The sequence below is a fragment of the Myotis myotis genome, unplaced genomic scaffold, assembly GCF_014108235.1.
Source record: "Myotis myotis isolate mMyoMyo1 unplaced genomic scaffold, mMyoMyo1.p scaffold_m19_p_2, whole genome shotgun sequence".
Taxonomy (NCBI): domain Eukaryota; kingdom Metazoa; phylum Chordata; class Mammalia; order Chiroptera; family Vespertilionidae; genus Myotis; species Myotis myotis.
Genome location: NW_023416324.1, coordinates 143,802,061 through 144,378,776, shown reverse-complemented (window position 1 = coordinate 144,378,776; position 576,716 = coordinate 143,802,061). Strand labels below are relative to the sequence as shown.

Here is a 576,716-nt window from a genome sequence, read left to right as displayed (position 1 = left end):
ATTTCTTAAGTGTCTCTAAAATCCTTATGTCTTCTTTTTCACTGCCAAACATCCTTACTATCTCTCACCTGGCCTATGATTAAAATAGAATAGTTCTCTCTCTCCAAATTCTTTCTTTCAGTCAATTATCAAAAATTTTACACTTTTATGAAATAAAAATGTTTTTCATGTACCATCTTTCTCTGTTCTCAACCTTTCCTGAATCCCTGTCTATAAAGAATAAACAGCCTAACTCAAAAAGCTATTCATAATATGGCCCAAAACTTCTTCCTAATTTGTTTCCTCAGCACTTCCAAATTATTTATAACCTCATTAGTTTTCACTATTCTCTATATTTGTCATACAAGGGAACATTACTAAGCCTTTATACTTGCTATTCTCTTTGATAGAGATATTTCCTTTTGTTTCTACTTATTGAACTTCCATTTATCTATTACGTTCCAGCCAAAGACCCTTCTCCTGTGAAGCTTCCCATGACTCCTCTTTCATTCTATGCTCCCATGACATGATATGAAGAACAGTTTTCACATTTTGTGTTAGTAATAGGGCATTTGTCTCTTTCTTCCTCAAAGCTGTGAACAGCACTACAGTAATACCACAATGTCTTATATACCTTATTCACCTTCTACCACAATGTCTTATATTCCTTATTCACCTTCATATCTACACTTTTCCCATTTAATACTTAGTACATAATAGGAACTACATGAATATTTTTGTTAGATGAAAAATAAGTCCATTTGAATCCACTTAAACTACTAAGTACAGGATACAATTAAATAGTTAATTGTATTCTGTACTCTGATACATTTCACAGAGATAAATCTCTGGAAAAAAAGTGCTTATAAATGAAATTGAAAATTGAACCATAACTCCATACTTTCCAAGTTGCTGGATCTCCCCTTTTGAAAAATTGTCAACCATTCTTATCACGTTTTTATATGATCCATGACAACATAGAAAATAACCTTTAAGCAAATACTTAATCACTTTAGGGTTTGTTATATTTAAAATAAAACTGCTATGATTCCTTTCATAAACTTGGAAATACAAATGTAACATAATTATTTCAAATGGTAGCTTCAGAACTTCTTAGACTGTGGGATATATTACAATTGCAAAATAAAATATATTCACTCTTTTCTTGTCAGAACTAACGTGAAACATTTTCCTGCAGTGATTGATGTATTGAGGGCACTGACGCTGTTCAGTAGTTTATAAATTTCTAACTTTATATCATAGAGTTTTCACTTATTGAAAATAGTATTTTGTTGTTCACTGTTTTTCTTCTTGAGGGCAACTTATATCAAATTGGATGACGACGTTCAGGTTGAGAAGTTTTGTATTTATTATCAAAATATCTTCTCTTGTGTATCTAACTCTTTTTTTCTTTTTTCTCTTTTAAATACTCTTCCAAATTGAATACTAAATATGCTGTCATTGAAAAACTTTCTAGTCCTGGCTCAATTGGTTAGAGCATAGTCCCATGCACGGAAAGGTGTGGGTTCAATTCCTGAGCAGGGCACACGCCTGGGTTGTGGACTTGATCCCTGGTAGGGGGCATGCAGGAGGCAGCCTCTCGCTGTATCACTCTCATATGGATGTTTATCTCTCTCTCCTTTTCTATCTCTATAAAAAACAATAAAAATCTTTAAAAACAATGCTTTTTTCCTAAATAATTTTTAGAGAATTGAAAGACAATTTTGTTGAAATATTAGCTTCTAATGAAAAAATGTGAACTATTCATATTTCTTACCGAGTCATTTGAATAAAATAAATATTTATCTCATAAGAGATTATTTAATAAATTTTACATCAATACACTAAATGTTAATTAATAAAAAATATTTAAAATGTCTACAAATATGAACACTAACATTAGCTCTTGGAAATATAATAAACGATGATTCATAAAAATTAATTCCCAGCTGTTTTGTGTCAGCTGTCCTTCTCCACGTATGAAAAACGAAAAACATTTCTTCCTAGCTAAAATGTAATAAAATGGTCACAGAAATGTCTTTTTGTGAAAGGGTAATCTCTGAGGCTATTTGGATTTTAAAAAAATTCAGGGAAATGAACTCATTGTTGCTGCTGTTTGTCAGAATTTCTTTGAAATGAATGTAGGTCTCTTATCAAAATAAACATGAGATGAATTGCAGAATTCACTGTTCATTTCTTCGCCGTTGGAGGTGTTGTTGGTTTTTCTTGTAGCTGTAAATGATGCTGAAATAATGCAGACCAGAATCTAATGAATTTATGCCAAGCAATCACAGAAGCAGCATACTTTCCACTGTCATCTTACTTATGGAGTTTGTTTTGTTTTTTTTTTAAAGCTACTGATACAGAAAAGTACATAGAATTCATAATGTTTGATTAAGTCTGGCATGCAAGTCTATCTTTTTGAATACTACAGCTCTAGTTTCTGTATCTGTGTTTCTTTGGAAAATATTAGAATTTAAAAAGAAAGGATGCCTTTTAGGTAAGCTAATACTAGTACTAGATTATATTTAGAGATATTTGCTTACACACAAATCACTCAGTAAAAAGACACAGTAACAGCTTTTACTCTGAATGTACTGCCACACTGTATGAAACAAAGAAAACAAAATTCAATTTATCTTTTTAAGGGAGGATAAACGGTTTGGATACCTAATGTCAATGATTCATAAATTTGCAACAAGAGATAATCTATTTCCAACATTTTCCCTCTGATTACTTGTAGGGAATAGTCCATATGGCACTAAGGGCAACACCAGCAGCTTATGTATACATATACTACTGAGGTTTATTTCTAGGGAGTAGGTGTCAAGTTATCAGCATTAATGATTGTAGTTGGTGAGGTTTGAATAACCCAGGAAAGTTTTAACAAACTAAAAGAATTCAGTTGCATTTACCCATCTAACCTGATGTGCACATGCAAAATTCTAGGACTTGTATAAAAGAAGATCCAAATCCTGTAGTAATAACATTTGATAATGTAGAATAATCCTTTGAATACAATGGAAGAAGAAGATAGAATCACTTTTCTCCTATTATATCCTTGCTTAAAATGTTGGCTTATTTAGAACACTGATTTTGTGGATTGAGGGGTATTTTATTTAGGAGTTAGAATTTTTAGGATGAAGACATTGGTCTGAGCCCTAACTGGTTTGGCTCAGTGGATAGAGCGTCGGCCTGCAGACTGAAAGGTCCCGGGTTCAATTCCGGTCAAGGGCATGTACCTTGGTTGTGGGCACATCCCCAGTAAGGGGTGTTCAGGACGCAGCTGATCGATGTTTCTCTCTCATCGATGTTTCTAACTCTCTATCCCTCTCCCGTTCTCTTTGTAAAAAAAAATCAATAAAATATATTTAAAAAATTGGTCTGAAAAGAAAAAACATATTTCATGCTTAGATTAAAAAAAAGAAAAAGAAAAATGGTTCTAGTTTCTGTTAGTCTTTTGTCTAGAATTATTATGCACATGTCACTCAAATAAATTTATTTTTCTCTAGAAAATAATTGTTGAATATTCATAGATTACCTTTATTAGTTGAGTTTATTTACTCTGTAAGATTATTTATTATTGAAAATGTTTTTAAATCAGCTCATTGCTGTCTATGAGCCATCTGCTGTGCAATGTAAAAAGCAAACATATTGGTCAAATAAAGGTTTAGTGTATACATTTATATAACCCAATAGAAAGTAATGTGGGATTTAGGTTTTTAATGGTTTTCATCATAATGCCTTAAAATCATCTTTGAATTATAGGACATAGAATATTTTCCTAGAAAAACCCTGAAGTTTTGCTTTTACATTTAAGTTATGAATTGATTTGTGTGCCATCACCATGAATGGAAGAAAACCTCCTTTCTCCAGTGATCTGAAATGCCACCTCTCATTTGTTGTTTCTCTTTATAAAAATATCTCTTTCTGGGATCTCCAGTCTATTCCATTGAGAAGTTTGGTTTTTCCTTAACTTATAATATATTGTGTCTTCCCTCCTTATTCTTTTGCTTTGTAAGTGTTTTAGATATACTTGGCTCTTTGCTCGTCTTTAAGCATTTTTAAATCAACTTATTAAAATTTACCACAAATCCCATGGTGGTTTTCTTTGAGATTGTGTTGAACCTTTAGGTCAATTGGGAAAAATTTGACTTTTTTTTAAAAAATGCCTCTTCATTCACACATACATGTTTAATTAATTTATCATCTGGAATATCTTTTAATATTTATATAATTTTCTTTGTGTGGATCTTTAAACAAATTTGTTAGATATATTATAGGAACCTTATAGTATTTCTTGCTGCTGTAAATACTATTGTTAAAAAGCTTTTCTATAATTTTTGTTGATAAAATATATAAACACAAATGCTTTTTGTGTATTAGTCTTATAACCAACCACCTGGCTGTATTTCATCAATTCCTACAAATTTTAGGTAGATAATTTTGAGTTTTCTCAATCATATCATCTGTGACTAATGAGTTTTATCTCTTTTAATTTTTAGTCTCCCATTCTATTTCCAGTCTGATGCCACTAGTTAGACATTACAACTCAGTGTTGAATTAAAGCAGTTGAATCCTTGTCATATTTAAGACTTCAAAAGAGATCCTTCTAATATTTCACCATTAGCAATAGCATTTGCAATAGGCTTTTGTAAGATTTATCAGGTTAAATAATTTCATTTCTCCTGTTATTTTTCTAAGCGTTTTTATCCTGTTTATTTTTTCTCTAATGGTATTTTTTTTTTGCATCAATTAAGATATATATACATTTACTTCTTTTTTCTATAATTTTATTGATAATGCTAAATCATTCTTGGATTTTTGAGATAAACCTAAGTTGTTCTTTTTTTAATTTAAATGATTTATTGTTTAAAGTATGATATAAGTCTCCTTTTTCTCCCATTGACCTCTCCCAGGCCGCCCCCACCCCCAAGCACGTGCCCTCCCCCCTGTCTGTGTACATTGGTTTTTTTCATATGCACAAATAAAGGCCTTTGGTTGATCTCTTACCCCCTCACCCTCTGCCTTCCTTTATAGGTTAGACAGTCTGTTCGTTGCTTCTATGACTCTGGTTCTATTCAGTTTCCCCAGTTTATGTTGTTCATTATATTCCACAAATGAATGAGATCATGTGATATTTGTCTTTCTCTGAGTGGCTTATTTCGCTTAGCTTAATGCTCTCCAGTTCCATCTATGCTGTTGCAAATGGTAAGAATTCTTTCTTTTTTATAGCAGCATAGTATTCCATTGTGTAGATGTGCCACAGTTTTCTAATCCACTCATCTGCTGATGGGCACTCAGGCTGTTTCCAAATCTTAGCTATTGTAAATTGTGCTGCTATGAACATAGGGGTGCATATATCCTTTTGGACTGGTGTTTCTGTTTTCTTGGGATATATTCCTAGAAGTGCGATTACTGGGTCAAATAGAAGTTCCATTTTTAATTTTTTGAGGAAATGCCATAATGTTTTCCATAGTGGCTGCACCAGTCTGCATTCCCACCAGCAGTGCAAGAGGGTTCCTTTTTCTCTACATCCTTGCCAGCACTTGTTGTTTGTTGATTTGTTGATGACAGCCATTCTGACAGGTGTGAGATGGTACCTCATTATTGTTTTGATTTGCATCTCTCAGATGATTAGTGACTTTGAGCATGTCTTCATATGTCTCTCAGCCTTCTATATGTCTTCTTTCAAAAAGTGTCCATTTAGGTCCTTTGCCCATTTTTTGATTAGATTGTTTATCTTCCTTTTGTTAAGTTGCATGAGTTCCCTATAAATGTTGGAGATTAAACCCTTATCAAAGATAACATTAGGAAATATATTCTCCCATGCAGAGGGCTTTCTTATTGTTTTGTTGATGGTTTCTTTCACTTTGCAGAAGCTTATTATTTTGATGTGTCCCATTTGTTTATTTTCTCCTTAGTTTCCATTGCCCTAGGAGCTGTATTGGTAAAGATATTGCTATGACAAATGTCTGCTATTTTGCTTCTTCTAGGATTTTTATGGTTTCCCATCTTATGTTTAAGTCCTTTATCCATTTTGAGTTTATTTTTGTGTATGGTGTAAGTTGCTGGTCTAGTTTCATTTTTTTTGCATGTGTCTGACCACATTTCCCAGCACCAACTATTGAAGAGACTGTCTTGACTCCATTGTACGCTCTTGACTCCTTTGTCAAATATTAATTGACCATAATGGCTTGGATTAAACTCTGGATTCTCTGTTCTGTTCCATTGGTCTATATGTCTGTTCTTGTGCCAGTACTAGGCAGTCTTGAGAACAGTGGCTTTGTAGCATAGCTTGATATCTGGTATTGTGATCCCTCCAACTTTGGTCTTCTTTTTCAAGATTGCTGTAGCTATTCGTGGTCTGTATTTTTTACAGATGAATTTTTGGAGCGTTTGTTCTAGGTCTATGAGATATGCCATTGGTATTTTCATGGGGAGTGCATTGAATCTATAGATTGCTTTGCGTAGTATGGACATTTTAATGATGTTGATCCTACCAATCCAAGAACACGGTATATTCTTTCATTTGTTTATGTTTCACTCTATCTCTTTTTAGCGTCCTGTAACTGTCTGAGTACAGGTCCTTTACCTCCTTGGTTAAATTTATTCCTAGTATCTTAATTTTTTGTTATTGTTGCAATGGTAAAAGTTACCAAAGAGATCAAAGAAGAAATTAAAAACATCCTGGAAATGAATGACAATGAAAACACAACAATCCAAAACCTATGGGACACAGTGAAAGCAGTCCTGAGAGGGAAGTTCATAGCATTATAGGCCTACCTCAAAAAATGAGAAAAAACTGGCAATACATTATCTAACTCTACAACTTAAAGAATTAGAAAGAGAACAACATGAAAAGCCTAGAGTGAGTAGAAGGAAGGAGATAACAAAGATCAGAGCAGAAATAAATGAAATAGAGACCAAAAAACAATACAAACAATCAATGAAACCAAGAGCTAGTTCTTTGAAAGGATAAAAAAGATAGATGAACCTCTAGCCAGGCTCATCAAGAAGAAAAGAGAGAGGATCCAAATAAACAAAGTCAGAAATGAAAGAGGCGAAATAACAACAGACCCCACAGAAATACAAAGGATTGTAAAAAAATATGAACAACCCTCCTCCAACAAACTAAACAATCTAGAGGAAATGGACATATTCCTAGAAAAATATGACCTTCCAAAACTCAATCAAGAAGAATAAAAAAATCTCAACAGGCTGATAACTACGTAGGAAATTGGAGCAGTCATCAAAAAGCTTCCAGCAAACAAAAGATGGCTTCACAGGAGAATTTCACCAAACATTCAAAGAAGAACTAAAATCTATCCTTCTCAGACTATTCCAAAAAAATAAATTATTCTGAATGAATTGCATATTTTATATATTGTTTGACTTGAATTGGTAACATTTTGTTCAGAATTCTTATCTTTGTTTATGAAGAAGATTGTACTATTTTTTTAAATGTCTTTATCAAACCTACACATAAAGGTTAAAACAACACATGTACTGGTTTCATTGAATGAGTTGAACAATATGTCTCCTCTTCTTTTTCTATTATCTGGAAGATTTTATATATGATTTGAAAGATATAAGAAGCTGTATGGTAAATCACTCAAGTTGGTATTATTTCTCTTATTAGGTATTGATCAATTTTCATAATAATTTTAGTGTTGTTCAGACATTCTATTTCTTCTTGATTATGAGTTTGCAATTCTATTTGTTATGAATTTGTCACTTTTCACTAAATTTATAAATTTATTTACAAGCATCTCTTCTATTTGCTCTCTCTTTACATTTTTTTTGTATCCTCCGACTGCCTGCTCTTTGTTGTGGATAAATTGTTAGATATACCTTTACTAATGTCCCTTTAGCGATGTTTATTATCCTATTTAACCTCTTTAATCAGGGTTATTTTTTTCATTTTAACAATTAAATTTTTCATATCTTGAATTCAATTTGGTTGCTTTAATAGAATTTCATGATCATTTCTGAAAGTCTCTTGTGGCTTGTTCCATTTGTGAATTTATCTTTCATTACTTTATTCCACATTTTCACCTGACAATTCCACTATTGTAAGATTTTGGTGTGTTAAATCTTTATTTTTTATTGTTTCTCTGCCTCACTCATGGTGTTTTGCCTCCTCATTTGCTTGAACATTTTTAGAAGTTTACATTTAATTGATCTTAATCTGGGAATATTGTGGGTTTAAAGTAGGAATGTTTTCCTACAGCTTTTATTTCTGTTAAGAGTTCTGAGTGCCTACATCAACTACATGAAAGTCTTAGGGTATCCTAGCTTAAAATAAAATTCTCAGCTCAGTTTCTTCACTTAGTTACTGGACCAAAGATTAATGTATACTAGTAATTGCAATAGTATTATGGGTCCATGCCCTTAGAGAAATCTCATTTCTCTACTTGCTTACCTCTCATTGCTCTCACATTTAATTCATAGTTATGAGGAGGGATGACAGATTTCCCCTGCTTCCTGGGAGTACGGAATACATTGAGAACTATATTATCCATTATTTAGTTGACTTTTTATAGGAGAATCTCTCAGAGAAATCAACCTGATAAAGAGCTCTCCCACTCACTCTTAGATGATGGTTGAACCAGAATAGCGTTCCTTTAGCTCTTTGAAGATATTATCTCAGTATTTTCTAGCATTTATCTTTTTACTAACAAGAATGCTGCTGCCAATGCAATTATCATTCTTTGGTAAGTATTGTTTCTTTTTGGTGATTTTAAAAATCATTATGATATTTCTGATGTAGACTTTAAAATTTTAATTTGGTAATTGGATGTACTTTTGATTTGAGGTTTCTTCTTTCTTCATTTTGGCAAAAACAACAACAGTCAACCATCATATCTTTTAATATTGCTTCTTTTCCATATTTTTCAGGGGGTGATACATCCCTATTCTACCTGTCTTGGAGACTCTCAATTATTTTCCATGTGTTTTAACTATTTCCTTCCTTCTCTTCCTTCCTTCCTTCTTTCCTTTCTTCCTTAATCCTTCCTTCCTTTTTAACAAATAGTTTAACCTTCTGCCCCATGTTCATAGTGAATACTTTATCACTCTCTTCAAATTTAACAATTCATTAACTTAAGACTATTATTATATCAGACTCATTGACTTTTACTTCTATGGTTATATAATCAGTTTCCAAAATGTTGATTGATTTATTTTCATCTCTTTCTGCTCATGTTTTGAAACATCTGTTTTTGTTTGGTTGGGTGTTTTGTTTGTTTGTTTTGTTTGTTCATTTATTTTGGTTTGTTTGGCTATTTGTAGCACTTTTATCTTCATGTGTTTTGGACTTTTACTTTATATCCTTCTTCAATGAGATATTGATTTTTCCTCATCTTTGCTCTTGCCCTAATTGGCCAGGTGTTTTGTGGCTGCCACCATATAGCTCCTGGATCTTCTTCCAGGAGCCCTCATATATTAGCAATGCAGAGTTTTTGCTATGAGAGCTTTTAAAGTTTCACAGTCCATGTAGCTAGTCCAGTGAGTGGCTTGGCTTAAGGTCAGATTTTGAAGCTACATCTTGCCTTCTCAATCAGGCAACTTTATGTAAGCTCTGCCCACACTCAGTTTTCTGTAGCAGTTTTTCAGGTACCAAGACCAGTCCGGGCTCAGTTCTAAGCAATAAACTTAGCTATGGTTTCTCTTCTGACCTTGGCCACTTTTCCCTGGTAGCTTCTGCACTCAGAGCAAGAGGCCTGCAGCTCTACATCTATTCTTCCACGTTCTGTTCTCAGAAATATTTTCTTAAATTTTGTGAAAGCATTTGGATTCATTTATGATGGAGTTAAGTATGTATATCCTGGACCACATATAACATTTTATAACAATCTTGTAGTGCTTATTTTTATGAGATATAACAAAATTATTTCACAAATGATGAGAATTGATTACTGTACTTGCTGTGTTTGGTAGTAAGTTTAAATTGCATATTACTTTTTAAGTTTGCAAGTGCTTTTTTTCAGTGTAATTACCCCTAGAGGTATTTCATTACACATCTTTCATGGATTATCTAAATATCACAATATATTATGATGAAAGCAGCATAGATTTTAGTGTCAAGCAGATGCAGGTTCCCCTCTCAGTGCCAATAGCTAAGGGATTGAGAAAATTTCTAAATTGTGTTTTCTTTCTGAAGAACAAAACACTTTTTCAGATATGAAGGAGGAATTAGATCAACACACAATTTAATTCTTCTTCAACCTTATTCCACAAAAAGACACAAAGTAGTTGACATGCAGGTCCCCATTTATTCATCTTGTGATGATGACAGGTGTCACTAGTAAACATTGCAGTTTTCATCTGAGCCAAGATCCAGCTGCAGGATTCTCAAAAAATAATTCCTACCAATGGATGAGAGCTGGCACTACGGAAAATTGATATGTGGTTTTAGCTCTAAATCTATCCCTTTCACCTTTTCCTAACACGCTGTTTTAATTTATTGCTGATATCCATCTAGCAAATGAATGCATCCATAGGTAAGAGAAGAGTTGCTTTCGCAATTGATTTAATTATAGATATGTCTCTTCTTAAACACACTAGGATGTAGACTAAGTCATTAAACAGAATCAATTCTATTTAGGTAGCAATAACTATCAACTGGTAGAAAGGGACATGATTAAGAAGTGGCTTGACAGAAAAATAGTTTAGCATAAAAGCGCTTAAGGGAGCATTTGCAAAATGTATTCTATAGGCAATGAACAGGTGTGGCCAGAAATATAAGAACTCTTTCATGAGAAAATAGTTTCATGATAAAATAAAAATCTGGATTAATTGCAGTTACGGATTTTTTTTTTTCTGACAAGAATTTCCAAGAGGAGGAAATAGCATGCATTATTTCCTAAAAGTATTTGTCCATGGAACACTTTTTCTAAGGAATTTATCAGTTTTTCTGCAGACCTAAGGCTAACATATTCCATTTGTTGGTGCCAGCCTGGCCTTTCTGTCTGCGCAGTAATCACTGCACCTTAGCAGTTGTTAAGTATTTTTGAAAATGACCTTCTATAGGATACATTTTTTAAAAAGATCATTTGAGAGGTTGTGTTGCTGATGAATTGAATATTATATAGTATTGGGGATATTTATTATATATTATTATGTTTGTTTCAAATCTTCTATTTTATGCAAAATCAATTTCACTTTGTATATTGTTTGTTATGTGACATGTAAAGTGCCAGTCTAGGCATTATATTTGTAAAAACACATTTATCTAAGACACACTAATTCTTATCCAGTGAAAAACAAAGATAAGCAAGAATTTAAAAATTTAAATTAAAAAAATAAATTTGGGATGTTTCTCCATATTCCTTCTGGTAAGTACAACTAAAAGCCTTGGACATTATATATAAAGGACACATAAAAATATTCTCAACGGTGAAAAGCGGAAAGCAGACCAGCTAGGGATCTTGAGACTCAACAAACAATACAGTGGTGAATGTTTTGGGTTTCCTTTTGCCTCATATAACCCAGACCTGGAGCTGAAGAAGCAATCAATCTGAAACAATAAGGGTAAAGACGTAATAAAAGATCCAAAAAAGTCATTTACTCTTTTAAATCACTCAAAACACTATGATCTCATAACTTTTCATCTAAAAGAAAAGTACTCTTTCAAAATTACTATTGAATTCTATATTGCTAAATTTAACTCTTATATAATACTAGAGACCCGGTGCACAAAAATTTGTGCACTCGGGGGGGGAGGGGGGTCCCTCAGCCCGGCCTTTGTCCTCTCGTAGTCTGGGACCCCCTTGGGAGATAACGACCTGCTGGCTTAGGCCTGCTCCCGGGTGGCAGAGGACAGGCCCAATCCCTAGATGCAGCCCCTGGTTGGGCTCAGAGCAGGGCCGATTGGGGAGTTGGGGCGGCGCCCCCTGTCATGCACAGAGCAGGGCGATCTGGAGGTTGTGATGCCACCCTCAGTCACGCTCAGGGTAGGGCAGATTGGGGGGTTGGGGCACCGTCCCCTGTCACACTCAAGTCAGGGTCGATGGGGAGGTTGCGGCGCCACCCCCTGTCATGCACAGAGCAGGGCCAATCAGGGGGTTGGGGCACTTCCCCCTGTCACGCACAGAGCAGGGCCCATCGGGGGGTTGGGGCTCCATACCCTGTCACACACAGAGCAGGGCAGGCAGATCAGGGGATTGCGGCGCTGCCCTCTATCACCCACAGAGCAGGGCCTATCGGGGGTTGCGGTGCTGCCACTGTCACACTCAGGGCAGGGCCGATGCGGAGGTTATGGCTCTGCCCCTTCACACAGAGCAGGGCCCGCGGAGGGGGGGTTGGGGCGCCGCCCTCTATCACCCACAGAGCAGGGCCAATAAGGGGGTTGGGGCACCGCCACTCTCACACTCAGGGCAGGGCCAATGGGGAGGTGATGGCTCTACCCCATCACACACAGAGCAGGGCCCATGGGGGGGCGGGGGTTGGGGGCTGCACCCTGTCATACACAGAGCAGGGTCAATCAGGAGGTTGGGGCGCCTTCCCCTGTCACGAACAGAGCCAGGCAGATAGCGAGGTTGTGGCCCCGCCCTCTGTCACACACAGAGCCGCAGGGTGATCAGGGGGTTTGGGCGCTGCCCCCTGTCACGCTGATCCCGGTGCCGGGAGGCCTCTCGGCTCCGCTGATCCCGGTGCTGGGAGGCATATTACCCTTTTACTATATAGGATAGAGGCCTGGTGCATGGGTGGGGGCCTGCTGGTTTGCCCTGAAGGGTGTCCTGGATCAGGGTCGGGGTCCCCACTGGGGTGCCTGGCCAGCCTGGATGAGGGGATGATGGCTGTTTGCAGGTGGTCACACACCCTTCAGGGTGGGGGTCCCCACTGGGGTGTCTGGCCAGTCTGAGTGAGGGGCTGAGGGCTGTTTTCAGGTTGGCGGGTGACTGAAGCTCCCAACTGCTCCTTTTTTTCTTTTTCTTTTTTATTATGGGCCAGCTTTAGCTCTGGCTCCAGCTCTGCAGCCTCTGCTGCTGAAAGCAGGTATCTGGTTTGTTTGGGTTCTATAATCGAAACACTGTATCAACTCCAGCTCTGAGATCCCGGCTTGCTGAAAGCAGGTTTCTGGGGTTTTGTTTAGCTTCTATATTTGTAACAATGTTCCAAACTGCAAGCTCAGAGGCTGACAAGGCAGGCGGGGAATGTTGGAGTCCTCCGTCACTGAAGCAAGCAAGCCTCATGTTCGCTTCAAGCTGCCTGGCTGCCGGCCGCCATCTTGGCTGGCAGTTAATTTGCATATTTCCCTGATTAGCCAATGGGAAGGGTAGTGGACGTACGCTAATTACCATGTTTCTCTTTTATTAGATAGGATAGTGCATTTCCCATTGCTGCTTCAACAAACTACCACAAAATTAGTGACTTAAAACAACATAAATTTATTATCATAGAGTCCTTGAAGTCAGAAGTCTGAAATGAGCTGGCAGCACCTCATTCCTTTTCTGTAGGGGAAAATCCAATTCCTGGTGTTTTCCAGCTTCTAGAGGTCACGGTATTCCTTGGCTGATCTCTCTATCACCTGTTTCCAGCATCAGTTCCCCTCTGACTCTGACCTTCTACCTCCCTCTCATAAGGACCCTTGTGATTGCATTGGTTTATTCAGATAATAATCTAGTAAAATCTCCTATCTTAGGGCCATTAACTTAATCAGACATGCAAGGTTGCTTTTGCCTTTTAGGGTATCATGTTGATAGTTTTGAGGATTAGTACTTGGACATTTTTTGGAGGGAGGAGGGCATTATTTTGCCTACCAAGTACACATCAGCTTTCTTTTGAGTCCATGACGCTACACTGCTTTGTTGAATATTTCTTAAGTCTCTGCCCATTTTTTCTCAATTTCTGGATTTCAGGAAAATTCTCTATACTTCTCTTAATTATTGGGGCTTCTCAGGGTTTCTTCTTTAGCCCATTTCTCCTCCTAGGTCTGTGGTCGGCAAACTGTGTCTCAAGAGCCACATGCGGCTCTTTGGCCCCTTGAGTGTGGCTCTTCTTAAGCCTTATGAGTACCCTAATTAAATTAATAACAATGTACCTACCTATATAGTTTAAGTCTAAAGAATTTGGCTCTCAAAAGAAATTTCAATCGTTGTACTATTGATATTTGGCTCTGTTGACTAATGAGTTTGCCGACCACTGTCTAGATGACTGAAATAATTCTTTATGTTAATCCTAAAAATATCCAATATATTTCTGACTCCAATATTGAGTATTCACACAAATGATGCAAAAAAATCTCATATATAGCATATACCAAACTAAAAGAATTTTTGCACCATCAGAGATTCACCATTTTGCACCCTCAGTTAATTCCATCTTTATATAATTTTCACCAGTTATTCTTGAGTCCTCCATCCCCCTCATTTCCCAAAATCAATGAATCCACAAATTACATTTAAAAATTCATCTATAAATATCTCTATGTAAGTACAGCCACTCCCCCAAATTAGGTCTTTGTCTTTGGTTTTGACAACAGACTTTCAAATGGTCTTATAACCAATATTGGTGTTTTTTTTATAATTTATTCTCCAAATTGTTAGAAATAAGGCAAATCTTTTGTGTCCTGGTAGAACACAAAGGATACTCGGGAGCCAGACAACAAAGCAAATTTCTTTACTTCTGCAGGAGAGTGCGCATGCACAAGGTCTGACAGCACATACCCTCTGAGAGGATGGTTCCCTGGGGGCTTTATTCCTGTCACACACCGTCTGCCACTCACTCTTGATTGGTCAGAGCTTAGGCTCACACTCTTACAAGATTGGCTAATTTAAAGAAAAAAGGGAGGGTTGACCTTTGCTGTTTCAAATTGGTGGCCCCCACAGAAGCTGCAAGTCACGGGGGCCAAAATGGTGGCTGCTTAAACTCCCTTCTTTGACAGAAAATATTACTTGTTTATTCTCACAATATGCAGCCAGGCTAATAGTCACACAAACAGCTACAGTCCTCATTTATAGACCACAAATGTAATCGTGTCACCTTCCTATTTAAAATCCTCCAATGACTTTTCATTGATGGTAGGGATAAAAGCAAAACCTTGCTCAAGTTGGTGTGAAAGCTCCTGTGCATTGAGGTCCCTGACACCCTTTCTAGCCTCATCTATTGTTTTATTGTTTTACGTCCTCAGATGCTCTAATCATTCTTCCTCTGTGTTGCTTTCTCTGTCTCTGTCTCTGTCTCTCTCTTTATCTAACTTTCCTCCTGACCCTCCTACATGATGTTTATGCCATTTCTTCTATCTAGAAGATATTTTTCAGACCTGTCACCTGGATAACTGCTTTTTTTTTTTTCCAGACTTTCAGTTTCTCCACAGGAAGCATTTTATGGCCCTGTGTTCAGGTTAAAGATATCTTTTTAAAGGTTCTGATACCACTCTATGTACTTTGGTTTAAATGACCTCATGCGCTTTATAATTGCCCATCTGCATTAGATTATAAATACAGTGTGGGCAAATATAGAGGGTTCATTAATTATCAGATGAAAGAAGAAATAAGAAATTATAATATTTTATAAATACTAGTTGGCTGTGAGGAATTGTAAATTTAGTTTCCTTTGAAAAACAGAAACGTCTTTCAGGTGAAAAATCTCTTGTTTTCTTAACAAGAGAGAAAGTAAGAAAAAGAAACAAGATAATCTTTAATATCCATCAGTGATATGCTTGAACTAACACTTTATCTCTTAAAATATCAAACATATTGTTGATGGACTGATTATTTTTATGTTTTTAAATGTTTATAAAGGCTTGCTGTCATTATCAAGGACTTTTACTATAATAAAATTAGTTAAATAGACCTGGCCAGTGTGGTCCAGTTGGTTGAACATCATCCCATGCACCCAGAGGGTTCAATTCGCGGTCAGGGCACATATAGGAGGCAGCCAATCGGATGTTTTTCTCTTTCTCCCTCTCTTTCTCTCACTCTGAAATATAAATAAAACATATTTTAAAAAGTAGTTAAGTAAACAGAAAAAATCCCACATTGTTTTCAGGTTTGACAAGTATCATTTTGAATTGCTTGACTATGTCATTGTGACTACTTATAAACTGTACATGAAAGATTCACTGAATTTATTCTTGATCAAGTCCCATAGGATTATAGCCATTAAAAAATACCATTGATTCCTTAGTGATGATAATTACAAAGGTTTAGGTTCAAATTTTCCATCCACATCTCAATAGTATCCTTCTCTCTATAAGCCTAAAGCGTCTTAAATTGGACTTTTAAATTTTATGAGCTAAATACAAGACATATAAATTGTCTGAAAATAGTTGGTATGTTAAAACTGCTAAACTCCAAAACTCTAAATTGTTCAGCGCCCCATTCCATTTGGTTTGGGGTTTAGAATAAGAAATACTAAGTTCCTAACTCAAAACGAGAAACTACAAGGAATATGCTCAATTTAGAGTATCATATTCATAGTTTCTGAGGATTAGTACCTGGACATTATAAAAACTGTTCAAAACCAGAAATCATTCCTGGAACGCTGTACTGTTTAGCAGATGATTTATTCACTTTCTTTCTCTAATCGAAGGCTTTTTGTCATAGAGGAAGATTGCTTCCTTGAGGCAAGAAAGAAATGCCAAGGTGCTGACAAACAAGGGGTGGCCTCAGGGAATGGGCTCCAGTAAACACTCAGAACTGCTTCCCTTAGGAAGAAAACCTTTAAAACCAACGTAAAAATGTGACATGAGTTACTTACTGGCTTTTGACCACATAATTTAATATTAAATCTTTTATTGTCTGGTCATTTAAAAATGCTTCATATATGTTAAATAAGTGTTTTTAATACTACTACTCCCTTAGAGAGGAAGATTATCCAATCTTAACATTTTATATCAAGCAGAGTTGTTCAGGTTTGAGAAAGTCAAGAGTAACATGAAGTAGCTGTAAGTAAAATTAGAAAGGAGTTATAGAAAGGAAGCCAGGAGTCTCTAAACTTAAAGTAATAGTAAGGACCAGCTTAGTGGTATAAAGAAAAAGACATTTTTGTTTTAATCAAAATCCGTACTACCAATCTTTGGCAAGTAATTTCTGTTTCTAAAAATCAATTTACTCAGGTTTCTGCCTGGGAATCAGTGAAGATGACAATTGCCCATTTCGGCGGCTATTGCATTTTTCTCACATATTCTGAGTCAAGATATCAAGGGGAGAAGAAATGGGAGTGGGGCTTTTCTGTGAGGAGCAGTAAACATTTGCTAGTTTCCAGTGGTGATAGTCCTGTTTGTCTCTAACAGTTGGGAAAAAGCAGTGAAATTAGTGTTAGTCCATATTAGCAAATGTGCATAAGCCTTAGTCTACAGCCCAACTTTAAAATCTGGAATACCTGGTCCTATGATTATTATGCATATAAGTATATGCTGGAGGAGAAAAAAGTTAGGAATTACTGATCTGGAGTGGTAGATGTCCAATTTCTAAATAGAAAATAAATGCTCGGAGAGGTCTTAGATGTTAAGAAAATGATAAAAACATTAAAGCTGGCACCATTTGATGATATTTTAGTTAAATATCAAAGTTTTTTCAAATGGTTTGAAATACTCAGGACAAATCTCTTTAAAATGTCACTGATGACAGCTTTGTAAAACCATATAACCCATCATCCTCGGGAAATGTTAAAAATGGATGGTTTTAAAGAAAGTGAATGCAATTCTGGAATTTAATAGAAAATTTTGGTGGTGCTTTTTTAACTGAATGTATCAGCCCATTATAGTCAAAAGGAAATAGAATTATGCTGATTTATCTCTTAAAAGAGAATTAACTGGGAAATTAAGAAAAATTTAATAAATGGGCAGATGAAGAGTTACTTATGTTCAGAAATATCGGGAAGAATAATTGAAATTTCAACCAAGAATGGATAGGTGTGGACATTGACATATTCTCAGACTGCATATAGCTGTTATAAAATATAAGTGATTGATTATGTGATCACATTTTGATAGCTATGAAACTAATGCATTCTGTAACCTAGGGCCATAACAAAAGAATAAGAAAACATTTTCAGATTTTTATCAGCATAATTAGATGAGTCTAGCTCAATATTTCTCTGGGACTTTCTTCCTTTACTAATTTTGTTGACTGCCTTTGATTTTGGACTGTGAAACACACTGAAAATTTTAACATCCAATTTATCTTGTCCTTCTCTCCAAAAATAGTCTCAGAGATGTTTTCAAACCATAGGAATAAAAAATCCTGAACAAAATCCATTTCATACCTTCACTTTGATCCTATTTTATATGTCCTCTAATGCGTCTGTCCGTTTCAGAAAGTAAATGGAGTTTCAACTTTGCATTGCTTTTCCAATATGACTTTCAGACACTAACCCTTTTCATTTTGTAATCGGGGATGTTGCAGTATCCTCTTCCCCACTGGATGCTGGGGGTGGAATCCTTACAATATCTTGAGAGAAAGAATTTTCTGAGACTCGTGCAGGTGGATGAGTGATTTTTAATTGTGTGGAATTAAATCCCTGGGTTTCCAATGTCCCATTCCAGTCATAGAAGAAGCGTAAATGCAAAGCCAGCATCCAGAGTGTCTGTTCCATGTTGGAGCCCGGTCCAGTCCAGCATCAGGCTAGTTGCAGTCCATTAGTCCATTATGGCCACATAGACCATGGGACATGGAAGCAGGAGCAAGAGGAAGTCCTGCAAACCAGTAGTTAAGTGCAACATGCCAAGAGCACAAGGGGGAGAACTGAACGCCTTTGTTTAGGGGATTAAAAATCCCATATCTTTCAATGTTTGCAGTGGCCACACCCAATCTGTGCAATGACCTCAGTTCCCAGGTGGCACTGACATCAGGCACCTTTGCTAGTCCCCCAACTTCACTGGGCATGCATCATCCTGGTCTGAGTCTATCTTCCCTTTGCCGGACCCCTGGGGAGTGTAAAGTTGTAGCTTTCTGGTGAAGCTGCCCAAATGACATGCCTATAATACTTGGCCTTCCATTGCTCCTTTCCTGTTATTAATAACTAGGTTAATTATAATGGTATTAATTTCATTAAAATAATTGTTTTCATGTTCTCTCCCTGTCTGTTATTAAATGAGTACCCCAGAATCATTAAGTTTTGTAGTATATTGATCTTATTTTGAATCATAGTGTTACTTTGGAAAGTCCTAAACTTTTTGGGGAATAAGGAATAAGTTCATTCCAGCTTTGAAGGACATTAAGGTTTTCAGCATCATAAAAATTCCTAACTTTTTAATATACATTTAATTAAATCATCAACTAGACATATCCTGTTCATTGCTCTTTTGGATTAAAATAAATTATAGCACAAAGCAAACACAACTTAATTGGCCTTAGATAAATTGTTATACTGTTACTATAACAGTTCTCTTGGAATTTAGTAATCATAATTATGCAAATTTTAATTAGGTAATTATTGTTGCACCGTTTTTCTTGACTTAAGGGGATAAATTCATTGGCACAATCAGCCATATCACGCTGTGTCAGAAACTTTAAATCAGAAAAATTTCAGAATAGGTTTTAGAGTGCTTCATTATTTACTGGAGTACAAGTCCCTAGCTAACTAACAGAGAAAAAGTCTGAAAATACTCCTTGCTTCAATATTTGCTCTTCCCTCTGGTTGCCAAAGTGTTGCGCTAATTTGTAGGAATATGACTGATGGATGGAGGATACGTCATCATGCATGGATGAATTTTTATCAAATTAGACACTAGATAAAAGAGGCTCTGGATTCTTGGATGTTTCAAGAATTTTGAATAAAATTTGAATACATTTTTTACTTAGCCTATGAGAGGTTGAGTTCAGCCATTTCATTTCTACTTTTGATGTACAAAAATTTATGAAAAGAGGAAAAATTACGTGTTTCTACTATAACACATATGTCCATACCTGAAAATTTACATGTAATGAATATATATATATATTCACACATACAAAATGAAAAAATGTACACTATGAGAAAAATTGAGTTAATAAAAACGTGTTACCAAATACTAATAAAAACAATTGTAGGTATTCTAGATGATAATGTGAGTAAACCAGAAAAGCAACTCAACACAGATGGAGGCATAGTCAGGATTTAGAGTAGAATAACTTGTGGCATGAAGACAGTAGATGGAAATGGATGTTGAGCCAGTGCAGCTTTTATTAAGATGGTCACAGAAGGACAACCTGCTCCGAGGTTGAACCTTGAAAAACTGGAATGCTCCCTGCTTGGAGAGCTGAGTTTAGTATTACTTTAAATTTTTTACATACAGAATTAATGAACCAATTTTACTGTCGTCCTTCATCAATGAGTTGAATAAATCTTTTCACAAGTTTATTCTGTGAACCCTGAGAAAGAAGACACCTACTAAGGAAGGCTCCTGATTGCTAACTAGACTCAAATTTTTTTAAAAAGCAGAGTCCAGCAGCCATTTCTGCACAGAGGCCTCTCACACAAACTACACTTACGGGAGAAGCCAACACTGAAATACTTGCCTCTACACTGAACTACCTGCCTGCACTGTGCTTTTTCCATCTAAGCCAGCCCTTATAAAGGAGTTCCTAGAATCCCATTTCAACCAATAGGACTGAGGCTTTCCCCCATCCAATCAGAGCTGGCAGCGCTGAGCAACCTGAGTGGCCCTATTATAGCCTATCAGGACAGTTCCTTTGGACCAAGCAAACTGTGAGAATTTGGAGTCCTCATTCGCATGAGGACAGACCAATTAGGGACCAAAGGTGGAGACTTCTGTCTGTATAAGCCAGCTGCCATTTGGTTCTGGTAGGAAACGTCCTTTTCCACCCAAAACTGATGACTACAGTTTCCTGGCTCTAGCTACAGCTGAACCGCAGAAGACCTCTTCTTGGAGCAGAGCAGAGCAGACCAGAGCTGAGCTGAGGTGCCTAGCTGAAGAGGGGCCTGGTCCCAGGGCTGCTTGGCCCTAGGGCTGCCTTACAGCCATGGATCACAATTGAGCTGTTCCCCTGCTGTGCTATTTCACCATTGAGCTGTTTTACACTGAATAACCTTTGCTTCTTCACAGCACCCCAAAGTGCAGATTCCTGGTGGCATTGAATTGATGCCAATGACCACTAGTTGCCATTCCTATTTCATATTTAAACATTTTGAACATTGTGCTTTGATAGCTTTGGCGGTTCCACAAAGATGTCTAAATAAATGCGCATTCCAGAGTCAATTAAACTGTGTAGCCTGATGATAAGCATATTTTCATGGCTCCTAAAGCAAAGCCTAAGTTGCAATAGAAATTTCACTGATTCTTTGTTTCTCTTTCCCCCCAAATTCTGTGCTTTTGTTTTTGTTTCTGGTTCGGGTTTCTTTGTAACTCAGAAGTTATTTTCCAGGTATGTTTGTGAATTTGGTTTTATGGCCTATCTTGTTGGATGAGAGCTGACAGAAAATTTTGTTTGTTGGTATGCTTGTATATTCAAGATATATCAGCTTCCACTGGAAAGGTGAAGAATTAACTCCAAGTTCTAAATTTGTGAGTTTTATTCTGTGTTTATTTCAGTTCATAACTAAGGGCATAGAACTGAAGCAGCAAGCTGTGGCTATCCTATCTAATAAAGGAGAAACATGGTAATTAGCGCATGACCACTACCCTTCCCATTGGCTAATCAGGGCGATATGCAAATTAACTGCCAGCCAAGATGGCGGCCGGCAGCCAGGCAGCTTAAACTGAACATGAGGCTTGCTTGCTTCAGTGACGGAGGACTCCAACATTCCCCACCTGCTGCTGCAGGCCTCTGAGCTTGCAGTTTGAAACATTGTAACAAATATAGAAGCTAAACAAAACCCCAGAACCCAGCTTTCAGCCACAGGGATCTCAGAGCTGGAGTTGATACAGTGTTTCGAGATTATAGAACCCAAACAAACCAGATACCTACTTTCAGCAGCAGAGGCCTCAGAGCTGGAGCCAGAGTTAAAGCTGGCCCAGAAAAAAAAGAATAAAGAAAAAAAGGAGCGGTTGGGAGCTTCAGTCACCACCAGCCTGAAAACAGCCCTCAGCCCCTCACCCAGACTGGCCAGGCACCCCAGTGGGAACCCCCACCCTGAAGGGTGTGTGGCCAGCTGCAAACAGCCATCATCCCCTCATCCAGGCTGGCCAGGCACTCCAATGGGGACCCCCCCGATCCAGGACACCCTTCAGGGCAAACCAGCCGGCCCCCACCCATGCACCAGGCCTCTATCCTATATAGTAAAAGGGTAATATGCCTCCCAGCACCGGGATCAGCGGATCCGAGAGGCCTCCTGTCACCAGGATCAGTGTGACAGGGGGCAGTGCCCAAACCCCCTGATTGCCCTGTGGCTCTGTGTGTGACAGGGGGCAGGGCCACAACCTCCCTATCTGCCCTGCTCTGTTCATGACAGGGGAAGGTGCCCCAACCCCCTGATCAGCCCTGCTCTGTGCCTGATAGTGGGGAGCTCCACAGGCCCCTGATTGCCCTGCGGCTCTGTGTGTGACAGGGTTCGGCGCCCCAACCCCCTTATCGGCCCTGCTCTGTGGGTGATAGAGGGTGGCACCCCAACCCCCCCACCCCACAGGCCCTGCTCTGTGTGTGATGGGGTAGAGCCATAACCTCCCCATTGGCCCTGCCCTGAGTGTGACAGTGGCGGCGCCCCAACCCCCTGATCCGCCCTGCTCTGTGTGTGCAGGGGGTGGTGCCCCAACTCCCCTATCGGCCTACTCTGTGCGTGACAGGGGGGAGCTCCCCAACCCCCTGATCAACCCTGCTCTGTGCGTGACAGGGTACGGAGCCCCAACCCCCTGATGGGCCCTGCTCTGTGTGTGATAGGGGGTGGCGCCGCAACCTCCCCATCGACCCTGCCTTGAGTGTGACAGGGGGCAGTGCCCCAACCCCCCAATCAGCCCTACCCTGAGCGTGACTGAGGGTTGCATTGCAACCTCCCAATCTGCCCTGCTCTGTGCATGACAGGGGGCGGTGCCCCAACTCCCCAATCGGCCCTGCTCTGAGCCAGACCAGGGGCTGCACCTAGGGATTAGGCCTGCCCTCTGCCACCCTGGAGCAGGCCTAAGCCAGCAGGTCGTTATCTCCCGAGGGATCCCAGACTGCAAGAGGGCACAGGCCGGGTTGAGGGACCCCCCTCCCCGCAGAGTGTACAAATTTTTGTGCACTGGGCCTCTAGTGTGTCTATAATTGAGAAAAGTCTTTACTCATTTTGTTTTTGAAATATTCTCCTACATCTGGAGAAATAAATAAACAAATTATAAAGAGCTGCTTTTTGATTTGTAGAAGCTAATAAGTTTTACATAAGTCTAATATGAGGGAACATAAGAATCCCTAAAGAATAAAGAAACTAAACATCTAGTATACTAAATATGGTACCTTTTAAAATGAAACAGAAAATGCCAGCTTAAAAGCACTTAAAAGAACTCAGGAATTCCCACTCCCAGGATTGAAGTGAATTCTTCGATAATTCTGACTGGTTTGAAAATTTTTGTTTAAAGATATCTATGTGTCTTTTCCCTGATTTTGTCTGTGTGCATTTTATTTAAACATCCTAAACTTCTACTGATATATTGCTCAGAAAAATAACATCATTCCCATACAATGCTTAAAGATTTCTAAAGATGTGTTCTACTAAATTAAATAATAAGTCTGATAATTCATATATATACATATAAATTTTTAATTAATTTAACAATGTTAGACTTATATTAAATCATCTTATTTAATTACTAATCTGGGATACTTGGATAATTTATAAGCAAGATAAAATACTGAAATATTGGTCACCATGCATGAAGAATATATGTAAACTAGAGGTCTAGTGCACGAAATCCATGCATGGGTAGGGTCCCCAGTGGCTGCTGGCTGCCGGCCGGGGTCTCCCTTCCCCTGGGCTGCCTTCAGCCACTGGCCAGGGCAAGCCAGGAGGAGGGGCCGTGGGCAGTTGGCTGACCAGCCCCGCTTCCTGGTCGAATTCCCGGTCAAACTCCTGGTTGAGGGGACAATTTGCATATTAGGCTTTTATTATATAGGATACATATTTAATATATATGTATGTAGTTTTAATATATAATATGTACATACTTTATATATGTTATATTTACCCTTTTTAAAAAATTTTTGCATGTTACAGAGTTTCTATACTTTTGGTGAATACTGTAATATGCCACACAGATCTTTCTTAAGGATTAATATATTTATTCATCCAGGAGCTGAAAATGCTTCTAAAAGAAGGTCCTTAGTCCATTTAGAAGAGTACCTCAATTAAAGAAACCTGACCTGCTGATGGTAACATTTTCCATGCGCAGCTTACATCCAATGACTAATCACATGTGGGCATATGAAGATCCCTTGTGTCAACCTGAGACAACGTTCAGTGGCTATCTCAGTCCTGAGATGTGTGGTCCCCTGGGGCTTTCATTGGACCTTCACCTCAGTTCTACTTCCTTCCCTACTCAATACTGCTTCCTGACTCTCCCTTCCACAGGTCTTGATCCTAAAATCACTCCCTGATAATTTTCCATCATGCTCATTTTCACATCTGGATCTGATTCCTGGATAATCCAGGCTGGGATACTTTGTATTGTATCTATCTATCTATCTATCTATCTATCTATCTATCTATCCATCTATCCATCTATCATCTATCTATCTTTCTCTAACTATCATCTATCATTTATCTATCTATCCATACATACACTTTAAGAAATTGTAATTAAATCTTTTGGTGTGCATTTAAACATTTTTAATATGCCAAATGACAGTTCTCAATTACCTACCTTCTGTTTCTCTGAAATAAAAATTAGTTACTTCATTAAAAATTATAACATGCATGAGTGATTGAGGCTCTACTATGGGTAATAGTGCCAAAGAAATTTAACTGTGTATGTAAGGTTATGAGATGTGTTTTGGTTTATCAAAAGAAAATATTAACTAATTGGTCTCATAGGAACATGTGTGATATAGAACAGTCTGTACCCTGGTGGGTCTTGAGAATGTAATAGAGAATTTTACTGAAAAAACTACAATCAGTAATGTGAGGATAGCACTTGGCAGAAACTTCTGAAAACAGAGTGGATACAATTCTTTGGCAACTAAGCAATTCGGGAAGAATGACTCATGTTAATTACAACGGAACAAATCTTTCTTATTGCCCAGTCTCTGTCAATGGGGGGGGCAATTGAGCAATAATTATTTTTCAAAAGACAGAAAATAGATGCAGTTGGCTGAGGCCCCAACTGATTTATCCATCACATTTGTGCATGTATCATCAAATCCCAAACTAATGACTATCATCATTATTTATTGGAATCATTAACAACAGTTTTATCATTTTTTGTAGTCCAAGTTTGCTCATGGCCTGACCTCTGCTTATCACTTCTGCCTCATTCCTTGTCCTCCTCCTCCTGCCTATGTGCTGCCACCCAACCCACAAGCCACACATTCTGCTCCTGATCGGGGAGTAAACCCCGTGCTCTTGCTCCAAGACACAGGCAAATGATCAAGAGGGCAGAGTCTGCATCCAGTCCAGTCCTACATTTACTCTGCCACTTTCAAAGTGTATGACCTACAGTGAGTTACTTTATCACTTTATGCTTTAATTTTCTCACCTGTAAATTGAGAATAATGTTAGTACCTACCTCATTCTGTTGAGAAGGGATTAAGTAGAGAGTGCTTGGTTCATAGTAGCTCAAATATTCTCTAGTGCTCTGCTGTTTGTTAGCCATGACATATTCCTGTTTAGGGAATCTTCTGCTCTGTTTTCCACTCTAAATCTATTATACTGTTTGGGGGTATATTAAATGTGTGTGTTTAAACATTTCCAATTCTATTTCATGAATGTGTATAATAAAGGCATTCATTTTTGATAGAGTACTTGTGCATGTGGATTATTGAGTGATTGTTGAGAAGTTAATGAAAATTTTATTAAAAATGTTCCTGTTGCCTAGAGACAACATAGATGCCTCAAAATATCTCTATAAATTTTGTATTGAACAACTGAAGGGTAGATGTAGATTTGTTTCTTCTTATAAAAATAATTAAGTTTTTTTCCTTTAAATTATTTGGGGGAGGCAGCGGGGAGGATGAGGAAAGGATAGCTGAAGCAAATGTGGAGAAATATTGATAACTGTCGACTGGAAGATACTGGGGATATGGGGTTTATTAGTCCAGGTGCTCCAAGAAACAGACACCAAGATAAGATTAAAGTTTTTATTTTATTAGAGGAAATGGCTATGAGAAAGGAAATAGAGAAGGAGCCAGAAAGGCTGGGAGAGCATCATTCTAAATGCAAGTCTGACCCTCAGTGAAGGAAGGAAGAAGGGAGGGTATAGTCAGTGCATCTGAGATTGCAGTGCTGTTGAAACTGGAGAGTCAACGGGTCTGGGCTGCCTGTCAGTACTTGTGCCAATTCAGCAGAGACAAGGTTGAATCATATATGAGCAGTTATTCTAATACTGCCAGCAGTACGGGAGAGCAGCAGGTCAGTCACAAAACCTGCCCCCTCACCCCCCACCATAAGCCAGCTGCTTATATTGTATAGAAAGAGGAAGGTTACATGGGAAAGTAGGCAAACGGGATAAGATTGAGTATGCAAAATGGGCAGTTTACAGGCAGTGTGGGCTGGGCTTTGCAAAGGCATGGGGTTATGCAAAGGGATGGCACCTCTGTTTCTGCAACCTGGTTATTAATCTTTCCATGATAATAGGCAGGTCCTGGATATAGAGGATGGGCTGAATTTCCAGGTGAGCTCCCAGGTCCCCCAAGCAACTCCCAACCAGGTTAGAATGTGCTTTCTTTAATCAAACCAAAACAATCATTGTTGACAGAGCATGTAATATTTCTTACTAGAGGCCCAGTGCACAAAATTTATGCATTGGGGGGAGGGCTCCCCTCAGCCCAGCCTGCACCCTCTCTAATACGGGACCCTTGGGGGGATGTCCAACTGCTGGTTTAAGCCTGATCTTGTGAGGGTAATTTGCATATTACCTCTTTATTATATAGGATAATTACAGCTGGTCCCCAATATTCCACTTCTGACCTTAACCCTGGCTTGGAGTCTAAGGACAGTGTGCCCAAGAACAGTGGGCCTTCAGTGAAAGTCACCAGTCAGGCTTGTCTTAGCATCCCTGCCTCATTTGAGAGGCCCAGCCCTGGGGAGGTGCCACCTCAGCACCATCAGAGCCCAGCAGCTGGGCCCCATGTTCTTTAAGAAGTAGAAGGGCTGAAAAGCATGCTCTCTTGGTTGACACATTAATAGTTTATTAAACTATTCTCTTTAAAATAGTAATAATAAAAATAATTAAATGTGTACCAGGGGTGGGCAAACTTTTTGACTCTAGGGCCACAATGGGTTCTTAAACTGGACCGGAGGGCCGGAACAAAAGCATGGATGGAGTGTTTGTGTGAACTAATATAAATTCAAAGTAAACATCATTACATAAAAGGGTGCGGTCTTTTTTTTCAATAGTTTTATTCATTTCAAACGGGCAGGATCTGGCCCACGGGCCGTAGTTTGCCCACAGCTGGAGACACTCCAGAGGAAAAAAAGTCTCTCTTCTTTTACCTTGGCTGGCACTCTATAGGGAGAATATCCTGGAATTCTCAGGTAATCGGTCTCAGGTGTGGCTCAGAGGAGAGGCTGGCATGTGTGAGGAGACTGAAATGCTGGTTCACATTCCGTTCCTGACTCTGGCTGTTACTCTCACCAACAGGATTGCCGTGTGCTCAGCCAAGCTGCTGTGCTCATATCTGTCACAAACTGCTGAATGGTTGCAGGAAGGCTTTAAAAAGTACATATTTATTTTCCCAGGGACTAATGGCACCCTGCTTTTGGTCTAATAATGGGCTTTGCATTGTGTATTTTAAACTTATGGAGCATTAGTTAATTCCTATGATGCATGCCAGCAATGTGATTAAATCTAATTCTCATTAGATCAATCTGATTAATTGGTTACCCGTGAGCCTCCCCCAGGTACAATTTTTCTCTTCAAAGCACTAAAAATAACATCTTTGCAGAATCCTCCAAAATGTATGCTATAAGCCAGTTGCCACAGTCAAAATGGAATTATTTATTCAAACATCTTATCTGCATCTGAGTATTTGACAATTATGGCGAATAGCAACATAACAAATATGGAGAAATGTTCTGGGTGCAATTTTTTCACTTTTGACACTTAATTTCCTGTCACACATTGATTTCTGATGACACAATTTCCTGTCACACATTGATTTCAAAACCCTCAGAATCCCAAAACATTTCTTCTATTAGTTTTTTTTCCTTGATCCCTCATTAGATTTCCTTGACACCCTTGGATACCATACTCTAGTCACTCTTCTTCACATCTAAATATTTTTTATTATCCTAATTTAATTTGGGGTGGGGCATATCAAATCAACAAAACATGTATCAATCAACTAAAAGACCATGCAAATTTAAATATACATATGGAAAACTCAGAACTATTATTTGTTTTTTGTTTATTTTTGCTCACTCAAGAAATCAGTCAATATATCTTTCATATTTATAATTTTCTTGTCATTCTTTTTCTACTGTGATGGTCTTGGCCTCTTCATTTTTTGTCCTTATTACTGCAATAGTTTTTTAAAGAAATTGTAATATCCTAAAGTGCTTACTTTTAGTAATTGCTAAAAATAAAATAGAAACTATAATGGAGGAATGTACAAGACAAATGTTTCTTCACAAAAGGGGAAAATCAATAAACATACACTTTCTCAGTGTTCCAAGTATCAGTAAGCAATAGTACATACTTTTTGGTGTTCTAGGAAATTCCAGTACAATTGACAAATGGAAAGGATTTTATTGTCAATAAGCCAATGAAACTTAGTTGTGGTATTTAGCCTGCAGGTGGTTTCTTTACCTGGAGAAGGGGTAGGATAAGGTCAACAATATCATATATGACTAGAGGCCCTATGCACAAATTCATGCACGGGTGGGGTCCCTTGGCCTGGCCAGCGGTAGGTGTTGATTGGGCTGTCTCACCCAGTCCCAATCATGATCAATCGGGGCTGGCCGGCCACAGGGAGGGACTGTGGGAGGTTGACTGTGGGAGTGCACTGATCACTAGGGGGCAGCTCCTGCATTGAGCATCTGCCCCCTATTGGTCAGTGCACATCATAGCGACTGGTCAACCAGCTGAGTGGTTGACCAGTCATAATAGTCACTTAGGTTTTATATACTAGTATATACTAATAGACTCAAGGTCCGATGCACAAAATTCATGCAAGAGAAGGCCTTCCTTCCCCCAGCTGCTGGCACTGGCTTTTCTCTGGCACCCGGAACCTGGGCTTCCCTCCCAGCCCTGACTTCATCCGGAAGGTCATCCGGAAGGACATCTGGTCTAATTAGCATATTATGTTTTCATTATTATAGATAGTACATGGAAGTCCAAGAATGTCTTGGAATATTTATAGATTTTACATATAAAAGGCAATTATTTATATTTTGGGATATATTTATAATTTTAATACAGGGGTAAATGATCAACATTGTTTAAAATTAACTTTTTGAATACACTCTTATGATTGATATTTATGTGTTAACTACTATGAAACTGAGACTATTATTGGAAAGAACCTTTCCTTCTTTTTTTACAGTGAATTCAGGCTCTTTCAGAGTTTTCACATTTCTGTTTTGAGATCAGGAGGTGCTGTTGTATTAAAGTTGCAGGTTTCTTTAAAAAAATCCCAAAAGCAGGTCTCCATTTTCATTGTCATCAATGAAACAGTCAGAAGTTCATAACACTCATACTTAATCCACAACTTGCCCAGCATCTGAGTGAGACTGGTCGATGTGACTTGCTGGCAGAGGTCATTCCAGGGTAAGCGGGATCTGCACTTTTTCCATAGCTTGTCCCAGACACTGGTTCCTGACACAAGAATAATGAGAATCTTAGCCTTGGCATCTAAGAGACTATGGAAGAATTTCAGGAAAACTGGGATGTCTTTTACATAATACAGAATCTGAATCATATGAATAAAGTACCTTTTCTGAAGTTCTTTTTTTCCATCATTCTATTTTGACATTTAGATGACGTCACCTTATATTATACCAAGCAAACTTTATGTCCTTGTGGTCTTATGACTTGGCTTCAAACTCTTTGTACTTGGCAATTTGTTTAGCATGTGGTTCAACAACTTCAGTGTTGATATGAACTCCTGGGTATTGAGCCTGCACATTGGAGAGAATTTGAAGGTCAATTTCATCTCACCTCTGTCAATGCTTAGAATCTTAATTTCTGATTTGTTGTCTCTGATCCTTGCTATTCTGCCTGGCAGCTTCTTGTCGGCGAATTCCTGCATGCACTGGTATTCTGTGGAATTGTTGAGAAACCTCAGAAAAGATTCCACATATCTGCTGTGATCAGGAAACAGGTTCCTCATGGAAGAGGCCATATTTAGTTTTCTCTGCAGTAGCTTCTTAACAGGTCTCCCTGTCTCTAGTTTATCCCCTCCCTTGCTAATTTCTTTTATTCAACATGGCTAGTATAATTCCCCACTTTCATCTTGGAAATTTCCTCACTTAAAAACTGACAGTGCTTGTTATTTAATCAAAATGAAACTCTTCAGCTTTTCTACCTTAAAGTCAAATACTGACCTCTGACCAGTGGAGTGTGGTCAGAGATTGATGTTCTTATATTCATGCCTGGACCACAAAACCTCCTACACCACTGGCCACAGGCTTTCTGCCTTCCACCATTTGCTGGCTGAATGTAGGGGACCCAGCAGAGAACTTCGTGGTAGGCAGTGATGGCGAACCTATGACACACATGTCAGAGGTGACATGCGAACTCATTTTTTGGGTTGATTTTTCTTTATTAAATGACACTTAAATATATAAAATAAATATCAAAAATATGTCTTTGTTTTACTATGGTTGCAAATGTCAAAAAATTTCTATATGTGACACTGCACCAGATTTAAGTTAGGGTTTTTTCAAAATGCTGACACGCCGAGCTCAAAAGGTTCACCATCACTGGTGGTAGGAGATCTAAAAGATTAGGGTCCCTGAATAACTTCATAGTGCAGAACTCTTTGTCCCTAAATCCCACTCCCTCAATGATGTTAGAAAAAAAAATTCCATTGTGTGAAGACAATGGACTTTTGGGGATACTTGTTGAACAGTTATCTAGTAAGCCTAATATGTATCAGTTTTGAAAGAGCAGTGTTGTCGCGCAAATCAAGATTAATAAATTTGGGAGTTTAATATGGAGATCTGGGAGTTTTTACTAGTATATATAGTTTTTTCATTAGTTCCTTGCATGTGGCTTTTGCATATACTTACGATGTGGTTATAAACCCACCATAAACCCATCATGAATTAATAATAAGTATTATAAGTAAAAAATGCAATTAATACACCAAACATACTGAATGTCATAGCTTGGAGTATCCTACATTAAATTGTTCAGAATAGTTACATTAGCTTGCATTTAGGCAATGATTTGAGTTTCATTTCAAGAATAATTGCTTTTTTTTCTTCTTCTCACCCGAGTGGGAGATAGAGATGGGCATTTCGTAGACATGGTGGGATATGCAAACACAAAGCACCATATCCATAAAGCACTAAGAACTCAGTACACTGTAGAATACTGTTTACCCCAGTGATCGTGTGCCTGACTAGGAGCTGCAGCTCACCGCCACTGCCCAGCATCATGAGAGAGTATTTTATTGCATGTTGCTAGCCTGGGAAAAGATCAAAATTCAAAATTTGACTATGGTTTCTAACTGAATGTGTATTTTTTTGCCCCATCATAAAGTAAAACCATCATTAAGTCAAGGACAGTCTGTTATAGTCTTTTTACAATTTTTTAAGCAAATCATTTTTAATCTTATTTTGAAGCATTTGGTAATAGTATCTATTTATTTGTTTACTCATTCATGCATGCAACAAACCTTTATTTAGCATTATTTTGTCCCAGGCACTGTGTTTATAAAAGCAGGAAAAAAATGATTATATCTTCAATTTATAAAACTTAATGGACTATATTACAATCTAACCTTAACCCTATTGACCCTAACTTTTATGCTCAATATCAAACCTCAACACTATCACCCCTCTCAGAATCACAGGTGATTAGAGCCTTATTTTCAGGCCTTGTCTGAGACACCCAGAATTGTTCTTCTACCTGATTGTTCCTAAGATCTGATGCTAATGGAAGAGGGTTTTGTTTGTTTTTCTCATTATTGATTCTGGAAGAAGAATTCAATTTTACTGAATTCCCATCCTTGTACAAAATCAATGTAGATTTTCTTTTGAAAGCACCCATTACTTTAGGCAGTCCTTTTCATGGTTTGAGTACTTTGATGTCAATACCATGGTAAAGAAAACAGCTCCTATAACTTCTGGCAGTTGAAATTTTGGTGTTAGTTAACTAGATCTAGGGTCATGGGAAAGAAATCACATCTTCTGACATGGTCTAGCACTAATGGAGTATGTCACTCATTGGCCATTTCTCTTTTCAACCATCCTTCTCTCTGCCATCTGCTGAAGTCTGTCTGTTACCTGAGGGCATAACACTGACATTTGCTAGCTCACTACTTTGGATTTCACATTTTGGACAAAATACAGGGATGTGATACTCAGGTCTTGACACTTTATTTTAAAATCCTCTTTTGCTTCCTACTAACACCAGTAGTTCATTCTTCAAATTTCCTGCAATTAGAAAATAAATTATATATATATAAAGAGCTTTTGATTTCACTCCTAGGAAACTTAAAATAAAGAGCTGACTCATCAACTCACAGATGAGCTTGGTCAATGCCAGTCTCTGGCATGTGTAAGATTGTTAAGCAATCTCTCAAAAGATCCTTTCACAACCTTTCTGAGTGTGTGGTGGTTGAAGTATGTCAAGAAAGATCAAGAGAGAGAAAAGGGGAATAAAAAGAAGCCTTATGTTTGATTTCTGAGCCTGGCTCTGGAACCAGACCTGAAAGCTCTAGGAACCAGCCACCACAGACACCACGTTGCTAACCTTTGCTTTTCCTATACTTCAATGGGCTCAGTAAGATGATAGCACTTACCACATTGCGTTGTCATTAGCTGTTCATATTTATTTTCCATGCTTGAAAGAAAGGGCCCCATGATACTCATCTTTGAGTCCTGAAACAAATATCACTAAACTTTGGGTGACTATGGGAGTGAATAAGTGAAGTGATCTCTACATTTGACCACTGATGTATTATAAAGGACGATATATTGAGCTATAGAATTAATTTCTGATTAACCCTGATTTTCCATCTAGGCTTTTAGTAAAATAGACTAGTAAAGAAAGAGAATTAGTAATCAGAAAGAGGAATGAAGGATAGAGGGGTATAAAAGAGGAAGGATGGGTCAGAGTTATTCATTAAACTAAAGAGGACAGAAGAGATAGAAAGTTGAAAAAAGATAAGATTTATAGATGGGAATAGAGAGAGAGAGCTATGAAAGAGATGACAATGGTGGAAGCAGCCAGTCAGCATCCAGGAATACTGTCAAGTAGTTCCCTGACCCCCCAAACAGGATGCTGTGAAGATATAGGGCCATAAACCTTGGAGTTTCTCAGAGGGAAGCTTCTCTATGGATAAGAAAGTCCTATTATTCCGTATTATTATTTTCCTTTCATGTTGGGCGATGTGCCCCTGACAGTTGGAGTCTCCTTTCAGCCAAATAGCTCCCATATGCTACATAATGCTGCTGCTGATTAAAATCCTATGGAAGATTCGGGCTGTATCTGGAACAATAGCAGTCTGAATTCGATTTATCAGTCTTCTGGGGAAGCAAAGATAATCAAATTTCCCCCTTCAGCAACTTTGGGAACAAGCCATTTGCTGAGATGACAATGGATGTGAGTCTCGAATTTGCAGTTTGTACACCTGCTGCCTGTTAATCACAAGTTTCTGACATTTTGTGAGGTTTCTTTTTTCCTACTCATATGTTATGGGCTTTGTCGTTTAAAGGCAAGAGCACTTTTGTGAAAACTAGTTACAGAAACATGCATGAAAAATTAGGGAGATCTGTAGGGAGACTAAGTTATGGGTGATATGAGAAAAAACACGGTATTTTCTCAGAGAAATCTGGGTTCCAATATGCTTTTCAGTGTATTAGTATGTGACCTGGACAAGTGATTTAAGCCCTCTGAGCTTTGGTTCCCTTAACTATAAAATGGGAATAATGATTCCTACATCAGAGGGTTGCCTTGTGTATTAAATTACATAATTTATGTTTGCCTGTGCATTCTGGAAAAATCTGTATAGCAAAAACTACAAAGAACTCCTGGCACAAATACCCCATTCAAATCCCTGCACTAAATAGCTTGGCCAAACTTTAACATGGTTTCTGATAGCCTAAGGTCTGTGGTTCCTGAGACAACCAAGTCCCTTTTGAAATCCCTGTCTGGAAAAGCTTAGGGCTATCAGAAAAATAGACTGTTGGTTCTAGTCAACATCTGATCTCACTTTCTTAGAATATTTACTAAAAAGGGTTTACAATCCCAAATCCTTTCTCTAATCCTTTGAGATGTAGATGCATCTCCTACAAGGCAGGGGCTACTTTCTCAGGGACCTGAAAAGCCATGCCTTTGAGATGAAGTCTTCAGGAAGGCTCGCTGGAAGGATAACTTCAGTAATCTCCCAACAAGAGGACAGCTGTCTGTTCCAATCACCTTTACACTCACTCATCCTTTGTAATTTTGAATTTCTGCTTACTCCCATTCTCTACACCCTATTCTCCTTTTAAAATGCCCAGTCACCTCTGTGAAAATCAGAATGGAGCTCAGCTCTTTCCCCTATTATTAGTTCTAACTGAGGCCCAGTTTTGTTTATTTTTGAAATGTAGATACTGGCTTGTGGTAACACCTACCAAACTCCTACCCCAGATCTCCGTCTAAGAGGTGGGGAAGGGGAGGGTTGAGGCCGAGTCTTGTCAGGAAAGGTCATGGGAAGAAATTGGGAAAACGTGAGAAGGTTGTTGTCTGTTTTCTGACTCTGCTTCTGGGAAATTGGCCTGAGGGCTAGCTTCTGCTCATAAATTTTTCAAAGGTTAGAAATGTAACTTAAACAATATTTCATTATTTTAGCTTAAGCCAAAATGGAATTTAAGATGGATCCAGCTTTAGGTAAGCACTCTTTCTTTCTGTAGACCAGGGGTGGGGAATGTCTGGTCCTTGGGCCTTATAAAGCCTACAAAATCATTTGGTCTTGCCCTGCCAGGGCATTAGGGGTAAGTTAATTAAGTAGATGAACAAATATATCAGGCTAATTTTTAAGTTGATAATTTTTATGGCCGGTGAATGATGTTATAAATATCAAAATGGCCCTTGGCAGAAAAAAGGTTCCCTACTCCTGCTCTAGATCATGCTGTCTGACCAAATGCTTTGTGATGAAAGAACTGTTCTGTTTGAACTGTCCAATACAACAGCCTGTATGACTATTGAGCATTGAAGCGAAGCTATTAGCAACTCAGTAAGTGAAATGATTCGATTTAATTTTAATGAAGTCCAGTGTAAAAAGCCACAGGTGACTGGTGGCAACTCTCTGAGAGGACACAACTCTAAATCATGTCATGCTCACCTCTTCTTGGCTTTATTCTCAGACTGTCTCCATGTCATGTCAAGGTGGCTCCTGGAAGCTCCTGACTCGGCTGGTCCTTAAAGATTGTGATCTTGCCCGGCCAGTGTTTCTCAGTGGTTGAGTATCGACCTATGAACCAGGAGATCATGGTTCAATTCCCAGTCAGGGCACATGCCTGGGTTGTGGGCTCAACCCCAGTGTGGGGTGTGTGGGAGGCAGCTGATCAATGATTCTCTCTCATGAGTGATGTTTCCATCTCTCCCCCTCTCTTTTGCCTCTCTGAAATCAATAAAAATATATTTTAAAAAAGAAAAAGATTGTGATCTCACAGAAAACATATTTTCTTCAGCAGCCTTATCAACCCTTGAAGATGATTCTAATTGGCCTTCCTTAGGTAAGTGGAGATGGACACTCCTGATCACATCCTGTTATGAGCCATTAAATTCAGTGCATTTCCAGAATTGATTTGAGTTCAGGAGGAATAGTTATCAAATGGTGGTTAAAGCAGACATTGAAGGACTTTTAAATCTTCTTGTGATTACAGTGACAAACAGTAATGGGATGTTTAAGATATGTTGCCCTGGTCAGGAAAACAATAAAGTCTTTGCTTTATTTCAGATGAATAGAGTAAAAAGAAAAGGGGGCTAAAATTTGATTTTATAATGATGTAGTCCACAGTGAGAATTTGAGAAAATGTTGCAAGCATGTCAGTAGATCAAGTCTTATCTAAAGAAAACTGCTATTGCTAGCAGTAAGTTAGATTATAAATGTATGGATGAATAGGTGATACAAACAAAAGAGACAAAAGTATGATCAATAGGCCCCATCATTCCATTCTAATAGCTTCAAGTCCATTCCTTGCAGGCGAACATGTAGATTACAGGTAGAGAAATTTGTGATTGGCTAAGGACACTCACAGTCTCTGTCAAGAACTCATATGTCCATGTTTTCGGCCTTCCTTCAGGAAGTGAATGGTCACCTGCTTTTTTTAAAAAATTTTTTAAAATATATTTTATTGATTTTTTTTTACAAAGAAGAAGGGAGAGGGAGTTAGAAACATCGATGAGAGAGATCGATCAGCTGCCTCCTGCACACCCCCACTGGGGATGTGCCCGCAACCAAGGTACATGCCCTTGACTGGAATCAAACCTGGGACCCTTCAGTCCGCAGGCTGATGCTCTATCCATTGAGCCAAACCAAGTCGGCAAATGGTCACCTGCTTTGCCACAAAACCAGTTTACATCCATGTGTTATCTTAATGATATACAGGCCAATGTCTTGTCAAAATATCCTCACATGACCAACCTATTAACCAGGAGGTCATGGTTCAATTCCAGATCAGGGCACTTGCCTGGGTTTTGGGATCAATTCCCAGTGTGTAGCATGCAGGAAGCAGCCAATCAATGATTCTCTCTCATCACTGATGTTTCTATCTCTCTCTCCCTCTACCTTCTTCTCTGAAATATATATATATATCTATCTATCTATATCTATCTATCTATCTATCTATCTATCTATCTATCTATCTATATGTAAAAAATATTCTCACACAGTTATAGTTATTGGCACATGCACATGTAGGTTTGTTTAGTTCATGAAAAAACTGTTTATGGAGGTTTTTGTGGAGACTGAGTAATTAAAGGGTCTGGAAAAAGGTTGTGGCTTTAATTCAACACAGACTGTCTCAATATATCTGAGGACAAACTGTAGCTGTTAACAAGTCTGAAACCTTGAGAGAAACAGAGCTTTTCAGCTTTAGGCTACTGGGGTAAGAATACATTGTTGTGCAGTGTGTTGATGGCTTAAATTTTTGAGGGCTTCTGCGGTATAAGTCTCAACTCTTTAGCCAGGTGATAAACACATCATGCTTGAGAGGAAGCCATGGATTCGAATAGATTTCTTACTTCTTTTCTTTAGACCACCTGACCTCTTTCCTCAGCTATGGGTTGAAACCTTGGGAAGTGACTGTTGTCTCCTCTAGCTCATTACCCTAAAGCTGTGAAGAAAATTTTAAGTTTGTAAATTCTAAATGCGACCATCTCAGGGGTCAAGTTTCTCAAACTCACAGACACTGCACAGAACAATAACACATGAGGCAGCAACTTAGATCTGTGTTCCTTACTTAGATCTGTTTACTAAGGAAAATTATGGCAACTTCTGTGACTTCTGAAAGTCCAACCTCAGCATTTCAGAACATTTAGCATTTAGCCAAGTGGCAGAGCAGCAGACTCATTTTGAGTAAGATATTTAAAGAAGGAAGTAGTGCCATATGTCATCAGCTGGCATAATTTAACTTGCAAATCACATGTTGGCAAGAACTAGTTGGCAGCAGATGGCTGAACTCTTCTGTTTCAGACCCCAAGCCTATCCTTTCCTATTTTGTGTTGGAAAGCTAATTAAAAGCCTTTTTATCACCATCAGATTAATTACAAACAAGCCTTTGTAGCTGGTAGGAAACTGACCTGGGTTCAACAACCTTCCCCCAAACTTTCTATTTTCCAAGATTTTCAACAATTTTTTTTTCCTAAGGTGATTTATTCAAACTGAATACACCTAATCTTTCTGTCTCAAATGCCATGAGCTACTACTGAGGCCAAATATGAGTTACTTACTTACTAATTAGGACATAATCTGCTATAAATTTAAGAGTGCTTGCTAATTTAATTTCAATACTTCTAGTTAATTTTATAAAATTCATTGAAACACAGTTTTATCTTCTTTTTTCAGTTTTTTTTTAATTTTAAGAAAAACGATTTTAATTAAAATAATGTTACATGCAATAAAACTTAATATTTCAAGAAAAACTATCTACATATAATAATGTTACATGGAATATACATTAATATCTCAAGAAAAATGATTTTAAATATATTACATGCAATAAACACCAATTATTCAAGAAAAATGATCTTACATATAATAATATTGCATGCAATAAACAATAATATTTCAAGAATAAAAGGATTTTAAGTTTAATAATATAGTATGATCTCACAAAACTTGTACGAAATATTAAAAATATGCAAATAACAGGATTACTTATATTATATTCTAGAATATTTTTCCCTATGGTTCTATTTTTATTCATCAGTTTATGTTGTTCATTATATTCCACAAATGAGTGAGATCATATGATATTTATCTTTTTCCGACTGGCTTATTTCGCTTAGCATGATGCTTTTAAAGTCTATTTTGTTGAATATGAGTATTGTTATTTCAGCTTTTCTTTTTTCTTTTCTATTTGCATGGAAAATTTTTTCCCATCCCTTCACTTTCATCCTGTGTGTCTTTTGTTTTGAGGTGGGTCTCTATAGACAGTATATAGTTGGGTCATGTTTTTGTATCCATTCAGCTACCCTATACCTTTTGATTGGAGCATTTAATCCATTTACATTTAGGGTTATTATTGAAAGGTACTTATTTATAGCCATTTTAATTCTGTATGGCTAGGTTTCTCTCTCTGTTTCTTCTTCTCAGCAATCCCTTGAGCATTTCTTGTAATGCTGGCTTGGTGGTGATGAACTCCTTTAGCCTTTTTTTTTTTTTTTTTTTTTTTTTGTCTGGGAAGCTCTTTATTTGACCATCAATTTTGAATGATAGCCTTGCTGGATATAGTAATCATGGTCTCAGATTCTTGCTTTCTATTATCTTGAGTATTCATGCCATTCCCTTCTGGCCTGTAGAGTTTCTGATGAGAAATCAGGTGTCTTATGGGAACTCCTTTGTAGATAACAGTTTTTTTTGTTTTTTTTCTCTACCTGACTTTAAGATTCTCTCTTTGTCTTTAGTTTTTGGCATTTTAATTAGGATGTGTCTGGGCATGGGCCTATTTGGGTTCTTCTTGTTTGGGGTTCCCTGTGCCTCCTGAACTTATGTGACTTTTTCCTTTACCAGGTTAGGGCAGTTTTCTGCCATCATTTCTTCAAACACCTTCTCTAGTCCTTCCTCCCTTTCTGCTTCTTCTGGCACACCTACTATTCTAATATTGTTATGTTTTACATTGTCCCACAGCTCCCTTAAGCTCTCCTCCTGTTTTTTAATTGGTTTTTTTTCTTCTTTTTGGTTCTCTAATTGAGTGATATTTGCAACTCTGTCTTCTAATTCACTGATTCAATCCTCAGCTTTACCTAATCTGCTCTGTATTCCTTCCAATGTGTTCTTTTTTAAAAAAATACGTTTTATTGATATTTAGAGAGGAAGGGAGAGGGAGAGAGAGATAGAAACATCAATGATGAGAGAGAATCACTGATTGGCTTCCTCCCGCACACTCCCTACTGGAGAATGAGCCTGCAACCCAGGCATGTGCCCCTGGCTGGAATCAAACCTGGGACCCTTCAGTCCACAGGCTGACTCTCTATCCATTGATCAAATCCAGCTGGGGCCTTCCAATGTGTTCTTTATTTGTGTTATGTCATTCTTTATCTCAGACTGTTCTTTTTCATAGTTACTATATCTTTTTTCATATTGTTTAGCATTTTTAACATCATTACTCTGAACTCTGTTTCAGATAAATTTCTTATCTCTGCTTCATTTATCTCTTCTGGAGAATTTGCTAGTTCTTTCATTTGGGGGTTGTTTCTTTGTTTCCTCATTTTGGTTGTCTGTTTGGGTTTGTGACTCTGTATTAGGTAGATCCTCTACACTTCGCAATGTCTAGTGCAGTGATGGTGAACCTATGACACGCGTGTCAGAGGTGACATGCGAACTCATTTTTTTGGTTGATTTTTCTTTGTTAGATGGCATTTAAATATATAAAATAAATATCAAAAATATAAATCTTTGTTTTACTATGGTTGCAAATATCAAAAAATTTCTATATGTGAAATGGCACCAGAGTTAAGTTAGGGTTTTTCAAAATGCTGACATGCCTAGCTCAAAAGGTTTGCCATCACTGGTCTAGTGCAGCGGTTCTCAACCTGTGGGTCGCGACCCCTTTGGGGGTTGAAAGACCTTTTCACAGGGTTTCCTAAGACCATCGTAAAACACATATATAATTAAATATTGTTTACAGTAGCAAAATTACAGTTATGAAGTAGCAACGAAAATAATTTTATGGTTGGGGGTCACCACAACATGAACTGTATTAAAGGGTCGTGGCATTAGGAAGGTTGAGAACCATTGGTCTAGTGCAAGACAGTGTTTAAAGCCTGTTTCTGACTAATTAGATCAGGCAAAGACTCAAAAGCCTCCAAAGACCGCTTCTGTCTACAGACTGATAGGATTCCGACTTGAATTTTGCACCCCTTTCCCCCCAGGCAATCATCCTCAGGTGTGGAGAGAGTTTTTTCAATGGATGGGGCAGTTGCTTCTGCCTGGATGCTGTTACTTTTAATCTCTTAAGTGGCCTCAGGACAAGGTGTTTTCCAATAGGGTATGTCAAATCTCTTCCCCCCAGGCAAGGCAAATGTCTATGTGGGAAAGATGTCCTCTGCTGCATGAGGAATGATTCAACTCAGGAAACTGGGGGTGTCTGCCTTCTGAGCTCTATCACCTGAGTATCCAGTCCTGGGTTCTGCTCTCACAGCTCCAGTCTACTTCACCCTCCCTCTGCCAGAGCACAAGGTGGGTAGCTCCACGGGAAATTTTTGTGCATTGGCCCTTTAAGAGGGTGCCCAAACTTTCAGTTTCCACTTCCTGGCAGAGAGCGCCCCTCTGCTTTTCAGAGCTAGATGTTATGTGGGTACCCTCCTCAGTTTGGTGCTCTCTTCTGGAGATCCCAGCTTCAGGATTAAATCCAGAGTTCTCAGTGGCACCCCCCCCACACACACACACACACAGCTGAGATATCTCTCTGGGATTTCAGTTTCTGTCTATAGGTGCCCGGCCAGCCCTTTTGCGCCTCTGCCACTCCTACCAGTTCCTATGCGGTCTCCATCTTTGGTCCTTGGGTATCAGGGTTCTCTCCTGTGAGTTTTCCATCGATCATTCAAGAAGCCCTTCCATATTTAAATCATAATTCCAGCTTGTTCCAGCTTTATCTTCTTATCTAGGAGAAGCATAGACTACTCTACTATAAATAATTCAATACCCATGAATTCAACAATTTATATGAAATGAACAAATTCCTTAAATGATACACACTATAAAAGATTACTCAAGAAAAATAACCTGCATAGAGCTATAGATTTCTATAGATATATATTTTTATATAAACAACCTGTCCATTGCTCCAGAGAAAGATACACACACACACACACACACCACCACCACCACCACCACCACCACCACCACCACCATCACCATCATGGCTATTCATTATAAAAACATTCTTGAAAACTAGTATGGAACAAAGATACCCATGAAGAATTGTCTCCTAACAGGATTAAGATGACTCATAGATGGTTGAATGTATTGGCAGCCCCAATTTTTTTTGTGTGTTTTTGTCCCATGAGATTATGTAAAGCTCTGTTGGCTTTTCTGTCCCTTAACAGAAGTCACGAGACTCCCAGATCAGAGACAAAGTACAGGTTCTTATGGTAATAGCAGTAGGTAGTGTAATTTCCTAAATCCAGTCCCTCAGACCCTGCCACAAAGAGGTCAATACACAGAGTGCCAGTTTACACCTGCACATGCAGAGGTGTGTAATCCCCTGACTTAATTCTCAGAATTTTGCTTCCAAGAATTGCTCTGAGAGAAAAAAAATGGCCAACAGAATGTCTGCTCCCCGGCTCTGTGGTTCTGTGTCTCTGTGATCCTGACTCCTCAATTTCTAATAGCTTCAGCCAGTCCCCAATGCCTTAAATCAAAAGTTTATTTTTTATATGGCTTTTCTACTTTATTCTTGAGAAAACTATTGGTTTTTGATAGTAAGTATACCTTAGCTGTTTGCAAGATACTTCAAGTCACCCACACTTGGAATTATATCACATGTTTATTTTCCATCTTCTTCTCTAAGAATATAAACTCCGTGATATCAGGTTACCTTGACATTCTCCAGTGAATCCCCAGTGACTTGTAAAGAATATAGCAACTGGTGGGCAGTCAACAACATCAAATAAATACTCAGCCAATTTCATTTAGGCGAAAAATAAAAATAACACAATTTAATAAATTCATATCTGGATGTTTATTTACTTATATCTAGTAGTTTCTACTTCTACCTAGATCTCTGTTGGTATACATTTTCTCAGTAAAAATAGTTTATATTTGTTGCACATGAGTTTATTAATACACATATATATCTTTAGCTCTAAGTAGGAGGAGATGCATAAATATTCTATGAATTTGGAAATACTTTTTTCTCTATGACCTAAAAGAAGGTATAAGTAAATAGATTATTGTATGTGCAGATCCTGTTTCTTCCCCTCATTGTAGAGTTCTCAAGTTTTATGCTTGATGCCTTTTCCCTTTGATCAAAATCTGTATTCATTTTTGGATCCAATTAAAAAGTCACCTTTGGAGAAAGTCTTCTCAGATTTTCCTGGTGACTCAATTGCTCTCATCTCTGGGCCCCCACAGTTCTGTGTAGTGTCTTCTGGGACAGCCCCTATTATATTGTCTTTTAGATCATTGCTTGCATATCTGGTTTCCTACCTGATTACTGAGCTCCTTTTATGAATTTGTATGTATCCTTAGTACCTCTCCCATGGTCAGGCACATAGAAGTATCTTGGAAAATGTTGGTTAGATGTTTTATTAAACTTAGGATGTTGTATGTACATTTATAAAAGACAACAACAAAATGAAACTTATTTTGGAACTTTGGTTAGCAATCAGCTGTCTATAGAGGTCACTTTGGTGAGTACAGGGGAACTCCCATAGTGATTACACTCTAGTACTCTGTTTATTCTTGAACTTCCACACTTTAAATTATTTTTCATAACTAATATCCTTGGCATAAGTCTTGACTTTCAGGAAAGAGGAAAACAGGTGTCATTTAGATGGCATAAATTTAAGAGAACTGGAAAGATTTTCCTCTCCCGAACTCTCCTTTATTTGGTTTGAGATTATCCTTAGTGATGTAGTGCCTTGTCTAGCTCTGTAGTCATGATGTAGACTAATCTTCAAAGAAAAACAATTATATGTAGGAACATACATTAATTTATTAATGAGGTAATTTTTTCTCTTCATGATGGTCAGTATGTATGCTAGGACAACAGTATGAGCAGCAGAAAGGGTAAAACAGAGAGAAAACAGCAAGAATGGTAAATGGGGACACCAGAGAAGAAAGGTGCATTACTGGGGCCTTTTTCCAAACTCTAATCTTTTCTTGAGGTGCTTTTTTTATATTGTATTTTCTTAATCTGCCAAAAATAGTTAATGCAAATAGTGCTCTAAACATCCTTTAAAGTGTTTATTTAGTGGAATATTACATTACTAGGGGCTCGGTGCACGAAATTCATGCACTGGGGGCGGGGGAGTGTCCCTCAGCCCAGCCTGCCCCCTCTCACATACTGGGAGCCCTCAGGGGATGTCCTATTGACAGCTTAGGCCCCGCTCCCTGCTCCCCTTGGGGAGCGGGCCTAAGCCACAGTCTGGCCAACCTTTGTGGGAGGTGACCGGGCTGATCAGGGGAAGGAACCAGCCCCATAACCCCGCTGCTGCAGCCACTGCCAGTCACCGCAGCCAGCAAGGTTTTTTCATCAACACAGACTCCAGTCCTGTCACCATGAAAAAATGACAACTTTTTTTAGGCATTTTCAAGATGTGTCTTTCATATAATAATAATTCCTTTATTATTTTTTTATCCTCACCTGAGGATATGTTTCCATTGATTTTTAGAGAATGTGAAATAGAAAGGGAAAGACAGAGAGAAACATCAAAATGAGAGGAACACTTTGATTGGTTGACACCTGCATGAGCCCTGACCTGGGCCCCGGCCGGGGAGGAGCCTGCAACCTAGGTACATGCCCTTGGTCAGAATTGAACTCAGACCCTGCCATCGGCAGGCCAAGGCATTATCCACTGAGCCAAAGTGCCTAGGGCAGGACATGACATTTCTTAGCCCTCCAGCAGTGGACCTTCATTTTTTTCACCAGGAGTGTGGTGAAAAACTCTAGATCACCGTTTTTGGATTCTTATTACCCAAGTTACTAAGAATATTACCAGTGGCATACAGGGAGCTTAACCAATGAGTGGTCAGAAAAGGTGCTTCCTCTGTAGTTCACACCAATCTGCGGCTTAGCACCCCACCCACCCCCACCCCAGGCTTGACGCCTCTGGCCCAGGCTTCAGGCCTGGGCAGGGGAACCCTATCTCCCCCAATCACGGGCTGCACCCTTGCTCAGGCCTGATGCCTTGGCCAGAGGCATCAACCCCCATCACCCTCCGATTGCCAGATTGGCCCCTTGCCCAGGCCTGATGCCTCCACCAGAGGTGTAAGGCCTGGGCAGGGTACCCCCATCTCCCTCCCATAGCTGGCTCCACCCCCCGCCCAGGCCTGATGCCTCTGGCCCAGGCATCAGGCCTGGGCAGGGGACCCCCATCTCCCTCTGATCACTTGCTCCACCCCCCCCCCCCCCCAAGCCTGACACCTCTGACCCAGGCTTCAGGCTTGGGCAGGGGATCCTCATATTCCCCAAATCACTGGCTCCGCCCCGAACCCAGGCCTGATGCTCCGGCCCAGGCATCAGGCCTGGGCAGGGGGCCCCCAGCCCCCTCTGATTGCTGGCTCCTCCCCTGCCCAGGCCTTATGCCTTGGCTAGAGGAGTTGACCCTCATCACCCTCCAATCGCCGGATCGGCCCCTGCCTAGACCTAATGCCTCTGACCAAGGCCTTAGGCCTGGGCAAGGGACCCCCAGCTCCCCGCAGTTGCAGGCTCTGCCCCTGCCCAGGCCTAACGTCTTTGGCCAAGGCTTTAGGCCTGGGCAAGGGACCTCTAGCTCCCCGGACTGCCGGCTCTGCCCCTGCCCAGCTCCCATTGCTGGCTCCACCCCTGCTTCCCGCTATCACTGGCCAGGTGGCAAAGGCACTGGGTTCTCTGATCACGGCTGGGGGGCAGGGCAAAGGCAGCCCCCCGGACCGCCTTTGCCCTCTCCCTGGCTCTTAGCTCCCCACTGGATTTCCGATCACTGTCAGTGGCAGGGGGCCTCTTCCGTCCTTTCCCTTTTGCCTCCCAGCATTGTGCCTACATATGCAAATTAACCACCATCTTTGTTGGCGGTTAACCGCCATCTTAGTTGGCAGTTAATTTGCATATCACCCTGATTAGCCAATGGGAAGGGTAGGGGATTTACGGCTAATTTCCATGTTTCTTTTTTATTAGATAGGATTGTCCAGATGTTGAAAAGTTGGAGTTTTAAAAAGCAAATGAAGGCCAGTTGGTATGAGAACAAATTCACGGAGATATGAAAATATCCCAATATTTTTGTTTCTGATTTAACTGTTCAAATAGGTATTTTATTCTATTTTTGCTCTTTTACCACTAAATGGAAAGAATTATAATAACTTTAATGTAAAAAATCTAATTAGCTATATATGTTGGTTTGCTTTTCATAGGCTGATGGCAGTGTAAATATCTTGTAACCTGAGTATGTCCATTTGGCATTATGTTGCCTTACACTTGCAAAAGGATATACTTTTGCAAAAAGACACCCGCCTCTCACCAGCATTGATTAGAAGCTGTAGATACAGGTAAAAGCATAAGGATTTGGGCTCATGATGTTGATCACAACTAATATTATACTAATTATATTAATATTAAAGTGTGTAAGTTCAAGCCTTTTTTTTTTTACATGTGCTTACTATATGGAACTATGTGTTCTATACACATGATATAATTAAATAATCCTTAGCATCAGTGAATTGATATTTTTGCATTGAAGAGTTTATATAGTGAAATGACACCACACCTGTTAGAATGACTATTATAATAAAAAAAGATAAGTGTTGGTGAGGTTGTGGAGGAATTGGAACAATTACACAGGTGAAGTAGTGCAGCCACTGTGGAAAACAGTATGGAGGTTCCTCCATATTTAAAAATAGAATCACTGTATGATATAGCAATCTCTTTTCTGGGTATATATTAAAAAGAATTGAAATTTGAATCTTAAAGAGATAGCTGCAGTCCTATGTTTATTGTAGCATTATTCACTATAGCCAAGATATCCAAGTGGATAAAAAAATGTGGTAAGCAAAATGGCGGCATAGGTAAACACCGGAAATTGCTGCCTCCCACAACAAATTCAAAAAAACAACTAAAAGACAAAACGGACATCATCCAGAACTACAGGAAGGCTGGCTGAGTGGAAATTCTACAACTAGAAGGAAAGAGAAAAGCACACTGAGACTCAGAGTTGCTGCAGGTGGAGTGCAGAGGTACGGCAGCGCATGTGGCAAGGGCTGGTGACTGAGGACACGGCTGTCTTTTTGAATCGGGAGGGAGTCACAAGCCCCCGACTTCTCTGAACTCCAGTTCTGGGAAGTCTCTGGGGACCCGGACTCATGCGGGGAGAGACTGGACAGTCTGGCAGCGGGCAGAACTCGGAACTCGAGGGTGCCTTTCTTTAGGAGGTGCTTGAAGCAATTACTGGGGCACTGAGACGGGGGGTCCCTTAGGGCAGGGCTGAGGATCAGCCATAGCTTCTTGCTCCGCCCTGTTGATCCCCTGAGACCCCGCCCCACCCAAGCTGTAGCAGAGGCTTTTGCATATGATAGCCCTGGCCCTTTGCAATCTGAAAATTACCTAACAAACTGTAGCTGGGCCAGACAGACCCAGAACTTCCAAGAGGAGGCCCAAGGCCCCACAGCAGCTTGCATTGCTTCACAGCTGGGCTTCATTTGGGCACCTCCAAACCCCAAACAAGGAAGGGGAATCTGCAGATCTCTCCATAGCTTCTGCTGGGTAGCCTCAGGCAGAGGCTAAATTAGCACCTTCTTAGATCCAAGAGCCAGTGTACCCAGAGGTCAGAGTGGGACCATCCAGAATACAACTCCTGAGATCCATAAGGGACACACTTAGGGGACAGACTCAGTGAGCACCAAAGCCCCACTGAAGCAAGTCTTGCCCCATAAGAGTGTCTTCAACACAGAAGTTCTCCCACTGTAGACACAGCTGATTCTCACAGCCAATTGGCCTGGAAGTCAATTCCTCCCAGTGATACCTACAACAATCAAGGCTTAACTACAACAAGACTGTGCACAAAGCTCACAAAGGGGTGCACCAAGAGTGTCCACCTCAGGTAATTTGGGAGGTTGAGCCACTGGGCTCTATAGGACACCTAGCACACAAAGCCACTCTACTAACACAGGGAAACATAAAAAATGCGGAGACAAAGAAACAGGACACAAATGACAGAAATGGAGGAAAGCAAACTACTGGATATAGAGTTCAAAACCACACTTTTCAGGTTTTCAAGAACTTTCTAGAAACCGCCAATAAATTTAGTAAGACCCTCAAAAAGTCTGGTGAGATAAATGTAGTGAGATTTTCAAGAAATCTAGTGAGACCCTCGAGGTTATGAAAAAGGACCAACTAGAAATTAAGCACACACTGATTGAAATAAAGGATATTATGCAGCGTTCCAACAGCAGACTAGAGGATCGCAAGAATCAAGTCAAATATTTGAAATATGAAGATGCAAAGAATACTCAACTGGAAAAGCAAAATGATAAAAGGATCCAAAAATACGAAGATAGCATAAGGAGCTTTTGGGACAGCTTCAAGCGCACCAACATCCGAATTATAGGGGTGCCAGAAGAAGAGAGAGAGCAAGATATTGAAAACCTATTTGAAGAAATAATGACAGAAACTTCCCCTACCTGGTGAAAGAAATAGACTTACAAGTCCAGGAAGCACAGAGAACCCAAAATAAAAGGAATCCAAAGAGGACCACACCAAGACACATCATAATTAAAATGCCAAGAACAAAAGACAAAGAGAGAATCTTAAAAGCAGCAAGAGAAAGACAGTCAGTTACCTACAAGGGAGTACCCATAGGACTGTCAGCTGATTTCTCAACAGAAACTTTGCAGGCCAGAAGGGAGTGGCAAGAAATATTCAAAGTGATGAATGCCAAGAACCTACAACCAAGATTACTTTATCCAGCAAAGCTATCATTCAGAATTGAAGGTCAGATAAAGAGCTTCACAGATAAGGAAAAGCTAAAGGAGTTCATCACCACCAAACAAGTATTACTGAAATGCTGAAAGGCATCCTTTAAGAAGAGGAAGAAGAAGAAAAAGGTAAAGATACAAATTATGAACAACAAATAAACATCTATCAACAAGTGAATCTAAAAATCAAGTGAATAAATAATCTGATGAACAGAATAAACTGGTGATTATAATAGAATCAAGGGGATAGAAAGGGAGTGGACTGACTATTCTTGGGGGGGAAGGAGTGTGGGGGATGTGGGAAGAGACTGGATAATAATCTTGCACTTATGGATGAGGACAGTGCGGAAGGAGTGAGGGAGGAGGGTGGGGTGGGAACCTGGTGGAGGAGAGCTAGCTATGGGGGGAAAAAAGAGGAACAACTGTAATAATCTGAACAATAAAGATTTAATTTAAAAAATGTGGTAAGTACACTTAAACTTTTAAAAAATAAACTAGATTTCCTATTATATCTTCTTAACACATACACACACACACACACACACACACACACACACACACACATACACCCCTAGTAAATAACACAAGCAAACATTTTGAGATGATGAGTATGGTTTTTACCTTGATTGTGGTGATGCTATCACAAACTCATCAAATTGTATACGTTAAATAAATGCAGGGTTTTTTTGTATAACAACTAGTGGCCCAGTGCATGGATTCATGCACATTGAAAGGAAATTAATTAGAAGAAATATTTTAATATCACTATTCTCCCTTTCTCTATAATAGAAGTGCCAGGTCAGTCACTTAGTCTTTTACATGCACCAGTGAAAGCTTTACATGTATCGCGCATACGCGAGTCAATGCTTATTTTTAAATTGCCAGTGCACATCATATGTACCGGTCAGATGGATGTACAGTTGGTCACTTAGCCTTTTATATATATGGATTATATCTCAATAAAGCTATAAAAAAGTAAGAAGAGGATTTAAAGGAAAGAATTTATCTAACAGTGGAACTGTAGAGCTAACCATGTGGAGAAGGTAGGTTACAACTAGACCAAGGGCCTTTTTTCAGTTGCCCTGCTCCCTGATAATACACAGGGGTTGGAAAAAGTAAATTTACAATCATGAGTACATGGAACACAGAGTTTATTCTTGCATTTATACAAACAACGGTAAACCTACTTTTGCCCACCCCTATATAGAACTAGAGCTCACTTAAATCCTTACAGAGTTTCTTAGCTCTCTTGGTGGAGTACTTAGGAACTCAAAGTCTTCACTAAACCACTGTGAAGGTAAAGGTTTGAAGCACAGATTCCAGACTTTGGCTCTTAATAGCTATGTAACCTTAGGCAAGATACCTGATTTCCAGATTTTGTGTACTTATCTGTAAAATTGGGGTTTAAAAGCAATACCTACTAATCAGGTTTGAGTGAAAATTTAGATAATGTATACAAAATACAATGCTGGCAGATAGCAAACATTTAATAAATGACAGTTGCCATTGTTATTATGGTTAATGTAATAATTTTTCTCTGTCATAATATTTTCATCAAGGGGAGGGAATTACCACTTGACTCTCCTACAGGAAAACTTACGGCGAGTTAGGGAGGGGACCCTCTCTCCTTTCTCTGTTCCACTTACCCAAGGATGAAAGACTAGGTAATTTTATATTAGAAATAGTCAATTTCTAATGTGTCCAGGTAAGCTTCTTCTTACTATGCAGAGGGAGTTTGCCCACAGGCATAAAATTCTGGTGTCCTCTCCAACAAGCCTGCCTCTTGCTTGCTTTTGTCCAGCTGTGCCAATGTCTCATTTAGGATAAATTCTGAACCAGCTCTTTTAACTGCAGGTCTTGAGCCACATTCTGCAGTCAGCTTTATCCATAGTAGGTATGATAATTGTATCTCCATCTGTCTAACTTTCTGTCTCTGTATTGAAGTTGAATGTAGAAGGTTGAAAGGGTTACTTATTTGTTCTCTAACTCCCCCAAGTTTTTGTTTTCCAAATTATCCCTGTGTCCTTTAGTGCTATTAACTGCAGTTATCACTGTGGATTTTTTTTTTTTTTACATTTTGAGCCTTAGGCGGTGTTTCTCCATCTGCTGGCTGCCCCCTTGGCAGGCGATAGCCATTGTCCCTGTTGGACTCTTTCTACAAATGCCTTTGGCCGTGGTCCCATCACAGCTGTAGGCTGATATGGGACATGGTGCTGCCTTAGACACTTTCTTAGTGTTTGCTACTGCCACTTCCAATGTTGCCATCAGAGAGATATGGATGCCTGGTGTGACCAGCATCAGGACAGCATTGCCATGCTGCATAAGAAGCAGTATTTTCCAGTTCTCGGAACCAGCGATCGGCCCCTGGAGCTCTCTTCTGCAAAAGAGGTAAGATAATTTCCAAATATATGGTTATAGGCTCTATCTAATTGACCTACACTGTGAGAATGGTTACTTTTCCATTCCCACATGTATTTCTCACTGGCCAGATATTCAGATTTCCTTCTTAGAAGTGCTCCCATTTATTATAAACACTTAGTCCTTCCCTTTTAGGAATCTCTACTCTATGGTGAGAAAAACCTTCCTTCTCTCATGGTTTAGCTGGCAGCTGCTGAAATAAATACCCTGGTCAGAGAGTATGAGGCCAGAAGCAAGAGCATATTGTCAGTCATGCAGGAATTTCTTGGCCCATGTTTTGTGCAAACAGCTGCGGCATTTTTAGTTTTGAACTTGGCAGACCTTAGTTTAAATATGCATTGCCAAAAATTATGGCTCATTTACTGTATTTTCTCTTTTCCCAATTGGAAAAGAAGAAGGGGTGAAATAAAGAGCTAAAGTGGAGTCAATGTGAAGTTGAACCTCTAGCAATTGACACTATTTACTTATTAGCATCAGATGTTTTGGGGGTATTCATGTGGCTAGTTCCACTCATGTGTATATATATATATTATGTATGCATGTGTGTATATATATATTATGTATGCATGTATATAGCAAATAAGTCAAAGGTTTTAACAGAGTAGACAACCATGAAATTAATGGTTTGTGATGGTTTACTAATGCCTGGGGAGATTACTGGTCTTCTAGTAAAATGTAAGCTTCCTTGCAATCTTGCAATGAGTATTTATTTCCTTTCTTAAATTTCTTCTATCAGATATTCTTAAAATGATTTTCCACAGTTGATTTGTATGCCTCGTTAAAAATATAAGGGAGAGAATTTATGATGCTTAGGACTCAAAAGTCCCCTTTTTTATTGCTATTCATTTTTGGGACCTGTAGTTATTGTGAACATAGTTCTGGTGGTATGCATTACTTAACCTCCTTTCTATGCTACAGTTTCTCTCTTCCAGTGCACTTTTCACATTATCATTGGTGATATAGATCAAAATATAAATCTGACCATGTTATACTCCCTTGTGTTCAAACTCTTGCTGGTTCCTAATTTCCTACAAAATAAATCTCCTATTCTTTATCTCATCATAAATGGAAAGCCTTTCAATATCTAAAATGAAACTCCAGCCTTCTGTCTTGGAGCTCTGCTTTCTAGCTTCCTCTCTACTTCTTCCTCATCTATTCCTCCCCCGGTATCCATAATTCTAATTAAATGTTCTTTTTGGAACATATTATGCACCTTCATGCCTTTGAGAATTTCCTCATGATACTTGCATTGCATATTATCTCTAGATTTCTTTCCCTAGTTGGTTTGGATAGTTCTTAACCATCACCAAGACCCAACACAAACAGTGTCTCATTATGAAGTCCTCAAGTTAATTGTGTAATATTTCTTTGTTTGAATGCTTGTCATACCAAATAGTCATGAGCTCTTCAGGCTGGAGATAGTACTTTATTTGTCAAGTTCTTTTCAGTACTTGTGCCCATTGTATTGAAGGGGGAGGAGGGAGAGGAAACAAATGTCTATCTTCTTAAATTAAAAAAATTTATTTATAGATTTGAGAGAGAAAGGAAGAGGTAGAGAGACAAACGTCAATTTGTTGTTCTGCCCAGCTGGCGTGACTCAGTGGTTGAGAGTTGATCTATGAACCAGAAGGTCACAGTTTGATTCCCAGTCATGCTTGGGTTGCTGGCTCGATCCTCAGTATGAGAGTGTGCAGGAGGCAACTGATCAATGATTCTCTCTCATCATTGATGTTTCTCTCTCTCTCTCTCTCTCTCTCTCTCTCTCTCTCTCGCTCTCTCTCTCTCTCTCCCTTTCTCTCTGAAATCCATAAAAATATATTTTAAAAAATGTGTTGTTCCACTTATTTATGCATTCATTGCTTGCCCCTGTATGTGCCCTGACCAGGAATCAAACCTGCAACCTTGGTATATTGTGATGATCCTCTAACCAAGTGAGCTATGCAGCCAGGGCAGTTGTCTATCATTTTATACCACTGCCTGCAGAGATTACTTTTGTTCTGTTTGTCATCACAAGGGGTTTAAATTGTTGGCAAAGGGTCCCGCTTGTGAGACTGGTGGTAGTCTCAACAGGCCCCTCTGCTGAGGCGTCCGACCCAAGCGGCTCCCTAACCTAGGAGATTATCAGATTCAAAGAATCTTGAAAGATTCTGCCTCATCTTTGGGCTGCCACCAGAAGATGAGGCTGGTGGTCACATGCTCACGCTCTTTTCCTCTGGGGCTAAGCTCTGCCCTGCGTTGTTGGCTCATGATTAGCTTGGAAGCTCCAGTCTCAGGTCCCCTTTATGGCTCAAAAGTGTGGACTGAGGCATCAGCCACTTTCCCCTGAAGGGTAGTACTCCATGCAGCTTCTGGGCCCCCTCTCTCCTTGGCTGATCTCCAGGGTTTTTCTCCCCAGAACAAATCGATAGATTCATTTTGCCTCATAACAACCTTATGTGGTCTATACTATTATTATTCTAATTTACGGACGGGGAAACTGTAAAAACAGCCAGGATTCACCCGAAGCAGTCTGGTATCAGAGTCCATGCTTTTAATCCATGTTCTTTAGTGTCTCTTATATTAGACTTCATGATTAAATTGGGAGATAAGTTAATATTTGCTAATTATCTATAACATGACAATTAACATATATCTGATATTCATTGAATCATTGAATCCTCCCACCCAAAGAGAGAAAGTGGTGAAACCATGATTCAAATCCTGGTTTTATCACACTAAGGTAAATGGTCTTTTCACTTAATACAACCGCTTTTGTAGTTTGGATACCAAAAGTAGTTTTTGAAGATTTCTTTTTAAAGGAGGGGTAACTATCTCCCACTTTATAAAAATATCCATAAAAAGGTGACTATTGTAGGGGTAAATAATTTTAGGCTTTGAAATGTGGGTTTTTTTGTTTTTTTTTTTTTGTGCACAGAAACTATCCTTGTTTCGAACTACAGTAGCGAATGGTCTGACTTAAAAGTAAAAAATTGTAGATTGAGGGGAAAGTTCAGAATTTTTATTCCAGTGACTCAATCTCCCTTGTGTGGAGTATACCAGAATAAGTTAAACTTTGTATATTCAGCTCATCAATTATTAAACATGTGGGAAACTGTTTATTGCCTTCACTATCTGATAAGCATAGACAGAGAACTCCCCGAAACCCCCCGAAGGCTGGGTGCCTTTGAAGCCCTAGCAAAGGTCGGAGCTAGGTGCCACCTCTGTTGTCCAGACAGTGGTAGCTGAAACTACTCCCCCATTTATGATTATGTAAATCCTTGCTGATGGGCTAGTCTGCTTGTTACTAGGGGGTCACCTGCCTAAGGGCTATGCTATGGGTGCATCCGAGATAAAAAAAAAAAAAAAAGCTTGGTGAGGCCTGAGCACGGAGGAACTCCTTCGGGACTTGGCCGCCTGGTCCCCCAATATTGCAAAATTATCTTGTGTCTTTTTCTCTCATTTGTTGTGCGGCTCCTCTTTCAGATACCGAACCCTACTCCACGCGGGACGTGGAAGGAAACACTCAACATCTAGAAAAAATAAGGGGGATAAACGTATCTGCAGAAACCTGCTATGTCCAATTTAGTGTGAGGTTGTTATTGATGTTGCAGGTATGAACATTTATCTACTTGTGCTCTGTCATCATTACCGTTTTTTGCCTTTTTAACACACAATCAAAATTAAGGCATCAAAGTGACACCCCTGATTCTCATAGAACATTTGACTTACTTACGTAAGCAGTGTATATTTTAATCATGTTTCTCAATAAAATGAAAGTTATTGAAAACAAAAAGTGTAGCATCAAATCACTATAATTGTTTCAGATCTATTACAATTGTTAGTAAGTAAGTGGAGGTATGTTTTATATATTTCTGTTTTTCTATTTGCTTTGTGAGGTCTTTCCTTTAACATTTTTTTTCTATTTTAAGATTACAAAATCAGGTGACACTAGAATATTCTTGTTTATTTTCTATAAAAACCACTGTTTTTCCAGACTGATTGGCTTTCCTGGGAACTTTGACAGGAAGACTTTCCTTTTTCCCTTTGCAGAGGAGACTTTAGTACACGCATAGGGAGAGGAGCAAAGGACCTGGCTTTCGGCATAATGAGCTTTCGTCCTGGAAATGAATGTTTTGCTAGCATTGGAAAGCTGGTGGGCAAGGTACTGGAATGATACATGGGCTATTAGAAAATTAATTCAATAAAGGAAACAAAAATCTCTGGAAAAAACAACACATGACAGATCATCTTAGTTTCTGCTATGTCTTGTAAACCCGCATATGTCTCTTTGAGTTCTCTAGCAGATTCTCAATATCTTTTCTTGAATGAATACAGTGGTAATGGATTCATTGGCTGTACAAAGACAAACTGCTCATTCCTTATCTCCATGCTGGAAGGTGATCTGGTTTGTGTATCAGCTGTGACCTCAGGGATGCCAGCCAGTTATCTTGCGGTGCATTCAGCCGGGTCATTGTGCCCTGGCAGTGAGGCAATCAGAGAGTTCCATCTGGACAGAGGGAGAAGAAGTTATTTTCTCCTTGAGTTTTATATTTTACTTTTAACTTTCAATAGTAAAGACAGTAGTATTGGCTTTTAAGAGACACATTTGGCAGTTTTGGGGCTGGAGGACAGCTATTTCTGTGGGTTTTTTTTTTATATATATATAATTGTGGAAGATTAAGTATGTTAGAATTACAATGCCTTTGACAGAAGTGATTTTTCTAAAGTTTTAGGGAGAATCTTTTGTTTAGGTGCAGCAGAGAATTTTTAGTCCAATATGACAGGTGACACACTGAATACAGTCCTACACCACATAATGACGTTTTAGTCACTGAAGGACCGCAAATGTGACAGTGGTCCCATAAGATTATAATGGAGCTGGATTTCCTATAAGAAATGGAAGCGTATGTGGTTCTGGAGGAATTTTTTTCTCTCTGATGGGAGCAATAGCTATGGGGCTTGGCAATAATTTCCTGTCACTCACAGCACCTCAATTTTGAGTGTAAAGATTACATTTAATCAGACATCCACGGACCAATTTCAGCACAGAAAAACCTGTCCCCTCAGAGCAACATACCCAGAGGGCACTACACCTTCCCAGACCCAGCTTGAAGGTCTTTAGAGCACACTGGTGTGAATTCTTTGTGGAGGACCTAATCCCTGTACAAGGACACAGGCCCACAGGAGCTACCTGAACAAGCTTTGTCACTGCCACTTCAGTAAAAGCTGTCTGTGGTGGTGCAGAGACAGCTTGTCTCTCTGCTATGGAAAGACATGTTTTCAGGTTGTGAGGAATAGATATATTTTATTTCTTTCACGAGTTTAGTGCCAAAGAGAGCCTCGTGTGCCAGATAGGGTCAATGGCACCAAAAACAAACTGCCAAAGTCAGAATATTGAGTCCTCAGTTCCTACCCTCTCCACTTAAACACCCTATATTTTTTAATGAATACCACAAAGTTCCTTCACCTGGCCACTGCTCCAACATGCAGTAGACAAAAGAACAGAGCCATGCCAATCCCCATTGTTCCTTTCTCTCCTTCTTGATTTGTCATTCCTACTGATGCTCAAGTCACCTTTCACTCCCTTCCAATAGTCACTATTATCATAACCTACACCTTGCCCAGCAAAAATTTCTCCTTGGTATTTCCAATCAGACCCGCCCACGTCCCTGCTCATGGAGCAGCATTGACAGCTTTGATGTTTTCTTTCTGACCCTCTTGGGAGGAAGCAAGGGGAGGGCTGTGGAAGAGTGTTTAGAATCTACGGTAGTGTACTTCAGTGGCCTAGGAAGGCCTTCACATTCACTCACCATTCACTCACTGATTCACCCAGAGCAACTTCCAGTCCTGTAAGCTCCATTCATGGTGTACTATCATTAAATTTTTTATGTTATATTTTTACTGTACCTTGTTATGTTTAGATATGCTTAGGCACCTCAATACCATGATGTTACGGCTGCCTTCAGTATTCAATACAGTAACATGCTATACAGGCTTGTAGCCTAGGAGAAATAGACAATATCATAAACCTTGGGTGTGTAGTGAGCTATGTTACCTAGGTTTGTGTCAGTGCACTCTATGATGTTCACACAACAACAAAATCTAACAACGTGCTTCTCAGAGCCTATCCCTGTCACTAAGCGATGCATGGCTGTATAAGAGAAGTTCAATGTTTGATTCAATGTTTCACAGCTAATTCTTGGTAGATTTGGAATAGAACTAATATCCTTGGCCTTTGTCAAGTACTCTTTCCTTTGTATCTTAAGGATGTTTCCTTAAACTCTTCAAGAGGTTTAATACATTTTAAAATATTTGGATTTGTTTATACACAGTTACTGGTTCTCTAATATCTATTACCCTTTTCTTATCTAATAATAGAACCCATAATTTTAACCTTGCACATGGCCATCCAGAATAAAGACTACATATCCTCATCTCTCTCCTAGTTATAGTTTTCTCTGTGACTAAACGATCTCCATGAATGGGGGAAGAAATGATGTGTACAACTGCCTGCTCATACCTTATGGGGTATGACCCTTACATTTTGCTTTCTCACTCACCAAAGTAGTGATGTTGTCATGATCCATTCTGGACAATGTGACAAAGGCAAAATCCTAAAAAAAAGAGAAAAGTTAGAAGGAACTTGGGGCCCTGATGCTATGGAACTGTCTTGCCAGAGCTAGTTTCCTTATGCTTAGATTTTTAGGAAAAAAAGTAATGAACATTCATGTTGTTTTAACCACAGATATTTAGATCTCATTTACAGCAGTTGAACATATAGTGAAACTTAATAATTTGCACAATTAATCCCACCAGTTAATGTTTTATAACCATTGAATTTAAATGTAACATATGGACATTATGCTGTGTAAACGTCAGTCTTAGAATTGAATTGCTACCATCACATGCTACATGAGATGGCTTTTCATTTCATTTAGAGTAAGTAAGCTGTATACCGTAACTTACACAGTGATCCCTGATGTTTCGTTAACCTTGGGCTCCTCTACCCTCTCTCCTCTCAGTAAGCTCCAGCCATACTTACCTCTTTGTTATTCCTTCCCATAGCAGACATGCTCCGTGCTCTTTCCTTAGGGTATATGTTGATTTTTTGTTGCTGTTAAATGTGTTTTTTTTTTAATCTGTCTTGTGCAAAGCTCTTTGCCTATGATATGTCCACAATTTTGAATTTTGCTCACTTCATGTTTTCATTAAGCCCCTGACCACTACAATAAACTTCAGTCTCCATTGTCTGGTATTTGCATCCCTTTTGCATTCTTATTTATCATTATATCATTTATTTTTAATTTTTCTTCCTCACTGAAATAGTAGCTCTATAAAAGCAGGGACTTTGCTTGTTTAGTCCATTGCTATGTTCCCGAACACTGTCTTGCACATAGAAATCACTGCAGAAATACCTATTAAATGGACTAATGAATCAACCACTTAGTGTTTGGATGTTACGATCTATTTAAGAATGCTAATATTATTCTGATAACTCATGTTGTTTCCTGAACTATCTATAAAATGAATATGTTGGCTCCTCTAGAGGTAAAATCAGTTTCAGTGAAGCTATATCTAATAGAAATTTCATAGACTGGCAGGAAAAGCTCATTCATTCACATACATTATTGAATTTCCTTAACATATTACTAATTTATGATCCTAAAATAATTGGAAAAATCCTAAAATTGCAAGATTTTTAGAGAATAGTTTATCACTGTCCTCTGCAATATAACTATAGGTTTTAATGTTATATTCCCTATCTTTATTTCCCCAAAGTAAGAAATTGGTGCTAAATCAGCCTTGAAATTAAAAATAAATTCAGAACAAATAATCCTTTCTTGTAATGCCACTAACCAAAGGCATAACACTACAGTGTGAATGGATTAATATACTATATCTGAGTTCCAGAAATGTCACATTACTCTACTTTTATAAGTCAAATTAAATCCAGCTCTGAATCCTGAGTATTAAGGTTTAGCCTAGAAATTCAGAATCAGGCATTCTTTTAAATTTAAATTTTATTTTTCAATTATAGTTTACATTCAATATTATTTTATACTAGAGACCCACTGCACAAAGTTTGTGCATTGGGGAGTCGGGGTCCTCAGCCCGGCCTGGGCCCTTTCACAGTCTAGGAGCCCTCAGACATCCTTAGCACTGCCGCCAAGTTAGAATAGGCTCCCGCCACTGCTGCTGCCCTTCTGGCTGAGCAGTGCTCCCCCTGTGGTCAGTGCATGTCATAGTGACTGGTCGTTCTGCCATTTGGTCAATTTGCATATTACCCTTTTATTATATAGGACTAGAGGCCCAGTGCACAAAAATTTGTGCACTCGGTGGGGAGGGGTCTCCCTCAGCCTGGCCTGTGCCCTCTCCCAGTCTGGGAACCCTCGGGAAATAATGACCTGGTGGCTTAGGCCTGCTCCCGGGTGGCAGAGGGCAGGCCCAATCCCTAGGTGCAGCCCCTGGTCGGGCTCAGAGCAGGGCCAATTGGGGAGTTGGGGCGCCGCCCCCTGTCATGCACACAGCAGGGCGATCGGGAGGTTGTGATGCCACCTCAGTCACGCTCAGGGTAGGGCCGATTGGGGGGTTGGGGCACCGTCCCCTGTCACACTCAAGGCAGGGTTGATGGGGAGGTTGCGGAGCCACCCCCTGTCACGAACAGAGCAGGGCCGATCAGGGGGTTTGGGCGCTGCCCCCTGTCACGCTGATCCCGGTGCCAGGAGGCCTAGCTTCTCAGCTGATCCCGGTGCTGGGAGGCATGTTACCCTTTTACTATATAGGGTAGAGGCCTGGTGCACGGGTGGGTGCCAGCTGGTTTGACCTGAAGGGTGTCCTGGATCAGGGTGGGGGTCCCCACTGGGGTGCCTGGCCAGCCTGGGTGAGGGGATGATGGCTGTTTGCAGCTGATCACACACCCTTCAGGGTGGGGGTCCCCACTGGGGTGCCTGGCCAGTCTGGGTGAGGGGCTGAGGGCTGTTTTCAGGCTGGGGGTGACTGAAGCTCCCAACTGCTCCTTTTTTTTCTTTTTCTTTTTTATTCTGGGCCAGCTTTAGCTTTGAGGCTTGGCTCCAGCTCTTAGGCCTCTGCTGCTGAAAGTAGGTTTCTGGCCTTTGCTTACAATGTTGCGATCCTGCTGGCTGAAGCCCGGTGGACTAAAGCAGGTTTCTGGGGTTTTGTTTAGCTTCTATATTTGTTACATAGTTGCTTAGAGTTGCAGCTCAGAGGCCTGCAGGGGCAGGCGGGGAACGTTGGAGTCCTCCGTCACTGAAGCAAGCAAGCCTCATGTTAGTTTCAAGCTGCCTGGCTGTCAGCCGCCATCTTGGCTGGCAGTTAATTTGCATATTGCCCTGATTAGCCAATGGGAAGGGTAGCGGTCGTATGTTAATTATCATGTTTTTCTTTTATTAGATAGGATTAGTTTCAGATGTAGTAATTAGACATCTGAACTTAACATAAACTTTACAAAGAGTCCCTCCTGATATTTCCAGTAGCCATCTGACACCATACATAGTTATTACAATATTATTGTCTATATTCCCTGTACTATACTTTCCATCCCCATGTAAAGTATTTTATAACTACAAATCTACTTCTTAATCCTTTCACCTTTTCACCCAGTCCCCCAACTGCCTCCCTTTGGAAATCATCAGTCTGTTTGTTCTCTGTATCTATGAATCTATATCTATTTTGTTCATTTATTTATTTTGCTCTTTAGATTCCACATATAAGTGAAATTATATGGTATTTGTCTTTCTCAGATTGACCTATTTCACTTAGCATGCTGTATCAGTAAGATTTCATTCTTTTTTATGATTAATATTTCATTGTTGCTTCCTGCATGCCCCACACTGAGTATCAAGCCTGCAACCCAGGTATGTGCCCTGACTGAGAATCAAACCATGACCTCCTGGTTCATAGGTCAACACTCAACCACTGAGCCATGCTGGCTGGGCTCATCATGGTTTTAATGTGCATTTCTTTGATAATTAATGAGGTTCAGCATATTTTTATATGTCTATTGCCTATCTGTATGTTCTCTTTGAAGAAGGGTCTATTCAAGTTGTCTGCCTATTTGAAATAGGAGGGAGATAGAAACATCAATGATGAGAGAGAATCATTGATTGGCTGCCTCCTACATGCACCACACTGGGGATCGAGCCTGGAACCCCTAGCATATGCCCTTGACTAGAATTGAACCCTGGAACTTTCAGTCTGCAGGCCGATGTTCTATCCACTGAGACAAACAAGCTAGGACTGTCTGCCTATTTTTTTTTATTGTTTTGTTTGTTTTGGGGGAATTCAGTTATATGAGTTTTTAATAAATTTTGGATTTTAACTTCTTATCAGATATGTCATAGATGAGTATCTTCCTTCATTCAGTAGGCTTTTTGTTTTATTGATGGTTTCTTTTACTGTGTAAAAACTTTTTAGTTTGATGTAGTCCCATTTGTTTATTTTTTATTTTGTTTCCCTTGCCAAGGAGGTATATCAGAAAAGATATTGCTACAAGAAATTTATGAGATTTTATTGTCCATGTTTTCTTTTAGGAGTTTTGTGGTTTCTAGTCTTATATTTAACTCTTTAATCCATTTTGAATGTATTCCTATATGGTGTAAGAAGGTGGTTTATTTATTTATTTATTTTGCACATATCTGTCCAATTTTCTGAACATACCCCATTGCATGTTCTTGTCTCCTTTCTCATAAATTAATTGACCATATAAGCAGTAGTTTACTTCTAGGCTCTCTATACTGTTCCATGGCTCTCTATACTTGCTGATACTATGCTGTTTTGATTACTTTAGGATTGCAGTAGAGTTTGATATTAGGAAGCGTGATATTTGAGGTCTTCATGGTTCCATATTATATTTAGGATTATTTGTTCTAGTTCTCTGAAAAATGCCATTGGTCTTTTCATAGGAATTGCATTAATTCTATAGATTGCTTTGGGCAGTATGGGCATTTTAATAATGTAATTGTTCTTATCCATGAGCATGATGTATGCTTCCATTTATTTGTACTTCTTAAGTTTCTTTCTTTAGTGTCTTATTGTCTTATAATTTTTGAGTATAAGTCTTTGAACTCTTTGGTTAAATTTGTTCCTAAGTATTTTATATTTTTGAGGCATATGTAAATATGGGGATTGTTTTCTTAGCTTCCCTTTCTAATAGTTCATTATTGATGTATAAAAATACAACAAGTTTCTGAATATTTATTTGTATCCTGCTACATTGCTGAATTTCTTTATAGATTTTTGGTGGAAAATTTAAGGTAAACTATTTACAGTATCATGTCACTTGTAAATAATGACAGTTTTATTTCTTTCTTTCTAATTTGAATGCATTTTATTTCTTCTTGTTGTCTTGTTGCTATGGCTACTACTTATAATTCTATATTGAATAAGAGGGGTGAAAGTGGGCATCTTTATCTTGTTTATGATTTTAAGGGAAACACTTTATTTCCACTTGCATGAAGTATCTTTTTACCATCCCTTTACTTTCATTCTTGGTGTGTCTGTTGATATGAAGTAGATGTCTTGTAGACAGCATATGTATGCATTATATTTATTATCCATTGAGCTACCCTATGTCTTTGTTTGGAGCATTTAACCCATTTGCATTTAAAGTGATTATTAATAGGTATATATTTACTGCTATTTTATTATACATATTTACTAGAGGCCTGGTGCATGAAATTCATGCGGGGGTGGAGGGAAGTGTCCCTCAGCCAGGCCTGCACCCTCTCCAATCTGGGACCCCTTGGGGGATGTCAGACATCTCTCTCACAATCCAGGATAGCTGGCTCCTAACCGCTTGCCTGCCTGATCACCCCTAACTGCTCTCCTGCCAGCCTGATTGCCCCTAACTGCCCTCCATTGCTGGCCTGATTGCACCTCTAACTGCTTGCTCCCCTGCTGGCCTGATTGCCCCTAACCACCTCTGCCTCCGCCCCCGCCATTGTGGCTTTGTCCAGAAGGAAGTCAGACGTCTGGAAGATGTTCAGTTGACCCAGTCTAATTAGCATATTACCCTTTTATTAGTATAGATGTTCCTCTTTTTTTATTTATTTCTTCTTTAAAAAGTCCCTTTAACATATCTTTTAATACTGGTTTGGTGGTGATAAACTCCTTTACCTTTTTCTTGTCTGGCAAATTCTTTCTTTTTTTCAATTTTAAATGATAGTCTTGCTGACTAGATTAGTCCTGGTATTAGGTCCTTGCTATTCATTACTTTGAATATTTCATGCCAATCTTTTCTGTCCTGAAATGTTAGTAATCAGCTGATAGTCTTATGTGAGCTCCCTTGCAGGTAACTAGAGGTCTTTCTCTTTCTGCTTTTAAGATTTGCTCTTTGTCTTTAACCTTTGACATCTTAAATTGATGTGTCTTGATGTGGGCCTCTTTGAGTTTATTTTGTTTGGAACTCTGCACTTCCTGGACTTGTGAGTCATTTTCCTTCTCAAGGCTAGGGGATGTTTCATTCATTATTTCTTCAAATAGGTTTATAATTTACTCTCTTTTTCTTCTGGTACCCATATGATGTGAATGTTGTTATGTTTGATTTCATGCTTGATGTTATCCTCATTTTTTACATTCTTTTTTATTTTTTTCTGCTCTGATTGGATGTTTTCTGCTTCCTTGTCTTCTAAATATCCAACTCAATCCTCTGCTTGATTTAATCTGCTGTTGATTCCTTCTAGTGTATTCTTCATTTTGGACTGTTTCTTTTTTATGGTTTCTATATCCTATTTTATGCTTACTATCCCTTTATTTAACTTTTCACTGAGTTCATTCATTCTTCCTTTAAGTTTTTTGAACATCCTTATAACCATTGCTTTGAACTCTGTACCTGGTAGATTGCTTGCCTCCATTGCATTTAATCAAGTTTCTGGGGATTTGTCCCTTTTTTAATTTGGGGCATGTTTCTTTGTTATCCATTTTGGCTGCCTCTCTATTTTTGTTCTGTGTATTAGGTAGATCTGCTAAATCTTCTGGTTGATATGGTGGGGCTCAGTGGTACAGTCTTTCCAATCACCTTAGCTAGGTGCTTTAGGAATGTTTCTAGTGTGGTTTATGTGAACCCTCCTGTTGTAGTTGAATATTGATTACTGTTTACCCATCTATGGATGTGGTTTACCCCAGGCTGACTAACTGTATGGATTGATTCCAACCACAGTGTGTGAACTGCTGTGCAGGGACTGACCCCATGATTCAAAATTTGTCCCAGCAGGGTTTTGTGTCTGCTGAGATCTCTCTTAGGGTACTCTCTACTCTCTCTTGTAGATCTAACTGGGTAGTACAGTTTGATGTCATCTGAAGCCAGCCACCAGGTGTGTTGATTCTGGGGCCTCTTGGAAGGAACTCCAGTGCAGATCCATGTTAGACACTGTGAGTGGCTCTGGGCTACCAGTTAATAGCTACAAAGTGATCCATAACTGGTAGCTGCCTCTGCTGGCCTGGGTACATGTAGGAGGGGCCAAGATGCCTACCAAGGCTGGCTTCCACCAGTTCCAAGCCTGGAGCAGGTCAGCAAAAGGCCCAAGGAATCTGAGATCTATCTTTGCCTGCTGGTTGTCTGTTAGTCTCTGTCACTGAAAGAGCCTTTGGCTGTACATGAGTTGTCTGAGGTAGGTTCTCAGTGAGTCATCATATAAAGGCTACCAGGTTGTAACAGATTCAAACTTGGTACCAGTGCTGGGACTGAGGAACTCTACAAAAGTCTGAGGGTACACCAATGTCAGCTACCACTCACCTGAATGGTTGAGCTGGAAACTCAGGGAGTCATGAGGGTGAGGCTAGTAGAGTTCATCAGGCTAAAACAGATTAAGATATGACCATGTGGAGGGAAGGTTCTAAACAGGAATGGTGGCACCAGTCAGGGCACATGGGGAAAAATGGTCCTCACCCGAGAGCCACACAACTCAGTTTCTCCTTGTGCATTTCTAACACTCCCCAAGTCTGCCTGGACTTCCTTGTTAGCTTTCCAAGAAAGGCTGCACTGTGCAGTCAGTACAGGGTTGGGCTACTATATCTCCTCAGGCTGATGCCTTATTGAGGGGAATGCTCAGTCCAGGAAAGACAGCATCTGTGGGTGGTGTGTGAGAGGGATTCAGCACAGAGACATTGGCAGGGGTCCTTCCACTCTCCTCAAAGCCATACAGCGCAATCTCTCCCTGTGTGGCTCCAGTCTGCTCTGAGCTGCTATCTCTCCACTGGAGCCCAGGGTGAATGAGTGCCTGTGAATGAGATTTTGTGTGCTGGGCCTTTAAAAGGACACCGGTTTTCTAGCAGTCTCCTGTCTCACATTGGTGGATGGAACCCCCATTGATTTTCACAGCCAAATGTTATTGGGCTTCTTCTCCCAGCACTGCTGCTCTGGGCTGCGGAGCCCAGCATGGGTTTGTGAACCCTCACCTTTCATGGGGAATCTTTGCTGATGAGATACCCTCCAGATTCTCAACAATTGCACATGGGTCAGCTTGCTTTACATCTCCGCCGTCCCTACAAGACTTGAGGCGGCTTCTCATGTACATTTTTGGTTATAAAACTTCTGTTCAGCTAGTCTTCAGTTGGTTTTTCAGGTTGATTGTTTGATAATTTAATTGTAATTCTGATTTGGTTCTGGGAGGAGGTGAGTGTAACTTCCACCTACTTCACCATCTTGGATCCCGTTTTTAAGATCATTTCCTCTATTCAAGAACTCTGAGCTTATGTTCATCTGGGAAACTAGGAGTTGAGCTCAGTCCTAGCCTGGGGGAGTTGCAATTCATACCACCACATCTTTGGATGCAGCATACAACTCTCATTGCTGGTTTGCTATTCCATATTGGGCTCTGCTGCTCTGCATGTGTTAATGCTGTCCCTCACGCTCTCTGCTGACACAGACCCAACTGCACATCTTTGCTCTTTGCCCTCAAAAATGGTATTTCCTACTTCAGAAGTCCATTATCTTTTCCTCTAAGAACGCTAGTTAAAAATCCCAATGTCATGTTCTCTTTCTTACATATAGGAAGCTCCTTTAAAAAAAAAAAAAATTCAACATTATCTTTATACTCTTTATCAGCCATGACTGTCATTTTTACCACCACCTAGAGTCTTGAAAAAATAAAGCTGTTAATTTCAGCTCTAATTAGGACACAAGTTCAATGAGCTTAAGGTTTTTAAGGAGATATTATAGTGACAGGAAAAATTGTAGAAGACTTTGAAATAGGTAAACAAGATTACTCATTATTCTATTTAGTGCATCCTTCCCAGCTATCTTTATTTTTTGTTTTCTTTGAGCTATTTTCAGAAAATGGAAAATAATACAAGTAATTTTTGTTCAGAGAAAAGCAAACATGTCAGCTTGAAGGCAATTGATTATTGTCATGTAGAAGTTGATCAGTTTTGCATCTATTTATAAATTCATTTTAGAATTCCTGATTGCCTATATATGGGAGTATTTTAATTTTTTTGAGGGAGTTATAATATTTTACTGTTTTTTCTTACTAATATATTAAATATAGTATTTGATATACATTAATTTTGAATTTGTATGGGAGCCATAATTTTTATCTTTTTGAAAAATTATCCTTTTATATTAGATGCACAATGGTGATATCTATAAGGGGCTATGGAAAGAAAATTCCTGTCTATTATTCTTTCTTGGAATATCCTAAAGCAAAACAGAACAAAATAAACATTAACAACAAAGCATTGTTGTTAGTTGGATTATTCTTTTTAACCCATGTTTATCCAATGTTTATAAATAAAAATTCTGAACTTTAATAATGTTGATAAAAAAAGTTGAATTAGATATCATAAAAATACATAACATTCAAAACAAAAGAACAGCTTTGTTTCACTGATCTTTTGCCACATACTAAGAAAAGTTTAGAACTGATACATGTGTGTATATATATATACATATGAATGAAAAAGACTAGCAATGTTGATTAAAATCCTTAAAACTCTACAATTAACTTGAGCGATATCAAAATGGAATGTGTGGAATTTCATTCATGTTCTGTGCTAAATTTTGTTCTAGTATGTGAAAGTTATTTACAACATTTTTAAAAAGAAAATTCTTGTATATATTAATGTAAAAATGATTTTAGGGTATATAATCACACTATTAAGAATAGAATGGTGGTTGTTGTCCTAAAAATCTCTTTATTAATAAGTTTGTATGTAAAATCCATGTTAATGCTATCATACATCATTCTTATCTATTAATGAAATATATTTCTAAAGCCAAAATAGTTGGTTTAATTATAATGAAATTAGTAGTTTTTGACAAATATATCCAAAATGTATTTTTAATCTATTTTTTTTTCGAATTATTCTATGATAGAGATTTAAGATATTCTAATTTTTTCATTATGGTTATTTGAGGTTGAAAAGTAAAAATAATAACTGATTTTTAATGTTTCTTCTTTTATCATTGGTTTGTAAAGGCTGTTAATTATTAAAACAGGCTAATATTGAAGAGTTTTCTTTTTAAGTTACCAAAATACTAAGAAATGAAAATACAAATAATTCAGAGTTTATAAATCTATGTTGTGAATGTTCAAAATTTGGCCAAATATAGAACAAGAAACTATGTGTAATTATTTTGTTGATAGGGAAATAAAAAGAACTTTGTTGAAATAAAAATAAGTTTGGTGGTAAGCAACATGATTAAGAGGAAACTTTTTGAATTGAGAGAATTATAATCATATTAAGGCTTTCAGCATTTATTCAGTATAACTATTTGACAAAGTTTTCAATGGTTTAAAAATTCCAAAGCTAATTAAAACCTGCTGAGATATAAACATTGCTACTCACATTTAGAACTAGATAAACAAAGAATAACACATTGCAAAAGCAGTAGGAATGATTAAAATGCTTTGATTTGGGGGAGATTAAAAGTTATAAATATAACTGAGTAATATTAAAGAAAAACATCTTTCCCTTAGCTATATGAATTTATATGATGGGATGAATTTTTTTAAAATATATTTTATTGATTTTTTACAGAGAGGAAGGGAGAGGGATAGAGAGTTAAAAACATTGATGAGAGAGAAGCATCAATCAGCTGCCTCCTGCACACCCTCTACTGGGAATGTGCCTGCAACCAAGGTACATGCCCTTGACCGGAATCAAACCCGGAACTCTTCAGTCCCCAGGCTGACGCTCTATCCAGTGAGCCAAACCGGCGAGGGCAATGGGATGAATTTTTTAAGGCCACCACATAAGATCTACCAATCTGCTCCAAATATATCCTGTTAAACCATATACCAACTAATTGGAATGAACTATTAAGGTATGATTTATATGATTTTTTCCTTTATTCTGAATAAAATTAGGTTTGTTAAAGCTTTTTTATGTTTATTAGTATCTGTGTTTTGTTTTTTGAAAAAATTGGCTGTGAATACGAAAAAATTCATTTTGACCCCTTATTGAGGGTTTATTCCATATCAGACACCAGCCAAGTAATTTTTCATGTTGCACTTCATTTAATCCTCACTGGCACTGAATTCCTCAGTCTCCTTCAGTTATGCTAATGCTAGCATTCTGCCTTGACTGCAGCAGTTTTATCTGCTCTGTTATCCTTTTATCCTTCATCCATGTCTATCCCTCCTGGTGGATTTCATGGATGTATTACACAATTGAATAGAAGGCAATTCAGTCTAAGCATGAAACCATGATTTTTCTTTTTAAAAAAAAATCTGTTGCACCTTAATCATAACATTTTTTGTAACTTTCCATCACATCCTATATGCTAGACACTCTCCTAAACTTTATATACAATGTTTTATTTAAGTTTTATGATAACTCTATGTGTAGATATTATGCTCACCCCCAGTTTTCTGACTGGAGAGCATAAGGTCAGATAGGTTATGTAAATCATCCAGTGTTACAGAATAACAGGTGGTGGATCTAGGTTTACAATTCCCTTTGTCTGGCTTCAAAGCTTGTTCTCTAAATTTTTATACTGTACTAGAGGCCCGGTGCACAAAATTCGTGCACTGGGGATTGGGGGGTCCCTCAGCCCAGCCTGCCCCCTCTCACAGTCCAGAAGCCCTCAGGGGATGTTCCACTGATGGCTTAGGCCTGCTCCACCTGGGGAGCAGGCCTAAGCCGCAGTCTGGCTGCAGAGGCTCAGAGCAGGTGCCGTCTGTGTGTGTGTGTGTGTGTGTGTGTGTGTGTGTGTGTGTGTATGTGTCTGCTGGAGGCCTGCCACCATCCACGCCTCGGAGGCTGAGAGCAGACACACCTCTGTGTTGTTCTTTCAGGCTCGGGGCTGTGCCTAGCCCCTCCTCCTGAGCTGGTGGTGACCGTTACAGAGTCCTGACCTCATTTGCATATTGCTTCTTTATATACATAGATTACCTCCATAAAGATTGGTATTATATGTTACTCCAATTTTTTACACACACACACACACACACACACACACACACACACACACACTTGAAATAAAATTTATGTATGTTGAATTGCACAGCTCTTAAGTGTATAGTTCATTATTTTCCTCCAAGTATTTATTTTTCATTAAAATATTTTAAATTAATTTTCACTTACAATTAACATATATTTTTAGTTTCAGATGTAAAACCTTACAAAATGATCACCCCAATAAGTATAGTACCCATCTGATATCATGTATAGTATTACAATATTATTGACTATATTCCTTACCTATGACTATTTTTATAACTGGCAATTTATTCTACTTTCCTTTCACATTTTCACTCATTCTCCCAACACCCATCTCTTCTGGTGACCATCAATTTGTTCTCTGTATCTATGAATTTGTTTATGTTTTGCTTGTCCATCTATTTTGTTTTTATATCCTACATATAAGTACAAACATATGGTATTTGTCTTTTTCTGTCTGACTTCACTTAGCGTAATCCCATCTAGGCCCATCTGCATTGTAGCAAATGGCAAAATTTCATTTTTTATGACTGCATAATAATCCATTACACACACACACACACACACACACACACACACATCTTCTTTATCCAATTGTCTATCAAGGGGCATTTATGTTGCTTCTGTATGTTGACTATTGTAAATAATGCTGCAATGAATATACTGATGCATATATCTTTTTTGAATTAGTGTTTGGGACTTCATTAAATAAATATCCAGAAGTAAAATTAGTAGTTCTATTATTTTTTTTTTTTAGGAACTCCATACTGTTTACCATAGTGGCTGCACCAATATATACCAACAGTACTACATGAATATTTTCTTTTCTCCACATCTTTGCCAATAGTTGTTGTTTGTTGATTTATTGTTAATAGCCATTCTAACAGGTGTGAGGTGATATCTTCTCATGTGTTTTTTTTTAATATATCTTTATTAATTTCAGAGAGCAAGGGAGAGGGAGCGAGAGATAAAAACATCAAATGATGAGAGAGAATCATTGATTGGCTGCCTCCTGCATGCCCCACACTGGGGATCCAGCTCACAACTCGGGCATATGCCCTGATTGGGAATTGAACAATGACATCCTAGGTTGATGTTCAACCACTGAGCCATGCTGGTCAGGCTCTCTCCTTGTGGCTTTAATTGCATTTTCCTGATGGTTAGTGATGTTGAGCACCTTTTCATATGTGTGTTGGCCATCTATATGTCCTCTTTGTAGAAATATCTGTTCAGGTCCTCTGCCCATTTTTTAATTGTTGCTTTTTCATCTAGTGTTAAATTGTATAAGTCCTTATATGTAGGTTGTCCCAAGAAGGTATACACACATTAACAACTGATAGATCAAGTTTGAAAATGAAATGTATTTTAATAAACACTGCCTTTATAATTATTAAAAGTGTGTGTATACATTTTTGGGGGCATCCTATATTTTGGAAATTAATCCTATAACAGATATATCATTGGCAAAGTTCTTTCACTCAGTAGGTTGTCTCTTTGTTTTGTTGATGGTTTCCTTCACTTTCAAAAAAACTTTCAGTTTGATGTAGTTCCATTTGTTCTTCTTTTGTTTCCCTTGCCTGAAGAGTCATATCTAAAATATTATTGATAAGAGTGATGTCAAAGGGTTTGTTGTCTGTGTTTTCTTCTAGGAGTTTTAAGGTTTCGAGTCTTATATATTTTTTTTAAAATATATTTTATTGATTTTTCACAGAGAGGAAGGGAGAGAGATAGAGAGTTAGAAACATCAATGAGAGAGAAACATCGATCAGCTGCCTCCTGCACATCCCCTACTGGGAATGTGTCCGCAACCCAGGTACATGCCCTTGACCGGAATTGAACCTGGGACCTTTCAGTCCGCAGGCCAACGCTCTATCCACTGAGCCAAACCGGTTCCGGCTATAGTCATCATTTTAATGGCTTCACTATCTGTTACCTTATCACAGTTGACTAGATTTATTAAACATAAAAACATTTTTCTAATTTTTACTGTTATATATTATGTCATCTAAATAACATTAGGAGTTTTTTTTTTAATCTTTTAAAGGGAATGATAACTACCTTATACATTGTGTCGAGGCATAAATGAAATATTTTATATTAAATATTCAGTATACTACTTGAAATGTAGTTGACTAAAAGAAATTGTTATTATTTCTTCTTATCCTTTGAGACAATTCATTAGGACAAGGATGCCATACCATTGATGAGTGGATATATGTGGTTGAGAAAGTGAGAAAGCAGCTAATGGTGGATATTTGTAGCATGTGGAACAGGTAATGCATTAAGGAATAACTTGGGATGTATATGTTATGAATGTTAAAAACTGTAATGAATATAAGAAACATATTTTTGGCATTAGATATTTGTTAATATATGGGTTTGAAAAAGATAGCTTAATTTCTTCATACCTCATCTTCTTATCTCCACTAATAAAAGAGAAACATGCAAATTGGTGTCACTCTGCTATGCTCACCAGCTAATCAGGATGAGTATGCAAATTAAGCCAGCAAAGATGGCAGTTAATTTGCATATGCTGGAGCAGAGCGAAGACTGAAGACGACTGAAGACTGAAGATGACTGAAGACTGAAGAGGCTTGGCTTCTCTGCTGCGGTTGGAGTGGAGAAACCTCGAGGCTTGGCTTCTCCATTATGGCCAGACCAAAGGCCTGGGTCCCGGGTATTGGAGGAAAACCGGTACCGGCAGCCAGAGGAAGGAAGATCTATTGCATGAATCTATTCGTGCAATAGGCCTCTAGTCTCTATATAAAGAGCATTATTTTTCTGCTACAATCCCATGATACAAATTGGACTTGCAAATTGACTGCAAATCTTTGCTCCCATATTAAATGTCTGTTTTTAAAAACTCGAATTACAATTTAAAGTAAATGTATAAATTAATAAGCACCCACTCCATAGGAGATTTCAGAAGCAAAGTGACATATTAAAGAACTGTGAATTAGAAATTGGGAGCCCAGTACCTAGGTCCATTGCTGTGACTAACATGCTCAGAGTGTAAGGATAATTACTTCAGCTTAGTTTCCTCATTTAAAGTGTGATGGTTAATTTTGTGTGCCAGCTTGACTGGCCACAGGGTACCCGGATTAAACATTGTGTCTGTGAGAGTGTTTCCAGATGAGATTGGCTTTTGAATTAGTAGACTCAGTAAAGTAGATTGCCTTCCCTAATTTGGGTGGGCACCATGTAGTCCTTGAGGGTCTGAATAGAACAAAAGGCAGAAAAAGGAGGAGATTGCTCCCCTTTTTCTGCCCCTGTGGAGCTGGGACATCTCATCTCATCTCATCTTCTGCACTGGCAATGGCATTTAAAGCTTTGGTCCCCGGTCCTCAGGCCTTCAGACTTAACCCTAATTACCCCACTGGCTTTCTAAGACTCCAGTTTGCAAATGGCTAACTGTGAGACTTCTCAGCCCCTGTAATTGTGTGAGCCAAGTCCTCACAATAAATCTTTGTTTTGAGAGATTAGATGTGCTTCTCTGAGAGCTCTGACTGATGCAAGATGTATTTTATTATTTTATCTTTGAGATTTTTGTGACCAGAAATATGTACAGAAAAGCAAACATTTTAAACATTTCACTTTAATTTAATTATCAGCTAACAGAGCAAATATCAATCTTTTAAAAATAAATGGGATAGTGAACATCTACTAGCTATAACACCTTTGTCACAGAAAGAGTGATAAATTGAAATTTGAAAGTTCAACTAATTTTCTTAAATGACTGAAAGGGGAAAATGAAATAATTTCATTGTATTTCCTAGTGAACTAGGTCTATGCCTCCATGCTGTTGTAGTGCTATAGCCTCCAGAGAACATACTTGTATTTTGGCATTAATTTTTTTTTAGTCTAAATCCATTAGAAAACTAAGAATATTAACACACTGGGTATCATCTTTTAAAGTCACCTCAATGGGAGTACTTCTAACTAAATTATTCTATCTGGACTAAGAATACTATAGTTTTTTTCAAATTAATTAGTAATAACACACACATATTTTTAAAGTATATACTATTAAATCAAATGACAATAATAATGAGTTTGTTCTTTTTTATTAAATTTATTGGGGTGACACTGTTTAACAAAATTGTACAGGTTTCAGGTGCATAATCCTACCACACTCCATTTGTACACTGCATTATGTTATTCAACACCCCAGGTCAAATCTCCTTCCACCGCCATTTATCTCCCCTATACCGTTTTCCACCTCCCTCATCCCCTGCCCTCTGGCAGTCACCACCCTGTTGTCCATGTCCATGAGTTTTTACTCCTCCTTTCTTTTTTGCTCAGTCTTTCCACATCCGGACTGAACCCCACCCCGTATAGCTGTCAGCCTGCTCTCTATCTATGAGTCTGTCACTATTTTGCTTGTTAGTTCAGTTTGTTCAGTAGATTCCACATATGAGTGAAATCATCATATAAGAGTTTTAATCTAACTTTTCAGGGGAAATTTATAATTATAATCCTGGAACACAGTTTTAATATTCTCAGCATCAAAGTGAGAGTAAAGTTGCTTCCATTATATGAAATACAAGTAAATTTCACTGAAGCATTCTCTAACACTAATGGAAGAACTAAAAGCTGGGGAAGATTGAGCCAAATTCACTTACCTGAGAGGACCTTAAGATGTAGGTACACTTTCTTTTTTCATAGCTTGCTACATGAGTGGAAAACTAAATGTACTGTTCTACAGCAAATGTCTGTGCTTCATAAAAGGAAACCCATAGAAATTGAAAACCCAATTGCTGAAGTCAAGGGATATAAGTAAAGATTGGAATGTCAATTGTATTAAAGTGTGTGATGGGAAAGAACAAGCAAATAAGAATGTTAGGAATGTCTTGCAATGCTGGACTGTTCTCTGTGAATTCCAGAAGAAATGGAAGTTGACATAGTCCATTACCCAGAAATAAAACACGTTTTTAGATCAAAGAGCCATTTTTCACAAGGTCACAAAAGCTCAGCCAGCAAGAAAGCCAAACAGGAATGGGAAAAAATGGGTTTACTCAGAACATTTTAGGCTGATTAGTCATTCATATCATTTTTAGTACATAGACTAGTTAGTGGGTGAAGGCTGGACTAAATGATAAGACCTTAATAATATGTATTTGCTTCAGTGAAAGAAATGATGCAGCAGAAAGAACATGTGCACCAGTTCCATTATGCTGGCCTACATTGTAAGATTAGAATGAAATGTGAATAGTGCTAATTGTGGTACTATTACTTATTTAGAAAACTCTTCTAAATAGCTTGATAGCAATGTTAAACATACATTATGAGAATATTATGTAAGTATCTACAAACCAGAGATGTGATTAAAATCATGTCCTGAATATTCCAATTCAACATTCAAAGCCACCATATGTTTTCACTTATTATATGAGGATTTTTACTCTTGTTTTCACATGCACAACTCTTTTTCAATTAATTATCTTTACCATGTATCTGAGAAATAGAAAGAAGATGCAGCAAGTAGAAACTGGAAAACAAACAAACAAACAAACAAAAAACCCCAAAGGGAATTGCTATTTTTTGTCCTAGAAAAGGTTTGTTTCCCAAGAAGTGTCAGGTACATTGAAAGTAAGAGTAATACATTACAGTTGTGTAATTGTTATAAGGAGTGGGTTTCATCACTGTCCCATCCCCCATATAAGTATTTGAAACTTTAGCAATTCAAGTGGGGACCTCTCTGCAGAATGACCCAAGGCTTTTGCAAGCAGCTGTGGCCTTCACTTCACATATGTTGAATAGATGCCTTAGAATGTCACCTTAATGGTAACTCATGATGTGTAGGCAGGCATTGGCTCAGTTTTATTAAAGAACAAAAATTTAACCAAGTGAATTTAAAGACCTAATTGGGGTTATTGAATGATTCATGAATCAGGCAACACTCCAACTATTAAATAGAGAGGTGCTTTGAGAAGTTGTACAAAATGGAAGTTTTTAATTGGCAACAGGAAGGTGGGACAAGGAGTTAAAGGAGTGGAGTATTCCAGGCAAGGCTACCTTCTCTTAAGGGAAAGCAGAGTCTTAGGCATACTGCCTCACTAGTGCTGACCAGGAAATTCCAGATTTATTGGTTTAAGATTCCCTCCTGGAAGAGACTGAAACTGCAGGTAGGTTAATATTAAGTTTTGGTGGGCTTAGCATAAGCGACTCCATTTTGTGTCTGTTGTTCCTTTTCAATTGCTTCCACATGGATCCCTGCCCTGGTGATAAATGTACTTGGACTCTGCTTTCTCTTTGTGGTCCTGCTCACTGTACTTTATTAATTATAGCAGCATCTGTATACATTTGGAAAATACTTGTTACTATAAGAAAGCAGGCTAGCATTAAGAATGCAAGCTGTGGAATTGTTCTGACTGGGTGTAAATATGGATGTGACTCTGACACTTATGAGTTGTATGACCTTGGGCAAATTACCCAAGATTTCCATGCTTCAGTTTCCTTATCTGCCAAATTAATACAATATTAGTTCCTACCTGTATGTTTGCTATAAGCATTAAATGAATTAATACATGTAAAGTGCTTAAAACAGAATAAGTGCTCAATAAATGTTAGATAATATTATTAAATGTGAGGCATATTGTTTATTAAGCCTACCAAGCTTGTTCATTGCACAGCCTCTGTACGTTACTTAAGGAAAACAGCTTTTTTTAGATTGTATTAAATATCATGATTGGTTTAATAGCACATGTTGTCTATTTCTACTAAGATATCTTTGGTCTTATAAATTAGGGTAGAAGAATTAATAAATTGGCCCTTGTCTGTAGTAAGAGACAGAGTACTTTAAATCTAGTTGATTAGAAGGCAACATATAATTTAAAGGATCATGAAAGATAATCTAAATGAAAGAAATTCCCATTGCCTTTAGCCTAGTTCAGTGGTTGGCAAACCGCGGCTCACGAGCTACATGTGGCTCTTTGGCCCCTTGAGTGTGCCTCTTCCACAAAATACCGACTTCTGCACATGGGCCACAAAGTTTAAATCGCAGTGTATGTGGGTGCCCGCACATGGTATTTTGTGAAAGACCCACACTCAAGGGGCCAAAGAGCCGCATATGGCTCGCGAGCCACGGTTTGCCAACCACAGGCCTTGTTCATCATGTCTCCCTGGGCTCCACTTCTAACCGTTAACAAATTGCCTCATTGTCTCTTCTGGGTTTGACAGCCAATTTTAGTGATAAACAAAGTTGAAGATTTTCAAAATAAAATTTGAATTAGTTTGCATATATTTACACACATAAACAAAGCAACATTTGGCAATTTAGGATTTGTCAGAATAAAAGACATTTAATAAATTTATCACTACCTATTTGTCCCAGAGGCAAGAACTAATTTTGATGCAATTAATCTAAGCATTCAAAGAGTGAATTAATTAATTTCTAAATAACTTACTATGGCTTGCTGCTACCTTTGCAGATCTTATATCCACTCATGTTGAAATATATTTTTCTCTAATTTCTTCTACCTCTTCTAAATTTTGGGGACCAAAACAAATTAAACAAATAGCTTAAAAGCAATAAAAAAGGTAGGAGAGTATGGGGGATAAACGGTCATAGGGTGAGACTCGGGGTGGTAAACACACCATACATTGTACAATGATGTGTTATAGAATTGTGCACCTGAAACTTGTATAACTTTGTTAAACAGTCACTCCAATAAATTCAATTAAAAAATCTTTAAAAAAAGTGATAAAAAAAGAGTTTCTCACTCTTCTAAATGCAAATATACATGAAAGAGAACAACAAATGTTTCAATGGTGGCATATCCTATCTAATGAAAGACAAAAAGGGTAATTAACCATACCTCCGCTACGCTTCCAATTGGCTAATCAGGGTGATATGCAAATTAACCATTAACAAAGATGGCGGTTAATTTGCATATGCAGGCTCCAAGCGGTGGAGTGAAGCCAAACAGCCCCGAAGCCTCTGAGCAGCAAGGCCTCATGCCCCGGGATCAGCGGAGCAGCGAGGCCTCTCAGCACCGGGATCAGCGGAGCAGCATGACAGGGGGTGGCGCTGCAACCCCCAGATCAGCCCTGCTCTGTGGGTGACAGGGGGAGACACCCCAACCCCCTGATCGGCCGGCTCTGTGCATGACAGGGGGCAGTGCCCCACCCCCCAGATTGGCTGGCTCTGTGCCTGACAGGGGGTGGCGCTACAACCTCCCCATTGGTCCTGCCTTGAGTATGACAGAGGGCGGTGCCCCAACCTCCCAAATCGGCCCTACCTTGAGCATGACTGGGGGTAGCATCGCAACCTCCCGATCCACCCTGCTCTGTGCATGACAGGGGGTGGCGCCCCAACTCCCCAATCGGACCTGTTCTGAGCCCGACCAGGTGCTGCACCTAGGGATTGGGCCTGCCCTCTGCCACTCGGAAGCGGGCCTAAGCCAGCAGGTCATTATCCCCCGAGGGGTCCCAGACTGTGAGAGGGCACAAGTGGGGCTGAGGGACACCCCCTATCCTGCCAGTGAACAAATTTTTGTGCACCAGGCCTCTAGTCCTATATAATAAAGAGCTAAATGCTAATTAGACTGGATGGTGGAATGACCTTCCAGAAAAACCAGTGGGTGAGGTGGTAGGGCTGCAAGGCAGCCAGGGCTGCGATGGGCCAAGGGAGCTGGGGCTGTGAGGGCTGAGCCCCTTGCACGAATTTGTGCATTGGGCCTCTAGTTCTTTTATAATCTACCTGATGCCTAATACACAATAATAAATCACTTTCATAAATCAGAGATTGAGAAAAAGATTGCTTCTACTTTATAGAACATTATATACTTCAGAGTGTTCAAGAAAAAGGATGGGTAAGAACATTCTGGAATAAGATTTACGTGTATAGGGAGGGCTCAGTAGTATAGCACAGCTTTCTTAACAGATTGATTTGCCAGTGTCCCTCTGTATAGACTGCCAGTAAGTGAAAAACTGTTACCAGCTACAAATAGAAATTGTTAGAAAAGGCTACATTATATAAACAGAGGACGGTTTAGTGGTCTATTTGGGAAGAACAAGCACCAGACTGTCATTGTAGTAATGATAACCTTAGGCAATTTTAGATGTTTATTTAGAAACATATTTAGATGTTTATTTAGAAAATTATTAGAAATTTATTTCGGGCGCTCACCCTCTGTTGTTTATAGTTCCTTAATTGGTTTGCAAATGCAATATTAAACAGTAGGTTATTATGTATTTTCGAATCCAGGTATGTAGAGGCCCTATTTAAGTTATACAAAGGCTACACAGAGGTCAGTGCCCCTAATCCCCATGTTGTTTCAGGGCCTGAATTGACTATTTGGTGGCTTTCAAGGACCAGAGAGGGCAGTGTGCCAAGAGAAGAGGTCCTCCCCTGCAGTAATGATGGTGTCTTACACAGGAGGCTAGGTCAAGCACCAAGCAAACAGACATCTCCCTGGGAGAACACCCAAGCTGCTTGGAGGCTTTTAATTCCTAACATATTTGTAGGGGAGGAAACAATTATTTTCCCATTACATTCCTTGTGAAAGGAATTTTAGAGACAAAATAGTTTAGGGATTCCTAAATTAAGAAGGAGCCATGGGAGAGGAATGCATAGGTGGAGGCTTAGAGACCCAAAATGCTTATCTTACTTGTAAAGAGGATTGAGAAATACCACAGCATAAGAGTGGAGGAAGACATATATTCACAGGAAATAAAGAAAAGTCACAGGATATTGGGAAGAAGGAAGGTATTTTCACAGCGGATAAAGGAATGTTGCAAGATAAGGGGAGAAAGAGAGGGGGTAACCACTTGGGCTTTGGCCTTTTAAACTAATACTATGTAGCAAAATGACCAATGAGGAAAGCATGGGAGTCCTAAATTAATTTAAGGTCCAATTAGAAAGGGTCAGGTTCAAACAAAGAACTTCAGGATATATAAACCGAGACAAAGGGACAGAAATTTGTTTTTATTTTTCCATTAGAAAGAGAGAGAACAGGCTTTTCCCATTTGGGGGGCCCCTTCCCAGTGGCCCCTTCCCCCTTTGGGGACACCCTGCCCAGATGAAGTTTGTATATGTTTCCAATAAACGTCTACATTTTTATTAAGGAAATCTGTTGGTCCATGAATTTGTTCTTCATCTTCATTGGACAAGGACCCACAAGAAGAAGTCTATAAGCCAAAGCCCACATTTAACTAGGTCCTCCAGCTGGGTCCCTATATATCAGACTGATAAAGTACAGATTAATGAGGGAAAAACTAAACTTTGTTAGCATCCTGCCTTCCCATGGGAGTATTCAGAAATTATTAATGCAAAGGGATTCTTAGAATTTGGGTGTATATGGCATCCCAGCAAGGAACAATACATTTTTAGAGAAGTGACAAAACAAAGGAAACAGACTGGGTGTCTTGGGGCAACAAGTTGTAGGAAAACCAATAGAGAAACTAATAGAAGATAAGGGCTAATTAGTAAAGTTGTTATGTAGATTTCTCTGGTGACAACAGTGTGCTGATAAGGGTTGAAAGTTGTTTCAGGTGATTAGCTTTTGTCCTTCCTGGAGGTTGGGAGGGAACAACTTCTTTTAAATTTATGTGCAGCTTTTAGGCAAATAGAGGGAGGGCAGAGAGTTTTTCTTATATTTGTTTCTTCTCAATTGCTTTTAGCCCAAAAACATCTTTATGCCAAAGTGGCATAATTTGGGGTGACTTTCTGCTACCCCACATAGTAAAACTCTCATTCCCATCTCTAAAATGGAAACACTCTAAACTGCTTAGAATAAAACTTGAGCAGGAAGAAATAGCAAGCCACTTCAACTCAAATGCCTAATAAAAAATTTGGGGAACATTATTTTTATGAGTCCATAGAGTAGAACTTAGACAGTGATCAATAATATTATATTTTAATTTAGTACAAGGTTTTAGATTTATGCACATCTTGTTATATTTCTCTAAAACTCCCCTATTTACTTCTTAGTTTATACAAATCTTAGAATGGGGAAGATATTTTGATAATGAGTTTGAATGATTAAGTGAAGATAAATTATTTGCTATTACCTTCACGTAGCCTTCTATGTCCAAGTAGAGATGCCTTTTTTTTTTTTTTTTTGCCTTAGAATAAATTAAAAGACACTAACTACTCTTTACTTGGCAGCAACTCAGCAACTAACAGATTCATTCAAACTCTTCTCTTATTTGAGTGGCTTTCTACATCAGTATAAGTGATAGGAATGTCTTAATATTTTGTTTTAAAATTATGCTCCATATCATGACACCACCACGACCACCACGACCAGCATAATTAACAATGAGCAAGTATTATATATCTACTATTTATGAGGTACTAAGCTACCATTTTATTATAAATTCTGCCTACTCTGTGTCTGGGTGTTTACTATAACACAGGCACTTCTGTAAGTGCCAGGAAAATGTCAGTAAACAAAGGAGACAAAATCTCTGCCCTAATGGAGCTTCCACTTTAGAGATGAAAAACCGGAGCTTAGACAAAGTAAGTAAATTTCTCTGGATCACAGCAGGCATAAATAGCCTCTGACTGAACTGGGATTCCAAGTCAAGTCTATGATTACACAGATAATCAGGTAATCTATTCACATCAAGCATGTAGTCTATTTTTACAAATCCAAAATGTTTTCTCCTGAAAATATTCCTAAATATTTTATATTACAATATTTTACTGCTTTGAGTCTTTTGTCCATCGAGCTGTTCTCATCCCAATGCAAGGACTTGTTATTCTAATTTTTGCCCACATGTATAGAGATTAAATATTACTTTGATTTTTAGAAAATATTACTATTTTCTCCCCTACAGTCATTTATAATGACTATAAATTTTCCAAAAGTAAAAATTACTATGCAAACATTCATGTTTAAACTATATGATCTTTTTCTTAGAATGAACCTTGTTAAAACAATAATACTATATATTTGAGCAAAAACTAACTCTTAAATAGCAGCAGTGAAGAACATTCACATGACTTCCTTCTAGGCAGTTGTCAAACATCTTAGAGAATCTTTGAACTCAAGGAGTTGACAACTTCTAAGTCAAATAATCTCTCTAAGCTCTCCCATATTTCATGTATTCTATGAATCCATGATTCTGTTCAGGTATGGAGTCTTGGAATAGACTTTGAAAGAAATAACTTGAGATTTGAGGAAGGTCGATTGTGCATTGTGAATATATATATATATATATATATATATATATATATATATATTCAAAAGGCCAGTAATCTGATAAAGCTGATATTAAATAAATCTATAGGAATAAACAACAGCCACAGTAGACTTCTCCGATTGCTTTTAGAAACATAAAGCAGAAAATGGATTCTAATTCTAGAATCTTATAAGAAGAGATGGACTTAGACAGCATTTAATCCAAATCACATTATATTTAGATTTTTTTTAATTACATGAAATCAGTGTCATGTTTCTGTGACTGTTGGTTTTATTTTTTAGCCTCATGGCAACTTGATGCACACATGAATGTAGCCCTGCAGTGAATTTCATTCGATTTTTAAAAGCATTTATCTTTGAATTATTTTCAACTTACAGAAAAGTGACAAAGATAATACAGATATCCTTCATAGTTTTTTTTCTCCCAATAATGTTGACATCATACACAACTATGTAAAATGATCAAAACTTGGAAATTAACATTAGTACAATACTAATTACTAATCTACACACCTTGCTTGGCTTTCACCATTTATCCACTAGTGCTTTTATTTTGTTGCAGGGTCAATACAAGATCCAGCATAGCATTTAGTTGTCATGTCTCCTTACATTCCACCCATCTGTGATAGTTCTGCTTTGTCTTGCCTTTTATTATCTTGATACTTTTAAGAGTACTGGTCAGTATTTTATAGAATGATCCTTGATTTGGATTTCTCTAATGCTTCCTTATGGTTATATTAAATTTAGGGATTTTTAGTAAAAATATCACTCCTCTGCACATATCAGGGATACAAGACATAGATATGTCTTATTACTGGTGATGTTACTATTGATCACTTGTTTAAATAATGTGTGCCAATTTTATTTATTACTCTTTTAAAATATAGCCAATCAGGGGTTTGATTCCACAAAAGTAAAGCTTCTACAATATTTCATCCTCCCATGCAAGTCTCAGAAAATTATTATTTTTCTTAGGATATCACAAGAATTCTACTCCCACAAGAGAGGAAGGGAGAGAGAGAGAAAGAGGGAGAGCAAGAGAGAGAGAAACATCACTGATGAGAGAGAAACATTGATCAGCTGCCTCCTGCACTGAGAGCTTGAAACCCAGGTGTGTGCCCTGACCATCAGTCGAACAGTGTCCTGGTTCATAGATTGATGCTCAACCATTGAGCCACTTTGACCAGCTATTTATTACTCTTTTTTAACAGGTCAGTTGTTTTTGGAAAATGCGTAGTTATGTTTCTATCTTCACAACAATGTACAGAATTGTTCCATCAGTCAAAAATTTTTTCATATATCTCCTTTATCCCATCCCCTCTTCCCAATCTCTAGCAAAAACTAACCTGATTTCCACCCTTATAGTCTTGCCTTTTATAGAATCCTATCTAATAATAGACAAACATGGTAATTAACCATACCTCTGACACGCTTCCCATTGGCTAATCAGGGGGATATGCAAATTAATTGCAGAACAAGATGGCGGCTGGCAGCCAGGCAGCTGAAGCGAACAGGAGGCTTGCTTGCTACAGTGATGGAGGAAGCCAAGGTTCCCCGCCTGCCGCTGCCGGCCTCTGAGCCTCACTCTAAGAAACAATGTTGGAATTATAGAAGCTAAACAATCCCCAGGAACCTGCTTTCAGCCAGCCGGGCTTCAGAGCTAGAGCTGCAACAGTGTTTCAATTATAGAAGCCAAACAAACCCAGATACCTGCTTTCAGCAACCGAGGTCTCAGAGCTGGAGCCGAGCCTCAGAGCTAAAGTCGGCTCTCAGCTCCAGTGACAGCCATAGAAGGTAAATAAATCCCAGAATAAAAAAAAAGAAAAAAAGGAGAGGTTGGGAGCTTCAGTCACCCGCCAGCCTGAAAACGGCCCTCAGCCCCTCTCCCAGATTGGCCAGGCACCCCAATGGGGACCCCCACCCTGAAGGGGGTGTGACCAGCTGCAAACAGCAATCATCCCCTCATTCAGGCTGGCCAGGTACCCAAGCGGGACCCCCACCCTGATCTGGGACACCCTTCAGGGCAAACCAGCCGGCCCCCACCCGTGCACCAGGCCTCTATCCTATATAGTAAAAGGGTAATATGCAAACTGACCCTAACAGCAGAAGGACTGGGAATGACTTGCCTCTATGACACACAATGACCACCAGGGGGCAGACACTCAATGCAGTAGCTGCCCTCTGGTGGTCAGTGCACTCTCACATGGGAGGAGCTCTGCTCAGCCACAAGCCAGGCTGATGGCTGCCAGTACAGCGGTGGTGGTGGGAGCCTCTCCTGCCTCCTCAGCAGTGCTAAGGATGTCTGACTGCAGTTTAGGCCTGCTCCCCGCTGGAAAGTGGACATCCCCCGAGGGCTGCCAGGCTGCCAGAGGGATGTCTGATTGCCATCTTAGGCCCAATCCCTAGGGAAGCGGGCCTAAGCCAGCAGGTGGTCATCCCCTGAGGGGTCCCAGACTGCGAGAGGGCAAAGGCTGGGCTGAGGGACCCCCCTCCACCGAGTGCACAAATTTTTGTGCACCGGGCCTCTATTGTCATATAAAGAGAATCATACAATATGTATTCTTTTGTGTCTGAGTTCTTTGATTTAAAATTGCATTTTAGATCCATCCATGCTATTGTATGAATCAGTTCTTTGTTCCTTTCTTATTACTGAGTAGTAGTTCATTATAAGGTGTACCTCATTTGTTTATTAGATTTTGTTTTATAAACATGAGTTGATGAAATGGAAGTGAAAACAATGGGAAGAGCAATTTTGATATATTGTCTCATACACATCTTCCTTTATAACTATTATCTGCTGTCATTTTATACAATATAAAGTTTTTTTGAATAATTGTCAATTAAGGACAGTCTGAACTTGTTCTGTGGAGAATTAAAATACTCTACATGAATGATCAAATAGAATGTTGAAATTTCTTGTAAAGAGGAGGGTGCTCAGGAATGTCTCTCAATAATTATATGTCAACAGAAACTCTTGAATAATGTAATGTAGTATATCTTGTTATTGCCTGAGAGAGGAAAGTAGGCATCAAGCTTAATTTACCAACTATAGTTGATACTGTTGTAATTAACTAGTTATTAATAAAACAGAAAAGGAACAAAGGGAAAGTCAGACATTATAGTCATGTCATATGGGCAGCTTCACTAGGAAACTGCAATTCACACTCCCTAGGGAACTACCAGCCCATCCCCTGCAGATTACTGGGGGACAGGACTGGACAAAGGGGAGGATCAACACATGCACAGTGAAGTTGGAGTGACCTAAAGATGGTACTTGTCAATCAAACCTCAGAACAGAAATCAGTGACGAGAAGAGGTAAAACCACTGCAAGCCCATGAAAATTTGGGGATACATAATTTCCCAAACAAAGGAATTCTCTCTTTCTTGGTTCACAGGCTTTCTTGTTCCTTCTTCCTCGCATTTACCCCTGATTCCTACATAGCCATGTGGCCCTGCAGACCCCACATGTAATGGACTGATAGATTGCAACTGGGAACACAAGCTAAGCTAGCCTGATGCTGGATTGACTTGCTCCAACATGCAACAGAAGCGCTGGACACTGGCTCGGATTTCAGCCCTGCCAAAGGCAAAATGGGACTTCTTCCTTGTGGGAACTGAGGGAAATGAGGCCTTGGAAACTCAGGGGTTTGATTCCACAAAAGTAAGGCTTTCTACAATATTTCATCCTCCCATGCAAGTCTCAGAAAATTATTATTTTTCTTGGGATGTCATAAGAATTCCACTCCCACAAGCACAGGTTGGGCTGAGGGCCTCTCCCCATCAGTACATAGTCATCTTGGAGTTGTCTAATTTACCAGATCCCCCATTTCCTAGTTATTCAGCCTCAAATCAATAACTTTTTCTCCTATTAAAAAAAGTCTATGAAAATTACCCACATAAGTGGCCAGGAAAATGAAAAAGCTGAATAGACCTTATAACAAGATAGAGGTTAGGAAAAACTTAGTATTAAAATAAAAGCTCATCTAACATAGAGTGGAATTAGAGAGAGCTTGTGTTTTATAAATATTTTTCCTAAAATGTCTTAGCAACTAGTTCTGTTTTTGTTGTTGTTGTTAATTTTACTACTGATAATGTTAAGGGTTTATCATCAATTGCTTATAAAGCATGGATTATGGAGTGTCTTATCAATAACCCTTGTATTAACATTCTATGAGGATAAATATTAACTTGATTGATGAGGGGCCATTATAGTATATCCATACATTGAAGTGATCCATACATTGAAGACTCCCTAAGTACATGTTGACACAATATTGCAGCAGTGATCCATGAATTAAATGTGCTTCAGATCTGAGTCATTACAAGTTCAATGGAAGAAATGCACCAATTCCATTGAAAAATGCCACTTTTGACTCTGTGATCAATTCTTCCATAACCGTATTTCCAACGTTTCTCAATAATGAGTATTCTTCCTGAACCATCCCTGCTTATTGTTTTTTGACTTCATCAACATTCAAAGTCCCATTTTATATAGAGGATATTCAAAACTCCTTGAGTGTCACAGAAGATATCTATGGAATAATTACATAATAGTATATATACTATTGTTTTGTGAATAATGGAAAGCACTATTCTATCCATTTTAAAGGCAAGAAATAATAACTACTCAATAGACTTAAAATGAAATAAAATTAAAATTTTATTTGGGTCATTATTCAGTCCATTCTTCATCATAAAGCATTCATGAAGTTATTGTCCTGGCAGAGTGAGCACAAGATGTGTCACAATGTTCCTTGGTAATTAGCATTTATTCCTTTTATTTCATCATTTTTTATTTCAGACATTAAATTTTTCATAGTACATATTATGCAAGAAAATAGTAAAAGTTTCTCAGATATTTATAATGTGCTATGTGTATTAGATTACAAACATTCTTTACTCTACTGAACACACACTTGACACACACAGGATGTTAATTATGGGGACAGAATATTAAATAAAAATTAAAAGAATAAAGAATGAAGAAGGTTTGAAGAAATTGTCCCCAAATAATATTGATCTGAAATGGGAAGTGAGTTGAAGAGAATAGGCAGAAGAATAGAAGACAGTGAGATAAAAGTATTCTCCGTGGCTTCACTTTTATCAATAAAACACAAATTGAATTATTTTGCCCTTAGGGTGTGTGTAAAGCAGGACATGAAGAAAATGAAAAATTTAGTCTTCATTGTGAAGAACTTTCCAGAAATTTTCCCACCAGAATGTCCACTCTCCCGTTCTTTGCCAAGGCAACTTGTGCCCAGTACTGTCTTTCTCTGCTCTTCTTTTAGGTCTGCAACATTCCAATCCTCAAGTTCTTGAAAACAAAACAAAGCAAAACAAAACTAAAGAACAAAAGTTCTTGGCTGCTTTTAATTTTTAAACTAATTCTTATTCTATTTCCCAGTTTTCATTTGTACCTTTTCTGACCTTGTCTTGTCATAGTTTCTATCTTTTTTTCCTGCCTTTTCTTTGACTTTCCTTCTCTTCACTTTGTCAAAAGCATAATAGCAGATGGATCTTTCTAATTTTTGTGCCTGTTTGTTCAGGTCTGGGATGTGCCAGGGATCAGCTCCACACTACTAACTTTCAGGTGCCAGGGATGATTCTGCTCTTATAGCCAATGGGGCTGGTCTGCCTTGCCTCCCTCATTGCTAAGTAATGTAGAGAGTGGCAGGAGAAAACCAGATTGTATGTACACACTAGGGGCTCCATGCACGAATTCGTGCACCTTGAAAGGAACTGTGGGCCACGAGGCTGTGTTGGGCACAGGGACAGTTCTCAGTCCATCCTCCACGCTCTCACTTGGCCACTCCCACTGTGACCCCTGATGCCCTGTCTGCCAGCAGCCCCTCTCCTGCCATTGCCACTCCCATGCGCTAACGGTGCTGGCCCCACTAGCATCTTCTGATGGCGCGGAGCAATTAGGGCCTGTGCCAGCAGAGGGTGTGAGTGGAGCCAGCACTGTCAGTGGGTGTGAGCAGTGGCTGCTGTCTGATCTCCCCTCAGGAGCAGGGGGAAGTGGACTGGCAGCTGCTGCTCGCACCCACTGACAGTGCCGAGCAATTGGGACTGGTGCTGGGAGCTAGCAGCAGGTGCAAGCAGCAGCTCCAGCGCCAGCTGAAAGCACGAGCGGGGTCAGCATTGGCAGTAGGTGTGAGTGCCCAGCAGGACCATGGCACATGGGAGCAAAGAATTTTCAGTAACCACCAGAGGCTCGCCCCACTGACAGCGACCAGCACCCTGCCCTGGTATGGCATCCACCTGCTCCACCATCCTGCCTTGGCTGATGCCCACCATGTTCCGTGTGCGTTCCCTGGTGGTCAGCACATGTCATAGTGACCGGTTGTTTGGTTGTTCCGTCATTCAGTCTATTTGCATATTAGGGTTTTATGTATAGAGACTAGAAGCCCAGTGCACGAATTCATGCACAGGTGGAGTCTGGCTGGCCCAGTCCCAATCAGGGCTGATCAGGGCTGGGCCTGTTAGGGGGAGGAGATGGCGGGAGGTTGGCTGCTGGCCTGCCCAATCAGGGCTGAGTCGGCTGGGGGAAGGGGCTGAGGGTGATTGGCCGGTGGGCCAAGCCCCCGATTGGGGTTGGTGGGGGTCATTGGGGGTGTGACCAGCTGGGGGAGGGGCTTCAGGAGGTTGGCTGGCCAGTCCCACCTCCTACTGGGGTGGGAGTACAATCAGGAGTGGGGTGGCCAGGAGGAGGGGGCATTTGGCCACAGACCCTGCTCTTTTTTTTGTTTTTGGCAACTTCATGACTTTCATTTGTGGTGCCTGTGCTATGTCTCAAAAATACCTTCTCCCCCTGCCCCAGATAGAATTGGGGAGGGGGGCAGCAAAAAATAGAAGGCATCCCTCCCTATTGCACATGGACCCTATATACAGGCCCACCCAGCCCAGGCCAGTAGGATGCTTGGCACATTCTCAGATTCCTGCTCAGGGGCAGGAGGGGTGACTGGTGGCAGTACACATGAGAGGGGACCTCCGGGTGGCCACTCTGGTCCTGGTTATTGGTCCTGGTACTTCCTGGTCCCTGGTTCCTTCCTGGTCCTGCCTGCAGCCCTGGTCCCCCTACCTGGTTCAGCCTCCTATCTCCATCCTGGCCTCAGATGGCCCCCTTGGCTCCTGGGGGCTCTATCCTCCCCTCCCAACCTGGATGTCCTGAGGGGAGATTATGGCTTCTCAGAGACTCCCCAGAAGCCCTGTCACTCGTGTTCACACAGGGAAGGGGTGTGTGTGGCAGAAGCAGCTGTATAAATGTGGGCACAGGGGCAAGTCCTCCTTGGTCACTTGGACAGTTTATTGATGACGTGGATCAGGGCCACGTTCTCATCCTTGAGGTGCTGCTTGTCAGCCCAGAGGTTGGGCAGGCCCTTCAGCTCCTCTTCCAGCTCAGCAACCTTGCGCTCCAGGGCCCTGTGCTCAAATCTCTCCACCTTGAGTTGCGCCAGATGCAGTGTGGTCTCGGTCAGGGCCTCACGAAGTCTCTTGTTCTCAATGAGCAGCTCTGCGTAGAGCTTCCTGAAGCCTCTCTTGGGCTCTTCCGATTCGGGCTGCGGTTCTTGGTTGAGGGACCACTGCCTCTGGTGGGAAAGGGCTGGATTCTGGGCTGATGTCTGCTGACTTCACCTCCTCCCCCTCCACAGGCTCTGTCCTCTACTTGCCAACTCTGTGCTGCTCCCTGGAGGCCTGTGGTCCCTGTCCCTGCCAACCAGGTGCCTCTACTCTCTGGGCAGGGGCATCAGAATTCTCAACCCCAGGGACTTGGGGCTGCCAGGAAGGGTCCAGGCTCTGTGAAGCCCCACTCTTGATCACGATGGGAGAGTCCGATCAGGGGAAGGCCGGCAGCGGGGAGGGGCCACGAGGTGCTCAATGCATCACATAATGACCAGTAGTCTGGTCGTTCTGGTCATCATGGACACTGGCTATGTATATATATATATATATATATATATATATATATATATATATGAAGAAGGGACAAAGAGCAGAGGTAGAGCGGGAACACATTAAAACCCAGAGATGGGCATGCTGTTGTCAATAGGTGTGGTACACTCCCACAAGGAAGGGTGAGAGACAAGAAGCTGAATCCCCGAACAGGAAAAAAAAAGCAGACAGAGTGGCAGGGCTAGGAAGAAGAGGTAAAATAAATGCATAAGAGATTAAATTACCAATGAAGCATCTCTAACCTACTCACTGTTTTCCAGGGGCTGTATAGTGTGCTTTCACATACATGATCTCATTCATTTCTCACAACAACCTCATAGAGTATACGCTGAGCATCTCAGGTAAAAATTGTCAATTTAAGTAGCTTTAGCAACTGAAGCTCCAAAACTCAGTGGCAACCTGAGACAAAATGTGGGCAGTGAAGCCTGAGGATGGTCCCCTGAAATCTCAGCAGTGACAGGAGGAGGAGACAACCACTAGGGGAGAGGACAGGACAAGACAAAGAAAGGTAGGGAAATACCACATGTGTAACATACTGCACTATCACTAAATTAATGCTTTAAGTATATGACAATATATCTTTAAAAAGACTAAGCTACCTCCTTCTGGGGATCTAAATGTATAGCAAAACTAAACAGCGTTGTTGTCTACTTACTGATTGGCCTATGGTCTAATGTTTTCCACAGCTTGACTAAATTTTAGACATTTTTTCCTAAGATAGGCCCCTAACCTCCCTTTTCTTAGAGCATTTAAGTTAGAAAACTCTGTTACTTTGAGATACAGACCTCCTCTTGCCAGTTTTACAACCCAGGAATGTCTTTTGAAAGGACCTGGGAGCCATCCTTTTGAAATGTCATCACTAAGAAAGAGAGCACCTATCTATCCTAGTCTCTGTGGGAAGGTAAGAGCCTAACTTTGATAGATGCCAATTAGCAAACACAGATGGTCTAATTATATTGATAAATTCTCCCCCTACCCAGTGTCCTCCAGTACTTTTCTACGAGCTCACTCCAGCCTTACACACCCTCCCTGCCCTTTAGAGTTCAATTCAGTCTCTTTCTCTTATTGTGTAGGCTTGACTGTTATTGAAATAGTCTTTTTTGCCTGTTTAATCCCACCAGGTGCAAATTTTCTTTGACATTATTAAACCTATATGAGTGTTTGTAAAACTAAGCACACGGTATTTTTAATCTATCAAGACATAAATTCCAATTAAATATATGACCATAAATTTGTAATAATTCAGGTATAATCTACTCTAGAGATAAAAAGATGGTTTAAATAATCTTCAGGGTTAGTAAATCTTTTGAAATTTAACCTCAGATGTGGTAAAAATGAAGTGAGTACTCATTCCCTGAGAAAATAAGCACTATTTTAGGGAGATGTGATATATAGTTTAAAAGGGAAAAATGTGATCAAGGGAAACAGGTGAAGTGTAATACTACACACATACACACACAAATACACAGACACATATCTTGAATTTTTTTCCAAAAAGAGCCTTTATAGAAATTATGGCCTTTATAGAAATTAACGTACAATAACTAAATACAAATAAACAAAGAAATTGGGACTAAAAACCATAATAATGAAAAAATACTATGATTATGGTGGCATATAGAAACCATGCCATAAAGCCTACAACATTATTAAAGGGCACCCCAGTTTGGTTTTGAGTAATTAACTCCAAAAGGGAAAAAATGATCAGTTACAAGATACCCAGTATCTGGGGAAAAAAAAAAAGCAAACAAATATGATAATTTGCTTTGGATAAACACAGGGTATTTAAAGCTGGAAGAAGTTTAAATGCACACAATCATAATGCACAATCCTGTGAACTGAAACCTGAACTAAATGCAGGAATATATTCTGTAAAACTATTCTCTTATGTCTCAGTACAACGTTGATGAAAATTTCTAGTTTGTTTTTGGTTCTCTGAGAGTCTTGCCCAGTATATAGTTTCACCTACCTAGAGAAATAACTGAAGTAAAAATTCTGGAAAATATGAGATTACACAAGTCAAAGTTTCCATGATAATTGGGCTATAAAGAGATTAAAGTTGTACTCTTGGGCAAATTTTTGTGACTGCCAAAAATTATGTGCCGGTCAAGATGAAAACAAACTGTGATACTGAATTTAAATTATTGCTATAACAAAGAAAAAAATATGTATTCACTGATTTAATAATGATGTATGCTAATTTTTAAAGCTTGGAAAATAAAGAACAAGATAAAAAATATACACAATTCCATTTCTCATGGAAGAGATGCAAATGAAAATATCGTTGCCATTTGGATTATGTCATTATCATATAAACTCTCATACTGTTTTGAGAGACAAGGTTGCATAGTAGTTAGAAGTTAGATTGTCAGAGTCCAAATGCTGAATCTGTTCTTTACATCTTATGGTAAATCATCTCAAATCTGCCTTTGCTTGTTTTCAGTTTAGCTTAGTTTTTTGCTATTGTTGCTGTTTGTTTACCATCTGACCATAAAATTGTAATAATTCAGGTATAATCTCCCATTCTTGCCTTATGATTTCAATCCTTTCTTTTTATACCTCTGATTAGTTTGACATACTTACTTCAATGTCCTTTTAATTTTATTCTATTATTGCATTTCTTCACGTTCGAGTTCTCCAGACTCCCACAGTGATTTCTTTGCTTGTAAAGTTTGTGAGTTTCCCTGTGAATATAAGGTCAGCATGCCTTCATCCATTACTGTTCCACCTGCTCTGGGTTGTAGAGACATTCCTGTGGAGAAGTTTTACTTTCCTCTGCTGGGAAATATGCATTTTACTCATTTTATGTCTGGGGTTTCCATCTGAGTAATGTAATTTCAGATCCAATATCAACAGATGGTGTAAGGTTGGGATTTGAATTCTTATATAACACTCTTTCTTCCAACCATGGCTCCTGGTCAACAGCTTTGCTTTTTTTGCGATTTTGTAGAGATGGAGCTGCTTTATCCTTATTTCATGGATTGACAGTTCATCATGGTTCCTGGGTTTATGTAAAGAACTGACATCCAATTCCCCACTGTGTACGGGTCTGAGGGTTCATCTCCTTATTTAGTGAAGGCATCAATGTCCAGGCCTACAAGGGTGCCACAGCTTCAATGATTCTATGTTCCTTTCAGCTGCAGGGCCATTCACCTCCTTAAGTTTGAATTATCTTGTTGTTTCTTACTTATGGAAATTTCTTTCTTTTTTTATTGGTTATACTTTATCCAGAATTTTTATTTGCTTGGTAAAGCTGGCTGGAGTGAAGTTAATGTGGGGGGTGGAGTCAACTTGACAACTGAATCAACTATTTTGACTGAAAACTGATTTAAACTATGACTCTGTTTCTTCATCAGAAAGGATTTTTTTTTTTATAATTTAATATGATAATGTATGCAAAGTTGTTAGTACAGTGCCTGTTACATGAAAAGTGCCCAATAAATATTAGCTAGTCTTATCATTAGCTAATCTGAATTAAAATTTTAGGTATAAAGTTTTACATATCATTTTATCCCAATATATTATTAATAGTACTAGTGTCACAGTATATGGATTCATGCACATTGAAAGAAAGTTAATTACAAAAAATATTTTAATATTATTATTTGCCCTTTCTCTATAATAGAAGTGTCAACCAAATTCACAATCAACAATGACAGATTGAAACACATGCGTGTGATTGGCACCAGCGAGAGCTTTATATGTAATCGTGCATGCAGGAGTCAACTTAGCCTTTTATATGTATAGATAAACTTGCTTCATTAAACCTGCTTTCTGATTTAGCTAAACTTTTTCCAGCCCAGTGAAGCACCTCAACTTCTCTTTCAGGTAATTGTCAGCAACACAGCAGTAAATATCAACATGAATCAGATCATTATAGTAGATCATGCAGGGAGAAAAAAAAAAGGTAAAATATTTAACTGCAGCAGTGTTTGACTATATTCTGCACAGTGAGAAAACCTGAAATCATTTTCAAGGTCCACCATTTCTTACTTCTTTTCCATCAGGTCAAGTTTCTAAACTTTCTAAATCTCCATTTCTGTCTAATGAAAAGAAAATAGGATTCTCCCAAGTCTCCTATCTACCTACTCCAGGACTTCTATGAGGATCACATGAAATCACAAACATTTGGTTGAATTGTAAAATTTTCATGCCTGGCTATAAAGCAAGTCATGTTCCTGGGTTGAAGAAACTCTAAGGATGCTAGTAGCTAGGGAAAGAAAGCCAGGCATTGCTACCTGATGTCATTACTCGGCACCCACAGCCACCATTTCCAGGCTGACCTGGGCTGTGGGCTGCATTTTGCACCATGGGGTCTTGGCAACGTTGGCTGCAATTTTGTGGGGTGTTGAGCCGGGGTGGTGGCGGGGCCTGTGTCCCACTTGGGGGAAGCCAAGTGTTGGTTTATCAGCTCCAGGTCCATGCTGTCATTTATTTTTAAATGGCCAGTGCATGTCATGGCAGCTCCTGAGTTGAGCGTCTGCCTCCTGGTGGTCATTACGAGTCATAGCTACTGGTTGGAGGGAAGGATGGGCACTTAGCCTTTTATATATATATAGATAATAATTATTATAAATAGGTATATAAGTATAAAGTATATACATATATATTTAAACACTATTGGGATTTACTGTGTGCCAGAAACTATTCTAAGCACTTTATAAATGTTAGCTCATTTATTTATTTCTTACAACAACCCTATGAGGTACATTTAGTACACCCTATTTAATAGCTTATTTATTACTCCCCTTATTTACAGGTGAGGAACCAGAGGCACAGGGACCTTAAGCAAATTACCTAAAGTTACACAGCTAGTCAATGGAGAAACTGTATTTCAATATATGTATGTGGTCAGGTTCCAAAGTCAGTTCTACTCATGCTATCTTGTTCTTTAAACCTTTATCTCTACTATTTTATAGCCATAATATTAAGAACCTTCTCCAACAATATTTTCACAGTAAGCAACGCTTTATGTTAGATATTAGATATCAGGGTCTAGTGAAGCAATTCTTTGTAAAAGTCAAAACCGTGTAACAGAATGCAGAAAAAGGCTGAAGCTATTCCTGTATCCAGATAAGGCTGGAGACAAGATCAAGATGCTGAGTACATTTCTTTAAAAAGAAAAACAAGAAAGGTTAGACTAGGCCAGCCGTGGGCAAACTATGGCCCGCGGGTCGGACCCGGCCCTTTTGAAATGAATAAAACTATTGAAAAAAAAGACCGTATCCTTTTACGTAATGATATTTACTTTGAATTTATATTAGTTCACACAAACACTCCATCCATGCTTTTGTTCCGGCCCTCCGGTCCAGTTTAAGAACCCATTGTGGCCCTCGAGTCAAAAAGTTTGCCCACCCCAGGGCTAGGCACTTCCCAAAGAATGATATGCAAAATCACACAAAAATTATATGATATCATTGGTCATTGTGTCAGTCATCAAATTATGCCCACTCAGCTCCAAATTCTGCCTTCAATACGTGCTCTGTGATAATAGAATTCCTTTTAAGTATTTCTCCTTTGGATGGAGCACAATGTTAAGCTTTCTTATTAGAGGGCGCTGGAGGAGCATCCGGAAGGAAGTTTCACCCACAGTTTTCCTGGTGCTGCAAGGTGTGTGGGTGGTGTGGCTGGGAAGACATCAGTGGAGCTCTGCCACAGCCACAAGCTCAGAGCGCATGGATCCACAGAGACCTTACACGCAGCCGTGGGCAAACTACGGCCCGTGGGCCGGATCCAGCCCATTTGAAATGAATAAAACTAAAAAAAAAAAGACCGTACCCTTTTATGTAATGATGTTTACTTTGAATTTATATTAGTTCACACAAACACTCCATCCATGCTTTTGTTCTGGCCCTCCAGTCCAGTTTAAGAACCCATTGTGGCCTTCGAGTCAAAAAGTTTGCCCACCCCTGCCTTACAGTCTCATCCAGGACTGATACAACCTCCCCATGTCCCACAGCTGGGAAACCAGCAGCCAGCACCTCCTGCTGGCAGAAGGAATTCCTCTGAAGGCAACAATGTGATCCCCTGAGACTCAGAAGGTTCCACCTTGCTGCTGTTCTCTCTGCAGAACAAGAATGGCATGGGGCCTAGAGGATGCCCACCCATCTGGGCTGACCTCCTGGTGCCTGCTTGCAGTCCAGGGGACTGATATATGCCACCATTAGCCTGGAAGGAAGCAGGCAATTTTTCACTGCTCAGTGGGCTGAAACCGCATACCTTCTTCAAGGTTTTAACCCCAGCTTTGAGGAGTGAGTCCCTTTCCAGGTTTGTCCTTTCTTGGGCACTCTCTCTCAGTCCTAGGGTAATACAGGGTTTTCTTATCTGTTACAGTTACTCTTTTATCATAGTTTGATCATTCCTTATATTAAACTTCGGTTATTTCATCCACCATGTGGTTTCTAAGTCTTGTTTCAATCCAGACTAATGCTACCAAGTGCAAATTAAAACCACCAAGAGATACAATTACATGCATACTTGAATGACTAAACATTTTTTAAAAACGGATAATACCAAATATTGGTGTAGGGCACCTGGAACTCTCATTTGTTGCTGACAGTATAAAATATTACTAGCCCCTTGGAAAAAAAAAAGGCTCACAGTTTCTTATAAAACTAAACATACATCTATCCTATGATTTATGAATTCTACACCAAGGGAACTCAAAATATAAATTCACAAAAAAAGTTCATCTAGGAATGTTCTGATATATCCTATCTAATACAGATGGAATATGAAAATTGACCATCACTTTGTGACAAAGATGGCGGCACCCACAGCCAATAATGAGAGAATATGCATATTGACACAACAAAGATGGCTGCAGTCGGGCCGGGACACTTGCATCATTGACATGGTGACGACACAGGCGTTCCGCCCCGCCCTGGCCACTCCAGGCCTCTGGGCAACATGCAAAGGCAGAAAGGTGGCTCTAAGCTGGAGCGAAGGTGGTGCTGGCAGCCAGGGGAAGGAAGGCCTATTCTTGCATGAATCTTCGTCATCGGGCTTCTAGTTTTATTAATAACTAGAGGCCCGGTGCACAAAAATTTGTGCACTCGGGGGGGAGCACTCAGCCCCGCCTGTGTACTCTCGAAGTCTGGGACCCCTTGGGAGATAACGACCTGCTGGCTTAGGCCTGCTCCCGGGTGGCAGAGGGCAGGCCCAATCCCTAGGTGCAGCCCCTGGTCGGGCTCAGAGCAGGGCCGACTGGGGAGTTGGGGCTCCGCCCTCTGTCATGCACAGAGGAGGGCAGATTGGGAGGTTACGATGCCACCCTCAGTCACGCTCAGGGTAGGGCCAATTGGGGGATTGGGGCACTGCCCCCTGTCACACTCAAGGCAGGGTCGATGGGGAGGTTGCGGCGCCACCCTTTGTCACGCACAGAGCAGGGCCCATCAGGGGGTTGGGGTGCCGCCCTCTATCACCCACAGAGCAGGGCCGATCAGGGGGTAGGGGCGCTGCCACTCTCACACTCAGGGCAGGGCCAATGGGTAGGTTATGGCTCTAACCCATCACACACAGAGCAGGGCCCGTGGGGGGGGGGGGGGGCGCCGCACCCTGTCACCCACAGAGCAGGCCCAATTAGGGGTTGGGGCGCCCCAACCTGTCACACACAGAGCCACAGGGTGATCAGGGGGTTGGGGAGCTCCCCCCTATCATACACAGAGCAGGGCTGATCAGGGGGTTGGGGTGCCTTCCCCTGTCATGAACAGAGCAGGATGGATAGGGAGGTTGTGGCCCCGCTCCGTGTCACACACAGAGCCACAGGGCAATCAGGGGGTTTGGGCGCTGCCCCCTGTCACGCTGATCCTGGTGCCGGGAGGCCTCTTGGCTCCGCTGATCCCGGTGCTGGGAGGCATATTGCCCTTTTACTATATAGGGTAGAGGCCTGGTGCACGGGTGGGTGCCGGCTGGTTTGCCCTGAAGGGTATCCTGGATCAGGATGGGGGTCCCCACTGGGGTGCCTGGCCAGCCTGGATGAGGGGATGATGGCTGTTTGCAGCTGGTCACACACCCTTCAGGGTGGGGGTCCCCACTGGGGTGTCTGGCCAGTCTGGGTGAGGGGCTGAGGGCTGTTTTCAGACTGGGGGTGACTGAAGCTCCCAACTGCTCCTGTTTTTCTTTTTTGTTTTTATTCTGGGCCAGCTTTAGCTTTGAGGCTTGGCTCCAGCTCTTAGGCCTCCGCTGCTGAAAGTAGGTTTCTGGCCTTTGCTTACAGTGTTGCGATCCTGCTGGCTGAAGCCTGGCGGACTAAAGCAGGTTTCTGGGGTTTTGTTTAGCTTCTATATTTGTTACATAGTTGCTTAGAGTTGCAACTCAGAGGCCTGCAGCGGCAGGCGGGGAATGTTTGAGTCCTCCGTCACTGAAGCAAGAAAGCCTCATGTTAGTTTCAAGCTGCCTGGCTGCTGGCCGCCATCTTGGCTGGCAGTTAATTTGCATATTGCCCTGATTAGCCGATGGGAAGGGTAGCGGTCATACGCTAATTACCATGTTTCTCTTTTATTAGATATGATAGTCCAAAGCTGAAAACAAACAGATGCCCATCAATAGGTACATAGATAAATAGACTGTTACATTCGTTTGATTGAATGCTACTCAGTAATAAAAGAAAATAAGAACTATTGATATATAGCAACATGGGTGAACCTCAAAAATATGCTGAGTGAAAGAAGCCTTAATAAAATGTTCATACTACATAATCCTATCTTTATGGTGTTCTAGAGCTTCTAGAGCAAGTGAACTAACCTTTGATGGCGGGGGGGGGGGGTGCGGGGGGGGGGGGCTCCAATGATTGTGTCTGGGAGGAGTACAGATTAATTGGGAGGGAACTTGAGTGAACTTTCTTAGGTGATGGTAATATTCTACCTCTTGAGATTCTATAGCAAAATATTGAGAGGGTCTTTAAAAAAAATGGGAGTTTAAATTATACAGGTTATGCTTTTGTTAAATTTATCAGATTTTGTGAATTTCATATCACAATATTTAACCTAAAATTGTTTAACAAATATTATATATATATATACTAGATGCCCAGTGCACAAAAGTTGGTGCACTTGGGCGGTCCCTCAGATATATATATACTAGATGCCCAGTGCACAAAAGTTGGTGCACTTGGGCGGTCCCTCAGATATATATATACTAGATGCCCAGTGCACAAAAGTTGGTGCACTTGGGCAGTCCCTCAGCCCGGCCTGTGCCTTCTCGCAGTCTGGAACCCCTCGGGGGATGTCCACTTGCCAGCTGGGAGCAGGCCTAAGCTGCAGTCTGACATCCTTAGTGCTGCTGAGGAGGTGGGAGAGGCTCCCACCACCACTGCTGTACTAGCAGCCATCAGCCTGGCTTGTGACTGAGCAAAGCTCCTGTGGGAGCACACTGATCACCAGGGGGCAGGCAGCTCCTGCATTGAGCATCTTCCCCCTGGTGTTCAGTGTGTGTCATAGTGACCAGTCATTCCCAGTGGTTCTGCTGTTAGGGTCAATTTGCATATTACCCTTTTATTATATAGGAGTGCCTGGCCAGCCTGGGTGAGGGGCTGATGGCTGTTTGCAGGCTGGCCACAGCGTCTTCAGGGTGGGGGTCCCCCCTGGAGTGCCTGGCCAGCCTGGGTGAGGGGCTGAGGGCTGTTTTCAGGCTGGCCACACACCCTTCAGGATGGGGGAGGGGAGATCCTGCTGGGGTGCCTGGCCAGTCTGCGTGAGTGGCTGATGGCAGTTTGCAGGCTCCCAGGGACCCTCTCCCCATGAGGGTGTGGCCAGCCTGGGTGAATGGCTGATGGCTGTTTGCAGGCTGGCCACAGCCCCTTCAGGGTGGGGGGTCCTGTTGGAGTCCCTGGCCAGTCTGGGTGAGGGGCTGAGGGCCATTTTCAGGCTGGATAAGCCCTCCAACGGGTACCTTAACCCCATGAGGGTGTGGCCAGCCTCGGTGAGGGGCTGATGGCTGTTTGCAGGCTGGCCACGGCCCCAGCCACCCAAGCTCCCAGTGGAGGCTGGCTGGAAGCAGGTATCTGGGATTTATTTAGCTTCTATAATTGAAACTTTGTTGCCATGAGCAGAGTCCACAGCCAGCTCAGAGCAGGCGGGAAGCTTGGCTTCCTCCATCGCCCGGGCAACCAAGCCTCCTGCTTGCTCCAGCTCCATGGCTGCTGGCAGCCATCTTGGTTGGGTTAATTTGCATATAGTCACTCTGATTTGCTGGTGGGCGTGGCTTAGGGAATAGTGAAGGTAGGGTCAATTAGCATCTTTTTCTTTTATTAGTGTGTGTATATATATATTAGAGGCCTGGTGCAAGGATGGGGTCCAGCTAGCCCGCCCCAATGGGGGCCGATTGGGCCAGGCCTGCAGGGCAAGATGATGTGGAGGTTGGTTGGCTGGCTTCACCCCAATTGGGATGGGTGGTGCTGATCAGGCCTAGCCTGCTGGGGGGGCCTCGAGAGGTTGGTTGGCCCTGTCTCTCATGGGGGGGCAGGGCGAGAGGGGAAGGGGCTGGTCGAGGCAGAGCATGGGAGGTTGGCCGGCTGGCCCTGAGTGGAGTGAGGGGGGCAATTGGGGTTGGGGCTGGCCAGGGGGAAGGGCTGTGGGCAGTTGCAGGGACAACTGGGGCCCTGATCGGGCTGGTTGGCCACCGCAGTGCACATCATAGCAACTGGTTGTTCCGGTAGTTCTGGTCATTCTGTCGTTCAGGTCTGGGCTTTTATATTATAGGCTTATATATATAGAGAGAGATATACCAAAGTGTTTAGTTAGGAAATATACTGATGCCTGCAACTTATTTTGAAATCCATTCAAAATATAGATGATCAGATGGATATCTTGGGAATGGATAGATGAATAAATATAAGATAATGAAAATATAGAAAAGTGTTAATTGTGGAATCTTTAACAGGGTGATTGAGATACCCTGTTAATTATTTTTTTCAATTTTATAAAAAAGTAATTAGAAAAAAAGCTGGAGGTGATTAAAACCATCTTAGATTTTTGTCTCTTAAACCTGTTCAAACCTGATTTGCTGTGAGATCAGAGTGCCAGTTTTATGTGAGTGTTGTGAACTGAGAATCTATTTTGAGCTCATTCAGGCTCACCCATAATATAAGTACTTTTTCCAGTGCTAAAGACTAAGGCAAACTGACTGGCTTGAATTTACTGTTATAGCACCTCTCCTCTCTTACAATCCATCACGGTCTGTGTGATAGCCTGGAGTGTCTTTGTTTTATGTGATGAAGGCACGTGTGCTTTCATGAGGGTATATTTGTACTCTCTAATTGTTATAGACAGCCTGACTTAAAACCATACCACCTAGGACTAGTGTATAAAATTGTTTTTATCTATTGGCCTTTTATTTCCTACATGTACATTTTGATTAAGTCTCCCAAAATCAGATCCATCTTCTATTAATTTTGCATTCTCTATCCAGAGAATATTGTATAGTGCCATAGACACAGGGGATACTTATATGATGATGGTGTCAATTATTAATATGTTTAAAAGCTTTTTAAAATATTCAGGGAATGCCAGGACCCTCACCAAATAATACTTAATTCACTCAGTCAGTAGTATAACTAACATTATGTAGTTTACTCAAATAAATAATCTTTGATTTAAAAAAAAATCTGCATGTTAGAAAGTTCCAAATAGCTTTTATATTTTTATATAGGAGAAAAAGAATCAACAGCTAAGTCTCCTTTGGATACAAAGTCCCTGAACTTCTAGCCATCGTAAGGGTGCCAGTGAAAGGTAACACCCCAGGTAAACCATGGACAAGTAAAGATCACATGATATTACAAGTCTTAAGTAGTCATGGAATAAGGAAAAGTATATAGACTCATAGCTCTGAAGTAATGATATTCCCTTAATCATTTGTTTATCTTTCAAATTGCTAAGGGAAATGCTACAAATAAACAAAAAATAGAAAGCATTATTGTATGTAAGTATGATAGGTTCTGAGTCAACCTTCCAAGTAACAGAAATATTTTCTACCTTCTATATAAACTATTTAGGACCAAATCTCAAATAAAAAGAAATTTCTTTATCCCTAGGTAAAAATGAAAATTAATTTTAAAGTCAATAGGCTATAGATTTATCAGCTCAGTTCTAACTTGTAGACCTCAAAACATGCCTAAAGTAGAAATCAGAAAAACACTGGGACATTTACCAAAGGCTATCATGCTTTTTTACTGCAAGTAGCAAGACCCAGAGGGTGAGGTTAGCTATCTGCATGACGATTTCCCAGAAGTAGTCAATTCTGTACCAATATTTGTAGATATTACTGTTAAGATTAAGGAGGCTGGCTGTTAGGCAACAGGAAATGATCAACGTAGAAGGCAATTATTGAAAATTCTAGAATGTGTGATGTGATAAAATGACAGAAATATACAAAATCTTTAAAATGGTGGTGTAGGCAGCTGGGGGGAAAATTGTCAATATTTAACATTTTCCCAAATTGTTATCTAAAAGAGATAAGCAATCTAGTTTCAAGAAACTTAAAGGGACTGATCCATTTTTAACTTAGCTTAAATAAATAAAATATTCATTAAGACAATAAACATCTTTTGCTCTCATGACATGTTGACCATAAGACATTGTAATTATTTAATTTTTCAGATACCATGATACTGAGGAGATAAACTTGCTAGCCCACTTTTAAGGTTTACCTTTAGTTTCAAATTTATCACATTCTTACTCCTAAACAGTCTAACTTTGCACATTCCTTGTGCATACTTTGAAATTTGATAACCCTTGGATCAACAAATATTAAACTTTCAGATTGTGTAGAGTATTGTAACTGCATAATAGTTGGCATTTACACAATTGTCTTGTGTTTATTTCTGAGTTACACCAGTACCTGCTAATTAGGTTTTATTTAATCATATTTATGGCAATTTCAAGTCATCCCCTAAATCACATATCTTCACCTGAAACTTTTTACACACCAATGTAAACCAATATAACTTTAATTTCCTTCCAAATGAACATATGCTTACCAATTATTTCAAATCATTTCCACCATTGCATAAGCCCTGTAATAATTTTTTTGCCATGAGTATAACCATACTTTTTAATTAAAATACTAACTAGCTTTCCCTTAAAGCCTTCTCCTCTAAAATTTAAGGTACAACGTTAGTCTTCCTCTCTTGTAATTTTCAGTACTCTTATGGGGAAAGGAGAAGAATATTATGTATGTTATCATTAATAGTTACATATCTGATCATTTACTTTAAGATATCAATCATAAGCCAGGAGCCAGAATTAAGCAGATTTTATTTTTAGGCACTGGCCTGATCTATGACATGTCTGCTAGTTGAAAAGTGTTAATGAAAGCTATTTAGCCCACATGGCTTCAGGGAACAGGTTTAGCACACCATAAATCCTATGTTTTGCCTTATTTACACCACTTACATGTGCAACCTTTATTCTGTTCATCTACTTGGAGCATAATTTAATTTACTGAAGAGTGCACATTACTCACTGAACCTTAACATGGACTTGATTCAACTATAACTATTGTAAGCTAATTGTGCTGTGTTGGAATTGAAACTGATAATGATGTGCAGTGGCAAGTTTAACAAATTTTCGATTACCGCATTCAATTACTTTTGGTGCATCCCACTTATCAGTGAGCCAAACATTTAATTCATTTAAGGTTTGACAAAGAGTATGAGATGAGATGATTCATTCAGGACAGGCCTTGCACTCTCAATGTTACTAAACAACTCCCTCTGTTGTTCTACCGGTTGATTTTAGACTCTAGTTGTGTTGTAGAAAATATAGTGCTTATTTGTCAGGCGTTCCAGTCTGGAAACAGGTTGCCTAACATGCTGAGATTTGCTTTAATGTATATTTCAGCAAATTAATATTTGTGGCTTATGAATTCATAAATAAAAATGAAGTTATTTTTGAAGATCAGTGATGAGTCAATTACTATTTATTTTATAACTAATTTTAAGTTTACATTTATTAATGCTAACCTATTTAAAAACAAAATTGTTTTTAAAATGTAGGTCACCTAATTTAATTATATTTTTGTAATTCTCTGTAGATGATGTTAGCTAACACTTAGGAAATTTTACTTAGAAAACCAAACAATATTTAGTAAAAGACCCTCTTATGTTTTTTCCATAAAGACAAGTTAATCATTTGCCTATAAATCTAAATGTTGATGAGAATTTGGAAGAACATTTTTAAGGCAGAAAAACAAAAATAGTGAATGGTGACAGTTTCTTTGAAACAAGTTAAGTTATATGTCAAATAGAGGTTCATTATCTCTTTCAAAACAAGATATAAATATATCTGCTGTGGTAGGCAGCTCTTCTTTCTTTTAACCTTTCTTTTCAGGAGGGAGATATTTGAGTAATACTGACATTCATCACTGTTATCATTTGGGTTTTATATTACTGAACTAGAGACCCAGTGCATGAAATTTATGCACGGGGGTGGGGGGGTCCTCCCCAGCCCAGCCTGCACACTCTCCAATCCAGGACCCCTCCAGGGATGTCCTGGGTCTCAGGCCTAAACCAGCAGTCAGACATCCCTCTTACAATCCGGAACCTCTGGCTCCTAACTGCTCACCTGCCTGCCTGATCATCCCTAACTATCCCCCCACCATCCTGGTCACCCCCAACTGCCCCCCTTATCTTCCCATTCCCTCTCCACCTCCTGCTCCCCCCGCCCCCGCTCATGCCCTCATGCTCCCTAGTATCTGTGTCCATTGGTTATGTTTATATGCATGTATACAAGTCCTTTGGTTGACCTCTCCCCTTTACCCCCACCCTCCCTTACCTTTCCTCTGAGGTTTGAGCATCTGATCGATACTTCTCTGTCTCTGGATCTGTTTTTGTTCATTAGTTTATGTTGTTCATTATAGTCCATGAATGAGTGAGATCATGTGACATTTATCTTTCTCTTACTGTCTTATTTCACTTAACATAATGCTCTCCAGGACCATCCATGCTGTTGTAAATGGTACGAGTTCCTTCCTTTTTACAGCAGCGTAGTATTCCATTGTGTAGATGTACCACACTTTATAATCCACTCATCTGCTGATGGGCACTTAGGCTGTTTCCAAATCTTAGCTATTGTAAATTGTGCTGCTATGAATATAGGGGTGCATATATCCTTTCTGATTGGTGTTTCTAGTTTCTTGGGATCTATTCCTAGAAGTGGGATCACTGGGTCAAATGGGAATGAAAACATGCTCCAAGTCACTAATTATCTGAGAGATGCAAATCAAAACAATAATGAGGTACCATCTCACAAATCAACAAATGACAAGTGCTGGCAAGGATGCAGAGAAAAAGGAACCTTTGTTCACTGCTGGTGGGAATGCAAACTGGTGCAGCCACTGTGGAGTTTCCTCAAAAAACTAAAAATGGAACTTCCATTTGACCCAGTGATCCCACTTCTAGGAATATATCCCAAAAAACCAGAAACACCAATCAGAAAGTGTATATGAACAGAGTGTTTTAGACATTATTTCCCAGTCTTATAGGAACCCAGATTCTATGAATATGATTAAAATCTTTCCTTAATAAGAGCATGCAAATGTGTCCAAAGTATTATGTGCATCTTTACTTTTAGAATGATGATTTGAGGAACTCTCTTATGTAATAAGCCATCTTTTGACCAGTGGAGGCTGCAGGAATATTCCTGAAAAACAAAAAAATCAAAGGCTAGAAGGCTTGAAATTTAGTCCTCACCCTGTGGTTTCTTGATGTGAACTTTAGGCCAAGCATATAACTTCTCTATGGTTTATATAACTCCCCAGGAAAAGAGGCAATGGTAATGAACAGCTAAAACTTACTTAGGATGCACTATATATTGGCTGTTATTTAAACATTCCATTTTAATTATTTTGACAACCCTTTTGATATTATCATCTTTAGCACAGAGATAAAGAAACAGAGGATCAGACTCCTTAAATACTTTTCTCAGTATCACAAATCTTAGATGTGATAAAGTAGGAATTTAAACCCAGACTTATTGGATTCCTCAGCTCAGGCATTCCCCACTGTACTTACTTCTGTATATATTTAAAGTGTCCTGAGAGTGCAATTAACCTAATGGAGGTATTGAAATAGGTATTGGTTGGGATGGGAGAGCAGATGGGAGCAATACCTGGCTTGCTTTCATGATTCCTTATTTTTTACACTATCTTTAGCTCCTCTACTGAAAGAACAATTTTTCACTCTAGTCGAGTAGTGTTTGAAAGATTTTAATTAGTAATTATAGTAGTTTTATATTGCTCTGGTAACAAGTTATCACAAAACTAGTGCCAGAAACAACACACATTTCTTATCCCACAATATTGTAGGATAGAAGTCATATACAGGTCTTATTAGACTAACATCAAAATCTTAGAAGTGTTGCATTTTTCTGTGGAGGGTGTAGGAGAGAATGTTTCCTTGTCATGTCCAGCTTCTAGAGGCCACACTCATTCTTTGGCTAGTGACTCCCTTCCTTAAGATTCAAAGCCAACAATGTTACATCTGTCTGACTCTTCTTTATCACATCTTTCTCTGACTGTAGCCCTAAAGATTTCTGTGTTCAAGAACTCTTGTGATTAACCACCCAGATAATGCAAAATAATCCCTCCATCAGAAGGTCTTTAACCTTAATAGCATCTGCAAAGTCCTATTTGCTATGTAACATAGCCACCAGTTCCAGTTTTGTTTTGTTTTTTGTTTTTTTCAAAAAAATGAGGATATCTAATTTTTAGAAGGATCTTTTATTTTCTTATCTGATTTTTCCTTAGTGTTTTCTATTCTACTCCCTGGTAGATATTAGGAACAGCAATGAGTACAGTCCCAAGTCTGGTTACAATGCCAACCAATAGAATGGTTTCTTCTTGGGCAAAATTCCTTAAGGAAGCAAAGCCTAAGGGAAGAACCAATGAAATGATGTGTGATTAGACTATTTGATTCAATAGTATTGACCATGACTAAATCAATGGCAGCCAGTGTATGTACATCCAGCATCCAAAATCTCAAAAGTATATAAGCTTAATCAAACTGTTATGTAGAAATAATGTTTTGATCTCATACTTATCTGATCTTATTCTTTACCTTTTACACAAAACCCCTGGTGACTTGTACATCCCTTTGAGGTGAGCCTGGTTTGATCAGGTTCCATCACTCAGGTTCAGTTCGTTTACATAAGACTTTCTCTCATAAATCATTGCCATGAAGTAAAGACCCTGCTATCAAGTTCATTGTGAGAGGTATGTGCAGTTCACTCTTACTGAGACTTGAGTTCTACTTGGCCAGATTCCACTTAATATTGTAGAAACAAAATGTAAATTATTTTGCAGCTCTACTATCTCCTTGTTTTCTCTGTTTTTCTCTAAGATCCTTTGACTTGAATATACCTTCCTAAATTACTGACCTTAACTGAATTAAATCCTACACTTTGAATAGATTATCTTCTAATTAATTCTTCCGTTTACCTTCTCCTGAAGGAAAGAGTATCTGAAATAGTGTTGTTGTTTTTCTTGGCCTACATTTATTTTTATTTTTTTCATAAATAAAATAAATTAACCATTATTTTGTCTATCAAATGACCTCATTTTGATAAAGGTAATCCTGTTAATAGTGAAAAGGTTTTTTTGTTTCTTTCACAATGAAAATAATCCATGATGTGCTTTCTTTTTTATTCTTTCCTTTTAATTTGCAAATAGTGTTAATTTTTTAAAAAATTTATTGTTAGAGAGAGAGAAATGAAGAAACATGGATAGATTGCCTACTGTGTACAGGAGAAAACTCCAACCAATTGAGCCACCCAGCCAGGGCAGTGTTAACTTTTTGTAGAACAGTTTTTTTGTTTGTTTATTTGTATGTGATGTAATCTTATTATTTGGTAGGCAATCATTTTCTCTGACAATCTAGGAGTGTTAATTATCATCTAGTAGGATACATAATTATTGTTTTCTTGAAATATCTTCATAACTTTTCAGTTGCATTTTTTGGTGATGCTTCTATAGCTTAACTAATTATTATATCAGAATCATTGCCTTCAAGGCCCATGAAATGGTATTCCATAATTTTGTGGTGTTGTGCTGTTGTTGTTTTCTTTTCACTGATGCTATTATTTTTTGTCACCATAATGTAAGTATCTGGAAAAGGAAACTTGGACAAATCACTCAGATGAGGAGCTGAATCCTCAAGACATTCAAATATTGTCTCAATAATATTTTTTAATGGAGGTGTTTGAAGAAATGTCAAGGGACATCTGAATCATATTCTCAGACTAATTTTAAATGAAAAATACTCTACTTACTATTTAGTATAACAACAATAAAATAGCTATAGTAAGCAGAATTCTAAGATTGGCCCCATAATCGTACCCCTTGATGGGAATCACCTCCTCTAGAACACAGGTGAGAACTGTAAACACAATGGGATGTCACTCCCATGATTAAGTTCCTGTACATGGCAAAGGGGAAAGTATTTAGCATGTGTAATTAAGGCCCATAATTGGCTGTCTTTAAGTTAATCAAAAGGAGATTATCATGGGAGGCCCTGACCTAATGAGATGAGCTCTGTTAAGGAGAATTTTTAAAGTTGAACATGGAAGAAGTCAGGGAGAGCAAAGCACCAGCAGATGCACTGTGGGCTTTGAAAAAACAAACCACCATATCATGGAAGGGCAGCCAGCAATTGCTGAGGGCCTCAGTCTCTCAACCGGAAGGAACTGAATTCTGCCAACAACAGGTGAGTTTGGAAGAAGACCCTGAGCCTCAGATGAGATAGAAGCCCCAGGGAATACCTTGACTTCCTGTGAGCAGAAGGCCCAGTTCAACTGTGTCCAGACTAAGGCTACCAGTAAACTGTGATGAAGCAGAATTTTTGGACTGGAGCTGTGAGATGATAAATTTGTGTTGTTTTGTTATATAGCAATAAAAATCCCCTAACTAATAGCTAACATTTATCTATCAATTTCCAGACTCTGTGCACATAGATATTTCTGATAGCCCATAGATAGTTCTATTTAATACTCACAACAGCCCTGTGGAATTGGATCTATTGTTTTTAAATTTTTACAGATGAGAAAATTAAGCATTTGAAAGGTCAAAACACTTGGTGCAGGTCACAGAGCTGGTTAATGAAGGAATTAGGATTTGAACTTGAGCTTCAATCACTTGGCTAGACTATGTTCTTTAATGGGATACATTCCATAGAATAATTCAAGTCAATTTTGTTCTGATTACCACCTATTCAGATACTGTCTTTATCTTGTGCATATCCAACAAAATGTGACAAATACTAAAGAATAAATAGGTTTTGATGAAATCCAACTTTTCTGGATGGTTTCATAAAAAGACCTTTATGCAAATACTTCACCAATTATAGAAGAAAGTCTTTTGAAAATAAATGCTTTTTTCAAAAGTTACTTAATTGCTATTTTACTTAGAAGAAGAACAATCTCTTTCCATCTAGCAGGTAGTAATGAGAAGTCATTATCTTGCACTCTTCTTTAATTAACATCAATCCTGATTAGTCAGAATAAATTAGGCTCTTTGTCTTTTTCCATAGTTGTGGTTTTTCTGGTATAGAAGCCATTCAATTATGTGTTATCACTTACAAAAGGTGTCAGTATAATTATACTACTGTATGTCAAATTTCACTTTTAAACATATTTTAATATTAAAATGTAAGTTTTTGTTTCCTTTTTGCTTAAAATATGGGAACTTAATGTTCCATACATTTTTTATGTTAATGACAAAATACACATAAAATTGATTATAATTTTATATTAAAGACAATTTTTATATTAAAACAAAGGTTTAATAAGGCTCTGGGATTTTTATAGCTAGTATTTATCATAATATGCAGTGAACACAACAGTAAAAATATCAAAAGTACTACCTGATTGTTACTACAAATTGGGGAAAGGGCTGCAGTGCAGGATATAATGATTCTGACTAGAATATGGAATAGAATTTAAAAATCTAAATTTTTAATTTGGTATATCTATATGGAAACTAAGGCCTTAATTTAAAATATTATTTTCCATTCTCCTTTTAGGTTTCATGTATGCATTGATATAACTGATATTTTGCCTACTTTATGATCAAAATGATCTACCCCCTCTATATGATCACTGGAAACTAAGTGACATAATATAACTTTAATTTTTTTAACAGAATGGAAGTAGGTATTCAGGTCCTGCTTAGCCTAAGTAATTGGCACTAAAATGGAAATAATTATTGGCTGCCACACAGATTAGTTAGGATGAGAACAAATAAACATTCTGTCCTTCCAACGCCATTATAGAAGTACTATTTTCTGAGTAGTGCTGGGCTATCTAATCTATTCATTAGAACAAAAGTAAGAAATTGTACTATATTTAACATTGCTTTGAAAAGAAAACTTTATTCTCTAGCCATATCTAGAAAACTTTTTAAAGATCAGAACTCCTAGAGCAGGGGTAATCCGCAGATATTTGGATAAAAACAAAGTGTTATTTGCTGCCCTGGCAGCATTTATAAATTACACTTCTTAGTGTGGCTGTAGCTGCTTTCTCCACTTCCTTTGCTTTCACGTTTTCATCAGGGCAGGCTCTCTCTGTAGTGACTTACCAACCCAAACCGCCAACATTTATTTGTGTAAACTACAAAAATATACCTGAAGTTTTTTTTCTCTGAGACTTTTGGGTTGTGCTCTTTTCTGTGGCATTTATTTGGTATTTGTAAGGTTAACTGATCATGTGTGAAACATAAATGAAAGCAGAACAGTCTTCATATTTCTCGAGCTAGTGAGGTTACAGATCATAGACTTTGCCCAGGAGAAGCCAGGTTTTTTATTTGCAACGAAAATGATTTCTTTTTAGAATCATTTGCTCTGTTTATTTGACATGGTCCTCTGACAAAAACTGTTGGGCATAGCAGTTACAGATAAACCAATCCTAAATATTGCCTCTTCTGCTTTAATTTAATCAACATGATTTAGAAATAAAGTCAGGGAGAGGAAGGAAAGAATGTCTGTGGATTTTGTATTCTTCTACTAATAAATTCTTAATTCTTTTATTAACACAGAAGAGAAGGAAATATCAGAGCTACAGTAGAAATGTGAATATTAGGAGGGAAACAGACCATGTACTTAAAAACAAGACTTATAGTACAGTATAGAGCTTGAATCACTAATTTGTTATTTTTGACAAGCAATTCAGTATAATAACCACTAGGAAATTAAAAATTTAGTGTTTTGTTTTTTTTTTAATATAACCAAGATTGGTTGAGCACATGTTTTGAACTTTGTCAACTAAGCGATTAAAGTTGAAATGTGCAAAATAAGTTATATATGACACACATTTTTAAAATTTTTAGGGTAGTTTTGGAAGAACTCATAGGATACCCAAGAGAAAATGTCACTAGTTTACATAATAGTTTCTAAACAAATAAGACACTTTCCCACAAGCCTGTGAAATGCCCTGTGCTTAGTATCTCACACAGCATTCAGCGCATTTTGTTTAGCAGAAATGGCTTATTTAAAAGAATAGGGATCTTTTTTCCCTCTCAATCTTTTTACCCCTAGCATCTAATATAATACCTGAGGCATTGATTAATAATGAATACTGACTGAATATCTGTTTCCACATCAATAGATTTGGCTATGTCTTCTGAATTCCATTTGAATTTTGAGCACATGTTATTTTTCAGCCTTACGCTCAGTCTTTCTGAAATTACAAGGTGTGTTAGAAAAAAAGTCCAGGTGGCAGGAATGATAAAACATGTGCTAATCTTAGAAGGAGAGACTGCTAATGAAGAAATCTTTATGTTCTCATAAATCAGGGCTTTGTAAAACTGTCTGCGCACCATCTGCATTGGGGTCCCTGGTATGGCTGGCCCACTCTGGAGCTGTGAATCAGAATATTGTAGGGAACAAAATTTTCCACCCCCAAATTAATGTGTCTCTTTGGCATGAGGGGTACGTTAGGCTAATATATTTTCATTATTATTGTTGAAAGTATTACAAATGTCCCCTATTTCCCCCATTGAGTTCTCCAAGCCCACTCCCACCCCCCACCCCAGGCCTTTACCACCCTATTATCTGTGTTCCTAGGTTATGCTTATATGCATACAAGTTCATAGGTTGATCTCTTTCCACCTGCCTTCCCTCCGAGGTTTGACGGTTTGTTTGGTGCTTCTAGGTCTTTGGATCTATTTTTGTTCACCAGTTTTATGTTGTTCATTAGATTCCACATATGAGTGAAATCAATACTTATCTTTCTCTGATTGTCTTATTTCGCTTAGTATAATGCTTTCCAGGTCCATCCATCTGTTGCTAAGGAAGTTTGTTGTTTGTTTTGTTTTGTTTTTTGTTGTTGTTGTTGTACCTCTCTATTAACTGTCTAAAAAAGAATTTAAATAGAGAGCCTGAATTAGGAAGAGACCTATCACCAGAGGTAACTGGAAAGAGTATGGGCTAGGTATGGTAACCTGGGGGAGAAACTTAGCAAGACCTCTTAGTTCACATTCCCCTCAGTGTCCCTCTTTCTCTGAATAGGATGGCAAATATTTGTTTACCAAACATTATCTCTTTTCATCTCAGATTTATTTCCAACGTCTCCTTGCAGAGCTAACTGATCATTACATTTAGCCAAGTCTTTTCTGTGTCTCTCAAATCACCATCCCAACCCCTCATTTTAATAGCCATAATTCTAATATCCTAGTAACCATGAATATATGGGAAGCAGAGCCCAGAGTGATAAGTGGCCACAGGCTTGGAGAAGCAGGGGCGTCAAAGCTCTGCTATTTTGAGGCCTTTTCTTATTTTCAGCCTCAAGGCCATTCCAGATAACTGTACCAGAAATCTGAGATTTGGATAATTGGCTTGACTATTATTTTGCACTATCTCTATCAATCAGTCTTTCTGATATATATATATATATATATATATATATATATATATATTTTCTCTCTCTCCCTAGAATAACTATGCCTATCTAAAGATTAGGTATAGTCGGTCTTTATTATTCTCAGTAGTTATCCTCTATAATAAAAGGCTAATATACAAATAGACAAATGGCGGAACAACCAAACAACCAGTCGCTATGACGTGCGCTGACCACCAGAGGTTGCACGCAGAACATGGCAAGAGTGGACAGCAGGCGGCAGAATGTGGAACATGGCAGCGACGGCCCCCGTGGGAAGGTGGAGCAGGTGAGTGGGGGTGCCAGACCAAGGCAGAGCTCCAGTCGCTGTCATCAGTGCAAGCCTTGATGGTTACTGAAAATTCTTTGCTCCTGCGAGCCACAGTCCCGCCTGGCACTTGTACCTGCTGTCCACACGGGCCCTGCTTGCACCCACTGCTGGCACCTGGCGCTGGCCCTGATCACTCGGCACTGTCAGCAGGTGTGAGCAACAGCTGCAGGCCCTGATCACGCCTCAGGGCTTCTCCACCTACTGCTGCTCTTGAGGGGAGGTTGGGGCAGCAGCCACTGCTTGCACCCTCTGCTGGCGCTGACCCCAATCGCTCCATGACATCAGTGGGTGTGAGCTATCAGTGCATGGGAGCGTGGCTGCCAACAGACAGGGGACCAGGGTCCATAGCGGGATGAGCTGGGCAGGGGTGCAGAGGATGGGCCAAGACCCGCCCCTGTGCCCACTGCATCTTCACGGCACACAGTTCCTTTCAAGGTGCACAAATTCATGCACTGGGACCCTAGTGTTCTATAAAGTCACCACAAACACCGAATTAGGGGATTCTGAACAATTGCTCTAAGGGTAATGTAGGTTTAGGTTCCTGGGAACCTTTGTTTTCAACATTTTCATCAACTGATCAACATATAACCTTGTTTTATGAGTCCTCCTGTTTAAAGATACCTTATTTAATATATATTGTTGATTCATTAAGTTTGATTTCAAGGCCAAAAGACTGTAACTCATGCCTGAATAAAGCTTATCTAACACAGGTGCTTTTTCCATAAAGTACATCACAGACTTCTTATGCTTATGGATACTAGACAGCACTTCAGCACCACACATGGGGGCCATTATAAACAGCAAAACAGCCAACAAAAGAGCCAACAAAAAAGTGAAAAATGGCACTAAATAAATCTCCAAAAGGACACTTTGTCCCTGTGAGACCTGAAATAAGAAGGTAGAGGTTTCCTTCAGCTGGGAATGTGCATGTCAGGTGGCTCAAAATTTTCACTCCTTTGTGTATGTTCAAGAATGAACTCTAAAGTGGTAGATTGATTTGGTGTTACAAAAATTTTTTAGCAAGTAAGACAACTGAAAACTACACAATTTGTTAATAATGCAAGTCAACTATACCATGTTTTGGATGGTTAGGGACTTTTCTTAATGTTTAATACAATCCTACACATAGTACATATTGAATTAGTAAAGTGAGTTCATCTTTTTCATGGATGGACAAGTCTTCAAAATAAACCTGTAATTGATAAGTAAGGATTAGGTGATGCCAGTTTGTATATATAAATATAAAACAATGTAAAAACACAAAATATATCAGGCCATGTTCCAAGTAAATGTAACCCTAAATTTGTGCTAGGTATTCTGCTGAGAACTTAATATATATAGTCTCCTTTATGGAGGTTCAGCATGGTGAAGTCATATATTCAAGTTCATACCTTTAATAAGTGTCATTTACTTTCTTAGCTAGAATGAATTTAATTGTATTGCATCTTTGTTTAAAGTAACAGCTAACATTATTTACTACTAGAGACCAGGGGCATGAAATTCATGCACTTGCCTGGGGGTCCCTCAGCCCTGCCTGTGCCCTCTCGCAGTTCTGGAGCCCTTGGGGGATGTCCAACTGATGGCTTAGGCCCACTGCTGGACATCCTTAATGCTGCCGGGGAGGCAGGAGAGGCTCCCGCCACCACCGCTGCACTCACCTGCTGTGAGCCTGGCTCAGGGCTTCTGGCTAAGCAGTGTTCCCCCTGTGGGAGCACACTGACCACCAGGGTGTAGTTCCTGCATCAAGCATTTGCCCCCTGGTGGTCAGTGCATGTCATAGCAACCAGTTGTTAAACCATTCGTTTGATTTGAATATTAGTTTTTATTATATAGGATGATACGAGCAGATATCAATGATGATGAGAGCACTGGTTAAATATATATGACATATATTCTCTTTATATGTTATATATTAATTATATGCATATATAAGTATATAGCCTATCTAATGATAGACAAACATGGTAATTAACTCCGACATGCTTCCCATTGGCTAATCAGGATGATATGCAAATTAACTGCCAACCAAGAGGGCGGCCGACAGCCAGGCAGCTGAAGCGAACAGGAGGCTTGCTTGCTACAGTGATGGAGGAAGCCAAGGTTCCCCTCCTGCCGCAGCCGGCCTCTGAGCTTGCAGTCTAAGAAACAATGTTGCAATTATAGAAGCTAAACCATCCCCAGAAACCTGCTTTCAGACAGCCAGGCTTCAGCCAGCAGGACCGCAACATTGTTTCAATTATAGTACAAACGCAGATACCTGCTTTCAGCAGCCAAGGTCTCAGAGCTGGAGCCGAGCCTCAGAACTAAAACCGGCTCTCAGATCCAGTGACAGCCATAGAAGGTAAATAAATCCCTGAATAAAAAAGAAAAAGAAAAAAGGAGACGGGAGCTTCAGTTGCCCGCCAGCCTGAAAATGGCCCTCAGCCCCTTTCTCAGACTGTCCAGGCACCCCAGTGGGGACCGCCACCCTGAAGGGGGTGTGACCAGCTGCAAACAGCCATCATCCCCTCATCCAGGCTGTCCAGGCACCCCAGTGGGGACCCCCACCCTGAAGGGGGTGCGACCAGCTGCAAACAGCCATCATCCCCTCACCCAGACTGTCCAGGCACCCCAGTGGGGACCCCCACCCTGAAGGGGGTGCGACCAGCTGCAAACAGCCATCATCCCCTCATCCAGACTGGCCAGGCACCCCACTAGGGAACCCCACTCTGAAGGGGGTGTGGCTGGCTGCAAATTGCCATCATCCCCTCATCCAGACTGGCCAGGCACCCTAGTGGGGACACCCACCCTGAAGCAACAAGATGGAGGCTAATTTGCATACTGAAGGCGGGTGGCAGCGGCCAAGGCTGTCCGCAGTCTGGGACCAGATCTGTGACCCTGCCGGGCGAGGGATGTGCTTGAGGCTGTCCGCGGTCTGGGACCCGGATCTGTGACCCTTCCCGGCAGGGCGGCAGCTCACACAGGGGCTGATCGGCTGGGGTTGGGCAGGGCAGGACGCCTGGCTTCCTCCCAGCCCCAGTCACTCTGGGCAGGTGAGCAGCGTAGAGAGCCTCTGGACAGGGGAGACAGGCCAGCGGAGGGCAGCCTGTACTCCCCACATGGCGATGGTGACAGCTGTGAGTGCACCAAGCAGAGCCTGCAGGCTGAGCTGAAGTAGCATCTGCAGGCCATCAGTGCCCAGGAGTGGCTATGCAAGGTCCACCTCCTGGCCCTGAAGGTGCAGGATCACAGGGACAGCCACCGTGGTGGGCCAGGCTAACGTCCTCCTGGCCGCACCACGGGGGTTTGCGGATCTGCAAAGCCAGAGGCCTCCGGTGTGCACATCCCCTCCCTGGTGTGCAAACATCCCCCAGCACACTGTCACCCTCCCGCGCCTGTAACAGTTGCAAACCAAGGCCTGCACAAGTTCCCCCTGCCTCTCCACCGCACTTCCAACAACCCAGCATGCCTAACACCCCCACAGGATGTGCACACATCTCCTCTGATGAGGTCAAGTCCTTTGAAGAGTGTCTGGGTGTTCTGAGTGCTGAGAGTGGGCACCTGTGAGATGACAGTGAGAGGGCAGAGTGGTGATGCCCTGTTTCCACGGAGGCCAGTGCAGCTATGAGATCACCTCTAGAGGGTTAATGCAGGTGCTGAGGCGGGAGCAGATACAGACAGACACACCTGGTGGGCGCGGGCGGCCCTCGCTGAGGTGCCTTCAGTCAGCGTTCAAGATCAAGAACCCAGAGGCGGAGAGGAATTCTGTCCTCTCAGTGAAACAGTGGGATAGTTGGGGCTACTGTAGAGGAGGAATGTGCACTTTGGGTGCCAGCACCCATGAGCAAAAGCTGCCCTGACTGAGCCTCGCTTGCTTGGGTCCTAGCGCACTCCTGCTGGGCAGCGGGTGACAGAATGTGCTTTTCTGAATTAATGAGAGAAAACGTTGAATCTCCTGCTGCCCATGAAAGTGGAAAGTGAAGTGGGGAGACATGTGGGGAGTGAGTGAGGTTCCCTGTCTGGGGGTTCCAAATCTGCTGTTGGTTTCATTCACCGCTGACTAGAGATATACAGGGTATCCCCCAAAATGTATACACACTTTGAATACCTACTAATTCCAATGGTTTTAAGCATAAGAAAGAAACAACAATGGAGCTGTTATCTGTTAAAAGTGTGGGCACAAACAGGTAGTTGGACATTCCCTGAGGGGTCTCAGATTGGAGAGGGTGAAGGCCAGATTGAGGGGCCCCTTTCCCCCCCCTACCCCAGTGCACGAATTTCATGCACCAGGCTACTAGTTCTATATAATAACAGGGTAATATGCAGATTGACCCTAACAGCAGAAAGACTGGGAATGACTGGTCACTGTGACACACACTGACCACCAGGGGGCAGACCCTCAATGCAGGAGTTGCCCCCTGGTGGTCAGTGAGCTCCCACAGGGGAGCTCTGCTCAGCCACAAGCCAGGCTGATGGCTGCCAGTACAGCGGTGGTGGTGGGAGCCTCTCCCGCCTCCTCAGCAGCACTAAGGATGTCCGACTGCAGCTTAGGCCTGCTCCCCGCTGGCAAGTAGACATCCCCCGGGGCTCCTGGGCTGCCAGAGGAATGTCTGACTGCCAGCTTAGGGCCACTCCCCCAGGGAGTGGGCCTAAGCCAGCAGGGGTCCCAGAGGGGTCCCAGAGGGGTCCCACACAGCGAGAGGGCACAGGCCGGGCTGAGGGACCCTCCTGAGTGCACAAATTTTTGTGCACTCGGCCTCTAGTATATATATATGTGTGTGTGTGTATATATATATATATATGTATATATATATACATATATATATACACACATATATATATATATGTGTATATATATATATGAGAGAGTGAGAGAAGGTTCAGTTTGTTTACAAAGTCATGTTATTATGTTAATTAATCACATGTTTCTATATCTATTTTTCATTATATTTTCATGTATAATCCATATTTGCTCTATTTTTTCTAAAATATAAATTGTTGATATATATTTTACATATATACAGATTCTGAATTTAATAACTTTTGTATGTTTTTCTAGCACATAAAATTAAGTACTTTTTGTGTCTTTGAACAAGGTCTTAAACTGCTACAGACTACAGTGAGGTTTATAATTGCCATTATTGTCTCTTCCCTCTAATTTAACTTTTCATAAATGAGCCTTCAGTCCTAATCTCTTTGTTTGAAGCATATTCCTCATTTCTATCTTTCCCATTTCAGGAACTTAGAGGAGATCCTCCTTCCCCTAAATTCCTGTCCCTGTACCTACCTTCTCTCTCTCTCTTTCTCTCTCCACACAAACACACTCATTTGGGTGTGACTTTTCAATTTTCAGGGTTTGATTTAGGAATCATATTTACAGCAGATCACTAAGATGCTGTGTTCTTCTTATTTCAGCCCTTTATGATCATTTTATCTGCCTCACTGGACTATAATAGAATATGACAGTGTTCAGCACTACTCCCTGTCTTGGTTTTGGTGAAACTTCATATAAGTTCCAGGTCATGATACATGTGTTAGAGTAGCTATGAAGAGAGAATGAGATTAGTAAATAATTTGAAAATCAGTTATTTATCTTATTTAATGTTATATGTGGGAGTCCTCTTACTTCTATGCCATAAAGTTTTAGTGTTCTCTGGGATCTGCCATCATGTTTTACCACATCTTGCTAATTCATCCTGCTATGAAAGTTATAAAATGCAGGAAGCTTAAATAAGTCTGGGGATTGCTAATCATCCCCTTGTTCATGAAGCAGAATATATTTGCTTTCTTTACAGTATTTAATTTATGATAATCAAATGTATGTGAAATATTATTGCATCAAAAGGATGTAATGTGCATTTTTTGTGTGACAGTAAACTTACCTTAAGAAACAGACGAAATGACAATAGCTTCTGATCTCAACTTGCTAAATAATCACTTGCATTTTTGTGAGTTAAAATGTTATGCTTTTGTTTCTTAATTATTTATACTATGAGTTCCAGAATTGCATGTAGAATCCATATTCTATTAATTTTGAAAAAATTTTCATTTTATTAATCAGTACACAATAGTGCAAATGGGCATCACTTGACTAAACTGGCTAGTGGAAATCTGGTCCAACCTCTCCCTTGGGCCAGTAATGGACTCTATGCTCAGAAGCCTGAGTTCAAAACCTGCTCTGGTCCAAAATTAGTAAGGCCAAGGTACAGTGGACACTGCTAATCATAGAGAGATCTATAAAGAAGTGTGAGACCTAACTCTTGCCTTCTTGAAGCTTTTAAGAAAGACCTTTCACCACTGGATATTGAGAATGTGAAAATGTAAACCTTTTTTTACTCTTTACAGAACATTGCTTTTGCAAGTTGGAACCAATTATGCTATAGGCCACAATCTCTTTTTTTAATTGAAGAGAAACATTTAATTAGCTAAGAGTATAGGGTAATTAAATTCAGTTGAGAATTTATGATTATTACATAGTGAAACACCTCAGAATGGGAGCAGAAAAAAAAATGCTCAAGAAAGAAATAAAGATGCCGTGGTGTAACCAAGCACAATTTCTTTGGCCTCAAATGTTGATAGGGCCAGAAAGCATATACTTTTAAAGGTGGAAGGCAGTTTGGAGTCACCAAAGTCAACTCCTTTTTTGTGTAAAGTTGAGGAAGTCAAGGTCTTAAGAGGCTACTTGGTACATTGGGTACTCAATGTACATTGCCTAAATGAAAGAATGAAGGCTAGAAAACTGAGTATCTTGCCTAATGTTCACAAATTCAAAATCAACATTTACCTTGGTGTACTCAGTTACTGTTCATACCTCGCCTATGTTGCCTCTTAGTAGTCTATCTTGGAATGTAAATGATACCCAAAGGACCTGTTTTAGGTGCAGATCAAGGTAATGACTAAAATTCATGATATCCAAATTAGGATTTTAAAATTATTGTATTAATTTCCAGGGATGTTGAGAATTTAACTTTGTGGTTTTGAAATTTCCTCATTTATTTATTTATTTAATTTACCTTTACTGTTGAGAGTATGACAAATGTACCCCATTTTTTCACCATTGCCCACCTCCACCAGGTTCCCACCACACCCCAAGCCTTTTCCTCACTATCATCTGTGTCCACGGGTTATGCATATATGGTTAATATCTTTGGTTAATATCTTCCCACCTCCCCAATCCCCTTGCCCTCTGAGATCTGTCAGTCTATTGCCATTTGTTTTATTCTCTGCTTTCTTCTCTCTTATTCCTTTGGGTAAAATTTATGTGAAACCTATGAAGATGTTATTTTGGAATAAGGACAAGTAGCAGTTTGGAGAAGTGCATTCTGGTTCATCCACAGGTAAGCCAGAAGAGCCCATGATGTAAGAGGTTGTCTTTAGGAGAGCACCAAAAAGAACATAATCAGTCTGTCTCCAAGGATTCGGAAATGGGTAAAAGGGGCCACTCTATTTTGGTTCAGGATTACAAAAATCAGCATTGAAAGGGTGAGGCCTTATGAGACCCCATCCATTATGTAATGAAGATAATTAGCTTTCTGGCTTGCTGAATAAAATGGTATTCATAATAAAATTGAAAACTTTTCTCAAGGTCAGTCATGCTGTATTTATTGCTTCCTTTTGTCTATAAGCCAGAACATCCTGTCACTGTTGTAATGCAAGCCAACAAGAGCCAAATAAATCTTTGATTCCTTTGGCTCACTCTGCCATTAAACACAAGCCATAGTAAAGTTGTGAAAATTGCCTGAGGAGGATGTGTAGAAATTGGTTGGTTCAGAGAAGACTGACCACAGTTGTAAAAGGAATAAAAGCATGACTTGTCTGAAAACTCTAAAGAAGTTAGGGCTGTTTAATTGAAAGAAAATAAGGCTATATTTCAAATATCAAGATTATTCACTGTTTTATCCATCTCCACAGAAGTTGAACTAATAAGGTATTACTTTGAAATTTTCCTGTGACCAGTACATTTTACTCATTTTATGTTAATTATGCTGTTTTGTTTAATTTTTCATTAAAAAATCTGAACTTGGTGTGGGAATGAAAATATAAAATAAAGAATCTGAACTTGTGTTTGTCATTCTTCCATTTTAAATAATAAGCAGTGAGGAGAGATAATAAACTAAATAATATTATTCTCTTCTGTTGCTTCTAACTTCTGAAGGATAGTATTTTTTTCTTGGTATAAACAAGTTTTGACAAATTCTTGTTTATCAAACTCAAATACGTATGGATTAAACTCCCATGTTACTTGGCTCCAGCCGTGCTGTGAGTTATTACTGCCAATACTTAATAATAATGACAAAAGGAAGAGATAAACATGTTAGAAATTGCATGCCTTGTCATGAAATAACACGATTTGGAATCATTACCTTTGCATTTCTAAATAAAGTTTAATTTATAGGGCCTAAAAGTTGTTTTGAATCAATCAGTAATCTTTTACTAAGTTCCAAATATTAGAGAGATTCAGAGCTCTAGATGTTTATGATCTGGTGGTAAATTAATTAAATGAATTAAAGGTGGTGAGTAATGCCCAACCACATACATGTGCCCAAAGGAAGCACAAATCCTGTGTGCACCAGAGAAGGTACAAGGGTCTAAAAAGAAGCATTGCATGGCTGTTAACTTCAGTGTTTCACATTCACATAGCCCAGTTCCTTTCTGTGCCGCTATGCCAAGTACATTTCCACCAGACTCTCTCTCTCTCTCTCTCTCTCTCTCTCTCTCTCTCTCTCTCTCTCTCTCTCTCGTTTGTTTGCTGTTCTTTACATCTGATCTTCTCATTACTCATACTTTCTTCACAATTTTTTGCCTATCAAAGCCTCAATTCCCTGCTTCTGCATTCTTTAATTTTCTGCTTCTAAGAACCACCTTCTTAAAATGCTTCTCCATTCTTATCTGGAGAAGGAACTACTGAAAATCGCTGCTCATTTGCACACCAGATCATGTCATGGGTAACAAACCAAAGCCTGGGTCAGGAGTCCTATGCATCAGAGTCACACTTTCTCCCTAGTGCTCTCTAAGCAGGAGCTTGGGCCTGGCATTTCCCCCTGGAATGAGAGCATAACCAATGTTATAAATAAGGGTAAATAAGTATGTCTGGTCAGGTAGTGTGAGGACTGGAAGCAAAAGCTCTCTAAAACAGAACAAGATTTTAGACTGATTATTTGTGACTCAAGAATTTAACAAACAATAGTTAAAGAAATATAGTTATCCTATGTACAAATTTAAAAACTGAATAGTTCTGAAATCAATAAAGAAAAAGAGAACCTTTTAAAAATTACGTTTTATTTTGATTAGCAAGGGAATCTCTCAGGGAACATTCTGGAAATGTTTCACCCACAGGAAGAGATTGTGGTACTTTCACTTAGAGAAATATAAAATGGTAGAGGATCTAGAATATGATAAGCTGGGAACTGAGAGAGTATCACTGCAAGTATAGACAGGAAATTTCACATTTCAGCCTAATCATAATGCTCAACTAAAACTAAACCAAATCCTAACCATAAGAGAGTTCTCTTTTGAAATGGTCCTTTTTCCTGGATAAGATGGAAAGCAAACCTTTTTAAGTTTTAGTTTTTAAAGAGACAGTGCTATTTAGCATTAAATTGAAAATTGTATACACACAGAGGCATATTAAAGCTGTCTTGTTTTTTCCCTTTACATAGGTATAAGGTCACATGGGTGTGTTTTCCCCCACTACATTCAAAAACGTCACCAGTGATTATTTATCATATGGTGATCCTGGGTTAAAGTTTTAGTCTATGTTCATGTTAAAACAGAAAAAGGACAAATGACAATGTAACCAAGAAAATTAAATATAAACTTGCTACTTGTTCTAATTACAAAATTTAGAGCTTGTGGGTTCTAATTTTTCTTTTCCTTGGCAGTTGCTTTGTATTCATTAGCAAATCAATTCATGGTATTGAAAATCTCCTGTTCCCAGTATTATGCCATTTATCAAATGATACAGGAAAAGTAAAATATGACTGTTGCCCACAATAAGCTCATAATTTATTTGAGGACACAAAAGTCATACACAGAAAACAATTCATTGATGAGACATATTCATGTATTATATGTATGCAGGCCCTGCTTTCACTCTCTTTGCAGATATTTGTTTTAAAATATATTATTGTAGGGTAAATTCTCTACTGGAATGGTGCTGTATGCTGGACACTTATCTTTGTTGTTTAGGGGCATATTTGGCTTATATACTACTTAAAAAAATTACTTTAAAGTTTTCTTAAATGTGAGTTCACCTAACACACATTATCTACTGTACTTAATGCATTATTTTCATATATCTTCCTTAATCTGCACAACATTTCAGCACGGTTTATGTGCTTTATTTACAGATTAAGAAGTGGCTCAGAGAAGATTAAGTAATGAAGCTGAAGTTCCATACGTACTAAATGTCAATGCTGAGGTTTGAAAATTCATTTTTCCCATTCCAATTTTAGTTGTCTTTTGACTCTCTATCCCATAGGCTTCATCCAATGATTGTGTGGATAAATGATTGAGAATTGATTATGGTTCTTTACCAGGCATTGCTAATGCTTAATGCTCTAAAATGCAAACCAGAGAGGATACTACTTTTCCAGATATAACACATTCTATTGTCCAGATGATTAGAGATGAAAACCATTATATTTAAGATGCTAGTTGAAGTATCTGACACTAAGTAAGCAAAAAGAGAAAGTATGGCCAATGTGGACTAGCATCACTAGAGAAACTTCATGGGAAATTTGATGAATTTCTTGAAAGTGTAATAACAACCCTATGAATAAATAGCTTCATTTTACTTCTTTTCTCCTGCTTCCTTTCCTTCCTTTCTTTCTCCCTATCTGTTCCATAACTAGAATGTGCTATACATTAGTTATGATTTTCTGTTGTAAATCACTTGGTATATAATTTCTCATGTTATCCTGATAAGAATCTTTAGGTTAAGCACAGCAGATGTTACCTCCCCTTTCTGATCTAGAAATCTATACCTTTGTTTCCCTACTTCTTTCTTGCCTTGCATACTAATATACGTCCCCAAGTTCACACAAGTCCCATTAAGAATTGCTAGAGTCCTCAGGGAGTGTCTGTGTGTGTTCACACAGCTGGTGATTTTCTAGGCTTTGGTAGGGTTTCTCCCAGATGGTACTTCAGCTACATTCACTGGGTGCTGCCACCCAAAAATGCCATTGCTGACACCTTCACTGGTCTCATCACCAGTGCATCGCATCTACACCCTCAGGAAGGCAAAACTGAAACAGTTGCGCTTTTTTTCTCCTTCTCTATATCATGCTCTTAAAGATTCTAAATGTGTCACAAGTCTTAGAGTCAGTTTTTAGTCACAGCCCATTTGCAAGATCCAAATTCACAGGAAGCTCAGGGCAGGACAAACACTAGCACTTAGTCCTGACTTTTCTTAACACTGTTTTTTCAAAAGTAAACTCAAATTGTTTCAGATGATCTCAAATTCCAAATCAATGCCTGAGATTAAAATTTTTGTATTTGTTCATATAAAAGAGTCATGATCACTTTTGCTTTGACACTAATATTTGTATTATTATTCAGTCAAACTTCTGCTAGAAATTTCTGTATTCCTAGGGATGGTTTCTTCATTCCCTCTTGCAAACAGGTTGCTGGCAGGCTTCTTTCCTCAGGTGGCCAGACATGTGTTGATCTATCATTGGTAGATCAAGGTGGAACCTGTGAGTAACAGGCAGGTCTAAAAATAAACTGTCTAGCTATAGAAAAAAATATGTTTAATGCTTCATAAAGCATTTTACAATTTAGTTTTTAATAATTTTTATATTAAAAATGAATACATTTTAAAGTAATCATTCCAGGGTAGGATATAAAGGTTTAAACAGTGGGAACTCAGACAGGAACGATTTTGACAAAGGTACAGAGATGTATATGAGTTTATTTTACTGGGAAAAGCCAGAGTTTCCATTTGCCATAAGAGGTTGCTGCTGATAAGAAAATGTGTACACCTTTGAAAGCTACACAAAGAAATTTTCAAATCTCCTCTTAATATCCTATTAAATTATTTTTATGCCATGGTTTATTTGTAGCCTCCTATGCTGTACAACTTATAGCTTCCTCTTGTTTCCAGTTATTCAATATCATTTTATGGTTATTAGAATTTGTCTTAAATAAAAATTTTTAATTTGATGAATTCCATTGATTAATATTCTTTAAGAATCTAGAAAAACACACAGTAAATTCAGTGTTTATAATGAAACAAATTGGTTTACTCATAACATAGTCATATCTTCTAGTACCATCAGCTCTGCTACATTAGAGGCCCTAACATTGGCTTTTTCTTAAAAGAAAAAAAGTTACATAAAGAAAATATTTTAGAGCTACTTTCAGATTCAAGTTCAAAATCTTGTTTTGGACTAAGGACTCAGTGGGACTTCATTAGAATTGCTACTGAGGCTTTGATTGAAAACTCAAAAGAGTGTCTGCATTCCTTTTGCAGAGGCAGCTCTGCAGAATTTGGAATAACACCCCTGAGAAGCATTAAGCAACAAGTCATGATTTCACACTTTCCTGTCTCATTTGTTTGAGAGGGTAGTTTTCTTTCCTGAGAAAGGGTAAAAAATGAGGCCATTAGTTTCATTTTCAATCACTTCTAGCATTGTGCCAAGTTTAGGTCAAGTTAAGTTTTTAGCCGTATTTTTATCTATCTGAATGGACACGTGCCCTTTAGAAATAAGATTGGTACTGAATTTTCAAATTAACAGTTAGCATTGTAAATGGATAGATTTTCAAATTGACTTCTGATCCACAAATCAAGTTCTATTACCCTTCCTTCTATCACACCAGTGATGAGGACACTTTGCACCAAAGGCAGACTAGCAAGAGCAGCATTGAACTTGCCTTTCCATTTGTTGGGTTAATTACATCATGTAAAGCTCCGTTAAGGTGCTGGTTTTTCTAAATATGAGTTATATGTTTCTTAAAAAACCTAAAATGTATTATTTATTTGAATACTGATGTAGCACTAGTTTTTAAAATGTTGGTAGAATGAGCTATATTACTGATGGTTTAATATGTATTAGTCTCTAAGAGTTAATGGAGATAGAGGATTTCTTCCACAAAATGTTTAATAACTCACTTAGATTCACACACTTAAAAAGTGTTATAGTTCAGATTACAAGTTAGGAACCCAATCAGTCCTATTATTATTCCTACTAAACTGCATTGTTTTTCAGAACTTTTCTTAACACTGTTATTTCAAAAGTAAACTCAAATTGTTTCAGATTACCTCAAATTCCAAATCAATGCCTGAGATTAAAATTTTTGTATTTGTCCATATAAAAGAGTCATGATCACTTTTGCTTTGACACTAATATTTGTTTTGTTGGAAATTTTTATGGAAGGCATACTCACAAATGATAACTTTTTTTTGCACTGCTATAAAAGAATATAGGTTGTAATTTGTATTTAATTTTTTTTTTCCTTTATATGCACCTTACTTGTAGACTTCTTCAGAACACAGACTAGTTTCTTGAGCCTAGTATATTAGGTAGAAAAAAACTCGATGTGTGCACATTTTAAACTGAGGCAGAGCTAGCTGGTTTCTGGTTTAGTTTCTATGCCAATGCCTTCATACTCACAACTACATCAGGTAACCATAAAGCTGGTCTGATCCAATGATGCTCTTGGATCAGTCCACTCCCTCCTTTTAGCAAAATCTAGTATCTAAACTTCAGGTATTCAGGGCTGGAATTAAAAAGAAAAAAGAAAGTTTTTTGATCTTAGTACAAATTTTTTCTTATTTTCTATCATCTAATTTCACCAGCTGTTAGTCAATGCTTTTTGTTTTAAAACCTCGGACAACTCATATTGTTGTAACGTACCCTGCGAATCACAGAAGGACACCTCAAGAAGTCGAATTAAAGAGTCACATTTATTGCAATCCGGACTATGAGGGGTCATTCCCAAATCTCATAGTGATAAGATGGTGGAAAAGCCAGACTTATATAAGCAAAGATCACAAAGGTATTGATTACATCTCAAGGTTTGGAAAAAAGCAGTTTACAGAAGCAGAATTAAGCATGTTAATTATAGTTTTGGGTCTCCGGATCACTGAGTTGACAAAAACACATCATCTGGGACCACTGGGTTGACAGGAACACATTATCTAGAGCCCTGAGGTCTTGAGACCACTGCGTTGGCAGGATTTCATTATTTAGAGTCCTCGGGTCTCGAACCACTGAGTTGACTGAAACGCATTATCTGTGGCCACTAAAACAATTTAGGATAATTTTGCTGTCCTGTTTCCCAGGTACAGAAGAATGTGCTTTCTAAAACCAGTATGACCACTACAAATGGGATTTCACATTGCAATCATTAAGGCATTTAATCGAATGGGATGATTTATATAATTCAGAAATTCAAAATAACTTTTCTATTGTTAAACAAAGCAAATAGGTACCATACTTCAATATATTGCTACACTTAATTTTAATTATCAATGTTATTTAATTAATATTCCATTCTTTAATAAGCACACTTAATTTATAACATCAGCAATTTGAGGAATCTTAATAACTTTTCTTTGTTGCTTTGTGGTATATTTTGTATCTTTGCAAGCCAGCTTTAGTTAGAAAAATTTTGTCTTAGATTTATTAACTCTATTTTTGTATCACAAATCTTCTGTGTTTTAGGATGTTTCATATATTATATTAACCATTCTCCACTTTGCAGGTTTTAACTTTACTCTGTGGGTACTTAGTGTTTTAAATGTTCCAAAAAATCATCATTCTTCATTTTGATTTGTTGGCAGTGAAATCCTTACTGAACAAAAAGTCATTCTCAGATCACAGTGATTTTCTTTGTTTTGTTCTGCTTGCCCAATTTTGTTATAATACACAGTAACAAGAGGCTAAAATTTCCTGTAAGTCAAATAATAAAACTAAGAAAAAATATCCATAAGAAAAATAATTAGACGTTTAATAATTCTCCATCAATATATAAAAGTTAAAGGACAAAAAAAAAAGGATTGTTTTGGTCATAGTCAGAAACTCTCATGACCCAATGCTTGATGGACCAAAATGTAAGCTTTCAAATTAATCTGAAAACAGATTCCTTTACCTAGTATATTTTTGTGATTTAAAAGATAGTTAATGTGCCCTTTTCCTTCCTTAGAAAATATTAAAAGTGAAAAGGACAAGATTTTGAAGAAATTATGTTAAATATATCTTTGTGTTATTCTGTATGGCAGTATTTTCAGTAAAGGTCAAACATTATCAAGTTAAATTATATCTAAGTAAATATATTTTTAAAGAGATTATTGTGTTTCTATGTACAGACATATAAATTCTTAGCCTATGAACTCTTTGTTTATGTGTATTATAGAAGATGACAGCATACCCTCTCTATTTACTCAATATCCAGTCTGTAGCTTCAGCCACTAACAAACCCCATTTAGCATAAGACTGACTTAAACTAAATTATACTAAGAATAATTTAATACAAATGGTATTATAAATTTGGTGAAGGATAAATTGCATTAGTAAGGAAATGTTATAGAAGAATGAATTAATGTGAAAATAATATGTCAACTTGAAACTTTTATTAAAAATTGTTGATTTTCACCCTGGCTAGTGTAGCTCAGTTTGTTGGCTGGTTGGATCATCATCCCACATACAGAAAGACTGCAGGTTCAATTTCTAGTGTGGGCACATACCCAGGTTGCCACTTTGATTCCTGGTCAGGAGCTTTCAGGAGGCAACTAACTGATCAATGTCTCTCTCTCTCTCTTTCTCTCTCTCTCTCTCTCTTTCTCTCTCTCTCCTCTCTCTCTTCCTCTCACTAAAATAAATTAAAAATTTTCAAAATTGTTTATTTTTATTAAGAAAAATGATAGAATGAATATAATAAATACTATTTTATTCACCTCTTTAATGATATAAGAAGAGTAATTTCTAAAAAAAGAAATATTTGGGGGTTTTAGAGTTACCTCACTGAAAGGCCATTTATTTACCTATATCATACCTGGTTGTGTAGGTGGCACAAGTTTAGCTATAGTTTAAACTGCCTAGCTTCTTTTTCATGTAGAAAATTATGTTTCTACAGCTAACCCAGATTTCCCATAATTTGACAATTTTGGGTCTTATTGATCTTAATATGTTTCTCATTAAAATATAAATTTGCCATAATTCACTTAGTTCCTGGAGTTCTTAGAGTTCTTTCTGTTCACTAAATGTTCCATGCTTTCTGTCCCCTTCTGTGGGGATTTATACTGCCTGCTATTTCTAATGTGGCTGTTTTATACCCTCTTTTGAAATTGTTCCAAAAACAGTTTTGGTATCACTTTCCCATCATTGTTTATGTCCACAGCCCCACATCTCAAAGCCCTATTATTTGCCTGTTTTACCTCTAGGCTGAACTAGATAGGTGGCACCAAAATAATAAGAATTGTAACATAATAACAAATCCAAAAATATTTGTAGAATGAATGAGAGTTAGAAATAAACGCTTCAGAATGTTTCTGAACCTCTTGATTTTTCTCACAAAGCCCAGTGGAATCTTTCAGCCCTGAAAATGCATATGGAGACAGAAAGAAAAGAAACTAACCATCATTATTGCTATCATGCTGCTACAGGATAGACAAGAAGCCAGGTGCTTTGCATTCAGTGTCAGAGAGAAAAGTATCAATAATTCTAAACCCTTCCTGTGAGAAGTGAGTACATTAATGGGTCATAATCTCATTGTAATTTGTTATTAATTACACCCTGGCCCTAATTGTATTCTTACACACTAATCTCTAAAAACCACATTCAAGCTTGAAAAATTGAAGGCAATAATATTATCATGATGTCAAAAACATACAAGTAAAATGTTCTTGAGATTATAGATATATTGAAAGTGATTTCTTTTTACTATGTTAAAATATGACACTATGTGCTCCATACACTCTAAATTATGAGTATAATAGGAAATACACATATTTGTGATGGATAAAGTCCTGAGATGTAGTCACCAATGAATGCAGAGGAAAGTCAGAGCAGTCCAGAGAATATGGCTTTCTCTGGCCCTACTCACATAGCCTCTGTGCAAGAGAGCCAATGTTGTCTGTGAATTTTGCATTTCTCTTATTTTTGGTTTTATATACTTTTGTGATTAACTAGCCTCCCCACACTTCCCATCCTATGTCAGATTTTAAATTCTTAGAGAAAGGCAGGTCATATTTTTCCTTTCTTTTATCCATTTCACTAATTTTGGCTGCATGCAAAAATGAAGCTGCTGACCCACAATCGGTAGTTATAATTGACCTTTCTATTTCTAGTGATGGATTTTTATTGATCCAACCACACACTCCCAGCTGTTTTGATCAATAGCACTTTGACACAAACATATACACATAGTGACTTCCCATGTAGGTTATGCTAGAACAAAGCAATGTGTGTAACTAATGGGCGGTAGAGGTTATAGTGTGGATGGAGTTCATCAGAGTGTAATAACCAGAGAAAAGAAATAGCTCATACTCTTGTTTTAGCTATTTCTCAAGAAAAACAGATGAATTGCTTACTGATTCGTGCATGTTTATGTTAATATTTTAGCACTACAAATAGTATAGCACAATCTTATGGAGTTGTGTTGTGCAAGTAATAAATATTTATAATTAGACAATAAGAAATGGAAAAAAAAACATTCTCCTTTTTCTTCAATCTTGCTTAAAGGAAAAGTAACCTCCATGTTGGTCAATATATAATTTTTACCTCAAATTTTATTATGTCTCAGTTAAGAGCAATTAACACAACATATTAACCTGACCAAAGCTGGAGATACTAGTACACTCCTACAGTTTAGGACATTTCCAACTCAGTGCAAGTATGAATATCCTTTGAAAGGTGTACAGAGAAACCCAGCTCTTTATATAAGGCCTCTCTCATAAAGAAACATATCTTCTAACCTCCAATAGTTTATTTAAATATACTCTTTAATTCTTGTGCAGAGCATAAAGTTATGGGAGTCTGAATGATGATTGCAACAAACATATCCTAGTAATTTCAGACTGATGGCGGGCTTTTGCCCCTCCTACAAATATGTTAGGCAGCTGTTGATGAAAAATGGAAAATCAGAGGGATGTACATAGAGATTTACCATTTATAACAAATGTCACACATGGTTTTCAAATGGGTTTTTCATAGAACATGAAATTATATGAAAACTGCTTCCAACTTGTTTGAAATTATTGTTTGAGATCAGATGCCAACTCAACAGATTATACTCTGAAAAATAATTAATTGTATCTTAATTTCTTCCTTTTTTGGAACTGAGCATTGTGATTCAGGATTGCAACAAATGGGACTTACTTTAGCTGAAAATAGAATTTATAAATTGTAAACTATTAAAGAATATCTACAAAAATAAACAAACCAAGTTTGAAAAATAATTATCTTTCTAATATACTGGTACTCAATTTAAGAGCCCAAATCTCTTTATATCAGTTCCAATGATTTTTGTGACTAATCCCAATGCTAATGTTTGTCATTTATAAGAAAGGAGCAAATAAAAATATGATTTTATTTATGAAATCACCAAAATGGTGGTCATTTACTGATTTGAAATTTCTCTCCTTAGAATCAAAAGCAAGCTAGAGAAAGTAGACTTCTCAAGCAGTGAAAATTATTCATTCTAAAACAATATTATGAATACCTTTTCATGAGAAAGAGGTGGTAAATTGTATTAGTGATTAAAATATTTTTCTTATTTATTTTCCAGTGAGGTTTGTGGGAATTGTTTACCATCACATTATCTGCTCTATTTGTGTTTGCAGGTGTGGGGTGGAACTCTGGAGGGAGAGAGGTGAATTTAATGCCCGGGGCCAATTCTTCAAGCTTGACTATATAGTCTTCAAACTGTTGCTAAGTGCCTGCCATAGATTTCTCTTTTGGAAGGTAGAGTAGAAAGGTCAAAAATGGAGATGCTGTGAGCAGCAAATCACAAAATCAACCTTTTCAATTAAAAAATTGAGGCAGATTAGTAAAGGAAGTTGATGTGCGTATTCAAATATAATGTGCATCACTCTTATAGGACTGGATTTTTCATTTTGGCCTTAAGTTTAATATTCAAAATAACATTTAAACAAGTATCACAAATGGTGGTACATACAATTATATATATTTACCAGGAATCTCTAGATATATTACTTTACTATTTTATGGATGAATGGTAGTTAATAAGTTTTAGAATGTGTTCAAGTTATTTAGAAAATGTTTTTATTTTTTTCCTTACTTTTTCTGCATTATATCTACCCTGTATTAACTTCTGACTCTTTCTTCCAATTTATAACTTACCCTTATTCATATTCTTACTTAATCACTCTACCCAAAGAATATTCTAGAAGGAGGGTCATATAAGCATCTTTAACAAATTTCTGTTCTCTCCCAGTATAGAACATCTGGGGAGGAGGAATGGCTAATGAAGGAAGTCTGTTTGGGGGCAGGATTAGTTGAATCCAAATGTCTTTCTTTTACCTGTAGAGCATTTACAGTATTATCTTGCAGTGTACTTATTTTTTTACTTAGGAACCCATGGTTTTAGTTTTTAAAAATGGCATTACATTTTAAGCACTGCTGCATAACATTTTTTTAATTTGGTTAGCATTTCAGGAAGGCTGAGAAAGCATTATTTGTGCTGGCCCATCTCTTAACTCGCTGCATTAAGAGCTGCACCTTCAGGAAGAAAAGGGAGAATTATACCTGATCTTTCCCCTTCTGTTTTATCCAGAGACCCAAGGCTCGAAGCAGGTTAAACAGCACAAACACCAAGCGCCAGACAGTCCCGGCCCGCCTCCTCTTCTTTAGCAGGAATCAGTGTTAATAACCTGCACACTAAGTGCTATTGGCTCTCCTAGGCCAGTGGCTGGCAAACTGCGGCTCATGAGCCACATGCGGCTCATTGGCCCCTTGAGTGTGGCTCTTCCACAAAATACCACGCATGGGCGCGCAAGTACAGTGTGATTGAAACGTCGTGGCCCATGCACAGAAGTCGTTTTTCCACCTGGGCGAGTCTAGTTTGAAGAAGTGGCGTTAGAAGAAGTGGGGGATGTTGCTCAGCCGGGCGACAGGACACCCGGCACAGGCGGGCCGCGGGATACGCAGCGCGGGGGAGGTACATTGTTTTGAGGTACCTTCCAACTCTCCCATCCACACGCTTCTATCTGAAACGAGTATACAAGACGAGTGTGGATGGGGGAATTGGAAGGGGTCGACCTCAGCAAACGTACCTCAATCAGATTGAGGACGTTTTTAGCAAAGGCCAGCTTAGGAGTGCCCGAATTAAGTTAATAACAATGTACCTACCTACATAGTTTAACTTTAAAAAATTTGGCTCTCAAAAGAAATTTCAATCGTTGTACTGTTGATATTTGGCTCCGTTGACTAATGAGTTTGCCGACCACTGTCCTAGGCCAGTGGTCGGCAAACTGCAGCTCTCGAGCCACATGCAGCTTTTTGGCCCCTTGATTGTGGCTCTTCCACAAAGCACCGACTTCTGCGCATGGGCCACGAAGTTTCAATCGCACTGTACGTGCGCGCCCGCATGTGGTATTTTGTGGAATTGCGAGCCGCAGTTTGCCAACCACTGTCCTAAGCCAACATCTTACAGAATCCCTTGGGGAGTCTCCGTAATACTAATGAAAGGTGACACAAGGGAGGCAGGACTTTCAGGAAATGGGGTAATAGCCAAATTCCTTCTATGCTCTTTTCACTCTGGTTTCATAATTTTCTCATGTTAACAAGAGAGCAGAGTTATCATTTGGAATTAGAGTTAAAGGAATGAAGAGAGCTCAGAGTTCCCAAGCAAAGGTCCCTTCTCACCCAGTGGATTTGAATGGGTCTCAAATCACTGCAGAGTTTGACAGGTTTCATAATGCTGATCAAACAAAGTTTTAATTTTGTCTAATAAGTGAAAGCTCTATCTTGGGCCAGTCCAGATTTAGCAATTAAATGGACACAGCTGAAATAAATGATTTTCAAAAAATGTGCCGCCTTTATCTTGAACCCTCTGGGGGCTTATTTTAGTCGTTGGTAGATAGTAAGATCAGCTTTACTGATAAACTCAGCTTTATTTTTCTCTTTAATGTATTCTCTATAAAAAATATTTTCCAGGTGGATAGGTTGCTTTATAATGGCTTTGCTAGGAGGTTGTATTAAGATACATTTTATTTGCCTTATAGATGCTACTTTTTGTATATTCCTTTATATATGCCTGACTCACCATCATATTGACATTGATTTGAATTATTTTTTCTGGTTATGGGAATTGATTGTGCTGATCCATTCACATATTTTTGTCAGTATATGATTCATCCACACATTTTCCAGAATGGAGTTGTTTGTAGATAGTATGATTTTTAAGGAAACCCTATATAGGGTTGTATATCCCAAATAATTTTATGCAACCTGGTGCTAGAGATACATTCTGGGGTTCTTAGGTGTTATCCAGATTTAATATCCCTGTTTAAAATAATGTAGCTCTTTGATGCATAACATCTTAAGCTATTGTAAGTAACATTTTAAAAGTGATTGGATAGTAATCTTCTATATAGTCCCTAGAAGGTAGACCACAAGAGAGAACTCAGCTGACTGTATGGGAGAAAGGAATGATGAGTAGAAATGTGAAACCACCAAAGGCATAGTGCTTATTATAATTCTAACCTGCACATAGTAAAATGAGAGCACTATTGTGATTCTGGGTGAATCAGTGTGTGTGTGTGTGTGTGTGTGTGTGTGTGTGTGTGTGTGTGTGTAAAATTGATATAAACATTAATATATGGTTTTTGTGTGAATGTAAGCCTTTACTCCTCTGAGATATATAACAGTGCAATCACCAGTCATATGATAATTGCATGTTAAGTTTTTAAGAAACTGGAAAACTGTTTTTCAGAGTTACTTTTGCATTCCCACAAGAAAGATATGAAAGATCCAGTTTTTCTACATTTTTGCCAGCATTTAATGTTTTCACGGTTTTTTAGCCATTATGAATGTTGTACACTGATAGCTCATTATAATTTTAACTAGAGACCCAGTGCAAGAAATTCGTGCATGGGGGGATCTCTTCAGCCCAGGCTGCACCATCTCCAATCCGGGATCACTTGGAGGCTGTCCAACTGCCGGTTTAGATCGGGCCTAAACCGGCAGTCAGACATCCCTCTCACAATCCGGGACCACTGGCTCCTAACTGTTCACCTGCCTTCTGCAACCTCCCCCCCCCCGCTGGCCTGGTTGCCCCTTAGTGCCCCCCCCAGTGCTGGTCTGGTCACCCCCAATTGCTACCCTGCAGGCCTGGTAGCCCCATGCATCCTGCTGCTCAGTCATTTGGTCATCCCTCACTAAGTCCCCTGCCAGCCTGGTTGCTCCACACAGCCTGTGCGGTCGTCCGTTCGGTTGTTTCAGATGCAATGGTCACTTAGCCTTATATATATCATGTCTTCCTAATTTCTAAAGTTATTAATATTGTTTCATGTTCTTATTTTCCTTCTACATATCATCTTTGGTGAAATGTTATCTGTGTCTTTAGTCCATTTTCTAATTGGATTGCTTACATTTTTACTCAGGCTTGATGTATAATTCCTCTATATTGCTGAATTCTATTTGCTAATATTTTGTTATGATATTTGTATTCATGAGGGATATTGGTCTCTCCCTTTTTTGATTATATTGTCTTTAACAGCTTCATAAAATCAATTGAGAAGTCCTTTCTTTTATTTTCTGGAAAGAAATCATCTCCAAGTCTTGCAATAAATCAAAACATTTATCTGTGAATTTCTGAATGTTCATCTCTGGGTGAATCAGAATGCGTGTGTGTGTGTGTGTGTGTGTGTGTGTGTGTGTGTGTGTGTGTACTAGACTTTTTTCTGAACATGACCACATGACCTTTATAGGGTTATACAATAAGAAGCTAATAGCTTGAATTACTTCAAAAATATTTCTTGCCCTAACTGGTTTGTCTCAGTGGATAGAGCGTCGGCCTGTGGACTGAAGGGTCCCAGGTTCGATTCTGGTCAAGGGCATGTACCTTGGTTGCGGCCACATCCCCAGTAGGGAGTGTGCAGGAGGCAGCTGATCGATGTTTCTCTCTCATCGATGTTTCTAACTCTCTATCCCTCTCCCTTCCTCTCTGTAAAAAATCAATAAAATATATTTTTAAAAAATATCTTTTGAGGATAGGAAAGTTATTATGTGAATTCTTACTATATGGCTCAGAAGAAAGGTGAAAATTTTATTATTAATTTTTAGTGATAGAGAACTATTTTATAACAATGAAATGCAGAAATTAAACTGAAACACATTGTTTTCCTCTGGGCAAAATGCAAATGTGGCTTCCCGGTTTCTTGTCGATGTGGATTCAAAGAGTGAAGCCATGGGCAAAAGGTGGTATAGGAAAAGGTGGAAATTTATTGGGAAATAAGCACAGACTCCCATGTGGGGAGGGGGAGAGACCCACTAAGTCCCTCTTTCCTAAGGTTTATAAAGGCTGCAGTTCTTTGTGTCCTAATATCCCCTCTGATTGATCAGTATAAGCAGCCTCAGAGCTCAAACCCCACATGGGGTCCCCCTCCTTTTATCACTTTTGTTTTTCTACTCCTTGTGGCTTTGCCCTTTATTCTGTGAATGGGTGGCTTCCTCTCCCTTTATTCTGTGAATGTAGGCCTTTTGGGAGCTCCCAATCCCCCAGCTTTGCAGCCCTGCAGTTCTCCCCCATGGGCGCTCTAATCCCTAAAACTCCCTGAACCTGCCTGTTTTACCCCTAAAAACTCCTTTCAACAAGTTCTGTAATGTAGCTCTTTTTAATCAGGACACTTTATAGAAATATCCAGATTGCCTTGGAATTGTCTACCCAGGCAGTAATCCATAAGGAATGATGTTGCCTGCTTGATTTTGCCTATAATTTGTACTATAATAATGACTCTAATAGTCAAGCATGAGCCACTTAAACTATATGCCTTTATGTAAGAACACCCGGATGGGTTTTTATAACTTAGAACTCTGTGAAAAAGACAATGAAATGATTAGCTGATGGTAAGTGAAGGAACACTCTGGAATGTGAACAATGAGCACTGTGATTCTCAGCATAGTTCCTAAAAAGTAATTGCCAAAAACAGTTAATACATATATACATATGGTCTTATAGTAATCTCCAATCTTCAGTGGACTAGGAAGAAAGGTGACTTTCTTTGGATTGAAAACCTTTAGACTACTATCGACCTTTCTTAGTTCTAGACTAGATTTTTCTATCCTGCATTATTCATGTTCTGCTTACCTTTAAAGTATCTTATAGTGTAGTGCCCCATCTTGTATTCTTCTGAGATTTTTTGTTTGGTTGAATTAGAGTTTTTGGTTACTTTTCATGGTCCCAGTCATTTATTCTTAGATGCTTATTAATATGATTTACACTGTACTAAATCTTTATCCCATGTAAAATGTTAAAAATGTTTTGTATTTTTCTAACATCTTCTAAATCAGTGATGGCAAACCTTTTGAGCTCAGTGTGTCAGCATTTTGAAAAACCCTAACTTAACTCTGGTGCTGTGTCACATATAGAAATTTTTTGATATTTGCAACCATAGTAAAACAAAGACTTATATTTTTGATATTTATTTTATATATTTAAATGCCATTTCACAAACAAAAATCAACCAAAAAAATGAGTTCACGTGTCACCTCTGACACGCATATCATAGGTGCACCATCACTGTTCTAAATAAACCTTCTTAGAGTATGTTCTACAGAACACTATTCTTTTGAAATATTCTGCACGCATAACAAGAGAAAAATATTTAGAAAAATTGAAACTAAACTCAGCACTGACTTAGGCATTGGAGATATAATGTAACAAAAGGGTCTTTATTGTGTGAATAAAATACAAAATTCCTAGGTTATTCCTAGTTTATAATCCCTAGACATTTTTTGGTAATAAAAATTCCAAAAAATTTACTTTTAAAACTATGTTTTTGGTATTTTTTCTGAAATTTATATGAGATCTGAAAAAACATAATGTGAAATTGTGTAGAATAAAATTTGTAATACGATGCATTGTTAATTAAAATAAAAAAGACATTGAAAGTATATTCTTGCCTGGTTTGATCAGTTACCAGGGAGTCTACCTCAATGGACTTATCAGATAGGAGCAAGAGGTTAGAGTACTCAAGAAAAAGGGCTAGTTGGCAGCAAACAGTATTTGTATAAAAAACGGTTTCTTCCAAATTCATTGTCTGCTATAAGGTAAGTGGCTTTATGCCGAAACCGGTTTGGCTCAGTGGATAGAGCGTCAGCCTGCGGACTAAAAGGTCCCAGGTTCGATTCCGGTCAAGGGCATGTACCTGGGTTGCGGGCACATCCTCAGTGGGAGATGTGCAGGAGGCAGCTGGTCGATGTTTCTCTCTCATCGATGTTTCTAACTCTCTATCTCTCTCCCTTCCTCTCTGTAAAAAATCAATAAAATATATTAAAAAAAAAAAAAAAGATAAGTGGCTTTCCAACATAATCTATTCCAATACAGATTGAGGATATGATTAAATTTTTAAGAAACTGAGAGTCTCCAAGCCTAGAAATTCCAGGTAATTAAATACTAAAAAAAAACACCAAACAAACAAAAACCATAAGCAGAATGGTGGAACAAAGCAGACTTGGTAAATTGGTGTATTAATTTATTTTAATGTTTCATTTCCTACAATGCCTTTAGATATGTTTGCAACTTGCCAAAAAAACAATTAAATGTTTGGGCTCATAATTTATAAGAATTAAAGATAGTGCTTCAATAATTAATGCATTTTGAAATAAGTTCCCAAACTTTATTATAATTGTTAGTTGATTCTCCAAGCATTATGAAAAGAGATACTCAACCAATTGAGCCATTCTGGCTGGTGCATTTTAGGAAGATGGAGAGGGATTGTATTAATAGATTTATTTTTGTGTCTGCTGAGTTTAAACTAGATGTCAAGTAGTCAGTTGCATATTTAAGTCTGACATTCAACAGTCTAGTCTAGATGGAGAAGTAGATTAATGAGTAGATACAGTGCATGCTTATGATGTTCCGGCATTGTTTTAAAGTGTGTTAATTCCTTTATTACTCATGAGAATCATATGAGATAGCATTATTTTTTATCTCTAGTTTATAAATGAGGAAATAAAGACATACACTGTTAAGCAATGGGCTCAGTATCATTCAGCTAGTAAGGGGCAAAGACAGGATTCGGATCCAGGTAGCCTGATTCTAGAGCCCAGGCCCTTTTACTGCTTCTTTAATGTCTGAATCCCTGATACATGGAAAGAAGCATCCTGGAAATTCGTGGCAACATAAAATATTCCATAATTTCAATTAAATCATGCAAAATGATTATATTTTTCATGATAATAATTTAATCTTAAGGAGATATTTAATCTTAAAGAGAAAGTTAGGATTAAATTTCTCTTCTTAAATCCAGTATTTCTATTAAAGGAATCATTCTCATAGACACAGTAATTAAATAGGGGCATATATGATATATTCCATGTTCTTTTTCTCACATTAAATGAGTACTTAATCCAATCAATCCTTTCACATTTAGCTTCTAATTTTGCATTCTCTAACAGTTATCTAAATTCATAACCTCATTATTTCTTGCCTGGACTATTCTAATAGCTTCTAAATTTTCATTTTACTTTCAGTATTCCTTGCTCCAAATTTATCGCACATACAATGGTCTTATAATATAACTCAAAAAGCCACCCATTCCACAAAGTATTTTATGAAGTTATGCATAGATAGTGAAAGCTTCAAAGGGAGACACTGTTTTTTATCTCTTTATCTCTAACTCCTACTACAATTATTGGCACATAGTAAATTATTGGTAAGATTTTCTTGAATAGGTAGTTACATGGATGTTACCTCCCTCTCCTACATTGGTGACATTTTCTAGTGTTACAAATCACATTTTTAAGTTCTGTGAGAAAATATTCTATTACTTATCTTTAAGTTAATTACACGTACCTAGCATAGTGTACTTTCTATATCAGAGTTCAATATATAATTGATGAGTGAATGGATTATTAAGTCAATGAATTATTAAACAATCGTGGATAATAATAGATTGCTAGTAAGAAGAAAAATATAAATTCTCATTAACTAGTAAATAATGGCTATCAGCCAGTCAGAGAAAGACAAGTATCATATTATCTCATTTATATGTGGGATCTAATGAACAAAATAAGCTGACCAACAAATATAGATCCAGAGACATGGAAGCATGCAACGTGCTGACAAATATCAGAGGGAAAGGGGAACAGGAAGAGAACCAAAGACCTTATATGCATATATACATAACCCATGGACACAGATAATAGTGTGGAAACAGACTGGGGAGGGGCCAGGAGCAGGGTGGAAGGGCCAATGGGGGGAAAAGGGGGGACATCTGTAATACTTTCAACAGTACAGATAAATTTTCAAAAATTAATCAATAAAATTGAGTATAAATTGTATGTGGATGCTTTAGAAAAGATCTATAAAATATATTTGTCTACACTTGTTATATAATAATTCTGAAGCAAATGAGTTAACAATACCTTTCTCATTTTATGGTCATATTCACCTTTAAAAATTAATTAGCTCTTAAAGCATACCTTTTGCAAGTGGAACATATCTGTTTTACTTTAGAAGTAGAAAAACAAAAATATAATAAAATCCCAAAACTTGTGTGCTTCTAAGTCAATCTTAGGTAAAAACTGATATTCAATAAATGTTCCCTTAGTGTAATTTTTTTTGACAAGCCATGTTGAAATGACATTTGACTGGTTAGAGAAGGGATGTAGATATAGATATAATTGATCTGACTTGGGTAAGTATTTAAAAGTAATTGTAGTTAAAATGTGGAGATGTCCATTTGGCAATAATATAATCAAGTATATTGGAAACTGGCTGAGTACTACCTATTGAGCCAATGTCAATATAGAAGCCAAAGCAGTGTTCTCCTGAGTATTATTTGGGTCCGCATGTTAGTTAACGGATATGTGAGTTAGTGGAAGATATAAATTGAGTAGGACATGCAGACAGTGGGACCATGAAGATGTACAGAAGGAAAAGTTCTCTTTTAAGGGTCTTCAGCTGGGCCTATGAATTAAACTGACATAAGATGGATTCATAGAAAAAAGCATACAAGGTTTATTAAAATTTTACACATACATGGGAGCCTTCACATGAGACTGAAGACCCAAAGAAATGGTCAGAGCAGAAAGCTTTTATGCCTTTTGGACAAAGACACATTAAGTTTGTAAATAATTTATAAGACAAATGATTTGGGCTTGGGGTAGTAAATTGTGGAGAAGTGACTAGGAAGATGGGGATAGTTTAACAAGGTTGATTTGTCTATATTTCTTAGTCTATATTCTCATCTCTGGTGATTCCCTCTAGGGCAGTGGTTCTCAACCTGTGGGTCGCGACCCCTTTGGTGGTCTAACGACCCTTTCACAGGGGTCGCCTAAATACATCCGGCATATCAGATATTTACATTACGATTCATAACAGTAGCAAAATTACAGTTATGAAGTAGCAACGAAAATAATTTTATGGTTGGGGGTCACCACCACATGAGGAACTGTATTAAAGGGTCGCAGCATCAGGAAGGTTGAGAACCACTGCTCTAGGGCCAAGGAGGGTGCCTTTTACATGAGAATTTTATCTTTCACCTTTAGAAAGAAAAAAGAGGGCCAGTGTGCCCTTCTTGCAACTGCTGTTTCTCAAGTGCTTTTATCTCAAAATAATCAATATGCCATGTCAGTGTATTATGGGATGACATGCTCTTAATTAAAAAAAAAAAAAAAAAAAAAGAAAGAGAAAGTTTACAAATGATGCATTCAATGATCACAATAGGATCTCAAGAAATCTTAAAGAATTTAATAATGTAATTTAATAAGAATCAATATACCTTGAATCCACAAATATCTACACTTAAGTAGCCATAATTCATAATATATTACAAAAAAGTTAAGATAAACTAAACTATAGATTATTGGCTCAATATTTTTACATGACTTTAAAAAAATGTTATTTCCCTCTTGAGTTGCTTCATAGAGGAATGGAATTCCAGTCCAATTAATGATAACCCTTTGTATTACAAAGCAAAAAATACAAAGAAAACAATCAGAACAATATTGAAAAAAGTATCTAAAGCATAGTGTTCAGTTGTAGACACTACAATTAAAGTGTCCAAGAAAATTTTAATGGGATGGTAATGGTGATTGGAAATCACGCTTCGATGAAAGACTGATGAAATTAGACACATGCAGTTTGGAGATGAAATCAATCAAAAATGAAAAACTTCAGATGATTTGAAATAGAGATTATCCTTGTTCTTTGTAAATCCTAATGTTAGGATGAATTTGAGCTTCAGAAATAGAAATTTTAGTTAAGTAAGCAAATAGAGGTTTTTTTCTTTTGAAAAACAAGTTTTTGTGTATCTATTCAACTATCATTTATTTTGCACAGACAAGTGTGAGTTTCTAGTATACCAAACTAAGTAAAGCATGCTTGATCCTTCAGGGGGTTCATAGTCAAGAAAAATCTAGGTTTGTGCTTATCAAAATATGGCATGGGTTCATTCTGGAAGTAATAAAGTGTCTTAAGAAAATGTTCAAATGCGTGTGTGGCTTGCAGAATTCTAAATTGGCCCTCAATGTCTCCAGTCATTAATTTTAAGATGGGTCCAGGAACACCTGGTATTTATCAAGTACTAATTTAGGAGCTATTATGAAAGGTATTTTGCAGATGTAATTAAGGACCCAAATGAATTTATTTCATAAAGAAAATTTGTCTTGAGTGAGCCTGACCAATAAGGTATTCTCTTAAAAGAAAGTGGCCCTCCCAGGAGGGAGAGATTCAGTTACTAGGACTATTTGGCACACTGTTGCTGACATGAAGTTGGAGAGGGCCATGTGGCAAGGAGTGCAATGTCCTCTAGGAACTAAAAGCAACCCCTGCTGGCACATAGTAAGGAAATGGGGGAGGGGGGCCTCAGTTCTCCAACTGCAAGGAACTGAGTTCTGCCAATAAGAAGAGAGAACTCAGATTTTCCCCCAGAGCCTCCAAAGAAGGATTCAGATCAGCTGATACCATGATATCAATCTTGTGATTCCTTGAGCTGAGAGCCAATTGCATCATGACAGATTTCTGGCTGACAGAGCTACAGTGAGCATGTGGAAGTAAGAGAGCCCTTAGGCATTGTTGGTGGGAATGTAAAATGGTGTAGCCACTATGGGAAAGAGTATGGAGGTTCTCAAAAAATAAAAAACAGAACTATCATATGATCTACCAATTCCACTTCTGGATTTATAGCCAAAGGAAATAAAATCACAGTCTTAAAGATATATCCACACTCCTATGTTCATTGAAGTATGCTAAAGAGAAACATGGTAAATAGCCGTACCTCCATTACCCTTCCCATTGGCTAATCAGGGCAATATGCAAATTAACTGCCAGCCAAGATGGCGGCCGGCAGCCAGGCAGCTTGAAGCTAACATGAGGCTTGCTTGCTTCAGTGATGGAGGACTCCAACGTTCCCCGCCTGGCGCTGCCGGCCTCTGAGCTTGCAGTTTGAAACATTCTTACAAATATAGAAGCTAAACAAAACCTGCTTTCAGCCAGCCGGGATCTCATAGCTGGAGTTGAAACAGTGTTTCGATTGTAGAACCCAAACAAACCAGATACCTGCTTTCAGCAGCGGAGGCCTAAGAGCTGGAGCCAAGCCTCAGAGCTAAAGCTGGCCCAGAATAAAAAAAAAAAAGAAAAGAAAAAAAGGAGCAGTTGGGAGCTTCAGTCACCCGCCAGCCTGAAAACAGCCCTCAGCCCCTCACCCAGACTGGCCAGGCACCCAAACAGGACCCCCACCCTGATCCAGGACACCCTTCTGGGCAAACCAGCCGGCACCCACCCATGGACCAGGCCTTTATCCTATATAGTAAAAGGGTAATATGCCTCCCAGCACCGGGATCAGCGGAGCCAGAAGGCCTCCCGGCACCTGGATCAGCATGACAGGGGGCAGCGCCCAAACCCCCTGATCGCCCTGAGGCTCTGTGTGTGACAGGGGGCGGGGCCACAACCTCCCTATCGTCCCTGCTCTGTTCATGACAGGGGAAGGTGCCCCAAACCCCTGATCAGCCCTGCTCTGTGCCTGATAGGGGGGAGCTCCCCAACCCCCTGATCACCCTGTGGCTCTGTGTGTAACAGGGTGCGGCGCCCCATCCCCCTGATTGGCCCTGCTCTGTGTGTGACAGGGTGCGGCGCCCCAATCCCCCCTCACGGGCCCAGCTCTGTGTGTGATGGGGTAGAGCCATAACCTCCCTATCGGCCCTGCCCTGAGTATGACAGTGGCGGCGCCCCATCCCCTGATCCGCCCTGCTCTGTGTGTGACAGGGGGCGGTGCCTCAGCTCCCCTATCGGCCCTACTCTGTGAGTGACAGGGGAGAGCTCCTCAACCCCCTGATGGGCCCTGCTCTATGCGTGACAGCGGGTGGCGCCACAACCTCCACATTGACCCTGCCTTGAGTGTGACAGGGGGCGGTGCCCAACCCCCCAATCGGCCCTGCTCTGAGCCTGACCAGGGGCTGCACCTAGAGATTGGGCCTGCCCTCTGCCACCTGGGAGCAGGCCTAAGCCAGCAGGTTGTTATCTCCCGAGGGGTCCCAGACTGCGAGAGGGCACAGGCCAGGCTGAGGGACCCCCCCATCCCCCCCGAGTGCACAAATTTTTGTGCACCAGGCCTTTAGTTATTTATAATAGCCAAGATGTAGAAACAATTAAAGTGTCCATCTATAGATAATGCATAAGGAAAATGTACAACACATTAAAAACACATACACACAATAGAATATTGTTCAGCTTTAAAAAGAATGAAATCCTGCAATTTGCAACAACATGGATAATTGTGCTAAATGAAGTAAGTCATACAGAGAAAGACAAATACTGTATGATCTCACATACATGTGGAATCTAAAAAGCCTGGACTCATAGGAAAAGAGAATAGATCAATAATTTTTGAAATGGGCAAAGGTTATCAAAGGGTACAAACTTCCAGTTACAAGATGAGTAATTTCTGGAGATATAATGTACAGCCTGGAAAGTCCAGTGAAAAATACTGTATTGTTTATTTGAAAGTTGCCAAGTGAGCAGATCTTAAAAGTTCTCAACACACACACACATATACACACACCTACACACACGTAAATTATAGTTATGTGAGGTGATAGATATATTAGCTAACCTTATTGTGGTAATCATTTTGTAATATGTGCATAAATCAAATAACATATTATATATCTTAAACTTGCACATGTTATATGTCAATCATATTTCAATTAAATTGGGGAAAAAGTTACACAAAATTAAAAAATAAACTAATATAATATGCTGACAATTATCAGGTATGCCCCAGACATCAATTGAGGAGCTGTTAAGACAGGCTTTGAGGGTGAAGATATGCTCTTCTCCTTGGTCTCCGAGTTATAGCATGGAAGTCAGTCACATAACAAATCTATTCAATATGTTACAAAAATGCACAGTGAGGTCTATCAGTGCCCCAAGCCCAGAGATGCACATACCGAACTATGCACAGCATGCGATGCTTAGAGACATTTAAATATCAGATCCATTTTGTGTGGCCACCTTTCTGGTGTATTTATTTCATTGGAATGTGTATTATTTCTTACACATACCAATGAAATAAATAGCTGGTAGCTCTTCAGATTAAGCTTCTATTGCTCTATGGCTATAAAGGAAATCATTCTGAAACTGACACTGTCTATAGCACTTACATAGCACTAAGGAAAAAATATGTATCTATAAAACTAAATCTATAGAAAAATTGCCCTTGAACTATAATTTCTATCTTTTTTTCATACTAGTTTATAAAACATATGTAATGATTGTCCAGAAGTAAATGAGTTACTAGGGTATTTCTGTTCCAAGATATAATTGACTTCATATATCACTTGATCCATCTTTTTAAAATTTATTTTGTTTAAACTTAAAATTATTAAAATACGGATTCAAGATCCTTCAAAAGGGAGATGTCAGGAAAAACCAGGATGACTTTTGAAAATCTACTGTCTGCGATTCCACGTGATGGATAATTGAATTGCAAACCCGTTAGCTATACTTTTGTCATTCTAGTGAATTCAGTCTGCATTTGTGAGTATAGAGGAGACTATGTCAGATATACTTTAAAAGACCTCAGATCAAATATATGTAATTATTTTCCGTTCTCTTGAACATTTTTTCTTAGAAGGACATAATAACCAAATGCCTGACGAAAAGATCTCCCCACCCCCCAAAAATCTCAATTTTCCTGGTCCAATTATTCGAATTGCAGAAGAAATTATAACTTTTTAATTTCAAATGATGTAGAAATACTTCTATTATAAGAAGATAAATATCCTATATAATAAAAGAGAAACATGCAAATTAACCATCCCTTCACTATGCTCAAGCCACACCCACAAGCAACGCCCACCAACCAATCAAGAGTGAGTATGCAAATTAACCCAACTAAGGTGGTGGCGGCCACGGAGCTGGAGTGAGCAGGAGGGTTGGGTTGCCCCGGCAATGGAGGAAATCAAGCTTCCCAACTTACCTGGCCAGAACTGGGCTCCGCTCAAGGCTATAAAGTTTCAATTATAGAAGACAAATAGAAAAAAAAGAAAAAAAGGAGAGGCTGGGAGCTTGGGTCACTGGGGGGCGTGGCCAGCCTGAAAATAGCCATCAGCCCCTCACCCAGGCTGGCCAGGCACACCAGCGGGACTCCCCCACCCTGAAGGGGATGTGGGCAGCCTGAAAATGGCCCTCAACCCCTCACCCAGGCTGGCCACACCCCCATGGGGTGAGAGTCACTGCTGGTTGGCTTGGACAGCCTGAAAACGGCCCTCAGCCCTCACCCAGGCTGGCCAGGCACCCCAGCAGGACCCCCACCCTGATTCGGGACACCCTTCAGGGCAAACCAGAGGGCCCCCATCTGTGCACCAGGCCTCTATCCGATATAATAAAAGGGTGATATGCAAATTGACCCTAACAGCAGAAGGACTGGGAATGACTGTTCACTATGACACACACTGACCACCGGGGGCAGATGCTCAATGCAGGAGCTGCCCCCTGGTGGTCAGTGCTTTCCTACAGGGGGAGCTCGGCTCAGCCACAAGCCTGGCTGACGACTGAGAGCACAGCAGTGGTGGCGGGAGCTTCTTACGCCTCCTCAGCAGCGCTAAGGATGTCTGACTGCAGCTTAGGCCTGCTCCCCACTGGCAAGTGGACATCCCCCAAGGGCTCCCGGGCTGCCAGAGGGATGTCTGACTGCCAGCTTAGACCCAATCCCCTGGGGAGTGGGCTTAAGCCAGCAGATGGACATCCCCTGAGGGGTCCCAGACTGGGAGAGGGCACAGGCCGGGCTGATGGACCCCCCTGAGTGCACAAATTTTTGTGCACTGGGCCTCTAGTAAACTATAATAAAGCTTTTTATTAACCAAAACAGCAAAATGCAAAATGGTTGTATTACATATATATGTATGTATATGATGGATGTGATATTTAAATGTCTCTAAGCATTGCATGCCATTCGTAGTTTTGTATGTGAATATATCATACATACGTACACACAGATATGTATACACATTTATGAGAGACCAGAGGCCCGGTGCATGAAATTTGTGCACAGGGGTATGTGTATCCCTCAGCCCAGCCTGCACCCTCTCCAATCAGGGATCCCTTGAGGGATGTCCAATTGCCCGTTTAGGCCTGATCCCATTGGCCATCCCTCTCACAATCCAGGACTGCTGGCTCCCAACTGCTCACCTGCCTGCCTGCCTGATTGCCCCTAACTGCTTCTGCCTGCCAGCCTGATCACCCCCTAACCACTCCCCTGCCAACCTGATTGATGCCTAACTGCTCCCCTGCTGGTCTGATTGACCCTAACTACCTTCCCCTGCAGCCTGGTCACCCCTAACTGTCCTCCCCTGCAGGCCTGCAGGCCTGGTTGGCCCAAACTGCCCTCCCCTGCTGGCCTGGTCACCCCTAACTGTCTCCCTTGCCAGTCTGGTCACCCCCAACTGCCCTCCCCTGCAGGCCTGGTCGCCCCTAACTGCCCTCCCTGCCTCCCTGGTTCCCTCCCCCCAACTGCCCTCCCCTGCAAGCCTTGTCCCCCACAACTGCCCTCCCCTGCCAGCCATCTTGTGGTGGCCATCTTTGACCGCAGGGGAGGCCATCTTGTGTGTTGGAGTGATGGTCAATTTATGTATTATCTCTTTTATTATATAGGATTTTTGGTAGTATGAGGGGCTACAAATTAGTGTTCCATGAAAGAAAACTCTCATATATTTTTATGTTGATTCAACCTTCTAGGATATATTACAACATATTGCTACCCATTGTTAGGCCTGCATTTTGCATAATATTCACAACTTGAATTCTTTTTCTGCATGTTGGGCATAAGTTGTGAATCACCATCTGTATTTACAAGGTAGCATTAAGCAACTGTCTCATTTACAAGCACACTCTACTCATAAGCAAGCAAGCATTCAACATTCCTCTTCTCTGTTTTAAAAAAGTACTTAACTGAAGATGGATTTGCATTCAGCTTGAAATGCTCTGCTGTTTCTCACTTTGCTCATTAGCACGAAGTGATTGGCAAGTTACCCTCCAGACAGGGCACCATCTTCTATGTGCCTACTTAGGAATAAACTCCAGTAAAACATAGCCAAAAGGAAATGTATAAATCTGTTTTCAGATTCAATAAATTCATAAGCCATGCTACCCACCAAGGCCTGTGGGAGCATATACATCATAAAACACCACTGTAAGGCTATAAATATTTTAAGCAGTTAGTAACGGCTGAGAGCACACAGCTGAAAGCCTGGTTAAGGGTGGGCCACACAATGCCCTAGTCATAGTTGGTGCAAGGTCTTCGGAGCAGTTTGTTTTTCTAGGCAAATGAGAAAGCACAATCCCAGCTGGCCTCTAGCACTCCTTTATTTTAGGTTTCGGGAGCTGGAAATCATCTGAAGTTCCACTCTGGGTTTTGTTTGTTCTCTCCCATAACCCTCTTTCCTTTTGTCACCCACTCTGTGGGTCCTGTTTCCCACCACATAGGAGACTAGGAAGAAATGACCTATGTAGGAGACGAAGGTAGACTAGGGTCAGTAGGATCAGCCTCAGCAATTTCTTGGGTAAGTGTGTCTCTACTGTACATCAGCTTACAATCCAGAGCAACCACTTTCAACCCCTCATGTTATTTTTGGATACTGCTGTGTTTTATTTCACTAATATTTACTCTTTATTTTTCCTTCCTGGTGCTATATTAGGTTATACTCTATTAAGGTGGATGATTAAATCATGTCTTTTCAGTATTTCTTCTTTCCTAATATGAGCATTTTAGGCTTTAGATGTTTTCTAGGAGTATATAGCATTAACATATCAAATCTAAATATTGACTTTGCTTTCATTTTCACCACATTGGTGGTGGTTTTCTAATTTTTCTGCATAGGGTACAGAAATCTTGAATCTGAACATTGTTGTTTTCTATTTGGAAATATTCTCAGCCATTATTTCTTCTAATATGACTTCTCTCTTTTGAAATTTTTATTTTTATTTTTCAATCATAGTTTATATTAGTTTCAGGTTTACAGCATAGTGGTTAGACATTTATATAACTTACAAAGTAATCCCCCCAAATAAGTCTAGTGTTCACCTGGCATCATACATAGTTCTTATAATAGTATTGACTATACTAGTGGCCCAATGCATGAAATTCATCCACATTAAAAGGGAAATAATTAGAGGTAATATTTTAATATTGTTATTTGCCCTTTCTCTATTATAGAAGTATCAGAGATGAAAGAAAATTAGTAAAATGTATATGAAAATCTCCCTCCTGTCAGAGTGGGGTGCACCATGGGACCCAGAGTTAAGTTCCCGCCCACCCGCACATGCCTCAAAATTGTGCAAGACCCAGACCTGGCCGGCTTTGCCCCTGTCAAGTCCTGCAGGGCGTGGCCTCAGGTCTTCTGGCCCCGGCATGAGGGTGCGAGGGCACAAGGGCACAAGGGTGAGAGGGCGCGAGGGTGCAATGACCATTTTCATATTAGCTCTTTATTATATAGGATTTCTTATGCTGTACTTAACATCTCCATGACTATTTTGTAACTTCCAATTTTTACTTCTTAATCCCTTCACATTTTCATGTAGACTCCCAACCTACCTCCCATCTGGCAACCATCAGTTTTTTCTTGGTATCTATGAGTTTGTTTCTGTTTTGTTTGTTTGTTTATTTTGCTTTCTAGATTCCACATATTTCATGAGATCTATGTTAAATATTCTAATCTTTGCCTCTGTGTTCCTTCATCTCATTCATGTCTCATTTTTTTCTTTTTGCCTTTCTTTTTCTTAAAAATATATTTAGATATATCTTTTGATTTTGGGGGGGCATGTTTACCTATGATTTAATGTCATGAGACATATTTAATATATATATATATATATATTAAAATATATATATATATATTTTTTTTCCTATGGTGAATAGTAGCTATGGATAGATTTGGGGGATCAAAGTTAAATATTTAACTGTATGAGAAAAAACTGCCTAATTATTTTCCAATGCTTGTACTATTTTTTATTCCCAACAGTTACCTCTGAGAATTTCAGTAGCTTTACCTACTACCTCATAACATGTAGTACTATTAATATATATTTTACTTTAGCTATTTTAGTAATTTAATATTATTTTTATTTGTGATTTTAATTTTTGGTTTTCTGATATCTAATAACATTAAGTACTTTTCTTGTGCAGATTAGCATTATTTGTATCTTATTTTCATAAGTGGCTGTTGAAATCATTTGTCCATTTCTATTGCATTATTTGTATTTTCATCATGCATTATTGGTGTTCTTTATATATTCTGATATTACTCGTTCATATATATGTGTGTGTATGTTTATATAATGTAATTATAAATATATTACAAACTTTTGTCCAATAGTGTCCTTTCTTTTTATTTGCTTAACAACATCTTTTGAAAATGATATAATATTTTATTTTTTTAAGACCAATTTATTGCTTTTTTAAAATAGTGCATTTTTTGCCCTTAGAAGTTTTCAATTTTATTTTTCTTTTATAATTCTGCTGTGGATAGTCTAGATCTTTTGTATTTCTACACATATTTGAACAACTTTGTCATTCTATATAAAAAAGCCTGCTTTAATTTTGATTTGAATGGATATTACATATATAAATCAATTTTCAATGATTAACAATAATATTGAATCTTCCAACCCATGAACATTGCATAATTTATTCATTTATTTAAGTATTCTCAGTGGTATGTTGATAAATGTTTAATTACCTGTTCTCTAGAATACACAGCTCTCATGTGTAAATTTGCCAATTTCCATGGTATAAATACTCCTACCATGACACATTTCTAGTTACTAATGTGATGTGACTGAGCATAAATTAAATTATGAAATTATGTTTGATTTATTTTAATATAATGTTTTAAGGTTTATCTGTGTTATAACATATAACAGTACTTTTTTCCTTTTTATGAGTAAATAACATTCAATTTATGTATATACTATATGTTGTTTATCCATTCATCAGATGATTAATTTTTGGGTTATTTTCAGTTTCAGGGTATTATGAATATTACTGCCATGAACACACATATACAAATTTTTGTGAACATGTTTTCAATTTGCTTGGGTATAATAAGGAGTAGAATTTTTTAGGTCATATGTTAATACTAGAAGCCCGGTGCATGAAATTCATGCACTTGCGGGGGGGTGTCCCTCAGCCTGGCCTGCACCCTCTCGCGGCCTGGGAGCCCTCAGGGGATGTCCGATTGCCACCTTAGGCCCGCTCCCTGTGGAGAATGGGTCTAAGCTGGCAGTTGGACATCCATGGAGGCTCCCTCCACTGCCACTGTGCTCACCAGCCGTGAGCCCAGCTTTTGGCTGAGCAGTGCACCCCCTGTGGGAGTACACTGACCACAAGGAGGCAGCTCCTGCATTGAGCATCTGCCTCCTCATGTCAGTGTGTGTCAGAGACCCGTTGTTCCACTGTTTGGTCTATTTGCATATTAGTCTTTTATTATATAGGATTACGTCCAACTTTTGAAGAACTGCCAAAACAATGGCCACACCATTTTATATTCCCACTATCAATGTATGAGAGTTCCAGTTTTTCCACATTCTTACTAGGATTTGTTATTTTCTGTTTCCTTTTTTCTTAGTAGCCATGCTAGTTGGTATGAAGTAATATCTCACTGTGGTTCTGATTTATTTTTCCCTAGTCACTAATGATGTTAAACATATTCTCATGTGCTTGTTTGCCATCTGTATATCTTCTTCGGAGAAATGTCTATTCAAGTCCTTTGCTCAATTTTTAGTTGAGTCATCTGTCTTTTTGTTGCTGACTGCAAGGTTTCTTTAAATATTTTAGATATTAGAACTTCCTCAGATATATGGTTTTCAACTATTTCCTCCCATTCTGAATTTTTTTTTTTACTTCCTTCATAGTGTCCTTTGACACAAAACCAATTTTAATTTTGATGAAGTCTAATGTTTCTATTTTTTCTTCCTAAGTGAACTGGCAAACAAAAGTGTTCACTTTAGTCATCTCTTTCCTATATATTTTTTTAAAATATATTTTATTGATTTTTTTACCGTGAGGAAGGGAGAGGGATAGGGAGTTAGAAACATCGATGAGAGAGAAATATCGATCAGCTGCCTCCTGCACACCCCCTACTGGGGATGTGCCCGCGACCGTGGTACATGCCCTTGACCGGAATAGAACCTGAGACCCTTCAGTCCGCAGGCTGATGCTCTATCCACTGAGCAAAACTGGTCAGGGCTTTCCTATATGTTTGACAACAAATGAATTAAATGCAATTCTGTTTACAAATAAGTAGGTAGCCTCATCACTTCAAATAAAATGGTTCCAGGAGAAAAGAAAAGAAAACAGATCCAAACAATATATTAAAATAATAAGAGAAACTGGAAAACAATTCAGAATCATGCTTCCATATTAACAGAGAATTTCTGGACTTTACTTGAGAGTGTATATAAACTGTCCATTTTAGTGTTATCCATCTCAGCAATGTCCACCTGGCCTCTGAATCTTAGTGTGAAAACAGAAAAGACATATCCTGAGAAGGCACTGTAACTTCCTGCAATTCCTCCAGAATCCAACTGCCTCATAAATATTCTTACGATGACAAGTTGTTTGTTATGTCACTTTTATGAGTTTCAGAGTATCCAGTTACAGGTACGTTGGTCATTTGTATGACCTGGCCTATCAATCATAGATTTTAGTTGCTCCCTGTGCTTAAACCATGAACTCTCTTTGAATCAGTTAAGAAAATCTTTTTCTTTTGCTCTTTCTCATAATCTAGTGATGAATGGCTGCCTGGTGAGTCTTTGACTGAACTGGTTCTAAGTTTCATGTTAGTGTCTTGAAGTGTAATAAATAGGAAGAGTTGCATGAGCTAAAATATTGCAGAATAATTTATCCAAATGTGTTGTTAATTTAGTTGAAATCTTAAAATTAGACACAGTTTGCATAAAATAATCAAGATGTATTCTAATGATTCTATTTTTTGTTAGTGACTAAATGACAATACCCAAATGTTTCCAATCTTCACCTTCACACTTCACCATTAGCTACTTGTGAGTAGAAGGTAGTAACTAACGTGATTTGGATAGTTTGTGATCCTTGGCTTCTCTCATCAATTTTCAGTTTTGATAAATCTCTGTCATCCCTGGTCCTTTTCAACTAGATTTTTTTTAAAAAAAAAATCTTTATTGTTGAAAGTATTACATATGTCCCCTTTTTTCCCATTGACCCCCTTAAGCCCGGCCCAGGCCCCTACCCCAGGCCTTCATCACCCTATTGTCTGTTTCCATGAGTTGTGGATATATGCATACAACATCTTTGGTTGATTACCTCCCACCCACCCACCCTCCCCCAACTAGATTTCTCAACTAGATTTTTAACAGCATTTTAGGCTTTCTGTTACATTTCATACATCAGTAAATTGTTCCATACTTTGCATGATGTTAGATGTACAAACGTTTGAAGCACTTAAGTCATTTTAAAAATAATTTTCAGGGGGAAATGCAAACTGAATTATATTTCCAGTGAGGTTAATGGATTAAGGCTAAAATAGATATTTTAAAATTTGCATTCTTGTTAACCGATGCATGCATTACTGCGTGGCACATTGACGTTAGAGTAGCCTTCCATAGCAAAAGTCAAAAAGAAGCAATGTGTTATCAGCTCCCTTTACTGACAAACCTGAATCTAAGAAAATGCAACTGTTGCATAACATCACTGCAAACAGGGAGATGAATATATCTAAAAATGGGAAATCTGTCAAAATCATCAGACTCCTTGATTCCAGGAAACAAAAAAATCATTGCCTTGAAGCAATTCTACTGCAATTTCACACAAGTTAACAAGTCATCTTGTGTTGCATGTCAACGACTGTCATGGATCTTTATTTCTAATATTCATTTCTGGGTGTTCCGTGAAACAGAATATTAAGAAGTAGAAGTAACAGATGCATAAGAAGGTATTCTTTTGTTAGTACTTGTTTAGTCTTTTTCTTTCTGGAAATAGTATCAGGTAGGATTAATATTTAAGTTTTGCAGAGATTAGTGGTTAGATTAACTTCCCAGGATAGCACCACTCCCCCTGCACCGCCCCCAAGACATATCTACACTAAGCAATTTTTAAATCAACTTCTCTGGTAAATCTTTATTCACAGAAATTCTCCCACACCTAACTAAGTTAGACAGAGATGGGAATATTAAATTGTTCGTACAGGATAAAGTAGTTATAAAGAATCATATAACTTTAGATATTATCTCAAATATTATTGAGGACTAAAGTCAATTGCAGGTGCCTAATGATCTGTCTCTCAATAATAATACAGAAACATCATCCAGAACAACAGGAAGCCTGGCTGAGTGTAAATTCTACAACTAGAAGGAAAGAAAAGCACACTGAGAGCCAGAGGAGCTGCGGAGGTGAAGTGCAGAGGTACGGCGGCTCGTGCGTGTGCGGAAAGGGGGTGGCACCTGAGGACGCGGCTGTTTTTTTTGAATCACAAGCTCCCAACTGCTCTGAACTCCGGTTCCGGGAAGTCTCTGGGGACCCAGGACTCATGCGGGGAGAGCCTGGACTGTCGGGCAGCGGGCGAACTTGAGTGCGGCTTTCCCTCAGAGGTGCTTGCAGCAATTATCGGGTCACTGAGACACGCGACTCCTTAGGAGAATCAGCCATAGCTGCTTTCTCCGCCCTTTGACTCCCTGAGACCCCGCCCCACCCAGGCTGCCGCAGAGGCTTTTGCATGTGAATGTACCTAACTGCAGCGGAGCCAGGCAGACCCGGAACTTCCAAGAGAAGGCCCAAGGCCCCGCAGCGGCTTGCATTGCTTCACAGCTGAGCCTCTTCGTGGCTCCTGCTGTGTGGCCTCAGGCAGAGGCTGAATTAGCACCTCCTTAGATCCAGGAGCCACTGTACCCAGAGGTCAGAGGGGGACCATCCAGATTACAACTCCTTAGATCCATAAGGGACACACTCAGGGAGCAGACTCAGTGAGCACCAAAGCCCCACTGAAGCAAGTCTTGCCCCAGAAGGGTGTCTTCAGCACAGAAGTTCTCCCACTTCAGACACAGCTGATTCTCACAGCCAATTGGCCTGGAGGTCAATTCCTCCCAGTGATCCTACAACAACCAAGGCACCACGAGTGCACCAAGAGTGTCCACCGCAGGTAAATAGGGAGGCTGAGCCACTGGGCCCTACAGGACACCTGGAGCGCAGGGCCACTCTATCAACACAGGGAAGCAGCCAAAATGTGGAGACAAAGAAACAGGTCACAAATGGCAGAAATGGAGGAAAGCAAACGACTGGATATAGAGTTCAAGGCCACGTTTATAAGGTTTTTCAAGAATTTTATGGAAACCGCCGATAAATTTAATGAATCCCTCAATAAGTATAGTGAGACCATGGAGGACATGAAAAAGGACCAACTAGAAATTAAGTATACACTGACTGAAATAAAGAATAATTTACAGAGATCCAACAGCAGACAAGAGGATCCCAAGAATCAAGTCAAAGATTTGAAATACAAAGAAACAAAAAATACCCAACCGAAAAAGAAAAAAGAAAAGAGATTCCAAAAATATGAAGATAGTGTAAGGAACCTCTGGGACAACTTCAAGCGTACCAACATCAGAATTATAGGGGTACCAGAAGGAGAGAGAGGGCAAGATATTGAAAACCTTTTTGAAGAAATAATGACAGAAAACTTCCCCTACCTGGTGAAAGAAATGGACTTACAAGTCCAGGAAGTGCAGAGAACACCAAACAAAAGGAATCCAAAGAGGACCACACCAAGACACATCATAATTAAAATGTCAAGAGCAAAAGATAAAGAGAGAATCTTAAAAGCAGCAAGAGAAAGACAGTCAGTTACCTACAAGGGAGTACCCATACGACTGTCAGCTGATTTCTCAACAGAAACCATGCAGGCCAGAAGAGAGTGGCAAGAAATATTCAAAGTGATGAATAGCAAGAACCTGCAACCAAGATTACTTTATCCAGCAAAGCTATCATTCAGAATAGAAGGTCAGATAAAGAGCTTCACAGATAAGAAAAAGCTAAAGGAGTTCATCACCACCAAACCAGCATTATATGAAATGCTGAAAGGTATTCTTTAAGAAGAGGAAGAAGAAAAAGGAACTCTTACCATTTTGCCACAGCATGGATGGAACTTGAGAGCGGATAAATACCACAGGATCTCACTCACTTGTGGAATATAATGAACAACATAAACTGATGAACAAGGACTGATCCAGAGACGGAGAGGCATTGATTGGACTGTCGGGCCTTGGAGGGAAGGTAGGGGAGGGTAGGGGTAAGGGGGAAGGTTCAACCAAAGGACTTATATGCAAGCATATAGGCCTAACCAATGGACACAGACAATGGGGGGGTGAGGGTATGAGAGGGGGGGGTGGGGGTAGAGGGTAACGTGGGGACAAGGACACATATGTAATATCTTAATCAATAAAAAATATATTAAAAAAAAAGAAATGAACTAACTTAAAACACTTCAAAAAACAGTTTTTTGACCCCATACTGTAAGACTAAAGAAATAACTATGCCAGTACTGTTTTCTAGTTATTTTTTTCTTTGCAAAATTATGAGTTATCAATTCTGAAAATAATTTCTTTATACTAGGATTGAACAAATAAACAAATTTATTGTAGGTAAATGAGAACCAGGTGTCTCACTGGTGGAGAAAAATGATAAAAATAAAAGGGGAAGGCTTGAAAGAATTCTGCTGGATTGGAAAATGAGGTAGGGTTGTCAACTCTTAGGATGAATACATAGATAGATAGATAGCTATATAAGCAAATAGAAATACATAGTCATAAGTAGAAAATTAAATGTAGATGTATATGTGTGCATGGGTTAGCATATATACATATATGTCTAAACTTCCTGTGGGAAGTGCTAAGAACCAATGAAACCTCTATAGTAAGGAACACACCTAGTGCTGAAATTATGGTTTCTACAGTCAATTCTTCAGTAATGGAAAACATGGCTCCTTGGAGAAATTGTTGATTTCAGGAACAAAGGAAAACTTATGAGAAGCTCAGAATATCTTGTGGTGTCAGAGAATAAGGGAGTGTTGAAAAATATAAAAGGATATATTGAAAGGAAGTTTTAATTGCCAAATATGGAATAATTTGAGCTATAAAAACAGTAATGATAGTATGTATAATATAATTATAATGTAACTTCACAGTGGAGACTTATGATAGAAATGACTTGAACCAAGTGACAAAGGTTATATGATATATCAACATCACATACTTCTTGATAGGATGCACTGAGAAGGGCTCATCACTTCTGTGGTACTTTTTCCAACATACATGAGAAAAAATTAATCATGAGAAAACAAATCCAAGTTAAATAAAATAACTGAGAAGTACTTTACAAAAATGTCAAGGTAATGAAAGACAGGAAAAATTAGAGGAATATTTAGAATTGGGGAGACTGAGAAGACACAAATAAATACAATGTAGATTCCTGGATTGGATACTGGAACAGAAGAGAAAAAGGGCACTAAGACAAACAACCCAATTAAAAAATGAGGAGAGGACCTGAATAGACACTTCTCCATGGAGGACATACAGATGGCCAAGAGACATATGAAAAATTGTTCAACATCTCTAATCATCATAGAGATGCAGATTAAAATGACAGTGAGTTTCCTCAAAAAATTAAAAAATGAAACTGCCATTTCACCCAGTGATCCCACTTCTAGGCATATATCCTAAGAATCCCAAAACACCAACCAGAAAGAATATATGCCCCCACCCCCATATTCATAGCAGCACTATTTATGATAGCTAAGATCTGGAAACAAGCCAGGTACCCATGAGTAGATGAGTGGATAAAATAACTGTGGCACAATTACACAATGGAATGATATGCAGCTGCAAAAAAGAAGAATCTATTACCATTTGAAATAACATGGAGGGACCTGGAAATTATTTTGCTAAGCAAATTAAGCCGGTCAGAGAAGGACAAATATCGCGTGATTTCACTTACATGTGGAAACAAATGAACAAAACAAACTGATGAGTAAAATAGAACCAGAGGCATGGAAACATGGAACAGACTGACAAATCTCAGAGAGAAGGGGGAAGAGGAAAGGAGGTGACTGAGTAGAAAGAGATTAGCCAAAGAAATTATATGCAATATGAGTTGCCCATGGACACAAACAATAGGGTGGTGAAGGCCTGGGTTGGGTTGGGATCTGGATGGAGGGGAACAATGGGGGGGGGGGGGGGAGGGGAACATCTGTAATACTCTCAACAATAAAGATATTTATTTATTTGTTTATTTATTTATTTATTTATTTATTTATTTATTTATTTATTAATGTTTAAAGTATTACATATACTATTACATATGTCTCCTTTTTCCCTCATTGACCTAATCCCGGCCACCCCCATGCCCTGGCACATGCTGTCACCCTCCTAGTTCTGTGTCCGTTGGTTACGCTTATATGCATGCATACAAGTCCTTTGGTTGATCTCTTACCACCCCTCCCTCCCCTGCCCCCCCCCCCCCCCCCCCCGCCAAACCCTCCCCTGCCTTCCCACTGAAGTTTGGCAATCTGTTTGATGTTTCTCTGGCTCTGTATCTGTTTTTGCTCATCAGTTTATAATGTTCATTATATTCCACAAATGGCTGAGTTCATGTGATATTTATCTTTCTCTGACTGACATATTTCACTTAGGATAATGCTCTCCAGGTCCATCCATGCTGTTGCAAATAGTAAGAATTCTTTTTTTTTACAGCAGCATAGTATTCCATTGTGTAGATGTACCACTGTTTTTTAATCCACTCATCTGCTGATGGGCACTTAGGTTGTTTCCAAATCTTAGCTATTGTAAATTGTGCTGTTATGAACATAGGGGTGCATATGTCCTTTCCAATTGGTGTTTCTGGTTTCTTGGGATCTACAGTATTCCTAGAAGTGGGATTCATGGGCCAAATGGGAGTTCTATTTTTAATTCTTTGAGGAAACCCCATACTGTTTTCCACAGTGGCTGCACCATTCTGCATTCCCATCAGCAGTGAACGAGGGTTCCTTTTTCTCCACATCCTTGCCAGCACTTGTCATTTGTTGATTTGTTGATAATAGCCATTCTGTGAGGTGTGAGATGGTATCTTATTGCCATTTTGATTTGCATCTCTCGGATAATTAGTGACTTAGAGCATGTTTTCATATGTCTACTGGCCTTCTGTATGTCAGTTTCCAAAAGGTATCTATTTAAGTCCTTTGCCCATTTTTTGCTTGGATTGTTTATCTTCTTTATGTTAAGATGTATGAGTTCCCTATAAATTTTGGAGATTAAGCCTTTATTGGATATAACATTGGCAACTATGTTCTCCCATGCAGTGGGCTTTCTTGTTGCTTTGTTAATGGTTTCTTTTGCTCTGCAGAAGCTTTTTATTTTGATGTAGTCCCTTGTTTATTTTCTCCTTAGTTTCCATTGCTCCAGTAGCTGTATTGGTAAAGATATTGTTATGACATATGTCTGCTATTTTTCTGCCTATGGATTCTTCTAGGATTTTTATGGCTTCCCATCTTACATTTAAGATGTAAGTCTTTTATCCATTTTGAGTTTATTTTTGTGTATGGTGTAAGTTGGTGGTCTAGTTTCATGTTTTTGCATGTATATGACCAATTTTTCCAACACCATTTATTAAAGAGACTGTCGATTCCATTGTATGCTCTTGACTACTTTGTCAAATAGTAATTGAGCATAACAATACAGATTTAAAAACTGGTGAAATTTGAATTAAGTCTGTGCTTAGTCAATAGTATTTTATCAATGTTAGTTTTCTGATTTTGATAATTGTGCTATGGTTATATAATGTTAGTCTTAGGGAAGCTGTGTGACAGTATAAACAACTCTGTACTATATTTGAAACTTTTCTGTAGGCTGAAAGCATTACAAAATAAAGAGTTCAGGTTTTATCTTTAACTCTGTAATGATTTTTGTATATTTCATCATATACTAAATATTTCCATTAATATAGAAAATTGGGCTTAGCTAAGGCTAAATAACTATAGCCATTAAGCTTGTCACAATATGGGAAATGTTTTGCATAAGGATTATAGGTGTTATTTATATAAGTTGCAACTGTGTAAGTATAGTATTTCATCAAAACCAAAATTCTCCTTTAAAGTAAGATAAAGCCAGTATGGGATAGAAAGGACCAAGTCTGAAAATGGGCCCTTGAGCTGTGATAAATCCGAATACATGTTAGAATTACAGAAGGAGCCCTGACTAAAACTTGCAGAGAACAGTGTAATAATTCTATGTCTATGGCATTGCCTCTTAGGTTATATTCTTTCCAAAAGAGACTGTCATCTGTCTTCATGATGCTCAAAAGTTGGCGACTTAGCCTCAGAGACAGTGAATTGGTGCTAAATTTAAGAAATCTAAAATGTTATCACTTACTATAGTGGGGCCAGAATAGAGGGAAGTATAGTTTTAAATTACTCATACATCCTATCTAGCTATTATCTATCTATCTATCTATCTATCTATCTATCTATCTATCTATCTATCTATCTATCATCTATCTATATCATCTCTCTATCATCTACTTAGTGTTATATATACAATACAATCCTCTAACTATTCATTAGTAAATATCTCTGGGAATCTCAATTAATTCTTCAAATTTTCCTCCAGTTTTTCAAGAAAGTACTGATCATCTTGCCTGCCCTCCTTAACAATGCAGTTAGCTCTTTATCATCGGTCGGAAAATCCTTGCAACTATATCCCAATATTTCAGTGAATTTTACCAGCCTAAATATTTCAGTTTTGTGTGTATCCACTGCTTCAGATACACTTGCATTAAAACTGAGTGGAACAGCAGGTGCAATTTCAAGAAAATTGAAATGGATCTCTTCTTTCTTCTCTATGCTTCTCCTTTTTTTTTTTCATTCTCTGTTTCTTGATGCCCAAGTTATGCAACATTCATGACTATGAGGAAGACTCCTGAGGATTACTCTTTATCAAAATGCAGAGGACCCATTACCTTAGTCATCACACATTTCTGGAGCAAAATTCATCAGGAATTACAGATTTCTGTCATTAGACCAACCCAAAGATGTAGGTGCTGTCCTTTTATGAGCCTGAGTTGTGTTGGAATGTGGAGGTCTGTCAATTCCACTAGGCATTCCTCCATATAAAATGAACTTTCAGATTATTTTAAGTGGACTTGATAGGGAAAAGGTTAGGAAATCTCATATTTATTATGTGCTAAGCACATAGTAAATGTTTAATCATTGTTAACGATAATGATAAGCATCAGTGTAGTTAATAGAGGATGACAATCCTTGTTTGGATGTTTGCAAAATTTTACAAGGTATACTAAATTTATTGGATGGCAAATATGGCAATGCAGAATTGCCTAATTTACCATCTCAATAGATATGTCATTTGATGGTTTGGTTGTCCTTGAATGATGACCAATGAAGAATCAATTTTTCTCTGAATTCAGGTCCAGACCCTTAATTGACATATCATTTACCTTCTTTCTTTTTTATTAAATTTGTAGGAGTATCATTAGTTAATAAGATTATGTAAGTTTCAAGTGTGCAATTCTATAATACATCATTGGTATATTGCATTGTGTGCTTACCACCCTAAGTTTAGTCTCGTTCTGTCACCATCATTTAATTTATTTTTGTCTAGCATATTGTGTCTTGCTCCATGGTAATGACATTTTTAGGGTCACTCTGTTATAATGATAAATACCTAAGAACTTATAAAAGTCTTTCTATGAAAAATCTCTCCTACTTTGAATAATATAATAATAAATATCATTCCTCTATCAAGGTCATCAACATGTGTCAAAGGAAAGAGTATCCAATATTTCATAAGTTAACTTCTAGTAAGCTAAAATGATAAAAATCTAAAATAAAATAAATTCTGTGGAATATAACTTTGAAAAATTCATGTTTTTAAAGCAGGTCCTTGAATTCTTTTAAAATCTTTCTCCATTAGATGGATAGGATCTAGATTTCTTTGCAAATAGACTTTATCACAGGTACATGTAATTCATCATTTCTGTGGCTCTCATTAATCTTTTTTTCCCCTCAGAAACGATACCTCCTGCTTTAACTAGTGCATTTTGAAAACAATGAAATGATGTCCCATCAAGTTGATCTATGTATCTCAAATGTGTTTAAGATACCTAAAGTCTTTGTCACTTATCCATCTTTTAAATACATTTTTTTTCTAAGAAGATAAAAAAAATATATATTGTTAACTACTTTTTCTTTTCAGGGGATGTTTTATTATCTGATTTATAAAATAAAGAAAGAAAAATGAAGAAAGGAAAGAAAGAATTTTAAATTTAAATAACCAATTAAATGGAATAATACTGTTTAAAAAAAAGAAAGGAAAATAATGAGTGAGGAAAGGGAGACAGAAAGGAAGAATGCAGGAGGAAGGAGTGGAATTTTATTTGAAAGAGAGCATTAAAATAGAATAATAACTGAAAAGGAAAGTACCTTTTTTGAATATTTTCCTGAATGAATAGATATGGAAGATAAACTACTTGAGGAGGAATCATTTATTAATTTTTTTCTTAACTGTGATTTTAGAATTTGAAACTATTTCCAATATGTTACATTTTCACATTAAAGGAAAAATTGAATTTATTTCAAACTATCTTATAAACTTATACAAGCACGTGAACATGATAGAAAATAAGGTTCTCATATTTATAGGTGGTGAGATGGAAAAGAGTCAAATTTATGTGAATGCTCACTTGCATATGAAAATAATTATCAACATAATTATGGGAAAATATCAGAACTATATATTACAAGTGGGTATATGGAAAAATTATTGTTAAAGTTCTAAAAATAAGATCTCAAAATAAATATTTGTAATTAATTTAAAAATTGCAAGTATGGTCAAAATATATTTTTTTTAGAAATTAAAAATTAAAGAATAAGTTGCTTAATATAATAATGATCACAAACAACTAATTCAGAGAATATTAATTGCAAATGACTAATTAAAGATCACAAGTAAGTAATAATGCTGTTGTCATTTCCACTTTCAAAGTAAGTAAAAACTGGCCCGACCGGCGTGGCTCAGCAGTTAAGTATTGACCTATGAACCAGGAGGTCAGGGTTGGATTCTTGGTCAGGGCACATGCCCCGGTTTTGGATTTGATTCCCAGTGGAGGGCATGCAGAAGGCAGCTAATCAATGATTCTCTCTCATCATTTATGTTTCTCTCTTCCTCTCTGAAATCAATTAAAATATATTTTAAAATAAATAAAGTAAGTAAGTAAAAACTAGAAAAATCATTATATCCATTGCTGGGGAATGTAGGATAATGGTTCCTCTAATGCAGTAATGGCGAACCTATGACAAGCGTGTCAGAGATGACACGCAAACTCATTTTTTTGGTGATTTGTCTTTGTTAAATGGCATTTAAATATATAAAATAAATATCAAAAGTATGTCTTTGTTTTACTATGGTTGCAAATATCAAAAAGTTTCTATATGTGACATGGCACCAGAGTTAAGTTAGGGTTTTTCAAAATGCTGACAGGCCGAGCTCAAAAGGTTCGCCATCACTGCTCTAATGCATTAATGGTGAGACTGCAAATCAGCATAAACTTTTTAAAAAAACATCCTCGCATTATTTAGATTAAAATTTAAACTACCATAATCTCTAACCTAGCAATACCATGGTTGGGCCTCTAACGCATAAAAATAAAATAAAAATATATAATGATATAGGATATATGTAAAAAGATGTTTTTAAGAGATTATTTTTTATCAAAAGAAAAGTTGAAAAAGTTTGAATATTAATAAATAGGGAATGGTTTATCAAATATATTCCATAATCTTTATTTTTCTCATCACTCTCTCCATCTCTATCTCTATTTAACAATATATTAACTTTAAAAGAAAACCATGATGTATGTAATCTCCAAAACAAATTCAAGTAAATATATTGGGATATTATATTTTTGTCAAAACCAAATCTATATACTTGTATAAACAGAGAGAATGATGTGGATTTGTACATTTCACAGTGTGAATTCTTTTTCTGTTGGGGAAAAGTATAAAGGAAGCCTACTAATTTTTGTTTTGTTTTTACCTATACCTGTATTATTTGATTTGTTAAATCAAGCATTATATTAACTTTGCAATTAATATTGAAAACCGGAATAGTTTAAAAACTAAGGTCTTTTTCATTCATAGTCTCCTTTCTTTGGTTATTTTTATTGTAGTATTCTGCTCTACCAGAAGCTATGCAATAACTTCACTTGAGAAGGCATGGGATAGATTTATCTCCAGTTCGGCCCATCAGGGTCTGTTCTGACCCTTTGGAAGTTTCTTTCTTTTGACATTTTTCCTAGCCTATATGTTTCAGTAGGTGACTTCAAACTCTAAGAGCAATTCCTAAGATGGTGTGAGAATTACCTGAGAAGTGTTCATCCCACACATGTCCTCTCTGCATTTGATGCCTGACTGTCCCATCCCCAAATGTGGTCAATATTATGGTGAGCCAGTTACTAAGGGGAATGTGCTTCATTACTTAGTACTTTGGGCTGTGAAATGTTTTAGAGGCACTGACCTATAAAATGCTTTTGCAGAGTACCCAAAGTCAGAGATACTCAATTCTCTTCAGCAGAATAGCTCCATTCACTCCAAATATAAAAACATCAACTTGAAAGATGAGAATAATTTAATTCTTACTGCTTTGTTAAAGCTGAGTATCATCACAGACTTTTGGACTGAATGAGAACTCATTTTACAAAAGGGCAAGCTAAAGTCAAGAGGGCAAAGTCACTTGATCAATATCTCACAGCTTAATGGTTAACTGGGATGTCATTTGATACTAGAGGTTTCTGAGAGGAGGCCAAATATGAGCCTAAAGAGGAAGGAGGGCCCTTTGGCCACCCAGAATGGCCTTCTTAGTGCATTTTTAATTCCCCTTTCTTTTATAGTAGGGGGTTTTACTACATTTTTTTCAGGGAAACTCTTGCTGAGCTGAGCATCCCTCATTACCTTCCTCCCTGATGCTATCGGAATTTAAGAGCCACAAACAGTATGACATGGACAGTGGCTCAAGCATTCTGTCCTCAAGATGGTCAGTGCCATTTCTAATATATAAGCTACTTCTCAAGGACAAGTAATCCTAGAAGCTCATAGCTGTACTCCCACCTGTGCCTTTGTGAACATGTCCTCAGGTCTAGGATTTGTGTCATGAGAAATATATTTTAATATTATGTCCTATGCTGTTGAGAGTCCTGGGTCCTGGAATAGTTCATCAATAGAACTAACTCCTTAAGGGATTTCATGGAGCTCAAATCTTGTGTGAACTTATTGAGGTATTTATATATGTGTTTGCCCTGCCTGATAATAATAGCTATGAATTATCACTAGTATTTATTGAGCATTTCTCTACACTAGACACCAGGGAAAAAATGTTTATATTTTACATCATTCAATCCTCATAATTATGCTATAAACTATTATATTACCTTTACCTGTAAAGAAACTAAGGCTCTGAGAGGCAAGATCACTCTCTGAAGATCATACAGTAACAGGCCAGGCAGGATTTCAATTAGGTATGCTCAGCTCTGTAGCCCATGCTCCATCATGCATGGTGAGAAGAAAGAAAAGAAAAGAAATGGGAACTTAACTATTACAAAAATCTTGCAGGAAGATATTTTAGAACTTTGGGGGAATTTCTTGCAATGCACATCTCATCTCACTTTGTTTTTAAGGTCAGAATAAAACAAAAGAGCATGTGAATTTCTTCCTTGGAAATTTTATCTTGAAGTGAGCTCTGATGATTTCTCCCTACATTATGTGGAGAGAATTAGTTGGGTCTCCTAGTTCCTGGAGAGGTGGCTTTGTCTTTTTGTTTGTTTGTTTGATTGTTTGTTTAAAGTTATTTTATCCTCTAGGTAAACTGAAGTGATTTCTCAAATAGCAAAGGTCTATGCAACATTCCAAACAGCAAGGCAATTCTCTACACATGTAGGAAGCTAGTGGCTGTGAGTGAAAATAAAATAGTGGCTACATCAGCTGGTGATCTGTGAAATAGTGAGGAAAATGACTGATTCTGGAAATTTCAATTCATGCTTTCTGTTTTTCTTTGAATATTGAGGAAATAAGAAAGCTAATATTTACTGAAAAATTTGGGGCCAGGAATTATGCTAGGTAATTTTCATAAAAGTTATAATTTATTGCACTTGGAAAACCTTTTATAAAATGCCTTACTATCTCCATTTTACCAAAGAGACATGCAAAACCCTGCAGCTGGACTGTGACAGACCCAGGAATCAAATGTATGTTTTTCTGACTTCAAAATGTGAAATTATTAGCCACGTGGAAATTTCATGGATACATTATCTGACTCTCTCTCAAACTATTTCATCTTCAAACTTCTAGTAAAATTGGAGCAATCTCAGGCAAAATAAGGTTATGAAACATTTTTCCAATTTCTTCAGTTATTAGGCTAAAATATTACACAAAGAAAACTACACGTATAGCTATTGATTCTGTTTTTTACATTTATAAAACCCAAAGCAATTTTAATGGTGACTCTTTCCATGTTTTAAACTGCCAATAAGTCCTGGCCAGGTAGTTCAGTTGGTTAGAGCGTCATACCAATATGCCCAAGGTTTGGGGTTCACTTCCTGGTAAGGGCACATACAAGTATCAACCGATGAATGCATAAACAAATGGATCAAAAAGTCTCTCTCTCTCTCTCTCTCTCCCTCTCTCTCTCTCAAAAAATCAATAAATAAATAAAAAATTTAAACTGACAATAAGAAACCAAGCACACAGTAAGTACAATATCAATATCGTGTTGGTTAAATAGAACTGAAGCCAAAATCTCTGTCTTCTAAGAACCAGTAGTCTCTGTTCGATATAGGAAAGATGTAGAATCCATATGTGATCTGGATTACAAATTTGTCTTCCATCCTGAATTCCAGTCCATCTATAGATTTCTGCCCCTCTGTGCCTTTCATTCAACATTTCTCATGCTATGCCTTTATTAGAAAACCCACAAAGTCTCTTTTTTTTTCTTAGCTTTCAAAATTTTTAATACTCTATTGTACTCTAACTAGCCAACTTTAGGATACAAGCACAGAAAGAAACATTTGAGTGAGAATAGAAAGAGAAGCAGAACATGACTGTTATAAAAGTTTGTGGCTTTAACATTTTTAGTGTGGGGAGAGGTGTAAAAGGGTATAGTGGGGATAAATGCTGATAGAAGGAGACTTGACTTGGGGTGCTGAACACAATACAGTATACAGGTAATGTAGAATTGAGCACCTGAAACCTATGTAATTTTGTTAACCAATGTCATCCTGATAAATTCAATAAAAAGGAAACAAATCTTGGTGTGAGTCATGTGTGACTGTTTTAACTCTCTGAGAGATGTGTCTGTGCTTTGTCAGTCTGTAAGAAAAAAGTAATGCTTTTCTCACTTAACTCTTTTCCACTCTCTTCATCTCCCTTCACACACTGTCACTCTCTGTGGACATCCTGCCAGATCTCCTGCCTACTAGTGGAAAGATCATAGTTGACCCCCAAATTTGTCTTTACACTCTCTTTATGGCCCATTTGTACAACTTCCTTCAATCAACACACTTGGTCTATTTGGACCTTAAACATAGGATATAAAAAATAAATGAAATTTTCATAATCTTCGATACCATATAATAAACAAAAATGATATGGAGAGATATCATTGGGGTGGGAATGAGGCTCTGTCTACTAAAAAATATATAAAGTCCAAATTTGATCCAGAATTAATTTTAACTCCCAGAAATTCTTTAAATTAAGAACATCAGTTCTAAAACAAAATTATTGGATTCAAGCAAGCAATGGAAGATTTGGATCAGAGAAAAAGTAGGTAGAGTCTGATTCTCCTTTATGGTGTTTTTGCTGTTGATGTTGTCATAAGTTAGTATACGTTAGCCAACAAGTCTGCACTGGGTGTCCAAGTGACTTTCTATACAATTGCAATCTGAATTTCATGTAGTACGATTTTAGATGGAGGCAAATAAACACTACTATATCCAAGCTATAGCATAGCTACACAGTACAATGGGAATGGCTCTAGCTTTACTTAAAAAGAGGTAATGGTAACAAACAAACAACAACAAAACAAAAAAAAATTTCAAGAGCTAACATTGGTCATATGTAAAAATTCTGAATGCTCGTCATATTATTAACTACTGACAACAATCCTCAGAGCTATATTCTATTCTTTCTCCATTATAGAGATGAAGAAGTGGAGAATCAGGCAGGCTGAATAATATGTGCAAAGTCACACAGTTCTGAATGAAGAAACTAGACTTTTGAGCCTGTACTCCTAGCTAATGTGTTGTTACTCTAGTGCTTATATATGAAGTCAAGGTCACACAAATAATTTGCATGAAAAGTCATATTTCAATATTCCCACTCCCTGATGTTTGTTTCTCTCTTACCAATATTGCAGTTGACAGAATCCTACTGGTATTTCACATTCCTATTGGCATTTCCTTGTTTCTCTTGAGTCTTTCCCAAAGATGAGCAGAATTAAATAATCCCTATTCTTTGCTCCCGAGCACTACGCACAAGTTTATAAAAAGTACACATCACACTGTTTAGTATTTCTCCCCTGCCTTCTATTCTGTGACTTCCCTGAGTGCAGGAGGTGCCGTCAGATTTCCCAGCATTTCTTTATGACCATCATCACCATTATGATTGTTATTATAATTATTGTTGCTGTTACTATTATTACTTTTCTAATTGGAGTTGAGCACAATATCTGATATCTTGGAAGGGCTCAATGTTTGTTTATTAAATGGAAAATCGTCTATTTTAAAATTGTTTTTCACACAATTAATGGTTTACTGAAAATGTCAGAGCTTCTGACTTATTCTAATTTTTCATGATTGACTGGATTTTTGAAATGAGTTTGCATTGGGATCCACCCAGTTCTGCTGCCAACTGGCAGCCTTTCATGCTGCAGGAACCATGCCTGGTCTACTTGTGTTACACTGGTCCCCAGATCACTATAGGTTCTTAATAAATCTACATTCTAATCAGCTTTGGAAAATGGAGTTTAGTGTTTTATTGCAGTCAGTTATGTAGATAGCTGTCACCAGGGCTTTCTCTTTAGCTACAACCACCTTCCTAGAATTGCTTTTCTTTCCAGTTCCATTTACGTACCAGGCTGCAGCTCTTCAGAACCATATGTTGCAGCCGAATTGTGCTTTCCCCTAGTAGCAGGCTATAATTTTTTTAAAACACCATGTTATTTACTGGCCCCTTGGTTATACAAGAAAACTAGGAATCTTACACATGTTAGCAATTGTAGCTCCAGTAGCTAAAGATTTACTACAGGCAAGCACAGGTTTACAAGCTTTTAAATCTCATCTCTTAACTCCCTGGTAATACAGCAGAAGTATATCTGGGCCTGAAACTTGTGCAAGCTCCAAAGGTGAATGCACACACATGTGTGTGTGTGTGTGTGTGTGTGTGTGTGTGTGTGTGAATGAATACATAATCCAAGAGAAGAATGCATTAAATTTAGTTATGTCTTTAATATTTATACTTGTGTTGCACATTAGTGATTATTTTCCCTCTGGCAAATGTAGCCTTCATTACAAAATCCAGTCATGAAATTTGCATGCTTTAGAGATAAGGCTAAGGCTCTGTCAGAGCACTTAACCACAGGTGTAAAAATGTTGTGATTAAAAAGAGACTGCACATTTAAGTAGGAGTAATTAGAAGTGAATTCTTAATTGCAAAGTTACACAAGCATTTATGCTTTGCTTTTCAATCCCAAGCCTTTGAACGGTGCTATATAAATGCAAATTGCTTGTCACATCATTCAAGCCATGTATTCATGACATTGAAAATGTGCATTTATACTGAACAAAGTTTAATAATAAAATACTAAATATAAAGCACCTATTAAATAGAGCTACATTTTCATCAGCCAAGAAAAGTGCATTCTATATTTTCTTGTTAACATGTACCTGTGCCGATGAGGTGCAAGTTCTGTCTTTACATCTGATTAAGAGAATGAAGTACAAAAATAAAACGCTTCAAACTGATTAAGCTACAAAACTGTAAACAGTTTTTTAAAATGTTTTTATTATAGCTTAACAATATTTAAATTAGACAGTTTCTGAATGTGAACAACATGCTAGTTGTAGTACATTTATTTCCTGTTGGTGATTTAAAGACTTTCTTCCAGGACTCAGAGATGGTAATTTATGAGTTATCAGAATATTCTCTTCCTATAAATATTTTAGCCTTTGTTTTTGACCTCTTTAACTCTCACATCAAAAGCTTGAGTTGTGGACTATAAATGGGAACTTTCATGAATACCATGCTTTAAAAGCAGTAAGAGCCTAACCGTCTCAAATGTATATGCCAGAAGAGGATAACATCATGTCCCTTTATACCCATATGTTTCATATATATTTCAACAAAAAGAAATTATTTTTAGGGCAGCGCTTCTCTGTCATTGATGTGGCATTATGTCATTTGGGGATTTTGTGACAGTGTAGATTCTGATTCGGTAGATTTGAGGTGGAGCCTAAGATTTTGAATTTCTAATAGTCTCTCTTGTGATGAAAATGCTATTGGTCTATAGACCACCATTTGGAATAGTAATATTTTGTGTAGGGGTCTGCCAACTTTTTCTGCAAAAAGACAGACAGTAGATATTATAGCCTTTGCAGGCCATAGGATATGCGTTGCAACTAGTCAACTATGCCATTAAAGCACAAAAACAGTCATAGTTAATACATAATAGGTAAGCATGGCTATATTCCAATAAAATTTTATTTACAAAAACAAGAAGAGACAGAATATAGCTCTGGGGCTCTAGTTTGAAACACCTGTTTTAGGGAACTAATGTGTTCTCCCAAGAAATTCATCTATACTCTAAATTTGTATCTCTTCAGAGACTAAACAAAGTTCTTGAATGATCTTCACTGACCATCAGGTTCTGGATTTTCTAAATATAAATTTATATTGTCACTATTTAAATTTATCTATCTTAAGTTTCTTCTCCTGATATCTCCATTTCCTTATTCCCCATGTTAAAAAGTTCCAAGGCAACAAATATCAGACAATATTTAATATAGAATTCTCAAGATACTCCTCAAAGAGCAGGGTTGCAGAGTAATAGAGTTCTTTTATTCACTGAGTGATCTCTTCCTGTTTAGTTTTCCACCTAGAATAATCGAGATTCTCAAAGAAAGCCACACAATTAACCAGACTGTGTTGGATATCAATGTTGAAATATTTGATCAGATTGACCACATCCACTCCTTTTCCCTATCTCAATCAGGATCAGAGTCCCCCTTCTGGACAGACTTTTATCTTTCCAATTACCTAGCTTTCCTCAGTTCTTCCAATGGCTGTGTCATTTGACAACTGCAGAGCTGACATTTCATTAAATTGATCAGGTAGGCAGGTTTACATTGTCTATCCTAGAGTGAACACCTCAGTACCAATTTCTGAAGTACGCTTTACTTTTTTTTCTACATGTCAGGGGAAACAAAATTAGGGGATATGCTAAACTGTGTTTAATACTGATAGCTATTAGGACTGTTAATATTATGATACAATATTATCCCATTAATATGTCACTTTTAGTAATTTGACTACTAACTAGTCAAGAATTTTGAGAGAATTTACATATAATTATTTTTAAGTACATGATGTAGCAGTTAAGCATTGCTAGTAGATATACTGGATTAGAGCAGAGTTAGATAAACTACCGCCTGAGGGCCAAATGCCTTTTACTTCCTGTTTGTGTATGTCCAGCAAGCCAAGGCTGCATTTTGAGTGTTGTTTTTTCTTTTATAAATGGTTGAAAAAAGAAAGATGGATAATATCTTATAACACATGAAAATCACATAAAATTCAAATTTCAGTTTCCATAAATTAGGTTTCATTGGAACATAGTCATACCTATTTGTTCGCGTATCCTCTGTATTCTCTATAGTTATTTTTGTCCCACAATGGCATAATTGATTAGTTGCAACAGACTATGTGGCTTTTAAAGCCTAAAACATTTACTGTTTGTCCGGTTTCAGAAGAAAAAAAATATTGGCAACCTCTAGGTTAAATTAGAACCTAAAATGTTCTATATACTTCACTAAAACCTGATTACTCCTTACATAAATTAATTAGTTAAAACAAAGCATCTAAGAAATTTGAGCACAATGAAGGTGGGTAATGGAATGAAGAAATTGGTTAGAATATCTAGATTTTGTCTAGTTCACAATATAATAACCTTTTTATAAAAATGAGCACATGCCCACTGTTTGTCAGGCACTGTGCTAAGAGCTCTGTGGGCGTCATGGCGTCTGTCACAGCTAGTCAACTGGAATTGTCTCTCACAACCTCAACTACCATTTGGAATAGGCCTTATTATTATTCTTATTTTGGAAAAGTCAAGTTGAGACTCAGAAGGTTAAATAACTTGCCCAGTGTCACCAACCCGCAAATGACAAAGCCAATATCTGAACAGAGACAATTTGACTCTTGAGATAGTACCCACTTTCTTTTACATGTTTTGATCATTCACTAATACGTATGTGAGCAATGATCCATTTGCTCATGATCTCATGGTCTTGTTGCCTGAATGTGGTCTTGGTTAGTTTGAGATCAAATGAAATTCCTGTAGATTATTATTGTCACTGACGTGTACACTTCTTTTAAAACTGATTCTCATATTTTGTTCAGTGTTTGAATGGCTGTTAATAAAAATGAAAGCAGGCAGGTTGAAGTTTAATCCAGGTAAAATGAAAGATTTGGGGGAATCTGAAGAGCATTCTTTCTACACTGAATTAAAGTCTTCACGGAACAGAAATGATTTAGGATGCTGCCTCAAAAAAGAGAAAATCTGTATTATATTTTGCATAGCATACACCTTGTTACCTTTTTCTTTACCTGGTTGTCTCACTACAATTCTTAAAGGCTGATAACCTTTACTTAAATACATTTCTTCATAATATTACATTTATACACGTATATATACATAAAATCAGGTGAGCAGGGATAATAGTCAGGGCTCTTATTACTGAAATAGATGTGTCACCAGCTTTTACTTTCACCAAAAATTCAGCTAGCACAGAGAACAATAGGATATGAGTGTAAAGCAATTAACAATATCAAAGCCTGAGTAATCACTTAAGTCCTGAGCAAGCTACTTTAGAGTGGATTATTTATTTACCCTTGACTTATTTTACTGCACTGTGGGATTTCTTAGGGCTTAGAGAGAGTACATTCTTGTGGCAGTAGACACTGTCTTTATGCAAGTCCACAGTTTGAATTACTATTTGTCTTTCTCTGACTTACTTCACTTAGTATAATACCCTCTAGTTCATCTTATAAGGTATATAAAGATCTGACCACTATGTTGTACACTTGAAACTAATATAATATTGTATGTCAACTGTAACTTAAAAATAAATTTAAATAAATGAGTAAATAAATAAAATAAATTGGGATAGATGTTGGGTAACCTATAGATTTAAAATATTCTTTTGTTTGGAGTTGAAGAAATAACAAGGAGAGTGCTTTGAATTCTTTGTGTATTTTTCTTCTTATGGAGTCATAGACTTCCTCTCCTGACCTTCAGGAAGGTCCCTTTACAGAGACCTTTGCCCAAATAATTTGTGGTGGTCTTTTGAGTGGTCATTGGATATTCGGTTGGAAGTTTTCCTTTGACAGTGGGCTAATAGGTTAATTCTGTATATAGACATGCATCCATAGTGTAGACTATTTTTTTTTTTTTTTAGGAATGAGTTGTCAAGCCAATTTGCATTTTCCAGGCATGTTGCTTTCTTCTGATGGCAGGCACTTTTGGTAAACAGATCATGGTATTTAACTATAGTCACTCCTTCATCCCCAGCATAAATCTTGTTTCTTTTCTGAAGAGAAACTTAAACGTGATATTTATATATAAGGCTCTGGGAGCTAGCATCCAGTGATTATGATTATATTCAGATGATAAAAAAATGTAGTGAAAGTCTAGTAGAGCTTGCTTACTATTGTTGGACTCAAGTGCAGCATCATTTAAATTCAAACAGCACTGCCCTCTGCTCTAAAAAATTGTCCAACGGGCAAAGTGTTTTCTTCTGGGCTATTAAGTGATGTACATTAAAACTTGGTAGGGAACAGATTTCCATTGACAGTATAAAAGGGAAAACCAGAGTGTTTTGTGGAAGTCTACTCATTTCAGTAAATGATTTCCAAATGGTTTCATTAGATAATTGAGGCTTTTTAAATATGAATTTACAGATCATTAAAACAGAAAGGCGAATACTGACATTTAATAATGACTCACCATAAAAGTAGCCTTTCTACCATTCTAAAAGTGAACATATAATTGCCAAAGCCCCATCATCTTATTTTATTAGGGGTCATGGTCTATTAAGTCTCCTACATCCTGAAGAAAAGGTGAATAACACAAAGTTAATATTGGATTTAATTTTACCAATCAAAGGAAGACAGCAAGCACACATGCACACACATGCACACACACACCAAATTGCAGTAAGGGAAAACATCAATAAACAAAACATAACCGAACAAAGATATAAAGACAGTAAAAAATTGTAAGGTGGAAAATTAACCAATTTCTCTATTTCTATGTTTATTAAAAATTGATGAATATTTATGTCAAGTGATTGACTTCTTTGGCAAAATCATATATTTCTTAGAGAATATTAAGAAACAGCACTTAAAAGTACTGGTGGAATGGTAAGAAGCAACATTCTATTTCTTTAATATTTTTCCCTTTTTAAAAGTGTGAGACATTTTTGTTGTTGATGATAAATAATTATGAACATTTACCATCACATTAGTCATTTAAAACAGTTTTGCATTAATTCCCTTTACAATGAAACGTGGAAAATGGTATTTACCCTGTTTTCCTCATGGGATAGTGATAATATCAAGCAAAATATCTCTTTAAATATTATTTTAATCTGTTTACAAGCTATCCTAAAATATTTTAAATAAATCAAGTATTTTTCTTTAATTTTCTTGAGACACACACAGAATTACTTTTTCTTCATTAGTGGAAGGAGAAAATAATATTGAGCAAATTCAGTTCAATTCAGTTAAGCAGTTATTTCTGATTCTCTCTCACAGAAAATAATGCAAGGTGAACAAACAGGTGTCCATATTTATGTGTGAATTAAGAAAAACGGGTAAACATTCCCTAGTGTTATTACACTTATCAGCTCTTGACCTGTTGCCCCTTTGTCCCCATGTGCCACTAGGTTCCAGTATCATCCAAAGAAACCAAATTTAGTTTCAGTCTAGTTAATGTTTTGCATTTGAACCACATCCCATTAAATCATGCTACTTAAATAATTCCTTAATTATTACTACCTAGATTTTAATTTTCCTGTAAGTCTGCTCCTTGGCTGCTTTTTAATTAGATCATTTGGCATTGCACTTCTCTCTCTCTTTCTCTCTTCCCTGAAGAAGTCATCAATTAGGCCATCCCTCCACAATCATGTCATCTTCTCCAATAGTTACCTGCAAAATAAAGCACATTCTAGCCAAGTAGGCATTTTGGATAATCTCAGTTACCTCTTATACTGGGCAAAGCCAATCTTCCATTTTGAAACATAGTGCAATGCAAAATAACTGAGAAATAAAATGGATAAAGGTAAAATGAGATAACACAGTACAATGTTTTAATCTACACACAAATCTGGCTTCCGGTCTGTTGAAAGCTTTCCATTTGGAAGGAAGTTAGCAAATTTCTTTTTTCTCCTTCCCTTCTTTCTTAATAGTCTCTGCATCCCCTCCCTACCTCATGCTCATGTTCTCACCTTTGCCTCTGGATATACATCTTCTGAACAACCATGAAGAAAGAAAACAACCATGAAGATCATGTGCGTCTGGAGACTATAAGCATCTGGAAAGGACTTGGAAATCAATATATACTTACCACTTGCATTAGTTTACAAATGAATCTTTTAGTGAGTTAATGCTATTAAAGGATAGAAAAAAAATTATATTAAGGGACTGTTTTCTACTTAGTTTTGGTTTCTAGTTTTAGTTTTCATTTTTTTGATGACGTCTTAGTGCCTCATTTAATCTATAACAACTATGTAATGCTAGTATCATTAACACTAGTTGAAAAAGTAAAATAACTTTAACGTTAATTCATAGGATGAATTCATTGACCAGAGGAGGTCATATAGTTGTGTTTTTTAAAACTGAAATATCAGTCCCTTTCCTTTGGACAGTCAATGTCACTATGACCATTACATATATGAGGCAACTAAGCCCCAGGAGGGGAAAAAACAAACAAACATATTTGTTCAATTTCATATTCAAGTTCCTTGATAATACATGGGACATCCAAAACTATTCTTCAAACTTATCAATCTCTGCTTGAATAATTGTAGTGTTAAGAAATGCTCAAAACTCGGAGGGAAGGGAGGGGAGGGTGGGGGTAAGGGGGAGAGATCAACCAAAGGATTTGTATGCATGCATATAAGCATAAGCGATGGATGTGGACAACAGGGGGTGAGGGTGAGGGCAGGATTGGAGGGATGAGGGGACATTGGGGGGATGAGGACACATTGGTAATATCTTCATCAATAAAGGGGGAAAAATAAAAAAGAAATTCACTACATTTTTTTATAACTTTTTTTATAACAATCATTAGAAATGTCTTCTTTAAATCAACCTAACATTGACTTCCTTCCTATCTCTGGTGATCCCAATCACGTTGCCAAAACCAGATGGCTATATCTGGTTATTTTCTCAAGGTGGTCTAGAGCAGAATTTCATGGGAGGCACTTTGTGATACATTTTAATGTTTCTTATAGGCATATATATATATATATATATATATATATATATTATGTATTATATATATTTATCACAAATGATATTTGTTAGAAGTGTTTATTTTTTTACTGATTAAGTTGTTACATATGTATCCTTATCCCCATGTTACCTCCCATCCCCCCACTCATGCCCTCACCCTCCTATTGTCTGTGCCCATTGGTTAGGCCTATATGCATGCATATAAGTCCTTTGGTTGATCGTTCCCCCTTACCCCCACCTTCCCCTACCTTCCCTCTGAGGTTTGACAGTCTGATCGATGCTTCTCTGTCTCTGGATCTGTTTTTGTTCATCAGTTTATGTTGTTCATTATATTCCACAAACGAGTGACATCATGTGATATTTATCTTTCTCTGACTGGCTTATTTCACTTTATCTTTATTTTATATATTTTTAATAGAAGGTTTTTTATTTTATTATTTTTTTAAAATATACAGTGGGGTCTTGACTTACGAGTGTCCCAACTAAGGAGTTTTTTGAGATACCAGCTGTCTCTCGGCTGATTTTTTGCATTGAGTTGATAGAGTGATTTGAGTTAATGAGCTCCTTAACGACCTCCTTAACGAGCTCTGTCTCAGAACGAATTAAACTCGTAAGTCAAGGCCCCACTGTACCTTTATTCATTTCAGAGAGGAAGGGAGAAGGAGAGAGAGATAGACACATCAATGATGAGAAGGAATCATTGGTCGGCAGCCCCTTGCAGGCCCTACACTGGGGATCAAGCCTGCAACCCAGGCATGTGAGTCAAACTAATGACCTCCTGGTTCATAGGTCAATGCTCAAACACTGAGCCAAGTCAGCGGGGCTGTTAGAAGTATTTAAATGAAGGTATTGGTTCCTGCTTTATCACCAAGATTTGGATATTTATTGCTCCTAATGACTTGCACTTTATTTTAAATTAGAGGCCTGGTGCATGTATTAGTGCAGGGGGGGAGGTCTTTCAGAATGGCCTGTGCCCTCTTGCAATCCGGGACCTCTCAGGGGATGTCTAGCTGCCAGCTTAGGCTCAATCCCCACAGTCCAGGCTGGCCTGCAGGGATCAGGACTAAACTGGCAGTTAGACATCCCCTGAGTGATGCAGCAGTGCGCCAAGCAGCAGGTGGCCAGAAGAGCCCGAGCTGGGGCCTGTTGCTGCACTACTTGCACTCATCCCGGCCTGTTGTGTCTGCCGCCACTGCTTGGCAGCACTGCTGCAGTGTCGGGAGCTGCACTCACCAGCTGTGAGCCTGGCCTCTGGCTGAGCAGGGCTCCCCCTTTGGGAGTTCACTGACCACCAAGGGGCAGTTCCTGCGTTGAGAGTCTGTCCCCTGGTGGTCAGTGCGCATCATAGTGACTGGTCTTTCCAGTCGTTCGGTTGGAATGGTTTCTTAGGTTTTTATATATATAGACTAGGCTGGGTGTTCCTTGCCCAGCCTGCACCCTCTCTAATCTGGGACCCCTTGGCGAATGTCCAACTGCCGGTTTAGGCCCGATCCCTCTCAGACCTAAACTGGCAGTCGGACATCCCTCCCACAATCTGGGACTGCTGGCTGCTAACTGCTAGCCTGCCTGCATAATTGTCCATAACCACTTCTGCATGCCTGACAGCCTGATCATCCCCTAACAGCTAACTGCTCTTCTGCCAGCCTGATCACCTCCAACTGCCCTCCCCTTCCAGCCTGGTCAACCCCAACTCCCCTCCCCTGCTGGCCTGATCTTGCCCCCAACTGCCCTCCCCTGTCAGCCTGATCTCACCCCCAATTGCCCTTCCCTGTGGGCTTAATAGCCCCTAACTGCCTCTGCCTGCCTAATCACTCCTAACTGCCCTCCTTTGCTGGCCATTTTGGTTTTGATTGGCCAGTTTCTATGTCAGTCAGCATCTCTGGGCCTATCAACGGAGCTTGATCAGAAAGGTGGGGTTGATCAGCAGCCATGGTGGAGGCCTGGAGAGAAATGGAGGTGCAGCTGCTGGAGAGAAAGAGAGAGGCAAGTTCTGATCAACAGCTGCCACAGAGGCTACAGGTCAGACCCTGCTTCTCTCTTCAGGCCTCACTCCCAGCCTGACTGGCAGCCCCCTCAGCGGTCAGTGCTGGGTCACCGTGACTGCAGGACTGACTTCTGGTTGGTTGAGCCTCCAGTGTGAAGGACCCAGGGTTTTTATATATTAGGACAACACAGTTGAAAAAGAGGCTCCCTAAGTATTTGCACTCACTATCATGCTTTACTATGTAATTGTTCATTAGAATATAGACGTTCTGGTAGCAGAGCTCCTATTGGCCCTACTGAGAGATATATCTCTAGAACTGCACTATTCAAAGTGCTAACCACTAGTCACATGTAGCTATGTAAAGTTACATTTAAATTCATTGAAATAAAATAAAATAAAATAATAAACAGTTCCATTTTCAGTCACACTGATCACACAGCAAATCCTCAATATACACACATGTTTAGTAACTACCATATCATATAGTAAAGATTTAGAACAGTTTCATCATTACAGAAAGTTTTAATAGACAACATTGTTTTAGAGCCTAGCACAGTTCCTAGAGAAAAGAAATAAACATTAAGTGAAGTAACTTTATTTATCCATCTTTAGGGAGTAGAAATCCCATTTATTTTGTCTTCACAATGGGGAAATGGATCTTGGATGCCAGTATAGGAATATATGAAAGAAGCCTTAATGAAATTGCCCTCCCTTCTAATCTACTTCCTAGACAGAAAGGCAACCAGGAATTATTATAAGAAAAAAAAATTCATAAGTCTTTGTGAATGTTGATAGGCATTCAAAAAAAATGGTGAGAGTTGTGGGAACTTAAGTCCATTCAGGCTGCTCTTACAAAATACCACAGACTGAGTGTTTTAGAAACAACAGACATTTCTTCCTCACAGTTCTAGAGGCTGGAAGTCCAAGGTCAAGGTGTTAGCATGATCAGGTGAAGGTCCTCTTCTGGGTTGTAGATTTCTCCCCGTGTTCTCACAGGTCAGTAGGGGCTGGGGAGCTCAATCAGGCTTCTTTTATGATGGCAATAGAACCTTTCTGGAGAGCTCCACCATCATGACCTAATCACATTGCAAAGGCCCTACCACCTATTGCCATCACCTTGGGGGTTAGGTCTCAACATAAGAATTTTTGGGAGTCACAAACATTCAGACCATATCAGGACCTTTTACAAATAATACTTCTGATTGAACTGCATGGAAAGAACTTAACAATAAAAGAATCTGAAGTTTCAGTTGCATCATGAGTATTTCTTTGGCTAACTAAATAGGATTGAGGTGAAAACTTTGAATCAAATACATGAGTTTATATGATAGCAAAGGGAAAAACTGTTAAAGAGAGGTGTTTTAAATTAAATATTCTGTTTCTAACTTTCTCTCATGTTAGTATTTTTCCACTAAATTTTTGAAAGCTAGATTCAGTTGAAGGCTTTTCACTCCATATTTAGCTCACACTGCTTTCTTTAGACACAGTGCCACTATGTTAATGCACAATATTGTGCTCTGGCTTCAGACCCCAAAATGATAGAATTTATTATTTTTGTTATTGGGAAATTTAGCCTGGTATTAGTATATGTTTATCACATAGAACTGTTTTCTCTTTGGAGTGTAGTATTGAAACACTACAATATTGAGATACTAAGAAGAAGGAAATGCTAAAGTTCTTTCAACGTGGTGCTTGTAATTTAAATTGAAGTGAAGAGAACATCTCCTTAAACCACAAATTAAGAACCATAATTGGAGAATGGCCATTTGAAGAAAAAACACACACCCAATCTTAATGTTAGTGTTCTTTCATCTAAGAAACTCTATAATCTAGTGAAAATGTTAAAATAAGAGAAAATTGACTGAATAGAGGCTCTGACATCATTTAGCCAAAATTCCTCTCTGGGTAGAAGAGGACTTGGGACCGCCAGAGCTCTTCCTTAGTCTCAGCAGCGGAAGTCCAGAATCCTTGACACTTAACATGGATGTTAGATAAAGAAGATTTTTGAAATGTGTTCTTGTATTAACATTTTTATTGAGAATATGTGTCAGGCTTTTATTCAAAATGAGAGAGAGATCATTTTAAAGAATGTAGAAGTAAATTGTGTTGATTTTCCCTGTCTCAGAAACATGCTTTTTAGCATCTACTCTTATCAAAGATAATTTGATTCTTTATAACTTAAAATGTGCCTCCTTCATTTTGTTTGACATTTTAAACTTTAATTTTTTTTTACTTAATCCTCATGGGATGATATGCTTTTATCAGTTTTTAGAGAGAGAGAGAGAGGGAGAAACATCAACATGAGGGAGAAACATCAATTGGTTGTCTTCCATACCCGCCCCAATAGATTTGAACCTGCAACCCTTTGCAGTGGTTCTCAACCTTCTGGCCCTTTAAAACAGTTCCTCATGTTGTGACCCCCAACCATAAAATTATTTTCATTGCTACTTCATAACCGTAATTTTGCTACTGTTATGAATCATAATGTAAATATCTTATATGCAGGATTGTCTTAGGCGACCCCTGTGAAAGGGTCATTCGAGTGCCAAAGGGGTCGCGACCCACAGGTTGAGAACCACTTGTTTAGTGTATGTGGATGATGCTCCAAACAACCAAGCCATCTAGCCAGGGCGTAACTGACAGTTTATAAGTAACACTCACCAAACTTCAACAGTAAAACACTATATTAAGCTAGTAATTGCTCTAAACACTTAGCAAAAATATACCCTGGAAGAATTCTACTCATTAATGTTTCCCTGGTGGAACATTATCCAACCAAAGTAGTTGCTGACTCTTTATGCTGCAGCTCTAAAACACAAGATGACTAGACAGAGAACAATTTTGGTTGGAGAATATGAAGGTGCTTCCATTCTTCCACTCTTTCCTTCAACAAATAATAAATCAGTGCCTAATATTTAGGCACTGAAGCACAGCTTGAGGTCAATATTGAACAAAACAAACATTTTGTTCTCCAGGAGCTTAGCAAGATGAAGAGTGCCAAAATGGAGAGTTAGTGGTGGTGGTGGTGGGGAGGAGGGAGTGGGGGGAGGGGGAGCATAATATTTAGATAGAGTGGTTAGAGTTGGCCTTTTTAATGTCTTCTACCAAGTGCTTGAAGAAGACAGAAAAACCCAGAAAAAGGTTCTGGTCAGAAAGAAGAACCAGTATTAATATTTTAATATGAGAAGGCATCTAGTTTGTTTGAGGAGTAGTCAAGAGGCCAAAGGAGCTCTAACTGGTTTTGCTCAGTGGATAGAGCATCGGCCTGTGAACTGAAAGGTCCCAGGTTCGATTCCAGTCAGGGGCATGTACCTTGGTTGTGGGCACATCCCTAGTGGGAGGTGTGCAGGAGGCAGCTGATCGGTGTTTCTCTCATCGATGTTTCTAATTCTCTATCTCTCTCCCTTCCTCTCTGTAAAAAAATCAATAAAGTATTTTTAAAAAAAGAGGTCAAAGGAACTGGAACAGGGTGAGTGAGGGGGACAGCAAGAAAAGTTGAGACTAGAGAAGTAGCTAGTGCCACGTCATAGATCATTGCAAGGCTCTCACGCAGAGTAAAATGTGGAGCCATTTTGGGAACTTATGCAGAGGAGAAGAATGTTCATGACTCTTGTTTTAACTTAAATGTGTGGGAACAAAATATATTTATCTGATCACCCATAATAATCTTATAGAAATTGCATTTTAGAATAGATATGGAACTTGTATTCAAGTTAAAGTTGCATTGCTCATTCAATAATATATATTTACAATAATAAAATATATTCTATATGCCCTAGTAAAAAATTCATGGTAGAAAAATGTTACACCAGATTTAATGCTTTTAAAACTTTTGCTTCAAGTTTAGATATTCATATTTCTAATTAGATATCATTTGTGTGAAGCTTTTCTGTAAGTATGTTGCCAAAGAAGAAAGGTGAGATATGACAAAAATCAGGCAATGGGCTCACTGTTATTTTTACTTTTCCATAAAAGTCTGTTTTAGATGAAATTTTATAAGAGTTTACTGTGACAGGATTTTCAATGCTATCTTTCTGTCTGATCCAAAAGAAGCTGAAAAAAAAAAATCAGTTGGAAAGAAGCCTTTAGGAGACAGATAAGGACAATACTAATTTTTCTTAAGGGACCTATCAGCGAAGCTGGTTTATGTCATTTCTACTGAACACATATTGGGGGAAAATTATTCAGACAAAACCAAACCATCTCCAACAGAGCAATCTGACAAAATAAGTGTATTCTGAGACACCTGCAAATTGTTTTCATCTTGAATTTTCTGTCAAATCAATTTAGGATAACTGGCTAGCATTAGCATGACCATATACTTCAGGAAAAGGAGGAAACAGGTTTCTGCAAAGAAAATGCACATAATATGTGTGTAGTTTGGGGATCTTGGGGACATTTTTGAACCTGTCTTAGCCTTATCTTCTCCCCTGTAAATTGGGATTATTATAACAGAAGCCTCTAAGCATGTTTTAGATGAGATAATCCATGTTGGTTACCTAGCAGTGCTGGTACATAAATGCTGGATAAATTTTAGGTACTAATATTATCTTCCATCCAACAAACCATGTTATTTCTCATACCTGGGTTAATTTTTGTAAAATATTAATACCTCAGATAAAAAAAACTTTCAAGAATTTCTGTTGTCTAATAGGACAAAATGTTCTTTTCATAGACCTGTATTATGTGTCCCTAAGGACTAGCATGTCCTTATGGTTTGCAATGATCTAGAATCTAACTGGTTTTCAATAAATATACCCTACAGCTGTTTTTCTTTTTTATTCAAATCTATCCTGGCCAGATGGACATGTATCCTCTCCCTAAACCAATCCCCTACAATGTGCCTTACATAAGTCCGCCTCCCTTTACTCACACAATTAGCCACATCTAAAATGGAGTTTTCTTTTTCCTCTGGGAGTCTGAATCCCACTCATTATCAAGCTATAGTTCTAGATAAATTTCTTCTATGAAGTTATGACTACACTTCTTCCTTAAAAAATGCTACAATACTCTATTGCTTTTCAATTCATTTGTGTGTATCATGTCGTTGCTATTTCACTTTGTGTGTGTGTGTGTGTGTGTGTGCGTGTGTGTGTGTGTGTGTGTGTGTGTGTGTGTGTGTGTATCATTAATCCCCAGATAGTTTGGAAACTCCTAGAACTGAAGGACCATATTTCTCTGTATAAACTATAAAATCAGATACAATATCAGGCAAAGAATCAAACCCAAATTTTGATCAATGTATTGTCCTAACACAATGGTCTATATAACATGTACACTAAATTGAATCTTGATGAAGTGATGAGTGAATTCTGAGAGCAGTACAGATATGTGCCATAAGGAAAAGCAAGGACACTAAATCATTCAGGCATTCATGATGGAAGTCCTGGAAAAGATATTTTATTATAAAGATAGTATCTTTTTATATGAATACTGTTTCAGATATCATTGCTGTAACTTTATATGGAACCAGGCAGAAACAGGTAATTCATGCAGATAGTGATGCCTAGAATAAATACAATCATTAAGTTAGAAGTTTTCTTAATATGTGTGTGTGTATGTGTGTGTGTGTGTGTGTGTGTGTGTGTGTGAGAGAGAGAGAGAGAGAGAGAGAGAGAGAGAGAGAGAGAAAGAAAGAGAGAGAGAGAAAGAAAGGGAGAGAGAGAAATAGAGAAAGAGAACTTACTTTATTATGTGCCTGTGATAATAAATACATATAAAATACCATATGCTAAATTTAAAACTTGATTATTGGAAAGACAATTTAAAGTGAAACTCACATTTTCAAAGAATTTTAGCAAGATGGCCTCAAGAACTAGAACAAACATTTTAAGGATGAAATGTTTTTAAAATCTTCTAGAAGATTATGTATTATATATGCATATATTTTCATTTTCAGAAGAGTTGAACACAGCTGCACTTCCTGTGTATACCTGATGTCCAAACTTTTGGTTATTTCCCCATTTTTCAAATGCTTGCTAGAAACTAGCCATTATAAAAACTTGGTAATGAAAACTCTGACTAATACACATTTGCCAGCCTCGTGTTGTTTACTCTACATCTTACTTTTTTTTTTTTAATTGAAAAGACTTATTTTAAATAGATCCAGAGACAAATGTCAGGGGGGGTGGGCATAGTAGAGATCAACCAAAGGACCTGTATACATGCATATTAGCATAACCAATGGACAGAGACACTGGGGCTGTGGGGGCTTGCCCTCAGGGGTGGGAGTGGAGGGTCAATCGGGAAAAAGGAGACATATGTAATACTTTAAACAATAAATAAACAAAAGTAAAAAAAATTTAAAAGTCTTGTTTTAAATGTCTCTAAATAGAAAAATAATTAATTAAAATGCAGTTAAACTTTTAAACAGGTAAGTCTCCCTCTCTCCTAGTAAAAGAGCAAAGGAAAAATATAGTATATCATTAAACAAGGAATTTAATCTATACAAACAAAAATGATTAGGAATTAGAGATAAATATCCACTTTGTTTTGCAGTTACTTAATATTTTCAGAGAACTGTACAATATTAATGGCTTTAAACAGGAAACCATCCAAATGTTTGGGTAATTACTTGCTGCCTACACTGATGACATGTTATCTCATTTGCCATTAATTAATTTTGGTTATTTTTACATTGATGTAAATTATAGACATAACCACATGCATTATTGTTTTTGTAATAATTTATTAACCTAATATAGCTCAAGTTCTAGTTTAATTTTCACTTTAAACCTTAAAATGTTGTGATTATGATTGTCACTGGGTTGTGCTCTTCAAAATTCAGTTCCAATGTTGAGCACCAACTCTTTTTCCCAGAGCATTTTCTCTGTTGAAGTTTTGTTTTGATTTGTTTTTACAACCTGATCATCCTGTGGTCTATGGTTGATTAACTTTAAACTCTTAAAGTGGGTTGCATGTGGATAATATTAAAATATATCATATTTAGCTAATATAATTGAATATTAACTAATTTAAGTGATGAATGCATAAATAATTAGACATGGACATTTCCTTACTAAGAATTTATTCTGCAGATGCAGTCACGGAGGAATGCAGTATATTTAAATATATGTAATTATTTTACACAAATTTATATAAAAATAATAATTACACATAAACATATCCATAAATATCTATATACCGATTCACAGGACATGTTGAAAGGACCAGGGGATTATTAATAATTCATTTTTGTACATTTTAATCAGGTTATCCAAATGATAGGAATTAGGCAGCCTAGGTTTGGGAATGGACTAAATTTCAATCTTTAATTTCTCATGTTATTTAAATAATTGATTATGTGGGTATATTTATACTTAAACAATATTAACATAATTCAGTTAAGATGTTTCTTTTAGAGGGGTAGGAGAATTTTGATAGATATGATATAATCATATTCACCTCAAGAAATAAAAAGGCAGGAGTGAGACTCCAGGATTTGTATCACTGTTTGTAAGAATAAAGGGTGAATGCATTAAGGATGTGAACTGTTGTATTCACTATTCAGAGAAAAGATTATGGATGTCATTTTTTGACACTTTTTTATAACAGGACTGCAAAACTATGCAATTTCACAAATTTAAAATGACATTTGAAAGTGTATCCTTCGGTATAATTGTGTGGCTGTGTTGTCCTAGTGTCAGTTTTGATTGACACTTAATAATTAGGTGTGGAGATACAAAGGATGGTAAGGTTTTATTTGTTGGTTTTGTTGTTTATTTCTGTTTTGTTTTTAAATAGCTTGGAATAAGGTGGAAATTTTCAAATGTCCCCTCAGAGTGTCTGTGTAGAACATCAGGATCATAAAGTATCTTTTTCCAATTTATCTGAGTAAAAGAAGAGGTCTCTATGTTACAAAGGCAACTTATTAAAAATAACCTAACAAATTGGAAGCAGAAGCATGAGTACATGTAACAGATTGGCCAGCACTCAAGGGTGGAGGTGACTGGATAAAGTTGAAGGAAATAGCTAAAGAATATGTATGCATACTCCATGAATAGTAATTTGGTAAAGGCAAGGAAGGGGTAGGTGGGGGAGAGTGGAGATGAGCAAAGGGGAGGCAGGCAAAGAGGAAACTCCTGCAATAAAGTCAACATTAAAAATTAAAATATATATATATATGTAAAAAAAGGGGAAAAAAAGTAAAGACACCATATCTCGTTGAGTATAAATTAAAAATCAGTCTGAGCAAAACATTAATTTGTCCTCCTAATAGCATTTAGAAATAAAATTTCTCCATTTTAATCAGACTATCCATATGAACCTATTCAACTTCCATAAATACTTTATTAGTACCATATATATATCCTATCTAATAATAGACAAACATGGTAATTTACTGTACTTCCAACACGCTTCCCATTGGCTAATCAGGGTGATATGCAAATTAACTGCCAACCAAGATGGCTGCTGACAGCCAGGCAGTTGAAGCAAACAGGAGCCTTGCTTGCTACAGTGATGGAGGAAGCCAAGGTTCCCTGCCTGCTGCAGCCCAGCTCTGAGCTGCACTCTAAGCAACTATGTTGCAATTACAGAAGCTAAACAATCTCCAGAAACCTGCTTTCAGCCAGCCGGGTATCAGAGTTGGAGTTGCAACAGTGTTTCAATTATAGAAGCTAAACAAAGCCCAGATACCTGCTTTCAGCAACCGAGGTCTCAGAGCTGGAGCCAAGCCTCAGAGCTAAAGCCAGCTCTCAGCTCCAGTGACAGTCATAGAAGGTAAATAAATCCCAGAATTAAAAAAAAAAAAAGGAAAAAAGGAGAGGTTGTGAGCTTCAGTCACCTGCCAGCCTGAAAACGGCCCTCAGCCCCTCACCCAGACTGGCCAGGCACCCCAGTGGGGACCCCCACCCTGAAGGGTGTGTGACCAGCTGCAAACAGCCATCCATCATCCCCTCATCCAGGCTGGCCAGGCACCCAAGCGGGACCCCCCACCCTGCTCCGGGACACCCTTCAGGGCAAACCAGCCAGCCCCCACCAGGCTTCTATCCTATATAGTAACAGGGTAATATGCAAACTGACCCTAACAGCAGAAGGACTGGGAATGACTGGTCACTATGACACACACTGACCACAAGGGGGCAGACGCTCAATGAAGGAGCTGCCCTCTGGTGGTCAGTGCACTCTCACATGGGAGGAGCTCTGCTCAGCCACAAGCCAGGCTGATGGCTGCCAGTACAGCGGTGGTGGGAGCCTCTCCTGCCTCCTCAGCAGCACTAAGGATGTCCAACTGCAGTTTAGGCCTGCTCCCCGCTGGCAAGTGGACATCCCCCGAGGTCTGACGGGCTGCCAGAGGGATGTCTGATTGCCATCTTAGGCCCAATACCCCAGGGAGCGGGCCTAAGCCAGCAGGTGGTCATCCCCTGAGTGGTCCCAGACTGCGAGAGGGCACAGGCCAGGCTTAGGGGACCCCCCCTCCCCCCTGAGTGCACAAGTTTTTGTGCACCGGGCCTCCAGTATATATATATAAAATATATATTACTTACCAATGTTAAACAATGTCTGTATTATATAGAAAATAGGGATTTCCATTACTTCATAACTCTAAAAAGAAAGACATCAGAACACAACCTTGAATGTGAATGTAGGAAATAACCAATTTTTAAAAACATGTACTTAATGTCGTTAAGTTAATGATCCCTAAAATCTGAAACATAAGCCAAAAATATATTTTATGTTTTTGGAAAGCTCTAAAATGTGATTATGTGGAGAATTCTATTGGTGGACTCCATTTTTTTCTATCAAAGAAAAAAATACTTTTACCATATGAAATGCTGAAGAAAAAATTATTTTGAAGAAACTGCCTCTAAAACTTCTCCTGTCTTATTATTTTAAGATCCTTGGTAACACACTTTTCCTTTGGTAAAGAGACTTTCATAAAATCACCTTTTACTTATTCTCAATACCTTGCCAGTTTTGGTGGCTCTGGAAAACCATAGGAAATAACCTGGTTATAACGCTTATGCTGTTGTCACACCTCAAATTTATACATTTCAAGTTTTCTGGTTTCTCATTTTCTTTTCTTTATTACCACATTAAGCAGATATGTCTTCATATTACCCTTTTCATCTGTTCTTGATAACTTCCCTAATGTTTTCTAACATTTTGTCTAATTAATCACAAAGAAAACAATTTTTAGAAATTACTTTAGTGTGTAAAAATCACACTTTTTATTTATAATAAGTAAAACTGTAGCGACTTTTTGTTGCTAAGTTCAAATCAGACCTTAGACATGTGTTTTTGCTAATCATTAATTAATTATTTATTGAAAAGGATGAATTGGATTTTATATGAGATACATTGAATACACACTTCATGTGAGAAAGCTAAGATTCAATAAATTAGGCAGGAAGAGAGAAAAATTAGTTAATAGGAAGAAATACTTCTTTTCCCAGGAAATGTCTCCTGTGTTGAATGGCTAGGATTCATCATGCTTTTATTCAGACTGAAAACCTTAGGCTTTTCCTTAACTTTGATTATCTTCCAGTTTTCCCTTGAGGAGAGTCAGAGGCCTCTTCTATAAGTGACCAAACGGCAGATCAAACTTCCAGAGCTTCAATATATGTCCATAAGTTATTTAGGATATTGTGTAATTCAGTGAAAAGCTCTAAGGATGCTCATATTCACCCATTTAAACTTTTTGTTTACATTGATATTCTATTTAATAATTTGTAAAAATAATTATTTTGAAAACATATGCTAGTTTACGACATTCCAAAGATAATTCTTCAATTGACTCTCTTGAGGCTGTGTTTTAGAAAATGGGAGATAATCCTATCTAATAAAAGAGTAATATGCAAATTGACCATCACTCCAACACAAGATGGCCACCCCCATGTGGACACAAGATGGCCAGCAGGGGAGGTCATTGTGGGTGATCGGGCCTGCAGGGGAGGGCAGTTAGGGGTGACCTGGCCAGCAGGGGAGGGCAGTTAGGCATAGATCAGGCTGGCAGGGGAGTGGTTAGGGGGTGATCAGGCTGGCAGGCAGAAGCAGTTAGAGGCAATCAGGCAGGCAGGCAGGTGAGCAGTTGGGAGCCAGCAGTCCTGGATTGTGAGAGGGATGTCCGACTGCCCGTTTAGGCAAATGGGCAGTCGGACATCCCACGAGGGGTCCCAGATTGGAGAGGGTGCAGGTTGGGCTGAGGGACACCCCCAGCCCCCATGCATGAATTTCATGCACCGGGCCTATAGTACTTAATGAAACTGAAAATTGGTAAAGATCAAACTTATGAAGAATATACTCATGGTCTAATAAATGAGGCTACAAAATACTAAGTAGTAAACAAGCCTTGTAGATGAACATCAGGTTTGAAACACACAACTTTTAAAATCTATATTCTGGCTGGAAACAAGTAGGGTCCCTCAGTGCATTAAGGGCAGTCTAAGCCAATATGATGTTTAGTGTGGGCAGCTAGTTAGTTATTAACAAAGGAGAATTGAGCTGAACAGGCTGAGCCTGATTGACTAGGAAGGTACAGTTACCACACACTCCAGGGGAAAGCTGCATTGCTCCACCAAAAGGATTAACATCCTCCTTCCCCTAAACTGGGAGTAAGGACCAGCTTTCTAATCTCCCCAGAGAACAACCAGTCAGTTACCCCAGATTCAGGAGTGGGAGTGGGGGGGAGACCAGTAAATGGGAAATTCCTTTGCGAGGTTCATGGGCAATAGAAGTCAAGATGGTGACTATAAAAGGGAGGAGTCTTGCCTAGGAAAATCTGGGAAAGCGATTATGTAGGGAGAGTGCTCAGCATAGGCCAGGAAGAATTAGGAAGAAGATTGATTAGTTTGAAAGAAGCTTACCCATTCCAAAGCCCAAGGTAATATAATCAAAACTTAATAAAGGCCAAGGTTCATTCCTTCAGTGTGTTCTCTTTCCATAGCAGCCACGCAGGCTGCAACGTGGCGTCTATCTGGCCTGAAGGAGACCATGCTGGACTACTGGAGCTTAGGGTGATGGCCTCACAGTTCTGGATCCTGATCCTCCTGGTGGGCACTTGCCCTCATCAGGCCCAGGACTTCTTCTGCATGGAGACTGAGCTAAGCCACCTGGTCCTGGTTAAGACACTGAGCACTTGGGGGGCAGTCCTTTGTTTTAGCTCCAATAAATCTTGCCACAATGCCTCAATTCCTCCTATGCATGGGTCCTCAAAATGCATTTCCCCTGACGCCACAATAGAATCCTATTTCCACCAGCAACATAACTCAGCATTGATGTAGAGCCCATTGAAGGAACCTGAGTGCAGGGGAAAGCTTTGAGACAGACTGGCAGTGTAGCCTACTACTGCCTCAGAAGAGCAATTCCTTTGAAGAATTGCATTGTTTGCCCCAAGATATTTAACACCCCTTTCAGGCTCAGTACTTGAGTTTTATCGTTTGCATTTAAAATCTAGTTAAACCTCTGGAGCTATGGTTGCTAGGAAACCGGCATTATTTGGAGGCTGCTTTACCATCTCCCTTCTAGTCACAAACTTAATTGGAAGAGCCATAAGATTGCAAAATTGTTATGCATGTTCTTCTTCACTTTGAAAGGTCATTGAGACTCAAGACCACCTCAGCATTTTCCATGTCACTATATTTAAAAAACTGTTATGCAATACATTCCTTTGTGGTCTTGATTAAATTGCTTCCTTAAATAGACCCCTACCTCTCCCATTGCACTTTGCATTTTTAAAATTCTCCCAGTGCAGGTAACAACTGTGAACAAAGCAGTTTATTTTTTCCTCCTCAGGGAAAACTGTTGATTTATGAGAAGAACTAAAGGGTTAATATTTACAGTTGGCAATTAAAATACCAGAGATCTTTAAAGGAGAGCTAATCAGTTATATAAATCACAATAGTATTCCTTTTACTGCTTTTCTTAAATTGACAAAATTTGGGGTCCATTGGACAGATATTTGCTATTTCCAGTCTGAGGCTTACAAGAGATTCTCTGTTGCCATTTCTTCTTTTTACATCTCCTCCAAAATAATGTTATTTTCTCAAGTTGTTAGGCTGTGACGCTACCAATTTCTTGAAATGGTGGGAACATAATCTTCCAATTTAATATTTTTAAAAGGTTGGGCAGAGCTTAATAGCCTGAGAAAATAATATCAGTAAATTATGCATGCTGTCATCTATACCAGTCACGCAGATTATAGACTTTCAGATTAGCATTTACCCAAGGCATAGAAGAAAGAGATTATAAAGACGTTTAATATATTTTACAGCTTCTTATTATAAGCCTGCTAAATTTTTATGAAAATAAGTGTGGGAATGTGTTCTGAGGCCACATTTGTACTTGGCATATGACTGGAAAGATAGGCAGTTTGCTGATGTTTCAAGGGATCAGAGGATAGTTCATTCATCAAATAAGTATTTGTTGGCACCTAGTAGTTTGCTAGTGGCCAAGGATAAAATGAAAAGGCAATTATGTTTTCTCTGCTAAAGGAATTTTTATTCCAGTTAAAGGAGAAAAAAGAGATGCATACAAGCAGAATATAAAAACCTAAAAATAAATTTATTGAGGACAGGAACTGATTATTTGTTCCCTTAAACTAAATAGGAGGCTATGCAAATGCCTTGCTTATCCTGGACTGCCAAATAGTGTACAGTCATGATCTAATACAGGGTGGGACAAAAGTAGGTTTATAGTTGTTCATATGGAAAATGATACTATAATGAATAAGTAATATTACAAGAATAAACTCTGTGTTTCGCATACTCACAACTGTAGACCTAATTTTGCCCACTCCTATATGATCATTTGGGCATGTAAAGAATGAAAACTATCTTAGCAAGCATTTATCTCCCTCAAATATTCACCTTAAGACCTTATACAACTCTTCCTAAGATATCAACATCACTCCAAATATTTCTGAGCACTTCTTTGTAAATTGTAAATGCTTCAAAGTCTGTCTGTCACTTTTTGAATATCTTTTACCATGACATATTTATAGACTTTTAAGTTGGATTTGGGTGCTGAAAACCATTTGAATACATCTTAAAGATGAGACTGGTATATATTGTAGGTGATCCTTGAGTACTGTTGCACATATTATAAAAGTAATATGTGATCTTAGAGTAATGAGATGCTAAATGATTTTTTTTCTGTGTGCTGAAAAGCAATCTCTCTCTCTCTCTCTCTCTCTCTCTCTCTCTCTCTCTCTCTCTATATATATATATATATATATATATATATAGTCAATTGACAACATGGTTAAAGATGCTCATAACCTCCAAACTGACTATACTTAATGTTGTTATAGACTCAGTGATTTTTAAAATGATAGTATTGTTCACTTTGCTTTGGCTATGTGGGATCTCACAGCCAAATTGAGGACTTATATTTAAAGAAATGTTGGTATGCATTTGGTATGCATTCAGGGTAACCTTATCCTGAATTTTGTTTTCTATTTACCTTATTTTTACTGTTTGTTTTTTCTTGTCATCTATTTTATGCCACTTCAGTGTATAAGTTTTATCAGTTATTTCAAATATCTTTAAAACAAAGTTAGGTATAAATATCTATATTCTTTTTAGCTTTAATGGTTTTTATAGAGGCATATCATAATAATTTATGGATAGTTATACATTTTTCTTTTAAGCAAGTAACTTAGGGGAGTGAGGATAATTAGGAAACTGCTCAGTGAAAGACCAATGTAGAGATTAAGTAGGTTTTGCATTCCATCAACTCTAACTTAATAGTAAATAATTGTATAATTCCTTTGGACTCTATAAAAGATTTACTAAAAATATAGAATAATATTAAATAACAAGATGATTTGCTAGATTCTAGAGATTAACAATGAACAAGCTAGTTATATTTCTTAATTTTCAGAAGGTGAATATGTCTCAGCAGTAATAACAACTATTTTATATTTTTGACTAAAATATGATTTAAAAGGATATGTTTTCAAATTGAGAGACAACACATGTATATATTTAATTAGAAGTATAAGCTATCATCAACCAATTTGATACAGAGGAATAGGGCTCTCTCCTTGAACTTTTTTGAATTATTGGAGTTTATACCTGAATTAATACCCTGGTGTCCATGGCAATATGTGATTATAACGCAGTATTTGCAAATGATGTCTTTGAAGTAGGTTTCTTTGAGATTCAGAAAAATAGATTCAAATTCAAATCAATATTCAAGATCTAGTTTCATCTTACTTAAAAAGATACTGGTAGTGTTACATGATGGTGGTGTTAATTATCTGAATCCTCATAATATGTTAAGCTTTGTGAAAAACATTTTCATCAATTAAGAGATGCTCTGGAATTTTAACTATTAGGACAGTTGGTTATACATGACAACATGAGGGTGAACTCTTTCTTACTCTCTATATTACCCACATAGATATGGATTCATTATTTAACACGTTGTATAATTTTTTGTTGTTCAATTTCTCTACCACAAAAATATATATATTTGTACTTACATCATAGACTTGTTTTGAAAGATATACCTATATCAATTGTTTAACTCAGTGCCTTATCAATAAATATTAACTAGTAGTTATAAGAGTTTTAATAGTAAAAGTGGTAATAAAAGTAAGTAGTGACTATAGTAATTATCTGAGAAACAACTGAGGATTACATATTGCATATTAAAATGTAGATACTAAATAATATTTCTCATATAAAAATGCTATTAATCTTGTGCTTTTATTGAATAATTTGCCTCATAGGTTCAGAGTATGAGGCACATGTGTATAGGGAAGATGGAAAGGCAGCAGAAATGAGGTCTTAACACTTTTGATGATTTTAACTCTGCACCACTTCTCAGCTAGTGTACACTAGCTGGAGACCATTCCAACCATCTCCTGCTCCTGACAATATCTCTACTTCCCCTTCCCACATCTCCTTCTTGGCTAAAAGAAGTTAGATTATAGTCAGGAATGGGGGGCTTGGGAGAAACAGAAGTGTGTAGTGTGGGAGTAGGAATGCTCACCTATATGTCTTTTACCTCCCTTTCCAGGCAAACGGAAAGAGTAACTGTATCTGTCCTTGCATTTAACCTAGTTCATGTGGCCAATTTCTGCCAAAGGTTGTTAGCAGAAGTGGTATATGTCACTTGCAGGCCACATCATTGAATTGCTATGGTGAGACCTCTAACACTCTTCCTTGTTTTGCAATTGAGGCTGTATTCCAGATGGTGCAACTACAGGATGGTGAATCCCTTATGCAAGTAGGCTTGTTATTTTGAAGCTTTACCTGGGCTCATAGCAGTCCCTGTATGAACAAGAAATTCATCTGTGTTGTGTTAAGACATAAGATTATTTTTTATTTCACCCAGTATATCCTGATTAAATATAGGTAGGTAGAAATGATCTCACATTATTTCAATTCCCTTCCTTCTCCTTCTCCTTCTCCTTTTCCTTCCCCTTCCCCTTCCCCTTCCCCTTCCCCTTCCCCTTCCCTTCCCTTCCCCTTCCCCTTCCCCTTCCCTTCCCCTTCCCCTTCCCTTCTCCTCCTCCCTCCTCCTCCTCCTCCTCCTCCTCCTCCTCCTCCTCCTCCTCCTCCCTCCTCCCTCCTCCTCCTTCTTCTTCTTCTTCTTCTTCCTTCTTCTTCTTCTTCTTCTTCTTCTTCTCTCTCTCTCTCTCTCTCTCTCTCTCTCTCTCTCTCTCTCTCTCATTATTCTTAGTATTTTGTGGTGGGAGGGAAGGAAGTTGAAAGTAAATACCCAATTGATATAAAAGAAGTTAGTTTCCACTTTACAAAGATGAAAGGAGTTTAAACAGGAAAAAATAAATATTATGAAAACATATAGCTGGCTTACAATATATTCTTATCCCTCCACATAAATTTAAGGTGTTTTTTTTTAAAGCATGCTTTCACATTAATAAATATAGTTACATATTTTCTCTGCTATGCACAAACTAGTAATCTTTAGTCAGATAATATCTATTTTGACATGATTCTTCAACCAGCAGGACAAATGTTGAAGGACTTGAAAAACAAGGTTTCCCACATCCTAAAGACTAGGAAATAGGCAAACACGATGATAATAATATGAGATAGGATTAAAGCCCTTACTCAACTTTGAAAAGAGGTGACCTAACTCATAGCTCAAAATAGTTTGTGTGATGCACAAACTACCTGTTAGGGCTTCCTGTCTCTTTTTGTTCTATACTCTAGAAGTCTGAAAGAAAAAAAAATCCCTAAGGCAATATGAATTAAGCCCAAATACAGTATATTTAGAAAGACCTTAGCCTACCCAAAGCCCACTAATTATAAAAATTTATAAAATTCTTTGAAACTTAGAAAGATAGAAAGGTAGAAAATTTCAGGAGAAATGGAAAACCAGGGTCAGTGATACATGACCACAGCATGCCTTTGCATTTGTACCATTTCACCATGATGATGACAGGTCAGTGTGCACTGATTTCAGAAATGTCAAATATATATATATATATATATATATATATATATATATATATATTCCATTACCTACTACTTTACTGAAACTAGAACAAGGTGATAAACTGAGCCCTTAGTTCACTCAATCTTACTAACAGATATAGCAAAAAGCTAAGCAGGATGTGCAGAAATTTGAACTTATTTGTTATTTATTGGAGATTTTCTTCCATATTGTATCTCAAAAAGGGTTCAGACATTTTCTCTTTAAAACCTAGCTATTCTGAAAGATTTCCACCACATGACTTTGTATGGGACTGGCTTAAGAAGTCCAATAAAAAATATGTCCTCTGTGCTGGAAGCAAAGATCAACAGTAATTAATACAAATGTGAGAAGTCCAGTCAGAAGGCTGAATAGGGCTTTGATATTCAGAAGGCTGAATATCTTCATGTTATTACCAGCTGCTGACTAAATGGCTGAAGGCAACCCCCCTCCAACCTGATAATCTTTTGCTGTTTACTAAACATTACCTTTGATATGCCTGTTTGCATTCCTAAAAGGCAATTATGTATTCTAGTAAAAACAAAAGAAGAAGATGGGTGTGAAGATTCAGCAGAGCTTAGTCACTTGAACTAAGTTCACATCTGGCTTCCCCCATAATTTCCAAATTTATATTTCTTGTCTTGTGTATTAATTTGTGCGTCAGCCCTTTCCTCAGGCCTTTGAACCCAGGCCAACCGGGCCATGGCTTCACACTCTGGACCAATACCTAGAGGTCCAGAAATCCACATTATTCTTGACAATAACCCCCCAACCTTCCTAGAGCTCCCCAACCCTTTTATTATCCTGGGCCCCCTGACAATTTCTGCATTCTATTTCAGTTCTGGATCATAGCAGTGATAGAGTAATCTTATAGAGAGACCAAATTAAAACCCTTTCATCTCCTAACATCTATAAAGCCCAGCGACTGAATGGCAGAACGACCAGAACATCTAGTTGACCAGTTGCTATGACACACACTGACCAGTTGCTATGACACACACTGATCACCATGTGGCAGATGATCAATGCAGGAGCTGTCCCCTGGTGGTCAGTGTGCTCCCACAGTGGGAGTACCGCTTGGCTGACTGGATGAGCAGTGCTCCCACAGCAGGCCACACCCTCCACCAGTGCACAAATCCGTGCATCAGACCTCTAGTCTTTACTAAGCATGTATCAGAGGAGTCTGCATAATTGGCAAAACAAAGTAGAAGGCAGATTATGCATGACAAAGCGCTATTTTTTAAAATATATAGTTTTATTGATTTCAGAGAGGAGGGAGTGGGGGAGAGAGATAGAAACATAAATGATGAGAGAGAAACATTGATTGGTGGGGAAATCTGGGCATGTGCTCTGATCGGGAATCTAACTGTAACCTCCTGGTTCATAGGTCAATGCTTAACCACTGTGCCACACCGGGTAGGCAGAGCTGTTTGCACAGAGCAAAGATCTTTGTGTGTCTTTGTGCGTGCATGCACACATGTATATGTATGTCTGCTCTGTTATCCTGAGTTGATAACTTATTCCTGAGATTGCTCATATTCCTAAGAGCACAGTGCAGGAATGAAGGATGCCAAGTTAAAACATACAAAAACAGAACACAACTAAAGCAATTACCTTTAAAGATTGGGAAAAAAAAATAATGGCCATGTCATTTCACACAGCTGGGGGACTTGGTATCCTGAGGGGAAATAATGCTGAAGGTATAAGATATATAAGGGAGCAAATAAAAACCATACCGGTACAGTCTATAGACGTGGTAAGGGAGTAGGAGTCATCAGTACTGCAACTGTTTGCCCTGACCACTGCCCTATATCATCTCTAGGTACCACTTTCAGAAGTTCCTTGCCCTCTGTTGCTGCAGTGAGTTTTGAAAGACCTAGACAGGAAAAATCTTGGGGATTATTAAGAGAGTAGCTTTCATTAAAGGTGGCCTCTGGAGTTGAACCTAACAATCCTACCATATTTTTCATCTTTCTGTCAAAAATAGCTTCACTGGAGCCTGTAGTAAGCTTGGTTGGCAGGTCTGGGAGCAGATCTTGTGAGCAGATTCTAAGGAAGAGCAGTGGCAATTCCCTCAACAACCCCACTTGAATTAGGAGGCAAACTGGATAGAGCCATTCTTCCTTTACCCCTCCTCTCACCAGCGAAAGAGCTTTTCTAGTGTGAACTCTTGCCTATTCCTCTCAGTCTGGCTCTCCTTCCCTGTCCAGCCCTATTCTCCAGTCCCTGTAAATATATCCGTGTTTCTCAAAGCTTCATAATTTATGGGAAACTTCCATTCACTTCTCAGTATGGGATAGTCACAGCTTGCTCTTATTACATGCTGGGATAATTTTCCACTCCCTACCCAATGTCATGCCAGGAGTCATGGGGGAAGCCAATCACAACCCTATTTCATGAGCTGACTTGATACAATTTTAACTGTTGGTTAAACTGTAAAGTTAGACTCAACTTTATGCTTACTGGCCCCCTAGAGTTCTGGTGCCTAGTTAAGTGAATTGACCTAAGATAAGCCAACAGACCCCACTTTATGTGCTTTTATATGTTTATTGATTTTAGAGAGAGAGGAAGTGTCCCAATTATGCCCCAATTAATTAATTATCTGTCTAGATTTAGTGGGACATACACAGGTGACTAGGGGTCAGTAATAACGGCCTATCCCCTGGTACTTCAGACAGGGGTGGGCAAACTTTTTGACTCGAGGGCCACAATGGGTTCTTAAACTGGACTGGAGGGCCGGAACAAAAGCATGGATGGAGTGTTTGTGTGAACTAATATAAATTCAAAGTAAACATCATTACATAAAAGGGTACGGTCCTTTTTTTTTTTTTAGTTTTATTCATTTCAAACGGGCCGGATTCGGCCCGCGGGCCATAGTTTGCCCACGGCTGCTCTAGACAGTTGAGCTGAACCGGAACACATGAACACACAAGACATAATTAGTATGCAATCACACAGGGTTTATTTACCTATTCCTAGTGGGTCCTAGGCTCCAGCAAAGTCCACCCGGCGATGCACACCGAAAGATGGACGACGAAGATGGAGACAGAAAGGCGGCCACAGTTGGTTCAGGCTCGCACAGCAGAGCAGTCAATCAGGGGCTCGTCTCCTGGAGCCACGTGGAGTCCTCCTCTCATCAGGCAGGAGATATCGACTGAAGAAAATCTGGTGCTTATATAGCCAGTAATAAACAACTTGTGTCTTCTCAGTGTGGGCCAGACGCTGTGCCCTATGCTAGGAGCAGGGTGTTTACACTTTAAGGGCTTAGGGTGTTCACATCAAGATAGTGGGGCATTCACCACATTTTGGAAGTTATAGAGTATTGGGGTCTTCACACAACAAACATTTCATGCGATAATTATTTACACATATTAGAGGGGTTTCCTTATGACCATAACATTATTATAACAGGAAGGGAGAGAGAAGAGAGACAGAGATAGATGATAGATGATAGATAGATAGATAGATAGATAGATAGATAGATAGATAGATAGAGATTTGAGAGCGAAACATCGATCAGTTGTCTCCCATACTCACTTTGACCAAGGATAAAACCTGCAAACAAGGTATGTGCTCTGCCCAGGAATTGAACCCACACACTTTAGGAGTATGGGATGATGTTCCAACCAACCAGACACCCAGCCAGGGCTCCAGTTTGCTTTTATTTATCCTGACCAAACCTGCTGCCATCAACCCAGGCTATGATGTCTCTCAGGACTTGATTTTCTCTCAAAATAGTCTTAGATCTGATAGGCAGCCAATGAGGCAGTGAAAGTATCTGAGCAGTGTCAGAGCCTTCCACAATCTATTAAAAGTTCTTATGTTTACTTTAAAAAGTACTAAAGTGTTGCTGTTACTGCTTATCCACAGAACTCCTAGTAGGTGCGCCACAGGTATTTATGAAGTAAGTTATTGATGGGCTTTCAAGTTGGTGCCCCTGTGTTGCATGCTTTAGTGATGTTCCTACTAAATGATGGGTATCTGTGGGTAATAGTTTAAGGGTGAAGCCCAAGGTCAAAGAAGTGACAAACAGAAACTGAATCCATGATGTTGCCATTGTTTGTATAAGATCTCAGTTAATAAGACAAGATCCTGGCATAACATTCTACTTTATGCTGGTACCACTGCCAAATGCACACAAAGTGTTCTCATTCCTGAGACCCCCACTCCCCCAAGCGACTTCTTCAACATAGCATCCTACCCTAAGCCTAGTTTGAGGAAAACCCCTGCCATGGAGTCATATGTTCACAGAAACTGGCATAATTACAGCAGATCAAAGAGTTTCATTTTGCAGCTGAATTTCAAAATGAGCTGGATAATTTTATGACCAGCAATAGAACCAGTAGTTATGAGAGCTAAAATAAAAAAGCTAATCATGTCTCATGTTTCAGGACATAAACTTGTCACCATGAGCATTAACAAGATTTTCCCCTCTTAGGTGGCAATGCAGTAGATTATAGAGGATTTTCACTTTTTAGTCATCTGTACAATATGTTTGTCCCTGGGAAAATTCAAATCAGCATGCATTTATTTGGTGCCTACTGTGCACAAAACACCATTATAGGCAAGATTTCCATAGGCTTGAGAGGCTTGCACAACAGTATTAGGCATAATCTAGTTTCAGGGGGAGATGTGTGGCATCAGAGTTTATATCAGTGACTCCAGGGCAATAAGATCGTAGGATTCCTAGGACTTCTCATTGCAAAAAGCACCTAATATTCTTTGGGCAACTGTAAATGGGATATTATGACAAGGAGTTAGTTTTCTTTAAATGTAAAATCCTTATCAAAGGCTGAGATGGAGGGTGTCCACCCAACCCTGGGGAAGGTTTCCTGTGACCACACTAAATATCAGGGCATATCTAAGGGACCAGATTTGAGAGAAGAAGAATATTTTTAAAAAGCCCAGTTTGCCTTAGTCTGGTATGAGTTTCTTATCTAAGGGATTTTTAAATCTAAAAAAGCACGTCTTTTTTTTTTTCTTTTCCTTTCTTTATTGATTAAGGTATTATATATGTGTCCTTATCCCCCCATTGTTCCTCCAACCCCACCCCCGCCCGCTCATGCCCTCACCGCCCTGGTGTCTGTGTCCATTGGTTATGCTTATATGCATGCATATAAGTCCTTTGGTTGATCTTTCCCCCTTACCCTAACCCTCCCCTACCTTCCCTCTGTGGTTTGACAGTCTGATTGATGCTTCTCTGTCTGGATCTGTTTTTGTTCATCAGTTTATGTTGCTCATTATATTCCACAAATGAGTGAGATCATGTGATATTTAGAGGGATTTAAAAATTTACAACTTCTTAAGGGCAAGTCCATCTCTGTGAATGCTTTGTCATATTTGATAGAAAGTTTTCTGTCTTCTGTGGTAGGTAGAGCCCTGGTTCTAAATGGGAGTTCATCTGGTAATCTAGAGACTTAAGAGGAAATGTGATGCCAGGAAACTCAGAGCACCAGCGGGGAGAGGAGAAATGAAGCATAGGCAAGGTCAAGTTCTAGATGCTAACGTGGGCATTAATAGAAGAAATACCACTGCAAACTTTGGGTATCAAAATTGTCCAGATACTTGTGGGGAGGTAGGAAGTTGTGGGCAATTCTGTTTTCACTGAGGCAATAAAGCAGCTATCAAGAAAGAAAACTTTCAAGATGGGGTTGTGGACTAGGAATTCCAGAGAGGCGTGTGGGGATTTCCTCAGGGTTAGGATAGCCCAAGCTTCACTAAACAGAGAATCCCTACTACAGTAGGCAGAATAAAATAGGCACTTTACAATAGAGAGGCAAAGAATGGGCTGTGGAATTTCAGAAAGATAAACACCTAATTCTGAATGGAGGGTCAAGGAAAAGCTGCTTCCAGAGAAGAGATTTAAAGAATAAGCAGATTTCAAATAATGGAGGCCTGAGGCATTCCTGTGTGGGCCTTCCTGTATGGCAGATAGCACGAACAGCAAAAGAAAGAACAGCAAAAGAAAAGAGGTCAACTGTTCCTGGTTTTCGTCAAAGGACTGGTACTACAGTGAAATTGAAATTGAACTATAGTGTTCTTTGTTGAAGAAGATGAAACTGGAAATGTAATCTCAGGTTCGTAATGTCTTCAGTGGACAACAGGGAATCTTTAAACAGAGGATGGCCGTGAACTGAAGTATTTTTAAGGACAAGAATCTGTAAGCATTGTGAAGGATCGGATTGAGAGCCAAGAGATAAGAAACAGATCATTCCCCTTGCCTAGAAAATGATTCCTTCTTTCTGTGTGTAATTGGAGAAGGGGCCCACCACTAGGCTTTGTCTTAGACATTTACTTCTTCAAGACTTCCTGATCCTTCGGGCTGGATTAGGACTAAATTGCAATTACTGGTTTATTTGTCAGTATCTGCTTTAGACTATCAACCCCATTAAAAGACCTCTTGTCTGCCTTATTAGTCATTCACCATTTTCTTCCGCCTGCCTGGCCCCTCCTGGATACTTCATCCATATTTATGTAATAAGTACATGAAAACAATGTGTGAATAATTTGAACAAGTCGGTTGGAGGAAGAATGACAATGGGAATAAAAAACATGGGAAATGTGAAAAATACTATACAAAGGATTAGAGACATGTGAGATGGAGAAAGGGAGATATGGGTTTAAAGGTGCCTCTGGCCCTGGCTGGTATTCTCAGTGGTTAGAGTGTTGGCCTGTTTACCAAAGAGTCATAGGTTCGATTCCAGTTGGGGTGCACGCAGGAGGCAATCAATGTGTCTCTCTCACATCGATGTTTCTCTCTCTCTCTCTCTCTCTCATGCATGATCTCTCTCCCTCCTCCTCCTTCTCCTCCTCCTCCCTTCTCTCCCTTCCTTCTACTCTCTCTAGAAATCAATAGTGGAAAAATGCTCTGGTAAGAATTATCAATAAACAAACAAAAAAATAAATAAAGGTGCTTGGAGATTCCTGGTTAATTCTAGAAATGTAGACATGTTCACCCATATATGTACCAAGATTGATTCCTGGGATGGGAAGGTATGGGTAAAATCCTGTACCCAGTTCTACAGTGGCTAAGCTAATTATGGTGCCTGGGCTGGAAATTAAAACTTCATATGAAGATACCTGTTTTGAAGCAGATGTATAAAATGAATTATTACATAAAGTAATATGTTTTAATAGATTTATTGTAATCAAAACATTGTTTTATGAAAAAGAAAAATAATATTCTTATTTAAAAAGAAAGTTAATTTTATTGAAAAAACATCTGCCTAATTTGTTAACCAAATAGGAATTTAAAAAAAGAGGAAATTTTATGATTCAAAACCTGAAATAATGAAATTCTTAATTTAGAATGGAATTATTATAACTAGTCATTACTTTTCTGCACATTAATATAAAATACATTTCTATTTGGGTTATTTTCACACCCAGACACTTGGCAATTTAGCTATTGTACATACACCTGCTTCTCAGATTGGCAAGGCAATAGTTTACTGTGATGAATCAGTTGTTGTGAATGGCTAATTGATTACAGGTGCAATGAATTAACCATCTGCCTTAGACACTACTCAACTAAGGGAAGAACAACCTTTTCTTTTCTGTCATTTTGGGAGCATATCAGTAAGATGTGATTCTAACTGGGAACTTATGGATTCTAGGGCGGGTGGGGTGAGGTGAGTGAGAGGAAAAGGAAGCAAGTTCATTGATTAATTAGAAGAACATTACAGACTCAAATGTAAGACCGGCTTATTGATTTTATCAACAATCTTTTGAAGTAAACAACTGCTAACCATTTGGAATATAAAATTAAAATATTTGGACTATATCTAAAAGAGAGACTATAGCCCCACTGGTGGATTTACATCAATGCACTTAATGTTGCCTTGGTTTAAGTTATTTCCTAGCTGTTCTTTTTTGTTTCAAATCTAATTTTTGAAATATTCTGAAGGTTTATGTTTATGACATTTACCTATGACTGTGTCATAATACTTGAAGTCAAATCTTTCATTTAATCAGGTGACTTCCTCATTGCTCAACTGAAGTCAGTCATAACATTTCTAAATGTGCAACACTTTTTTTTTGTTTGTTTGTTTGTTTTGTGGATGGTAACAATCTTACAATCTTCTGAGTCCAAGAAGATAAAATTAAGTGCTTGTTAACTAGGAAATGGTTATCTTTAAAGGGTGACTGGGTGGGAAATGATGTTAGAGAATTGTCTGACTACACCTTTTTGACTTCGGGTAAACACTTCATTTTTCCTCCCCATACTTAACTGCATTCATGTTTTATGTGTTTAGTATACCTAACTTTTATCAAACTTAAATATTTAAGAGTTGTTTTGGCTTAATGTTTCCATGTTAACCTTTTTCTTCAATTGGCTGAGATGCCCAGAGTCCTGTAAATTGTTCTGATTATGGATTTTAATACAAGCTTCTCTGCTGATCCACATTTATGTTGGGAAATTGATTCGATAAAATTTAACTTTTTATCACAAAGTGATATGGAAGCTTGCAAGATGTATGCACCTAGAAACATAATTTTCTATCTAGTTGTATTTTTGCCATATTTAATTATTTTAAATAAAACAATAGTTTGTGTTTACATGACTGCCCTTAAAAAAACACATGACCTCTGGCCATAACTGTTAACATCAATCAAAGCAGCTAAATAGGGAGGAGCCTTCTGTTTCATTTTAGTTATTAAGAGTATGTGAGGCTCAGCAGTTGGGTGTTGACTCAGGAACCAAGAGGTCACTGGTTTGATTCCAGGTCAGGGCACTTGCCCTGATTGCAGGCTCTATCCCCAGTAGAAGGCATGGGGCATGCGGGAGGCAGCCATTTGAAGATGTTTCTCTCTCCTCAATGTTTCTTCTATCTCTCTACCCCTCTCCTTTTCTCTCTCTCTAAAAGTCAATAAAAACATATTTAAAAGAAAAGGTATGTGAGAATGAATGGGAATTTTATGCATGATATACTGTTTACTAAAAGTGCTTAATTTCTTTTATAAAATATCTTTAATTCAAACAGAAGATTTGGGGATAATCCTATGTTCAAGATTCTAGTTAAGGATTAGACTGTTTTAAAAGTACTTCATATCAGATAACAGTTGGAAATTGAGTAGATGGGATAGAATATAACTTGAGTTTTCTGTATCTAGTCAAAATGTCATAAAATGGGATGTGTTTTGATAGCATGACATTTTCTATTTTTTATTTAGAAAAATCAATTTCTGAATTTTATATTTCCTTTGAATATATATTTATATAATTTTATTGCAATTAGATCTTTGTCCAACAATGAAATATTTCTGACAAATCTCACCACTTTCATATACTATTCAATAAAACAATATTTCATTTGATCAAAAACCTTAGTCTGAAAGTTTTTTAAGGTTATTGTAAACAGACATAATTTATGTAAATATAAAAATTCTCTAGAAATAATTTAAGTTATTAATTAGCACTACAGAAAAATGCTCTCTCACTGTTACAGAGAACCAGAATAAATCAAGCAATGCTCAGAGAGTTTGGAGTTACACTTTATTCACCACGGTGGGCTTAGAGAAAATGAATTCAAATTCTAAGCAGAGCTACAAGCAGAACTTCCCTTTTTTATGAAAGAGCCAGCCCTATGTGTGCTTAGTGGTTATCTCGCTGGTGGCTTTGAAAACTACACAGTTCTATCCAATTTAAAAATGCACCTGGCATGCCATTGAGAGTATGGGCGTATCTAGTATTTGGCCTATAAGGTCAGACAGCTAAGTTTATCTTCCTCATTATTCAAACAGGCTAAAGCAGGCTAGAAAGCAAAGTTATTTTTTTAGAATAAGAGGCCATCTAAAGAATAGCAGAGAATTCCAAACAGTAGTTTTACAAAATAAGGATTAGCCTTCTTATCACTTTCATATATACATATTCTTTTATACCTCATTCAGTGGAGAAGTTATCAAATACTAGCATTTTTTTTTCTACTTGTTTCTGAATGCATGCAAATGTTTATACTAATTTTCTGCTTTACCAAAGTGAAAGCTCTTCATTGTATATCTCCACTATATTCCTCCCCTTCATTTATCTCTTAGTAATGCCTACTCTCTAATGTAATTGGTGTTAATAAAAATCCCTGTGTCACAGAAGTTGTGTCTACATAGGTGACTAATGGTAGAGTTGGGAATTACATAAGTTATATAAAATACTTGTGCTATCATTAGAGCTGGAAGTCACTTTAGAATTTTTTTTCTTTTTTTACAGATTGCTAATTTTTCAAACATTTTATAGCAACAGGACTCCTTCAAATTAAAAAAGTAAGATGCAATAGAATGTAATACTGCTACAGTTGATGCAAAGATAAAGTGCTCAAATCCATTTTTTGTTTGCTTGTTAGATTCTTTGTTGTGTTCTTCAATCCTTAATGTTCTGGGTAAAAAAGTCATTTTCTAAACATATATTTTTCTTGCTATAAAACTGAGTCATAGCCCTAACCGGTTTGGCTTAGTGGATAGAGCATCAGTCTGCCGACTGAAAGATCCCAGGTTCAATTCTGGCCAAGGGCATGTACCTTGGTTGCGGGCACATCCCCAGTGGGAGATATGCAGGAGGCAGATCGATGTTTCTCTCTCATCAATGTTTCTAACTCTCTATCCCTCTCCTTTCCTCTCTGTGAAAAATCAATAAAATATATTAAAATATATTAAAAAACAACAACTGAGTCATAGAGAAATCTTTTGACTTACTTAAAGGCAACCAGTGAGTCATTAAGAAAATAAGAAGGAAAACTAAGTTCTCTTGAATTGGAATCAGGTTTTTCCTCTACTGTTAAAATATGAATTTTCATATTTGAATTATCCATATGATTTCTTTTTATTGGTCAAGCCTGGATTACTTATTGCTACATTTGCCCTAACCTATGTATTTGAAGATACTGTGTTAACCACTTCCTAGATCCACCCTTCTCTGAGCTCATAATAACCTTAAATCCCAGTACCTCGGACATTCAATCTCTTAGACAGTTGATTATATCAAATGCTTAGCGCAGAGCCAATAGCTGGCTCCAGGCTATTGGTGATTTTATCAAATCTTTCCCAATCTATTTATTTACACAATTTCAACTGGAAAAAATGCATTGAAATAAAACATCTCATTTCCAGTATAGACCCGAGGCAAAAAGAGACAATGATACATATCCCCAATTTGGACTAGATGAAAGTACCCCATTTCAGATAGAAAAGTCAAATTCTGAGTTTAAAACCAAGTTAACCTGAAAGGAGAAATTTTCTCTTTATATATCTGTGCACAATTTCAGTTGATGGCACTATGAACTGTATGTTTGAACCAAAGACCACCTTTTTAAAAAGAAACTTTAATACTGGCAACTTAACTCAAACATTGACTTGGAATAGTGGTGGTTTCTGTGGCATTCCCTGGTGACAAACAAATGAAAAAGTGTCTTACTGAATTATCTAGATTGCCATATTGGTTAGTTTTGGGGCTTTTGTTCTTATGCACAACAGTCAAAGAAAGCAGTCCAGCAAGGTTTCACGTTTGCCCAAAGAAAAAGATTTTAGGACAGAATCAATTGGTTCCAGTTAAGAATTAGTTAATTTTTTTTTTTTTCCTGTAGGGGCTTTGTTTTGTAATGAGGACTTGCCAATTAATCACAAATGAACTTGAGCACATTTCCTTGATAATCATGAAGTATAATAACTGAATGGATGAGCCACACAGATTTTATAGTTTCTCCCACTGCCCTGGGTCTTTTCTACCTACTGTGTTCCAAGTAGCTACAAATATTAAATTGCTAATAACTGATCAACATTTTAAAAGAAGGTTTTATAAGAAATGTGACTAGATTGAATAACTGAGTTTAAGCTAATGTGTGTTTCTACAAAAGTTCAGGTGTTTAGATTACATTTTAATTTACATTTGCCATCTGCTAAAGCTTTTTTCTTCCCCCCACTTCTCTCTCTTCAACATCCTCATCAGATCTCCAAATTTCAAAATCAGCCTTTATTATTCAAGACTCACTATAAATTTTAGATACCACGTTGACTTCTTTGTCTCCATGTTCTTTATGTCTTGCTTAGGGTTTATATAAGAAAAGATGTTTCTTATTTATTATGCAGAGTGATATTAATATTTTTTTTACTGTGCTGTATTCTTATCATTAACAGCATATTCTTTTACAACATCTCATTGGAAATTTTTATGCTCTGAAATATTTTTTGAATTGTTAAATGTAAATCATTTATACTGTAATACTTTATGGGTAGAGCATATGCTGAATCTTAATTTGCAGATATTTTATTAATTGTCCTAAAATTTCTCATCTTATTTCTATTTGTAATAAAATATATCAGGCATATAAGAAAGTGTACAGTTTTATTATTGGTTGATCCACTGATTTTATTGTGTGTTTGCCTTTATCAGTGAGAATGTATATCAACTCTTAGACTAATGAGTAGATACAAAAAAACACCTACATTACCCATATCTCCCCATAGGATCAGCATCTTAATGAAACAATTAAAAATGTTACAGCTGCTTCTCCGTTTGAAAGAATGACAGGAGGAAAACACTTTATTGGGATGGAATTATTGATTTTTTTCCAGTTAAATTTATGTAGGCAAGAGATATTGATTCATCCCCACAACCTGATAATTTTGTGAGCTTCAGCATTTTTTAGTTAATGGATTTTCTGATTATCTTACTATAATAATTATGGTATTCTTAATATATTCTAGGTACCATTTGTTTTAGCACTACATGATATCCATATCTCCCATCATGGAAATTGCATTAACAGGAGCTTTAAGGGCAAAAACAATATATCAGAATATATTGTTTTACTTGTTAAAATTTTTTTTTTTAATTTTTTCAATTGCAGTTGAATTTCAATATTATATTACTTTCAGGTGTACAGCATAGTGGTTGGACATTTATATAACTTATGAAGTGATTCCCCAAATCAGTCTGACACATACCTGACACCATATATAGTTACTAGAGGCCTGATGCACGAAATTCATGCAAGGGCCTCAGCTATCACAGCCACGGTGGCTGCCTCGGCCCTAGCAACCCTGGCTTCATCCAGAAGGTCATCTGGAAGGTTGTTCAGCTGTCCGGTCTAATTAGCATATTGCCCTTTTATTATTATAGATTATAATACTAGAGGCCCGGTGCACAACATGCGTGCACTCAGGGGCGGGGGGTGTCCTTCATCCCGGCCTGCACCCTCTTGCAGTGCTCCAGGGCCCCTCGCTTCTTACCAGCTCGCTGCTTGGCTCACTGTTCCTTAACACTACTGGAGGCGGGAGAGGCTCCTGCCACTGCCGCTGCACTCACCAGCTGTGAACCCGGCTTCTGGCTGAGTGGCCCTCCCCTTGTGGGAGCGCACTGACCACCAGGGGGCAGCTCCTGCATTGAGCATCTGCCCCCTGGTGGTCAGTGTGTGTCATAGTGACTGGTCATTTTGCTGTTCGGTTGATTTGCATATTACCCTTTTATAATATAGGACTAGAGGCCCGGTGGACAAAAATTTGTGCACTCGGGGGGAAGAGGGGGTCCTCGGCCCCGCCTGTGCCCTCTTGCAGTCTGGGATCCCTCGGGAGATAACGACCTGCTGGCTTAGGCCTGCTCCCATGTGGCAGAGGGCAGGCCCAATCCCTAGGTGCAGCCCCAGATCGGGCTCAGAGCAGGGCCGATTGAGGAGTTGGGGCGCCGCCCCCTGTCATGCACAGAGCAGGGCGTATCAGGAGGTTGCAATGCCACCCTCAGTCACGCTCAGGATAGGACTGATTGGGGGGTTGGGGCACCGCCCCCTGTCACACTCAAGGCAGGGTTGATGGGGAGGTTGCGGTGCCACCCCCTGTCATGCACAGAGCAGGGCCCATCAGGGGGTTGGGGCACTGCCCCCTATCACTCACAGAGCAGGGCCCATCAGGGGGGTTGGGGCTCTGTACCCTGTCACGCACACAGCAGGGTAAATCAGGGGGTAGGGGAGCTCCCCCCTGTCACTAACAAAGTAGGGCCAATAGGGGAGTTGGGGCACTACACCCTGTCACACACAGAGCAGGGCGGATCAGGGGGTTGGGGTGCCGCACCCTGTCACACTCAGGGCAGGGCCGATGGGGAGGTTATGGCTCTACCCTGTCACACACAGAGCAGGGCCCGTGGGTGATGGTGGTTGGGGCGCCGCACCCTGTCACACACAGAGCCACAGGGTGAACAGGGGGTTGGGGAGCTCCCCCATATCAGGCACAGAGCAGGGCTGATCAGGAGGTTGGGGCGCCTCCCTCATCACGAACAGAGCAGGGCCTATAGGGAGGTTGTGGCCCTGCCCCCTGTCACACACAGAGCCACAGGGTGATCAGGGGGTTTGGGCGCTGCCCCCTGTCACGCTGATCCCGGTGCTGGGAGGCATATTACCCTTTTACTATATAGGATAGAGGCGTGGTGCACGTGTGGGGGCCAGCTGGTTTGCCCTAAAGGGTGTCCTGGATCGGGGTGGGGGTCCCCACTGGGGTGCCTGGCCAGCCTGTATGAGGGGATGATGGCTGTTTGCAGCTGGTCACACACCCTTCAGGGTGGGGGTCCCCACTGGGGTGCCTGGCCAGTCTGGGTGAGGGGCTGAGGGCTGTTTTCAGGCTGGCGTGTGACGGAAACTCCCAACCGCTCCTTTTTTTCTTTTTTTTTTATTCTGGGCCAGCTTTAGCTCTGAGGCTCCAGCTCTTAGGCCTCCACTGCTGAAAGCAGGTATCTGGTTTGTTTCGGTTCAATAATCGAAACAATGTATAACTCCAGCTCTGAGATCCCGGCTCTCTGAAAGCAGGTTTCTGGGGTTTTGTTTAGCTTCTATATTTGTTACAATGTTTGAAACTGCAGGCTCAGAGGCCAGCAAGGCAGGTGGGGAATGTTGGTTTCCTCCGTCACTGAAGTAAGCAAGCCTCATGTTAGTTTCAAGCTGCCTGGCTGCTGGTCGCCATCTTGGCTGGCAGTTAATTTGCATATCGCCCTGATTAGCCAATGGAAAGGGTAGCGGTCGTACGCTAATTACCATGTTTCTCTTTTATTAGATAGGATTATTGAATATTCCCTAAACTGTAACGTATATCCTTGTGATTATTATGATTTTTTAAATATATTTCAGGGAAGATTTCAGAGAAGAAGGGAGAGGGAGAGAGAGAGATAGAAAAGTCAATGATGAGAATCATTGATTGGCTACCTCCTGTAGGCCCCACACTGGGGATTGAGCCTGCAACCTGGGCATGTGCCCTGACCAGGAATCGTGACATCCTGGTTCATAGGTTACTGGAGCCACACCTTGTGATTATTTTGTAACTGCCAATTTGTACTTCTTAATGTCTTCACCTTTTTAAGGCAGCTCCCTATACCTTCTTCCATCTGGCAACCATCAATTTATTCTCTGTATGAGTTTGTTTCTATTTTAATAGAATCCACATATAAGTGAAATCATATGGTACATGTCTTTCTCTATATGACTTATTTCACTTTGCATATTACCTTTTGGGTCCATTTGTCATAAATGATAAGATTTCATCCTTTTTATGGCCCAGTAATATTCCATTATATATGTTTACCACTTCTTTACCCATGTGTCTTTTAATTGGAGCATTTAATCCATTTACATTTAAAGTAATTACTGATAGGTATGTGCTTATTGCCATTTTATGAATTGTTTTTGCAGTTCTTTGTTCCATTTTTGTTATATTGCTCTCTTTTCTTGTGTGTTGATGGCTTTCTGTAGTGTTGTGTTTGGATTCCTTTCTCTTTATTACTTGTATATCTCCTGTAGATTGTTATGTGCTTCATATATACTATATATATATGAAGCACATAATATATATATATATATCAAGCTATGTGCATAGCAGTGTATTTTAAGTGTTTTAAGTGGATGGTCACTTAAATTTGAACACATTCTAAAATCACTATCATTTTTACTCAACCCTTCCATGTTTATGTCTTTGTTTTTTACTTATTTAGCATGTATATTTGTGTGTTTCCCTTAATTTACTATTCTAAATTAATATGATCTTCTTAGTTTTGCCTTTTACGTTTTGTACTAGTTTTAGTGTTGGTTGATCCACTAATCTTATTGTATGTTTGCCTTTGTCAGTGAGAATTTTTTTTTTGCAATATTTTCTTATTCATATTTTGAATTATTTTTCCTTCTTCTTAAAGAGGTCCCTTTAACATTTCTTATAATAGTGGTTTGGTGTTGATGAAATGCTTCAGCTTTCTCCTGTCTAGGAAGCTCTTGATTGATCCTTTGATTCTAAATGGCAGTCTTGATGAATAGAGTAGTCTTGGTTGTAAGCCTTTGCTTTTCATCACTTTGAATATTTTGTGCCAGTCTCTTCTGGCCTGTAAATTTTCTGTTGAAAAATCAGCTGACAACTTTATGGGAAATTCCTTGTAGGTAACAAACTGCTTGTTTCTTCTGCTTTTAAGATTCTCTCTTTGTTTTAACCTTTGGCATTTTAATTATTATATGTGTTGGTGTGTGCCTCTTTGGGTTCATCTTTTTGGGACTCTCTGTACTTCCTGGACTTGTAAGCCTATTTCCTTCACCGGGGTAGGGAAATTTCCCACCATTATTTCTTCAAATACATTTTCAATCCTTCGCTCTCTCTCTTCTTCACTGGTACCCCTATGGTACAGATATTATTGCACATAATGGTGTCCCAGAGGTCCCTCAAGCTATCTAAAATTTTTAATTGTTTTTTCCTTTTGCTATTCCTATTGGGTGTTTTCTGCTACCTTGCCTTCCAAATTGCTGATTTGATTCTCTGCTGCTTTGTCTAATATGTTTTTTTGTTTCATCTAATGTATTCTTCATTTCAGTTATTGTAGTCTTCATTTGTGACTGGTTCTTTTTTATGTCATTTTTTTAAAAAAATCTCTCCTTTTATGTTTTCTATATGTTTAAGTTCTCACTGAGATCATTTATTTTTCTCCTAAGTTCATTGAGCATTCATATAATCAGTGTTTTGAACTGTGCATCTGTTAGATTGCTTGCCCCTGTTTTGTTTAGCTCTTTTTCTGAAGTTTTGTCCTGTTCTTTTATTTGGGACATGTCTTTTTCTCCTCATGTTGGCTTCCTTCCCATGTTGGTTTCTATGTATTAAGTAGATCTGCTATGTCTCATAGTCTTAGCCAAGTGGTCTTATGTATAGAGTGTCCCAAAATTCACGCAAGAAGTAATTTTGATAGAAAACACAGGTTTATATTTAAAAATTGCAAATTTTTTTATTGATTCATAAAGTATACAGTATAGAGTTATGTATGGAATAGCACATTGGGTAAATGGCCTCCACAGCTTTGCTGGCACATACGCAAAGCCGTGGTCTTCATTGGTCTTCATTGTCCCTGCTCCTTGGCCATAATTGGTACTTGGTAATGCTTATCAAATTGAAAGGATTGAAATCAAAGGGCAACAGATATTATAATCTGATTCAATAAACCAAGAAAAATTAGCCTTTTATTTTTTTTTGTTGTTGTTGTTAATGCTCACGCAAAATTCAAATGTTGCGTGAATTTTGGGACACCCTATAGTAGGTGTTGTCTGCAGCCCAGTGGCATAGTCTCCCAGTTCGCCTGAGCTGGGTGTTCCAGAGGTGTTTCTGTGTGTGTGTGTGTGTGTGTGTGTGTGTGTGTGTGTGTGTGTGTGGCGGGGGGGCGGGGGGGCTGTTTTTCCTCTTGTATTTGAGCCTTGATTGCTGTTGGTACTTCAGTGGATGGGATTGATCCTCAGGCTATCTGTGAGGTCTGGTGTGACTACTGTGGACAAGCTGTTGTGTGTGGGCTGATCTTATGGGGCAAGAATTGCTTTAGTGGGGCTCTAAATGCCTGCCAAGTCCACCTTTTGGATGTGCCCTTTGTGGTATTAATTGAGTGGTACTCTGGTGTGGTCTGAAGCTGGCCAACAGGTGTGTTGGTTTTGGGACCTCTTGGGAGAGTCTCTGGTGCAGGCCAAGGTCAGCCACTGCTATTTTTGGCCAAGAGCCACCTGGTAGGAGGTACAAAGTGATCTGCAGTTGGAAGCTGCCTGTTCTGGGATTGAAGGCATCTGAGAATGGTTATGCTGTAAACCAGTGGTTCTCAACCTTGGCTGCACATTAGAATCACCTGGGAATCTTTTCAAAATCCTGATTTCTGGGCCTCATCCTCTGGAATGCTGTGAACAGAGGCCAGCTGCCACTAGTGCCAGGCTTGGGGCCACTTAGAAGGAGGTACAGAGCACACCAAGCTGCTGCTTATTTGGGGTTTGTGGACTTCTGAGAGATTTAGGAAAGTCTGCAGTGTGGGCTCAGGCCAGTCCCTTGCGTGTATAAGCCTGTGAAAGAGATTTGGTCTCTGGGTGCATAAATGGGTGGGGCGAAATCTTAGAAAAATCATCAGGGTGGGGTGAGAGCTGTGTTAGCCAGGTTGATGGAGACTCAGACTTGGTGCTGGTTTGCACATGCCAGCTGTCTGGGGAGAGGGCTATTCAAAGTAACAATGGCACTTGCCCACACTGCAGTCCAGGAGAGAGCTCCCTCCAGCCCTCAATCTGAGGCAGATAATGCAGTCCCTCCACATATGTCTCTGGCACTTTTGGAGCTACTTTCCCTTCTGTGGAGCTTGGAGTGAGTGTGAGTCTCTTCTCGGCCCTTTAAGAGGTTGCCTGATTCTACAGCAGCTGTCCGTCTCACCCAGACTGAGTCCCTATTGTTTTCATATCCAGCTATTTTGGGGACTCCTCTTCCCAATGCTGGTGCTCTGGTATGGGGAGCCCATGTGGGGTGGGGACCCCTTGCTCTTTAGTGGAGACCCCCACAGCCGAGACATTGCCTCACATCTTCACCTCCAATGAAGTGGGTGTGGGGCCAGTGCATTTGATGTTTCTTCCCCTCCTACCAATCTTGATGTGGATTCTTCTTTATGTCCTTAGTTAAGGGAGTTCTCTTCAGCTAGTCTTCAGTTGGTTCTCAAGAGTGGTTGTTCTATAATTTAGTTGTATTTTTTCTGTGTGTGTGATGAAAGAATTTCTTTTTTTTTCTTCAAAATTTTTTCTTTATTGATTAAGGTATTACATATGTGTATTTATCCTCCCATTGTCCCTATCCCACCTCCCCCCCCCCTCCCGCCCCACTCGTGCCCTCACCCCCTAGTGTTTGTGTCCATTGGTTAGGCTTATATACATGCATACAAGTGCTTTGGTTGATCTCCCCCCAACTCTCCCCCCTCTCTCCCCTACCTTCCCTCTGAGGTTTGATGGTCTGATCAATGCTTCTCTGTCTCTGGATCTGTTTTTGTTCATCAGTTTATGTTGTTCATTATATTCCACAAATGAGTGAGATCATGTGATATTTATATTTCTCTGACTGGCTTATTTCGTTTAGATAATTTAGTTGTAATTTTGATGTGGTCACCACAGGAGGTGAGCACAGCATTCACCTACTTCACCATCTTGACCAGAGATTTTTTTAAAAATCCAAACAGATTGTATCATTTCTGCAGTTAATTGCTATCTTGAATTAAAGGTTGGGGGAGTGAGGGGACAGTTTTAGGTAGAATGGAAAGGAACACCTTGCTGAAGAGGTGACATTTAAATAGAAAACTTTGTTATTTGAAGAAACAAACAATGATAGATCTGGGAATAAGCATTCTAGCCTTGTCAGTTTAAAGGCCTAAATAAATTGCTTTCATATAGGACAGGACATGACAAGATAAAAGAAAAAAAACATGGAGGAGCCCCAATACACAGGACTTAAATACAGTGTAAGTGAGGAATTACAATTTTATTCTAAGTATAATCAAAATCAGTGGATAATTTTGAGCACAGAAATTACATATCTGATTTATATTTTAAATAGATCATTCTGTGTGCTCCAAACCAAATCAACAAAAGGAGACTATATAGGCTAGTGCAGTTGTTCAGGTAAAGTATATTTTCATTGAGAGAACAGTGGAAGAGGTAAGAAGTGGTTTGATTTTGTATAAAATATGGAATGAGGTAAACAAGATACCTTTCTCATTGACAAATATAAATGTTGAATGAAAAAGCTAGATAATCTATAACTATATCAGAAAAAAAGTGTAGAACTCTGTACACTTGTGGTTAGGAAAGGCTATCTTAATTAAGATATAAAGATCAGAATCCAAAAAGGCAAAAGAAAATATTTGATATTATATAAAATAAATTTTTAATCTATAAATATTACCTAAAAGCCAATTAAAAACAATAAAAGAATGGAGAAAGCATATAAATAAGGATTTCAAAAAACAAACAAATATGTTCAATGAATAAATAAAAAAAATCTCAACTTTATCTTAAATTAATGAAACACAAATTAAAACAAAAAAGTCTGAATTATTACACTAGTAGATATCTAAAACTTGGCTAATATCAAGCATGTGAGAAAACAGGTAAGAAATATTTTCATATGTTGTAGATGTTTATAAATTATAGATGAAGACATAAATTGACACATCCTTGTGGAAGGCACCTTTGGTAGTGTTAATCAAAATGCAAAATGCTATTTCCTTTGATTCTTAGGTATCTGCCCTGGGTGTGCAGAAGCATGCACAAGTGTATTCATTTTAGCATTGTTTGTAGCCGTGAAAAACTGAAGCCTGAGTATCCATCAAAAGACGAAAATGAACTCAGCTATGACACATATCTTACATAATGCTATGCAGTAGTTTAAAGGAATAAGATCCATCTGTATTTCCCTATAAAGGTCCCTAAACTGTTGTTGGAAAACAAAGAAATAAGAAAAATCAACAAAAAGACACAGACAACAGTAATGTAGTTACCAGAAGGGAAGGGGGTGTTGGGGAAAGATAAAGGGGATAAATATATAGTGAGGGAAGGAGACTACATGTTGGGTGGTGAGCACAAGATACAATATACAGGTGATGTATTACAGAGTTTACACTTGAAATTTATATAATTATAAACCAATGCTACCCTAATGAATTTAATTTAAACAATCTAAAACCCAAACAGAACAAGTTGTAAAACAATTAATGAAGTATGACCCTGTTTATGTAAAAAACAAAACAAAACACCCAGAAACAAAGATACTTCACAAGAAGTATACATGTATGTATTTGGATAATAGTATATTTTTATTTATGTTTACATAAGTGCAAAAAGGCATATATGTGTGTAGATAAAATTGTTGATTTGGTTACTTCTAGGAAGAGAAACTTACTTGGGCTAGGAATGCAAAAGTCATTTTAGTTTTAGCTCTATATAATTTGTAATGTTATTCATTGTCTTAGAAATGCACTCATGTATTCCTTATCTAATTAAAATGAATTTGTAATATATTCTGATTAGTCAATTTGGCAAGTCATATAAATTCATCAATTTGAATTATTCTAAGAATGAGACTCTCATTTTTATGTCTTAACTTGAAATATGTGGTTTCTATTTATCAACCAAATATGCATCTCCCAACTTATTTAGCCCTCAGCCCTGCCAGGCAATAGCCCCCTCCAAGATGAATAGTCATCCATTTACCAAGGAGGAGAGGGACACTGAAAAGTTGCATAACTTGCCCAGGGTCACACGGCTAGAAATAACCATGCCAGGTTTTGAACCTGATTTTATTTCATGATAAAGTACATGCTTCAAGGAAGCTTTAGTTCAAAGCCATGACCAAGAAGCAAATGGTCATCATGATACAGAAGTAGGGTTGATGCAGGGCTGAGAAACAGGAGGCAGCTCCCACCCCCGCCTGTCCTCATTGTGAACATGAGGGAAGTTCTGATTCTGTGAATGCTGGGGCACCTGGTGTCATCTGTAGAATGCCCAGTTTAGCTAACTTACTTACCACCCACTTTAGCCTTGAGAAAGGAATGGAAGGTGTTGAAATATAAAACAGAAAAAAATTAGAAATGAGAAATATTTTAGCCAAAGGAAAAAAATGTCTAGACTTTAAGGTCATGAAGAATCATTGTAAAAAGAATAGTGTTTCACAAGGTTTTTTAAGAAGATGGTCTTGTCACTTCAAATTAAATAAGAGGGAGGATGCTATAAAGATACTGTGAGAAATTATCAACTTGATATAAAGCAGGAATTAATTTTACTAATAAACAAGAGGCCCAATGCACAAAGATTCATGCAAGAATGGGCCTTCCTTCCCCTGGCTGCCAGCACCGCCTTCGCTCTGGCCAGGAGCCACCTTTCCGCCTTCCCACGCTGCCCAGAGGCCCAGAGTGGCTGGGGCTGTGCGAACGCCTGTGTCATTGCCATGGTGATGATGCAAGCATCCTGCCCCACCCCTGGCCCTTTTGGCATCTGCGTATGCAAATTAACCCACCATCTTTGTTGGGTTAATTTGCATACGCTCTCCTGATTGGCTGGTGGGCATCGTGAAGGTATGGTCAATTTGCATCTTTCTCTTTTATTAATGTAGATGTTTATAGAGTGCCTATCATGTACCAGTTGTTGTTCTAGTTCATTTTCTGTGCTGTGTTGTGTCATTTAGTTCTCACAATAAACCTGTGAAGTAGATAATGTGACTAAATGACTTTTATCTGTATGTTTTGTAGTTATCAAGTTCCCATAGACAGTACATTAAGAAATCACTTTGACCAAAAATAAATAAGGGGACAATATGACAGAATATCAAAAAGCCATAGTAAATTTTAAAATCAGCCTGACATAAAACGCTGACCCTGAAATACTTTCACTACAGAGATATTTTATTTAGCAAAAAGAGAAGCAATGAAAAAATATGCATGAAGGACATCAGGTCTTCCATCACTCATTTCAACTGAGTACACTTTTATGAGAAATATAAAGTAAGAAAGCTTATCCTGTGATAATAAAAAATTGGTCTAGAAACTCCATATGTCAGGTGTGATGATGTAATGTATTTTACTTGTTTTGAGACTTAGAGAAAAAACTAGCTTTATTAAACTTTTTTGGGGGGTCTTTAATTAAAGCTATTAAACCACAAATAAAGGATGATAAGCAATTTGGCAACAGAGTAGAAAAAACGCTAGAGTATAATCTATATGCGTTATGTACAAAAGGTAAGAAGATAAGTTCCTGTATTAAAGCAAGCAAAAATTCAGTCATTTACAAGAAATAGACAATTTGGCTTATTTGGGAATCAAAAGTGGAAATTCTATCTCAGGTCACTTAAAGGAAAATTGAGTCTCATCAGATAATTTATAGCCTTCCGTGGCAGTGACCAAGTGATCATGTTAGGGTGCGAAGTAGATGTAATTTCACAGGAGTTCAAATCAGGCTTTTGACAGTCTTATCATGAAAAAGTTAATGAGCAAAATGCTACACTTCAGTCTGAGTGCCAACCTAGCTAGGAAGCCGACTGTAGACTAAACTATATAGGATAGCAGTAAGTTGTAGCAAATCCTCATGGAGAGGTGACAGACGGGGCCCTTCAGGACTGATCACCAAGCCCATTACTTTTTAACGTACTGTGTAAGTTATGGTGTCTGAATTAGTTGATAACATTAAGGATACAATTTTATCCTTTGGAGGAGAAGTTATTGGGTAGGATATTTCATTGCTCTGTACTCTTTTTAAAGCTATGACTATTTAGACTAATTTTATGAATTCTCACATTTCTTAAGCTTGGCTAAGAGAGAGAATTTCAAGTTAATACCTAGAAAATATATACCTATTCAGTACTGCTGGTAATTACGTATGAATTTCTAATTGTTGGAAATATTGGGTAATAAATATTTATTGACTATTTATTGTGTGTAGGAAATAAAGAGATGAAAATGTTTTCATTCCCCTTAAGTCTGGGAGGCATTTGAGTACCGTAAAAATTATAATACATTTTTTTAAGTATGACTAATCCAAGGATTTTAAGATCACAGAAGAAGGGAACCTGCCTAGCTTGGAGTTCAGGACAGTCTTCCTTATAGAAGGAATATTGGCCTAATCTTGATGTGTAAGTGAAAGTCATTAGAGAAAAGGAGTAGTGAAGGAAGACACAGAAGAGTCACTGTTATGTAAAGGCTTGGAGGTAGGAGACACAATGAGAGTACCACACATATGCAACCTAGAATCCCAGGTGTACAGTAGATGGTACAAATGGATGTAATTATTGCTCTCCCTGGGCCCATGATGTTAACAATATGACTTTTTAGCTCAATCCCTTAAACCAAGTTTGGCTTTGTGACTTCCTTTGGCCAATAGGATGCAGCAGAAGAAATGTTCCAGTTGTGAGCATAGACTCAAGAGGTCTTGACACTTCTCTTCACTCTCCTGGAAGCCTTTCCAGCTACTAGGTGAGCAAGCATTAGCTGAGCTGCTGGAGAATGAGAGACCATATGGAGCAAAGCCAACCATTCCAGCTGAGGCCACCACCAAACAACCTGCTACAAGGCAACCTGGCAGCTCATCACAAACATATGAGTAAACCCAGTGGAGACTAGGAGAAATGTCCTGCTGAATCCAGCCCAGTCACCACACTGAGCGGTATCAATGATTGTTACTTAAGTAACGAAGTTTGAGCTCATGTTATACCACCAAATCTAATTAATGCAGTGAGAAAGATAAGACTGGATAGAAGCACAGGGGCAAGATTACGCTATGTCTTTTAGGCTCTAAACTGAAGGCAAATAAGGACTAGTAGACCCCACATTTCAGGCTTTGCTTCTTTCTTCTTAAATCGTTAGTTTTAGAGAACTCTAAACTTACACTGCAAGGCTGTAAAAATGGTACCATTTTAATCAGTTGTTTATGGGCTCCAAGAAGCAATAGCCATACTTAAGTTATGTCTAATGATAGAACCAAATAGCTTTATACATATCTAATTCCCAAGATGGGTTCAACTCAGCCAGAAAAATTAATCCTATCTCATGTAAATGCACTCAGGAAAGTGGATTCTGGGGAAAACAAGATAGCCCATTTGAAATAGTGTTCTGAAGTCTCTCTTATAATTTATGGATAGTACTGCTGCCCAGAATCCCTTACCCTACCTTATTTTTGCCAACACATCTTTATCCTGCTTCTTATCATTAGCTGCATGCTCCCAATAATCTTATATTCAGTCTGAAAATTGAAAAGTCGTCATTGAAAAGCTAACTGTTCTGGCTGATGTATGATGATGTGTGTCATTGAAGTACATGCTGCAGCTACATTTGAAACATGTGACACAGTCACATGCTACAGGTACACAAGGTTAAGCAAACAACCCTTGATTTATAAGGAAAACATTGCACCAGGCTAGCATATGCACCTTGGGGAAATGCCCTTCTGCTAAGCCCAAACCTGAATGATTGGCTATGGCATTGTTTGAAGGAAGGTCAAAGTGAGACTTGGGGAGCAGAAATGCTGCTTTTCAGCTTCTTTCCCCCATGAATAGGGAGGTCCACAAGGCGTCTGTCATATTTCCCTGTGGGCTCATTCTACATTTCAAGGGTATATGAGCATCCTGGTGTGTATTTTTGTGTATTTAAAGATATTACTGTGTCACGTGTATTTGCAATAATCATAAATCTTGATCCGTGGCATCAGTGGTTATGGTTAAATAATCACCAGCTTTTCACTAACAATTTATCCCTTTCCTGGCATGATACTGGATTTGAGATGGATTCAAAAGAAAAATAAGATAGAATCCCTAAGTTCACACACACACTGGATAGCAAGTCTAACACACCAAATGGAATTAAAGCACAGCACACTTGTAATGTTCCATTTTATGAAAAGTCTCATATACTAATTTGAACACAGCATTACCCAGGGTGCCTGTTCTGGGTTTTTGAAAAGCTTTTCTCAATTATCTGATTGCTTATATTTCATACTTGACCTGTTGTGTCTGGTGAAATTCTTATATGGCAATAATATTACTGACAAGACATTATCTTCTTCAAAGGTATGTTATACAAAGGTAATAGAAGGCAGGAGACCATTAGACAGATGCCTCAGCAAACTTATTTCATGTCTACATTCGGAATCTGGCCTTCCGTGCCCTCTCTGATAAAAAACGGTGACAACGCTCATCCGTGGCAAAGTTCATTGGGTTCCCTTGCTAAGTCAAAACATCTCCTCCTCTCCTGGTGGATTCCTCAAGTTCCTGTCAAGAGCCACTTGGGGAAGCAAGTCTCCTTCAGATGTTCTCTTCCCCGGGGAGATGATATGTATGTGACTGAAAGGGGGTGTTTACACATCAGGGGGCGTTGAGGAAACATACAGTAGGTAGGTTTGTCTGAGTCTTCCTCTCCTCCGCTTTCTGAAGCCTCATCCCAAACCACCACCACCACCCGCCCCGGGGTCCCCAGCATGTGTTCTTGTGATCCTATCGCAGTGAGGCATCTCACGAAGGGGCCCCAGATCTGCCTGCTCTGGGAATAGGTTTTGACCTTTGCTTTTCTTCTCCTCCCTGTCCAAGCTTATCTAACCGCACTCCCCTCCCCCCCCCCCACGCACACACTTGCTTCAGGCCTGTTTTCTATTAGAAAGTGATAATCCAGTTTGTGTTAAGGTTTTAATGAGATCCTTTCACTCTCTACCCACCCACCATATAACACATTATATTTTAACAGGGCCTTTGGGGAACAATGACTTAACCTATGAGGACAATTTCAGGCCTGAAATGTTATAATTTGGTACCTTTAAGCAGTCATCAAACACTTCCGGCACCATCTTTTTGTTACAGTGAACATTTATTCTTTCCTTTCTGAGTTGTTGAGAGTCAAGTACATTTGATTTTATCTGTACATTTGATCCTATCTGAGGAGAATGTAAAAATGCTCGAGTCCCAGTTAATTGCCTCACCTTCTTTCTATTCCTCTGCCAAAGCCTGTAGCAAAATTTTGAACACTCTTTTTTTTTTTAACCTTTAATCCTAATAAAACAAAAACACTTTTCAAAATTTATATTTTTAGTGCTTTAAAAGAGAAAAACACGTGAGTGAATGGAGGGCAAGTTTGTTTTTATGTATGTGTATATGAGTCCGTGTTTGTATGTGTTTGCTAGGGGCTTGAATTAACTTTCTATTTCTGAATAACAATGGTATTATGCACTTAGCATGTGAAAGCAACACCCTGTTATTAGCTCACTTTTCTATTGATCTGAAGTCCAATGGCTCAACTGGGTTCTCTGCTCAGGGTCCTACAAGGCTAATATCAAAGTGATAGCCAAGGCTGGGTTCTCATCTGAGGATCAAGGTCCTCTTCCAAGGCCATTCATTTTGTTAGCAGAATTCAGTTTCTTTTGATTGTAGGACTGACATCCCTGTTTTCTTGTTGGGAATTATAATTTCTGTGGTCAAAATTTTGGAGACTTTTTTAGAAATCTACTTACCATAGAGCTTTTCTTCTAAATAATCAGTGAAAGTATAGAAGGAGAAAATAAATAATCTAGAATATCATCCTATCTAATAATAGAAAACATGGTAATTGACCGTACCTTCGCTACACCTCCCATCGGCTAATCAGCACGATATGCAAATTAACCGCCAAAAAAAGGCGGCTAATTTGCATACTGCAGGCAGGGTGGGACAGCGCCATCCCCCCTGCCCCGCCACAATCTGGGCCTGCTATCTGCGACCCGGGATGGCGGGCATCCCGTGTGCGACCCGATCTGGGGCGGCCAGGTGGGGCAGCAGTGATCCACTGGCCCACCCAGGCATCCCATGTGCAACCCGACCCAGGGCAGCGCCCCAACCCCCTGATCTGCCCTGCCATGTTGGCCACCCAGGGAGGCAGGGCAGGCACCGAGGGATCGGGCCTGCCATCTGTCACCTGGAGAGAGGGCCTAAGCCAGCAGGTGGTTATCTCCAAAGGGGTCCCAGTCTGTGAGAGGGCACAGTGGGGCTGAGGGACACCCCCACGCACAATCCAGTGCACAAATTTTTGTGCACCGAGCCTCTAGTATAGAATAAGAAAAGAATATGGAGACTTCTTCTGAAGCTAAAACCACAGACTCAAATATATCTAGCACTTGCATTTCTCTATTCAATAGAACTTTCTACAAATAAATGTTCCATATCTTCCCTGTCTAGTGCAGTAACCATGTGGGGATTCAGAATTTTAAATGTGGCAGTAAACACTGATTATTTTATTTTATATTTTTAAATAATGTAAATAGCCATATGCCTCTAGTAGCTACCATATAGGGCAGTACAGCTTGAGAGCAATATGTAACTTCCAGGCCTTCTTCACCTTCCTGAGTAACTGAATCATCTCCCACATGCTGAAATACCATCTTCTGCTTATATTCTGCCTTTATTCTCTGCCTATGTCTAGGGTTCCAGCTTAAATCCCAGTTACTTTATTTATATCTATATTTTACATCAGCCTCTGGCTTGCCAAATTCACAGTTTTAGATACTGAGTCATTTCCTGTATAAATTCATAATTGTAATAACTACTAACATTAACTATTCTCATCTCCTACTCAGAGTAGAAATCCTTTCTCCTTGCTACCTTTGTCACACATGTATTGCAAAAATAGTAATTGTTTCCTCTATTGAGCATTTACTACTGTGCAAGACACTGAGTTTAGGTGCCTCATACATAGTCTCATTCAATCTTCACAACGACCCCATGTGGTATTATTATACTTCCTGTTGTACAGAGAAGAAAACACATTCATAGAGAAGTAAAGTAATTTCCTAAAGCCTCATAATTATTTAATGCTAAAATAGAATAAACTATTTCAAGTTCTTTGTCTGAAATCATTCCTGATTTTAGCCTCTAAACTACATCACCATGTCTAACAAATACTCTTGCAAAGTGCAATTGAGCCTGTTTCTAATAGTATTAGTGACAATGAGCCCATAAACTTGAGAGACATGGCACTCTCTTCCCTGGCAGCTCTAAGAGAGCTTTGGTCTTTCACTGGTTTCTCATGCAACAAACCGCTAAGTCCTCCATCTCTCTGGATTGTTTCCCTTAGATTTGATCCATGTTGTAAGTGTTAGTTCACAAGGCATAAGCTTTAAAAATAAGTTATTCTTTGGTTCTAAGTGCAAACCTTTCTTCCAACAATTTCTACTCATTGTTCTTAATTTTAATTTTTGGGCTATTCTAAACAAATGGGTGCCCTTGATTGTAGAATAGAGCTTAGAAGCCAGGGTTTGGAATCTAGAGAGAACTAAGTTTAATTTCTGGCTCCGTATCTTAGGAGTTGTGTGAACTTCCAGTTCTCCATGCCTCTCTCTTATCTATAAAATGGAAAAAAATACCTATCTCAAAAACATTGTTTCAAGGAAGAAATGAACTGAGATTGGTGAAGCACCTGGAAGAATGTCTAGCATCTAGCAAACACTTAGTAAGAGGCAGCTACTCTTATGATAGCCCTGTTATAATCGAAGACCGTCTTCAAGCTCCCCACTCCATGCCCATTACCCAGTTTTCCCTATCTTAGGCCACAAAGTAAGTTTTTCAGTGCTTCCCATGCAATAAATTGTTATTCACTCTATAATTATTATAATAACTAGAGGCCCGGTGCACAAAATTTGTGTATGGGAAGGGGGGATCCCCTCAGCCCAGCCTGCACCCTCTCCAATCCGGGACCCCTCGGGGATGTCCGACTGCTGGTTTAGGCCTGGGGATTGGGCCTAAATGGCAGTTGGACACCCCTCTCACAATGCTGGACTGCTGGCTCCTAATTGTTCACCTGTCTGCCTGCCTGGTTGCTCCTAACTGACCCCTCCCACCCCCACTGACCTGGTCTCCCCTCACTGCTTCTGCATGCTGGCCTGATTGCCCCTCACTCCCCCCCGCCGCCAGCCTGGTTGCCCCCAACTGCACCCCCCCCCCCCGCCGGCCTGGTCATAGGCAGCCATCTTGTGAGGGTGTGAGAATTAATTTGCATATTACCTCTTTATTATATAGGATAATAATAATTATTGTTGTTATTTTTCCCAAAGTTTGATCTGGGTTTTAAGTATTGCTCCACAAATTGTGAGCTCCAAAAATGAACATAGTTCATGAGCTTTCATGAATTCTCTGCTTATATGAAAGACACATATCTTTGTGCCATGTTTGAAGCTAAACCAGATGAATAAGGTTGTCCCTGAAGTCAGAGTAGGGACTTCCACAAAAGATTTTATTGGAAAACAAATAAGATGTGGTCTGTAAGAGAAAGAATAATTTGATTCTGACATAATGAAACAGGTGTCACATTGTCACATCTACTGGGGAGGGTTTGATTAGGCAAACTTCCAGGTCTGTTGTAAAATGAACACGTGAGACCACTAATTCAAAAAACAAGAAAAAAAGTGCTGTTAACAGTATTAAAATGTAAAACTTTTCCTTTTTCCTGCAGCTTCTTTCTTGATTTGTCAGAATTTATTGTACAATTTGCTATTTAATATTGTGCTATAAAAATTAACATTTTTTAATTTCAGCATAACTTTTACTCTTATATGTATGTTGTATAATGCTAATCTTAAATGCAAAAGTAAGAACATTTAACTCATCCAGAATCACCAAAATTATACAATTCATATTTGTTAGCTCACACATGCGTATGTATTTTGTTTTTTGCAGAACAATGGGAATGCTTCACAAATTGAACTCAACTGTTTCTATTTAGCTTCTTGATACCTGCACTTTCTACCAATACACTCAACCTTCAGCTTGCCGAGTAAGGAAGAACTGAAGGGAAGACGAGCTGTGGTTGCCATATTTTTTCTGTGTCATCAATTTCAGCATTAGTGATCGTATAATATAGATAAATTGCATAAATAAGAAGGGATATTGCAAGATTCCTGGATGGTTTGTGTTTCTTGGAATGTCATCACTGTGGTCAATGATTAAATTGCTTACTCTGCTCTTTCCATGGGTTACATGTGTTTCTCTGTCCTTTCAGCCCATTGAATATATATATATATGTATTCCATTTAGAGCACCATACTTAATAACAATTTTATTTATTTTATATGGCTTTTTTCCTATTTCTCTTTTTAAAAAATGCTCAAATATTACAAAAGACTTCTTAACTTATATGTATGCTCTTGAATAAAAATTTTCTAGCTGACACTAGCACACAACTTTAGATTTACTTTTTAATGTCCACAACTTATTTTAATATGAGTTAAGGAATTAATATTTTTTCTTTTTGTTTGTATTATTATCTAGGACCATCGCCTTTAAACTCATCTGTTCTTCCTTCAGCTATAACTACAGCTTTAAAAAAAAAATGTATTTGCGATAAAGGTCCACTGTGATGTTGATTTTAAAAATAACCATTTATGGAATATCTACCATGTGCCATAAACTCTGCTAAGCATTTAAATTATTTCTAATCCTTGATGTAATCTCCCAGGGCATAAAACATTTAAGAATTGCTCTAGATGCCAATGGCTGACTGATTCATGCAATATGCCTTTACATAAAATTCAAAATTATTCTTATACCCAGAAATATAGCCATAAAATCAGAACCGAGTTGATTACAGATCTTTTTATTAAACAAAATGAAATTAAACAAAAACAAACAAACAAACAAACAATACTGGTAACACAATCCACAGATTATAGAGGATTTGTTCTTGTAAGGCCCTGAAAAGAAGAGGCTATGCCTAATTATTTTTCCAGCTTCAGCTGCTAATATTCTGTCTGGCACATAGCTAGAGCTCAAAATATTTTGGATATTAAATTCAGGAAATTTAATGAGACTATAATAAATTGCATTTGAGTTTTTCTGTTACAGAAATACATTTTAAGCCAGACTTTCTCATTATTTTTTCTGACCAAAGGACATATACCATTGTATTATTAGAACAATCAAGTTTCAATTTGAATACTTTTCAAATGTATTGACTTGTCTCCTTTGTGCAAAAAGAGACAAAGGTCCTGGAAGTGATGAAGGCATAGCTGTGGTACCATAGACTTCTTTATGTTCATAGTGACATTTGGTTCTGTTCTATCTATATCTTCATACCCTAACAGTCTTGATTAAAAACTGAAGTGCTGCAGGAAGAACAATTGTATAATTAGAAGACAATCATTTACTCTGACAACATCTTGAAAGTATGAGTTTTAAAGAACAGTTGAATTTCTGTGTGTTTGATTGGAATGTGTTTATCCTGATTAACAATTTACAAACATTTCTTTCTATAAATCTTCTCTGAGAAAATCTCAAAAACATTTTAGTTTCCATAGGCTTTTAGGGAATATGTATTTTTAATCCTAACATAATCAGAGGTTTAAAATGAACTTAATAACCCATTACATTTATTTTTGCCATTTATTTAAAGGAGAATTACTTTAAATAAAGCATTCAATCTATCTATAGTTCTACAGGGAAATGTAAAAGTCAGGGTAATCAAATTAGAAAACCAAAGTTTCAAATGTGACTTAAGTTGAATAATCCTCACTTGCCAAACTTGAGAAGTTTTCAAATCGTTATTAATATAAAAGAAACAGGTCCATATCTGCTCTTTGGAAAGACACTGAGGAGGTAATAACACCCCGTTGCCTGCCATTGATAGGGTCGGCATCACAAGACAGTTTGATAATGAGATTCTGCACAGAAGAAATAGATTCTTTTAGAGAGAAGTCATGATGTAAAATGGATTTTTAAGACATGAGAGAAGTTAAAAGTAGATTGCACTAAGTAGAATTAGAGTTCCCTAGTTGATGATTTGATGGAACCTATTTTAATTGTAGCACTGTACTCATAATGATAATTTATAATTTTGGGGGGATCTCTCAGTTGGGAAGTGCTTTTAAACTTACCAAAAATCGTATATGATAAACAAGTCATTTCCCCCGTTTAGACATTAAGAACCAGAGGTGAGAGATGTTGCTCAAAATCTAATAAACTTTTACAAAAATAAGAGAACACATGCCCATTTTCTTACCAGTACTTTCTTATTCTTACTTCCTGGGCCTCAAACCCAGAACTTAATGATCACATTCCAATGGACTTTTACCATGAAGTAAACTAGTTAATGCTTTCCCTAATTCTTTTTTTACATTAAAATTTACAAATCACTTCCAGTGAATGTATACACTAACTGCAATATCTGGAAATCTTAAATCCCGGGATCCATCTGAACAGACATGAGCCCGAGTTGGAAACAAATAATGGCAGTTAGTTTAAAAGCAATGCCTTTGCTAAGTACGCTTTTAAGGGTGCAGAGTTTGTGTTGAAAAATTTCCCTTCTTTTAGATTATTTTCAACACATTACCACCAATACACCTGGTGGTAATGTATGTGGCTTTTCTGCACATACAAGTTTATGACTGTTTATATTATCTATATTATGAGTGAAAGTTCAAGTTAGATTTCTTTCCTCATGCTCAAATAAATGCCTTGTAAATCGATCAGATACCTGCTAATCAAATCACTCATCCTCTATTGTATGCTTCCTCCCACTACTCTATTGAGAAGTAACTTTTAAAGTTCCTTTCTTTTTTTTATTTATTTTTATTTTTATTTTTTTATTGTTTAAAGTATTACAAAGGGTATTACATATGTGTCCTTTCCCCCCCTCCCCCCGCCCTTGACAGTCCCCTAGCCTAAAGTTCCTTTCCTAATATTCTAATAGAACTGGGTTTGCCAAATGGAACAAATAACAATACAGGGTACCCAGTTAAATATGAAGTTCAGATAAATGATCAATGTTTTTCTATTAGTTGTCCCTAACATTGCATGAGACATAATTATCCTAAAATAATTATTCATTATTCATCAGAAATTCAAATTTAACTGGGCTTCTTGTATTATTTCTGGCAACTCTGAAATAGAACCAATGGGAAATAAAGATAGTTTTGTCTTTGGTTCTCTGTGTGATGAGCAACAACCAGAAGTAACAGCAGAGTCACTGAGGCAGGAATAAATTGTCCCCAAATCTGTTTTAAAACGCCTTACTGAGCAAGGGATTATTTTTTCCCCTCATAGCTGGAAGGCAGAATACGAAGAGAGAAGGCCCCAGGTGCAGTACGATCAGCAATTTAATAAGGTCCTCAAGGACATGATTCCATGATTCCTGCATCTCCCTGCAGGGCAGCCCCCTGGGCTCATTTCCTGTGAGCAGGTTGCTGTAGCAGCTCCTGGATCACATCAGGAAGTGACAATGTCCATGGACAGAAAGAAAATCCTCTTGATTTCAACATCGTCACCTTGAGAGCAAGGAAACCTTTCCCAGAAGTCCTGTGAAGAACTGGTGTCATGACCACATGCAACTCTCCCTCCAAAACCCGTCATGGTGCACCTGTGGAGGCAGGCAAGCTCAGTTTCCACTGGGCACATGGAGGAAGAACAGACTTGAAAAAAATTAGGTTCTGTTAAGAAGTTGCTAAAAGATAATGACAGCCAATATATTGTTAGTTTCCTCTAGAATGCCAACTTTATACATTCTCATTTATATAAGAGAGTGAACCTTCAGGGTTCCTACAAAATTAGATTTGACAACACAGAATGGCCAGTCTATTAGGGAAACTTCAAATGTTTCCAGCATCTTTAGAGTATTTCCCCAGGAGGAACCAATGCTAAGAAGCTGAGCTCATCACTGTACAACTATTGTATGGATAGGATATGCTTTAGTGAAGGGGAAAAAAGGAAGACAAAAACTTTCCTCCTATTAGAAGTCATAAAGAATCTTTCATTTTCTTCTAGTGTGGATCTGGGATTATTGTTTAAGATCTTATTTCAAAGACACCCACACAGAGCTACAGGGAACTCAATTTATCTCAATGGCAGCATAAAAACAAGTCACCTCTAGAGAGATTTCAGTTGGTTTGCTGAAAACCTGTGTTTTGAAATGAAAAAAATATATATAAGCAAACATAAGGACCTTCTCCTTATGATTATTATATCATTAACAGTTATTCTTCATCATAAATAAGACTTTAAATTGAAATTTGACAGTGTAGATCAGGGAAATTATATTCTTCTACAGTGGAAATTCTTAAATGTTTATATGAGCTGAATGAATATTCCCAGGATTTGGAATAAACAAAGTAATTGTAATTAGTTTGATATATGAATGAACTATTGTGTTTTATTTTTCTGGATTTAGCTTGATATTAAAATGCCTTATCCAGTGATGGCAAACATATGACACGCATGTCAGAGGTGACACATGAACTCATTTTTTTGGTTGATTTTTCTTTGTTAAATGGCATTTAAATATGTCAAATAAATATCAAAAATATAAGTCTTTGTTTTACTATGGTTGCAAATATCAAAAAATTTCTATATGTGACATGGCACCAGAGTTAAGTTAGGGTTTTTCAAAAGCTGACACGCCGAGCTCAAAAGGTTCGCCATCACTGCCTTATACCATAAGTATGTAGGGTCCCCAGGTAAGTGAATGCTGTATAAAACACAGAATGCATTAGTGGCCCAATGATGCTAAAGCAAATGTTAAGTGATTAAAAGAACAAGACACGGGAAACAAGTAGACACACATTCACTTTCTATCTTGCTACACGCATAACCTTGGGAATTACTGAATCTAGCTACCAAGGTGTTAACCCTCACTGCAGGAAATAAATCCATTCATGACCAATGAGAGCAAGGTTTCTGGTTCTGATCTCACAACAAATTCCTATAGTTGCTAGTCTAGAGGTGGGGGTGAGACTGAGATGATTTCCTTTGAACTATTAGGAATCAAGTAGCCCCACTAAGTAGAATGTAAACAAAAGCTGCATCGGGGGAAAATATCAAGTTATAAACATGGGGAAATGAGTGATAGTAATTTTGAAATGACTTGTATTAAGAGAGTCACATTCTAGAAGAGTTTTAGAAATGAACAAACTTCTAAGGATCTGTCCTACACCATCCAAATAATCACAGTTTAATACATGTGTTCTAGTCAGCTCAGCAAAGAGTATTGAACAACCACTGTGGCTAAATGGTAATCTGCCAAACCCCCTGCAGGTTCCTTTCTGTGTGGCTGTATTTCTGTGTCTACAATAATTTTTAATAGCTTTTATTTCTAATATGGACTGAATATCAGGACTGTCTGCCAGTTACATTTATTTGTACAAATTATTAGATTAATTTGGATTTTATTGAGCTCTGACAGTATTCTAGCCACCAGGAACACAAAGACCAGAATGATGGGGGTAGAGGCCCAGAAATGTGGAATGACAATACATTATCATAGCTCTTCTGGAAGAATGATTGCTACTTTCAGGGAGTTTACATTCTTGTAAACATAAAATGATTGCATATTAATAACTGCAATAAACAAGATATACATTCTTGTAATAAAAAATACAAATAATGAAAATCACCACAATGTTACCAATATAACACGAATTGGAAAGTACATGTTTCTGAGAAGACTTTATAAAGGATATAAAATTGAGATGGGCTATGGAAAGGTAAGTGGAATCTTTTCGGGGAGGGATAAAAAACGGAGAATGTGAAAAGAAAGATAAAGGTATGAAAATCTGCTGGTCCATGAGTAATTCAATATGACAATTATAAAATATGTTGTTGTACTGAATTTAAAGGCTTTTCATGAACCAGTTGAAGGATGATGAGCTTATAGATGAAGTCAACAAGTGAATGGAAAGTAGAAATTGAGATGAGTTGTCAATGAACCAGTGTTGGTCATCAAATACATGTGAAAGATAAGGAACACGGCAGCCATTGGGGTTGTTCACTAAATGTTTCTCATTTTCCCTCTACACACCAGTAGTTTGCATATTCAAATCTCCCTGAAGTGAGATGTAGCACTGTGACTTGCCTTGGCCAATTAACATGCACAGACGTGATGTATGCTGCTTCCAGGTCTGTGCCCATTAAACAATTTGACATGCTCTCCTCCCCTGACTGTGGGCGGTAATCATGGAAGTGTGTATAGAGACAGATCTTATTAACTCAGATGCTGAAATTACTATGGTGAGCAGAGACCCCTGCCAACTCCAGCATGCTGCGTGAGCAAGAAATAAACTCATGGTGTGTGAAGCCATGAGATTTGGCAACTGCTACGTGTTATTGGCACAATCTATCTACCATTCCAGCATACACTATTAATTCATCAGCACCTGTCTGACCTGAGTGAACTCATAAATTCATTATTTAGACACCATTCTACGCCTAGGTTGGATTTTGAACAAGTCATACACATCAAGGCTTGCAGGTGAGCTGCTTATTTGGTCATTGTCATATGACCTTGTTAGAAGCTGAAGCACCCTCTACTTTTTTTTCTGTTTTAATGAAGAATATAGCAGTGACAGTCACTGGCAGGAAGATATTTGAGGGACACAGTAGTAATTAGTACACTAGACAGACCTTTAAGAGCATCTGGATTCACATGTTTAAATCACAGGCCTTGGCGTCTGCTTTACTGGATAAAGAGACATGAAACACTTTCCAGGAAAGGGCAGAAAATTGCTCCTTCTGATTGGAAAATGATAGACCTTGAGGTATGTATAGTCAGCAGAGAGTTGCATCTATGGAATTAAATTATGTTTTGTGTCTACAGTGCAGGGGGTAATGAAAATAAAGAGAGCTGTGGAAGAGCGTGTTTTGTAGTTAACTCCTGTTTGTATGTGAGCTCTTACTCAGCTTGTTCCCTTTAAAAAAAATAAATTGCAAAAAAACCATTTTATTGATTGGTGTTTTTCACTGTATGATAATATTTTTATTTTTTTAATTTAATCTTCCCATCACCTTTTATCCCCTCTATGCCCTCTTCCATCTCCACCCACCCCCCTCCACCTCTGCTATCACCACACCGTTTCCCATATTGATTTGAGAGAGAGAGAAGGGAGAGGGTGAGGGACAAGGAGAGAGAGAGAGAGAGAGAGAGAGAGAGAGAGAGAGAGAGAGAGAGAGAGAGAGAGAGAGATTTTGTTCTTCCACGTATTTATGCAATCATTGGTTGAGTCTTTGTATGTGCCCTGACCTGATATTGAACCTGCAACCTTGGCATTTTGGGATGATGCTTTAACCAACTGTTCTACCCAGCCAGGGCTTGTCTGGAGCCTTGTGTACCTGAGACTGAGTCTGTGAGAGCAGAACCCGTTTCCAGGGCTGCGACTAGACTTCAGCCTTTTCAGAGGACCATTTCCCTAAGGACAGACCTCTTTCTAAGTCCAGGACACCCACAATCTGTCCCACAAGCTTCTGCAGGGAACCAATAGGCCACACACACCACGACTAATTTTGGTTCTTAATTGTTATTATTGCAATGACTCTTCCTTATTTAGTTGCAGGCACACCTCCGCTGTTTGAGCATATTATTGCTTAATCTTTATGTTTTTACGAATTTTGGATGGACAAGATAAATCAATGAGAAATAAAAGACATAGTTTATTTACTACTTGAAGTTAACCCTTAATGGCCCTCCTGGAATCCACCCATAGAATTGTCACATCACCTGAAAGAGAATTTTTAAAAATTATTTGCTGATGCTCCATGTAAGCAATACAGTTTATATTACCCATGCAGGTATAAACATATACTTAAATAAAACCATACTTTTATGTTTTATTAAACAATAGTTTTTATTTCTGTTTGTTATACATTCTAATATCACACACACACACACACACACACACACACACACAGAGTCATGGGATCTTTTTAAATATTTTTTAAATGTATTTTTTAATTACAGTTGACATATAATATTGTATTAGTTTCAGGTGTACAACATAGTGATTAAACATTTATATGCCTTACAAAGTGATCACCCTATTTAATCCAGTGTCCATCTGACACCATGCATGGTTGAAAGGGATTAAGAAGTCATGGGGATCTTATGTTCAGTTGATGTACATTTTTGGAGGGAAGAGGGTAAAGAAGCTATTACCTTCCTATTCAGCATCCACGACAGGCTCTCAAGTTAAGTAAATCTACTTAGTATCGCTGGAGTTCTGGAGAATGTAATTCTCCTTCTAACATAATCTTTCATGGAATACTAGAAACTTTTGTCATTTGATTATCTTATGACACGGGTACTCTGACAAGGTGACAATTTTATTGTTGCTGCTAGTGCAGTAGTTGCTGTTAGCATTGTTGATTCAAAAAAAATCTGCTCTCACAAGGAAGTGCTGGGGAGTGGGCATGCAATGGTCAAAAGAAATACCAGAACTATGAGACATGTCAGGAAATCCAGGTCTGAGACCTGTGCACCCTACTTCCCTCTTACATCCCAAAAAGCTTTCTAGCCTAACCCTTATACCCTAAGACATGATTTTCAAATTGTGGGTCAAGAAATGAAAATGAGACAAAACTTTTTAGTGGGTCATGATCAGAGGTGAGGTTTTTCAAGATACAAAAAAGAATAAAATAGAATGCATTGCACATCATGAGTAATTATTATATGACTAGAGTCCCGGTGCACAAAAGTCTGTGCACTCGGGGGGTCCCTCAGTCTGGCCTATGCCCTCTTGCAGTGTGGGACCCCTTGAAGGATTTCCACCCCAGTGGGGACCCTCACCCCATGGAGGTTTGGCCAGCCTGGGTGAGGGGCTGATGGCTGTTTTCAGGCTGGCCACACCCCCTTTAGGGTGGGTGGGGTTCCCCACTGGGATGCCTGGCCAGTTTGGGTGAGGGGCTGAGGGCTGTTTCCAGGCTGGCCACTCACCCTGGCGACATAAGCTCTCAGCCTCTCCTTTTTTTCTTTTTTATTCTGGGATTTATTTACCTTCTATAATTTAAACTTTGTTGCTTTCAGTGGAGCTCAGAGCCAGGCCGCGGCAGGCGGGGAAGCTTGGCTTCCTCCATCATTGGGGCAACCAAGCCTCCTGCTTGCTCCAGCTCCGTGGCTGCTGGCCGCCATCTTGGTTGGGTTAATTTGCATATAGTCGCTCTGATTGGCTTGTGGGCATGGCTTAAGGTGTAGCGAAAGTACCATCAATTTGCATGTTTGTCTTTTATTAGTATAGGATAGAATTTTGTTTAAGGATAATATGATCATATGTGTGTATATGGAGCTATACATGCACACATACGGTCACAGTGTAAAGTATGTTCTTATTATTATAGTAAAAATGGTTTTAAAAATCATTCACATTTTAACCATGGTTCTTTTTTGCCAGACTTTATTCTAAGGATCTATATGTTTATTCACTTAATCCTTGCATCTGGTAGTATAATTTTCCCCCTTTTACACCCTGAAGCTCAGGGAGGTTGAGTGATTTGCATGGCTTTAAAAAATGTTCAAATCCAAGCAGCTTTGCTCCACAGGAAATCTTAGCTCAAGCCATAGCAAACTACCATAGACTGGGTAGTTTCAACAACAAACACCTACCTCTCCCAGTTCTGGAGGCTGGCAGGCTGAGCCCAGAGTGCCAGCATGATGGGGCTCTTCGTGAGTGACACCTTGCTGTGTCCTCACAGGGCAGGAAGTGAGCTAGCTTGCTGTCTAGAACAGTGGTTCTCAACCTTCTGGCCCTTTAAGTACAGTTCCTCATGTTGTGACCCAACCATAAAATTATTTTAGTTGCTACTTCATAACTGTAATCTTTCTACTGTTATGAATCATAATGTAAATATCTGATATGTAGGATGGTCTTAGGCGACCCCTGTGAAAGGGTCGTTTGACTGCCAAAGGAGTCGCAACCCACAGGTTGAGAACCACTGGTCTAGAATAACTAACCCATAATAAAAGCTTCACTCTCGTGACCTCATTTTCTCCCAACATCTCATCTCCAAATATCGTCACACTGGGATTAAAGTTCTGACATGCCAATTGGAGGACACAAACATTCAGTTCATCGCGACAGGCTACTGTCATCACCTGCAAGCTATCTACGCTGTCCTCTGAGGACACTAATGCATTGTCCTAGGTATCACTGGCATGGAGTAGGAAGAAAAATTTCTGTGGAAAAAAATGGATGTAGAGAATGAATCATATGGATAAGGAGAGGGTTTTTACAGGTAAAACATGTATGGAGAAAGAGGTGATGGAAAAGAAAAAATAATAGGAGGAAATTTCAGTGCAGAAGGAAAGATTTATGTAAAAAATGTACATGGGATCTCTTGCTTGATTTATCTGTTAGGAGAGGTCAGTCCACTGTAGCTGATAATGCTTCACACATTAGCACTTCCAAAACACCTTGGAATATGACTATTCTTGCTTCTATCTGACTTGGAATTTAGGTCCTGAAATTTAAACTTCCCCTTTCCCTGGGGAACACTTTCACAATGGCCTAAATTTCAAGGTTGGGGAATATTTGCAATGTCACTCCACCCTTATCAGTTCATTTTCGCCTTTGTCCTTTATCTCTACCATTTAAAGCAACTTCTTTGAGGATCACATATTTGCTGACCATTATTATCTCTCTCTGGCAAAACTAAACAAATTTCAGCGTTTTCCTGTGAGTTTGTGAGTCATGCTTCTCTTGACATTTAATCATTCTTATTGCTGCCTCTGATACACAACACCCCAAGGACCACTGTGCTCACCTCAGTGGTCCAGGTGTGGTTCAGACTCTCACACCCTTCACAGCCCCTCTGAGCTTGGAGGTGGAGCAGGTGCAGGAAGGGCCTGTGGCTACATGGTGGGAGGAGGGACCTCTGTGAAGATGTACCCCCTTTAAAAAGATTCCAACCGTTTATCTGCCTCCCTTGAGACCAAGAATTACCAGCTTGTATAAGTAGAGTGATTTCAAACAAATGGTTTTGCCTGGGGAATCTCTTTAAAATGTCTTATTTATTTGCCCTCTAGGACAAGAAGAAGAACTTTTCTTTTCTTCGGTAGAGTTTTAGAGATCAAATTAATTATCCTATTAGTAAACACAGGTCACATTCACATTTTTTTAGAGACAGATTTAAAAAACACACATGTACCCACACACTAAATTTCAGACATGGATTATGGGTCTGTATTAATTTTTTGGTATTGCCCTTCCTTAAATATAGAGAAAAACTTGCTGAAATTGTTCATTTAATTTAATTTTTTTCTATTCTCAGTCCCTTTGAGAATGATATAATTGCATTTCATTGTGCTTTTAGAGATAACTATGAAATAAATATTGCCTGACCTGAAAAAATGCAGCATTTCTGTTTCCAGAGGATTTATGGGAAAAGCTGAAACTCTTTGGTTACCAAACATAATAGAAACAAACCACATCTCCTCCTAACAAAAAAGATTCTAGCCCTGGCATTAACAAAAGCACCGAAGCGGAAAATGTTGATTCCAAGGTTTTGCTTATTATGAACACTAGAGGGCACTGGTGATTTACTCAACTCAGTGTAGGGGCTTTAAAAAATTCAGTGTGTTGCCAGCAGATTTTCAATTTTCAATGGGCAAGAATGGAATGGAAAATAACTATTCAAAAGTCTGTGTTTTGAGAGAGGAAGGTAAAAAATATTCTCTGCAGAGCCTACCAGGAGAAAGAAGAGAAGTGACTAATCTTTGTCCCATGCCAGCTAAAGGTCCTTGTCCAGAAGTTGTCCTGGCTTCAAACTTCATCACTCGTTAAAACGAATGACAGAAAGAAAGTCCACAGAATAAGAAAATGGCTGGTTTAGATCCCAGATGTTAGAACACACTGCTCTACTTTTAACTCTTATTTTTGCTGCTACCTGATGAAACAGGTTTGTCCTATTGGAAAGACATGACCGCTCTTAAACAGAATATGTGTATTTGGACATAATGAGGCAAGACAAAAAAGATTGAAAACATAAAAACAAACAAACAAACAAACAAAAAAAGGGCAGTGAGAGTCTAACACTTTCACCAATGGAGTTTACAATAAAACAGCAGAAACACTAGTTGCCTGTATGATCTACGCCCAAGTGCTTTGAGACACAGGGAAAAATAAACAATAGAGGTAAAAACAACAGGGGAAAAAAAGTAAAGAGACACCAATGTTTGATGTGTAGAGTTGAAGTAAAAGAAGCTGCCAATTACAAGCATCGATGATACATGAGCTAAGAGTGATCAGGATAATTGAAGCAATAGCAAGCAGGACCACTGTGCAATCAGCTTGGTCTATCATTATTTTTCCATCACAGGTTGCTCAAAAATCCATTTCCTGTTTCCTGGAAGCTGATAGAGAATTTAGAAAGGGAAGTCTTTCTAAATCAGAATCTCCTCTTGCCCAAATACGTCAGTTCTTACTGTTCTTGTGGAGGAAGGAGGGGGCAGGCACTGCATAGTTTCAAATGGACTTTGGAAGCCCAGTCTCATCGTGGCCAGGCTCAGTGTCCTACTTCAGTGTGACCCCTGAAGAACTGGGCACTACAGCCCTGGAGGGCTGCCCAATCCCCGCTCTGTTCACATGTATCACTGGTGAGAGTTAGTCATCGGCAACGTGATGGTCTTCTTGGATACAGCACACTAAATTGTGGCAGCACATAACGGTGAAGTTGCTCTGGTGGTCAAGTCACTTAGAGTCACATTATGTCTGTCCAGGATAATAACCAACTCAGCTCCACATCTGAGTTTGTCTCCTCCCAGCTCACTTGGCTCCTTCTTATTCTGTAATAAATTAGCCTCTCCTAATACCAATAACCTTCCTTTGCCCTAAAGACTTATTTATTTTGTTTACTGGTTTCTACTCCTCATCCAGATGACTACATTGTTTGCTGACTTCAGAAGTCCTTTGGTGTCAACTTGAAGAGATAATACCTGTTTACTGACAGTGATCTTTAAAATAGTTACCGCCCCCCCTCACCCGGCCCAGCAGCTCTCCTAGTTTGGGTAGAAGGGTGCAGCAGCTTGCTTTATATGATGCTATTAGCAGGAGAATTTACCTTTCTTCTCATTGCAAACAATTTATCCTCTGAAGAGAAGCTTCAAAAGAATTCAATATTATAAAATGCAGAGGGAATTAAATCTGAAATATATAATTGCTTTGTTTATAAAACATTTTTCTTTTGGTGGTTTTAGGTTTTGAAATGTGCGGGCACACACATATCATTGAAACCTTGGAGAGAATGCTATTGAGGATGCAAAGGTCAATGGAGGTCTGGAGGTAGTGAGATAGTTATGTGTTTTGACTTATGTTTTACATTTCTTTTATAAAATGAAATCCTTATAACTGTTTCCCAAGTCTCTGCATATTTTTTTATGCTCAAACACACGTTTATAACCAGACCCTTCTTAATTTATTTTCTTGAAAAGAGCTGACAAATGTTAAGTCATTTTTATTTGTTTCTAAAATGACCAAGTTTAGCCCAGCTGGCATGGGTCAGTGGTTGAGCATTGACCTATGAACCTGGGGGTCACAGTTCGATTTCTGGTCAGGGTACACGCCCTGGTTGCAGGCTAGATCCCCAGTGTGGAGTGTCTAGGAGGCAGCCAATCAATGATTCTCTCTCATCATTGGTGTTTCTCTCTCTCTCCCTCTCTTTTGCTCTCTGAAATCAATAAAAATATATATTTAAAAAAATCAAATGACCAAGTTTAAAAAGTGGAGTGGGACATATATACAGCAGACTTCTTTTTTAAATAACATTAACTCTATTTGAAGTATATCTGTATGTATATCATAACTATTATCTATAATAATAAAAGTGTAATATACAAGTCAACTGAATGACTGAACAGCAGAATGACCGTCCAGACGACACCTCTATGACATGCACTGGTGCCATGCCAGCCAAGGTGGGTGCGATGTGATTGGTTGGGGGACCCTGCCATCACCCCACAATCACCCCACAGAGGGAGGCCCAGGCCACTGGCTGGCATGGTGATCAATCAGGGGGTTCTGCGATCGCCCCAAAGAGGGAGGCCCAGGCCACCTTCTGTGGGATGATTGACTGGGGGGCCCTGTGGGACCAGAGAACTGGGGGTGTGTGGTGGCAGACGTGCAGGCAGCGGGGTGGGGGCAGGGCCGGGGCTGCTAAAGTAGGGACTGCAAAGCCAGCAGCTAGGGGAAGGAAGGCCTACCCTTGCACAAATTTTGTGCATCAGGCCTCTAGCATATTATATATATGCACACATAATTTTAAAGTTATAATTAATAACTGACAGTATTTACCCCATCTTTAAAGATTTCTTTACTATATTATTTAAAGCTAAAATTTTTTATTGAGACACATTTTTTTCTGGTGGAATTGAGGACATTTAGACTTTAAATTATTCTCTGTTTATTATCAAGGACTTACAAGACACATTTAGGACATTGGTGAAGGTGGCTTATACTCATTGCCACAAGAGTTATTTTAAGGTTATTACTCTCATAAAAAAACAAAGCAAAACAAATTCAAACAAACTCTGTTCTCAAACATACAATATCAGCACCATCACTTTCTACCCTGTCTTTTTCAATGTCATCTATTAATATTCTGGCAACTGACCCACAATGTACCTCTCTATTTCAAGTCCTGCCATGAGGCTGGTGACTGAAATGTTCATTTGGCCTCAGTTTCTTGAACATCTTATGTCCAGTGACACCTTTCACCTTTCTGTCCCAGCCATCCACTCTATTATGCCTTGGACCTTGTCATCACCATGAAATAATTGATTTATACATCATATTTTTTGAGCATGACTTCCTAGCTTTCTAGTCACGCTATCAAGTATTCTAACTCAGTCTTTCCTTTCACCTCCTCCCCAAATCATCAACTTTTCCTCTATCCATCAATCTCCTCCTATTTTGACTTTCACCCCAAATCAGTTTTGGTTTCATAGTCTATCAGTTAAGGAACATTCTTTGTTTGATTGTTGTTATTCTAAACTCCTTTGTTGTATTATCCTTAGAAGCTCATTTTCAGTTCTTTATTTCCCATTTTCCTTTGCCTGAAATACTTCCAACTCTACCACTAACACTCTGATACATTCTTAGTCTAGAGAATGTGTATTCCACCTGTAAACAATGGCTTAGATATTACTTCTTTAGGGAAGTCTTATATGAAACTCCATACCATAGAAATCTTCCAAACAGTCCTCATGCAGTCCTCCAAACAACTTTTATTTCCCCTCGACCACTACTCACTTTGGTCACCACTTGTCCATTGTCTTACCTTTTCTTTATTTAATATATTTTATTGATTTTTTACAGAGACAAAGGGAGAGGGAGAGAGAGTTAGAAACATTGATGAGAGAGAAACATTGATCAGCTGCCTCCTGCATACCTCCCACTGGGGATGTGCCCGCAACCAAGGTACATGCCTTTGACCAGAATCAAACCTAGGATCTTTCAGTCAGCAGGCTGATGCTCTATCCACTGAGCCAAACCGGTTAGGGCCTTACCTTTTCTTTAAGGTTATCTCTAAGCATGTCAACTAAAAGAACTGAAAAACCCCAGCACCTGTTACTATATATATCTAGTTCCTAGTAGCCACATTATTTCTTACATGAATGATGTATGGTTTAGGGCTTCTAATAAAATGTTTTAATGCTTCTCAGAAAAAGCTTAATTCCTCTAACTCTCTCATGTTTCTATTACTTCCTATTATTTATGTCTCTTCACTACCTATTACTTTCACCAATACTGCTGTCTTTATGGTTTTTATAAAATTATTAGAGGCCCAATGCACAAATTTGTGCACCAGTGGAGTCCCTCTACTTGGTCTGCAGGATCAGGCCAAAAATGGCTCTCCGACATCCCCCGAGGGGTCCCCGATTGTGAGAGGGCACAGGCCAGGCCAAGGGACCCCACTAGTGTACAATCAGGGCCAGGGAGGGATGCAGGAGGTTGGTCAGCCAGGGAGGTACTGTGGGAGGGCTCCAGGGCCTATCTGGCCTATCTCACTCAGTCCTGATCAGCCAGCAGCAAGCTAATCTACCGGTCAAAGCGTCTACCCACTGGTGGTCAGTGCACATCGTAGTGAGCAGTTGATCGGCCTTACCATATCATTAGCATATTATGCTTTAATTGGTTGAATGGATGACCAGACACTTAGAATATTGGGCTTTTATTATATAGAATAATTGGTACTTGCTGAGTGCTTAATAGGTGCCAGTCACTGTAACACATGCTATATATACAATATCACCTAAGCTTCCCAACAATATTTTCCCCATCAAAGAAATGAAGGATCTGGATGTTTAAGTAACCTGCCCAGGATGAAGGACTAACATGGAAAATGAGTTGAAGACAGGAACTAAAGTTGTTCTGAGTACAAACCTATGGTTATATCAATGGGCCTCCAAGAGTGTGTTTAAGTATTGATCACAATAATAATTTTTATGGGATATTTTCCATTTCTAGCAAAGGTTGGTTGGTTAAAAAATCAACATAATATTTTTATTCCAGCCTTGGGTCACCTTTAAGATCTTGAACTCTGATGTTTTGTACTGGTTTTCTCTTCCCATTCCGTACACTCTTGTCAACTTTATATTTAAGTTGTGACAACTAATAATATTCTACTACATGTGAATGACAACTTCTTGGCAGACTGCATCTGAAGATGATTCTATGCTTGTCAATCTCTTCTTTTTTCAGGGCACAAAATTATTTTGACTTTTCACCTTTGGAGTTGGTGGAATTCATGTGACTGAACTTCTATTAATGGAATGTGGGATTGCTACTTTTATGGTCAGCCTCTAAAACTCTATTTTGTCATCTATTTGCTGCATAAAAATTACTCCAAAGACGAGTGGTTTAAAAAATAAGCATATATTATTTTACATTCTTTGTAGGTAAGAAATCTAGCAGTGGCTCAGTTTGGTGGTTCTTGCTCAAGGTATCTCATGAGGTTGTAATCAAAGTGTCAGCATGACTGTTGATTATCGGAGGGCTTGACTAGAGCTTGAGGATTCAATTCCAAGACACGACTATTGGCAAGAATCTTCAGTTCCTCACTGGGAAGCCATCATTCATCATCACATGTCCCTCTCCATAAAGTTGCTTGAATATCCTCCCACAGAGCTGGATCCTTAATTTGTGTGGCTCAGTGCAATGTGAAAATGTGGTGCCCTTTGTTTAAAAAGCGTTAATAATTTTAATATGGCCACCACTGAGCATTAAAACAAATGTAGGAGCCTTCCACGTTGAGGCTTATGAGGCTGCACAGGTATCCTAAAGCCAACCTGGTCCTCACTACCAGGCAACTGAATTTTCCAAGAGAAGGTGATCCAAGAAAGAGAGAGAGAGCAAGGTGGAAGCTGAATGCCTTTTATGAACTAGTTTCAGAAGTCACTCATCATTTCTTCTGCCCCATTCAATTCTTTAAAAGCAAGTAACCAAATTCTGGCCTACTCTCAAGGAAAGAAATATTAGTCTCTATTTTCTGAGGGAAAGATTATGAAATGCTTTATGGGAATATTATAAAATAGGCTACATCTTCTCACAATCTAACATGATTTTTTTCTTCCCCATCAGTTGGACTGGTCGAGGAGATCTAGTGGAGAACATTGAGGAATCCTCAGGGTGTGGACAAAAAGGTCTAGATCCCTGAGTCACTATTTGTAAAATAAAGCTACCCAGAAGAGCAGCCCAATCCTACCTTGGACTGTGATTTGAGGTAGAAACAAATCTTTGTGTTAAGTCACTGAGATTTTAACACAGTTATACTAGTTCCGTGGTCAGCAAACTGCGACTCACGAGCCCCATGCGGTTCTTTGGCCCCTTGAGTGTGGCTCTTCCTAAGCCTTAGGAGTGCCCTAATTAAGTTAATAACAATGTACCTACCTATATAGTTTAAGTTTAAAAAATTTGGCTCTCAAAAGAACTGATTAATGCAGCTTAAAAGAATGAGAATCCCAAGATGTGTTCTATAGTAAAAAGGTTTTATGTCCAAGTAAGTTCTAAAAAACCTAAATCCCACATTTCTTTCTGAAAGATTCACAATGTGCACTACCAATTCAGGTTCTGAGAATTCCCACAGTAAAAAAAAACAAACAAAAAATAAAAATAAAAACAAAAACAAAAAAAACCCCAAAAAACAAAAAGCCTCTCTAACTCTGTTTAACTCAACATTTAACGAATGTATATAACTACACAAACAGGTAAACAGGACTGATATCCATTATGATAAAATTATACTGGTTGTTCAAAATATTGAAATGCTCTCATTTTTGTTGGCAAATAACCATTGTTCAAACCCTCCAAATGTCCCTGTTCCCATTGGCTCTGCCTTAAGGTAACCTAAGTGGATACCACTCGTACCCACCAGCCAATGAACTACCAAAGAACTCACATGACTCCTGTGAGATGGTTTTAATCACTAGAATTAGCCCTCTGTCTAGAGCCCCCAATTCTGTCTAGAGCCCCCAATTCTGTCAGGGGAAACAACAAATGTTCATTGCCCTTTTATTCTCTGAGATTTGGCTTCTCACTGCAGGTAGATATTTCCCAAGAAATGGGCTCAGATGGTCGCCTGTGGACACATTTGGGAAAATGCATCCTCTAAAATATTGCCAACAGTAGTTAAAAAATTTTAATGCCACTTCTTTACAGAACTACCAGTATTGTAAGCAATTTCTCTTTTGAGGAAAGCACACAAAATATCTGGACTTACTGCCTTACCAATGTGAGTTTGGGTTAAACAAGCCTATTATTGATTTGTATTGTTCAGATTGATTTGAATCATCTCATGGTAAGATCACCTTTATTATGTATAGAAATTTTTAGCCTATGACACAATATTCATGCAAATTGATATTTAATAATTTCATTTGTATAAATCCCACTTTGTCATTATATGACACTCCTCTTCATTCATTCACATCTTTAATAAAGATTAAATGAACACTTACCACCTAAAGAAATTCTAGTAGGTACCATGGATGATAAAGTATTATCAGCCATAGTTTATGCTCTTAAGGTCAACCTATTTGCCCATTATTACTAAGATCACTCACATGCATTACTAAGTGCTCTGAGGCTTATAGATTTTGGTTAACCCAAACATAATTTTTCAAAGGACCTCTCAGTTCTGCTTATAACATGTTCCTTTTTCTTGTACATTTAGCCATTGTCTTAACCCCTTCAACTTTTCTATTAGGAAGAATTGAATAACAGACGATTTTGTAAATCATATTTTTTATATACATCATTGTTTTTATTTCATCTATTTCCATACTTTCTCCAACAAAAATACATGTCTTTTGAAAATATTAATTAAGCATATTATTTGTTGATTATGATGTCATAGACATTGTAATTTGTTATTTGATAGTCAGTTATTACTACCAATTATAGAGGTACAACTGAATCCCAATCTAGAGAATAATTCATCATTTTCAAAAAACTATTGTAGCATATAAAACTGTTTAAATAAGCATATTATTAAGGCTTAAAGTGAAAGTAACTATAATTTAAAGATGCGCAATCAGCCCTAAGCAAGGTTTTAAAGAAAACATGGCTTCTTCCCACTACTACACAATACTAATTTTTTAAAAAGGTGAAGATGTGAGAAGAGAGCAAAAAGAGAGAAAGCATGTAAGAGTGAATGTCCTTTTAATATCAGGCAAATTAGACTTAAAAATAGGAATTTACTAGTGATAAAAAGGATATTACACATTTTAAATATGTTTTTATTGATTTTTTAGAGAGAGTGGAAGGAAGAGGGAGAGAGAAACATTGATATGAGAGATAAACATAGATCAGCTGCCTCCTGCACACCCCCTACAGGTGATCTAGCCCACAGCTGGGCATGTGCCCTGACAGGGAATGGAACCAGTGACCTCTCACTGTATGAGATGATGCTCATGAACTGAGCCACACTGACCAGGGCAGGATATTACAAATTTTAAAGTGGGTCCATTCATCTAGAAGGTGAAGCAAACCTCAATGAGTATGCAGTCATTATCAGAGCTTCATCCTACATTAAGCAATGTACGTTTACTAGAAAATTCCAAAATATTTTTCAATTAAATAACACAATACTAAATAATCTATAAGTCAAAGAAGGAATCACAAGGAAAATTTTAATGGAATAAAACTTAAAACTACATTTAAAGCTTTGTAGACTATTAAGTAGTAGAGCAAATTCTTATGTGAGAAAAGGAGGTATCAAATCAATGATCTAAGTTTTCACCTGAGGAAAGCAGAAAAAGAGGAGCAATTAAGTGCTAGGAAGCAGAAGAAAAGAAAAAAAAATCAGTGCAACTAAAACCTGATTCTTTGGAAAGATCAATAATAAGGAAAATAAAACAGAGAACAAAAAAGTTACTAATATTAATAATAAAAGGGTATGTCACAAGAAATTCTATAGATGTTAAAGTAACAATGATAATAATAGTTTCTATTAGCAGACTAAATCAATAGAGGCAAAAAAAAAGTGAAAAACTTTAACAGTCATCAATGATAAACACTCCCATAAAATTAAGAACAAGCTTGAATTTCCTCAACATGATAAAGACCAATTTTGAACAAATTTCGTGACAAAAAAATTACTTAGTTAAATTGAGATAAATTATCGATTGATAAGAATTACGGAAGTCTACCTAAGAAGAAATAACCTTAGTAAAGCTATAGATGTTAAATATCTTGAATATTTAGTAAAAAGCTTTGTATTCCCCTACCCACCAACCCCCATTCCTACATCCAAATTCATGCCTAGGTGGCTTCAGAAATGAATACAATTAAACATTTAAACAAGAAGTAATACAATTCTATACAAACTCTCCCAGAAAACTGAAGAGAAGGAAATACTCTCTAATAAATTATGAGAGGTCAGCATTGCCCTAATACCAAAATCAGACAAACATTACAAGGGGGGAAAATGCAGATCAATACCTTTCATTAACATTGATGCAAAAATCATTAACAAAATAGTAGCAAATCCAATCCAGCAATGTATAAAAAGGATAACAAAACACATCCAAGTGAAATTCATCCCAGGAATGTAAGGCTGGATCAACATTTGAAAATCAATCAAAAGGATTTCTATTAACAGAATAAATCAGGCCTAAAAAGCATTTAAAAAAATTCTCAACATCTGCACATGACAAACACTCCCAGAACATTAAGAACAGGCTTGAAATGTCCTCCACATGATAAAGATCAATTATGAAAAATCTATAGCTAATGTCATTCTTAATAGTGGACTAAATTCCCCTCCACTCATCCAAAATTTAGAACAAGAAAAGAATGTAGGTCCTTTTATGCCAGGTCTCTTTAAAAAATAAAAATATCAAAAAGTATATAGATTAAAAAGAAAAAGCTGGCTTTATTAACAGATGATATGACTGGCAAATAGTTACTCAAACCAATAAATGAGTTTAACAAGTTTACAAGATACAAAGTAAATATGCAAAAATCAATTTTATAACCATATACTGGTAATAAACAATTGAAAAATAACCTTTAAAATAGCAATTATAATATTATCAATAAACACAAAATACTTGAAAATCAATCTCACAAATAAATAAAAAACTACAAACTATTGCTTATAGAAAATATGCAAGAGCTAAATAAATAGTCATACTCTTATTATGTGTTGGAATGCTCTACCCTATTAAGATTGCAATTTTCCTCAAATTGATTTGTAGATTTAGCACACTCCAAATTAAATTTTCAGCAGGGTATGTGCATGTGTGTGAGTATATGTCTGTGAGTGTGTGTGTGCTGAATAACTTTTCAAACTGAGTCTAAAATGTATATGGATTTGCAAAATACTTAGAATAGCAAATTAAAATAAAGTTACACTACTCACACTACTTGATTTTACAACAATACAAAGTAATAGTAATTAAGAAACTGTAGTAATGGCATAAGGAGAGACCTAGATTACTCTATAAATAGAACACACATATGCGATCAATTTATTGTTTACAAGTGTACCACGGTAATTAAAATGGAGATAAAGACTTTCAATAATTGGTGTGTACCTTTCATATGCAAAAGCAAATAACTGTAGAACTTTCATATAATAGTATTGATATGCTTGTAATTCAACTAATTATTAATAACAGGAAAGGAGCAAATATTATAGTCATGTCATTTGGGCAGCTTCACCAGGAAGCTATAACTTTATGGTCTAACAAAGGGGAGATAGATGCATGCCCAGTAAAGTTGGGGGGAGGGGCTAGTGAAGTTGCTTTCTGTCAGTTACACCTGAGAACAGCTCATTGGACAGAATAGGTGTAGCCACTGCAAGGGCATGACATTTGGGATATTCCATCCCCTAAACAATGCCCTCTCTTATGCTCTTGTCTCCCTTGGGATTCTTTTTTTTTTTTGTACCTTTTTTTTTTATTAATAAATCTTTATTGTTCAGATTATTACAAATGTTCCCCTTTTTTCCATATCTCCCCTCCACCTGGTTCCCACCCTACCCCATGCCCTTACCCCCTGCCACTGTCCTCATCCATAGGTGTAAGATTTTTGTCCAGTCCCTTCCCGCACCCCCACACCTCCTTCCCCACAAGAACTGTCAGTCCACTCCCTTTCTATGCCCCTGCTTCTATTATATTCACCAGTTTATTCTGACTTAATTTTTAGGTTCACTTGTTGATAGATATTTATTTGTTGACACTTTGTTGTTCATAATTTTTATCTTTACCTTTTTCTTCTTCCTCCTCTTCTTTTTTTTTTTAAATATATTTTATTGATTTTTTACAGAGAGGAAGGGAGAGAGATAGAGAGTTATAAACATCGATGAGAGAGAAACATCGGTCAGCTGCCTCCTGCACATCTCCTACTGGGGATATGCCCGCAACCCAGGTACATGCCCTTGACCGGAATCGAACCTGGGACCTCTCAGTCCGCAGGCCGATGCTCTATCCACTGAGCCAAACCGGTTTCGGCCTTCCTCCTCTTCTTAAAGAATATACTTCAGCATTTCATATAATCCTGGTTTGGTGGTGATGAACTGCTTTAGCTTTTTCTTGTCTGTGAAGGTCTTTATCTGACCTTCAATTCTACATGATAGTTTTGCTGGGTAGAGTAATCTTGGTTGTAGGTTATTGCTATTCATCACTTTGAATATTTCTTGCCACTCCCTTCTGGCCTGCATGGTTTCTGTTGAGAAATCAGCTGACAGTCGTATGGGTACTCCCTTGTAGTTAACTAACGGTTTTTCTCTTGCTGCTTTTAAGATTCTCTCTTTGTCTTTAGCCCTTGGCATTTTAATTATATGTCTTGGTACGGTCCTCTTTAGATTCCTCTTATTTGGGGTTCTCTTTGCTTCCTGGACTTGTAAGTCTATTTCTTTCAACAGGTAGGGGAAGTTTTCGGTCATGATTTCTTCTAATAGGCTTTCAGTATCTTGCTCTCTCTCTTCTTCTGGCACCCTGATAATTCAGATGTTGGTACGTTTGAAGTTGTCCCAGAGGCTCTTTGGACTATCTTCGTATTTTTGGATTCTTTTTTCTTTTTGCTTTTCCAGATGGGTGTTTTTTGCTTCTTTGTATTTCAAATCTTTCACTTAATTCTTGGGATCCTCTAGTCTGCTGTTGGATCTCTGTATTTTATTTTTAATTTCAGTCAGTGTATGTTTAATTTCTGACTGGTCCTTTTCCATTTTTTTTGGCATTCTCATTAAGATCCTTGAAGGTCTCACTAAGTTTCTCAGAGGTTCGTAGAAGGTTCTTGAGTAGCCTTATAACTGTTGTTTTGAACTCTATGTCCTCCATTAGCTTGCTTTCCTCCATTTCTTTAATTTGTGATATGTTTCTTTGTCTCCGCATTTTTGGCTGACTGCGAGGACCCTCTGTGTCTACAGTAGAAGAACTGCTGTGCTGGAAACACCCTTATGGGGTAGGACTTGCTTCAGTGGGGCTTTGGTGCTCACTGAGTCTGCTTCTTGAGTGTGTCCCTTATGGGTGTGAGGAGTTGAAATCTGGTATCTGGCCAGGGGTACCCTGGCTCCTGGATCTCCAAGACAACCACTGTGTGAGTCCACCCAGCAGGAGCTACAGCGATATCAGCAAATTTCTCCTCTTTTTGGGGGGTTTGGAAATTTTGGCGCTCTCTGACCCAGCTGCAGTTTGTTAGGTTTGGCTGCAAAAGCGCAGGTGGTTCCTTTGTGCCGCTGAGCACAGCTTGGATGGGGATGTAAATTGAGTAGGGTGGGGTCTCAGAGAATCACCAGGATGGAGCAAACAGCAATGGCTGTCGTCAGCATCTCCGCGACTCTGCACTCTGCGTGCCCCATCCCTCTGCATCTCTGAGTTCCGTGCCTCCACAGCAACAATGATCCCTGCGAGCAGCTCTGCAAGAAAGCCACCCTCGCTTTCTGACCTACTGCAAGACAGTCCAGTTTCTCCCTGTAGGAGTCTGGGACCCCAGAGTCTCTCTGTAAATGAGTTCAGTGCATTTGAGAGCTTGTATCCCCTTCTGATTGAAAAAAACCCAGGTGCAGCCCGGTTCGCGCGCCTCCATACCTCTGTTCTTGGGGCCTCTGCACCTCTTACCCGGTCTCAGTGTGCTTTTTTCTTTCCTTCTAGTTGTAGAACTTCCACTCAACCAGCTTTCTTGTGGTTCTGGATGATAGCTGCTTCGTCTTGTAGTTGTAATTTTAATGTTGTGGGAGGAGGCACGTACAGGTTTATACCTTATGCTGCCATCTTGGTTCTCCTCTCCCTTGGGATTCTTGTTGCAGGAGAGCATGCTCTCTTGGTTCCTCTGCATTCACCGACATGGCCCATGTAGATCCCACCCACATAATGGACTAATGGACTACAACTAGCCTGATGCTGAACTGGATACTGGCTTTGCTTTTAGCTCTACTGAATCCCCAGCTACATTTCTTCTGTAACTGGATTAAGGGAAATGGGACTTTGGAAACACAGAGATGTAATTACACACAAATAAAAATCACTCATCCTCCCATGCAAGTCTTAGAAAATTCTTTTCTCGAGATGTTGTAAATACTCCACCCACAGCACTCAATGGGGAAAGGTATACCTCAATATCACTGATAACAGTATGAATCTAAAAATACATCACGCTTAGTGAAAAAAGCCATAACAAAAGGTTACCTACTGCATGATTCCATTTGTACAATATTCCAGAAAAAGGCAAAACTACAGGAATGGAAATCAGATCACTGCTTGCCAGGAGTAAGGATTTCAGGATAGAGAATTTTCTGCAAAGAGGCATAAGGGAATTTTTTTGCTATATAACACTATATTTTGCTCTGACTAGATAAACACAAAAGCAAACAAAAAATCAATCTTGAATTATTGTCTATTTCACTAGCTTTGTCTTGGCAATGGGGGAGATATTGAGATAAGTTATAACATTTTGAACTGAGTCCAGTTCTTACAATGCTGATCTGCTTTGCTCATGTCTAGTTCAGCCCTTTAGAACTATGGTTTCTATCAACAGTTGTGAGACAAGCCAAAAATCATTAGTTATCTTTTCCTTTTAATTTGAGAAATCCTGAGCTCTTATCATATGCCAGGTGTTTCTAAAATGATGGAGATAAGAGTGATCAAAACAGCAAGCTATGAGTTCCCCCCTGGAGCCCATTTTCTATTGTGAAGAGACAGACAATTTAAATAAGATACATATGATGTACAATACATTAGATCAGTGATGGCAAACCTATGACACGCGTGTCAGAGGTGACACGCGAACTCATTTTTTTGGTTGATTTTTCTTTGTTAAATGGCATTTAAATATATCAAATAAATATCAAAAATATGTCTTTGTTTTACTTTGGTTGCAAAGATCAAACAATTTCTATATGTGACCCGGCACCAGAGTTAACTTAGGGTTTTTCAAAATGCTGACACGCCGAGCTCAAAAGGTTCGCCATCACTGCATTAGATGGTAATCAGTGTGAAGGATAAAATGAGGGGGGGAAAGCAGGTGGAGTGTATGGGCTGTTGCATTTTTTTATAGGGTGTCAGGGAAGGCTCCAACTGGAAGGGGGCATTTGAGTAAAAACCTGAATGAAGTGACGGGGACTTGGTCTTGTAAATATCTGGAAGAAAAACATTCCAGGCAGAGAGCATGTCAAACCTCTGAAGGAGAGACCTGGGTGTTAGAGGAAAAAGAGCAGGACTGCTGCAACTGGAGCCAAATAGCATATGTGTCAGCGTGATAACAGACCAGAGCCTATGGAGCCTGGTGAGCCATCAGGAGGCCTGGAGTGTTACTGTGAACACCATGGGAAGCCTGTGGAGCTTTGTGGACAAAGGCGTGTCGTGATCTGACTTTCATTTTAAAGGGTTCACTCTGCCTGCATGATTGACAGTGGAGAGGAAGGGAGCAAGTGTGAAAGTCAGGCCATTGCAATAATCCTGGGAAAGAATGATGATGGCCTGGACAAGGTAGTAGCACTGGATAGGTGATAAGTGGTTAGATTCTGGATGTATTTTGATGGCATAGATGACAGGATTTACAATCAAATGTAGGGTATAAAAAAGAATGGGATTTGAGAAAGAAATGAAAATGATTCCAGCAATTTGGATCTGAGCACCAGGGAGACCAGAAAACCACGTTTGCCAGGTGTATGTGTAGGACAGTAGATAGAAGATCAGTAGCTCCATTTTAGATGTGTTAAGTTTGAGGCGGTTATTAGACATCCAGGTGGAGATAATGTATAAGATATTGAATATTCAAATCTGCAGTTCAGGGGAGAGGTCTGGGCTAGAGATAGATATTACAGAGACATTGGCATATACACAGAAGTTATAGCCACAGGAGTAGATGAGAATGAGATAAGAATGAAACATTAAGTGTGCATAGATAAGAAAAGCTGTTCAAAGACTATGTCTTGAGACACACCAATAACAAGAGATGGGGAGGACGGAGAAGAGAAAAATCCACAAAGAAAACATAGCAGAAATGGAGATATAGAAAAACTGGAGAGAATATGGTGTCTTGGTTAAAGAACTAAAGTTTGCAAAGTCTACAGTTTTATAAATGAAAGTGGATCCAGTTATTCCTGCAATGATGTCACTCTCACTAGTCACATCTTTGCATGCTTATTTTATTTTATTTTATTTTATTTTATTTTATTTTGAGTATGAAAGAAAATGTTAGAACCATGGCTAGCAGGCCAGAAATTGTACAAAAACATCCTGTGGTGTCCACACCACCATCTAGATCAGGCGATCCTTACTGGGAAATTATTAACTAGAGGCCTGATGCATGAAATTCGTGTAAGAGTGGCCTTCCTTCTCCCGGGTGCCAGCACCAGCTTTGCTCTGGCACCCTGGACCCAGGCTTCCCTTACAACCCCAGCTTCATCCGGAAAGTCATCCAGAAGGACGTCTGGTCTAATTAGCATATTATGCTTTTATTATTATAGATTTTTATAGATGTAGTAATTAAAACAAAACAAAAGAAATGAGCAACCAAACTTCAATGTTAGTTTCTGGGTTATTTTGCCTCTTACTGCACACTATACCTTAGACCTTTTAAAATATTGGAGAGAATATAAAAATATGGATATACCCATTCTATAAATCACATTTATGAGCAATCTGTTCTGTAGGCTGAGCTAGGAAAATCATTGAGAGTCTCAGGTAAAAATTATTGTAAGTATCTCGCTATCCACATCTGTTTTAGGTTTTAGGTCAGAGCTACATGTATCATTTCTCATAAATTCTCAACATGTGTTTTTAGAATACTTCTTAGTATAACAATAATATCATAATAATAATGAGCTCTGTGCTTTACGCAGTTTTCAAACAGCAAAGGGCAAAGGGTCTGCAGATTAGATTTTATGTCTCTATAATGAAAACTCTGGCCCTGTGCATTTCATAGCAAGTACGTTTCAATGGTGACTGGTTTCTAACTAAAGCCACTGTTAATCCAATTATTAATCTACAACTGATGAGTAACTGGTGATATGAACCTTGGCAGGGTATTTAACTTGTAGGTGTAAACCACAGGAACCAAAGGAACTACTTATCCTAATTACATTTTTTCTTAGCTACTGTACATTTTTTCACAACATATTACTGAACATGCTATCTATAATAATAAAAGGGTAATATGCTAATTAGATAGGACTTCTTCCAGATGTCCTTCCTGATGAAGCTTGGGCTGGAGAGAAGCCTGCCCGGGTCCCGGGTGGCTGTGGGTGGCCCAAGGGAAGCCAGCCCAGGTTTTGGGTGCCAGAGGGAAACCAGTGCCGGCAGCCAGGGGAAGGAAGGCCTACTCTTGCACTAATTTTTGTGCATTGGGCCTCTAGTCTATAATAATAGAAGCTTAATATGCTAATTAGATCAAAGAGGCAAATGACCATCCAGATGTCCTTCTGGATGACCTTCTGGACAAAGCCATGTGGCAGGGGCCAAGACAGAGGCGGCCACCACCATGGAGGGCGGGGGCTGAGGCAGAGGCAGTTAGGGGTGATCAGGCAGGTAGGCAGAGTGTTTAGGGGTGATGAGGCAGGAAGGCAGGCAAGCGGTTATGAGCCAGCAGTCCTAGATTGTGAGAGGGTGCTGGCCATGCTGAGGGACCCTCTCCTCCCCTGCCCAGTGCATGAATTTCATGCACCGGGCCTCTAGTTAACCATAATTAGCTTATGCTTATCCAAAACACTGATTAATTTAATATACATTTGCCATAACAGTGCGGACCATATTAGCCAAGAGTAATTTAATATTAGGATAGGCATTTTTATGAAATGGCATATATATAAATTTGTTACTTTTCTCATTGTTCTAAAACATAAATAAACCCTGACTTTTAAAAAATGTATAATGTGTTCATGGAATTATTTCATTTTAAAAGGTGAAAGAGTTTTACTTGATGTTGCTTAGTTTCCTCACTTAACTTACATCTTTATTAGATCTATATACATGATTGTTCATTGTATTATTTAAATATAATTTTCTAAAACCAGTTTATGTTTTAACAGGATTTGCTGCTGTTAGGGTTTTGTTATTTCTGCTGTCATCACTGTTGTTCTGCTGTGATAGCTCCATGGGGGTTGCCTTGCGATGTTGTGCCTGATGGAATGCAGAACCACATGGCTTTGGAGGGGGTTAGATTTTAGTTCAAGTGTCTTCTCTGCCACTTCTGATGGTATAAAATTGCACAAGCTATTTAGTTGTAGTACCATAGGTATAAAGAAAGTGAAAATATATATCATCACATTGTTTTCACTAAGGTTCATACATACATAATACATACAGGTTTTATATCTCTTTAATGAAAACATTATTTTTCTAACTTTAGTATATTTGTCTCCAGCAATCAGGATGTTGTTCTATCTATCTGAGTTGCTGTCTACCTGATTTTTTTTTTTTATGCTGCCTTCCTGTCTGTCTAAGCACCCACTAGTGTGCCTATTGATTCACTTGTCTCTGCATCTTCTCATTCACCCATCAGATCACCTATCTATCTATTGATTTGTTTTTATGGGGAGGCACATCCATGTATTTTCATTATATATGACATTCCTACCATTTTATCAAAACAGCAGTTTGGTTTCACTCAATAAAACACCTGAATCATAAAGGCCAATATACTTAGATATAGAAGAGGCCTTAATAAATTTTTGTATCTTAAATCACTCTACCAAATCACAGATTATGAAATTTAGGTGAATTGACCAATCTATTATCACCATCTAGTAAGCAGCATAGATACTACATAGAGTAGCATCACGGATTCTTGGCTCTCTTTAAATTGCTTTCCTTAGGTAAAGTTTCCCAATGTATTTGGGGTAATTTGTACTTTAGTTACTTTCCTAAACATTTTAGGGTAACTTATTTGGTTGATTTTAGCTACAAGTTTCAGAACAATGAAATCCACTGGTCCAACAGGCAATTAGGGATGGTGTATAATTCCTCTCTATAGTTCTTCAACTCTGTTCTCTTTTGTGTCTTAGTTTTGTATTTCAGATGTTTTTCCTTATGGAATGACAATGGCTTAGCAGCAATTTGGACAACATGAATTGTTGTGCACCTACTTTTTAACCACTAAATTCTATCAATTATGACATATTCAAGTTTCCTCCTCTCTTCTAATTCAGTCAGCTTGTCACAAACCTACTGCTGGGCCAAAAACTCTCACCACAGTACTGTCATGCAATAATTAGACTTAAACTTGTCTTGGGGGTTGGAAATTATAATCATTGCTTTTGATGATCATAATCTACTCTTGAGCCCCAAATTGATTCACTTGCCTTGAATCACTTGAGGTAAGTAAAGAGCTATGGATACTGAAACAAAATTGGCATTGTATATGGAGAATAATCTTACCTAATAATGGACAAACATGCAAATTGGCCATACCTTTGCTATGCCCAGCAGCCAATTGGATGATTATGCAAATTAACCAAACAAAGATGGCGGTTAATTTGCATACATAGGCGCCCAGCGGCAATTAGAGCCTGCAATCAGAGCTGAGTGGTCCCCTGCCCAGGCCTAATGTCTTGAGGAGTGGTGGCGGGGAGCAGGGAGGGAGCCAGCAGTGGCGGGGAGCAGGGGCAGAGCCAGCGATCGCGGGGTACAGAGCAGAGCCAGTAATCATGGGGAGCAGGGGCGGATCTGACAATTGCGGGAGCTGGGGATCTCCTGCCCAGGCCTAACCACTTGGCCACACGCATTAAGCCTGGGCAGGGGCAGAGCCAGCAATTGCAGGGAGCTGGCAGTCCCCTGCCCAGGCCTAATGCCTCTGCCACATGCGTTAAGCCTGGGCAGGGGCAGAGCTGGCGATGGTGGGGAGCAGGGAGGGAGCCAGAAATCATGGGGAGCAGGGGCGGAGCTGACAATGGTGGGGAGCTGGGGGTCCCCTGCCCAGGCCTAACGACTTGGCCACACGCATTAGGCCTGGGCAGGGGAAGAGCCAGCAATCACTGGGAGCTGGTGGTTTCCTGTGCAGGCCTAATACCTTGGGTCAGAGGCATTAGGCCTGGGCAGGGGCGGAGCCGGCGATGGGGGGGAGTTGGAGGTCCCCTGCCCAGGCCTAAGGACTGGGCCAGAGGCTTAAAGCCTGGGCAGGGGCCGAGCTGGCAATGGGTGTGAACTACAGAGGAAACACCTTTTCTGACTGCTCATTGGCTAAGCTCCCTGTATGCCACTGGTAATATTCTTAGTACCTTGGGTAATAAGAATCCAATAAGGTGATTTAGGGTTTTTCACCACACTCCTGGAGAAAAAAAAGGAAGGACCACTGCTGGAGGTCTAAGAAATGTCATATCCTGCTCTAGCCAGTTTTGCTCCGTGGATAATGCCTCGGCCTGCCCATCACAGGGTCTGGGTTCATTTCTGACCAAGGGCATGTACCTAGGTTGCAAGCTCCTCCCTGGCCCGGGCCCAGGTCAGGGCTCATGCAGGAGGCAACCAATCAAAGTGTTCCTCTCACTTTGATGTTTCTCTCTGTCTTTCCCTTTCTCTTCCACATTCTCTAAAAATCAATGGAAACATATCCTCAGGTGAGGATAAAAAAAAGAAAGAAAGAAATATCATATCCTAAGAAAGACACATCTTGAAAATGCCTATACAAAGTTGTCATTTTTTCATGGTGAAGGGACTGGAGTCCATGTTGATGAAAACACCTTGGTGGCTGTGGTGACTGGCAGTGGCTGCAATAGTGGGGTGATGGGGCTGGTGCCTTCCCCTGATCAGCCCGGTCACCTCCCACAAAGGGAGGCCAGACTGTGGCTTAGGCCCACTCCCCAAGGGGAGCAGGGAGCGGGCCTAAGCCATCACTAGGACATCCCTGAGGGCTCCCAGTATGTGATAGGGGGCAGGCTGGGCTGAGGGACCCACCCACCCCCACCCCAGTACACAAATTTTTGTGCACCAGGCCTCTAGTATATAATAACAGAATATGTTATATATAACATGGACTGTTAGTAATGTCCACTGCAGGCAGTTATAATAAAAGTATCTTTTGCCCTCATCTGAACTTCTAATTTAGTTTTCTTTTAATAAAATTAATTTTCAGTAAATTTTCATAATCTAAAGCTTTTATTCATTTATTCATTTTTTATTTTAACTTTGCTTAGTCCACTAAAACACTTATAAATTTCTTTTGCAACTGTATTCATGGTTTCCTTTCACATTACATTTAAACACCCATAAGCAATAACTGTTTCTTTCATTTTGCATTTTAGCGTATTTAGTATATAATAGGTATTCAATCAATATTTTTACATCAATAAATGCATGAATATAACAGAGTACCCATCAAAACAATTCAGCTATACAATAGCTTAGCTTTTATCATAGAATAATCTGTATATGGAAATATAAAAAAAGGAATTTAATAAATAACAGTGGGAAAATGATTGGGTAGAGTGTGGTATATCTATAGGCATTGAATATTTTTAATTTTATAATATCGTGAGGAAAACTTTTAAATTAGTAAATGAAAATTAGTATGCTAAGCAATATACATTTAATAATAATATGTAATTTATAGAGAACATACTAATAGTGCTCATGAAAAATGTATTTAGATTTCTCTGTGCTTGCTCAAATTTTTATAATGAGCTTGTGTTTCAAATGCTTTGAGCAATAAGTAGGTCAATTGGTTTATTAATAAATACAAAAGTTTACATATAACAATCAGTCCTGAGATAGAGCAGTTAAAGGACTGCTTAATTCAGCAGCTCAGTGACACCAATAAGAACCCAAGTTCCCGGTGTTTTTCTACTTTGCCATCTTTTGCATGTCAAATTGGCTCCTCCAATGGTGGAAAGATTGCCACAATTCCAGCATCATGGAAGACTTGAAGACAGCAGAAGGATTTCTCTTCCTGCATGTCTTTTTTAAAAAGTCTTCCATCAAGTATTTCCTCATTTCTAATTGGACATCCCTGTGTCATATGCCAATTGTATAGTGATTTTGAAAACAGTTGAAGATGTCATGCCCGGCTGAGTTCCTGGAGTCACTTGGGATATGTACTTCTGAACAAAATCAATAGAATTAGTTCTGTTCTCAAAGGGGAAAGCACTGCAGGCTACTCAGGGCCTAACCAACATTGCAACAGCATGGAGACAATATCAATTGCTAAGATGAATGACTCTTTTCTATATTTTATTCTATTGATAGAGTAAATCACACAATGGTAGCTTTCAGATGATTAGTGAATTTCATTTTTAATATCTCTAAATATTACAACAACTTTGGATCTGTACTGGGCCATTTTTAATTCCAAAAGAATATGCTAGATTTGTCACCTAAGGTGCATTTATTTCTTTCATCTTTTTATTCACACTTGCATAAGTTTTTAATATTTTATTCACCTTTGAGTGGTGTTTTAACCAACTCCTCCTTAATGGCTATGTGCATTAATCTCTCAAAAGTGGAAAGCCTATATATAGCTACTATTGGTACTATTATATAGGATTAAAATATATGAATTTCTTAAAAGAAAAATCACACATGAATGAAAATAGTAAAGATTAGAACAATAGATGACTAGCTAGAAAATAAAATGGAATATGTTTATTATTTAAAGATTATACATTTGCTTCTGCCTACTTAGCTATTCTATCCTCATCTTGGAACATAAACACTAATAAGAAGTAATTTTTTACTTTTCTATACTTTCAATAATTACCTCAGATAATTCTACTAAACACCCAAGGCAAGACCTTCTAAATATGTATACCTTTTCAGAGTGAAGTATGTGAAACCAATATTCAAAGGAGGAAGAGAGGAAAAAAACGGGAACATTGTGGTGAAGAGAACTGATTGGCTCATGATAAAGGCCAGACTTTATAATAGTAGGGCTTTCTAAATTATGATTTTGATTATTTTAGCTAGAGTGGCAAAGAAAGTAGAACTATCCTCTGTTTCTTTTCAATCATGCCAACTTCTGTCTATTCAATATAATCTTAACCCAGGCCCTATTTGAAGCTTCCAAATGAAACATTTTTGTCTTCCAAGACCCATTAAGGTGTATACCCTAATAAACTTTATTAAAACAAAGAATTTGATTTTCTTTGTATCAAAATGGTTTTATAAATAACCTCCAACAGTCTACATAGCTTAACTACACACACAACTAAAACAGATAAGAAAACAATTATGTAGTGAAGAAGAGGACCTAAAATTTATTGAGCATCTACTATATTTCATGGACTATACTTAACACTTTCTAAATTATGTTCTTTTTTACATCCTTACAGAAATATCTAGCCAATAAAGAAGCTGATTTTAGCAAGTCAAATAACTCAAATAAGATAATATGTGTAAAGCACTTAGCATAAAATTTACCTAAAAATGCTTAAGAAATTCAATTAGCACTAATTTATCTTTTCCCAGAATTATACTACTAGTGTGAAATAAAGCCTTATTTTAAATCTAGGTCTATTAGATTATAAACTGTTTTTATTCCCATATTCCATAGTGCAATTGTTTTCTGTTATATGAAAACCTCAGCAATTATTCTCTCTTTACATTCTACTCAGCAGGTAGACTCAAAATGACTACATTTTGAAGTCAAAGTAAAGTATCTGCATAACTGTTCTTCAGTGTTAGTGTTACAAGGCCTGCAAACACTGCTGGTCTGAATTAAAATGTGCTGAGGCTGCGATTTCTCTGGTAGTAATGGGACTCAATGTTCTCTAAGAGGTGTGATCTTTCTTCCTGCCCTTTTGTATATCTGAGACTCCCTGTAAATGCCAAGTGAATATGAGATATCCAAAAGTAATATTTAACTCATTAAATTACTTCTAGTAGTTTGCCAAAATCTTACAAAATGTATGGCAGTCCATGTAATCTAGTTTTGAATCATTATCTATTCTGTTAAAATGACTTTAATGGAATGCTCTATCTCATTAATTTTCTAGGGCCATCATTGATGCAATATTCTTTCTTCAGAAACAAAGTGACAAAGCATTTTTTAGCAAAAACTAAAAGCATTTCCCTTAAAATCGAGAACAGACAGGGATGTCCGCTTTCACTACTCTTATTCAACATAGTGCTGGAAGCCATAGCAATCAGACAAAACAAAATAATAGGCATCCAGATTGCAAAGGAAGAATTAACCCTCCAATATTCACAGAAGGTATGATATTGTATATAGTGAACACTCCACTAAAAACTTATTAGGTCTAATAAATAAATTTGGCAAAGACAAAATTAATATCCAGAAAATGTGGCATTTTTATACACCAATAATAAACTCTCAAAAACAGAAAGTAAGAAAGCAATCCCAATTACTATTGCAACAACAAAATATGAGACTCCTAGGAATAAATTTAACCAACGAGGTAAAAACCTGTACTTGGAAAACTAATAGGAATTTGAAAAAGGTAGAAATAAGTAGAAGCATATACTGTGTTTATGGATAGGAAGAATTAACATCATTAAAATGATCATACCATCCAAAGCAATCTATACATTCAACACAATTCCTATCAAGATACCAATGACATATTTCACAGAACTAGAACAAGTATTCCAAAAAATTATATGGAATCACAAAAGACTTCAAATAGCCATAACAATCTTGAGAAAGAAGAATAAAGTTGGAAGAATCATGCTATCTAATATCAAGGTAAACTACAAGGACATAATAAGCAAAACAACAAGGTCATGGCATGAAAACAATTATATAGATCAATGTAACTGAATAGAGAGCCCAAGAACAAACCCAGCTTTTATAGTCAATTAATATTAATAACAAGGGAAACAAAAAAAAACATACAATGGGGACAAATAGTTTATTCAATAAATGGTGTTGGTAATATTGGACAGATGTATGCCAAAAAAAAAAGTGAAACTATAGCAATTTCTTATACCATACATAAGAATAAACTCAAAACGTGGTTGTCTTTTTCAATCGGGAGGGAGTCACAAGCTACAAACTGCTCTGAACTCCAGTTCTGGGCGAGTCTCTGGGGACCCAGACTCATACAGGGAGAAACTGGACTGTCTGGCATCAGGAGGAACTCGAGGGCGACTCTCTCTCAGAGGTGCTTGCAGCGATTACCGCAGGACACTGATATCCCACAAGGGGTCCCAGATTGGAGATAGTGAAGGCTAGGCTGAAGGACACCTCCCCTTCAGTGCACAAATTTTGTGCACCGGGTCTCTAGTAAATTCAATAAAAATATATAAAACAACAACAACAACTAAAATAATAAAAAAACCTTAACTTAGCTTTTCTGTTTGTCAAATCTCTAGGATACTACATCCCACTATTTATCAGTATCTATGAGGACTATTGCATATGGAAGCCTATGGTATGAAAGTTTAAAAAGAGGAAGTAGTAGAATCCACGCTCTTAAAGAGATTGTAATTTATAGTGAAAGAAATTCATTTCAACCAATAAGCAAATGCCACAGGCAGAGTTATCACTAATGTCTTAAAATCCAGACTTTGGCAATTTTGAACTTTTGAGAATTGAAGTACCCTGTGCATGACATTGAGGAGGAGGGAGCAGATGGTAGGTTTCCCTAAGAAAAGGTGCAGCTTACACTTGGAAAGGACAGCCATGAATAAAAGAAGAACAAAGGGTCCAAATGTATCTTACATGTAATTCCCATGAAAAGTTTTTCAGTTTTATGTGCTTGGATTTTGGGGAGAATCAAAAGAAATTCGTTTATCTCTTTCTATGTTGTACTTATCCCTGGTTACAACTAACTCTTTGGTAAAAGAGTAGAGTATGAAACTGAAGTGCAAGAGGGCAGCCTAGTAACAGAAAAAGACCCACCTTCCCTTTACCCAACAAATACTTGAGTGGCTTCTCAAAATATGGTCACCAGGCTTGCCATGTTAAGATAATCTAGGATACTTTCTAATGAAGAATCCTGAACTTGAGCACAGATTTGTTGAATCAGAACCTCTGGTGACAGCATTCAGAATACAGACTTAAACCTCCAAATTTATTTCATGCACACTAAAGTTTGAGAAATGGACAGTACCCCTTGTAGGAGAGAGAAGGTGTTGCCGCTGGCACTGTTGCTTTAATATGTTCAGACAGGGTGATGTGCAGACACTGAACTGAATCACATATTTTATACATATATACTAGAGGCCCAGTGCACAAAAATTTGTGCACTCGAGGGGGAAAGGGGGGTCCCTCAGCCCGGCCTGTGCCCTCTCGCAGTCTGGGACCCCTCAGGAGATAACGACCTGCTGGCTTAGGCCTGCTCCCAGATGGCAGAGGAAAGGCCCAATCCCTAGGTGCAGCCCCTGGTAGGGCTCAGAGCAGGGCCGATTGGGGAGTTGGGGCGCCACCCCCTGTCATGCACAGAGTAGCGTGGATCGGGAGGTTGCGATGCCACCCTCAGTCACGCTCAGGGTAGGGCCGATTGGGGGGTTGGGGCACCGCCCCCTGTCACACTCAAGGCAGGGTCAATAGGGAGGTTGTGGCGCCACCCCCTGTCATGCACAGAGCAGGGCCCATCAGGGGGTTGGGGTGCCGCCACTGTCACACTCAAGGCAGGGCCGATGGGGAGGTTATGGTTCTACCCCGTCACACACAGAGCAGGGCCCGTGGGGAGGGGGGGGGTTGGGGCGCCGCCCCCTGTCACACACAGAGCCTCAGGGCTGATCAGGAGGTTGGGGCGCCTTCCCCATCATGAATAGAGCAGGGCCGATAGGGAGGTTGTGGCCCCGCCCCCTGTCACACACAGAGCTGCAGCGATCAGGGGGTTTGGGCGCTGCCCCCTGTCATGCTGATCCTGGTGCCGGGAGGCCTCGCGGCTCTGCTGATCCTGGTGCTGGGAGGCATATTACCCTTTTACTATATAGGATAGAGGCCTGGTGCACATGTGGGGGCCGGCTGGTTTTCCCTGAAGGGTGTCCTGGATCAGGGTGGGGATCCCCACTGGGTTGTCTGGCCAGCCTGGGTGAGGGGCTGAGGGCTGTTTGCAGCTGGTCACACACCCTTCAGGGAGTGGGTCCCCACTGGTGTGCCTGGCCAGCCTGGGTGAGGGGCTGATGGGGCTGTCTGCACCTGGTCACACACCCTTCAGGGAGTGGGTCCCCACTGGGGTGCCTGGCCAGTCTGGGTGAGGAGCTGAAGGCTGTTTTTTCAGGCTGGCAGGTGATGGAAGCTCCCAACTGCTCCTTTTTTTCTTTTTTTTTTATTCTGGGCCAGCTTTAGCTCTGAGGCTCCAGCTCTTAGGCCTCTGTTCCTGAAAGCAGGTATCTGGTTTGTTTGGGTTCTATAATCAAAACTCTGTATCAGCTCCAGCTCTGAGATCCCGGGCTCGCTGAAAGCAGGTTTCTGGGATTTTGTTTAGCTTCTATATTTGTTACTATGTTTCTTAAACTGCAGGGTCAGAGGCCGGCAAGGCAGGCGGGGCACGTTGGAGTCCTCGGTCACTGAAGCAAGCAAGCCTCATGTTAGTTTCAAGCTGCCTGGCTGCCGGCCGCCATCTTGGCTGGCAGTTAATTTGCATATCTCACTGATTAGCCAATGGGAAGGGTAGCGGTCGTACGCCAATTACCATGTTTCTCTTTTATTAGATAGGACTAGAAGCCTGTTGCACGAAGATTCATGCAATAGGCCTTCCATCCCCTACTGCCGGCACAAGCTTTCCTCCGGCACCCAGGACCCAGGCCTTTGGTCCGGCTTCAGTGAGGTTTGGCTCTGCAGCAGCGGAGAAGCCAACCCTCTTCAGTCTTCAGTCTTCAGTCTTCAGTCTTCAGTCTTCAGTCTTCAATCTTCAGTCTGGCCCGAGCCTTCAGTCTTCACTCAGCACCTGCGTATGCAAATTAACCACCATCTTTGTTGGGTTAATTTGCATACTCATCCAATTGGCTGTTGGGCATAGCGGAGTGACACCAATTTTCATGTTTCTCTCTTATTAGTGTAGATATGTTTTTTAATTGATTTTTTGGGGGGAGAGAGAGAGAGGAAAGGAGAAGAAGAGAGAGAAACATCGATGTGTGAGAGAAATATCTATCAGTTGCCTCCCACACACGAACCCCAACTGGGGATAGAACCGAAACCTGGGTATGTGCCCTGACCAGGAATCAAACCAGTGACTTTTGGTACACGGGATGATACTCAACTACCGAGCCACACTGGCCAAGACTGAATGAGTCACATCTTTATGTGAACAACACAGTGATCATCTTTGGTTTGGTTTCTAGATGCATTTTAAAATTTCCAGACTGTTATCATGCTTTCTGCTTTCTAGTATAAGTTAACCAAAGTAGACCATTTTTCATTTTAGCACCCCAATTCAATCTCTCCACACCTCTGTTTTTTTGTTTTGTTTTGTTTTTTAATATATTTTTATTGATTTTTTTTACAGAGAGGAAGGGAGAGGGATAGAGAATTAAAAACATTGATGAGAGAGAAACATCAATCAGCTGCCTCCTGCACACCCCCTATGGGGATGCTGCCTGCAACCAAGGTACATGCCCTTGACTGGAATTGAACCTGGGACCTTTCAGTCTGCAGGCCGATGCTCTATCCACTGAGCCAAACCAGTTAGGGCTTCACACCTCTGTTTTTAAGACGCACATATATAATTAAACACACACACACACACACACACATACACACACACACACACACACACACACAAATCTTTCCTGCCTGGCTGGTGTGGCTCAGTGTTTGAGCATAGACCTATGAATCAGGAGGTCTTGATTTGATTCCCAGTCAGGGCATATGCCTAGGGCTTGGTCCCCAGTGTGGGGCATGCAGGAGGCAGCTGATCAATGACTCTCTCTCATCATTGATGGTTCTATCTCTCTCTCCCTTTCCCTTCCTCTCTGAAATCAGTAAAAAATTAAAAACATCTTTCCTTTATGTTATCCCTTAATTACATCTTTTGTTTCCACTGAGTATAATTCATTTTAAAGTCTTTTCTCATACTCAAAAGTGTATTTGCATGTGTGTAGGATGGTGCCTTTCAGCTTTCTATTCAGTTTAACTGTGTTGCTTAGTAATGAGCATTACTCTAGGAATGGTTGACTGGTTATAATCTAGGGCTTGACTGATCCCTTCCTGGCACCTGATGTCAAATGAGACTTGGGAGTACTGTGGTGAAGAAATGGAAGGGATGTCTGCAGCAGCAGAGTCAGATGTGACAGGCCTCTGTGGCACTGCTGACATCCTTGATCATTCATCTGTGACTTCGTGGAAGGTTAGAACTTCCAAGGGCACCTAAGATTCCATGTAGCCCACAGAAATATTGTCACCTTATTAATTAAGGCTAGAACCCAATCATGCAGGTTATTGATTTGATTTCAGGTTTTGTTTTTTGTTTTTTAATCAATCTGTGCACTTGATAACAATGTGCTTCATTAGTAGTAGTTTTATTGCAGACTTTGAGTTCAAATACCTATAAAAATACAGAGCTAGACATATGATTTTTCAGGTACAGGATGAATTAAAATCTTAACTTTTACAATAATTGTCAAAACAAAAACTGTGATAATTCTTCTAAAGCAGTCAATAATCTGCATATGTGTCTTGAGAATGCAGTCATCTGGATTTTGTTATTCCCAAATTAGTTTTGATGGTACCTTTTCATCAGAAAGACCTACCAGAGTCTTTCTGATATGTCTAGAGAGAATCTGAACATATTAAATATGCTTTTCCGAAGTCCTGTCTCAAACAGAGTAACTGAGATTTAGCTCATGTGATTCTATTTTATTTTATTGGTGATGAGAAATGGGTTCATTTTAGCAAACTTGATTTCATTTTAGCAAACTCTAAGACCTACAATGTATAAAAAGTGGTACTAAACATTATGGTGGATTTAGTGATTAAAAGATATATAATTCTGTTGAGAAAACTTTCAGTAACAGAACTTTTTGTTCTAAATGCTAAAAATTTGACTAACAAAAATGTCAATGCTTTACTCACTTTCACAAACCTTATAACTCTTAGGAGTCTTCAATGATAGTATACCTTAACTCTTTTGAACAAAGGGTATTCCTCAACTTTAAAACACAAAACATACATTTGCCTTGTTTGAAAATATATTAATGTTTTATTTTCCTTTACAAAAAATTTTTAATGTTTAGTTATTTTATTTTTTAAGTTTTTACTTTATGAAGTTCCCCCTTCCCTGTGGATCATAAGAAAAGCAATTTCTGTGGGGGCATGGGGATGCAGGAGTCTTCAGGTATACTCAAGTATCAAAGACAACCTATAAAACTGAGCTGAGGTAATGACCCAGCTTCTGGCAGATCCATTCCTCTTCTCCAGGAAAAGTCCTTCATTCTACTAAAATCCTTAATCCTTACACTATAGGAGTTTATAATTTAATTTGGGAGAAATGCACACACATATACACTTAAATATGTATGCATATATGTGGATGTACATATGATCAGTCAAATTAGGTATGTATGATGTTATACACATATTTACAACTCAGACCAAAGCAGACTATGTTAAATATAAAGATAATGTGTCATGGATATAAGGAAAAAAGACTAATGTTTACTGTAGAGAATATGAATATTCTAAATTTTTAGTATCATTTTTATGGCACTAAAACTGGTTTCAAATTGTCAGAATTCAGCTCTACTACTGGTGTCGCTAGGGACTGGGTCCAGCAAAGGCTGTGAATGATTTCACTATTGGCTCTCTCTCTACCCCAGGGACCCAGTCTGGTCATGTTGCTTCTTAATTTCACTTGCAAAGCCTTTTGATGCCCATATATTTTACTAAAGGCCAGGTGCACGAATTCGTGCACAGGAGGGGTCCCTCAGCCTAGCCAGAGATCAGGGTTGATCAGGGCCATCTTGCCCAGTCCTGATTGGGGCCGATCAGGCCCAGCTGACAGGGGGGAGGGACTGTGAGAGGTTGGCAGGCCACAGAAAGTTGGCTGTGGGAGCACACTGACCATCAGGGGGCAGCTCCTGCATTGAGCATCTGCCTCCTAGTGGTCAGTGTGCATCATAGCTACCAGCCAGTCATCCGGTCATCTGGTCATAATGGTCGCTTAAGCTTTTATATGTATAGATGTCTGTCACTGTTCATAGGGAGAGAGACAATAAACTGATGATGATGATGATGATAATGTGTAAGCCCATGGGTAGGGGTAGGCATAGGTCAATGGAACAAGAAGAGAGACATTTAAAGAGAATTGGCCTCTTAGAAGTACATGTCAGCAAGAGGGATTCTTAACTTTCTTTGTGCCATGGTCTTCTTTGACAATCTGGTGAACTGAGAAATCTATATGGCCCCTTCTTAGAAAATTATTTTTAGATCTGCATAATAAAATACAGTACCATGCCCTTATCTGCCTGCAGTTTTAGTTACCCATAGTCAATGGCAGTCCTAAAATATTAAATGAAAAATTACAGAAGTAAAAACTTAATGTTTCAAATTGCCCAACATTCTGAATAATGTGATGACATATCATTCCTTCCCACCAGGACATGAATCATCCCTTTGCCCAGTGTATCCATCCTGTATCTGCTCTCCACCTCTTAGCAGCTATTTGTTATCAGATCAGTTATGAAAGAGAGAGAGAGAGAGAGAGAGAGAGAGAGAGAGAGAGAGAGAGAGAGAACATTCACATAACTTTTATTAATGTATAGTTGAAGCTTAAACAAGGGTTTGAACTATAGTAGTCCACTTATGTGCAGATTATTTTAATAAATACCGTAATGTATTTTCTCCCCCTTATAATATTTTCTTTTTTCCAGTTTACTTTATTATAAGAATACAGTACATATGTAACATACAAAATATGTGTTCATCAACTGGACATGCTATTGGTAAGGCTTCGGGTCAATAGTAGGCTATTAGCAGTTATGTTTCTGGGGAGTTAAAAGTTATACACGGATTTTCAACTGCATGAGGGTTGGTTCCCATGACCTCCCCATTGTTCAATGGTCAACTGTAAATTGTTACAATTGTTCTATTATTAGTTACTAGAGGCCTGGTGCAGGAAATTCATGCACGGGTGTGGTCCCTGGGCCTGGCGCTAAAGTCCCCAAGTGGAGATGAACTGGGCTGGATGCCGAAGGCTGGAGCTCAGCATGGGCCTCTGGGCTGCCCAGCAGCACCGCATGGAAGCCAGGTGGGAAGCGTGCTCTCTCCTGGCTGGCCTCATAGACTGGCTCCTGCAGGAACCCACAGGGAGCCCAACTGGCCCCTACAGTCCCGGCAGTTCCAGCCCAGCTCATTTGAAAAAGGCCATGTGGATGTGGGGCGGGCTCCTCAGGGACCCAGCACCTGAACGTGGGGGCTTCCATGGCACACGAGGCCTGGTGTCCCGGGAGAGGGTAGCAGGGGGAGTGAGAGCGAGCTCAGTGGACACCCCTCATTCTCACCACATCTCCATTCCCATCACCCCACCCCCAGGTAGTCAGCGAGAGGTCGTAGCCCCCCACCCGGGCACCATGGAGTTTGGTCATTGCCACCCACCCCAGTTCCTCATCCTAGCCTGGGGTCCAGCCCCAATCGAGTGATCAGGGCCTGCTGTCAGCTGGTCGCCGTCTGCAGGGCGATTGGCAGGGCAATCAGGCCCCTGCTCTCACCCACCTTGACCTGGCACCACCCGCTCACCTGCTCCACCATCCCACTGAGGTCCTGCTCTCATCAGGGCCCATTGGGGCTGGCAGTGCCTCCACTGGTGGTCAGCACACATCATAGTGAGTGGTCAAATTCTCAGTTGAACAACCGCCGGAGGGGACAATTTGCATATTAGGCTTTTATTATATAGGATTGCTGTTAATATTTTACTGTGCCTAACTTATAAATTAAGCTGTATGTATAGGAAAACCATAATAAATTCTGTACTACCCACAGTTTTAGGCATCTACTAGAGGTCTTAGAATGTATACCTTTCAGATAAGGGGAACTACTGTATATGGAAATTTTAGGGAATCAAGAAATACACCTCTTAATGTATTATAAAAAACACATTTGTGTTGTTTTATTAAACATTACATAATATAATCTAATAGTAGATATAATAACTATAATTTTGAAATGGTTATGTGCATAAATAATACTATGAAATATATGCAGCAACTGCAATATGGTTAAAAATATCTGTGATTCCTTTGTTGAAAAAATTACAGGTACCACTAGTGTGAGAATGGTTGTTGCCAGCATTTGTAACTGAAAAAATGATAAATTTCAATTAGATTTTGATGAAGATAGAAAAGTAACTTTTTTGTTCATCCAAGTTCATAAAATTCCTGAATTCTGTCTATTCAGTGATGCTTTGAGGAGCCACAGGACCCAGGCTAAGTAAAAGCCCTGTACCAAAGTTCAGTGTTAGTGCCATTTATGAGAAAAAAGAGCAAATGTGAAATGTACATGGAGACTTCAGGTCGCTCATAGTGACTCTGGGTCCTGAACATGCCAAAGGACCTTTACTTCTTACTCTTTATATGTGACAGTGTTGTTTCTTTACATACCGTTTTGCTCTATGTTAAACTAGGAGTAATAATCATTTTTTGAAATTTTGCCCAGAGCAAGCCTGAGGGTTAGGAATTCTTATTAGATGAACTAGGAAAAAATTTGTGTGCCTTTTTCTGTGGTGATTAATTTATCTTTGGCTATCTAATTCTATATTCTTGAATTCCTTTATTGCTTTTATTCTAAAAAATATATGTAAGTAGTGCATGCTTCTTTAAAATACATGCATACATGATATAAAAAAGAAAGTGAAGTATCAAATTAACTTTACTACTGAAAGGAAAATTCTTCTTCACATGCAAACAGCTAACATTTGTGAAACTTTTTCTGTGTATATTTTTTTTCAGAATAGATATCTAGTTTAGTTTGTATAAAGTACATGATCATAATATATAAATAGTTTGACAATCTAATGGGCTAATTGCATTGTTCATTCATTTCACCCTAAATCAAATATTTCTTTATATTTGCTTTATTTATTTTTTATTTTTCAGTGTAACACACTCTGAAATTTTTGGTTGATTTTTGAATTGGGAGGATTTTTTGCATAGTCATTGGTTGTCATACTTGAAGATTTTAATCAAGAAAAAACTGGGTCCGAGGTAAGGAAAAGGACTTTCTAAGATTATGTGCATTCAAAATGTGGCATTCAGCGGTGGAAAGGGGTGGTAAAGCAGTTTGGAAGACAGGTGGTTAAATTTCAGGGAGATTAAACAAGGAAGAGGAGGGGAAAGTAGCTGCTTCAGTCACTGCCCTGAAATTTTGCACAGCAAGGCATCAGGGAGAAAGGAGAATAGGTCGGCAGTGGCCAGACAGGTCAGATTTTTATGCCTCATCAGCCACAGTATGTTATCTTCTGGCTGTCTTCCTGATTTCCTTTCCTGTTTTTTTTTTTTTTTTTCTTTCTTTCTTTCTTTTTTTTTTTTTTTTTTTTTTTCTGATACATGCTGCAGTTGTTCTGCACCAGTAAAAAAAAGCAGGTAGAAAACAAATAAAGACACTCACTCACTCACTCACTCACTTACCTTTCCCCTGCTTTCATTAGCAATACCTCTGTTACTGAGTCCTTCAGCTAGCTGTGAAGGTTAGTGAACAGCCCTTACTAATTCATTACCATTCAACCGCTATTTCAAGTGAAGCTAAAAGGTTATTTTGGGAAGCAAAAAAAGGACAGTTTTAAGAATTGGTAGGTGAAGTGACAATGGAAAGGTAAAAAGGGAGTATAAGAACTGTTGAAGGGTTAATATTATGCTTTCATGATTTTGGAATAAAACCATAAATCACTTAGTAGGTGACATTTAGCCCAACTGATCATCAGAAGTGTTGAAAACATTGCTCTCAGTCAGAAAGCCACAAACATGGGGCTGTGTTTTTCTAGATCCCACCGAAAGCTGTAGCCTTGGCAGCCATGGGAAACCTATTTGCTTTTCTTGTCACTAAGAGATTTCAACATACCTTCTCTGGAAGGTAGAGAATGCCCATCTATTGTGGGTAGGTATTATGTGTCTGCTGAGGCTTTTTTTAATCTGCTGTTGCATTGGATTGGACTTGCCCCCAAATTATTTATATTGGGGGGGGAAAAAAACCACACCTACATTTTGAATTAACCAATAATCTACCTAGCAGTTTAATATGCAAATGTGTGGTAGGTGAAAAAAGAGACTGAACTTTAAGATATAAGGTGAGAATTACAAAATTGAGTATGGAAGAAAATTTGGTAAAGTCCTAACTTGGTTTTAGCATTACTGTCCTATTCAGTAATTATTGAGCTTTGTATACTGCTAAGTGATGGAGGAACTGGACAAGATGACTGGGTGCTATTTGCTTTACTATCGTGTTCCTCTACTATTCATGAATTAGCCATCTCTGTTGATTCACCTTCCTGATAACATTACACTAATAAATTCTGGAGTGAGGATGCCCTTTCCCCTTTCTATCAATACTGATTGTACCAAGCCTGGCACTTTTCCTTAAAGAACTGTGAAAATAAAAACAGTATCTAAAGTGCAATGGCTTTTCTCTATGATTTCCTTACCTAAAGAAGCCAAAATGATCATGTTTGAGAAAAAAAAATTATTAACTAATTTTAATATCAGCTTCTGAGGAAAATGAGTGTGTTATCTCCTTAGCCGTAGGGGCTAGATCCCTCAAGTTTACCTCTGAGCACTGAGAACTATTCCTTCAAACTGCCCTTACTGTTGGATTAGTAATATTTGCTAACAAACAAACAAATATCTCAATAAATATCATAAATATGTTTTTAAATTGGAGATTCTATGTTATTTGCATTTTATGACCAGAAAGCAATGACACCCCAGTGTTATTGCATACTAGCATATAATATTTTGTAATCAATAGTGGTATAATGGCCCTGGCCCATTCGAGTCAGTGGTTAGAGTGATGGCCCATAGTCTATGGGGTCTTGGGTTCCAATCCTGGTTAAGGGCACACACATCAGTTGCAGACTTAATCCCAGGCCCCAGTTGGGACACATGCAGGAGGCAACCAGTTGATGTGTCTCTCTCATATCAATGTTTCTTTTTTTTTTTAATATATTTTATTGATTTTTTACAGAGAGGAAGGGAAAGAGATAGAGAGTTAGAAACATCGATGGGAGAGAAACATCGACCAGCCGCCTCCTGCACATCTCCCACTGGGGATGTGCCCGCAACCCAGGTACATGCCCTTGACCGGAATCGAACCTGGGACTCCTCAGTCCACAGGCCGACGCTCTATCCACTGAACCAAACCGGTTTCGGCTCATATCAATGTTTCTCTCTCCGTTTCTATCTCCCTTCCCCCCTCTCAAAAAATCAGTGGAAAATATCATTGGGTGAGAAAATAAAAAATAGAATAATGGAGAAAAGGAATGATATACTACTCTATCTTTCTCTGTCTTCTTTCTCTCTCTTCTAAGAAAAAGGTGATCACAACAATGGAAACAAACAAATAAAAATGCACTAACAAAACTAGAAATAGATAGAACTTCTATTTCTAATTGAATTTAGACTCTAGTGCAAACCTAGACTCTTTCTTGCTGTTTGACCTTAAGCAATTTGTATCATCTATCTTAATCTTATCAGCCTCTTTGTAAATGGAGATACTAATCAATTTTGTTCTGATTACTTAAGAGGTTGTTGTTAGATTCAAATAGTGAGATATTTTTAAGGACTCAATAAACAGGAAATCAGTAAGTAAATATTGGTTTAAAATGGTTTTGTGAATTTAGTTCCTTTTGTAAAAGAGTTTTAAAAATTAGTAAATATTGTCAATGATGTCAAATTCCTGTTGTATATGGTGGGAATGGTTAAGAGTCTTTCAGAAACAGGGTTTATTCACTCTAAGTATCCAAGTTACTCCTGAGGAATGATTCATATAGAGCAGCGGTTCTCAACCTGTGGGTCGCGACACCTTTGGCGGTCGAACAACCCTTTCATAGGGGTCGCCTAAGACCATCCTGCATATCAGATATTTACATTATGATTCATAACAGTAGCAACATTACATTTATGAAGTAGCAACGAAAATAATTTTATGGTTGGGTCACAACATGAGGAACTGTATTTAAAGGTCCAGAAGGTTGAGAACCACTGATAGAGGAAGAACTCAAATGAACAGAACTTGGTGTCCATAAAATCTAGTATGCTAGAAAAACCCTATATGTATCTTACCATAGAATTCAAAGTAAAAAAATTCTTAAACTCAATCTTGATTTGAATTACACAAGAATGTTAAAATTTAGTTTTCCAGTCCTTTAAAAATCCGCTATGAAATTTGTGTAATTTTTTTTATGAAATGCTTTTGAAATATAGACAATTAAATTTATCAAAATTCAAGAATGTGGGATGGAAGAACAATAGAGCAAAAACATTGAAGATATTCCTGAATTCAAAAGACATATTAGAATGATGACCGAAGAATGTAAGCTGAGAAGGAAAGAAAATAAAAACAATAAAAATGTCTCACACTACTGCCACTAGCTATTTATGTCAATAACTAAGTGCTTAAGATATATTAATACATTTTTTGCTCTCACTATTCTATGAGGTAGATATTACTATTATTACCCCTTTTATGGATGGAGGCTTTATTGATATAGAGAAAAAAGAAAATATATTATATAATATATAATTTCTTATATATAAATATGTTCTCATACAACTGCTCCTTAATCCTATCCATCTACTAAATAGCCCATCTCTTAAACAGCAGTTAAATAAGTCACCCAGTGTCACACAGGCAGAGACTGATGGAGCTGGTATCCAAACTCAGGCATCTTGGCTTCAAAACCTGTTTGCTATGCTGCCCTTTGATAAAGAGATAGGACACTGGTACCTATTTACACCCCCTGCATTAGCTTTTGACAGTCTAATTTTTTTCAGGCTGATAACCAATAAATGCTACTTTATTGTTACATTTATTTATATTTCTTTTATTACTAGAGATTCTTAAAACTTTCATATATTCATTATGCTTTTGTATCTTATCTTTTGTGTGAAGCATAATCTTATTTCTGCACATTTTTATACTGAGGTATTTAACTATTTTATTTTTTACTTTCATTTTAGAGCCTTGTGCACAGGAGGGATAATAGTTATTTCCCATATATGGTGCAAGTTTTCCCCATATTTTGTTTATCTACATTTTATGATGCATTTTCTATAAAAAAGTTTTAAGTTTGTATGTACCTGTATGTATTAGTCTTTTCCTTTATGGTTTCTGGCTTTCACACCATGCTTAGAATGACTTCCCCGATATATCCCACCTTACATTACTGTGTCACCTCTATCACATCACTTTTTTTAATCCTCACTTGAGGATATGTTTTTATTGATTTTAGAGAGGAAGTACTCTAACTTTAAAGTACTTTAATGATCTTATAATTATTTATATTTCTGGTGTACTTGGAAGTTTTATTGATATAGAGAAAGAAGAAAAGATAATTTCTTATATATAAATATGCTCTCATACAACTACTCCTTAACCCTATCCGTCTACCAAATAACCCATCCCTTTGCCACCAATTTAAAATGTTGTTTTTATAACAGAATACAATCTCGCATATATTTAGGTATTTTTATCTCTCTGTACTGTGATCTCCATTGACCTACCAATCATTACAACTGAGTAATGATTTCTCCATGAAGTGTTGTCTCCACCTGACATCCATGGCTTTGCACACTCCTGGCTTCTTCTCCACTCTAGCTTCTGCTTTGCTGTCTCTGGTGTAATTTACTCTTATTTTGCCCACCCCTTAAATACTGATGTTCCTCAGAATCCAGTCTATCACTTTCTTTTTTAAAAATATTTTTTTATTCATTTCAGAAAGGAAGAGGGAGAGAGAGATAGAAATATCAATAATGAGAGAGAATCATTGATTGGCTGCCTCATGCACACTTCCTACTGGGAATCAAGCCCACAATCCAGGCATGTGCCCTTGACCAGAATCAAACCTGGGACCTTTCAGTCCCCAAGCCGACACTCCATCCACTGAGCCAAACCAGTTAGGGCTGTCACTTTTTTTTTATCCTGAACTTTCTCTATGGGCACTCTTGTTTATTCCCAAAACCTTAACCCTGTCAAACGTGCACTGACAGCTTCAAAATGCAATTGTCTGGCTCAAATTCTTTTTACTGAATGTTAGCCACATTCCCCAAATGTCTGTCTACACAGATGTCTCAAAATCACCTTAAATTCAAAATGTCAAATATTCATTATGTCCTTCATGTCATTCACCCCAAACTTTCTCTTCTTCAGGTATCTCCTATACTATCTCATGATTGGCACCACTATCCTCCCACTAATCGAAGCCAGACTCTGGGATTAACCCTGATCATTTTCTCTACCTGCAATACTTTTTAGTTACTGAGCTGGTAAGGCCAATAACAATTACTTCTTTTGAACTCTTGATGCTGTCCCCATCCATAATATCAAACCTTTTCAGGGTTGTCATCATCTTTGTTACAAACCACTTCAGTAGCTTCCATCCTTTTTCAATAAATCCTCCACTTTGATAGCAATCAGATCTTCCTGAAATGCAAATTAAATCATTTCACTTCTTCTAGTTAAACTCCTTACTGCTTCTCTCTATTAGAAGGCCTTTCTGGTATGACCCTGCATAATTCATCTGTTGAAATACTGGATCTCTTTATGTTCTTCAAATACATCTAGTTCTCTGTTGCCCAGTTTTGCATCAGCTTCTCCTTCTGCTTGGAGCAACCTTGCTCTTTTTCTCTTGCCTAAGTGCTGCTTTTCATCCTTCTGACCTCAGCAGACCCGACCTTCTCCAGGAAGCCTTCCTCAACTCTCTGTTGCATGTATAGTACCAGCGGAAGCATTCCCATGACACCCTGTGCTGCAATGTTTTAACATATTGCTTTGAAAATATCAGGCTAAGTATTTTGTAAAATGAACCAAATTGTAAAACATATAAACAGGGGAATGTTGCCTGATATATTCACCACTGTATCCCTAGCACTCCTCAGGGGAGTGCCTGGGCATTGGGTAAATCTGTGAGGAAGAAAGAAACAAATGATGGAGGGAGGAAAGGCAGGTGGAGGAGAAAGGGAGGGAGGAATATAATGTATTATTCACTCAACGTCTTTCTCTTCCTCTTATGCATAAATATATTCACAGACACACATTTAAAAATACAAATATCATACATAAATTTCATACACAAAATATGAAAGCCAATGCTGCAAAATGGTTTTTTTTTTTGTGAGATTGTAGGCAATTTTAATTTTCTACTTTAAGTGTTCCTTTATCATTTAATACAAAAAATCCGAAAATCTGTAACTAGAAAAAGTTATTAAAATTAGATTTCCAATTATCTTTATTATAACTTATAAAATTCATTAATACACTTGAATAAGAATATTTTAGTTTGTGTAGTACAGAGGCTCATTGATTCATGATGGGGTTATGCCCGATAAGCTCATCATTAAGTTGACAATATCATAAGTCAAAAATGCATTTAATACACCTAATCTATGGAGCATCACAGCTTAGTCTAGCCTTCTTTAAATTTTTCAGAAGACAATATTCAAAAAACACTGGCAGCACAGACACTGCAGAGTGCTGAATTGGTTGTTTACCCTCCTGACCGCATGGCTGACTGAGAGCTGAGGGTCACTGCCACTGCCCAGAATCATTAGAGAGTACCCTGCTGCATGTCACTAGTCCAGGAAAAGATAAAAATTCAAGGTATAGCACAGTTTCTACTGAATGCATATCACTTTTGCACCATCATAAAGTCACAAAATCCTTAAGTCGAACCATCATAAATCAAGCACCAGCTGTTTTTGTTTCCTAGGGTAACAAAGTACCACAAAGTGGGTGATGTAAAACCATGGAAATTTATCCTTTTACAGGGTTGCAATATAGAAGTCCAAAGTCAAGGTGGAGGCAGGGCCATGTGTCCCCCGACTGCCTAATTCTCTTTTGTCTCATCCGCTTAGCTTCTGATGATGGCCATTGATCCTTGATGGTCTTTAGCTTTCGCAGCTGCAGCACTCCATCCCCTGCCTCTGTTGTCATATGGTGATCTCCTCCCTGTGTGTCTCTCTTGCCACTTTTTATACGGTCACCACTCATTTGGATTATGGGTCCATCCTACTCTGGAATGACCTCATCTTAATTTAACTAATTATATCTGCACTGATTGTGATTCAAATAAGGTCACATTTTGAGGTAATAGGAGTTAGGACTTCAACATATTTTTTGGGGGGGTACACAATTCAACTCATAATACAAGTTAAGCATGATTCTTTTGTTTATTATATGTGTAACAACAAATAATAAGGTTATCCAGATTCCATCCTATCTAATAATAGACAAACATGGTAATTGACCATGCCTCTGCTACACTTCCCATTGGCTAAACAGCAGGATATGCAAATTAACTGCCAACAAAGATGGCGGCCGGCAGCCACGCAGCTGAAGCGAACATGAGGCTTGCTTGCTCCAGTGATGGAGGAAGCCAAGGTTCCCCGCCTGCCGCGGCCCAGCTCTGAGCTCCAGAAGCAACAATGTTTCAATTATAGAAGCTAAACAAACCCCAGATACCTGCTTTCAGCCAGCCATGGCCTCAGAGCTGGAGCCAGGCCTCAGAACTGGAGCCGGCTCTCAACTCCAGTGACAGCTATAGAAGGTAAATAAATCCGAGAATAAAAAAAAAAAAAGAGGCTGGGAGCTTCAGTCATCCACCAGCCTGAAAATAGCCCTCAGGCTGGCCAGGCACCCAAGCGGGACCCCCACCCTGATCCGGGACACCCTTCAGGGCAAACCAGCTGGTCCCCACCCTTGCACCAGGCCTCTATCCTATATAATAAAAGGGTAATATGCAAACTGACCCTAACAGCAGAAAGACTGGTCACTATGGCACACACTGACCACCAGGGGGCAGACGCTCAATGCAGGAGCTGCCCTCTGGTGGTCAGTGTGCTCTCACAGGGGGGACCTCTGTTCAGCCACAAGTCAGGCTGATGGCTGCCAGTACAGCGGTGGTGGTGGGAGCCTCTCCTGCCTCCTCAGCAGCACTAAGGATGTCTGACTGCAGCTTAGGTCTGCTCGCCGCTGGCAAATGGACATCCCCCAAGGGCTGCCGGGCTGCCAGAGGGATGTCTGATTGCCATCTTAGGCCCAATCCCCTGGGGAGCAGGCCTAAGCCAGCAAGTGGTCACCCCCGAGGGGTCCCAGACTGCGAGAGGGCACAGGCCGGGCTGAGGGACCTCTTCCCCTGCCCCCTGAGTGCACAAATTTTTGTGCACCGGGCCTCTAGTTTTTAAATATTTAACAAAAGAAATATATTATGACACATATGTAATTATCCATAAGTCTTTAAGATATAAAACAATATGTCCTTTCTATTACCACTTTCTACTATGCTACTGAGGAAAGCATATTTCTTCATTTTTAATGATTATATTTGTATGAGTTAGGGATTGAGTTTGGTTATTAGTACGAGATCTGACTATAGTGGCATAAATTTAAGGGATATATTTTCCTCACATTACAACAAATCATGGCAGAGGCAATTTCTGGTACTATCTTGGTTCAGCAACTCAAGCATGTCAGGACTAAGGATTTGTGATTTTTGAGGCCTTTGATTCAACATCTTAAAATATATGCAGCATAACCATAATTTATTTAAGGCAAGAAGAAAGAGTTAGGGATGGGAGAAAAAAGACAGCTGAGCTTGCTACTCTCTTAAAGAGTGTCTTCCTCAAGCCTCACCAACAATTTCTACAACAGCTCATTGGCCAGAATGGTGTCACCTGGCCACCACTTTCTGTAAAGGAAGTTGACAAATGAAGGAATTTTAGCTGCACATATTGCTGATCCCAACATACTTAGAACTCTATTCTTAAAGGAGAAAGGTAAAACGGACTGGTAAGCAACCAGCTGTCTCAGTCATCACTCCCCTCACTCCCTTCACAAACTTTTGAGGAGGATGGATGGAGAAAGGGTGCAGAAGGGAAGAAATTCAACATGTCTCTTTTCTTTGCCCCGCTCAACCCATCAACACAGAAACTTACAACCACTCAATTAATTCCAGTGGTGGAAGATTGTTTGATAGTTTGAGAGAAAGTCATCTAATTAGGTCAGGGCTTTTTTGTTGTTGTTTTTTGTTTTTCTAAATATAAATTAAATATGTGACAGTAAACCTTAGGCAATGAAACAAGAACTGTAAGTATAGCCTACAAAATGGCTCTCAAACACCAATCTACTCTCTGGTCTTAGGTTGGGAAACACTTTTATAGTCCATGGGGGAAAAAGAACAAAGAGTAATCTGGTGAGTATTTCATTAGGCTAAATTGATTCAATTTAAAGAGCTGTCCTTCATTCTGCAATTGTGTCCTTTTTACCATTTTGGGGAAGGTTATTGTGTCCTTTTTTTTATATAAAACTAGAGGCCCGATGCACGAAATTCATGCAAGAGCAGGCCTTTCTTCCCCCAGCTGCTGGCACTGGTTTCCCTCTGGCACCCAGGACCCGGGCTTCCCTTGCAGCCTAAGCTTCATCCAGGAGGTCGTCGGGAAGGATGGTCTAATTAGCATAGTATGCTTTTATTATTATAGATGTTGGGGATAATAAATGGCAACTTCTTTTGTTTCATGGTGTGTTATTTTCTTACTCTGGAGAAAAAAGGTTCTATGATCTTTTTTTATTTTATGTTTTCAATTTTCTACCTCATGGAATCCAGAAATATGATACCCATAGTCAATTATTCCTCTTGGTATGTGTTTGGTATATATATTTTGTAAAAAAATGTTTGTAAGCATTTATATTTTAGTATTTATATTACTTTTTTTTGGTTTTAGTTTTAAAAGATTAAATGACTAAGCTTAGTTCTTTCAAATTCCATCCTTGTCTTTCCATCATCTCAGATGCATTTAGGAACTGTCTATATGGTGAAGATGAAAATACATAGAGCAAACTATTTTGGTTGGATTTAAGGCTAAGCACTTTATGTATGTTAGCATTTAGTTCTTGTTGCCCTTCCTGGTGGTACATGTAAGTTTTGTCATCCCATTGATAAAAGATCTGATAGTCACAAAGCTGTGTGACTTGCCAAGGCTTCATAGAGAATAACATCAGGTTTTAAATCAAGCTCTTTCCTCTTTAACAGACCAAGTTTTAAATCTACTGAGAGAAAACATGTTACTTCTTTAACTCTATGGGTGAACCTATGCCTTTACTTATTATAACCCTGATTTTGTTATTCAGGCAAAACTATTTCTGTACCCGGTATGGGAATTTTTTCCCCTGCAGGAATAGTAGTCTTCTGTAGAGGCCAACCTACCCCACATATTTTTTCTAAATGGCTTGTTTATGAGGAATACAATGAGTATATTACTAATATTTAGTATTGAGTTATGATTGCCTCTTCTTAAGCAAAATATAAAAATATGTCAGCTTCTGTGAATGTTTAGGACACGAACAGACATTTAGATCCTCCAATGCTCAAGCAGTCAAAAGAGCTGGAAGAACACAGGTGCCTGTGATGATAAAAGGAACTGACTCTGGGCTCAATGCAGATCAGCAGCAGACAGGCTGAGAATTCGGGCAGCCAGTGCCTCTCCCTACAGGAGGAAGTTTCAATTGACTCAGCAGATTGGGGGACACATGTCTACTTTTCCCCAGAATTTTAGATCTTCAACCGACATTTGAAATGTTTGATTTCATGTGCAAGGCTGGCTCTTAGAAGAAATTTAAAACACCTAATAGGTCAGCAATGGATGGACCAAGCACAAGTCTGAGGGAGAGTCAGTCCATGGGCTGATGGCTTTCCACAGCTGAGTCAGGCTTTTACTTTTTCACATGATGTGGGATACAAAATGATTAACCAGTAGCATCCTGAGCAATTGCTCCAAGGGGAAAAGATTGCTTTGCAAATATAAAATTTCAGTTTGATTAAAAACAGGAAGAGACTCTTTTCAGGAAGAGGATCATAAAACTGGTCTCATTGAGGAAGCTCACATATAAAGCTGGCAAGCTCCTTCAGTGAGAGAAACTGAGCTGTGATATCACTCCAGCAGACTCAGGATTTAAACATGATAAAAATATCACTTTAGAGGGGCAGGAGAAAGGAATTTGCAGCTCATAGAATATGTAGGGACAGAAGGAAATGCTATACAGAGAAGATGACTCCCATGTAACAAACAGTTTTCTTAGAGAATTGGTAAAGGCTCATGAATAGGTTTTTTGTTGTTGAGGAGGAGACAGTATCAGAGTCTGCTGTACATGCTTTAGGCTTCCTACCAACTTTCTCATCAAGCAGTTTTGTAGCACTTCCAAAGTGCCAGACACTGTTCTAACACCCTGGAGATAGAATATAGACAGCAAATGTCCCAACTTTCAGAGAGCTTACCTTCTCCGATGAATAAAGAAATCAATCATCAATCAGTAATATTGTTTTGGATGGTGATAAACACTCTATAGAGAAAATAGGAGAAATGAGAGTGACAGGTGGGGGCAAGGCTACATGGCATATGGGTTGGAGGAAGCCTCTGTGAGCCAAGACCTCAATGGTGAGAGCAGTGAACTCTGAGATGTGCAGGGCAGGGGTTGAGCAGAAAGGAGGAGCAATTACGGAGGTTTTAAAGCAGGATGAGCTTCACAGAATTATCACTTGAGTGTGGATCTCTTGACTGAATGTGGTTACTGTCACTTCCAACAACACCTTCAGTCCTCAGTTAAAGATGCTGGGCAACATAAACACCTTTGTTCTTAGAATCACAATTTAGCTGCTCAGAGAGGGCAGGAGTAGTTATACACTCCCCTCCCCATACACTCCCCAGAACGTGCACTTACAATGCTATTGATTTCTTTGAATGCATATGTTGACATATCTTAAATTGTATTCATTTAAGAAAGAATTGTATCGGATACAAAATTTTCTTCTTGCCCTCCTTTTCTTACCTCTTTTTTCATTCATGAGAAGTCAGTTCGGTGAAAATCAATTTATCCATAATGAAAATGGAGTGGATAAAAAAAAGAAAAGAAAAAGAAATGAATACATAGAGAATAAGTTCACTGTGCTCAGGGCTTCCTCTAATAAATTCTTCATGACTCTTCTTGTAATGATGGCTAGCCTCGGAAACAGGATCCAGCTACCACAGATGCCTTTACCAGAACACCCAGAGGCCTCAGAGGAGGCTGCACTTGCCGGGGAAGGCAGGAAACACCTGTGAGCATGGGAGAACTTGGAGCTGTGGTCAGTGCCTCTGCCAACTTTCCAGGTCTTTGTCTCAGTCACCCAATCTGAGGAATATCCTTTAACACATACCACACCCACCGCAGGGCTAAGATAGAAGGGGGTCCCCTCCCCCCTGGCCTGCCCCCCTCCCCATCCCTGGCCCTAACAGTTCTTCCCTGTCTCCAGGAAGTCCCTATCCAGCTCTCCCTGTAATGCATTGCTGGCATTTCCTCCACCAATCTCTAAACCTCTTTTGGGAACAGGATCCACGTCATCTTTGTATTCTTCACAGAGAGATATTTCTGGTTGTATTTCCGAAGATGGGGTATCGTGTGAAGTACGCAATTTGCTTTTCCTAGCTCTGGATAATGTTCTCCGCATTTTTGACTACGTTTCTTTTTATTTTTTAAATTATTTATTCTTTAAAGTATTACATATAGTACTACATATGTCTCTTTTTACCCCATTGACCTCTCCCCGGCCACTCCCACCCCCCAGCACAGGGCCTCACTCCCCTAGTGTCTGTGTCCATGGGTTATGCTCATATGCATGCATACAAGTTCTTTGGTTGATTTCTTACTTGCCCCCCCTCCCATACCTTCCTTCTGAAGTCTGATGGTCTGTTCAATGCTTGTCTGTCTCTGGATCTACTTTAGTTCATCAGTTTATGTTGTTCATTATATTCCACAAATGAGAGAGATCTTGTGATATGTATCTTTCTCTGACTAGCTTATTTTGCTTAGCATAATGCTCTTCATGTCCTTCCATGCTGTTGTGAATGGTAAGAGTTCCTTCTTTTTTACCGCAGTGTAGTATTCCATTGTGTAGATGTACCACTGTTTTTTAATCCACTCATCTGCTGATGGGCACTTAGGCTGTTTCCAAATCTTAGTTATTATAAACTAGAGGCTTGGTGCATGAAATTCATGCCCTGGGGTGGGGGTGGGGTACCTCAGCCTGGTCTGTGCCCTCTCACAGTCCAGGACCCTTCACTCCGTACCACCCGGCTGCTTGCTTCTCCCTACTGCTCAGCTCACTGCTCCTTAGTGCTGCCGTGAAGACTCCCGCCACCGCCACTGCACTTGCCTGCCATGAGCCTGGCTTCAGACTGAGCAGCGCTCCTCCTGTGGGAGCACACTGACCACCAGGGGGCAGCTCCTATGTTGAGCATCTGCCCCCTGGTGGTCAGTTTATAGTGACCAGTGATTCCACCATTCAGTCGATTTGCATATTACGGTTTTATAATATAGGATAGGATATTGAATGTGAACTGTAAATGAAAAATAAAATTTAAAAAAGAACCAAATAAAATTTTAAAGCTGAAAATTTATATATATAATTCTCACCTGAGGATGTTTTTACAATTGATTTTTAGAGAGAGAAACATCCACATGACAGAGAAATACCAGTAGGCTGCCTCTGCACCTGCTGTCCCACTGGGATCTAACCTAAACCTAAGTATGTGCCCTAACCTAGAATCCAACAGGAAATCCTTTGGTGTACAGGTTGAGACTCCAACCAATTGAGCCACCTGGCCAGGGCAGATCTGAAAAAATTTTTTAAATGTACCTCCAGGCCCTGGTGGGTGTGGATCAGTAGTTAGAGTGTCCTCCCATGCACCAAAAGGTCATGGGTTTGATTCCAGGTGAGGACACATACACAGGTTGTGGGTTCCATCCCTATCGGATTGCTTGGGCAACTGATTAATGTTTCTCTTTCTCTTTCCCTCTCCCTTCCTGTCTCGCTAGAATCAATGAAAAAAAACATATCCTTGGAGGAGGATTTAAAAAGAAAAAAAAAAATGATTGTTTGGTTCAGAGGATATTGCTTTTATAGGTGAACTGAAGGGTACTGGGTTGGATTCTGATCAAGAGCACATATCTGGGTTGCAGGCTCAATCCTGGGCCCTGGTTGGGGATTCAGCAAGAAGCCACCAATTGATATTTCTCACATTAGTTTCTGTCTTTCTCCCTCTCTTCCACTATCTGTAAAAAAAAAAAAAAAAATGCAAAAATGTCCTCAGGTGAGGATTAACCAAAACAAACAAACAAACAAACACCCATCCCCAGTGTGATTATTGAAGGAGAATATGAAGTATTTGTTGAATGAACGGGAAGGGATGGGACTTTGCTTTCTAACTGTTTTAGCAACTCTGCAAGCCAGAGGGTTTATTTTTTATTTTAATTTTTATTGATTGATTATTTTAGAGAGAGGAAGGGAGCGAGAGAAACACCAGTGTGTTGCTCCACTTATTACGCCCTCTTTGGCTGCTTTTTGTCTGTGTCCTGACCAGGGATCCAACCCGCAAACTTGCTGTATCAGGAGGCGGTTCTAACCCACTGCGCTGAGAGCTGCCTGTTCAGGGCCCTTCAACAAAACCTCTCTGGCGTGCCCTGGCCCCTGCTGTGGAACGGAGCTCCTCTGCCACAGCAAAGGCTTGGGTTCCATTCTGTCAGGGGACCTATGTCAGAGCCCCCTAACAAAACCTCTCTGGCATGCCCTGGCCCCTGCTGTGGGCCGGAGCTCCTCTGCCACAGCAAAGGTTTTGGTTCCATTCTGTTAGGGCACCTACTTAGGTTTCGGGTTTAATCCCCTGTTGGGGATGACTGCTGCTCAGGAAGTGACTGAGGACCGTTGAGGTCCGTGTGCTCTAGTCATTCAGTGGGGAACTGGGGTTTCATTGCTGACATGGCCCACTCTGATCCCTGATACCCCTGCTCCTCCATCGAGGACGACTTTAACTATGGCAGCTGCGTGACCTCCACCAGTATACACATCCCCATGGGTAGGTCACCCTCTCTGGTGCTCGCCAGGCTCTGCTGCTGCACAGTTGCCCAGGGAGGCAGATTTCCGGGTTCCCAGGGAGAGAGCGCCCTCTGCGCTGGACTCCCAGGGAGATCAGGGTCCTGGGGGGAAAGCACTTCAGTCTTTCTCCCTTCAGGGCTCCCAGGCTGAAGCGAAATGCCTATCCTACTCAGGGCTTGGAGGGGAGAGCTGCCCCAGGGAGGCCTCCTAGCTGGGTGCTGAGAAAACAAAACTGGAGCCCTTCATCCTTGAACCCTGTAGTTTCGGTGTAGAAAGGGACAGATGAAAGCCTCAGCAGCCTTACTGGGGCATCTTTAAGTGAAGATGTTATTTTTTTTCGGTGAAAATAAGTTTATTGTGTAATCATTGTGATTACACAATAACCTGCATTGAGTTATCTGCTGGTGAGATGTTTGTGCTTTAGGGCATGTGAATGCATTTTATTTTATTTGATGCAATCTCACGTCCCCCAGCCTCATGTGGTACGCAGCCACACCTACCCGCTCCAGCTGGTCATTACGCTCCAGCCGGTCGTTACCTTGAGGGCAAATTTGCATATTCCTTCATTTTATATATATAGACTAGAGGCCTGATGCATGAAGATTTGTGCAAGAATGGGCCTTCCTTCCCCTGGCTGCCAGCATTGCCTTCGCTCTGGCTGGAGCCCCCTTTCCACCTTCTCACGCTGTCCAGAGGCCCAAAGCAGCTGGGGCAGTGCAGAGCACAAGCGTCCTACCCTGGCCCCAGCCGCTTAGGGCACGCTTATGCAAATTAACCCACCATCTTTGTTGGGCTCATTTGCATACTCATTCCTGATTGGCTGGTGGGCATCGTGAAGGTATGGTCAATTTGCATCTTTCTCTTTTATTAATGTAGATTGTGCTGCTATGAACATAGGGGTGTATATATCCTTTCTGACTGGTGTTTCTATTTTCTTGGGATATATTGCTAGAAGTGAGATTACTGGGTCAAGTGGAAGTTCCATTTTTAACTTTTGAGGAAACGCTATACTGTCTTCCATAGTGGCTGCACCAATCTGCATTTCCACCAGCAGTGCATGAGGGTTCCTTTTTCTCCGCATCCTGGACAGCACTTGTCAATTGTTGATTTGTTGATGATAGCCATTCTGACAGGTGTGAGATGGTATCTTGTCATTTTGATTTGCATCTCTCAGATGATTAGTGACTTTGAGCATGTTTTCATGTGTCTCTTGGCCTTTTGTATATCCTCTTTTGAAAAGTGTCTATTTATGTCCTTTGCCTATTTTTTGATTGGATTATTTATCTTCCTTTTGTTAAGATGTGTGAGTTCCCTATAAATTTTGGAGATTATACCCTTATCGGATATAACATTAGCAAATATATTCTCCTATGCAGTGGGCATTCTTGTTGTTTTGTTGATGGTTTCTTTTGCTGTGCACAAGTTTTTTATTTTGATGTAATCCCATTTATTTGGCTACCTTTCTTAAATTACCAGTATGCCCATAATTTTTTCCCCTCCTCAAAAAAAAAAAAAAAAAAAAAGAAAAAGAAAGGTCCCAGGCAAAGAGCTGATACAGTCTTTTACACTATGGAATAAGGTACTGTTCCCTTAAAATGTTCTTCTTGCTCTTTCCTCATGATATTTTGCATTTTAGCTAGTCCAAGGAAGCTTTCAGTGGAAGGAAAACAAATTAACAGTGCCTAGGAGCTTTCAATCTATAGCTCTCAGGAACCTGTGTATACATGGGAAATAGGATTTATAGACTTGTTTACATAACGCCAGTTAAGCAAATGTAAATTCAATCCTCACATTACTATGATTTAAATATTTCTGATCAGAGAAAGCATTGGGTGCCTTGAGTTACAAGAAATGTTTATATACGTTCACCTGAATACACTTTTTCTGTTTAATTTTTTTGCATCTCCATAGCACTCCCTCAGTCCTTCCTTCCTTCCTTCCTTCCTTCCTTTCTTCCTTCCTTCCTTCTACCTCCTCTCCTCCCTCTCTAGCATTTCTTGAGCACTTGTTATGTTCTAGTTGCTGCATTAGACACTGAGAAAATAGATATGAAAAGATGCAGGTCCTGCCCTTCATCATCTGGAAGGCTATAGGAGGGTGTTTAAAAAAAATAAGCAAAAGAGAAGAAACTAATAAGAAGACTGCTATAAAAATCTAAAGCAAAATCTCCCAGGAAAAAAGTAGATAACTCTGGGAGATGCAGCAGAATTTTTCAAAGGTAAAGCATTTGAAAGGTAACTAGAAATTGCTATTTAGAAAATAAGGGAATAGTGTTTATATAATGGGGAAAGTGTGTAAAGGACTGTCAGCTTTAATATTGGTAATCTCTGGAGAAATGCATATGGCCTCTGTGATCAGTGGTAGTGTACGAGATGGGCTAGGAGACAGAACTGCAAAATTAAAGTTAGGCCATGTACTTAACCTTGTCAGCAATCACTGTATCCCTTCCAATATGGGGATTGCAAATAACCCATCTTTTGAATTCTCCTTTTGATACCGTTGTAGTAATCGTTATTATTTAACAGAAAAGGAATAAAAGGAAAGATTAGACATAGGCATGCCATTTATAAAGGTTTGCCAAAAAGCTACATTTAATACTGCCCAACTCTGTTCCTTGCTGATTGATGGGGTCAGAGACTAGACAAAGGCAATTTAGACAGTTGCCCAGTAAAATCTGAATGTCATGGGAAAATGCTGGCCTGTCAGTCACACCTGGAATCAGGTAATTGACCAGGATGGGCATGGCCACTGCAAGTATATGAAATTTAAATGTATAAACTTCTAGGCTTTCTTGGCTCCTGCTACAGGGGGATTCACTCTCCTGCACACATGGCACATAGCCATGCTGGACTCTACACATAGACTAATGGACTTCAATCTGGCCTGGATGCTGAACCACACCAGACACAACATGGAACGGATGCTCTGGACACTGGCCCTATTTCTGACTTTGCTGAACTCCCAGCTATACCTTTTCCAATACTGGCTTCAGAGGCAGGGCACTCTGGAACCTGAGAAATGTAACTCCATGCAAGTAAAACCTGTACCAGCTCTCATCCTCCCATGGGGACTTCTGAAAATTCTCATTTCAGCTGACTCCCAAGACCCTACAAACATAGGAGGGTTCTCACTCAAGTACCCTTTGGCAACACTTTTGGTCCTGGGACTGATTGCATGGTCTTCTGGTTTTCTGCCTGTTTCACTTCTTTGTCTTCCCCAGTTGTCTATTAAACTTTTAAGTGTTGGGGCACCCAACCCAGTCCTTTGACCCTCCTGTCTGCTGTTTTCTATTCTCTATTGAAAGAGGCTGCTTTGCAAAGTATCCAAGAGCTCTCACAAGAGCCAAATTGCCAAGTTTCAATTCCCAGTCTCTTATGAGCTGAATGAGCTTTCTTGTTTCCTCATCTTAAAATAAAGATGATAATAGGACCTATCTCAGAGGGTTGTTGGAGGCTTAAATAATTGAAGACACATGTGCAGGAAGGAGTCAACAGAGCAGGCCTGATTGCCTATCCTTATTAAGGCCTGCTGACAAGGTTGGCCTGGGCTAGAATTTAGAAACTGGGATTTTGGAAGGGTTCCTATCCACCTAACTGATAAGAGTGGCTCACTGTACCTAATCTGTTTATAAAAACAGCCTGGTTTGGCCCTGGCTGGGTGGCTCACTTTTTTGGAGCATCATCCCATAAACCAAATGGTTTTGGGTTTAATTCTGGACAGTGGTGTATAAGGGAGGCAACTGATTGATGTTTCTCTCTCTCTCTCTCTCTCTCTCTCTCTCTCTCTCTCTCTCTCTCTCTCTCTCTCTCTCTCTCTCTCTCTCTCTGCTTTCTTCCACTCTATAAAAATCAATGGGGAAAAAAATATCATCAGTATCCTCAGGTGAGGATTACTAGTAAAAACAAAACCAATCTGGTTTATGCTGGACACCTACATTCCCTCTGGGAGTCAGATATCTTGGTACATGCCCAGCAGAGGTGGCTTATTTAATCAGCCCAGCCCCCAGTATACACCCTGGTCACAGAGTTGCTAATGAACTTCCCCAGGGGGACAGCATTTCTCATGTTTTACCATAACTCGGGGCTGGGGAAACTAAGAAAGTCCATCCATTCCATGCGATTCCACTGGGAGGAGAGTCTGCTCAAACTTCGCCCCATGTGCCTTTTCCCTTTGCTGCTTTTGCTTTGTCTCCATGAACAAATCATCAAAATTGGGGTAGCTGGGGACCTCCCAACATAGCATGCAAAGTGCATTTAGGTGAGTGTTAGGTATGTAATAAACAGGTAATATAGTAGTGCATTTCTAGCTTTAATTATCACTTACTAGAGGCCCGCTGCAGAAAATTTGTGCATGTGGGTGGTCCCCTCAGCCCAGCCTGCACCCTCTCTCAATCCAGGACTGCTGGCTCCTAATTGCTCACCTGCCTGCCTGCCTGATCGCCCCTAACCTAACTGCCCTCCCTGCCAGCCTGATCACCACTAACTGCCTCTGCCTGCTGGCCTGATGGCCCCCAGCTGCCCCTCACCAGCCTGGTCATCCCTAACTGCCCCCCTCTGCCAGGCTGGTCACCCCTAACTGCCCCGCCCACAAGCCTGGTTGCCCCCAACCCCCCCAAATCTCCCCCAACCCCCCCCCCCCGCCAACCTGGTCACTCCTAAATGCCCCCCCCCCCATCTGGTTGCCCCAAATGCCTCCACTGCCAGCATGGCTGCCCCACACAGCCTGCTGTTCAGTCGTTTGGTCATCCCTCACTAACCCCCCCTGCCATCCTTGTCGCCCCATGCTGCTATTCAGTTGTTACTCTGACGGTGTCCTGGACAATTTGCATATTCCTCTATTTTAGTATAGATATGCTGATGATTACCTTCTAGTATATCAGCAGTTTAACCCTTTCCCTAACTCCAGATTTATATATCAAATTTCCTGGTTAGTTTCTCCATTTGAGTTTCTAATGGACATTTCAAAGTGAACATAAGAGACTCTAGGCTTCTGCTCCAAAGTATTTCTGACTCCCCAACCCCCAATCTTTTCCAAGTGAGGTAACATCACCCTCATTCACCCATTGCTTTAAGTTTCCAGTGTTTTTCCCTATGTCCTTGCTCTCTACATCTAATCCATGAGTAGGCCTTGTTCGGATTCCTTCCAAAATATATCTCAAACCTTAAACCCTGTTAATAAATCATCATTTCCCTGTCAGGTCCATGGCAGGAACACCCTAACCAGCCTCCCTGCCTCATTGTCTCCTCTGCAGTGACCCCAGCAGCACGGCAGGTATTGCCTCTTTAAATCAAAAGCAGAACAGTTTTTTCCTTACTTGAAACCCTTTGATGCCTTACCATGTTAGTTAGAATATGATCCAAACTTCATGTCATGACCTCTAAGGGATTGCACCATTAGCCCTTGCATACCCCCGTGTTGTCCAGCACTGTGCTTCCCTTGGTGTGCTAAGGCCTCCGTCTTTCCCTCCAGTATACCACTCTGGCTCCCACTGAGCTCTGTGGACAGGGACTCTCTGCCTGGAGCACAATACTCCAGATCTTCTCCTGGCTGCACCCTCCTAAGTCAGGTCACTTTTAGACCATCTTGTTTAAAGTGACCACAACTCCCTGTATAGTCAGGGACTGTTTTATTTTATTTTAATCAACTAGCATTATTATATCTTGACTTTATTATTTTTAAAATAGTTATCAAAGTCATTAAAATTAGTCTTTGGACTACTTTTTTTGTCTTATTCCCCATAGGCAACCATTTGGAACTATTTCAGCTTTTCTTCTCAGAGTTAACCTTTTTACTATAAATTATATATGTATTCATCTATCAACTTTATTCATATCTGTTTATTTCCCACTTTGAAAGATAAAGCTTTAGTTCATTAGTATCATCTCCAACTAACTCCCAAAGTTGGTAAGTGTTTTATTATTTATTCTTTCTACTGTTTTCATTTAAACTATGAATAATACACATTTTTAATGTCCTCTCCGCCAACCTCAGACAGTATCTCCTGAATCTCCACCATGAAAAAGAATATTTGAGTCCCTACCCGTCTCTCCTTATCTATTAACCACCTCCCAACTTTTATTACCTGAACACTTTTCCTTTATAAAATTTGTAACATTAATATTCTATCCTGAAGCCATATTTTACTTTACCTGTTTTGACATATTTGTGGTTTAAAAACTAACTATGGTGAAAGTAAAGAAAAGGAATCCACATTTCTATTTTTCTTTCTCCACTGCTTATTCAATATGCTCCCAAGAAAGTGTTTGATTATTCATTCAGACTAAACTAGAAATGACTGGATAAGCATGAAGAAAAAAGATGTATTGGCTGAATTTCAGGCCCAAAATATTCTTTAGGTTTACAATCACTTATCTAAAGTTTTTGTATTCAGATTATTTTAGAGTGAAGACATTTTTAAACTTTAGAAAATTTATGCAGTACATAATATTCTATATTACGTAACACTTCCAACAGTGTTTGAAGCAGAACTATATAATAAAAAAACATTTCTTTAGTAAAATGTATAAATAATTATACTCAGTGATATAAACAGTCTATAAATAATAGTAGCTTTATATCAAGTTAGTCTGTATTTTCTTGCCCAATGAGTATACAGTACAACTTACCTTTTTTTTCAGTTTTCAGAGCATTTTAGTTGTTGAAACTATAGATATAGGATTGTGCAAGAATATAAGTGACAGTTTATTAATTTGTAAAAGTAACTTGCATTTAGTTGTTGTTTTTTTCTTTTACTTTTTACCCTTATATAACATGAAGTTGCACCTTGCACTTTCATATAATACCATTGTAAGCTCATTTGGTTTCTAAGGACAAGTTATTACATAATGAGCAATATTCATTGTTATGTCCACCAACATTTTATCATTGTTTGAATGTATTTATATTATGATAATATGACAAGAACAGGTTAAATTGGTGGGTTGTTAGCCTGGTAAGCTGTTTGACAACTAGTAAATTCTTTTAGGTTGACATTTAGAAAAATGAACTTTACCTGCCTTTTTACATCAATTTTTCCAGTTGTGTTTGGTTAGATGAGACACACTTAGAAATGATATAAGAGGCTACTCCTTCCTTACATTTCTGGGACACTGTAGGCAACATGCTTTATGGTTAAGCACTCGGGCTCCAGAGTCACAGCTTATACACTTAAGCTCATTCTTACTTTTCCAAATTACTTAAATTCTTTAAGACTCAATTCTCCTATCTACCAAAAAATTGAATGTAAGAATTTTAGTTTATGGGCTGCTATGAGGTAAAATTGAGACAGGCTTATAAATTATTTAGCATAGCCTCTAATAGGGGCTACATAATATTATTATTACTGTTGAAACAGAACCATCCTCTTAGGCTATTTGATATATGTGTCTCCATGTAAAAGCAAGCCAACAGCGTGGATATTTATGACGCCACCTGGGTATTTATGTATAGAGTTGCTTACATTTGGCCCAAAACATTAATGTATTTTTGGTTTTCTAATCTCTTGTAGAACACTAAATCAGAATGCAGATTCTAACTTGAGTGAATATAATTGCGAGGGAGAATCTGAATTCTAATAGATAAAATGGTGATAATACAGGATAAATATATGCAGCTTTTGTTGTATACCAAGCCACCTGAAAACTTAGTGGCTTAAAAGAAAAGCAGTTTATTCAGCTTACATTCTGTGTGCCAGCAATTGAAGCTGTGTCCTGCCTTGTGGTTCTTTTGCTCTCAGCTGGGCTCACTGTAGTCAGCTCTCAAGTTGGCTAGGGACTGGCTGGTCTCTGATGGCTTCAGCTAGAATGGTTCATCTTTGCTTCACTTTGTTTGCCATCACAGAGCAGGAAAGCCTGGGTTGTTGAAATGGAAGTTCAAAATGAGTAGACATGTGTAAGGCTACATGAGGCTTTGGCTCAGAACCGGCATAATAACATTTTACTGTCCAAACAAATCAAAATTCCAATCTAGACTCAAGAGCAGAGAAATGAACTGTAGCTCTTGATTGGAAATGCTGCAGAGTAACACCATAAAGGATATGGATACAGGGACAGGGGAGCATTGAGGACATTTTAACCGATGTATTCAATATATCAGAGTACTTGTATATAATTTTGCTAAAAGCACTAAACCTTGAATAATAACACAAGGAAAATAAAAATGGTTCAAGTGGAACAATGAAGGAAAAGCATTGGCCTCCATAGTAAGAAAAATAGACTGGGTACTTGAAAAATAGTAGAATAAAAAAAACTGAGATAAATTAGAAAAAAAAGAACTGCATCTAATCTATACTTGGCCTGTGTATTACTGGTATTAGGAAGGAAAATCAAGCAAGACAATGATTTATCTAACCTGGCTCAGTAGAAATGCAGTCCTCTGCAGAGGTATGGGTAAAATTTCTGAACAAGGAAAAGCTCTCCCAGATTTAATGGAACATGGAAAACCCAAATATTTTTACAAACAGAATTCCTGTGAAGTTTACTCTTTCCTATTTATGTAGACTAATGTATCATAGCAAAGACATTAGAGGTTAACTAATATTCATTTTATGTTATAAATGTTTTTAAATTAAAATCTTTTAATCTTATTTGGAATTGTAGAATTTCTAAATGATACTACAGTCTACCTAGTGATTACCTGAGGGTGAACTTAAAATGTAGCAAAAAGAAGAGCCTTTTTAATTCTTGATTTAACTGCATTTCTGAACCTAGTTTTCCTATAAATAGCTTATTTTTTATATCATATGTTACCATTATCTAAATGAACAAGAAAATCTGTCTTAGATATGGGATTAATGCTTCTTAGAGATTCACAGGAGTAGATTCTTTGGGGAGATGGCTTTGCAAGACTATTGCATCAATTCCTATTGATGTAGATAAACCCAATTTAATGCTGAAAATTGATCTTGAACAATGCTCATGACTCCAGACTTGATATGTATATTTAAGACAGCTCCAAGGTCCAGGGAAAAATCTTTATACACAGGCTGCATGTTCTATTCCATTGCCCTTTCTCTCTTAGTTTGAGTAAAACAGAGGGTTTTTTGTTTTCCCCTACATGGACAAACTCCAGGAAAAAATACTCACATAAACAAAGTGATAAAATTGCATCTCCTTCTATGCACTTGCTGTTGCTGATCCTTTCTGGTGACCCTTTATCTGGGCTAAATCTTCTCAGTTATACCTGATTTAGTTTTTTATTACTAGTCACCTCCTCACCTAATTCCTTCATCCATTCAATTTTTTTATTGTTATTGATTATTTGTCAAACACTAATTGGGTATTGTGCTCCACTAAAATATTTATAAATGAGAGATTAGAGATAGTGACAGAGACAGAGACAGAGACAGAGATAGAGATAGAGATAGAGATAGAGATAGAGATAGAGATAGAGTTAAAGAGAGAGAGAGTAAAAGAGACAGGGTGGGGAGGGAGAGAGATTTTGGGAGTTGGCTTGTGCAATTATGGAGGAGCCTGGCAAGTCCTAAATCTGCAGAGCCAATATCCTAGCTTGAGTCCAGAACCCAAAATGCCTGCATATCCCAGACGAGCTGATGTGCTAGTTAGAAGGGCCACAAGCACAATAATTCTCTCTTCCTAGGGGGATGGTCAGTGTTTTGTTCTATTCAGGCCTTTAACTGATTGCATAGGGCCCACTCTCACCATGGGATTCAATCTGCTTTACTGAGTCTGAGTTCAGTGCTAATCTCATTCAAAAACACCATCACAAAATCATGTAAACATGCAGAATAATGTTTGACCAAATATCTGGCACCTGTGGCCCAATGAAGTTGATACATAAAATTACCAACACAGAGACCATTCAGTTAGGAAACTTCTCTCTGCTTTATAATATTTCAAACAACTAATTGATTACTGAAGTCAAATAAAGAAGACCCCTACATTTGTTGGAACTATTTCCATTAGGTTGATATTCATTTTAGCAGATGTTTTCTGAAACCAGATACCTATCTTCCTAACCAAACCTGAAGGACCAATTGAATTGTAGGCAACATAGGGGGAGAGACCCTTGACATCAATAGGCACATGGACCGTGTAGTATTATTATCTCTCAATGTTCAAACTAAAGGGAGAAAGTTGTATTTAGCTGTGAACCTCCTTTTTTCTTATAGTAAGTCTTTGATGATGCTTTCATTTGCAACTAAACCTCAGCATAATAATCTATATTCTGGCCCTAGCCGGTTTGGCTCAGTGGATAAGAGCATTAGCCTGTGGATTGAAGGGTCCCATGTTCGATTCCGGCCAAGGGCACATGCCTAGGTTGCAGGCTCGATCCCCAGTAGTAGGCATGCAGGGGGCAGCTGACCAATGATTCTCATCATTGCTGTTTCTATCTCTCTATCACTCTCCCTTCCTCTCTAAAATAAATAAAAATATATTTTAAAAAGTAAAAATAAATAGTCTATATTCTGTGTTTTAAGAAACCAAATGCTTCCATCAAACGTCGTTCATTGTACCTGACAAAATTGTGCCAAGTGGTTAACATTTCTTTTGGGACTGCTATAGGAGGCAATGCAATATAAAGGTTAATAGTTAATACTCTGGCCTTGCCACTTGCTAGTAGTATAAACGTGGGAAAGTTGTAACATACCTGGGCCTTCATTTCCTTGACTGTGAAAGGAATAAAGCTGTGTCACCTCAACTTTACACTTAACCTCTCCAAATTCCAGTTTTACCAATAAAAAAATAATAATAAAACTACTGCCTAAGTCAGTGCTAAATATTAAATATAACCAAGAAATATAAAAACTTAGAATTTTTTATTACTGGTGATTATGGCCATTAATTGTTACTGATTATTGCCATTAAAAACCAATGACTTTAAACACTGTCACACACCCACATATTTAAAGGTCATACTCCAACCACCTAAGGATTTTCAAAATTTAACATGCCCCTTATATTTTATGCTCTTAGTACTCTAAAATATTATAACCTCATTGTTACAACAAGTCACTGCTCTTGATAGAGGTATATCACAGCTTTCACTATTATTGCTCTAAAAAATGAGATCTCTTACAAACTTATAAAAGACATTTTTTCAATGCTTTAAGCCACAGTTAGAAAGTTCAATTCTTTGAATTTTTTAATGCAATCTCTTGTCCCCTGGGTATACCCTATTGTACTTGGCCTACACTAAGAAGTTTTTCTGCAGCAGTATTCATCTTGTCTACTGTACCTCCCACCACCTGACATTCACTTAGCTCTTGCTTACTTTCCTGGTCTCACCTATTATTTCTGTCACCTTCCTCAGCACTTCTCTAGCTCTATGGGCCAAGTGTTCTGTCCTTGAACTCCCAGAAAACCTTGCACTTCCTTTATAATAGCAGATACACACCATATTGTAACTACCACTTTTCTTTCTTCTATACCTTTCTAGAATGTAAGCTCATGAGGATAAAAACCCTGACTGTGGTTTTTACTGCACCATTCCCAAAACTGAACTCCTGGAACATGGAAGAGACTCAACAAATGCGTACTACATGAATGAAATTTATTTTTCATCAAAATATATTATTAAACTATAGAAATACAAGCCATAGTTGTAAAAAGAATAAATGTTTTTGAGGTAATATTCTAGGAAATAATAAGAAAACTACAACTGTAGGGAACAAACATTAATAAATAAGATCCATTAATGTAACTATCAAAAATAATAGAATTTATATTTTATCATGTTACAAAATTTTTTCATGTTGAGACATTCCCCAAAGGGCCCAAAATTTCATACTTTACCTTGTCACAAATTTAATTTGTAGCCAGTTTTGGCTGCTGGCTGTGTTTGATTCTGATGCATAATTCTTTTCAATTTGGAATTTAGGAGAATTATTTGAGCTTAAGTATAATGACTTACATTAGCTTCAAGGTATTCTGCAGCATGTAAGCTAAATTGTTCTACATTGTATTCAAGGTTTAGACTTCTAATTCGAAATTCTCCTACCATTAGTTGTTCACAAGTTAGGCTAGGCTGGTATATCAGTCCAGGGCCAGTTAGAAAATAGACAGAGATTCATTGTCATTTGAACAGAAAAAGTTTAATATAATAATTATTTAACTGTAGTAGAGGAGTAACAGCAAAGATATAAGAGAACTATAAAGGGAAAGACAACTTGGATGGGCCCCCTCTCAACAGTCAGGGCTCAGAACTCATTGGAAAAGCTGTGGTTTTAATCAACTGGGTGGCAGACAAGAATTCTGGGTCTCCCAGGCCAGAGCTGGTCCAAAGTTGCCCTCTGGGTGCAGTCAGGCAGGTGTTGGTAGGCAGGCGCAGACTAATCAGCTGTCAGGGGGCCCCCTGCTGGCAGTAGCATGAATTCTGGAGTTCAAGGTGGATGTGTAGTGCGGGCTGCAGGAATCAAATCTTCCAGCACAGAGCTGAGGCTAATGGGCAGGAAGGACTCAGAGGGAGACAGGAGGTGTTGCTGCCAGCAATGGGACTAATGCTGGCAGTGGTCACTAAGCCCCAAATTGGGCTGCAAGGTCCCTGAGGACTCAGGTCCACAATTAAGGCAGAATCACACACACACACACACACACACCACTGGTGAATTGTGTAGCAAGAGCGAAAATGCAGAAGTTCAGGACTAGGAAGAGAGGCCCCTTTCTTCTGCAGTCTCTCTCTTAGCCCTCTGTTGACAAGCTTAGCATCATGCTCACTGCAAAGGACAAATGCTTAGAGTACCTGCTGGCCCAGCAGGTGCCAGGGGGTGATTTTGATGCTGAGAGACAGTAACCTGAGAAGTGGCCCAGTCTTCTCCTCCAGCTACTCAGCTTCCGTATGTGCTCTCCCACACACACATGAACTCTGTAAGACAATGCTAAGTTATACCATAGGCCATACTGCAGTAAAAAATAAACCCAAAATTTTAGTAGTCTATGAAAAATAAACCAATAAGCCAGTTCTTTCTTCTTATTTCTTTCTTCATGCAGAAAGGAGGCTCAGCAACACCATTCTCCTTCAAGCTGTGCATCAGACTTCGGCTGCTTTCTCTTAGATCTCTGAGACATACCTGGGTTTTTTATCTTTTTTTTTTATCTCCAATTGTGAAGAGAGACAGTAAGGGGGGAAATACTCATTTTTAAGTGTTTTAGTGGAAGTGACACATCACTACATCCCATCTTTTGATGTTCCATTTCAAGAATTTATCACATGTCCACACCTCAAAGCCTTGGGGCTGGGAAAATACAAGGAGTATGTAGATTCCTGGTGAGTCCCAGTGGGCTCAATTCACAATGTGTCAAGTATATAAACGTAAACTACCTTTGATGCTTTATAAGGTACAACAAACGGGTCAAGTGAAATAAGAACTGAGAGCCAAATGCAAGGGTGTGTTTAGTTCTGGTGTTCTTACAATATGCAGACTTTGTTGTTTAGCACAAGGCCACAGTGTTGTTTTCTGAATTCTGCCTGAGGGTTTTTAATTCCTCAGACCTGTCATTTATTGTTAACCACTTCTCAGAGGTGTGTCATTAAAGGAAGGCTTAGTCACTTATCTCCAAGCAAAAAAGAAATGGGATTTGGCCTTTCTATGCTTCAATAAGATGACAATAGGAAATGACTTGCATAAATTGCAAAAGAAAAAGAATGTATTTGAAATAAGCAGTTATGTAATACATTTATTTCAAACTGTTTTCTAATAAACCCATTTGCAAGCAGAGAGCTGCTAATAAGAAACAAATTTAAAAATATGTATATAGAAAGATGCCTGTGTATTGAGTTTGCTGTGTAATTAACCCCAAGGTGAGCCTCACTACTGACTTTTACTCCACAGATTCATCAAGGCACACATACTAGTATAGCCAGAAAGCTGAGCATGGTCAGTGGCAGAAATACACAGAGCCATGCTCCAACATCCCTAAAGTACCCAAGTTATAGAAGGAGAGCATCTTAAGATATTACTCTCAAAAATAAAAGTCAACAAAATAAATGCATCTGGAAAAACAACTGGGAATATATGCACCAAATGTCAATATTGCTTATAAGCATAGTGAAATTATGGGTGATTTCTTTTCCTTCTCGATTGCATTTTTTTTTTCGTATTTTCAAAATTTACTTATCTGTACTTTTTGTATTTAATAATAAATGTGTATTATTTTAGAATTGGGAAAATATGATAAAAGCTTACATAGGTATATGTGTCATAATGTACCTTTATGTGTTATGAATGTATAAAACATTAAGAAGTCTGACATACAATTAGGAAGAGCATGCTCTGGTATTGGTTACCTGGTAGTACAGGATCTTACTGAAAGCAATAATATTGCTTTGGAGAATTAAAAAATTATATTTGAAATGTAAAATTTACAAAAGAATATGTCATATGAATACCTCATTCCATTAAAAGTGTATATTCAGATTAATTTTACCTGTATGTATATACGGAGAGCAGCATTTTAAAATACTGAATTATTGCATCCACAAATATCGACTCTCTCTCCATTTATGACATTTTTATTCTTAATTGAATTTTATAATACTCTCTAAAATTTCCTTTCACTAACTTTTTTAGATTTATTCCAAGAATTTCCATAGTTTTAGTGCTCATTATAAATAGGCTTTTTTTAAAAAAAAAAACAACAAAACACAGCATTATTACCTTTCCAAATTAGTTGTTTCTGATGTAACAAAATGTTAATAACTTTTGTGCATTGAGCTTATTTCATGCAGTGCTGAATTCTCTTATTTCAATATTTGCCTATAAATTTTCTTAGTTTTTCATTGCAGGTAGCCATATATTTGAAGTAGAATGATGATTAGGCAGGACCTTTAAAATTAAAGCTAACTTTAACACAAGATTGTAGGTAAAGAAACATTACTCATCAACAATTCAACATCAATATTAAAGCAACTTTATAAAATAATGTCAAAGGTATAACAAGGAAAATTTAAAAAGAGCTCTTAAAACATTTTTTAGAGTCTGTAAACATGACCCTCATATTCTCTTATGTTGCTTGTTATATTCAATGGTAAAATTTGTATATAGGTCTTCCTTGCTTTTATAAAACATTCAATACAATCTAACCTAAAGAGCCCTAACCGGTTTGGCTCAGTGGATAGAGAGTTGGCCTGCGGACTGAGGGGTCCCAGGTTTGATTCCAGTCAAGGGCCTGTACCTTGGTTGCAGGCACATCCCCAGTGGGAGGCATGCAGGAGGCAGCTGATCAATGTTCCTTTCTCATCGATGTTTCTAACTTTCTATCCCTCTCCCTTCCTCTCTGTAAAAAATCAATAAAATATATTTAAAAAAACCCAATCTAACCTAAAGAATATCATAACCTGATTTCTATTCTGGGAACTGCTTTTACTTTATTAAAACTTTACATACACTGTTTTTAATGTTATTTTTAATGCATATAGAGAAAAAACTAAGGAGATAATTATAAGTTGATTTTGGAGAAAAATATGTCACTACTACTTATTGTTTGGTCATATTTCAGTGAGGAGAACAGGTGTAAATTAACATTTGAGGAATACAGTCATTGTTGCCTATGGCACGCAGTCTCTGCAGGATCTGGTCACTAGCCAAACAAAGAAGTGCCATCAGGTCAATGCAAAGGATGCTCCAAATGAAACCAGATGTTAGTGAGCATGAAGCTTTCTTTATACTCCTACCATAGCTCCTGAATTTATGGTATGACCCAAGAATAACTAGAATTAAAGGGTCTTTAGAGTAGATTTCTCTGAATAAATCACTCTCAATTTATAAATAGGCTAAACAACACAAATCAGTTAATTTGTAGAAAGTTGTTTTTCAGATGAGTAAACAATTTTTATTAAGCAAATATTTCAAATAATAATTTCCTCATTTTTAATCTCAGAAAGCTAGTTAAATCATGCATATTTCTAATACATAAGTCAATGGAAGTATTTTAAACACATGTAGCCACCATTCTTAATGTAATTGACATAGGAAAATGTACTTCACTTCAATAAACAACTAAGGATACCAGGATTTTGCCTTTCTCCATAATAGTAAGGACCACCATAGCTCTTGAGTTGGGGGTGGGGGGCATTACATGAGATAGCCACTTGGGGGAATTACATATTTAATGGATTCATAATCTAAAGAGGTCTGTATTTGCATTAAATAACATGTCTTTATTATTTATCTATTCCCAAGAGTGCCAAATTGAAGAAAACAGCAGAGGAAGTCTGGGATGCAAGGCAAGAATTGTTCCATTTCATTCATATCCTCTATTTTGTTAAGTGGAGTCTTTGCTTATCATTTGTTTTAGTGAAAAAAGATGGTTTGTGTATAAAAATGCCATTGATTTCTGGATGTTGATTTTGTATCCTGCTACCTTGCCAAATTCATTTATTAAGTCTAGTAGTTTTCCGGTGGAGTGTTTAAGGTTTTCTATGTACAAGATCATGTCATCTGTGAATAATGACAGTTTTACTTCCCCCTTTCCAATTTGTATGCCTTTTATCTCTTCTTCTTGTCTTGATTGCTGTGGCTAGGACTTCCAGTACTGTATTGAGTAAGAGTGGTGAAAACACTGTCTTATTCCTATTCTTAAGGGAAATGATTTTAGTTTTTGCTCATTGAGTATTATGTTGACTGTAGGTTTGTCATATACGACTTTTATTATGTTGAGGTATGATCCTCTTATTCCCACTTTACTGAGAGTTTTTATCAAAAAAAAAGGATGGTGGATTTTTGTCAAATATTTTTTCTGCATCTATTGATATGATCATGTGGTTTTTTATCTTACAAAGAGGACATACAAATGGCCAAGAGACATATGAAAAATGCTCAAAGTCACTAATCATTAGAGCGATGCAAATTAAAACCACAATGAGATATTACTCACACCTGTCAGACTGGCTATCATCAATAAATCAACAAACAACAAATGCTGGCTAGAATGTGGAGAAAAGGGAACACAAGTTCACTGCTGGTGGAAATAAAGATTGGTGCAGCCCCTTTGGAAAACAGTATGAAGTTTCCTCAAAAAATTACAAATGGAACTTCTGTTTGACTCAGCAATCCCATTTCTGGGAATATATCCTAAAACACCAATCAAAAAAATATATGCGCACCCTTATATTCATAACAATATATTTATAATACCTAAGACTGGGAAATAGCCCAAGTTCCCACTAATGGATTAAATGGATTAAAAATGGGACATTTACATGATGGAATACTATGCAGCTGTAAAAAAGAGGCATCTCTTACCCTTTGGAACAACATGAATGGACCTGGAAAATATTATGCTAAGTAAATAAGCCAATCTGAGAAAGACAAGTATGACATGATCTCACTTATTTGTAGGATCTAATGAACAGAATGGATTGACCAACAAAATAAATCCCAAAGCATGGAGGCATGGAACAGACTGACATACCTCAACGTGGGGTTAGGGTGACAAAAAGAGATAAACTAAAGAACTTACATACTCATAGGCATAGCCCATGGACACAGGCAATAGGGTAGTGAAGACATGAGAGGAGGGAGTTAAAGGGGAGATATCTGTAATACTATCAACAATAAAAAGTATATTTAAAAAAGATGGTTTGGAAAAGATCTTTGATTAGCTAATGAAAAATAATAAGGGTCACTATTATTATTACCACTGACTTATAAATTCAAGTGTGGGTAGGTCAATATTCTGTTCTTTTTTCAAAGGTATTACATTATTTGAAATGCCTAATAAAATCTAACATCATTTCCATTTGTTACAGTTTTTTAAGTCATTTTCACAGACAGTGTCTCATTTGATCTCCAAAACCTAACGCTTGAGAAATGGAAAAGCTGATTATCATATGAATTCTATTACTCATAAATTGCAGAAAATATATCCACTGGAAATTCACTTAGTTACTAAGTGTTCAAGGTATCAGCAATATGAAATTGCAGCAATTCCAGTTTATTTTGTTGCAGACACACGATTGCTTAATATATTAAAAAGCACTGAGCCTTAAAAACCTATCTAACTCTTTAGAATTTGTGCAATATATTCTTGTCTGTGTTTTATTTATTCCTCCACATTTATTTAACATATGCATAGCAGTGAAGCCTTTTAAGACCTCCTTTGAAATGGAAGAATTTCTCAAGTCCCAAATATAAAATAAAATTACGGATTATATAGTAAAAATAGGTTCTGCTTCTTCTTTTCCCCTTCAACATCTGAAAACTTGTGATTCCAAGTCAGTTTAATAATTAGTTTACTATCTCTTTTTAAATTTATTTTTATGGAGTATTTCTTAGAACTTATTTTTCATTGCATTTGATCTATTCCTTTCTTTTTTACCTTTTATTCTTCATGTTTGCATTCAATTTCAATGGCTATTGTTTATCATCATTTCAGTCCTCTCTAAAGAGGATTTGTTACCTAGATGCCTTTTTCTGTCTGTGGCAAATAAATTCAGTAAACCTGAGCTCATGTTCCAAGCTAACCTAAAAATTACATTGAAATTAAGGCCATAGTCTGGCTCTGAATTTACATGTATTTTGTAGTTATAATATACTAGTGACTCAGTGTGTGAAATTGCATGAGTCCCAGAATCCCTCCCCATGCATGCCTCCCCGCACACGCTGCCCCACCCTCCTGCCCAGAAAGAGTCCCGCAGCCGCCTTCCCCGCTGCCACCATGGGAGGTGGGACCCAGAAACCCACCTGCACCTCTGGTAAAGCCCTCCAGAGTCAAGTCCTTGCCCACCCATGTACTCCTAGCTAGCATGCAGCCCTGCCCACTTGCACGTGCTTGCTGTGTAAGCAGCTTCCTGCTGATTGATTGTTATGGTGTGAGGGCATCACGACCATTAGCATATTAGCTCTTTATTATATAGGATACTTATATGCTATATATATATATATATATATATATATATATATATATATATATATATATAAAATGGATACATAAAATCAGTCTGCAAACAGACAAGCTTAAAGATATTAAATCCAAGCCTTCAAACTGATGAACGAGCTAGAGAAAAATGCCATGGTTTGCAAGCTCCTCTCTTTTGTGTAAAAGGTCATCGGCCCGGGGAAGCCTCTTAGGCCGTGCGGGTAATTAAAGGCAATGAAGAGAAAAGTGTAAGCACTTTAAGAAGGCCACTTCAAGGATGGCCAGTGGGGAAAACTTGGCTGTTTGCTTTTCGGAGTGGGGAGGGATGCGGGGAGGAGGATGAAGCAAAATGGTTGGAAGGTTCTGCAGTTTCCACAGGCAAGGGAGAGGTAACACTTCCACCCCTAGTTAAATTCTACCCCGACCCTCCAAGGCAAGGCTTGATAATTGACCTACTGAGAAGAAAGCAGGGTGGAATCTGCTTGTGATGTGTTTTATTGTGATCTGCATTTTTCTGCATAGTAATCATAGGCTTTAATAAAACATTGATTTACATGCTGTTACAAAGTGCATAATCTCTCAGGCTTTAAATTAAACATGTCTGCAGTGTGCATGTGTTGGTGGGATATAGATTAGCTTGAGCCTCTTCCCCAGGGAAAAAAACTTTCCTCCCCCAGCTGGCCCTTTTAAATGCAAAGTCCTAGTTGAGCAGTTTTTTATTCGTGAGTACTTTGTCACTCTCTAATTTCTGTTAAGTTTCATGAGACCTGACATGTACCTGGTATAGGGCTGTTAGATAATGTTTATTACTTTAAATCTTCAAAGTACTTTATAAATATTAACTAGTGAAAGCGTCCAGCATACCTATGAGGCAGAGAAGTATGGGATTGTTGTTTTTATCTTACTTGGTTTACCTTATTGGGGAATTTGTGTGATTGCTGAATGTCATTATTTTTACCCAGTGTTAGGTAGCTTTTCTCTACTGATAGTTAGAAATTGCACCTTTTCTGGTATCTGAACATGGGGGCCTGTGATTCACTATTTGCCATGTATAGCTTCCAAGAGTTATTTGAATTTCTGCACTGGTTTTCTCCTTTAGATTGAAACCTTCATTGCAATAAGGGCCACTGTTTATATTTATTTTTTCTTGTACATAGTAGCTAACCTAGTGCTGTTTTCATTTATTCATTCATCCATTCCAAAAACAGTCAGTTCCAGCCTCACTGGCATTGCATTAAGCACTGAGAGCATAAAGGTAATGAACACCTAAGTTCTGCTCTTTGGAGGATATTGGCAGGGTTGAAGTAGGAAATGTATTGCACCCTCAGAAGAGCTTTAGAACATAAGATGAAGGGACTATCTAGTCAGTACAGACTGGGTTAAGAGAACTAAACAGTACTGGTGAAGATCCAGAGTCTTGGAATTACGTTGCATCCAATAAGAAATCTGATGTTAGAAATGAAACAATTTCCAGGACTTTGGGTAAGTAAGGAAAGAATTGGGGCAAAGAAGTACTCCAAACTCTCCATCTTCCAACCCTTCTCTGCCCCTGCCAGAGCCTGATGAGTGGATTAGAAAACTGTGGTACATCTACACAAGGGAATATTACGCTGCTGTAAAAAAGAAGGAACTCTTACCATTTACAACAGCATGGATGGAACTGGAGAGCATTATGCTAAGCGAAATAAGCCAGTTGGAGAAAGATAAATACCACATGATCTCACTCAGTTGTGGAATATAATGAACAACATAAACTGATGAACAAAAACAGATCCAGAGACAGAGAAGCATCAGTCAGACTGCCAAACCTGAGAGGGAAGGCAGGGGTGGGGGGTGGGTAAGAGATCAACCACAACCAAAGGACTTGTATGCATGCATGTGAGTATAACCGATGGACTCAGAGAGTAGGTGCATGTGCTGGGGGATGGGAGCGGCTGGGGAGAGGTCAATGGGGGAAAAAGGAGACTTATGTAATACTTTAAACAATAAAGAATTTAAATTAAAAAATTTAAAAAAAGAAGTAAAGGGGCCTGAGTAACACTGTTCATGAAGGTCACAGCATATATTGTAGGGCAGAGAAGAGTTGGGGGATGTACAAAGGCTGACAAAAAACACTTCACACCAAAAAATCTTTCAAAGTAAGGACTAAGCTAGGCAAATTTATATATGTATGAATATTGATACATGTGTATTATGTAGAGGAAAAAGCACAAATACATTTCTGTGTGTACATCAGAGGTGAAGAACATTATTCTTTCTGTAAGCATTGGGAAGGCACTAAAAAGAATGTGAGCTTTTACCTAACCTTTGAAGGCTGATATTTTGAATTATTTGGACTGTGACTTCTTAGCATTATTTTGTTTGTTTGAAAAGGTAAAAACAGTGGAGCAATTGCCATTTTACTCTGTGGTGTTCACTAGATTGCATTTGACTAGTCTTTCAGATGTTTACTGTTATTGATGATTGGCAATGACCCAGACAACTTCTACTCTAACCACTTATTGAGCTGTTGATTTTTAAAAAAATCATTAACAGTTGATTAAAATGACTTCCTTGGAATATTCTCTTTTTTTTCAGCTATTTAATTTTTCTTTCCTTAAATATGCTAGCATAACTTGGAGGAAATTTAACTATCATGGAAATGAGGGTGCTATAACTGCTTCCCCCAGGAGTATTATCTAAGATGTACCATCTACACTTGGTGCTTCCCTATTCCATTTTTGTTTCTTTCAATTAAAAAACCCAACAAATAGGTAAAAGATGACTAGTTTTACTTAAATAAGAATATTCTATAAAAATTATAGATTTTTGCATATTTCTCAATCATAAAACATACATCCCTCTTTTCTCTAATTTTGAGGCTTTCATTTCTTCAAAAGTAGCAATACAAAAGATCTTGATCTCTCAGATTCTTTCCCTTAATATTATCCCTGAAGTAATTTTCCTATAGACCAAGACAAATGATTCTTCTTAGCCAGTGTGCTATGGAGGAGGCATACAAAGTGAAGCAAATTCAGGCAGATCTATGCTCCAAGTGCTCCTTCTGGAAGGTACATGAAATTTGCCTCCCTCATTATCCGGATGTGTGTCCAACAGTTTTACTTAATACTGGAACTTGGTTTTTCTGCTGAATTGCAATAAAATGTTTTCCAATTAGAAATTACAGTTTGGACTATAGATTTTAATATGTATTCCTTTCCCTCAGTTCTGGTGATGTTCTTTTTTCAGGGTTTCATGGGTAAAGTCTGTGTAACATTTCCTGTGCAAGGCATTAAAGCAAAAATAAATAAATAAATAAATAAATAAATAAATAAATAAATAAATAAATACAAGTGGTGACATAGTTCTAGGAATTATCTTGCATTACATCTGGGCCTGAACATTGCCGGCTGTCACTGGAGTATTATTGGAGGCAATCATGTTGACAGTGTTTGTTTGAAGGTATATTTGAAGGCATATCTTGAGTGACTCAGACATCTATTTTACAGCTCAGAAGCTGTTCCTAATCATTTCATGCTTAGGATGGTTAAATACAAAGATGAGCTTCCCAGTCAATGGAGTGAAGTTATTAATCACATCAGATTACATAGTCCATAAATTTTGAAAAATGCAAATATATAAGATACAGTCTAACATTGTATGAACTACCTTGTCACCACTTGATAGAAGATCATGGAATCTACAACAAACTTAAGATCCATTCTGAAAACAATTGTAAATAAATGACACTTGCTAGGGTGTAATATATGTACCTAGTTACCATTCATGACTGCACAGAAGGGTGCCATCTGAGAAATAAGCATCCCTCAACACTCCCTTCAACATCCCCCCAGACTTCAGCATCATTCTCAGTTTCTTCCATGACTTCTATGAAAAAAATATGCTTATGCCAACATTTTTTTAGCAAAGGGGATTTTATTAAATTCATGCTGATTTTTATTGTGTTTTTCCTCTTTAATTATTTTTCTTGGAGATACACCAGTGTATGAATATATCATAATTCATTTAATCATTCTTCAAATGATGCACATTTCTTTTTATTTCCAAAGGTATTGTTAACAAAACAATGTTAAAATAGATTTTTGTATATGTGTATGTACATATATATGTATGTATATATACACCAACACATATATATTTGGTAAACTTTTACCAGTATATATACATAAAGTAAATCATTAGAGTGGAAATCCTCAATCAAATGTATATCCAGTTTATATTTTGATGGCTATGGTTAAGTTGCCCTGCAAAAATATCACAATTTATACTACCACAAACAATGCATACAAATGCTTATTTCCTTCATAAAGTCTTATCATTATTAAACTTTTAAATTACCAATAAAAACATGTAAATTGTATTTTGCATTTATTTTGATTTGAATTTGCTTACTTTTAGTGAATTAATCTCTTTCATTCACAAGGAAATATGAATGTTGTGCCTTATTGTATATCTCACATAACCATAAACATTTCTCTCTCACATTTTAATTCTGGTTTTATGTTACTAAACCTTAGATGAGAGAAAATAAATAACGCTCTGGCTGTTTTTGAAAACTACAACAAAGATATAATTTAGTTTTATAGGTCAGTATAGTGGAATTTTGTGCAGTTCTGTTAAACAGAGTGATGAAGAACAAAAATAATGTGGAATTGAAAATCTGGAGTTCAGATCCCACTTTCTAGCTATGTGACCTTAAGCAAGTCATTACATTTTCCTTATTTGTAAATAAGATGATAATGAACTTAATTTAGAGCATTGCTATGAGTCACAAATGAAAGTATGGTTGGCAAATACATTTGTATGCTATGGTGCTCTTCATGAACCTTGGTTGTTTTTACAAATAAATAAATTACTAAATGGGAACCTAGTACTTTATAAACAAATGTGCTTAATGGGGTGGGGTTTCCACTCCTGGGCAGTGGCGGTTGGAGTAGCCCTTGATTAGAATTCTCAAGAGAATCCAGTCCAATGGAGCTGGTTAGGGCTATCTGTATGCCTTCCCTTGTTCTTCCATGATTCTGTATATAAAAAGTTACTTTAGAGGATGGGCTTATTTGAAACACTGAAAGGTTAAGACACCCCAGCAGCCTGTAACGGTAACATTTACATGCAAAGGGAGTGATAATTCACTTTATAGAATGCCCTATAAAGTTTTCCTTTTTTAGAAACAGTTTTTGTTTCTAAACAAAGAGCTGTTTGTTTGTGCAGAAAAGTACTTTTTTCTCTAGCCACATAATGAAATCTACATATACCCAATCAAAAGTCTTTCCAAAATCTGAAATTCAGCGACTTTTATCCTATCTAAATTCTACTCCTCCTCACTCCTTACTTTTGTCTTTAATAAATTAAAGAAAAACAAAAAGGTTGAGTGCATTTTTATAGATTTGTGTTTTCAGAATAGCAGCATTATTGCCATTTAATTTGGGGAGTCTAGACAGCTACCAGATTCTTCTATTGTTAATTATTACTCAGCAATTTTGTTGATCAGTTTTATGCCAAGTTTGGTTGCCAACGTCTAGCACTGATGCATTTACCCTCAGATAATAAAGTTAGCTACAAACCTTGTAACCTCAGCTGAAGGGATTGCATTTCTGCAATTACATTAGGCTCCCTGAAGCAGGTTAATTGAACTGCTGTGTACTATTTTGTCAGGATTTATCCCTTTGTATAAATCTACCTGTGTCAGCTCTGTAGCACATTGTTCTGAAAGAAAACTACCTGCCTCTGGAAAAACCCTAAACAAGGCTCAGTAATTAAATAGAATGGAGAGACATATGCTTCCAAGCCCTAGTTTAAGAGGGAAAGTGTCATCCTGTGGTTAGAGTTTCCAAGCTGCATTGCTGAATTGTGGGTTTTGTTTAGAAGATCAATTGTCAGGTAGAGACACAGGTCCCTAAGAAAAGTGTCTCTCCTTCATATCAAGGAGGAGGATGAGTTGGGAGGATCTAAGCACTATCATAGTAATAAAAGGTTTTTATTTGGACTCTCAAAATACAGGCTGGTGTTTATTTTTTGTGAGGATGATATGTATTTGCATTGGGCTATTATTTAGCCAGTTCCAAGAAGTTAGTATATATGAGAATTTATTATATAATTCTTTGTCTTATATTACTTATAAATTATTTATAATTTATAAGATATTGTAAATAGAATATATACATATATAAATTTATTATGTAATTTATTATTGATGATCATATCCTATATAATAAAAGGTTAATATGCAAAATGATCCTAACAACAGAAAGATTGGGAATGACTGGCAACTATGACACACACTGACCACCAGGGGGCAGATGCTCAATGCAGGAGCTGCCCTCTGGTGGTCAGTGAGCTCCCACAGGGGGAGCTCTGCTCAGCCACAGGCCAGGCTGATGGCTGCCAGTACAGTGGTGGTGGTGGGAGCCTCTTCCACCTCCTCAGTAGCACTAAGGATGTCTGACTGCAGCTTAGGCCTGCTTCCCGCTGGCAAGTGGACATCCCCCGAGGGCTGCCAGGCTGCCAGAGGGATGTCTGACTGCCAGCTTAGGCCCAATCCCCCGAGAGTGGGTCTAAGCCAGCAGGTGGACATCCCCCGAGGGGTCCCAGACTGTGAAAAGACACAGGCCGGGCTGAGGGACCCACCCAAGTGCACAAATTTTTGTGCACCAGGCCTCTAGTATAACTATAAAATTATATAGTTTATATAATTTTAGAAGCTATAAGCAGAGTTTGTCTTCAATAGTGGTTTAAAATATTATCTTAATAGTTATTTGTGGAGAAAATAGAGTTCAGAAGCACTGTTTGATAGAGAGCATATTTTTAACTAAAAACCTGGTCCACAAGTTGGATTTTGTGGATAGAGCAATAAAAAGGAGGGTAGAAGAGAGTGAACAGAATTGCAGGAGATGAGATCCTGGGGAAAAAAGTAGGTCATAAGAAATTCCCATACAATAAAAGTTAGCCAATGTTTTATGACTGCAAAGGACTTCATGATTTTGTTATCCCATCACCAAATGGTACAGCTAATGACAGTTTAGAAGTTCAATGAAGAGAGAGGTCATATTTAATTGGAGTGGACTGAAAAGTACTTTGTGGAGAACTTTGAGAAAATTAGGTAGGATTTGACTAGATACAAAGGTGAGTTAAATTAATCATGGGAGGAAGAAACAACAAAATTGGTGTAAGAGACAGTGGAACATGTGTGCTGGGATGTAAAATTGCAATATGTTAGAGTTTGATTTTGGAGGTCTGGTTTCCAGGTCAAAGTAATTTTGATTTGATCCTACTCACCAAAGAAATATTTTAAGACTCATTAGCAGGGGTCTGAAGTGATTATAGGCCATTAATGTGGTAGTATTTTATAGTACAGACAGAAATTGTTAATAGTAGTTTTCTTCCCAAAAATCTGAAGCTTGTGCTTTTTAAAGAATCATAATGATTTTAGAGGTGCGGTACACAAATTCATGCATATGTGGGGTCCTTCTGTCTGGCAGGGGATGACGGCCGATTAGGGCCATCTTGCCCAGTCCTGATTGGGGCCTATCAGGGCCGGCTGGCCAGAGGGAGAGACTGCAGGAGGTTGGCTGGCAGTGGGAGGTTGGCTGTGGGAGCGCACTGACCGCCAGGGGGAAGCTCCTGCATTGAACATCTACCCCTTGGTTGTCAGTGTGCATCATAGCACCAGTTGACCAGTTGTTCGGTTGTTTGTTTGCTTAGGCTTTTATAGTTATACTAGAGCCCCAGTGCACAAAAATTTGTGTTTTGTGCATTTGGGCCATAGGGGGAGTCCCTCAGCCCAGCCTGTGCCCTCTCTCAGTCTGGGACCCTTCGGGCCATGTCCACCAACTGGCTTAGTCCTGATCCCTGGGGGATCGGGCCTAAGCTGGCAGTCAGACATTCCTGTGGCAGCCCGGAAGCCCTCGGGGGATGTCCACCTGCCAGCAGGGAGCAGGCCTAAGCTATAGTTGGACATCCTTAGCGCTGCGGAGGAGGTGGGAGAGGCTACCACCACCACTGCTGTACTGGCTGCCATCAGCCTGGCCTGTGGCTGAGCAGAGCTCCCCCTGTGGGAGCACACTGACCACCAGGGGGCAGCTCCTGCATTGAGCGTCTGCCCTCTGGTGGTCAGTGTGTGTCATAGTGACCAGTCATTCCCAGCCATTCTGCTGTTAGGGTCAATTTGCATATTACCCTTTTATTATATAGGATAGAGGCCTGGTGCACAGGTGGGGGCCAGCTGGTTTGCCCTGAAGGGTGTCCCGGATCAGGGTGGGGGTCCTACTGGGGTGCCTGGCCAGCCTGGGTGAGTGGCTGATGGCTGTTTACAGGCTGTTCACAGCCCCTTCAGGGTAAGGGGTCCTGCTGGGGTGCCTGGCCAATCTGGGTGAGGGGCTGATGGCTGTTTGAGGCTGGCCAAGCCCTCCAGCGGGGACCCTCACCCCATGAGGGTGTGGTCATCCTGGTGAAGGGCTAATGGCTGTTTCCAGGCTGCCACAGCCCCCAGCAACCAAGCTTCCAATGGAGGCTGGCTGGAAGCAGATATCTGGGATTTATTTATCTTCTACTAGAGGGCCGGGGCACCAAAATTTGTGCACTCGGAGGGGTCTCTCAGCCCGGCCTGTACCCTCTCTCAGTCTGGGACCCCTCGGGGGATGTCCACCTGCTGGCTTAGGCCCGCTCCCCAGGGGATTGGGTCTAAGCTGGCAGTCAGACATCCCTCTGGCAGCCCGGGAGCCCTCGGAAGATGTCCACTTGCCAGCAGGGAGCAGGCCTAAGCTGCAGTCGGACATCCTTAGTGCTGTTGAGGAAGCGGGAGAGGCTCCTGCTACCACCACTATGCTGGCAGCTGGCAGCCTTGCTTGTGGATGAGCAGAGCTCCCCCTGTGGGAGCACACTGACCACCCAGGGGCAGCTCCTGCATTAAGCATCTGCCCCCTTGTGGTCAGTGTGTGTCATAGTGACCAGTCATTCCAAGTCGTTCTGCTGTTAGAATCAATTTGCATATTACTCTTTTATTATATAGGATAATTGAAACTTTGTTGCCTTGAGCAGAGGCCACAGCTGGCCAGGGAAGGCAGGAAGCTTGGCTTCCTCCATCGCCAGGGAAACCAAGCCTCTTTCTTGCTCCAGCTCCGTGGCTGCTGGCCACCATCTTGGTTGGGTTAATTTGCATATAGTTGCTATGATTTGCTTGTGGTCATGGCTTATGAGTGTAGTGGAAGTACGGTCAATTTGCATGTTTCTCTTTTATTAGATAAGATAGATTGCAAATCCAGTGTTTTGAACTACTCTTCAAATCTGTCTCTTTTAATCTCCTTAATTGTGCTGGACTAATAAGTCAAGGTGCGAGGGGGCGGGGGGGTTATCCTGCATCTACTAGGGTTCAGGAATCTGGAGAAGGGGCGGTGAGTAAATTAGTAAAGAGATTAGGCATGAAATATAAATTTGGGAGGCATTTTTCGGGGGAGCCAGGGAAGGCTTAGCTTTAGTAACTAAGTTCTCCAAGTCTCTGCACTCCTAGCTTTTTATTAACACAGTTTGCCCTATAGAAAAGTAGATATACATATCAAAGGTAAGGTTTGGTAATCAGTAAGATTATCAGGTTGGGGGAACTGCTCTCAGCTGTTCCATCAGTAGGTAATGACCTGCATATTTTCAGCCCTGCTGAAAGAGTCCATTCAACCTTTTGAGGACTTTGTGCATTTGTTATGACCCTGATGGAATTAGCCTCCAGCACCAAGGCCTGAGTATTTTGATGTTGCAGAAAAATATGGGAAAAGTGAGGGGTTTCCTAATCATTCTATCCACATTTCAGCATTTCAGGGGTTAGGAAGAAAATACCTCTGTGTGTGGCTATGCAGTACCAGCACCAATTCATCTCTTTGCAAGTGCATTCAAAACTATCATCCAGAGGCAAGTATTTGATATTTCATCTCCGCATACAACTTCATCAATTTCCAATACAAACCCACTCCCCTGGTCTTAACTTAGCCCATGCATGAGTGAACTATGAACTACATAAATTCATTTTAGCAACCTATTGTCATCTGTAGTCTTAGAAACTAACTTTATCTGTCATAAGAACTCTAAGATTTAGCTTTGCTGTTCAACAGATATGTACATTACTTTTAAGAAAAAGAGCACAGTCTATGTGAGATTGTACGTTGTGAATGGGTTTAGGGAATATGATTAGAATGTTAATTCTTTGTTTTTGACGGTGTTAAAAATTGTTACCTTTGGGAAAAACAATTGAGGAGAGCAATGGAGTGCAGACATATTTGGGGATTCTTGAAGGCAAGAGTTTTTCTTGAAAACTTGACATTTTATTTAAAAATTAAATTGTTTTTTTCTTGGTGACACTTCAGCTACTGTTGGATTTCTGATCACTTTAATAAGGAATGTTTAGAGTATCTTATCCAGGAAGACATCTCTTACCTTTTCAGACACAGAGTTGGATTCTTTTTCCTTAAATATTTTATAAGTTTGCTGGCGATTCTGAAAATCTGTAAGTAATTGTCTTCAACTCTGTAAGATCCTGGGGAAAGCAGATCTGTGCCCTACCAAACTGTTGCAACTCCAGAACCTGAGTGAAAGGCATACATTGAACACTTAATGGATATCAGTTAAATGAATGGATAAATCAATCAATAAATCCATCATGAGATGTTGAGTACTTCTCATTTGCAAGGCCTAATGTCAAATTGGTCAGGAAATGGATAATTATTATTTTTTATATTGCCTATAAGGAACAAAAATTTTAGTTTGGTAGCTAAAACTTCGATATAAAGGTAATTAGTCATATTTGATAGTTTATACTATCTGCATCCATTTTCTTTCATTTATTACCTAATTCTAATCTTTGTCTCCTTTTTTCACTGTGTTTCCTAAGGACACCAAATGACCTATTTGTCAAATCTAATGTTTTACATTTTCTTAATCTGTTTGGCATCTATATAACAAAGGACACTAGAGAATCCAAACTTCCTTTGAACTTCTCCTTTCCTTTTTGGTCCTAAGACACTGCACTGAATTCTGATATCTCTCTCTGTCCACCAAAATGCTAGTCATGCAGCCTCCGTTATCAGCATTGCTCATTATTTCAACCCAAATCATATGAACTCCCTTTTCTTTTTCTACACTGTATGCCTGTTAGAGTGTTTCCTAGGCTAATATCTCTATTCATTACTTAAGTTGGGTAGGTAAAACCTATTCCTGTCACCGGGTGTCATACACTAAAATATAACACCATCCTCTCAAATTCAATAGTTTTAAGACTAAACTTTATGTTTTTCCTTAAATCCTTCCTTTTTTTCCTTGAATTTTCTTTTCTGTCATGATACCAGCAATCTCCTTGTCATACAACCTTGAAACCTGGTACACATCATTTTCTCCACTTTCTTCCCTTTTCCCTTCAACTTTTGCCTCTTTTGGCAAAGACATTAAGATTTCTTTTTATTGCCATAGCAACCACCTAGGCACCGGTTTTCCTGCATCCAGGTGTTGCCTCTTGAATACATGTTCTATACTTTATTGAACTGTCTCATGAACTGCATATTACTCCACCCTCAGAATCCTTTTCCATGATCTTTATTGCCTGTGGTGTTCCTTGCTTAGCCAGAATTTGAGAACCTATGTAATATGAGGCCCTCTGCAATATGACTGATAAAGGTCTTTATATTTTTACCCCCTCACAAACCCAATGATTTAATGACAGTGCACTACACATCATACCTGACTTGATGAATTTGCTTGCTCACACCATTCCCTTTTCTAAATTATTGAGTTGAAACTCACTAATTATCTGAACTTGATCCTCATATCAAAGTCCAATTAAAGTCTCATGGCCTCCCTAAAACTTCGGCACAGTAGTGTTTTTCCAAGCTTTGGAAGATATAATTACAAAATGGTATGTAGAAAAGCATTAACAGACATAATTTTTAGTTAAAATATAATTCTCTTTTTTATTTCCTTTCAACTTTCCAATTTTATCAAAGAGAAGACCCCAATTTGGTTCTAAATTGTTTAATATTACTGTAACACTTGATAATGTTTCTATTAATCAATGATAAAGCAGAGAGATAATACCTCAGTGCATTTGGCAATCAACATTATCTAGTTAGAACAAAAAAACGTTATTTTGTTTATATTTGTTTGTTACCTTCTACTTGTGGAAAATATAATGGTTTTCTAGGGGGATGATATTAAGCTTCCATTTAAATCATGTTTTACCTATATATAGAGAAAAATATAACAAGTAATAATATACATAACAATTATTAAGATGAAAATTTAAGAAGGTGGAAGATAGGAATACATAAAAATCATAAAAGCCATTCATGAATGATTGTAATCCAGAAAACCCTCCATTACCATTTTAGCCTATTTTTTTCTTTCTTTTTCTTTAAAAAAATATTTTTATTGATTTTTAGAAAGAAAGGAAGGGAGACAGATAGAGAGATAGAAACACTGATGAGAAAAACATATAATTTCATTCATTGGCTCTCTCCTGCATGCCCCCTACTGGGATCGAGCCTGCAACCCCGGCATGTGCCTTGACGAGGAATTGAACAAGTGACCTCTTGATTCCTGGATTGATGCTCAATCAATCCGGGCTATTTTTATTTTCTTTTTAAACCATGAAAGTTCAGAGAGTGTTCTAAAAAGCTTTCCTGTATTAACTAATGGAATCCTCTCAACAATCCTATGTAACATACTCTTATTTTCTTTATTTTACAGATGAGAAAACAGAAGATATAATTCGCCCACTTTCTCCCAAGAAGCAAAGCTATAGAAACAGGTTTTGAACCCAGGTTTTGAGCCTCCAGAGCATGTGCTGTTATCCACAAAGCTACTTTGCCTCAGGAGAAACACATCAATCTTTGATTTGGAAATAATGAGTAATATCTTTTGTGCTCACTATTGTTCATCTGTCCCTTTTCCCCAAAGGGAAAAATTTTACTCTTACATGAAATCAAACTCTGTGGAAACATCCTATGAGTAATTGTATTTAGACTTGATTTCCAACTCTACGGACAACTTGAAAAACCTTGTCTTCCAACAGTTCAGTTTTTAAAACTCAGGAAGCACTCATCTATTGCCAGTTAACTCCGGGTTCAATAACAAATAGGAAGATACCAGCCTCTGCATGAATAACATTTATAGTTTGTCCATTAGAAAGTCCAGGAGAGTGATGACCAAGCACAATTTGCATCTGCTTCCTCAGCAGACTGCCCAGTAGACGAATAGCCCTAGGCAGTTTAAGTGAAATATTTAGTAACAAAACAGGGAGTAGTGTGAAAGCAAATTATGGACACTGGATAAATGCATCACAGAAAATGTTATGGTTGGGCTCAATATTAGAATGCATTACCCTTACATTTGCCTTTTCAATTCTCGAAAAAAAACAACAACAACTAAAGGGGTACTTTTCTGAGGGACTGTAGTATCCTAGTTTTATAATTGCTATACATCATAATTTGACTTAAGGATTTTATAATAACCAGATACATTTTCAGCATCTGTATATTTGTGATATAGAACTCATGGACAACTAAGAAACATTTAGGGAAGAAATGTACTTATAAATACTCCATATTTACTTTTTTAAACACACTTAATATAAACAGAGTAGCTATGTTTCCTTAAAAATTCTACTATCTACTAATTATTTTTCTAATACAGGGGTAGGCAAACTATGACCTGCAGGTCAAATCTGGCTCATGGCCTGTTTTTATGTGATCCACAAACTAAGAATGATGTTCACCTTTGGATGGGGTTATAAAAAGACAAGAAAAGAGGCAAATAAGTGTAAATTACTGTAATATGGCCAGCAAACTCTTATAATATTGACAATATGGCCTTTTCCAGAAAAGTTTCCTGACCTCTGTTCTATCTTCTAAATTCTTCTCTATAGCATGCTTCTAGTTTTTATTTTGCTATGAAGTTATTTTATTTTTCTTGAATATTCCTAATTAAATCCTGCTATATGGTAGTATTTTATCTCTCAATTTACAAAATGTGATTCTGGTGTTATAATATAAGGTCAATCATTAAAGTCATTTCATATTTTATCTAGCTAATGTTTGTTACACTGGAAATCTGCACTATAGGAAATGCAGCTGAGGAACCACCTCCAAAGACTTCTCATCTACACTAGAATATCAAATCTAAGGTCTGATACTGTCTCAAAGGAGAAAGAATGATTGGCGAGTGGTTATGAGGGTAGATTAGTGTATCTTGCCTATGGGAGGAATGTAAGATTGAAGCCAGAGGGCAGGTGATGGTATCTAGAATCTGAAGATGGCCGGCCTATGAACCATGCCTCCTGGTATATACACACTTGTATAGTCCCTTTTCACATTGAATTTTGGCTTGCCCTTAGCAACTAACAAAATGTAGCAGAAATGACACCACATGACTTCTAAGGTAAAACCTAAAACGTGTTATAGCTCTGTCTTGCTCTCTTGGAATGCTTATTCTTAGAACGCTTTCTTTCAAAACTCAAAAACATTTCAGTAAGACTATCTAGCCACAGGGAAGACCCATGGTAGGTCTTTAGCCCCAATTGGGCTTCTATATCACAGCCAGCATCAATTACCAGTCATTTGAAGGAGCTCTCCTGGACATTTAGTCTTGTCAGAACGTCAGATTATTTCAGCATCAGCTGCTATTTGTTTGTATTCACTAGATATATGCTGTGCAAGAACTACCCAGGAGATAATAATAACTTCTTTCAAACCATTAAGTTTTGGGGTAGTTTGTCATGTAGTAATAGGTAACTGGAACAACAGCATGTTCTTATCATTCTTAGAGTATTGCTTTACTTATAGGCTTAATTTTTACTTTCCTGTGACAGCCCTGGAATAAACCATTTATCCAAGAAACCCTAGTTTCTATCAGAAACTAAGATCTGCGTGTTAGGTGAGTTCATGGTAATCATAGAGCTTTACTTTGAGGTCCTCTCAGGGATCAGAACTAAAATAATACTAGAGGCCTGGTGCACAAAATTCAAGCATGGGGAGGGGCATGTCCCTCAGCCTGGCCTGCACCCTCTCACAATCTGGCACCGCTAGCCCCTAACCACTCTCCTGCTTGCCTGCCTGCTTGCCTCTAACTGCTCGCCTGCCTGCTCAGTGCTCATCAAAGCAACCGGTCATTCTGGTTGTTCCAGTTGTTCCGCCATAACGGTCACTTAGGCTTTTATATATATAGATAGGTTATGTATGTATGTGTTTATATTTATCTAACCATGAGTTCACACTGAAAAACTTCAATTCTGAACAAAACAGAGTTAATTCACAGCCATTTTCTTTACCATATTTGTAACTCTCATCTCTGACAACATATTTACTTATTTGATCAATCTCTCATATTCATACCAACTTCATACTGAGGGAGCCCTTGGTTCATTCAGTGTAGATGCCCTTCTTACCCAGCTCAAGTGTTAACAAATACCCAGAAAAGACACTAATGCTACATCATTCTAATATATAAGCTCCAACTTTTATTGCCCCATTAAAGACTTTTGGACAGAATGAACAAGGAAGGAAGGAAAGAAGAAAAGAAGGAAGGAAGGAAGAAAAAAAAGAAAGCATATCAAATGGAAATAAAAGGAAAAAGCACAACATAAAAGATGAAAATTTCTTTTTTTGTTTTGTTAATCCTCATCCAAGGATAGTTTTCCATTGATTTTTAAAAAATATAGATGTATTGATTTCAGAGAGGAAGAAAGAGGGAGAGATAGAAACATCAATGGTGACAGAGAATCATTGATTGGCTGTCTCTTGCATGATCTAGCCTGAAACCCAGACATAGGCCTTAACCAGGAATCTAACTGTGACCTCCTGTTTCATAGGTCTACACTCAACCACTGATCCACCGAGGCTGGACCCACTGATTTTTAGAGAGAGTAGAAACTATTTATACTTATGAATATGGATGCACAATTAAAAATGTATTTTAGCAAACTAAATTCAAAATATATTTTCAAAATATTACTGTTATCCTATTATAAATAATAGAAATATTTTAATATAAATTGCAATGGGTGAAAAGCCTTATGACCATCTTTATATAGTGAGAAAGAATCTTATATAGTAAAAGCTTAATATGCTAAGTGTCTGGTCGTCCGGTCAGCCGTTCAACCAATCAAAGTGTAATATGCTAATGATACACTAAGACCACTCAAAGGCTCTCTATGATGTGCACTGACCACCTGGGCCAGATGCTCCAACCGGTAGGTTAGCTTGCTGTTGGGGTCCTGCCCATTGATTAGGACTGAGAAAGAGGGGCTGGAGATGCACTGGAGTCCTCCCATGGTCCCTCACTGGCCCTGATCGTGCACCAGTGGTGTCCCTTGGCCTAGCCTGCACCCTCTCGCAATCCAGGACACCTTATGGGATGTCAGAAAGCCAGTTTTGGCCCGATCCTGCAGGCAAGGGTGAGGGACCCCACTGGTGCACAAATTCGTGCATTGGGCCACTAGTATTTGATAACATTTAAAATCCAAAGTTTAGATATTAAAACTCTCTTAATAAAAATAAAACATAAATATGTTTTAGCACCATGGAATTATTTTAAACCTGCAAGCTTTTAATTACAATACACCGGACTGGAAGCACTGCATTGAGAGATAATAACAGACTAGTATAGCCACTGCCTTGACTAACATCATTTTGAAAATGCTTACTAAGAAGATTAGAAAAAAAATTAGTTAACATGATTAATATCCTTAGATGATAAAATTATCTACTTGTACAAGAAAAAATATCATTGCAAATATTTCAAGGAGAAAAAGACATAAAAAATTGGCTAATTTTATTATGCATATATAAACATTAGTTCCCATATAAAACAAAAGGAAAATACTGAAAATGCAATAAATATAAATAAAATTCCTACTTACAAGACCAAAAATATGTAAAAATAAAAAATACAGGAAATGCATATAAGTTATTTATTTTAATATATTTATAAATTTTTCTAAAAATTTTTTTTATGAGTTAAAAACTCAGAACTATAGAAATCTTAAAAAATAATCTTAAATAGGGGAGAGAGGTACTTTTCTGCAGAATATTAAAATATTTTTAAAAGTTACAATAACAGAACTATATTGCTGATGTACAAACAAAGAGAGGTCATTAAAACAGGATAGAAAATAAAGGAAAAAAAGCAAAGTATATATGGGTAGAGTATATGACAAAATTTTCATTTCAAATCATGAATAACAGAAGTATTTTTCAATTATGTTAAAGAGACAAATGGACAACTATTTGGGAAATGTAAATTCCCTATATAATAAGAGGAATATGGTAGTTAGCCTTATGTCCTGAGGCGTAATAGCCAAGCGCTTCACGACCAGATCACAGATCAGCAGGAGGGTGGGCCAGCGAGGTACAAGTGGGCTGCGGAGAGCTATAGGAGAGGGCAGGGCAGCAAGCTATGGTGGGGAGGGGGAAGGAGAGAGGGGGCAGGGGAGCTGCAGGAGAGGGCAGGGAAACAAGCTATGAGGGGGGATGGGTGGAGCTACAGGAGGGCAGGGCAATGGGCAGAGAGCAACAGGAGGGTAGCAGCAACCTACTGGCACACGGATTCATATGCAAGGCCACTAATATATATATATATATATATATATATATATATATATATATATATATATATATACTAGTAGCCCGGTGCATGAAATTCATGCACTGGGGTGTGGGGGGGAAGGGCCCCTCAGTCTGGCCTTCACCCTCTCCAATCTGAGACCCCTTAGAGAATGTCCAACTACCTGTTTGTGCCCACACTTTTAACAGATAACAGCTCCATTGTTGTTTCTTTCTTATGCTTAAAACCATTGAAATTAGTAGGTATTCAAAGTGTGTATACATTTTGGGGGGACACCCTGTATATCTCTAGTCAGCGGTGAAAGAAACCAACAGCAGATTTGGAAGCCCCAGACAGGGAACCTCGCTCACTCCTTACATGTCTCCCCACTTCACTTTCCACCTTCTTGGGCAGCAGGAGAATCAACGTTTTCTCTCATTAATTTGGGAAAGCACGTCCTGTCACCTGCTGCTTGGGAGGAGTGAGTGCACTAGGCCCCAAGCAAGCGAGGCTCAGTCAGGGCAGCCTTTGCTCATGGGTGCTGGCACCCAAAGTGCACATTCCTCCTCTACAGTCGCCCTGACTATCCCACTGTTTCACTGAGAGGATGGAATTCCTCTCCGCCTCTGGGATCTTGATCTTGAACACTGACTGAAGGCACCTCAGTGAGGGCCGCCTGCGCCCACCAGGTGTGTCTGTCTGCATCTTCTCCCGCCTCAGCACCAGCATTAATCTCCTAGAGGTGATCTCCTAGCTGCATTGGCCTCCGCCCTCTCACTGTCATCTCACAGGCGCCCACCCTCAGCACCCAGAACACCCAGACACTCTCCAAAGGACTTGAGCACATCAGAGGGGATGTGTGCACATCCTTTGGGGGTTTTAGGCATGCTGGGTTGATGGAAGTGCGGTGGGGAGGCGGGGGGGAACTTGTGCACGTCTTGGTGTGCAACTGTTGCAGGTGCAGGAGGGTGACAGTGTGCTGGGGGATGTTTGCACTCCAGGGAGGGGATGTGCACACCGGAGGCCTCTGGCTTTGAAGATCCGCAAACCCCAGCGGTGCTACCAGGAGGACATAAGTCTGGCCCGCCACAGTGGCTGTCCCTGCGATCCTGCACCTTCTGGGCCTGGAGGTGGATCTTGCGCAGCCATTCCTGGGTGCTGATGGCCTGCAGGCGCTACTTCAGCTCAGCCTGCAGGCTCCACTTGGTACACTCACAGCTGTCACCACCGACATGTGGGGAGTACAGGCCACCCTCCGCCGGTCTGCCTCCCCTGTCCAGAGGCTTTCTGTGCTGGTCACCTGCCCAGAGTGTTTGGGGCTGGGTGGAAGACAGGTGTCCTGCCCTGCCTAACCCCGGCCAATCCGCCCCTGTGCGAGCTGCCGCCCCACTGGGAAGGGTCACAGATCAGGGTCCCGGGACCGCGGACAGCCTCAAGCACTGCCCTCTACCCGGCAGGGTCACGGTTCCGGGTCCCGGAACATGGACAGCCTTGCCTGCTGCCGCCTGCCTTCAGTATGCAAATTACCTGCCATCTTGTTGCTTCAGGGTGGGGATCCCCACTGGGGTGCCTGGCCAGTCTGGGTGAGGGGCTGAGGGCTGTTTTCAGGCTGGTGGGTGACTGAAGCTCCCAACTTCTCCTTTTTTTCTTTTTTTTTTTTATTCTGGGATTTATTTACCTTCTATGGCTGTCACTGGAGCTGAGAGCTGGCTTTAGCTCTGAGGCCCGGCTCCAGCTCTGAGACCTCGGCTGCTGAAAGCAGGGATCTGGGTTTGTTTGCGTTCTATAATTGAAACTCTGTTGCAATCCTGCTGGCTGAAGCCCAGCTGGCCGAAAGCAGGTTTCTGGGTTTTGATTAACTTCTATATTTGCAGCATTGTTTCTTAGAGTGCAAGCTCAGAGGCCGGCAGTGGCAGGCAGGGAACCTTGGCTTCCTCCATCACTGGAGCAAGCAAGCCTCCTGTTCGCTTCAGCTGCCTGGCTGCCAGCTGCCATCTTGGTTGGCAGTTAATTTGCATATTGCCCTGATTAGCCAATGGGAAGCGTGTCGGAGCTACAGTTAATTACCGTGTTTGTCTATTATTAGATAGGAGATATATATATATATTAGAGGTCCGGTGCACAAAATTCCTGCATGGAGAGGGAGGCCTCTCAGCCTGACCTGCACCTCTCCAATTTGGGAGCCCTCAGGAGATGTCCAAACTGGCAGTTGGACATCCCTCTTGCAATCCAGGAGCTCTGGCTCCTAACCGCTCACCTGCCTGCCCTAACCACTATGCCTGCCTGCTTGGTCCCCCTAACTGCCCTCTCCTGCCAGAGTGATCCCAATAACTGCCCTCCACTGCTGGCCTGATCACCCCTATTAACTTTTTTTAAAAATCTTATCCTCTTCACACACAATTGTATTTAACTTCCTTATTGGCTTCTCCCTCTCACACAATTTTTCTCTCTCCTTTATGTAACACTTTTTCCTACTGACTCATCATTTATAAACTTTTCTTTCCTCCTTATTTCCTACTTCCGTTCCATCATTCTTCTCCCCATCTTTCTTCTACCCTCCCTCCCTCCCCACATTTCTTCTTTCCTTTATCTTTACCCCTTTCCTCCCTCCCCTTTTCCTTCCTTCCCACCTTAAGTTTTTCTTCACTTCTCCCTTGGACCTGCTTTGCTCCCTCCCCCTTTTCTTCCTTCTTTCCACTCTCCTTTTAAGCTCTATCAACTCCCTTTAAAACTTTTTCTTCCCTCCCTCTTTCTCTCTCATCCTACCTTTCCCATATATTCTTCTCTACTTACTTCCACTGTTTTAATATCTATCTATCTACCTGCCTAATTATTCACTACTATCATTTATCTTTTTTCTTTTCTGACTCCTACTTTTAAAATCTGTCCCCAGTACACAACCATACTTGATTTTCATTATAGCTCCTACAGTTCACTCATACATCCTCTTTCCCTCTTTAGCTCTGCTCTCTACTGACTCCTTTATAAAGTTCTTTCCTCTCTCCTTCCCTTAAAGCTTCTGTTCAGGGGGGCATTAACCCTAAGCCCAGGGCTCAGCCCTGGCCATGTGTTCGCCATCTCCTTCCCAGGCCTCCCCACCGCCATCCTGCTCCCATTTCCTGCCCGGGAATCCCGGCTCAGCAAGGGTGGCTGAGGCCCACGCAGCCTGGGCACTGCTGCTGCTGCAAAGCAGGAGCACCTCCACCCAGAAGGCCTTGCACAGTCCACAACTCCGTCCCGGACCCATGGGCTCCTCCCTGACAATGGTCCACACCGGGGCCACCACCCTCCTCCCTAACTGCCCTTCCTTGCAGGCCTGGTCAACCCCAACTACCTCCCTCCACTGCAGGCCTGGTAGCCCCCAACTGCCCTCCCCTGCTGGCCTGGTTGCCCCTAACTGCCCTCCCCTGTTGGTCATCTTGTGGCAGCCATTTTGTGCCCACATGGGGGTGGCCATCTTGTGCGAGGGTGTGATGGTCAGTTTGCATATTACCTCTTTATTATATAGGATCCTTAACTTTATTTCATCTCATGTAATCATAGATCCTTCAAGAACCTAGGAAAAGGAAGTGTTTGTATTCATAATTTTTTTAAAATATATTTTTTATTGATTTTTTTTTACAGAGAGGAAGGGAGAGAGATAGAGAGTTAGAAACATCAATGAGAGAGAAACATCGATCAGCTGCCTCCTGCACACCCCCTACTGGGGATGTGCCTGCAACCAAGGTACATGCCCTTGACTGGAATCGAACCTGGGACCTTTCAGTCTGCAGGCCAACTCTCTATCCACCGAGCCAAACCGACTAGGGCAGTATTCATAATTTTGATACTGAAAATTTATTTGTGCTAAACAAATCTTCTCAGATAAATGTTTATGCCAAATTTATGTATTGTACTCCTCTATCCTATAACATTCCCATATGTACTATAATATTCCCATATGTACCTGTTGTCAATATGCATCTATAGATATGTGAACACTGGAATGTGAAAAGGCCTTGACATAATTTCAAGTATAGAAGCTTCATTTAATTGTATTGATTCTTTATTGAATTGTTGTTCCTTTCACCCTGAATGTCTGAGATGGATTGCAAGCAAATGCAGCAACAAATCAAGTGTTCTTCCTTGGAAAGAGATGGATGTTTTGCCTATTGTCAATCTTTGGCTAAGTTTCATTACCATTTCTTTCTCTTTATATGGAGTTTCAAGTATCTATTTGTTTTAGACATTTTATCTGTATCCTGAATGTTCTAAAATAAATTCAATAGAGAAGTTGAACTCTGAATTGAGGGATGCCAGTTTTCTCACAGTTAATGAGCAGCACACATGATTATAAGCACCATCATCTAACAAAATCCTATCAGATAGTCTGATCTGCTCTACAGGTTGTCTGAGGTTGCTGGTGATAGAACTTTGGACAAGTCCCATGAACATTCTCCCCGACCCTCACTTTCTTATTGTAAAATGATAAATTTTGTTGCAGTAAATTGCTTTTGTAAATTTTTTTTTTAAATTCAAAGTGAGTGCTATAGTTAACACATACACTTTGAATCAGATAAACCTTTATTAGTATCCAAGTTCAGCATATAGCCTGGTGCTTGATGCCTGAATAAAGTGATTAGTGCTCATCTTTGACTTTCCAATATCTACACCCCTTTTCTATATCCTACTTTGTAATTTTTAGGACACCTCCCACCATAGAAGCCAGATATCAGTTTGTCTAGTCTCCCTTGCACAGGGAGGTGTATAGAAGTTCCAATCACATCACTGAATCTAGTGGCAAATAAAATAAAAGCCTATGTCAAATTTATTTGACAAATTATGGTAAAGGTGGAAGCTACACTTAATTTACAATGGCCTTTAAGGAAGTTTCATGATTTTTAGCAGTGTTTCTGGATGTTTTATTTCCAAAAATATTTTGGTCCCTCTATAGATTAATTTATTTTTATTAAATACCTCTCTTTTACTTAAATTAGCCAGCTTTTTTTCCCTACTGCTTACAACTTGAACCTTCACTAAAACACTAGCACATAATACTTGTCTTCAAATGGTGGTACTGATAATTATTAATAGTTGTAGTATAAACTGTCATATCTTATTAAAATATGAATGATTGAATGTTGACAATTGCTGAATATGGAAGGTGTGTATACCAAAGTTTATTAAACTATTCTCTATTTTTTACATATACTTAAAACTTCCTGTGATAATTAAAAAAAAACATTACATGAATATATGCATGACATGCACATACTATGACTGAAAGAAATTGTTTCTTAGCAGCTGCTTTATAGTTTATATTTGAAACCAAATAAAAGTGATAGCTACAAGAACTGACAAATTTCCAAACATGAAGTAATTCAGCTTAAATTTTTGTTTGATATTGTTAATATCTTCTTGCCCCACCTTGAGGTTGTAATCATAAATGATGTGAGGGGATTAGAAGAGACCTAAATTTTTCACTCTATCTTAATATATTAACCAACAGTAACTTTTGTGTTTCAAATTTTGATCATGCAATTTCTCCAAAGAATCATATTTTACCTTAAAATGTGTGATGAAACAGGGTGTAAGATACAAAATTAATAAGTAACTTTTAAAATTGTAATAGAAATAGATACTGCTGATGAAAGTATGCCTTTGTTGGATCATCTGCTTTAAAGGATATACTATGGTAATCAATGTCTTTGAGTCTTAAAGGTTGAATTTAATTATTATAAAAACTAGAGGCCCAGTGCACAGATTTGTGCACCAGTGGGGTCTCTTGGCCTGGCCTGCACCCTCTTGCAATTCAGGGCCCATTGGGCAATGTTGGACTGATGGTTTTGGCCAGATCCCTGCAGGCTAGGCCGAGGGACCCCACTGGTGCATGAATCCGTGCACTGGGCCTCTAGTATGCATATATGATCTTTGGTTAATCTCTTCCCATGCTCCACCCTCCCCCCCTTCCCTCTGAATCTGTTCCACATTCCCATGCCTGTGTGTTGAACGTCTGCCCCTGGTGGTCAGTATTCATCATAGTTACCGGTTGAATGGTCGAATGATCGCTTAGGCTTTTATACATATAGATTGATTTAGAAAAAGACTCCCTCAGCTATTTGTAGATAGGAGTATGGACAGAAACTGAGGTCAAAGATTAGTGTTTAATTAATAGACAGAAATCATTTGGGTGGAAGTTACTCTTTTTACATATTCTAATGATACTCTAATATTGGCAATGGATTCCATTGTCTCTGTATAAATCTACAAATTCACTAAGAACTGTGGAATCATCAAAAAGTACTTCTAATTTATGATTATGTGCTTCAGTTCATACACACACACACACACACACACACACACACACACACACTAGAAGCCCGGCGCATGAAATTCGTGTGCAGGTACAGTCCCTAGGCTTGGCCTTCAATCAGTGCCATGTTCCCCGACTGCCTGTAGCTGGCTCCACCCGACCCCACCACCACCCATACCCAGTTCTCTGTTCACCATTGGGTAATTAGAGACTGCCAGCAGGGAGGAGGGACCAAGAGGTCAACTGTTTCTGCCCACTGACTGGCCCCGTCCCAGCTGTAGGTTGCCCTCTGTGTGGGGGCCGACTGATGGGGCGAGGGCCATGGTCTGGCACCACCCGCATACCCTGCCACCCAACCCTGCCCCCCCCATTTGCCATTGGGTGATGGGAGCCTGCCGGCTGGTGAAAGAGACCAAGAGGTGGTCAGTACACCTCATACTGACTGGTCGAGCGGTCATTCTGGTTGTTCCACCATTAGGGTCAATTTGCATATTACCCTTTTATTTTATAGGATATACTCATTTGCAAATGTATGTTGTTTGGAATAAAAGAATCTCTAATACATTCCAGAATCTTCACTTAGGATTTTTTTAAAAGTTATTTTAAATATTCATAGTAGTTTTGCTTACAAATTCCTTCTGTAATAGATTTACTGTTAAAGTTCTAGTCCAAGACTCATAATCTTTTACCTAGATCAGCATAAATACCATGTAGCTGATTTTCTTAATTATTATTTATTCCCTTTCAGGTACTAAGTACACAGTTTTTCATATTTTAACTTTGAAATCAGAATACTTCTTACACTCACTAGTAGCCAGGTGTCAGTCATGATGAGGTTATCAGTGTCTTTGCCCAAACATCAAGTGCCCCAGTATCATAACTACAATGAATGTCAACAACGTAAGAAAAAAACCCTAGAAATAAAGGTAGAACAAGATTTCTAAAGAGAGAGTAAAAAGTAATATAGCTTTATCCCTAGCTGGTGTGGTTCAGTTGGTTGGAGCATCATCCAGTGAACTGAAGGGTGGCTGGTGGTTCCCAGTCAGGGGCACATACCTATGTTGCAGAAGCAACTGATCAAAGTTATTTTCTCTCTCTCTCTCTCTCTCTCCCTCCCTCCTTTCCCTTTTCTCTAAAATCAGTAAAAACATATCCTCCAGTGAGGATTTTTTTTTAAACAAGTAATATAGTTTTATATGACCTCAATCCTAGCTTTTGAGCTCTAATGGCTTTTAGTTCTTTTTATTAATTGTTTAATAAATGTTGTATTACCAACATTCTTGATGGCACAGAGGGAGATGTAGTTTGTAAAATTGATATCGACCACTCTGTGTTGATAAATGACTGAATATTTGTATATCTCATATGAAGAAGTTTTGAAAATACCTTAACCATTCCATTATAATATCTATTTTGAATGTGTACACAAAGGTGTAACTGATAAAAATCCATGTTTAAATAATTCTAAAAATAGCTCTACCAACAAATATAAAATAATATTATCTGATCAGGAAATATTGCTTTGTTTAATTAACAGTTTAATTAGCAGTGATCTTTTTCCCTAGTGTATCATTTAAAAAAAATTGTTTGGCACCTTGGTTTAGTAATTCTGTATTTGCCTTGTAACCTTTCTAATTGGTTTACCTCCAATTAAAAACAAAATAGTTATTCAGCATCGCTTTGTTGACTGTTAAATACAGTCACAATTCAGTAGCCTAATGGTGCCTGCTTCAGGCTGGGTTATCCAGAAACAGAAACCTAAGCAGAATTTTTGTGCAAGTGATTTGCTAATGCAGTGCTCTCAGGTGAAACCTGTGAGTGGGAAACAGAATGGGCAGAAGAAGGTAAAAATGTGGGTTCAGCTGAATTCCATGTAAATTATAGGTAGAGGTATGTATTCAGCTGAACCTTAGGGGAAAGCTTGTGTTGGCTTTCTGGGTAAGTTGAAACTCTGTTTTCTAGAATCCCCTTCCCTCTATGGTTTGGGTTCATCGTTGCCAAGAGAAATATGCATGCAATTTGGAAGGCAAACGTGAGGCAAGAGCCATCCTACCCTGAAGGTCAGTGAAGGGTACAAGATGCTGTTGCAGATTGCTCCCATTGTTGCTAATCTGTTGGCTCTGAGGCATTGCAGCAGGCAGCAGCCGGGTCCCTGGGGACTCCAGCTCCCATTTGATCTCTTTCATTAGTTTCTCTAAATTCTGGCCAGATGGATGTGCAGCTTCATGGTGTAGATCTCCAGCTGCATCTATTGGTCAGCAACATTGTTGCAGTTGGAGACAGTGGGAGAGAGACATGGAATTCAGTTTGTGCTTAATGGTTCTTGTCTGCTCACATGAGTTTCAGTTTGCACTTGATCTCCCACTGTTTTTCTTCCTTACTTTTATGCTGACTTTTATGCTGACTTTTGGCAACTTCAGGTCTACTATCAGATGGAGAGGCAACAGTCTTCAATAGATTTCTTCACCATCCCTCATAATTGTATATATATGATGCTAATGCACATTCTCTTATTTTGGAAGGCAGTTATGCTTACCATTATACCACCAATGCTAAAATATCTTATTTTGTATCACTGAATGCTACAATAAAATTGTCCCCACGTGACAAGCAGGCTTTCTTTTCTATCCCATATCAGATATTGACAATGAGGCACCCTCCAGGAGGGGAAGAGTGACATTTCTGGGAAAAAGACTAAAAGAGTCTTTTAGTCTTTTAGACCAGGAGCAGCTCTCCTGAGAAGGATGCAGTAATGAGTTGTTGGTGGTCCCCACTAACAACAGCTGAGTGAGTATGCCACCCAAGGAAAGTAGGTTTTGGCAGGCCACTGATAACATCTCTATAAGGTCCTACAATTTACCCTCTATGTAATTTGTTGCCTCATTTATTTTTTTAATATATTTTTATTGATTTCAGAGAGGAAGGGAAAACTATAGAAAGAGATAGAAACATCAGTGATGAGAGAGAATCATTGATTGGCTGCCTCCTGAATGCCCCCCAATGGGGATTGAGCTGGCAACCCTGCATGTGCCCTGATCTGGAATCAAAATGTGACCTTCTGGTTCATGGGTCAATGCTCAACAACTGAGCCACATCAGCCAGGTTGTAGCCTCATTTTGTGACATTTCGTATGGACCCTAACTTTTTAAAAAAATGATGTTTTCATTGATTTCAGAGAGGAAGAGAGGAGAGAGAGACAGAAACTTCAATGATAACAGAGAATCATTGATTGGCTGCCTCCTGCACACCCCCTACTGGGGATTGAGCTCACAACCCAGGCATGTGTCCTTGACTGGAATCGAACCTGGGACGCTTCAGTCCGCAGGCTGACGCTCAATCCACTGAGCCAAACCAGCTAGGGCTGGACCCTAACTTTGACCACAGTTAGTCTTTTGTCTATTTTCTTAACATCCCCCCTTTTTTTATACTACAGACCTAGTCCAGATTTTCTTCTTTTTCTATCTGGAAAACTATTATGTAACCTATTAGATTATTCTCCAATGTGCCTTCCTCTGGGTTATCACATCATCTGTACATGATTCTATTATAGTAATTATTTTATTTGTATTATGGATAAGTCTCTGATTTTTAGGTTGAGTGTTTAGAAATTCCAGATTAGCTTTTATTTGAGTAGATTGGATTATCTCTGAAAAGTTAAATTTCCTTATACTTTGGGTAATTGAAATTAGAAAGCTAGCAGTATTGCATTTTAAAATCTTAATATTGATAATGTATGTGTACATTAAGAGGATTTTAATTCAGCTGTTCATGAGTTATCATATTCTTATGGGGAAAGTTAAGGCAAATGGAAATTAGGGGCATGTGGCCTAGAGTTGCTTTGTTTTTCTGTGGGGTGTGTGTGTGTGTGTGTGTGTGTGTGTGTGTGTGTGTGTTTAATTAACCCCGCAAATGAATAACTCAACAAACAAATTGCTTGAATTTCTGTGTAGTCATGAAAGAATACATGTGAGGTTTATTTTCTCTCTTACATTTTTCTGACATGCAGTTTGAGTTTCACTGCTATTTTCATATGCTGTATTGTTAAAAGCTACTAAAAGAAAGATATGTAGGAGAAAAGGTAGACACATACCTGAAAACTAAAATTTTCTGACTATTATAGAATTTTCAAATTTCTAGAAATTATTATAAGATTTCAAGACCAAACTGTAATCACAAATACTACAATTTATAGAATCATATTTTGGAAATGGATTCTAACTCAGCAGACACATTTGGGGCATGGAAGCTCTATGCAGGTAATTCAAACAGGACAGCAGTTAATGAACAGAAGGATTGTAGCACACATGTTGTAGAACCTGAAGATTATTTTTTCCCAGAGGATATTGTCAGGAGAAAAAAAAAAAGCCAATGAAATATCTGAACAAGGAAATAACTGGATAAATTATCTAAGAAAAGGAAAAAAAGACAGAAAATTAAACATAATATGCTGAAATTAAAGAACTCAAATTTTAAGTTGTTCTCTCATAGTATAAACTGCATATTTTTCCCGTAATGAACACTAGCTGTTGTAACAAACAATTCAAAATTATCAGTGCTTAACACATAAAGATTTATTTTGTGCTCTCTTTGCAGTTTAATCAGGTGTTTGGCAGATGGTTTTCCCCGTAATTCAGGAGTCATGGTTTCTTGTACCTTGTTTTGGGACAATATTTTAGGCTTCCTCAGAGTCCTCACTGGGTCCTCCCCCTTCATTCAGCCAGTTAGGAAAGTACTGGGTAAAGAGAGTCTGCATAACATTTCATGACTTTCTTGATTTATTTCCAGAAGCAATCACTTGACACCAACCTAACTACAATGGAGACTGACAAATGCAGCCTTCCTGTGTGTTCAACAGGAGGAAATTAAATGTTGTTTGTGTATCTAGTTTCTACCAGTGTTGCATTTATGAGCTGAGCTGAAATTCTGTAGTCAGACTGCCTGAGTTCAAGTCCTGACTATTATTTATCAGCTCTGAAACCTAAAGCAAGTTAACTTTCTGTCAATACCCCAGTTTCTTTATCTGTACAATAAGGGCAAATAATAGAATCTACCTCATACTATTAAGACTGTAATGAGGGTTAAATGAGTTAATATAGTCAAATATTTATCTCTATACTTGTATATTAATTAGTGTTTTTACCATTGATATTTATAATTTTCTAAGAGAAAATTGAAAATGATAGTTTTAAATTGGCATCACTTAGAAATATTTCATGTAAATACTACTGACATATATGATATTTCAATCTAAACTAAAAGGACATTCTGGGAAAATAAAATCCCACTGGACACAAGGAAAAAATACTTACAGATCCAGTTTAACCTCCACTTTTGAATGAGAAAATGAGACAGGAAATCAAGGAATATAAGTAAAATAGGGATGATTTTGGCTCTATTCCTATAATCACCTTTTTGTTTTACCTGGGAGCCTTTTGCATATTCAAACAATCATGTACAAATGTTTCTCTAGATCATGTTCATTGGACTGGGAATTATCGAACTGGAAAAGGAAGGAAGGTACAGCAATGAAAAAGAAGACAGTCAAAACTAGTCAATTCAGGTATCTGTACTTGATTATACGTACTCCCAAACAAAGGGGAAATGGAAAGATATATTTACAATAGCCGTGGATGAATGGGAATTTTAGTGAGAAAAAAAATGTACTTCTGTATATTTGTGTGTCCTTCCCAATTGGCCTATTCCCTCTTTTAAAATCTTTTTACTTTTTCCTATTTATGACCTATACTCTAGCCCAGTTGAAAAGTAAAGAAGGGATGATCGACATCAAGCTGGACAAAGCCCAGGAGCCCCCAGCCAGCGAAGGCGGCTGCTCCTGCTAATGCAGCCTGACCTGAAGGCTTCCTCCGACACTACTCGCTTTGTTGTGTTGCTTCCTATTGGTTAGCTTACTAAGGGGGGGTGGGAAACAAGCTTATCCAGATGGGAGGATTTTTCTTTTCTCTCTGTCTCTAGGAGTAGGGTGGGGTGGGGAGGGAGGCTGGGCATCAGGGATCACGTCACTCTTAACAGCTGTTCTCAAACAACTATTTTTTGGTTTGGTTGTAATATATTGTACTTTATTAAGATTGCCAAAAACGGTTAAAATTAAAAAAAAAAAATTAAATCATGTATATACAACTTTTTGCCAGATAAAAATGTAGTCATTTTTATTTGAAAAAACAAAAAAATTATTTATTTATTTACAGTGCTGGATCACTGTAAATAAATGTCACATTGTTCTAGTTTCATTCCCTCATGCACCTCTACCAGTATAATGCCATCCACCCCTATATCTAATACCGCTTACTAGAATTTTACCAATTTGTACTGGTTATGATAAACCACTTGCTGTCACAAATATACCCTAAAACATATACACAAATTAATTGCTTGCTTATCACTTAAGTGGCTAATCTGTTGGCCAGGTGGCCTCCTTTCACATAGTCACTCAGAAGGTTGGAGGCTCTTCCACATACGGTTTCCTAGTCCACCTGTGGGGTCCTTCTTTATTCCAATGGGAAGAAAACATTAAATAGTTGATGTTCTAATAGGCTAGTTCTAAAAGTGACATTTTTACTGTTCCCATTCAATTAGCAAGAGGCCGTCATATAACCAGAGCTGGACTTGTAGTCTAGATGCGTGTCCAGGAAGACGAGAATATTGGTTTGGTAAGCAGCTAGCAATCTCTGCCACGCCTACCTTCGAAGTCCATCTCAGAGGATACCCCTTTTATAAAGCCTTTCCTGATTCCCTTAATTGCACTAAATTTCCTTGAATTGATCTGTGAAGTCACCTATTTCATTTGACTTGGAAAGGACAGGGCTTTTGTTTTGTACTGGGTTTCCCTTCCTATTAGAATAAATATGAGCTCTTCTAAGGGCAAAAGCTGAGTGTTAATCATCTTTATGTCTTCTCCAGTAATTAGTGTAGTGCCTTGTGCACTGTAAAGATACAATTATTATTTTAATTTGACTTTTTTTAGTAGAAAAATTAAAATCATTAAAATTGGCAGGTTTATATAGTTATTTATTTGGCTTTACTTAGGGGATTATTTTCAAGCTTAGCATATGCTGTAGTTAAGTAATACTTTAGAAAATACATCCCAGGCATGAACAAGTGATGGCATATGTGTTACAGATGGAAAAGAACAAAAGATGCCACTTACACTTCCAACATACTGAAAATACTATAATGAAGATTCAGATAAATGACTGTGCTTCATTCTTATAATGAGGATAAAGCAATTCACAAGAACAAAAGGACAATTTTAGAATGAGTGGTTAATGTAATAGAGCTACTTAGTAAGGAAGAGAGTAATTATTGAGAGATGAAAGAGAAAGAACAAATTTAAACAGTAAGTCTATACCCCAGGCTTGTTTTCACATTTTTACTTTAGGAAGGTAGATGAGTTACAGGACTCAGCTTGATTCTGTTAAGTATTTAAAGCAAAAGTATGGGAATAAAATCTTGAAAAATGTTTTTGTTTTTGTTTTGTTTTGTTTTGCTTAAATGTGAATGTTGGTATTGACCACAGCTGCAAGCCAGATAAGGAATATCTTAATAATGACAAGAAAGCTAGCTCATTCCCAATTCAGATTGGTTATCACCAAGACAGACAACATAACTGATGGCCACACAATACTATTAAAATACTAGTAGATATCAGAGTCTGTAAGGGAAACTTTGATCTCTACAGTAAGATTGTCAATCCAAGGGAAAATATAGTCAGGTCAGATCAGATCAATTTTCAATTTTTTCATTGTAAAAAGATGTGTGGAATGTCAATTAATAGTGCATAGCAAATGAAAGCTCAGTTCAATGACATTGTATGCTCTGCTTAAAAATTAAAAGCCACTTACCAGGAGCATTGGTCATGCTGATCCCATGATTAAAGCTTAAAACGTGGATGTGATACAGAAGCATGAGACAAAACACATCCTGTTAAAGTACTGTGTTTTATTTAAAATTCAACCATTGTATTGGGGGACTTATTGGATAATTTTTGCTACACTAGAATTCAGTTGTATTTAATATTACTTGAAATAAGAACACTTTTGAAAGTTTCATGTTTTGGCTGTAATAGAACTTGTTGTTCTATTAAAGAATAAAACAGAATTTTTAAGTTTTAAGAATAGAATATTTGCATATATTGGTAAGCATATTATTGCCTAGATTTGGATAAATTGCAGATCAGAATATGTCCCTGAAATGTTAAGAACTTTACTCACTACTTCAATTGGTTTATAAATGGTTTAGCCAGGTTTCACAACAGTAGTATTGAAAATGCTCTGTCTTATTTGGTGTGAATACATCTCAGACTGTTTAGGATTAAAGGTCAGTATCATTATTTCTGACAAAAAAGTAGGTTTATTATTATTAGATTTCTCATCAGCCTAACATTTTCCCAGTGAATAAATGGCATTCATTACTTCGTGGAAAGGGTTGACAGGCGAAAACAAACATTTTTAAAACAGAGAGCATATTTGATATAGATGAGAATCTATTAAAATATTAGAATTTTTTGTAGATGAAGGGTTTTCAGGCTTCATAATATTAAGTGACTAGCAATCTCAGAAAAGAAAGATACCACTTAAACCACATCAGAAAGGAAATATATACGAATTATATAAAAGTTCGTTTTCCTGCTTGAGGAAATGTTGAAAACTGTAGAACCAATCAGATGGAGAGAGATAGAGATTTGGGAAATATGTGGCTAAAGCTTTAGATGTTCCTTTAGTCCCTTAGAAAAGATCTTGTATCTTCTCTCGAGCGGGTTGCAAAGTGGATATGGGAGTAAGTTTAATGGGGTCTGAGACAGGTGGAACTTGTGCTCTGCTTCCCACCTGTAGCACAGGGAAACTAGACTCTCTTAGAGTGAGCCATGTCCATACTAAATCCAGAGTGGTTATTCTAACAATGGACAAGTGTAGGGCCAAAGGGAGGAGCTAGGGTCGGATTCAGAGGGTCCTTGCATTCCATCACTATTTAGGGATGCCTATGAAGATTCCCTAGGTCCAGTTAGAGAGTGTGGCACTGCCTGAGAATAAGTGAGCAAAACCAAAGATATATGGATCACAAGGAACCATATTCCTGGCGGCCGAAAGTCATGGGAGGACCATGGACATTAGCAGTAGGTGCCAGCATACAATGATGGAGACCAAGCAGAATGAGCTACTATTGGTGGATGCCAGTGCAGATAAAAAAGAATGATAGAAAAGAATTTTTCTACAGTGCTAGGGCAATAAATGAGCCACCTTAGCCCCACTAATCAAACTTATATGCCTCCAGAGAGAAGGGAAAAACGAGAGAAGACTACTGAGGAAGATTCATAATTGACTGAGTAGTTATGTAAGTTCAGTCATGTGCTGCTTAATGACAGTTATATGTTCTGAGAAATGCATCGTTAGGCGATTTCATCATTGTGAGAACATCATAAAGTGCACTTACACAAATCTAGATAGTAACACACCGAACCTATATGCTATAGGCTATTGCTCCTAGGCTGCAAGCCTGTACAGCATGTTACTGAATACTATAGTCAATTATAACACAATGGTAAATATTTGTGTATCTAAACATAGAAAAGGTACTGTATGTCTTTTATACAACTGATAGTACAATAGGTTTGTTTATCCCAGCATCACCACAAATACATGTGTAATGTGTTGTGTATGACATTAGGATGACTACACGTCATTAGCTAATAGGGATTTTACTAAAGGCCAGATGCATGAAATTCATGCAAGAGTAGGCCTTCCTTCCCCCAGCTGCCGGCACTGACTTCCCTCTGGCACCCAGGACCCGGGCTTCATCTGGAAGGTCATCTGGTCTAATTAGCATATTATGCTTTATTATTATAGATTATTATAGATTGGACCATTGTCATCTATGTGGCCTGACAGTGTCCAAAATGCCATTATACAGCACATGACCATATTAAACCTACAAACCACTGATTACTTAAAATGTTGAGACAAAAGGAATTGAGCAAAATGAGAATTTCTAAAATAAACTGAGTTTAGTTCTGCAGATATAAAGTCACTTAAGCTAAACAGATTGTGTGGCTAAAATCTTATATCTGCAATCCAACTTTCATTATTTTAAAGGAGAATTTTAACATATTTAACTATATTTGCCTAACAAAAAATAAAACGCCAAATTAGAACTTTAACAAAAGCCATATTTTAATGGAAGTACTAGATTTAACCTTGGGGAAATCAACTCCAACTGACTAACAGTAAAAGAAGATACTGAAGGAGGTGTAGTAAAGAAAACATGCCATCTACCTGGAACTCAAGACTGGAAGTTTTGCCCTAACTGGTTTGGCTCAGTGGATAGAGCATCGGCCTGCGGACTGAAGGGTCCCAGGTTTGATTCTGGTCAAGGGCATGTACTTGGGTTGCAAGCACATCCCCAGTGGGGGTTGTGCAGGAGACAGCTGGTCGATGTTTCCCTCTCATTGATGTTTCTAACTCTGTATCCCTCTCCCTTCCTCTCTGTAAAAAATCAATAAAATATATTTTTAAAAAAAAGACTGGAAGTTTTCTTGGCAAATCTTCAAGATATATTTGCATTTTAAAATTCCCCATTGCAAAATCTTCTCCAGTAAAAAAAATACTTCTGATTTGCTTAATAGAAGAGGACAAATTCTGTTTGTGGTATGATGAGTGAATTAAGCCTTAATTGACTTATAAAACACCTCTTGTACTTATTCAGGTTGTCCCTGAGTTACTAAATATAAACTTTCAATATTTTTGCTTTGCTCTCTATAAACAATAGTATAAATATTAATCACTCTTTAAAGATGTTGTAGAAAATATTTAATAAATCATAAAAATAAAATATATCTGATTATTAGTATTTTAAGAGCTAAAGGAAAAAACAATCCAGTCTGTCTTATCTTCCAAAATTAATTTTAGGTACAAATAATGCTAAGGCATTTGTAATAAGTAACTGGATATAAAATAAAATTTTCTTTGTCTCCAATTTTATTACAATTAGAAACTAGTGAGGAGTCTTAGAAAAAATCCCTGGATTATGGTAGTAGATTACTCAGTCACCTTGGGCACTTATCTGGGCCTTTGTTTATAAAATGAGAATTTAGTCAATATTGCTAAAATTGCTGTTTTGTTTTTTTTCATCATGTAGATCCTTTTATGTTCTGAAGGAGGTGATACCTGCACTGAGTCTTTGAATGATTAATTAGGAAGTCCATATGAATTTTTTTTAAAAAAAATGGCAGGCATAAAGTTGTGAGAAGAGAGTTCACGAGTATGCTGAGTGTTACAAGCAGCTCAGTATGCCTAGGTTACTCAGTGATAAGGCTGGAAAGGAAGCAAAGCGCAATATACAGGCTGTGGGTTGCATTGGTTTTGATGTTAAGACCCTTGAGTGTGAGACTAGCTTGCACTTCAGAAGCATTGTGGAATTAAACAGCTGAATCGATGCCCAGGGTCTTTTAATAGATATAAAAGGGAAGAAGTTGAGTTGATAAATTTTATAGTTTCTACATTACTTTAGAATACTCTTATTCATATTTCCCCTACATTTTTGTGATTATAAAACCTTATAAAGAAAAAATAATCTATCTACACATTTAAATATTATTTTCATGTTTATTAGAAATATAGACAAGATGTTAATCTTAAAAGATAAAGACAAGTAAATGGTATTTCAAAAATACTTCTAAATTTTATTTATTAAGACATCAAAAGACCTCTGATTACTAAATAATTACATTTAGCAGTGAAACACTTTTCAATAATTTTGAAAATTTTGGTTGAATATTTTGTGACATAGCAATATGTCCTTAAAGGGACAAATTATATACTTTTAAAATAGATTCCTACCCATAGCTACTTGGTATGGTAACATAAAAGAATTAGAAATACTCATCTTTTTGTAAATGAAAAATTATTTTTAATTTATCTCTATGTTTAATACCTCTTCTATAATCTTTGCTATTCATTATCTTATGAAAATTTGTGTACTAAAAAATATGTTCATGATCACACTTGATAACATACCAAAATTTTGTGAAGATTTCACTATTTAGCCTGGCCAGCATTGCTCAGTGTTTAGAGCACCAGCCCTCTCACCAGAGGGCCACAAGTTCGATTCCTGGTCAAGGATACTTACTTGGGTTGCAGTGTTTATTTGTTTTAAATCTTTATTGTTGAAAGTATCACATATGTCCCTTTTTTCCCCCCTGAGTTGCAGGTTTGATCCTAAGTCAGGGAACATGGGGGAGGCAACTGAATAATGTGTCTCTTTCACATCAATGTTTCTCTCTCTATATGTTCTCTCTACTCTCTCTCTTTTTCTCTCCACTTCCCCCCTCCCTTCCAGTCTCTAAAAATCAATGGAAAAAATACCCTCTGGTGAGGATTAACAACAACAAAAGCAAAAGATTTCACAACTAAAGGTCTTGTTTTTATAAAGTTGGCCACATTAATGTCATTCCCATACTTGCGGCAGAATTATGCATATATCATTTGTTACAAACCAAGTGAAGGAATGAGTGCCAATGTATATATTCATAAAGAAGGAAGGGGTAGGGGAGATGTCCTAAAAAAGGTAAAGGGGATTAAGAGGTACAAACTTCCAGTTATAAAATAAATAAATCACGGGAATGTGATGTATTGTACAATATAGGGAATCCTATCTAATAATAGAGAAACATGGTAATTAACTGTAACTTCGCTACCCTTCCCATGGGCTAATCAGCGAGATATGCAAATTAATCACCAGCCAAGATGGCAGTTAATCACCAATGAAGATGGCAGCTAATTTGCATACTGCAGGCAGGGCAGGACAGCGCCATCCTGCCTGCCCCGCCGCCATCCGGGCCTGCTATTTGCAACCCGGGTGGCAGGAGGCCCGTTTGGGAACAGACCCAGGGCTGGCGATGGGACCCCAGTGATCGGCCACTGGCCATGCCCACAAACGGACCTCTCAACGGGATCCCCAGCTGAAGGCACTGATCCGACACAAACCACACCCACAAACTTCCAACCCGAGGGGATCCGAGGCTGACAGTTGCTAATGCACCCATCTGCCACCAGCCACGCCCACAAACAGTCCTCTGGGGGGATCCCCGGCCAACAGGTGTTAATGCACTGATTTGCCAAAATGCACACCCCGGCAGCCTTTGCCCTGCAGGAACTATGCAGCCAGGAGAGGGGAGTGGGGCCACTGGGAGCAGGGCGGAAACTGCCCGGGGTTTGCATCAGGCAGCTCAGAGCAGAATGCGAACTATCCCCGCTGGTAGCTGCTTGCTCATTCACTTACACACTCATTCACTCACTCATTATTCACTCACTCAGCAAACCCTCTCAGGTCCATGGCACCAGGCCAGGCACTGAAGTTGAAGCAGGATAAGACAGAGCTATGTCCTCAAGATGTTAGTAATTCAGTAGGGTGAAGCAGGCACATGAACGAGGCAGTTGTATGCACAGATGCAATGTACTGGGTTCTGTGTGGGCTGTAACTAACGCCGACTTTGTTCTCCTGATAAAATGGGGCCTCGGGAGCCAGGCTGCCCAAGCCTGTAGGCCTGTGCCTAGGCCAGGAGTGGCCGGGGTCCCGGAACATGACAGAGGGTGCAGGTCGGGCTGAGGGGTCTGGCCCCACTCCTCACCCTCACCCCCGAGTGCACAAATTTTTGTGCACCAGGCTACTAGTATAATCAATAATATTCTAATGACAGATGGTTACTAGACTTGTCATGGTAATCACTTCATAAGGTATGTAAATGTTAAATCATTATATTTTATACTTGAAGCAAATATATTTTATGTCAATTGTACAATAATTTTAAAAATAGTGTGTTTTAAATGCATTTTTTAAAATAAAAGCAAGCAGAAACAGAAGTTAGACTGTTTTCATCCTATATCTTTATGTACTATTTTGGAGCTCATTTCTTCATCTATTTAATTCAGGGGATAAAAATCCTACATCAACAGGTTTTTAAACTTTTAATCACTGTGGTATTATAATAAGTCCTCTAATTATTAAATGATTTATAATTTAACATGAAAAAAAAAAACATTCGTTTGAAAATGAGGTATCACCTCATACCTGTCAGAATGGCTATCATCAACAAATCAACAAACAAATAGTGCTGGTGAGGATGTGGAGAAAAAGGAACCCTCATACACTTCTGGTGAGAATTCAGACTAGTGCAGCCACTGTGGAAAACAGTATGGAGTTTCCTCAAAAACTAAAAATGGGACTCCCATTTGACCCAGTGATCCCACTTCTAGGAACATATCCCAAGAAATCAGAAGCACCAATCAGAAATGATATATGCACCCCTATGTTCATAGTAGCACAATTTATAATAGCTAAGATTTGGAAACAGCCTAAATTCCCATCAGCAGATGAGTGGATTAAAAAACTGTGGTACATCTACACAATGGAATATTATGCTTCTGTAAAAAAGAAAGAACTCTTACCATTTGCAACAGCATGGATGGAGCTGGAGAGCATTATGCTAAGTGAAATAAGCCAGTCAGAGAAGGAGAAGTATCACATAATCTCATTCATTTGTGGAATATAATTCACAATGTAAAATGATGAACACAAATAGATCCAGATACATATAAATACAGAACAGACTCTCAAACCTCAGAGAGAAGGAAGGGACTTGGGTAAGAGATCAACCAAAGGACTTGTATGCAGGCATATAAGCATAACCCATGGACACAGACACTAGAGGGGTGAGGGCATGTGCTGGGGGCGGGGGAGCGGGGAGTGGCCAGGGAGTGGTGAATGGGGGAAAAAGAAGACATATGGAATACTTTCAACAAAGAATTTAAATTTTAAATAATGAAAATATTAAATTATAAAAGAAACAACAATGCCAATATCTTTTTCCTTTGGACAATAAAAAAATTATTTTCTATAAAACATAATATGAAGTTTTAACCTTTAGACTGAAGTTAATTAGCATATGTTGCTTAGAGGATGCTTGGAGAGAGGGAAAAAAACAGGAAAGGCCACCTACAGCACATAATAATCAGAAGTTCTTACATGAAGATTTTAGCATTAATATTTTTAAAAGAAAAGACACTTGCTGTAGAGATTATGGATTGTAGGGGAAGTGAGGGTGTAGGTGAGAAAGACAGCCAGGCACTTAAGAAAATTCAAGGGTTTGAACATCTGATTAAGAAGCATAATTAAAGGATCCAGTAAGAAAAATAAGTTCATGCAGATGGCTGTGAAAGGAAAATGATTGTCTTTGCTGTCATGGGTCATAAATTCATTCTGTTTTCTCACAAAAGAGATAATTGATGCTTCAAACATTATGGACCAAAAGTACAGCAATTAATTCACAGTTAGTATTGGGTTAATATTGTCTTTTCTTAAATGTTATTGGAAGCTTTCCCTCCCAGAATGGCTTTTAGGACATAAAGAAAATCCATCTCTGTGATAAAAGAGTTTCAGGAGAGGAATCGAAAGGTGATTGTTTCCCCAATAAGAATTGATCTGCTTTTTCTCTTCATGCAATGCTCAGTTTTATTGAACCTTGTAGTTTTTCAGAAAATTATAGGAATGGAATTAAAGAGGAAAGGTTATGCTTTATATGTTTTTATTTTTAATAAGAAAAAGAATGAAGGCAGGGAAAGGAATACTAGAACAGGATTCATGTATAGGGGTGATGTTGCAATTTCAGTTTCTAATCCTTCGTAATGCATTTCTCCCAAATGGTCATTATTTCCTTCTTCTTATTCTTTACTCTCTTCCAGCTTCCGTTCCTTGCTCAGTGAGACACATTTTTCTTCTCTTGTTGAAATAAGATTCTTATTCTTCTACTTTCCAGGGGAATTTCACAGTTGATGCTTGTTTTTCTTATTATTTTAGATTGAGCAATAAAATCTCCCTTAACTTCAGGGTTTGTTTTGTTTTGTTTGTTTTATAAAATGTGAATAAATGATTTATACTTTTTACTATAAATCCTTGAGACTAGGTAGTTTATTATCTTTTTCTACTTGCAGGATATGTCATGATACTTCATACATAGTTGTAGCTTAAAAAAAATAGTCTTTTTCTGAGTAACAGACTGACAGTTGTTTCCCCCAATAGTTATTTATGTCTTTAGCTAACATGTGTGAAATAACTTCACCAAATAAGGCACTATACAAATATATTTTTATAAATTAAATTACAAAGAAATTTGTTCTCATGTTATATAAATCATATGAAGGCACAAAGAACAAGATGTAATTTTGTAATAATCATTGCAACAGACGTGGCACTGTGCTTATTATGGTTTTTAACTCATTTACTACTTATCCAAACCCTTTCACCAAACAGAACTTTAATTTCAATGATTAGATATGTACACTTTCAGATTAACTAAGTACAAAATATATAATAGCAAGTCATTTGTAGTATTTTTATTGCAGAATTTAGTGAAGTTGATAAAAGAGTTTCTTGATATTGATATCTAAATCTACAGTTGTAAAAAATATTCTAATCAGTTCACTGTACAGATACAAAAACTATGAGTTTCCACATAATTCCAAAGATCTTTTCTACCAAGTAACTGATGGTAAATCTTTGTGTAGGTAAAGTGTGTATCCCAGTATAGATTGAGTTCTGTATGTTTTATATTATTCTTGTCCTAAGCTGAAATGTACATTTTTGTTTCTGAATTTTGTTTTAGTTAATTTTCTAATGAACTTGAGTTACCATGAAAATATTTCTTTGTAACCTGAGTTATAATATCCAATTTTTCTTGAAAAATGAGAAGTGGAACAAAAGAATTATTCAATCATATTTGTCTGTGAGACTTTCTTCTAGTTTGGATCCTGCATTAGTACTGCCTTCCCCATGGAATAAAGACATCAATGACATAATGTGCTGTCCTGTTAAACAGCACCCTGTCCTCAAGTCTTTGGGGATAGATAATCAGTGGAATCATGTTTTTACGATTGCTGAAAGCCCATTTCTGATGGCTGTCAAAGCTGTATGATCCTGTGTCCTGTGACTGAATTACTCTGAAATCAGTCTGTCCAGAAATCTTTCCTTCTTTATTTTCCTACCACACTTGAATACTTTCCACTTATTCTTCTGCTATTCTCACTTCAAAATCTTCTATTAGATTTTATAGACTTGTAGGCAATATTAATTTATCAATTAATTATATTTTGTACAATAGTTTTTTGGTTTCTAGTATCTAGAACATATACTCAAGCTGTTTTATAAAGATACTTGTTGTCTAAAGACTGCTAGTTATCAAAGTTCCAATAAAAGAGGTCACTTAGAAAATCATTGGACATGCATTTCTTTGTATATCTGGTAAAAAAAAGTTCCCCTTGAATCATTATTATGAATAAGCCATCATTTGGGCAATCAGCCAGGTGCAGTATTTCTGTTATCTGGGATGCCCAAGTGCAATACCATGCAAGCCCAGCAGAGAGCAGGTAGGGCTTTGAGGGCAATGCCTCGAATAGCTTTCAGCACTAAGGATTTCCCTATGGTTCAAGTAGAACTGGCATCCTGCCCAAGAAAAACAGAGACTTTATTGGTATCCTGGGTCAGGGAAATAACGCTGACCCAGGATACCAATATTTGACAATGCCTTTGCTAAGATTGTAACATGAGCTCAAAATATGCCTTTGACGTTGAATATGCCCCAATGTCTCTCTCCTTTACTTTGCATCTGTAATATCCACCAGATATAGGAATATCAATGATAAATGACAATGAAAAAAGAAAAGCTAAGAAATTGAGTGTATTAAACACTCATCTCCCAGAGTCCCTAAACTAATTATTTAGTCTCAGGTCATTCATGTTAGGTTTACTCTCCCTTTCAGTATAGGTTGATCACTCAGATGTATTACTTCCTATTTGTCAAAATCAGTGTGAGAAACAGTGGCAATAAGTTCCCAAGAATAGTATCTTCATTTTTTTCTCTTAAAAAATGAAAGGGATTTCACCTATCCTCTGAAACTAATATGTCATTCACCCATTAACATATCTACCCATCCATCTATTTATTCCCTTGTTTATTTACCCACTTATTTAACAAAAAGGTTTTTAATGCCAAATTAATTTCTAAGCACTCCCATTGGGTACCAGAGATATGGAGGTGAACAAGACAGAGACCTTTTCTGAGGAAGGGATTGCAATTTTGTGGCTTAATCATATAAAATGAATAAGTATAAAAAACCTACAGTAGGCAGGCCTATGGTAGGATTTTTCCCCAAACTATTTCAGCACAGCATGAGTGCCTGATTGAATTAAGAAAATCAGGGAGAATTTCCCTGAGGATGTAACACTTGAATTGCTTCTTTAAGAATAAAATGAGTAACCCAAGTGGGTAGAGGAAAATAACAGCGCTCTCCACATACACAAGATCCTATAAGCATAAAGTGAACATGACATATTCTGGGGCTACATGTGAATAATGAGGTAGTGGTGGGAGGATCTGTACACCACAGAAGCTAACTCTGATGTGACATTTTAAGAAACCTCCATTTGATTCTGAATGTAAGGTTTACCTATTAAAGTGTTTTAAGAAATAGAGTTATGATAAGATTTGTGGCTTTAGTAAGTTTTGACACGAGGAACTGATTACAAGAGTGGAGACAACTTCCAGGAAAGTAAGACAGTAGGACTTTGCACTAATGACCTCCTTACCTAATTAAGCCCTCTTCATACTGATCTCCTTACTGTCTCCTAATCATAAACGGTCCTACCTCTAACCAATCTGTCTGAGATTTTTTTAGTAAATTTGATTAAAATAATTATTAAAGTTAATATGTGCATAGCTCTATGAGGAACTCTAGAAATAAAAGATAAACATGGCCATTTTTTCTTCTCAAGTTTTTCATTAAATTGGAAATATTTGGTACCCAAATATCTTTAATGCAGGCCAGATGGAGAAAGAATATTCATGAGAGAAATTGAGAGAATAAAATGTAATATATGTTTGAGACAGTGGGGGCTTATGAAGGCTACAAAAGGAAAATGAATAGAATTTCAGTCAGCAAAACTAAGAAAGGGGAGAAAAACATTCCATGAAAGAAATTTACATGCACATGTATTATGTTCCAGTTTTTCCTTCTTTAGGGAACAGAAGGAATTAATGGATTGAGACCATACTTCTTAAAAGTCTAATCAGGGTGGCTGTGTCCTTCTGTATGTTATCTGTATATCAGATAGTTACAAAATGAACAAAATATGCTAAACCTGTGCTTTAATTCATTTAAGCAAACATTTACATGTTCCTTCTATGTCCCAGGTACTGTTCAAAGACCTAGAAATATAACAGTATAAAAGTAAAGCAGAATGCATCTCTTAAATATCTTACATTCTATCTGGATAAGACACACTAAACATGTAAGTGTTTAAATATGTTAGATTACTTCCGGAAGTATTCAGTTCTACAAAGCACATAAAACTGAGAAATGTATAAATTCAAAGGGGTAGAGCTTGGGCAGGCTATTCAGACAGGTGGTCATGGGAAATTTCTGAATAGTTTTTTTTTTAAACTTTTTAGTGAGGTATAAATATATACCAAAATGTGTATAAAAATTGCTAAAACTAAAGACATTACTCCATCATTTGGGGGGCATAATTTTGCATGTTCACCATGTAGATTAAGACGTAGACCATGTTCAGCACATCAGAATTATACCTTTGGTTCCTTCTGTATCAAAATCATTGAATTACATGTTAAATAGTTTATATTGAAAATAAGACCTGTGAGGAGATCAACTCTATGAAAACCTGCAATTAGAGTATTTTAGAAGGGAGCAATGAATGCAAAGACCTAGGGGCCAAAAAATGCTTGCTTGTTTAAAACACAAAATTAATGTCAAAGTAGCTATGACATAGTGAAACATAGAAAAATGGTAGAAGATTATGTCATAGAGTTATAGCAGGCAGATCATATAAGGCTTTTTTAGTTACACAAAAGAATTTGGATATTTCTACTTCTATTGTGGGACATGTTAAAGGGATACAAACAATGCCAAATATGATTGATTTTTGTAAACATTCATATTAAAAAGAGTTTTTTCAGAAGGTATGTGGAGACTAAACCATGACAATAGGCACAAAAGCTGGGAGCCAATAATGATATTGTACTTAAGAAAATAGCTGATGGAGTCCTGAATTATGGTAGTAGCTATGAAAATAGTAAGAATTTATAGAGTTTGCTAGGTTCAGTCAAAATATAGGAAAATAATGCAAGGTAATGGGACAGAATAACTAGATGTGACATATTTAAAATAAAAATAAATTAAAGATGATTCTTAGGGCTAAGCAACTGAGTAGCTAATAAAAATGTTCATTCATTAAGATGGAGAATACTTGGGATAAAATAACTTTGGCAAGAGTTAGGAATGTATCTAAATGCATGATTCTATTTTGGTCACTTATGTTTGAGATGTCCTTTTTACATGACCAAAGCAAGGCATATGAATTTGAGGTTAAAGGAAAAAGTTTGGACTAAGGTGGATTATTAGACTTGGGAATTCTATGTTAGATAAGATGTTTCAAACTATGGGACAGAATGAAAGTACTCAAATAGAGAAACAAAGGGAACTAAAATCCACCCTTTGAGGCATAGCAACAGGGAAGTACAAACTAGCACAGACCACTCAGAAGGAATAAACAAGGAGACAAGAGAAAAAATAAGAGAATAAGATACAATACAATCCAAGTGAAATAATCTCTTTCTGACTTGATATCCCAGAAACTTTGATAAGACAAAAGGTTGAGAATTGGGCACAGGATTTGGGAAGTTGGAGAACTTTGGGGTACAAAGAGGTTCTATTTCTTTTTAGTCTAAAATTCCTTTAGTCATTATTCAGGGAGAATTTACACATAATCATGGCCTTCTTTTTAAGGGTATATTTACACACTTTAGGTTTTCTTGGTGCTTGAACCATAATCAATGTCAGCAAGGAACATCCTCACCCAGAAAAACAAACAAACAGACAAAAAGATAATGCTAAGGTTATCCTGAGTAGTACATCTCTGTTCTGAGCATTTTAACATTTCAAAAATTCCATTACACTCAGGCCACCAATGTTTCTGATTTAATACCCTTTTATATACGTGGTCCTGAATTTGGACAGAAAAACATAATCACAAATTTATTTTCCCATAGCAGGTCACCTCTTACTCTATCACAACTTGCTACTGCCATCTCTACACTGAAAAGCTTGCTATTGCCATCTCTGTACTTCTCTTTTAAACCAAATGTGGTTAAGATTTAGTTATATAGTTTAACAAAGTTCTTTGTCATTGATTTTATTTTATTAGAACAATTTAAGGTTTACAGAAAAATTGAAAGGTACAGAGATTCCCCATCTATCTTCTGACCCCATGCCTACATAGCCTCTATCCAGTTTAACAAAATTTAATGAAATGGTTATATAATAAAGATTAAAAAAAATAAATACAGGGACAAAATGTGTGCACAACATTTCTCCTTCTCTAGAGAGAATATTTACTGAAACCAAATATTTACACAGTCACAATCACACTTTATTTTTCTTTCCCTAAACAAAAGAGCATCTTTCATCTAAAGTATATAAATTATCCTTCATTTGAAAGACAAAAACTCTTATGAGGAGACATCCACTTCCAGCACTGTGAGTAGGAAATGTAAACCAATCCTTCTACTATGAACAAAACCCACTTGAAATATATATTTTAAAAATCTACTTGAAATATCAGAAAGCCAACAAGGCACTGGAAAATGATGACTCCATGATCTTGAAGAAGAAAAAACCCAAAAAGAGGAGCCTGGTATTTGATAATGTCAAAAGGCAGGTGAGTTGAGAAGCTGAACAGAACTTTTGCAAATCTCAGGGGGCTAGACAAAATTAGAGTGCAGAGCCTGCCAAAGAAGCAATGCCTATAAATGTACATAATAAGAGCTACACTCTCAGAGTGAGAGCACTGAAAATGATCTGGCTCTCACAGGGTAATGAAGTCCAACTTGAAGTTATCTGGCATCCTATAATTAGATTGAATTCGTGGAAGCTTATTAGTTTTCCTAGACATACATTCCTTTGGAGGAAGAGAATAATAATAGTAGGCTTAATTATGTACAATTTTTGTTACTAAAGCAAAAAATCAGGCACACAGAAAAAAAATTATAGTTTTTAAAAATGAAGATATGTATAATAGAGCAAGGTATACCAGGGATTTAGGTGTGATACAATGACTTTAAAATATCCTGAATATGTTTCAGATAATAGAGTTAAAAAATTACTTTAATGTAAGGGAACATTTTCAAAGAGATAGATATAACTGAGCTCTGAAAAAAATACATTTTAAGAAAATGAAAATCTAGGAATGAAAGCCTAGTAACTGAAAATAAGAATGTGATGGATAAGTTTCACAACAGACTAGAAACATCTGAACACGTCATTAGTAAAATGGAAGATAGGTCAGCACATTGTACAAAGAAAGAAGTACAGTAAATAATAATTGTGAAAAAGCATAAAACAGCATCATAAACCTAAGGAATACAGTGAGAAGACCTACCATATGTGTAATTGGAGTCTAAGAAAGCAAAGAAAGAATGAAATACAAGCAATATGCAGAAAGACAAGGTTGCAATTTTCTGAATCATTAGAGAGTTATGAAAACAATAATTCAAGAATAACTGTGAACTCAAGCAGGATAAATACAAAGAAAATTGTACCTTACATAGTGTAGTAAAACTGTGGATAAGAGAAAAAAACCTAGATAAGACCTTAAAGGACACAGGCAGAGTAAAAAGTAGATTAAAATAAAAACAAACAAACAGAAAATAGACCTCTCAACGGAAAACAAACAAACAAACAAACGCTGAGAGAATTGTATTAGTTATCTATCGGTGTGTAACAAAGTATCCCAAACTTAGTTGCTTAAAACAACAAACATTTATTATTTCATAGACTCTGTGGGAGCTGCATGACTGTGTGGTTCTGGCTCAAGTTCTCTAAAGACATAGCAACCAACTTGTGTGCATCCAAGCATCCACTGAAGTGCTGTGTCTCAATGGAAGAGGTCTGTTTGCAAGCTTACTCACATTTCCTTAATCTTTGGGCTACTTTATAAGCTGCCTAAATATCATGAGGACATGCCAGTTGGCTTCCTTTTTCCAAGGCAGCCTCACATCATGACAGCTAGCTTTTCTCAGAGAAAGAGAGAGAAATAGAGAATGAAAGTGAGAGTGCGTACCAACATGGAAGTCATAGTCTTTTTATAACTAAGTGTTCAATTTGTCATCCCATCACTCCTATTGTATTTTATTTGTTAGAATCAAGTCACTAGGTTTGCTTTGTGCTTTCTTGATAGGAGCATTCAAGTGTCATGTGGAACTACTCCTGCTATTTAAGAAATTACTCGAAACTTATAATTTAAAAACAACCATTTTATTTTACTCAGTTTGGGGACCAGGAAATAGAGGTGAACTCAGGTGAATAGTACATCTCAGCTGGGTTGTCTGGGGCTGGAGCAACTACCTCCATGATAGGTTCTGCATTCACGTGTCTGATGCTTCAATTGTTCCCGACTTCTTTGTCTTTCTCCATAGGATGTGTCATTCTTTAGGACCTTTCCACATGTCTTATCTTTCTTACAGCATGGTGGTTTCAGAATAATCACTTTCTTACAATGTATATGTCTTCTAAGAGACAAAGAAAGGAAACTGCCTACCAAGCCAAGGGCTATCCCCAGGACCAGTGGAGCATCACTCTCATTGTACTCATATCAGCATGGTAGTCACAGAGTCAACTCATATTCTAGGGGATGGAATTTAAAAGATGAGTTAGAAAGGTCACATTGCAGAAGAAACTTGTAGTTTTAGAGATAATATTGTTGCCATCTTTGGCATAATACAGTCTCTCTCTGGACACACAACCTACATTCTATCTACATGAAAAATAAACTTTCTCTCTCCCTGCAGATTTCATCCCATTTTGGCACCGAGATAAAATTTTCCTGGCAGGGTGCTAGATTTGACCCTTATTTTGAGGCCATTCCTTGAATTGGGAATCTCTTATTATATGAATTTAGTCTTGGCTCTTTTATATCCTGAAAAATTCAGATAGAAAAATTACCAGTTTCTTTTAGCTCATCTCTATATAGCCATATTTTATTATACACAATGGAAAGAAACCAGTTGGTACTTCCAAAATTTTGCTTAACATCTGCTAAAACAGATCCTCTAGTTCATAGGCATATATTTACTTTATATTCTCTTCTATATTATTTATTGCTGCGTAAAAAAATTACCCTAAAACTTAGAATCTTAAGACAAATGAAACTAATTTGTTTTCTCGTATAGTTTCTGAAAATAAGGAATTGGGAAGTGCCTTGGATGATTCTGACTCAGGTCTCCCATGTCAGTGGAGGCTGTAGCTGGAAGATCAGCATTCAAGATATTTCTCTCACTTAGCTAATTGCAGAAAACCTCAGTTCAGCACTAGCTACTGGTGGGAGGGTCAGTATCACAGGTCAGCCCGAGAGTCCTCACAGCATCACAGATGTCTTCCTCCAAAGTAAGTGACACAAAAGAAAGAACAAGAGATAAGTTGTCATTTCTTATATGACCTAATCTCTGAAATCATACATTTCCTTCGTGTTCCATTAGGAGTAAGTCACGAAGAGCAGCCCACACTCAAGGAGGGAAATTAAGCTCCACCTCTGAAAGAGGAGGGTATCAGAGAATGTGTGGACATAGTCTAAAACTATCACTACTGCACTACCACAGTCTATAGTTTGCTAAATTTTCTCTCACTATGCAATACGATCTATCTGTTCTCCAGCCTCCAATAACTCTTTCAGAATCCTTCCACAGCCACAATGGTGTACTTGGGGTTCTTCATACCAACACCCAACATGTGGTCCCAAATCCAAAGACATATGTTTTGCATTTCTATTAAAACAAAAACCTACTCCCAGTACCAAATTTGGGTTCTGGAATATATTCCCTAGTAACAAACTATTCCAAATCATTAGTAGATTAAAACAGTGACTATTATGTGTGGTCATCTTGTAGATCAGCTATTTTGTCAAGTCACAGTGGGATGGCTCCTCCCTGCTCCATTAAATGTGGTGCTCACCCAGAGTAGCTCAAGTGGTTGGAGATGACTGTTATGGCCTGACTGGGATAATATGTTTAGGACTTCAGTTTGGAGTATCAGCTGGATTTTTCAGTCTCATGTGTGGTGCCTAGATTGAAATGGCTAGTATAGTTGGGTCTAATCAACTTTCTCTCTCTCTCTCTCTCTCTCTCTCTCTCTCTCTCTCTCTCTCTCTCTCTCTCAAGCTTTGGATTCTCACAGTTGCTGGAATTCTTTCAGAGTACTGATTTATTCAAGAAGAAACATCTTAAGAAGTTTCAACACTTGATATGACCTAATCTCAAAAGACACTTAGCATCACTGCCTCTGCATGTTCTAGATCATACAGGGCCAACCCAGATTCACTGTAAAAGAGCACTGCACAAGGCCAACATTTGTAATTCATTTGGGGACCGTATTTAGAAATTAGCTACAACAGAGTCCCCTGTTAGCTATATATGTGGTCAACTGACTTTGAACATACTTTTTTATTCTTTTCCTAAAGTGCATTTTCTGAAACACAATTTTCACCTACATTAGTGGGGTAAATTATTTAAATTTATTGCAGTGGTTTTGCAGATGTAACTAAACTAGAATGGGTTTCATAAGGTATAATGATACTAGATATAATATTATCTTCATTTATGAAACCAAAAAAATTGTTTTTATAAGCACCAAAGAAGCAATTTTATGAACATTGCTTATTCATTTAATAATTTTATATACTTCTCCTCTTACATTCTCTTGTGGTCCCAATGTTTATGTATTTAATCTCTAAGAATTGGTTATTACTTTTAATTACAAAATTTCCCTTCAATCACAAAAAATTATGGGGAAGCATTACACTAACTAGGTAGTCAATATGTTTGTTGATATCACTGTTTATGATGTATTAGTATGCACACATTTATTCAATAAACATGTGCTAACCACTTTTTCATGCTGGGCTTTTTATAATATTTTTATGGAAAGTGTACATCTTTAAAACAGCTGCATAACCCACTCCTTTCTCCTTCCCACCACCTTCCTTCATGGCTACACAGCTTTGTGTACCATTCAGGCTAATCAAATTTTCATGACCACTGATAGACATTTAAATATAGTAATTTTATATGTAACAATTTTCTCCAAACTGGCCTGAGACAGGTATAATATTTTAAATTTTTCATGACAGTAGAATAGAATAAACTCTAATATTCTTCAAAATAACAACATCAGCATAAAAAGATTGTCCACAATATGTAAATCTTCCTTTCCTGGTTTTCCTTGTTCCCTTTATACCCTCCTTCATTTCCTCCTTTTCCGTATTGAGAAATATAGAAAAATAATATCTAATTTTCAAATATATATTATCTTCTGGTGAAGTCATCTCTGATCATAACTTCTGAGGTGGTGTCTTCACTTACATTAATCACAGTTATTCCTTTGTTTCTTTTACCACCATCTGTAAGCTTATTTATTTGTTTGCTTATTTCCTCTTCCCTTTTGAAAGTATAAGATCAGGAAGAGTAGACACATTTATGGTTAGTATACTACTCTATCCTGGGTGCCTGGCCTAAATTTAGCAATACATAAGAATCTGAAACATATTCCACAAATGAGTGAGATCATGTGAAATTTATCTTCCCCCGTCTGGCTGATATTGCTTAGCAGATGCTCTCCAGTTCCATCCATGCTGTTGCAAATAGTAAGAATTCTTCTATTTTACAGCAGCGTAGTATTCCATTGTGTAGATGTACCACAATTTTCTAACCCACTCATCTGCTGATGGGTTTTTGGCTGTTTCCAAATCTTGGCTATTGTAAATTGTGCTGCTATGAACACAGGGGTGCATATATCCTTTCTGATTGGTGTTTCTGGTTTCTTGGGATTTAATAGACACAGACAGACACCTGGGTGAGGTTTGAGGGTATGTGCCGGGAGGTAAGGGAGGCTGTGGGGGAGGTCAATGGGGGAAAAAGGAGACATATGTACTACTATTTGTAATACTTCAAACAATAAAAAAAACTTTAAATTAAAAAAGGCAAGAGTCCTCTTTCAGAAAAAAAAAAATCTGAAACATAAATTGGTGAAATAAGTTATTCCAAATAGTTATAGAAACCAAACAATGCCATGTCCATTGTGGGCATTTGTGGATTCCTTCCTGATACATATTTACCTTTATCTGGGGAACTCAGTCTGTTTTCATTCAAGTGTCCACACTGTCCCTGAACAAACCTAATGATTTAGGGGAAACTAACTCTACTCCTAACTTTAAAATATGACATATGTGGCAAGCCAAAGGAAATCAGTGAATGACATGCCCCAGGCTACAGTGAGAAAATAGTTTTTGATCCAGTTAAGCCACGAGGACATCTGGGAGGCAGTTTCTTCACTCTTATGGAAGAAGAGATACACGTTTTGTGTGGCCTGAAATTTACAGAACATGGTTTAGCATTCATCATTAAGAAGAATACACCAGTGACTTCGACCAGGCATAATCCCATGGTCAATTCTCAGACCTTGGCTTACTCTGTCTCTCAGCAGCAATAGAAACATTCTGTTGTGGACACTGCTCTGAATCACCTAGGAGTTTATTCAGAAATAAAGTATTGCTAAACCAGCTGCCAGGAAGCTGCAGACGGACAGCCCTTCAGGGATTACCTATGCTGAAGAAAGTCACCAGGCCCGAGGTCATGCCTCCTTTGCGGAGAAGCCCACCTCCAGTGATAGACAGATGTGTGGCTACAAAAGCTTGGTCCCCTTACTTGAAATTGTAATAACTCTGAGTTTTCTCCCATCCTCAGTACTCTCCGCAGAATCAGAAAAGAATCAGAAAAGGCCTCCAAAAAGCCACATTGCAGTTTGACTTCTTCCTCTGTCAAATCTTGTTTTCTTCTTCCTCCAACAGATGTTAATCCCAAACACACTCCTCAACTGACATTTTGTACATTAATGTCTAATTGATACATGAAGACATATCACCTAGAAGAAAGTCCAATAAAATAGATATGCAACTTCTCCCCCTGTCCCAACAGAATGTGTGTAGTTTTTTTCTGGGTTTTTTTTTTGTTTGTTTTTTTTTTAGATTTATCAATCTTCCATTAGGGCTATAATCGCCAGCGGTATAGTAGAGATGTTGTTAAGCTATGATTGACCTTCAGGGGTAGCTATTATGAGCAAAATAAGCAAATAAGTATTTTTTACTCAAAATTATGGGTAAGAAGAGAGCAAATACATAAAAGTAATTATGTTATTTTATATTTTACCTACATTTAAAATATACCTGAGATTTACTGTGTTCAAAATATTTTGCAGAAAGCAAATATTTGAACTCTTGATATATGTTCTAAAAGGCGTAACTTAACTAGAACCAACACTGTAATTCAGCATTACTTTGTGATGTTAAAAGTTTATAATCAGTTTACAAGCATTGCCTGAGAGTCTTTCTGACATTCAAAAGCTCTCTGATTTCCCTAAAACTTGAGTCTCTAAAAAAGTTAAGGTGACCTCATTCTGGAATTATTGAATATTACATTATAAATCAACATTTATTTCATTGTTTTTACCCTTGATGAAAAATTAAAGTGTGGAGAGAAAAAAAGAAGCATACCTTTGTCAGGCTGTATTCCATAATAGCCAACAAAAATATAAAATGATTTGTTATCATTCCTTGTTTTGTCCAATTAGTATTGGTTTGAGTTGGACAAGATTTGGTAATTGAAGAATATATTTTTAATAAAATCATCTGCAGGCTTTGCATTTCTAGACAAATAAGCATGGTTTTAACAAGACATTGGACTATGTGCCAGGACACCCAATTCAACCTGTCACTTTCTAACATCATGACACTTCTAAATTGTTTAACCTCTTCTGGACTTATTATTTTCATCTAATATTATGGAGTAAATACTATAATGCTTTTGTGTTGGAAGCCGATCCACCCTGGCTGCTTGAGGCAGTCCCTGCAGGGATGTTTCTAGGAACCTTGAAATAGAGATGAGAAACAGCCCTAGGCTTTGGAATGGAATGGATGGGGTTAAGATCAAATAGGATAAATGCAGATGTAAGAGGACAATAGTGGGAGGAACCTGGCTAGGAGAAGAAAGGTTGTTTCCCAAGGTGAGGACCAAATAGTATAAATACAGATGTTAGATGACAATAAAAAGAGGAACCTGGCTATGATGATCACCTAAACACTGCCTCCGTGCCTTTCCTTCTTTGCCGACTCCGTCCACACCTTGGGGAACCCCTGGACCCGTTGGGGTTGGACCCCAGCACTTTTGGATATATACCCAGAAGTAGGATTGCTGGATCATATGGTAGTTCTATTTTTTAATTTTTTTAGAAACCTCCATACTGTGTTTCATAGCAGTTGTACTATTTTACATTCCTACCAGGAGTGCACAAGGTTCAAAATTCTCCACAACCTCACCACCATGTGTGACCTTTCTGTTTGTTGTGTTAGCCATCCTAACAAATGTGAGGTGATATCTTGAGACTTGGGCTTGCATTCTCCTCATGATTAATGATGCTGAGCACTTTTTTATATACCTGTTGGCCATTTGTATGTTTTCTTTGGAGAAATGTCTACTTAAGTTGGTTGCCTATTTTTAAATCAGATTATTTGTTGTTTTGCTTTTGAGATGTAGGAATTTTGGAAGTTAACAGCTTATCAAGTATTTGGCTTGAAAATATTTTCTCCCATTCTACTGACTGCATTTTTGCTCTGTTGACTGTTTCCCTTGCTGTACAGAAGCTTTTTGTAGAATCATGCACAATAGCTAAGGAATGGAAACAACCTACATCTTCATCAACAGAAAAGTGGCTAAAGAAAATATGACATATACATACAATGGAATATTACTCAGCCATTAAAAACAAGGAAATCCCACCATTTGCAACATCATGAATGGGCATGAATGACATTATGCTAAGTGAAATAAGTCAGCCACAAAAGAAATAACACTGCATGAGTCCACTTACAAAAGAAGCAAAAAAATAGATTAGGGGTGCTAGAGGATAGGTGTAAGCAGAAATGGTCAGCTTTTCTTTAATGACTATAATTTACAGTTATACAAGCTAAATCTGTTCTAGAGATCTATTATACAACTCCGTGCCTATAGGTAACAATATGACCTTGTGCATTTAAAAATTGATTAAGAGGATAGATCTCATGCTAAGGGTTCTTATCACACATACACATAAAAAAGGAAAAGAAACACAAGAAAACTTTTGGAAGTGATAGATATGTTTATTACTGTGATTGCAGTACTAACATCATAGATGTATGCAAATAGCCATGGTTATATTAAAAGGTACTCAACATCACCAATAATTTGGGATATGCAAACCCATCAAATTTTGTACATTATATCTGTGCAGTTTTTATATATTAATATACCTTAATAATTGAAAAGCTGAAAAACTAATGTATATGAAAGTACTTGAAAACTGAGGCAAATTTTACACATTAAAAAAATACCATTATTATTAGTATTATATATATATATATATATATATATATATATATATATATATATGTGTGTGTGTGTGTGTGTGTGTGTGTGTGTGTGTGTGTCATTTGGGGGTACTAGTTTCTAAACAATAAAAATGATTAGGATAGATTTAAGCATAAAATAAAATTATTAGAATGATATTGGCTATGTCATAGAAGCAATGAGAAGCTTGAGAATTGAAGTCAGGAATTACAGTTTAGGACATTGATGGCAAACCTATGACACGCATGTCAGAGGTGACACGTGAACTCATTTATTTTTGGTTGATTTTTCTTTGTTAAATGGCATTTAAATATATAAAATAAATATCAAAAATATAAGTCTTTGTTTTACTATGGTTGCAAATATCAAAAAATTTCTATATGTGACACGGCACCAGAGTTAAGTTAGGGATTTTCAAAATGCTGACATGCCGAGCTCAAAAGATTCACCATCACTGGTTTAGGAAGTAGGAAACTCAGCCAAGGCCACACTCCATGTGTAGTCTGGGAAACATACCTTCCTTGGTATCATCAGTATACTTACTCCATTTATGTCAGTAGCTCCCCACTGACAGAGTACACAATCCCTGCCACTAGTCAATGTCATAGGAAATGAATTTTAAACTTTATATGTCTAAATCAAGCTTTAAAACCATCTACCTATCTGAACGTTAGTCATGGGTCTGCGTCCTACCTGCTGGGGTCAGAAGGGAAATCTCTTAGCCCAAGTCACATTTTGTGGCAGAAATCATAATCACCAAGATTCCATTACATCCAAATGAGTTACATAAACAGCATTTTTAAAAATACTTTAAAAATATATTTTATTGATTTTTCACAGAGAGGGAGAGGAATAGCGAGTTAGAAATATCGATGAGAGAGAAACATCGATCAGCTGCCTCCTGCACACCCCCTGCTGGGGATGTGCCCACAACCAAGGTACATGCCCTTGACCGGAATAGAACCTGGGACCCTTCAGTCCGCAGGCCGACGCTCTATCCACTGAGCCAAACCAGTTAGGGCAACAGCATTTTCTTAATAAAGTGTGGGTAAAGAGTTACCCAGAGACAGGAAAAACTTCCCATCAAGTTTTGAATAGACATCACTCTGCATTAATTATCTCTATAGAAGACCATTTTGGCTGACAAATAGTGATAAGAACTATGCTATAACTTTTAGTCTATATCTAAAATAATTGATGTCACAGAAGTGAAACCCAATAATGTAGCTGGCAAGGATAAGGTAAAAAGTACAAAAGGAAAGAAAAATGCCTCTATAATTGTACAGATTGCTGAATTACTTGTGGAGTAGAAGGAAAATGCACAGTTCTAGTCAGACAATGGCAATTATTTTAAATGCACAATATATGTATTTGGTGACTGGTCATATAGGATAGCCATTGGAATTTTTCCCATGCCATGAATGGAGAAAAATTAGAATAATATTTTAGTTTAGAAGATGCTGAAAGTTAATATATATATATATATATATATATATATATATATATATATATATATATATCCTAATATATAAAAACCCTGGGTCCATCAGAACCGGAGACTCAACCAACTGGAAGTCTGTCCTGCAGTCAGCGCTGGGTTGCTGTGGGGACCCAGCACTGACTGCTGAGGGGACTGCAAATCAGGCCCTGAGAGAGGCTTGAAATGAGAAGCAGGGTCTGATCCATAGCCTGTGTGGCAGCTGTTGATCAGCACTTGCCTCTCTCTCTCTCTCCAGCAGCTGTGCCTCCATTTCTCTCCAGGCCTCCACAAGGGCTGCTGATCAGCCCCGCCTTTCTGATCAGGCCCCATTGATAGGCCCAGAGACTCTGACTGGCATAGAAACCGACCAATCAGAACCAAATCTGGGTCAACTGTGAGGAGATAATGTCTGCCTAGGAGACAGAGCTTTTGATGCTGACTGGCATAGAAACCAACTAATCAGAACGAAATTGGCCAGCAGAGGAGGGCAGTTGGAGGCAAGATCAGGCCTGCAGGGAAGGGCAGTTGGGGGCGAGATCTGGTTGTCAGGGGAGGGCTGTTGGGGACAAGATCAGGCTGGCAGGGGAGGGCAGTTAGGCAGGCAGGTTGAGGCAGTTAGGAGTGACCAGGCAGGCAGGCAGGTGAGTGGTTAGGAGTCAGTGGTCCCAGATTATGAGTAATGTCCCCAATTGGAGAGGTTGCAGGTTGGGCTGAGGTAACCCCCTCCTCCATGCACAAATTTCATACACCAAGCCACTAGCATACATATATACATAGATACATAAATACATATATAAACAAATAGTTTTTATTTCATGACAACTTTCTGAGTAAGAGAATTATCTCCCTGTGAACAAAGGATGCTAGTTTACTATATGGAGTGGTTGAAGGCCATGCCTTGAACAGAGGTATCAGATCATAGATTATGCTGAGGGAAAAAGGCACCGATTATTTTTTCTTTTGAGATAGATCAATCCAAATTGTAAAGTGTGTCTTTGGCAGAACATGCCTATGCTGGTTCACCATGAGGAAAGAGGTGATATAGAAAAAATTCCCTGTTGGTTTTTTTATTTGTGAGGAGAACTTGGTGTTATGTGGACCAAAGGCTCAACCCCATTGTGCATCCCTTTACAGAGATTGTATAAAATTTAAGAAAGTATAGAAATGGCCATAGAGTCAGTGTACAACTCTATTATGTGGCTCCCTGAGTAACATGGGTGACTGGCCCTTTTCTTGGTTTGGAACAGATGAATCCAATCGGGGCCCTGCCATTTCCCCTATCCGTCCCTGGTGCTCACCTACAGTTTCAGTGGGAAGTTAACATTATACCCATTGCACTCCTTGAGCACATGCGCCTCCATGTCTGAGACAGTAATCTGACCCCATAAATGGAACAAGACCAACGTGCTGGAGAATTAGTGCCCAAGAGCAACTCTTCACCAATGAGGGATGGAGGTCCCTGGATAAAATACCCAGGACTGGGCATTGTGGGTCCTGGAATTCTGAGGGGTGCTCGCTATGGTTTTTCAGAAGACCCCCCCGTGAGACTCAGCCTCAGTTGCTTGTAGTGGTAACGCTGTTATTGATACACTTTCTGACTATCTTCCCTCCCTTTCCTAGCTTACTTCCCCACTCCCTCATTGTGTTTTCTGGAATGACCTCTTAAATAAACTCTTAGCACCAACTTTTTTGTCCCAGGGCCTGATTTTTATCTGCTTAATGTCCACTTGATTTTTTTTTTTTTTGAAGCCCACAGTGTCACTCTTCTGACGGCACAAGATTGATCAAGGAGGAAGGATTCTCTGCTGCTTGATTACCTTTGTGAGGACCCGCAATTTTCCAATGGTCTCAGTATTCTCACCACGGGGGCCACGGGGGCCACGGGGGCCACGGTGTGCTCTGCTGACTGCTCCTTTCTTTTGCTTGTATGTCTGCCATGATCTGAAGCCCTCTCTCAAGGCATAGACTCAAAGGATACCATGAAAAAAATTCATTTGTTAAACCACAAGGAAAAGTGCTTCATTGAGACATTGCTTCTGATGGATTGCTATACATGCTTCTTGCTAATCATACTTCCATGGACATTTTATTTTTTGACTGTTTTAAATAATTGCCTGTGGAAATAGGACTTAAAATATTGAAGTTCTGTGGTGCACAAAGCTCAATACCTCTCGCCCTTATTTTCCCTTTGCCCAGTCCACCCCAACATCACAACTTCCCTGAAAGGAGGGACTTTGCTTTGTTGATCACTAATACAACAGTAACCCAAAGTGTCTGGCAAATAGTAAATGTTTCATAAATGTTTGGTGAATGAATCAATTCAGTTACTTGGTAGCCTTATGAACTTGGGAAAATTGATCAGTATCTCTGTGTCTCAGTTTTCTCATACATAACATGGGGATAATACAATTATCTCCCTTAAATAATTATTTTGACATTTGAATGAAATTCGATATGCTCAGTGTATTGCCTCACACATAATAAATGCCTTAAAAAGCATAGCTTTTATTATTGTTGTTAGTATTAAGTTAATGTGTATTTATTGAAGGGTGACTGTATGCCAGTTATCATTAGGTGCTGTGATTGTGCAGTGAAACATACATATACTTTGGGGGTTAGGATAAGAGGGTGAATGAGGACACAGGATGTAGCTGGGGAGAGGGACTGCTCAGAGCAGAAGTGAAAGATCAGGAACATTTTCTATGTGTTTTCAAAAGGCTGTGTATGTTCTTATTTTAAGGTTGTCATTATTTCTGTTTCTAGAGTGATTTAATTTCTGATTCAACCCACAATGTTCCCCCACAACTCCCAAGAGGGAAGGAGCCAAGAAGCTTAGTGTCTCTATTTGGTTATACCAGGGTCACCTTACTCTGGATAAGATGTTATTATTCCATCAGATCAGATAATGCTTTACAATTTTTTTGTTTTCTTTTTAATCTCTAAAAGATAAAGATTCTTATCTTTTTAACATAAACAGAATAGCATCATCATGCTAAAAATATTTTTTAATATCATCAAATATCGAGCTAGTTCAATCTCTGCATGTGTGTGTGTGTCATCTATTTCTTATTTTGGCAATATATCAGCCTTAATTTTTTATTATTTCCAGACTTGGTTTTCTTTCTCTTGCCAAAGTAAAAATACAAATAAAATTTTGGATTTTCATAAATGTTTTCCCACTCCTGTGGGGATTTAAACAAAATACCACTAACTAAAATCATCTGGAACAACTAGTTTCTATGATCATGAAAATGTAAACATGTCAGCAAAATCAAATATGACTCTGATATATCTAGCCCAAAGGCATTAAGACCTAAAGTAAATACCGGAGTGTGCTTGCTTTCTAAGAGGAAAGGGCATTTCAAGTTCAGAATGAAAGACTTGAGTAATTTGAATATATTTATCAGGAACAAGAGGACTTCAAAGGTGACTATGCAAGTCTTGTGCAAGATTCTGGATAGTAAAAATTAAATCTTTTAGATGATAGAAGATGTTCTTCTACCAAGATGAAAACCCTCAGAAAAATATCTCACTTCGTGGCAGTCCCTGAGTTAGGAATTTTATGTATGTAAGTCAGTCTTCACAATAACTGCATAAAGTTAAAAATTAGTAACACAAGATTATTGAATGTGCTCAAGATCACTTAGCTAGGAGGTAGATTTGTTTTTAGGCTTGTTAGACTTTAAAGTGCCTGGTATTTCCATGACTATAACAGTCTTCCTCCTGTGGACTCCATCCAGGTGTGACACCTGCGTAAAGATGAGGAAAATCAAATTTGAGATATACCCATGTAAACATAATACTGACCTGTCTGCTAAGGAGAGGTTCATCCCAATGACAAATGAAGCAAAGGGCACAGTCCTGGAGCAGCTGCACCAAATGCTGGAATTCAATTGTAGCTAACTTTCTTATTTCATGCATGGAATTAAATTTTCCCTTTCAATTGAACTCCTGTATCAATCAGAGTTCAGGAAAACAAAGCCACAATAAGAATTAGGTGAATATGGGATTTATATCAATTATAATACTTAACTATATTAATTAGACCTTACACTAATGTATGGCAACCTGGGGAACTGAAAGTTTAAAACAAGGAAAGAGAGGCACCAATCATATCACCAGACACATAAAAGCAGGTATCCAGTCAAAACTTGCAAGATAAGGGTGCCAGATTTAGCAACTACCAGTAGAAGTACAGACTATGTAGTTAAATTTGAAATAAATTAGACATATTTTTAGTATAAATATGTCCCATGCAATATATGAGATGAACTAAGCTTTTTCCATTATTTATCTTAAATATAAATTTAGTTGGGTATCCTTTATCTTATCTGGCAACATAATAGTGAGTGCATCTGGAAAGCCAAATATGTTTGCTTCTGAAGTGAGACTACATAGGGGAAGTTTGTGGTGTGCCTATAGAAATAGCTACCAGCTCTGCGGCTACACACGGAGTGTCTGGGGGTGGGCCTAGGGTTGCTATAGGTCAACAGGGTCAAGAAGAGGAGTGAATGTGGGGTAAAAGTGAGTAAAGACAACCTGGGACCTTCTGGGTACCTCTATTGACAGATGTGATGTCTAACCACAACCGCCTCTAGAGAATGGTGACTTCTGCTTCATATATGCATTCTGAACCCTACAGGGATGTCTCTCAGTCACACAGGGAAGGAGGTTTTGGAAAAGGCAGCTCCTAGTCAGTCAAATCAGTGTAACTCAATGTCATATATCTATTTTTTCCCCAAAACAAGTTCTCTCTCTTTTGCTGAGTTAAAATGTATCTAAAAATGGTTTTTAAATATACAGTTATATGAGTTTTGACAAATTTATATATCTAATTCAGAACTACCAAATCAGATATAAATATATTCATCACCCTAGAAAGTTCTCTCATGCCCCCTCCAGTCATTCCCCTCTCCCACACATGAACACTACTGATTTTTTTAACATAAATTAATTTTGCTGTTTATAGAGTTCTCTAGAAATGGAATCAGACAGTATTTTCTTTTGTATTTTTTCCACACAGTGTAATCTGCTCATCAACATTTCTGTATGGGGTGGTTTATTATTTTTGTTACTAGATATTATTCCATCCTATAATTATAGTTGACCCTTGAATGACTTGGTGTACAGAGCTCCCATGTAGTCAAAAATTATACTTAAATTATACTTAAAACCTAACTTTTAATAGCCTGCTGTTGACTGAAGTCTTACTGATAACAGAGTTGATTAACACATATTTTGTGTTATATGTATTACATACTGTATTCTTACAATAAAGTAAGCTAGATAAGAGAAACATTTAAAAATAATGAGAAAATTCATTTACTGTACTTATTTAAAAAATCAGCATTTAAGTGAACCCACACAGTTCAAATCTGTGTTGTTCAAAATATCCACACTTAAAGTTAAAAATAAATGTATTGTAATGGTAACTTTATACTAAAACTTGGATAGGAAACTAGCATAATTGTCACATATAAAAGATAAGCATGCAAAAAGTACTATAAAAATGTAACTTAATGGTAGTAAGTTGTTGTGCTTATTTGGCAAATGCTCCAAAACTCCTTTCATTCCCTAAAGAAAATATAGTGGGACCTAATACATAAAGGCATTGACCAGAGATTTTTATTTTTAAATGATCAAAGCATCCTATATAATAAAAGGCTAATATGCAAATAGAGCAAATGGTGGATTAACCAACCAGTCACTATGACATGTGCTGACCACCAGGGGGGGCGCACGGAACATGGTGGGCATCGGTCATGGTGAGACGGTGGAGTAGGTGAGCAGGGGCACCAGACCAAGGAGGAGTGCCAGTTGCTGTCATTGGGGCAAGCCTCTGGTTGTTACTGAAAATTCTTTGCTCCCATGCACCGCAGTCCCACCTGGTGCTTGCACCTGTTGCGGGTGCTGGCCCCTGCTTGCACCCACTGCCAGCACCCTGTGCTGGCCACAATCACTAAACACCATGAGTGGGTGCGAGCAGCGGCTGATCATCCCTGAGGGCTTCTCCACTTCCCCCTGCTCCTGAGGGGCGATTGGGGCCAGCAGCCCCCACTCACACCCGCTGACTGTGCCAGCCCTGCTTGCACCCACAGCTGGTGCCATCCCAATTGCTCTGTGCTGTCAGCGGGGGCGAGTGGAATCGATACTGTCAGTGTGTGAGAGCAGTGGCAGTGGGAGTGGGGCTGCCAGCAGACAGGGGACAGGGGTCCGTGGCAGGAGGGGCTGGGTTGGGGCATGGAGGATGGGCTGAGACCCGACCCTGTGCCCACCACAGCCTTGCAGCCCACAGTTCCTTTCAAGGTGCACAAATTTGTGCACTGGGCCCCTAGTTGAGAGATAAAAGAAAATAATTTATTTTGATGCCCTTACCTTGATCTAAATCATCTTGCTCACAGTCAGTGGTAATGACCATCACCTCAACCCCCAGACACATGCTGAGAAATGTGACACTAGAACTTGGTGTAGGAATCCTTAGGATCATGGAAATGGGATACTGTGATGTTCCCTGTAGTCCATACTCCAACCACAACCCTTGAAATCAATGCTTTCCAATCCTGAACCTGTGACAGGGCTAGACAACAATTTAGCAGAGCCTGGAATAATACTCTTGGCCAGAAGCCAGAACCAATTTAAAGAGCTGGAAGGGACTAGACTTGGACATGATTCTGGAACAACCAATGTGCAAGGGGGTGGTAGCTTTCATTAAACAAAGGACGCTCTTACTGGATGCTTAAAACCTTGAATAGACTTCTCTGTACTGCTCTTCATGCCTATTTACCTCCTTCAAGACCTACCTTCTTAAGAATATAAGCTATCTTTTTAATCTATGCATCTCCATCGCCTAATAGGGTGCGTAGCATTTCCAGGGGACTTGAATGAATGGTAGTGGAAGTACCAGGTCATACCATGGAAACAGTGTCATAGCACAGCCTGTGAGGGAGTTGGTGAAGCAAAGTGACAAAATGAGGGTGATGGGAACTCTGGCTGTCAGTTTCAGACTGGCCTGTAGTAGGACTGCTGGACTCGAGGACACTCTGCTCTGACTGCAGAGAATAGTTTTTTAAGGTGAAATGTTTAGGATCTTGTTGAATATTTTATCTGCCAGATAGCTATACCTAAATGGAATCATCAGTATGACAGGTGCAGAAGTAGAGGAGTTTATGATTTCTGAAGAGAAAGAGCCTCTTATTTGGGGGATATTTGAAGAATAGGTTTTAAGTGAGTGCTCTCAGAAACTGGACAATCCATCATTTATTTAAAAAGCAGCTGAAGCTAATATGACCTCCATGGATTAAGGAGGATAACAGGTCTTCTAACACTAGAGTTATTTTATAGATTGGCTGAGGACCCAAAAAAAGACAATAAATGTGATATATAGTCTTCTTGCACCTAACTAGATGAATAGATAAATACAGATGTAGATATAATGATGATAGATAGATGATAGATAGATGATAGATGATAGATGATAGATAGATAGATAGATAGATAGATAGATAGATAGATAGATAGATAATAGATAGAAGGTAGATAGGTAGGTAGGTAGATAGATAGATAGATAGATAGATAGATAGATAGATAGATAATAGATAGATAGATAGATAGATAGATAGATAGATAGATAGATAGAATACCAGGGCTTCTTTGTACCTGTTAATATTACAGTTTAGATATGTCCTCTAACTTTTATATAATGATCATGAATTATTTTATAACTAAATAATAATAAAAGCTTAAAATACAACAGTAAGTGCATTTCATAAGACTAATACATTGAGAAGGATTTTTTGAGAAGTATTACTTAATAATGAGGTATAAAATAATACCCTTGATGCTCTCACTCCCAATTCCATATTGAACAACAAAAACATGAGAACTAATGACAAATGCATGGAATATCTGATATTCCATTTGTGCTAATACCAGAGCAATATTTTCAAGGAAAGGAAAACATAAAGCATATTGTGAAATGATCTATAAATCTCCCAGTGTGATGTCTGACCCTTAGTTGGCAGTCAATAAGCATTAAAGCATTAATGTCTTTTCATCTATTAAAATCTCAGGATTAGGAAGTCTTGTACAGTCTAGAAAATGAAATTGATAACTCTCAAGGATAAAAATAGTTTTACTTTTTAAAAATGCTTAAGACTGATAAAAAAGACCCTAAAACTTTTTTGAACTTTATCCTAGATTAGATCTATGAAAATGAATAGAGGAAATCAGTTTGGTGTAAAATAAACAGTGGTATTGTTGTGAATGAAAGCCGAATTTGCCTCATCAGTTGTCCAGGGGAATAATTTTGTTTATACCATGTGTACACAAAGAAAGTTTTTTTAACACTATTTTGTTATTTGGCATGAGAATTGTTTTTGGATTCTATATCTTTGTTTATAAAGCCAACATATTTTGACTTTCATATAACAACACCTAATAAATATTTACAGTTTGCAGGATGACTAAAAGGAAAATAAGGCAATAGAGGATGCTAAGTGGGAAGAAAGGGTTCTCTTTACACGAAGCCAGAATCACATCAAGAGGAACTGATTTTGAATATTTTCCTCCAATATGGCAGAGGGAAACATTCATAATGCTTTGAAGAATCATTTTTATTACATCAGAACAGCTGTCAGCAAACCAATGTTGTTCATGGTCACCTTCCTTGTGTTATGTGATCTTTCCCCTCCTTCCTGGGTCTCTTCTTGCTGGTCCCACTCTGGCTTCAATCCTGTGTCCTAGGCAGTGTAACCTAAACACCAACTGCTGTGATATACCCTGTGTGCTCAGATGAAGTCCTCTCCCTCAGTCTCACTTTCTCTCTAGCCGCTGTCCACAGAGCCAAGCAAAGTGGCTTGGACACCTACCAGTCTTTGCTACATTCAGTTGAATGCCTATGCCTCCCAAAAGTATTTGCATTTTATTAGAGTACTTAAAACTCAAAATAATACATCACTGAAGTAAAAATTCTGTGTTTAGGAGAGAGATTTGATAATATGGTCTTCCCAAACCTCTCAAACGGTTTCATGCATTTTGCTACTTCTGCTTATGGATGTCATCAAATTATTATTTGTCTTTGAACTTTAAGCCTCATTATCCGTTTGAAACTACAAAGTCAAGGCCCCACTGTATTTGTTCCAATCAATTGTACCCAGCCTGCTTCTCCCAACCTGTACTCCTGGTATTCATAACATCACAATCTCTGGCATTATTCAGGCTTCTCTGGAGGTAGGGATAAGTACATGCTCTAAAACATTTCCTGTGGGGAAACCCAACCTGTCAGACAGGGGAGAAATGCAGCTTGCTAGAGAACAAGCCAATTACACTCAGCAGGACGCATGCACTTCACGATAAATCAATCTTCATAAACTGGCCCCATCTGAAGTCATTTTTCACAAAGTGTGAAGAAGAGTTACAAGATTTCTCTTAAATGAATGACTAGAAGACAGGGAATGGATAGAATTTTTGGGTTATCTTTGAAGAATTATAACATCTGTTCAATATTTTACTGCATATTCATAATCCACAAAATGTTTTCATTTTCTCCACATGGCTTTTTAAGACTAGCATGCTTATATTTAATGTCAGATCTTTACTTTGTCCCTTTAATAATGTTGGTTTATGCACCATCACTCTTTCAGTTGCCAGTGGTAAAATAAATGCATACATACATACATACATACATACATACATACATACATACATAACAATTTGATCTAGCTTAAGCAGAAGGCAAATGTGTGGACAGTGTCAAATTTCTGGAGTAGCTCAGTTATGACTTGATATAAAAGCTCAAATGACATCATCCACAACACCTTGTTTTTATTGTTGTTTTTTATTTTTATTTTTATTTTCGTCCTCTGTGCTCAGAAAGCTTCTCTCTTTGTGGTTAAGGGAAGCATGGTTACAACAGATGCAAACTCATATTTTCTCAGGTACAAGATCAGCGAAAGACATTTTTTTCCTGTCACTCCTGTAATTCACTCTGTTGGAAGTAACCTGAGTCTTTGGCTCATCCTTAAACCAATCATTCCACCCCTACCTGGGTACTAATAGATTCAGAAAGATACAGACAGAGAGAACAAGAGTGAGAGTGAGAGGGAAATTGATTTATTTCCCTGAAGGAGGTACTTTCTTAGTTAACATACTCCTCAACCCACCCCAATTTATTCTTAAAGTTTGATACAGTGCTAGGTCCATAGTGCATACAAATTGAATTGATGTTAACTTAGTATCTGGTTCAGTTCCCACAAGTTTAATTTTTCTCTTTATTATCTTGTTTAGTTACTAGAAGCCCAGTGCACAAAATTTGCGCACTGGAGGCGGGGTTCCTCAGCCCAGCCTGCAGCCTCTCACAGTCTGGGACCCCTTGGGGAACATAGCAATGTGCCAAGTGGCAGGTGGCCAGGGAGAAGCCCAAATCGGGGCCGGGCACCACTTGCACTCATCCTAGACCACTGCGCCTGCTGCTGCGGAGTCAGGAGAGGCTCCTCCCATGGCACTGTGCTCATCAGCTGTGAGCTGGGCTTCTGGCTGAGCGACGCTCCTCCCGTGGGAGTGCACTGATCACCAGGGGCAGCTCCTGCATTGAGCATCTGCCACCTGGTGATCAGTGCACATCATAGTGACCGGTCATTCCAGTCATTCCACCGTAACGGTTGCTTAGGCTTTTATTATATAGGCTAGAGGCCGTTTGGGATCGGGTTGAAATTGGCTCTCCGATATCCCCTGAGGGGGTCCCAGATTGTGATAGGGCACAGGCCAGGCCAAGGGACCCCACCGGTGCACTATCAGGGCCAGGAAGGAATGTGGGAGGTTGGCCGGGCAGAGAGGGACCATGGGAGGGCTCCAGGGCATGTCCGGCCCATCTCGTTCGGTCCTAATCAGCTGCACCCCACAGCAAACTAACCTACCAGCCAGAGCGTCAGTACACATCATAGCAAGTGGTTGAGTGGCCTTAGCATATCATTAGCATATTATGTTTTGATTGGTTGAACAGCAGGCCTGTTGACCAGACACTTAGCATATTAGGCTTTTATTATATAGGATTTTAATCCTGCCAAGGCAATTTTAAAGTCCCTTCAACTTTTACTTATCTAACTTTACTTTCACTTAACATTTTTTCTTTGTATGTTATTCTATTATCTTCCCACCATAACTATAACTTTCCACATAACTTCTCTTCTCATAGATTTGTGCTTCTCTTAAAGTGGCTACATCTGTTAGTAGCATATGGAATATCATAAGGAATTTTCTAACTTGTCATGAAATTAAAAGGATAAAGGAAAGGGACAATGGAGCAAGAGAAAAATACATTGAGGGTTTCTGATGGCTCTGTATATATCATGTGTGTTATCATCTTTAATCCTAAGAAACAGAATAATCATCTCCATTTTTCAGATGAGAAAACTGAGATGTAGAATGCTAAGTTGCTGGCCTGTGGAGTAGATTGGCCACTCCAGATAATAATTAATATTGGTAAGTTGCTTGTTTCTGGTTTGATTTGGAGTTGAAGGGATAATATGCCCTGTCTTTCCCTCAAAGCTCTCATGTTGTGCATTAGTGGTGTTTTGAATATTGACTTTTTTAATAAGGGGAAATGCATTCAAACCTGTATTTGCAAAGCTGATTTGGGGGATAGGTATTTGAGTACTCGTTAACACTCCTTCTCAGAAAGAGTGCATGTTTCCTGACTGAAATTCATATTTTGCAGCGATTTCATTTGGAAGCTTCATATCCGTAGTGGGATGATTCTCCTAATCCTACTAGATATTCTCTGACATGCTGTATGGGGGAGCTCACGAAAAAGTATAATCACTGTCATTTAGGAGTAAGTGATAGTGCAGCTTTCTTTGGGAGTAGGCCCTGGCTCTCTGAGCGAGAGGCTATACATTAGAAACATGCTATGTGTCCTTGGGTTCCTTCAACTGTGGGATGTCATTATATTCCATGAAGTAAAACAGAAGGGAAAACCATTGCCCACTTTTCACCTAGTTCCTGCTAACTTATATTTAGTAGAAGTGCCTCTCATATTCCAGTAATATGTTACATGTAGAATTAATATTTAGGTCTTATTAATTTACATCTTTTTCTGGGTCTCACATATAATTTTATTGAAATTTATAAGGCTGATAGCAGAAACCATTTTAAATCAGATAACTTATTCATTAGATTCATTGATTTTTTTTCCAATTTAACTATCAGAGGGCAATCTTCTATATTTCCCTCAAAGGTACAGACTGGAAGTTATAGTGTTCAGGAAATCTGAAGTCAGAATACTAGGTACTAAAATCATAGCACTATGTTTCACCTTACACTGTTTCCTCCAAATAATTACTTACTTTTGTTTTTTCTCTTTTTAAAATGAGAATAATAAAATCTACCTTATAAATGATATCTATCAAATTTTACAGATATATAGATATATATGTATATATGATTATATACATGGAAAATATAGTTAATAGGTAATACAGTATAGATCAGATAAGATCATAGATAATATATAGTAAATAATAGATATAGAAAAGATGCTATCTATGAATATGATGAATATTTAGAAAAATAATTTGAAGTAACAAATATTGTAGAAATGTAAGAATTATTCTTTTTTAATTCTTTATTGATTAAAGTATTACATATGTCTCTTTTTTCCCTCATTGACCCCTCACCAGCCGCTTCCAACACCCAACACATGCCCTCACCCCCCACTTTCTGTGTTCATTGGTTTGCTTATATGCATGTGTACAAGTCTTTTGGTTGATCTCTTACCCCTATACATACCCTCCCCTGCCTTTCCTCTGAGGTTTGACGATCTGTTCGATGGTTCTCTGTCTCTGGGTCTATTTTTGTTCATTATATTCCAAAAGTGAGTGAGATCGTGTGATACTTATCTTACTCCGACTGGCTTATTTCACTTAGCATAATGCTCTCCATGTCCATACATGCTGTTGCAAATGGTTAAGAGTTCCTTCGTTTTTTACAGCAGCATAGTATTCCGTTGTGTAGATACACTACAGGATTTTTTTTAATCCGCTCATCTGTTGATGGGCAGGTAGGCTGTTTTAAAATCTTAGCTGTTATAAATTGTGCTGCTATGAACATAGGGGTGCATATATCCTTTCTGATTGGTGTTTCAGTTTTCTTGGGACATAGTCCTAGAAGTGGGATTACTGGTCAAATGGGAGTTACGTTTTTAATTTTTTGAGGAAACTGCGTACTGTTTTCCACAGAGGCTGCACCAGTCTGCATTCCCACCAGCAGTGTATGAGGGTTTCCTTTTCTTCACATCCTCATCAGCACTTGTCATTTGTTGATGATAGCAATTCTGACAGGTGTGAAGTGGTACCTCATTGTCATTTTGATTTGCATCTCTCAGATGATTAGTGACTTTGAGCATGTTTTCATATGTCTCTTGGCCTTCTGTGTGTCCTCTTTCAAGAAGTGGCTATTTAGGTCCTTTAACCATTTTTTGATTGAATTATTTATCTTCCTTTTGTTAAGTTGTATGAGTGCCCTGTAAATTTTGGAGATTAAATCCTTATCAGATTTAACATTAGCAGTCAGACACCCTTAGCACTGTTGTGGAGGCGAGAGAGGTTCCTGCCACCGCCTCTGTGCTTGCCAGCTGTTAACCTGGCTTCTGGTTGAGCAGAGCTCCACTGTGGGAGTGCAATGACCACCAGGGGGAAGCTCCTGTGTTGAGCGTCTGCCCCCTGGTGGTCAGTGTGCATCATAGCAACTGGTTGTTCTGCCATTCAGTCAATTTGCATATTAGCCTTTTATTATATAGGATGTCATTCTTCATTTCCTCTTTATTCTTACACATGTTGAATTTGTCTTCCATCCTTTTCAGCATCCTTATAATCATTTCTCTGAATTTTTTCTCTTACGAATTACTTGCCTCCGTTTCATTTATGAACTTTTCTGTTGATTCTTCCTTTTCTTTCAAATGGGAGCTGTTTATTTTATCCCCATTTTTGCTGTTCTAGAGTTTTTTGTTTGTCTTATATAGTAGAATTGAGGACCGGTGCATAAATTCATGCACCTATGGGGTCCCTCTGCCTGGCCTGCAGGATTGAGCCAAAATCAGCTATCTGACATCCCCCAAGAGGTCCCAGATTGTGAGAGGGTGCAGGCCAGGCCGAGGGACTCCACTGGTGCACGATTGGTGCTGGGGAGGGATACAGGAAGTTGGCCAGCAGGGGAAGGACAATGGAAGGGCTCCACGGCATGTTCGGCCTGTAGCAAGCTAATCTACCAGTTGAGCATCTGCTCTCTGGTGGTCAGTGCATGTCATGGTGAGCGGTTGAGCAGCCTTAGCATATCATTAGCATATTACGCTTTGATTGGTTGAACAGACAATTGGAGGACTGAACACTTAGTATATTAGACTTTTATTATATATGATGTTTTGTGGGATCTAGTGGTCCAATCTCTCTGGTTTTCTGGGTTGGGTATTCTAGGGTTGCCCCCTACTTGAGATATTTGGGTTCTCTTGGTGTAATTGGGTTTTTAGTGTTATTGTCCTATTCGTGGATGGAGTCTCCTCTCAGGGTGTCTGATTATGTGGCTCACTCTCAACCACGTTGCCTAAACAGCACAAAGTACAACTTGACAAGACATGACACAAAGGGAACACAACACAAATGCATTGCCATAACCGGTTTGGCTCAGTGGATAGAGCATCAGCCTGTGGACTGAAGGGTCCCAGGTTCGGTTCCGATCAAGGGCATGTACCTTGGTTGCGGGCACATCCCCAATGGGGGGGTGTGCAGGAGGCAGCTAATCAATGTTTTTCTCTCATTGATGTTTCCAACTCTCTATTCCTCTCCTTTCCTCTCTGTAAAAAAATCAATAAAATATATTTTTTTAAAAACACAAAAAAAACAAACAAAAAAACACACAAATGTATTCATGACACCACTAACCCCAATATAAGATAAAAGAGAATTAGAAGAGAGAAAAGAGAGCAAAAATGATACCTAGAAAAGAAAATAAGGTACAAGAGAAAAGAAAATTTAAAAAAATGGAAGAAGAAAATATATGGGGAGAAAACACCACAAAACAAACAGATAAACCAAAAAATGCAAACAACAAACTCCCAGAGAAAAGGGGGGTGCAGAATCTGTAGAGGCAGAGATTATATATATATAAAGTAAGGTTAAGGAATTGAATAACTAGGGGAAGGGCCTTGGTTCGGTATAGAGGAGGTAGAAAGAGAATGAATGAATAAGAAGAAAAGCAAGAAAAATAAATAAATAAAAATAAATAAAATGATAAAAATATTTTAATATTTATCTATTCATTTATTCATCAATTTTTGTAAAAGGAGAATAGATGAGAGAGCAGTTCAGCTGAGTTTATTGAGTGAAACTAATTAAACAATTAGGAGAAGAAGAGAGCAAGACAGAAGAGGAAAAGACAAACAAAAATTTGAGTAGTGAAGAAACAGAAAGAAAAAGGGTGCATGGAGTTGGAGCAGGGGAGAGGAAATTAGATGTATGAGTAAGCCAACAGAGACTACTGTAATAATAACATGTCAATAAAGCAGATAAAGGAGACCAATTTTTAACAAGGGGTAAAAAGAAAGAAAGAGAAAATCTAAAGTGGGGACAGGAGAAGAGAAAACAGAATGAAAGAGGGAGAAGTGGGGAAAGAAAGGGTGGAAAAAAATTTAAAAAATTAAATAACAATAAAAAATAAAAATAGAATAAAGAATAAATAATATGAGAAAAATAATAAGAAAAAATAAAGAAAAATTTTTAAATTAAGTTAAAAAATGAAATAAAAAAAAATGAAGTGCCATTCATTTCAGCTGAGTTTTAATGCCCGTGGAGGTTGGTTTAAGCCCCCACTCATCTGTTCTGTCTGCCACTTCTCAGTTTCTTGTTAGGTAGTCAGCACCATGTTGAAGTTCCAAGCAATCCATCACTCCTCTGTTTGTGTCTATCTTCACAGCCTTGGCTGCAAGCAGGAGGGACCAATCTGCCCACTTTGCCTGTCTGCCTGCTGTCAATCTTAATCTCTCAAGTGTTTGTTTCTGACAGGGCTTTGGTGGGGGTGTTGCTGTATCACTTTCAGGTACTGAATGGCCTCTCTGCAACCCAGTCCCTGAGGGCTCTTTGGGGCTACTCAGAGTTTTTGTCCTTTATACCGCTCAGGGGTAGTCTGGGTGTGGCTGCATTAGCTGCCTTGAGGCTTCTGGGAGGGGCTGGCTCTTCAGGAGCAAAATGGCTGCTTAGTTTTGGAGGGTCAGGAATGTCCCAGTGCTGGATTTCTGGTCACCTCTCCCTGACTCCACAAGTCCCCACCTCCACCTGAACCACAGCCATGGATGAGCTTTTGTATTTGAAAGGTCCTTTGGACTTAGTTTAGCGGAAAAAAAAAGCAAAGACAAAACAGAGGCAAAATAACCACATGACTTCCAGTTTCTCTCCCCCAGCACCGCGAGGCTCAGGCAGCTCTTCAGTCCGTCTTTCTGATCTCAGCCTCCTGTGGCTGTGGACTTAGATCTAGCATCCCCTGCCACCAGCAGCCCTGTGGACTTCCTTTCCCAAGGGATGTGGACTTGGTACCCTGCATCTTCCTGCTGTTCCTCTGGGCCAGGTGCCCTTGTGACTCTCTCCAGCCCAGATCCCCAATCTTACTGTTCTCCAGGCATTCTCTGCCCTTCCTGGCTGAGAACTGTCTCACCAGCTGTGTCTACTTCGCCAATTCCAGATGGATGTTTTTCCATTTAGTTGCTCCTTCTATCTACTCTGGGATAAGGCTTAGGACATGTCTGCCTATTCCGCTGCCATTTTCCCTCCCAAAGCCCCTGTCTTTTTGCATGTACTCTTAATGGAGATTGAACCCGCAACCTTGGCATATCAGGATGATGGTATAACCAAATGATCTATCCAGCCAAGGCTGTTAACTTTTTTAAAAAATATAACCATTGAGATTAAGGATGTTACTTCCCTCATCTTATTTTCTTGAAATTTCACATGCAGCTTAAAAAAGAAATAGTTCAAACTGTGCTACTTTGCATTTCTTTTTCCATTTAAATAAAGTTAGGGTCTAAACTCCTTGTATTTGCTTTCAAATAAGAAAAGTGTACTTTCTTAACCAAATTACAAGCTAAGTGGAGCATTTTTATCTCTTCTTAATCAAAAACAAATCTACACAGTAAAGTTTTGTTCATTGTTTCTCTGTTATTTAATGATCTTTTCTTTAAAATTATTTTTTTCAAAGGATTTTAACATAGTGTTATAACCTACCACTCTAATACATAAAATCTAAGTTTTAAAATACTCTCTGGACAGTTATCTCCATTTAAGTGTTTCATCTCCCAGTAATGTCATCATCAACATGCTTCATACATTTCAGCTTCTGGATCAACACACCTGTCATTTCTTATGTCCAGATGCCCTCCCTCCCTTTCCCACCTAATTGTGTCCCTCTGGTAAGCACTCATCTACTCCCTACAGCTCTCCAAATATAGAGACATCCAACTCCAGGCACCCAATAGTGCCACTTCCACCAGCTCTCCCAAGACAGTGTATTACAAATTTGCATTTTATATTTCACTCCAATATAGAAATGTAAAAAATGATTGTAATGAGATGATTAGTGTTTAATTTCTCTCAACACATCTGTGTTATTTCCTGAGTAATTTTCCCTCTCTAAATCTATACCCAAAATTTGCCCTGAGTGAGGTCAGGCAGTGAGGTCAGTTCTTTGCCCCAAAGATGCTTTTAGTAAAATGGAAGAGCATACTTGTTACTGGATGGATCCATCAATATAATGTGTCTTATGGTGTCCTATGTTATCAGAGCTTTAAAATCAATATTAACTAGAGCATCCAAAAAGAGATAGCTACTGTTTTTTTAGAGAACCAAGTAATAGCAATAGCCAACACACAGGACTTTAATAACACATTCTAATGCATTTCACATTTATAGATTAAAGTCACATTATGTTCAACTTCAAAAGAATAAATCACATGGAAATATGAATACCACTTACTTCTTACAAATGAAAAAGTGTGATTTATAATGCTATGCTTTGAATAAGTGGGCAGGATACCTATATCAATCACCTAAATAAGCAATATTATTTAAGAGCTTTTTGAAGGCAAAGAATCTGAAAACATTTTTCTATTTCAGTTTTCCTATACAGTGAAAACTTTGTACAATATCTCAGCCACAATACAGCCATTTAATGGTATAACAGGCTTTCTATGTTGATTTGATTTTTGGAGGTATACGACTCACCATAATTCTCATTTCAATGTCATATTGAATACTTCAGAAGAAAGAAGATAGAAGACAAGTAAACCTAGGAATACATTTTGCTGACCAGTTTAATTCTTTAAATGTGTCCTAGCCTTTCATAGGCTGGGGTATTTAGATTAGGAAACAGCTGACTCTGGATTATGGGACACAGCTGATCCATCACCATTTTTGTAAATAAAATTTTGTTGGAACATAGTTGTGCTCACTGGTGACATCATCTATGGCTGCTCTTTTACTACAGTGGCAGAGCTGAGTAGTTGGGACAGAAACATTAGCTCTCAGAGTCTAAACTGTTTACTAGCATCCCCTTTATAGAAAGCATTTGCTGACTCCCCATTTAGAGGATCTTGGAAATGGAGCCCTAATTTTTGGTAATGATCATTGTTTAAAGAAATTTTTCTTAAATCTCAGGAAGGCAGGAAGGAGTCATTGCACTTTTATTTAAGTACAGCCCATATAATCAGACCAGCCCATACAAACCATAGTAAATGGTTATTGTTCTATGCTGTTAGGTTTTGGGGTAATTTGATACACAGCAAAAACTAGCCTATAATGAAATGTTAAGTTCACAAAGAAGTTAACTACATTGTGCAAGATTCATTGTTTGATCCTTCTTAGGAGGTAGGCCACAGATGTCTTTTTAGCTTTAAGATTGAGGAAATTTTCATGGCAGAAAGGGGGCATGGTTTAAAGTGAGCCTTGTTTGTTTTCTTCCCCTATTTCTACAGTCTGGATCTAGCTTCTCGTTCTATACAGTCGTACCTGCTTCCCCCAGAATTGTTAATTTTAAGATAGTGTACTTTCAACAGGATTGACTAGTCAGTACATTTATTTCCACAATAAACTTTCATATAAAATGGTGTCATTCATCTTCTATGAGTGACAATGGAGTTAAGACTTCATCCAATTTCAGAAATTACCTATAAGAACAATCCTTTGGTACACAAATATTGAATTGAAGGTATGTTAGGCGATGAGTACTGGATGTCCACTTTGATTACTGCATGTAGAGCACAACATAGTAATTTAGTTTTCATTGAGACTCGCCTCAAAAATGAAAGTGGTGGGATATTGAATTTAAAATAGCAAAGAACATGAGACAGTCTGCAATCAGATTCAACATGCCTAAAAAAGAAAACATTTCCAATAAAACAGCTAAGTTTAGTACATCCTGCTAAACATTTCCAATCAAACAACTAAATTTAGTACGTCCTACTAAACGTATGATATGGAGCTCTTTGTTGCCTTCAGAAGCTACAAGATCTGTATCTTTGAGCAGTGGTGGGTCCTGTTCTGAGGGCCACTGGGAGGTGACAAATAGTCACATGAATGATGAAGTTTGTGCTTGATCCCAAACTGCTAAGAACATGGAGATTTTATATCTCCTTGGCAGATTCCCTCCCTGTCTTGTTTTCCCTGAGTGTCTTTTTTGGTCACTGTTGTTACTCTTTCAAAACCATAAAGAAAAGATCACACACACACACACACACACACACACACACTCACCATGTAAAGAAACTGTAGAAGTGCTGGCATCACTAGAGACTGGTGCACAGGTCTTGTCAGGCACTGTCAGTTAAGCCAGATTGCTTGACAGCTCTGATAAAAAAGCATCTTGATCTGCAATGCAATTTATTTGCAATTTGTGATCGCTCCCAGAAATAGTTCAGTGTCTTGAAAAAAGAGATCGCTTTAATAAGAATAACTCAGTGGGGACAGGCTGAGGACCAAAACACAGGGGCCAAGTTCTCACAATTTCACAGTCTCAAAACTCCTTCCAATTTCGATTTTGAAATCAGAAAGTAGAGGAGAGAAATTTACTTCAGAGGGCAAAAGGGTAGTGTATGATGTTTCTCTTTTGATGGATTACCTGCTCTCTAGTACAGCAACTGAGAGAGATCACAAGGTTACAGGGAACATAAACAGAAGGAAAGCACTGGCATTTGCTGAATTCTGCACAGGTCCTGCAGCTTTGACACATGACTGCTCTGCACAAGGCCATCAATTCTCTGTGCGGCACCATGTTGGGTGGAATATGCAATTTATATGATTATAGTTATCATTATCACATCAAGCTGAGCAACATTTTCAGCTCTGTGAACTAGAGGAGGGAGAGACTCCAGAGAGGCTTGGATTCAGGCAAAGGAGTGGCAAAGGGAGAGGGCACAGTTTTGGGAATTTCTTTTATTCCTTTTTTTTTTTTTTTTTTTTTGGTTTCCAATTCTTGGCATTGAAGTCCATATCTGAGCTATAGTAGGACAGATTCTGATTCAGTGGCAAGTGGACCAAAAAACTGCATTTTTATAAGCACCCAGGTGATGTGTAGGCAGTTTTTTAAATTCTGCAAGACTGGATACATTATGGTTGGTTCCTGTGGGAACTCTATCCAAAGTATGCCAGATGTTCAAGGCCAGTCTGAGCATGGGAATCCTAATCAGGATGTGCAAGGCCATGTTGCCATAGGCAGGTGCAAGGACATAGCAGTTTCACTGTAGGCACTGAAATGTGCCCTTCTATAACTCAGAAGATTGTCACTATTTGGCAAGAAGCCTCTTTTGTCTAAGTTAGTATAAAGTACGTTATACTAACCATAAAGAAAAGATCACACACACAGTCAGTGTGAGGCTACTATTATGTGAGGCTGCTTGGCCGGCTACTATGTTTGTATAGCTCCTATGTTGGAGTCTGTGTTGTAGGAAAGATGTATTACTGAAAAGCCAGTGCTGGCTGTTTTTTCTATGATGCCTCCTGTGCTTGCTACTGTGTTAGCAGAGGCTGCTTTTATGTAGGACAATACTGCTTTGTCTGATAGCTATTTGGTACAATGGCTACTTGACTACAATGAAGACTCTTTTATACACCTATGACTCATTATGTCTTCTCTGTCCAATACCCAGTGTCCAAGGATGTCCAGCCCCTGACAGAGGGACTTGGACCCAATAGTTCCTTATGAAATTAAGTTCCCTGAAAACATCTGTCTCTTTTCTTTGAGAAGCCTGATGAATTTGGTTAAAACTTCGGATTTTTGTTTGATGATAGGGTCTAATATCCTTGAGTGACAAAACTTGGCTTGGTTTCCCCGCCCCTAGAAGAGTGCTTAACATGACATAGGCATCAATCAATAATACAGATGTAATGAGGATATCCATATTCTGAGTCAACATTATCACTAAACTTTTTTAAAAAATATATTTTATTGATTTTTTACAGAGAGGAAGGGAGAGGGATAGAGAGTTAGAAACATCGATGAGAGAGAAACATCAATCAACTGCCTCGTGCACACCCCTTATTGGGGATGTGCCCTCAACCAAGGTACATGGCCTTGACCGGAATCGAACCTGGGACCCTTCAGTCTGCAGGCCGATGCTCTATCCACTGAGCCAAACCGGTTAGGGCTATCACTAAACTTTAGATGCTATTGGACATGAACTTCTTTATGTGGCATCTATTTTGGTAGAGTGAGAAACAACATACTTCCATAATGTCATTATACATGTAGAAATTATGCTCAAGCCTTAACCTAAATTCTCTATGGTCTCAGATTGTAATTTAAGAAAAGGTAGTGTCCCCTTATTTAATGGTGTATCTCCTAGAAGTAAAGGAAAGCCTCCACTTCTCTCTTGAGAGCATAGCTCCTGCTGACAGCTGCTTTGTTTTTTATTAGAATATCTTCCCCAGAATATAGCTACATTTTAGCTTTGACATGTGCTTATGCAGATCAAAAGGATCTGTGTTTGATGAATTTCTAGATGTTCTTGTTTTATAAGATGAATGAGTGCTAGTAAAATAGAGGTTTGAATTAAATTTTGACAAATAAAAGTCTCTGAATAGATAAAAATCAAAAATCATTCCCAATGTTTCAAATTTTGGATGTGGACTACTCAGTTTAAGCAGACTGTCCCCGCTATGGAATTATTCTTTCCTAAACCACTGACTCTGGCATGTCAGCCTGTCATGTTTTTGATTTGCTTTGCTTTCTCTAATGACATTTTAGGGAGTCTTATTGAGGACACTATAGGGAGTATTTGGGACACACACACACACACACACACACACACACACACACACATAGTGGGGAATTCCAACAATAAAGAAAAATTATCTTGCTTGAAAACATCTATTGCAAAATTCTTTGAAAATTCAAATGAAACAAACCTTAGAAAGTATCATAGCAACAGGTAATTTGAAAATACATAATTTAAACTTACTTTGCTGGATAAATAAATGGAGATCAATTCATTTCAAAATTTGATTTATCTTAGGTAGAGTAATTCAAAGGTCAAAATTCAACTATAGTATTGGCTTTATGAAAATGGTAGCTATAGGTACCATGAGCTTAAAGGAACATCCAAAGGACTAAAGCATTGTCAATTATATAAAAATTGAAAGCTGAGGTCACAGTGACAGAAGTGATAAAATGCACATTTTACTTTTTAAAATTATATATATGTCATAGATATAATATAATATATGAAATGATAATTGATTCATAAGTAACATTATTTTGAAGGAAAGGTGTAGAGCCTTGAGTTTCCTCCAAAAGAGACATTTTGATTGCTTCTAACAAAGAGGAATTTGAGAAGGTAAATAATGTTTTATCCTATTTATAACTCTATTTGAATGAAATGTTTGGGGGAGTTCACTGATGTTTTTGTTTAATTACTTTTGTTTTTGTCTCTTGTTGTTTTGTTTGTTTGTCTTCTTAAAGTCTACTTTGATAAAAGTGCTAAAATTGGTAACAGTTCTACTATCAGGAGACTTCAGTCTCCTCCCAGTTGAAACACCCTGAAATGTGTGTGAACGACCAGGCCTAACCTTATGCTACTAGTAAACAAAGTCAGTGATTCTTTGATGGTGTTTTCCTCAGGTTGTTTCTTATAAAAACATAAAATTATTTCAATCCGTGGGATAAAACATTAATTTAAGTTTTTTCCCAAAAAATTAAAATACCTTTTTTTTATATATATATATATAGCTTATAACAGTGATTATATCTTGGTGGGAAGAAATGTAGCTACATCTTGTTTATTTTTTCTTTTACATTTTTACACAAATATGCACATATATCATACATATTTTTCTGTAAGAAATATTACTTCCATTTTAAAATAGCAACTAAAAAAATGAACAAGGAGCTATTTCATTATGCAAAATGAATGGATAAGAATACTTTCAATAAAACAGTATTCTCTCTGGATGTATTATGCACATCCTTGGAAACTTTTATTGAAATAAAAGTTTATTCACATGAATAAATAGTTATTTAACTCCTACCAAGTGCCAGGCACTGGTTGAGGTGCTGGGGTATAACAACGAACAAAGGGAAGTTCCTGATATCAGAGAGCTCACATTCTAGTTGAGCATAATAGATAATAAATTATGTCATATGTCCAGTGATGACAAATACTGCAACAAACAAACAAAAAACAACTAAGAAAACATGTTGAGGGGGATGAAGAGTGACACAAAGAGGGTGAGATTTTGTATAAGCTTGACAAAGAGTAACAAATATATCTGAAAAGATAAAGAAACATACCAGTAGAAACCTGATTGAAGTGAGTGAAACAAAATGTCTCTTCGAAGAACTTCACAGGCAAAGAATGTGAGTGGAAGCATGCTTGGTATTTTCAAGATGAAGGAGGGTAAGATGAATGGGATGGACTTTAAGGAGGGATGTAAGGCAGAATATAAAGTCAGACAGGTTAGCCAAAGGGCAGACTATATGGAGTCTTGATGGCCATAATGTTCTGAGCAAGATGAAAGGTTGTAGGAGGTTTTGAGCAGAAATGACATGTTCTGTTTCATAATTAATAGGACCATGCTGGCTGCCATGTGGACAATAGACTATATCAGACAAATGGTGGAAGCCAAGAAGCCAGTATGGAGTCAATGAATAGTTTGGGGAGAAATTATGACTCATTCTCTGGGTGTCTGACTGAGCAGTTCTTGGGTATTAGAAGTCCTCAGCTTTTCTGAATGCTTTGTGTCTTGGTAAATTTCTTCTGTGACATAAATGAAAGTCTTATTTGGTTACTATCTAAAGCAGCTATGAAAAAAGCTACCAGCCCTGTCTTGAAATTATGTCTAATTTATTTCCTGTGATGAAAAACAGCATTACAAATTTTGACAAAATTTAATCTTTCAATTTTATTTCCATTCTTTAGTATATAATTCAGCCCTATTGAAAAAGTATTTAGAGAGTATGAATATTAGCATTTAAATGATTTAAATTAAAAGATATTATACCTGTTTAGGCCCAAAATTGAATTTTATTATTATTATGTGTGTAAGAAGAGATATTAAATTATGAATTTGGAATTGTTGAATCTTTTCTCTGCAGGAGGCACTGTTTCTTGTATGGGAGGGTCAAGTGTGTCCAAAAAACCAATGCAAAAAGAAGGACTTAACTTCCAAGAAAATTTATATCTAATTTTGGATTTCTCATGGCAGCATTAAAAAAGAGAAATGAAAACAAAGAGTGGGAAAGGATAGATTAAATAGCAGAGTAGATTGTTTACTTGCCTTTACCTCATGGATTTTCATTCTTTTCTTTTATCTCTGCAGCCTGGAGGATTTATTGGCACACATTTCATTTGTCTTTCTCAGGATTTAAAATTGAGGTGATGAGATGGAATATTACCTGTGTGCTTCAAACAGTCATGAATGACATGTGATAGTTGCCTGGGAAACTAGAGATGAAATTCCACAGGCCTTTGAACTGCTTTTCATTTGAGAATAAAGCTCAGCTGAAGTTTAAACAGTATACTGACAGTGAACATTGATTCCTCATGTTATCTGTTAGGATATTGAGCTGCAAATAACAGAAAAATCCCAACTGAAAGTGGTTTAACCAACAAAAATTTTTATTATCTAATATAACTGAAAATCAGAGGTAGGGTGGGCTCCAAGGGTGTTGTAATGAGAGACCCAGTATATCAAGTGTCCAGGTCCTGTTCTTCTTTCTCCTCTGTTGCACTCAGCTACTCCTAAGGCTGGTTGTCCTTGTGGTTTCAATATCGCTGCGAGTGACAATTGAGCAACAGTACTTCTTCTTTACTGCTAGTAGAAGAGGAAAAAGGAATTTCTCCCTTAAACATAGAAATATTCCTCCCTTTCAATCTTATTGGGAAAACTGGATTCACATGTCCACCTCTAGACTAAGCAATACCATTATTTGACAGGCTGAAACAAATTAAAACCCCCTTGAAGACTAGAGCTATTATAAATCTTTGGACTAAAGGGCTACTATGAGAAATAAAAACAGAGGGGGTCAAGTATTAGGTGTCATCTCTATCATACAATGATGAGGCAGTGGTTAACAGCACTGAAAAAAATTTCAAAGAATGCAATTTTCCCCAAGTTCCATTATTCTTTCCCTTATCATAGACATAAGGAACATGTATTTCCTCCATTAAAGATTTAAAAAAAGAGAGAGGAGAAGAGAAGACAATAGAAGGGTAGGGAAGGAAAGGGAAGGGAAGGGAATGGAAAGGAAGGGAAGGGAAAGAAAGGGGAAGGAGTTCTTAAGAGTCCAACTTTCTTCCTTTCTACAATATTTTGAAGCACTCTATGAAATAACTTAGAAATAGTTTTTTAAAAATGTGATTCTAAGGTCTTTCATGAGCAGTCATGAGTTAAGATCAGAATCTCAACATGGCAGTCAGCAAAACAGTAGGGAGGGAGAGAGTGTGAGTGAGTAAAGGAGTGAGAGAGGAATGTGTGGACGTGAGTGGTGTGTGTGGGTGAGTGAGGGACAGTTAGATATCCCAGGAATTTTGGGGACTGGTGGATCAGTCTTTCCTAGATAGGGAGCCCCTGATACTGCTATGGACACTCTCAGACCAGGCGCAAGTTTGGTACAGAGCCATCTTGTAGAGGGGAACAGCAGAGGCCAGGAGCATAGGCACACAAACACCCAGGCTGGTGCTGGGAGCTGCTTTCCAGTCATAACCCGCATGTGACCATCACTATGCCCTTTCAGTGAGTGGCAGCAGGATCCCAGACGACTGCAGTGAGCTCTCACCAGAGATACCTCCCACACTAAGCTTCCTGACCCCCCACCCCAGGAAACAGCAGTCCCAGGATCCCACACTGACAGACAGTGCTGCCATAGAAATACAGAGCCACCGAGGGACTGCCCCAAATTTAGCTCCAGGTCAGTGCTTCCATAGAGACAGGGAGCCACCCAGCAACTGAACCATTCCCAGCCTCAAGACAGTGCTGTCATAGCCATCAGAGCTGCTCTGTTACAGTCCCAAATTTGGCTCCAGGAAAGTGTTGCCAGTGCGTCCCAGTGCACCCACTCACAGGTCATAGGATCGTGTGGCAGGTGTGCTGCCAGAGTGTCCTAGGTTGGCATCCTGCCACAGGTTCCAGGACCACACTGTGAATTACAGGCCAGAGAGCTCTGTGCTCTCACAAGGAATTGCACACCAGAGGACCTGTGCAGGTGCCCCTGCTGACCCCAAACATCTGAAGCAGATAACTAAGGGACCAGATCTGTGGGAGAAGGGGGTAAAACTCAGAGCAGAGTCAAGTGTGAGACTCAAGGCAGACCCACCTCTGGGCTAACTAATCCTGGACCATTGGACATCTAGGGGCTTCTACCTCATAGACCCCAAGTAGGGTGCCCAGGGCCAGAAAGAAACAGAAAAAAAGGGGAGGAAAAAAAATCCCCAAAGAAAAGGAGGAATTGCTAGAAAAGGAACTAAATGAAATAGAGACAAGCAATATGACAGAGAAAGAATTCAGAGTAATGATTATATAGATCAGTGATGGCGAACCTATGACATGCTTGTCAGAGGTGACACACGAACTCATTTTTTTGGTTGCTTTTTCTTTGTTAAATGGCATTTAAATATATAAAATAAATATCAAAAATATGTCTTTTTTTACTATGGTTGCAAATATCAAAAAATTTCTATATATGACACAGCACCAGAGTTAAGTTAGGGTTTTTCAAAATGCTGACACACCGAGCTCAAAAGGTTCACCATCACTAATATGGATGCTCAACCATCTGGTTGAGAAACACACCAACATATGTAAGAATCAAGAGTAAATGAAGATGATATAGCTGTAATAAAGAACACAATGGAAGCTTTCAACAGTAGACTAGAAGAAGCAGAGGACAAGTCAGTGAGTTAGAAGACAGTGTAGGAAAAACACCCAAGCTAAATAACAATTGGAAGAAATAATAATAATAATAAAAACCCTGGAAACAAATGACAATTAAAACACAACAATCCAAAATCTGTGGGACAGTGAAAGCAGTCCTGAAAGGGAAGTTCATAGCACCGCCCGCCTACCACAAAAGACAAGAAATACTGTTAATAAATTATCTAATCCTGAAACTTAAAGAATCAGAAAGAGAGCAACAAGAAAAGCCCAGAGTAAGTATAATGAAGGAAATGATAAAGATCAGAGTGGAAATAGATGACATAGAGACCAAAATAATAGTAAAGATAATACAAAAGATACATAGAACCAAGAGCTGGTTCTTTGAAAGGATAAACAAGGTTGATGAACCTCTAGCCAGGCTCACCAAGAAGCAAAGAGAGAGGACCCAAATCACAAAATCAGAAATGAAAGGTGTGAAGTAACAACTGACCCCACAGAAATACAAAGAATTGTACAAAATTACTGTGAACAACTCTATTCCAACAAACCGAACAACCTATTCAAAATGGGCATATTCCTAGAAAAATGCAATCTTCCATAACTCAATCAGGAAGAATCAGAAAATCTGAATAGGCCAATAACTACTAAGGAAATTGAAGCAGTAATCAAAAAACTTCCAGCAAACAAAAGCCCTTCATAGAGAAGTTTTACCAAACATTCGAAGGAGAAATAAAACCTACCTTCCTCAGACTATTCCAAAAAAACTCAACAAGAAGGAATACTTCCAAGCTCTTTCTATGAAGCCAGCATTACCCTAATCTCAAAACCAGATAAAGACACTACAAAGAAAGATAATTACAGGCCAATATTCCTGATGAACATAGATGCTAAAATCCTAAACAAAATATTAGCAAATGGCATCCAAAAATACATTAAAAAGATCAGACACCGTGACCAAGTGGGATTTATTCTGGGGATGCAAGGCTGGTACAATATCTGCAAATCAATAAATGTGATACATCACATAAACAAACTGAGAGACAATAATGACATAATCATATCAATTTGATGCAGAAAAAGCATTTGACAATATCCAACACCCTTTCTTGATTAAAAACTCTCAGCAAAGCAGGAATAGAGGAATCCTACCTCAACATAAAAAAAGCCTTATATGACAAACCTACAGCCAACATCATACTCAATGGGAAAAATATAAAACCAATTTCTAAAAACAGGGACAAGACAGGGATACCCACTTTTACCACTCCTATTCCACATAGTACTGAAAGTGCTATCCATAGTAATCAGACAAGAAGAAATAAAAGCATCCAAATTTGTAAAGAAGAGGTAAAACTGTCATTATTTGCTGATGACATGATATTGTACATAGAAAACCCTAAAGACTCCACCAAAAAACTACTTAATTTAATAAATGAATTTGACAATGTAGCAGGATACAAAATTAACACCCAGAAATTTATGGCTTTTTTAATACGCCAATAATGAACTCACAGAAAGAAAAACTAAAAAACAAACAAACAAAAACACAATCCTATTTACCAAATTATGATACCTAAGAAGAAACTTAACTAAAGAGGTAAAAGACCGGTACTCAGAAAACTACAGGTCATTGAAAAAAGAGATAGAGGTAGATATAAACAAGTGGAAAAATATGCTGTGTTCATGGATTGGTAGAATCAACATCACTAAAATGTCCATACTACCCAAAGCAATCTATAGATTTAATGCTTTCCCCATTAAGATACCAATGGCATATTTCACAGACCTAAAAAAAATTCTCCAAAAATTCATAATGTTGTATTGTATCCCGCGAATCACATAAGGATGCCTCAAGAAGTCGAATTAAGGAGCCACATTTATTTCAAAGCCAGGACGACAAGGGAGCAATGCTCTCTAAATCTCGTAGTGCCCTCTTGGCCAAAACATCAGACTTATAAAGGCAAATATCACAAAGGTATTGATTACTTCTCAAGGTTTGGAATGAGGAACCTGGTTTGCAAAAAATCAGTTTGTTACAGAAGCTTAAATTGAGCAAGTTAGTTATCTTACAAAGATTAATTATAGTTTAGGGTCTTGGGACCACTGAGTCAACAGAAACACATTATCTGGAACCACTGAGGGAAGTTAGAGTAATTGTGCTGTCCTGCTTAGGTCCTGGGACCACTGAGTCAATGGAAACACATTATCTCGAGCCATTGAGACCATTTAGAGTAATTGTGCTATCATGGTCTCCAGGTGCAAAGGAATGTGTTTTGAAAGACCAGTAAGGTCACTATCAATGGGGGGTATTTAAACCACAATCAATGTAGTATTCAATTGAATGGGATAACTTATATAAGTTCAGAAAATCAAAATAACTTTTCTATTTATTATTTTAGCAAAAGTAAATAATTACAGAAGCCAAATCAGCAGGGTTAAAATATAAACAGCAATTTTTACCCAAGCATGGTTGCTACCATGCTTCAGTATGTAATAAAAAAAGACTCCAAATAGTCACAGCAATCCTAAGAAAAAAGTATGAAGTTGGAGAGTTCACCATACCAGACATCAAGTTATATTACAAGGCCATTGTTCTCAAAACAGCCTGGTACTGGCACAAGAGCAGACATCTAGATGAATGGAACAGAACAGAGAAGCCAGAAATCAACCCAAACCACTATGCTCAATTAATATTTGACAAAGGAGGCAAGAACATATAATGGAATCAAGATAGTCTCTTCAATAAATGGTATTAGGAAAATTGGGCAGATACATGCAAAACAATGAAACTTGATCACCAACTTACACCATACACAAAAATAAACTCAAAATGGATAAAGGACTTAAATGTAAGATGGGAAACCATAAAAATCTTAGAAGAATCCACAGGCAGCAAAATAGCAGATATGGCTCCTAGCAATATGTTTATGGACACCTTTCTTAGAACAATGGAAACTAAAGAGAAAATAAACAAATGGGACTACATCAAAATAAAAAGCTTCTACACAGCAAAAGAAACCATCAACAAAATAAAAAGAAAGCCCATTGCATGGGAGAACATATTTGCCAGTGTGACAGCTGATAATGTTTTAATCTCCAAAATTTATAGGGAACTTATACAACTTAACAAAAGGATGATAAACAATTCAATCAAAAAATGGGCAAAGGACCTAAATAGCCACTTCTTGAGAGAGGACACACAGAAGGCTAAGAGGCATATGAAAACATGCTCAAAATCACTAATCATCTGAGAGATGCAAATCAAAATGACTATGAGTTACCACCTCACACCTGTCATCAACAAATCAACAAATGACAAGTGCTGGCGAGGATGTGGAGAAAAGGGAACCCTGGTGCACTGTTGGTGGGAATGCAGACTAGTGCAGCCACTATGGAAAACACAATGGAGTTTCCTCAATAAATTAAAAATGGAACTCCCATTTGACCCAGTAATCCCACTTCTAGGAATATATCCCAAGAAATCAGAAACACCAGTCAGAAAGGATATATGCACCCCTATGTTCATAGCAGCACAATTTACAACAGCTAAGATTTGAAAACAACCTAAATTCCCATAAGCAGATGAATAGATTAAAAAAACAATAGTACATCTACACAATTGAACACTATGCTGCTAGAAAAAATAAAGAAATCTTTGCAACAGTATGCATGGACCTGGAGAGCATTATGCTAAGTGAAATAAGCCAATCAGAGAACGATAAGTATCACATGATCTCACTCATTTGTAGAATGTAATGAACAACATAAACTGATGGAAAAAAATAGATCCATTGACAGAGAAGCATCAAACAAACTGTCAAACCTCAAAGGGAGGGCGGGCAGTGATGGTGGTGGGGGCAGGGACTGGTTAAGAGATTAACCAAAGAACTTGTATGCATATAAGCATAACTAATGGACACAGGAAATGGGAGGAAGGGGTGAAGGCTGTGGCTGGGGGGTGGGGGCAGGCTGGGAGAGGACAATGGGGGGAAAAGGGTACATATGTAATATTTTTAACAATAAAGATTAAAAAAAGAGTTAAGATCAGTAAGTACTTATGATGTACTTGTTATCTCTTTCTAATTGTTTATTATATCTTGAATTCCTTATTTAAGTATCTATATTAACTATATATATATATATATATATATATATATATATATATATATATATATTGTAATTAAACAACTCTTCTGAGGCTTTTTCCTTTTATGTCTTTGTTAAAAGCAAGTTTAGCAGATGACAGCCCAATCAACCAACAACAGATATATAATAAACTTACTTTTTTGCAATCTCTTTATAAAGAATACATTAATTTTATATTGCTGTACTATAAAATTACCATAAACTCAGTGGCTTACATAATAAGATAATAAGGTCACAAGTCTAAGCATGGTGTAACTGGGTTCTCTGCTCAGAGTTCCAGTGTTACAATCAAAGTTGCAATCAAGTGTCAGTCACACTATCATTTTCTTCTGAGTCTCTGTGTCCTCATCCAAGTTCATTAAGATTGTTGGTAGAATTCAGTTCCCTGTAGTAACAGGGTTGTCCCTCATTTTCTTACTAACTATTGAACAGGACCACTCTTGGATCACCTGTGGTTTCTTACCAGTGTTTGCTTTTTTCCAGGCCAGCCGAAGTACGTTTTTTTGGACTTTGAATCTCTGATTTCATATATATATATGACATCTATACTCAAATTTAAGGGCACATATGACTAGGTCAAGTCCACCTGATAATTTATCTTACAGTGAATTGATTGGGGATTGTAATTTGAAGTGCAAAATCCCTTCACAGTAGCACCTAGAATTGAATTATTGGGATAAAGTGTGTGCACACCAGGGAGCTTCCAACACGTGAAGGCTGAGTTGACCATGCAGATATTTCATCTAACAATGGAAGGTCCAAATATTGTTGGCTCAGTTCTCATGTGTTGAAAACTAAATACCTCAAAGGGACCAACCACACTGCTCTCCCTTTCTCTTTATCCTCTCTTCTACTCTAATTTACATTCCCTTCTTTTCTGTCTGACCAAACATGTCAAACTTGCCTGTAGGCCACATGCAACCCATAATGAATATTTTTGCAGCCCATCCAATATAACGGTATGTAAGAAATATTTTAATAAAAATTTTGTAGCTTAATTTTTACAATATCCTATTATACATAACTAGAGGCCCAGTGCACAAAAATTTGTGTGCTCAGGAGAGGGGTCCCTCAGCCTGGCCTGTGCCCTCTTGCAGTCTGGGACCCCTCGGGGGATGACGACCTTCTGGCTTAGGCCTGCTCCCTGGGGGATTGGGCCTAAGCTGGCAATCAGATATCCCTCTGGCAGTCCGGGAGCCCTCAGATGATGTCCACTTGCCAGCAGGGAACAGGCCTAAGTTGCAGTCGGACATCCTTAGTGCTTCTGAGGAGGCAGGAGAGGCTCCCACCACCACCGCTGTACTGGCAGCCATCAGCCTGGCTTGTGGATGAGCAGAGCCCCCCCTGTGGGAGCTCACTGACCACCTGGGGGAAGCTCCTGCATTGAGCATCTGGACCCTGGTGGTCAGTGTGTGTCATAGTGACCAGTCATTCCCAGTCGTTCTGCTGTTAGGGTCAGTTTGCATATTACCCTTTTATTACATAGGATAGAGACCTGGTGCAAGGTGGGGGCCACCTGGTTTGCCCTGAAGGGTGTCCCAGATCAGGGTGGGGTACCCGCTGGGGTGCCTGGCCAGCCTGGTGAAGGGCTGATGGCTGTTTTCAAGCTAGTCAAGTCCCCCCCCCCCCAGTGGGGACCCTCACCCCATGGAGGTTTGGCCAGCCTGGGTGAGGGGCTGATGGCTGTTTTCAGGCTGGCCATGCCCCCTTTAGGGTGGGGGCCCCCACTGGGGTACCTGGCCAGTTTGAGTGAGGGGCTGAGGGCCGTTTTCAGGCTGGCCAAGCCCCTGGCAATGGAAGCTCCCAGCCTCTCCTTTTTTTTCTTTTTCTTTTTTTTATTCTGTGATTTATTTACCTTCTATAATTGAAACTTTGTTGCCTTAAGAGGAGCTCAGAGCTGGCCAGGGTGGGCAGGAGGGAAGCCTCCTGCTCGCTCCAGTTTTGTGGCCACGGCCAGCTGAAAGCAGGTATCTGGGGTTTAGTTACCTTCTATAATTGAAACTTTGTTGCTTTGAGTGGAGCTCAGAGCTGCTGCGGCAAGCGGGAAGCTTGGCTTCCTCCATCATTGGGGCAACTAAGCCTCCTGCTTGCTCCAGCTTGGTGGCTGCTGGCCGCCATCTTGGTTGGGTTAATTTGCATATAGTCACTCTGATTGGGTGGTGGGTGTGGCTTAAGTCCTAGCGAAGGTATGGTCAATTTGCATGTTTGTCTTTTATTAGTATATATTATTAATAATGAACTACAACATTCGCTAATGACTGATTACTATAGTTGTGTTGCATTCATTTCCTTTAAGCGCCTTACGCACAGGTGCACATTTCTCTCCACTAATACTAGCAGGGAATATTTTAGCAGCCGATTGTCACGTCATTAATCTTGGACTGACTTGTTTGGTGTGTGAAACAGGAAATATTTTGCTTCAGGAGAACAAGAAAAATAGGTTTATTTGTGTTATACTTACTAATTTGTTCAGTTATTCAGTGTCTGGTAAGTTAATGTTCAAGAAAAAATATTGATTTTTTATTAAAATGTTCTATTATTTTATGTTAACGATTACTCATTCATTTCAGTCCTTTGTATTCAGCATGTCTCTATTGGAATAAACCCACGTTTCAATGAAAATTGAAGCTTTTATTTTTTTGTGGCCCACATAAACTTAAAGCTTGTTTATTTGGCTTGTGTTAGCCTTTGACATGCTTGATCTAGATCAATTGATTTTCTCCCCTACAGGAAAAAAAAAAAAATTCAATGAAATACCTCTGTTAGCTGGAAGGACAAAAAAAGAAAGCAGATAATGATGGAATGGAAGTATGTCTTCAGAAAAAGTAGGAAGGATATAATTGAAGAGGAGATATGAAAAGACACAAAAACAAACAACAAAAAAGCAAGCATCCATGAGAGACTAGAGAGTTGGTGTCATAGTTCTACAGGTTTGAGATAAAGTTAGAACGAGAGAAAGCATTATAGCAAAATAAAGGGATGGAAATGCAAGGTAGAGATGACAGTTGAAGGTAACAATAATGATGGCATTTGTGGCCATGGATTTGTTTAAACAAGGCACTCTGCTTCTTTGTCCTAAATAATTTCCTCAGGTGAAGGAAGGCTGATGGCAGCACATATTTGTGTATATATCTTGATTTTGTTAACAACACTTCTCAACACTCACTTTGTTATGTTCTAGTTGCTGCTTCGAGGAGCCTGGCAAAGCAGTTAATATTATACTTAATAAAAACATGTGAAGGCCAAAAACATAGCTACAAACAAAATAAATAAAAAATAGCCCAAGGTAGTCTTATAGTCTCCTTGCAACAAATTGTTTGGACAAGAAGGTGATAATGTATATAGCTCAGTTTCTACTTTTTATTTTTTGATATACTAAAAAGAATAAACACAATTTAAAAGAAATTTCTTAAATCTATTTTCCCCAAAGCACAATAGAATAAATACTGCTTATGGGTGCCAACTGGTTCTTAGTTACTAAATCATAAAGGATCAAATGAAGTTAATGACAGAGGGTTGGCTAACATTTTTTTGTGTGTGTTGTGTGTCTGTGTGTGTGTGTGTCTGTGTGTGTGTGTGTGTGTGTGTGTATAATAACTAGTACACATGTGTTCCCAAATAGCCTCCCTTTAAGTAGGTTATATGCACCTCTTTTAAAATAAATTACTACAAATTGCAGATATGTTTTTATTTTAAGAAGGAGCATATAATATTACAAATATAGGAGACTTCGTTTGGATTCTGAATTTTGTTTTTGTTTATTTTTTGTAGGTTTTTGTTGTTGTAGTAAATCCTCACTCGAGGATATTTTTCTATTGATGTTGGAGAGAGTGGAAGGGAGAGGGAGAGAAAGAGAGAGAGAAACATTGATGTGAGAGAGACACATTGATTGGTTGCCTCCTGCCTGAAACAAGCCCCCAACCAAGATACCTGCCCTTGACTGGAATTGAATCTGGGACCCTTCCGTCCCCAGGCCAATGCTCTATCCACTGTACCAAACCGGCTAGGGTTGGCTTCTGACTTTTTGGTATTCTTGAACCTTTAAGTTCTTAGCACCATAAAAGAAGGGAGAAGTTGATAGTTCCTATGATATCATCAGTCGGCAGCAAATAAAGTAAGCATATACTCCTGGCTGCTCCTAATGTTCTTTATAAAGATTCACTTTTGTCTTTGATGAGACATTGTTGACCATAAGGTTATGATGTTGACTCCTTTTTATTTTCTTGTGGGAATTTGTGAGAGTGCTGCAAAGAAAGGTGAGAGATTGAAAAGAAACATGTTTCTCATGTTTCTGTGTGTGTGTGTGTGTGTGTGTGCGTGCGTGCGTGTGTGTGTGTGTGTGTGTGTGTGTTTGTGTTCTAGGATTTAGCAGTATAATGATTCAGAATCCAACATCCAACATTCCTATAATGTTGATGCCCATTCTAATTATACTAGAGGCCTGGTGCATGAATTCATGCATGGGTGGGATCCCTCAGGGTGTCCTGCAGTGATTGGGTCCCAGATTGCATCCCCAGCCTTGCAGCCCCGCCTTGACCTGGTGCCATCCCCTCACCTGCTCCACCATCCCTCCTGGAGGGCAATCAGTTGTTGCTGGGCCCCCCTGCCCAACTCCCTCAGCACCTGGGAGCCTGGCAGTGGCCCTGCCGCCTGTCTCCGCAGCTGGTCACCATCTGCAGGGCTATTGGTGGGGTGATTGGGCCCCTGCTCACACCCGCCTTGGCCTGGCGCTGCCTGCTCAGCTGCTCCAGCATCGTACCATGGTCCTGCTCTTGTCAGGGCCCATCAGGGCCAGCAGCGCCTCCACTGCTGCCCGCTAAATCACCGTCGCCCACCATGTTCCACGCTATCCCTTGGTGGTCAGCACACGCATAGCAAGCGATTAAATTTCAAGTCTCCCAGTAGAACTCCAGGTCGAATGACCGCCCGAGAAGACAGTTTGCATATTAGGCTTTTATTATATAGCAGGGGTGGGCAACCCCTGGCACGCATGCCAAACATGGCACACCAGTAACTTTTGCTGGCACGCGAAACCCTCTCTTATAATCTTCCATTTACAATTTTTTCTTAATATCGACTTTTTTATTTTTCAGATAAATTCAGTGTAGGTGCATCTTAGATAAATAAATAATTTTACATAACATGTATACATTAAAAAATAAATGTATTTTTCATCATCATATACTGTGTTTTTGTGACTCGAATGAATTTTATTATTTCTTCAAGGTTCTTCACATATGTACACCTTAAGAGATATTAAGTAGGTGTAACATGTTCTCAAAAATTAGGGTTGGCACGCAGAAGAATTTTGAGTCAGAGATTTTACTGGTTTTGGCACACACTCACAAAAAGGTTGCCTACTGCTGTTATATAGGATTACAACTTGTTTGGACTTTTGTAAAGCATCTCACATAACAATTAAAAGGAGAGTTTCTAATACTAGAGATATAGATTTACAGGAGTGTTGGTAATGGCTGCCAAAGGCAACAATGATGCCAAGATCATGAGTCTGAAATGAAGGGCACAATTTAAGCTAATATTTAATTGAATTAATTTATTAATTAAGTCACCAACATTGTCTTCAGGTATGTACTCTTTCCTTTTCATCTGGTTTGTAGATCTGGGTCCTTCCATATGAGTTACCAAGCATGGTTTCTCTCATGAAATCCACAAATTTAAAAACATGTGTGTGCTCTATTCCCCATGTCATTCACATTTTAGGGTTTGTTAATAAGCTACCAGAAAGCTGTGAGACTTTTTGGGTTTGAAGATATGTATGGCTTTTCAAAATGCAGTTCATGAAAGCCTCCAATTTCTAAAGTAGATCATGATATTTTTTTATCATAGGGCACTCAGTAGTCCTGTAATTCTTTGGTTCAGGAAAATATTCTGTATCATTTTGCAAATTATGACTACAAAATACTGAAGGCAATCTTGTCAAGCTGATGTGTTCCTTCAGTTACTTGAATTTTATCTTGGTTGGGTATAAACTCTAATGAGGACTGGCATGGATGATTCTGGTTTGAAAAGGTCACAGTTATACCAAAGACTATATAAATATTTTTAACTTATTATGTCTCTACCACACAGCTGCTATTTAATTTTCCTGGAAGACTATACTAGAAGGGCCAAGATCAATGTACCAGTTTATCAACAGAATTTCTTAATATATATGTTGGGGTCCAGTCCCAGCAGGTCCAGGGGTTCCCAAAGGTGTGGACGGAGTCGGCAAAGAAGGAATGACATGGAGACAGCGTTCAGTTGATCAGCCTAGCCAGGTTCTCTCTCTATTCTCCTGTTACATCTGTATTTATACCATTTGATCCTATAAGCATGCCTCTATAGTCACATCATGGTATGTTTTGGGTCCTCCCTTAACCTTCTACAGTTCCTTGTTTCATGTCCATAGTTTCTTACCTGACCTTTGCCAAAAAATCCTGTCTCTATCTAGTTCTGTTGATTTTAACCTTGTCTAGGTTAATCTCTGTGTTCCATTATAAGGGCTATTCCAAGGTCACTATTCTACTGCTCTACTGATAAGCTACAAGGAAGTGACTGAAGGAGATTATCCTATCCAGGAAAGGTTATGTCCTCCCAGCTCCACTGCTTGCCTTCCCTGGGACTGCCCTGGGTCGGTGGGTCTCCAGGGGTATAGACTTTGGTGTTTTCCCTGGTGGGCAGACCCCTAGGGATGTGGGCCCAACAAGTCTCAAATTTATTGCCAACAGTCTTAGTCCAAGTTCTTCATATGTCCTTTCTCGGGGAGGTGGCCCTGGCTAGAACACATAGTGCTAAGAAGGGGAGCAAACATATTAAGAGCAGTATGCCAGGTCCCTTGAAACATATGCTGTGCAGATGTTTCTTCCCTGCAGTGACAGTGTCAAGCAACAAGGATGGACTGGCTTCCGGCATATATACAGCACTTGGGGAAAATAAAGTGACTTAATGCATAGTAGTATTAAATAATGTATACGTGGGATCAAAGTTACTTATTTCTAAATTGTTTAAAAATTAGAATTTCACTTCAGAATAAAAATTATTTTAAATATAAAGTAATAATAATGCCATCATTATGCATCCCTATTCTAAAATTTGTGAATGACTTATTTTTCTAAAGACAATTCTTATGAGTGACATTTTTGTTTGTTGCTATGTCCTCATTTGACAAGCCAAGCTGATAAGTTCATAGTTATGGTTTAAACTGATTATTTCATTATATCAGGAATGTAAGAGTGAATTAAGAATTTATCAAATTAATTGAGCTATTTTAGTCAAATGCTTTTAGAGTGATTATCATAATACCTAAGTAATCAGACTCAATCTAAATAAATTAATTCAATAAAATATTAGCCTAATTTGTGCTTAATGAGATCATTTCCTTAATACTGTCAGGAGTGAGTAAAAAAGCTTCCAGACATTTTAAAGAGCATGAGCAGGGTAAGTGTGATCAATACATTATGGTTGACACTGGAACTTACCAAGTTTAGGAACCTATGTTACTCATTAAAAAAGGTTCGATGATATTATTCTTTAATTTATGGACAAATTAAGGTTTTCTACATGCAAATAATCATCTCCCATCTTTTTCATTTCTGAAATCACTCCATAGCTTTTTCTCTTTTTCATTTTACTGTCTTTGCGAAGGAAAAATCTTTTTTAACGAAGGCTGATCTTTCTGCTTACACTCTAATCCAGGGGTGGGCAAACTTTTTGACTCGAGGGCCACAATGGGTTCTTAAACTGGACTGGAGGGCCAGAACAAAAGCATGGATGGAGTGTTTGTGTGAACTAATATAAATTCAAAGTAAACATCATTACAAAAAAGGGTACGGTCTTTTTTTTTTTTTTTTAGTTTTATTCATTTCAAAGGGGCCGGATCCGGCCCACAGGCTGTAGTTTGCCCACGGCTGCTCTAATCCAACTCATTATTCTGTCTTCTGTAGGGCTTTGATTTATCAAATATGTTCTTTAAAATTATCTATATACTATCTGTCTTTTCTCTACAGTTGACCCTTAAACAACACAGTTTGAACTGCATGGGCGCACTTATATAGAGTTTTTAAATGTAGACTTGACCCTCTGTATCCCCAGATTTTGCATCTGTGGATTCAACCGATGGTGAATAAAAAAAGAGTATTTTCCATTTCCAGTTGGGAAGCTGCAGCTGTGAAGGGCCATTGTATGCACTGTTCTATGCCATATTGTATACTACTAGAGGCCTGTTGCACAAAAATTTGTGCACTTGGGGGGATGCGGGGGGTCCCTCAGCCCGGCCTGTGCCCTCTTGCAGTCTGGGACCCCTCAGGAGATAACGACCTGCTGGCTTAGGCCTGCTCCTGGGTGGCAGACAGCAGGCCTAATCCCTAGGTGCAGCCCCTGGTCGGGCTCAGAGCAGGGCCGATTGGGGAGTTGGGGCACCGACCCCTGTCATGCACAGAGCAGGGCAGATTGGGAGTTTGTGATGGCACCCTCAGTCATGCTCAGGGTAGGGCCGATTGGGGGGTTGGGCACCACCCCCTGTCACACTCAAGGCAGGGTCTATGGGAAGGTTGTGGCGCCACCCCCTGTCATGCACAGAGCAGGGTCGATGAGGGGGTTGGGGAGCTCCCGCCTGTCACGCACAGAGCAGGGCCTATCAGGGGGTTGAGGAGCTCACCACTGTCACTCACAAAGTAGGGCCAATAGGGTAGTTGGGGCACAGCACCCTGTCACACACAGAGCACGGTGGATCAGGGGGCTGGGGTGCCACCACTGTCACACTCAGGGCAGGGACGATGGGGCAGTTATGGCTCTACCCCGTCACACACAGAGCAGGGCCCGTGGGGGGGGGCGGGTTGGGGTGCCGCACCCTGTCACACACAGAGCAGGGCCTATCATAGGGTTGGGGCACCGCACCCTGTCACACACAGAGCTGCAGGGTGATTAGGGGGTTGGGGAGCTACCCCCTATCAGGCACAGAGCAGGGCTGATCAGGGGGTTGGGGCGCCTTCCCCTGTCACAAACAGAGCAGGGCAGATAGGGAGGTTGTGGCCTTGCCCCCTGTCACACACAGAGATGCAGGGCGATCAGGGGGTTTGGGCGCTGCCCCCTGTCACGCTGATCCCGGTGCTGGGAGGCATATTACCCTTTTACTATATAGGATAGAGGCCTGGTGCACCGGTGGGGGCAGCTGGTTTGCCCTGAAGGGTGACCTGGATCAGGGTGGGGGTCCCCACTGGGGTGCCTGGCCAGCCTGGGTGAGGGGCTGAGGGCTGTTTTCAGGCTGGCGGGTGACTGAAGCTCTCAACCGCTCCTTTTTTCTTTTTTTTTAAATTCTGGGCCAGCTTTAGATCTGAGGCTTGGCTCTAGCTCTGAGGCCTTGGCTGCTGGAAGCAGGTATCTGGTTTGTTTGGGTTCTATAATCGAAACACTGTTTCAACTCCAGCTCTGTGATCCCGGCTGGCTGAAAGCAGGTTTCTGGGGTTTTGTTTAGCTTCTGTATTTGTAACAATGTTTCAAACTGCAAGCTCAGAGGCCGGCAGCGGCAGGCAGGGAACGTTAGCTTCCTCCGTCACTGAAGCAAGCAAGCCTCATGTTAGCTTCCAGCTGCCTGGCTGCCGGCCGCCGTCTTGGCTGGCAGTTAATTTGCATATCTCGCTGATTAGCCAATGGGAAGGATAGCGGAGGTACAGCTAATTATCATGTTTCTCTTTTATTAGATAGGATAGGGACCTTGAGTATCTGCATATTTAGGTATCCACAAGGTCTTGGAATTATTCCCCAAGCAGATTCTAATGGATGATTAGGGAATCAAAACTTACATAAATATTCAACTATGCTGGGTTCAGTTCCCCTAATCCCCATTTTGTTTAAGCATAAATATATATATATATATGTATATGTGTGTGTGTGTGTATATATATATATATATATGTATGTATATATATGTATATGTATATATATTTAATTTGTTGCTTATACTTTCTCTCCCTCTGCCTGAAAATATGCTTGGATGCAGAACAGAAAACCTCCTGAAAAAAATAAATACACAAACTTCTCTGAATGTTGCTGTATCCAAACTACTTGGTGTTTTATCTCATTCTTTCCATTTTCTTTCATCAATCAGAAATTTAGTGTATCCTTGGTGCCTTATTTTCTGCATAGTGGACTTGTTTTGTGTGCTTAGACTTCTCTACCTAATGGAACTTAGCTCGAAATCACTAGATAACTTTTAATTAACAATTTTATTGAATTTCTTTTCAATTCTGATACCAATGTCTAAGTTTTTCTTGAAATATTTTCCTGGCTAGTGTTCATCAATTGCCTTATAAATTTCCAAATTCACAATTTTCCCCTCTTACTTTTCTTTTCCACTCACTTTTACTAATTTTCAAAGCTCTGGTTCTACCTACCAGCTAAATTCAGAAATATGTGAAAACCCTGACTTGTTTTTCTTCACTATGCTTTTAACTTATTTTCTTGGTGACCAAATGCATTTCCTTAGTCACATATTTATTCCTGTTTGATGGAGTACCAAGTCTATTTACTAACGATCTAATTCATTCATGGACTTCTGGCCTTTATTTTTATTTTTATTTATTTTTTTAAAATATATTTTTATTGAATTTTTACAGAGAGGAAAGGAGAGGGATAGAGAGTTAGAAACATTGATGAGAGAGAAACATCGATCAGCTGCCTCCTGCACGCCCCCTACTGGGGATGTGCCTGCAACCAAGGTAGATGCCCTTGACCAGAATCAAACCTGGGACCCTTGAGTCCTCATATTTTTAGATAAACTTAACTTGCTAGTACCATAATATAAAAAAATCTAATAATTAAATGTTTTGAAGATATCTAAACTTAAATGTTTTAATCTTTTGAAACCCTTTTTTTTTTTAACCCCTGGTAAACATTTCTAAGTTACTAACTTGAAATTTTGGTGATATATTTTGCTACTTCTTTTCTCTAATTTTTCATATCTATTCAGATATCCTGTCCATAGATTAATTCTTCTGTGTTTCATTTATATCTCCCTTCCTTTTCATGACCACGACCAACATTTGTGTGCAGGATGTTGTTATTTCTTATGATATTGCCTTATTTAATATGATAATATTCTGGTAGGATTCCCTCATTCAATTTCTCCTTCACAAAATTGGTGTATATTAATAGTCTCTCCTTATTTACCACTACTTTATTTCTATGAGATTGGCATTTTCCCTTGCTGTTCTTCTGATAATTTTCTCTCAATAACTGATTTTTTATTCCTATAATATTACTTGACACCATGTTTTTGCCAAGAAGACTTTATGCATTCCTGATCTCTAACCTAATTAAAACAAATTCTTACATTTACATTTATTTGCCAGTATCATCAAAATAAGCACTATTTATCTGAAACTGAAACTTTTATATTATGATTTTTATACATTTTATTGGTAGCTGCTCATTTAATTGTCAACAACCCTACAAAATAAATATTAATTAATATTTCCCCTAGGTACATAGTGGAGTTGCAACTCAGAAAACTGGTTGCTAGAGGCCACTTTGGGAGCCATAAATATGTGCCTTTTAGAGTGGACAGTATAGCTGACCATGAACTGTGGGATCCATCACCGTGTGTGCACCAAAGTCACAGTTCTTATGGGCTGCTCTCAGTCATTCATCAGGTGACATATGAGTCCTTTAAAGAACAACCTTGGCTGGAAGAGTCCCTGCCAACTTTGTAGAAACTTTCTGACTTACATGTCAGTTTAAGACCTTCCATGCATTAATCCCAATTGGTCTCTGGTATGGCCAATTCTGTCTTGCTATGTGCTTTTCAGAGAACCCTGACTAATACCCTCACAATGCTACTTAGAAACTGAGCTAAATTTTGCACTCTAGAATATCCATCTCTCAAATCTGTGTACTTAACCACTTAATATATGGTCTTCATCCACATTCCTGGACTTTTCACCTGTCTTTAGTCCACCACTGTTATATTCTATTGCCTTCTATTTTGAATTGCTTCCAATTTCCTCTCAACTTACATTACTCTTTAAGGTCTATCTCAAATATTACTTATCTTTTGGAGCTTTAAAAAAATTATTTGCCTCAACTTGAAGTCTGTCTTCACTTTATCTCTACTTGTGCTTCTTTTATAGTTTAAGAAAAAATCTGACATTCTGCGTAAAATAGTGCCAAAATATATAAATTAGCTACATTCTCATTCCTGCTATTGACTTTCTTTGTCACTGAATTTAATCATCAGACCATGAGATATGGTGCCTTCTATGCTTGACTGTATTCAATCTTATAGTAAGCAGATATACATAAAAATAATTTCCAGGCTAGAGAAATAATCTTCATAATGCTGAGGTCTTGTGGGACTTGAAAATATATACACATTTAATTTAGCATTTACATCAAGATAATGGCTTTTATTCATTAGGATTTCTACAGCATCAATAAAATAACTTGCCAGATATTATTGGTGAATAACAAGCTTCTTAAGAGTAACTTGTTCAAAATTAATTCTCTCTCTCTCCTCTATCTCTTTCTTTCCAGAAGAAGAAATACCATTTGCATCATTTCCCCCCTATATTCAGTTGATGGGGGTTATGAAGAACACAAGATTTTCTTAAAACATAGTTAATAAGTTGATTAATCAAAAAGTGATTTAGATCTAGGCATTAAGCATCCATAGCTGCTAACATCACACACACAAAAAAGATTGTCTCATGATAGAACAAACAACTATGAATTAACCTTGTAAGAAAATAAATAAAATGAAGGAGGAACTTGATTTTGAGGAAAACTTTAGATCCAAATGCTAACTTAGTACAAATTCTGAGATGACTGATGAACATGCCAACTGACACTGCAGGGATTCAATAGGCACATAGGTTCTTTTTCCCAACACCTAAATTACAAGTGAAAAAACAGCAACACAAAATTGCATGGTATCTTTATAGATTAAAATAAGATTTAAAAAACATGAAAAATTGCAATGCACTGCCCTTAATTTGATCCTGATTCAAATAGGTGTTAAGAAAAGTAATATATATGAGACAACTGTAAATTTGAACAGCAAGTATCCTATCTAATGAAAGACAAAAAGGGTAATTAACCGTACCTTCGCTACGCTTCCCATTGGCTAATCAGGGCTATATGCAAATTAACCGCCAACAAAGATGGCGGCTAATTTGCATATGTAGGCGCAAAGCAATGGAGCGAAGCCTGCTGGCCCTGGGCAGGTACAGCAAGCGAAGGCCAGTGTGGCAAGCGAAGAGCAAAGCCTGCAAAGAGTTAAGCCCCTCGCCCGCTGCTCTGGCACCGCCGCCGGGGCCTGCTCGGCCAGCACAGAGCTAAGCTCTGTGCCCACGTGGCCAGCACAGAGCTAAGAGCTGAGCCCGCCACACCAGCTCCGCCCCTGGGGCCCCAGCGGCCAGCGCAGATTGAAGCCCGCTGCACCGGCCCCTCCCAGGCGAAGAGCGAAGGCCTGGGCTCCGGGCACTGGAGGAAAACTGGTGCCAGGAGCCAGTGGAAGGGGCCGCCAAGGGGCCCCAGACTGCGAGAAGGCACAGGCCGGGCTGAAGGACCCACCTGAGTGCACAAATTTTTGTGCACCGGGCCTCTAGTTCAATTATATTAAGGAACTATTTTATTTTATTTTATTTTATTTTATTTATTTATTTATTTATTTATTTATTTATTTATTTATTAATATTTTATTGATTCTTTACAGAGAGAAAGGGAGAAGGATAGAGAGCTAGAAACATTGATCAGCTGCCTCCTGCACACCTCCTACTGGGGATGTGCCCGCAACCAAGGTACATGCCCTTGACCGGAATTGAACCTGGGACCCTTCAGTCCGCAGGCCGACGCTCTATCCACTGAGCCAAACCAGTTAGGGCAAGGAACTATTTTAAATTTTTAAGTAAAAACTGGTATTGAGGTTGTTTTCACCTTTTGAAAAGACATTGTGCAGAGATAATAGTACTATATTTATTGATAATGGATCCTGGCCACATGGGCATATTATTGTGCTATTTTGTTTTCTGTGTTTGAATGCCCATAATAAACTGCCTGGTGAAATTAATATAAGATAAAAAGAAAGATAGTGGCTGACTGGATCAGAAACAAAGATTAACTACCTTTTTACTGACTCCCCCACACTCAATTTTTGATCCTCAAATTGTCCTGTATCAGTTCCCACTGCATGAAAGAGGCCTTAGAGAATAGTCATAATCACTAAGTCACAAGCACCTGATAGGTCAGACATAATATATTATTTAGTGAAAATGGGGATTAGAACAGCCAAGAGAGTGTATTTTTTTAATACATTTTATTCATAAAATAGTAAAATTACTGTCAGAAAGTTGCCCCTCCCCCCTCTGTACCATTCTCTCTCTCATTTGCTACAGGAGAATATTTAGGGAAGAAGAGTTAGATTTGCCAAATACAGAGAGTTAAGTTTCCAAATGACTGAGGGAAAAACAAAAGACAGAGAAAGAGGTCTGTGACCTCTTTCTTTAGTGCGTTCTTTCAATTCAAATTACCTCTCCCTTAATAATGGACAAATTGATAAATATAGTTTATTCAGTCAGTCAAAAACTAAATACAAATTAAAATATTTTAAATAAAAACAGAGTCAAAATTAAGATACTGGATGATTTAATGAATTACTCATATCATTATGAGAAATAATATGCTCACCTTTGCAATCAGGATAAGTCTGCAAAGCAGATGAGGACACCGGTGATAGCAGCCAAAACAGGTCAATCCAACAATAAAGCTAGTATTTCACTGAGCAATGGATGCTGCTTGTCTCTTGTATTTCAGATTCAAGGCAGATTATTTTTGTTATTTTATGGTCATGTGTTGGGGCACAGCTTGCTTATTGCATCTCTGCATCAGCAGTATTTTCTAACATATAATAGGTACTTAATAAATATTTGTTGAATAAATAAATACATTCATGTAGACTTCACCTTATATATTATATTCATTACATTAAATTAGCATTTTTCTGGGGGGGGGTGGGATTCTAAATAGTGAGCCATTAACTAAATGCAATAGTTTCATCAGTTTTATATTAATGGTCGTTAGCTTCAGTGTCAAGGGGTGCATTTTCTGGTAAGATTTCCAAACGCCAAGGCTGTAGTGTAAGAGTGTATCATATCATATAGCCTAAGGAAAGTGTGTGGTTTTAAGTCCCAGCTCAATATAATGTTTACCACACTGACCTATTTGCTTTTCCCCAAGGGTGATAGCTTTGTCTTTCCTGTCTTTCTCAAGCTGTTTCTTCTGCCTTAATGCTTTTTTCTCATTTGCTTGGTTAATCCCTATTTTAGCTTGAAGATTAAGCTGAGGACATGCCTCCGCCATGAAGCCTTCTCTAAGCATCCCTGGCCTGAATGAGATAATGCCTCTCCCCATATACTCAAAAACTCCACGCACGCCACCACAGATCTTGTAGTGTTGCAACATAATCATCTACTTATTTCTCTCTCCCCCAGCCCTGGTTATTAATCTTACTCTGTCTCATCCCAGAACACACACATACATAATAACAAAATACCTCAAAGCAAAGCTAAGCCTACCATCCTTGGTGGCCAGAATAATGGCTGGTACACAACTGATTCTCAATAGATCTTCACAGTTTCTGGTGAGGCTTAAAATAAAATAATTGTGTGAAGTTGTTATAAAACTTTCATTTCCTACTTAAGTGGAAATTTTTTCTTTGTCATTAGATAAAACAAACATATACTTCAAAATGATATGACTCCTGTTGGTAATGGACAGAGTCACCTTCACAACCAGTTTAACGTCATAATTACCTGGGATGATTTAAGGAGCATCAAAAAGACCCAGACTTCCTACTTGGAAATAACATTCTGGCTGTGACACAATGCCTTAAATAACCATAATTATTCATCCCTATACTTTAGATAATAAATGCTGCTGTTAAAGTAAAAAGTTAACTTATAGAGGAAACCTGTTCGAAAGTTTGCCAGGAAGCATGACATCTATCTATAGAACTTAGGTCAGGTAAGTTTGGAGAGAAGAACTGAATTCCAAATATATGGAGAATGGTTCCTTGGTAACTTCGAGAGTATCATGAGGACACAACTCTCATGAGGAGTTCCCAGAATGTGGTAGGTACAGAAAATAAACTCACCCATCTCCCCTAGTATCAGTTCTAAACAGAACCTACTCAACAACGCTGTGGAATAGAGATGCACAATAGGTCACTGAAGAATTTCCTAAAGTTCAGTCAATCACGTACCATTTTCCTGATTTTGCTACATCTGGTATCATCTATACTATTATTTAATATTTATATTTAAATTAACTTACCTTAGAAATAAAATGTCTATGATAGTCTCAGTTTCAAAATCATATTTGTAAAATCATGGGTTAAATGTGCTACTTTCTTCAAAATGCACAATAAGATAATAAAGTAACTTCTGCAATAATTGAATTCATCTGGGCATCTTAAATTGGGAAACACTTAAGAAATTATTCTCTGTAAATGTCATAAAAGACAAGGAAAGACTTAAAAATTGAAGGAGACTAAGAAGGAATAACAATTAAATGTAATGTGATATCCTAAATCAGATCCTGGAAACACAATGGGACATTAGTGAAAAATTCAAAAAATTGAAGTAAGGTCTGTAGTTTAATTAATAATAGTGTACTAATGTTAATGTCCTACTCTTTGTTATATAGATATTAAGGGAAGCAAGGTGAAGAATATAAGAAAACTTTGTACTATTCTTGCAACTTTTCTCTAAATCTAAAGCAGTTCCAAATAAAAAGTTTCTAAACATGCAGATAGTGATTAAAACAAAGCTACCACTCTGGTGTGGTATGTTGATAGTGGAGGAAGGTATATACCTTTTGTTCAATTTGCTGTAAATGTAAAACTGCTCTAGAAACAGAGTCTATTAAATAGAAAAAAAAGGCACAAATAAAAAAAAAAAGAATGAGATAACAAATAAAAATGAATTATCTGCTGAAATTTGATTAACCAGGGTTCAATTACTGAATGTAAAATGTACTTTCAATATCTTCAGACACTTTATTTCAACTATCTCAGCTTTAATTTATTAATCAGTAAAACAGGACCAATAAGAGTGTCTCCATTTTAGAGTTCTGAGAATTAAATGCAAGGATGCCTGTAAAGAATTTACCACACTGTGACTTGGGAGTATAGCAGATACTCAACAAAAGTTAACATTTACATAAAAAATGGGGTCTCAAATGTTACCCAGTCTAATTGTCAAATAACTCCAAATGCATTATTTTAATTGGCATCATTGCCTGATTTATATTGAGGCCTTGAGGCAGTAGACAGTGTTATCACCATACTATTAAGCCACTTTTTACTGAAATAAAGATGAGCTAACATATGGATTCCCAATATTTCATTATTAGAATCCTTCTCTGTTTAGGTTTTTTTCCTTTTTCCGTGTGTGTGTGTGTGTGTGTGTGTGTGTGTGTGTGTGTGTGTGTGTAATTAACATTGATTTGAATCACTGTATACCCAAATGTTTAAGGAATTGTTGATGATAAATAGGTTAAATAAACTATCTGAAGTAACAATATAAATCATTAGGAAGGTTTACATTTAGAAAAAATATAAATTTAAAGAAAAACTGACTTTCATATGGTTACTGAACAGAAGCATCCTATCTAATAAAGAGGGAAATGCTAATTGGCCCTTACAGTCGTAAAGATGGTGACACCCACAGCCAGTAAGGGGGGGGGGGGGCTATGCTAATTGACTGCCACAGAGATAAGATGGCAGTGCCTAGTCCCCTCAGCCCCACCGGGGTGCCTGCCTCCAATTCCCCCAGTCCCCTCAGCCCCCCAGCCACCCACGGCCGGCACGAGGAGCACGTAAGCCTCAGATGGCAGCTGCCCAGATGCCCAGGGCCACCCGAGGCTCAGGTAACCAGGGCCAACCAAGGCTTGTGCTGCCAGCAGTGGCAGCAGCAGAGGTGTGATGGGGGCATCGCCTTCCCCTGATCACCAGGTCGCCTCCTGCCCCTGAGGGTGGGCAGGCTGGGCTGAGGGACCCCCCCTCCAGTGCAGGGCCTATAGTCAATACATATAAATATGGGATTTGAGAGAGAACGAGGTGGGGTTCTACAAGCACAGAGGGAGACAATAGTTTACTTCAGCAAAATGAACAACACTTTTTTAGTACCAAGAAAGTGATACACTATGGTGCTTAGTAACTTTGAGGAATCTGGCTGGAATAGGGGAGGAAAATCAACCAATTAACTAATGCAATTCAAAAAAGTTGGTTTTAAAATTTTAAATAATCAGATTTGTTATTTGTATGGGTTTTTATCTGATACCATCACTATAACAACAAAAACCCAACATATTCAAGTGCATGATCTGAAGTTAAGAGTTGGACAATTGGGAGCTACTATTCAAAAGCTTAAAACTTTAAGTGATAATCTATACTAATAAAAGGGTAATATACTAATTAGACTGGATAGACTGGATGTCCTTCCAGACAAAGCTAAGGTGGTGGGGGGCCAAGGCAGAGGTGGTTAGGGGTGATCAGGCAGGCAGGCAGGTGAGCAGTTAGGAGCCAGCGGTCCCAGATTGTGAGAGGGATGTCCACAGGGATCAGGCCTAAAGCAGCAGTTGGACACCCCCTGAGGGGTCCCAGATTAGAGAGGGTGCAGGATGGGCTGAGGGACACCCCTCCCCCCATGCATGAATTTCATGCACTGGGCCTCTAGTTTATAATAATAAAAGCATAACATGCTAATTACACCAGAGATCCCTCTTGACGACCTTCTGGATGAAGCCGGGACTGCAAGGACCGAGCCCATTGCATAAATTTCATGCATCAGGCCTCTAGTATTTTAATATCAATTGTCCCCCATCTTAAATTTCCACAGTTTGTTGAGTCTGGTTTATTGAGTCCAGTCTCAACAAGTAACATCTGAACATCTGTGGCCTTGTTGCTCACACATCACAGTTTCATTTAGCATTTCAATTTTGCGACATGTGGTTCGTGCTTCTTTTCACCTCTGTATAAAATGAGCTAGCCTGTCACTTGAACTGTTTATCCCTGAGGTGCTTTTGTCACTCAGTAAATATTATTGAAAGATTAGGATAATGGTTTTCAAACATCTATCTGTTGACTATAGCATACATTGGCTATTTAGATAAATGTAAAATATTTATACTCTCTGAGTTTCTTTTAAGATGAAAAAACATTGAGTTTAGCCATCTTTCCATATTCAATGCTTGCTCTTTCTCACCTTTCCCATGTCTCTTATAATAATCTTTCCTGTTTTGTCTAGACTTTTTTTTTTTTATTGCTTTGTCCCCTCATGTGCTTTTCTGAAAGTCTGGTATTTGCATATTTTCTAAACTGAATCTTTCATTACCACAGTACATAAATCCTTTTTAAATTTTAAGAGATTTGCAAGAAATTTATTTTTATTATTTTTTCTATATAAACATCATGACATTGGTGGGAAAAAGTTAATACAGGAAACTGGGTGAAGCAAGTCTACTGAATAAAAACAAATAAATTAGGCTTCTTTAATTTAGAAACACAGAGGTTAAACAATGACCTGTATTCATTCCATGAATAGTGATTAAAATTATTTCTTATTTTAGATCCTAAATAGAATTTTTATATATACAGTGAACAAATGAAAAACAAGTTCTGCTCTCATGGAGCTTGCATTCAAGCATAAATAAAAAGTATGAAGATATTTCTGGCCACAGTCCATTTTACAGGGTTTGAAGTGAGTATAATTGAAGACAGGGGTATTTGAGAGTTGGGGGGAGGGAGAGGGAGAATGCAAAATTAGAAATGCAAAGTTAGATATATAACTAAATACTTATTTAGAACTAGTAAAATTCAGAAAATTTAATAAATTTAAAGCTGATACAATACTACAAACATAAAATTCAGGAAAATAACATAATGTTTCTATTAGTAAATTTTCCCATACTCCTCTATCATACTTTATTCTCTAAGAATTTGGCTGTATGCTTTTTTATAGCATCTTCATCTATTAATGAATTATATCATTTTCTGTAGAGTTTAGAAAAAATTCAGGCTTTTCTGTAAAATGATTGAAATAAATTTAATTATTGATGGCTTATAAAAATTCCTTTTAGTTTCACAACTCATTGAAAATATAATGCTAAAGTACAATTTATTATAAAAAACAACAACTAGAGGCCCAATGCACAAAATTCGTGCATGGGGGCGGGAGATGTCCCTCAGGCTGGCCTGCACCTTCTCCAAACTGGGACCCCTCGGACATCCCTCTCACAATCCGGGACCACTGGCTTCTAACTGCTCACCTGCCTGCCTGCCTGCTCACCCCTAACTGCCTCTTCCTGCCTGCCTGATCTCCCTTAACTGCCTCTGCCTGCCAGCCTGATTACCCCCTAACTGCTCCCCCATTGGCCTGATCTCACCCCTAACTGCTTGTTTCCCCACCAGACTGATCGCCCCTAACTGTTTACTCCCTTGCCGGCCTGATCACCACTAACTGCTTGCTCCCCTGCCAGCCTGATCTCCTCTAACCACCTCTGCCTCAGGCCCCACAACTGTGGCTTTGCTTGGAAGGAAGTCAGAAGTCCATAAGGTGTCTGGTCAACCCGGTCTAATTAGCATATTACTCTTTTATTAGTATAGATAAAAATTCATTATTCTTTACACTGACATACTTTCATACTCACAAGTTTGTGCCCTAAAAATTCAGGAATTCTGAACATTTATGTTTTATGCAAAATAAAAAGCAAAATGGTCTAATTTCACAAGCTGACTACTAACCCTGCACATAACATGAACACATGTGCTTTGGGCACCATGAGAGGCTAGAACTAACTTAACTCTTCATGGAAGGAAATATGAACCACACACATATATCTCATGAAGACCAAACTAAATGTACCTCCAATGCAATTTCCAAATAGCTGTATTCCCCCTTAGTTGGAATCCCTGATATAAGGACTATTATGCGTAAAGGTAAGTCAGAGTGGAAAGAGGCAGGTGTCTTATGCAGTGGTGGCTAAAATATCACTTTGGAACATTTTGCACATACATCTGAGCATTGCAAGAGCTCCTCCCAGCACCTTGGGAGAGGCTTGAACAAGGGAGAAGCTCTGGGGTCTCAGGAACATTAGAATTACCCTAAATCTCTCTCCGTGGTCACAGACAAGTTGAACAAAATTGTCTTATTTCTCTGGGGCTGAGGTGACATTTAGCATTAACCTATCTCTTCAAGGTAAACTCAGTTATATCAAGTTTAACACAGGATCATTTGGACAACTATTTAGTTAATTTAGTTTGTTGTTTTTGTTTGTTTGTTTGTTTGTTTTTTAGGTCAAGCTCTCTGGAAGTGATTATATATGACCTTAGTTTTAGAAGAGTTGATCACCCACACTAGTCTCCGATGAAGGTAACATCCCACTTGATTCCCATCGTCATACATTTGTACTCATTGTTGCTGTGCATGGTGTCCAAGTTTGCACTACCTCCACTATCTGAAGCTGCTCACTTTCAGCCCTTTTTAAGGTTCTCTCAAATGTAATGAAAATAATCCAGGTGCTTCCCTTCACCACAATGGTGGTGCTCACACTGCCCATGAGCCCACCACCAACCCCACTGCTCAGCACTTGAGATTCTACTACTCTATCCCCTCAATGGGAGACAAATATGCCTCTGATTTCCCTTAATTTATTAGAGTTTTTAATATAGTAGTCCTTTATATGTTTCAAGACCCTCAGTGGATTCCTGAAACCTCAAATAATACCAAACCTTAATATACTGGTTATTTCTATACTTACATATCTATGATGAAGTTTAATGTATAAATTAGGTACAGTAATACATTAACAATATAAAATAATAAAATAGAACTTTAACAACATACTGTAATAAAAGTTATATAAATATGGTCTCTCAAAGTATCTGTAATTTTACATTTAATATTTTCAGACCACATTTTACCTCAGGTAACTGAAACCTCAGAAAGTAAAACTGTGGATAAGAAGAGACTACTGTATCTTTGCTCCTCTAGGTCTTGGCTTAGAAGTTTGGGTATCTCAACTTAGTTTTGCCATTAAGATCAATCTTTCACAGATGAGTCAAACATTTATCTTCTTCTAGTATAGATCTAAATCTTATGAAATATCCCTGTTTCTTTCCAATTCTGTCTATGTCTACTAGTCAAGATTTAAGAAATTAAAAAGCATTCATTCCTGTGAAACACCTATGTTTTCAATTGAAAATTCTGATTTCAAGATATTTTTCCTCTGCCATTAACTTAAAAAATATCTGTGGGGAAATTTAATGTGTTTCGTTTTGTTTTTTCCTGACATTAACTACTTTCCCCACTAGGCAATGGATGGCACTGGAACAATCAGTGGGATGTTGGTATCATAAAACAGTGTGGCCATAAAAATGCCTCTATGTAAAATTTCCAAGTTTTATCTTGCTATAAATAAAAGTGATGAAAATGAACAATTTTACCAAATGCTAATCTATTGAAAATATCTTTAAAATATTGCAACAAAAAAACACACTGAGATACATTAAAAATTTATAAAATGAAATTCTACTTCAACTACATAAATACACTGAAGTCTTATTTTTGTCAAAATTAAAATAGCTTTGTTCTAATTATAAAATCATGTCGTATTTATATTTAACATCATATCCTATCTAATAATAGAGAAACATGGTAATTAACCATAACTTCGCTACCCTCCCCATTGGCTAATGAGCGAGATATGCAAATTAACTGCCAGCCAAGATGGCGGCCGACAGCCAGGCAGCTGAAGCAAACTGGAGGCTTGCTTGCTCCAGTGATGGAGGAAGCCAAGGTTCCTCGCCTGCCGCAGCCCAGCTCTGACCTCCGGATGCAACAATGTTGTAATTATAGAACTTAAACAAACCCTAGGTACCTGCTTTCAGCCAGCTCGGCCTCAGAGCTTAGAGTGGCCAGTGTTGGCAACAGAGTTTCAATTATAGAATCTAAACAAACCCAGATACCTGCTTTCAGCTGGCAATGGCCTCAGAGCTGGAGCCGGCTCTCAGCTCCAGTGACAGCTATAAAAGGTAAATAAATCCCAGAATTAAAAAAAGAAAAAGAAAAAAGGAGAGGCTTGGAGCTCCAGTTGCCCACCAGCCTGAAAACAGCCCTCAGCCCCTCACCCAAGCTGGCCAGGTACCCAAGTGGGACTCCCACCCTGATCCGGGACACCCTTCAGGGAAAACCAGCTGGCCCTCACCCATGCACCAGGCCTCTATCCTATATAGTAAACGGGTAATATGCAAACTGACCCTAACAGTAGAAAGACTGGGAATGATTAATCACTATGACACACACTGACCACCAGGGGGCAGATGCTCAATGCAGAAGCTGCCCTCTGGTGGTCAGGGCACTCTCAAATGGGAGGAGCTCTGCTCAGCCACAAGCCAGGCTGATGGCTGCCAGTACAGCAGCGGTGGTGGGAGCCTCTCCTGCCTCCTCAGCAGCACTAAGGATGTCCGACTGTAGTTTAGGCCTGCTCCCCACTGGCAAGTGGAAATCCCCTGAGGGCTGCCGGGCTGCCAGAGGGATGTCTGATTGCCATCTTAGGCCCAATCCCCTGGGGAGCAGGCCTAAGCCAGCAGGTGGTCATCCCCTGAGGGGTCCCAGACTGCGAGAGGGCACAGGCCTGGCTGAGGGACCCCCCCTTCCCCTCGAGTGCACAAATTTTTGTGCACCGGGCCTCTTTTATTATCCTAATAAAAAAGTAATATGCAAATTGACCATCATCCAACACACAAGATGGCTGCCCCCATGTGGACACAAGATGGCACCACAAGATGGCCTGTAGGAGAGGGCAGTTGGGGGTGACCAGGCTGGAAGGGGAGCACTTAGGCATCAATCAGGCTGGCAGGGCAGCAGTTAGGGGGTGATCAGGCAGGCAGGCAGAAGCGGTTGGGGGCAATTAGGCAGGCAGGCAGGTAGGCGAGTGGTTGGGAGCCAGCAGTCCTGGATTGTGAGAGGGATCCCAGATTGGAGAGGATGCAGGCTGGGCTGAGAGACACACACCACACTCCCCCTATGCTCCCCCCTGCATGAATTTCGTGCCCCGTGCCTCTAGTATTTTTTTTAAATATATTTTATTGATTTTTTACAGAGAGGAAGGGAGAGGGATAGAAAGTCAGAAACATCGATCAGCTGCCTCCTGCACACCCCCTCCTGGGGATGTGCCTGCAACCAAGGTACATGCCCTTGACTGGATTCGAACCTGGGATCCTTCAGTCCACAGGTCGACGCTCCATCCACTGAGCCAAACCAGTCAGGGCTAGTATTTTTATAATCCTATATAATAAAAGGCTGATATGCAAATTGACCAAATGGGGGAATGACTGGTCACTATTATGTGCACTGACTACCAGGGGGCAGACACTCAATTCAGGAGCTTCCCCCTGGTGGTCAGTGTGCTCCCACAGGGGAAGTGCTGCTCAGCCAGAAGCCGGGCTCATGACTGGTGAGCGCAGTGGCCTCCCGCCACCGTGACATTGCTAAGGACCCCTTGGGGGATGTCCACGACTGCCAGGCAGACATCCCTCAAGGGGTTTTAGGCTGAGAGATGCCTCCCTCCATCCCCCAGTGAACAAATATCATGCACCAGGCCTCTAGTATTATATAAAACTAGAGGCCTGGTGCATGAATTTGTGCACCAGTGGGGTCCCTTGGCCTGGCCTGTGCCCTCTCTCAATCCAGGACCTCTCAGGGGATGTCAGAGAGCCTGTTTTGGCCCAATACCCAGAGGCCAAGCTGAGAGACCCCACTGGTGCACGAATTTGTTCACCAGGCTGGTTTCAGCCTGATCCCTGAAGGCCAGGCCAAGGGACCCCACTGGTGCATGAATCCCTGCACCAGTTTTCTAGTATGCATATAAGATCTTTGGTTAATCTCTTTCTGCCCTCCGCCCTCCTTCCTCCCCCCTTCCCTCTGAGTTTCATCAGTCTGTTCCATGTTTTCATGCCTGTGCACTGAGCGTCTGCCCCCTGATGGCCATTGCATGTCATAGGTACCAGCTGGTTGGACAGTCGGCCAGTCAGGCAGTCAGCCAGTTGCTTAGGCTTTTATATTTATAGATTACCCATAATGCCAGTACTCAAAAATACTGCTAATACATCATGCTCTTATTCAAAATTTGAAGAATTACTTATTCCAAGAACTAGTATAGGTAGAAAATAAAAATAAATTTAAAAGTTCTTTTAAGAGTTTACAAATGAAAGTAATAGATCTATTAATGTAAACTGGAATATAAGCAATAACTATCGTGATTTCCTATTACATATTCTTCAGCTTCTGTTGAAAATGTAGTCCTGGGCTAACCTCGGTCAGCATAAAATGGTTAATCAAGAAGCCTGAGGATATGGTGAAAATGATTTTTTGGAGGGACATGAGAGATGAATTGTTCACAGAAAGGGAGGATTCTTTTTATAACTTAAACTGGAAGTTGCCCCAAACTCCAGGAGTTCAAGAGAAGATAAAATGAAAAGAGGAAATATGGGTGCAGTGCAATGAGACAGGAAATAAAAGTCTAGGGAAACCTGGCAGCTATCTTGGGCACTTTGGAAAATATATTTTGGAGGACAAACATTTTCATATTTCAACATTACAGAAATCTCTAGAGAAGGAGCAAATTAGGAAAGGCCGTAAATTGAACTTTAGTAGTGGAGTTGATGACAACTCTGAACTCAAGTTCTGACTTTTGAACAGTTGCAAAAAGCAATAGTAGATATCTCTCTCACTCATTCATATCAGATCCCAGAAATGTGCCTGATCCAAAGCAGTCTGGAACAACATGTTCAGTAACAAACCAAGTCTTGCCTTGACGACGATGAGTAGGTCTCAGTAAGGCAGGACAACAATAATTCTTTCAACTTCAAATTAGTTTTTGCATGTTAACAGTTTCTTACATAAAATTAAAATCAGTATCACACACTATGAAACATTTATATGGCAATGTACAATATAATTATATGACAGATACATCAGATAGAAAGAAAACCTGAGAGAAAGTCAGGTATAGACGAGTAGGTATGACCTGAGGTTTTTTTGAAAATATTTTTTTTATTCTCACCCAAGGACATGCTTAGAGAGAGTGAGGTAAAGAAAAAGAGAGAGAAACATCAATTGGATATCTTCTGCAGGTGCCCTGACCAGGGCTTGAGCCTGCAACCCAGGCAAGCGCCCTGACCAGAAATCAAACTGGCAACCCTTGGGTGCACAGTGTGACACTCAATCAACTGACCCACTCTTTTGTTGTTAGGCTAATTTTTCTTTTTAGAGGCTATTGTGCCAGGCTATGGAAAATATCTTAAGGCAAGTGTTATTTGAACAGGACCTGAAAGTTGGAAACATAGATAACTAAAGAAACTTTGGAAGGCTTTCAAAGCAGAAACAACAAAAATTAAATTGTACAAATGATAATATTGTGATGTGAAGCAAGAGATACATGATAACAGTAGGAAATAAAGTAGATAAGTAAGGTAAATAAAGTAATTTTTGTACAGTAAACAAAAGTATTAGTATTGGGTTAAATATGTCAGTGTTTTGCTCTTAGACCTGATCCTACATCTCTGATTGATTTTAGGCAAATCTCTTGTCTGCATACTATTTTATTTTTCTGTAAAATGATGTTAGATATGGCCATTCTAGTTCTAAACTATGATGTCAATGATAATAACTAAAATGCATTAAATGCTTACTCTGTAAGCAGAGTTATGCTCTCAAGTCTACATTCCTTACTTGCAACAAGATCATGTTATTATTCCCACTTTGGAGATGGCAAAACTTAAAATTGTAAAAATTATTCAAGTTTATTTTATAGATAGTTGACTAGATAAAAAATATGATTGAAAGAAACATTTTAAGAAAAAAGAGTTAGATTATAGTATACACTATACAGTGCTAAAAATTCTGTAGGGAAGTGAATTGGTTCAGAGCATATTCTAGAAATCAATATGTAGACTGATGAGAATATAGAATTAAGAGGTGGTAGTGGGAACATAGAAGAAAGATTAGCTTAAGAGACTAATGAATCTTATTGAAAAATGGTTTTGGATGAAAAAAAAGAAAGACTGGCAGAATGCAGCTTTGGAGTTTTATAGCCTGAATGGGCCTGAATTTTATAGCCAACTCTGACACTTTCTATCTGGTTTTTGAGCATTCACTTAACCTCTTTGAACCATAGTTTTCTCACTCTAAAGTAAGATTCAAGATGCCTACCATGTAAGGCTGTTTTAAAGATGAAATTAGATATCATGCAAAGTGCCAATGCTGTCCCTGGCATTCCTTAATTTCTAGCTCTCATTATCATGTTAATAGCAGTCTGGAAGTACCATCAAAACATATTGTAAAATGACATATTAATGATGCATTTATTATTTACAATATTAGTAATAAATATTTACTGAGCATCTATTATAAGCAGCCCCTAAAGCTATGGGAAAATACAAAGAAATATGTGATGCTAACCCCTTACATTACTATTTTACCATCCATCAGAAAAGACAAGAAAAGTATATAAAGAAAAAACAAAAATTCAAGCCAGCATATTATAAATGCAATAAGATAAATATATAGTACATTGAAAATTGAGAAATGAAAAAGCTAATTTCTGGTTATGAGATTAGCATAAAAACCATAATCTGTCTCTTATAAATAAGTAGCATTTTCAACATACACAGTTGGAATCATACTAGGCATTGAGACTAGAGTGAACACAGGTACATTAATAGGACAATGACAAAAATAACATGGTTAAGATGATGAGTGCATATTGGGGGGAAAAAGGGAGGGAAAGTTACACTTAGATTGCAGATAGTTTTGAGTGATAGGCCAGAATTGAATTTTAGCCTTCAAGAAGCAGGGAAAGGGGTGACATTTTTGTTTAAATAGAATCACATAATGAAACTGTGATGTAAGATTAACAGAGTTAAAACAAATGGCATTGCAGTCATGGTGCAGGGTAATACAATGAGATTGAAGTCAAGATAAAATATAACATTTTTATAACCCTACTAGAGGCCCGGTGCATGAATTCATGCACTGGTGGGGTCCCTTAGCCTGGCCAGCAACTGGGGCAGAGCGAGACCACAGGAGGTAGGCCAGGGGGAGGGGCCATGGGAGGTTGTCTGGCTGCCCTGATCAAAGCTGATGGGGCCAGCCTGCCAGGGGGAGGGACTGCAGGAGGTTGGTCAGTCAGGGAGAGGGACTGTGGGAGTTTGGCCAGTTAGGGGGAGGGGCCATGGGATGTTGGCCAGCCAGGGGAAAGGGCTGCAGGAGGTTGGCTGTGGGAATGCACTGACCTCCAGGGAGCAGCTCCTGCATTGAGCATCTGCATTCTGGTGGTCAGTGTGTATCATAGCAACTGGTCGACTGGTCGTTCAGTCATTCGGTCGCTTAGTCTTTTATATATATACTAGTGTCCCGTTGCATGAAGATTCGTGCAATAAGCCTTCCTTCCCCTGGCTGCCAGCACTGGTTTTCCTCCAGCACCCAGGACCCAGGCCTTTGGTATGGCTGCAGCAGCGAGGCTTGGCTTCTCTGCTCCGGCTGCTCTCAGCCCCTGCTTTTTTTTTCCAGCTCCTCAAGCAGAGGCCAGGGCAGGCTGGAAGCCTGGGTTGTCCCCGGCGACCCAGGTCCCAGCCACTCCTTGAGCGGAGTCCAGGGCTGGCGGGAAGCTTGGCTTTCTCCATCACCGGGAGCAACCCAAGCCTCCTGCTTGCTCCAGCTCCTCGGCCGCCGCCATCTTCAGTTGTCTTCAGTCTTCGCTCTGTGCCTGTGTATGCAAATTAACTGCCATCTTTGTTGGGTTAATTTGTATAGTTGCTCTGATTGGCTGGTAGGCATGGTGGAGTGACACCAATTTGCATGTTTCTCTTTTATTAGTGTAGATAGATGCTTTTAAACAAGGATCTTTCATTTGAGGGAAAAATTACCCCTCATACTTCTGTTCTTTCTAACACCTATCTATTTTCTCCCTTATGAACAATTATTTCTAAGGGTATACCCATAGTTCCAAAGATATAACTGATAGCAAAATTCCAAGGAAGGCCTGAGAAGGCTATGAAAAGAACCAGGAATTGGGTGAGAAAAGTACATATGAATTTGGGTGAACAGTATTTTGTTATTAGGTTTATTTTCTTATTGGGCTAAGAATATCCTCGAATTTTTTTTCTAAAAACTCATTATTCTGATGAAAGGAGACAAAGAAGGAAAGTAGAGGCATTCTAGCTTAGTTGTTCCTTCTCAGTAACCTGGCTTCAACTCCTTCCATCTTGAATTAGTTCAATAATACTGGGAAAGCTGCATAAATTCTCTGTACCTCAATATTAGCATCTATAGTTGGGAATGATAGTACTTCATAAGGTTATTGTGAAGATTGCCTGACAAAATGTATTGATTTAACTAGAAGGGTATTTACTACATACTAAACATTACATGATGATGACTTCTGTGTCAATTATCTTTAGGTTGAGTTATTTGTAATAGTTCAAGGATATATTAATGAAAATTCAAATCAGAATATTTAGCAATTGAACAGAAAAATTGAGAAAAAGGCAAGAATATTTTAGTTTTTAAAAAAGATAGTTAACAATATAATATGGAACAAATTAAAAAGAATAATAATCCTTAAGCTCATATAACACAAAACTCTGTGGCCAGTCCTAAAAATTTACCAATCAAAAAATAAGCTAAAATAAAAATATTTGATTTACATAAGCACCTGGAACTTGAACCAGAGATAGGAGTAATCACCAAAAATAATTACTATGGATGTAACCTAGCCTGTTTACTGTGAAAGATGAAGTGTAAACAACTTTATAGGATGGAAGAGAGCCTTGAATAGCACTCAAATATACAGAATTCATTAATTAAAAAAGAGGAAAAAAAAGATGAAACCAGAATATTAAATGGAAACAAAATAATACTATTTCAAAAGCCCGAGTGGAAAAATATTATCACTATAGTGATTTACATGAACTTAGTGTTTCTTGCCTCAAGCTCAGAGAAATGGGAATTGAAGGGGAAAATTAAATGGGATTAGAAATGACAAGGCTAATGATTTCCCTTAGTTATACAGTATTATTAGAATCATGTGAAAGGAAGTCAAATATAGAGAAACAATGGCCAGTGGATAGCAAGAATGGATAACAAGACTAAATAGGCCTCCATATCCGTCATCTTTACAAAAATAAAGTAGGCAGATCTGGATTTAATAATCATCCTTAAATGTTTTCTTGTGGAATATTCTGGAAAACTGGGGAAAATTTAAGTCAGAGCTTAATTTCATGAATTTGCAGGGCAAGATTCACAAGATCGTGTTTTGCAGTCCTGGTCCATAAAAGAGAAATAGACCAGGAATGAGTAACCCAAGGTTTAGAATGGGTATCCTCTGAGTTGAAATCAGTGACAGTCTTAGGTAGTAGTTAATATGACATATAAACAATTGATGACAGAGGCAAGTTGGCCCCCAAATAAACTCTAGAACTGTATCTTGTCAGCATACATTATAGTGGTGGGTGCCTGTTTTAGAAGCAATTTGATTATTTCTTAAAGTTGGCTGTATGCCTGAAAAGAATATGCACTGGAGTTGGAGGAACCAATAACAGAAGAACTATAGCAATTAAATCCGGGGTTAGCCCTCTGCTAACCCTTTTCACTGTCTCAGCCTGACAGTCTGAACTTGGCAAGGGAGTTGCTCAGTCTGCTCCGCCCTCCTGGCAAGGCAGCCATCTGGCCAGTTGCACCTGTTTCCAACAGTCCTACTACTCCCATGAGCCCTATGTTGGTTTAAATGAAGTGGGAGCTAATGGGACTTGAATTACATGTGGAATGGGATGGAAATGTGTGAAAAGGAGGGCTAAGCAAAGCCAATTAGTTGACCTGGAATGGATACTAAACCAAGTAATTGGAAAGAATGGCAGAACAAGGTTAAACAAAATAGAAACCAAGATGATGAATGTACTGAGAATAAAGAAGCAGACAAGTTCATAGTCTGGGGGGAGAAAACAAAGCTCCATCTGCCTACTCAAGTGGCTCCAGCTTCTCATTCATATTGAAGGTAATTCTGAACTGTGCTCTAGCAGAATTGCTGAAACAAATTACTTCAGAGAACAGGCTTCCTCTCTCCTAACCTCCGCCTGATGACTGGTATTTAATGAGTGCTGTGCTGCCGTCAGAGGAGCAGAATCTGCACCTAGAAGAAATTACCTTGGAAGAGGGAGACAGCCCCCAAAATAGCATGTCTTTCCTCCCTGCAGGAACAGTGATGATGCTTTAAAGTAAAAATTGCTAAAATGGTGGAGATGTAAAATTTTCTTCATTTTATACATCATTTTGGATTTTCTCAATCTCTTAGCATTACTTAACTGTTTTAGTCATAATTACTGCCCCACCTTCTGTTTGCTCAAGTTTACACGAGCAAAATATGTCACTTGTTTAATATTTATTTTGTTTCTATATTGTAATGCTGAGGATTTATGATATGGTTATGCCATATGCATGATATATGAATTACTATGATAGTTTATAGAATTGAACAGCTTTCTACTAGCTCTGACCATAAAATAATTAACCTTAGATACCCAAATTAAGACAGAAATCTCTTGGAATCACTTGTCCTAGAAGTTAATTGGTAAACAAGTATAATATTGAAATTCTCTGCATGTGTGCACATGTTTGTGTATTCAACTATCTAACTCATTGTCAGTTTTTCCTTAGGACTAACAAGTCATAAAAAAATACTGACATATCTTAAATTTAGGTTATTTTTTTGCTAATCAGCATGTCTCTGAGTTAAACATTTCAGAAAAAAATGGGTAGCAACTATTTTCTATGATCCAAACATTATATAATAAATCCATATGGTGTCATTACATTAACTGAGTTTTGCTTCTTCATGCAAAGGCAGAAACACAGTGAATATATTCTTTTAGAAAAGGTTAGTTGTGGCAAAATATAGACATTTACCATATTTTCTGACAAATTTTGTCTCCACATTTTCACTCCAAAACTTGGGCATTCATCAAAGTTAATCATTTTGGTAGAAAGGAAAAGTTTTAGAATGTAAAAAAAAAAAGACCAAAACCAAAAATACAAAATAAAACAAGTTCCAGTGTGTGTGTGTGTGTGTGTGTGTGTGTGTGTGTGTGTGTGTGTGTGTGTTTCAGATCAGATAACTGCAGGTAGTGGCTTATAAAGTTGGCAATTTTATGTCAGTTTTCACATTTTATCTCTGTACTTCAAATCTCCAACTCTGAATATTTGTATTTGAACCTTATGGCACCATAAGATAAAGCTAAGGGAGATTAACAAAAAGACACACGGTGGTTGGGATATTTTCTTCATATGAACCCATTAGATACTCTATCAGGAAGAAAAAAATAACCATTAGAGTTTCCTGTCACCTAGAGATTATCTTCTTTTTTCCTCACCTGGCCCATTATAAACACACACATGCAACTTTATATACTGACATTGCTTTTCCTCTTTCAAATTAGCCTAATGTGTTTCTTTTACCAATGGCCTAAAAGGAAGGCTTTGATTTGTAAATAATTGCAGCCACTTAATTTTTTTATTTTATTTTTTTTCTCATTCATTGCAAAGTCTCAAAATAACCTTACTCTATATGGGATGTTCTCTAGAAGTAAATAAAATGAGACTAACTGGGCTAAATGCCGAGAGAAAGCGTTTATGAGACAAGCCCAAAAGAAGAGGAAAATCTTCTACACTCTCAGAAAAAAAGTAAAGAGAGAAGCTGAAATGGCACTATGAATACAATTTTAATTTCACACTATTCTCAAGATTCAAAAATGTCATTGTCATTAGGGAGAATATAGAATGTGCTACACAATAAAGTGCTATTTAGAAGTCAAGAGGCTTAAACTCAGGTCTGAAAGAATTTAGTGTAGATTAATCAGGATACTTACTCTTAGAAATGTTTGAATTTTCTTTGTAAATTCACACTCATTTTCTCCAACTTACGTCTTCCCTGTATTTGTAGATTTGAATCTTCCTTCTTTTAGGTATTGTGAGAGATAAATTCTGTGACATTAATGAATGAATATGTGGAATTCTTTCAAAATATTTTGAAATATTTATAGAATATTTCAAAAACTTCTTCCAGATGCAAATGGGGCCTCAAAATGGAACTTTAAAATGGAGAAAGAGGATTTGTTAACTTTCCAATAAATTAGGACATTGTTATAGAGAGACAGCTATATATCTACAAGCAGATCATGTTATTTTAAGCATAGAATTGAATTGAAGATTGCGTAGTGAATTTAAAAATTAACTACAGCCGTGCCAATCCTACAACGTATAGACATCATGGCTTCCAAGTCTCCTAATAATTGAGAATCTCTTTCCTTCACATTCTCCAAGAAAAGAGTTTAAAAAACATCTCGTCCTCTGTCATCCCAACAAAAAAATATAATAATGATGACGATGATGATGTTGATACCACAAAGAGAATAAAGCCAGCAACAGACATGAATTGAGAACAAAGGTTGATAGAGAGCTGCAACAACACAGACCTAAGGCCAACATTTACAAAGCAGACCTGAGGAGAACAAAACACGTGTTTGAAAACTGTAGTCATACCAAACTTAATAACAAGGGCCTAGACATATAAGAAGCTGACATGCCATTATAAATGATGTGGGACAGGCAATGCTGTGACAAGAACCGTTCCATTAGATGCACTGGAGACGTGTTGTTAGAGCAGGGAAACTCAAGACTGAAATCCAGATCCTCTGTATGAACTCTTCATTTCACATGAGTATTTCTTAATCTCCAACAACATTTTGTTGCCTCAACAGTATCTTAACTTAAAGACCTGCTTTTCTGTTATAAAAATGCCTGATGCAGTAAAACAAATGTAACTATTATAGTCAAGGTTCTATTTTCCAATGTAGAAAATAAAACAAGTAAATGGGACCCTTTTCTAAATTGTCTTTCAAAGCTTATATTTGTTAGGTATGGGGCATTGCAAAAACAACCAGAGACTCTTCTAAACTGAAGATACAAAACATCACAGTCAAGATCGTGGTGATGGATCACATTTTAGAAGCCAAAGGTTTTGGATCGCATCAGTTTCCACCTTTGTCATTTCTAGACATATTTGGCAACCACAAAGATATCAAGTCCAGAGACACTATTTTCACCCCAATTTGCCACTAAGCAATTCCTTGGTAATGTTCTGTAGCCAGAGATGTCTCTGATGCCGTAGGATGAAAATCATGAATACCAATAAACCCATCATTGATAATATCATCAACTCATGCTTCTTCTGGGGACAATTTCTTCATTAAATCTCAATCCTCCTTTTGGACTAGATCTTTTTCATAACCAATCAACTGATAAATGAAGCCTCACATTGTTTAGAAAACCATGCTTGCCATGGAGCCTACATTTGTCAGATCATCCCCCCAGAGAGTCCCATTCATCAGGCCTTGTCAGGTTGCATTACTCAGCCTCATTAATGCCCCCTCACAGGCTGCAGCGGCATATTCCGCCTGGAGCTGCCTGAGAGACTGCTCCTCTCTGTTCAGCCTTCTAAGGGGTCCTTTGAGAAATGCTTTATTAGGGGTCTGGTGAAGAAAATAGCACCATAATGAAAGACTTGCACCAGCACATAATTAACTATTACTATGGACACATCTTAAGAAGCCAGGGTTCTTTGGAAAATACAGTAATTTGGTGGGGTGGGTGGTGGGGGGGAGGGGGAATAGAAGGCAGCAGGAAAAGAGGAAGACCAAATATGATATGGATTGATTTCACAAAAGAAGCCATAGGTGTGAGTCTATAGGATCTGAGTAGGGCTACTGAGGAGAGAACATTGTAACATCACTCATTCATAGGATCGCCAGGAGTCAGAAACTTCTCAACAGCACATAACACACAGCCCATTGCTGTTGCTGTCAGTAATTTTGCCGATTTGTCACTGATGAGGATGACAGCTAATTTTCTTAATTGAAAACACAGGTGATAGGAAAAACTAAGTAATATTGGAGGAGGGGTGTATTTCTAAGCTGCTTTTATAGACATGTTTTCTATTCTTTTGGCTTAAACAGGATCAGCCCTGATCCTCTCAGTTGGAGTAGTTAGAGGAAGAAAAACAGCCTCAGGAGAACTGAAAACAAAGTCAGAACAAAGGCCAGAAAACCGTTTAGCATAGGAGGTAACTGTTTATTTGAATTGTGACAAATGTTGTTAGGAGAAGATCAAGATGTGGTAGATTTAGCTCTTTGTCATTGCACATATCCTAAACACAGAGCTTGCGTGAAGGATCACGTAAGTCATGGCAATGCTTCTTGAAATTAAAGGTGACAGGAATGAGAAGGGGAGATTGATGACAACCATGCCTTTCACAAAGCTCTTTCTAGTTCTTCCTTATTTTCCTAATGCGGGCTTTTTTCATAGAATTAAAATAAATAAAAAGATTACTATTTACACCTGCTTTAAAATGCTATGTGCATACAGTAAGCACACACACACACACACACACACACACACACTCACCATTCAGCATTATTATAGAATCACATGCAGTTGCTGCCTCTCAGGTCTAATTTCCTTTGCAGAGTAACAAAAGAAGTAACTGACTGTTTTATTTAAGGTGCAAATCAGATTCCTCTCAGCTGTGGGTATAGGGCTCCCTATAGAATGACAGTATCCAATTACTAACAATTGCTATGATCCCCAAGGAATACAGAATTCAGAGGGTCTGTGAGGCAGCACTGCCCAAATAATCTGATGGTTTGATTACCTTTGACATTTTAGTACTGTGCTTATTTAGTGCTAATAGTGGTCGGATGTATTCCTGCCTACATGGAATTCACAATTTGAAAGGGCAGGTTTAAAACCTCAAGTGCTAAGGCTAGATAAAAGCTGTGTATATTCAGTCTCTTGGCAAATCTATAATTACCTGGAAAGCCCTGTTGGCAAGATTTTCTGTTTTACTTATGAGAGAATATTTTTTTTTATCCCAATTTTTAGGGTCTCATTTTTTTACCCCTAAAAATACACTCCACTATATGTGTATGCCCTCCTATAATCACTTCTTTAAAATTCCAAATATAATGATAAGGCTATAATTAAACACGTTTCCAGAGAATCCTATATAATAAAGAGGTAATATGCAAATTGAATCTCACTCTATCATGCCATCACAAGATGGCTGCACCCACAGCAGAGGCAGGGTTCCCATAACACAAGATGGCTGCGCCCACAGCGGAGGCGGGGTTCCTGTAATGAGCCATAACAAGAGATCATCAGGGACCTGAGGCTGCATAATGCTGGGCGGAGGTGGGGGGACCTGAGACTGCACCCCTGCCCAACGGGGCTTGAGGGGGACCTGAGACCATGCCCCCCACCCCAGCACTGGGCTGGGGGACCTCAGGCTGCACCCCCCACCCCGGCACTGAGCCAGGGGACCTGAGGGTGCACTGGGGGACCTGAAGCTGTGCCCCCTGCTCAGCAGGGCTTGACGGGGGTGGGGCCGGCCAGGAAATAATATTTGCTGAGGCAAAATGTTGACTTAGAGCACCTCTGATTAACATGGATTCAATTAAGAAAGAGGGTGAATGATACTTTCAGCCAAAGACTATGAGAATTTACTTCTTCCAAAATGTACAAACAAGTAAACTGACAAAACAAGGAGTGGGATGCTAGGAGCAACTAGCAAAGAAGTTGATGAAGATGTTTGTAAATTTAAATAATCACTGATTGGTACAACTACTACTCTTACTATTAATACTGATAATAACCAATTGGGAAGAGGCAATGGTTAATAACAAGCTGAAAATAAAATACTGAAAATAAATAATAAGAAAGATGGGAGATGTACTACTACACAGCATTTCAAATGAATTGTATCAAAAGGAATACATCTTACAATGAATGCTGAGTGTTGGAATGCTGAAGTTATATGAAGTAACATTAAGCAAAGAAAGCAGGATGCTGAAGAATATGCATGGTATTATATCATGCAATTTTATTTTAAAAATACACAAAATTATACAAATGGTGGCTTTGAATGTACACATACATAATGCCATTTTAAAAAGCAGATGGGAAGAATACCCACCAATTTCAGGGAATTGCATTTGTTTGGGAATGGTGGGAAGGAAATGAGAATGAGGAGTTCAAAGGAGTCTTCAGTTATATCAATAGTATTTTATTTCTTAAAAAATAAAAACTTCCAAAGCAAATATGGCAAAATGTTCACAATATATAAGCATGGTTCTATGTTATGTTATACTCTGTAGTATCTTGTGTATTTGAAGGATTTATTTCTTAGAAAGAAAGGTATATTGAACATCAATAAATAAGATGAATTAGAAGAGCTTTGTGAAGTAAAATCAGAAAATTGTTACAATTCTATTGTAGTAACCCATGCAAGAGATGATCTATGATGGTGTCTCCAAAAAGGGAAAACAAATGAGACCTTTAAAATGTAAAATCAATATGACTTGATGATCAATTTTGTATGAGTGGCAAAGGAGACTGTCGAATCAAGAATGACTGAGTTTGCTGTCTTTGGAAATCAAATGAAAGTTAGAGCTTTCAATTTACTGAGACAGAAAGTTGTAAGGTCTTGATAGACTTGTCTAAAAGATATCTGGGAATATTATTCTAGATTGTAGAGAGAGTTTGGAGTCAGATGGATGGATGGATGGATGGATGGATGGATGGATATATAAATACCTCTATATCTGTTCACCCACTGCTTCATTATTCCTCTCAAGGTTTCTGTTCTTTATTTTCTAATGACCCAAATTGCCCATCTTATTGCCTTCTAAAGTTTACTTTTTTATTTTATATTATTTAAAACTATTTAACAGTGTATCGTTTTTCTTTTGAATGTAATTTTTCTGCTTCTGCAATCTGCTAGCATTTTTCCTGAAGCTTTTAAAATATAAAGAAGGAGTTATGAAAGGAGCTGTACATGATTACAAAGAGCATAAACATGGGTTGTATGATGTAAATATAAAAGAAACCTCATAACCACACATAAGTAAATTTTTCACAATTTGACTCAATCAAGTTTCCTCAAAGTTCAAATTTCAACTTGAAGTTATTATTTTCCCTCTCTATTATCTTTAATTATAGAAAAAGTCTATCAACTTGTAATTTAGAGAAATTCAGTCTAACAAAGGAAGTTTATTTACTGTATGGGTATTCTCCAGATTATAGTTTGTTTCCAGATAGAAATTAATATAATGTTTGGAGCCCTGGCTGGGTGGCTCGGTTAGTGCATTGTCCTGGGCACCGAAAGGTTGCAGGTTTGATTCCCAGTCAGGGCACATACCTAAGTGATGGGTTCAATTCTTGCTTGGGGCTCTTACCTCCTGCTTCTCTCTCTCCCCATTCCACTGTCTCAAAATCAATAAAAAACATGTCCTCAGGGAGAATTGAAAAAAAAGGGGGGCGGGGGGTTGGTAAATAGTTGGAGAGTAAAGTTCTTTGGAAATATTTAACATTGAAATTTATTATAAATATTGTTGAAATGCTTATATTCTCTAAAGCTGTAGATAGCCTTAAAAATCAAACTACTCTCCTATGCATGTAGTTTTATTAATTTCCCTCCTTTTCTTTAGAATTGCATTTCTTATTCTTCATTTGCCTAAGTCTGTGGATCCTTCAAGTGTTTGCAAATAATTAAGCTTCTCTCTGATGGTACTTGAGATGCTTAAAAGTTCTTGGTAAACCAACTATGATACTTCTGTAAATAACTAGAATTAGAGTTGACATTTATTTTATATTAATACAATTTTTTAAACTAAAGAAATAAGTCAAGAGAATAAAATGTATTTTTCGTGATAGAGATTGATGAGGAGATGGTAAGAGAGAAGGGACTTAAAAAGGAAGAAAACATTAGGATAAAAAAAATCATTCTACCTAAAAATTTAGGCAAAGCTGCTAAAAATAAGCATGGAAAATTTTTTTTCTAATTACAATCCTTCATTCATTCAACACATTGTTTGAGTACTTAATGCAAGTAAGGACCTTTGGCAAAACCAATAGATTTATTGCAAAAAAACTTATACCAGCAGTGCTGCAATAGATGGTAGACTATGTTGAGTGGACATATCTGACATATCTTCTCTGCTCCTTCAAATGTGTTTTTTTTTTTCTCAGTATTTTGCTGGATTACTGTCCAGCAAACTATATTTCAAGGAGAAATGTAGTATTCTCTGCTTTACTTTGAGGTGGTTCAAGCTTCATATGCTGACTATATCTGATAGCCCCTCCAATTATTAATTACATTTGGGAAAAGAATTCTTATTTTCCCCATTGAGTATTTTATTATTATTAGAAAGTCTTCACCATAAGTGGGCCTGAAGCAATTTCCCTAGGTATGACTCTGCTAACCTCACCACCCCCTCATCTCAGGGTTATAGGAACCATAGCTTTTCAGTCCACATTTCACTGGCTTCCAGAGTGTGTCCCAATAGCCTCTCTGCATCAGACTATTTTGCTCCTTTTCCTTTGGCCCTCAGAGAGTGTCAGGGCGAGGCATGGAGATGGTAGTGGAGACTGAGCATTTTAGTCAAAGGCAGCATACCTGTTCTATGTATGATGTCGTATGTCTCTTTAGGGCCTGGAAGCAACATTATGTGTTTAGGCCTCACCACTTCCAACATTAGCCTTCAAGTCTCTAAATTACTACCACCACCATAACCCACCAGCAACCTCAACTAGATTCCTCTTTTGTAAATATGCTGGATTTGCCTCAGAATATTAATGATAGTTTCTAATTAAATATTTCTGTGACTACTTGATTATGTTTTTATTTTAATCAACTAGAAGCTCCATGAGTCCAGGAAGTATGTCTGTTTGATAACACTATACCATCAGGGCTAGCCAATAGCTAGCCCTGGTGGTATATGTTCTCATTTAGGATCTGTTGGATAAACTCTTCTAATTGAAATATCACAGATTATTAACTAGACTGAAAACAAAGAGGTAGCATCATATTTATTTTCCAGTCTCTTACTGTTTCTAGTATTTTCCATAAAGTGGGAACTCAACAATTTCAAAACTGAAATAAAGAGAAAGAACATGATTAAAGTGCCTGCTTGAGAATTTTTTCCCGGTCTCCACTATGTGACAGGGCCATGCTCACCAGCAGTTCTAGGGTCATATATTTTAATAGCTCATGATTTAAAGGGAAAGATAAAGAAAGCTTTTCCTTTAGTACCTATATAAAATGCCAGATAAGACTCTAATTTGTACAACTTTTGTCACACGACTTTCCCTGAGCCAATTTCTGTGGTTAGGAGGATTATTTTTTGATTGGTCATTTATTGTACAACATAGCAATCACAGGAGTGCAAAAATTGACAGACCAGTCCTAGCTGGTTTTGTTCAGTGGATAGAGCGCTGACCTGTGTACTAGAAGGTCCCACATTCAATTCTGGTCAAGGGAACATGCCCGGGTTTGTGGTCTAGATCCCCAGTGTGGGGCGTGCAGGAGGCAGGCAATCAATGATTCTCTCTCATTATTGATATTTCTATCTCTCTCTCCCTCTCCCTTCTTCTCTGAAATCAATCTATATATATAAAGGCCTAAGCAACTGAATGACAAAACAACAGAATGACCTAATGACCCGTCGACCAGTCGCTATGATGCACACTGACCACCAAGGGGCAGATGCTCAGTGCAGGAGCTGGCCCCTAGTGCTCAGTACACTCCCACAGCCAACCTCCCGCGGCTGGCCAACCTCCTGCAGTCCCTTACCCTCCCCCACCTCAGCAGGCTGGCCAACCTCCCATGGTCCCTGGGTGAGATGGCCCCGATTGGTGCTGATCACAGGCCAGGTCAAGGGACCCCCCACCTGTGCATGAATTCGTGCACTAGTCCTCTAGTAAAAATATATATATATTTTAAAAATTGACAGTCCAAAGAGAATCACATGGAATGAGAAATAGATGATGCCCAAGGAAGCAGCGTTGCTGTCCCCCAAAGTAAAAGGAAAGAGATGCAAAACATCCACCACATACATCATTACCACCACCATCATCAACAACCACTTATATTTACTGCAATGTATATGGATGCCCACATGTGGTGAGGAGAAGGTGGGATAGTTCCATTAATTTTATAATCATAAAGGCTATACTTTACTAATAAATAAATTACTGTTCTTAATTTACTAGGGAAAAACTAAATAAAATTTGTTTCAAACTTCACAGTTATTAGTTAAAAAAAAAAAAAGGACTGAAAATAACTTCTTTTAGGGCCTGAGGTGGAAAGTTTTCTATTATGAGTGATGAGAAACTTGTCTCTCCTTTGATTTCAAAAAATAATTTCACTTGAAGTCACAAGAAATACTGAGTTTCTCTAAAAACATACCCCTTAAATGAAATTATTGTGGATTTTTTTAAAAGCACTATATTTTTCTTTGCTAAATGGAATGCTTGCATTATGCATGATAATGAATCAAGGCTTAAGTGATCCTTTTTGGTAGGGCTCTGCAGGGAATCACATGAAATAAAAACTGAAAGGTTCATGTTTTTAAAAAACTGAATAGAAGACCAAGCATCAAAGTTTGGAATTATGTTTAAAATGAAGTTTGAATGGATTCTATATTTGCTTAATTGAGGTTCTCAACTTTCCTCTATTTGCTTGCTACTTTAAAGGCAATGTAGTTCTTCCCAATGTTCAAAATCAAGATTTGCTAACCCTTGCAACTCTGTTCCATTCTCCACTGCACATTAAAGCTTTTGCTGAAAAGTAACACATAGTCTTGTCTTCATTTCAATTTATTTAACTCCCTTCTCAGAACTTTATTTTTATTGTTTCTTTGTTTGTTTGTTTGTTTGGTTGGTTGGTTGGTGAGTTTTTTTGTTTTGTTTTTTTCATCCAATCTATCAATCTATGAGCTCTTTGGGATGCTTGCTATATCTTGTCACCTTTTCAATGATTTATTTTAGAATTGCTATGCTTTTCTAATATTTATCCCCAACTTTCTCATAACTCTAGCCCCTCTGGACTTTCCATTATATCATTATGCCTCAGTTTCCAAAGACAGTGTCCCAGGTGACCAAAATGTATTCTCTGCTGCTGATTATTGACAACCGCCTTCAGGACAAATTCAGTGTCTGTCTCCCTACTTTCATTTCCTTTAAGATTCTACCTGACATCATATTGACTTCTAATTACCTCTCACTCAATGTCTGCATTCCTACACACTAATTAATTTTCTTCTTGCCCCCAAATTAACATTGTTCAAAAGATACCATTATGTGGTTGAGTTATGTTGGCAAATTCTGATATAAAAAGGAACTTATTTGTAAAATGTCTTTAAGTCTTTGCCATTCCTACTAACTTTCTCAAGCAAAGAATTATATAAAAAGAATTTTGGACTATAGCTCCAATTGTGCTAATTAACTAATTAGCTATGTGATTGGATCAAGTTCTCTGTGTCTCCATCTTTCTTTTTTATTATAAAACTAGAGGCCCGATGCACAAAAATTTGTGCACTTGGGGGGGGAGGTCCCTCAGCCAGGCCTATGATCTCTTAAAATCTGGGAACCCACAGAGGATGCCCACCTGCTGGATTAGGCCTGCTCCCTGGGGGATCGGGCCCAAGCTGGCAGTCAGACATCCCTCTGGCAGCCTGGCAGCCCTCGGGGGATGTCCACTTGCCAGCGGGAAGCAGGACTAAGCTGCAGTCGGACATCCTTAGCACTGTTGAGGAGGCAGGAGAGGCTCCCACCACCACCGCTGTACTGGCAGCCATCAGCCTGGCTTGTGGCTGAGCAGAGCTCCCCCTGTGGGAGTGCACTGACCACCAGGGGGCAGATCCTGCATTGAGTGTCTGCCCCCTGGTGGTCAGTGTGTGTCATAGTGACCAGTCATTCCCAATCATTCTGCTGTTAGGGTCAATTTGCATATTACCCTTTTATTATATAGGATAGAGGCCTGGTGCATGGGTGGAGGCCGGTTGGTTTGCCCTGAAGGGTGTCCCAGATCAGGGTGGGGGTCCCGCTGAGGTGCCTGGCCAGCCTGGGTGAGGGGCTGATGGCTGTTTTCAGGCTGGCCATACCCTCTTTAGGGCAGGGGGTCTCCACTGGGGTGCCTGGCCAATCTGGGTGAGGGGCTGAAGGCTGTTTTCAGGCTGGCCAAGCCCCCCAGTGACAGAAGTTCCCAGCCTCTCCATTTTTTATTTTTTATTCTGGGATTTATATACCTTATATAATTGAAATGCTGTAGCCTTGAGAGGAGCTCAGAGCCGGCCAGGGCAGGCAGGAGTGAAGCCTCCTGCTTGCTCCAGCTCCATGGCCATGGCCAGCTGAAATCAGGTATCTGGGGTTTATTTACCTTCTATAATTGAAACTTTGTTGCTTTGAGTGGAGCTCAGAGCCCGCCATGGCAAGCGAGAAGCTTGGCTTCCTCCATCATTGGGGCAGCCAAGCCTCCTGCTTGCTCCAGCTCCATGGCAGCGGGCCGCCATCTTGGTTGGGTTAATTTGCATATAGTCGCTCTGATTGGCTGGTGAGTGTGGCTTAAGGTGTAGCAAAGGTACAGTCAGTTTGCATGTTTGTCTTTTATTAGTGTAGATGAGGTTGAAAGGTAACTCAAGTAATCTATGTATCTCTGATGACAATACTCATCTCATCACATTTGTTCCATCCTAATACAAATTTTCACCATATTGATTGAGATGAAATTATCCAATAGGAAGGTTGCATAACTGCATCAGTACTACTTCAGCTACAGAAAAAAAATTCTGCAATAAATTTCAATTACTATGTTGTATGAGATTGGGGAAGAATGAGGTCCATCTTATTTCTAACAGCAACATGATTTCACTGATGGGCATTAAGAATCTGAGTTCTTTGTGGGCCAGGATTCGGTTAGATCTGTTAATTGCTGCATCCTCAACATCATGAAGATTGCCTGTGATATTTTATGTAACCAATGAATATTTTGAATGAAATGTCCCTTGATTAATCCACCTCATTGCTGATAGCTCAGTGATCAGGTGCTGCTTTATGCACATTCTATTATATGACTGGAGCAGGGATTGGCAGCTTGTAAAAGTTCTGCAGAAGAGTTTCACTGCCAGAGAAGCTTACTAAATTCCCTCTACTCTAGCAAATTTGGCAATTTACATTCCAGCTGGAGTGCTTCCATTTTCCCTCATGCCAGTGTTTATCTAACCTTTAGCCCTTTACACTCAGAATATGGCAATAGCAACATTTTTCAAGAATAGCTGATTCAGGGACTAGGTTCATCTGTTAAGAGTACTATAATTACAAAATCTAATTAGGTATAGGTAAGTACAATTTTAAGAATTTGCACATATTCAAGTATTGTAAAGAGATAAAAGAAAAACAAATCTATAGAATAAATTAAGTATAATTTCAATTCTCTCTCTTCTGTCTGTTTCTATCTCTTTCTGTTGTTTTTAGAATAATTATATATGACCCATGAACTTAAATATTCCAAGGGAAGGCAGGAGTGGATGGGAAGAGATTAACCAAAGAACTTATATGTGTATATGCATAACCCATGGACACAGACAATAGTGTGGTGAGGACCTGGGGTGGTGGAAGGGGCAGTCTAGAAGGGTTCAATGGGGAAATAGAGGGTACATCTGTATTACTTTCAACAATAAAGATAAAAAACAAACAAACAAACAAAACGATTTTACTAAAAAGAAAAAGATTTAGCACTCTTGTCTGAAGGCTCCATGGAGTAAAGCCCTGCTTTTTTCAATTTGAGATTAAAATGTTCAAGAATACAAATAGTTAGAAGGGCTAACACTGCTGTGATTTAGTTTCAAATCAAAGGACAGAGGTTGACTTCAGCTCTTTTCTTGTTTGGCCCTCATTTAGTCTCATCTGGGCTGAGATAGAAAGAGAAGTTTCTGCTGCTACCCTGTGTGTCAGAATAACTATCTGAATAATATCCAAACACCTGAATGAAATCTCGGTTAAGAATTCCAGACCTGAGGAGACAGTTAAGCTTGCTTAAGGAAGAAGCAAGAGAATCAAGAAAATTCTACACCAAGAGTAATCAGTAAGCTCAGAAAAACAGCTCATCTGTCAGGCTGAAACAGGAGCTGTGTTCCCAGCATAGGAGCTGAACTGGCAGGCTCCATTTTCTCATTCTGGCTCAGGCCTGCTACACACTTGTCATGTGAGTTTAAGCAAGTTTCAAAAACTCTGTGTGTCTCAGTTTCCTCATGTATCAGACAGAGAAAATGGTAGCACTTCCCTCATAAGACTGTTGAGAGGGAGAAATGTGTCAATATATGTGCTTAGTACCACCCCTGACAGTAAGCACTCAGTAAGTGGTAGCCGTTACTGCAGAGATTGATGTATTAGGTGACCTTAATCTGACCATAAAACATTCATTACATATACATGACTCCCCTTTTCTGAGTCTATGTTTTCTAAGCCCCCCTTGGATAACTTGGCTTTCCTAGAGGATACAACATCTATAGAGGTAGAGAATGTTTTATCTGGCCATAAATCATCCTCTTGAGGGTTTTATTTATCTCTTAAAAATATATGTAACATCAGGCACTTACCTACTTTAATATATTATTAAAATCTATGAATTAACCTTGGAATAAATTAGAGAATTGAGGATAACATGGGTAATGCAATTTTCTCAAAGCCATTTGACTGTAAGTGGTCGAGGCATTACTCAAACTCAGAATCCTTCCTTTATTCCCATATACCAGGTGGTCCTTCCTACATATAGCAAGATGAAGTCTTGAGTGATGGTAATCCAAATTAGGGAATTTTTCTTTTGCTATCAGTTAGACTGTGAGTCTAGTTGAGAGTGGGAATCTAGGTAAATCAATCCCTTGTATTTTAGTTAGAATAAAGATTCCCTCTCCCACCTCCCCCGCAACAAAAGTGGATCTAGGTTGAATCCTCCTTGAGGAATGAAAAATAAATTCATGTTAAAAAATTCACTTTGAGTAGTTTGTACAAGGCAGCTTCCTCCCTGGTTTGTTTTGTTTGGTTGGGTTTTGTAGAGTGGTTCACAAACTTCAGTGTGCATCAGAGTCGCCTAGAGGACAGTGGTAAACACTCGTTTGGCCCACCCTAAGAATTCCAGATGCAGGAAACCTGGGCTGAGGCCTGAGGCCTGAGGCTCTGCATTTCTCAGGAGCTCTCTGATGAGGAGAAGGCTGGGGGGTGCTGGGACCATGCTGTCTTAAAATCAACGGAATCAGTGCTCAGAATTGTTCATGTGTCAACTCAGTAAAGCCTATCTGATCTGACAGTCATCTTTAACTAAAATCCCATGCTTCTTTTGTTTAGTGCTTCAACTCAACTTTTATTTTTAAAATTTATTTATTTATTTTTAATTAATCTTTATTGTTGAGATTATTACAGATGTTGCTCTTTTTTTCTCCCCTCCACCCGGTTCCCACACAACCCCAGGCCCTCGCCACCTTATTGTCTGTGTCCATAGGTAATGCATACATGCATATAAGATCTTTGTCTAATCTCTTCATGCACTCCAATACACACACTCCCTTCTCTCTGAGAATCATCAGTCTGTTCTATTTCCATGCCTCTGATTCTATTTTATTCACCAGTTTATTCTGTTCATCAGCTTTTTTATTCATTTGATTTTTAGATTCACTTGTTGATAAATATATATTTGTTGTCACTTCATTGTTCATAGTTTTAATCTTTACCTTTTTCTTCTTCCTCTTCTTAAATAATACCCTTTAGCATCTTATATAATAAAAGCCTAATATGCTAAGTGTCCAGTTGACTGGTTGGCCGTTCAACCAATCAAAGCATAATATGCTAATGATATGCTAAGACCACACAACTGCTCGCTATGACATGCAATGACTACCAGGGAGCAGACACTCCGACTGGTAGGTTAGCTTGCTTCTGAGGTCCTGCCGATCAGGACTGAGTGAGACGAGCCTGGCATGCCCTGGATCCCTCCTGCTGTCCCTCTCTGGCTGGCCAACCTCCCGTGTTCCTCCCCGGCCTTGATTGTTCATTGGTGGGATCCCTCAGCCTGGCCTTCACCCTCTCACAATCTGAGACCCCTAAGGGGATATCAGAGAGCCGGTTTTGGCCCGATCCTGCAGCCCAGAACAATGGACCCCACTGGTGCATGAAACCAGGCCTCTAGTTTCATATAGTACTGGTTTGGTGGTGATGAACTCCTTTAGCTTTTTCTTATCTGTAAAGCTCTTTATCTGACCTTGAATTCTAAATTATAGCTTTGCTGGGTAGAGTAATCTTGGTTGTAGGTTCTTGCTGTTCATCACTTTGAATATTTCTTGCCACTCCCTCCTGGCCTGCATAGTTTCTGTTGAGAAATCAGATGAGAGTCGTATGAGCTTCCCCTTGTAGGTAACTGACTGTTTTTCCCTTGCTGCTTTTAAGATTCTCTCTTTGTCTTTTGCCCTTGGCATTTTAATTATGATTTGTCTTGGTGTGGTCCTCTTTGGATTCCTCTTGTTTGGGGTTCTCTGCACTTCCTGGGCTTGTAAGTCTATTTCTTTCACCAGGTAGGGGAAGTTTTCTGTCATTATTTCTTCAAATAGGTTTTCAATATCTTGCTCTCTCTCTCTTCTGGAACCCCCATAATCCGAATGTTGGTATGCTTGAAGTTGTCCCAGAAGCTCCTTACACTATCTTCATATTTTTTTATTCTTTTTTTCTTTTTGCTCTTCTGGTTGGGTGTTTTTTACTTCATTGTATTTCAAATCATTGATTTGATTTGCAGGATCCTCTAATCTACTGTTGAATCCCTGTATATTATTCTTTATTTCAGTCAGTATATGCTTAATTTTTGACTGGTCCTTTTCCATGTTTTTGGCATTCTCACTAAGATCCTTGGGAGTCTCACTAAGTTCCTCAAAGGTTTCTAGAAGATTCTTGAGTAACCTTATAACCGTGGTTTTGAACTCCATATTCAGTAGTTTGCTTTCTTCCATTTCTTTCATTTGTGACATGTTTCTTTGTCTCTGCATTTTGGCTGCTTCCCTGTGTTTTTTCCTATGTATTGGGTAGCTGCTAAGTCTCCTTGAGTTGATAGTGTGTCCTTGTGTAGTAGGTGTCTGATAGGGCCCAGTGGCTCAGCCTCCCCAGTCACCTGAGGTGGACACTCTTGGTGCACCCTTTTGGGGGTTGTGTGCACAGTTTTGTTGTAGTTGAGTCTTGATTGCTGTTGGTGTCACTGGAAGGAATTGACCTCCAGGCCAATTGGCTGTGGGGACCAACTTTGACTACAGTGGGAGAGCTGCTGTGCAGGAGACCCTTTATGGAGCAGGACTTGCTTCAGTGGTGCTTTGGTGCTCACTGTGTCTGCCCCTTGAATGTGTCGCTTATGGATTTGATGAGTTGTAATCTGGTATGGTCTCACACTGACCACTGGTACACTGTCTCTTAGGTCTCCAGGGAGGTGCAAAGTCAGCCACTGCCTGGGGCCATCCAGCAGGAACTACAGAGACATCTGCAGATTCCTCCTCTTTGTATCAGGCTTGGAAGTGCCCAGCTGAGACCCAGCTGTGAAGCAAGACAGGCTGGTGCTGGTACTGGCCCTGTGCCTTTTATTGATAGCTTTGGGGCTCCCTGACCCAGCTGCTGCTTGTTTGACAGGTTTTTAGCCTGAGAAAGGACAGACCATTCATATGCAAAAGCCACTGCTCACAGCTTTGGTGGGGTTGTGAATTGGGTGGGGCGGGGTCTCAGGGACTCACCAGGTTAGAGCAGACAGAAATGGCTGCCAGTCAGCCCTGCACTGGGGATGTCCCAGCATGTGAACAATGTCTGCTGTGAGCACCTCCCTCTGGAAGAAAGCTGTCCCCCGCATTCCTACCCCAATACCAGACAATCCAGTTTCTCCCCAGATGTGTCTGGGTGCCCCAGAGCCCTACCTGGCACTGGAGCTCAGAGGAAGTGGGAACTCATAAATTCAGTTCATGGTGCCAAAATTTTAAAAGGAGCAGCTGGGTCTCCAGCAGCCTGTGTGTCACTCAGCCCAAATCCGCACTGGTTTTTACAGTATGTAGTTCTTATGGCTGGTAAGGGACTTCTCTCCCCAGCTCTGGGACCCTGGGCTGTAGGTCTGGTGAGGGACTAGGACCCCTTGCTCCTCATGGGCAGCCTCTGCAGAGGAAATCTCCCTCTCAATTAAAAAAGCAGCATACCCAGGTGCTGGACCAGCCTGTTCCATGCCTTGGCACCTCCTACCAGTCTCAGTATGCTTTCTTCTTTACCTCTCTAGTTGTAGTACTTCCACTCAGCCAGCTTTCCAGTGATTCTGGATGATAGTTGTCCTGTATTTTAGTTGTAATTTTGCTGTGGTTGTGGGAGGCAGCAAATACAGGCCTTTACCTATGCCGCCAGCTTGGTTCAACTTTTATTTATTAACAAAAGAGTTCTGGTACAAACCAAAGACCTTGAGATATCCAAGGCAGAATTGAAGTTTACCATGTAGCCACACACTAGTCTCAAGGGTGTAGCACATACAACAGTGATTTCCTTTTGTTCTCTTCTATTATATAATTATTAATTCAGTAAATGTATAAATGCTTTTCCTTTTACCTTTATATAAGATGCAATATTATGGTGGCATGTGTGATAAAAATTTGGAAAATGTCAGACAAAAACTTTGTATAGGGATTGTTGGGTTTTGTTTGTTTTGTTTGTTTTACTATTTGGCAAAGTTCTCTTTAAGGGCTTATACTGAGTTGCTAATTGTCGAGTGTGTTTCCTTCCACGTCCTGCGTGGTTCAGGGTTCGGGGTCTGGAAGAGGAGCCGCACACAAATGAAAGAGAAATGACACGAGATAATTTGGAAATATTGGGGGACCAGGAGGGCAAGTCCAACTCAAGGAGAGGGACTTCCACTTATGCTCAGGCTGCTCCAACCTTTTATTTGATCTGGGGTAGCCCTAAGGTAAGGAGGTTTCAATGACACACAGATTAGCTCATCAGAAGACAATTTCCAGTAATAGGCAGACTATCCTATCTAATAATAGACAAACATGGTAATTAACAGTACCACCGACACGCTTCCCATTGGCTAATCAGGGCGATATACAAATTAACTGACAACTAAGTTGGCGGCCGGCAGCTAGGCAGCTGAAGTGAACAGGAGGCTTGCTTGCTCCAGTGATGGAGGAAGCTAAGGTTCCCCGCCTGCCACTGCCGGCCACTGAGCTGCACTCTAAGAAACAATGTTCCAATTATAGAAGCTAAACAAACCCCAGAAACCTGCTTTCAGCCAGCTGGGCCTCAGAGCTGGAGTTGCAACAGTGTTTCAATTATAGAAACCAAACAAACCCAGATACCTTCTTTCAGCAGCTGACGCCTCAAGCTGTAGCCAGTCTCAGAGCTAAAGCCAGCTCTCAATTCTAGTGACAGCCATAGAAGGTAAATAAATAGCAGAATAAAACAAAAAAGAAAAAAAGGAGAGGTTGGGAGCTTCAGTTGCCCGCCAGCCTGAAAACGGCCCTCAGCCCATCACCCAGACTGGCCAGGCTCCCCAGTGGAGACCCCCACCCTGAAGTGGGTATGACCAGCTGCAAACAGCCATCATCCCCTGATCCAGGCTGGCCAGGCACCCAAGCAGGACCCACACCCTGATCTGGGACACCCTTCAGGGAAAACCAGCCGGCCCCCACCCGTGCACCAGGCCTCTATCCTATATAGTAAAAGGGTAATATGCAAACTGACCCTAACAGCAGAACGACTGGGAATGACTGGTCACTATGAAACACACTGACCACCAGGGGGCAGATGCTCAATGCAGGAACTGCCCTCTGGTAGTCAGGGCGCTCTCACATGGGAGGATCTCTGCTCAACCACAAGCCAGGCTGATGGCTGCCAGTACAGCGGTGGTGGTGGGAGCCTCTCCTGCCTCCTCAGCAGCGCTAAGGATGTCTGACTGCAGTTTAGGCCTGCTCCCCACTGGCAAGTGGCCATCTCCTGAGGGCTGCCATGCTGCTAGAGGGATGTCTGATTGCTATCTTAGGCCCAATCCCCTGGGGAGTGGGCCTAAGCCAGCAGGTGGTCATCCCCTGAGGGGTCCCAGACTGCAAGAGGGCACAGGCCGGGCTGAGGGGTCCCCCTTCCCCCCCGAGTGCACAAATTTTTGTGCACCGGGCCTCTAGTCTTATCAATAAGGATTTATATGATTAAAGGTGGGGAGTTTGCTTCAGCTGCCATTATCTAGATTAACTGGGTGGTGCACAGCTCTGACCTTTGCTAGAGCTTCAAAGGTCACCAGCTTTAGGGGGTCTCTGTCTAAGCTTCTCAGCTAGTGAAGATAGGTGGTCTCCAACACTAATTCTGAGGAGAGTACCAAGAACAGGGAAAACATTCACAGAAGAGAGTAAGCATTTGGATTGAAATGCTTTAACACTTACTGAAATGGTAAAAACTTATCAATACATTTTCCTTGATGTCACTGTTCCTACAGCATTTTCTTTTGGCTGGTGACTCAAAATAGCTATAGTAAAAAGCAAGGTTTTAACTGGCATGGCTGTGTAGTCCTGAAACCAAGGGTCTTTATCACTTTAATTCAATTTAGTTTTAAGTCCTAGCTCTAGGAATCCCCTCTCTCTCCCTCAGAGACCTAGACTTTCCCCCAAGGCAGCAGAAGACAGCAGATCAAACCTTTCTGATGGTCACAGGGTCCAGACCTCTGGCAGGCTAAAGATAACATCTTGACCTAAGTTTTGTTTCAGCTCCTGAGCCCTAATTGGAATGACCCCTAGCCACTTTCCTATAAAACCAGACAGAGGGACACTGAAACAAACCTCAGAGCTGTCCTCAAGACCCAAAGAAATGATTTATTACCATTATCTCACCTCTGGCCAATCAGCTCCCAGCACAACACTGAACCCCGTAACCATGGTGTCTTGAGATTTTGCTCTATATGATCTGTAACCTAAATGCCATTGGGGAGTTAGGGCTTTTGAGAATTTGCTTCCTGTACTCCTGGAACATAATAGCCAATATTTCTCCACTGCAGTTCTCAGTGTCTAATGCCTGGCTCTGCTAGTGCTGGAAGGACAAATTCTTTATCTCCAGTAACAGTAACCAGTCTCTGATCACCAGCTAGCTGCGGTGAGATTTATGTCTTAGATATGCATTTTCTTTTTTAAATATATTTTATTGATTTTTTACAGAGAGAAAGGGAGAAGGATAGAGAGTTAGAAACATTGATGAGAGAGAAACATCAATCAACTGCCTCTTGCACACCTCCTACTGGGGATGTCTCCGCAACCAAGACCAAGGTATATGCTCTTGACTGGTATCGAACCTGGGACCTTTCAATCCGCAGGCCAACACTCTATCCATTGAGCCAAACCGGTCAGGGCATGCATTTTCTTTGTTGCACATTTTCTTAGTTGGATCTTAGAATATTGTTTATATTTTTTCTCCCCCTCTTCTTGTACAAATTCCAAAATTCAGTATTCTTAAATGATCTATCAAATTATATATATATATATATATATATATATATATATATATATATATATATATTCGACTGTTACCACAGAACGACTGGAATGACCAGAACAACCAGAATGACTGGTTGCTATGACATGCACTGACCACCAGGGGGCAGACGCTCAACACAGGAGCTGCCCCCAGCCCTCAGGCCCTGATCACCAATGGGGCCTCCCGGTGTCTCCCCCCGGCCGGAAGGCCCAATTGCCTGATTGGGGCCAGGCCCTCCAGCTGGGATAGGGAACAGGAGGTGGGTGGCTGCAAATGCATTTGACCATCTCCCTTCTTGGGGCCAGGAGCCAACCTCCTGAGTCCTTCCCCCTTGTCCCTCCCCCAGCTGGCAGGCACCAATCAGCCTGCCACCGGCCCACCATGGTGGCAGTGGCTCCTCCCCCTGGCTGGCAGGTCCCAATCGCCCAATCGGGGCTGGGTCCCTGGCTGGGATAGGGAACTGAGGGTGGGTGGAAGTAGATGCAAGTGTTGAGGGGAGGAGAGGGGGAGGCAGGGAGGCGGGGAGGCAGGAAACCATATGGTGGAGGGAAGGAGGAGGCAGGGATGTGGGGAACCTGATCAGCCCTGATCACCAGCCAGGCCTAGGGACCCCACCTGTGCACAATTTTGTGCACTGAGCCTCTAGCATGTGTATAAACTTCAATTGAAGTTGAGATATACTGTGTATTTTAGATCAACCACATGCATATAGATAGGTGATAGATGACAGATAGAAATAGACAGAAAGACAGAAACAAGTAGACAGTTAGAAATCTACTCTATAAAGCATGGAATCTACATTGCTTCTAAGAGTCAGTTGGGGACTCAGGTTCTGGTCCTAAATGAGAAGAACTGGTGATTGTAATAACTCCTTTGAGAAAGAGGACAACTTACTAATAAGGTAATTGGGCATATGTAAACATGGATAATATGAGGTCATTTATTCCAGAGTAGAACAGGTTGAAGAGATATGGGGTTATAAACTATCCACATTAAGATAATTATAGATAGGAGAGAAGAAGAACCTAGAATTTATTTATTTATTTTCCAGTTATATATCTATTTGTTTTTCTTTTACTGAATTTTTTACCCTCACTGATGGATTCACTTTACTGATTTTAGAGAGAGGGGAAGAGAGAGAGAGAACGGTTGAGAGAGAGATATCACTGTATGAATGAAACATTGGTCAGCTGCTTCCAGCATGTTCCCCAAACAAAGACCAAACCTGGGATCAACCACCACCTAGATATGTGTCCTGACCAGGAATCAAACCAGCAACCTTTCAGTGCACAGGTCAACACTCCAACCAACTGAACCACACTAGTTAACATTGGGGTCACACTAGTTAACAAAATTATACAGCTTTCAGGTGTACAATTCTACAACACATCATCTGTACACTGTATTGTGTGTTCACCATCCCTAATCAAATCTCCATATAGCTCCATTTATCCTCCCATACTCTCCTCTACTTCCCCTCACCTCTTCTCCCCCTGGCAATTACCACACTGTTGTCCATGTCTGTGAGTTCTTTCTCATTTTTTTTCTGAATCCTTCCACCCTCTCTACCAAGCTTCTCTCCCCTCTTCCCCCCCCTCCCCGCTCCATCATGACTTTGTCTCTATTTTGCTTGTTAGCTCATTTTGTTCATGAGATTCCACATATGAGTGAAATCATATGGTACTTGTATTTCTCTGCCTGGCTTATTTCACTTAACAGAAGACTTTCCAAGTCCATCCATGCTGTCCTAAAGGGTAAAATTTCCTTCTTTTTACAGCTGAGTAAATGTACCACAGCTTTTTTATCTCCTCATCTACTTATGGGCACTTGGGCTGCTTCCAAATCTTGGCTATTGTAAATAATGCTACAATGAATATAGGGGTGCATGTGTTCTTTCTAATTAGTGTTTCAAGTTTCTTCAGATAAATTCCTAGAAGTGGAATGGCTGGGTCATAAGACAGTTTTATTTTTTATTTTTTTCAGAAACTCTATACTGCTTTCCACAGTGGCTGCACCAATCTGCATTCCCACTAACAGTGCACATGGGTTCCCTTTTCTCCACATCCTCACCAATATTTAAATATGATGTAAAGGAAATGGATATGCCTTCTCAGCACAATACATATATACACACACACACAAAATCATATATCTGACTTATTGCAATAGATTCTATAAAATTTGCTTTCATATACTTAGAAAAATATTTTAATGGTTAGGACCTACATGAAAAGAAATATAAAATTTTATTTAAAAACATAAAACAAATGTCTCAACAAATGGAAAGGCAAATCAGTTTTTTGGATGAGAAACACTATAATAAAATTATGCTTCTAAAACTAATATGTGGGCTTAATTCAATTCCAATCAGAATCCCAATGGGGATTTTCAAAATTGTAAAAAATACTACCTTAAATCTTAAATGTATATGCCAGAATAGATTCTCTCTCTCTCTCTCTCTCTCTCTCTCTCTCTCTCTCTCTCTCTCTCTCTCTCTCTCTCTTAGAATAGTAAGAGAGAACAGAACATAACCATAGTAAAACTATAAAATACTGATAGCTAATTATTTTTATCAACATAACATAAGCAAATAAATCCATAGAAAAAAAGGGAATCTATACATTGATTGTAATATATAATAAAAGATTTTAAATTTGACAAAGGTAGTATTTCATTTCACAAGGAAAGATGGATCATTAGTAATTAGCCCTGGCACAATCAGTTATATATTTGAATCTTTTTTAAAAAAAAAAACTTCTTTATTGTTGAAAGCATTGCATATGTCCCCCTTTCCCCACATTGTCCTCTCCCAGCCTGCCCCCGCCCTCCAGCCCCGGCCTTCACCCCCACTCCCCCAGTTGTCTGCGTCTATTGGTTATGCTTATATGCACACAGTTTTTGATTGATCTCTTATCTTCCCACACCTGCCCACCCTCCCCTGCCTTCCCTCTGAGTCTATTTGCATCTTATATCATGTACAAAAAAAAACAATTGTCAGATGAATGAAAGACTTATTTGTAAAAAGTAAAACAAAAACAGTTGTACAAAAATCCAGGAGACTACATATACACTAGCTAATGGCAAGTATGATCTTCTTAACCGAGGCTGAAAACCAGAAGCCAGAAAGGATAAGCAATGTAAACTTGTAGGAAAAGATTACAAAATAAAAAGACATATAACATATTTGGGGGGAGGGGATGTGCACTGGAGAGTACAGACAGATGGTGGTTTGTATCATACATATAGGACATGAAAAATTTATCAGGTGAGAATAGAAGCTCAATAGAAAAAAAAGGATAAACAATCAATTCACAGAGATTATCTCCAAATAATCAAGTATATGAAAATGATGCTAAAACTGTTATTCAGATGAATGCAGAGTAAACTAAGAAATATCACATTATACCCATGAGACTGACAATAATTTGAAAGGGTGATAACTTGACTGACAAGTGTGAAATCTAAAGTATTAAAGACATTTAGGAATGCAATGTCTATTAAAAATAAATATGAATTTATCCTCTGACACAGAAATGTTCTCTTTTTTTAGCCATACCATAAAAGAACATAGTGCTAATATGCACTGTGTTCATATTATCCAAATAATAAATATGAAGCAACGGCTTTCAATAGAAGAATGACTGAAAATATGGTAAATTTTTATCATAGACTATTTTATAGCAATTAAAATAGAATGAATTAAAGCTATGCCAATGAATAATTGGGTTAGAGCGATTCCTATGATTTGTTATTTAGTGGAAATAGGAACAGATACGCAGTAGACAATCTTTTTGAGCAAATTAAATAATAAAATAATAACTAAAATTCTGCATTTGTTTATGTGTGTGAGCCTCTGATAGGGGATACTTATATATGCTTGGGTGTTATCATATGAACATGGGGAAATATGTGAAAATGTGGTTTTACAAGGCAGAGAGGAAGGTAGAAAATTGGGAGTAAGGAGGGTTGAGCATTAAAATGAATGAAACATTTAAAAATACAATAGCCCTAGCTGGTTCAGCCTGTGTACTAAAGGGTCCCAGGTTAGAATCTGGTCAAGAGCACATGCCTGGGTTGAGAGCTCGATTCTCCGTGGGGGGCATGCAGGAGGCAGCCAATCAATGATTCTCTCTCATCATTGATGTTTCTATCTTTCTCTCCCTCTCCCTTCCTCTCTGAAATAAACAAAAACATATATTTAAAAAAAATAAAAATACAATAAAATGCATGGATGTTTGCTTACTACTTATTAATGTATACAATATTTTAAATGTGAATTAAAGTTAGGGTACACTGGTATTATTTGGAATTACTCAAATTGAGACTTGTTTTTTTTTCCAGATTTCAACCAGAAAATGATTCTTAAGATTTCAAATGTATATGTGTAAACCATTTCCTATAGATAAAAGGTCAAATTGTGGGTAAGCAAAAAACAACAACAACAAAGAAACCTTAGCTTGAGGCCCTGTCAATTCCTGTTTTCCCATCTCCTACCTGGAACTCTGTTCCCTGGCTTCTGTTCTCTCTCCAATCTAAGGAACCACCTTAGAGTAACTGTGTCCCGAGTTGGCATACTTTTGCTGATTTACACATTTCTGTCCCCCTTGGACAAAGGACACCCCGGCCTCAAACAGACATGGCACAGTCCCAAACTAGAACACTGCACAAGCACAGCAGCTGATCCCAGGGAATCCGTGGCCTTCAACAATACATCCTGAGTGATCGCTCCACTGGATGCTGTGAATGATATAAAAGCACAAGAGACTAGATAGATCTTTCTTCCAAAGCTTAATAACTTACAGAGGGGCTAAACCTTACATTGACTTAAGTTAAATTGATGTCTTTCAGTCCTTGACTGTAGATGATTGCTTGAATTAATTGTAGGCTGGAGAGTTAAGGAGACAGTTTAGTCACAAGAGCCTATTACACCAGGTAAGGGGAAGACAAAGATCTGAAGATGAAGTGCTCCGAGGATCAGGCCTTGGCGTTTATATCAGTTCCGGCGCTCAGGCCTATATAATTCAACAGGAAGAAAAGGCCACGTCTGAGCTAGTAAAGTAAAAGCAATTGATGTTTCTGTCTGAAAGCGCTAATGTGATATACAACAGAGGCTTTCTGGCTAGAGGGATAGTTTACCTTTAGTAATTAAAAGGAGATACACTGTTGCCAAACAGCCAGTTCTTGCTCTGGACATGTTTCTAAAATAAGCCACATGTTTGGGGTTTTTTTTTTCCCACAGAGTACTATTTTCCCCACTTCTTGTTAGGGTCAGGATAAGGAGAAGGAATTCAACAGAACTTGGAGTTCCTTCTAGATGCCCCGGCCAACCCATGGCTGCTGAAGGGTGGGGGTGGGGGTGGGGTGGTGCGCTAATGTGGGCGGGGCCTCAGAGACCCACCTGGGCAGTGAAGGCGACAGCTGAGAAGAAGAAACACTCAGATGCCCAACTGGCAGCATAAAAAAAAGCTTAAGGAAAAGAGAGTAAGAGTCTGTGGGAACTTTGGGCTTCTGCCCTGGCTCTTAAGTCACCTTAGTTAACTGTCATTGCCTATGATGTCACTATAGTAGCTGCTGAGTGGAGGAAATTGCTCCTAAAATCATGATCAATGGCTAAGAGGTGTAAGTCAGGAAGATACAAATAAGCCTGTGTGTTGTCTTTGCCATTTGCTTATTTGTCCTTTGTTTTTATACAGTTATTCAACAAATTATGTCTTTGTCCTTAGCAGTCACCTGAAAGTCCATCTGTTTTGGTTTTCCTACCTCGCTATATCTTCACCTATTTTTTCAGCCAAGCCTGCCTGAAGTGGGTCACAAGGTAATACCACAGTGAAGAAGTCACTGGCTATGCTACAGTAATTTTTAGCTTAAAACTTTTTGCTATTAATCAGAGCAGAAAAACTAACAGAGAATAATAAAAATAAGAAGCATAAAGAAGTTACAAAATCCCAGAATCTTGCTATGTTCTTAGAGTCACTGTCTGTTTTACAGATAGTGACTTCCTTATCCTATATAATAAAAGGCTAATATGCAAATAGACCAAACGGTGGAACAACTGAACAGCTGGACAACCAAACAACCGTTTGCTATAATGTGCACTGACCTCCAGGGGAGCACACGTGCAGAACTTGGCTGATATTGGCAGCAGGCAGCAGAGCAAGGAACATGGCAGGTGTCAGCTGCAGAAGGATGGATGGTGGATCAGGTGAGTGGGGGCACCATACCAAGGTGGGGAGCCTGTTGCTGTCATCAGAGCAAGTCTCTGGTGGTTACTAAAAATTCTTCGCTTCCGTGTGCCACGGTCCTGATGGGCACTTGCACCTGCTGCTGGCACCAGCACCTGCTGTCAGCGTCTGGTGCTGGCCCGATCGCTCAGCACCCTCAGTGGGTGCAAGCAGCAGCTGCTGGCCCTAATCACCCCAGAGAGCTTCTCCACCTCCCCCTGCTCCTGAGAGGCGATAAGGGCTGGCAGCCACCTATCACACCCGCTGCCGGCAACGGCCTTGCTTGCACCCACTGCTGGCACCAGCCCTGCTTTCACTTGCTGCTGGCGCCAGCCCCAATCACTCCATACCTTCCTCGGGTGTGAGCGGGGCTGGCACCGTCAGTGCATGAGCAGTGGCAGTGGGAGTGGGGCTGCAGGCATACAGGGGACTGGGGGCCATGGTGGTAGGGGCCGGGTGGGGGCATGGAGGATGGGCTGAGATACGCCCCTGTGCCCACAGCAGCCTCACGGCCCACAGTTCCTTTTAAGGTGTACGAATTAGTGCACTGGGCCCCTAATACAATGATAACTAGAAATCCCCTGGGCCTTGGATTATGATTTTATTTCTGAATCTGAATCACAAACAGATCTCTTTTCCTCACTCTAACCCCTATCCTTAACACGAGGCTAGATGGCTATACAATTTCCTTTCCTCAGATGGGCCCTTCTTTCCAGAAAAAAAGTTCAGGTCCAATTTCAGCAGGACAGAGATAGGAACTAACATTTCTCTTCCTTTCAGGTTACCTCACCTCCCAACTCACACGTTTACCATAAAGGAGATATCTGCATTTCTGTGGACTTTCATTCAGTATATCACCTCTCACCACACTTCTAAACAGAACTTTGTATTTTGAATTTTACAGTGATAAAGATTGTAGCACTCACTTCTTAAGTATACTAACTAGCATGTAACCTCCATTGACTGAAATAGAAATATTGACTATCAACCACAAACACAGGTGAGTGACACAATCTTTATGACTATATTTAAAACATTGGAAGACCAGAATAATGGGTATGAAATCATTGCAAAGAGTAAACCCATTCATTCATCCATTCATCCAGTTCAAGACTATTAATACACAGGATATAATTAAGGCTCTGGAAAATATTTAAGACAAGTAAGAATTGTAGGTAGTAAGAGATAATGTCTTCTCAGAGGAGTTCACAGGTTATTATTTAATCAGGGACCATTTTGTTAATTATATATACTGAGTTGTGTTCAACTGAAATGTGGAAGGGTCATAGATGAACAAATCCTAAGAAATCATGAGAATAGTACTGAAGGCTTCTTTTTGAAATAACCCTATTATAATTTACTAAAGTGCTTCCCTGACCCTGAACCTTTATCCTAGCATCTTACTAATGTGCACAGGCATAATAATTTTTAAGAGTTTTGAACTATTATATTGACTACACTGGGCTTTATATCCTGCAATCTATAGAATGGATACAATAAGGCACTTGACTAAGTGGGCATTCGCTCAATAATAGCTCCACTTCCAAAACCAGGCTGTGCAGGCTTCTTAATTTGAAGGTACTTTCATGGAGTATTAATTCTTTTTCTACATCAGAAAGGTGGACAGTGACAAGGAAGGCTCTGTCGTTTTAGAGAAGGCTGAGTAGTATTATTTGAGATTAATGGTTTTAGAAACATTCCGTTGAGATAGAAAATAATGGTTTCAAGGATTAGTTAAAATCTGTGGTAGTTTAAATATGTCCACAAATAATTTAACCACTTCTCATTGAAAGGTGAGATCTATGTTCCCGCCCCTTCAATTTGACTTTTTTAGGTGGTTAGAAGTGATGGTTCTTAGGAAGAAAATAGTTAAAAGATGGAAATCCATGCTTTCTCTCCTTTAGCACCATCCACTCTCTTTGTCTAGGCTTCTCCCATATCAGTATCAGTTTCTCTGTGTTCCTTCTTTCTGCCTCTCGTCTATGTCTCTCTGATGGTCCCTTTTCTCTCTGTTGCTTCTGTCTTCCACAGGCTTCAGCCACTTTGTGCCTCTAGTTATTTCATTGCTGTGTTTCACTTTACCTTTTTATTGTGTTCATATTATTGCAGTGCTCTTGTTGATGTTATAAAACAATGTAGGATAGCAAAGGCTTGTTCTGTTCAGTGAAAAGCAAAACAAAAGGAATGCATCTACCTGACAGATCTGGAGCAATTAATGTCTACATCTAAGGTTTACACCACTACAAATGAAAAAAAAAAAAGATGTTTCCTTATACTTTTTGTCTCTATGATTGTCATAGCCAAGATTAAATGAGGGTAAACAGGGATTACTGAAAACATGGGTGGGGTGAGGTCTTATTTTTGCAACTCAGAAATAACCTCATAAACAGAAAAGAGCCTGTTTTACTCCAAAAAAGAAACCTAAAGTTTGAATTACATTTAAAAAATCAAAGGCAGACCAGGCAGCACAAGAAATGTATGCCGGCAAGACGAGGAGGCATGGACTTAGAGGCACAAACATTTTACCCATTAGATGCATCAGACAGATTGCCTGGTTTAACAGTACTTTTAGGAGCCCATGAAATGCTTCAAGTTTCTTTAAAGTCAGAAAAAAAGTAGAGTTTTAGGTAGAAGAAAACATTGCAACATATAATATTCATATCTTTGTCTTTTATCTCAGTAAAAATATAACCATTTTTTTTATAGTGTAAAAGTTACAGGATACCCAGGACCTATATATGTCATAATGTGACCCTACCCAGAGAACCACATGAGACAGGGCCCACAGGAAATTGGACAGCCTCAGGTTCTGCCAATATATTGGTAGCTTCTCTGCCAACCTGAAGCAGCAGATTTTGTATGTCTATACCTTAGGCCTTGTGTTTGGAGTTTCAGTACAGTCTTAATGATGCTTTATACAGCCAATTAGTGCAATTCCATAGCACATAGGTTTTACTGCCATACTCCTTCAGACTAATTATCCTATATAATAAAAGGCTAATATGCAAATACACCAAACCATGGAACAACCAGTCACTATGATGTGCAGTGACCATCAGGGGGCAGATGCTCAATGGAGGAGCTGCCCCTGGTGGTCAGTGTGCTCCCACAGGGGTAGTGCCGCTCAGCCAGAAGCCGGGCTCACAACTGGCGAATGAAGTGGCAGTGGTGGGAGCCTCTCCCTCTTCCATGGCAGTCAGACATCCCCCGAGGGCGCCCGAACTGTGAGAGAGTGCAGGCCAGGCTGAGAGACCCCCCAGAAGTGCACGAATTTCATGCACCGGACCTCTAGTCTGTTATAATAGGGTCAGTAGTTTGGAAGGAGGAAAGACACAAAAATGTATCCCCTTCTGAGTTGCTGTTATCTCTTGGCACCAGTGGGTGCCTGGGCTCACAAGAGGATGAGAAGATCCTGCTACCTGTGGAAAAAATACCCTTGGTTGAATTCATTCTTTGAAGGTCTGTTCAAACTGATGGTCTCATTTGGTCAGATAGGATATTCAAGGAGAAGTTTGAACTTTTTATCAGCCACATTCAGGTGCACATTACCAAGAAGAAAACTGGGAACTATAGAAATTGAGAACAAACTTTTAAAATCAATACAATTTGTTTTGTTAATTCTCAAGTAAGGATATTTTTCCCATTAGTTTTTAGAGAGAGTAAAAGGGAGGGCAAGAGAGAGAGAGAGAGAAAGAGAGAGAGAGAAACATCACTGTGAGAGAGACACACTGATTGGTTGCGTCCTGCACATGCCCTGACAGGGGTGGAAGATCAAGCCTGCAACACACGTATGTGCCTTTGACTGGGAATCAAACCTGTGACCCTTTGGATGGCAGTCTAATGCTCTCACTGCTGAGAAAAACAGGCGAAGGCTAAAGTCAATACAATTTGAAAACTTTAAATATTTATATTAGATATGCCCATGCAAATATAAACTCAAACAAAGCAAATATTGAGGTTTACTAGTACATGTTATGTATGATTAGTCATTTTTAAAAAGCTTTGAAAAACCACTTAAGGAGCCTACTCTCTCCAAAGCTACCAGAAGAAAAACATTGCTGCATCCTTCTTAGAGATTTTTCTCACCCAGGTATCCGTGAGTGGACAATGGAGGAGGAAAGCTGTTTTAAGATACATTTTGTTCACTTGTACTTCCCTATGATTCAGCACAGTGCCTGGTGCGTATGAGTCATGCAATAAATATTGGTTGAATAAATAATGAAGGGATTGACAAATATAAGGCTCATTCTTATATATTCATTGTCCAACTCTGCCTACTTGCGGGTTTTGCCCAGCAGCAGTCTGGCTTCCTAAAAAATTGTTCCTCAGAAGAGCTGTGGGTTCCCTTTATTCATTCCTGCCACCTTCTCATAACTTCACCTTCTTGTTTCTGACCCTCCCTCTCCTTTTTTTTTCTGACCACCACCTAGCTCATGCTCCAATGCTCCCAACTTCTCATCCTGACTGTACACTATCCTGATTTCAATTATGCCATCCTGACTTGATATACTCATGTATCTATGTGTAATGACCTCTTTCTAATTGATGATTCTCGGTCTATCTTCTCTTGACTTCTTGCCTCTTAGGTAACCTTCAGTCCACCGGGACGATGGAACCCAGTCAGCTATAGCTTCATAACGAGCTCAGGTTTTAAATAGGTGATTTCCTCTATGTTTCTTACCTTCCTCAATATGCTGCCTGGAAAAGCTCCCTCCAAAAGGTTATACTATAGTTCACTTGACTCTCAGTTACTGGTTCTTCATCAAAAATTGCAGTTTTTATCCAATCAAAGCTTTGAAATCTCATATTAACTCTCTATGGTTTTATTGTTTTATGTTAAGAAAATAATTTCTGTTACCTCCAAAACTTGAAATATTATGAAGGTTACCCATGGTGATAATACACAATGTAAAACTTCAAAAATTGAGAGAATGCTTTTTATTTTCTGCCATACTTTTTAGATATTTTCTGATAGTGGGGAGAGGGAAAAATTAAAATCTATAAAGATTTTTATTAATTGATTCTTTACAAAGGAATACTACAGAATCATATTTGCAATGCACATATGTTTTGCTCATACATTTCTGTTTTCTATGCTATTGTGAATTTCAATAAGCTTTCAAAACATGCACATACACACAAAAATAGTCAAGTAAATAAATCTGGGGAGGAGTAGATTTTATGAAATCCCAGTTGTTTTTACTTACCTGTACACATTCCAGTTGCATTTATTTATCTCTACTCTTAGAAACTAAAGTATCAAACTAAAATAGATGAGGTTGATTCTTGGGTAGGATTTGAAACAGATTGCTATGTATTCCAGCTAATCACAAGAAAGGGAGCCAGATCTTCTGCTGGGTCTTTAGAACATTTGTTTCTGTCCAAATAGATAGCTACATGTCATGGTGTGACATTCAACTTGGTGGATTTAAAAAGGAGGGTGGGAGGTAAAGTAGAGGTTAAGAACTTTTGCCTAAGGACCAAGTTTAAACTCATTTATGGATATGAGTGGGGTTCCAGAAACAGACTCGAGCCTTCCAGTGAGAATGGGAACATAGGGAGGTTTTGTTCCTTGTCTCCAGCCCCCAACTCCATAATTAGTACTTCTTTGGTTTAAGGACTGCCCAAAGCCAGACAGCCCAGAATGGATCCCCCCTGGACAGGCTACTACATTAACCTCCCAGAGTGCAATGGATTTCATCTTTCATTTATTGAGAGGCAACAGCTAGCATGAGATTTCCATTGCTTATGAACCTGAAATTGAGTGATTCAGGGTCACTTCTGCTCCCTTCTGATCTTATTATCACAGGTGTTTTTAAAGAACTGGAGATAGTGAGTGTGTATATAAACAAAAAGCCAAGTAACAAAGTTATAGGTAAGATTAATGAATTCATATATACTGTTCATGTATAAATACACAAGTCAACATTTTTAAACAGCACCACTTCCAGGTGTGTCCACAATATAATTATAATGGCACAATTTTTAAAGGTGGAAAATGCTAGTTGTTTCATAATAAAAGATCCGGGGCATAAAAAGACCCAAACTTACGTTTGAAAAGCCTGAATGGACTTAAAAACAATATTGATGTCCAACTCCACCCTGGAGCAATTAAAACAAAATCTCTAGGGTGCAGGGGGTAGCAAAGATGCATTTGTAAATACTATGGTGATTCTAATGGACATCCAAAGTTAAGAACTACTAATTCAGAAGATGCAGTTGCTGCATTATTTTTCTCCCCTTTAGTTGAAGAAAGACTGATGATTTATATGATCCCGGAAAAATGAAAAAAGTATGCAAAGCGAGCAAATACTTACAAGTAAGTGAGGCAAAGGGTTCTGTTTTATAACTTGATAGACTATTGCCAGAGCATAAGCAGAACTAGGTCAGGACCCAGTTAGAGCCACAGAATTTGCAGCAAACGCCCCTACAGCTGGAAAATAAGCCCAGAGGTTATCCCTGGCAATACACTTTCCCAAACTCCCCTCTCCATTCTCCACATACTGTTTCCTGAAGATAAGTGCTGTGTTTGTTATTTGCCGGTTAATGCTAATTACATTTGTTCTTTAGAATTACTCACAATACATTTTGGAATCCAGTGACTACATTAGTGTCTTAGAGTATCAACATTTCTTCCATTTTGTTCCTTTTACAAAGCTGAAGACCAACTATAAAAATAGACGCTCTAAATGATTTATTTCTCATCCATTGAAATATAGTTATTTGAACAACTGGAGGAAATTATTCAAATGATTTACTACATTCAAACAGAGGACTCCAAAACCTATACATAGAAATTCAAGTCCTTGTAAATAGGGCAATGACATTTCCTGAGTACGCACTGATGCTTAGCACTATAATAGGAACTGAAAGTATCTTGTTGAGATTAGACCTGACTTATGCCCTGAAAATTTAATAGTCTTTCAAAAAAGACGAGATAGGTAGGTAGTCAATGAATATTCTGACATAAAGCGATAAAGAAGGAATTGTGCAGATCAAAGAATGAGCCCAAGTTAATTGAGAGAAATTTCCCCTGAGAAGCTCTCCTGAGATGGGCTCTGAACTTCAATTTAAAGTGAGGGATACGGTTTGGAGGACAGAAATGTTGAGATTGTTCCTTGGGCAGGTGATAAATTAAATGAAAGCTCTAGGAAGTGGGTAAAAAGGAGTGAAATGGAAGGGAAAAAAAGAAAAGAAAGCTCTTGGATGTCTCTAATGACTTGAAAAGGGACAAATTACATCTTGCTCAGCAATTTTTCTTTAAAATGAACCATTTACTGACAGTTTTTGGAATTCAATGCTTTATATCAATGTTGATGGATGGGACAACATGTTTCCCTTATGATAAACATGCTTTTCTTCTATTCTGAAAGTTAAGTATTCTTTAGATAGAAAATACTCTCATTATGCCTCTCTTGTTATAAATATTGTTACTCCTTGTTGGATTATCCTAACACTGGCTGCCTGTGGGGGACACAGTTACCCTTACCAAGTATTCACACGTGTTTTCAAAATTTTCAGCCTCCCCTTGAAGATAAGTGGGACCACTTAACTAGCTTCTGGCAAGTGGGCTGTGAGCAGAACTGATGTATGCAACTTTCCTGCCAAAGCTGGAAGAGTCAGTGTGTTCCTTCAAGTTCTCTCTCCTAACTTGACTCCTGGAAGCTGATGCAAACAAAATATGCAAGCCAGATGCACCTCTAAGTCACTATTTCGATAGGGGCTGCCAGGATGGGCCCTAGCATTGTAGTAAACTTTATTAGGTTATGTCACTGAGATTTTAGTTTCCTACCCTGGAACACCCTAGTCTAATCTCACTAATGCACTAATGCACCCTGTAAGTTTTCTGTATGAGTGATTTTTTTTTTAAAGGAAAGTGTTGGCAATAGAGGATGTAGGAAGAACAAAGTATTATTACAATTAAATACTCATGTTCCAGTTACATATACTTTCCCTCTTGAAAATAAACTTCTATGCACCTTCTAAGATTAAACTGCCTTTCTTTTTACAGAGTTTAGCTAGAATGAGGCAAAACCTTTCTTTGGGGTTTCTAAGGAAGATTTTACTTCTTCATAAAATTGTACTTTGGCAACAGAGTCAACTCATCTCACTTTCATGTTAGCTGGATTGCTTTCAATTCTCCTATTGATTTGTATTAATCTAATAAATTAAGACTAAGACTATGCCTCTCCTCTGAAATTCAGCTGAGAGTTATCTCTAGCTGGAAAACTCAAGTGTGATTTAGGACTTGTCTTATGCACCCTTGCAATTAAGACATTTGTGAGGAAGATGAGACTTTCACCAGGAATGAGGGAGGGATACACTTTTGTGGGGCTAATCAGAGCCTAATGTAATTGAAACAAACAAATTATTCTTAAGTGAAATCAATTTCATTAAGGTTCGGCCATGTCCATCCTTCACCTTATATGTCCATCCTTGGCCCAGACTAGAAAAGCGAGTCTGCTGTTGTCATTGTGACGGAAATGGCTCAGTTCCAGGTTCTAAGAGCTTCTTGTTCAGTTGATAGGACTCAATAGTCTTCTTTGGATTAACAGAATATTTTTTTTTAATTTGGAAGAAAGAAAGGCATTTCTTATCATTCACCCCACTCTTTAATGATAATGACGATAGATGCAAAATACAGCCAAGTAAAAATTCACAGTAATAGTCCTTATTTAAATAAACTTTAAACTTCATTAAAAGAATTTTTGACCATTTAGGAAATGCAATGCATTTGGCAGCTGACATTTTTCTATTTTTATAAGGTATCAACTTCACCGCCAAAAATGTTTCATACATAATCATAATACTTGTATATTTATAATAAAGGGCATTGTTTTTAAAGACCATTCCTCTGAGAAACATGGTTGACACTTTGGGTGTGCAGACATATGTATCTGAAAATACTGAGTATAAATCAAGCTCCATAAACCAAAATAAATATAAAGGGGAATGGTAAAAATATTTTCATTTAATAGAAATTTTAAACTTTCTTAGAGCATCTATATGTATACATGCATAATCCTCAAGACAATTTATGTTAGACACTTAATTTTATCTGCATATCATATGTTTTATCTAATACTTGAAGAATGTTTCGATGTATATTTGTAAATTCCTACTATCTGTAATATAGCTGAGAACTAGAAAATAAGCAAAGTATAAAATAAAGTCCTCATGTTTTTGCAGGTTGTCTGGTTTCTCAGACATATCAGTTAAGATGAATTCAAAGGTAAGGGAGGACAATGGAACCAAAAAACATATGGCATTGATCTCAGATTTAGGTAAACCCAAGTTCAAATCTTAATGTTACCCCATAATAACCAGATGAATGTAGTGAAGTCACTTAATCTCCATGAGATTTAATTTCTTACCTTGCAAAGTAAAAACAATTACATCTATCTTATAGGATGCTGTGGAAATTAAATGCAATCATGTACACAACATGCCATAGATAACATCACACTGACACTGTACACTAACAATGGTAGGGCCATCTTTTATTTATTTATTCTACAAATGTTTACTCAGAAACTACTACATGCTAAAAACCATGTTCATTCACAGATGGATGAGAGGCAATTCTAGTTCAAATGCTAGTATAAGATCATCTTAGGAGACATCACAACTGCTCATTGTTATGGAGTCCTCTCTACTTCCTGGGACACTGAAAGAAGTACTGCCTGAGCCACTTGAATTATCGCCTCGCCAATCCTGACTTGTATAGGTATATCTGTATGAATAAAAGCCTACGCGACCATTCGACTGTCTGACCAGTAGCTGTGATGCGCAATGACCACCAGGCGCTCAATGCAGGAGCTGCCGAGCTGTGGTGACTTGCCAACTATGGTTCTCTGATGATGCACCTGGAACCAGAGGGGAGGGAGCCTGATTCTGGGGTGTGTCACCTGAGAACTGCCCTCTCACAACCCGGGACCCGTTGGGGGACATTGGAAAACAGGTTTCAGCCCTATCCCTGCAGGCCAGGCCAAGGGACCCCACCTGCTGGAGGGACCCCAGTCACTTCGCAGATGCCTTTCGAGCAATGGCGCCACCCCAGCTGCGGCCAGCCCAGGAGGGACCACGGGAAGTTGGCTCCAGGGCATGTTCAGTCCCTCTTACCCAGCCCCGCCCTGCTGGCCACCTTCTAATCAATTTCCTTTCAATGTACATAAATCTGTGCACCAGGCCTATAGTGATTTAATAACATCAAGAAGGGACAATTAACAGAAAAAATTTAAGCACATTCAAAAATAAAAATAAAAAGAAAGAAAGAAAGCAAAGCAATATGACATCATTTAGTGAAGGGAAAATTATCCTAATGTAGCATCTCTGAGAGTATGTCTATATTTGACAACCAGCCTAAAAATCTTGAGACATTAAAATGGTTAAGAAATAACATGAAAGAATTAATAAAGGATTCAGTCATCTTTTTAAAAGTTACATTCTAAAATTTTGTGATTACAGTGTCTAATAAATAGTTGCATTTCATTGTGTACAACATAATTTGATGTGGAATTCCCCCTCCCTCTTAGAACACAACGTGTGTTTATATGTTGTGTCAGTAGCATTAAGAATGATTCTATGTAGATAAGGCATGGGGCTAGGTATTATAGGAGAGAGAGAAAGAACGGAGACACCATTTTAACAAGTTTTCTCTCTGAGTATAGCATGTACCACCACAGGATTCTTGGCATCTTTCGACAATACTACCCACTGCCATTCATTTGCTATCTGGCAAGTTAACAAAAATGTCCTGATAAGGAAAGGCTACTTGTCTTTTCTTCCTTTATCAGTATGTCAGGTTCCTTCGTCTTTAAAAGGTGTAAATTCAGACTTGCCTATCAGAGAGAAGACACTGGCACACCAGCATGAGGCAGTCACAGCTTTGTTCTTTTGTGTTTGGGGAAATGCATCAGGTCTAAGTTTACTAGTATGCTGTCATTTCTTCCTTGGAAGCTAATGGTATCCTAATGTCATCAGAGGAGCATATTATCAACCCAAAATAAAAATAATTCTCAATTGCTGTATCTGGAAGGTTGGGGTACAACCTGAGTATGTATTTTAAACTTTTAATAATTTCAAATAGTGCTTATGTTTCTGTTGATGTTTGCCATATGCTGATAGAAAAAAAATAATTAAAAAAAGCAATAGATGGAAAATCAAGAGAAAATATGTTGCTCTAATTTATTTTGGTATTTAAGTAATTTGAGGTTTTAGGGCAGAAACTAACAATTTTCTTCTTTTGAAGTAGAAATCTCTTCAAGTCTCTTTCACTTTGTAAATCATGGCGAAGACAAGTTCAGAGGCTTGAAGGGGGATATTGCTTTAAATATTCACTGAGGAAAAGGGCTATATCAGATTCCCTTCCTGTCACACAAGTCCCTAGAGGACTTTCTCTACAGCAAGATTTTCTAGAAAGAATTTCATCCCACCATTAGCCTTTGTAGATGCAGACACTTCATGGACAGTTCTGAGTGAGAAAGAACATTGAAACACAGATCAGTTAATCATAATGGCTAGACTTTAATTCCAAGCATATCATGACATATTATGTGAAAATGGTTTATACTGCTTGAAGTTATAGCAAGCTGTTTATTACATCATTCATTTCTTTTAAAGCAATAAGCATTTCTGTATTCAGAGAAGAGGGTAAAAATAAACCAGGGTTTCTAGACTATCAATGTTCCTAAATAGACTTCTTTAGAATTTCTCTGAGTTGGAAAAGAATTTACATAACTGTTTAACATGGGTCTGTTAAAACAGCATGTCTACATCTACATGGTGCACACTGCATCTATACCAAAACATATGACTGCTCAAGCAATGTCATTGTAGTCTCCAAAGCTATTTTAAACTTCTGTTCAAATAAATTAGTGTTGCCAATTAAGTGCTTAGAGCAATTAAGAAATATACAATAGTTCAAACATGGAAGGAAACTAAGTGCCCACCAGTGGATGGAAAGATTTTTAAAAATGTGGTATATATGCATAGTGGAATATTATTTCATAATAAAAAAGAAGGAAATCTTGCCATTTTCAACAACATGAATGGATCATAAGGGCATTATGCTAAATGAAATATATCAGACAGAGAAAGACAAATACCGTATGATCTTACTTATATGTGGAATCTAAAATAAATAAACACATGAACACATGGATTGGTGGTTGCTAGAGTCTGGGTGTGGAGGTGCAGGGTGGATAAAATACATAAGGGTAAAGAGAGGCAAAAGGTACAAACTTACAGTTATAAAATAAATGTGTTGGGGATGTAACGCACAGCATGATGACTATAGTTAACAATAATATATTTGAAATTTGCATAGAGAGTAGATCTTAAGTTCTCACCTAAATAAAAAAAAAATGTGTGTAGTGATGGCTGTTAACCAGACTTATTGTGGTGATCATTTTTCAATATATGCAAATAGCAATCATCGTGGACACCTGAATCTGTTATTGGTGGGGAGAAGTCCTCATCCCCACCTGTTTCTAGTGAGAGTGGGCTTCTTGCGTTAGCCCAAGAAAATGAATTTTCTGAGACTCACACAGGAAGATGAAGTATTCTAGAAAGCTTTATTTCTGTGGAAAGACACCCCTGAGTTTCCAAAGTCCCATTTCCCTTTGTTGGACCAAGGAAAGAATGTAGCTGTGACTTCAATAGGGAGAGAATCAAAGCCAGTGTCCAGAGCTCCCATTCCATGCCTGCACAGTCCACTGCAGCACCAGGCTAGCTTAGTTTGTGCCCCTCAGCTGCAATCTGTCAGTCCAGTGCATGTGGGGTTCCCAGGACCACATGGAAGGAACACAAGCTGGAACAAAGTCAAAGGAACCAGAGACCAAGAGCCAGGAGCCAAAAGAGCGTGAACTTCATTGTTTAGGGGATTATGTATCCCCAAATTTTAATGGGATTGCATTAGTTCCACCTCTTCCAGCCAGTGATTTTTGTTCCCACATTTGATTGACAAGTAACTTCCTTATATCACCCCCAACTTCACTGTGCATGCATCTATCTCCCCTTTGTTGGACCCCTTCCCCCAGGGAATGGGCCTGTGGTTCCCTGGGGAGTGTGAAATTGCAGCTTCCTAGTGAAGCTGCCCAAATGGCCATGCTTATAGTGGCTGACCTTCCCTTTGATCCTTTTTAATTATTAATAACTAGCTAATTACCATGGTTATAATATTATTTGTCCATTATATCTTAAAAAAATAATTTTTTAAAGTAAATAAATATTTTTTCTTAAAAAAAGAAAGAATTCAAAAATATTGGATTTAGGAAATTTTGAGTAAAGGACTAATAAAGAAACTACCAGGGTACTTCTTTTATCTTCTTAATCCAAGACTCCACTATCAAACGTATGCAGAAAAACCAATAGGAAAGTAAAGCACACACACACACACACACACGAAATGCAATATTCATAAGGTCTATGTTTTGTCTTATCTTCAATTATATTTAAACTAGAGGCCTGGTGCATGAAATTCTTGCACTGGTGGGGGTGGGGGAGCCCTCAGCCAGGCCTGTGCCCTCTCACAGCCCAGGACTCCCCAGGGATCAGACCTAAGCTGGAACTCAGACATCCCTCTCACAGGCTCTCTCAGTCCAGGACCCCTTGCTCCTTACTATCCGCCTGCTGTGAAGGCAGGAGAGACTCATGCCACCTCTGCTGTGCTAGCCAGCCATGAGCCCGGCTTCTAGCTGAGCAGGGGCAGGGGGAGGGTGGGGAGTGTGGCTAGACCAGAAGCTGGGCTCCCTGCTTCTTAGCACTGGCCCCTCCCCCACACACACTGGTGGGGGGGTTCTGGGTCCAGGCCGGCTGGGGGAGGGGCCATGGCACTGGGACCGGGACCCTGGGATCCTGGGATTGCGCCACAGCCTCTGCAGAAGGAGGGGTTGCAGTGCAGGGTCCAGGAGCCCAGGACCCCAGGACCACACTGCAGCCTCTCCCACATCCTCTGTGGAATAAGGGACCACAGCACTGGGACAAGGACCCTGGGACCCCGGGACTGCACTGCAGCCTCTGGGGAAGGAGGGACCGTGGTGCTGGGACCAAGACCCTGGGACTGCGCTATGGTCTCTCCCTCTGCCTCTTGGGGAAGCAACCGGGCCTATCAGGGAAAGGCGCTGCCCTCATCATTCAGCTGTTGCTGCCACTGCCAGCTTCCTGCCTTTGCTCAGCACTCACAGCCGCTGTGGCTTTGTCCGGAAGGAGTTCCAGACTTCTGGAAGATGTCTGGTCTATCCAGTCTAATTAGCATAATACCCTTTTATTAGTATAGACTAGAGGCCCAGTGTACAAATTTGTGCATAGGTGGGGTCCAACTGGCCCACCCCAATCAGGGCCAATCAGGCAGGGCCAGCCAGGGGGAGGGACCATGGGTGGTTGGCCAGCGGGCCCAGCTCCCTGGTCAAACTCCCAGTTGAGGGGACAATTTGCATATTAGCCATTTATTATATAGGATTTTAAAAACATCTTACTTCCACTTTCATTTTAATTTTTCTTCACTTAGGAGAAGTCAAAAGTCATTAGATTAATTGCTACATTGATAATGATCTGATGCACATTTTCATTAGGAAGTCGGGTCTCTCAGGATGAGAGCCAAGTACTGCCTGGCATTTTCTACCCATGTCTCTAAATGTTCTTATTCTTATTCTTTGGCTGTCATAAAGGTTGTGTACAGTATTTTTTTTTTTAATTTAACATGCTAGGTGATTAGTGCTGTATGTACTGATTTATGATACATTTTCCATAGCCAGAACCTAGCAGAGTTCCCAGTGTCTATCATATGCTCAATATGTACTTGCTAAATTAGATAGATAGATATATAGATAGATAGATAGATAGATAGATAGATAGATAGATAGATAAATAGATAGATAGACAGACAAAGGAGTATTTGCTACCTTATAAAGTGTACACTTCAACTAAGCATCCAAACAAATACATAGCTTCTTCTTCATGAATACTTGCAGAGCAGAATGTTTGCTCATCTTAGGACCAGTTTCAGGACCAGAACTAGGCAATACTAGAAAACAAGTGGAGCCAGCCACTGGCCTCTTCTATATTCCCCTGTTTCTCTTCATCACACTTTGTATCTAGAAATCTCAATGTCCTTATGATTCAGCTCCCTTCCTGAAAAGAGTAAGAATATATCAAAACTAGAGGCCTGGTGCACAAATTTCATGCAGGGGCAGGGGGGGAGTGTGTGTACCAGCCTGCACCCTTTCCAATCTGGGACCCCTCAAGGGATGTCTGACTGCCCATTTAGTCAGACATCCCTAAATGGGTAGTCCAACATCCCTCTCACAATCCAGGACTGCTGGCTCACAACCAGGACTGCTGGCTCCCTGACTGCCTGATTGCCCCTAACTGCTTCTGCCTGCCAGCCTGAACACCCCCTAATCACTCCCCTGCCAGCCTGATCAATGCCTAACTGCTCCCCTGCTGGCCCGATTGCCCCTAACTGCCCTCTCTTGCCAGCCTGGTCATCCCCAACTGCCCTTCCCTGCCAGCCTGGTCACCCCTAACTGCCCTCCCCTGCTGGCCCGATCTCCCATAATTGCTCTTCCCTGCTGGCCATCTTGTGTCCACATGGGGGCAAGCATCTTGTGTTTTGGAGTTATGGTCAATTTGCATATTACTCTTTTATTAGATAGGATTGTTAAAACCAAGTTGTTTCCCACACAGGAGCAACAGCATTCATTTTAAAGTAAAATTTAAAATATGTGAGTTTACTATATCCCATACAAAAAGAAAGTCTTCCTATTTTTTTATGAAACATCTCTGACATCAATACCAAAGCTTTAAAAAGGGAACCAAAAGAGAAAACAAAGGAAAGAAACAACAAAAGAAAATGCCTAAACTCATTATAAATACCAAGCAATAGATTTCCAACTGAAAATCAACAAACAAAATCTAGAAACCAACAAAGAAGAATACACTCTGATGGCCAAGTACTTGTAAATGGTTCAATATTAAAATATATTAATATCCCTCAGAATATCAATAGAATCAAGAAAATAGATCTTCCCCACAGATATTAGAAAGTTATTTGATAAATGTCTACATCCAGTTATTAAAACATTAGAAACTTTCTAACTTTGATCATAACAAAATTCCTCCATTTAAATTTGTTTCCTAATTACTAGTGGATAAATTAAGCAAAAGGAGACAAAATCAGCTATGAAAATAGGAAAAATGGAGATAAAATTACTTACTTTAGATGACTGTTACTTAGAAGGAAAGAGAATCAATTGAATAATTGTTTTAATGGTAAAATAAGTGGTTGGAAAAAAAAATAATACACAGGATCCAATAGTTGCCATATATAATGTAACAACCACTTAAATTATATGTTGAAAGAAAAGATTTAAGTACAATAGCAAAGAAAAAATATCTGGCAGGAAATGTAGAAAAAAATGAATAGGATTTATGGATACAATGTTAACATACAAGTAAAGGACATGCAATACTTTAACATGTAGAAATTTATACCATGTTCTATGATAGGAAGCTTAAACAACATTAAAATGTTAATATCCTCTGAGTTATTTCATATATGGTATAGCAGTTTTATTCCAGTCAAGGCCTTCTATTTTAAAAATGTGTTCCCCTAACACAAATAAAAACAATGTTTTTTAAGGTATACAAGTTGATTCTATAATTCACTTAATACCTAAGTAAGTATATCCAATTAAATTACAAAAAGAAGAATACTAAGTCAAAAGGTCGTTAGAATTAAAACAATACAGTAATTGGTATACCAATGAAGATGTCAGTGGAATAAAATAGAAAATACAGAAATAGATTTCAGTTACATATGAAACTTTAGTAGGTGATAAATGTGGCACTTACTAGTTGTACCGGTTAATAATGCGGATTTTTTTCATTAGATGGAGTTACACATATGTTGATATATATGTGATTTGATATGCATGCTATTTTGTTGTATTGACAACAAGCTTCAAAACTTCATATGTCAAATTTTCTGAAGGTGTTAACATCATAGATATTTTTACGCTTAAAATGTCAGAATTTCATGCCAAAATAAAAAAACATATATGGGAAGTTTTAATTCATTACTTTATTTTGAAGAAAAGTGCTGCTGAAAGTTATTGTATACTTCAGGAAGCTTATGGTGAACATGCTCCATCTCAAGATACTGTGAATGCTGGTTTAAATGCTTTAAAAGTGGTGATTTCGATGTGAAAAACAAAGAACGTCCTGGTTTGAAGACTGGAAAGGTTTGAAGACCAACAATTACAAGCATTATTAGATGAAGATGCCTGTCAAACTCAAAAACAACTTGCAGAAAAGATTAAATGTTGCTCAGCAAACAATTTACGATTGTTTACAAGCAATGGGAGAGATTTTAAAGGAAGGAAAATGGGTGCCACATCAACTGAACTAAAGACAAATGGAAAACCGAAAAGTCATCAGTAAAATATTACTTCAATGGTACGAAAGAAAGTCTTTTTTTGCATAGAATCAATGAAAAGTGGATTTATTGTGACTGGCAATGCAAAGTAGATTTATTTTGAGAATCCCAAACACACAAAATCATGTGTTGATCCAGGTCAACCATCAACATCGACTGCAAGGCCAAATCACTTCGGAAAGAAGACAATGCTCTGTTAGGTGGGATCAGGAAGGTGTGGTGTATTATGGGCTTCTAAAACCAGGTGAAACTGTTAATATTGATCGCTACCAACAACAAATAATCAATTTGAACCATGCTTTAATTGTAAAACAACCAGAATGGACCAGAAGACACAGGAAAGTAAGTTTGCTTCATGATGACGCACCATCACACACTTCAAAAAAAAACCAAAACAGTTAAAGACATGCTAAAAGATTTTGCCTGAGAAGTATTAGCCCACCGCTGTATTCACCAGACCTTGCTCCTTCAAATTGCCACTTGTTCTGATTGATGGCACAAGCACTTTCTGAGCAGCACTTCAAAACACACGAAGACATGGAAAATTGGGTCTCTGAATGGTTTGCTTCAAAACTAGAAAAGTTCTATTGGGATGGTATCCACAAATTACCTGAAAGATGGGGGAAATGTGTAACTAGTGATGGACATTACTTTCAATAAAGCACTTTGGATGTTTCTCTTGAAATTATTGTGTTTTCTTTGGATTACAAAATCCGCATTATTAACCAGTACACCTAGTAATACATGTTTAGGAAAATACATAAGGTAAATTCTAGTTACATCAGATAAACAACCCAATCAAAAAATGGGCAACAGACCTAAATAGATACTTTTCGAAAGACGACAGAAGAAAGGCCAACAGACATATGAAAACATGTCCAAAGTCACTAATCACCCGAGAGATGCAAATCAAAACAGCAATGAGGTACCATCTCAAACAGGGGTGGGCAAACTTTTTGACTCGAGGGCCACAATGGGTTCTTAAACTGGACCGGAGGGCCGGAACAAAAGAATGGATGGAGTGTTTGTGAGAACTAATATAAATTCAAAGTAAACATCATTACATAAAAGGGTACGGTCTTTTTTTTTTTAGTTTTATTCATTTCAAACGGGCCTGATCCGGCCCGCAGGCCGTAGTTTGTCCACGGCTGATCTCAAACCTGTCAGAATGGCTATCATCAACAAATCAACAAATGACAAGTGCTGGAGAGGATATGGAGAAAAAGGAACCCTTGTGCACTGCTGGTGGGAAATGCAGACTGGTGCAGCCACTTTGGAGAACAGTATGGAGTTTTCTCAAAAAACTAAAAATGGAACTCCCATTTGACCCAGTGATCCCACTTCTATGAATATATCCCAAGAAACTAGAAACACCAATTAGAAAGGATATATGCACCCCTATGTTCATAGCAGCACAATTCACCATAGTTAAGATTTGGAAACAGCCTAAGTGCCCATCAGCAGATGAGTGGATTAGAAAACTGTGGTACATCTACACAATGGAATACTATGCTGTGGTAAAAAAGAAGGAACTCTTGCCTTTTGCAACAGCATGGATGGAACTGGAGAGCATTATGCTAAGTGAAATAAGCCAGTCAGAGAAAGATAAATATCACATGATCTCACTCATTTATGGAATATAATAAACAACATAAACTGGTGAACAAAAAGATCCAGAGACAGAGAAGCATCGATCAGACTGTCAAACCTCAGAGGGAAGGTAGGAGAGGGTGAGGGTAAGGGGAAGAGATCAACTAAGGACTTATATGCAAGCATATAGGCCTAACCAATGGACACAGACAACAGGGGGGTGAGGGCATGAGTGAGGGAGATGGGGGGTAATGTGGGGATAAGGACACATATGTAATAACTTAATCAATAATTTTTTTTTAAAAAAAGGAAAAAAAATAAAAACACACACACAAAAAAATTAAACCTTCAAAAGTTGAAACATAAAAGTAATAAAATAAATTTTGTAAGATTTTAGGTTAAATAAGGCCTGTCTTAGTATAAAACAAAACCTGAAAATCATTTAAAAATAATAAATTTAATTACACACTTAAACTATTTTTTGAAAATAAAACTCATAAATAAAATTGGAGACAAATGGAAACAAGAAAAACTATTTGCAATTTATATTATAGAAAAAGTAGCTGAATTCTTTAATATATAACAAACCCCTAAGAATAAATAAAGCTGTATTAAAAATTCAGTTAAAGGAAGAAAAAATTATTGAACTCCTCAGAAAAGAAGGCATAGCTTCTAAACACAGGAAAGTATCCTTAATCCTACTCATAAGAGAAATGCAAATTAAAAGCTACATAGAGACATCATTTTGCACCTGGGACATAAAGATATAAAGGTTTAATAACACTCTGTTTTATTAAGAACAGGGGAAAATAAGTTCTTTTACATTACTGGTGGGAGTATAATTTTTATGTCTTCATGGAAATAAACTTAGTACACTCTATAAAAAGTTAAGATGTATAAACTCTTTGCCCCAGTAATTTCACTTTTAGAAATTTATTCTACTGATAAACTCATGAAAATGGTTGATATAGAGGTAAATATATTGTGCCATGGTTTGTAATAACCAAAGATTGACAGTAATCTGAATGTCCTTTAATAAAAAACTTATTAAATAAATAATGATAAAACCTATATAGCTTTTTTTAAAAAAGCTGAGACAAAACTATATGTACTCCTGAGGACTACCTCCAAGATATGTAGTTTCATATAGTATATAATTTTTAAAAGTTAAGTTCAATACAAGATATTGTATGTATGTGTATATTTATTAATTTACACACATATACATATGTATGGATGTATGTATAACTTTAATGCTTACATGTACAGACTATCCTCTGAAATTTGGAAGATCTAAATTTGGGAAATTGAGGTGGGAAGAAGAGCTGTTCTGTATTTCTTTACATATTTTGAATTTTTACTAGGTATATATATATATATATATATATATATATATATATTACTTTTTTCAAAAAATAAGTAGAAGAAAATAATTTTTATGATAAATAGCAGCACTATGACAACTGACAAAGAAGGAAACCTTCAGTCTTGTTAACCTTCAGCTGGAAAAAAAGCGTTTCAACTATATTTCTGATTGTATGTAAGTTTCTTGAGATCTGAGACCATCTTCTTTTTAAAAAAACAAAAACACAAATTACCCAGGGTTTCTTTTTTATTTAATTAAAATTATTCATGAGACACTGGTTAATAAAATATATAGGTTTCAGGTGTACAATTCTATAATATATCATCTGTATATTGTATTTGTATGTTCACCACCCAAGTAAAGTCTTCTCCCATCACCATGTATCCCCGCTTTACTCTCTTATACCCCCATCCCATCTCCTTTTGGTAATCACCATACTGCTGTCTGTACCTATGAGTTGTTTTTATTTTTTTTGCTTAATCCCTTCACTTTTTTTTTGCCAAACCCCCCGCCCCCAACCACCCTCCCCTCTGACAGCTGTCAGTCTGTTCTCTGTATCTATGAATCTATGAGTCTGTTTCTGTTTTGTTTGTTAACTTATTTTGTTCATTATAGTCTACATATAAGTGAAATTATATGGTACTTGTCTTTCTCTGACTGGCTTAGTCCCTTAGCATAATACTCTCCAGGTCCATCCATGCTATCACAAAAGGTAAGAATTTCCTTCTTTTTTGCAGCCAACTTGTATTGCATAGTGTAAGTTTGCCACAGTCTTTTTTGTGTTGTTTTTAGAAAAAGGAAGAAAAAGAGAGAGAGAGAGAGAGAGAGAGAGAGAGAGAGAGAGAGAGAGAGAGAGAGAGAGAGAAGAGATATCCATGTAAAAGAGAAACATCATCAGTTGCCTCCCATATTCATCCAACCAGAGATCGAACCCTCAGCCTGAGTATGTGCCCTGATGGGAATTGAACCTGCCAATTTTTGGTATAATGGCACAACACTACAACCAACTGAGCCACATTTGCCAGAACTCCAGTCTTTTTATCCACTCATGTCCTGATGGACGCTTGGGCTGCTTCCAAATCTTGACTATTGTAAATGCCCTGCAATGAACATAGGAGTACATATATTCTTTCATATTGGTGTTTTGGGTTTTATCCTATGTATTCACAGGAGTGAAAATGCTGGTTCATAAGACAGTTTCATTTTTACTTTTTGAGGAAATTCCACACTGCACCAATCTGCATTCCAATCAACAGTGCATGAGAGATCCCTATTCTCCACATCCTCACCAACATTTGTTGCTTGTTGACTTATCGAGGATAGCCATTCTGACAGGTGTGAGGTGATATCTCATTGTGGTTTTAATTTGCATTTCTCATATGTCTTTTGGCTATCTGCATAATCTCATATGTCTTTTGGCTATTTGGATAAGTGTCAACTCAGGTTCCTTGCCCATTTTTTAATTGGATTGTTTGCTTTTTGTTACCTCATTGTCAAAATTCTTTATAAATTTTGGATATTTACCCCATATCAGATGCATCACTGATGAATATATTCTCCCATTCAGTAAGTTATCTGTTCATTTTATTGATGGTTTCCTTTGCTGTGCAAAACTTTTTAGTTTGATGTAATCACACTTGTTTATTTTTTCATTTATTTCTCTTGCCTGGAAATTTATTTATCAGAAAAAAAATGTTGCTATGAGCATGTCCAAGATTATACTGCCTATGTTTTCTTCTAGGATTTTTTATGATTTTGAATCTAACATTTAAGTATTCAATCCATTTTAAGTTTATTTTTGTGTATGGAGTAAGAAGTTGGTGTAGTTTCATTGTTTTTGCACATATCTGTCCAATTTTCCCACCATCATTTATTAAATAGGCTATCTTTGCTTCCCTGTATGTATTTGCCTCCTTTGTCAAATATTAATTGGCAATAAGTACATGGGTTTATGTCTGGATTCTATTCTCTGCCATTGGTCTATGTGTCTATTTTGATGTCAGTACCATTGTTTTGATTATTATGGCGTTGTAGCATAGTTTGATGGTAGGTAGCATGATCCTCCAACTTGGATCTTCTTTATCAAGATTGCTTTTGCTATTCAGGGTCTTTTGTGATTCCATATGCATTTTTGGAAGTATTCTAGTTCTATGAGGCACACCATTGGTATTTTGACAGGGATGCATTGAATTTATTGATTGCTTTGAGTAGTATGGACATTTTAATGATGTTAATTATTCCTGTTCATTAACACCGTATATGCTTCCACTTATTTGTATCTTCTTCAATTTCTCTCTTCAGTGTCTTATAATATCTGAATACAGTTCTTTAACATTCTTGGTTAAATTTATAACTATTTTATGGAATTGTTAATGGGGTTGTTTTCTTAGTTTCTCTTTCTGATAGTTCATTATTAGTGTATAAAAATACAATTTGTTTCTGGATATTTATTTTGTTTCCTGCTACTTTACTGAATTCATTTATCAGCTCTAGTAGTTTTTTTGTGTGTAATCTTTAGGATTCTCTTTACACAGTATCATGTCATTTGCAAATAATGACAGTTTTACTTCTTCCTTTCCAACTTGGATGCTTTTGATTTCTTATTCTTATCTGATCGATGTGGCTAGGACATCCAGTACTGCTTTGAATAAGAATGGTGAAAGTGAACACCCTTATCTTTATTCCAATCTTAAGGAAAATGCTTGTAGTTTTTGCCCATTGAATATGACGTTGGCCATGGGTTTGTCGTATATGGCCTTTATTACATTAAGGTATATTCCCTTTATTCCCACTTTGCTGAGAGTTTTTATCATAAATGGATGTTGGATTTTATCAGATGCTTTTTCTGTACCTATTGATATGATTATTTTTATCCTTTATTTTCTTTATGTAGTGTATCATGTTTATTGATTTGTAAATATTGTACCAACCTTGCATCCCCAGAATAAAATCCACTTGTTCATGCTATATGATCTTTTAATGTATTACTGGATTCAGTTTGCTAATATTTTTTTTTGAAGATTTTAGCATTTATGTTCATCAGGGATATTGATCTATAATTTTCTTCTTTGTAGTACTTTATATAGTTTTAGAATTATGATACTGCTGGTCTTTTAAAATGAGCTTGGGAGTCTTCCCTCCTCTTGAAGTTTTTTGAATAATTTTAGGTGTTAGTTCTTTGACTGTTGGGTAAAGTTCTCCTGTGAAGCCATCTGGTTCAGGACTTTTGTTTGTTGGGAATTTTTTTTTTTTTATAATTACTCCTTCAATTACACTATTTGTAATCTGTCTGTACAGATTCTTTGATTCTTCCTGATTCAGTTTTGTAAGTTTCTAGAAATTTATCTATTTTTCAGATTATTTAATTTGTTAACATATAGTTGTTCATAATATTTTGTTATAATCCTTTGCATTCTTTGGTGTCAGCTATTTCTCCTCTTTTATGTCTGATTCTATTCATTTGTGTCCTCTCTCTGTTTTCTAAATGAGCCTGGTTAAAGGTTTGTCCATGTTGTTTATACTTCAAAGAATCAGCTTTTAGTTTTATTGATCTTCTGTATTTTTTTAGACTTTATTTCATTTATTTCTACTTTGATCTTTATTATTTCCTTGCTTTCACTCACTTTGGACTTTTTTTGTAATCTAGCTCGTTTAAATATAAAGTTAGGTTACTTATTTGAATTTTTGTTTTGTTTGAGATAGCCCTGTAGTGCTATGAATTTCCCTTTGAGGACCTGTTTTCACAGTGACCCATAGATTTGGGGTTGTTGTGTTTTCATTTACATTTGTTTCAAGGTATCTTCTGATTTCTTCCTTGATCTCACTGTTAATCCATTCATTATTTAGTAACTTAATATTTAGCCTCCATGTCTTTGTTTCAGTTTTTCTTGTGATTAATTTCCAATTTCATACCATTATGGTCAAAGAAGATGCTTGAGATGATTTTAATATTCTTTAATTTATTAAGACATGGTTTTTGTCCTAATATGTGGTCTATCCTAGAAAATACACCATGTGCACTTGAAAATAACGTATATTTTGTTGCTTCAGAGTGAAATGCTCTGAAGAAATCAATTAAATTCATCTGATCTATTTCCTTATTGATTTTCTGTCTGGAAGATTTGTTGATTGAAAATTTATTGAAAGATTCAATAGAAGATTTATTGAAATTTTATTGAAAGATTTAGTAGAAGATTTATTGAAAATCTTCTACTAAGACTGTAGTACTGCCAGTCTCACTGTATTCCCATTAAGATTTGCTTTATATATTTACTAGAGACCCAGTGCACAAAAATTTGTGCACTCGGGGGGGAGGGGGGGGTCCCTCAGCAAGGCCTGTGCCCTCTCCCAGTCTGGGACCCCTCGGGAGATAACGACCTGCTGGCTTAGGCCTGCTCCCGGGTGGCAGAGGGCAGGCCCAACCCTAGGTGCAGCCCCTGGTCGGGCTCAGAGCAGGGCTGATTGGGGGTTTGGAGTGCTGCCCCCTGTCATGCACAGAGCAGGGAGGATTGGGAGGTTGCGATGCCACCCTCAGTCACGCTCAGGGTAGGTCCGATTTGGGGGTTGGGGCACCTCCCCCTGTCACACTCAAGGCAGGGTCGATGGGGAGGTTATGGTGCCACCCCCTGTCATGCACAGAGCAGGGCCCATCAGGGGGGTTGGGGCTCCGTACTGTGTCATGCACAGAGCAGGGTCGATCAGGGGGTTAGGGTGCTGCCCCCTGTCACTCACAGAGTAGGGCCGATAGGGGAGTTAGGGCACTGCCCCCTGTCACACTAAGGGCAGGGCCAATGGAGAGGTTATGGCTCTACCCCATCACATACAGAGCAGGGCCCATAGGGGGCGGGGGGGTTGGGGCGCCGCACCCTGCCACGCTGATCCCGGTGCCGGGAGGCCTCGCGGCTCCACTGATCCTGGTGCTGGGAGGCATATTACCCTTTTACTATATAGGGTAGAGGCCTGGTGCACGGGTGGGTGCTGGCTGGTTTGCCCTGAAGGGTGTCCTGGATCAGGGTGGGGGTCCTCACTGGGGTGCCTGGCCAGACTGGGTGAGGGGATGATGGCTGTTTGCAGCTGGTCACACATCCTTCAGGGTGGGGGTCCCCACTGGGGTGCCTGGCCAGCCTGGGTGAAGGGATGATGGCTGTTTGCAGCTGATCACATACCCTTCAGGGTGGGGGTCCCCACTGGGGTTGCTGGCCAGTCTGGGTGAGGGGCTGAGGGCTGTTTTCAGGCTGGGGGTGACTGAAGCTCCCAACCGCTCCTTTTTTTCTTTTTTTCTTTTTTTATTCTGGGCCAACTTTAGCTTTGAGGCTTGGCTCCAGCTCTTAGGCCTCTGCTGCTGAAAGTAGGTTTCTGGCCTTTGCTTACAATGTTGCGATCTTGCTGGCTGAAGCCTGGCGGTGTACTAAAGCAGGTTTCTGGGGTTTTGTTTAGCTTCTATATTTGTTACATAGTTCCTTAGAGTTGCAGCTCAGAGGCCTGCAGAGGCAGGCGGGGAACGTTGGAGTCCTCCGTCACTGAAGCAAGCAAGCCTCATGTTAGTTTCAAGCTGCCTGGCTGCCGGCCGCCATCTTGGCTGGCAGTTAATTTGCATATTGCCCTGATTAGCCAATGGGAAGGGTAGCGGTCGTACGCTAATTACCATGCTTCTCTTTTATTATATAGGATGTGTTCCTATGTTGGGTGTATAAATGTTTATAAGAGTTATATCCTCTTGTTAGATATATCCCTTTATCATTATGCATTGTTCTTCTTTGTCCCTAAAGTTTAAAACAAAATATGAAGTATCAGATATAAGTATTGCTATGTCAGCTTTATTTATTTCCTTTCAATTTGCATGAAATATCTTTTCAATTTTTTTACTTTTTGTCTGTGTGTATCTTTTGTGCTGCAGTGGTTCTCTTGTAGACTGCATATATATGGCTCTTATTTTTTAAAAAAATATTTTTTTATTGATTTCAGACAGAAAGGGAGAGAGGGAGAGAGATAGAAACATCGATGATGAGAGAGAATCATTGATCAGCTGCCTCCTGCATGCCCCCTACTGGGGATTGAAACCACAACCTGGACATATGCCCTTGACTGGAATCAAACCTGGGACCCTTTAGTCCACAGACTGATGCTCTGTCTACTGAGCCAAACCAGCTAGGGCCTGGGTCTTATTTTGTTATCCATTCAGCTACCCTGTGTCTTTTGATTGGACCATTTAAGGCATTTACATTTAAAGTGATTATTGATAGGTATTTATTTATTATTATTTAATTCCTTTAACTATGTTACATTATTATTATTATTATTATTATTATTATCATTATTATTATTGAAGCTCTTTAACATTTCCTATAATCTGGTTTGGTGGTAACAAACTCCTTTAGGGTTTGTTGTTTATTTGATTGTGATTTAAATGATAGTCTTGTTGGGTAAAGTAGTCTTGGTTATAGGTCTTTGCTTTTTATCACTTTGAATATTTCATGCCAATCTATTCTGGTCTGCAATGTTTCTGTTGAGGAAACAGCTCTTAGTCTTATGGGAGCTCCTTTGGTGGTAACTGTCTCTCTCTCCTGCTGCTTTTAAGATTCTCTTTGTCTTTAAACTTTGGCATTCTACTTATGATGTGTCTTGGTATGGGCTTCTTTATCTTCATCTAGTTTGAGATTCTTTGTAATTCCTGGACTTGTGTGTCTTTTTCAATTGCCAGGTTAGGAAAGTTTTTGCTTATTATTTCTTCATACAGGTTCTGTATCTTTTGCTCTCTCTCTTCTTTCTCTGGAACCTCTTTGATTTTATGTTTTATGTTGTCCCAAAGTTCCCTTAAACTATCCTCACTTTACTAAGTTTTTTTTCTTTCTTTTTGTTGCTCTGATGGGTGGTTTATTTTTAACTTGTGTTCCAAATTACATCATCCAACCTACTGTTTATTCCTTCCAGAGTATAACTTATTTCAAATATCATATTATTCATTTCTGACTAGTTATCTTTTATGAATTCTTTGTCATTTTTCATGTTGTAGTTCTCACAAAATTTCTTGTAGTTCTCACTACATTTTTTTGAGCATCTTTATAACCATTTTTTAATATCTGATATATTGCTTACCTCCATTTTATTTAGCTCTTTTTTTCCTGGATATTTCTCCTGTTCTTTCATTTGGGGGATGTTTCTTTGACTCCCCATTTGGCTGCCTCTTTGTGCTTGTTTCTATGTATTAGTAGATCTGCTATGACTCCCAGGCTTGGTAGTGTGGCCTTAAGTAGTAGGTGTCCTGTTTTCTCACACAAATTTGTGATGGGGTGGGGAATCAGGGAGTTTTCAGGGTGAGACCAGTAGAGCCCATCAGGCCCAAACAGACCAGATTTGTCCATATAAAGGGAGGGTTCTGTACCACTTGAATATGTGAGGGAAAAATATCCTTCATTGTAGAGCCACAGAATTCAGCCTGTCCCAGGTTTTGCACAGAGCCTGATCTCAATGGGGCAGGGAGGGGGCACTGAGAGTTGAAAGAGTTGGGCTGGTGGACGTCCCATAAGGAGAGGTGCAGGTCAGGCTTAAAGAAGGTGGAGGGTGTGGCCTCCACCCGAGGGCCACACAACTCTGTTTGTCCCAGATCCTGCCTAGACCTCGAGAGAGTAGAGTCACCAGCAGTTGGGAGGGTTGTGCCACTGGGAACCCAGAGATGGGGCTTACAGATTTCCTACGAAGGGGAGGCACCAGTGAGGTCCTCAGGAATGTGGGGGGAAAGGTCACTGATCCAAGATCACACCACTCAGTCACTGACAATCACTGAGTATGGTCAGACCACACCCTGGCCCCGGCAGCTGACTCCACAGCAGGGCATAATCTCCACAGGGTGGTGCAGCAGGAAGTCCAGAGGGTGAAGCTATTGCATTCCCCCAGGCTGTTGCTACATAAAGAGAAGTGCTTCACCCAAGAAAGGTGTTGTCTGATGTGTGGGAGAAGAACTTAGTTCAGGGATCCTGACGGCTGTCCTTTCGGCTCTCTCTCCAGAGCCACAAACCCCAGTCTCTCCTTATGTGATTATAGTCTGTTCTGCTTTCCCTCTGCCAGAACCCATGGTGAGTGGCCGTGAATGAGAGTTTGTGGCCCTGTGAGAGGGCACCTGCTGATTTTCACAGCCAGATATTGTATGGGGGCCTCTTGCCATCTCGGGAGCTCTGGTGTTCAGGTTCCCTCTGAGGAGTGTGAGATCTCTCTGGGACCATCTTCTACACTTTTTGCTTCTTACCATGGCACTGCCTCAGGCTGGAACCACAGGTAATTCATAAATATTGGTTGATTCTGCAGCATCTGCTCATGAGGACTCTCTTCAGAGATTTCCACTTTTCATGTTTTTGTTGCCTATACTGAAGCAGTGTCAAGGGGCCCCAGTTTAAGACCATACATTCATTTATATCTCAGAAATAGAAAGACCTTAAGCAAAATATACATCACAATAGGGGGAAACAATGAAATCTGTGGTGACATTAGCAAACCAATCATATTTCCTAATGATATTTCAGAAATCAATTTGTGCCATAAACTGGAGGAGTCAGGAAAAAAAAAGCAGAAAATCTCTCTTCAGCACTGCCCATTTTCACTCTACTCCTTAATCCTGTGGCCTTCACCCCATCAACTCAGCCCTCAAAAATAATAATTGTTTTGCTTATTGTAAGCCATTTCTCCAATCCATGTTTCCAAGCCTGGATGCTATTTACACTGTTCAGACCTTCCTGGTTATTTAGCTAAGGGAAAAGAGCAGGCTGGCTGAGGAAGGAATGATAAAAATGTACAGATAAGTCTACAATTTCAGCCTAGAACTGCAAATACCAAGTGTTCACTAAAGCCAACAGCCCCTGTTTTGACACTTGAATGTGGACCAACTATATTTTGAAAAACAGAATATGTGTCCAAACCATAAGTGCTTGGTGAGGAAGAAAAAAGAATGGCCAATGAAATGGTTCTTAAATGAGCAAATAAACATAAGTCAAGAGGAAGAATTTTAGAAAGTATAGTTAAGGCCTAAGCCCTAAAAGATGCAGAATATGCAATTTAATATTATTCAGTCCAGAGAGGAAGAAATAATTCAATAAGTAGTAGCCATTGTTCAGCAGGAAGAGTGGTATTTCTAATTTTCTGTTTTTCTAATACAAATACTACAAACAGACTTTTTTTTTTTTTTTTTTTTTTTTTTTTTTTTTTTTTTTTTTTTTAGGCTATGGCATGACTAATGGAACTTAATACTTAAATGGCTTGTGAGTTTTCTCAAAGTCAAAAATCAGTGTTTCTCTCTCTTTCTCTCTCTCTCTCTCTCTCTCTCTCTCTCTCTCTCTTTCTCTCTCTCTCTCTCTCTCTCTCTCTCTCTCTCTCTCTCTTTCTCTCTCTCTCTCTCTCTGTCTCTCTCTCTCTTTCACTTTAATGCATGGTCCCTAAATCCTTATGCTAAGCTTCAGTTCTATAGCTGTGATTGGAGCTGCTCTGGACAGGGGGCTGGCCCTTTTGGAGATTTTAAATAGAATGGCTTGGCTGGAAGAAGACTGGCAGCAATTCAGCTTTACAACCTTTTATTTTCTGAGTTAGTGCCGATAAGGGAGCTATCAGCTTGGGCACTAGGCAGTAGCAGAAGATCCGATTGAAGCAGAGATTACAGTAAATTAAGAATTTGTTATCACTTACAACAGGCTGTCCTCCTTGCAGGGCTTCTGGGCAAAGTCGCAAGCTGACTGAAGGGCCTTCTTGTTCCAACAATACTGAATATTTATATTTCTGAGGCTGAAAGAAAAACTTACAGATGTGTTCATTTGCCAAATTGGGAACTTCCTGAGTAAAGTATAAAACTGACCTCTTTACATGGAGGGCAAGGAGTGACTGAAGAAAGACAGGGGACCCCAGATTGGTAGGTGACAGGTTTAATGATTAAGGGACTTATATATACCTTGGACACCACAAGATCAGTAGACCTCTGTATCCACCTGCCAGGATCTTAAATCTTTATATATAGGCCTTACCTGGGTTCGGTCCTATATTCTGTCCAGATGGTCTCAACACCTTACTCTCTCAAGTTTGTAGTGTACAAGGGAAATGGAGCCTCCATTCAATGTCAAATTCTTTTACCCAGTCTTGCACGTCATGACCTTTGAAATGTCACCCCTGGTCACTGTCTACTTGAGGACAGTATTCCTACATGGTACTCAGTTTTTCTAATCCTCTAATAACAGTAAACTCATTTTACATGAGAAAAGCTTAGATCCACACATACTTTCATGTGGAGTGAAAGGGCTAGACTCTAGCCGCTAGAGTAACCAATTTTCCAATCACTTATCTATTGGGAATGGCCCCAGACTCCTTTGGCAGTTGCCTTGGGCCTGTTTTAGAACACCCAGGACGTGCTGTAACTGCATTACCAAGTCACTGTATTTCGAGGACAATCTGGAATCCTTGGCAATATGTCATCACACATGAGTGCTGGTGGCCGCTCTTTCTATGCACCCAATCTTCTGGATCTACTGAAGGATCGGTTGCTAGGGTTTGTACTCAAACTAGAACACCAGCTTCCTGATTGCCAGGGGTTGTTACGACCTGGGGCATGGAAGACAATGAGGACAGCTTCAGGTTCTTGCAGGAGAACCCAGATGCTTTCCCACATGTCCAGACCCCACAAGGGCTCATTTATGATTATCTAACCCTCAGTCCAAACCATAGAATTAATTCCTTTAGAACAGCCTGTCAGTGCACAGGGTGAAACACCAGGGCTCATGAGGGATAGATCACTAGTCAAAAGGCTCTGAGCTCAGTCCACTGGCTGCTGTGGTGCATTCCTGTTTCCATCCAGATGGTGTCAGTGTTGGGGTGAAGAGCAACTGCAGTCCATGTGTGTGGTTAGCCCCAACTAGACTCATCAGTGTAGCAGGTGTCAGTGGGAATTTCCCCTACTGCCTCCCTAAAGGCCGCAGGGACCACCACTGTTCCAGAATAGGGACAGGGGCTTTTGTAGTATCTGCATCATCTGTAGGACCTAGGAGCACACACATTTCTAGAGACTGAGCTGGCTGACAGTGGTGCTCCTCTGCAGCAAATAGGCATATCAATTAGTCAAAGTGGGAGTTTGAGCCATGGTAGCAGTGGGTCAATGGAACTTACTCTCAACCTACCCTTAGATAGAAAGGAAAGTTTTTGCATGATATGCTGTTGCTTCATGAGACTGCTTGGAGGAGCACTGTGTACACACTTAGGAGCTGTTGCTCTGAGGGGCTATATTGGTTTCAGGCCCCTTCCAGAGCTTAGACCAAAATGCTATGGGCCCTCTCCTCTTCTGTTGTCTCTGCCACAGTGCCAAGCCCACATCTTCTGGAGTTACAGAAACATCTAATTGAAATGGTAGGTCTGCTTGGAAGATCTCCAGAACTTTAATCTGTTTCACTAGTATTTTTGTCTTCTCAAAGGCAGCTTGCTGCTCTGATCCTCAGTCTAATGTGCCTTTCTTTACCAGGTGTTAGAAGGAATGGAGGCACTGTGCCAGGTGGGGAATAAATGTCCTCTAAAACCTCCAAATCTCTACAAAGGTTTGCACCTTTTTCATGTTATTATGGGTTGCATATGTTACACCTTTTCAATAATAGCTCTTGGGACAACTCTTGTCTTATCTGACCAAAGGATTCCGAAAAACTTGACAGCTATTCTTGGGCCTTGAACTCTCTGTAGATTCACCACCCATCTTCTCCCTTGCAAATGGTACATACAACGGTCCAAAGTGTGTCCTGCCAAAGAAGAAAATCTTTACATGTTAATATTATATTATCAACATAATAGGCCCATTTTACTGATTTTGGGAAGAAGAACAGTGACAGACCTCAGGTTACCATCCCATGACATATTGTGGGGTTTACACATACCCTTGGGAAGCCTGCTGCCCCTCCCATGTGAAGGCCAACTGACCTTGTAACTCAGCAGCCAGAGATAGATATAAAAAAGCATTTGCTGAGTTCAGTGCAGCATGGTACACTCCTAAGACCATGGCCAAACTGCCTCAGATTGTGGCCATGTTGGGCACAGTCACATGGATTGGGCACTGTTTTTTTCAGACCTCAGTAGTCCATGGTCCTCCACCTTGAGCCATCTGACTTTTTTACTGGCCATGTGGGGTTATTGAAAGCACTTAACAAAATCTCAATATTTGTTGTATTGAATTGAATTTCATTAGAATTGCATAAAGGGTTATTCCTTGAAGATAATAAATTCCTTTCCTCCTTTAATGAAGAAGAAAAGGCAGAATCAAGAAAAAACATTACTAAGATGGGCTTAACCAACTGAAAATCGTTAAAAGCTTCCCTGAGCTTGAACCTTATTTAATGATCCATCTGTTTTACAGATGAGATAACAGATTCAGTGACTTGCCCAAAGGCACCCAGATAATAATTGGCAGAACTGGAATAAGGGTCCAGGTCTCAAGAACAATACTCGGGCATGTCACAATTAGTCTTTCTTCTATTTCAATATATTAGAAGAGAATTTGGAGGCACTTGTGGCATGGTCATGGAGGGAATTCATCAGCAGGCTTTGGCAAACATCTGGTAAACATCAGCATGTTAGTTATCTACTTTTATGAAGGTCTTACCACCAAATGGCCTTAAACCCTAGATGTCTCTTCTTTGCTGGAATAATTGGTTCCATTGGCTTGAAAGAAAGATGCTGTACTCTCCTATGTGGATAACTGGAGTCTGAAATAATGAAAAATCTTTTTGGGGAATCTGTCTGAAGAATTATGGCATCTCTGACACCTGTTAGATGGTGGAGTTTTTATTTCCTGACTTTATTCTGCACATTTCTACAATATTGTTGTTGACATCTAACTGACATACTGGGTAGTTATCTACTAATAACATAGTAACATAGTAAATTTGCTTAACTCACTACCTTTAAGTTGGTTAAAACAAAGGCTCATTGGGGAAATGCCTGATTTTAGGAGTGGAGGATTAAATATACAGGATAATCCTGATGGAGCATTTTATAGTCCAAAAAGAAAACCCATAAACCAACCTATGTTGATGAAAGGAGAATAAAAGAGACATAAGAGCCAACTGAAAGTGTTTATAATGGCCAAAACCAGAACAATTTCCGCAACAAAATTAATAAAGTAATATTTAATTAAAACCTAAAATATAAAATAAGTATTCATGATCCATTCTGTTGTAAATATATTATTTAATAAATGAATAAATGGTGGAGAAGAGACAAATCTCTCATTCAGAAGAATTCTAAATAAATTTTACAGATAGTCCACCCTAAAAAGGGAAAATCATAATCACTTCTTACCTGTGCACTGTACATATTGACTTCCTTCCAAAGAGTACAGTACAGAAAGGGAGGAAATAAGGAGCTTTACAGTGGAGAAACCTGACAAACACTGCCTAAATCAGATGGTCAAGACCAATAAATAGCAACGAGGATTTTGTGTTGATAATGTGTACCTCTGATATAATGTGATGAAAGTGTTACTTTACTTCTGTGACTTTTCTCCCAAAAAGTCTTAACCGCAACCTAACCATGAGAAACACATCATACAAATCTCAACACTACAAAATATCTGACCAATACTCCTCAAAACTGTCAAGAACATCAAAATCCAGGGAATTCAATAACTCTCCAGCCATGGCAACTAAAGGTAATGTGCTATCCTGGGTGAGATTCTGAAAGTTAAAAAGGATGTCAGATAAAAACTAAGGATATATGGGTAAAGTGTTTGTTAGCAATAATCTATTAACATTTGTTTATTAACTGTCATAAGTGTACCATAGTAATGTAAGTGTACCATTGTAATGTTAATAATAGGAAACACTGGGTATGTAATATATGGGAATATGTAGGAACACTCTATATTATCTTCCTGATTATTCTATAAATCTAAAAGTGTTCTTAAAAAATAGAGTCTGGTTTTCAATAAAAAAGTACAAATATAGTTTTTATTTACATTTAATGTAGACCTGCTTATTTACTCTGTTTTTCAAGACTTCTCATTTCTGTTGGTCATTAAGATTTAACCATAGTGGTTTTGCCTTCAAATATTTGAAAATTTAATACATGAAAGGGGAGGTAACCAGTTTCTTCTTTAGATGGACAGTATTAGGACCATGTAAAAACAAACAGCAAGGCAGATGCCAGATCCCTAATATAGAATCCTTTTCTAATTCCAACAATGGAAAATGCAGGAAACTTTCAGTCCATTCAAGCAGAGACTGATACCATCCATCAACTATGCCTTAGTGAAGATTATTTGGGCACAGTTAGGTTTAAAACCTCAAGTATTCTTCCAACTCAGTTCTAGAAATTACTTAGAATATTTATATTCATACACACACACACACACACACACACAGTTGTCCAATTTTGTGTAATTAAAGCTTAGACAATTTATTCCAGTGTGACGCTGGACTCACAGCCAAGACTAAGTGGAGTATGTCTGTCTATTGACCACATTTCTAAGTTTAGCTGATGGCTTAAAACCTACCAGCTGCTCTAGTCATCCAATAAAGGAGAAAGAAAATTAGCCTAGTAAGCTATGTCCCTTTTGAGCCATGCCATTTGGTATATTCCCGCTTAAAGTCTTAAAGAGTCCTATGATCCAAGTCGCTGCTTTAGCAGTGCTATGATTACCTTATGACGCCAATCCTAGAGTTGCAAATCTAAATGCCACCATCCCACAGTTTGGCTCCAGCACTCTACAGTTAGGATTTCAACGATTGCTAGTGAAGTGAGAGACTTTGCAAATGGAAGTGTGGCTAGATGGGTGGGTGGGTGGATGTGTGGATAGAGTTTTATATTTCAATCACATTTTATGAGCACAGCTCTCCCGTTTAAGTATAGGAGCTGGAAAATTCTTTTGAGGACAGGGTAAACCAAATCTTTTTTGGTGTCACAGATTCTTTGAAAAAGATAATTCCTAAATTTGAGCCACTTTTCAGAAATAATACTAAAATCTCTTCTTGTTTCCCATACCATGCAAAAAATAAAAAAGAAAGAGAAAAAAGAAAAATAAATGCCTCCTTGATCTAACCAGTGTTTACCACATTTTTTTAGCTCACAGTGTACTTAGAAAATGATTCTTTTTTTTTTTTTTTTGCATCCATACTAGAGTAAATAGAGAAAGTGCTAGAAAACAAAATTACAGGCCTGGATTCCAGCTATCACAACCAATAAAAGTGTTGGGAGATCAATCTCTCAGCCTCTGTGTTGGGAAGATTATTTTTTAAGCAAACAATCTAATATAACTTTTGATTACAAAGTACCTCGTATAAATTACATAAGCTTGAACCTTATGAAATGGACATTTGCAGATCACACACAGTTAAATAAAGGCAACTTCTTATGACTCATCCTAATATAAAATATGGAGTCTCTAGAAAAACACATACTACAAAATATCTAACCAATACTTCTCAAAACTGTCAAGGACATCAAAAATCAATATACTTAATTTTTATTTACATAGATATTTTACATAATATAAATCTCATGGAGGTACATAATTTTTGCAACCCGCTTTTTCCCCTTAATATTTAATGGGTATTTTCCCATGCCATTAAGTATTCTATAGCATAATATTCAATGACTGTTGGTATGCCCTCATATGTATAAACAAATTAATTTAAGCAATTTTCTGGGGTCAAATAATTAATTGCGCCAATATTTGCTATTACATGTAACATATGCTGCTATATGTGTTGCTTATAACCATATATTGGTTATAAGGGGGAAATTTTGCATGCATCCCCAATCATTCTCCAGATACTGCTGGATCAAATCATGTGCACATTTTCAGACTTCTGATACCTTACCAAATCACCTCCCAGAAGGCTGAACCTACCAGGAGCGTATAAACGACATCTTCTCATTAACATTTTGTATTATCATTGTTTTAAATGTCAACTACTCATTTATTTGTTATCTGAATTTCTGAGGGGGATTTCAGGGTCCTGAAAGTCCTATTGCATTTGGCATTTATGGTAAATTTTCCACTAGAATGTTAGGGATAAAAACAACTCAGAAGCCTGCTTTGTGTTCTGTTTTTCCTTTCAGATACGCAGCCCATTGCAGAGATAGATTGCTGTGGATTGCAAGCAGAGAGTCAAATGGCACAGACAATAATCTAGGTCTTTATCCTTGAAATTATGCATCTCCAGCCCCTAATCTGATATTCAATTCACTTCTAATTTGAAGTGGAGCAGAGGTCCTACCAAGTGAATGATAGTCCATTCATTCTTAGAGACAAATCCACTGCCTCCACCAGCTGCTGCCATGTTAGATAGATCCTGGCTAAGTTAGCACAGGTGCTGGGAGATCCAGGGCTTCTAATAGGAAGGGGCAGTAGTTAAAAATAGAAAAGGAAGTGACCTGCTTACATATTCAGGAAATAGGCAATGATTAAAGAAAAAAAAATCCTATTCACCTAAAATATTTGAAGAATTGTAAGTTTTTTTCCCTACACCAGAAGCCAGTATTTAGCTAATATATAAAACACATGGAAGCAGTCTTCAACTAGACAAGAGGATAAACAGTTTTAACTATTAAAGCTGCCCAACAATAAAAAGACTGATTTATAAAATAATAACTTTTTTATAATACCTCATCAAATTGATCACCCCCCCATTTAAATAGTCACATTATTAGTATGCCATAGAAAATTATAATTGGTTTTACACATTTGCTTATACTAAAAATCCGTTAGCTGTTTGTTGCTAACTAATATTTATTAATATTATAGCAAATGGATAATGAGATTTTAGGACATCTGAGTTGGCCTCTTATCTCCAAAATAATCTTAGCCAATAAGAAGTGGATTCCTGCCCTAACCGGTTTGGCTCAATGGATAGAGTGCCAGTCTGCAGACTAAAAGGTCCCAGGTTCGATTCTGGCCAAGGGCATGTGCTTTGGTTGCGGGCACAACCCCAGTAGGAGGTGTGCAGGAAGCAGCTGATCGATGTGTCTCTCTCATCGATGTTTCTAACTCTCTATCCCTCTCTCTTCCTCTGTAAAAAATCAATAAATATATTAAAAAAAAGAAGTGGATTCCTATGATTTAAGAGTAAAATAGCTGAGGATATTAATATATAAAGTTTCATTTGTAATTCAGAGTGAGTGAGTTATGAAATTCTTTCCTGGGGGAGGAGGGTGAAGTGAAAGAAATGGGTACCTTAGGGAAAGGAACACAGGGAAAGATTTAAATATATATAAAATATGTTGAGGCATGGAGTGCTAAATAAAAACTCTTTATTGTTTTTGTTGTTGTTTTTTAAGGGTCTCTTTTGGACACAACTGACTTCCAGCATGACTAAAAACTTCTTTATTTTCTTTCATTTATTTTTATTGATTTTAGAGAGAGAAGAAAGAGAGAGAGAGAAGCATCCATGTGAGAGGGAAACATCCTTCAATTGGTTGACTCTGATACACAACCCCACCAGGGATTGAACCGACAACCTGGTATGTGCCCTGACTGGGAATTAAATTGGCAACCTTTCCGTGCATGGGACGATGCTCAACCAACTGAACCACACTGACCAAGGCTAAAACTGATCTTTATTTTAAAAATCCTGACTTAGGGCAGTGATAACTGTGGGGAAAAGTAAGTTTTCTTGCCCTAGAATCACTATGGTATGAAAAGTCATTCAGTAGCTCTGCCAACTTTCCCACTTGCAAAAATTCAAATGAAACTTGTTGTTGTTGTTTTGGTTTTTTTTTTTTTTTTTCTAAAGTAGTAGACTATGGGCAAGGAGGAAGCTATGGAGCACAGAATGTGGTTGGGATCCAAATGCTCCTATCATTGGGAGGATGAGCTTCTTTGAAACCAAGTATTTAGGCTCCTCAATTGATCTTCATACAGTGGCATCCTCTCCTTCACCTGAGACTAAATCTCATGCATTTATTCAATCATTCACTTAATAAATATATCAGCAGTGCCTACGTATGTGCCAGACCCTAAAGTGGGCTTAGGGAACCAAATAGGGAAAAACTCCTAACTTCATGCAATTTGCATTAGAGTGGGAGCTCTTTTGGTAAAACAGCATTAAACAAATGAGTATAATTGTATGGAATCAAGGAGAGGTTTTTAGTTTAATCCTAAAGCAATTCAAATTTAATAAATCTAATAAAGCCTTAATTAGCAATGCAAGTGCCAGTCTGCTCCAGAATTATTGGGTTTTGAGATTTGTGAAAGACACTCCTGCTAAAGCTTCCCCCCTCCCCCCCCCCCCAAAAGGCTTCCAGCATCCAAGTGGGAAACCGTGAACTGTGACTAAATTTAACCCAAATTAGCATCACGCAGTCTGTGAAATTTTTCAGCCAAGCAAACTGCATTACCTAAATTCAATCATTTTTCCTTGCATCCTTTCCTGAGACCCTTTCCAACATTTATGCTGCCAACATTGTCATTACACTTTGCTGTAAGAGATTAAAGGTTGGCTACAAATAATTTCCATCGAATAACTCTAATTAGCCGCTAAAAGTTGGCATATTTCCCACTATCTGAAATTAGATCGCAGAGTTGACTTGAGACGAAAAAGCCCTATTAACTCTCTAGCCTTCCAATTCCTATTTGCTAGGGGAAATTACTGTTTTGAACTTTATCTGCTACTATCTGAAGAAGTCTGGAGTCAGCGGTAATAAAAAGATACGTGGAAGTCTGGACTTCTCTTTGCTTCCACTCCAGTACTGGGGCTTCCTAAAGTACACTCCTCAGAGCAATGGCCCTGGGAGATATTTTAGTGGATTTGTAAGAATAAAAGAAAGAAGCTGTTTTAAAAGATGTTAAAACACAAAGTTTTGTAGTTGTTTATACATACATGGTCCTCTCTAACAAATAAATGTATTTTTAACCTAATGCTATTCATTAATAGAGTATCGAGTTTCTTTAGACCCAGTTCTGAATCCTTTTTTATCAGAAGTTTAGTGTGCCTCTAATCTTCAGTCGGAGAAATTGTGCTTATGCTGCTATTAGGTGTTTGGGAAGAGCTGCTTAACAACAAGTGCCATTTCACGTGAGCCCAATGCCAAGTCTTTTCAAGGCGACATGTGTGCCTGGAGTCTTGCATTGTAAATAAGCACCGGGTTGCTGCTCTTGTTTTGGAGTTCTATCTGCTGTCATCAGCTCATGTGTGGCTGATCTGCTGATAGTTAACACACCAGATGACGGGCGTAGCCATGTACATTCTGAAGGTCTATTTTTTTTATGTGATTAGTCATTCTGGATCATTGACTCCAGTGGCACAATCAGGAAGATATAATAAAGGGGATGGGGCATGGAAAATACATGCAAGAGTTTTGAACAGATAATACAATCCATTGGAGTAATGAAGTGGCTATTTTAAGTGTTGGAATTTATTTGTATTTTGCTGTAAGTTAAATTTTCCCTTGACAAAACTACCTTCAATAATTCATAAATAGCTTTCTGTCTTTTTCTTGGAAAGTGTCTGATAATAAATCTCACAGAAGTGTACACAGCAAGATTAGTGTCTGGCTACCAGTGGCTGGCATTTAAATTAAATAAAGAAGTAGTATAGTTTTCACAATTATCATGAAATTTATTTAAAATCTGAAACCTAAAGTATAAAAATTCATTTATAAAAATGAAAGTTCATGGTTTTAATTATTTAATAAATTATTAATTATAACTGATAAAATAATTGACTAATTTGCTTCCACATTTTGTGTGTACCAGACTTCTAATAAGGGGTAGTAAGTACTTGAACCAGAATAGTCCTGTTTTCTGTCTACATGTGGCTTTACTCTAAATAACTTGAATATTTTTTTAATGTATTCATCTAAAGCAGTGGTTCTCAACCTTCTGGCCCTTTAAATACAGTTCCTCATGTTGTGACCCAACCATAAAATTATTTTCATTGCTACTTCATAACTGTAATGTTGCTACTGTTATGAATTGTAATGTAAATATCTGATATGCAGGATGGTCTTAGGCAACCCCTGTGAAAGGATCGTTTGACCGCCAAAGGGGTCGCGACCCACAGGTTGAGAACCGCTTATCTAAAGCATATGTTGGCATATTTTATTCCTATTACACAGAGGAGAAAGTGAGGTAACAAATTAAGAGAAGATAATCCTGGTGAAGGCCTGGGGAGGAGGGAGGAGCAGGGTAGAAGGGGTCAGCAGCAGGGGGAAAAGGGGACCTGTAATACTTTCAACAATAAAGATAAATAAAAAGAGAAGATAATCCTACTTTATAATTTAGTGATACAAACATACTGATTCTATTTACTTTCTAAATGAAAATATTAATGAACAGATTGAATGTTTTAAAACTGTCAGCATAGAGTAAAATGCAAATTTGAGTGTCAATCCTATGATATATCTTTTTTTTCAGACATTGCAAATTAAAAATAAGAAGTAAAATAATAAATAAAATTAAAAATGTAAGCATTATACATACATATATATATATATATATATATATATATATATATATATATATATGGAGAGAGAGAGAGAGAGAGAGAGAGAGAGAGAGAGAGAGAGAGAGCCTGGGCCCCCACTAATGCCTCTAATATATATATATATATATATATATATATATATATATATATATATGTTTCAAGCTGAACTTTCTAATAAATATACATGGAGAGTCATTAAGGAAAATAAATAATTTTGGTTGTAACCTGGTGAGACGGTGTATCAGTCAGGGTTCTCCAGAAAAACAGAACAAGTAGCAGTATACATATATGCATTTCAAAGAGTTGGCTTATGCGATTTTGTGAGGGCTGGTAAGTCTAAAATCTGTAGGCCAGGCTGGCAGGCTGAAAACTCAGGCAGGAGCTAACGTTGCAGTATTAATGTAGAATTTCTTTTTTTCCAAGGAAACTTCTTTTTTCCAAGGCCTTTTGTTCTCAAGGCCTTCTACTGATTGGAGAGTCACACCCACATCATTGAGAATAATTTAGGCTAGTGTTTGATTAAATAACTGAGTATGGGAGCCTAGCCAGGTTGACAAGGAAAGCTGTCACACAGGGCAAGAATGTGTCTAGTGTCCAGACAGCCCTACCTCCCCAGCATGCGAACGTGAACAGAGAAGGAGACTGACTACATCTGATTTTAATGACTTTAATTCATCAACAGAATTTTAAATCTTTTATTTTAGAAAACTATTCACTATTGTAAAGTCCCCCTTTCTGCCCAGCAAACCTACTACTCACATTTTCATGAGAATGAGTATATGCTATAGAAATCAGACAGAGAATATGAATTCGGTTTCTTATTTGAAGAAAAGAAACCTGCCTCAAAATAGTGAGGGCCATGTCCTCGCCTTGTGGCATAGCTTAGTGGTCAGACTGGCCCCTCAGGGTTTGTACCCACTTCTGACACTTCCTAGCTGTGTGATCTCAGTGTCTTTATCTGTGAAATGGAGATGGGAGAATTCCACCTGAGCTTGTAAAGAGTGTCTATCTCACTCACACCAAGAGTTATGAAATTCTTAGGTAATATTATTCCTGGGGGGTGAATGATACAACCCTGGCCATCAGTTTGTCATCTGGGTGCCACTGAAATAAGTAGTATAATTTACATTCCTGTTCATGGTAAACTAAGTCAGTGGTACTCAAGTTTGGACCTGCTGGCTATCCTGACCAGGAAACAGTTGGTTACAAATCCTCATGGGATAAGCATATAAATTGTTATAGCAATTTGACATTGTTGTGACATTTTTATTGTATTTTACACAAGTGGGAGCACACAGTGCCTTTGGATAAACAAAACAAAACAGATAGATAAAAATATTAGTTCCTTACCACACCATAAATAATTGGGATAAACTCACCTTAGAAACCTGTATGTATAAGATATAGGAATTTACTTCTAGATAAAAATGTGTTAATTTCAAAATATTAGTGCATTACCTCCTCTGGGAAAAGCTACAGTTGTAGTCCCTGTAGTCGGTGTATGTTGTGTCTCCCAGGGCTTTGTAATAGTCTGTGTAGTTATCTCCCTAACTGCAGTGTGAGACCCTGGCATTCAGGGCTCTATCTTAGTCAGGATCCCCAAGACTAGAACAATGACTGGCACATAACTGGTGCTGGTAATTAGGTTTTAGATGAATAAAAGCATAAGTAAGTGTCAAACAAAACTAGCCAGTGTTGGAACAATGAAATGAGCTTGTAAGCACTAGAGATATTTAAATATCTTAATGGATAGTAGATATTAAATTATATTAATAAATCATTGAAAATTTATATTAAATGTCTTTTTATTGATTAGAGAAAGAGAAAGGGAGAGAGGAAAAAAATTGATGTGAGAAAGAAACATGCCTTGATTGAGAATTGAACCCCCAACATTTTGGTGTGTGGGACAACACTCCAACAAACTGAGCCACCGGGCCAGGGCTTTATTGACAGTTTTAATGAGTGAGCTATGGCATGGGTGTAGCTTAGAGAAAGAGAAGGAAAGGTCATGGAGATTTGCTTGAGGAAAATCACATCCTTTGCAAACTGGTCGATGCTCTTTATTCATGAAATAACGGTGCTGGTTTCTTCAAGAGTACACCAGGAGTCACATTTGTTGCTCATTAAAACTTTCGAACAGGAGAGTTTATGAGAATACATAATTGTATCAGTCTATAATTGAGGGATTTATTTAGGTCCTTTTACCCAAAACTTAACTGACAAGGAACATTACATTTATATATCAGGCTTTGAATGGACATTTGTTTGTGGCTTAATAATGTTTTGTTAAGGTGACTTCCTTTCAAGTAAGCATGTTTTCTTCTGTCATGTAAGATGACATCTCTTTTTCTGACTTACTGAAAAAAATTTTTTTCCCATAATTGGCTAGTTACCTGGCTATCAGCCATGAGTTCCTGATTCCACTTCACATGCTTTTCATTGTGCTGTGCTAACACATCAAGTCAGCTTATCATAAAACACTGACCTGAGGAACACGAAGAAAGCCAATAATTATTGATCTTTCAGGATGAGTAATTTGTATTAATCCTGGAAAGATCAAAAGAATGTGTTCAACTAAAACTTACTTAAACTCCCAAGAGCCGCCAACATTTCTTTGAGGTTTGGAAGTTGAAAGAATATTATTTCCAGTAGATATGAGAAAACCGAAAACAAACAAAAATTCCCATTGTCTTTTGAATTTCTAAAGAAAGATTATTTTGTGTTAAATTTACTTTGGACTTCACGTGTGTTTTATGACCTATAAAGTGTAAGCAAACAATGGCTCATTGGCCAAATGCTGCCTGCCATCTGTTTTTGTAAATAATGTTTGATTGAAGCAGCCATTCATTTGTGTATTATCTATGGCTGCTTTTGCACTAAAATGGTGTAGTTAAGTGGTGACAAAGACCAAGTGCAATGCAAAGCCCAAAATATTCCATATCTGGACCTTTTTCTGAAAAGCTTAGCCTATCATTGCTCTATATTAGCATTCTTGGCATGACTTGTGTAATAAGCAATGGTGCACCAAAGCCTTCTCAGCTCATGAGAGCTGATTGTGCATATCTTTTCTCACCTATATATTCAGTGATGTCAGGTTAGCAACTGGAAATTAGCCATGGCTGGAGTATTTATACCATTGAAACCATTAAGCATGAAAACTCGATTTTTTTTTCCAGCAAAAGCTGATTGTCCACAGCTCAAAAAGGATTGAGAAGCCAATATCAATAATCCCACTTTTTGTCCACTCCTGGTTAGCATACCCAAATTTAATCCCACTTTAGAAAATAATTCAAATTTTTAGTTCATTTTACTCTTCAAAATACATTCTGAGTGTCGTAGGCCAATTATCTCAATAAAAACACACACAAATATCACAAGCCTAGAATTTATCAGAGAGTAATTGTGTTCTAAATTCTCACCATTCATATTAAGAAGTAGAATATGTCTATAATTTATAAATCAAGAAATAGAAACTTGCCCTAGCTGGTTTATCTCAGAGCATTGGCTTGTGGACTGAAGGGTCCCAGGTTTGATTCCGGTCAAGGCCACATGCCCAGGTTGTGGGCTCGATCCCCAGTAGGGAGTGTGCAGGAGACAGCCAATCTATGATTCTCCCTCAGCATTGATGTTTCTATCTCTCTCTCCCTCTCCCTTCCTCTTTGAAGTCCAATATATATATATTAAAAAGGCCATCATGGAATTCACTTTTAATACATATGTATTTACAATTCTACATATTTCTTTAAGACAAATGCTAGAGCCTCATTTCATTAAAACCCAAGAATTAAGGTTAAAAAAAACAAGCAATTGATATTGCTGGAACCCATCTGATAGGAAAGTTTAATTTCAAAAACTCACATGTCATCCTCAGGGATATTCAATTTTCCAGGCTTTTTATTCAAACACTAAGGGCCCAATGCATGAAATTCATGCACTGGAGGGGGGTGGGGGTTGTCCCTCAGCCCAGCCTGCCCCCTCTCACATACTGGGAGCCCTCAGGGGATGTCCTACTGATGGCTTAGGCCCGCTCCCTGCTCCCCTTGGGGATAGGGCCTAAGCCACAGTCTGGCCTCCCTTTGTGGGAGGTGACTGGGCTGATCGGGGAAGGCACCAGCCCCATCACTGCACTGCTGCAGCCATTGCCAGTCACAGCAGTCACCAAGGTTTTTTTCATCAACACGGACTCCAGTCCTTTTAGAGAATGTGGATGAGAAAGGGAAAGACAGAAAGAAACCTCAAAGTGAGAGGAACACTTTGGTTGCCTCTTGCATGAGCAAGTATGGTGAAAAACTCTACATCAGCTTTTTGGATTCTTATTACCCAAGTTACTAAGAATATTACCAGTGGCATACAGGGAGCTTAACCAATGAGCGGTCAGAAAAGGTGTTTCCTCTGTAGTTCACACCAATCACCAGCTTGCCTGCCCTGCCTGCAGTATGCAAATTAGCCGCCATTTTGCTGGTGGTTAATTTGCATATCACACTGATTAGCCAATGGGAGACATAGCGAAAGTACAGTCAATTACCATGTTTGTCTATTATTAGATATGATACCTTTCCCCTGAGACTTTTCTTATCCAGTTCCAAAATTCCAAAACAAAATCAACACATTCCAAAAATAGATAGTATATACCCTGAGCATGAGTGAACTTACAGCTCATGTTCACAGATTGACTTGATTAGTACAGTTTAGAATATAGCATGTGCCATTTGTTTAAAATAAAGGTGGGGGCCTGCTTAGTGATCAGAAGAATTACTAAAATATGACAAAATTCTTAGATCACCCACAGAAGTCAATGGAAAATAACTTCGTAGTATACCTGTCTCAGGACTATCTCCAACATGTGATATACCTGAATCATAGGCCTTGTGCCAGTCAAAGATCAGATGAGGAAGGCAAGAGATCAATATCCAATTTACTGATAAAAATATCTTGAAACTTCTAGAACAGAGGAAAGTGTTCCTTTTCAGAACTCATGAAATATTTAATACACAGTGTTAAGACCGATTTTAGAATTCTATTTTATTCTAAAAATGTCTTTGTGACCTGAGGGTGGTGGGGGGGTGGGCGCTCATCTGTTTCTCCTCCTCCTTCTCCTCCTCCTCCTTCTCTCCCTTCTTCTCCTTCTTCTCCTTCTTCTTCTTCTTCTTCTTCTTCTTCTTCTTCTTCTTCTTCTTCTTCTTCTTCTTCTTCTTCTTCTTCTTCTGTCATTGCTGTCAAATAGAAATGTTATTTTATTTAAAAAATAAATGTCTCAAGGCTTTCTTTAAACATAAGTAATAATATTACATAACCATCTCTTATTTTGAAATATATGTAGTTTTTAAAGTTGTAAACTTATAATGGCATTAAATGGGGAGAAATAGAAGACTTTGAGTCTTAATAATATGGATTTGTGAAAGCAAACAACTAATAATCTAATAATTATTGAGCATGGTGGACAACTATAACTTTTTGCTGCCCCCAGGAGTTTAAAATCCTTTTAGAGAGATGAGTCATAAATTAAAATTTAATAATCTATAGCAAGGATCAGCAAACTTTTTTCTGTGAAAATTCAGATAATAAGTATTTTGGAGGCCTAGAGGGAAAGTAGAATTTATTATAGAAGCTGTGATTTAAGAAGAGAGAATACTCTTGCCTCTCCCTGTCCTGCCTTGCCCTGTTGCTTGGGCTGGACCATCCCTGGTAGTGGGCCACCATCGGGTTAGCTGCAGTCATCTGAATGTATTTTCCAGGCTAAGAGACATGAGCCTGAGGTGGAGGGGCCCTTTTGGAGGTGTGAGGAGGCAGCTGCTTCAGCCAGATTCACCTTTTGCCCCAGTGATACTCAGATCCCAGTATACTCTTCTCTCTTCCCAGAGAACTCCGACATCTCCACTTAGATGGATGGCCAGATGCAAGGTGGTCCCTTGAATTGTTAATTCCCCAACTGAGATTCTACTACTTGGTAGATTCCACCACTGGCAGATGCCAACAGCTGAGGTTCCACAATGTAGGTGGTGACACTGAACAGTGGTGAGGCCACAGGCTAGGGACAAGCTTGAGAGCAGGAGGGAAAACAGGAGCAGAGACAGATTCCCAGCTTGCTCTCTGCAGGTCTCAGTGCTACCTTGCTCAACAGGGGTGTCCTTAGGCCACAGTAACCTATAGGTAAGGACCATGTATAATCACTCTGCTAGAGCAGGAAACATTTCATTATAGGGATGTGCATTGTGCCCAGTGCTAAAGGATCAGTGGAATTTGTAGAAATAGAGAGGGGGAGGAGACCACTCCAGATGGGTGAAGTAAAATTATTAAAAGATAACTATTTTAAAAGTTAAATTATGACTCTTATAAAATATAAAAAAGATATATATCAAATATTTTACTTAACTGATTTTTATCTCATAATTTAGGGTGTTCATAAGATATAAAAAACAGTTCAAAAGTGTATCAAAGAATGGTACATATATGAATATTCAGGAATGCTGAGATAAATTTGCTAATGGATATAAAACTGTTGTCTTCCACAGGCTAGAAATCAATTTCATCTCCACCATCCAAAATTCATTTGCATTTCTATGAACTATTTGCATAGCCATCATCTCTCCACAAATTATCTTCAGAGTATTGCAAAATAGTCAATGACAATGAACGTCACATATACTTACAGAATTAGATAACCTCAGAAAACCTCAGAAGGGTTCTTTAGATAATGTTCACCATCCCATTGTAAAGGTAGCCAGTAGTCATTTTCCCCATTTCATATTTTTTAATTGACAACATGAACAAATGTAAAAATAAAGTATATTATGTGTGGTTCAGAGACAACTATTAGAATTGCTACATGTGCTATACTATTTTTGCCATACTAAACCTAAAAACAATGTTATAATTTCTAGCCCCTTGGTATGTGTGTGAAGAAATATTGAAGAATCAAAATTGGTGGGAAGCCCGGCTGGAGTGGCTAAGTTGGCTGAGCATCATCCCATGAACTAAAGGGTCCCCAGTTCTATTCCTGGTAGGGGGTGTGCGGGAGGCAGTGTATCAATGTTTCTCTCTCACATCAATGTTTCTCTCCCTCTCCCTCTACCCTCTGTCACTCTAAAATCCATGAAAACATATTTTATACAAAGAAAAAAAATTGTGGGAAATAGGAACTTTTGATGCTCTTTAAATTATATAATATATATATAGTAACCCTCTCAATTCCATGCATAAGGATAGTTTCACTCAGTGCATTGCTTTAGCTCAAAGAAGTACAAAAAAGAAAATAATAATACAAAATAATAAAACAGTAACACGTAAATAACCAAAAAAATGTTAGAGAGAGAGAGAGAATGCAAAACACGGAGTTCATTTTGTATTATTGTTTATTAATTATTGTATTATTTATTTGTATTACAACTGTAAACCTTTTGCCCACCCCTGTATATAATTTAATCCTCAAAATCAGCTTGTGAGAAAGATGCTACTATCTCTATCTACATTAATAAAAGACAAACATGCAATTTGACCATACCTTTGCTACGCCTTAAGCCATGCCCACCAGCCAATTAGAATGACTATATGCAAATTAACCAAACCAAGATGGCGGCCAACAGCCACAGAGCTGAAGCAAGCAGGAGGCTTGGTTGCCCCAATGATGGAGGAATCCAAGCTTCCCGCTTGAGGCTCTGAGCTCCACTCAGAGCAACAGAGTTTCAATTATAGAAAGTAAATAAACCCCAGGTACCTGCTTTCAGCCGGCCGTGGCCACAGAGCTGGAGCGAGTAGGAGGCTTCCCTCCCACCAGCCCTGGCCGGCTCTGAGCTCCACTCAAAGCAACAAAGTTTCAATAATAGAAGGTAAATAAATCCCAGAATTAAAAAAAAGAAAAAGAAAAAAAAGGAGAGGCTGGGAGCTTCCATGCCGGCGGGCTTGGCCAGCCTGAAAACAGCCTTCAGCCCCTCACCCAGACTGGCCGGCACCCCAGTGGAGACCCCCCAACCTAAAGGGGGTGTGACCAGCTGCAAACTCCCATCCCTCTGGCAGCCTGGCAGCCCTCGGGGGATGTCCACTTGCCCGCGGGGAGCAGGCCTAAGCTGCAGTCCCATATCCTTAGCGCTGCTGAGGAGGTGGGAGAGGCTCCCACCACCACCACTATACTGGCAGCCATCAGCCTGGCTTGTGGCTGAGCAGAGCTCCCTCTGTGGGAGCGTACTGACCACCAGGGGGCAGCTCTCGCATTGAGCGTCTGCCCCCTGGTGGTCAGTGTGTGTCATAGTGACCAGTCATTCCCAGTCTTTCTGCTGTTAGGCTCAGTTTGCATATTACCCTTTTATTATATAGGATAGAGGCCTGGTGCATGGGTGGGGTCCGGCTGGTTTGCCCTGAAGGGTGTCCCGGATCAGGGTGGGGGTCCCTCTTGGGTGCCTGGCCAGCCTGGGTGAGGGGCTGATGGGAGTTTGCAGCTGGTCACACCCCCTTCAGGGTGGGGGTCCCCACTGGGGTGCCTAGCCAGTCTGGGTGAGTGGCTGATGGCTGTTTGCAGGCTGGTCAAGCCCCCCCAGTGGGGACTCTCACCCCATGGAGGTTTGGCCAGCCTGGGTGAGCAAGCCCCCCAGTGGGGACTCTCACCCCATGGAGGTTTGGCCAGCCTGGGTGAGGGGCTGATGGCTGTTTTCTGGCTGGCCACACCCCCTCTGGTGGTCAGTGCGCTCCCACAGGGGGAGCTCTGCTCAGCCACAATCCAGGCTGATGGCTGCCAGTACAGTGGTGGTGGTGGGAGCCTCTTCCACCTCCTCAGTAGCACTAAGGATGTCTGACTGCAGCTTAGGCCTGCTCCCCGCGGGCAAGTGGACATCCCCCGAGGGCTGCCAGGCTGCCAGAGGGATGTCTGACTGCCAGCTTGGGCCCAATCCCCCAGGGAGCGGGCCTAAGCCAGCAGGTGGACATCCTCTGAGGGGTCCCAGACTGCAAGAGGGCATAGGCTGGGCTGAGGGATTCCCTCCCCCCGCCCCCCGAGTGCACAAGTTTTTGTGCACTGGGCCTCTAGTTTTATATAAGAGGCAATAGAAGCTTTGATTAGAGAGGCAGAGGCAATTTTGGACCCAGATTGTATGAGTCTATCACATGTTTTCTAAGCATGTGGCTACTTTTTTCTAATTAATTCCAAAACTATCTACTTTAGGTAAGTAGTAATCTCCTTATTTTATATGTAAGGAAACAGAGGTGCAGAAAAGCAAAGCAGCTAACCAAGCGCACACTGCTAGTAACTGTCAATGTGCACCTAGTAGGACTTTTTCCATGGCCACGGGCACAGTAGACCTGTCTAATGTGTGTTTGCTTGCTCAGACCTTCCTAAAGGAGATCCCCCATCTCTCAGCCTAAGGGGCAGCTGTGTACAGCTTGTGGCAAAACCAAAAATGCAAACACTGCCTTGACAACATTCAAATTCAATTTTTAAGGAAAACAAACAAAAAACAGTTACTTGCTGTTTTAACAAAGAGTTGTCTCCAGGAATTATTCTTCCCTAGTCTGCCAGTTCATGACCTTGGGAGTGGAGGGTAAAAGACCAGTTGGGAGGGAATTTAAGAAACAGACAGAAGCTGGCTCACAGAGCATCGCCAGGTTGCTCTAATGGCAAGCAATTAGAACAAATATCCATTAATTCCCATGGCTCTGGTCCCTGGGGCGGTCTTGAATTCTAAAGAACCTTCTGGTTCCAATCTCCATTAAAAAGGTATGGCCTTGTTGTTTATTTTTTTTCAAGATTATATATATCCCATCATAAAGCCTCATTACATGAGGTAGTGAGCCATCTCATTCCCTGCAACCCAACGAACCTAACAAAACCATCGCGCTATCACTTGCTTTGCATTTTCCACATGTATTTTTCCAACCTTTCATTCCAAACTGTGCTTTTGCTACACTATGCTCTGCCCTGATCATGACTGAAACTTGAAAGTATCTAATATATAAGTAAAAGAAAATTAAATAAAAGCAAAGTCATGAGTGCTCTTTCTACTAACATAAATAAAATATTCAGTAGAAAAATAGATGTTAAAGTACCAAATTGATTCGATTTAATAAACTACTTTTTTTAGAGAGAATTCTAAAAGAAAAGTGTTTCAGAGAGCTGCATATCATTTGGACATTTATATAGACTAATGGTTTAGACATATGGTATAGACCTGTGGTTGGCAAACTGCAGCTCGTGAGCTACATGCGACTCTTTGGCCCCTTGAGTGTGGCTCTTCTTAAGCCTTAGGAGTACTCTAATTAAGTTAATAACAATGTACCTACCTATATAGTTTAAGTTTAAAAAATTTGGCTCTCAAAGAAATTTCAATCGTTGTACTGTTGATATTTGGCTCTGTTGACTAATGAGTTTGCCGACCATTGGTATAGACTGATGGCGTAGACTAATACTCCTGACTTTTTAAAAAGGAAGGATCCACAATGTGAGCCTTTTTAGAGATACTCTTATGATTAATACATTGGTATCACTCTAGAGCAGTGGTTCTCAACCTGTGGGTCGCGACCCCTTTGGGGGTCGAACGACCCTTTCACAGGGGTCGCCTAAGACCATTGGAAAACACATATATAATTACATATTGTTTTTGTGATTAATCACTATGCTTTAATTATGTTCAATTTGTAACAATGAAAATACATCCTGCATATCAGATATTTACATTATGATTCATAACAGTAGCAAAATTACAGTTATGAAGTATCAACAAAAATTATTTTATGGTTGGGGGTCACCACAACATGAGGAACTGTATTAAAGGGTCGCGGCATTAGGAAGGTTGAGAACCTCTGCTCTAGAGGTAAGATAATCACACTTAAAACCTAGAACTAAGGGTGGAAATAAGAGAGAAGATTGAGATATTTCTTCTCTCTCTCTCTCTCTCTCTCTCTCTCTCTCTCTCCTCTCTCTCTCTCTCTCCCCCCTGGCTCTCTCTGATTGAGATATTAAAGGAGCTACAGTAATGATTCCCCTTTCAAAATGATAAGTAATAAATCTGGGAACCTCAGAGGCCTGGGCAGGGCCTGAGAGGCCCCAACAACAGGAATTAGCTCTAAGCAAGTGCTCAGGGTCATGAATAAACTATGGGAAGGCCCAGAATAGACATGGCTATTGATGTTCAGTCTTCATCTGCAGTCTCCACATCACAGTATTCCCAGGAGACTTCTAGAATGTGTGGTATAAAAAACATGAGAGGGAAATGTGTCTTTTCAATTTTTCAGATTAATCTCCCAAGTTCCCATCTGTCCTTTGGTAGCAGTATCTTCTTCTGAGGCTTCTTGTCACTGCCATCGCCATCACCACCAAATTTTTCAATGACATTGAGAGCTGACACAGTCCAAATATCAGTCCTTTTCCAATTCTCTGTGACATTGGGGATGCTTATTAAAGATTTGTCCTCCACTGCAGGCCAGGCAAGGATGATGGAAGTGAGTTGCCAGTGGTACAGACTACCAGGAGGCACTGCTCTCAGCTTGCTGCAAGTACTGGCTGAGCATTTGCACAAGACAGAGTGAGCACCTTTTAAGTGCTGACTTAGACGTTTTCCATTTAAGGAGTCTTTCACTCTCAGGCAAGACCTGCTGCATAATTTGTATGGCCCAGCACAAAGTGAAAATGTGGAGCACTTGTTAGAAAAATGATTAAGGCGGTGCACTGCTCCCAGGACCCCGCAGATGCAGGATTAATTCTTGCACTAACTGAGAGGAAGTGCCTCCTGAAGCTTTGTACCCTGTGTGCCTCTCTTCCCTTGTCCTAGGCCCAGCCCTGCTCCATAATCTTATTTATTCATTGTGATGGTTAATTTTGTCAACTTGACTGGGCTAAGGGATGCCTAGATACCTGATAAAACATTTCTAGGTGTGTCTGTAAGGTTGTTTCTAGGGGAGATTAGCATTTTACATTGGTAGGCTGAGTAAAGATCACCCTTGCCAATGTGGGTGGGCATCAGCCAATTTGTTGAAGGTCTGCATTAAAAAAAAAAAAGACAGAGAGAGGGCCCTTTTTGCTGGGGCATCATCTTCTGCCCTCAGACATTGGCACTCCTGGGTCTCTGCCCTTTGAATTTGGGCCAGGTTTTACCATTGGCTCTCCTGGTTCTCAGGCCTTCAGATTGAGACTGGAAATACACCCTCAGTTTTCCTGGGCCTCCAGCCTGCAGATAGCTAATCAGGAGACTTCTCAGCCTCCAAAGCCACATGAGTAAAGTTCTCATAATAACCTCTTTCTATGTATCCTATTGGTTCTGTTTACCTGGAGAAACCTGACTCGTACATTCGTCAAATTCTATTAAAGTGTAACAATCTACTCGATACTATTCTACTTGCTGGAGACAGAGCCAATGACAGTTTCAAGTGGAGATGCACAGAGGCCTATAGCTCAGCAGGCCCTGAGGTGGTTTAGCGTTCTGTTGTCATCATCTTGAAATTCTTAATAATATTGTAACAAAGGATCCCATATTTTCCTTTTGCACTGAGCTCCACACTTTAGGTATCTGCTCCTGAATAGAGTAGAGAAACAAAACAGTCCCTGCCCTCACTGAACTCATGGTTTAACTGTGCTTGCCTATTGCTCTTTTGAGATGTCTTAGCAGGATCTTGGCTCCTGCTAAATACAGTCTCAAGCTGTGCCCCAAAGCTCATCAGCATGCACATAGTTAGGCATGGCTTTCAATAGCACAATTTTTGTGGCAGCCTGGCCATGTCCAAGGGAATCTTAAGCCTTAGTCACAGGCTGAGATTGTGGTCCCCTGGCAGAGCCAGAGTCACCATTTAATCAGCTTCTCTTCAAGGTAATTTTATTTCGTGGCCTTATGCTCTTTGAGTCTTGATGAGAGTAATCTAGTTCACTGTGGTATAACCACATAAAAAATTGCAAGAAGAATGGCTTAAGGTTTCATGCATTCTCATTTGGGGAGATATTGTCTCCCAGGGGTGAAATAAATCTCACTCTCTTTTTTGTATAATGCACAGATATACATAAATATATAAACAGATGTATGGTATATATGAGGTATTAAAACTTTATGAGGGTGGGGGAAACAAATAGGAAAAAAATGTCTAAAAGGGCTCCTTAGGGGAATAACAAGGAAAAAAATTATAAAACACTGGATTAGGTTATTTATACCTTCTCTCAGAGAAAGTCATGGGATCCTTAAGCACATTTTTTCATCTCCTCCTCACTGACCAGTGTGTATAACAAGTAGTAAGTCAGCTCTTATTAAACTAAAGGCGGAACAAAGAAAACAGAGTAATGTGTTGTTAACTCTAATCCCGTGACAAAGCTTACATGTCTGGGCTACTCCAATGACCCTTCATAAAATAATAAATGTGTTAAATAAATAAAACTTCAAAAACAAATAAATTGACAGGATTTGCAGCTGTCGCTGATGAGAAGGACATGAGAAATACCATCCCAGAGCAGAGGAAGCATAGGTAAATGTCTGGGAGAAAGTAAGAAAAGTAAGAAGGTTAAAGCATAAAAATAAAAGTTTTTTCTCAGTGAAGGAGAAAAATAATATAGAAAAGTCTGCAAAGATTATATATATACATATATATGTATATATATATACATATATATGTGTATTACATATATATGTATATATATATACATATATATGTGTATATATATATATATATATATGAAAATGGATTTATATTTATAAAAATGATGAAGACAATATTCCTTAAATTGGCCACACATAGATGTGCATGGATTGGCTTCTTTCACATAGTAGCATGTATTTATGTTTCTTCCAGGTCTTTTCATGGCTTAATAGCTCATTTCTTTTTAGCATTGCCTATATATCCCAAAGTTTATTTATCCATTCACCTACTGAAGGACCTCTCAGGTGCTTCCAAGTTTTGGCAATTATGAATAAAGCTGCTATCAGCATTTGTGTGCAGGCTCTTGTGTGGACATCATGCTTTCAACTTATTTAGCTAAATACCAAGAAGCATAATTGCTGAATTGCATGGTAAGAGTTATATTTAGTTTTGTAAGAAATTGCCAAAGTGTATCCCAAAGTAACTGTACATTTTGCATCCCCACTAGTAATAAATGAGAGTTCTCATTTCTCTACATCCTTAGCAGAGTTTGGTGTAATCAGTTTTAGCATTTAGAACATTCAAATAGATGTGTAAAGGTATTTCATTGTTGTTTTAATTTGCAATTTCATAATGCCGTATGATGTGTTTTTTTAATATTTAAGCATTTTTTCATATACTTGTTTTCCATCTGTAGATCTTCATTAGTGAGGTGTCTGTTCCTGTCTTTGCCCATAGTTTAATCAAGATATTCATTTTTCTATTACTGAATTTTAAGAGTTCTGTGTATATTTTTAATAATAGTTCTTATCAGATATGTCATGTCTTTTTCAAATGTTTGTTTTCTCATTCTCTTGAAAGTGTCTTTTGTAGAACAGAACCTTTTAATTTTAATGAAGTCCAGCTTTTCAATGGTTTCTTTCATGTGGCATGCCTTTGGTGGTGTATCTGAAAAGTCATCACCATACCCAAGGTCATCTACATTTTCTCCTGTATTGTTTTCTGTGAGTTTTGTAGCTTTGTATTTGATTTGTTTTTTGAAGGGCTCAGTCTGAGTGCTATGTAAATAATGAATTTTAAAAGGCAAAAGTGAAAGGAGGGTGACTAATATGAGGTTATTGCAGTATCTATGACAGGAAAAATGATGATTTTTTCATAAAGAAAATAAAAGTGGAAATGAAAGTAAATGGACTCAGGATCTCAGTATGTTTTGGAGGTAGAATCTTGATAGACATCTTGTAGGAGGTGAAGGGGGAGAGTAAAACCAAGAATAACTCCTAGTTGGTTCCCATCTGGTCTTCGTGGCAAGCTGCTTCAGAGGCTGTAGGCACCCCAAATCCTGGGTTTTCTGATGTGTGTCTGTCGAAATGTAAATATTCATCAATGATGGTAGTTGCATTTTTTTTTACGGGGTGTATGGGAACAGATCTATTTTATCTTGACTACTTTTCCTGGGTTTTGTTAAAGTTTTCCCTTGGGAGAGTTTTGTGGAACTGAGATTCAGTTAGGACTTCATTTTTATTTCAATGCACATTGTTATACCTTCACAGAGTAGTTACATTATAAATTATTATAGGAAAATAAAAAATATATAAAACTTAGAATTACTAAGAACCCATTCAGTAAAACCTAATATATTGCTCTGGCTGGTTTGGCTCGGTGGATAGAGCATCGGCCTGCAGACTGGAGGGCTCCAGGTTCGATTCCGGTCAAGGGCATGTACCTTGGTTGCGGGCACATCCCCAGTAGGGGGTGTGCAGGAGGCAGCTGATCGATGTTTCTCTCTCATCACTGTTTCTAACTCTCTGTCCTTCTCCCTTCCTCTCTGTAAAAAAAATAATAATAAAAATATTTGTATATATTTTTAAAAACCTAATATATTCATTCACGTTTATAAACAAACATTTCTGAGCCTCCCTAACTTCAATAGACAATTCACTAAAGTGTGATTTTCCTGAATTTTTTTCTTTTTGTACATATTAAATTTTGCCAAAAATTTTTTTGGTGGGGAGAGCTTTGGTAGAATTTTAAAATATGTGTGGTAAATGGAATAATGACCCCTCCAAATATATCCATATCCTTAGCCCTGAAGCCTGTGAATATGTTACTTTTTATGGAAAGGAGATTTGGCAGATGTGATTAAATTAAGGACTTTGTGGCGAGTTATCTGGGTGGCCCCATGTATTTACGAGGGTCCTTATAAGAGTGAAAAAGAGGGGAAGGAGAGAAGATTATGTGACAGCCAAAGCAGAGTTGGTGAGAGAATTGAAGGTGCTCTACTGATGGCTTTGACATGGAAGAAGGGACTGTAATCCAGGAATGCAAGCAACCTCCAGAAGATGGGGGGAGAAAAAACAAGGAAACAGATGCAACCCTGCAAATTCCCTAATTTTAGACCAGTGTGAACCATTGTGGACTTTTGACTTCAGACTGTAAAATACTGAATTTATATTGTTTTAAGACACTGGGTTTGAAGCAATTTGTTACAGCAGCAATCAGAAACTAATACAATATGTTATTCTGAAAATGGGATTTTCTTTGAAAACTTTATGATAAAAGAATATTGCTATAGCTACTGTCTTTATGAGACAGATGCTCATCAATCTTTTGTTCTTTAATGCCTCTTCCAAAGCATGCTACTTCTTATCATTTTTTTGTACAAGGAAGAAAAAAGAATACCTATAATTTTGGTTTTAACAATTTTCAACTGAGTAGATGATAATACTACTAATGAATGGGGAAGATGGAAATAAGAACTATTGTGGTTTGGTAAGTCAAGAGTTCCTTTCTGGCTATATTAAGTTTGAGATGTGTATATATCAAAACTGGCCCAGGATAAGACAGGCAAATACCTCCACCTCCACCTGTTGCTTCCAGTGAGAGCTTTTCTTCTTCTTGGACACCTGTGGACAGAACACAATTTCATAAGCCTTTCCCTTAATTTTCTTTCACAAGTGAAGAGAGAACCATCGAGAGAGAGAGAGAGAGAGAGAGAGAGAGAGAGAGAGAGAGAGAGAGAGAATACTTTTTAGAGGTTTTCTTAGTTTTGCTGCTTTATTTTATTGCTAGGGAAAAAAATGCTAACCAAAATAAAAAGGCCTTCTGTGTGACTTTTTACTCTTCTCTATATTTTTCACTTAAATCGTATATCTATGCTACACAAAGAACCAAGCTAAAATTCTTCTACTTAGAGAAAACTCATAATTCGATCCTTGGGGAATTTTCTTAAAGAAGAGCAAGTAGAATGAAGGAAATGATGAAATGGGGGAAAGGAGGGTTCAATGCCGCCTAGGACCCGGGCCCACAGAGCAAAATTGTGGTGGAAAGATGGAGGTGGGGAGTGGATACTGAGATATTGACCTCTTTTCCTTTCTGTCACTAGACCTCCTTGGGGACCTAACTAAGGTGATAATAAGATGTATGGTTCAGCCCTAAACAGTTTTGCCCAGTGGATAGAGCGTCGGCCTGTGGACTGAAGGGTCCCAGGTTCGATTCCAGTCAAGGCCATGTACCTTGGTTGCGGGCACATTCCTAGTGCAGAGTGTGCAGGAGGCAGCTGATCGATGTTTCTCTCCCATCAATGCTTCTAACTCTCTATCCCTCTCCCTCCCTCTCTGTAAAAAATCAATAAAATGTATTTTTTTAAAAGATGTATGGTTCAGGTAGAAGTATCAAAACTATAGCCAGTTGTGGAGGAAGTGGGGGGAATTTGTTCTGAATTTTGGCAGCGGCTACATTAAAAGAATGTCTTTATTCAGAAAACAGTTGTGCCATCCTTAAAAAGGACATTGTATTTGGGAAATAAGGAGAGTATAATAAAAGTTATATATTTTTAACATTAATCTTTACGGTTTCTTCAAAAATAGGTAAATCAATGTTTTTATTGTTGTCGTTGATATATGGATGGAGTACTTTTTTTTTTTTTTTTTTTCAAAATGTGAACAGTTCTTGATTTATTCAGAGACTACAGGTGCTGACAGAAAGAAAAGCTGCAAATCTCTAGTTGTGCTACTCAGGGAAATTACATTTACATCTAAGAAAAATCAGGATCAAGAACCAAGATGGCGGCATAGGTTAACGCTGGAGTTTGCTGCTTTGAACAACTACTTCAAAAGTGAAACCAAAAAACGGAAGGGACATCACCCAGAACCACAGGAACGCTGGCTGAGTGGAAGTCCTACAACTAGGAGGAAAGAGAAACGCATACGGACACTCAGAGGAGGCACAGTGCTGAAGTCAAATTCTGAGGTGCGGAGTGCGCGAGCGGGCTGGCGGCGGAGGGCGCGGTTGGCGTTTTCAATCGGGAGGGAGTCGCAGAATCTGAGCTCCAGATCCGGGCGAGTCTTTAGGGACCCACACTCAAACGGGAGAAGCGGGACTGTCTGGCTTCGGTCAGAGCGAGTGCAGCTTTCTCTCTGAGCTTTGCAGCTGGTGCTGGGACTCAGAGAGGCAGAGCCCCTGGGGACAGGACTGAGAGCCGCCATAACTGCTCTCTCCGGCCCACCCTGTTGATCCTGTTCTACCCGCCCCGCCCAAGCCCTGCACAGAGCCATTTGCCGGATAGCCTCAGGCAAAGGCTAGATTAGCACCTCCCTAGAGGACAGAAGTTCTCTCACTGCTGACACAGCTGATTCTCATAGCCACTTGGCCTGGAGGTCAAACCCTCCCTGGAATTAGCTACAACAATCAAGATTTAACTATAAGACTGCGAACAAAGACCACTAGGGGGTGCACCAAGGAAGCATAACAAAATGCGGAGACAAAGAAACAGGACAAAATTGTCAATGGAAGATATAGAGTTCAGAACCACACTTTTAAGGTCTCTCAAGAACTGTTTAGAAGCCGCCGATAAACTTAATGCGATCTACAAGAAAACTAATGAGACCCTCGATCTTATATTGGGGAACCAACTAGAAATTAAGCATACACGGACTGAAATAACGAATATTATACAGACTCCCGACAGCAGACCAGAGGAGCGCAAGAATCAAGTCAATGATTTGAAATGCGAGGAAGCAAAAAACACCCAACCGGAAAAGCAAAATGAAAAAAGAATCCAAAAATGCGAGGGTAGTGTAAGGAGCCTCTGGGACAGCTTCAAGCGTACCAACATCAGAATTATAGGGGTGCCAGAAGATGAGAGAGAGCAAGATATTGAAAACCTATTTGAAGAAATAATGACAGAAAACTTCCCCCACCTGGTGAAAGAAATGGACTTACAGGTCCAAGAAGCGCGGAGAACCCCAAACAAAAGGAATCCAAAGAGGACCACACCAAGACACATCATCATTAAAATGCCAAGAGCAAAAGATAAAGAGAGAATCTTAAAAACAGCAAGAGAAAGAAACTCAGTTACCTACAAGGGAATACCCATACGACTGTCAGCTGATTTCTCAACAGAAACTTTGCAGGCCAGAAGGGAGTGGCAAGAAATATTCAAAGTGATGAATACCAAGAACCTACAACCAAGATTACTTTATCCAGCAAAGCTATCATTCAGAATTGAAGGTCAGATAAAGAGCTTCACAGATAAGGAAAAGCTAAAGGAGTTCATCACCACCAAACCAGGATTATATGAAATGCTGAAAGGTATCCTTTAAGAAGAGGAAGAGGAAGAAAAAGGTAAAGATACTAATTATGAACAACAAATATGCATCTATCAACAAGTGAATCTAAGAATCAAGTGAATAAATAATCTGATGAACAGAATGAACTGTTGATTATAATAGAATCAGGGACATAGAAAGGGAATGGACTGACTATTCCTGGGGGGGAAAGGGGTGTGGGAGATGCGGGAAGAGACTGGACAAAAATCGTGCACCTATGGATGAGGACAGTGGGTGGGGAGTGAGGGCGGAGGGTGGGGTGGGAACTGGGAGGAGGGGAGTTATGGGGGGAAAAAAAAAGAGGAACAAATGTAATAATCTGAACAATAAAGATTTAATTAAAAAAAAATTCAAAAAAAAAAAAAAAAAAAAAAAAAAAAGAAAAATCAGAACCAGTTTAGCTATGGGACAGATTGGGTACTTTTCAGGTAAATTTCTTATATTCCTAAATCAGCCTCAAGTTATTAGAAGATACAGACAAGTATGGGGATAAGCCCTAAACCAGTATATAAGCAACAATGTGTTTGTTTGATAGTTCAGACATTTGGAATGAAGCAAAGTACACTTTGATCATAGGGTGTTACAAAAGGAGGTATGCAGAGATCTGCTGCCCTCTTCCTCCTTCTCCCCACCCATGCATCAATTATACTGAAAATCCACCACAGGAAAATAAATAATTATTTCACATTTTTCTTTTATAAAATGAAATGATTATATTGGTATATTCCTTTCATTTAATAATAATTTTTGAAACATGACAGGGCAAGCTCTCCTTCTTGCCTTTTTTCAGAATTGTATTAGCTATTTTTGAATGTTTATTCTGCAAGATGAATTCCAATGGAGTTTATTGGTAGTCCATGAAAAATCTAGTTGTAATATTTTTATAAGCATGTTGACCTTGTAGATTAATTTTGAGAAAATTGCACTTGTTTTTTTCCTTATCGGTCCTCTTCTTAAATATAAGGTCTTTTTTTATGCCTTTTCAATCTTTGGTAATTTTCCCCTGCTCAAAAAATGAGTGTTTTTGTATTTATATCACTAAATAAAATACTAAATTACAACCACAACCAGATGTTCATAACTAAAATAAAAAAATTAAAAAAAAACTGATGAAAAGTATAAAATTAATTCTTCAGTTGATTCTCATAATATTTATATTTAAAAAAGTTTTTCTAAAATATATGCACATTTCCTTTTATCTCATTGTAACCTCCTGCATTGAATATAAACCCTTTTTTCCTGATTTAAAATATTTTTTTAAATTTTGTTTTATTGCTTAAAGTATTACAAACAGTGTTACATAGGTTTCCTTTTTTTTTCCCCTTGACATTCCCCCGGCCTTCCCTACCCTCCAGTGTCTTGTGTCCATTGGTTATGCTTATATGCAATCATACAAGTCCTTCGGTTGATCTCTTACTGCCCCCCACCCTCCACAACTCTCCCCGGGGCTTCCCGCTGTAGTTTGACAGTCTGTTCAATGCTGCTTTGCCTCTGTATCTATTTTTGTTCATCAGTTTATAATGGTCTTTATTATTCATAAATGAGTGAGATCATGTGGTATTTTTCTTTCATTGACTGGCTTATTTCACTTAGCATAATGCTCTCCAGTTCCATCCATGCCATTGCAAATGGTAAGAATTCCTTCTTTTTTACAGCAGCATAGAATTCCATTGTGTAGATGTACCACAGTTTTCTAATCCATTCATCTGTTGATGGGCACTTAGGCTGTTTCCAAATCTTAGCTATGGTAAATTGTGCTGCAATGAACATAGGGATGCATATACCCTTTCTGATTGGTGTTTCTGGATTCTTGGGATATATTCCTAGAAGTGAGATCACAGAGTCAAGTGGGAGTTCCATTTTTAGTTTTTTGAGGAAACTCCATACTGTTCTCCATAGTGGCTGCACCAGTCTGCATTCCCACCAGCAGTGCACGAGTGTTCCCTTTTCTCCGCATCCTCTCCAGCACTTGTCGTTTGTTGATTTGTTGATGATAGCCATTCTGACAGGTGTGATATACCTCATTGTTGTTTTGATTTGCATCTCTCGGATGATTAGTGACTTTGAGCATGTTTTCATATGTCTCTGGCTTTCTGAATGTCTTCTTTTGAAAGTGTCTATTTAGGTCCTTTGCCCATTTTTTGATTCGAGTGTTTATCTTCCTTTTGTTAAGTTGTATGAGTTCCCCATAAATGTTGGAGATTAAACCCTTATCAGTGATACATTGGCAAATATGTTCTCCCATGCAGTAGGCTTTCTTGTTGTTTTGTTGATGGTTTCTTCTGCTGTGCAGAAACTTTTGATTTTGATATAGTCCCATTTGTTTATTTTCTCTTTAGTTTCCAATGCCCTAGGAGCTGTATCGGTGAAGAAATTGCTTTGGCATATGTCTGATATTTTGCTGCCTTTGGATTCCTCTAGTATTTTTATGTTTTCCCGTATTATGTTTAAGTCCTTTATCCATTTTGAGTCTATTTTTGTATATGGTGTAAGTTGGTGGTCTGGTTTCATTTTTCTGCATGTATCTGTCCAAATTTCCCAACACCATTTATTGAAGAGACTGTCTTGACTCCATTGTATGTTCTTGCCTCCTTTGTCAAATATTAATTGAGCATATTGGTTCGGGTCGATTTCTGGGCTCTCTACTCTATTCCATTGATCTATATGTCTGCTCTTGTGCCAGTACCAGGCAGTTTTGAGAACAGTGGCTTTGTAATACAGCTTGAAAGTCTCCCCTTAATATTTGGTTTCCCCCTTCTTACCCATAGTGGCCTGTTTAGCCATATTTTATATTATTTCTAATAATTTTATAAATCAACTAAATCAATTCACCAGATCCACATAACAAGGTTTTTGTTGATTACATTTCACCCACATCTTCTGTTCTACTCAACTACCCACTAGTAACACCCATACCTTAGCCACTCTTCATGAGCCCAACATAAGCTCTTGCTCCTTTAGAAAACTTTGCTGACATCTAACCACAAAAATCTCTCAAGTTCACATTTCCATTTCACCTATTAACTGTTACCAAATAACAACAACAACAACAATAATAATAATAATACATAATTGAATATTGACTACTATCTAAATCTCTAGTAGTCTGTACTACACAACTAGACATTCAGTCTGGCCTCTAAATATATTATAATATTTTTTATTTAAAGAAAATAAAATAAGCGAACTTCTGCATTTCCACATCATCAGTCTAGTTATATATAAGTCAAGCAATCCCTGTGCTGTTACTCTGTTGGGTATTTCAGAGACTTAAATTTCCAAGACTGCTATCAGATTTTTTCCCTCTTATTTTTAGGGCCTGGGCACAGAGCTAAATTACATTCTCCAAGCTCCTTGCATTTGGATGGGACTCTGACTACTGACCAAGAAAGTGATATATGCCACTTCTAGATATGGTTCATAAAAATCTCCCATGCACCCACACACAACTCTTCATTCTCTCTCTCTTTTTTTTTTTTTTTTTTTTTTTTTTTTGTAGCAACCTTAGAGGTCACTGAAAGGTGATGGCATCAAGAACTGGATCCCTGAGTAACAACTTAAAGGGAACCCACTCTGTAACGTCACCAAAGCATCTGCCAATCCAACAACATTTGTATTGAATTTTTGTGGGCAAGAAATCAATTTTTATTTTGAGGTTTTGGTGTTGTTTGTTACATCTGTTAGCATCAGTTATTTTATTCAGAGATGTGACCAAAAAAATAAATAAAGGCTTTACTCTTGAGTAGCCCAAAGTCTAGGTACATAGCTGAATTTAAAATTATATATAGCCCAGCTAGTGTGGCCCAGTAGTTTAACATTAATTAACCTATGAACCAGGAGGTCACAGTTGGATTCCGGGTGAGGGCACATGCCCAGGTTGCAGGCTCGATCCCCAATTGGGGGCATGCAGGAAACAACTGATCAATGATTCTCTTTTATCATTGATGTTTCTATCTCTCTTCATCTCCATGCCTCTCTGGAATCAAATATATATATATTTAAAAATTTATATACATTAAGGTTTCATGTTTCTAAATTCTGATTTATCATTCTAGTAACCTCAGTAATTCTCAAAATTAAAAATGCCATAATCAATAACTACTTTATATTTGTTTTATGTAAAAATGCCTGTGTTCTACATATCAATCAAGCTACACATAGATCCCAATAATATGATATAGAGAGGAAATAAACCTTATTAAAATTTATTAATTGAAATGCTTATTTTTATTTGGTAAATGTGAGTCAGATTTGACATAAGAAACCCAAATAGTTTTTCCATTGCTATTAATATTTATATAATGTTTATGCTTGCATACATACTATAATCTGAAAATAAAATTGATAACAATATAGAACATACATTTTAAAGGTGATGTTCCTATTCTGTTAACTTTATATTTAGTGACAATCAGAAAATTATTTGACACTTTAAAATGTTAAGTATTGTTAGTATGAAGCAATGTTCTGAAGTCAAATTTTTTGGAGTTTATCCTATAAGCTTTCATATTCTGAAAGCTTAAAACCCATTTGAAATTGGCCCTTTTATTTCCTGTCAGCTTAGCGGTGAAGAGGGCAAGGTCCACAAATTAAATGTGTCCTTGACAACCAGGAAGAAAGTGGAGCAGGGTGTTTGAGATGCAGCACATACCTGCTGTAACAGCTGTCATGGGTCTTTCTCTGGGAAAAAGAAGACCAAGATTATGATCATAACCTTGAATTACCATCACCTATAATATTGGTGGCTTATCTACTTGTAAGAACATTTATGAATTATAAGTAAAAATAATTCTTACATTTATCGAGAGTCAGAAAACCATCATTTTACTTTCTTCTATCAGAGAAGGCTAACATTTTCTTTTATACATGTTCTTCAAACATGAAGTTTATTGTCTTTGTACCATGATGTTATTACCATTTCACAAGCTTAGCTATAACAGTGTAATTTAGTAAGCTATGACTTGACGATTTTATTTTGTACAAATCAATATGAAAGTATTTTTTATAATGATACTGGTTTTACTGGCTATGATTTTTCTTCCTTTTATTAAATTTCCCTTCCTTGGTTCTTCTCCCTGTCTTTTCTGAAAGATCTACTGACCTCTTACACTCTTGTGCCTTATTTTATGTTTTAATGCCCTTCAAAGTGTTATACAAGTTCTATAGTTAAAAAACTACTATAAGTGTATGTATATATACATACAACTATGTGTGTATATCTTTTTTCATTGCTATAACTTTATTTCCCTTATATGTGCTTTATTTAACAAATATTTAATGAGTGTCTTCTATTTACCTATCAATGTGTTGGGAGATTGGATAGCCAAAGGTGAGAAATACAGACTTTCCCTGATTTCATAGAGATTATCATCTATAGGCATAGACAGTTACACAGTCATTAAAAATAATCATGTAATTAAATGTAAATGAGTAGTTGCACTGAAAAAAGCATTTGATTTCATCTAACCAGGGAGGCACGGAAGAGCTTCCCTGAGGATAAGTGTGAGCTAAGATATCTGAAGAAAGAGGGAGAGCATTTCAGAAAGCTGGAGCAGGAAATGCAAAGGCCCTGTGGTAAGACTGAGCAAGGTACATTGGAGTTGCTGGAAGAAGGCCACTCTAACTAAAGTACAGAGAGCAGAATGGAGAGTATCACTGTGAGCTGATACTAGAGAGATCATCCTGGGCCAGACCAGACAGGAGACAATAGAACACATTAGGAAAATTAGTTTTTATCTGAAGAGCAACAGTAAACTGTTGAATAGTTTTAAGAGAGGGAGTGGCATGATCAATATTCCATTAGAAATAAAATATTTCTGAGAAGGCCTAGAAAAGAGAGGAGATAGAAAGGTACCATTACTCCCTCCATCACCCTCATTTCCTTCTGAAGCAAGCTGTAATCACCTCACAGATACAAATACAAATCTTTACTTGGTTCCTGCCTCCATTATCTCCCAAGCATCTTATAAGTGAAAACCTCACTGGTTATCAGGCACCCAGATGGTATCAGACTAATAGGGAGTCATCTTAAATTAAGTCCATAGGGAGCAGCACATCCCCATAAACTGACGAATGGTGTTTCCCCACAAGAGCACTGGATCACTGACTAAAAGTTAATGTTATTAAGCTGTCCTCGTGCTTGGGAGCAGCTGCATTAGCAGGACATCTTTCCTGAGCTTTCTTTAGATGGTTCAGACTCTGCTGAGCTGATGGAAATGAAGTCCATAATTTCAGCTATGGTCATTAACCCCCTGCTTTGTGTTTTTACTAATCATTAACATGTCATTTGAATTTCACTCTAAAGATAGTCTTTGAGCAGGGAGCTAGACTTCAGTGCAGTGGGGACAAAGTATTAAAAGAAAAATGCATCAGAAATTAAAATGACAAAGCTGTTTTTGGTCACTTGGCACGAAGGAAAATACAACAGCTTTCTCAATAATGCAGATAGTGCTGAGATTTGTAACCTCTTGAATTGTGGGGAAGAAAAAGAATAGCCACCCAGCTGGTGTGGCTCAGTGGTTGAGCACTGACCTATGCAACAGGAGGTCATGGTTTTATTCCTGGTCAGGGCGCATGCCCTGGTTGCAGGGTTGGTCCACAGTGTGGGTGTGCAGGAGGCAGCTGATCAATGATTCTCTCTTATCATTGATGTTTCTACCTCTCTGTTTCTCTTCCTTCCTCTCTAAAATCAATAAATATATATATTTTTTTTAAATAAAAGAAAAGGGATGGGCAGGTTTGGTGAGCCTGGGGAGGGGCAGTGAAGGATTAAAGAAGACAGATAAGAGAATACAGCAGGAACTCGGTGGAAGGCTGCTTCTCTGATGGACAGACAGCACCACAGCTGCAAGCGAATCTTTATTTTATAGTCAGAACACACAAAGCAAGCCAAGAGTAGTGGTCAACATGTTTACAATGTTCTTGTGAGTTTCACTTGTTTTGGCAGCACTTGCTGCACCTCCCACAGCCCATTAGCTATCTAGGAAGGAGCAAGGGAGGACTATAAGGTCAAGCTTAATTATGCTAAGAGGGCTCTGCCCTCCAAGCTGAGACTTGTTTGTGGCCCTGCCATAGGTCAGTCTGAGGCTTGACCCGAGAGCCGCTGCCTACAAGGTACAACATGTGTGTTAGCTAGGAGGAGACTTGATTGCCATAGCTGAGAATTGCCACCTTGTCCTGTAACCCTTCAATAATTTAACACCACTAAGAAGGAAAAATGTGAAAAATGTTTAGATCTCTAGCTTCAGTTTCTACTTGAGTACAGAATGAAGGTTTAGGGTAAAGTTGTCATCAGTTCAATTCATCAAATATTTAGTAACCAGGCACTGATCAGAAATCAGTCTCATTCCTGCCAAATAATCTTTTTTTTTCCTTATTGATTAAGGTATTACATATGTGTCTTTAACGCCCCATTGCCCCCCATCCCACCCCCCCACTCATGTCCTCACCCCCTTGGTGTCTGTGTCCATTGGTTAGGCTCATATGTATGCATATAAGTCCTTTGGTTGATCTCTCCCCCTTACCATCACCCTCCCCTACCTTCTGTCTGAGGTTTGACAGTCTGATCAATGCTTCTCTGTCTCTGGATCTGTTTTTGTTCAGCAGTTTATGTTGTTTATTATATTCCATAAATGAGTGAAATCATGTGGTATTTATCTTTCTCTGACTGGCTTATTTCGCTTCACATAATGTTCTCCAGGTCCATACACGCTGTTGCAAATGGTAAGAATTCCTTCTTTTTTACTGCAGTGTAGTATTCCATTGTGTAGATGTACCAGTTTTTTAATTCACTTATCTGCTGATGAACATTTAGGCTGTTTCCAAATCTTAGCTATGGTAAATTGTGCTGCTATGGACATAGGGGTGCATATATCCTTTCTGATTGGTGTTTCTAGGTTCTTGGGATATATTCCTAGAAGTGGGATCATTGGGTCAAATGGGAGTTCCATTTTTAGTTTTTTGAGGAAACTCCATACTGTTCTTTACAGTGGCTGCACCAGTCTGCATTCCAACCAGAAGTGCATGAGGGTTCCTTTTACAAAAATACTAGAGGAATCCACAGGCAGCAAAATATCAGACATATACTGAAGCCATATCTTCACCAATACAGCTCCTATGGCAATGGACACTAAAGAGAAAATCAACAAATGCTACTACATCAAAATAAAAATCTTTTGCGCAACAAAAGAAACCATCAACAAAACAACAGGAAAGCCCACTGCATGGGAGAACATGTTTGCCAATGTTATCTCTGATAAGGGTTTAATCTCCAACATTTATAGGGAACTCATACAACTTAACAAAAGGAAGATAAAAAACCCAATAAAAAAATGGGCAATGAACCTAAATAGATGCTTTTCAAAAGAAGATAGAAGAAAGGCCAAGAGACATATGAAAACATGCTCAAAGTCACTAATCATCCGAGAGATGCAAATCAAAACGACAATGTGGTACCATCTCACACCTGTCAGAATGGCTATCATCAACAAATCAACAAATGACAAATGCTGGCAAGATTGCAGAGAAAAAGGTACCCAAATAATCTTTTAAACCACTTCCCCCTCATTGTTCTCAAAGCCGCTTCATATTTCACCGGTTCTCTTTGCATGCTCCTAAACTTCCTTTCTATTCCATAATTCCTGTCCCTGGTTAAGTCCACCATGCCTGCAAAGACTCCCTACCTGGTGGCTCCCTAAGAGAGTAGCCCCTCCTATGAACTCAGAAACCTGATTTGGTAGTCATTCCTGTACTTGTTGCAACATTTTTACTATTATTTAACTCCTGTATATTATTCAGTAGTAAATCTCAACTCTCCCACTCAATGTAATCTCCTTGGTGTTAGAGAGCTAACAGAATATTATATTTGATGTAATTTAATGAACAAAATTTAAGCTCTCTGGGTCAGACGGGGATCAAAATAACCATTGGTTTCAAAGGTGAAATTTCATATCAAAGTATTTGAATGCTAATTTTTACCTTCTTTTTTTTTAATTATATCTTTGGGCAATAAATTTAATTTTTTCATGTTAATGTTGCCAGTAGCTAAAATTGGTGATACTTGTATTCTGGTATTTGTACAATTTAAGTATGCCCCTAGTTATAAACACCTGCATGTATTTTTAAATTTTTATAATATTTGTTATTTTATTTTAATAATTATATAGGGAAAATGTAATAAATTAATCTTTGGTGGATTAAAAAAAAAATTCTCATAGTCCTAACCAGTTTGGCTCAGTGGATAGAACATCGGCCTGCGGACTGGAAGGTCCCGGGTTAGATCGGGTCAAGGGCATATACCTTGGTTGTGGGCACATCCTCAGTAGGAGGTGTGCAGGAGGCAGCTGATAGATGTTTCTCTCTCATTGATATTTCTAGCTCTCTATCCCTTTCCCTTCCTTGCTGTAAATAAATCAATAAAATATATTTTAAAAATGTTTCTCACATACTTATCCTATTAATTAGGCTTTACTGCATATAAAATATTGTGACTTTTGAAAATAATGGTGGTATTAATTGTGTATAATATAAACCATTTAAAATGAATAGGCATAAATTTATATCTACAAGAGAATAATGAATGAAGAAAATAAAAAGAATTTTAAAAGGCAAGCATAGCATGATACTTCAATAGTTATTAGTATTAGGAGCTATTTTATCTTGATCATGTATGTCATTGTTTTTTAAATATATTTTATTGATTTTTTACAGAAAAGAAGGGAGAGGGATAGAGAGTTAGAAACATCAATGAGAAGAAACATTTATCAGCTGCCTCCTGCACACTCCCCACTGGGGATGTGCCCACAACCAAGGTACATGCCCTTGACCGCAATCGAACCTGGGACCCTTGAGTCTGCAGGCGATGCTCTATCTGCTGAGCTAAACCGGTTAGGTCATGTATGTCATTTTTCTGTTAAAAAATATGCTTATTATTTCAAAACCTTTCATATGAGGAGTTTATTATTAAAACGTTATTTAATTTAACTTTACAAATTTAACAATACAACAAAACAAACATCTTTATTCCTGGTTTATTTATTTATTTATTTATTTATTTATTTATTTATCTATCTATCTTGATTGATTCATGTTAGAGAAAGAGAGAAACATCGATCTGTTGTTCCACTTAGTTATGCATTCATTGATTGATTATTGTATGTGCTCTGACCAGGGATCCAACTCAAAACCTTGGCATATCCAGCAATGTTCTAACCAACTGAGCTATCCAGCCAGGGCCACTCCTGGTGTAACACTAATGTGTTTTCCTTAGGCATAAAGTAAAATCCAGACTGTAATGTTTTTCTTCCACTACTGAAAAAGCTCTTGTGTATACTTTCATATAAGAAAATATATTTGATGGATGGTCAACCTCAGTTTTGAAATATATTTATTTTCTTACAATGTGCTAAAATAACTTTTAAGCTAAAAAGCATGACAAATCACATCTATTTCCTATTTGAAAAAAAGGCTATTGAATTATTGAATTTTTACACAATTGTCAGCATTCAAAACTACTTTGCCTGCTAGTGAACAACACTTGTCTTTATTTACATGTTGACTGCTGGCTGGGCTAACATTTTATTTGTTGGCTTATTTCCCATATGCAGCACCCGTGTACATGGTTCCTTCTTTTAGTGTTTAATAATCCACTGTATATTTTATGTGTGACTTTACTAAGAGCATGTCTTTCTTTGTAGCATGCATTGTGATACAGAAAATTCCACTGAAAATAATACCCTAGAAAACCTATTTTTATCCATGGAATTTAAATCACTTGATATAATAATCTTGTTATTCTGAAATATGGGAGATGATAAAATCTGAACTTTCTTTTTAATTCCTGACATTAAAAATGTGTGATATACATAAAATAGATATCTAAATTAGCATAATCTTAAAGATGTAAATTTAAAAGCAATCCGATTAGTTTTCTGAGAAATAGGGTTAAGATTGAAGGGTAATTAGAATTAAAATGAGACACTCTTCCTCAGAACACTCACAATTAGATTTTGCTCGGTGCTCATAAGTGTTTTATTTCTTTGATAATATATGTTAGAGGAGGGGATATTTAGCAGCCTGTTAACTACTCTCTGCAAAGTTGACATAGATTATGAAAGAGTGCTTTGCAGATCAGGCTTGCTGTTTTTAAAGTAAAAATTGAACTGCATTATGCGCTAGTAGAGAAGGTGGTATTCTACCATAACCTCACACTTCTTTGGGGCAAAATAAAATATTTCTTGCTTCATTTTGCATTTCTGTAAAATGATAAACTTAGTTTCTATCTTAGATATTAAGTAGTTTCTTTGATTCTATGGTTGTTTATATTTAGTTTCAGTGATTATATGTCATCTGTGACTGAATTGTCAACCAAAATTTTCTATCAGTGTTTAATAGCTTTCTTGACTTGTATTTGGCTACTTATATTGAAGCCTTTGTGCCGGGAGCCGGTCCATCCTTGCTGTTTCAAGGTACCTGGCATATATGGCATACTGTTCTTAATATGTTTGCTCACCTTCTTGGCACTATGTGTTTTAACCAAGGTCACCTCTCTGAGAAAGGTTGTTTCCCCAGGTAGGGATTTTCCCCTGAAGTTAGGGAGGGAATAAAACCCCTAAACTAAGTGCCAGGCGGGTAATTAATCACTTTAACTACGAACAATCATGCTTAAGCTACATAATGTTTACTCCCTGGAATGGAGATAAGAAATGCCCTAACCTTTGGAATAGAGATTGATAGGATTGGAATCAACTGGTATAAATACAGATGTAACAAGACAACAGGACACAGAACCTAGACACAGAAACTGGCCATAGAACCTAGAGACAGAACCTAGCGAGAGAACCTGGCAGAAGAACCTAGAGACAGAACCTGGCTACAGAACCTGGCAGGAGAACCTGGACAGAACCTGGCGACAAACCTGGCTGGAAAACCTAGCGAGAGAACATGGCAACAGAACCTGGACAGAACCTGGCAACAGAACTTGGCAGGAGAACCTGGATAGAACCTGGCTGGAGAACCTGGCTAGAGAACCTGGTGACAGAACATGGCTGGAGAACCTAGACACAGAACCTTGCTGGAGAACCTAGCAAGAGAACATGGACACAGAACCTGGCTGGAGATCCTAACCAGAACTTTGCTGGAGATCCTGATCAGAACTTGGCTAGAGATCCTGGCTAGGCTGCTGGTCAACTGAACGCTGCCTCTGTGTCATTCCTTCTTCGCCGACTCCGTCCACACCTTTGGGGAACCCCTGGACCCACTGGGGCTCGACCCCAGCATCTGGCGCCCGAACAGGGACCCTTAGGTAAGTCCCCCATTCCCCTAGGTAAGCCCCACTCTCGGGAAGGATAGGATTCCACCGTAGGAAGAGGGTGGATAGTCTTCGCCAACTCCGTCCACACCTTTAGGAACCCCTGGAACAGGATTCCCCTAGGTAAGCCCCCCCAACATTGAGAACCCCCACACTTGGGATGGATAGGACTCCACCAGGGCCCCCCTATAGAGGATAAGTAGGGTAAGAAGGTGGATAGTACAGAACTTAGATTGAGAAGATGTGCCATACTGAGTCCAAAGAAAGAAGACTCTGTATCGATCTTTAGATTGAGAAGATGTGCCATACTGAGTCTAAAGAAAAAAGACTCCGTATTGATCTTTTAACATATACTTGCTAGCAGAGGAGTTAAGGTTACGCCCAGTCAGACGGAACGTTTTATACAAGAAGTCTGTCCATGCTTTTCTGAGGAAGGGAAGGTAAATTTAAAGGCATGGGAGAAGGTAGGACCAAGGAGGCTTATCCTTAACCCCACTGCAGCCTTTCCACCCGGGAAAGTGAAGGATTGGCAAGCTCTCCCTGGGGTGATAGATCAGGACTCAGATAATAGTGGAAAGCGCCAATCCTACTCTTAAAATGGATACAAGAGAGCATTTGGGGTTTTTCTTTTTAATGCCTGCTTTTAAAAAATAAAAAAAAGAGCCAAAACTGGTTTGGCTCAGTGGATAGAGCGTCGGCCTGCGGACTGAAAGGTCCTAGGTTCGATTCCAGTCAAGGGCATGTACCTGGGTTGCGGGCACATCCCCAGTAGGAGATGTGTAGGAGGCAGTTGATCTATGTTTCTCTCTCATTGATGTTTCTAACTCTCTATCTCTCTCCCTTCCTCTCTGTAAAAAATCAATAAAATATATTTAAAAAATAAAAAATGAAATAAAAAAGGGGGAATTTGCCAGGAGCTGGTCCATCCTTGCTGTTTCAAGGTACCTGGCATATATGGCATACTGTTCTTAATATGTTTGCTCACCTTCTTGGCACTATGTGTTTTAACCAAGGTCACCTCTCTGAGAAAGGTTGTTTCCCCAGGTAGGGATTTTCCCCTGAAGTTAGGGAGGGAATAAAACCCCTAAACTAAGTGCCAGGCGGGTAATTAATCACTTTAACTACGAACAATCATGCTTAAGCTACATAATGTTTACTCCCTGGAATGGAGATAAGAAACACCCTAACCTTTGGAATAGAGATTGATAGGATTGGAATCAACTGGTATAAATACAGATGTAACAAGACAACAGGACACAGGACCTAGACACAGAACCTATACAGAACCTAGAAACAGAAGAACTTCGCTGGAGAGAACATGGCAAAAGATCCTGGACAGAAACTGGAGACAGAACCTAGAGACAGAACCTATCAAGAGAACATGGCAAAAGATCCTTCGCCGACTCCGTCCACACCTTTGGGGAACCCTGGACCTGCTGGGGTTGGACCCCAGCACCTTTGATGTTTGCAGACAGTACAAAGATCAGGAATATCTCCAACAAATGTAAATTAACTGGGGCCTTGGGATTAAACTCTAAAAACCCACTGAGGATAGCAGACCCCCCTCCCCTCTTGCTACTGGAGCCATCACACCCAGTAATCAATCACACAGTGAGCAATCACTGTGTAAAATCTGAAACTTGGACCCAGGCCCTCTATTAACCTTTTTTTTTTTTTTAACATATTTGTTCACAAGTAGGAAACGAGAAGCAAATACATGTTAGAATCAACATACTTGTGAATGTGTATATAATATGTAATATTTTTAAATCTAAACTATAGTCCTTGATGTTCTAATATGAAAAATACTTAACAAAGTAACTTCAAATCTTCAGGCCTCAATATCTTCTTCACTTGTTAAACACTGAATTAGACGTGTCAAAAGAATACAATAAAATCCCCTCTAGCTTTAATGCTTTCATTGCCTGGAGCACAGACACTTCATAGTCTTATTAAGATTAATGGCTACTGGACCTGGGTTCCCACAGGGAAGGCATTACAGAGAGTACAAGAAGGAATATGTTAGAAGAAGGAATGGAGGTATGATGGTAATAAAGATGACAACAACCACAGCAATGTGTACTTAGCTGGCTTGTCTAAATTTGATAATGTTTTTCTATCTGATCGTTCACTTGGCTATCCTGTAATCTCTTTGATATAGTTTCTACAAATAATACTTTCCTCTTTAAAAAAAAAAAAAATAGGAGATTGGTATTCAGAAATGTGTTTTCCCATTGCCTCATACAAGGCTTTATGGTTTGTTTGTTTTTTGTTAATCTTCACCAGAAAATATTAATTCCTTTGCTTTTCAAAGAGAGCAGATGTTTCTTTAGATATATTCCTAGAAGTGGGATCACAGGGTCAAATGGGAGTTCCATTTTTAGTTTTTTGAGGAAACTCCATACTGTTCTCCACAGTGGCTGCACCAGTCTGCATTCCCACCAGCAGTGCATGAGGGTTCCTTTTTCTCAGCATCCTCCCCAGCACTTGTCATTTGTTGATTTGTTGATGGTAACCATTCTGACAGGTGTGAGATGGTAGCACATTGTCGTTTTGATTTGCATCTCTCGGATGATTAGGGACTTTGAACATGTTTTCATATGTCTCTTGGCCTTCTTTATGTCCTCTTTTGAAAAGTACCTATTTAGGTTCATTGCCCTTTTTTTGAATGGGTTGTTTATCTTCCTTTTGTTAAGTTGTAGGAGTTCCCTGTAAATGTTGGACATTAAACCCTTATTGGAGAAAGCATTGGCAAACATGTTTTCCCATGCAGTGGGCTTTCTTGTTTTTTGTTTGTTTTTTGTTTTTTTTTGGTTTTTGTTTTATTTTGATGGTTTCTTTTGCTGTGTAAAAGCTTTTTATTTTGATGTACCATTTCTTGATTTTCTCTTTAGTGTCCATTGCCTTAGGAGCTGTATCGGTGAAGGATGTCTGAGATTTTGTTGCCTGTGGATTCATCTAAGATTTTTATGGTTTCCCAACTTACATTTAAATCCTTTACCATTTTGAGTTTATTTTTGTGTATGGTGTAAGTTGGTAGTCTAGTTTCATTTTTTAATGTATCGGTCCAATTTTCCCACACCATTTATTGAAGAGACTGTCTGGACTCTATTGTATGCTCTTGCCTCCTTTGTCAAATATTAATTGAGCATAGTGGTTCTGGTCAATTTCTGGGTTCTCTACATTATTCCATTGGTCTAAATGTCTGTTCTTGTGCCAGTACCAGGCATTTTTGAGAACAGTGGTTTTGTAATACAGCGTGATATCTGGTATTAAGATTCCTCCTACTTTGTTCTTCTTCCTCAGGATTGCTGCAGCTATTGGGGTCTTTGTTTATTCCAGATGAATTTTTGAAGAGTTCGTTCTAGGTTTGTGAAATATGCCCTTGGTTCTTTTACTTTAACTGTTCTTTTCTACTGTTCCTATATAGGTATTTCTTTTCTCTACAACAAATGTGCTAGTGCTAGTGCAGTGATTTTCAATTGGTGATGTGCCACAAGAATTTTTTTAAATATATTTTTATTGATTTCAGAGAGGGAGGGAGAGATAGAAACATCAATGAAGAGAGAGAATCATCGATTGGCTGCCTCCTGCTTGTCCCCCAGTGGAGATCGAGCCCAAAACTCAGGTATGTGATCTGACCTGGAATCAAACAGTGACTTACTGGTTTATAGGTCAATGCTCAACCACTGAGTCACACCGGTCAGTCAACAAGAATTTTTAAAACATGAAATATTTAGTTAGGGACACTGACCTCTATTCCCTTAGATTGTCAAATTAAAAATAAAAAAAATGACAACAGTCAGAAGTCCTGTGTAAATGAATCAAAATTATGCCTAATTTTTTGTCAGATGGGCAAAAAATATATGTTTTTGGTGTGACACAGAATTTTGTAGTGAATTTATGTGTGCCAATGAGATGAAAAAGGTTGAAAATGACTGCTAGTGACATCAGGGCAAATGTGATTTCTTCAATTACTAAATCTTCCACAATACCCCATACAATAAAATTTTATAGCTTAATTTCTTAGATTATACATGTTTGATATTGAAGCCTCCAATACTTAATTAGCAGAGATAATTACCATAGCACATTGTCTTCTTAGAAAGGCCATGTGAGGTCAGTGGAACAATGTCTAAAATAAAGGAGAATTTATTTCTCTAAATTGAAATATTTCACTCTATGCTCTATCTTTCTCAGATATGAGCAGTGTTGAAGTTTCAAGCATTTGATCATTCTCTAAAAAAATTACCTTCCCTTAAAGAAAAATTGACCCTCATCTTTAAAAACTGTGTAGATGTTCTAACAATTATGTATTTCCCTGTATATTATCCCAAATTTCCATTTTCTTTCTCTAAGACATCTACCTCCAAATGATAAGTCAGAGAATGAAAAGTATGCCTACCCCTAGTATAAAGTGGAAAAAATAGCCATTGGTGTATTGGGTTTGCTAGATCCTTTTGATGTTTTGAGTCCCTTGTAAGGCTATTCACTTTGATATAACTTTAAGTGGTAGCAAGTTTTATTCTGTATTTCTTTCTTATTACCACTAATGGATACCTTGGATGTTTCACCTAACTTAGATACTTCCAGAGAGCATGGATAGAAACTTATTATTTGGTGCTGCTCTTTTGGCTTTGATGTTCTGTAAGTGTGTAAGATTGATTTTAAGGGAAAAATCCAAACTCCCCCACTTTAGACATAAGTGAATTATCTCTAAAACTCAGATTTTGGTCCTGAATCATGAAATGCATAAGGGATACATAACAACTAAAAATTATTTATAGATGCTGAAAATATAGGCTATGTTTGTAACTCGTAGTTAGCAATATGTTTTCAAATTGATGCTTCTAGGATACAAGTGAGAGTGTGTCATCCCACCACCCTAGGTCTCTCTCTCTCTCTCTCTCTCTCTCTCTCTCTCTCTCTCTCTCTACACTCTCCCCTCCCTCCCTCTATAAATTCCTTTCAATACAGAGAGTGGAAATTTTTCATTGGTAAATGCCATAAACCCTTGGTGATGTCATTCTGTTCAGTATCTGCAATCCTCAGGTTATTACAGAGTTTCTTTTGAATTACCAAAAGTGCTAGTTAACTCTCTTAAAAAGGAATTCTAAGCAGTAAGACTGTGTCCTTAATAACGTATATTTAAGCCAGTAATTTGTAATAAAGAGCATATTTTCATATAGAAACAATGCTTTGTATAATAGTGAGGTTTTTTGGGTGGGTTTTTTTCTAGTCTACAAAAGTTGACTTTAACCATTTATAGTGTACTCATAAGAAATATATCTTTCTTCCTGGGGATAGGGAAGAAAGGAAATAATATAATATGTACCTTTTTTATTGGGTACCAGGCCAATTTAGGACACATTTCTAAAGAAGCAAAGATTGATTTTTCTATAACCATCTCTCACCTTAGTGGCAGATACCTAGCATACAAGTCACTGCTGCACTTCTTGTACAAATGATAAATACTGTTTATGATGAACTGATGAACTGATACTTGCCTTTAAAATCCTCAAAACAGTGATCCAACTTTTGATAATGGATCCATTTGGCAGATTATTAAACTAAATCTCAAAAAGGAATAATACGGCCTAACAGTAATATTTTTTGAAAATACATCACAATAAATATGAAAGTGAGAACCTAGTGAAGGATTACTGAAAATCAATGACAGTAATGGGTTAAACAACTCCAAATGGGTTAATTTTTTTGGGGTGGATCACTAGTATCATAATTATGCAATTCATTAGTTGTTCTCTTTAAATGAGAGTTAAATATGTTTGTAATAACTTCACATAGTTGTGTGTGTGGTGTGTGGTTTTTTTTTATTATTATTATTACCTCTAGAGTAATGGGCTATATCCAAGAGAACTCATCTATTTGAATACCTATAACTAAAAATGTAATGGAACAATAGAATGTTACTGCCTAAATAATAATATTTTTTTGCTACAAGAGCATATGAAATGTCTAGCTGCTAGCATCATGCCCAACAAAGAATAGGTGTCCTATACATGTTTGTTACTTTTTTTTACTTGACTTTCATTTAAAGACTCTAATTCAAATTCACTATAATGTTTTTCTTAAAAGGTTGATTAAGTATTTTACATAGGATGTTTCTGTTAATGTAATTTTTAAAAAATGCACGACAGATTAAATAATAGTAAAATATTTGTGTATTTATTAAGTATCCATTTATAGAGGAGATGGGCTTCCTGCCCATCTGGCCTCCAGAGTAACAGCCAAACCCACAGTGTTGTTACTTGAGAGGGTCACAGAGAGTTTAGGTATTCAGAAAGCCAATGTACAGGGTGGGTAGTTCACAGAAAAGCATTTCATAGAAAACCTTAACTTATAGGCACAGATAAGAAGAAGCTTTATTTTAAGAGGATTAAGGGATAGACTTATTTGTTCATGATCATTGCCAGGATAGCAAAAACTTTCTCCTTGAGCCCAGTAGATGGATCAGGAAACTCAGATCAAAAGAGCTGACTGTGAGGCTGGTGACCTTAGGGAGATGTTATCACAGACTCAATGCTTGTTGGGAAAAAGCAGTTTAAAAGATTGGGAGGGGTCATTTGAAAAAGCAGTAGTGCAGTATTGGTTACTGATAAGCAGCTATTAATACCTGCATCTATTCTGTGAGTAGCTGCACATTTCATTACCGTGCTATGATACACCCAAGTTCATGTAGATGACCCCCTGGGAATTATTTGAAGACCCATGAGTGACCCCCAAATATCTGGATCAAGGTAACAGAAGGCTCTGGAGTTTTATGTGTACCCCAAGAATGGAGGCAGGTGGGGTATTTGGAACCTAAACTATGTCTTCTATGTCCAAGAGTCTTTCTTTCTACAAGGAAAACATTCATTTGTTGATTTGTTCATTTTATATAAATACTTTCAGGATACCTGCTATGCGCCAACCCTGGTGCTATGTACTGTGAATGAATAATAAATAGCAGATATATTTTTGCCCTTATGACTATTATAAAGCAGTGAAATAGACAGACATTAGTTAACAAATCACAAAATAAGTCATTGCTATCTGTGTTAACTGATATGAAGGGAAAACACAATGAACACTGGTTTCACCACTGTTGGAGAAATGTTCAGTCCCAGACAAACTCAGAGTTTGTGCTCATTAGAACATAAAATACAGAATACTAGAGCTAAAGGAGGGCTTAGAGCTTACATAACAAAGCCTCATTATTTGGTCAACTGTATATCTTAGGCTAAAGAAAGTGAAATGAATGCCCAGAGCTTCATTTTAAATTTTAGTTGGCAATTTTCTTGTCAATGATGGAGCAAGTTTGACAGTCATAACATAGAGCTCTAGGAAGCACATATTCCAAAGTTGTGGGTCAAGCTTCTACACAATTTTAAACCATATACCAAAGATTTATGCAAGTACATGAATAATTTATATGCAATATTCAAGTATATAACTATAAAAATTTTTTCCTGGTTGGTGTGGCTTAGTTGATTTGAATATCATCCCATACACCAAAAGGTCATGAGTTTAATTCCTGGTCAAGGCGCATACCCAGATTGCAGGTTTAATCCCAGATCTGGGTGCACATGGAAGGCAACTGGTCTATGTTTCTCCTCCTCTCTCTCCATCTCCTTTCCTCTCTCTCTGAAATCAATAAGAACATATCCTGGGGTGAGGATTTTTTAAAAAGTACCTCATAATACTTGCAACATATTGAATATGTAAATTAAAACATAACCAACTATGTATGGTTTTTCTGTATATATGCAAATATTTTTCAAACTGTTAAATCTGCTCATATTGCTCAACTATCACAAAACTCAGTTGCTCTTATTTAAAATGTTCTACTTGGATAACTCCTAAATAGAGATGACTTAGAATAAATTTGCTCATTTGGGATGGGAAAAGAGAGATGAATGCCTAAGAACACTTTGAAAATGTTTCCTCATGCTGTTTATAATGCATCATTAGCATTGGCATTAAGCTGTTGATAGAGAATATTATTTAATATGAAATAAAACCAATAAATAAGATTAGAAAATTCTTTTTGGATAAGGTAAGTTATCTTTAATTTGATAACGTTTTAATCTCGCTTATATTATTCAGAATCTCCAAATCTGAAGAAAATAGATTTGGTCCAAATAGTCATAGTTGGTTTGTCCGGATGAGGGAATTTGTACACATGCCAATGCAATTTGGTTGGTAAAAACAAGACAACCCTGGCCAAGGCTTGAGGAAGGAGAGGTAGGGGAACTGTCTAAAGGTAAGGGGCATCCTTTAAGGTGATGAAAATGTTTGAAATTAAAGGTCGTGGAGCACAATGTTTTACAAGCCCTGAATTATTCACTTTAAAGTTATTACTTTTGTGTAACATAAATTTTACCTCAATCAAGAAAAAGAAAAGAAGAAGAATAGCCTATTACCATGGATAGGATCTGGAACCTCTTTCTGCCCATGAAAGAGAGTGGAAAGGAGTGCTTGCTTCAATCCTAAATTCTTGAGCACCCATCCACACCCTGCGTGGACACAGAGGCCATACTCACACAATCTTTTAATGCTAGCACTGCTGTTATGCATTTGTCTTTACCATTCTGCATCCTATAAGGAGTTTTACTTTCAACTTGCACATTCTGAAACACCTCTGCTTGAGTTTTTTGTGTTTTGTTTTTTTTCTAATATGTCTTGATTCTATTTGTATTCAGGAAATGTTCTAGGGAAAAACTGATGTGCTTATTTTTCCCTTTGAAAATCCATTGTAATTTAATCCTTCCTGGGTAGTTATTATTGGGTTGCTAAGAGTAGACCCACAACTATTTGTGGGAAATTTATTACACAGGTTAGGCTGCCAAAACTGGACCTCTCAACAAAAGCATGCAATGTGTTTAAAAACAAGCCACATCCTTTTGGTTTCTTATTCTTTAAGACTAAACAAGAATGCTTTGACTTTATAGAAAATAAGTATGAAGACCTTATAAGTATTATCCCCTAGGGGCATTCTGTAATTTGATTCAAACATTAGTGAAAAGTTAATGTCTGTAATTTCCTTTTTTTCAGAATTATTTATTGTCTTTGTTAGGATTTTCTTTTTTTCTTTGTACTGAGATTCATTAGTAGGCATTGTGCTCTTTTTCTCATGTTCAGCACTCAACTTCCTTGAATTAAAACCAGTGTCCTCATCGCTTCTCGGCCTTTTGGCTAAGATCAAGTGTAAAACCAGTGTCCTCTTTGGCATAATTCTACAACAGAAGGGATAGTTTATTTAATATGCTTTTTAAGCATCTTCTAAGTTCCAGGCGTAATCCTTAACATTGTTGGTACAAAAATGAATGCTTTGATCTTGCCTTCAAGGAACTGATAGTCTTCAGACAAGGAAAATAAATGTACATTATAGAGGTCTCTATACTGAGGCTCTAATGGAGGCAAGGATAAGTTGCAATAGACATAGCTACTATGAATTGACCAAGTAGGGAAGGAAGAGATTATAAGGTACATGAATAAGAATGAGAGTAAAAAAATGCTTCTAAAAGGTAAGAATGTTTAATTGAGTCTTGAAATCCAAGTAGTTTCTTAAGAAGATAATGAGAAAAGCATACAAAAGTTAAGAAACAGAAATGCAATGGAATGACATATCATGTACTAGGAGCTGTCCATGTTCAGTTAGACTAAAGCATAAAGTGACTGCTAGAGGATCAATAATGAAGCAGGAAAAATTCATAATGGTTTGGTCATAGGAGTTTAGATGCCATGGGTTTTGGACCATGTCATTAGGTAAAAGAAAGCCCAAACTTTTTTAAATCCAGGAGTAAACTGTTTAGATTTATATTATTGAGGGAAAATAATTAGTCTTGCAGAAGTGTGGACAATAGATAAAGGGAAATAAATGCAGACCACTTGACAATCAAGAAGGCTCTTAGAGTGGTGAAGGTGAGTAATGATGAAAGCTGGACTTAGGGTACTGATTGTGCAGACAGATAAGAAAGAGCCAAATGATGAATAAAGACAGTTGACAAAAATGGCGACTGACTGGAAGTGAGAAACAAGCTTGTAGAGGAAGTCATAGAACCCCCATATTTCTGACTTGGTTAATGGCATCACTATCCATGAGGTTGATCAAAACAGGGAATTTAAAGGGGAAATTTATTTGTGTCAAAGCAATGACAAGTTCAGTTTTAGAGCTGGAGAGTTTGGTCCAGTAAAATATTTAGGTAGAACAATCCAATAGGTTATTAGAGATACAAGTGTTTAGTTTAGGACAAAGTTTGATATTTATTTTACCCTTCTCTTCCACCCCTGCTCCAGACATGAATATGTCTGAGTGCTTGATTTTGGCTGAGGTCTCAGAGACTGGGATGAGAGAAACTGGATCACTGACTCTGGAGTATGGAGCTGAGCGCTATCAAACAGACTGTTTCTAGGAACAAAAAAATGGGAATAAAAAATATCAAAGTCTAAGCATGCAGTTCAACTCAACCAAGGTACCAAAGAGGTCCAACAGAAAACCTGAATCCAGGTTCAAGCACACCTTGCCAAAGCAACTGAATTCAAAATAGAGGCCCAAGGCAGAACTCTTCCCTGAGCCACTACAGTATTTTTTTATTCTTTTTTTAAATCATTATTGTTGAAAGTATTACATAGGTCCCCCTTTTGCCCCCATTAATCTCTTTCAGCCCACTCCTGTCTCCCCCAAACTCTCACCACCGCATTGTCTGTATCCACAGGTTATGCATAGATGCATACAAGTTCATTGGTTGATCTCTTCCCACCCATCCTCCCCTACCTTCCCTCTGAGATTCAATAGTCTGTTCATGCTTCTAACCTATTTAATAGATGAAAACAAGAGACAGAACCAGAATTAGTCCCCATAGGATCTTAAACAGTTGATTTGAGATTCATTAATATAAAATGATGGTAAAATAATAAAAATAATAGAGTTAGAAAGGTTAAAAAAAAAAAAAAAAAAAAAAAAAAAAAAAAAAAAAAAAAAAACAGGGATAAAATGTTAGAGAATATGTACATATAAGTGACCACATTTTTTGCATCATCTGAGAAGCCAATATGGGATTAGACTAGTAAGAAATGTATTGGGGAAAGTTCCTTTGGAGGATAAAGAGAAGAAAGCAGGAAGGGGTAGAAATAGTTTCAGACTATTGCTCTGTTATGAGAAAGTTTTGGCTAGGCTGATGGGGAATTCCTAAACAAAGCATCCTGCTAGAATGAAATAGGTCCTGTTCAGTGCAGAGTGAGAGTAGAGGTGGGGTGAGAAGGAGTTTGCAGAAGGCCTCAGCTGGGCTATCAGCCAACCTGACACCCCACAGCAGGGGATCTGAGCAGAGGACTTTTGTGACTGCCTAAGTAACAAGCCAGGGAATCAAAGATTCTGAGAAAAGTCAGAGAGGTAAGAGGAAAGTCAAGAGAAAGGCAGGTATTTGAAACTTTGGGGGAAAGTGAGTTTTAGGGAGGAAGATGTAGTCTAATGCAGGATTTGAAATTCTAAAATGCACTTATTTCATTTGCCCTTTCATCACTTATAACATCAGATGGTATTCCTCATTCATAATATAAATTTTTAGTTTAGTGACATAACCTATTGTTATTTTTTCTGTTGCCAGTAAAAATCTGACTGGTAAATTTGCTTATATGTTATTCTAAATAGAAATAACAATTTTCTCTTCTCCTCAACAGATGCCCAAGTCATAGAACACTGATGCTACAAGGGTTATGTTGCCAAAAAAATTTGGAAAGTGCTTTCTATATCTCTCTTTTTTAAACTCATTACACTTTAACATATTAGTAAATGTGGTGATCATGGGAATGTGGCCACTCATTATTTTTTTTTTTCAAGAAAACCTGCAGTAAGATAATGGACTGACAGCCTCCAGCTACCACACCTTTAGAGCCATCAGTATTGTCTCTACAGTCATATTTGCTCTAGGACTGTTGCCAGCAGCTGCGAGCACCCAAGAGTACAGGCCTTTACAACCCAAGGTAGGAACCCTCCAATGGACAATCTTTGCTCCAGGACCTCCTCATTGTCTGCCCAAAACTTTGTCTGAATTGTGTGGGAACTCATCCTACCCAATCCTCCTTCTTTCTCCTGTCTTTTATAGGTGATAGACTTCCATCATGATATGTAGGCTCTTCCCACTTTTTATCCTGCTTCCTCCTCCTTTAGCCTTTATAGATTTTTTTTCTTAATAAAATTATTTCTTTTGTACATTTAATCCCATCTTGCTATCTGCTTCTCAAAAAAAAAAAGACACCAAACAAGTCCTAAGGTAAGATGATGCCTAGCATGTTAAAGAAAAGCAAAGAGGCCATAAAATGAATGGCCAATGACATAGGAAGAGAGACAGAGAAGGTGACGTTCTGGAAGTCACGAGAAAAAAAGTGTCTGACATCAGAGAGTGGTCAGCTGTGTCATATTTTACTGACTGTCCAAGTAAGTGAGAACTGACCAATAGATTTAGCATTACCTAAGTTCCTGGTGATCTTAAAAGAGCAAAAGTTATGGGGCAATAATTAAATAGAGTGGGTTTAAGAGAGAATATAAGAATAGTAACCAAAACAACAGAGACAACAAATTCTAGGAATTTTGCTGCAAATGGTAACTGAGAGTACGTGGGAAGTGGGTTCAAAACAATTTGTCTTTGTTTTGTTTGTCAGTTGATTGGTTGGTGGTTGCTTTTTAGATGAGAAATACCAGCTGGTTTTTTAATGTAAGGAATAATCCAGTGAAGAAGGGAGAAAAATAATGATGTCAGAGAGAAAGGAATAATGGTTGGAGCAATGTTTTTTTGGTAGTAAGGGGAGATCGCACCTAACCTCCAAATGGAAATATTGACCTAAGATAAGAACATGGAATCCAATATAGCTGAGTAGAAATGACCTTGTTTATGACAGAATTTTATAAAGATAGTGTAATAGTAGTAATAATAATTATAATCACTAAACCCATGTCACAAGGTAGTATTTATATTAATTTATATATCACAAAGGGGAACATTTATATCTCTTCACTAAGAAACCAATGAAGAACTCCTTACAGAGGTGTGGTAAGAGAAACTCTGCATAGTGTAGTATGGTGTATAACATCTTTATTCCTAAGATGTCAGGTTCAGCTGATCCTTTTCTGTATGCTTTATGTTCTTATTAATCTATACGTTCAGTATCCTGATGGACTTTCCTGAAAGAATCCTTAGTATCATCACAGAAATTCCTCAGTCTGTTCTGATTAATCCTCCCCTGATTAATATTTTTTTCTTTAAGCATAGGATCTGTAGAAACCATAGAAATGATATATTAAAATTTGCTTTTAACCAGTGATTCTGGAATCTCTCTCTTTCTGCACAGCTCTCTCCCTCTCCATCTCTCTTGCAGTATGCAATCTGCCCCACTCTAGCTAGTTCAATAAATTAATATTAAACATAATCTTAGTCTCAGTCCTCCAATTCAATCATGCAAGAAATGGAGAAAATATTACTTCCCTTATTTGCATTAAGTCTACTTAAATTCAACTCTATGCTTCCATCCCACTAAACTAAGAGAACATTCGATTTCAATCTTAAAAGGGACATGTTCTTTAGTGGAGGCTTATATGATATGCTTCTTCCCCTCTCACCCTACTCTTTCCCCTCCCCTCCAAACAAACAACAAACAAAAACCCAACCAGAATATGAACTTCAGTTTTTATTTGCACAAGGATCTTTGCTGACATGGGGGTCCCTCATGCAGGGGCACGCCTGTGCATTCCACTCAGCAGTTTTCTCTGAGATCTTGTTACTTTCTGGTGGCATGCCCCAGAGTGGAGTGCCATGATGAATTGAGCTGTTTTCCAGAACCCAGAAATTGCCTGTTCTCCAGTTCCTACTTCATCAGGCCTCCAATTTATTCTTCCTCTTCTCCTCTTCAATCCTTTTAGGCATTCACTCTTTATAATATATAAATAAGCACACCTATGTCTTCAAGTATTTTCTGCTTATCATCTGTACTACAACATTGTGCTAGCTCCTTTAATGAGATACGGAAGAACAATAAAGCAGCATAACTAAAACAGTACTTCAAAAAGTTATCCTATCACAAATTATGTTTTTATCCAGGGAACTATGAACTTTTATATTGAATTTGAACTAAAAATGAATTCACTCTTTTTAGATAGAAATACAAACAGTTTTATACTCCCTAACGTTATTACATTTCCCCTGTTCCTAGGATTTTTATTCTACACGTCTTCTCACATCTGCTTCTCTCCCTGGTAAAGAAAACAAGCTTTGCTAAAAGTATCTTTTATTTAATCATTTTACTAGAATTTTCCCTTCAAAATAGGCCCCCATCTACTCCTCTTAAAAGTTTTACTTAAAACATCCTTTCCCTCAATTAATAGAATCCTATCTAATAAAAGACAAAAGGGTAATTGACCATACCTCCACTATGCTTCCCATTGGCTAATAAGGGCAATATGCAAATTAACTGCCAACAAAGATGGCGGCCAGCAGCCACGCAGCTGAAGCGAGCAGGAGGCTTGCTTGCTCCAGTGATGGAGGAAGCCAAGGTTCCCCACATGCTGCGGCCCAGCTCTGAGCTCTGAAAGCAACAGCTCCAAAAGCAACAAAGTTTCAATTATAGAAGCTAAACAAACCCCAGATATCTGCTTTCAGCCAGCCGCAGCCTCAAAGCTGGGAGCTCCAGTGAAGGCAACAAAGTTTCAATTATAGAAGGTAAATAAATCCCAGAATAAAAAAAAAAGAAAAAGAAAAAAAGGAGAGGCCAGGAGCTTCAGTCACAGGCCAGTCTGAAAACAGCCATCAGCCCCTCATCCAGGCTGGCCAGGCACCCCAGTAGGGACCCTCACCCTGAAGGGGGTGTGACCAGCTGCAAACAGCCATCAGCCCCTCACCCAGGCTGGCCAGGTACCCAAGTGGGTCTCCCCCCTGATCCGGGACACCCTTCAGGGCAAACCAGCCGGACCCCACCCATGCACCAGGCCTCTATCCTATATAGTAAAAGGGTAATATGCAAACTGACCCTAACAACAGAAAGACTGGGAATAACTGGTCACTATGACACACACTGACCACCAGGGGGCAGACGCTCAATGCAGGAGCTGCCCTCTGGTGGTCAGTGCGCTCCCACATGGGGGATCTCTGCTCAGCCACAAGCCAGGCTGATGGCTGCCAGTATAGTGGTGGTGGAGGGAGCTGCTCCTGCCTCCTCAGCAGCGCTAAGGATGTCCGACTGCAGCTAGGGCTGTTCCCCGCTGGCAAGTGGACATCCCCCAAGGGCTGCCAGACTGCCAGAGGGATGTCTGATTGCCAGCTTAGGCCCAATCCCCCAGGGAGCAGGCCTAAGCCAGCAGGTGGTCATTCCCAGAGGGGTCCCAGACTGTGAGAGGGCACAGGCTGGGCTGAGGGACCCCCCCCCAAGTGCACAAATTTTTGTGCACCAGGCCTCTAGTATAAACAATATTAGCCTATTTATTTATTAGTTATTTATTAGTTGTCTAATTACTAATTAACTTATGACCATGTCATCATAGGCAATATGTTTAAGAATCTAAACATTCTGTTCAACATGATTTTATCATTAAACCAATATAGATTTTCTTTTTATCTCCTCATGCATGTTGACAATTTTATTAACTACAAAATATATAACTTACTATATGATACTGGTAATTATTACTTAAGCATAGCCTTCCATCCAACCAAAAATGTCTGAAATTAGTCTCAATCATATCTGTGCAGTAAAAACTTAATTGTACACACATACAATTATATTTTTGCTTCTTATTTTCCCAATCAATTCTTAACTTACATCTGGAGAGGAAATATATTGGTTTAAGCATTTTTTAGGAAAAAAAAATGCATGTTGAATACAAACCAAAAGGATAAAAAGAAGCATTAAGTTATTGGGTAATTATTATTTGCCAGGTATATTTTTATAGTATCAGTAGAGGCCCAGTGCACAAAATTCATGCAAAGTGGAGGGGTTCCCTCAGTCCAGCCTTCACCCTCTCCAATCCTGGACCACTGGCTCCTAATCTCTCACCTGCCTGCCTGGTCACCCCTTACTGCCCTGCCCCCCTGACGGCCTGGTCACCTCCAACTTCCCCTCTCTGCCAGCCTGGTTGCCCCACGCAGCCTGCTTGTTCAGTCGTTTTGTCATCCCTCACTAACGCCCCTGCCAGCCTGGTCATAGGCAGCCATCTTGTGAGGGTGTGGGGGTTAATTTGCATATTACCTCTTTATTTTATAGGATACCTTTACTTTTTAAAAGTATTCTTTAGTTTGTGACAAACTGAAAGTTATTTGTGTAATATTAACATACTTATAAGTATTAATATACTTATAAAATACTTATAAATCTGTTATAAAAGATCCATAGTGAGGGTTTTTGTTTGTTTGTTTTTTAATTTGTTTTTCTATCCTCACCTGAGGATATGTTTTTCTATTGATGAGAGAGAGAGAAAGAGAGAGACAAAAAGAGAGAGAGGTGAGAGAAACATTAATGGGCTGACTCCTATACCAGGGATGAAACCACCAAGGTATGCGCCCTGACCAGGAATCAAACCCACAGCCTTTTGGTGTATGGGACAACACTCCAACCAACTGAGCACCTGACCAGGGCAAAGATCCATAGTGGTTTTTGAGTTCCAATTGGAGTTAAGCAATAAAACTAATAAAACGACTGGTTGGAAATTGTTTTAAAGCTGATTTATTTTAAGAAGAAAAATGCACCTTGTTAGAAGTCATTGTATTTTATCAAGTTTGTATACATGTAAGTTGATGATTTCTTTCGACTAAATTAGGCCTATTGTCCTACACAGGAAGCCAAGTGCATCAGAGTTTCCAGCATAATGCAGTCAGCCATCTACTTATTTTATATTGTCTTAATTTAGAATACTTTCTGTGATTTCTTTCTTCTTCATCTCAGCACCTTTCTTTAGTCCAGGATAAGAACCTATTCTTATTTATATCTTCCAAGTATCTAGCATAGGGACTTTCACACAGTAGGAGTACTACTAATGGGAGCAGCAGTAATAATAGTAGTACCAGCAGCAGCAGTAGTAGTATTAGTAGTAGTAATACTAGTTTATTTTATGTCTGAGAAACGAGGTGAGGAGAAAGAAGCATCAGACCACCCAATTCACCCACACTCCTACAGAATAACACAAAAATTAGGTTCATAATGAAAGTTTTTGTTTAGGGCTAGACATATAGATGACAGATATATTGAAAATAAATAAGAACTGATGATATTCACAAAAGAGTCTAGTATGTGCATGTGAGCCCTTAGAAAATTTGATGAATTCCAAAATCTAACAGGCCAGCCTGTTGTTCATTTGTAATATATGATGATGAGCAGTGAAATAGAAGACCCATCTGTGCACATGCATGCCTTTTGACAACTTTTTATTTATTGTGCTTGTTTTGGTACATATTTTAATAAAGAAGGCAGGGAGAAGGAAAAAGAGAGTGTGCAATAAAAAGATCTAAGCAATTGGATTAGAGCATAAGAGCTACTTTCCAAAGCAAGGAAAGGTGATTTTATAAGAATCCAAACATACTAGTATAGAAGTAAAATCTTCTGCAATACTTTAAAGTGCATCGAATTGTTAATCATAATGTGCCAATAAAGTCTAATACAACAGATGTGCTTCTGGCAGATGCTTAAAAATCTGTTATTTTGTGGAACCACATCCTCCATATGTATTGGTTAATTATAGCCATGCCTACTGATGAAAATCACAGACTCAAGCTTCCCCAGAGCTTCAATTATGGCAATTAGTTCAATATATAGCCACACTGAGTTCACCGCACATGTGTGTACCCTCAACACACACATGGGTATACACATACTATTTTATAATTTGAAGACTTTCTTTTATGTGTACAAATATATCAATTTGTAACTAATTATGAAAATGTAGTTATCTTCCCAGGAATTTTTAAAATATTATCTTTTACTCTTTGCCTTTCATTTTCTTTATGTCCTTCAAAATATACTTGTAAATTATTCTCAGACTCTTTGTATTATAAGGTTTAGAGAGAGGATGAGAATCAGGCATAGAGATCTGAGTAATATTGCCACTCAAATTTGTAAGGATACTCAGCAGATTTTAACAAGAGTCCTTTTGTACAGCTCCATGTCTATTTTTTTTTTTAAATATATTTTATTGATTTTTTACAGAGAGGAAGGGAGAGAGATAGAGAGCCAGAAACATCGATCAGCTGCCTCCTGCACATCTCCTACTGGGGATGTGCCCGCAACCCAGGTACATGCCCTTGACCGGAATCGAACCTGGGACCCTTCAGTCCTCAGGCCGACGCTCTATCCTCTGAGCCAAACCGGTTCCGGCTCCATGTCTATTTTTAAAAATTAAAAAGAACCATTGTCTTTTCTTAATTTTTCCTTTTTTTATTTTATGTGTCAATACATGGACACATACTCTGAAAATTATTCATATGCTTTTATGTTTCATTTTTACGTATTGCCTTTTTTTCTTTATAATTCTCACCCGTTGATATTTTTTCCATTGATTTTTAGAGAGAGTGGAAGGAAAGGGAGAGACCGAGAGAAACAGTGATGTGTTGGTTGCCTCCCACACGCCCCAACCAGGGCCAGAAGCCTGCAACCAAGGTACGTGCCCTTGACCAGAATCAAACCTGGGACCCTTCAGTCCGCAGGCCAACACTCTATCCACGGAGCCAAACCGACTAGGGTTACATATTGCCTTTTTTAGGTGTGAAGTTAAAAATAATGGTAGTCCATTTTATAGCACAGGCACACGGACTCTTCTTGTCCTAGAACTGAAGTTGAGATGGAAATGATTGGACAGGCAGCTATATTTGGGGAATTCCCTCGCTGCTTGAAGTGTTTCGTAATTGTCTCCAGAATCTGCACCAAAGACAGTGTCATTTAAAACAGCTTTATGGAAATGCCACTTCCCTCCACAATCTTTACTCCTCAGCTTTATGTCATTGTATATTCATAACAGACTTGTTATTAAAAACAGTCTGAGACCATATAAGTACTAATCATGGTTAGGATGTTTTGCTAAGTCAATTGTTTTTTAATTCTAAGTTTAGATAGAATCTATTTTTAAATTTAGGATAACAGTTTTTTATTGTTGTTGTTTTGTTTTGTTTTGTTTTGCAGTAGAAGACACGTTTGTCCCCTATAATAAGTAAAATTTTATACTCTTTATGATGTTTGTTGCTTTTAAATTGTGGCAAGTTTATATGTGACTTCATAGACTTTATGTCCATCTATTTATTACATGTATATACATGAGAAGTAACTGGAGAGATAGCATGTTAAAAATATTATTCCAGCATATTGATGTCCTTTGGGCTGCCCCAGAGGCAGTATTTCACTGTGGAGAATTTACTATATTGATTATATGTTTGTTGAGAAGTACTTAAATACCAGAGAATCTCACAGAACACACAAAATTGAGACACCCAGAAGATAAACGTCTTCTCAATGAACTAGAATGACTATTATAAGCACTGATGACTAAAGAAAATGATCTTAAAGATAGACAGAACGTATGGTACCCAATATATTTTGTTTTAAGAGGCCCCAGCACTCTTATCTCCAGAAAAGCAGCTATCATGTTATCACTTTAAACTTTAATATTTAACTTACTACCTTTAATTTGACATGAACTCTAATATATAAAACAGGTCATATTGAGGAGGGTAAGAGTTCAGATTTGATCTCTAATGCTTAAACATGGAGACATAACATCTGTGAATACAGGTGTCAATATTGATAACACATGAATAATAATGCCTCCTCAGGTGACTTTGAGAGTTAAAGGAAATGAGTATAAGAAAATGTAACAACAATGGAAATGTAAGGTATTATTACCCCACTTGAAATTATAACTTGACCCATCAGGTTATTGAAATGAAATCAAGATTTAATTTCTACTTGCTCTAGTATAGATAATATTAAAATGCAGACTCTAATCAGTAGGGGTCTATTTTGAGCCTAGATCACTTAACTTGTTATTGCACTCATATTGGCTCTGTACAATGGGCATCGGAAGACCACCAAAAGCCATAGATATATTATGTTGTTCTTCAGACTTTCTTAAAACTGATGAAGTTTAAACTTAGATGATGGTGAAACGGATGCTCTTAAGCCTATCTGCACCTTCCATTGAAAACTGTAAATATATTTAGAAAGGTAAATATATTTAGATTTGTTTTAGAGTGGAATGAAGGTTTTCTTAGGAGGGAATTAGGTATCTAAAGCTCTGAAGTGTGATAATCCAGTACTTATCCAATGTTTTTTTTCCACTACTTACCACTAAGGACCCAGAGTAGGCTGACTCTAAAGAGGACAGTATCCTAATTTTATTATTATTGCTTTTGTCATTCTTTGTCTAATCTCTATCTCCTACAAATACACACTATAGAAAGAAATAAAGTCATTCAATGTTGAGTACTGTATGAAAATAAACAAATCAGCAAACTTAAAATAAATGGAATCTAAGCAAAAATAATACAAACAAGAGAAATAAAGAATTTTTTTTAAAAAAGAGTAAATTCCAGAAATCTGTTGTTTCAGAGCTGAAAAATATTATCAAATTGTTGTCTATGAATTTTTAAAACATAGTGAAATAAAATCCTCTGTAGAGCAAGAACAAAAATAAAAAAGGTGAAACTATTGACATTGGGATTATGCTCTCTATTGGAACTTTGGGTACCATGCATTACAGTTGCTATAAATTTTTAACCTTAACCCCAAGTCGCAGATCTTGGGTAGGGGTTGAAAAAAGAAAAAAACTTGAAATTATAATCAAAATAAAGAAACATAACAAGAAAGAAAAATTATTATTGGGAGAGGGAGTAATATCAGAAATAGAAAATAAAAATGAGGAGTCAATAAATGTTTAAAGGAGATATTTTTAAAAATGAATAAAATGTGAGACAAAGAAAAAGATTCACTACATGGCCCTGGCCGATGTGGCTCAGTTGGTTGAACATCCTCCCATGCACCAGAAGGTTGCTGGTTAGATTCCAGTCAGAGCGCATGAGGCAGCCAATTGATGTTTCTCTTTATCATCAATGTTTCTTTCTTTTTCTGCCTCTAATCAATAAATATATATTTTTTAAAAGATTCAATATGTGAAAGATTTACATCTGCAAAGAAGCAAAATAAAGTAATGAGGCATAAAACAATTTTGTAAAGGTGTAAGTTAAGGAGACTTTCCCAATATAAAAAAAGACTTAGAGAACATATTGAAAGGTTGTATTGCAGCCCAGAGAAAATTGAGCAGAAATAACAACACAAAGATATATTGCAAGGAAATGATAATACTTGAAAGACAAATTAAATATTTTGGTAGCAGCCAGACCAAATATCAAACCACTTATTATAGAGGCAGAAAAATAGTCTTGCTTTTGCCTTCTCCACAGAAACCTTCAACTCATAAATCCAGTGGAATAAAACCTACAAAATTTTCAAGGACAGAAAGAGAGACCTAAGGACATTTTATATTCAGTCTACCCATCATTGTATATATAGGAAGCAAATAAATAGTTTTTAATGTGCTGAACTCAGAGTATATTTTTCCCCTAAGCCCTCTGCAGTTTTCTGTCAGAAGATGAACTTCAACCAACCAAGGGAAAATTGAATGAACTAAAATGAAATAACTGGTCCTGAACATTGACTATATTATCTGGGGACTAAGATTAAAAATAATAAAGAGATTGAAGTACACAGGGTATTAAACAATATTAAATGCTCTGATAATATAACTAACAGAATTTGGGAGAAAAAAGAAATGGAAAATGGAGAAAAATTGAATATGCTGATTTTCTCAATTTTAAGAGCTGAAGGAATGATCAAATATATTATTTAGAAATCAAAATGAATTAATAGAGATATAAGTATATTTAAGTGAACAAAGGGAAACAAACATTAAGTAAAATAATTCACTGTCTAACACCAAATGGTGGGGAAAAGAGTTGGTGAAGAGAAGAGGAAATATGTTAACTTTGTTTATGTTTATAACAAGGAATTAATAGTCTCAAGAAAGAGGAGTTTAAAAGAGTTTATCTTTTGAAAGATAACTACTATAATAAAAATGCAAATCTTCTTTGTAGGGCATGCATGTACTTTGGTCTTACACATGCATATGAAGTGAAGCAAATAGAGCACAGGGTGAAAGAATTTTATAGACTTAAAAAGAGAAGGCACAAAAAATAATAGAAATATTTTCATATTTGATTTCAAAGAAAAATCCATCATTATATACTTTTTGTACAAGAAACTCCTCTAAACAAACCAATTCAGAGTGGCCAAAAAAAATACATATATATATATATATATATATATATATATATATATATCAGACAAAAAGAGCAGACGTCTTCATTTGTATTTCTGATAAGTTTAGATTTAATAAAAAAAGACATTAAATAAAAACTAATAAAAATATGGATACTGTATAAAGCTAAAAGATGCTGTGTACAGTGTAGACATCAGTACTTTTTTGGTTGCAAGTAATAAAAATTCTACTTAAACAACTAAGGCTAAAACAGCCTTTGTTGGAAGGCACATCAGCTAAGCTTCAGCAAGAATAAGAACACAACTGAGGTGCTGCCAGCGCTAGCTTGGTCTCATCTCTGCTTTTTCTGCTCTTTCTGCAGAGCAAATCCTTTTATGAAGCAGAAAACCGTTGCTGGTAGCAACCTGACAGCCGCACATTTGCTCTATTGGAAGGGAACTAAATTGCTTTCTGTGACACACTTAAAAATCATAAAAGGTCCTCAAGAACCATTTTAAAGGCCCAGGTTTAAACAGGTTCCCATCTTTGGGCCAATCTACTCTGCCCACCTTGGGTATCCACTTAAAATAATCACTGTGAACAGAGAAGTGAGAAGCATCAAAAGATGACTTCTCCACTTGTCCTTTTGATTATAGTGGTTAGCACAGGGAGACAACTTTCTGAAAAAATTAAGCTCTATTTGGGGCAGACCAAACGTCAGGTGTATCACAAAATTTAAAGTGTTTATCTGGCGATATTTACCATAGCTAAAGCTTGAAAATGATTTAATTTTTTAACAAAAAATATTTTAGAGTATCCATTCAATGTCAGTGAGTCAAAAATGTAAAATTGTATATAGGGAAAAGACAAAGAAAATGCATTAAAAATCAGTGGAATACCTTATGTGATTTTTTTTCTGTTTCTATATAACTCAATATTTTTATAGTAAATATGCAATGCTTTTATGACAGAATAAGTAATAAACATTTTATTTTTTTAAACTCTATCTTTGCCAATTCTTTTTTCCCCTCACATATTTGGAAGGAACCTTAGTGGGGTAGCAGTTAAGCCTTAGGCAAAGGTTTTCTCATAAGAGCAATCGAATTGTAGAGTCATGTTATCACAGGAACTATGGAAGATGTGGAGATTAAGGAACATACTCTTTCTGAATTCATATTTCTATGGTGTTATTTTATGCAGGACCATGGTTATATACTATGACTTTGACCAGGGGTCCTCAAACTATGGCCCGCAGGCCACATGCAAATACAAATATTGTATTTGTTCCCGTTTTGTTTTTTTACTTCAAAATAAGATATGTGCAGTGTGCATAGGAATTTGTTCATAGTTTTTTTTTGTGTGTGTGTTTTTATTAATTTTTTTAAAATATATTTTATTGATTCTTTACAGAGAGGAAGGGAGAGAGACAGAGAGCCAGAAACATCGATGAGAGAGAAACATCGATTAGCTGCCTCCTGCACACTCCCCACTGGAGATGTGCCCGCAACCAAGATACGTGCCCTTGACCGGAATCGAACCTGGGACCTTTCAGTCTGCAGGCCGATGCTCTATCCACTGAGCCAAACCGGTTACGGCCATAGTTTTTTTTAAAAAACTATAGTCAGGCCCTCCAACGGTCTGAGGGACAGTGAACTGGCTCCCTGTTTAAAAAGTTTGAGGACCACTGATTTTGACTGTAAACTACTTTTTTGAAGAATCCAAAATATCAGAGGGGTAGAGAAGGGCACACAAGCTCTGAAAAGTGAGATGGATGAAGATTCTTTAAGTCTTAAAAAGGAAGTGTTCTAGGTAATGTCAATAGTTTAAACAAGGAGGATGTAAGAAATAAAAATCATGATATGTTTGGAAACCAGAGATTTAAAGTACAGCAGGAATAGTGTGCAAATGCCATAAATTTAAATGTTTTTTCTACTGTGAAATCTCTTGTGATCTAACTGGGACTTGTTTCTGTAACTTTTCTTGCTTCTTATTTAATAAGGGAATCTTGAAAAAGTGTATGACACCTTTCTAGAATGAAAACCTGTAAATACAAAAGCATATTGTCTGGGCTTTTAGTGTGTTCATTGTAGAATTTTTGCTAATTATTATAACATTCTGGCATCATCAGGCATGTAACCATGCAGTTGGCATTTTGCAGTTTACTTCTGTACTTTTTTTAACCTTCTGAGGCAACCTTGACTTGACAGTAGCCACAAGAAGTCTCAGCCCCCAGGACAATGATAACTTGGAAGAAACTCACAAGGCTGCTGGCTCATTGGGTAAAGATATGAAGCAAGAATTTCTTAAACTATTCTGATTTATTTTATGTAGAATCAAAATTCAAATGCTTAAAGGTGTGGGGATAGGGAAGCCAGAACTAATAAAGGGAAGGATAATGGAATAATGTCTGACCCGAAGAAAAGCTAAAAATATTTCAGCCATCTTTTTTTGTAAAACACATGATATAAACATAGTACACACACACACACACACACACACACACACACACACACACACACACACACACATCTTACCAAATAATAGACAAACATGTAAATTAACCATCCCTCTGCTATGCTCACCAGGAAATCAGGAGAGTATGCAAATTAACCAACAAGTATGGCAATTAATTTGCATACGTAGGGGCAAAGCAGCAGAGCGAAGACTGAAGGCTCTGTCCAGAGCCACGAAGACTGAAGGCTCTGACTGGAGCGAAGGCCTGGGTCCCGGGTGCCGTAGGAAAACCAGTGCCTGCAGCCAAGGGAAGGGAAGGCTTATTGCATGAATATCTTCATGCAACGGGTATATATATCCTATTTTCCCACCCATAATCATGCCTGTCTGTATGTTTGTGTGTGTATGCATTATATATATATATATATATATATATATATATATATATATATGCCTGGTGCACAAAATTCATGCATAGGGGGTCCCTCAGCCTGGCCTGCACCTGCTCCAATCCCTAGGGGGATGTCTGACTGCCAGTTTAGGCCTGGGATTGAGCCTAAACTGGCAGTTGGACATCCCTCTCACAATCTGGGACCGCTGGCTCCTAACTGCTCACCTGCCTGCCTGCCTGATCACCCTAACTGCTCTCCCTTGCTGGCCTCATCGCCCCTAACCACCTCTACCTCAGCCCTGCCACCATGCACCATGGCTTTGTCTGGAAGGACATCTGGAAGGTTGTCTGGAAGACGTCCAGTCTAATTAATATATTACCCTTTTATTAGTATATATATAATATATATATGTATATGATATATATATACCTTTATATATATCATATATATATTATATATATGTATCTTTATATATATATATATATATATATATATATATATATATATATATATATATATATCTTAATAATGGAAGAATGGCTTTCTAAGTACAAGAGTATATCATTTTATATACAAAGAAAAATGTAAATATTTTTCTATCTTCTTAGTCCCAAGTATATGGGCAAACTCTCAGAACATGGAAATAAATCTTCCTATTCCTAATTTTCTGTTTATATAACAAGAAAAACTAGTATTATTTCTGCCTCTTTGATGAATGTCTTTGGTCCTATACAGTAGGCAAGGATCAATAACCATTTCCGCAGGTATTTATTTAAAGATTTGAGTGGAAGATATTGAAAATGGCATAGAAAGCACCTTTTCATCCACTTTATTCATTTACTTCCCACATCCTCACTGGGACAATCTATCTTCATTTTTCTTAAAAAAAAAAATAACCTGCATATTAACTCTCCTGTGAATTCAAGCCCTTACATTTCCATTGACATCATTCCACTAAGATTTATGTAACCACTCTACTTAAGCTAAATGTTTCTCAGGCTTATGAACCATTAACACACTCAATTATTGCCAGAAAAGTCTTGAAATCCAAAGACTTGTGATTTAGCCTTAGGGTCATCTAAGTTCCTCTGATATTCTATTTTGTGGATCACACACATACGCACACAAACACACCACTTAATTATCTAAAAAATACATTTTTTGCCCTAACTGGTTTGGCTCAGTGGATAGAGCGTCAGCCTGCGGACTGAAAGGTCCCAGGTTCGATTCCAGTCAAAGGCATGTACCTTGGTTGCGGGCACATCCCTAGTGGGAGGTGTGCAGGAGGCAGCTGATCGGTGTTTCTCTCTCATTGATGTTTCTAACTCTCTATCCCTCTCCCTTCTTTTCTGTAAAAAAATCAATAAAATATATTTTTTAAAAAATACATTTTTTTTCAGGACAGGCTGATATGAGAGAAACTACCCTCCTTCTTTTAGATTCCTGCAACTATGAAATATATAAAACTTAAAGAAAAGTCTTAGATAGATGATAGATAGATGATGATGATAGATAGATAGATCTCCACACAATAGGTACTCTACTTTGACTCTACATGTCTAAGTCAACCTGAAGAGAATATTCTCTTGATCTCAGGATCTTTAAGTCGGAATGAGTCTTTTCAAGATCCTAGGAATTCAAGCTATTCCATAGGCAAAGAAAGAGTGGAAGACTGAGAGTTTCCATCTTAATTTTGAGCGCCTACTAAATTTCAGAGATTACTAGGTGATATAGAATATATATTTCATTTAATCTTTGCAATAGGCATAAAGATAGACATTATTATTCCTGTTTTTCAGATACAACAATAGATATCAAGTAGCAGGCCCAAAGTCACAGAGGCAATTATGGCCTGGGCCAGGGACATATTTGGGTTTTGTGGCTTTGTGTTTTTTGTGTTTCTAACATAGAGAAAAATGCAAATAGGTCGTTATCCTCATGTAACCTTTTCGTGTAAACTTTTGCCTTCTATTTGAATATTTTTTCTACATTTTAAGCTTAAACTATACTTAAGTTATCAATTAGTAAATTTATTATTAAAATAAATGATGCTAGAATAAATTAGACACCATTCTTGATCTCAAAATATTTAGAGTTAAGGCATAATTACTTGAAAAGTTGAATATTGGTATACAAACAATAACTGAGAACATTTTAAAATTCCAAATGGCATTGGCCTTATCATTAATTACCAGATTAATTATACAGTCAGCCAATATTATATTAATTAAGTGTCAAAACCAAGTTCACATTTAATATATCTCATATCTTCATGCAAACTTAACTCATTTATTCCATAAATATTTTTTAGTCCCCACTAAGTGCCAGACACATAATAGGCATTTTGGAGACAACTATTCATACATCACAGACTCTCCCTACAAGAAATTTATAATTTTTGAATTTATCTCTGGGTTTTTACAATATAATATGAAAAGTGTTATAATTTCAGTAAGTAACTATTCTAGTCTAGTCATAGGGAATTTTGACAATAAAATCGCTATTAATATTTGCATATGAATTCAGACTCAGTCATCAGTGAAAACCATTGCCATTCAGATAACTTGTTATTTACTGAATATTTCTGCATCATATTTCATGTTTCTGCTCATGGTACTTATTAAGCATGAAATGCTTTTCTTTCCATTTATAATGTTAAAAATCCTACTTATCCCCCAGCAGCATGGCTCAGTGGTTGAGCATCGACCTATGAACAAGAAGGTCCTGGTTGGGGCACATTTCTGGGTGGTGGGCTCAATCACAGTGTGGGGCATGCATGAAGAAGCCAATCAATGATTCTCTCTCATTATTGATGTTTCTGTCTCTCTCTCCTCCCTTCCTCTCTGAAATCAGGAAATATATATATATATATATACTAGAGGCCCGGTGCACAAAAATTTGTGCACTCGGGGGAAAGGGGGGGTCCCTCAGCCTGGCCTGTGCCCTCTCGCAGTCTGGAACCCCTCGGGAGATAATGCCCTGCTGGCTTAGGCCTGCTCCCGGGTGGCAGAGGGCAGGCCCAATCCCTAGGTGCAGCCCCAGGTCAGGCTCAGAGCAGGGCGGATTGGGAGGTTGTGATGCCACCCTCAGTCACACTCAGGGTAGGGCCTATTGGGGGGTTGTGGCACCGCCCCCTGTCACACTCAAGGCAGGGTCGATGGGGAGGTTGCAGCACCACCCCCTGTCACGCACAAAGCAGGGCCAATCAGGGGATTGGGGAGCTCCCCCCTGTCGCGCACAGAGCAGGGTCGATCAGGGGGTTGGAGAGCTCCCCCCTGTCACACACAGAGCAGGGCGGATCAGGGGGTTGGGGCGCCACCCTCTATCACCCACAGAGCAGGGCTGATCAGGGGGTTGTGCGCCGCCACTGTCACACTCAGGGCAGGGCCAATGGGGAGGTTATGGCTCTACCCAATCACACACAGAGCAAGGCTGATCAGGGGGTTGGGGAGCTCCCCCATATCAGGCACAGAGCAGGGCTGATCTGGAGGTTGGGGCACCTTCCCCTGTCACAAACAGAGCAGGGCGGATAGGGAGGTTGTGGCCCCGCCCCCTGTCACACACAGAGCCACAGCGCGATCAGGGGGTTTGAGCGCTGCCCCCTACACACTGATCCCAGTACCGGGAGGCCTCTCAGCTCCAGTGATCCCTGTGCTGAGAGGCCTCGCGGCTCCGCTGATCTCAGTGCTATGAGGCATATTACCCTTTTACTATATGGGATAGAGGCCTGGTGCATGGGTGGGGCTGGCTGGTTTGCCCTGAAGGATGTCCTGGATCAGGGTGGAGGTCCCCACTGGAGTGCCTGACCAGCCTGGGTGAGGGGATGATGGATGTTTGCAGCTGGTCACACACCCTTCAGGGTGGGGGTCCCCAATGGGGTGCCTGGCCAGTCTGGGTGAGGGGCTGAGGGCTGAAGCTCCCAACTTCTCCTTTTTTTCTTTTTTTTTTTATTCTGGGCCAGCTTTAGCTCTGGCTCCAGCTCTGAGGCCTCTGCTGCTGAAAGCAGGTATCTGGTTTGTTTGGGTTCTATAATCGAAACAATGTATAACTCCAGCTCTGAGATCCCTGCTCTCTGAAAGCAGGTTTTTGGGGTTTTGTTTAGCTTCTATATTTGTTACAATGTTTCTTAAACTGCAAGCTCAGAGGCCGGCAAGGCAGGCGGGGAACGTTGGAGTCCTCCGTCACTGAAACAAGCAAGCCTCATGTTAGTTTCAAGCTGCCTGGCTGCCGGCCACCTTCTTGGCTGGCAGTTAATTTGCATATCGCCCTGATTAGCCAATGGGAAGGGTAGCGGTCGTACGCTAATTACCATGTTTCTTTTTTATTAGATAGGATATATATATATATATTTTTTTTTAAATGTATATATATTTTAAAAATTCTACCTGTTTTAAGATAAACACTGTCAAACATCTCATATAAATTTTTATAATCTTTCTAGAAGGCTATTGGTCAATATACCATTCAAAATCCTAAAGACCATTTATAAATTTTAGTCAACTTTTATAAATGATAAAGAAATAAAAAGAAATGGGCAAAAGATACAAGTCAATGTTATATAAAACAGTAAAAAGCTGAAAATAAGTACTCATAAGATGAAAATAAATCATTTTATTTTTATTGCCATCACATGAACATTTATTTTGAATTGCATCATTTAAAAATTTTAAGCTACAAGGGAGGAAATAAAGGCATAAAGTTAAATAATTTAAGTTGTGATATTGATGTAGCCCAACACATAGATTTCTCTCAGTATATTTATGGCCCAAAGGAAATAAAATCATTGACACAATAATTTTATTACTATATTAATTTGTTATAAGAAAATGACATAGATATGCACAAAGATTTGACTATTTGCATTTCTATTGAATTGTTGTAATATCATAAAATTGAGGGGGGGGGTAGAGAAACCTTAATGTTGAAAACATGTATGACTACATAAACTTTAAATTAAAGTTGAAAAAGAATATTTAATATTAATAAAATATTTTAAATGAAAATAACAGATTTTCATAAAATATTTCTTTACTTTAACAATTATTTAATTAATATTTGCTATGTATTTGGCACTCTCCCAAACACTTCCTGTCCTCACACAACTTTGCATTTTTAGAAGAAGGCAGGCAATAAATGGTCGATAGATAGGTGAATAGGGGATAGATAAATGAATGGATGGATAGATGATAGATAGATGGATAGATCGAGAGATAGAGCTAAGTGATGATAACTGAGAACAAAACCAGACTAGGATAGATCACAATAATAGTGAACCTACAGGCATTGAGAAGGTTTTGTTTGTTTGTTTATTTGTCTGTGGGGGTTTTTTGTTTGTTTTGTTTTTTGTTTTTTGTTTTTTTTAAATATATTTTATTGATTTTTTACAGAGAGAAAGGAAGAGGGATAGTGAGTTAGAAACATTGATGAGAGAGAAGCATCGATCAGCTGCCTCCTGCACACCCCCCACTGGGGATGTGCCCGCAACCAAGGTACATGCCCTTGACCGGAATCAAACCCGGGACCCTTCAGTCCCCAGGCCGAAGCTCTATCCAGTGAGCCAAACCAGCTAGGGCTGTTTGTTTTGTTTTTAATGAAGAGTTGTATAACAGCTTATTGTACTCCAGGAACAGCAAGAGTATGCGAAGAGGGCAGGATGAGAGAGCAGACCCTACTAGGCCTTGGCAACTTTGAATTTTATTCTGAAGCCAGAGGGGGAATTTTAGAAGAAAAGTGAAATGATTAGGTTTGCTTTTAAAAGGATCTGATCTTCAGTTTAAAAAAAAATATATTTTAAAAAAATTAAATCACCATATGGACAATAAAGTGAAGATTAGACTAAATGCCATTCATAAAGCAGAAAATTAGATGACCAGGAGGGACACAGAGGTAATTTATCCATCCTTTTCTTCCTTAAATATTTATTGAACACCTAATTTTCACCAGACACTGGGATTATGGCAGCAAACAAAAGATTGAAAATTAGAATTTACATCCTAGTAGAAAGAAACCAATGGTAGCAAGTAAATAAGTATAATATATAGTTTTTAGATGGTGAGTGACAAATTCTGTGGAATAAAATAAAGCAAGAAATACAGATGGACAGTGGTTACAATGTATTTTTCGTTGCATGTCAGAACCAACCTCATTGCTAAATTAGCACTTAAGTGAAAGAGGTGGTAAACCACACAGACATCTAGGGGCAAGCATGATAAGTAGATGGGCACAGCAGTTGCTGATATTGTTGAGAGTGACTGGTGCATTAAGGAGTAAGGAAGAGGCCAATGTCCATGAGAGAAGATAATACTTGAAACAGTGGTGACAACTATCATAAGATTTTAAGCAATGTTGATGGTCATGCAAATAACATATTTGACAGTTCTCATGTGGAGTGTGAGAGAAGTCAACTATGATTCAGGTTTTTTGTTTGATTAATTAGAAAAGTTACTCAGTTTTTAGTCTGTTGGAAAAAATGGGGTGATATTTACCAAGACTGGGGAGACTGAAAGAGAGCAGTTTTAGGAATGAGGGCAGGGAACATCACAAATTTGGTTTTGAATATTTTAAGTCTGAAGTGATAACTAAACAGCAGAGTGAGACATACTGTTCTGGAGACAGATAAGAGATCTAAAATGAAGATAAAAATGTGATTGTTGTAAAACATCGATGATATTAAAATCAAAGGAATGGGTGTGGATAGAAAAAAAGGGAGGTCTAAGAATTCAGAGTGCAGATGTATCCATGGCTAAGAAAAAGGTCAGGGATACGGGGGGGGGGGCGTGGAAAAGAAAGCAGATGAGGAATGGCCCTATAGAGAGAAGAAAATCTAGGAGAATGTGATGTCATAGAAGCCAAGAGAGCAAAGTTTCATAGAGAGTTAATGAGTGATCTATTGTGTACAATGCTGTGGTGGTCATACAAGATGATAATGGAGGACAGACCATAGCATGGGGGTTGTTGGCAAACATGAGAAGATCGGTTGAGGTAGAATGGTGGAGGCAAAAGCCATTAAGATGAGGTTAAGAGGGAATGCGGACATTTTACAAAATAACTGGCCTGTACTCCTCAAAAATTAATATCATGAAATATAGACTGGGATTAAGTAGACTAATGGGATATGCTAAGTAAATGCAAAAGGTGATGCTGGATGCAAAAAACATTTTTTTTTTTTTACCATAATGGACAGTAGTGAGACAATTGGTAAAATTTGAGCTAGATATCTAAAACATAATTTTAGTAATATAATCTTCATGATTTTAATAATTACATTGTGGTATGGAAAATTTTGTTTTGCAGAAATACATGCTGAAGTAGTTATGATTAAAAGGGCATATCATACTCAAATTGTTCAGAGATAGGGAAAATGAAAGTTAATGTGGTAAAACAATATTTGAGGAATCAGAGTAATGGGTATGTGAGAAATGTTTGTCCTATCTTTTTAAACTTTTCTGAAATCTTGAAATTATTTCAAAGTAAAAATAAAAATAAGCAGTTAAAATACTAAAAAGTAAAAAAGAGAAGGAGAGAGGTGGAAATAGAGAATCAGTAGACTGACTTGCTGTATGTAACGCCTTTCCCTTTCATAACTTTCTAACTAGCCTGTTCTTTAACATGGTAAGCCTTCTCTTACAGCTGTTTCTTTCTTCTCTTGCAGCTAAGTTAATGGATCTTTTTTCCACTTCTTCTGATTTTTAAAAATCCAAAATCTCCTTGATTATTTTTAGAGAACATGATTCTGAATGTTTTAATATTAGACATTTTAAATTTTTTTCTTATTCTTAAATAGAGGCCCAGTGCACAAAATTCATGCGGGAGGGTGTGTCCTTCAGCCTGGCCTGAGCCCTCTTGCAATCTGGGACCCCTTGAGTATGGTCCCTAGGCCTGACTGGTGATCAGGGCCTATCAAGGCTTTCCTTCTCCTGGTTGCCTCCCTCTGCAGGTGACAGGCGTGGGATACGCTCGCTTGGCTGGCCTGGGTCTCCCTCTGTGAGGTGATTGCTGGCCAGCCCTGCACACCTGCCACAGCATCTCTGGCCAGTGGCCTGGGCCTCCCTCTGTGGGGCGATCGATCACGGGGCCCCCAGATCAATCGCTCAGACAAGGGAGGCCCCACCCACCTGGCCGGGGTCTACAATCAATCGCTGCACAGAGGGTGGCCTGGACCTTCTTCTTTGGGGTGATGGCGGAGCTCCCCCCGCTTGATTTCCCTGCTGGCCCGTGGCCTGAGCCTCCCTCTGTGGGGTGATCATGGGGCAATGGTGGGACCACCCCACCAATTGCGTTGCACCAACCTTGGCTGGCCTGGCTCCAGTGCATGTCATAGCGTAGTCATCCGCAAGGTCGTCCAGGTGGTTGTTCTGCTGCTCAGTTGTTCAGTCAATTTGCATATTATGCTTTTATTATTATAGATTGATCAGTAAGCTCTTACTCTTTGAGTTTACAACAAAATTTATTGAATTTTATCTTCTTCAATCTAAGAGGCTTGCATGTCCTCTATATAATTAGGTCCTGTATTGCTTTGTATTTGTTGATTAATAAAGTTCCTCATCATTCTGTTAGGGAAGCTTTCCTCAGTGTTTCACAAATCTCAAGCCCATGAAATGAACAAACAAAAAGCCAACTTGATAACATTTTTTGGAAAAATGATTCCTAAATTTGCAGACAAGCCACTTGAATCTAAGAACTTAAAATTACCACAGTTGCTTCCCTGAGCCCTGAAAATATAAGAATAGTCTTGGGGGAAGGCAGGGATTTGTAATAAAATAAAATAAGATAATAAAATAAAATAAAATAGTAAAAAGAAAGTGAGGATGTCTCTAAAAGAGGTTATTCTTCTAAAAGACAAGGATTCATTTATTAATAGTGAGACAATGACTATTTCCAAGCTGGAGATTGGTATCAAATCCAAGTCACAGGAAAAGTTTTCTGGTGACAGTGTGAAAAAATGTATTGATGGGAACATTTAGGACAGGGTACCTACTTACTTTTAATGCAGATAATAATCCAGTGTAGTTCATCTGAGAAAAAACGGGGTCTTGTGTGGAGACAGAAATAAGTGACCTTGATTTATAAGACTAGACAACAAATGATTATCCTCCACAATAGAACAAAAACTTAGCTCCATTTCATTAATTTGCTAATGTTTTTCCCCTGCTGCACATATTAGCCTTGTTACCACATTTATTCATGACAGTGTGTTCACACGAGCATGCAGATGCCCAATTCCTGTCTCACTCAGTGGTGATGTCTCTGCTCATCACCCTGTCATTGGGAAACATCCCCCCAGGACTAAGTGCTATAACACTTGAGCTCTCAATCTTCTCAGGCTTCTCAAAGACTTCGCTTCCCTATAAGACTCTCCTGGCTTCAGATAGCATGAATCTGAAATAAAAGTTAGAAAGATTCCTACATCTCCTGGTATAGAGACAGTAAGAACTCAATCAAAACTGTGTCAAAATCTCAGCTCTGCCATTTACTTATTGAAGTTAGGCTACCTGCATTAGTTTCATTTTCCTTATAGTAAAATGATGTGGGTAATGGATGCCTGAAAGGTTTTGTGGAAATATTAAACAAGCTGATTTTTAAATCATTATAATCATAAACAGCACATAAAACCACACAATAATTGTTAGCCAGAAATAGTAGTAGTAGTAATAATTGTATTTATAGTAACACTGCCTATTAATACATTTTAGGATTCTTAATTGTCTCATACCTCTCATATATATCTATACATATAAAAGGCTAATATGAAAAGTGTTCCCTCAGGAGTTCGACTGAGACCTAGAGTTCAATCACTTGCTATGATGTATGCTGACCAATAGGGGGCAGTGTGGAAATGGCAGTTGACCAGCAGCAGAGGCAGGGCACTGAGGGTGTGAGGGAAGGAAGAGGAGGGGAAGTAAGGAGGCGGGGAACCTGATTGGCCCTGATTGCCAGCCAGGCCTAAGGGCCCTACTGTGCACAAATTTCATGCACCAGACCTCTAGTTTATGAAATAAAGCTCTATCTGAGAGCATGTTTGAAAATAGAAAATTTGCTTAAAAATAATGTTTAAATAATTTTGTAGAAGTTTCTCTTTAGTGAGACTATGCATACTTTAAACCAGCTGTTGCCAACCTTTTGAACTTCATGGACCACCAGTGGTCCATGGACCACTGGTTTGCAACCACTTCTTTAAACTATTCTCAAAGTATCATATTCTTGGACTCAACCAGATAAAATCAGAAGAAAAAAAAATAAAGTATGAGATAATTAAAATATACTACAATTGAGTGAGATTTTCAATTGCTTGCTCCTAATACAGTTGACCATGTATTGAGACCAATTTCAATTTGTATTTACCATAGTCTATTAGTTAGAAACAAGTTGCACATCCCTCCTAAACTCAAACTCAAGAGGAAGGGGTCACACAAAGGAATGGACAGTAGGGGGGAAAGACAGGAAGCACAGGTGGCACATTAGAATTTTATCTTTCATAGTAGATAATCTCTAAAACTAAAAAAATGAAGAAATTGTGTGCACACAAATATGTGTGGGAGTGTTTTATTATGGAGTCAAAATCTAAAGAATCAGCTAAAATATGTTAAAGTCATTGCAGCTATAGAGTAGTATAGAAAGTAAGGCTATTTTACTTTTTAATTATTTAGTCCTTTATACTATGTTCATGCATGTGTTGTTTTGCTGTAATTGGATTTTACTTTTATCAAATAATTGAATGTGGATCTTATAAAGAAGATGCTTAAACTTTGCTCAAATAATAAAAAGTAATGGAAGCAGAAAATTTGGGCTGGAAAGCAATTCCTGAGAAAAGATCTCAGAGTTTGTGTGGACTGAAAACTTAATATAAGTAAAAAAAGGTGAAAGGTTTAAGAAAAACAAACAAACAAACAAACAAATCTTCATAGACCTAGACAATAGTATTGTTATGGTGAGTACCAGAGGGAAAGAGAGGCATGGGATGAGGTAGAAGAGTGTAAAGGGAGGAATAAATGGTGACGGAAGCAAACTTGACCTGAGGTGGTGAACACACAAGACAATATACAGATGATGCATTATAGAATTGTACATCTGAAACCCATATAATTTTATTAACCAATATCCCCCCAATAAACTCAATAAAAAAGAAAAAATCAAATGCAATGTCATAATCCTATTCATTGAAATATGATGAATAAATAGAAAAAAAATAATTGTCCAGTATTCTGCATTAAAAATTCCATATTTGAAGTTGTGTTCACTTGGCTTCAAATTTAATTATGTTTTTCTATTGTTATAATATCAAAGGTTTATTTTTATTATAGAATCAATATATTCTCTCTGTGGAAAACTTTAGAAAAAAAATCTGTAACATCAATACTTGACAATACATATTATAAACATTTTGGTGTTGATCTTTTAAACGTTTTTCTCTATATACTAGAGGCCCAGTGCACAAAATTAATGCACTCAGGGGGGTCCCTCAGCCCAGCCTGTGTCCTCTTGCAGTCCGGGAGCCCTTGGGGGATGTCTGACTGACGTCAGTCAGACATTCTTAGAGCTGTCGTGGAGGCGAGAGAGGCTCCCACCACCGCCACTGTGCTCACCAGCCATGAGCATGGCTTCTGGCTGAGCAGCGCTCCCCCTGTGAGAGTGCACTGATCACCAGGGGGCAGCTCCTGCATTGAGCGCCTGGCCCCTGGTGGTCAGTGTGCGGCATAGCGACCAGACATTCCACCATTCAGTAGATTTGCATATTAGCCTTTTATTATATAGGATATTATATATATATATATGTATATATATATATATATATATATACATATATATATAGTGTATATGTAACTACATATGTCCTTTGGATGTTGCTTTTTAACTTAATAGTGTATTGTAGAATACTTCCTTTTTCAGCCAAAACAAAGAAACAAGAACCAAATAACCCCTCATTTCTGAAACAACTAAAAACAAGGTAATATATGTAAAATAATAGTTCTTATAATATTTTCATCAGGCAAGAAGAGACAGTGATCTATGAGAATGTAGACAAAAAAGGGGCCACATACCAGCTAAACCTCACAAGCTCAGGGGAGGCCTTCATGGTGGCCTTATAAATTCAGACCAAAAGTAACCACATAAGATCATCTGAAATTAAAGCTTAACTAAAAGCTAGTCATGGTGGGTGGGACTTCAACCTATAAATAGGAGTAGGATGGGATATTTCAAACCTTAACAATAGTGATGGTTGGATAACACTGAATAATCTACAGAAAACATTCAATTGTACACTTCAAATGAATAAATTGTATGGTATATTAATAATGCCTCAACGAATCTGTTACATAAATAAATAAAAATATAGAATGAACCTTTTAAAAATCCTAACAGACAACTTAATCCCAGAAAAGATTAAGTTAGGGGTGGGTAGAAAGAGATTAACCAAAGAACTTTCATGTATATATGCATAACCCATGGACACAGACAGTAGTGTGGTAAAGGCCTGCAGTGGGGGATCAGATGCGGGCTAGAAAGGGTCAATGGGTGGAGGAAACAGATATCTATAATAGTTTCAACAAAAAGATAGATTTTTTGAAAAATGGGACAAATTCTAACAGACATATCACCAAAGACATAATAATTACATGAAAACACATGTACAGTTCTCAGTATCATTGATCATTGACAAAATTCAAATTAAATTCAATATGATACCATAGTACACCATGTAAAATGGCTAAATTTAAAAGATTGATTGTAGCAAGTAATAGCAAAGATGAAGTCCAAGTGGAAGGCCTATGTACTGCTTATCAGAGGTCAAAATTTCACGGCCACTTTGAAAAAATTTTTGTGAATTCAAACAAATGGAACATACAATCCCATTCCTAGATGTTATCCAGTGTTGTATAATGAAGAATCGACTGGCTTTTTTCCATAGTTACAGAAAAAAAGCATTTGAATCTTCAGAATTGCCTCCTAATATGTTTTTGTTATTCTTGATGTGCCTTTAGGACAACACCGTCTCAGATTAGGCTAATGAGATGATGCTAGACAGTTTCAGAATGGACATTAACCATGCCAGAAAGACCAAGCATGTCAATAGAGCATTGGCATTTTAGAGCCATGTGATATCAGTCCAAACCCCCCGGAGAAGGAGACTGAACTTGAGTTTAATTATGTAGTCAATGATTCAATCAATCATGACTAAATAATAAAACCCCACTAAAAACTCTGGACATTTTAAGCTCAGGCTGTTTTCCCTGTTTAGTAAAGTACATTTATGTGCTGGAAGGGTGATGTATTCTGAGAAAATGGAAGCATCCTTCCACCTGTCCCAGTATGTTTCTTCTCTTAGCTGATAGAGATGTGTCTTTTTGCTATAATAAAACTGTAAGTAGGGCTCAACAATTCCTCATGGTGATGGCTGCTGGTGGCTGCAGCGGGGCAGTGACTGAGCAGTTGCCTGGCGGGCAGGCGCCGAGCTAGCCTGGCCTCAGCGTCCCCCCAGGCTCTGCACCCCTGATGCTGCTCGGGTGCTGACCCCTCCAGGCCGGGGCAATGGTGAAGCATTTTCTGGGCCAGAGCGTGCTCCAGAGCTCCCGGGACCAAGTGTCCGCTGCCTTCTGGCAGCGATGCCCGAATCCCTATAGCACACGTCTTGACGGAAGACATAGTGCACCGGGAGGTGACCCCTGACCAGAAGCTCCTGTACCGGAGACTTCTGACCAAGACCAACAGGATGCCCCTCTGGGCCGAGCGACTATTTCCTGCCAATGTTGCTCACTCGATGTACATCCTGGAGGGTTCTATTGTGGACCCACAGAACCAGACCATGACCACCTTCACCTGCAACATCAACCACGCCCCGCTGATGGTGGTGGAGGAACGATGTGTTTACTATGTGAACTCTGAGGACAGTGGCTGGACCGAAATCCACTGGGAAGCTTGGGTCTCCTCTAGCTTATTTGGCATCTCCTGAGCTGTCCAGGAGTTTGGTCTCGCCTGGTTCAAAAGCAGTGTGACCAAGTCAGTGAAGGATTTTGAATACATCTTGGCCAACCTGCAAGGTGAGGCCCCTTCCAAAACCCTTGTTGAGACAGCCAAGGAAGCCAAGGAGAAGCTAAGGGGATGGCCCTGGCAGCTACAGAGAAGCCAAGGTCCTTGCCAGCAGCAGTTTGTGTAGCCAGCTCAGACCCCGGTGCGGCAGCACACCACACGACCCGCTGCACTTCCTTTGCCCTCCCCTCTCTGTGTTTTATTAAAAGTCAATTTCTAGCCTGGTCTACTCTCTGGGTAGTGGTTTGGAGGTGGTATCTGTTTGGCATCTACAGTGCACCAGACATGTTATCCATGTCTGGGTCAGGCCTGCTTCTTCCTGCATTGGATAGCTGAGGAGAGAGTTGTTCACGTTCACAGACAGCATGCAGGCAACGTGGTCATAACACTAGACTGTAAGCTCCATGAGGGCAGGGACCTTCCATTTGTTCTCTGCTGTGTCCCAAGTACCTGGAACAATACCTAGCTCATAATAGACAATAACTATTTGTTGAATTAAAAAATAAACTGTAATTATAAGTATAGCACTTTCTTTAGTTCTATGAGGCATTCTAAAGAATTATCCTGTGGGGGTTTCTGGGTGGGGGGGTGGTTAGGAACCTCCCTGAACTTGTAGTCAGTTGGTCAAGAGTGTAGGTAGCCTGGAAACCCTCAATTTGCTGCTGGTGTCTAAAGTAAGGGCAGTCTTGTGGAAGGCTGTGCCATTAATCAGTGAAGTTTGATCTGAGTCTGGGTAGTTTGTGTCAATGTTGCATTGTACCCAAGAAAATTGGAAACCTATTCACATAAGACTACGTGAATGTTTGCAGCAAATGGTATATTAAATGTCCCAAAATTGGAAATAATCTAAATATCCATTTATAATGAAAGGATAAATAAGTAATAGTATATCCATTCAATGCAATATTATCAATTAGCAAAAAGGAATTAATTACTGATACATGGAACAAATGAACAAATCTCAAATTCATTTTACTAAATAAAATACTCTAGACACAAAAGACCAATATTTGTGGGGAAGCACGGGACTTGGTTGGAACGTCTGTAAGGAGGATTCTCTGAAAGGTCGGGCCTCTGAGGGGACCTTGCCAAAGGTGGCAGCCTCTACCTTGACTTTTCCAAACAAGTTCGATCCCCCAGGGGTGTTTTGCTGGAATCTCTATGTTTAGTCTTTAAAGACCTGACCTTGTAGAAGCATATACTTTCTCAAGGATACTTGCCCTGCTGATTGTATCTAAAGGTTAATTTAAGTTCAAGCTGTTGTTACAATAAAAAGCCAACAAGGCAGGTGAACAGCACTGCTTTTACTACTGAAGTAAGAGTCCCCTAGCCCTCTCTTTCACAGAAACCTGTGTCAGAGTAATCTGTTCATCCATCACTCAGGGTCTGCTGGTCAGCACTGGCAAATATTGTATAATTTCACTGGTATAAATTCAAGTGACACTTGATCAGTTGTTGCCAGGAGCTATGAATAGAGGAAAGGTATTTTTTTAATACATTTTTATTTATTTCAGAGAGAGGGAGGAAGATGGAGAGAGAGATAGAAATGCCAATGATGAGAGAGTCATCAATCGGCTGCCGTCTGCATGCCCCTTACTGGGGCGTGAGCATGAAACCCAGGTATGTGCTCTGACCTGGAGTTGAACAATGACTTCTTGGTTCATGGGTTGACACTCAATCTCTGAGCCACAAGGGAAGGAAAAGTATATTTGCCTGTAAACAGGAGTGAGGGAAATTTTTGAAGTGATAGGAATATTAACAGAAAATGGCACCAGATGTTATAGGCCTCAGTCTTTGAGTTTTGGCTAAGAAAGAATTCAGAGCCAACACTCATATATAAGCAAAATTTTATTTAGAAAGTCGCAAAGGTAGAAGAAGTGATTCATGGAAGAAGTGAGTCAGCTGGACTGTGTGGGCTCAGGAAACATGTTGTAGAGGCAAAAGAAGGGCCCTTAGAGCTTAGGAGAAAGCAAGCAAAGGTATGCACCTTGAAGGAAGAAAGGGAGGAAAGGTGCTGGCATGCTCAAGAGAGAGACCTTTATCTTAAGAGGTTGTATCTGCTTCCTAAAGGTGGAGATTTTAGGGGAGAATCTCAATAGAATATTTATCAGATGTTCAGGTGTGTATCCTCATGGTTGTGGTCACCACTGATTCATCCGTGCCAGAGCAGTGGATCATTAGTCATCACATCAGGGTGTTGTCCTGCCTGACCTTGCTGCTTTTCTGGGCTAGAGCTAAAACACAACTGAGTCCTAGATGTTATCACTAGTTTGACCAAAACTTTGTCTCTGTGGTCAACAGACCCACGGCTTTGTTCCTGAGATTACTTGATGTAGATCAGAACCTCGTCATCTTGAGGGTTTAATGCTTAAGGGAATGGTCCTGCATGGGCTAGTTTGGGGTCTTATGGGGCTGTTCTCCAGCCTCCTTGCTCCTCCTCTAAGAGGGTCTACCACATGACCACTAATATGTTAGGGGAAGAAAAGTCACCCTGGAGGGTCACAATTGTCCATCACTAGTCACCCAGGGTTTTCCACCCTCGTGACCTTCCATACCTGGCTTTTCATTCCTACTCTGCTCATGTGTGTCTAACTGCCTACTATGTCATAAATATTTTATATCATGACTATAGTGGTGTTACAAGACTTTATTCAATATCTTGGCCCCACTGTTACAAAATACATAATAATAGATTCTAGTCAAATTATAGATATTAATCTAGATGACAATATTCAATTTCTTTACTTCTTTGGAGGTTATGTGGATGTGTCTACTGTGTAAAAATTTATCAAACCGTACCTATATTATTTGTCCAACTTTTGCTATGTATATTTAATTCTTACTTCATTAAGTAGTATATGTTTTTAAAATGTTATTATTTGCAACTCAGTAGTTTTTGTTTCTTTTATAGTTCTTATACATTTCTTAGCTGTATATAACCATTTATTTTATGGGTTTTGCTGATATTTTAATAGAATATTCATTATATTGTTCTTATTTATATTTGGCATATGAAAAACTACTGAACTTACAAAAATTATTTTGTAAAGTAACCATTTTCCTGAATTGTCTATTTCTAAACTTATCAACTAGATTTTTAGTGTTTCCATGTAGGCTATCAAATCAATAATAAGAAATGATAATTTTGTTGGGTTTTCCTGTTTATGGTTATTGCCTTCTTTTTCTTGTCAACTGCACCTTCTTAAAGTTTCAGGAATATGACAAATAATAGTGGTGATTTCATACATTCTTCTCATCCTTTTTATTTGAATGAAAATTCTTTCAATATTCAAGTCTGCAATATGATGCTGGCTAGCTCAAAATCTGTATCTACCAGGTTAAGAAATGCTCTTTTTTCTATTTTACTAAGATTATAAAATCAGAAATACATATTAAATTCTATCCAATGCTTTGTCATTTATTGTAAAATCTTTTATTTTTCTTCTTTTGGTAAAGTACTATTGTTGTAGTGTACCCCACGAATCACACAAGGATGCCTCAAAAAGTCGAATTAAGGAGCCACATTTATTTCAAAGCCAGCAGCTACAAGGGGACAAATGTTCTCCAAATCTCACAGCCCCAAATGGCAGTAACATCAGGCTTATAAAGGCAAATATCACAAAGGTATTGATTACATCTCTAGATTTGGGATGAGGAAACTGGTTTGCAAAAGCAGTTTGTTACAGAAGCTAAAATGAGCAATTTCATTATCTACAAAGATTAATTATAATTTTAGGTCTTGGAGCCACTGAGTCAACGGAAAACACATTTTCTGGAGCCACTGAAGCAATTAAAGCAATTGTGCTGTCCTGGTCTCCAGGTGAAGAGGAATGTGTTTTGAAAGACCAGTAAAACCACAATCAATGGGGTATACAATCGAATGGGGTGATTTATATAAGTTCAGGAGATTAAAATAACTTGTCTATTCTTTTAGCAAGCAAATAATTATAGAAGCCAGAATAGCAGAGTTAAAAATTAAACAGCAGTTTTTACCTGAGATGATTGCTACCATGCTTCACTAGGCTATATTATTTTTATTTTTATTTTTTTTGAGGTTCCAAATGTCAACTTTACTGCTGGGACAGTAGTGGTGCTAAGCAGGGGTCCAAGTCCAGAGAACAGCCGGGAGCCAGGGTCAAGGAGCTCATGCTTGGCTGGGTTACCCCTCACTGGAGAAAAGGGAGCTCAGATAGACGCAGACCCACAGGGGCATGAAGGCCCCTGGACCATGCCGTTTGGCCCTGTCCTAGAGAGGGCACAAGACAGCCTGCAGGTCTTTGGGTGAGAAGCCGATGGTTGTCTCAACATACAGTTGGGCCCGCTGCAGCGTCTCCACCTTTACAGGGAGCTGGTGGCCCTGTACCTGCACAAGCTCCTCCTGAAGTTTTTAATTGATTGTTTTAGTCATCTATCTCTACATTCCTGAGTAAATCCCATTTGCTATTACTATATTAATATTCTATAGGATTACATTTCATAATTTATTGTTTAGTATTTAAGCATTTATTTTGTCTATCAATACTCTATAAGGTTAAATATCATAATTTAGTGTTTAGTTTTAAGCATGTTAATTTTTAGTTTGCTTTTTCTGTGACTTCTTATCAGGTTCAGGATGCAGGAAAATTTCTCAGTCATAAAAATAAGGCCTTTATTTTGTTACCAATGTGTGATAACACAGACAATATTTTGTCTTTGAAATAACTTGCCCAATGAAAGTGTTGGAATTTAATCCCAATAGATAAGATGAGAGATTGAGAAATTGTGTTCTCTTGGGGAACCAACTCCATCATGTTGGTTCTGGAAGATCAGACCCAGTGTGTTGAATTAATTGGGTATTTCCCTTCATTGAGCAAGAGAGATTGAATGATATAGCTTTTATATAATCTCCTTTTTTATTTACCTCATTCAGTATGATTCAAATATCTTCCTCATTAATAACTGTATTAGTCATCGGATCCCTTCTCTCAGGATCTCAACCTCCAAAGCCATAGCAGGATCTGGATCATCATCACCACAGACAGTTCCTGAAGGGAAACAACAGAGCTCAGAGTAGAAAATGAGAAGAAACAGACCTTGAACCTGAACCATAGAATTAAGCCATATGTCACCTGGGTTGCATAAATGCTGGAGCAGAAGGGAAATGGGAGAATCAGAACAGAGCTTCAATGAAAATCTAAAAGAAAAAAGAAAATGCAGAGATCAACAAATTCATATCTTACAAATGTGAAGAGCTTTAAATTGAGTTTATTGTACATTTGGCTCCCTGTGGATCACATTCTGGGCCTTAAAAGACAACACCAATGTAAAATAGATACACTGTGCAAAGCCTGAAAAGCATTCAAGGGCAGCAATAACTGATCATGAACATACTTGTAATCCAGAGACTAATAGAACTCGTTTCTTTACTTTCTCTTCATGTTGACTTCTGTCTATTCTGTCTTTGATGGAAAAATAGAAGTTCTTCCTCTCTCACTCTCTCTCCCTTTCTCCCCTCCCTTCCTATTCTACCTACATTGCTTGAACCTTCCAGGCTTTATGCTGCTTTAGCCCTTAATATTCCATGCTGTGGTATCTCTTACAGTTTATTGCTTGAGCCCCATAACAATCAGATTTTCACTCTGTTCTAGGAGGGTTCCATTCTTCTTGTTGACCACATGTAAAAGAAATATTTATTTGTCTAAAGCTAATTGCCTTTAATGCCATAACTTTGTTGTGTTATTATGCAAAAAGATCTCCTTTTAACCATGGAATGAGGAGGATGGACAAATAGAAAGGCTGCCCCTGCTTGCAACAATAGCATTTTAATTCCCTGTCCTACTTTAGTTAAACTCTTTGAACTTCCTTTTCTGAAGGCTTGCTTTGAATTCTTCCACCCAGTGCCAATGAAACAAATACATTAATAAAATGACAAAGGCAGATTTTTTTTAAGAAAGACATTGGCACTAGTCTAGATATCAAGTCAGAACTCACCTTAAAGTTACTATGTCATCCACAACTTTAAGAGCATTTTCACCCATCCCCATAACAGTTGCTAAATATAAGCATAAAATGAAAGAGAAGGAATATAAGCCATAGCAATGATGTTTCCTCAGCTTCTTTATATAAAATAATTTCTGGGAATTCTATAGTCTTCTGAAGATTTAATAATAGTATTAATGAATAGCATTGCTGATCAGAATACACCCTAAACCTCAATAGAATTTTAATCTCCTCATTCACTTACTCCAGCACCTTCCCCAACTAAATTTCTGATTTAGAGTATAAAAACTATTATTTTGTTATTTTCTCTATAAAATGCCTCTCTTGACTGATCAAGAAAAAAAGAAAGTAAATATTTTGTACATAGCAATAGTTTGAGAGTAATATCACCAACTACTAAGAAATTCTCTCTATTGGAATTATTACTTTGGTAGTAGAAGAAACATAAAAACAAAATATTGCTATAATTTGTCTTTGAGTCCCCAACATTACATGTTTCTTATGCAGAGACACTTCCCGACCTATCCAATGCTTAAAACAAATAAAATTTAATGTTAAAAATTGGTCAAGAAGTCTAACGTCCTCTCACTTTGTAAATTCTTTCTCTATGTGAGCCTTTGACTTAATACTGTGCATTTACCTGATGGTAGAGGAGAATCAAATTCAAATATATTTCATGGCAGGACTACCAATACAATAAAATTTAATGGCTATCTTTAAAGTTTTGGGTATAAGTCATTCTGGAAAAATATTTTAATTTATTTTTCAAGTTTCTATAAGTCAGAGGGAAAACCCAGCCTGTCCTCAAAAATCAAACAAAATAGTTTAATAGGCAGGGCACTTGTCATTTGACCAAAAAATCCTCAGATTTCTACCAGAGTCAAGATAGAAAGATCAATTCAGCTTTTTAAAGAAGCAATGACTCAGAAAACCAATCACATCAGGACAGGGCCTGCTATTTATGCTGCTTAGATTTTACAAGGTGCTATTAGGTACACTTAGAGTTGATTGGCTTATAAATTTAAAAAAAAATCCATTTCATGTCTCAAGAAAAGGAGGTATTTCTGTGAGTTCTAGAAGGCTCTTTCCTGGACAGAGAAATGAGAAAATTATACTCCAGTTCTTCATCTCCTTTTCTACTCCCAACTTTGCTTCTTTCTTAAGTTTTCTTCTTCACCCAGGAAAAGATAATTTGATTTATCACTGCTCGTCTTAAGTTTTAAGAGACTTATAAAGCAAGGTCTCCTTTTCACTGTTGTCACTGTTCAATAGAGCTTTTCTACATGTGTGTGGCTCCATTTTGCTGAAGCGTATATGAAATGTTTCTTCTACTGCAGTTGAATGTTCTACCATCCAAGATAAATGTCTGATTGTAAGACTAAAATCAGGCATTAACCCTGAGTGCCTGCAGTATAAATATAGTGGAAATGTATATGTATCCCAAATTTTTTTCCCAAAACAAAGAAAATTTTAGTTAGAGAAACAATGTAAGGTGGGGTTTAAAGCTCAAGTTTTGAAATCAGAAACACTTAGATTTAAATGTTTTATTCGACATTATTAACAATAAGGTTCTTCATCTTAGCAATACAGATATTAATACAAATTTCATAGTATTATTGAGATAAATTGATTAACAAATGTAAAATGCTGAAGATTCTGTTGGAACATAAGCTTTTCGATAAATGCTATATGTTCAACACAAGCTGTCTGAGACCATCATTCTTTCATCTGGATGGGGCAAGATGCCAGCTGATGGAGCTGCCAGGTGCTTCCGAGGCCCATCCTGCTCTGTTTCCATTTAGCAATCCAGGCTCCCTTTGTCACTGGACCTCAGCCTTCACCCAGATCTTACCTGCATGGGCCACCTTCCTTGCTGAGATGGTAGGGCTGTTTCTACCAGTTTAGCAACCCTGCACCAGCTCCCAGACTCTGCTGTGCTCAAGCCTTGGTCAGCTCTCTGGACAACTGCAGTGAAGGCACTTTTCAGCAGTCATATCTGAAAACCAGATTCACATTTCCATCATTTCAGGCCATCAACCACACAAGTTTTTATCTGGTTATAATCTCAGTATCCCTCCTTATTCTCCCATCACCGTATTGTCCTACATGGCTCTTCATGCACTGAGTGGCTCTTTATGCCTTGTACTCAATTACTATCTTCCAAGTATTGCTATTGCACTGGCTGAAAACACATATAACCCTATCTTTTTTTTCACTATCATTTATAGATTCCTGAACTCTCTTCCATATGTATTAAAAATATAAATATTGGATCTTTCTATATATGGAACTTGAGTATAAAGATAGATTGGAAGACAGTTCCTAAGGATTTCCCCTTCCTGAGTACTTTCAATTTCCATGTAAGTGACCAATTTGATAAACTAGATTTACTATTTCTTAAACTCTTCTACTCCATTCATCCTCACCTATGTTTGCACACTAGCTGGAACCTAAATTTTCACATTACCTTTTCCTAGCACTCTTTCTATTACACAAAGTTGCATGTGTCTAAAACTAGTGATTGATTAGCTAAACGAGATCATATGTGTTGAGCAACTAGCTCTATGTCTGGCATGTTAAACAGTACCTATTAAAAGGTAATCACTTGCCCTCCATTCTCAATTTTGATAGACAAAGTTATGAATATGGTTCTTTCCCCCCTCACACAGCTTTAAAATATATGTTGAAATGACACTAGTTAGATTGTCATAAATCATGTAGGAAATTGTAAGTTTGTCAGTGAAAATAGCATATTATGTTCAAAGCAGAACGATTGTTTATCATTTACATATATAAGGCATATGACTGTGTTTCTTTTCCTTTGTGAGAGTAATTTCTTTATTTTTCAAAATGTCTGATTATGCAAAAGTTTCAAGAAAAACACTCACATTGACCTTTAAAAACTTAATAAGAGTCATTCTTGGAGATTGGATAAGGTGTTTAAATTGTGATATGTGTTGCTTTGTTTCTTTGCTGTTTTAAAATGAAAACTAATTTATAGCCTTTGTTTCTAGAATTAGTTAAAATTATTCTTAAAAGATTAAAATGACTCTGTTCCCAAGCAGTGACAAGATGGTCTTCAAAATTAAAGATCTGTACCAATAGCAGTTGTCTATTTTTCCCAAACATCTTTCAGTAGAAGACTATAAAGAATATTGCAAAAAGGAAAATACCTAATTTCTCCTCTCCGATGTAATCTTAATTTTCATATAAAGAGCACAGAGCACTAATATGACTCTTAGTATCACCTCAAGAGAGTTCTCATCGTGTCTTTCATGGAAAAATAAATGTCAGTTGTACTCACCCTAGAATTATATTATTTTTGGCTCCCTTCATTAACTAACTCTGAAATATTTATTGATGTGGTATTGTAGAACAAATTGCTTAAACTAGGGAAAATGTTAGCAAATTGGAAATTCCCAACATATTGCAATATGTTTCAATGCCTAACCAAGACTTATTTGAAACTCATTTTATTATGATTTGCTTTTATGTTCTTGTTTTCTGTTCATCCCCTGTGAGCAAATTGACATTTCTCAGTCATTGGAAGGCCTTTCTTCTGCTCAGGCTCAAAGCATGAGAAGAAAACAATGAGCAATTTACCATTCTTTTTGCTTTTGCCTCCTAACAAAATGTCAGAATGTACTCGCCTTTTTTTTTTTTAGAAGTTTCTGCTTGCTAACTTTCTACTTAAATGCCACATGGTCTTGGATCTCTGTATAACCAGGTTAATATAATGGTTTATATTCAGTGGAATAAATTGACTGCTCACAATTGACTTCTAAGGACATGAACTCAGGAATTGATGTTTGATTTGCCATATCTCCTCCCTCCCGATTACTTTGTCCTTTGTACACATCTTTCACTATCATAAATGATCTCTAAAATCTGTTTTAATATAGTACCTTTGTTATATGTTTATTTCAATATATTTGGTTTGTTTATGGCTATTAAGAAACTATATGTTAATAAGTCCAATAAAGTCAAATGGGTGATTTTTCTTATCAGATAACAAAAGTGAAATAAGTAACTAGCTTTATAATTTTAATTATTTATTGTTACAAACTGCAAGTTCTACATTCTATTTGGGCAGTTAACACTTGTCAGGAAATATTAAAATTTATATTACAATAAATTCTTAACATTAAATATATATTGAATAGTAATAAAATATTCAGTGGAAACACATACAAGGACAACTCTTGCCTATTTTTCTGCACTGTTTACATTTTTCTGTAGGGCCTAAAAAGTGAGGTAACTTATCTGAACTTAATTTCTCACAGATAATGCATGAAGAAAAATTCTATATCAGTCTTCAAGGGATAAACACAAGATTGAGAGAATATATATTTCTCTAGTACCTAGAAGTAACTGAGCAAAATTTTCTTATTTTCCTTCTTCTTTAGTTCAGATTTATTTGAAAGAAGAATTCATCTAACATAGTGAAAAGAGTTATGTGAAAGATATTCTTCTTTATGATGTTAGCTACTATTAATTCATCATATGTTACCTCTACAATATATGTATAATCATTGCATTGATATTCCCACCAGATGGCAATATTAAGATTTATGTTGTTATCTGATGGATTACAGATATGTATATATATATATATTAGAGAAAGTATTGCTGAACAAACTTGAGATATCTGTTGATAAAATTTATTTCAATCACCCTTTCTCTGTTGAGTTTCCAAATATTTATACCATATTTAAAAATTATGTTTGACATTAACTTCAAAGAATGTGATGGTTGTCATATTAAGTAAATAATTTAATAGCATTGTTACTGGTAGTTAGGAAAGACTCTTTTGAGCTTTCTTACTCTTGAAAGTATTATGAAATGCTGAATAATATAAGATTACCTGCTTTCTTATGATAATTAATAAAATCAAACCATGTAAGTTTATTAGAGATTGCTTTGTAAGAATATCAGAATAGGGGAATATGGAAAAAAAGCTCTGTGAGACTTATATTTAGAGGGATTTTATATATTTTGAGAAAGTGGGATGTAAGGAAAAAGAGGATTACTTATATTACACAAAAAAAGATGTGAAGAAACACACACAAAACAAACAACAGAAAATTGGCTGGCTGTTCAAGTCTTTGCACTGGTATTCTACCCAAAGTCTATTTCTCTGGCCAGCAGGAGAATTCCCCAAGTAGTCTAAGCAAAAATAATACAGCTTTTGTTTCTTTGCGTGCCACATTTTTTAACTGCTTGTGTTTAGTAGGCAACTGTTCTCTAGATAAAAAAAAATGATATTTATACCAGTTCTTCTTCAAGTGTGGGTCTGCAGACTGGCATTGGTGTACAAACTCTTTGCTACTAGTCAGTGACAAAGTCAGTGACTAGCAGAGATCTAGAGTAAGCATTCATACCAGTTTGGCAAGGTAATTTTTGTCTATTGAATCTGAGAGTTTTTAAAAAATGGAAGTTAGATTTTATATTTCTCTTTTTATATTTTGTTTTTGTAGTAATTGATTTTTAATGTATTTTACAAAAATATCACTCCAGAATGGATTGGAAAAGGAAATAAAAACTAGCCTTTTACTACAGATGGCTTGAAAAACATTGGGTTATAACTTATATAGGTTTCTTTAAAGTGATTCCAGATCTTTTTTCTTTACTTAGTTATGACTAAAAAGCAGAATTTCTTTATTTGGGGTGCCACAACCTTCCCTCTCCATTGGTCCAATAACATTCAACAGGAAAGCAATGAAATTATATTCTATACTGAAGTCACATTGAATTATAATGTGATAAACTTAAGATGTAACCATCTAGAAGCATTTATTGAGCTTCTAGTCAATATTTCACAATATCTCAGTTTTCAAAAGACTTTAACACACTGTTTGAAACTAAAATAAATTCACTGAATAATGAAACAATGATTAAACAATACACAGTTAAGTGCTAACTTTCATTCTGCCAACTCTAAATGCTGGAGGAATTCAGGGAAAGAGCAAATAGCCTGTTCATTTGCATAACCAGATAATAACTAACCTCTAATTTTACATGATCATAGTTAATGTTTATGAAGTCTCGCCAATAGTTTGCACATAGTAGGTGCTCACCACTTTTTAAATTTTATTTTTTTGTTCAAAAGTAACTGAATCTGAGCAGTTTTTAAAAGAATGAATAAAATTCATATTGGGAGAAAACAAAAATAGAAAAGAAAAGAAAAAGAAAGAAAATTCTGTATGAAAGATTTTGCCTTTTTAAAGATATTCCTTACTGATTCTGTGAGGATTTGTACAGAACAAAGATGAACAAACTGGGCTTGAAGATTGAGCTGCATAGGTGGTATTTTGTTTACTCTCATCTGTAACCTCTAGTCTCTAATAATAAATTCACAACCATCTCTACGATCAAACTACTGTGTACACTGACGCAGATTTCAATATTCTCCTTTCTTTGTAACAAAAACAATTGTTGAAATAGAATGAGACTGGACCGTGATTCTCATTCTCCTGGAACAAGAAAGGGTAATGATGTTTTCTTCAAAAATAAAACTACTGATGTAAGTGATGACACAAGTAACCTCATCACTTGTTTCCTTCCAGTTAGTTTAACCAAAGTGGAAACTATGAAATAGAGCACAAATAGTAATCATTATTTCCTGTCTTTCAGCCTTTCCCCGGCCTTCTGCCTGTAAGTCAGCAAAGTTCTAAGGCCTTCTAAACTTTCATCTTTCTCCTCCCTTTGTAACGTGAGCTTGATTGCTCCCTCTCTGCCGTAGAAGAAAACCATATTCTGTAATCTTTAAAAAGTAGTTATAAAAAAGTCTCATTTTAGTTTAAAATCATTTAAATAAGGGAAAAAAAATCCCGAGGTATAATTTGTTTCCATTTCTCCTTCCTTTTCAGTTTTTCTCTGCTAGAGAGCCCACCTTTGTACCTGACTTTATTCCCATAGGTAAACCAGGCAGGCCTTAGCTCCATAGGAGAGGATTTCCTTTAAAAGCTGTCAGGACTTTCCCCTACAAATAGATGTTTGTAATTAGATCTCTCCACTCTAGTAATAGTGATTCCAGATGGCTGCTTCTAGAAAAAGCAAGAATTTCCGGCTCCAAAATGGTGTGGGAACAGATCCTTCCTCCACAACTGCACTTAAGTGGGAGGACTGTATGCTTTAAACTTCCTGGTTGACCAGGCACTATGAGGCACTCTGGTGTTGGGCAGGTTCCTTTGTGGGCGAATGGTAGTTGGGGCCCTTGCTGCTGCAGAGATCTCTATGAGGGAAATACTATACTTTGCCCTCACCACCACAAATGACTGTTAGCTGTCAGTCTTCTGTGGATCCCTAGCTGAATAAATAACATTCATGAAGTTCAAGTCCTTAAGTTCAGCACATGGAGCTCTGAAGAACGTTAGGTAAAATTATCAAATACATAAACACATTAACAGCAAAGGAAGTGTGAGGTGGAGATCAAAGCTCTGGCAGACATTTGATACCAGTTCTTGTTATCTCCTAAAATACTGCATAGAAAACACTGTCCCT

General features: G+C 38.5%; 2 pseudogenes; one reads left to right on the top strand and one right to left on the bottom strand.

Moving 5' to 3' along the window:
- Positions 1 to 29,475: 29,475 nt before the first annotated feature.
- On the bottom strand, positions 29,476 to 30,338 carry LOC118675708 (annotated as a pseudogene).
- A 532,398-nt stretch (positions 30,339 to 562,736) lies between these two features.
- On the top strand, positions 562,737 to 567,086 carry LOC118675707 (annotated as a pseudogene).
- Positions 567,087 to 576,716: the final 9,630 nt, after the last annotated feature.